Source organism: Homo sapiens, chromosome X (genome assembly GCF_000001405.40).
Source record: "Homo sapiens chromosome X, GRCh38.p14 Primary Assembly".
NCBI lineage: Eukaryota > Metazoa > Chordata > Mammalia > Primates > Hominidae > Homo > Homo sapiens.
The window spans coordinates 57,091,274-57,642,046 of NC_000023.11; the positions used below are offsets into that span (position 1 = coordinate 57,091,274).

Genomic DNA, 550,773 nt, shown 5'->3' on the forward strand with positions numbered 1-550,773 from the left:
AATATACATCAAAATCAATACTAAGATGATTACATAAAGTCACAGAATTACGTGGAAGTTAAACAACCTGCTCCTCAATAATTTTTGCTTAAACAATAAAATAAAGGCAGAAATCAAGGAATTATTTGAAACTCATGAGAAAAAAATACAACATAGCTGAACAAGAGAAAATATTTGCAAACTATGAATGTGACAAAGGTCTACTTCCAGCATCTATAAGGTACTTAAACAAATTAATTACCAAAAATAAAGACCTAACCCATTAAAAAGAGGGCAAAGGACATGGACACTTTTCCAAAGATGACATACATGCAGCCAACACGCATATGAAAAAATGCTAAACCTCACTAATAATTAGAGAAATGCAAATTAAAACCACAAGGAGATACCATCTCACGCCAGCCCAAAGACTATTATATGAAGAGTCAAAAAATAACAGCTGCTGGCAAGGTGGTGGAGAAGGGAATGTTTATACACTGCTGGTGTGAATGCAAATTAGTTCAGCCATTTTGGAAAGCCGTGTGGTAATTTCTCAAAGATCTTGAATCAGAATTACTATTTTACTCAGCAATCCCATTATTGGGTATATACCCAATGGAATATAAATTGTTCCACCCATGAAGACACCTGTATGCATATGTTCATTCCAGTATTTTTCACACTAGCAAAGACATAATTATTCTAAATGTCCATCAATGGTAGACTGGATAAAGAGACCTGGGGATTTTGAAGCAGAGGAAAAATGGTGTATAGGAGGCAGGACTAAATTGTAGCTCCCAATTGAACAGAGAGAGCAGCATGTGGAGACTTGGATGATGAACTTTTCCTCCAAGAACTCTGCAGGAATATACCAGAAAAGCCAAGAGAATCCACAGTCCCTTTGAGGGAAGCAGATTGCTCCTTCAGAACCTGGGAAACAGACCAAATACTGTGAGTGTCCAAACTGTGAAAGTGGGAAAGGTGAATCATCTGCCCTGGAACACACACCTTCACTGGGGAACCTGAAGATCTAGATCATGAGAGGATTGGACTTTACCTAAAGTTGAGTTAATTGAGAGAGCAGAGTGAAATACAGAGGTAGAGGAAGCAGTGAGGAAAGACCTGTTGGCTCTCTGGGTGCCCAGGGAAGCCATTTCTGATTTGACTCACTGGGATCCTTGGGGAGGGTTGCCAGAGGAACTGGGAAAATAACACAGAAAGAAAATATCCACCTGAACTTTGTAACAATTCCCACTGAATGTGAGATTTCCTGGCCAGAACTTGGGGGAGGGTGTGAATCTTGTGTGCAGACTTGACAGGTGGGGAGGTACAAAAGTCCTGCTTACTATTGCAGCTGGGAGGCTTATAGCCTGGGGCAAGTCTTCAGCCCTGCTTGCCCATTGCCTGAAAACAAACTCGGTTCTGTCAGTAGAGGGGAGGAGCATGACGGGAGCAAGACCAGCCTTTGGGTTGCATGGGAGCTGGCTGAGGCCCGTGGCAGCCAGATTTCCCCAACTTCTCTGGCAACCTGCATGACACAGCAGAGGCAGCCATAATCCTTCTGGAAACAACTCCATTTACTTGGGAACCACACCCCCATCCCCCACAGCAGCCACAGCAAGCACCGCCCAAGGAGGGTCTGAACTTAGACATGCCTAACCTTGTCCCCACCTGATGGATCTTCCCTACTCACCCTGGTAACTGAAAACAAGGGTCACATTCTCTTGGGAGCTCTAGGGTCCTGGCCACTGCCTGATCCTCTGTATAATACCACAGCTGATGCACTCTTGAAAGCACCACCTTCTCTCAGGAGGCCAAGCAGCACAAAACTAGTGCATTAAACAATTACAACTAAGGACCCTCACAGAGTTCATTTAACTCCCCGGCCACCTCCACAGGAGCAGGCGCTAGTATCCATGGCTGATAGACCTGAAGGCAGTTCACATCAAAGGACTATGTGCAGACACACCCCAGTACCAGCCCAGAGCCTGATAGCCAAGCTTGGTGGCTAGATCCAGAAGAGAAATAACAATCACTATAGTTCATCTCTCAGGAAACCACATCCTTAGGAAAAGGGGAGATTACCACATCAAGGGAGCAACCCAAGGGACAAAGAACCTGAACAGCAGCATTCAGCCCCAAATCTTCCCTCTAACATAGCCTACCTAAATGATAAGAAACCAGAAAAACAATTCGGGTCATATGACAAAACAAACTTCTCTAACACCCTCCAAAAATCACATTAGCTTACTAGCAATAGCTCCTAACGAAGAAGAAATCGCTGAATTGCCTGAAAAGGAATTCAGAAAGATAATCAAAGAGGCACCAGAGAAAGTGAGTCCAAATTAAGGAAATGAAAAAAAGACACAAGATATAGGTGGAGAAATCTTCAGTGAAATATATAGCATAAAAAATATAATGACATTTGAATTGGTTCCAAGTCTTTGCTATTGTGAATAATGCCGCAATAAACATATATGTGCATGTGTCTTTATAGCAGCATGATTTATAGTCCTTTGGGTATATACCCAGTAATGGGATGGCTGGGTCAAATGGTATTTCTAGTTCTAGATCCCTGAGGAATCGCCACACTGACTTCCACAATGGTTGAACTAGTTTACAGTCCCACCAACAGTGTAAAAGTGTTCCTATTTCTCCACATCCTCTCCAGCACCTGTTGTTTCCTGACATTTTAATGATTGCCATTCTAACTGGTGTGAGATGGTATCTCATTGTGGTTTTGATTGGGGTGGGGGGAGGGGGGAGGGATAGCATTGGGAGATATACCTAATGCTAGATGACGAGTTAGTGGGTGCAGTGCACCAGCATGGCACATGTATACATATGTAACTAACCTGCACAATGGGCACATGTACCCTAAAACTTAAAGTATAATAAAAAAATATATAATGACAACTTCAGGAAATAAAGGACACACTTAGGGAAATGCAAAATGTACTGGAAAGTCTCAGTAATAGAATCGAACAAGCAGATGAAAGAACTCCAAACTCAACAACAAGGTTTTTGAATTAACTCAACCCAACAAAGACAAAGAAAATAATTTCTAAAAATGAACAAAGCTGGAGATTGCTGACAAGAAGCCCAATAGGAAGAGCTCCAGTCTGCATCTCCCAGTGAGATCGAAGCAGAAGGTGGGTGATTTCTGCATTTCCAACTGAGGTACCTGGTTCATCTAATTGGGACTGGTTAGACAGTGGGTGCAGCCCATGGAGGGCGAGCCGAAGCAGGGTGGGGCATCACCTCACCTGGGAAGAGCCAGGGGTCAGGAATTTTCTCCCCTACCTAAGGGAAGCCAGGAGGGACTAAGCCTGAGGAACCGTGCACTCCAGCCCAGGTATTGTGCTGGTCCCCCGGTCTTCACAACCCACAGACCAGAAGATTCCCTGGGGTCCTTACCCCATCAGGGCCCTGCGTTTCACGTGCAAAACAGGGCAGCTATTGGGCAGACATCAAAGGAGCTGTAGGAGGTTTTTTTTTTTTTTTTCCATATCCTAGTGGCACCTGGAATGCCAGTGAGACAGAAGCATTCACTCCCCTGGAAAGGGGTGCTGAAGCCAGGGAGCCAAGTGGTCAGGCTCAGCAGGTCCCAACCCCATGGATCCCAGCAAATTAAGATCCACTGGTTAGAAATTCTCAGTGCCAGCACAGCAGCAGGCTGAGATCGACCTGGGATGCTCGAGCTTGGTTGGGGGAGGAGTGTCTGCCATTGCTGAGATTGAGTAGGGGGTTTTATGCTCAAAGTATAAACAAAGCCGCAGGGAAGTTCAAACTGGGTGGAGCCCACTGCAGCTCAGCAAGAATGCTGTGGCCAGACTGCCAGATTTCTTCTCTCTGGGCAGGGCATCTCTGAAAAAAAGGCAGCAGCCCCAGCCAGGGACTTAAAGATAAAACCACCATTTCCCTGGGACAGAACATCTGGGGGAAGGGGCGGCTGTGGGAACAGCTTCAGAGGACTTACACGTCTCTAGTTGATGGCTCTGAAGAGAGTAGGGGACCTTACAGCACAGTGTTCGAGCTCTGCTAAGGGTCAGACTGCCTCCTCAAGTTGGTCCCTGACCCCCATGTATCCTGACTCGGAGACACCTCCCAGTAGAGGCCAACAGATATGTCATACAGAAGAGATCTGGCTGGCATCTAGCAGGTGACCCTCTGGGATGAAGCTTCAAGAAGAAAGAACGGGCAGCAATCTTTGCTGTTCTGCACTTCTGTTGGTGATACCCAGGAAAACAGGGTCGGGAGTGGACCTCCAGCAAACTCCAGCAGACCTGCAGCAGAGGGGCAAGACTGTTAGAAGGAAAACTAACACACAGAAAGGAATAGCACGTCCACTCAAAGACCCCATCCAAAGGTCACCAACATCAAAGACTAAAGGTAGATAAATCCACAAAGATTGGGAGAACCCAGGGAAAAAAGGCTTAAAATTCCAAAAACCAGAATGCCTCTCCTCCTCCAAAGGATGAAAACTCCTTGCCAGCAAAGGAACAAAACTGGATGGAGAATGAGTTTGACGAATTGACAGAAGTAAGATTCAGAAGGTGGGTAATAACAAACTCCTCTGAGCTGAAGGAGAATGTTCTAACCCAATGGAAGGAAGCTAAAAACCTTGAAAAAAGGTTAGATGAATTGCTAACTAGAATAACCAGTTTAGAGAAAAACTTAAATGACCTGATGGAGCTGAAAAACACAGCACAAGAACTTCATGAAGTATACACAAGTATCAATAGCTGAATTGATGAAGCAGAAGAATGGATATCAGTGATTGAAAAACAACTTAAAGAAATAGGGCAACAAGACAAGATTAGAGAAAAAAGAATAGAAAGGAATGAACAAAGCATCCAAGAAATATGGGACTATGTAAAAAGACGAAATCTACATTTGATTGTTGTACCTGAAAGTGATGGGGAGAATGGAACCAAGTTGGAAAACACTCTTCAGGATATTATCCAGGAGATCTTCTCCAACCTAATAAGACAGGCCAACGTTCAAATTCAGAAAATACAGAGAATACCACAAAGATACTCCTCAAAAAGAGCAACCCCAAGACATATAATTGTCAGATTCACCAAAGTTGAAATGAAGGAAAAAATGTTAAGGGCAGCCAGAGAGAAAAGTCGGGTTACCGACAAAGGGAAGCCCATAAGACTAACAGTCGATCTCTAAGAGATTGGGGCCAATATTCAACATTCTTAAAGAAAATAATTTTCAACCCAGAATTTCATATCCAGCCAAACTAAGCTTCATAAGCAAAGGAAAAATAAAATCCTTTACAGACAAGCAAATGCTGAGAGATTTTGTCACCACCAGGCCTGCCTTACAAGAGCTCCTGAAGGAAGCACTAAACATGGAAAGGAACAACTGATAGCATCCACTGCAAAAGCATACCAAATTATTAAAAAAATCGACCCTATGAAAAAACTGCATCAACTAATGGGCAAAACAACCAGCTAGCATCATAATGATACGATCAAATTCACACTTAACAATATTAACCTTAAATGTAAACGGGCTAAATGCCCCAATTAAGAGACACACACTGGCAAATTGGATAAAGACTTAAGACCCATCAGTGTGCTGTATTCAGGAGACCCATCTCACATGCAAAGACACACATAGGCTCAAAATAAAGGGATGGAGGAAGATCTACCAAGCAAATGGAAAGCAAAAAATAGCTGGAGTTGCAATCCTGGTCTCTGATAAAACAGACTTTAAACCAACAAAGATCAAAAGAGACAAAGAAGGCCATTACATAATGGTAAAGGGATCAATGCAGCAAGAAGAGCTAACTATCCTAAATATATACACCCCCAATACAGGAGCACCCAGATTCATAAAGCAAGTTCATAGAGACCTACAAAGAGGCTTAGACTCCCACACAATAACAGTGGTAGACTTCAACACCTCACTGTCAATATTAGACAGATCAATGACCTCACTGTCAATATTAGACAGATCAATGAGACAGAAAATTAAGAACTTGAACTCAGCTCTGGGCCAAATGGACCTAATAGACATCTACAGAACTCTCCACCGGAAATAGACAGAATATACATTCTTCTCAGCACCACATTACACTTATTCTAAAATTGACCACATAATTGGAAGTAAAGCATTCCTCAGCAAATGCAACAGAATGGAAATCATAACAGTCTCGCAGACCACAGTGCAATCACAAATTAGAAGTCAGGATTAAGAAACTCACTCAAAACCACACAACTACATGGAAACCAAACAACCTGCTCCTGAATGACTACTGGGTAAGTAAATAAATGAAGGAAGAAATAAAGATGTTCTTTGAAACCAATGAGGATGAAGATACAATGTACCAGAATCTCTGGGATACATTGAAGGCAGTGTATAAAGGAAAATTTATAGCACTAAATGCCCACAAGAGAAAGCAGGAAAGATCTAAAATTGACACCCTAACATCAAAATTAAAAAAAACGAGAAAAGCAATAGCAAACAAATACAAAAGCCAGCAGAAGACAAGAAATAATTAAGATCAGAGCAGAACTGAAGGAGATAGAGACATGAAAAACCCTTCAAAAAAAATCAATAAATCCAGGAGCTGGTTTTTTGAAATGATCAACAAAATAGATAGACCATGAGCTAGATTAATAAAAAAGAAAAGAGAGAAGAATCAAAGAGATGCAATAAAAATGATACAGGGAATATCGCCACTGATCCCACAAAAATACAAACTACCATGAGAGAATACTATAAACATCTCTACACAAATAAACTAGAAAATATAGAAGAAATGGAGAAATTCCTAGACATATACACACAAGAAGTCTAAACCAGTAAGAAGTTTAATCCCTGAATAGACCAATAACAAGTTCTGAAATTGAGGCAGTAATTAATAGCCTACAAACCAAAAAACGTCCAGGACCAGATTCACAGCTGAATTCTACCAGAGGTACAAAGAGGAGCTGGTACCATTCCTTCTGAAACTATTCCAAACAATAAATAGGTAATCCTCCCTAACTCATTTTATGAGCCCAACAATATCATACCAATACCTGGCAGAGACACAGCAACAAAGAAAATTTCAGGTCAATATCCTTGATGAACATTGATGCAAATATCCTCAATGAAATACTGGCAACCGAATCCAGCAGCACGTCAAAAAGCTTATCCACCATGATCAAGTCAGCTTCATCCCTGGGATGCAAGGCTGGTTCAACATATGCAAATCAATAAATGTAATCCATCACATCAACGGAACCAAAGACAAAAACCACATGATTATCTCAATAGATGCAGAAAAGGCCTTCAACAAAATACAACACCCCTTCATGCTAAAAACTCTGAATAAACTAGGTATCGATGGAATATATCTCTAAATAATAAGAGCTATTTATGACACAGCCAATATCATACTAAATAGGCAAAAACTGGAAGCATTCCATTTAAAAACCGGCACAAGACAAGGATGTCCTCTCTCACCACTCCTATTCTACATAGTACTGGAAGTTCTGAGCAGGGTAGTCAGGCAAGAGGAAGAAATAAATGATATTCAAATAGAAAGAGAGGAAGTCAAATTGTCTCTGTTTGCAGATGACATGATTGTATATTTACAAAACCCCATCATCTCAGCCCAAAATCTCCTTAAGCTGTTAAGCAATTTCAGCAAAGTCTCAGGATACAAAAACAATGTGCAAAAATCACAAGCATTCCTATACACCAATAACAGACAAACAGAGAGTCAAATCATGAGGGAACTTCCATTCACAATTGCTACTAAGAGAATAAAATACCTAGGAATACAACTTACAAGAGATGTGAATGACCTCTTCAAGGAGAACTACAAACAACTACTCAAGGAAATAAGAGAGAACACAAACAAATGGAAAAAATCCCATGCTCATGGACAGAAAAAAATCAATATGGTGAAAATGGCCATACTGCCCAAGGTAGTTTGTAGATTCAATGCTATCCCCATCAAGCTACCACTGACTTTCTTCAAAGAATTTGAAAAAACTACTTCAAACTTCATATGAAACCAAAAAAGAACCCACATAGGCAAAACAATCCTTAGCAAAAAGAACAAAGCTGGAGGCATCGCGCTGCCTGCTTCAAACTATACTACAAGGCTACAGTAATCAAAACAGCATGGTACTTGAACCAAAACAGATATATAGACCAATGGAACAGAACAGAGGCTTGAGAATTAACACCACACATATACAACAATCTGATATTTGACACACCTGACACAAACAAGCAATGTGGAAAACATTCCCTATTTAATAGTGTTGGGAAAACTGGCTTGCCATATGCAGAAAACTGAAACTGGACCCCTTCCTTACACCTTATATAAAAATCAACTCAAGATGGATTAAAGACTTAAACGTAAGACCTAAAACCATAAAAATCCTAGAAGAAATCCTTAGCAATACCATTCAGGACATAGGCATGGGCAAAGACTTCATGACTGAAATGCCAAAAGCAATGGCAACCAAAGCCAAAATTGACAAATGGGATCTAACTAAACTAAAGAGCTTCTATACAGCAAAATAAAGTATCATCAGAGTGAACAGGCAACCTAAAGAATGGGAGAAAATTTTTGCGCTATCAGTCTGACAAATGGCTAATATCGAGAATCTACAAAGAACTTAAACAAATTTACAAGAAAAAAACAAATGACTCCACAAAAAGTGGGCAAAAGATATCAACAGACACTTCTCAAAAGAAGACATTTATGTAGCCAACAAACATATGAAAAAAATGCTCATCATCACTGGTCATTATTGATATGCAAATCAAACCACAATGACATACCATCTCACACCAGTTAGAATGGTGAACATTAAAAAGTCAGGAAACAATAGATGCTGGAGAGGATGTGGAGAAATAGGAATGCTTTTAAATGGTTGGTGGGAGTGTCAATTAGTTCAACCATTGTGGAAGACAGTGTGGCAATTCCTCAAGGATCTAGAACTAGAAATACCATTTGATCCAGCAATCCCATTACTGGATATATACCCAAAGGATTATAAATCATTCTACTATAAAGACACATGCCCACGTATGTTTATTGTGGCACTAATTACAATAGCAAAGACTTGGAACCAACCCAAATGTTCATCAATAATAGACTGGATAAAGTAAATGTGGCACATATACACCATGAAATACTATGCAGCCATAAAAAGGGATGAGTTCCTGTTCTTTGCAGGGACGTGGATGAAGCTGGAAACGATCATTCTCAGCAAACTATGACAGGAACAGAAAACCAAACACTGCATGTTCTCACTCATAAGTGGGAGTTGACAAATGTGAACACATGGACAAAGGTAGGGGAACATCACACACTTGGGCCTGTCAGGGGTGGGGGGCTAGGGGAGGGATAGCATTAGGAGAAATGCCTAATGTAGATGATGCATTGATGGGTGCATCAAACCACCATGGCACAGGTATACCCATGTAACAGAACTGCATGTTCTGCACATGTACCTCAGAACTAAAAGTATAATTTAAAAAAATGAATAAAGCCTCAAATAAGTTTAAGATTATATTGAATAGCCAAACTTAAGAATAATTGGCATTCATGAGGAAGAAGATATATCTAAAAGCTTGAAGAACATATTTGGGGAAATAATCGAGGAAAACTTTTCTGGCATTGGTAGAGATCTAGATATCCAAATACAAGAAGCCCAAAGAACACCTGGGGATTTCATTAAAACAAGATCATCACCTAGGCACATTGTCATCAAGTTATCTGAAGACAAGATGAATGAAAGAATCTTAAGAATTGTGTGGCAAAAGCAGCAGGAAACGTGTAAAGGAAAATCTATCAGATAAACAGCATATTTCTCAGCAGAAACCCTACAAGCTAGAAAGAATTTGGGCTGTATCTTCAGTCTCATTAAACAAAACAATTGTTAACCAAAAATTTTGTATCCAGCAAAACTAAGCTTCATAAGTGAAGTAAAGATACAGTCTTTGCCAGATAAACAAATACTGAGAGAAGTTGACACTATCAAACCAGCTCTAGAATAACTGCTAAAGCAGCTCGAAATCTTGATACAAATCCTGGAAACACATCAAATAGAATCTCTTTAAAGCATAAATCTCACAGTACCTATAAAATAAAAACACAGTAAATAAAAACCAGGATACTTAGGCAACAAATAGCATGATGAATGGAATAGTATCTCACATCTCAATACTAACGTTGAATGTAAGTGACCTAAATGCCCCATGTAAAAGATATAGAATTGCAGAGTAGGTAAGAATTTACCAGCCAAGTATCTGCTGCCTCTAAGAGACTCACCTAACACATAAGGACTCACATAAACTTAAGGTAAAGCATGGAAAAAGATATTTCATGCAAATGGACACCAAAATTGAGTAGGAGTAGCTATTCTTACGTCAGACAAAATCTTTAAAGCAACAGCAGTTTGAAAAGACAAAGAGGGACATTATATAATAATAAAAGGCCTTATCCAACAGGAAAATGTTACAATTCTAAATATAAATGTGTATAACACTGGAGTTCCCAAATTCATAAAACAATTACTTCTAGATGTAATAAATGAGAAAAACAGCAATGTGATAATAGTGGGGAAACTTCAATACTTCACTGACAGCAATAGACAGTTCATCAAGACAGAAAGTCAAAAAAGAAACAATGGACTTAAACTATACCCTAGAAAAAATAGATTTAACAGATATGTACAGCCATTCTACCCAACAACCACAGGATATACATTTTATTCATCAGTGCATAAAACTTTCTCCAAGATAGACCATATGATAGGCCACAAAACAAGTCTTAATGAATTTAAGAAAATTGAAATTACATCAACTACTTCCTCAGACCACAGTGGAATAAAAGTGGAAATCAACTCCAAAAGGAACCTTCAAAACCATAAAACACATACAAATTAAATAACCTGTTCCTGAATGTTCACTGGGTAATCAATGAAATCAAGATGGAAATTAAAATATTCTGTGAATTGAACAATAATAGTGACATGTCCTATCTAAACATCTGTGATACAGCAAAGTCAGTGTTAAGAGGAAAGTTGAGAACCTTAAATACCTACTTCAGTAAATCTGAAAGAGCACATACAGATAATCTAAGGTCACACCCCAAGAAACTAGAGAAGAGCAAACCAAACCCCAAACCCAGCAGAAGAAAAGAAATAGCAAAGGTTATAGCAAAATAAAATAAAATAAAATATAAAAATATAAAACATAAATAAAACAAAAGGCTGGTTCTTTTAAAAGACAAATAAAATTGATAAACCATTAGCAAAATTAACCAAAAAGAGAGAGAATATCCAAAAAAGCTCAATTAGAAATGAAACAGGAGATATTACAACCGACAGCACAGAAATACAAAAGATTATTCAAGGCTACTACAAACATGCACATAAACTAGAAAACCTAGAGGAGATGGATAAATTCCTGGAAAGATACAACCCTGCTAGCTTAAAACAGAAAGAATTAGAAACCCTGAACAGACCAATAACAAGCAGCAAGATTGAAATAATCATAAAAAAATTACTAACAATAAAAAAATTTAGGACAAGATTGATTCACTGTTTAATTCTATCAGACATAAAAAAAAAGTAGGTACCAATCCTATTGACACTATTCCACAAGATAGAGGAAAAGAGAATCCTCCCTAAATCATTCTATGAAGAGAGTATCACCAAGGAGAGGACATAACCAAAAAAAGAAACTACAGACCAATATCTGTAGGGAGCTGAAGGCCCGTGGGATGTGACCAACTCAGCATTCCACTGGAGGCTATGTGATCAAACAGCAAACTGTTTATCATGAATGCAGGATGTGGGCAAACTCACACTGCGCCTGATGCCAAAAGGTTTGCTGACGGCTGTCACTCCCTGGTGCCGGGCTCCTTGAAGTTATCTACTGGGAAATCTAGTGCCTATTGCTCAAAGGATGCAGTCTCACAAGCCTGCTGTGAACCAAATGGCCGAGTGACAATTACCCAACAATCATCGCTCCCTTTCTTGTTATCTCTCTTACCTAATAAATTTGGAGGGCTGAAAAAGCTCAGGACCCTTGTCCACTAGAGACAAGGTGCCCCCTGACCCCTTCTTCCAAACATATTCTTTTGTCTTTGCCTTTTATTCTCATGTTTGCCCCATTTGTTCAGTCCCTCAATGTCCGTGCAGGTTACAAGTGGTGAACAAACACAGGGACTTCGAGGACGTGAACAAAGAAGGTCTGCTGAAGCAGAGGAACTGAAATTCACAAGCCGAACGGGGACCCTGGAACGAGTCTGCCAGCAGTGGATATAAGGTTAGTGCCCTAAAGAGGTACTGATCAGTGCCCTAAAGAGGTACTGGGTACTGGGAACAGGAAGTTTTCTGAATCAGGGTAACATGGGCCAGAATTTGTCTGTTGAAGAAAAACATGTGCAGTTGCTTAAAGTTCTGTTGAGACAGTCTGGAGGTCAGGTTAATTCACAGACACTTACTAACCACCTGCAGAAGCCACAAAATGTTATTATGCATAACCCATGGTTTCCATAGGCAGGCACTTTTGATGTGGAAAATTGGGACAGAGCAGGAGATGGATTAAAACAGGCTCATCAAAAAGGTCTTAAAGTTGATTTTTCTGTGTTTTCCACTTGGAGTTTAATTTGTACTGTACTTCTACCATTATCTCCTTATTATTCTGCAGGACAGGAGGCTGAGTCTAAAAATCTGAAAGAATCTGTTGTCCCACCCACAGCACTAATTGAAAATAAAAAACAGGAGAGGGAGGATAAAAATTGGCCTATACCACCTCCTCCAATTGCAGAAACATCTGTACCACCTCCTTCAGTAGCAGAAATAGAAATGAAAAATACAAAGAATTTTACCCTCTGCTGCCATAGCTGAAGAGCCCTTAGGACCTTGCACTTTTCCTATTTCTGTAAGGCCTGATCGAAGTAATCCACAGCAGCTTATTCATGAACACACTCCACTAGAGTTTAAGTTGTTGAAGAAATTAAAAGCAAGTGTAGTAAATAATGGCGTACGGAGCCCATTTACTTTAGGATTGCTAGAATCTGCATTTGGTGCTATCTATCTTTTACCCTTTGATGTAAAACACTTGACATGAACTTGCTTGTCTGCTAGTGCATATCTGACAGGGAATTTAAATTAACAAGAAATGTGTGCAGATCAGGCTAGACAGAACTGTGTTGCTGGACACGGAGACATTACAGAGGATAAGCTACTGGGTAATGACCCTTATTCAGACCTGGAACGTCAAATGGCACTCCCAGACGCTGCTTATCAGCAGTGTGCACAGGCTGCTAAATGCACCTGGGCTGCAATTCCTGAAGAGGGAGTCCCAGTACAATCCTTTTTAAATATCATGCAAGGGTCACAGGAACCCTATGCACAATTTCTTGCACAAGTACAAGAGGGAGTGAAGTGTCAGATTCCTCATACCATGGCTGCAGAAATGCTAACCTTAACTCTAGCGGATTGTAAATGTGCACTGGCACCTGTGAGGTGTACAAAAATCTTGGGAAATTTTCTCAGAGCTTGTCAGGATGTAGGAACTGAGCTTCATTGATCTGCAATGTTAGCACAAGCAATGGCTAATTTAGCAGTTGACAAATCTAAAACGAGCCAAGGGTCAAACCCTAAAATGTGAAAATGTTACAGTTGTGGAAAAACTGGACATTTTAAAAAGGAATGCCACAAGATCTCAGGACAGAAAGCACCTTAAAATGCAGTTACCCCCCACCCCCAGTGGAAAAAATGTCAGAACTTTGTCCTTGTTGTAACAAAGGAAATCACTGGGCTAATCAGTGCTGCTCAAAATTTCATCAGAATGGCACCCCCTGTTGGGAAGCGAGATGGGGGCCTTGACCCAGGCCCCTCAAACAATGAGGGCATTCCCAGTTCAGACCACAACCCTGTTTCAGGAAACACATTGATTGCCTCACCCCAGGAACACCAGGAAGTGCAGGATTAGATCTACCCGCCAGAGAAAGAATCATGTTAGTTGGGGGAGATAAACCCATCAAAGTTCCCACTGGTATTTGGGGACATTTACTAACAGGATACATGGGACTAATTTTAGGCAAAAGCCATCTTAACTTACAGGGCATTATTGTAATCCCAGGAGTTGTTGACTCTGATTATGAAGGGGAAATTCAAGTAGTTTTAATGTCACAAGATCTTTGGGTTTTTGAACCAGGAGACTATATTGCTCAATTATTGCTTATTCCCTGTAAATTACACCCTTCTCTGCAAAAGAAGAAATGAGAAAATAAATGGCTCGGGAGCACAGCTACATGACAAATTTATCTATCCCATCCCATAGACTCTAATAGACCCACCTGTGTAGTACAAATTAAAGGAAGGGAATTTTATGGGCTTACGGATATGGGAGCTGATGTGTCAGTAATATCTAAAGACAACTGGCCCCCATCCTGGCCCTTGCAATTAACTTCTACTTCCCTAGTGGGAGTAGGAGAAGCTAAGAGTGCTGAGATTTTATCTTGTCTTGGTCCAGATGGACAATTGTGTACTTTTCAGCTTTATGTTGCAAATATAGCTATCAATTTATGAGGTCAAGACTTACTTACAGCATAGGATATGAGACTCACAAATGAAAACTTTGATAACCCAGATTTAAAATGTTGAAGAACATGGGATATCAGGGTGGGAAAGGTTTAGGGAAAGTCCTACAAGGAAATCTAACCTGATATTAGTAACTGGAAAAACAGATAGCAAAGGGCTAAGATGTCAGGATTTCTGATGGGGGTCATTTATATTTCTCCTCTGCCTACTGCCTTACCATTAGAATGGCTTAGTGACAAACCTGTGTGGGTGGATCAATGGCCCCTAACACAGGAGAAGCTAGATCAACTTCATCTGTTGGTAAAAGAACCTTTGGATTCAGTACATATAGAAAAGTCAGTTAGCCCCTGGAATTCACTGGTATTTGTTATTCCAAAAAAGTCCAGAAGCAATAATGACCTCTGGGGTTTCAGCTCAATGCTCAGAGCTAATTGCAATCATTCAGGTTTTATAGCTTACAGTTTCAGATCCTATCAACATTGTCAGTGATTCAGCTTATGTTGTAAATGTAACCAGTCACATAGAAACTGCTACAATTAAAAGTCCACTAGACCCAAAACTGCATAATTTGTTTATGTTCGTGTGACTATAGGCACTTATTCTCATATGCTGCATGATACATGCCAAACAGATGAGACAGCTGGTCATGTATGGCAACATTGTCTGTCATCATTTGCTCATATGGAGATACGTAAACAATTAAGAACTGACAATGGACCCACTTATACTAGTCATGCTTTTCAAAATTTCTTACAGCTTTGGACAATAACCCATAAAACAGGAATTCCTTATAATCCTAGAGGACAAGGCATTACAATCAAACATTACAACACATGTTGAAAAGACAAAAAGGGGGTATAAGAGGACAACTACCACCTCAATCAAAACTACATTTAGACTTATTTACTTTAAATTTTTTGATTCCTGGTACAGATGGTAAGACTCCAGCAGAAAGGCATTGACAAGTGTTAGAGGCAAAGACAAAAATTTATCTGAAAGTGTTATGGAAATCCGCAGAAGAGGGACAATGGAAAGGTCTGGTGGATTTACTGATGTGGGGACGAGGGTATGCTTGTGTTTTTACAGGAGATTGACAAACCGTGTGGGTGTCCTCAAGGTGGATGCAGCCGTGGAATGGGAGACTGGAGGAACCCAGGGTGGCCAACCATGGGCCCGGTCCCTCTGGTATGAGCCATGAGCCAGCTGAGCCTGAGTACAAAGACGGAGAGGTTGACCAGCGTCATGACGACATCAACCCCCATAACCTGGGGACAACTCAAGAAAACCATGCAGGAAGCTGAGAAACTACTGGAGCATCAAGGCCAGACAAAAACCCGATTCCATGTTTGTGACCATGTTAGCCTTAATGTCCTCTGCGGTATTTTTTCCCTGTGCAAAGGCAAAAACATATTGGGCATATGTTCCAAATTCCCCAGCAGTATGACCTATACTTTGGAGTGACACTCCTCCTGGGATTTATCACGACTGGGGAGAGTGGGCTCCAGGACCCCTAACTCCCCCTGACATAGAACAATTAGACTCTCAGAATACTGTCATTAATTTTACCACTCCACTGGAAGGAATTCCTTTGTGTACCACCACAAAGATGTCACTCAGCCATAGCTGTCTTACAATTCAAGCTCAAACATGGTTGAGTCACTATGGAAAACTCATGTACTTATTAAGTCTTGGTTCTATTAATGTAACTGGTGTGCTAACCAACCATTCCAGGCCCAATCGCCCTAATTGTGCTGACTATATGGAATGGATTCCCTTCAATATTTCCTACCCCCTTCCATGGACCCAGTGTCTTGGCCCACTGGCTAGAAAACAATCTATGTTAACGGGAGACATTGTGGATTGGGGACCTAAAGGTCAATTAGATGGAAAGGACGAAAATCAGAAATCGTGGCACAAACTTCGCTGGCATTGGTGGCGAGCTTTTAATACTTCTTCTTTATATAACACCAGGATTCAATCCCAGTCTGCTGCCCAGATTGCTTGGCATGGAGCAGGCTTTAGCCTGCCTCTTCCTCAGTGGCATTATCTAGGGAGGAAAAGACCAATTCAAGAGATGAATTGGAAGGCAGCACTCCCATTTATGAATGACAGCATCTCAATTGGGATACTATCCAATAATAGCAATAGTAAGCAATGCAGTCTTAATGTTACATTTGTAAAGAATATCACCACTCAATTTACAGTTTGTGTTTTTAATCCTTATGACTTTTTGTCAGCTAAGAAGGACCAGCTCCAGGTAAACAGTATCCAATTGACCTGTAAATCTTGCCATTTGTATCACTGCATTAATCATAGCACATTGCAAACACATAATATCTCTACTTTGATTTTAGGTTGCATCCCTGGGCTATGGATTCCTATTAATCTGTCTGAGCCTTGGGTTGCCACCCTTGCCTTGCATTTTGTTGAAACTTCTTCTAACTCAGCTTACTCATTGTGTCCGTAGAGCCTTAGGCATGATAATTTTTGCTATTGTTTCCTTGGTCACACTAATGACTTCTGTTGTGATGTCCTCTGTAGCTTTGCATCATTCTATTCAAACAGCTCAGTACATGGAGAACTGGATGTGCACAGCCAACCAAGCGTGGCTACACTGAGTTACAAACTGAAGGGCCAATGTTGAAATCCATGTTTCTATGGTTAGGAGAACAAGTACAAATCTTGCAGTTGCAGCAGCAATTGCATTGTCATTTTAACCACACTCGTATTTGTGTAACAAACTTAGAATATAAAAAAAGTGAGTATCCATGGGACCCTGTGAAAGCCCATTTGTAGGGAGCTTTCACATCCATCATCACCTTTGATATTGGTGAGTTACAAAACAAAATTCTTGATTTAAATAGGCGAACTCAGGAATTTCAGCCTTCTTTAGAAGACTGGACTGAATTCCAGCAAGGCTTGGAGAGCCTCAATCCTTGGATCTATGTAAGGCACCACATTAACATCTTATATGTAGTTCTTGGAATAATGTTGTTTTGTCTCTGTCTTCTGTTCATAGTCTGTAAAATCGGATGGACCGCCAATCAGAAAATGGGTGCTGCCAAGCCTGGACTTACATTCTTTCTATTAATTTGTAAACACAAAGGGGGATATGTAGGGAGCCAAAGGCCCATGGGATGTGATCAACTCAGCATTCCACTGAAGGCTATATGATCAAACAGCAAACTGTTTATCATGAATACAGGATGTAGGCAAACTCACACTGCGCCTGCCACCAAAAAGTTTGCTCAGGGCCATCACTCCCTGGTGCTGGGCTCCTTGAAGTTATATACTGGGAAATCTAGCACCTATTGTTCGAAGGATGCAGTCTCACAAGCCTGCTGTGAACCAAACGGCTGAGTGACAATTACCTGACAATCACCCCCCCCACCTTCTCGTTATCTCTCTTACTTAATAAATTCGGAGGGCTGAAAAAGCTCAGGGCCCTGGTCCACTAGAGGCAAGGTGCCCCCTGACCCCTTCTTCCAAACGTACTTTTGTCTTTTTCATTCCAGCGTTTGCCCTCTTTGTTCAGTCCCCAAGGTCCGTGCGGGTTACAAATATCCCTGATAAACATAGATACAAAAATCCTTAACAAAACACTAGCTAATGGAATCCAACAGCATATTAAAAACATAATCCATCATGATAAAGTAAGTTTCATACAGGGGATGCAGGGATGGTTAAACATACACAAGTCAATAAATGCGATACACCCCATAAACAGAATTAAAAACAAAAATCACATGATTATCTCAATAGATGCAGAAAAAGCATCTGACAAAAGCCAGCATCCCTTCATGATTAAAACTCTCAGCAAAATCGGCATACAAAGGACATACCTCAATGTAATAAAAGCCATCTATGGCAAACACACAGCCAACATAATACTGAACAGGGAAAAGTTGAAAGCATTTCCTCTGAGAAATGGAACAAGAAAAGTATGCCCACTCTCACCACTTATGTTCAACATAGTACTGGAAGTCCTAGCCAGAGCAATCAGACAAGAGAAAGAAATAAAGGGCCTCCAAATCGGTAAAGAGGTAGTCAAACTGTAACTGTTTGCTGATGATATGATTGTATACATAGAAACCATAAAGACTTCTCCAAAACACTCCAGGAACTGATAAATGAATTCAGCAAAGTTTCAGGATACAAAATTAATGTACACAAATCAGTAGCTCTGCTATGCACCAACAGTGACCAAGCTGAGAATCAAATCAAGAACTCAACCCCTTTCACAATAGCCACAAAATAAATAAAATACTTACAAATATACATAACCAAGGAGGTGAAAGATCTCTACAAGGAAAACCACAAAACACTACTGAAAGAAAACACAGATGACACAAACAAATGGAAACAAATCCCATGCTCATGGATGGGTAGAATCAACATTGTGAAAAAGAATACTGCCAAAAGAAATCTACAAATGTCATTGCAATTCTCATAAAAAAGCCACCATCATTCTTCACAGAACTAGGAAAAAAAAATCCTAAAATTCACATGGAACCAAAAAAGAGCCTGCATAGCCAAAGGAAGACTAAGCAAAAAGAACAAATCTGGAGGCATCACATTCCCCAACTTCAAACTATACTAGAAGTCCATAGTCACCAAAACAGCATGACACCGGTATAAAAACAGGCACATAGACAAATCTTAAAGAATAGAGGACCCAGAAATAAACCCAAATGCCTACAGCCAACTGATTTTCATCAAAGCAAACAAAAACATAAAGTGGGGAAAGGACACCCTATTCAACAAATGGTGCTGGCATAATTGGCAAGCCACATGTAGGAGAATGAAACTAGATCCTCATCTCTCACCTTATACAAAAATCATCTCAAGATGGATCAAGGACTTAAATCCAAGACCTGAAACTGTAAAAATTTTAAACGATAACATCAGAAAAACTCTTCTAGGCATTGGCTTAGTCAAAGACTTCATGACCAAGAACCCAAAAGCAAACGAAACTAAAACAAAGATAAGTAAGTGGAACTTAATTAAACTAAAGAGTTCTGCACAGCAAAAGGAACAGTCATCACAATAAACAGACAACAGACAGAGTGCGAGGAAATCTTCAGAATCTATCTATTCAAAAAGGACTAATATCCAGAATCTACAAGCAACTCAAACAAATTAGCAAGAAAAAACAAATAATCCCATCAAAAAGTGGGCTAAGGACATGAATAGACAATTCTCAAGAGAAGATATACAAATGGCCAACAAACGTATAAAAATGCTCAACATCACTAATGATCAGGGAAATGCAAATCAAAACCACAATGCAATGCCACTTTACTCCCGTGAGAATGGTCATTATAAAAAAATTAAAAAATAATAGATGTTGGCATGGATGCGGTAAAAAGGGAACACTTCTACACTGCTAGTGGGAGTGTAAACTAGTACAATCACTATGGAAAATGGTGTGGAGATTCCTTAAAAAATTAAAGTAGAACTAACATTCCATCCAGCAATCCCACTACTGGGTATCTACCGAGAGGAAAAAAAGTCATTTTACAAAAAAGTTATTTGCACGTGCATGTTTATAGCAGCACAATTCGCAATTGCAAAAATATGAAACCAGCCCAAATGCCCATCAATGAATGGATAAATAAACTGTGGTGTATATATATGGTGGAATATTACTCTGCCATAAAAAGGAATGAATTAATGGAATTTGCAGCAACCTGGATGGAATTGGAGGCCATCATTCTAAGTGAAGTAACTCAGGAATGGAAAACCAAACATTGTATGTTCTCATTCATAAGTGGGAGCTAAGCTATGGGGATCCAAAGGCATAAGAATGATACAATGGACTTTGGGGACTTGGGGGAAAGGGTTGGAGTGGGGCATAAAGGATAAAATACTACAAATTGGGTTCAGTGTTTACTGCTTGGGTGACGGGTGCACCAAAATCTCACAAAGCACCACTAAAGAACTTACTCGTGTAACCAAATACTACCTGTTCCCCCAAAACCTATGAAAATAAAAAAAATATAAAAAAATTAAAAGTCACACTTTGGGTCACCTAGAAAAATCGAATATTGGGGACACATAAACCATGCAATACTACATAGCCATAAAAAGGAATGAGGTCATGCCCTTTGTAGCAATGTGGATTGAGCTGGAGGCCATTATCCTAAGCAAGCTAATGTAGGAACAGAAAACCAAATACTACATGTTCTCCCTTATAAGTGGGAGCTAAACACCGAGTAGAGATGGACACAAAGAAGGGAACCATAGGCACTGTGGCATACTTGAGGGTGGAGGGTAAGAGGAGGGAGAGAATTGAAAAATTACCTATTCAGTACTATGTTTATTACCTGGGTGATGAAATAATTTGCACACCAAACCCCTATGACATATAGTTTACCTATATTACAAACTTTTACACATATACCTCTGAACCTAAAATAAAAGTTAAAAAAAAAAACACAAAAGCATGAGCCGCAAATAAAAAAAAAGATTAATACAGCTTCATCAAAATTAGAACTGCTTATGCTTGAAAGCACACTCTCAAGAAACTGAAAGGTAAACCCATAGATAGGGAGAAAGTATTTGCCTCTCATGTATCTGATATGGGACTTGTATAAAATATATATAAATAATTCTTACAATTCAACAAAAATAGGCAAATCATCTGAACAGATATTTCTCCAAGGAAGATATACAAATAGCCAATAAGTTCAGAACATTTTGCTTGGCATCATTAGTCATCAGGGAAATTCAAAGTAAAACACAATAAGGTAACATATCAGACACACTAAAATGGTAAGAACATAAAAGTCTAATAACAATTGTTGAACATTTAAAGAAATTGGACTCTTCATATACTGCATGTGGGAATGTAAATTTTCACAGTCACTTTGATAAACACTCTGGAATTCCTCAAACAGACATAGAATTACCATATGGTCCAGCAATTTCTCCCTTGGTATAAACCTAAAAGAAATAAAAAAAAAACCTAAATAAAAACATTTACATAAATATTTATAGCAGCATTAGTCATAATTGTCCAAAGGTGAATACAACCCAAATATCTATCAAAGAATAAATGAATGAACAGAATTTTATATATCCATATGCTCAGCCATAAAAATGAATGATGAACATGCTACAAATATGGATAAATTTTGAAAACATCATGCTAATTGAAAGAAGCCCATCACAAAGGACCAAATATTATGTGATTCCATTTACATCAAATGTTCACAATAGGCAGATATATAGGAACAAAAAGTAAATTAGTGGTTGCTTAGGGCAGGAAGGATGGGAGCATTGGGGAAATGATAGCTAAAGTTTAGGGATTCCTTTATGAGGTAATGAAAATGTTCTAAATTTACTGTGACGATGGTTAATTGTATACTTTAAATTAGTGAATCATATTCTATGTGAATTACATCTTAATAAAGCTATTTTTAAAATATCTGGTGCTTCTGTATGGTAGGGAGCATGGACAGTCCGTGAATACCTTCACTATTAAGCCATTGTTGAATGGCTTTTGTGATGCAAGATGCACCATTTCCAACTGCAAATGGTCCAGGAAAATAAAAACATGACACATGGTTTCTTCAGGGGCCATAATGTTGTGTCAGTGCTGGATCATTGGATTGGAACAGCAGCACTATTAATCTGAAAAATGGTCAACAGTGGTAAGGCACAACCAATAACCCATAGAGGAGATAAAAAATTCATTGTCATCAAGGTGCCAAGTACAGTGGTGTCAGGAGCAAAACTTTATGCAATGTGGCCACTCTCACTGGCAGATAAGATTTGGAAGGCCAGAATTCTGGCATGCAATGGTAGCCTCCACAACAGAAACAGTCCTGTACTTTGATTCTGTTTATGAAGGTGGATGTGTTTCTAAACCCAGTAGAATTATGGATTCAGTTAGAAATTGAAGCAACTTTAGTGGTTCATGCTCATTCTGGAGCTTGATTTCAGTGTCACCAGATAATGGTCTCTTATGTGGTCATCATCTACATGAGTAAATCAGATACATTAAGCAGGAGCAGCAGAAGTAGCAACAATTTGTTTCTTTAGTTGCAGGCCCAAAGACAGGTGTCTTTAGTCTGCAATTTTGTAGTTTTCCAAGTGGCAACTCAAACAAGTAGGTCATTGTCAATTTCCTATGAGTCAGTAAAAGTATAACAAACTTCATCTAGGGGAGTATAACCCAGATTTATGAAAATGGCTTTGCCTTCTGGCCACTGAGGAGAGCATCCATATCTTTCAGTTTTGCATAGCTAGCAGTAAGATTGAACATATGCAGCAGCCCAGTGGACACCAGCAGGTTTCAGCTTATCGAAACTGTCAGTGAACCAGGCCCACACATTTAGTTGAACCTCTGTGAGACAAGGGCCTCATTTAACCAGCTGCTTTACTTCAGGTGGAGAGTAGGGAATAGAGTTTCCTTGAAAGGGGTAATAGCCACTTTTTCAGGTAAAGCCTATATGCCACTGGGGTGAGGCCAAGTAAGTTTTTTAATGTGCAATTTACCTTTCACAGGCAAGGCCTGCTGAGCTCTTCTCACCATTGTAGGTATTAAGTTGAAATTGATCAACCCCAAACAGGAATGTCAGGCTGGAGAGGTGCAAGGCTGACCTCCATGGTTCAGGTGTTCAGTTCTGAAATGAGCCCAGTAGCAAAATGTATTAGTCAGTTCTCACGCTGCTATGAAGAAATACCCAAGTCTGGGTAATTTATAAAGAAAAGAGGTTTAATTGACTCAGTTCCACATGGCTGGGAAAGCCTCAGGAAACTTACAATACTGGTGGAAGGGGAAGGGGAAGAAAGGTACCTTCTTCACAGGGTGGCAGGAAGAAGAAGTGCAAGCAGGGGAAATGCCAGATGCTGATAAAACCATCAGATCTCATGAGACTCACTCATTATCACAATAACAGCACGGGGGGAACCACCCCCAGGATTCAGTTACCTCCACCTGGTCCCGCCCTTGACACATGGGGATTACGGGGATTACAATTCAAGGTGAGATTCGGGTGGGGACACAAAGCCAAAACATATCACAGATAATAGCTGCTTTTCAAAAGTGGTGTTTCTGGTAGTCTTGTGAGGAAGAAGAGGAGTCCAAAACCCCAAGACATATCTCCAGGTGAAGATTGCTTCCCTTTTCCAGAGACAGCAATTGGAAAATCATCAGTTACAGATACTTATATAGCTCAAAAGTATCATTAAAATTGTAGGGCTCCAAAGGTAGAGAACATGACACAACTTACTGGACTGTTTCCATGGCAGAACTTCGTTTCAGGCTTTACTCAAAAGATGCTGATTTGTGGGTTAGCTAATATAAAGGACCAAGCAGAATGTCCAAGCAATCACAAAGCATTTCCAATATCCAAAGAATCTAGTTAGGTGCTGAAACTCCTTTTTGGTGGTGGGGGTGCTGAAGAGACAGTTTTTCTTTGCCTGAGGTTTTATTGTGAATTTGCCTACATACTTCCAGGAAACATTACTGGCAAGCAAGAGACATTACTGGCAAACAACATTACTCCTGAATTTTGCTGGTGATTTTCAATATTAATCCTGATTTTTTTTTTGGAGACTTTCAGTCATTCTTCCTAGAGGATGTGTGATAATACCACAGCTAGGTAGGGCTATTGAGACTGAGGCTTCTGACTGCCAACCATCAGGATGTCATGTATAGTGAAACTTTTGGAAATCTGAATGAAGAAGAACTTCCACCAAATTCTAACCTATCCAATTTTGGCAAATGGCACTGGAGTTTAGGTAACACTGGCGGAGTACAACAAACATGTATTAGAGGCCTTGTCACATGGATGTGAACAGCTCTTAATCCTCAGATGCTAGTATGGGAAAGAAAGTGTTGTCAATGTTTAAAACAGTGTACCATGTTCTATTAGTCTGTGTAGTAGATTCAGATAGAGTCAAGATGTCTGCAACAGCTGGGGCCACTGGAGAAACAACTGAATTTATTTGAAAATATTCCACTATCAGCCTTCAGCTCCGGTTAGATTTTGCACTGGGCATACAAGGCTGTTCTGTAAAGATCCTGGATCTCTTACTACCGCCTCCTATAGGTATTAATATTTACTCAGGGCACAGATTTTCTTTTTTCTTCCTAGAATTCTATACTTTGTGTTGGATCAACCAGGGAGCGATAGGAAACCTGGTGACAGATAAATTTATGTGTCCCACTCGTACTTATCTGTGTATGGTGAAATTTCATCTGCCACTTATGAAACAGGGAAATACAAGCATCAGTTCCCAGTGATATTCAGATGTGAAGGTAGCAGCATCAGTACGCAGAATTGGCCTAAAAAGTTTTGTTCACAAGGTCATATTGGCTTCTTTCTTTCTCCTGCTGTAAACCTGGCCAAACCCTGTTACCTAATTTCGGATGCTTTCTCCTTCCAGGAGTTCAGTAGAAGAGTTTACTTGGGCATCCATATCTAACAGAGCTATAAAAGCTTGATTCTTTCCCTCATGAAAATTCTCCAACCTACTAAGATGGATGCATATGGAATTTGATCTCCATTAAGCACAGAGATCACTTGCCCCATTTCTAATGATTTTTCTCCTTATAGCAGCTGTGCCTGACAAAGTAGTGACAGAGCTGCACTGTACCATTAGCAAGGCTTAGCATTTACTTTCGATTCTGTGTGGTATAATGGCTGCCTGTGTCTCATAACATTAAACTTCCAATGTTTTTGGCTGACTCAATTCTCAATATCAGGCAACAAAGTCCTACATAATAGCTAGGGGAGTTATCCAGAGGGGCAAACAACAATTTATCAATGAGTCTCTGGGTTGGTTTCTCATTCTCTAGAGATCACTTCATCAGTATTCTATACCCAATCCAGGCACTGAGTACAGAGACCAACTTGTCATGTATGGTTTTCACTGGGAATTTGTTTCTCTTAAGAAAATCTTCAAAAGAAGACCAGAAAATGTGGTGTTGTACTGGACTCATATTTATCTTCCACTGCACAGCATTATCAAATAGGAAAACATGCAGGGTATACCTGAAAACAGCCAGACCCAACTAATTTTCACCATGTCTACTACCATCAGGGTACTGAAACCCACCATTATCTGTAATCTACATAATTGGAATAGCCTACTAATTATTCTCCCTTTATTCATCATATACTAATAAAAACTATTCTGCAAGTTGTCAGAGTGATCCTGTAAAACTAAGACAAATCTTGTATGCCCTCCACTATAAATACATGGATGGCTCTGCATCACACTCAATGTAAAAGCCAAATTGCATTTTGAAACCTACAGGGCTATAAGCTGTCTGCCTCTCTCCCTCATCCCCATTACATCTCTGAAACCACCTCCTGCTTTTCTCTGCCTTGTTCACTCAGCTCCAGACATGATAACATCCTCCTTGCTCCTCAAACATGCCAGGCCTAAACCTGTCTTGGGGCCTCAGCACGTGCTGTCCCTCCATCTGGAATGCTCCTTCCCCAGACAGCTACAGGGTCAGTTCTCCCATTGCCTTCAGGTGAGACTCAAAAGCCAAGTTCTCAGTGAGGCCTTCCCTGGATACCTTGTCTATCTAGTTTCAGCTTCCCTCCTGAAATTTTCTATCCCAATTCCTTGCTTTATGTTTTTCTATTTAACACTAGACACTATGAAAATACATTATAATTGCTTACTTATTTTGGCTACTGTCTGTCCCCCACACTAAAATGAAACCTCCATGAGGATAAGAATTTTAGTTTGCTTTTTTGTTCATTATTACATTATCAGTATCTGTGCCTAGAAGAGTGCCTGGCAGAGAGCCCACCTGAAGTAAGTATTTGTGGGGTAAAGATAAAACAAGTAAATTAAAAAGCAAATGGGATCAAAGCAAGTCAAAGGGGCAGTTTTTCCAGGGTGTGGCCCCAGTTACAAGTGCAAACGCTTCCAGGGAACGACTGTGCATTTTATTAGAGTAAAGCAGGCCAGCTGGGGGTGTGGCCAACTGGAGAGGGTATTCGGAGTCTAAACTGGACTGAGACCTACCTAAGGCCCAGCTGCATGTATCCTTTTTGGAATGAGGGCCCTGATCCTCACATTTTTGTTGTTGTTGTCATTCTGTTTCAATTTCAGGAGATGCCAGAGACATAAATTTTCATCGTGTGAAATCTCTCAAATGTCTAAAGTACCTAATTAAAAATAGAAAACAATAAAAACACAAAGATGAAAATAACCTGGCAGCTGTCTGAGACTGGTTCCTGGGCACCTTGCTGGATTTTGTTGGACGAAATTGTGTGATGTACACAAGAAAATTAATCCTTGCTACGGTGAGGTAGGCTTGCCTTGTGTAATTCTTGAGGCAGTCAGCCTCAGGCCATGTTGGGTGGAGAGAATAAACTCTATTTACCACCTTCTTTCAACTCCTGGAAGCTCCTTGCATCTCCCACTATGCATGGAGTTAGGGTAACCTGGGCAGCAGGGAGTCACCAGCACTCTTTCTTGGGGTCAGAGGTATAATTTAGTGAACGGTGTGGTTGCAGAAAGCAGTGAGAGGGTTTTCAGATGGGCTACAGGAGAAAGACTTGGGAAAGGCAAGGAGGGGAGGAAGAGAAAGACACAGATCTATCTTTGCATCAGACACCATAGTTCTGAGGGACTTTTTGTGGGTTGCTGCTCCCTCTCCCCACCAGCCTTGACCCTTTTTTGTGACATTATACAGCTGAATGAGTTAGTTATACCAAGTCACAACTCCCAGCCCAACTGCCCCATGGCATCTGCCTCACCTGGAAACAAAGAGCTGACCAGAATTCCATCACAGGTCTCTGTGAGCTGGGGTAGGCAAGACTGGCCAACAGGTGCCTGTGAGGGGTCTGCAGACACCAGCTTTGTGGGGAAGGTCTAACCAGAATGTGGATTCTTGGGACAGCAGGCCTCTTTTAGTGGATTATTTGTCGGAACCACCTGTGGTTTCAGGCAGCTGCTGAAAGAAGTGTGGACAGTCAGGAACTCCCCATAACCTGGAGAGAAACACTAGGCTCAATCTTCTGATGCCCCTCGTCTCTAGATAGAAAACAAACATTCCAGCAGAAGGAACCGGTGTGATGAGACTGCTGTACCTGAGTTCAGTAAGGTTCCATTTTTTTCTGGGTAAAGTACTTTCCAAATGCAAGATGGCACATCTCTTAAGTTCTGACCCACTAACCCATCCTCTACCAATATTGTTTATCTAGCGCAGGACAAATGTGAGGAGGCAGCCCGCAGCCCAGCACATGTGGGGAACCGTGTTAGTGTGTTCAGGCTGAGGGTTGGGGTTCTGCTGGGTAGGAGCGTCCTGAACTCCCTGAAACAGGAAAAGCCTTACGGGTATAAACTTTCCTCCTGATTAACCTTACTGAGTCATCCTTGTCAGAATGCCCTTCTAGGGAACCTCCAATGTATCTGGCATCTTTGACAGATGCCACTTCCTTTGTGCATAGAGCCAGGAAGAGCAATGTGGACACTACCAGAAGTCCAACATTTTCCTGGGCCTTCCGATCTCTCATGGGCCCCACACCCCACAACTCTTTTCCTGTATTCCCAATCCCTCTGTCAGTCTTTCTTCTTTGAACTCCTTCTTCCTCAGTGGCCCTCTTCTTCTAACCTCTCTAACACTCTAACCCACATAGCCTCTTCCATTGAGTATCCTTTATCCTCTCCACAGACCCTGTCAGGTTGATCCTTCTCCTCTTTACTCTGGACCTCTTCTAAGGTTCTTTGTGTTCCTCTCTACTCAATTTATTCTGTGTATTTTCCTCTAAGCCACAAGCTCTCTGATAGCTGTTCCTTCTTTTCATGCCCCATTCACCAAACACACCCGATCTTTTCAACAAGACAAAGGGCTTACACACAGCATGTCATGTACACACAAGTTTGTATTTTTTAGAGCAAAACAACAGTTAATGCTGGCAAAGATGTTTAGTTATCAGGGATTCCATAAGCTTTCAATACACTGAAAGGCAACATTTTTTGCATGTCTACAAATTATACATTTGTTTCCACACATGTGCCAAATTTTACCCTAACAGTTAGGACTTTTTCACCAAATCGTAGACATAGATATGGAAATCATCATCAAACTTGATGAAATACACAGAGGGTTTGGCTTCCACTTGGTGAATGACCATGCCGATCCTTTTGGAGCCATCTTCTTTGGTATATTCCACATGCTTACCTATTAGGCCATCTACAACTCCTCCTGGCTCCCTCTCTGTTGGAGGAGACTCACTGGATTCTGGCATGATGCGGAGGTCACCTTCCTTATAATCATCTAGAAGCTGGTACATGTACAAGACAGGATCTTTCTCATAGGTAATATAAAACCAGGCTTTCATGATAGGTGCTTGAGCTAAGACCATCCCCCTCCATTCATCCTTAGAACCATGCTCTCCCTCAAACATATGTTCCACTGCTTTGCCAATTATGGTATTTGCAAGGTTGGCATCACTAATGTGAGATGATGCCACCCTGTCAGAAAGAATTTTAAGAGACAAAACCCTTTCATCTCTGTGAAGTTCCAGTCCATAGACACAGTCAATTCCATCATATTTCACCAGATAAAGAGAGGGATTTATAGGCACCTGATCCAGAACGGTTCCTTTCCACTGCGTGATGGGCTCATCTCCTTCCTTCCATCCATGAGAAATTCTGCAGCCCACGATGTTCCTGCGGGGCTGGGATGAAGGTCGGCCTCTCTGCTTCTTTTGGGAGACTTTTTTCTTTGTCATGTTTGCAGACCCAGTGGCCCGTCCTGCAGCTGCCCTGGTTTGTTGCCCTTCGGCTTCCTGTGCGTTGGGGGTCTTCATGCCTGCTGGGGGAGGAGAGAGGATAGAGAGACACACCCAGTGTGCCACAAGGCAAACTTTTCCCTATAGCCATGTCTGGATGTAGTCTGCGCTAGTGCCTAAGTTTCCCCTAGGAGCCTGGAAGCAATGCTGGAAATCCTGGCTGCATGCCCGCAGTGCTCTCCCTCTTAAGTTCCTTTGGGCTGTGGGGAAGGGCTGGGGTGGTGCAGTAGAGCTGTCTGGGGTTAGGAACTCTGCAGAAGTGGCTGGGCCACCTCCTCCTAGCTCAGAGCCCACTGCCCTCCCGGAACCCCTTGCTACCACTGGCGTCCACTTCCAATCCCCTTGCAAAGAGGCCTTGACCGGCACCCACTGCCCTCCTTCCCTGAGCGTCCCAGCTGCTGTCCACAACACCCCCTGCCTACCCTAACCACTTCTCTGGTACCCACCGCCCTTGCTTCCCGGCGCTCACCTTCAAATCCTTGTCTGGCTCCCGTTCCTACCCCCTTTTCATGTTGCTCACCGCACTCCCCCACCCCACCCTTGCCTGGCGCCCAACTCCACCCCATGTCTCCTGCTGGATTCCTTCCCATCCCCCTCTCCATTCTGGCGCCCACTAATGGCCTTGCCCTGCCTGGCGTCCACCGCCGGGGATCGCGGGCCTCACGTGCCCAAATCGGACACCTCGCTGCTGCCTCCGCTACGAGCCTGTGGCGAAGGAGGGTCAGCAGGCGACCGGCCGAGTGAATGCTTGCAAGAGCGGGGAGGGTAGGATCCGTAGATGAGGAGCGTGTCTAGGAGGGCGGCGAGACAGGCAAAGAGGAAGGCAGCGGCGTCCCCACCGCTTGGCTCGCTAGCCCTCCGCCTCCCTGCTGGCGGTGGCGGCCCCTCAGCCACATCGGGATTCCACCAGTCCCTGCTGTCGCCGCGGCAGTCTCCTCCCTCTTTCCGTAGCGCAGCTTCCTGCCCAGAGAGAGGCCTCCTCTTCCTGTCAAACACCCGGCTCTCCTCTCCACCAGGCTCCCACGCCCACCACACAGCCTGTAGCCCCGGCGGAGCTATGGGCTCTGACTCCGCCTCTTTCCAAATCCGGAGTAGTTCGTGCCACAGTCGTCCTCGGAACCCTGTGGCCCCTTCCTCACCCGTTTCAGGGCCACTTGGTTCCCACCTCCACCTTCTTAGTCTGCCTGCCCTGCTTTCCATCTTCTTGGAATTCGCCTTGCTGCCGCCCCGCGCCCACCCCCGCGCCCACCCCTGCCCCTGCACCGTCCCATGCCCTTATGGATTTATTCTTTACACGTAAATATGTCTTTCCTCTTTTTGAAAGGATTTGGAGTTGGAACAGAGAAATTCACTATGGTAAGTCTGCCATTTTGACCCAGTCTCTACCTAATTTTTGCTGACTGATATTTCCTGGCATTTTTGTTTTTGTTTTCGAGGGATTTTTTTTTCCTTTTCTTTATTGCAAGATAATTGCATGTACAACGTGAACACTATCTACATTTTAGGAAATTAATATTAAGAGGAAAATCATCAACTGCAGTCCCATCTCCCATTTTTGAGGGCCTCACAGCAAAATATTAATGCTCATAGTTTTTTTTCCTTTTTCCTAAACTTTTGCAAAACTGGGATTTGTTTTTTATCTGCAATTCATGTCTATTAATTTTTCCAGGAAATTAGATGTTTTCTAATCGATTTTTTCATTCAACAAATATTTATTGAGCACCTGTTACATATCTTGCACTTGGTCCGTAAAACTCAATTTTAAAGTGATTTATAATTTGGCTTTTCTCCCAGTACTGGGCATTTGACATAATATTTCCACAATAACCAGTAATCAGATCTATGTATCGGAATAGAAAGCTTTGCAAAAAAATAACTTTATAAGAAATAATTAAAGTTATAGTTTTATAAATCAGTGGAGAAACGTTGGGTATTCTTTAAGGAATGTTGAAATAATTATTTAAATATTTTGAGAAAGGTTGTATACTAATGTTGTACCAGTATCAATATTTGATTTATTAAAAGGTAAAAAGCAGCAAAATAAAATTGAACAGAAAGCAAATGAACCAACCAAAAACTCTGTAAACAAAACAATGCTTAATGGTATCTTTCTTATTCAGATACTTATGGTATTTGAATGAGGGGATGAGTCGGATGTTAACAGAACAACTACACTTAATAAAATAACATCTACAAGGAAAAATAGAAGTAATAATAATCTCGATTCAACAGTCAAAGTATGAAAGAACATTAAAATATTACTTAATGTCATTGATCATGAAAAAGCTTCATATCTAGTGCTGATGCAAGTGAAAGTTTATACAATTTTTATGGAAAGCAATTTGCAGATATGTCATAGTTTCAGTGAGGGCTTTTTATTTTATTTTCATTTTTATTTTTTTAAATTATATTTTAAGTTCTAGGGTACATGTGCACAATGTGCAGGTTAGTTACATGTGTATACGTGTGCCATGTTGGTGTGCTGCACCCATTAACTCCTCATTTACATTAGGTATATCTCCTAATGCTATCCCTCTCCCCTACCCCCACCTCACAAGAGGCCCCATTGTGTGATGTTCCCCTTCCTGTGTCCATGTGTTCTCATTGTTCAATTCCCACCTATGAGTGAGAACATGCGGTGTTTGGTTTTTTGTCCTTGCGATAGTTTGCTGAGAATGATGGTTTCCAGCTTCATCCATGTCCCTACAAAGGACACGGACTCATCATTTTTTATGGCTGCATAGTATTCCATGGTGTATATGTGCCACATTTTCTTAATCCAGTCTATCATTGTTGGACATTTGGGTTGGTTCCAAGTCTTTGCTATTTTGAATAGTGCCGCAATAAACGTATGTGTGCATGTGTCTTTATAGCAGCATGACTTATAATCCTTTGGGTATATACCCAGTAATGGGATGGCTCGGTCAAATGGTATTTCTAATTCTAGAACCCTGAGGAATCGCCACGCTGACTTCCACAATGGTTCAACTAGTTTACAGTCCCACCAACAGTGTAAAAGTGTTCCTATTTCTCTACATCCTCTCCAGCACCTGTTGTTTCCTTACTTTTTAATGATCGCCATTCTAACAGGTGTGAGATGGTATCTCATTGTGGTTTTGATTTGCATTTCTCTGATGGCCAGTGATGAAGAGCATTTATTCATGTGTCTGTTGGCTGCATAAATGTCTTCTTTTGAGAAGTGTCTGTTCATATCCTTTGCCCACTTTTTGATGGGGTTGTTTGTTTTTTTCTTGTAAATTTGTTTGAGTTCATTGTAGATTCTGGATATTAGCCCTTTGTCAGGTGAGTAGATTGCAAAAACTTTCTCCCATTCTGTAGGTTGCCTGTTCACTCTGATGGTAGTTTCTTTTGCTGTGCAGAAGCTCTTTAGTTTAATTAGATCCCATTTGTCAATTTTGGCTTTTGTTGCCATTGCTTTTGGTGTTTTAGACATGAAGTCCTTTCCCATGCCTATGTCCTGAATGATATTGCCTAGGTTTTCTTCTAGGGTTTTTATGGTTTTAGGTCTAACGTTTAAGTCTTTAATCCATCTTGAATTAATTTTTGTATAAGGTGTAAGGAAGGGATCCAGTTTCAGCTTTCTACATATGGCTAGCCAGTTTTCCCAGCACCGTTTATTAAATAGGGAATCCTTTCCCCATTTCTTGTTTTTGTCAGGTTTGTCAAAGATCAGATAGTTGTAGATGTGTGGTGTTATTTCTGAGGGCTCTGTTCTGTTCCATTGGTCTATATCTCTGTTTTGGTACCAGTACCATGCTGTTTTGGTTAGTGTAGCCTTGTAGTATAGTTTGAAGTCAGGTAGCGTGATGCCTCCAGCTTTGTTCTTTTGGCTTAGGTTTGACTTGGCAATGCAGGCTCTTTTTTTGTTTCATATGAACTTTAAAGCAGTTTTTTCCAATTCTGTGAAGAATGTCATTGGTAGCTTAATGGGGAACGCATTGAATCTATAAATTACCTTGGGCAGTATGGCCATTTTCACGATATTGATTCTTCCTACCCATGAGCATGGAATGTTCTTCCATTTGTTTGTATCCTCTTTTATTTCCTTGTGCAGTGGTTTGTAGTTCTCCTTGAAGAGGCCCTTCACATCCCTTGTAAGTTGGATTCCTAGGTATTTTATTCTCTTTGAAGCAGTTGTGAATGAGAGTTCACTCATGATTTGGCTCCCTGTTTGTCTGTTATTGATGTATAAGAATGCTTGTGATTTTTGCACATTGATTTTGTATCCTGAGACTTGGCTGAAGTTGCTTATCAGCTTAAAGAGATTTTGGGCTGAGATGATGGGGTTTTCTAGATATACAATCATGTCATCTGCAAACAGGCATAATTTGACTTCCTCTTTTCCTAATTGAATACACTTCATTTCTTTCTCCTTCCTGATTGCCCTGGCCAGAACTTCCAACACTATGTTGAATAGAAGTGGTGAGAGAGGGCATCCCTGTCTTGTGCCAGTTTTCAACGGGAATGCTTCCAGTTTTTGCCCATTCAGTATGATATTGGCTGTGGGTTTGTCATAAATAGCTCTTATTATTTTGAGACACGTCCCATCAATACCTAATTTATTGAGAGTTTTTAGCACGAAGTGCTGTTGAATTTTGTCAGAGGCTTTTTCTGCATCTGTTGAGATAATCATGTGGTTTTTGTCTTCGGTTCTGTTTATGTGCTGGATTACGTGTATTGATTTGCATATGTTGAACCAGCCTTGCGTCCCAGGGATGAAGCTCAGTGAGGGCTTTTTTAAAGCTGTGGTTAACTGTTACTCCTAAGATTTCAACCCTGGAATTTCAATGAAAAGTAAGGGGTTGGGGGGTTACCAAGGTTCTGAACTCCAGATTCTGTATTCATGTATTTAACAAGCAGTCACAAGTTCTGCTGAGCATCAAAGTCTTTCAGTGGTTCCCTCTAGAATGGGTAAACTTTGCCAGTAGAAAAACATCCACCAAATGCCCTGTTTGCCTCTTGGACCTGTTCTCCTCCTATCTCAGCTAGGTAATTATTTCGTATTTCTCAGCTTTTAGATGCCATTGAGAGTGGATTTTCTTTTTTACTATATTTGTTCAGATTTAGTTAATTTGTTCAGATTTCAGGGAAAGTTGTTTTGAATTGTTTAGTCTCCTATTACTGAAATCTCAAACCCTATTTTTTATTATAAAATGCATGTGTTCATCATTAGGTTGTATACATTAAATAGGTACAGCTTTGTGTATGTAAATCATACCTCAGTAGTGGTTTGAAAAAGAAAAAAATGTGTTTAACTATTTGTAATGACTTCAAACTACAAAACACCTACATTTCCATCAGCAGTATATTGTATATGTTGGGGTATATTCATACATTGGAATATCATGCAGTAGTGAGAATGTTCAAGCTACAACTACATGCAAAAACATAAATGAATCTCTGAAATATGTTTAAAAAAGAGGCCAGACAACAAAGGGGCACACATTATTCTATTCAATTTATTTGAAGTTCAAAAACAATCATTAACTAATCTGTTGTCTAAAAAGTTAAGGTAGCAGTTATTCTTGCAAAGATATTTTCCAAATAGACAACAATTCATACTCTATCAGTAGTTGGCCAAAGTAAAAATTAGAGAGATCTTTGGACATGTATGTATGGCTAGAAAGGTTTATATAGATGCTGAGCTGCAAAATATATTTAACTGTAATAGACATCAATTGATACTGCAGCCTAGCATCTTATCACCATTCTTCTGGTAATAGTGCCACAGTTTTCCTCTTGGGAACAACATAAGCCTGACTTTTCAGAGTATGGAATTACTGTTACAATGATTAGTTTAGGAATAAGCATTCAACCTAGTCAGAGCCAATGAGACTCAAACTGCTATGCATGAGGCATTTTCCGTTGGAGGAGAGTGAACCTGAAAGGATATGAGGATTAAGCTGCTGTATTCAGCTTACTATCATCAATAGACTGAGAATGAAGGCACCCCAAAGAAGAGAATGGAGCCAGGCTATGCAAAAAGAGGGAGACTGTCCTAGTGACACATTTTGTACATGTAGGTGGTCATGGCCACTGACTGACTTTTGAATATTCATCTCACTTTAAAAGGTTAGTCTAAGCTAGTCATGGTGATGCCATTCTTCCTGCAAGTGATTGATTTGGCACTGGGCATGTGATCTAATCCTGGTCAATTAAGCATCATAGTATGTCTGCTGGAAGACTTCTGAAAAAAAAATCTTTACTCTTAAGAAAGAGAAGCAGGAAATAATGTTACCTTTTCTTTTTTAGGATGATGCTATATCTTTATATGACCTTTGGAATATCTGTAATCATCCTGAGGGCAATACTTATGTAATGAAGATGGAAGAAGAGAGAATATGAATACTCCGTGCACTTTGATCTTATCGTTTAGCTGCTGATCATACCATCCCTGGAGTCCTACTTCTGACTCCAAGTTATGAGGTAACAAATTTCTTTATAGTTAAAGCAATTTGATTCTGGGTTTTCTGTTACTTGCAGTTGAAGGCATCTTAAATGGCTTAGCGTTCCCAGACTTAAATGATATAGTATCCCTAGACAATACCGTTATACTTTTAAGTTATATGAAACAATACATTCTCAGGCACTCATTCATACAACCAGCTCCCATATCAGGAAATGGGACCTTACTTCCAGACTTAAAAAATCCAGTATTCAGTTGCAGATAAGGAATAAGGAGCTATCTAAAAAACAAGCATGAGGTAAAAAGGCATCATTCTAATTTGCACTATAAGAAAAAATATACCAGGATTAGCAAATAACTCCCTAAATAAATGCTGTCAGCAAAGTGATGAGCCTCTTATATTTTCCTCATAGGAAGAGGTAGGCTTCCGGACTCCAGTCTCTCCACCTCACATCTATTTTCCATATACTTTAGATTTCTTTGTCTTAAGGAGGTGATCCTGATATTCAATCTTATGAGAATAAAAAATAACATTCTAATCACTTATTTTTTAAATGTCATGCATTAATATTAGTTAAGACCATCTTTCAAAATTACCAAAAATTAGTATGGTTTACTGCAATCTTTATGACAATGAAAAGATCTATAATGAATGAAATAGACCTTTCTCTATCTCATTTCCTTTTTCTCCTTGCCACCTCTCAGGATGTCCCAGTGTTCTCACGTTCCACCTTCAATCACACTTAACCAATGTTAAATCCCTGGTATGTATTCTTCCAAACCATTTTCTATGTTATTACAACAATATATAAATATAAACGTAAATATAGGAATTTGGAAGTCCTTCTCACTTTTTAACGTAAGTGGGATCATACTCTTTACATTTGTGTGCAATGACACATCTATATATATTTCTAAAACATCTTCTTTATAATTGTATAATATTTCAAATGATACATAAACACAATGTATTCAAAAGTTCTGGTATTGATAGACATTCAAGATTTTCCCCCAGCTATTTTTGCTATTTCAAACAATGCTGTGATAACAAGTGAATGCAATCCAATTGTGACATTTCTCATTCCATCTATTTTGAGGGTTGATGGTGCCTATTTTGCTGATGAGGTAGGTATCTTTGTCTTTTCTCAATGTTGCCATATTCTTCCTTCTTAACGTTACCCGTGCTGATGTAAAAGAACCTTTCCAGATAAAGAAGACTCTCTTTTATTTAAGAATATATATGTGCTTTGTCTGGCCTTCCCCCAGTATTCATAAATTTTTAGCAATCTTCCAAGAAGTTATTGAATCAAAAAGAAAAATTTAAAAAATTAACAACAGAGAACCTGAGAAATGATAGCAATGAGGACACAACATATTAAAATGTGCCAGTTACAGCCAGCACTCTATTCAAAGACAAATGTATAGTAATGACTATTTCCCTTAAAAATTAGCTAGAAATTATCATCATAGATAGTCATGGAAACTTAAAGGAAATAACTAAAATATGCAGAGACTGATGAAGTGAAATAACAGAAAATTAGTAGACTATATAGCAAAACCTATGTCTAAGTTTTGTGAAAAAATAAAACAATAGGAAAGAAAACTGGCAATACAGGAAAAAGGACCAACAAATGCAAAGGGGATTTATAATAGGTTATTTGAAAATATAAAATTGTCATGCAATAATTCACTTACTAAACAAGTATTTATAGAGTGTCTCCTATGTTCCAGACCCTTTCCTAGCACTACAATACTAGAATGAATTAGATAGACAAGATTCCTGCATTCAAAGTTTATATTCTAGTGGAGTAAGACAGAAAATAAAGAAACCATCTAAAAGACAAGTTCACATAGTGATAAGTACTGCAGAGCAAGAAAAACCAAGGTTATGGGGTAGAAGGAGAGAATCTCTGAACAGGTGATATTTGAGTTAAGACCTGAATATGAGAAGCAACCAGTTATGAAAAGTTATGAAAAGCTCTGGGAGTAAGAAATAACTCTAGCATAAAGACTTTGAAGTGGAAACAAGCTTCTTGCCTTTGAGAATAGAAAAATGTTAGTATGGCTGTAATATATAGTGAAAACAGAGACCATATTTGAATCAGAAAAGAGTGAGATCAGATAGAGCACTGCTTCTTCATTCTTATTTCATTATTGTCCCCTCCCCACTAGATGACTTTATAAGGATTTTTTTCTTTTTCCTAATTGTCCCCTCATGAAATTTGAATACCAATGATGTACTGTATGATCTAGTCAATAAATGCATGTATATCTGTACTTTATACATAATCAACCTGTATGCAGGATGAAGTATGAATAAAATTTGAAGGTAGTAGTTAAATTAAAAATTAGAAAGCTAGCAATATCTAACTTAACTGTATAACTGTATTTGCTAAGTGACTTTTAATGGAATTTATGTACTTACATAAATTATAATGAGTCAACTTATGTATGCAAATTGGCAATTTATGTAAATACATAATAGTAATGTAATCACATTTAAAAAATTATTCACAACATTTTTCTAGCAAAGGTGAAACAATGGAAAACATTAAATTAATTTCTTCAAAGTTATTTTTGTGAATTTAACTTTTCACTTTTCCTTCATATGACAAAATCAGTTGTAACTAGCAGCTAGATATTCATACATTATCATTTTTTCTTTTTAGTACTTGACATAAATAATGATGGGTTAAATAACTTCTGTAAAGTTAAATATTAACTACTTTTATTTAATTTTCAAAGCCCAAGTCACACACAAGACACCGAGGATCAAACATAGTCAGTCAGTGGCAGCCAGTAGGTACACAAAGGCCACTTCTTGACATATGACTTCAAGAATGAGCAATAGATTGAAAAGTCCTACAATCAAAGTCATCTATTTGCTATGATTTTGTAGTGCTGGTCTTGCATACATTTCATGTATCTTCCATGAGCTCAATGGCAATGCTTCTGTAATATCCAAGAAAACAAGAGTGATTTAAGTTCTAAAGTATAAGATTTTATCAAATACAGTTGAGCTTTGGAGGACACAAATCATTGTAAAACTTCATATCATTCCACCTCTCACACCAACAATCATATTTCCCCCTTTTGGGGGCAATATCATCCTGTTTGAGAATGCATGATCTAGCGCATGCAGAATAAGGCATGAAGATTGTTTTGTATATCATCTGCAATAAGAAGCCTTTGGAACATTCTAAGCAGGAGGGCGGCATTATCTGGTTTACATTTTTAAAAGATAGTTCGGGCTATTGTATGGAGAGTTGAAAGGCAGGTGAGAAGATTTTAGTTTCCAACAGTCAAATTTATTGAACTTAAGGCCTTATCTTCTTTTTAAAATCCTTTAGTTACTGAAACAGCACCCCTCTCCTTCCATGTTGCCAAAGCATCAGGTTATGTGCTTACTACTGTTGTTTGCAGTTCTCTCTTAATTGTTGATCCCTGTGGACTTCCCTCACACTATTAAAAGCTCAGCTATACATTTAAAAGGAGGTCTGTCATATTTTATTCAACATTTTAAAGTTTAGTGATTTTTAGTTAAAGAGTTTTCATGTGCCCACTGTTTAGTGTCTTTTAAACTAGTGGTTTTACTTAGCCACTCCTGTGGTCAATCAGTGGTATAGTTTACTTCCTTCAAGACAGAGGCAAGAAGATTTTAGGGGAGTCAGTGGAATCATGCTCTCACTTTGTGAGGCCCCTCTTTAATATGTGCTATTACTTATTTAAACAAGCGAGCTCAGCAGCTCATAGTTTATCTCAGATGCCTCCAAAATTGATTTTTAAAAGGACATTAAAGCCACACTGAAAATATCTAACCTCTAACTACAATACATTGCAAATTATTCTCAGGTATATTGTACAACATATTAACTGCATAAAATTAAAAAATTCCATTTTGTTTCTATGAAGTACTGTGTATAGCATTTGCCAAATAGCACCCTAATTCCCCTGGCTGCATATCTCTCAAAGACTTTTCTAATTGGTGAGTGTGAGAGGAGTTGGACATGTGAAAAACCGTTTATCTCTTGGGCCTATTTCTTTTTTTTTTTTTTTTTGAGACGGAGTCTCGCTCTGTCGCCCAGGCCGGACTGCGGACTGCAGTGGCGCAATCTCGGCTCACTGCAAGCTCCGCTTCCCGGGTTCACGCCATTCTCCTGCCTCAGCCTCCCGAGTAGCTGGGACTACAGGCGCCCGCCACCGCGCCCGGCTAATTTTTTGTATTTTTAGTAGAGACGGGGTTTCACCTTGTTAGCCAGGATGGTCTCGATCTCCTGACCTCATGATCCACCCGCCTCGGCCTCCCAAAGTGCTGGGATTACAGGCGTGAGCCACCGCGCCCGGCCGGGTCTATTTCTTTTGGACAGAATAGGCACTCTAATTCATTCTCAAACACAGGATAAGCTTTATGGCCGTACCAGAGATGTCCATAGTTATCCAGTTATGCTTGTGTTTGGGTGAAATATTAGGAAGTCCTTGAAGCCCCCTATCTAGCCATGTCCTCCAGTTCAGCTTTTATTAAATACAAAGGGGATATTTTGACTTCCAGTTGTGTCATTATGGTGCTGTTCTCTCAAATGGTTACAAACTTGCAAAGAGTAAAGAAGACTTTTCATTCTTAGTCCTCTGAGCCATTAACTGTAACATAACTGTAAAGTTATCTTGAGATGTGGTACAATTTCAATCTGAAAGAGAAAGCAAAAATATTACAGATATGCTTGAACCAATCATTACTTACCAAAAATAAATATAGGAAATGAGTTATTAGGGAATGTACTGTAATCTCTGAGAGGAAAAAAAAACTTTTGAATTCCACAGTGTCAACTTCTATGTCCAGTAGTGACCTAAGGAAAAGAGTTGGAGGATTCTGACCATATCTCTTTAACTGTGATGAGTGCACAGACCAAGACTGATCAATTGTGTGAGTGTGATCCCATCACTGATCATTAATATGAAACTCTCTTACATTTTAACTCATGTATCCTCAGGACCAATAATATCACATGGGCTTGGGGAACAGGAAATGGGACGTGATATACGTAATGAATTTTGAACAAATCTACTGCAGTATAAACATCTGTCCTTTATCCAAACAGAATACAGGTTTAAACTCTGTCTGAATACTAAGAACTTTTGAACAGCCATACATTAAATTTTTCACTAACGGTTTTAAATCAGTGACAAACTCCCTTTGGGGTACCTGTTGGCCCATTGCCAAAATAACATATCAGTGGTTTCCGATATAATGGCTATGAGAGTTATCCAGAGCGGGGAGGCCGATAACAACCATTTATCAGTGAATTTCTGGGTCAGTTTCTCATTTTCTAGAGATCACTTCATTAATATTCTATACCCAATCTAGGCGTTGAGTATAGAGCCCAACTCTGTCATCTATGGTTTTCACTGGGAATTGTTTTCTCTTAAGAAAATCTTCAAAGGAAGACCAGAAAACGTGGTGTAGTCCTTGACTCATATTTATCTTCCACTGCACAGCGTTATCAAATAGGAAAACATGCAGCGTGTACCTGAAAACAGCCAGATCCAACTAATTTTCACCACGTCTACTACCACCAGGATGGTGAAATCACCACCATTATCTGTTACTTACATAATTGGAATAGCCTACTAATTATTCTCCCTTTATTCATCATATACGAATAAAAACTATTCTCCAAGTTGTCAGAGTGATCCTGTAAAACTAAGACAAACCTTGTCTCCCCTCCATTATTAATACGTGGATGGCTTTCCATCACATACAGTGTAAAAGCCAAATTGCATTTTGAAACCTACAGGGCTATAAGCTGCCTCTCCCTCATCCCCATTACCTCTCTGAAACCACCTTTTGCTTTTCTCTGCCTTGTTCACTCAGCTCCAGTCATGATAACATCCTCCTTGCTCCTCAAACATGCCAGGCCTAAACCTGTCTTGGGGCCTCAGCACATGCTGTCCCTCCATCTGGAATGCTCCTTCCCCAGACAGCTACAGGGTCAGTTCTCCCATTGCCTTCAGGTGAGACTCAAAAGCCAAGTTCTCAGTGAGGCCTTCCCTGGATACCTTGTCTATCTAGTTTCAGCTTCCCTCCTGAAATTTTCTATCCCAATTCCTTGCTTTATGTTTTTCTATTTAACACTAGACACTATGAAAATACATTATAATTGCTTATTTATTTTGGCTACTGTCTGTCCCCCACACTAAAATGAAACCTCCATGAGGGTAAGAATTTTAGTTTGCTTCTTTCATTCATGATTACATCATCAGTATCTGTGCCTAGAAGAGTGCCTGGCAGAGAGCCCACCTGAAGTAAGTATTTGTGGGGTAAAGATAAAACAAGTAAATTAAAAAGCAAATGGGATCAAAGCAAGTCAAAGGGGCAGTTTTTCCAGGGTGTGGCCCCAGTTACAAGTGCAAACGCTTCCAGGGAATGACTGTGCCTTTTATTAGAGTAAAGCAGGCCAGCTGGGGGTGTGGCCAACTGGAGAGGGTATTCGGAGTCTAAACTGGACTGAGACCTACCTAAGGCCCAGCTGCATGTATCCTTTTTGGAATGAGGGCCCTAATCCTCACGTTTTTGTTTTTGTTGTTGTTGTCATTCTGTTTCAATTTCAGGAGATACCAGAGACATAAATTTTCATCGTGTGAAATCTCTCAAATGTCTAAAGTACCTAATTAAAAATAGAAAATAATGAAAACACAAAGATGAAAAAAACCTGGCAGCTGTCTGAGATTGGTCCCTGGGCAGCCAGCTGGTATTTGTTGGACTGAATTGTGTGATGTATACAAGAAAATTAATCCCTGCTACGGTGAAGTAGGCTTGCCTTGTGTAATTCTTGAGGCAGTCAGCCTCAGGCCATGTTGGGTGGAGAGAATAAACTCTATTTACCACCTTCTTTCAACTCCTGGCAGCTCCTTGCATCTCCCACTATGCATGGAGTTACGGTAACCTGGGCAGCAGGGCGTCACCAGCACTCTTTCTTTGGTGTCAGAGGTATAATTTAGTGAAGGGTGAAGTTGCAGAAACTAGTGGGCGGGTTTTCAGATGGGCTATAGGAGAAAGACTGGGGAAAGGCAAGGAGGGGAGAAAGAGAAAGACACAGATCTATCTTTGCATCAGACACCATAGTTTTGAGGGACTTTTTGTGGGTTGCTGCTCCCTCTCCCCACCAGCCTTGACCCTTTTTTGTGACATTATACAGCTGAATGAGTTAGTTATACCAAGTCAAAACCCCCAGCCCAACTGCCCCATGGCATCTGCCTCACCTGGAAACAAAGAGCTGACCAGAATTCCATCACAGGTCTCTGTGAGCTGGGGTAGGCAAGACTGGCCAACAGGTGCCTGTGAGGGGTCTGCAGACACCAGCTTTGTGGGGAAGGTCTAACCAGAATGTGGCTTCTTGGGACAGCAGGTTTCTTTTAGTGGATCGTTGGTCGGAGCCACCTATGGTTTCAGGCAGCTGCTAAAAGAAGCATGGACAGGCAAGTACTCCCCATACCCTCGAGAGAAACACTAGGCTCAGTCCTCTGATGCCCCTCATCTCTAGATAGAAAACAAACATTCCAGCAGAAGGAATAGGAGTGATGAGACTGCTGTACCTGAGTTCAGTAAGATTTCATTTTTTCTGGATAAAGTACTTTCCAAATGCAAGATGGCACATCTCTTAAGTTCTGAGAGCCCCACTAACCCATCCTCTACCAAGATTGCTTATCTAGCGCAGGACAAATGTGAGGAGGCAGCCCACAGCCCAGCACATGTGGGGCACCATGTTAGCGTGTTTAGGCTGAGCATTGGGTTTCTGCTGGACAAGTGTGTCATTAACTCCCTGAAACAGGAAAAGCCTTATGGGCATAAACTTGGCTCCTGATTAACTTGACTGAGTCATTCCTGTCAACATGCTCTTCTAGTGAACCTCCAATGCATCTGGCATCTTTGACAGTTGCCACTTCCTTTGTGCATAGAGCCAGGAAGAGCAATGTGGACACTACCAGAAGTCCAACATTTTCCTGGGCCTTCCGATCTCTCATGGGCCCCATACCCCACAACTCTTTTCCTGTATTCTCACTCCCTCTGTCAGTCTTTCTTCTTTGAATTCCTCCTTCCTCAGTGGCCCTCTTCTAATCCCTCCAACACCCTAACCCACATAGCCTCTTCCTTTGTGTATCCTTTAGCCTCTCCCAGATCCCTGTCAGGTTGATCCTTCTCCACCTTACTCTGGACCCTCTTCTAAGCTTCTTTGTGTTCCTCTCTACTCAGTTTATTCTATTTTCCTCTAAGCCCCAAGATCTCACTCTCCCTCTGTTAGTCTTCCTTCTGAGTTGGATGTTTCCTTCTCATAGGTCATCCCCTCCCCCAAGGAGCCCCTCCCTTTCTGGCCCTTTTCCACCTCTTCCTAAGCAGTCACCTCCTCCTCTCTCCCCAAGACAGCCAATCTCTTGTTCCTTCCCCTGCCCCCTCCAGACCAGACCAGCTAAATCCAGTGCCATTTTTAAATGACTGATTATGATTCTAGCTGAACTTTATTCACAGCCGAAATTGACAGCTGTTCGTTCCTTCCATGCCCCATCTACCAAACACACCCGAACTTTTCAACAAGACAAAGGGCTTACAGACAGCATGTCATGTATTCACAAATTTGTATTTTTTAGAGCAAAACAACAGTTAATGCTGGCAAAGATGTTTAGTTATCAGGGATTCCATAAGCTTTCAGTACACTGAAAGGCAACATTTTTTGCATGTCTACAAATTATACATTTGTTTCCACACATGTGCCAAATTTTACCCTAACAGTTAGGACTTTTTCACCAAATCGTAGACATAGATATGGAAATCATCATCAAACTTGATGAAATACACAGAGGGTTTGGTTTCCACTTGGTGAATGACCATGCCGATCCTTTTGGAGCCATCTTCTTTGGTATATTCCACATGCTTACCTATTAGGCCATCTACAACTCCTCCTGGCTCCCTCTCTGTTGGAGGAGACTCACTGGATTCTGGCATGATGCGGAGGTCACCTTCCTTATAATCATCTAGAAGCTGGTACATGTACAAGACAGGATCTTTCTCATAGGTAATATAAAACCAGGCTTTCATGATAGGTGCTTGAGCTAAGACCATCCCCCTCCATTCATCCTTAGAACCATGCTCTCCCTCAAACATGTGTTCCACTGCTTTGCCAATTATGGTATTTGCAAGGTTGGCATCACTAATGTGAGATGATGCCACCCTGTCAGAAAGAATTTTAAGAGACAAAACCCTTTCATCTCTGTGAAGTTCCAGTCCATAGACACAGTCAATTCCATCATATTTCACCAGATAAAGAGAGGGATTTATAGGCACCTGATCCAGAACGGTTCCTTTCCACTGCGTGATGGGCTCATCTCCTTCCTTCCATCCATGAGAAATTCTGCAGCCCACGATGTTCCTGCGGGGCTGGGATGAAGGTCGGCCTCTCTGCTTCTTTTGGGAGACTTTTTTCTTTGTCATGTTTGCAGACCCAGTGGCCCGTCCTGCAGCTGCCCTGGTTTGTTGCCCTTCGGCTTCCTGTGCGTTGGGGGTCTTCATGCCTGCTGGGGGAGGAGAGAGGATAGAGAGACACACCCAGTGTGCCACAAGGCAAACTTTTCCCTATAGCCATGTCTGGATGTAGTCTGCGCTAGTGCCTAAGTTTCCCCTAGGAGCCTGGAAGCAATGCTGGAAATCCTGGCTGCATGCCCGCAGTGCTCTCCCTCTTAAGTTCCTTTGGGCTGTGGGGAAGGGCTGGGGTGGTGCAGTAGAGCTGTCTGGGGTTAGGAACTCTGCAGAAGTGGCTGGGCCACCTCCTCCTAGCTCAGAGCCCACTGCCCTCCCTTTACCCTTTACTGCCACTAGCATCCACTCCCAATCCCCTGCAAAGCGGCCTTGACCAGCACCCACTACCCTCCTGCCCTGAGTGCCTCTGGTGCTGTCTGTAACCCCCACTGCCTATCCTAACCACTTCCCTGTTACCTACCTCCCTTGCTTCCTGGCGCTCACCTTCAAATCCTTGTCTGGCTCCTATTCCTACCCCCTTTCCCTGTCGTCCACCGCACTCCCCCACCCCACCCTTGCCTGGCGCCCAACTCCACCCCATGTCTCCTGCTGGATTCCTTCCCATCCCCCTCTCCATTCTGGCGCCCACTAATGGCCTTGCCCTGCCTGGCGTCCACCGCCGGGGATCGCGGGCCTCACGTGCCGAAATCGGATACCTCGATGCTGCCTCTGCTGTGAGCCTGTGGCGAAGGAGGGTCAACAGGCGACTCGCTGAGTGACTGCTTGCAAGAGCGGGGAGGGTAGGATCCATAGATGAGGAGCGTGTGTAGGAGCGCGGCGAGACAGGCAAAGAGCACTGCAGCGGTGTCCCCAGCGCTTCGCTCGCTGGCCGTCTACCTCCCTGTTGGTGGCGGCCACCCCTCAGCCACGTTGGGCTGCCACCAGTCCCTGATGCAGTGGCTGTAGTCTCTGCCCTTTTTCTGCACAAGACTACAGTGTTAGTTTCCTCTTAGTAGTGATGTCTTCCATTCTAATCACAGAGCAGATCTGCCTTTCTTTTCTTGGGGCCCCTCCTGGGCTCCTCCTTCCCTTTCCACAATTCACAACAGTGGAACCTGTAGGTGGCCTTTTCTCTCTTCCTGTCTCTGCTGGCTGGATCCTTCAAGCTCTCTAGCCCCTCCCCTCAGCTCTCTTGCTCCATCTGTTTTCCATCTTTCAGACATTTCTCACATTCTTTGGAAACATACAAATTAACATAGAAATACCATGTGTATACATTTATGGAGACATGAATCCTTTACGACCATATGCAAATGTGTATGTATGTATATATATATATATCTCCAAGCACATGCACATGTATAAAACTATGAATTCTGTGTACAGTTCCAGAAATTCCTATCCATAGATTCTTAATTCCAAATACACACCTCTATCCAATCACATAACTCACAGATATAATTCTCTGTATATGCATACACACTCACGAATACATACATTAAGTGTTTCTCCAAAGCATTATGTAGGCATATTTTAGATTTGGAGACCTTGCTTTGAAGAAGTATTGGCTTATTTTAAGCTTAAAGAGTTATTTTTGAATGTGATTACAATACTTAACAAACCTTATCTATTTCGCATAAAGTGAAGTCATTTTTAATTTTTGTGTGTTTTTTTGTGAGTTACAGTTTTTCACAGTATCCTATAATTCTGAAAATAATCAACAATATTAGATTGCTATATCAAGTAAGATGTTTTCAGTTACATGTTGTAGGACAACAAACCAAATGGGTGTACAATAAAAACAATATGTTGGCTAACATCTGAAAAGTTAAATAAGTGTTAGGTTAATCTTAATCTATGGTGGAATAATATTTTATTATATATATATATATATCACATTTTTTATCCATTTATTTATTGATGGACAGTTAAGTTGATTCCATATCTTGTCTATTGTGATCAGTGCTGCAAATAAATATGTGAGTGCAGATAGCTCGTTGATATGCTGATTTCCTTTCTTTTGGATATATACCCAATAGTGAGATTGCTGGATCTTAGGGAATTTGTAGTTTTAGTTTTTGGAGGAACTACCACGCTGTTTTTCATAATGGCTATGCTAATTTATATCCCCACGAGCAATTTACAAGGATACCTCTTTCTTCACTTCCTTACCAGCAGTTTTTATTTTCTGTCTTTTTGATAATAGCCATTTTAACTGGGGTAAGATGATATCTCATTGCTATTTTGATATACAATTACCTGATGATTAGCGATTTAGAATACTTTTTATATATCTGTTGTCCATTTGTGCGTCTTAGTTTGAGAAATGTCTACTCAGCTCTTTTGCCCATTTTTAAATCAGATTATTTGATTTTTTACTATTGAGTTGTTGGAATTTCTTACATATTTTTATTATTAATCCCGTCAGTTGAATACTTTGTAAATATTTTCTCTTGTTACCTAGGTTGTCTCTTCATTTTATGATTGTTTCCTTTGCTGTGCAGAAGCTTTTTAGCTGATGTGATTTCACTTGCCCATTTTTCCTTTGCCTGTGCTTTGAGGTCTTACTCAAGAAATCGTTGCTCAGACCAATGTCCTGAAGCTTTTTCCCAAAGTTTTCTTCTAGTAGCTTCACAATTTCAGGTCTTAGATTTATGTCTTTAATCCATTTTGATTTGAGTGTTGTATATGGTGAGAGATAGATATGTCTAGTTTCATTCTTCTGTGTATGGATACCCAGTTTTCCCAACAACATTTATTACAGAGAGTGTCCTTTCTATAGTGTGTGTTCTTGGCTCCTTTTTTGAAAATAAGTTGACTATAAATGCATAGATTTATTTATGAGTTCTCTATTTTGTGGTGTCTATTCATATGCCAGTACCATGCTGTTTTGGTTACCACAGGTTTTTTGTTTGCTTGTTTGTTTGTTTGTTTTTTGAGACGGAGTCTTGCTCAGCTGGAGTGCAGTGGTGCAATCTTGGCTCACTGCGAGCTCCTTCTCCTGGGTTCACGCCATTCTCCTGCCTCAGCCTCCCGAGTAGCTGGAACCACAGGTGCCCGCCACCACACTGGGCTAATTTTTTTGTATTTTTAGTAGAGACGGGGTTTCAGCATGTTAGCCAGGATGGTCTCGATCTCCTGACCTCGTGATCCGCCCGCCTTGGCCTCCCAAAGTGCTGGGATTACAAGTGTGAGCCACCACGCCTGTCCCCATAGGTTTATAGTATAATTTGAAGTCAGGTAATTTGATGCCCCAGCTTAGTTCTTTTTCTTCAGGATTGCTTTGGCCATTCTGATCCTTCTGTAGCTCCATATGAATTTTAGGACTGTTTATTTTCTGTTTCCATAAAGAATGTCTTTGGTGTTTTGACAGAGATTGAGTTTATGTATATGTAGATAACTTGGAGTAGTATGGACATTTTAACAATATTAATTAGTCCAACTCATGAACATGGATACTTTTCTATTTTTGTGTTGTCTTTATTTTGTATCAATGTTTTATAATTTTTATTGCAGACATCTTTCATTTCTTTGGTTTAGTTTATTTCTAGGTATTTTATATTTTGTAGTCATTGTAAAAGGGATTGCTTTCTTGATTTCTTTTTTTACACAGTTGGCATTTGTGCTACTGATTTTTGTATGTTGGTTTTATAAATAAAATCAGTTTCTTAGTTACAGTTCGTTTTTGGTGGGATCTTTAGATTTTTTCTAAATATAAAATCATATTATCTGCAAATAAAGAGAATTTAACTTCTTCCTTCCCAATTTGGGTGTTGTTTCTTTCTCTTACCTAATTGCTCTTGTTAGAATTTCCAGTACTATGTTGAATAAAAGTGGTGAAAGCTGGCTAACACAGTGAAACCCCATCTCTACCAAAAAAAAAAAAAAAAAAAATAGAAAAATTAACCTGGCGTGGTGGCAGGTGCCTGTAGTCCCAGCTACTCAGGAGGCTGAGGCAGGAGAATGGCGTGAACCCGGGAAGCAGAGCTTGCAGTGAGCCGAGCTCCTGCCACTGCACTCCATCCAGCCTGGGCAACAGAGCGAGACCCCGTCTCAAAAAAAAAAAAAAAAAAAAGTGGTAAAAGCACCATGGAATACTACACAGCCACAGAAAATAAAATCATGCCCTTTTCAGCATCAGCGATGCAGCTGAAGGCTATTATCCTACGTGAATGAATGCAGAAACAGAAAATCAAATGCTGCATGTTCTCACTTATAAACGGGAGGCAAAAAATGGGTGCATATGGGCATAAAGATGTAAATAATAGACACTAGGATTTCCAAAAAGAGGGAGGAAGAGAGGAATGATTGAAAAACTGCCTATCGAGTACTATGTTAGCTATTTGGGTGATGGGTTCAGTAGAAGCCCAAACCCCAGCATTATGCAGTGTATTTATGTAAAAAGCCCACACATGTACCCCATGAAACTAATTTTTTTGTGTGTGGTAAAAGCAGTCATTTTGTCTTGTTCCAGGTCATAGACAAAAGGCTTTCAGGTTTTTTCCCATTTCATATGATGCTAGCTGTGTTTGTCATATATGACCTTTATTCTTTTGAGATATGCTCCTTCTATATCCATTTTGTTGAGAGTTTTTTTCATGAAACGATGTTAAATTTCATTGAATTTTTTTTGGCATCTATTGAAATGCCCATATGGTTTTGGTACTTTATTCTATTTATGTGATATATCACGTTTATTGATTTGTGTATGTTGAACCATCATTGCATCCCTAAGATTAATCCTACTTGATCATGTGAATGATCTTTGAAATTTGTTGTTGGATTCAGTTTGCTAGTATTTTGTTGAGGATTTTTGCATGTATATTTATTGGTAATATTGGCGTATAATGTTCTTTTTTGGGGTGTCTTTGGTTATGACATCTGAATAAGGCTGGCCTTCCAAGAATGAGTTTGGAAGCATTCCCTCCTATTTGATTTTTTGGAATGGTTTGAGTAGGATTTGTATTAGTTCTTCCTTAAATTTTTGGTAGAATTCAGCAGTGCAGCCACAAGATCATGGGCTTTTCATTGATGGGAGATATTTTATTACCATTGCTATCTCATTACCTATTATTGGTCCGTTCAGGTTTTCTATTTCTTTATGGTTCAATCTTGGTAGGTTGTATGTGTCTAGGAATTTACCCATTTCTTCTAGGTTTTTAAATTTATTGGCACTGCTCATAATCATCTGTAACAATTTTTTTATTTTCTGTGTTATTATAATGTCTCATTTTTCTTTTTCTTTTTTTTAAATGTTACTTTAAGTTCTAGGATACAACTGAAGAAAGTGTAGGTTTGTTACATAGGTATATGTGTGTCATGGTGGTTTGCTGCACCTGTCAACCCATCATCTAGGTTTTAAGTTCCACATGCATTAGCTATTTGTCTTAATGCTCTCCCTCCCCTTGCCCCCCACACCCCGGTCTAATTTTTCATCTGTCATTTTATTTATTTGAGTCTTCTCTTAGTCTAGCTGAAGGTTTGTAGATTTTTGTCATGTTTTCAAAAAGCCAGCTTTTTGTTTAATTGATCTTTTGCATTGTCTTTCAGTTTCAATTTTATTTCTGCTCTGATTTTTATTATTTCTTTCCTTCTACTAACTCAAGGTTTGATTTGTTCTTAATTTTCTACTTCTTTAAGGTGCATTTTTAGGTTGTTTATTTGAAGTTTTTATGCTTTTTTGACTTAGGCATTTATTGCTACAGTCTTTCCTCTTAGTATTGCTTTTGCTGTGTTCTGTAGGTTTTGGTATGTTGTGCTTTCATTTTCATTTGTTTCAAGAAACTTTAAAAATTTCCTTCTTAATTTCTTCCTTGACCCATTGGTCATTCAGGAACATGTTGTTTAATATTCATGTATTTGTATAGTTTTCAAATTCTGGTTATTTATTTCTATTGTTTTATTCCATTGTAGTTAGAAAAGATACTTGATATAATTTTAATATTTTAAAAATTTGTTGAGATTTATTCTGTGGCCTAACATATGGTCTGTCTTGGAGAATGTTCCATGTGCTGAGGAGAAGAATGTGTATTCTGCTCCTTTTGGGTGAAATGTTTTGTAAGTGTGTAAGAGGTCCTCCAAGTTTATGGTGCAGATTAAGTCTGATATTTCTTTGTTAATTTTTTTGTCTAGATGATCTTTACCATGTTGAAAGTGGGGTGTTATAGTCCACACTTGTTATCGTTTTGGGATCTACCTCTCTCTTTAGTTGTACTAATATTTTTAAATATATCTCTGTGCACTGGTGCTGGATGCATATATATTTACAATTATTATATCCTCTGCTGTATTGACCCCTTTATCATTATATAATGACCTTCTTTGTTTCTTTTTACAGTTTTTGGCTTGACATCTACTTTGTCTGATATAAGTATAGTTATTCCTGCTCTATTTTGGTTTCCATTTGCATAGAATATCTTTTTTCCATTCTTTAATTTTAGGTCTGTTGTATGTCTTTATCAGTAAAATTAGTTTCTTGTACACAGAATCTACTTTGGGTCTTATTTTTTGATTCATTCAGCCACTCTAGGTCTTTTGATTAGATCATTTATTCCATTTACTGCCAATATTATTACGGATAGGTAAGGACTTACAACTTTCATTGTGTTATTTGCTTCCTGCTTGTTTTCTAAGTCCTTTTTTTCTTTATTTCTGTCCTTCTTTGTGTATAAGTGATTTTTTTCTGGTAGTATATCTTAATTCCTTGCTTTATATTTTTTGTATATTTGTTACAGGCTTTTGCTTCATGGATACGAGGAGACTTGCAAGACTATTCTAACGAATTGCTTTAAACTAAAGACAACTTAACTCGGACGATGGTGGAGAAAAAAAGAGAAAACTGAAAAAATGCTACACTTTAACTCCATCCCCCCTTACGACTTTTTGTTGTTTCTATATATCTTTTTATATTGTCTGTCTCTTAAAATTGCTCGTATTATTATTATTATTATTGAGATAGGATCTCACTCTATCACCCAAGTTGGAGTACAGTGACATAATCTTGGTTCACTGCAACCTCTGCCCCCCAGGCTCAAGTGATCCTTTTACCTAAGCCTCCTGAGTAGCTAGAACCATAGGAATGCACCACCATGCTAAGCTATTTCTTTGTATTTTTGGTAGACAGGGGGTTTCTCCATGTTGCCTGGGCTGGTCTTGAACTCCTGATCTCAGGTGATTGACCCATCTTGGTTTCCCAAAATGCTGGGATTATAGGCATGAACTACCATGCCTAGCCTGTTATTATTTTTGATAGCTTTGTCTTTTAGTCTTCACAGTAAAGATATAAGTGGTTTATATACAAGTACAGTACTATAATATTCCAAATTTATCTATGTGTCTACATTTATCAGTGAGTTTTAGATCTCCAGATGATTTCTTGCCTTTTTGTGTCATTTCCTTTCAGATTGAAGAACACAGTATTACTTGAAAGACAGGTCTGTTGATGAATTTCATCAGCTTTTCTCTGTGAAAGTCTATCTGTACTTCATGTTTTAAGGATCACTTTGCTGGATATTCTCAAGTTAAAGATAACTTTGCTGGCAGTATTCTCAGCTTTCAGTTTTTTCCTTCTGCACTTTCAATATGTCATCCTGTTCTTTACTGGCTTGCAAGGTTTCTGCTAAGAAGTCTGCTGACAGATGTGTCAGAGGTCCTTTACATGTTATTTGGTTTTTTCTTTTGCCGACTTTAGGATCCTTTATTTGTCCTTGACTTTTGTGAGCTTGATTATTATATGCCTTGCAGTCATCTTACTTAGTTTGAGTCTTCTTGGTGTTCTTTAACATTCTTGTATTTGGATATTTATATTTTTTCTCAAGGTTTGAAACACTTTTTGTTATTATTTATTTGAATAAACATTCTACCCTGATCTCTCTACATCCTCTGTAAAGCAAGTAACTCTGTGGGTTTTTTTTTCCCCTACTTGAGGCAATTTTCTGGATCTCGTAAGCACACTTCATTCTTTTTTATTTTTTAATAATTTTTAAAATTTCCATTGGTTTTTGGTGGAACAGGTGGTATTTGGTTACATGAGTAAGTTCTTTATTGGTGATTTGTGAGATTTTGGTGCACGTATCACCCGAGCAGTTTACACTGAACCCAATTTTCAGTCGTTTATCCCTCAGCCCTCCCTCTCATCCTTTCCAAGTGTTCCCAAAGTCCGTTGTATCATTCTTCTGCCTTTATATCCTCAGAGCTTAGCTCCCACTTATGAGTGAGAACATACAATGTTTGGTTTTTTATTCCCGAGTTACTTCACTTAGAATGATAGTCTCCAATTCCATTCAGGTTGCTGCAAATGCCGTTAATTCATTCCTTTTTATGACTGAGTAGTATTCCACTATATATATATATATATGTATGTATATGTATGTGTGTGCATACACACACACACACACACACACCACAATTTCTTTATCCACTCATTGATTGATGAACATTTGGGCTGGTTCCACATTTTTGCAATTGTGAATTGTGCTGCTATAAACATGCATGTGCAGATATCTTTTTTGTATAATGACTTTTTCTGTGGGTAGTGGGATTGCTGGATCAAATGTTAGTTCTACTTTTAGTTCCCTAAGGAATCTCCACACTGTTTTTTCTAGTGGTTGTACTAGTTTACATTCCCACCAGCAGTGTAGAAGTGTTCCCTTTTCACCACATCCATACCAGCATCTATTAGTTTTTGTTTTTTGATTATGATCATTCTTTTGGGGGGGGGTAAGGTGGTATTACATTGTGGTTTTGATTAACATTTCCCTGATCATTGGTGATGTTGATCATTTTTTATGTTTGTTGGCCATTTGTATATCTTCTTTTGAGAATTGTGTATTTATGTCCTTACCCCGCTTTTTGATGAGGTTATTTGTTTTTTCTTGCTAATTTGTTTGAGTTCCCAGGAGATTCCGGATATTAGTCCTCTGTTGGATGGATAGATTGTAAAGATTTTCTCCCAATCTGTGCATTGTCTGTTTACTCTGATGACTGTTCCTTTTGTTGTGCAGAAGCATTTTAGTTTAATTAAGTCCCACTTATTTATTTTTGTTTTAGTTGCATTCGCTTTTGGGTTCTTGGTCATGAAGTCTTTGCCTAAGCCAATGTCTAGAAGGATTTCTCCAATGTTGTCTTCTATAATTTTTACACTTTCAGGTCTTGGATTTAAGTCCTTGATACACCTTGACTTGATTTTTGTATAAAGTGAGAGATGAGGATCTAGTTTCATTCTCCTACATGTGGCTTGCCAATTATGCCAGCACCATTTGTTGAATAGGCTGTCCTTTTCCCACTTTATGTTTTTGTTTGCTTTGTTGAAGTTCAGTTGGCTGTAGGCATTTAGGTTTATTTCTGGGTTCTCTGTTCTGTTCCATTGGTCTATGTGCCTGTTTTTATACCAGTATCATGCTGTTTTGGTGACTATGGCCTTATAGTATAGTTTGAAGTTGGGTAATGTGATGCCTCCAAATTTTTTTTTTTCTTTTTTTGCTTAGTCCTCCTTTGGTTATGCAGGCTCTTTTTTTGGTTCCATATGAATTTTAGGGTTGTTTTTTCTAGTTCTGTGAAGAATGATGGTGTCATTTTGATGAGAATTGCATTACATTTGTAGGTTGCTTTTAACAGTATGGTCTTTTTCACAATATTGATTTTCCCCATCCATGAGGATGGGATGTATTTCCATTTGTTTGTGTTATCTGTGACTTTTTTCAGCAGTGTTTTGTAGTTTTCCTTGTAGAGGTCTTTCACCCTCTGAGTTATGTATATTTGTAAGTATTTTATTTACTTTGTGGCAATTGTGAAAGGGATTGAGTTCTTGATTTGATTCTCAGCTTGGTCACTGTTGGTGTATAGCAGAGCTACTGATTTGTGTACATTAATTTTGTATCCTGAAACTTTGCTGAATTCATTTATCAGTTCTTGGAGCTTTTTGAAAGTCTTTAGGGTTTTCTAGGTATCTGATCATATCATCAGCAAATAGTGGCAGTTTGACTTCCTCTTTACCAATATGGACAGCATTTATTTCTTTGTCTTGTCTGATTGCTCTTGCTAGGACTTCCAGTACTATGTTGAACAGAAGTGGTGAGAGTGGGCATCCTTGTCTTGTTCCAGTTCTCAGAGGAAATGCTTTCAACTTTTCTCCATTCAGTATAATGTTGGCTGTGTGTTTGCCATAGATGGCTTTTATTACATTCAGGTATGTCTCTTCTATGCTGATTTTGCTGAGGATTTCAATCATAAAGTGCTGCTGGCTTTTGTCAAATGCTTTTTCTTCATCTATTGAGACAATCAGGTGATTTTTGTATTTAATTCTGTTTATGGGGTGTATCACATTTATTGACTTGCTTATGCTAAACCATCCCTGATTCCCTAGTATGAAGCCCACTTGATCATGGTGGATTATGTTTTTGATATGCTGCTGGACTTGGTTAGCTAGCATTTTGTTAAGGATTTTTGTATCTATATTAGTCAGGGATATTGGTCTGTAGTTTCCTTTCTTGGTTATGTCTTTTCCCGGTTTTGGTGTTAGGGTGATACTCACTTCACAGAATGATTTAGGAAGGATTCTCTCTTTATCTTGTGGAATAGTGCCAATAGGATTTGTACCTATGTTCTTTCAATGTCTGATAGAATTCAGCTGTGAATTTGTCCCATCCTGAACTTTTTTTCTTGTTGGTAATTTTTAAATTGCCATTTCAATCTTGCTGCTTGTTATTGGTCTGTTCAGGGTTTCTAATTCTTCCTGATTTAAGCTACAAGATTTGTATCTTTTCAGGCATTTATTCATCTCCTCTAGGTTTTCTAGTTTATGCGCAAGTTCATAGCAGCCTTGAATGATCTTTTGTATTTCTGTGGTGTCGGTTGTAATATCCCCCATTTCATTTCTAATTGAGCTTATTTGGATATTCTCTCTTCTTTTCTGGGTTAATGTTGCCAGTGGTTTATCAATTTTATTTATCTTTTAAAAGAACCAGCTTTTTGTTTCATTTTTCTTTTGTAATGTTTTGTTTAATTCAATTACATTTCATTCCGCTCTGATCTTGGTTATTTCTTTTCTTCTGCTGTGTTTGGTTTTGGTTTGTTTTTGTTTCTCTAGTTCCTTGAGGTGTGACATTAGGAACATTGTCTATTTGTGCTCTTTCACACTTTTTGACGTAGGTTAACGCTATCAGCTTTCCTCTTAGCATCACTTTTGCTGTATCCCAGAAATTTATAGGTTCTTTCACTATTATCATTCAGTTCACAGAATATTTTAATTTTCATCTTGATTTCATTGTTTACCCAGTGATCATTCAGGAGCAGGTTATTTGATTTCCATGTATTTTCATGGTTTTGAAGATTTCTTTTGGAGTTGATTTCTAGTTTTATTCCACTCTAGTCTGAGAGAGTACTTGATGTAATTTCAATTTTTAAGAATTTGTTGAGACTTCTTTTTGGCCTATCATATAGCCTATTACATAGAATTTTCCACGTGCTGATGAATAGAATGTACATTCTGCAGCTGTTGGATACAATGTTGTCAAAGATCAGATAGTTGTAGATATGCGGCATTATTTCTGGGGGCTCTGTTCTGTTTCATTGGTCTATATCTCTGTTTTGGTACCAGTACCATGCTGTTTTGGTTACTGTAGCCTTGTAGTATAGTTTGAAGTCAGGTAGCATGATGCCTCCGGCTTTGTTCTTTTGGCTTAGGATTGACTTGGTGATGCAGGCTCTTTTTTGGTTCCATATGAACTTTAAAGTAGTTTTTTCCAATTCTATGAAGAAAGTCATTGGTAGCTTGATGGGGATGGCATTGAATCTATAAATTACCTTGGGCATTAAGGCCATTTTCACGATATTGATTCTTCCTACCCATGAGCATGGAATGTTCTTCCATTTGTTTGTATCCTCTTTTATTTCATTGAGCAGTGGTTTGTAGTTCTCCTTGAAGAGGTCCTTCACATCCCTTGTAAGTTGGATTCCTAGGTATTTTATTCTCTTTGAAGCAATTGTGAATGGGAGTTCACTCATGATTTGGCTCTGTTTGTCTGTTATTGGTGTATAAGAATGCTTGTGATTTTTGTACATTGATTTTGTACCCTGAGACTTTGCTGAAGTTGCTTATCGGCTTAAGGAGATTTTGGGCTGAGACAATGGGATTTTCTAGATATACAGTGATGTGATCTGCAAACAGGGACAATTTGACTTCCTCTTTTCCTAAATGAATGCCCTTTATTTCCTTCTCCTGCCTCATTGTTCTGGCCAGAACTTCCAACACTAGTTGAATAGGAGTGGTGAGAGAGGGCATCCCTGTCTTGTGCCAGTTTTCAAAGGGAATGCTTCCAGTTTTTGCCCATTCAGTATGATACTGGCTGTGGGTTTGTCATAGATAGCTCTTATTATTTTGAGATATGTCCCGTCATACCTAATTTATTGAGAGTTTTTAGCATGAAGAGGTGTTGAATTTTGTCAAAGGCCTTTTCTGCATCTATTGAGATAATCATGTGGTTTTTGTCTTTGGTTCTGTTTATATGCTGGATTACATTTATTAATTTGCGTATGTTGACAGCCTTGCATCCCAGGGATGAAGCCCACTTGATCATGGTGGATAAGCTTTTTGATGTGCTGCTGGATTCGTTTTGCCAGTATTTTATTGAGGATTTTTGCATCAGTGTTCATCAAGGATATTGGTCTACAATTCTCTTTTTTGGTTGTGTCTCTGCCCGGCTTTGGTATCAGGATGATGCTGGCCTTATAAAATGAGTTAGGGAGGATTCCCTGTTTTTCTATTGATGGGAATAGTTTCAGAAGGAATGGTACCAGCTCCTTCTTGTACCCCTGGTAGAATTCGGCTGTGAATCCATCTGGTCCTGGACTTTTTTTGGTTGGTAAGCTATTGATTATTGCCACAATTTCAGAGCCTGTTATTGGTCTATTCAGAGATTCAACTTCTTCCTGGTTTAGTCTTGGGAGGGTGTATGTGTCGAGGAATTTATCCATTTCTTCTAGATTTTCCAGTTTATTTGCATAGAGGTGTTCATAGTATTCTCTGATGGTAGTTTGTATTTCTGTGGGATCGGTGGTGATATCCCCTTTGTCATTTTTTATTGCATCTATTTGATTCTTCTCTCTTTTCTTCTTTACTAGTCTTGCTAGCGGTCTATCAATTTTGTTGATCTTTTCAAAAAAACAGCTCCTGGATTCATTAATTTTTTGAAGGGATTTTTTTTTGTCTCTATTTGCTTCAGTTCTGCTCTGATTTTAGGTATTTCTTGCCTTCTGCCAGCTTTTGAATGTGTTTGCTCTTGCTTTTCTACTTCTTTTAATTGTGATATTAGGGTGTCAATTTTGGATCCTTCCTCCTTTCTCTTGTGGGCATTTAGTGCTATAAATTTCTCTCTACACACTGCTTTAAATGTGTCCCAGAGATTCTGGTGTGTTGTGTCTTTGTTCTCATTGGTTTCAAAGAACATCTTTATTTCTGCCTTCATTTTGTTATCTACACAGTAGTCATTCAGGAGCAGGTTGTTCAGTTTACATGTAGTTGAACGGTTTTGAGAGCGTTTCTTAATCCTGAGTTCTAGTTTGATTGCACTGTGGTCTCAGAGACAGTTTGTTATAATGTCTCTTATTTTGCATTTGCTGAGGATTGCTTTACTTCCAACTATGTGGTCAATTTTGGAACAGGTGTGATGTGGTGCTGAAAAGAATGTATATTCTGTTGATTTGGGGTGGAGAGTTCTGTAGGTGTCTATTAGGTGCACTTGGTGCACAGCTGAGTTGAATTCCTGGATATCCTTGTTAACTTTCTGTCTCATTGATCTGTCTAATGTTGACAGTGGGGTGTTAAAGTCTCCCATTATTATTGTGTGGGATTCTAAGTCTCTTTGTAGGTCACTAAGGACTTGCTTTATGAATCTGGGTGCTCCTGTATTGGGTGCATATGTATTTAGGATAGTTAGCTCTTCTTGTTGAATTGATCCCTTTTCTATTATGTAATGGTCTTCTTTGTCTCTTTTGATCTTTGTTGGTTTAAAGTCTGTTTTATCAGAGACTAGGATTGCAACCTCTGCCCTTTTTTGTTTTCCATTTGCTTGGTAGATCTTCCTCCATCCCTTTATTTTGAGCCTATGTGTATCTCTGCATGTGAGATGGGTTTCGTGAATACAGCACACTGATGGGTCTTGACTCTTTATCCAATTTGCTAGTCAGTGTCTTTTAATTGGAGCATTTAGCCCATTTACATTTAAAGTTAATATAGTTATTTGTGAATTTGATTCTGTCTTTATGATGTTAGCTGGTTATTTTGCTCGTTAGTTGATGCAGTTTCTGCCTAGCCTTGATGGTCTATACAATTTGGCATGTTTTTGCAGTGGGTGGTACCGGATGTTCCTTTCCATGTTTAGTGCTTCCTTCAGGAGCTCTTTTAGGGCAGGCCTGGTGGTGACAAAATCTCTCAGCATTTGCTTGTCTGTAAAGTATTTTATTTTTCCTTCACTTATGAAACTTAGTTTGGCTGGATATGAAATTCTGGGTTGAAAATTATTTTCTTTAAGAATGTTGAATATTGGCCCCCACTCTCTTCTGGCTTGTAGAGTTTCTGCTGAGAGATCCACTGTTAGTCTGATGGGCTTCCCCTTGTGGGTAACCCGACTTTTCTGTCTGGCTGCCCTTAACATTTTTTCCTTCATTTCAACTTTGATGAATCTGACAATTATGTGTCTTGGAGTTTCTCTTCTCAAGGAGTATCTTTGTGGCATTGTCTGTATTTCCTGAATCTGAATGTTGGCCTGCCTTGCTAGATTGGGGAAGTTCTCCTGGATAATATCCTGCAGAGTGTTTTCCAACTTGGTTCCATTCTCCCCGTCACTTTCAGGTACACCAATCAGACATAGATTTGGTCTTTTCACATAGTCCCATATTTCTTGGAGGCTTTGTTCATTTCTTTTTATTCTTTTTTCTCTAAACTTCCCTTCTCACTTCATTTCATTCATTTCATCTTCCATCGTTGATACCCTTTCTTCCAGTGATCGCATCGGCTCCTGAGTCTTCTGCATTGTTCATGTAGTTCTCGAGTCTTGGCTTTCAGCTCCATCCGCTCCTTGAAGGACTTCTCTGCATTGGTGATTCTAGGTATCCATTTGTCTAATTTTTTTTTCAAAGTTTTTAACTTCTTTGCCATTGGTTTGAATTTCCTCCTGTAGCTCGGAGTAGTTTGATCGTCTGAAGCCTTCTCTCAGCTTGTCAAAGTCATTCTCCGTCCAGGTTTGTTCCATTGCTGGTGAGGAGCTGCATTCCTTTGGAGGAGGAGAGGCACTCTGCTTTTTAGAGTTTCCAGTTTTTCTGCTCTGTTTTTTCCCCATCTTTGTGGTTTTATCTACTTTTGGTCTTTGATGATGCTGACGTACAGATGGGTTTTTGGTGGGGATGCCCTTTCTGTTTGTTAGTTTTCCTTCTAACAGACAGGACCCTGAGGCCTGTTGGAGTTTGCTACAGGTCCACTCCAGACCCTGTTTGCCTGGGTATCAGCAGCAGTGGCTGCAGAACAGCAGTGGCTGTAGAACAGTGGATATTGGTGATCTGCAAATGCTGCTGCCTGATCATTCCTCTGGAAGTTTTGTCTCAGAGGGGTACTCAGCTGTGTGAGGTGTCAGTCTGCCCCTACTGGGGGGTACCTCCCAGTTAGGCTGCTCGGGGGTTAGGGTCCCACTTGAGCAGGCCGTCTGCCAGTCCTCAGATCTCCGGCTGCGTGCTGGGAGAACCACTACTCTCTTCAAAGCTGTCAGACTGGGACATTTAAGTCTGCAGAGGTTACTGCTGTATTTTTCTTTGTCTGTGCCCTGCCCCCAGAGGTGGAGCCTACAGAGGCAGGCAGGCCTCCTTGAGCTGTGGCAGGCTCCACCCATTTCGAGCTTCCCAGCTGCTTTGTTTACCTAATCAAGCCTGGGCAATGGCAGGCGCCCCTCCCCCAGCCTCGCTGCTGCCTTGCAGTTTGATCTCAGACTGCTGTGCTAGCAATCAGCGAGACTCCGTGGGCATAGTACCCTCCAAGCCAGGTGCAGGATATAATCTCTTGGTGTCCCATTTTTTAAGCCAGTTGGAAAAGTGCAGTATTAGGGTGGGAGTGACCTGATTTTCCAGGTGCCATCTGTCACCCCTTTCTTTGAGTAGGAAAGGGATCTCCCTGACCCATTGTGCTTCCCGAGTGAGGCAATGCCTCGCCCTGCTTTAGCTCGTGCCCGGTGTGCTGCACCCACTGTCCTGCACCCACTGTCTGGCACTCCCTAGTGAGATGAACCCGGTACCTCAGATGGAAATGCAGAAATCACCTGTCTTCTGCATTGCTCACACTGGGAGATGTAGACTGGAGCTGTTCCTATTTGGCCACCTTGGCTCCCCCCCCGCTGACCTCTGTCTTGATGACCTGTCTAGTGCTGTCAGTGGACTTTTGAAATCCCCCACTATTATCGTCTTGCTATCTATCTCATTTTTAAGGTCTGGTAGTAATTGTTTTATAAATGTGGAAGATCCAGTGTTAGGTGCATATGTATTTAGGATTGTTATATTTCCCTGTTGGTCAAGGCCTTTTATTATTATGTAATGTCCCTGTTTGTCTTTTTAAACTGCTCTTGATTTAAAGTTTGTTTTCTCAGTTACAAGAATAGCTACACCTGCTTGCTTTTGGTGTCTATTTGCATAGAATATCTTTTTCCATGCCTTTACCTTAAGTTTATGTGAGTCCTTATGTGTTAGGTGAGTCTCTTGAAGGCAGCAGATACTTGCTTGGTGAATTCTTATTCATTCTGCAATTCTGTATCTTTGAAGTGGAACATTTAGGCCATTTATATTCAATGTTAGTATTGAGATGTGAGATACTATTCCATTCATTGTATTATTTGTTGCCTGTATACCTTTTTTATATTGTATTTTAATTTTATGGGTTCTGTGAGATTTATGCTTTAAAGTGGTTTTGTTTTGATGTGTTTCCAGGATTGTTTCAAGATTTCAGTCTCCCCTTAGTAGTTCTTGTAGTGCTGTCTTGGTATTGGCAAATTCTCTCAGCTTTTGTTTGTCTAAAAAACACTGTGTCTTTTCTTCAATTATGAATCTTAGTTTTGCTGGATACAAAATTCTTGGCTTGTAATTGTTTTGTTTAATGAGGCTGAAGATAGGGCCCCAATTCCTTCTAGCTCGTAGAGTTTCTGCTGAGAAATTTTCTGTTAATCTGTTTTCCTTTATAGGTTACCTTGTACTTTTGCCTCACAACTCTTAAGATTCTTACCTTTGTCTTGACCTCAGATAACCTGAGGACAATTTGCCTAGGCAATGATCTTTTTGAGATGAATTTCCCAGGTGTTCTTTGAGCTTCTTGTATTTGGATGTCTAGGTCTGTAGCAATGCCAGGGATGTTTTACTTGAATATTCCCCCAAATATGTTTTCCAAACTTTTAGGTTTCTCTTCTTCCTGAGGAACTCCAATTATTCTTAGGTTGAGTTGTTTAAGATAATCCCAAACTTCTTGGAAGCTTTGTTCATTTAAAAATTTTTCTTCTTTGTCCTTGTTGGATTGAATTAAAGCAAAACCTTGTCTTTGAGCTCCGAAGTTCCTTCCTCTGCTTGTTCTATTTTATTGCTGACACCTTCTAGTACATTTTGCATTTCCCTAAGTGTGTCCTTTATTTCCTGAAGTTGTCATTATTTTTATTTATGCTATCTATTTCACTGAAGATTTCTCCCCTCATATGTTGTATCTTTTTTTTTTTTTTTTTGACACAGTCTCACTTTGTCACCCAGGCCAGAGTGCAGTGACATGATCTCGGCTCATTGCAACCTTTGCTCCCCAGTTCAAGCAATTCTCTTGCCTCAGCCTCCTGAGTAGCTGGGACTACAGGCACCCACGACCATGCCTGGCGATTTTTTTTTTTTATTGCATTTTTAGTAGAGACAGGGTTTCACCATGTTGGCCAGGCTGGTCTCGAACTCCTGACCTCAGGTGATCTGCCCACCTTGGCCTCCCAAAGTGTTGGGATTACAGTTATAAGCTACCACACCTGGCCTTGTTGTATCTTTTTATTTTTATTTTTTTAAATTGGATGTCACCTTTCTCTGGTGCCTCATTGATTAGCTTAATAATCAACTTTCTTAAATTGTTTTCAGGCAATTCAGGGATTTCTTGGTTTGTATCCATTGCTGGTGAGCTAGTGTAATGTTTTTGGGGGTGTTAAACAACCTTGTTTTGTTATATTTCCAGATTTTTTTTTTAATTTCTTCTCATTTGGTTAAGTCTATGTCTGAGGGAAGATCTGGGACTCAAGGCTGCTGTTCAGATTTTTTTTGTCTCATGTGGTATTCCTTTTATGTAGTACTCTCCTCTTTTTCCTGGGGATGTGGCTTCCTGAGAGCTGAACTGTAGTGATCGTTATTTCTCTTCTGGGTCTAGCCACCCAGCAGAGCTACCAGGCTCCAGGTTGGTACTGGGGGTTGTCTTCCCAGAGTCCTGTGATGTATACTATCTTTACTATCTTCAGGTCTCTCATCCAGGGATACCAGCACCTGCTGCTGTGGGGATGGCAGGAGAGTTAAATGGACTCTGTGAGGGTCTTTAATTGTGGTTGTTTGATGCACTGGTTTTGTGCTGGTTGGCCTCCTGCCACGAGGTGACACTTTAAAGAGATATGGAGGATCAGGTGGTAGGTGGGGCCCTAGTGCTCCCAAGAGAATATGCCCTTTGTCTTCAGCTACCAAGGTGGGTAGGGAAGGACCATCTAGTGGGGCAGGGTTAGGTGTGTCTGAGGTGAGACTCTCCTTGGGTGGAGCTTGCTGTGGCTGCTATGGCAGATGGGGGTGTGATTCCCAGTCAATGAGTTATTTTCCCAGGAGGATTATGGCTGCCTCTGCTTTGTCATGCAGGTTATCAAGGAAGTTGGGGAAGCTGGCAGTTAGAGGCCTCACCCAGCTCCCACGCAACCAAAAAGGCTAGTCTCACTCCCACCATGCCCCAATAGCACTGAGTTTGTTTCCAGGCAGTGGGGCGTGCTGGGCTGAGAACTTGCTCCAGGCTACTACTAGCCTTCAGGCTGAGAAAAAAGCAGGGCTCCCTGCCTTTGAGTCTGCACACGAGTTTCACGTCATCCCCCAAGTTCTGGCCAGGAGACTTTGGGTTCAGTTGGAACTGTTACAAAGTTCAGCTGGAGGTTTCCTTCTACTGTGATCTTTTCCCAGTTCCTCTGGCTACTGTGATCTTTTCCCAGTTCCTCTGGCAGCCCTCCTCAAGGAACACTGTGAGACAAGTCAGACATAGCTTCCCTGGGGACCCAGAGAGCCCACAGGGCTTTTCCTGCTTCTCCTCTACCCCTGTATTTCACTCGGCTCTATAAATTTACTCAGCTCAAGGCAAGGTGAAATCCTTCTCCCGTGATCTAGACCTTCAGGTTACTCTGTAAGGGTATGTGTTCAGGGGTACATGATCCCCCTTTCTCACTTTCACAGTTTGGGCACTCACAGTATTTGAGCTGTCTCCTGGGTCTTGCAGGAGCAATTCACTTCCTTCTCATATTTCATTCTTTTTCATCCTCTGGTAGTGTGTTTTGACATATCACGTCTTTGAGCTTACTAATTCTTTCTTCTGTTTGATCAACTCTGTTATTGACACACATGCATTTTTCATTCTGTCAATTGAATTTTTCAGCTCTAAGATATCTGTTTGATGTTTTAAAATGATTTCAGCTTCTATGGTAAAATCTCTGATGGAATTCTGAATACCTTCTATGTGTTATCTTGCAGTTCATTGAGCTTCCACAAAATAGCTATTTTGAATTCTGCCTCTGAGAGGTTCTATATCTCTGGCACTTCAGGATTGGTTTCTAGTGTCTTATTTAGTTCATTTAGTGATATCATGTCTCCTGGATGTTCTTAATGCTTGTGGATATTCTTCAGTATCTGGGCATTGAAGAGTTATGTATTTATTTCAGTCTTTGCAGTCTGGCCTTGTTCATACTGAATCTTCTGGAAATGGTTTTCCAAGAATTCAGAGGATACAGTATTAAGTGACCTAAGCCTGTGGTGACTGTAGCGATTTCAGCACTAGGTGGCAGCCTGAGCCCTGGTATGCTGCAACTCTTGCATTCTCCTAGATACACAGCCTTTGTGGACTTGGAAAAGATAAGAGAGAATTCCCTGGTTTTCCAAGCAAAGTCTCTTGCTCTGTTACCTCTCTTTCTGCTAATCAGATGGAATCTCTCTGTGCTGGGCTGCCTGGAGTTGGGGGAGAGGTGACACAGGCACTCCTATGACCACTGCACCTGTCACCGTGCTGGGTTGCACTTGAAGCCCAGGGCTTTCCAGACCGACACTAGTACTGGACCTCACCAAAGGCCCACAGCTGCCACTGTTTGGCTACTGCTAATGTTTATTCAGTGTCCAAATACATTTTAGTCTGTAGATGGCGAATCCAGCCAGAACTTGTTCTATCCCACCAGGGCAGCAGATTGCCTTCTTCGTCAGGGTGGGTTTAATAATGATGTACAGGAACAAAATTCTGGAATTGGAAGCTTCAGTATTTGATCTGGTGCTTTATTTTACTGTGGCTGAGCTGATACCCAGTTGCAAGACCAAGTCCCTTGTACTTTTATTTCTCCTTTGCCCAAGTGGAAAGAGTCTTTCTCTGAGCTGCACTATGTGGAATTGGGAGAGGGATCACACAGGTCCTCCACACCAACTGCAGCTGGTGTCCTGCTGAATCTCAATTCCATTCCACAGCATCTGAGACCAGCAGAATGCACCCAATGACTGTAGTCATGATGGCCTGGTTACCACTCAAATTTTCGAGGCCCTGAGCTACTTTAGTCAGGCAATGGCAAATTGGGCCAGGACCTGGGTTTCTCCTACTGGAGTATCAGATTCCCTTCTGGTCCAGGGCTGGTCTAAATGCTCCCTCCATGGGCACCAGTAGAAGTCTGCCTGGTGTTGCATTCCACTGTGACAAGGTGGCACTGGGTTCCCATGCAATCTCCACACTGACTGCACTCTTTCTCTCCCAACACACAGATTCTTCTGGCTGCCCTGTTTTAGATTGGGAGAGGGGTCATGTAGACAATGTGAGACTGTCCTTTCTATCCTCTTGAATGCATTTTTTCTTATATTTATGTTAAAACCAAGTACTGTGATCAATCACCTGACGTTTTGGTTCTTACAAAGGTATTTTTTGCATGAATACTTGTTTATTTTGGTGTTCCGCAGGGGGTAGGAGGATAATTGCTGGAGGATTCTACTAAGCCAATTTGCTCAGTTTAATTTTTATTTTTTATTTTTTATTTTTTCTCTTGAACTTCTTTCTTTCTTTTTTATATTATACTTTAAGTTTTAGGGTACATGTGCACAATGTGCAGGTTTGTTACATATTTATACAAGTGCCATGTTGGTGTGCTGCACCCATTAACTCATCATTTAACATTAGGTATATCTCCTAATGCTATCCTTCCCCTCTCTCCCACCCCACAACAGGCCCCGGTGTGTGATCTTCCCCTTCCTGTGTCCAAGTGTTCTCATTGCTCAATTCGCACCAATGAGTGAGAACATGCGGTCTTTGGTTTTCTGTCCCTGCGATAGTTTGCTGAGAATGATGGTTTCCAGCTTCATCCATGTCCCTACAAAGGACATGAACTCATCATTTTTTATGGCTGCATAGTATTCCATGGCGTATATGTGCCACATTTTCTTAATCCAGTCTATCATTGTTGGACATTTGGGTTGGTTCCAAGTCTTCGCTATTGTGAATAGTGCCACAATTAACATACGTGTGCATGTGTCTTTATAGAAGCATGATTTATAATCCTTTGGGTATATACCCAGTAATGGGTGGCTGTGTCAAATGGTATTTCTAGTTCGAGATCCCTGAGGAATCGCCACACTGACTTCCACAATGGTTGGACTAGTTTACAATCCCACCAACAGTGTAAAAGTGTTCCTATTTGTCCACATCCTCTCCAGCACCTGTTGTTTCCTGACTTTTTAATGATCACCATTCTAACTGGTGTGAGATGGTATCTCACTGTGGTTTTGATTTGCATTTCTCTGGTGGCCAGTCATGATGAGCACTTTTTAATGTGTCTGTTGGCTGCATAAATGTCTTCTTTTGAGAAGTGTCTGTTCATATCCTTTGCCCACTTTTTGATGGGGTTGTTTTTTTCTTGTAAATTTGTTTGAGTTCATTGTAGATTCTGGATATTAGCCCTTTGTCAGATGAGTAGATTGCAAAAATTTTCTCCCATTCTGCAGGTTGCCTATTCACTCTGATGGTGGTTTCTTTTGCTGTGCAGAAGCTCTTTAGTTTAATTAGATCCCATTTGTCAATTTTGGCTTTTGTTGCCATTGCTTTTGGCGTTTTAGACATGAAGTCTTTGCCCATGCCATGTCCTGAATGGTATTGCCTAGGTTTTCTTCTAGGATTTTTATGGTTTTAGGTCTAACATGTAAGTCTTTAATCCATCTTGAATTAATTTTCGTATAAGGTGTAAGGGATCCAGTTTCAGCTTTCTACATATGGCTAGCCAGTTTTCACAGTACCATTTATTAAATAGAGAATCCATTCCCCATTTCTTGTTTTTGTCAGGTTTGTCAAAGATCAGATAGTTGTAGATGTGTGGCATTATTTCTGAGGGCTCTGTTCTGTTCCATTTGTCTATATCTCTGTTTTGGTACCAGTACCATGCTGTTTTGGTTACTGTAGCCTTGTAGTATAGTTTGAAGTCAGGTAGCATGATGCCTCCAGCTTTGTTCTTTTGGCTTAGGATTGACTTGGCTATGCGGGCTGTTTTTTGGTTCCATATGAACTTTAAAGTAGTTTTTTCCAATTCTATGAAGAAAGTCATTGGTAGCTTGATGGGGATGGCATTGAATCTATAAATTACCTTGGGCATTATGGCCATTTTCATGATATTGATTCTTCCTACCCATGAGCATGGAATGTTCTTCCATTTGTTTGTATCCTCTTTTATTTCATTGAGCAGTGGTTTGTAGTTCTCCTTGAAGAGGTCCTTCACATCCCTTGTAAGTTGGATTCCTAGGTATTTTATTCTCTTTGAAGCAATTGTGAATGGGAGTTCACTCATGATTTGGCTCTGTTTGTCTGTTGTTGGTGTATAAAAATGCTTGTGATTTTTGTACATTGATTTTGTATCCTGAGACTTTGCTGAAGTTGCTTATCAGTTTAAGGAGATTTTGGGCTGAGACAATGGGATTTTCTAGATATACAATGATGTGATCTGCAAACAGGGACAATTTGACTTCCTCTTTTCCTAAATGAATGCCCTTTATTTCCTTCTCCTGCCTCATTGTTCTGGCCAGAACTTCCAACACTAGTTGAATAGGAGTGGTGAGAGAGGGCATCCCTGTCTTGTTCCAGTTTTCAAAGGGAATGCTTCCAGTTTTTGCCCATGCAGTATGATATTGACTGTGGGTTTGTCATAGATAGCTCTTATTATTTTGAGATACGTCCCATCAATACCAAATTTATTGAGAATTTTTAGCATGAAGCATTGCTGAATTTTGTCAAAGGCCTTTTCTGCATCTATTGAGATAATCATGTGGTTTTTGTCGTTGGTGCTGTTTATATGCTGGATTACGTTTATTGATTTTTGTATGTTGAACCACCCTTGAATCCCAGGGATGAAGCCCACTTGATCATGGTGGATAAGCCTTTTGATGTGCTGTTGGCTTCGGTTTGCCAGTATTTTATTGAGGATTTTTGCATCAATGTTCATTAGGGATATTGTTCTAAAATTATCTTTTTTGTTGTTGTATCTCTGCCAGGCTTTGGTATCAGGATGATGCTGGCCTCATAAAATGAGTTAGGGAGGATTGCCTCTTTTTCTATTGATTGGAATTGTTTCAAAAGGAATGGTATCAGCTCCTCCTTGAACCTCTGGTAGAATTTGGCTGTGAATCTGTCTGTTCCTGGACATTTTTTGGTTTGTAAGCTATTAATTATTGCCTCAATTTCAGATCCTGTTATTGTTCTATGCAGAGATTCAACTTCTTCCTGGTTTAGTCTTGGGAGGGTGTATGTGTTGAGGAATTTATCCATTTCTTCTAGATTTTCTAGTTTATTTGCCTAGAGGTGTTTATAGTATTCTCTGATAGTAGTTTGTATTTCTGTGGGATCGGTAGTGATATCCCCTTTGTCCTTTTTTATTGCATCTATTTGATTCTTCTCTCCTTTAATAGTCTTGCTTCTCTCTTTTCTTTAATAGTCTTGCTAATGGTCTTTCAATTTTGTTGATCTTTTCAAAAAACCAGCTCCTGGATTGATTGATTTTTTGAAGGGTTTTTTGTGTCTTTATTTCCTTCAGTTCTGCTCTGATCTTAGTTATTTCTTGCCTTCTGCTAGCTTTTGAATGTGTTTGCTCTTGCTTCTGTAGTTCTTTTAATTGTGATGTTAGGGTGTCAATTTTAGATCTTTCCTGCTTTCTGTTGTGGGCATTTAGTGCTATAAATTTCCCTCTACACACTGCTTTGAATGTGTCCCAGAGATTCTGGTATGTTGTGTCTTTGTTCTTGTTTGTTTCAAAGAACATCTTTATTTCTGCCTTCATTTTGTTATGTACCCAGTAGTCATTTAGGAGCAGGTTGTCCGGTTTCCATGAGGTTGAGCAGTTTTGAGAGAGTTTCTTAATCCTGAGTTCTAGTTTGATTGCACTGTGGTTTCAGAGACAGTTTGTTATAATTTCTGTTCTTTTACATTTGCTGAGGAGTGCTTTGCTTCCAACTATGTGGTCAATTTTGGAATAAGTGTGATGTGGTGCTGAAAAGAATGTATATTCTGTTGATTTGGGGTGGAGAGTTCTGTAGATGTCTATTAGGTCCGCTTGGTGCAGAGCTGAGTTCGGCTCCTGGATATCCTTGTTAACTTTCTGTCTTGTTGATCTGTCTAATGTCGACAGTGGGGTGTTAAAGTCTCCCATTATTATTGTGTGGGAGTCTAAGTCTCTTTGTAGGTCACTAAGGACTTGCCTTATGAATCTGGGTGTGCCTGTATTGGGTGCATATGTATTTAGGAGAGCTAGCTCTTCTTGTTGAATTGATCCCTTTACCGTTATGTAATGGCCTTCTTTGTCTCCTTTGATCTTTGTTGGTTGAAAGTCTGTCTTATCAGAAACTAGGATTGCAACCCCTGCCTTTTTTAGTTTTCCATTTGCTTGGTAGATCTTCCCCCATCCCTTTATTTTGAGCCTATGTGTGTCTCTGCACGTGAGATGGGTCTCCTGAATACAGCACACTGATGGGTCTTGACTCTTTATCCAATTTGCCAGTCTGTGTCTTTTAAATGGAGCATTTAGTCCATTTACATTTAAAGTTAATATTGTTACGTGTGAATTTGATCCTGTCATTATGATGTTAGCTGGTTATTTTGCTCATTAGTTGATGCAGTTTCTTCCTAGTCTTGATGGTCTTTACATTTTGGCATGATTTTGCAGTGGCTGGTACCGGTTGTTCCTTTCCATATTTAGTGCTTCCTTCAGGAGCTCTTTTAGGGTAGGCCTGGTGGTGACAAAATCTCTCAGCATTTGCTTGTCTGTAAAATATTTTATTTCTCCTTTGCTTATGAAGCTTAGTTTGGCTGGATATGAAATTCTGGGTTGAAAATTCTTTTCTTTAAGAATGTTGAATATTGGCCCCCAATCTCTTCTGGTTTGTAGGGTTTCTGCCGAGAGATCCGCTGTTAGTCTGATGGGCTTCCCTTTGAGGGTAACCCAACCTTTCTCTCTGGCTGCCCTTAACATTTTTTCCTTCATTTCAACTTTGGTGAATCTGACAATTATGTTTCTTGGAGTTGCTCTTCTCGAGGAGTATCTTTGTGGCGTTCTCTGTATTTCCTGTATCTGAATGTTGGCCTGTCTTGCTAGATTGGGGAAGTTCTCCTGGATAATATCCTGCAGCGTGTTTTCCAACTTGGTTCCATTCTCCCCATCACTTTCAGGTACACCAATCAGACGTAGATTTGGTCTTTTCACATAGTCCCGTATTTCTTGGAGGCTTTGCTCATTTCTTTTTATTCTTTTTTCTCTAAACTTCCCTTCTCACTTCATTTCATTCATTTCATCCTCCATTGCTGATACCCTTTCTTCCAGTTGATCGCATCGGCTCCTGAGGCTTCTGCATTCTTCACGTAGTTCTTGAGCCTTGGTTTTCAGCTCCATCAGCTCCTTTAAGCACTTGTCTGTATTGGTTATTCTAGTTATACATTCTTCTAAATTTTTTTCAAAGTTTTCAACTACTTTGCATTTGGTTTGAATGTCCTCCCGTAGCTCAGAGTAATTTGATTGTCTGAAGCCTTCTTCTCTCAGCTTGTCAAAGTCAATCTCCATCCAGCTTTGTTCCCTTGCTGGTAACGAACTGCGTTCCTTTGGAGGAGGAGAGGCGCTCTGCTTTTTAGAGTTTCCAGTTTTTCTGTTCTGCTTTTTCCCCATCTTTGTGGTTTTATCTACTTTTGGTCTTTGATGATGGTGATGTACAGATGGGTTTTTGGTGTGGATGTCCTTTCTGTTTGTTAGTTTTCCTTCTAACAGACAGGACCCTCAGCTGCAGGTCTGTTGGAATACCCTGCCCTGTGAGGTGTCAGTGTGCCCCTGCTGGGGGGTGACTCCCAGTTATGCTGCTTGGGGGTCAGGGGTCAGGGACCCACTTGAGGAGGCAGTCTGCCCGTTCTCAGATCTCCAGCTGCGTGCTGGGAGAACCACTGCTCTCTTCAAAGCTGTCAGACAGGGACATTTAAGTCTGCAGAAGTTACTGCTGTCTTTTTTTTTGTCTGTGCCCTGCCCCCAGAGGTGGAGCCTACAGAAGCAGGCAGGCCTCCTTGAGCTGTGGTGGGCTCCACCCAGTTCGAGCTTCCTGGCTGCTTTGTTTACCTAATCAAGCCTGGGCAATGGAGGGCGCCCCTCCCCCAGCCTCGCTGCCGCCTTGCAGTTTGATCTCAGACTGCTGTGCTAGCAATCAGGGAGACTCCGTGGGCGTAGGACCCTCTGAGCCAGGTGCGAGATATAATCTCGTGGTGCGCCGTTTTTTAAGCCCGTCAGAAAAGCACAGTATTCAGGTGGGAGTGACCCGATTTTCCAGGTGCTGTCCATCACCCCTTTCTTTGACTTGGAAAGGGAACTCCCTGACCCCTTGCACTTCTCAAGTGAGGCAATGCCTCGCCCTGCTTCGGCTCGCACACGATGCGTGCACCCACTGACCTGCGCCCACTGTCTGGCACTACCTAGTGAGATGAACCCGGTACCTCAGATGGAAATGCAGAAATCACCCGTCTTCTGCGTTGCTCACGCTGGGAGCTGTAGACCAGAGCTGTTTCTATTCGGCCATCTTGGCTCCTCCCTTAATATGAATTTCTTAACCGATGTATGGTCAAATTAACAAATGGAAAACAAAACAAATGCTGTGGAATTCTGATGATTTCCTGGTAAATATTAGGTATAATAACTATCTGAGCCTGAAACTTGTAGGCAATAGGGGCTCAAAGGACGGTAATGGCAAGATGTGATTGTCAATTTAAGGCTAAATAAGGCCAGAAGAAAACAGAATCTGAACAATATACCTGACTTTAAAATCTTTAGGATTTGGAGAAGGCACAAGGTTGGATCAGTAAAAACAGTTGGGAAAAATAGTCCCTCAGTGATCAGTGTTTTAGGGACATACTGTGGGTACTGCATAGTTTCTAGATGTCATGGTATGAGGAGATAAACTTTGTAAGACAACATTAAAGTCCTTCCTGTAGGTGCCCAATGGGCCTATTATAAAATTCTTTCTGCATCACCTTAATTCCCAAAAAAGGTACATAGATTAGGACTCCAGATTCCAGGTGGAGACAGTGACCCTCAACAAAATGCATTCATAAAGCTGTTTTAGTAGAGAAGATCTCTGTGGGTTTATAAGTACAATACGAACTTTGATGTGAGGGACATTTAATGTGCTAGTATAGCCCTGGTAGTCACCATTATGGGATGAGACCATTTAAAATTGTGAATATGAAATGATAAGTGTAAAGGAGGCTGGTCCAATTCCCTGTAAAAGGCTTTCATAAATGGACCCCAAACAGAATATGCCACAGGAAATGATTCAAATGCACGAACAATTTGAAATAATTTAGAAATAAACAAGTTTGAAAGAGGTACATTGATATACCCTAGTCAAAGAAATATGAGCAAATATGCATTTTGCAGTGGCATTTCTGGGAATGTATTAAATAAACACACATTTTGTAAAAATAATAACAACTCTTAGGTTGACTTTCAAAATAATAAGCTGAAATTGTTGTGGACATTATAGATTACCTCACTAGTTTCCATTTTAATCATTTTTTTGTTTTATAGTACTCATACCATTTTGGTGGAATTAACACCATTCCCAAATTCAGGTTGGACCTTCGTTATCATAAGCATAATAGCCATACGGATCTACTCTGTGTATGTGATTGATTCTGAAATGTGTAGATAAAATGGAAATAAAATAATTGGGCATAGCATTTTCTTTGGCCATACTATGAGGATGTGGAGAAATAGGAACACTTTTTCACTGTTGGTGGGACTCTAAACTAGTTCAACCATTGTGGAAGTCAGTGTGGCGATTCCTCATGGATCTAGAACTGGAAATACCATTTGATCCAGCCATCCCATTACTGGGTATATACCCAAAGGACTATAAATCATGCTGCTATAAAGACACACGCACATGTATGTTTACTGCGGCATTATTCACGATAGCAAAGACTTGGAACCAACCCAAATGTCCAACAATGATAGACTGGATCAAGAAAATGTGGCACATATACACCATGGAATACTATGCAGCCATAAAAAAGGATGAGTTCATGTCCTTTGTAGGTACATGGATGAAATTGGAAATCATCATTCTCAGTAAACTATCGCAAGAACAAAAAACCAAACACCGCATATTCTCACTCATAGATGGGAATTGAACAATGAGATCACATGGACACAGGAAGGGGAATATCACACTCTGGGGACTGTTGTGGGGTTGGGGGAGGGTGGAGGGATAGCATTGGGAGATATACCTAATGCTAGATGATGAGTTAGTGGGTGCAGCGCACCAGCATGGCACATGTATACATATGTAACTAACCTGCAGAATGTGCACATGTACCCTAAAACTTAAAAGTATAGTAATAATAAATATATAAATAAAAAAAGAAAAAAAAGAAATTCATATTAAGTTCTTCAAGCTGAGCATGTATAATGGTAATATGGGAGGGGCACAGAGAAGGGCTGGGTAGAAAAATGTGGGGTCCCTGGCAAGAACTCCACCTTTGGGCCTGTGCCTGCAGACCTAAGTGAGGACAGACACTCCTGTTTTCACACCCAAATGTTGCTTTTTCCAAGACCACCTTGGCCTGCCATGCCCCCCATCCTGTGCCTATAAAAAATCCCAAGACTCTGGCAGACACAAATGGCTGGATGTTGAGAGGAACACAAAAATGGAAGAACACACAGGTGGCTGGTTGTTGAGAGGAGCAGAGTAATGGAAGAGCACACCAACAGGCATCAGCAACCACCGACAGGCCATCAGCAATGGGATGATGTGGAATTCAGCTGGGGGTGGTCGGAGGAGAGTACAGCCTCTGAGCGGCCTGACCCCAGAGAAACACCACCTTCCCACTCCATCCCCCCTCTGGCTTTCCATCCTTCTGCTGAGAGCTACCTTCAATCAATAAAACCATACACTCCTTCTCCAAGCCCATGTGGGATCCGATTTTTCTGGTACACTAAGACAAGAACCTGGGATACAGAAATCCTTCTGTCCTTGTGATAAGGCAGACAGTCTAATTGAGCTGATAAACACAAGCCACCTGCAGACAGAAAAACTGAAAGAGTCCACTGTAATACACACCCACCCTAGATGCTGCCATGGGATTGGCGATCCCCATGACCTGCCCATAGGCATGCTCCCCCTAAGGGTATACCGAGCACTAGGGCACCAAAGAAGTAAGACTCACCCCCATTGAATGCCCTGAAATGAGATTAAGGGAGCTTTCCCTGTTTCAATGGTATTATGTGAAGCTGTGGTACAAATTCAATCTGGAAGAAAGCACAAGAATATTCTACACCTATGGTTTTGGTCACTGGGCTAGCATTTCACTTATAAAGCACATATTACTGTTAGGAGACATAGTTACGGTGATCTTGAAGAAAGGGGAGAGGTCGCCCCAACCATCCTTATCATCACCCTATCATATCATATTGAGTTCACTATCTTTGGTTTGTTGCACTGGGAAATAAGAGCAGGTCCTCACCGTGCTTGATACTTGGTAGAATTGCCTAGATAAAAACTGACTTGATCTTCAATTACTGGGCTGTATGTGGTAATTTTGCAGCCAATTCAGAAGCCCTATTTGTGGAATGTGTAGACAGTCGTTACACTTCGGTGGAGCTTCATCATATGTTTATAGTTCACCATGAAGCTTATATGACCGACTACCCAAGATAGTATCCAAGTAGTTTTTATTTACACACAGTGTAGGCGCTATATAGATCTCTGATGCCACAGCTTTATGTTGGGATGGGTGCCCTAATGTCTGGAAGTCACAGGGCCACAAAGATGGGAGCATTCTGGAGCTGTGCTTTGCAAACGTCTCTAGTTTTAACTATGAAGAAAAGGTTAGATTTCTCTGACCACACTTATTTAACTGTAACACATAAACAAAACGGCCCCATTTTCCTAGCTGTATATATCACCTCTTCTCCCACCCTAACTCACATGGGACCATCCCAGTGTGTCTTGAAAAATTGATTATGACCTTCGCAATGAATCTTGAACAGTTGTCCCTCCAGGCCAGCACCTGTCCCTTTACCAGATCTTACCCCCTTCCAAACAGTAATTTTATTTTAATCTTGCACAATCTGTTGTAATTATTTGCTAAGCTCTAATGATACCTGGCATTCACAGTTGTAACTACTGAGAATGCCAGTCTCAGTGTATTAAACCCCTTTTCCCCCTCAGTTAACCACTTCTTAACTTATATTGTGAGAACAATTACTTTTGATTTTTTTTTGTCTTTTCAGCAGAGAAAGGTGTTAGCCCAGTAAGAATCCAAGCATCATTCTTATGCATTTAAATGATTCCTTCTGCCAGTGTTAAGGATGTGAAGTGGTGAGCTTTGTACAAATGCATTTCAATTCTTGGGATACTTCAGAGATGGGCTCAGTAAGGGATTTGAGATCCATTTATTCTCTAGCAGAAAAAAAATATATACTAGGTATTGTATAGTGGTAGGAGCATTTACCTACTTGGGCAAGCTTTGGCCCAGTGACACCAACTTTTCAGAAAAACAAACTGAGAAGTATTTGCAGCAGACCAGAGTGGGCCTCCTGTCATTAGAGTCATAAACATCAAGGATGTTCTGGGCAGACCTTTTCAAGATCTTTATGTGATGTTTTAGAAGGTCATTTTATTTGGCCTGATAATTATAAAGCAAATTGTTCAAAATGAATTAAACTATGAATTGACAGAAATATAATTATAATGAGTTTAAATGATTACTTTTAGTAATTTCTTTTTTTAATATTTGCAAATGCTTAAAAATATAGACTAGATTTTAACATCTTATGATCAGATTTATTTACTTGCTTTTTTTAATTTTTAGTAATTTCTTACTTTCTGACACTTACAAGATGCTCCAGTCTCATCTTGTATATTCTATGCCCTAGTTCTGGAATCATCAGTTTTTCCAAGGATCCCTGGTTTCTTTTATTATATAATTGTGTTAGAAACAAAATTTGGCCACTAGTGTGCTCATCACTACTGGAGCATCATTTGTTCTAGGTCCTCTCTGCTGATAGAGCAAGGATATATATGTGTGTTACACACACACACACACACACACACACAAACACACATTTCTTTATGCAACCATCTGTACTTATTTAAAGCTAAATATGACTTTATATTGATATCTTCAAATCAAATAATCACATGCATTATTCTAACCTTCTCCTTTGGCTTAAAAGAGAAGGCTAGAATAATATAGCTTGTAACCTCCAATTCAAACAGTGAGAAACCTGGCTCCTAACACCTGCCCATCCATTTATTAATTGTTCAATTTCAATATACATGTATAGTGATTTTGCAAACCTGAAACTATGAGGAGACAACTTCATCAACTGCAGTACAGTGCTTATGTATATTTCCATTTGCCTTTAGTCTTGCAGGCTCCACTCATCTTCAAAGGTAATTAGGTCAGTAATAACTTCTCTACCCCCTTATGTGTATTATTACATGCATTTTATAATATTTTAAATTTGTAAATACTAAAGTGTAATCTTTCTACTTGATAAAACTCTATGGGTTTTGACAAAAGCATAGTGTCATATATCCATCCATATTAGTCTTCTTGATCTGCCATAACAAAATACCATAGACTGAGTAGCTTAAATAACAGAAACTTATTTTCTCAGATCTCTGGAGGCTAAAAGTCCAAAATAAAGATGCCATCAGGGTTGGTTTCTGGTAGGGCTTCTTCCTGACCTGTAGATGGCCACCTTCTCACTGTGTCTTCACATGGCTTTGCTTCTGTGCATCTGTGGAGAAAGAGGGAGAAAAGGAGAGCTCTGTTGTCTCTTCTGCTTTTTATGAAGACGTCAGTACTATCGGATTAGGGACTTATCCTTATGATCTAATTTAAATTTAATTACATCCTTAAAGGCCCTATCTCCAAATACAGTCATATCGGGAGATAGGGTTTCAACATACGATTTTTGAGGAGAAGCACAGTTTAGTTCATATTGCTGTCATCACGTGTGTGTGTGTGTGGTTTCATCACCCTAAAAATTGCCCTATGATTCACCTATATAACAATCCTTCCTCTCTTTTCAAGCTTCCTTCCAAAATGACTGCTCCGTTTACTCACTATGGGAGTAAATTTTATGTATCAACTTCCTAGGCTATAATTTCCAGTTGTTTGGTCAAACACCAGTATATATATATATATATATATATATATATATATATATATATATATATATATATATATATATATATATATATATGGTTGTGATGGTGTTTTTAAGATGTGACTAAAATATAAATCAGTAGATTTTGAGTAAAGCAGATTACTCTCAATAATGTAGGTGGGCCTAATCCAATCAAAAGTTGTAGGAGAAAAGATTGAGGTTCCCAGAAGAGGAAGGGATTTTACCTATTGACTGTTTTCAACACTTAAGACTGCAACATTGACTTCTGTGGGAATTTTTATCCAGCTGACCTGTCCTGCAAATTTCAGACTTACCAGTCTAACAATAGTGTGAGTTAATTCCTTAACATTAGCATCTCTCTCTCTCTCCTTCTAAACACACACACACACACACACACACAAACACACACACACACCCTTTTCCAGAATGTCATATGAATAGATTCATGAACTATGTGGCCTATTTCAACTGACTTCTTTATCTCAGTGCTATGGGTTGAATGTTTGTGTTCAAACATCAAAGCTGCAGTGCAGTGGCACAATCACGGCACACTGCAGCCTCAAACTCCTGGGCTCACCCAGTTCTTCCACCTCAGCCTCTTGAATAGCTGAAACTACAGATGCATACCACCACTACTGGCTAACTTTTGTTTTTGTTGTAGAAACTGGGTTTTGCCATGTTGCCTAGGCTGGCAAATACTTTATATATGTGGAGTCACAGAGTATTTGTTGTTGTTGTTGTTGTTGTTACTGGCTTTTTTGCTTGCATAGCATCCTCAAAGTTTATTCATGTTGTAACATGTGACAAACTTTCTTTCTTTAAAGGGCTGAATAATATTCTATTGTATGACTATACCAATTTTGTCTATTCATTCATCTGTTGATTGACATTTGAGTTGCTTCTACCTGTTGGTTATAGTGAATAGTGCTGCTATGACTATTTTAATTTTTTTATTTTGGTAACTGTAGGGGTACAAGTGGTTTTTGGTTACATGAATTACTTGTATAGAGGTGAAGTGTGGGATTTTAGTGCACCTGTCACCCGAGTACTGTACATTGTACCCAATAAGTAGTTTTTAATTCCTTGACCCCCTTCTACACTCTGCCTTCTGAGTCTTTAATATCCAATATACCACTCTGTATGTTTTTGCAAACCTGTGGTGTAGATCCTACTTATAAGTGTGAACACACAGTATTTACTTTATGTGTGTGTGTGTGTGTGTGTGTGTGTCATGGAGTCACACTCTGTTGCCCAGACTGGAATGCAGTGGCGTGATCTTGGCTCACGGCAACCTCCATCTCCCGGGTTTAAGCAATTCTCCTGCCTCAACCTCCCTAGTAGCTGGGATTACAGGCGCTCGCCACCATGACCAGCTATTTTTTTTTTTATATTTTTAGTAGAGACAGGGTTTCACCATGTTGGCCAGGCTGGTTTCGAACTCCTGACCTTAAGTGATCTGCCCATGTCGGCTTTCCAAACTGCTAGAATTTCAGGCATGTGCCACTGCAACCGGCCTGTATTTATTTTTTGATCACTGAGTTACTTTACTTAGAATAATGGCCTCCAGTTCCATCCAAGTTGTGGCAAAATATATTATTCTTTTTTTATGGTTGAGTAGTATTCCATGGTATGTATATACCACATGTTATTTATCCAATAATTGGTTAGTGGGCCCTTAGGTTGATTCCATATCTTTGCAATTGTGAATTGTGCTGTGATAAACATACACATACAGGTGTCTTTTTGATATAGTGATTTCTTTTCCTTTGGGTAGATACTCAGTAGTGGGATTGCTGGATCAAATGTTAGATCGACTTTTCATTCTTCGAGCAATTTCCATGTGATTTTCCTTAGAGGTTGTACTAATTTACATTCCCACTAGCAGTATACAAATATTCCCTTTTTACCACATCCATGCCAACATCTATTGTTTTTTGACTTTTTAATAATGGCTATTATGGCTTGGTTAAGGTGGTATCTCATTTTCATTTTAATTTTCATTTCCCTGATGATTAGTGATGATGAACATTTTTTCATATGTTTCTTGGCCATTTGTATATTTTCTTTTGAGAAATGTCTAGTCATGTCATTTGCCCCCTTTTTAATAGAATTACTTGGTTTTTTTATTGCTGATTTGTTCGAGTTCCTTGTAGATTCTGGATATTAGTCTTCTGTCAGATGAATAATTTGCAAATAATTTCTCCTGTTTTTTAGGTTATCTGTTTACTGTGCTGATTATTTCTTTTGCTGAGCAGAAGATTTTTAGTTTAATTAAACCCCATTTATTTATTTTTGGTTTTGTTGCATTTGCTTTTGAGGTCTTAGTCATAATATTTGCCTAGACTGATGTGCAGAGTTTTCCAAGGATTTCTTGTATAATTTTTATGGTTTCAGGTTTTAGATCTAAATTTTTTAAATCCATTTTGAGTTGATTTCTGTACAAGGTAAGCAATCCAGTGTTATTCTTCTGCATGTAACTATCCAATTTTCCTAGCACATTTATAGAATAGTGTGTCTTTTCCCCAGTTTAGGTTTTTGTATGCTTTGTTGACCATCACTTGATTGTAAGTATTTGGCTTTATTTATGGGTTCTCTATTCTATTTCATTGGTCTATTAGACTAGTTTTATAGCAGTACCATGCTGTTTTGGTTGCTATAGCCTTGTAGTACAATTTGAAGTCAGGTAATGTGATACCTATAGCTTCGTTCTTTTTGCTTAGGATTTCCTTGGCTTTTTGGGTTGTTTTTTGGTTTCGAATAAATTTTAAAATTATTTTTTCTAATTCTGTGAGAAATTGAGATGGGAAGAGTTCCCTTGTCCCCCTCACAGGGTGTGAGACGTGGGGAGTGGCTCGTTTCTTCAGTGCTCTGCTGCTCAGATCTCTAGGGGAGCATACAGATGGGCAGGTTGTGGGGCTCCAACCTCATGACAGTGTCTAGGTATGGATGTTTACAGCTCCTGAAGCCCCAGTGGGCGTGTGCTATCGTGTGCTCTTTTAGCTTTGCCGTCTATAGGTGGCTTGTGTTAACGAACTCAATTAGACCCACTACCTTATCACAAGGGCAAAGGACTTTCTGTAACCCGGGGTTCTTGCCTTGGTGTACTAGAAGAATTGAATCACACGTGGGCTTGGAGAATTAATACAAGGTTTTATTGAGTGGAAATAGCTCTCAGCAGATGGGGAAGTGAGAAAGGAGATGGTTTTCTCCTAGAGTCAGGCCAGTCAGTGGCCTGGGCTCTCCTCCAACTGCCTGGGCCAAACTCTGCCTCATTCCACTGGTTGATGGCCTGCCAGCCTGCTGGTGTGCTCCTACACTGCTGCATTCCTCTCGACGTCCAGCCACCTATGTGCTATGTGTTCCTCCTCTAATGTGTTCCTCTCGACGTCCAGCCACCTGTGTGTCTGACTGCTAAGGTCTCTGTGTTTTTATAGGCACAGGATGGGGGCTTGACAGGCGAGGGTAGTCTTGGGAAATGCTACATTTGAGCAGGAAAACAAAAATGCCTGTCCTCATCTAAGTCTATGGGGGTGGAACCCTATCCAGGGACCATGCCCTTCCCCACTTCCGTATCACTTAAAGGGACCACACCCTTCTCTACCCTGAATTTCTGTATCAAAGTGATGTTAAAATTTTTATAGGGACTGCATTGCATCTGTAGATTGCTTTAGGCAGTATGGTCATTTTCACAATATTCACTCTTCCAATCAATAAGCATGGGATGCATTTTTATTTTATCTGTGTCATCTATTATTTCTTTCAGCAGTATATTGTAGCTCTCCTTATAGAGATTTTTCACTTCCTTTGTTTAAGGATACTCCTGGGTATTTTATTTTTTCAGTTGCTATTGTAAAAGGAATTGAGTTCTTGATTTGATTATCAGCTTGGTCAGTGTTGGTGTATAGCAGTGCTACTGATTTGTGTGCATTACTTTTGTAATCAGACTTTACTGAATTCACTTATCAGATGAAGGAGCCTTTTGGAGGAGTCTTTAATGTCTTCTAGGTATAAGATTATATTATCAGCAAAAAGAGGTAGTTTGACTTTTTGTCCTATTTGGATGCCCTTTATTTCTTTCTCTCACCTGGTTGCTCTGGCTAAAACTTCTAGCATTAAGTTGAATAGAAGTGATGAAAATAGGCAACCTTGTTCCAATTCTTAGGGGGAACGTTTACAACTTTTCTCCATTGAGTATGATGTTGGCTGTGGGTTTGTCATATGGTTTTTAATATTTTGAGGTATATTTCTTATATGGCTAGTTTGTTGACAGTTTTTATTCTAAAGAAATGCTAGATATTATTGAATGTTTTTTTCTTATTTATTGAGATAATCATGTGATTTTTGTTTTTAATTCTGTTTATGGGATGAATCATATTTATTTACCTGGATATGTTGAAACATTCCTGCATCCCTGGGATGAAACCCAATTTATCATGGAGAATTATCTTTTTGATATACTGTTGGATTAGGTTTGGTAGTATTTTTTCAGGATTTTTGCATCTATAATTCATCAGGAATATTTGTCTGTAGTTTTCATTTTTTATGCCCTTTCCTGGCTTTGGTATCAGGGTAATAATGGCTTTGTAAAATAACTTAGGGAGGATATTTAAGATTCTTCTCAATCTTTTGGAATAGTTTTACTGGAATTGATACCAACTATTCTTTGAATGTTTTGTAGAATTCAACTGTGAATCTGGAATCTCTCTAGCCCCGAGATTTTTTTTTTTTTGTTCTTGGCAGTTTTCTTTTTTTAATTATGAATTCAGTCTCACTGATTATTATTGGTTTGTTCAGAATTTGTTTCTTCCTGATTCAAGCTGTGTGTGTGCATATGTTACCAGAAATTTATTCAGTTCCTCTAGATTTTCTAGTTTGTGAGCATAGAGTTGTTCATGGTAGTGTCAAATAATCCTTTGCATTATTATGTTGTTGGTTGTTATGTCCCAATTTTCATTTCTAGTTGAATTTATTTGAATCTTTTATTGTCTTTTCTTGGTTAACATAGCTAATGGTCTACCAATTTTGTTTATCTTTTCAAAGAACAATCTTCTTATTTTATTAATTTTTGGGGGGAATCAAATTCATTTAGTTCTTTTCTGATCTTCATTTCCTTTCTTTTACTAGCTTTGAATTTGGTTTGTTCTTGTTTCTCTAGTTCCTTGATGTGTTTTGTCAGGTTGTCAATTTGTGATCATTCAGATTTTTTGATGTAGGTGTTTAGTGCTATAAAGTTTCCTCTTAGCCCTGCTTTTGCTGTATGCCAGAGGTTTTGATAACTTGTGTCACTGTTATCATTTATTTCAAATAATTTTTAAATTTCCATCTTGATTTCATTGTTAAGCCAAAAATTTTTCAGAAGCATATTGTTTAAATTTTATACATTTGTATAATTTTGAGAGTTCCTGTTGGAATTGATTTCTGCTTTTATTCCACTGTGATTTGAGAAGATGCTCGGTATGATTTTGATTTATAAAAATTTATTGAGGCTTGTTTTCTGGGCTATCATATCATCTATCTTGGAAAATGTTATGTGTGGTGATAATGTATTTTCTGCAGTTCTTGGGAAAATATTCTATAAATATTTGTTAGGTCCACTTGTTCTAGAGTGCAGTTTAAGTTTAGTCCTTCTTCATTGACTTTCTGCTTCAATGATCTGTCTCTTGTTGTCAGTGGAGTGTTGAAGTCCTCCATTACTACTGCGTCACTGTCTATCTCTTTTCTTAGGTCTGGTAGTAATTGTTTTATGAACCTAGGAGCTCCAGAGTTAGGTGCATATATAATTAGGATTGTAATATCTTCTTGTTGGAATTTTCCTTTTATCATTATATAACCTTCTTTGTCTTTTACTATTGTTGTTCTAAAGTCTGTTTTATGTGATATAAGAATAACTACTCCTGAATGCTTTTGGTTTTCATTTACATATGGTATATTTTTCCACCCCTTTACCTTGAATCCATAAGAATTATTTTGTGTTACATGACTCTCTGGAAGATAGCAGATATTTGGTTTGTAACTTCTTATCTATTTTGCCAACCTGTATCTTTTAAGTGGAGCATTTAGATGATTTACATTCAATGTTAATATTGAGATGTGAGGTACTATTCCAGTCTTCATGTTGACTTTTACCTAGATATTTTGTTTTCTTTATTGTGTTATTGTTTTATAGGCCCTGTGAGTTTTATATTTACAAGAGGTTCTATTCTGGTCTATATTGAACCTCCGTTTCAAGCTTTAGAACTCCTTTTAGCATTTATTGTAGGGCTGATCTAGTGTTGATGGATAACCTCAGCAATTTGCTTGTCTGAAAAATACTTTATTTCTTCTTCATATATGAAAATTATTTTTACTGAATACAAAATTCTCAGGTGACACTTATTCTGTTTAAGAAGGCTAAAGATAGGACCCCAATTGGTTCTGGTTTATAAGGTTTCTGCTTAGAAGTCTGCTTTTAGACTGATAAGTTTTTCTTTATAAGTTATCTGATGCTTTTGTCTCACTGCTTTTAGAATTTTTTTTCCTTCACATTGACTTTATATAGCCTGATGAATGTGTGCTTTGGTGATGTCCTTTTTGCAATTAATCTCCCATGAGTTTTTTGAGCTTCTTGTATTTGCATGTCTGTATCTCTAGCAAGACCAAGAAATTTTCCCTCAATTATTCCCTCAAATATTTTTTCCAAACTTTTTGCCTTTTCTTCTCCCTCAAGAACACCTTTGATTCTTAGGTTTGGCCATTTTGTATAATCCCATATTTTTTGGAGACTTTATTTCATGTAATTGTTTTTTTTTTTTAATTTATTTTTGTCCAATTGGATTAATTCAAAAGCTTTCTCTTTGAGTTCTGAAATTCCTTCTACTTGGTCTAATCTATTGTTAAAACTTTCCACTGCATTTTGTAGTTCAATAAATTGTATTTTATTTTCAGAAGTTCTGATTATTGTTTCTTTAAATTATCCATTTCATTAGAAGAATTTTCACTCATATCCTGAATTGTTTCAATAATTTTTTTATGTTGGTTTTAACTTTCCTTTGTGTCTCCTTGAGTGACTTAATAACCTTTTAAATTCTTCATCTGGTTTTTCAAAGATTTTGTTTTCACTTGGATCCAATGCTGGAGAGATAGTATGATCTTTTTCAGATGTTATAGAACCCAGTTTTTGTTTATATTGTCAGAATTATTTTTTTGGTTTCTTCTCACTTGGGTAGTCTATTTCTTCTAATTATTTTTGCATTTATTTTTTATTCCATTGGGTTTGCTTTTATAAAGTAATTTTTCCCCCTTTGAGTATGTGACTTTAATGTTTATAGTTTATTGTTACCTAGCTTTGGCTCTGGGTGTTTTCAGTGGTAAAGATTCTGTGTGAGTTCCTTGGTAACAGAGAATGTTTGTGTGATGGTTTTCTCAGGTGCTGCTTCTAGTAGTGATGTGCTAGAGGCGTGAGCAAGTTCTCCATCTCCTCTGGGGCTGGAATGGCAGAGGTCCCATAAAGCTTATCTTGTTCCCCCAGTAGTTTGCACTTAAAAAAAAAATCCCCAGTATTTTTTTCACTTGGTTGAACAGTTCAGGCTTCAGGCCAGTAGGAGCAATCCACAAGGAAAAACTGGCTGTGACTAAAGCAGGTGAGTAAATGTAATACCCCAATAGTGAGAAGTCCCATCCTTGACAGAGGTGTCTGGGAAAGTACTCAGTGAAATGCGCTGATATCTTTTCAGTGGGAAGTGAGGGAGACACCAGGGCTGCACTTACAGGTCAATGGGAAAGCAATCTGCCTCCCAATCATCCTCTTGACTCAGTGTTCTGGCTATTCAGATCAGACAGGCACCTCTTTTCATATGCAGGAATGCTGATGTTCCAAGTAGAGAAAGATTGTGACTGTCTCCTGCAACCTGGAAGGCACTCCTCCTGTGGGGATGTAGTCACCCTGGAGTGTTTCAGAAAGTCTGTACACTTAAAGTATAATAATAATAATAATAATATATATATAATAAATAATTTTAAGATTTCAAAAAAAATTAAAACAAATGTGGGTCGGTTCGGGAGCAACAAATCTTTTCTTTTTTATTATTTAATGTTCAAAATTTAAATATATATATATATATATATATATATATATATATATACCTCCAATAAATGAAACCTGATGACTGAAAAAAAAAAAAAAAGAAGAAAGTCTGTATACAGATGCATCTACATAGAACTCCTGTGGAGAAGCCCCACCTGTGTCTGCAGTGATGGGTGTGAAGGGAAAAGAAGTCTACTTCTTCAGGACCCTTCATGAGTGCCTGGGCTGTCTGACTGTTGGGATAAAGCTGCAGACTTTTCCCACTGAGCCTAGCAGTGCAACTATGTCTCTGCTGAAAGAAACTTCCCACAAGTGGAAAGTTCAGGAATGCTTGGCCTGCAGTCTGTTTATTTTCTCCCATGGGGTGCTTTCTTAATGTGGCACAGCCTCCCCATTTCCCCTTCCCCTAAGAGTAGCAGTCCCTGAGGGCCAAACTACTATATCTTTAAACTCCTCTGGGTCTAGCCACCCAGTGGGGCTGCCACACTTCAGGCTGATGCCATAGAGTGTTTACAAGGAATCCAGTAATGTGACCTGTCTGTCCTCTTGTCTCCTAGCAGTGGGTCCCAGCACCGGCCCTGATGGGGGTGGGAAGGGAGTGAAATAGACTATGGAGATTTTCTTGGTTATTAATAACATTACTATGTTGGCTTTCTCAAATGCCAGCTCTAGTAGTAATGTACTGGGCACATGGACAGACTCAAGATCTCTTGCTTAGCCAGAATGATGCAGACAATTATTATAGCTGAGGTTGCACAAAAAGTTTTCTTTTTCCTAAACACTGTGTTATTGTGCCTGCAGATGTTATAATGTTCTGTGCTGGTTGTCCACCAGCTAGGAGGTGGCACTTGCAATAGATTGCCTGCTACAGTGGTAGCAGTGGTATTTGTTCTTGTTCTATGTTACCCAGAAGAGGTACTCTGGTGTCTTAGGAGGTGGATAAGGCCATGGAGCTCCCCAAAGTCCCTGTGCTTTGTGTTATACTACCACGGCAAGAAAAGGGCAAAGTTGGTGGAGGCTGGGTCAAGCAAGTCCACACTCTGGCTCCTTACATGTGGGTGCAAGCAGCAGCTTCAATGGGAATCAGAGGGCAGTTCCCTAGTTGCTGGGGTAATATTTCAGGAAGAAGCACAGCTGCCTCTGCTGCATAAAAGTTTCACATGGGAAGCAGAGAGTAGCAGGTGGCTGTAAGCTCCATTCAGCTCCCATGTACTTGACAAGACAGGTCTCACACAACAGTGTTCTGCTAGCAGCAGCTACTTGGGTTCCAGGCAGCCTTCACTCAGAAGTCAAAACTGCCCCAGGCCATAAGCTTTTTAACCAAGACAGAAACCATAGATTTCAAGCCACACTTCTCACAAGCTACCCATGAATCAGAAAACATACAAGCCAGAGGAGATTAGGGGCCTATATTCAACATAATTAAAGAAAAAATATTGGAACCAAGAATTTTATATCCAGCCAAACCAAGCTTCGATAAGAAGAAATAACATCCTATTCAGGCAAGCCAGTACTGAGGGAATTCATTACCTCCAGACCTACCTTGCAAGAGCTCCTAAAAGAAGGAGCTTTCCTATAAAAAGGAAAGACCATTACCTACCACTACAAAAGCACCCTTGAGTACATAGACCAGAGATAGTATAAAGCAACTATACAAAAATGTCTGGATAAAACCAGCTAACGTAATGATGACAGTGTCAAAGCCACACATATCAATACTAACCTTAAATATAAACAGTCTACATGCCTCAATTAAAAGGCACAGAGTGGCACATTGGACAAAGAACCAAGTCCCATTGGTGTGCTGTCTTCAAGAGACCCATCTCACATGCAATGACACCCATTGGCTCAAAATAAAGGGATAAAGAAAAAATCTACCAAACAAATGGAAATCAGAAAAAGCAGGGGTTGCAATCCTAATTTCAGACAAAACAGACTTTAAACCAACAAAGATCAAATAAGACAACAAACAGCATTCCATAATGGTAAAGGGTTCAATTCAACAAGAAGACCTATTATAAACACATATGCACCCAATACAGGAGCACCAAGATTCATAAAGCAAGTTCTTAGAGACCATCAAAGAAAGTTAAAATCCCATACAATAATAGTGGGAGTCTTCAGCAACCCACTGACAGTATTAGACAGAACATCAAGGCCCAGAATTAACAAAGATATTCAGGACCTGAACCCAGCACTGGACCAAATGGATTTGATAGACATATACAAAATTCTCCACCCAAAAGCAACAGAATATACATTTTTTTCACTGCCACATGGCACATACTCTAAAATCAACCACATGATCAAATATATAAAAAAAAGCAAATGTAAAAGAACCAAAAATATAATAACAACACCCTCAGATAACAGCACAATAAAAATATAATTTCAGACTAAGAAAATTCCTCAAAACCATACAATTATATGGAAATTAAACAATCTGCTCTTGAATGACTTTGGGGTAAATAATGAAATTAGGCAGGTCGCAAGAAGTTCTTTGAGACTAATGGGAACAAAGATACAACATACCAGAATTTCTGGGACACAACTAAGGCAGTGTTAAGCAGTACATTTATAGCACTAAACACCCACATCAACAGGTGAGAAATATTTCAAATTAACAATCTAACATTACAACTAGGAGCTAGAGTAGCAAAAACAAATGAACCCCAAAGCTAGCAGAAGACAAGAATTAACCAAAATCAGAGCTGAACTGAAGGAGATTGCAATATGAAAAACCATTCAAAATATGAACGAACCAATGAGCCATTTTTAAAAAATATAGGATAAATAGACTGCTAGCTGGACTCATAAAAAGGAAGCAGAGAAGATTCAAATGAACTAAATTAGAAATGACTAAAGAAGTATTACCAATAAACACTCAGAAATATTATGGTTATACAAATAACAATCATATTATTATGAACACCTCTATGCACACAACTAAAAAATCAAGAAGAAATGGAAGAATTCCTGGACACATGCAATCTCCCAAGGCAAAAGCAGAAATAAATTGAATCCATGAACAGAACAATAAAGAGCTCCAAAATTGAATCAGTAATAAATAGCCTGCCAACCAAACAACAACAACAACAACAGAAAGCCCAGGATCAGAAGAATGCACAGCTGAATTCCACCAGAGGTAAAAAGAAGAGCTGGTACCATTTCTACTGAAAATCTTCCAAAATATTAATAAGGAAGGTCTCCTCCCCACTGCATTCTATGAGGCCAGCATTATCCTGACATCAAAACCTAGCAGAAATACAATAACAACAAAAGAGACAACTTCAGGCCAATATCCTTCATGAACATCGTTGCAAAAATCCTGAATAAAACACCGATAAACTAAATCCTGCAACACATCAAAAAAATGAATCTGCCATGATCAAGTCAGCTTTTTCAAGATTGCTTCAACATATGCAAGTCAATAAACATGATTTATCTTATAAACAGAACTAAAGACAAAAACCAGATAATCATCTCAATAGATACAGAAAAGGTTTTTGATAAAATTTAATATCCTTCATGTTAAAAGCTCTCAACAAACTAGATTTTGAAGGAACATACCTCAAAATAATGAGAGTCACGTATGAAAAACTCACTACCAACATCATACTGAATGGGGAAAAGCTAGAAGCGTTCACCTTGAAAACCCAAATATATTGGAAGTCCTGGCCAGAGCAATCAGGCAAGAGAAAGAAATAAACAGCATCAAAATAAGAGAAAAGGAAGTGAAAGTATTTCTGTTTGCAGACCACATGATTCTATATCTAGAAAACCCTGTATTCCCTGCCCAAAAGTTTCATAATTGAAAACAACTTCAACAAAGCTTTAGAATTTGAAATCAATGTACAAAAATCGCTATCGTTTTAATATACCACCAACAGCCAAGCCAAGAACCAAATCAGGAAGCCCATTCACAATTTCCATAAAAAATAAAATACCTAGGCATACAGCTAACCAGAGAAGTGAAAGATCTCTACAAGGATAACTACAAAAGACTGCTCAAAGAAATCAGGATGACACAAACAAATGAAAAAGCATTCCATGCTTATATTTAGGAATAATTAATATGTTAAAAATGGCTATTTGGCCCAAATTCATTAAAGATTCAATGCTCTTCCTATCAAACTACCAATGACATTCTTCACAGAACTAGAAAAAACTATTTTAAAATTTATATGGAACCATAAAAAAGCCTGAATAGCCAAGGCAATCCTAAGCAAAAAGCACAAAGCTGGAGCATGATGCTACCCAACTTCAAACTATACTATAGGGCTGCAATAATCAAAACTGCATGGTACTGGTACACAAACAAAAACATAGACCAATGTAACAGAATAGATAGCTTAGAAGTAACACTGCACACCTTTAACCATCTCATCTTTGGCAAAGCTAACAAAAACAAGCAATAGAAAAAAAACCCTCCCTGTTCAATAAATGATGCTGGGATAACTGGCTATCTATATGCATAAAATTGAACCTGGAACCCTTCCTTACACTATATACAAAAATCAACTCAAGATTTATTAAAGACTGAAGTGTAAAAACAAACGAACAAAGCTATAAAAACCCTGGGAGACAACCTAGGGAATATCATTCTGGGCATAGGAACTTGCAAAGAGTTTATAATGAAGATGCTGAAAGCAATTGCAACAAAAGCAATAATTGACAAATTAGATCGAAAGAGCTTTTCCACAGAAAAATAAGCTATCAACAGAGTAAACAGACAATTTATAGAATATTAGAAAATATTTGCAAGTTATGCATCTGGCAAAGGTCTAATATCCAGCATCTGTAAGGATCTTAAACAAATTTACAAGAAAAAAAGTGGGCAAAGGACATTAACAGACACTTTTCAAAACAAAACATGCATGCAGCCAACAAGCATATAGAAAAGCTCAATATCACTGATCTTTACAGCAATGCAACTCGAAACCACAATAAGATACCATCTCATACCATTTTAATAATGGCTATTATTAAAAAGATGCTGGCGAGTTTGTGGAGAAAAAGGAATGATTTCCCTCTGTTGGTGGGAGTGCAAATTATTTCAACCATTGTAGAAAGCAGTGCGGCACAACTCCTCAAAGAGCTTAATATAGACTTGCCATTCTAAATTCCATTACTGGGTATATATACAAAGGAATATCAATCGTTCTATCATAAAGACACATGCACATGTATGTTCATTGCAGCACTCTTCACAATAGCAAAGACATGAAATCAATGTAATGTCCATCAAAGGTAAATTGAATAAAGAAAATGTGGTACATATACACCATAGAATATTATGGAGCCTTAAAGAAGACTGAGATCATGTCCATTGTAGGTACATAGTTGGAGCTGGAGGCCATTATCCCTAGAAAACTAATGCAGAAACAGAAAATCAAATACTGCATGTTCCCATTTGTAAGTGGAAGCTAAATGATGAGGACACACACACACACACAAACACATATACACACAAAGAGGAACAACAGACATGGAGGCCTACCTGAGGGCAGAAGGTGGGAGGATAGAGAGGAGCAGACAAAATAACTTTTGAGTTACAAGGCTTCGTACCTTGGTAATGAAGTAAGGTATACTACAAACCCCCATGACACAAGTTTATCTATATAACAAACCTGCATATCAAACCCTGAGCCTAAAATAAAATTTTAAAAAATCTTGTATTACAAAAAAAGTAGTTTAAATAAGTATTCTAAACTTCACCTTAAGGTACTATAACTAAGCCTGAAGCAAGCAGATGGGAAGTTAGTCATAATGTGCAGATTAGTAATTAATACATTGAAAATAGATATACACTAGAAAAATCAATCAAATCAAATTATACGTTCTTAAAAAATGAATAATACTGATAAACATCTATCAATAGTGACACAGAAATCTATCAGCAATATTAAGAATGTTAAGAATTGTTGCGGGAAGTCAGGGATCTCAAATGGAGGGACCAGCTGGAGCCATGGCAGAGGAACATAAATTGTGAAGATTTCATTTTAATATGGATATTTATCAGTTCCCAAATAATACCTTTATAATTTCATATGCCTGTCTTTACTTTAATCTCCTAATCCTGTTATCTTCATAAGCTGAGGATGTACATCACCTCAGGATCACTGTGATAATTGTGTTAACTGTACAAATTGATTGTAAAACTTGTGTTTGGACAATATGAAATCAGTGCATCTTGAAAAAGAACAGAATAACAGCGATTTTTAGGGAACGAGGGAAGACAACCATAAGGTCTGACTGCCTGTGGGGTCGGGCAAAAAGAACCATATTTTTCTTCTTGCAGAGAGCCTATAAATGGACGTGCAAGTAGGAGATATCGCTAAATTTTTTTCCTAGCAAGAAATATTAATATTAATACCCTGGGAGCCACTCTGGGAATGTCTGTCTTATGTGGTTGAGATGAGGACTGAGATATGCCCTGGTCTCCTTCAGTACCCTCAGGCTTACTAGGGTGGGGGAAAACTACCCTGGTAAATTTGTGGTCAGACCGTTCTCTGCTCTTGAACCCTGTTTTCTGTTGTTTAAGATGTTTATCAAGACAATACATGCACCACTGAACATAGACCCTTATTAGTAGTTCTGCTTTTGTCGTTTGTCCTGTCATCTTTGTTGGACCCTTATCAGTGGTTCTGCTTTTGCCTTTTGTCCTGTTCCCTCAGAAGCATGTGATCTTTGTTAGACCCTTATTAGTAGTTCTGCTTTTTGCCCTTTGAAGCATGTGATCTTTATACCTACTCCCTGTTCTTACACCCCCTCTCCTTTTTAAAACCCTTAATAAAAACTTGCTGGTTTGAGGCTCAGGCGAGCATCACAGTCCTACCGATATGTATTGTCACCCTGGTGGCCCAGCTGTAAAATTCCTCTCTTTGTACTGTCTCTCTTTATTTCTCAGCCAGCCGACACTTATGGAAAATAGAAAGAACCTACGTTGAAATATTGGGGGTGGGTTCCCCCAATAAAGAATAAAAGAGGGGATATCACTATAGCCCTGGACAATTATATTCACAGAAATTTGACAACCTAAATGAAGTGAAGTGATTTTCTGAACAGTAAAAGTTCCAAAAGTAAACCAAGTTGAAATAGATAACCAGAAAACTTCCATAACTATGAAGAAGTTGAATTTGTACTTGTAAAACTTTCAAAAGGGAAATGCTGAGGCTCAATTTATTTCATTAGCAAGTATATAACACTTGAAGAAAAAATAACCCCAATTCCATATAATCTCCTTTGGAAAGAGAAAAAGAGAAAAGGTTTTCCAAGTGTCTTTTTTTTCCCCTACAGAAAGAATATCTTTGTTTATTAGCAAAGTGCTGGAACATGGAAATCTGCAACAAAACAAGATTGTGACATGCTTTAGTTTTTTTATTATTTTTATTTGTGTGGATAAATAGTAGGTGTATATATTTATGAGCTGCATGAGATGTTTCGATACAGGCGTGCAATGCATAATCACATCAGTAAAGTGGGGTATCCATTTCCTCAAGCATTTATTATTTGTGTTACATACAAGCCAATTATACTCTTTTAGTCATCTTTAAATGTACAATAAAATTATTAATAACTATAGTCACCATGTTATGCTACCAAAAACTAGATCTTATTCATTGTTTCTGGCTAATTTTTTATTAACTCACCATCCCCAACTGCCCACCCCTCAGCCCCAGCACTACCCTTCCCAGCCTCTGGTCTCTTTCTACTCTCTATCTCAATGAATTCAACTGTTTTGATTTTTAGATCCTACAAATAACTGAGAACATATGATGTTTGTCTTTCTGTGCCTGGTTTACTTCATTTAGTAAAATGACTTCCACTTCCATCCTTGTTGCAAATTAAAGGATCTCATTTATTTTTATGGCTGAATAGAAATCCATTGTGTAGAAGTACCACATTTTTTTCTCTGTCTCTCTCTGTCTCTGTGTGTGTGTGTGTGTGTGTGTGTGTGTGTGTGTGTTCGTGTGTGCGTGTATGTGTGTGTGCGTGTTTTACTTTAGGTTCTGGGATACATGTGATGAACATGCAGGTTTGTTACATAAGTATACATATGCCATGGTGATTTACCACACCTATCAAACTGTCAACTAGGTTTTAAGCCCTGCATGCATTAGGTATTTGTCCTAATGCTCTCCCTCGCCTTTCCCCCCACCCCCCAACAGGCCTTGGTGTGTGATGTTCCCCTCCCTGTGTCCATGTATTCTCATTGCTCAACTCCCATTTATGAGTGAGAACATGCAGCATTTGGTGTCTGTTTCTGTGTTAGTTTGCTGAGGATGACGGTCTCCAGCTTCATCCATATCCCTGCAAAGGACATAAAGGACATGAACTCATTCTTTTTTATGGCTGTGTAGTATTCCATGGTGAATATGTGCCACATTTCCTTTATCTAGTCTATCATTGATGGGCATTTGGGTTGGTTCCAGGTCATTGCTATTGCAAATAGTGCTGCAAGAAACATACATGTGCAGGAGTCTTTATAGTAGAATGATTTATAATCACTACTTTGGGTTTATACTCAGTAATGGGATTACTGGGACCAATGGTATTTCTGGTTCTAGATCCTTGAGGAATCACCACACTGTCTTCCACAATGGTTGAACTAATTTACACTCCCACAAACAGTGTAAAAGTGTTCCTTTTCCTCCACATCCTGCCGGCATCTGTTGTTTTCAGACTTTTTAATGATTGTCATTCTAACTTGCATAAGATGGTATTTCATTGTGGTTTTGATTTGCATTTCTCTAATGACCGGTGGTGATGAGCTTGTTTTCATATGTTTCTTGGCCACATAAATGTCTTCTTTTGAGAGGTGTCTGTACATATCCCTTACCCATATTTTGATGTTTTTTCTTCTTGTAAATTTGTTTAAGTTCCTTTTAGATTCTTGATATTAGACCTTTTTCACATGGATAAATTGCAAAAATTTTCTCCTATTCCATGTGTTGCCTGTTCACTTTGATAACAGTTTCTTTTGCTGAGCAGAAACTCTTTAGTTTAATTAGATCCCACTTGTCAATTTTGGCTTTTGTTGCAATTGCTTTTGTTGTTTTAGTCATGAAGTCTTTGCCTATGTTTATTTGCTGAATGATATTGCCTAAGTTTTCTTCTAGGGTTTTGAAGGTTTTAGGTTTCACATTTAAGTCTTTAAACCATCTTGAGTTAATTTTTGTATAAGGTGTAAGAAAGGAGTCCAGTTTCTGTTTTCTGCATATGGCTAGCCAGTCTCCCCAGCGCCATTTATTAAGTAAAGAATCCTTTCCCCATTGCTTGTTTTTGTCAGTTTTGTCAACGATCAGATCATTGTAGATAAGTTGTGTTATTTCTGAGGCCTCTGTTCTGTTCCATTGGTGTATATATCTGTTTTAATACCAGAATCATGCTGTTTTGATTACTGTACCCTTGTAGTATAGTTTGAAGTAAGGTAGCATGATGCCTCCAGCTTTGATTTTTTTTCTCTTAGGATTGTCTTGGCTACACAGGCTCATTTTTGGTTCCGTGTGAAATGTAAAGTAGTTTTTTCTAGTTCTGTGAAGAAAGTCAATAGTAGCTTGATGGGAATGGCATTAAATCTATAAATCATTTTGAGCAGTGTGGTTATTTTCACAATATTGATTGTTTCTATCCATGAACATCAATTTTTTTTCCATTTGTGTCCCCTTTTATTTTCTTGAGCAGTGGAGTGGTTTCAGTTCTCCTTGAAGAAGTCTTTCATGTCCCCTGTAAGTTGTATTTCTAGGTATTTTATTTTCTTTGTAGCAATTGTGAATGGGGGTTCACTCATAATTTGGCTCTCTGCTTGTCTATTATTGGTGTATAGGAATGCTTGTAATTTTTGCACATTGATTTTGTATCCTGAGACTTTGCTGAAGTTGTTCATTAGCTTAAGGAGTTTTTGGGTTGAGAAGATGGGGTTCTCTAAATATACAATCATTTTATCTTCTAACAGAGACAATTTTACTTCCTCTCTTTCTATTTTAATACGCTTTATTTCTTTCTCTTGCCTGATTGCTCTGACCAGAACTTCCAATACTATATTGAATATGAGCAGTGAGAGAGGGCGTCCTTATCTTGTGATGGTTTTCAAAGGTAAAGCTTTCAGGTTTTGTCCCTTCAGTGTGATATTGGCCATGGGTTTGTCACAAATAGCCCTTATTATTTTGAGATATGTTGCATCAATACCTAGTTTTTTGAGAGTTTTTAGCATGAAGGGGTATTGAATTTTATCGGAGGTCTTTTCTGCATCTATTGAGATAATGTGGTTTTGTCATTGGTTCTGTTTATGTGATTGATTACGTTTATCTATTTGCTTATGTTGAACCAGCCTTGCATCTCAAGGATGAAGCCGACTTGTTCATGGTGGATAAGCTTTTTGATGTGCTGCTAGATTTGGTTTACTAGTATTCTATTGAGGAATTTTGCATCAGTGCCCAACAGGGATAATAACCTGAAATTTTCCTTTTTTATTGTGTCTCTGCCAGGTTTTGATATCAGGATGGTGCTGGCCTCATAGAAAGAGTTAGAGAGGAGTCCTCTTTTTCTATTGCTTGGAATAGTTTCAGAAGAAATAGTACTATCGCCTCTTTGTACCTCTGGTAGAATTCAGCTTTGAATCTGTCTGGTCCTGGGCATTTTTTGGTGGGTAGGTCACTAATTACTGTCTCAATTTCAGAACTTGTTATTGGTCTATTCAGGAATTGGAGTTCTTCCTGGTTTAGTCTTGGGAGGGTGTATGCATCCAGGAATTTATCTATTTCTTCTAGATTTTCTAGTTATTTGCATATAGGTGTTTATACTATTCTCTGATGGTAGTTTGTATTTCTGAGGGATCAGTGGTGTGATGTCCCCTTTATTATTTTTTATTGTGTCTATTTGATTCTTCTCTCTTTTTTCTTTATTAGTCTGGCTAGTGGTCTATTTTGTTAATCTTAAAAAAAACAGCTCCTGCATTCATTGATTTTTTGAAAGGTGTTTCGTGTCTCTATCTCATTCAGTTCTGCTCTAATCTTAGTTATTTCTCGTCTTCTGCTAGGTTTGGTTTTGTTTGCTGTTGCTCCTGTAGTTCTTTTAATTTTGATGTTAGGATGTGAATTTTAGATCTTTCCTGCTTTCTCTTGTGGGCATTTAGTGCTATAAATTTACCTCTAAACACTGCTTTAGCTGTGTCCCAGAGATTCTGCTACATTGTGTCTTTGTTCTCATGGGCTTCCTTTTGTAGGTAAACTTACCTTTCTCTCTGGCTTTCCTTCACATTTTTTCCTTTGTTTCTACCTTCGAGAATCTGATAATTATGTGTCTTGATGTTGCTTTTCTTGTGGAATATCTTAGTGGTGTTCTCTGTATTTCCTGAATTTGAATGTTCATCTTTCTTGCTAGGTTGGGGAAGTTCTCCTGGATAATATCCTGAAGTGTGTTTTCCAACTTGATTCCATTCTCCCAGTCACGTTCAGGGACCCCAGTCAATTGTAGGTTTGGTCTTTTCACATAGCCCCATATCTCTTGAAGTCTTGGTTCTTTCCTTTTAACTCTTTTTTCTCTAATTTTTCCTTCATGACTTATTTTAGTAAGTTGATCTTCAATCTCTGATATCCTTTCTTCCACTTGATCAGTTTGGCTGTTAATACTTGTGTAGGCTTCATGACATTCTTGTGCTGTGTTTTTTGGCTCCATCAGGTCATTTATGTTCTTCTCTAAACTTGTTATTATAGTTAGCATTTCCTGTAACCTTTTGTCAAGGTTCTTGGCTTCCCTGCATTTGGTTAAAACATGCTCCTTTAACTAAGAGGAGTTTGTTATTAACCAGCTTCTGAAGCCTACTTCTTTCAATTCATCAAACTCATTCTCCATCCAGTTTTGTGCCCATGCTGGAGAGGAGTTGTGATCATTTGGAGAAGAGGCATTCTGGTTCCTGGAATTTTCAGCATTTTGGCACTGGTTTTTCCTCATCTTCATGGATTTATCTACCTTTGGTCTTTCAAGCAGATGACCTTTAAATGGGGTTTCTGTGTGGGGGTCCTTTATGTTGATGTTGATGGTATTGCTTTCTGTTTGTTAGTTTTTCTTCTAACAATCAGGCCCGTCTTCTGCAGGTCTGCTGATATTTGCTGGAGGTCCACTCCAGACCCTATTTGTTTGGGTATCACCAGTGGGGGCTGCAGAACAACAAAGATGGTTGCCTGCTCCTTCCTCTGGAAGCTTCATCCCAGAGGGGCACCAGCCCGATGCCAGCCAGAGCTCTCTTGTATGAGGTGTCTGTCAACCCCTCTTGGGAGGTTTCTCTCAGTCAGGAGGCATTGGTGTCAGGGACCCACTTGAGGAGGCTGTCTGTCCCTTAGCAGAGCTTGAGTGCTATGCTAGGAGAACCGTATTTGTCAAAATTACTGCTTTCTTCAGAGCTAGCATGCAGGAAAGTTTAAGTCTGCTGAAGCCGCGCCCACAGCTGCCCCTTTCCCCAGGTGCTCTGTCACAGGGAGATGTGAGTTTTATCTATAACCCCCTGACTGGGGCTGGTGCCTTTCTTTCAGAGATACCCTGCCCAGTGAAGAGGTATCTAGAGAGGCAGTCTGGCCACAGCCACTTTGCTGTGCTGTGTTGAGTTCCTCACAGTCCCAACTTCCAGGCCTCCTTAGCGCTGTCACGGGAAAACTGCCTACTCAAGCCTCAGTAATCTTGGATGCCCATCCACTGACCAAGTTCCTCCCAGGTTGACTTCAGACTGCTGTGCTGGCAATGATAATTTCAAGCCAGTGATTCTTAGCTTGCTGGGCTCTGTGGGAGTGGGACTCACTGAGCAAGACCACTTGGCTCCCTGGCTTCAGCCCCCTTTCCAGGGCAGCAAACAGTTTTGTCTCGCTTGGGTTCCAGGTGCCACTGTGGTAGAAAAAAAAAAAAAAAAAAACTTCTGCAGCTAGCTTGGTGTCTGACCAAACAGCCGCCCAGTTTTGTGCTTGAAAGTCGGGGCCCTGGTGGTGTAGGCACATAAGGGAATCTCTTGGTCTGTGGATTGCAAAAACTGTGGGAAAAGCATAGTATCTGGGCTGGATAGTGCAGTTCCTCATGGCTTCCTTTGGCTGGGAAAGGGAAGCCCCTCCACCCGCTCCTTGCACTCCCGGGTGAGGTAATTCTCCACCCTGCTTCTGCTCACCCTCCTTGGGATGCATCCATTGCCTAACCTCTCTGAATGAGATAAACAGTATACCTTTGTTGGGAATGCAGAAATCACCCACCTTCTATGTTGGTCTCGCTGGGAGCTGCAGACCCGAGCTGTTAATGTTCGGCCATCCTGCAATATCCCCCCCACATTTTCTTTATACATTCATTTATTGATGGATATTTAGGTTGCTTCCACATTTTGGCTGTTGTGAACAATGCTGCAGTAAACATGGGAATGCAGATATCTTTTTAGTATACTGATGTCCTTTCTTTGGGGATATAAACCCAGCCATGAGATTACTGGTTTGTATGGTAACCTATTTTTAGTATTTTAAGAAATCTCCAAACTGTTCTCCATAGTGGTTTTACTGGTTTACATTCCTATCAACAGTGTATGAGTTCTCTCTTCTCTCCACATTCTCACCAGCATTTGTTATTGCCTGTCTTTTGTATATAAGCCATTTTAAGTGGAGTGAGATAGTATCTCATTGTAGTTTTGACTTGCATTTCTCTGAAGATTAATGATGCTTGACATCTTTTCATATGCCTGTTTGCCATTTGTGTGTCTTCTTTTGAGAAATGTCTATTCAAATATTTTGCTCATTTAAAAATTATATTATTATATTCTTTCCTATATGATTGTTTGAGCTCCTTATATATTGTGATTATTAATCCCTTGTCAGATGTGTAATTTGCAAATATTTTCCACCACTCTCAGGGTTGTCTCTTCAATTTTTTATTTTTTTTCGCTGCTGTGCAGAAGCTTTTTAACTTGATGTGATCCCATTTGTCCATTTTTGTTCTGGTTGGCTATGCTTGTAGGGTATTACACAAATATTTTCATGCAGACCAATGTCCTGGAGAATTTCCCCAAAGTTTTCTTCTAGTAGTTTTATAGTTTGAGGTCTCATTGAAGTCTTTAGTTCCTTTTGATTTGATTTTGTAAATTGTAAGAGATAGGGTTCTAGTTTCCTTCTTCTGCATGTGGATATCATTTTCCCAGCACAATTTATTGAAGAGAAGGTCTTTTCCTCAGTGTGTGTTCTTGTCACGTTTATCAAAATGGAGTTTACTCTAGCTGAATGGATTTGCTTTGGGGTTCTCTATTCTCTTCTATTGGTCTATGCATCTTTTTATGCAAGAACCATGCTGTTTTGGTTTCCATGTCTGTAGTATAACTTGAAGTCAGGTAATGTGATTCCTCTAGTTTTCTTTTTGCTTAGGATAGGCTATTCTTGGTCTTTTGTGGTTCCATATAAATTCTAGGATTGTTTTTTCTATTTCTGTGAAGAATGTCATTGTTATTTTGATGGGGATTGCATAAAATCTATAGATTGCTTTGGGTAATATGGACATTTTAACAATATTGGCCCTTCAAATCCACATGAAATCTCTCCTCTTTTGGTGTTCTTTTCAATTTTTTTTAAATAAATGTTTTGTAGTTTGCATTGTAGAAGCCTTTCACTTCTTTGGTTAGGTTAATTTTAATTTCATTTGTGGCTATTGTAAATGTGATTGCTTTTATATTTCTTTTTAGACTGAGCATTGTTGGCATATAAATATGCAACTGATTTATGATGTAGATTTTGTATCCTGCAACTAAATATTATCAGTTTGAATAGTTTTTTTTTGTGGCATCTTTAAAGTTTTCCAAACATAAGATTATATCATTTGAAAACAAGAATAATTTGACTTTGTTCTTTTCAATTTGGATGCCCTTTATTACTTTTTCTTGTCTTATTGCTCTAGATAGGATTTCTAGTACTATGTTGAGTAACAGTGGTGAAAGTGAGTATCCTTGTTGTGTTTCTGATATTAAAGGAAATGCTTTCAGTTTTTCCACATTCTGGATGATACTTGCTATGGGTCTGATGTATATGGCTTTTATTATATTGAGGTATGTTCCATCTACAGCCAGTTTGTTGAGGGTTTTTATTTGTTACAGGAAGTCAGGGACCCCAAATGGAAGGACTGGCTGAAGCCATGGCAGAAGCACGTGGATTGTGAAGATTTCGTGGACATTTATTAGTTCCCCAAATTAATACTTTTATTTCTTATGCCTGTCTTTACTGCAGTCTCTAAAGATAAATTGTGAAGATTTCATGGACGCTTATCACTTCCCCAATCCATACCCTTGTGATTTCCTATGCCTGTCTTTACTTTAATCTCTTAATCCTGTCATCTCATAAGCTGAGGAGGATGTATGTCACCTCAGGACCCTGTGATGATTGTGTTAACTGCACAAATTGTAGAGCATGTGTGTTTGAACAATATGAAATCTGGGCACCTTGAAGAAAGAACAGGATAACAGCAATGTTCAGGGAACAAGAGAGATAACCTTAAACTCTGACCACTGGTGAGCTGGGTGGAACACAGCCATATTTCTCTTCTTTCAAAAGCAAATGGGAGAAATATCACTGAATTCTGTTTCTCAGCAAGGAACATCCCTGGGAAAGAGAATGTGCCCCTGAGGGTAGGCCTCTAAATGGCCCCCTTGGGTGTGGCCATCTTCTATGGTCGAAACTGTAGGGATGAAATAAGCCCCAGTCTCCCATAGTGCTCCCAGACTTATTAGGATGAGGAAATTCCTGCCTAATAAATTTTGTTCAGACTGGTTGCTCTCAAACCCTGTCTCCTGATAAGATGTTATCAATGACAATGGTGCCTGAAACTTCATTAGCAATTTTAATTTCACCCCTGTCCTGTGGTCCTGTGATCTCACCCTGCCTCCATTTGCCTTGTGATATTCTATTACCTTGTGAAGCATGTGATCTCTGTGACCCACACCCTATTTGTACACTCCCTCCCCTTTGAAAATCACTAATAAAAATTGCTGGTTTTGCAGCTTGTGGAGCATCACGGAACCTACCGACATATTATGTCTCCCCCGGATGCCCAGCTTTAAAATTTCTCTCTTTTGTACTCTGTCCCTTTATTTCTCAACCTGGACAACACTTAGGGAAAATAGAAAAGAACCTATGTGACTATCGGGGGCACATTCCCCGATATTTATTATGAAGGGAGATTGAATTTTATCAAATATCTTTTCAGCATCAATTGAAACAGACATAGTTTTTAACCCTTAATTCTGTTGATATGATGAATCACATTGATTGAGTATGCTGAACCGTTCTTGCATTGCAAGAATAAATAAGTTAGTTGTGATGAGTGATCTTTTTAATGTATTGTTGAATTTGGTTTGCTAGTATTTTGTTGCAGTTTTTTGAATAAATATTAATCAGAAATATTGACCTATAGTTTTTGTGTGTTTTTTTAAATGTGTCTTTGTCTGGTTTTGGCATCAGTTAAATATTGGCCTCATATAATGAATTTGGAATAATTGCCTCTTCTTCCATATTTCAGAATCATTTGAGTAGGGTTGTATTAGTTCTTCTTTAAATGTTTGATAGAATTCAGCAGTAAAGCTATCAGGTGCTGGGCTTATCATTACTAGGGGACTTTTTATTAAGGCTTTGATCTCATTACTTCTTATTTGTTTGTTCAGGTTTGGATTTATTCCGGGTTCAATCTTGACAGGTTTAATGTATCTAGGAATTTGTCCATTTCTTCTACATTTTTCAATTTATGGCATATAATTACTCATAGTATCCAATCATGATCCTTTATATTTCTGCAGTTGTAATGCCTACTTTTTCACCTCTGATTTTATTTATTTGGATTTTCTTTCTCTTTTTTTCTGGCTAAAATTTGTCAATTTTCTTTAACTATTTATAAGCACTTCATTGATCTTTTGCATTAATTTATTCATTTCAATTTTATTTATTTCTTCTCTAATGTTTGTTATTTTCTTCTAACTATGCATTTTCTGTGCTTTTTCTCTTTTCTGATTTTATTAAGATTTATTTATTTATTTATTTTTATATCAGTAGGTTTTTGAGGAGCAGGTGATGTTTGATTACATGGAAAAGTTCTTTAGTGGTGATTTCTGAGATTTTGGTGGACCCATCACCCAAGCAGTGTATACTGTACCCAATGTGTAATCTTTTATCCCTCACCTACTCCCCCCCTTCCACTCAGTACCCAAAGTCTATTGTGTCATTCTTATGCTGTTGAGTCCTCATAGCATATCTCCTACTTATAAGTGAGAGCTATAAGTGTTTCATTTTCCATTCCTGAGTTACTTTACTTAGAATAATAGTCTCCAGCTCCATCCAGTTGCTGCAAATGCCATTATTTTATTTCTTTGTATAGCTCAGTAATATTCCATGGTGTGTGTGTATGTGTGTGTGTGTGTGTAAGTGTGTATATATCACATTTTCTTTATCTACTCATTGATTGATGGACATTTGGACTGGCTCCATATTTTTGTAATTGCAAATTCTGCTGCTATAAACATGCATGTGCAAGTCTTTTTCACTAATGACTTCTTTCTCTCTTGGTAGATACCCAGTACTGAGACTACTTGATCAAATGGTAGATCTACTTTTAGTTCTTTATGGAATTTCCATACTGTTTCCCATAGTGATCGTACTAGTTTACATTCCCACCAGCAGTGTAAAAGTGTTTCCTTTTCACCACATCCACATCAACATCTATTTTTTTTAAATTTTTAAATTATCGCCATTCTTGTAGGAGTAAGACAGCATTGTGGTTTTGGTTTTCATTTTCTTGATAATTAGTGATGATGTGCATTTTATAGCATGTTTGTTGACCATTTGTCTGTCTTCTTTTGAGAATTGTCTATTCATGTCTTTATCCCACTTTTTGACGGGATTATTTGTTTTATTCTTGCTGATTTGTTTGAGTTTCTTGTGGATTCTAGGTATTAGTCCTTTTTCAGATGCAGTTTGCAAATATTTTCTTTCATTCTGTGGGTTGTCTGTTTACTCTGCTGATTATTTCTTTTGCTGTGAGGCTTTTTAGTTTAATTAAGTCCCATCAATTTATCTGTGTTTTTGTTGCATTTACTTTTGGATTCTTGATCATAAAGTCTTTGCCTAAGCCAATGTCTAGAAAAGGTTTTCTGATGTTATCTTCCAGAATTTTTAGGGTTTCAGGTCTTAGGTTTAAGTCCTGAATCCATGTTTAGTTGACATTTTATAAAATCAGAAATAAAGATCCAGTTTCATTCTCCTACATGTGGCTTGCCAATTATCCCAGCACCATTTGTTGAAAGCATGTCCTTTCCTTACTTTATGTTTCTGTTTGCTTTGTTGAAGATCAGTTGGCTGTAAGCATTTGGTTTTACTTCTGGTTCTCTCTTCTGGTCCATTGGTCTATGTGCCTATTTTTATACCAGCGCCATGCTATTTTGGTGGTTATAGCCTTATAGTATAGTTTGAAGTTGGGTAATGTGATGCTTGCAGATTTGTTGTTTTGGCATAGTCTTGATTAGGCTATGTGGGCTCCTTTTTGTTTCCATATGAATTTTAGCATAGTTTTTTCTAGTTCTGTGAAGAATGATGTTGGTATTTTGATGGGAATTGCATTGAATTTGTAGATTGCTTTTGGCAGTATGAACATTTCTACAATATTGATTCTACCCATCCATGAACATTTCAGCAGTGTTTTGTAGTTTTCCTTGTAGAGGTCTTTTACCTCCTTGGTTAGGTATATTTGTAAGTATTTTATTTATTTTGGAGCTATTGTGAAAGTGATTGAGTTCTTGATTTGATTCTCAGCTTGGTCACTGTTGGTGTATAGCAGAGCTACTAATTTGTGTACATTAATTTTGTATCCTGAAACTTCACTAAATTCATTTATCAGTTTTAGGATCTTTCTGGATGAGTCTTTAGGGTTTTCTAGGTATACAATCATATCGTTGGTGAACAGTGACACTTTGACTTCCTCTCTACCAATCTGGATACCCTTTATTTCTTTCTCTTGAATGATTGCTTTGATTAGGACTTCCAGTACTATGTTGAATAAAAGTGGTGAAAGTGGACATTCCTGTCTTGTTTCAGTTTTCAGGGAAAATATTTTCAACTTGTTCAGTATAGTGTTGGCTGTGGATATGCAATAGATAGCTTTTATTAAATTGAAGTATATCTCTTTTATGCCGATTTTGCTGAGGGCTTTAATCATTAAAAAAATTTGGGTACCTGATGCTGTTGCCTGACAGCTCTTAACATTCTTTCCTTCATAGTGACTTTAGATAACCTAGTGACAATGTGCCTAGGTGTTGATCTTTTTCAGTGAATTTCCTGGGTGTTCTTTGAGCTTCTTGTATTTGGACGTCTGCATCTCATGCAAGGTCAGGGATGTTTTCCTTTATTTCTTCAAGTAAGTTTATCCAAACTTTTAAATTTCTCTTCTTTTGGGGAATATGAATTATTCTTAGGTTTGGTCATTTAACTAAATCCCAAGCTTCCTGGATGTTTTTTTATTTATTTTTAATTTTTTTCTTTGTCTTTGTCAAACTGGGTTAATATGAAAGCCTTGTCTTTGAGGTCTGAAGTTCTTCCTTCTACTTGTTCTAGTCTGTTGTTGAAATTTTCACTGTATTTTGCATTTCTCCAAGTGTGTCTTTCATTTCCAGAAGTGCTTATTTTTATTTATGCTATTTTTTTCTGTAGATTGTTTTCATCCTTATCTGTATTATTTGTTCTTTTGTTTTTTAAATTTGGTTTTCACCTTTCTGTGATGCCTCATTGAGTAGTTTAATAATCATCTTTCTCAATTCTTTCTCGGGCAATTCAGAGATTTTTTATTGGTTTAGATTCATTGCTGATGAGCTAGTATGACCTTTTGGGGATGTTAAAGAACTTGCTTTGTCATATTATCAGAACTGTTGTTCTGGTTTCTTCTCATTTGGGTAGAGTATGTCAGAGGAGAAACCTGGGGCTCAAGGGCTGCTATTCAGATATTTTTTTTTTGTCTCACAGGATGATTCCTTGATGTGATGCTCTCCTTTTTTCCCCATGGATCAGGCTTCTTGAGATCCAAACTGCAGCAGTTGTTATTGCTCTTCTTTACCTAGCCACCCAGCAGAGCTACCGGGTTCCAGGCTGATACAGAGGAGTGTCTGCAAAGAGTCCTGTGGTGTGATCCATTTACAGGTCTCTTGGCCATGGATCCTAGCAAGTGCTCCAGTGAAGGTAGCAGGGAAGTGAAGTGGACTTTGTGAGTGTCTTTGGCTGTAGTTTTGTTTAGCGCACTGGTTTCCTTGGATGCTGGTTGTGCTAGCAGTGAACTTGTTATGTGAACAGACTCAGGACCTCTGGTTAGCCAGGATGTTATAGTTGGTGGATTTAGCTGTTGTTTTCTTTGTTTTTTGAAGCAGTGTTATTCTTCTATTAGTTGGTGTAATGGATTGAGTTTGTTGGCCTCCAACCAAAGGGTAGTGCTTTCAAGGGAGCTTCAGCTGCAGTAGTATAGGAAAAATACATGCTTGCCCTAAGGTGGCCTGAATAAGTATTTGGGTTTCTGCAGTTAGGGGTGGGGCCATAGAGCTCCCAAGAGGTTATGATTTGTGTCTTCTGCTACCAGGGCAGCTAGGAAAAGATCATCATCATGTGGGGGCATGGTTAGGCATGTCTGAGTTCAGACTCTTCTTTGGTAGGAATTGCTGTGACCACTGATGAGGATGAGGCTGTGATTCTAAGGCCAATAGAGTTTTGTTCTTAGGGGGATTATGGCTGCCTCTGCTGTCATACAGGTCACCAGAGAAATAGGGGAAAGCTGGATGTTACAGGCCTCACCCAACTCCCATTCAGTCAACCTAGCCAGTCTCACTCTCACCATGCCCCACCAACAGGTCTGAGTTTTTATCCAGGCAGCCAGTGAGCAGAACTGAGATCTTGCCCCAGGCTACAAGCCTCAGTGCTGAGAAAGCATGCATGGCTGTCAGGCCCCTCTGCTCCCCACCTGCCATGACCTCTATGCTCATATCTGTACTTCTCATTCATGCCCACCCTACCCCTGGATTTTACCCAGGATATTTAATGCTTGGTCAAAAGTTATTACAAAGTTCAGCTTGAGGTTTTCTTCTCCATGTGTTTCGTCCCCAATTTTACTGACAGCCCTCCCCATGGAGACTTGGTGATAAACTTAGAAATGCCATCCCTGAGCTTCCCTGGGAACTGTGAGTGCCTACAGGGCTTTTCCTGCTTCTTCTTCTACTTTTATATTTCACCTGGCTCTCTAAATTTGTTCCAGTTCTAGGTAAGGTAAAATCCTTTCTTAATCTGGATTTTCACGTTCTCCAGTGAGAATTTGTATTTGGAGGCAGACGTTCCCCCTCTCACACTTTGGACAGTCACAGTTTTTTGTGGTGTTTTATGGAGTTTGCAGCTGCAAGCTGTTTCTTTCAAAGGGTCTGGGAATTCTTTTTGTTTTCCTGGTATGTTCCTGTGGTAGTTCTTGGAGCAAAAGTTCAGAATGTGAGTCTCCACACACTCTTCTGTGTCTCTCAGTGGGAGCTACAAGTTACTCCTGCCTCTTGTTCACTATTTTTCCCTTTCCTTTATCTACTTTGCTCCTTCTTTTGTACTTCTTTACAATGCATCATTAGGTTGTTTATCTAAAGTTTTTCTTATTTTTTATGTGGATATCTATAGCTATAAACTGCTTTTGCTGTATCCCATAGGTCTTGGTATGTTGTGTTTTTTTTATCAGTTGTTTCAATAGAATTTTCAATTTCCTTCTCAATTTTTTTAGTAACCCACTGGTCATTCAGGAACACCTTGATTAATTTCTGTGTATTTGTACAGTATCCCAAATTTCTATTGTTGATTTTTAGCTTTATCCCATTGTGGCCAGAGAATATTCTTGATATTATCTCGATTTTTTGAATGCTTTAAGACTTGTTTGTGACCTAACATACTGTCTATCCTTGAGAAAGACTCACATGCTGAAGAACAGTATGTGTACCCTGCAACCATTGGATGACATGTTCTGTAAGTATCTATTAGGTCTATTTGGTCTATACTGTGGGTTAAGTTCAATTTTTATGTTGTTGATTTTCTTTCTGGAAGATCTGTCCAATGCAGAAAGTAGAGTGTTCAAGTCTCCAGCTATTATTGTGTTGTAATCTATCTCTCTCCTTAGTAATAATAATATTAGTTTTTTATATCTAGGTGCTCCAGCACTGGAGGCATGTATAATTTAAATTGTCATATCTTCTTGTTGAATTAACCCTAACCTCTTTACCATTAAGTAGAAATCTTCTTTGACTCTTCTTACAGTTTTCATCTAGAAATTTATTTTTTCTGATATAAATGTATGTACTTCCTCTCTTTTTAAGTTTTAATTAATATCGAATACGTTTTTAATTTTTTTATTTTCAGTTTCTGTGTGTCTTTATAAGTGAAGTGTGTTTCTTGTAGGCAACAGATCATTAAGTTCTGTTTTGTTATCCCTTCAGCTAATGTACAGCTTTAGATTAGATAATTTAGTCTATTTACATTCAATGTTATTATCAATAAGTAAGGATTTACTCCTGCCATTTTGCTATTTGTTTTCTTATCTTCTCTTCCTTCTTTTTTCTTTTTCCTGCCTTTTTTTTAATGAAGGTGAATTTTTCTGGTGAAATAATTTAGTTTCTTCATTTTTATTTTTTATGTATCTGTATGTTTTTGGTTTGGGATTACAATAGGCTTGCAAATAATGTCTTATAATCCATTAACAACTTTAACACTGTTTGCATCAATAAGCAAGGAAAAAAATAATAAAGACTCTGCATCTTAACTTCATACTTTCACTTTTTTTTTTTTTTTTTTGAGACAGAATCTCGTTCTGTCACCAGGCTGGAGTGCAATGGCACGATCCTGGCCCACTGCAATCTCCGCCACACAGGTTCAAGTGATTCCCCTGCCTCAGCCTCCCGAATAGCTGGAATTACAGGCATGTACCACCATGCCTGGCTAATGTTTTGTATATTAGTAGAGACAGGATTTCACCATATTGGCCAGGATGGTCTTGATCTCCTGACCTCATGATCCACCCACCTTGGCCTCCCAAAGTGCTGGGATTAAAGGCATGAGCCACTGCGCCCAGCCTCATCCTTCCACTGTTTAATTTTTTTCATTTCTATTCATATCTTATTGTATTATCTGTCTTGAAAAGTTGTAATTATTTTTGATTGGTTCATCATTTAGTATTTCTACTTAAAAGTAATTTGCACATCACTATTACTGTGTTATAATATTCTATTTTTCTTTTTACTTACCATTACCAGTGAGTTTTGTACCATCTGATGATTTTTTATTGATCATAAACATTCTTTTTTTTCTTATTAAATTACTCCCTTTGGCATTTCTCATAGAATTGTTATGATATTGGTAAAATTTATCAGCATTTGTTTGCTGACAAATTTTTAATTCCCCCTTTATATTTTAAGAATATTTTCACTAATTATGCTATGCTAGGGTAAAAGTTTTTTTTTTTTTTTCTTCAGCAATTTAAACATGTTATGCCACTCTCTCCTGGCCTGTAAGGTTTTCACTTAAAAGTCTGTTGCCAGGGCTGGGCACGGTGGCTCATGCCTGTAATCCCAGCACTTTGGGAGGCTGAGGAGTGTGGAACACAAGGTCAGGAGTTCATGACCAGCCTGGCCAAGATGGTGAAACCCCGTCTACTAAAAGTACAGAAATTAGCCTAATGTGTTGGTGGGCACCTGTAATCCCAGCTACTTGGGAGGCTGAGGCAGAGAATTGCTTGAACCAGGGAGGTGGAGTCTGCAGTGAGCCCAGATTGCACTACTGCACTCCAGCCTGGGCAACAGAGCCTTTAGCTCTGTTACTTTTTACTCCATAAAAAAAAAAAAGAAGTCTGTCTGCTGCTACACACATTATATCTCCTTTGTATATTACTGGTTTCTTTTGTCTTGTTGCTTTCAGGATCCTTTCTTTATTCTTGACCTTTAGGAACTTGATTATTAAATGCCTTGAATTAATCTTGTGATTAAGTTTGCTTGGTGTTCTGTAACCTTTTTGTAGGCAACATATCATCAAGTTTTGTTCTGTTATCCATTTTTTATAACCTTCTTGGATATTGACATTTTTTTCTTTAGGTTTGGGAAGTTCTCTGTTATTATCCCTCTGAATAATCATTCTACCCATATCTGTTACAGTACCTTCTCTATAAGACCAGTAACTCTTAGATTTCCCTTTTGAGGCTATTTTCAAGATCCTGTAGGCATGCTTCATTGTTTTTCTCTTTTGCCTCCTCTGGCTTTGTATTTTCAAATAGCCTGTCTTCTAGCTTAGTAATATTTTTTTTCTGCTTGATAATTCTGTTATTAAAAGACTGTAATACATTCTTACATTTGATGATTGCATTTTTCACCTCCAGAATTTCTACTTCTTTATACTTATTTAAATCTCTTTGTTAAGTTTTTCTGATAGAATTCTGAATTACTTCCCTATATTATCCTGAATTTTTTGAGTTTCCTCACACAGCTATTTATAAATTATCTGTCTGAGAGATCACATATCTCTGTTTCTCCAGGATTGGTTCCTCGTGCCTTATTTAGTTTATGTGGTGAGGTCATTATTTCTTGGATGCTCTTGATACTTGTAAATGTTCATTAGTGTCTGAGCATTGAAAAGTTAAGTATTTGTTGCAGTCCTCTCTTTCTGGGCTTTATTGTTTTTGTCCTTCTTGGAAAGGCTTTCCAGAAATTCAAACAGACTTGAGGGTGGTAATATAATCTTTATCTGCTTTGTGGGGCACCCCAAGCTCAGTAACACCATGAGTCTCACAGACTCATAGAGGTAATACCTTGATAGTCTTGGGAAATATGTGGAAAAATTACCTGGATAACCAAGCTGAGACTCTTGTTCTCTTTCTTTACTTTCTCCTAAGCAAATGGAGTTTCTCTCTCTGTTTTAGCCACCTGGAACTTGGGGTGTAGTGACACAAGCACTTTCTTGGCCACCACCATTAGGACTGCATGGGGACAGAACTGAGCCCAGCACAGCACTGGTTCTTGCCCGAGGCCTGCTGTAACTAATTTCTAGCTACTATCTATGTACACTTAAGGCCCACAGGCTCTACAGTCATCAGGTGGTAAATCCAGCCAGGCCTATGTCTTGTCCTTCAGTGAAGCATGTTCCCCAAGTCCCTGGGAAAGTCTGTAGATGTCATCTGGGACCCAGAGACTAAATCTAAAAATTCTGGAAGTCTGCCTCGTGTTTTATTGTACTGTGGCTGGGCTGGCACTCAAACCAGAAGACACAGTTTTTGCCACTTCTCCCTCCCCATTCTGGAGACTGAAAAGCCTCACCCCATCATCACCACCACCAGAGCCCTGCTAGGAATTTTGCCAGACTAACACTATTGTTTTCTTAAGGTCCAAGGGCTCTTTAGTCAGCTTGTGCTAAATGCTGCATGGCCTAGTGCTGACACCAGCTCAGTGGTGGAGACCATAACCCAGTGACGCTAAAGGAATTAAAGACACACACACAGAAATATAGGGTGTGGGGTAGGAAATCAGGGGTCTCACAGCCTTCAGAGCTGAGAGCCCTGAACAGAGATTTACCCACATATTTATTGACAGCAAGCCAGTGATAAGCATTGTTTCTATAGATTATAGATTTACTTAAAGTATTCCTTATGGGAAACAAAGGGATGGGCCAAAACAAAGGGATGGGCTCTGGCTAGTTATCTGCAGCAGGAACATGTTCTTAAGGTACAGATCACTCATGCTATTGTTTGTGGTTCAGGAACACTTTTAAGCAGTTTTCTGCCCTGGGTGGGCCAGGTGTTCCTTGCCCTTATTCTGGTAAACACACAACCTTCAGCGTGGGTGTCATGGCCATCATGAACATGTCACGGTGCTGCAGAGATTTTATTTATGGCCAGTTTTGAGGCCAGTTTATGGCCAGATTTGAGGACCTGTTCCCAATATGTCCCCCTTTGTTTTGCAAAGTGATGAAAGCAAAGTGGCTTTATCACAGTGAGCTACTTCTCGCAGGAGTCGGGATCCACATATGCAGACCACACAAAGACAAACAACACAGATTAATAACACAATCATCATTGAAATCACAGAGCCTCCAAGTATTTTTATCTATTTTAATGGGTTACTAGCTGCTAATCCATCTGCAGCTCCTTTAAGCACTCCAGTTCCTGGCATTAAGGTCAGCTGTGCCTGGGATGTTTAAATATTTGTTCTTTTAATTTTGCAATATCCAAAGACAAGTTTGTAGAGTGTTCTTCTAGATGCTTTTTTATTCTTTCCCAAATTTTATCTTATTAAGAGCTATTAACAGTTTCCACAAATCCTTATGTTTAGCTCCTAGAGCAGGCCATATCAGTTGAGGTTGAGGTGCCACTATACTGCCATGTTTCCAGATAACAGGAACTCTTGCTGTATTTCTTAGCATTTCTACCATCTGACTGTTTTGTTTAGACCACCTGAACATAGTGTGGCCATGGCACACAGACTGAGAGGTGCAATTCAAGCTAAACATCTCCTTAGGGGACAAATCCATAATGATTCCATGGGAATCATTGTGCGCCACCTCTGCCTGTTCTGCAATGCAATCTTCCCAAACAAGTACGCTCATTATTTCTGTCCAGGTCCAAATCTGTTTACAAATAGGTTTTTGAGGGTGGTATCCCTCGATTATGGGAGCAGATTTATTATGGCAAATACCGAGATCAGAAAGCATGTGTAACTGTGTCATAGAGTGATTGCATCCTGGCATTATTGCCAGCCAAGGTTGATAAATATACCCAATAAGTATAATTGTTCTCTGTGTCAGCCATTGTTAAAGGAATACTCATGTCAATGGTGATCACGACTATCATAGCTATCATTAAATTACTCATTGTGACTGGCTGTCCCACTTTCCTCTGGTTTTCTTTCCAAAATCTCTTCTTCAGCATCTGGCTCATGATAAAGTTTCAGGTGGCTTGATGGTATCCAAATCAGCTGTTGATTTTGGCCTGGAGAAACACAAGCATAACCTCTACCCCAATTTACTATTTTACCTATTTCCCAACTTTTTGTTATCAGATCTCTCCACCAAACCAGTAGTTCTGCTTCTTTCTTTGCAGCTGGTTTCTGTAGATGCTGTTCAACTGCTAATAGCATTTGGCCTTTAGACAGGCTCAAAAACTTTAAAGTCAATAATGCTAGATTCAATTGCATATGGGGTGTTCCATAGTCCTTTTTTCTCCCCTTTTGCTTTTGCAATTGCTGTTTCAGGGAGAGATTCATTCTTTCTACTGTGGCATGTCCTTGAGAATTATATGGGATGCTAGTAACGTGTTTAATATTCCATATAAAGAAAAATGTAGCTAGAGCTTGGCTAGTATAGCCTGAGGCATTATCTGTTTTAATAGAAGCTGGAACGCCATCACCACAAAACACTGCAAAAGGTGACATTTAACACAGGCAGGAGACTCCTGATTGGCATCTAGCCCAGACAAAGTGAGAAAAGGTGTCCACACATACCTGTACATAAGCTAGTCTCTCAAATGAGGGAATATGTGTGACATCCATTTGCCAAAGAGAATTAGATTCCAATCTTCGAGGACTAACTCCTCCTGTAAAAGATGAGGAATGTACCATTTTGCAAGTTGGACATCACTGGATAATAGTTTTAGCTTCTTTCCAGGTAATGCTGTATCTGCTTTTGAGACCAGAGGCATTAACATTGGTTAAATTGTGAAAATGTCTAGCGTTAAATATTGCAGTAATAACTAGGCAATCAGCCATTCAATTCCCTTCAGTTAAAGGTCCTGGAAGAGGTGTATGAGCCCTAATATGAGTGATGTAAAAAGCATGCATTCTACTCCTAACTGCTGTTTGCAATTGGGTAAATAAAGTCATCAGTTGTTCATCTGTATGAAATCATAACTGAGCACTTTCAATTAACTGTGTGGAATGAACCATGTATGAAGAATCAGAAATCACATTAACAGGCATATCAAAGCAGTCAATACCTCAATTACAGGTACAAGCTCTGCTTTTTGAGCTGAAGTATAGGGCATCTGAAAAACTTTACCTTTTGAGCCAGAATAAGAAGCTTTACCATTACTAGACCCATCTGTAAAAACATTCTCAGCACCTTCAATTTGTTTAAATTTAGTTATTTTATGGAGAATCCAATTAGTTAATTTCAAAAATTGAAACAGTTTCGTTTTAGGAAAATGATTATCGAGAATACCCATGAAGTCAGCTAAATGGGTTTGCCAAATAAGAGTATTTATAAAAGCTTGCTGTATTTGTGCCTTCATGAGAAGGACAATAATTTTTTCAGGATCATATCCATGTAATTTAACAATCCGAGTTCTCCCATTTCCTATCGTAGTAGCGATTTGATCCAAATAAGGAGTTAGAGTCTGTGAATTAGTATGTGGAAGAAAAAGCCATTCTACAAGATCTTGCTCTTGAACAATAACACCAGCAGGTGAATGCTGAGTTGAAAAAATTAGCAAATGTGGGGTCTTTTCTGGATCTATTCTATTTATTTGAGCTTTATGGACTTGCTTTTCAATTAGCTGCAGCTCTGCCTCAGCTTCTTTTGTTAATTGCCCAGGGCTAGTGAGACTAGGATCTCCTCTAAGGATAGAAAATAGATTACTCACAGCATAGGTAGGAATGCCTAGAGCAGGTCATATCCAAGTAATGTCCTGTAATAATTTTTGAAAGTCATTTAATGTTTTCAATTGATCCCTATATATGATTACTTTCTGGGGCACAATGATAGTGTCATTTACTAAAGTCCCTAAGTAGGAGTAAGGAGTAGTAGTCTGAATTTTATCAGGAGCTATAATTAAACCAGTGTGAGAAATCGAATTTTGCAAGTGATCATAACATTGGAGTAATATTTCTCGAGTGGGGGCAGCACAAAGTATATCATCCATATAATGAATAATGTAACACTGTGAAAATTTTTTAAGAGTAGGTTCAATTGCTTGCCCTATATAAGTCTGGCAAATTGTTGGACTGTTTAACATGCCTTGTGGCAACACTTTCCAGTGAAAATGCTTAGCAGGCTGCAGGTTGTTTACTGCAAGAATTGTAAATGCAAACCATTCACAGTCTTGCTCAGCTAAGGGGATAGTAAAGAAACAGTCTTTTAAATCAATGACTATTAAAGGCCAATTTCTTGGAATCATAGCAGGAGAAGGCAGTCCTGGCTGCAATGTCCCCATAGGTTGTATAACTGAATTAATGGCTCTTAAGTCAGTTAACATTCTCCATTTACCTGATTTTTTCTTAATTACAAAAACTGGAGAATTTCAAGGGGAAAATATTGGAACTATGTGTCCTTTTTCTAATTGTTCAGTAACTAAGTCCTCTAAAGCCTCCAGTTTCTCTTTACTCAGTGGCCATCATTCTATGCAAATTGGCTTATCTCAACAATTTCAAAGGTATAGGTGATGGAGGCTTAACAATGGCTGCCATCAAAAATGATATACTAAACCTTGGTGAGAACTTTGTCTTTCTGCTTGAAGTGATTCCTTCAAACCTTGCAAATTTTTTTCTAGTCCCATGCCAGGGACATACCCCATTTTATGCATCATATGTTGACTTTCAGGGCTGTATGATTGCTCAGGAATTGGAACTTGTGCTCTCCATTGTTGTAATAAATCTCTTTCCCTAAATTTATAGGTACAGAAGTTATAATTGGTTGAATAGTCTCAGGTTGTCCATCAGGCCCTTCACAATGAAAAATATAACTACTTTGGTATATTTCAGGGGCTTTACCAACTCCAACTATGTTGAATTGAATGGGTTGAATTGGCCACACAGATGGCCAGTGCTGTAGAGAAATGATTGAAATGTCCATTCTTGTATCTACCAAACCTTTAAATTTCTTTCCCTGAATAGTTATTTCACAGGTAGGACGTTTATCAGTAATTTGATTCACCCAATAAGCTGCTTTGCCTTGTTTATTTGTGATTCCAAATCCTCCTGTTCGTTTAGTTTTACTTTTCCCCATTTCCACATCCAGCACAATCAGGAGTTGTGCTATATGCTCTCCTGGCTCTGCTTTCCAGGGAACAGAAGTAGATATAACAATTTGAATTTCCCCATTGTAGTCTGAATCAATGACTCCTGTTTGTACTTGCACCCCTTTTAAATTTAAACTAGACCTGCCTAGAAGTAATCCTATCATCCCTGCTGGCAAGGATCCACAGACCCATGTTGGAACTTTTTGCGGGGATTCCCCAGGTGCAGAAGGCTCACAGCTTTTGTGCAGCATAAATCTACTGTGACACTACTGGCTGTGTCAGGGGACAGACATTGTACAGGGGTGAGGGAATGGCCTGAGCCGGAAATGCCCCTGTTTGGAATGGGGTCTGGGACGGGCTTCTCATGGCATTTCCCGAATTTAAAAGGAAAAGGCTCAAATGTAGCTATAATATTTCCCTGTTGATCTGGGGGGTGTATTCTAACAGGGAACTGCCAAGCCTCTATATCACCCTCTTGTCTAGCTTGCTGAATTTCTGCCTGAATAGAACTGAGAGCGGTCGCTCGAGGCACTATTCAAACAGTCACTGGGGTAACTACTTTCACCCAGTATTCTCCGGAAAAGAAAGATCTGGAGGGTCAGGCCACTCTTTTTCTTCAAAATAAGGAGGGGATGCAGAAGGGTAGGGATGAACCTCTTCCTCCTTCGCCACTTTAGCTTTAGCTGGCAAACAAACCTGCTCTGTCATCTCTTCTGTTACTTCATTATACTTTCCTTCTTCCTCATCATTAGTGTGAAAAGGTTCCAAGGTGGAATGAACCAGAGCCCACACTTGTCCCATTGTTACCGTGTTGCTTCTGAGCTCCCCTTCTTACTCACCACAGGTATTGCTTAAGAGTACTCAGGTGTCTTCCAGCTTAGTTCAACATTGTCCAAACATCGCTCTGGCAACCCTTCAACCTGGGTTTGAGCCCCCACGTTGGGTGCCACTTGCTGGGACCAGCTCAGTCGTGGAGACCCTAACTCAGCAGCGCTAGAGGAATTAAGACATACACACAGAAATATAGGGTGTGGAGTGGGAAATCAGGGGTCTCACAACCTTCAGAGCTGAGAGCCCTGAACAGAGACTTACCCACATATTTACTGACAGCAAGCCAGTGATAAGCATTGTTTCTATAGATTATAGATTTACTAAAAGTATTCCTTATGGGAAACAAAGGGATGGGCCATAACAAAGGGATGGGCTCTGGCTAGTTATCTGCAGCAGGAACACGTTCTTAGGGCACAGATCGCTCACGCTATTGTTAGTGGTTCAGGAATGCCTTCAGCAGTTTTCCACCCTGGGTGTGCCATGTGTTCCTTGCCCTCATGCTGGTAAACCCACAACCTTCAGCGTGGGTGTCATGGCCATCACAAACATTTCACAGTGCTGCAGAGATTTTGTTTATGGCTAGTTTTGGGGCCAGTTTATGGCCAGATTTGGGGGCCTGTTCTCAACAGCCTAGGACTCTCCTTTAAGGGAAGTTGGCTCCCCTCTGTCCCAGGGTAGGTCTAGAAATATCCAAGAACCAAGTCCTGGAATTGGGGTCTCCAAGTGCCCTCTTGGTACTTTTTCCTTTTGTTGCTGAACTGGCACCTCAGGTACAAGACAAAATTCCCTTTAATTTTTCTTCCACTTTTATCAAGGGGAACAGAGTCTTGGCTCCATGGCCACCACAGCTTAGAATGTTCTGAGTTTCACCAGAAAAAAGCAAGTCTCAAAGTCTCACCCAAGACTCTTGATGTAGTACCTGGATATTGCTATTTCTTATTCAGGTCAAAGGGCTCTTTAGTTAACAGACATTTAATTCTGCCAGGACTGCATCCTTCCCTTCGTGGGTGTCAGTTCCCTTTTTTATCAGGGAGTGTCTAGAAATTTCACCCAGGAGCTAGGGCCTGGAAAGGAGGCCTGATGATTCTGACCCATGGTGCCCTGTTTTGCCATGGCTGACCTGGTACCCAAAATGCAAGAAAAAGTCCTCCCCACACTTCCCTCTCCTCAGACAGTGGGAATGAGTCTCTTTCAGAGCCATAAGCTTTTTAGCCTGGAGTTATGGAAGGAGTGATGCCAGCACTTTTTTAGCTACCATGGCTGTTTTCTCAGTAGGTCATCTGCGCCACCTGCAAATCCACTGTTTCTGGGTCCAATTCAGCACCAGGACTCAACTGCAGTGGCAGTCCTTGTGGCCTAGACTGCCTTTCAAGGTTATTTAGGGCCCCATAGCACTTTAGTCTGAAACAGTCAGTCTTTTGGGAACTCAGGTTTGAACTGCTGGTATTGGCGAGTCCCCTCTGGCTATGACTGGTTTTAATGCTCCCTCCATGGGTGGGTGTCAGCTGGGTTAATTATGTGGTTTTTTTTTTTATGTTATAACAAGACCTCAAAATTGCTGTGCTCTCCCTCTCCTCAATGCACAGAAATGATCTCTGCACCATGCTGCCCCTGCCAGGGGTGAGGGATGGGCAGTGTTAGGGATACAACTCTTCGTTCCTCACCTCTTCAGTGCTTCTCAGTGGTGTAGAGTTAAAACCAGGTACTGTGAGTACTCACCTGATTCTTGGTTCTTATGAAGGCACTTTCATTTGTAGTTGTTACATTTGTGTCCTTATGGGGTGGAGGGAAAATCTGTGTAGACTTCTAGTCTGCCATCTTGTTCTGCCCCAAGTCCCAACTCATATTTTGGAGCCAGAATTTTTTCTAATAGTAAATAAAACAAAAACAGTATAAGAAAATAAAACTACAGAATAATACCACTCATGACCATACGCACGACAATACTCAACAAATGATTAGCAAGTCAATCCAGAAACATATACAAATAATTATAAACCATGACCTATTACAAGAAGGCATGCCTGTTTTAATATTTCAAAACAATGCAATGCAATATATAATATGATTAATAAAAAGAAGCCAAGCATCATAAAAATTTCAACAATGAAGTAAAATTATTTGACAAAATTTAACAAGCATTTTTGATGAGAAATTAGTGGGAATAGAAGGGATCTTACTCAACCTTTCAAAGAGCATCTACAAAGAACTTACAGTTAGCATAACAGAGGTAAGAGGCTGAATGCTTTCTTCATAAAATGAAAGACAAATAGGAAAGTTTATTCCCACCATTTCTATTGAAGATGGTACTGGAAGTCCTAGCCAGTGAAATAAAGCAAGAAAAAGAAATGAAAGCCATAGAAATTTGAGAAAAAGAAATACAACTCTTCCCATTTTCATTTGATATAATTACCTATGTAGAAATCCCCATCAAAGTTGGTGAAAATGTCCTTTAAATAATATGTGAGCTTAACAAGTATGCATGCTAAATAGTCAATGCATCTAAAATATGTATTTTATACAATATAGCAATAACCATTCCAAATAAGACATGAAAAACACAGTTCCCTGTATAATAGTCCTCAAAATTAGATCATTATGTGTAAATTTATAAAAACATATATTGGAAGTCTATGCTGATTGACACAAGTGCTGATGAATGAAATCAATAAAGAGCTGATAAGTGGAGAGGCATACCATGCTGATAGATTGGAAGTCTCAATATATTAAATATTTTAATCCTCTCCTAATTGATATATAAGTTTAATGCAACTCCAGTGGCAGCCTCATAAGGTTGAAGCACAAGAGTAATTCGGGTCTCACTACCACCTTTGGAGCCCAAGCCATCTCTCTTTCCTTGTGCTGCCTCTTTGGCAAGGCAGCAGTTTCTTCACTCGTCTCTGGAACACTACTAAAGGGACCTGAGAACTGCCTTCCAACACCCATCAGAGACAGCATTTGCACCTGTCATTTTGGGGTCAGAGTGTGATCCTGCCTTGCCTAGCCCCACCCAGCTTTGCCCTTCCTCCTTCTTGGAGGCAGAGCATGGAACCAGGACCCCTGGGAGTTTTACAACCTGGCCCATTGCCTGGGACACCTGAGTACTTCTACTGGTTAACAAAGATGAAACATAAACTCTAGTGCCACAACCATGGTTAATTTTCATCTGCAAACACCACCTACTGGCTGGGAGGTCAACCTGCACAGCCCATTACAACATTTGCTGACACAATTGCATAGTGCTTGTGAATGAGACAAGCTTTGCATGACCACTACAGCCACCATCAACCATGCCACCCTGGCTACTCAGGAGGACTTGAGACTGCTCACCCATGCAGGACATTATTACCACAACTGATATTTGAGAAAGCCATCACACTAGTCTATTTATAGGCAAGGAAATTATACAGAGTCTATGCCACTGAATGTACCCAGAAGCAAAGAAAAATGACCCTATTCAACATTAATTATAGACACATCCTCAGGATAAACAAGTCCCACCCCAACAAAGGTAAATTTAAAAATAAGTGGGCTGGCCACTGTAGCTCACACCTATAATCTCAGCAGTTTTGGAGGCCAAGGCAAGATGATTGCATGAAGCCCAGAGTGTGAGACCGGCCTGGGCAACATAACAAGACCCTGTCTCTACAGTTTTTTAATTAGCCAGGCCTGTAGGTGGCAACAGTAGTCTCAGCAACTTGGGGAGCTGATGTGGCAGAAGGATTGCTTGAAACAAGGAGTTTAAGGCTGCTGTAAGCTGTGATTATCCCACTGCACCCCAGCCTAGGTGACAGAGCCAGACCCTGTCTCTACAAACAAAAAAAGTAGTGACTGTTACACAAGTTGCAAAGGAATGTGCACAATGATACTGATAACAATCTTAAAAACCAGATGCTATGACACCTCCAAAGAAACACAGTAATTTTCTAACAATGGATTCTAACCAAAAACAAGTCTTCACTATGCCAGTTAACAATTCAAAATGCAGACTTTAAAGAAAGTGAACAGGATACAGGTGAAATCTGAAAAGTAACAGAATAAAATAAAAAATCAATTCAGGATATGAAATAAGAAATTTACCAAAGAGAGATACATTTAAAAAATAAAACAAAACTTCTGAAAATAAAATATTCATTGAAGAAATTAAAAAATATATTTGAAATCTTCAATAATAGACTACACTGAGCAGACGAAAGAATCTCAGAACTTGAAGATAAGTCCTTTGCATTGATGCATTTAGAAAACGAATTTTTAAAGTATAAAAAGAATTCAAAAGCCTTTGAAAAATATGGGACTACATAAAACAATGAAAGATATGAATCATAACTATTCCCGTTTACTGAAAATGGTGTCCTGTGGTTTTATTTTTGTTGTTGTGTCCTTGACTAACTTTAATATCAGTGTGATCCTGGCTTCCTAGAATGAGTTAGTATTTTCACCTTTCTAATCCATTAGAATAATTTCAGGAGGGTTGGTACCAGTTATTTCTTGTGCATTTTGTAGAATTTAGCTGTGAATTCATCTGGTCCAGGTTTGTTGTTGTTGTTGTTGTTTTGGGGAGGGGTTGTTTTTATTACTAATTCAGGTATACTACTCATTACTGGTCTATTCAGGATTTCTTTCTGGTTGAATCTTGAAAGGTTGCAGCTTCCAGGAATTGATAAATTTCTCTATGGCTTCTCATTTGTAAGCATATACTGGTTCATAAAAGTCTCTGATTATGCTTCATACTTTTGTAGTATCAGTTGTAATGTCTCCTTTTAAACTCGTGATTGTTGATTTGGATCTTCTCTCTTCTTTTCTTGGGTGGTCTAGCTAGTGGGCTATCAATTTGGTTTATCATTTCGAAGAAAAATCATTTGGTTTCATTGATACTTTGTATTGATTTTTGTTCTCAATTTCACTTACTTCTACTTCGATCTTTGTTATTTCTTTTCTTCCGGCAGCCATATGTTTGGTTTGTTCCTGTTTTCTAGTTTATTGAAATGTGACATTAGGTTGTTAATTTGTGATCTTTCCATTCTTTTGATGTATGCATTTAATGCTATAAACTTTCCTCTTCAGACTGCTTTTTCTGTATCCCAGAATTTTTGGTATTTTGTGGTTTCATTGTCATTCATTTCAAAAAATTTTTGATTTCCATTTTTATTTTATCATCAATCAAAAGACGCTTCAGGAGTACGTTATTTAATTTCTATGTGTTTGTATAGTTTCAAAAGTTCATTTTGAAGTTGCTTTCCAGTTGTGTTCCACTGTTGTTTGTAAGATACTTGGTATGATTTTGGTTTTTTTAACTTATTGGGATTTATTTTGTGTGACAACATATAGCCTATGTTGGAGAATGTCCCACGTGCTGGTAATAAGAATGTATATTCTGCAGCTGTTGAATAGAATTGTCTGTAGATGTCTGCTAGATCCATTTGGTCTATTGTGCAAACTATGTTCAGTGTTCCTTTATTTTTCTGGATTATCTATCTAGGGCTGTCAATGAGGTGTTGAAGTCCCCTGCTATTGCTGTATTGTTGTCTATATTTTTAGATATGGTAATATTTGTTATATAAAGTTGGATGCTCTGATGTTGGGTGCATTGATATATCCTCTTATTAAATTGATCCCTTTATTATTATATAATTGTGTTATTTGTCTTTTTTTACTGTTGTTGATTTAAAGTCTGTTGCCTTTGATATAAGTATAGCTACTCTTCTTTACTTTTGTTTCCTGTTTGCATGAAATAGATTTTTCCACTTTTAACTTCAGTCTGTTTCTTTAGCAGTAGGTTTGTTTCTTGTAAGCCACATAGCGTTGGTTTGTTATTTTTATCCTTTATGCCAATCGATATATTTTAAGTGAAACATTTAATTCATTTACTACCAAGATTAATATTGATATGTGTGGTTTTGTTCCATCATAATGTTGTTATCTGTTTGCTTTGTAGATTTACTAGTTCTCTATTCTGCCTCTGTCAATTTTTGTGGTTTGTTGGAGTTCTGTCATGCTGTTTTATTTATTTTTTTTCTTTTTGAGATGGAATCTTGCTCTGTCATCCAGGCTGGAGTGCAATGGTGCGATCTCAGCTCACTGCAACCTCCACCTCTTGAGTTCAAGCGATTATCCTGCCTCAGCCTCCTGAGTAGCTGGGATTACAGGTGCGTGCCATGATGCCTGGCTAATTTTTTTGTATTTTTAGTAGAGACGGGATTTCGCCATGTTAGCCAGGCCAGTCTCAAACTCCTGATCTTGTGATCTGCCTGATTAATTGTTACATGGAGTATGATACATGAAGCATTAATCTCCAAACTATCCCTATTATGACTTTACATTGTTACTATACAGAAAGTTTCGAAACACAGAAAATTTTATTATTTGGCCAATCAACCTTCAATAGTTCTGTGAAAACTCCAGCATAAGATCCAAATTCCCTTCATTATTTGGTACCTGAATTTTTTCCAGTCTTATCTCTAACACTCGTCAGTATCTATAATACACTATAGTCACATACACATAGAAAATGCTTTGTGATCTAAAATTGACAAATGGGATCTAATTAAACTAAAGAGCTTCTGTACAGCAAAAGAAACTAACATCTGAGGGAAGAGGCAACCTAGAGAATGTGAGAAAAATTTTGCAATCTACCCATCTGGCAGGGGTCTAATATCCAAAATTTACAAAATACTTAAACAAACTTACAAAAAAAAAAAAAAGAAAACACCACCATCAAAAAGTGGGGAAAGAACATAAACAGGCACTTCCCAAAAGAAGACATTTATGTGACCAACAAACATATGAAAAAAACCTCCACATCACTGATCATTAGAGAAATGCAAATCAGAACCACAGTGAAATACCATCTCACGCCAGTCAGAATGACAATTATTAAAAAGTTGAGAAACAACAGATGCTGATGAGGCTGTGAATAAATAGGAATGCTTTTACACTGTTGGTGGGAATGTAAATTAGCTCAACCATTGTGGAAGACAGTGTGGCAATTCCTCAAAAACCTACAATCAGAAATACCATTTGACCCGGGAATCCTATTACTGGGTATATACCCAAAGGAATATAAATAATTCTATTATAAAGATACATGCACACATATGTTTACTGCAGCACTATTTACAATATCAAAGACATGGAACCAACCCAAATGCCCATCAATGGTAGACTGCTTAAAGAAAATGTGGTACATATGCACCATGGAATACTATGCAGCCATAAAAATGAATGAGATTATATCCTTTGCAGGGGCATGGATAAAGCTGGAAGCCATCATTCTCAGCAAACTAACACGGGAACAGGACACCAAACACCACATGTTCTCATTCGTAAGTGGGAGTAGAACAATAAGAACACATGGACACAGAGAGGGGCACAACACACTCTGAAACCTGTCAGGTGGTGGGGGCAAGGGGAAGGAGAGCATCAGGACAAATAGCTAAAAACCTAGATGACAGGTTGTTGGGTACAGCAAACCACCATGGCACTCATATATATATATATATATATATATATATACCTGCACGTTCTGCTCATGTATCCCAAAACATAAAGTAACAACAACAACAATAACAAAATGCTTTATGTAGGGGAGAAGTGTGTACGCGTATGTGTGTGTGTAGTGTCACTGTTCAAATGAAAATCAGAAACGAAAATCCATTGGTGGGATTTTCTGAGCCATTTTAAAATAAATTTACATTTTTTTTAAATTTTGTTTTTCTGTAAGTTATTGGGGTACAGGTGGTTTTTGGTTACATGAGTAAGTCATTTAGTGGTGATTTGTGAAATCCTGGTGCACCCATCACCCGAGCAGTATATACTGCACCATATATGTTGTCTTTTCTCTCTTTTGCCCCTCTCCCATGCTTCTCCACAAGTCCCCAAAGCCCACTGTATCATTCTTATGCCTTTGTGTCCTCATAGCTTAGCTCCCACATATCAGTGAGAACATACAATGTTTGGTTTTCCATTCCTGAGTTATTTCACTTAGAATTATAGTCTCCAATCTCATCCAGGTCATTGCAAATGCTATTAATCATTCCTTTTTATGGCTTAGTAGTATTCTATTATATATATACGTATATGTATATATATATATATACGTATATGTATATATATATATATACGTATATGTATATATATATATACGTATATGTATATATATGTATATGTATATATATGTATATATATACGTATATATATATACGTATATATATATACGTATATATATATACCAAAGTTTATCCATTTGTTGATTGATGGGCATTTGGGTTGGTTGCACGATTTTGCAATTGTTAATTGTGCCGCTATAAACATGCGTGTGCAAGTATCTTTTTCGAATAATAACTTCTTTTTTTCTGGGTAGATACCCAGTTGTGGGATTGCTGGATCAAATGGTAGTTCTACTTTTAGGTCTTTAAGGAATCTCCACACTGTTTTCCATAGCAGCTGCACTAGTTTACATTTCCACTAGCAATGTAGAAGAAGTGTTCCCTGATCACCTCATTTACACCAACATCTACTGTTTTTTGATTTTTTTATTATGGCCATTCTTTCAGGAATAAGGTGGTATCGCATTGTGGTTTTGATTTGCATTTCCCTGATCATTAGTGATGTTGAACATTTTTTCATGTGTTTGTTGGCCATTTGTATATCTTCTTTTAAGAATTGTCTATTCATGTCCTTAGCCCACTTTTTGATGGGATTGATTGTTTTTTTCCTTACTGATTTGTTTGAGTTCGTTGTAGAGTCTGGATATTAGTCCTTTGTCAGATGTATAGATTGTGAAGATTTTCTCCCACTCTGTGTTGTCTGTTTACTTTGACGACTGTTTTTTTTTTTTTGTCATTCAAAAGCTATTTTGTTGAATTAGGTCCCAGCTATTTATCTTTCTTTTTATTGCATTTGCTTTTGGGTTTTTGGTCATAAAATTATTGCCTAAGCCAATGTCTAGAAAGGTTTTTCCAGTGTTATCTTCTAGAGTTTTTATAGTTTTAGGTCTTAGGTTTAAGTCTTTAATCCATCCTGAGTTGATTTTTGAATAAGGTGAGAGATGAGGATCCAGTTTCATTCTGCCACATGTGGCTAGCCAATTTTCCCAGAACTATTTGTTGAAAAGGGTGTCTTTTCCCCACTTTATGCTTTTATTTGCTTTGTCGAACATCAGTTGGCTGTAAGCATTTTGGTTTATTTCTGGGTTCTTATTCTGTTCCATTGGTCTATGTGCCTATTTTTATACCAGTACCATGCTGTTTTGGTGACTATGGCCTTATAGCATAGTTTGAAATCAGGTAGTGTGATGCCTGCAGATTTGTTCTTTTTGCTTAGTCTTGCTTTGTCTATATGGGCTCTTTTTTGTTTCCATATGAATTTTAGAATTGTTTTTTCTAATGCTGTGAAGAATGATGGTGGTATTTTGATGGAGATTGCATTGAATTTGTAGATTGCTTTTGGCAGTATGGTCATTTTTACAATATTGATTCTACCCATTTATGAGCATGGCATGTGTTTCCATTTGTTTGTGTCATCTATGATTTCTTTCAGCAGTGTTTTATAGTTTTCCTTGATTTGATTCTCCACTTGGTCACTGTTGGTGTACAGAAAAGCTACTGATTTGTGTACATTAATCTTGTATCCAGAAACTTTGCTGAATTATTTTATCAGTTCTAGGAGCTTTCTGGAGGAGTCCTTAGGATTTTCAAGGTAAATGATTATATCATTAGTAAACAGGGACAGTTTGAGTTCCTCTTTACTGATTTGGATGCCTTTTATTTATTTCTCTTGTCTGATTGCTCTGGCTAGATCTTCCAATACTATGATGAAGAGGAGTGGTGATATAGTGACAGTCCTTGTCTTGTTTCCATTCTCAGAGGGAATGCTTTCAACTTTTCCCCATTCAGTATTTTGTTGACTCTGGGTTTGTCATAGATGTCTTTTACTACATTAAGGTATGTCCCTTGTATGCCAATTTTGCTGGGGGTTTTAATCTAAAGCGATGCTGGATTTTGTCAAATGCTTTTTCTGCATCTATTGAGATGATCATGTGATTTTTGTTTTAAATTCTGTTTATATGGTGTATCACATTTATTGAGTTGCATATCTTTAACCACCCCTGCATCCCTGGTATGAAACCCACTTGATTGTGGTGGATTACCTTTTAGATATGTTGTTGGATTCAGTTAGCTAGTATTCTGTTAAGGACTTTAGCATCTATGTTCATCAAGGATAGTGGTCTGTAGTTTTCCTTTTTGGTTATGTTCTCTCCTGGTTTTGGTATTAGGGTGATGCTGGCTTCAGAGAATGAATTAGGGAGGGTTCCTTCTCTATATATCTTGTGGAATAATGTCCACAGGATTGGTACCAGTTCTTCCTTGAATGTATGGTAGAATTCTGCTGTGAATCTGTTTGGTCCTGGACTTTTTTTATGTTGGTAATTTTTAAATTATCATTTAAATCTCGCTGCTTGTTATTGGTCTCTTCAGGGTATCTACTTCTTGCTGATTAAGCTAGGTGTAAGATTGTCCCCATGGCCTGAAAGCTTAAGGAGATATATAACTCCTCGCTTCTCAGGCCCAGTCCCAAGGCGCAAGGCCACTTGCGTCAGCAGTGTGTGCGGCAGCATGCACCAGCAAGATAGCAGAGGCAGAAAAATAGCCAGTCAGAAGACACCTACCCCTGAAGATTGAGAAAGAGGCCATATGGGTAAAACATAGCAGTTACGTCAGACTAGGACACTTCCTGTTTACAGGAGACTGTAAAACATTTGTCCCATCCTCACTTGGTGCTAACGCCATTTTAAGCCTCAGCCCGCCTGCACCCAGGCACTCATTAAGACAGCATGTTGCTCCACACTGCCTCGTGTTGTCTGTTGGTGCACTCTCGGGGTTCAAACTGTTACAAGAACCTTATATTTTGGTGCTGAAATCTGGGAGGGGCTCAGGTCTGCATCCCCCATGGACCTAGCCCTCCACCCCAAAGAGCAGGCCACAGCAGCTGGACAAAGGAAGGTCCTCAGCCTCCAGTCGCCTCTCTGTGCATGCAGTCGGTCACTGATCTCGCCTACTGGTAAGTTTCCCCAGAAGCCCAGTTAACAGAGAAAAATCTGCACAGCCTCTCTTGGTTTCTCCAGTCCAAAGCCCCAACATTGGTCCAAGAAGGCTCTGGCATGTGCCAGGCACCCGATAATTATCTAGTCTTAAGGGGACGCCTCTAAGCCATTTAATCCTGTTCCAGGAACAAAAAAGGCAGCAGTGATGATGGCTCCTTTTATCTTCTCCCTCCGGCTGTCCAGGATGGCCTCCTTTTCCCTGTTCTCCCAAGCCCACCCTCCCTTATGGGAAACTCCCGGTCCTCTGTTCCAAAAAAAAAAACAGTCCTCTAGGCTGCCTCATAAAAAAACCTGCAAACATTAGGCCTCAAGCTAGATATGTGCCCTAAGCGCCTTGTCTTTTTTTTTTTTTTTTTTTTTTTTTGCAATTCAGTCTGGCCACAATATGAATTAAATAATGGGTCCAAATGGCCCGCAAATGGAACATTCAACTTTGCAATTCTAACTTATTTAAGCAATTAATGCTGACGACTGGAGAAATGGCAAGAAATTCCTTACGTCCAGGCCTTTTTACACTCAGATCACAACCTGTCCTCTGCAATTCTTGCTTATCTGTTCAAATCCTTCCCCTCCATTCTAGCCGCCCTAATCACCTTTCTCCTCCCAACCGTACCTCTTTTTTTCTCATTAAATCCAGCAGACTGCTGTCCACCCCTCCCAGCCCCTACCTCTTCCTCTCAACCATCTTCTTTAACCCCCCAAGCCTCCTCATTGTCTTCTCAGCTGCCATCTTCCCAGTCAGCTGTATCCACTTATTTTTCTACACCGTCCCCTCCTCAGAACAATTCTAATATTACCTATACCTATTCTCCTCCCCAACGCCCTCTCCTGAGGCTTGTAAACCTATCCTGCCACCTTACGCCTCTGTCTATCCTCCACTGCCTATTAACTCAACCGCGCTTTCCCCTTCAAACCCTCAGAAGGAATCAGTATTTTAAACCTTCAGTTCATCTCCTAATCCACCCCCAATGTTTGGCTCAAGCTCCAGAAGCTTGACGACGGCCGTCAAACCCCACAACAAGTCCTTCTTAATTTAGCCTTCAAAGTCTTCAACAATTGTAATGAGGAAAGTAAAAGGCAAAAACAGGCAGAGTTTCAAATGCTTGCCTCCACCATCAGGGGCCCTGCAGGCCCACGGGGCCGCAGCTCCACACAGAAGCCTCCTAAAAATCCACCTCCACCTGGCGCCTATTTCAAGTGTGGCAATGAAGGCCACTGGTCCAGACAATGCCCAAACCCAGGTAAAGCCAGCAGTCCATGCCCCTCTCTGCGGAGAACCCCACTGGAAGTCGGACTGTAAGCAGCTCCCACAAGGACTGCCCCCATCCCTTCCTGAGCTAGCCAAAACCTCCTACTTATATCTCATCGGCCTTGCCACTGAAGAATGATGGTGCCCTGGAACAGACACCCTGGCAACTACCTTTGCCTCATCCAAGCCAAGGGTAACCCTGATGGTGGCAGGTAGGCCAGTATATTTTTAAATTAATACCAGGCAACCTACTCTGCTTTACCTAATTTTTCAGGAACCACCCAGTCCTCCCAGGTGTCTGTTGTAGGAATTAATGGACAAGTCTCCAAACCTCGAGTCCCCCCTCCACTTTTCTGCTCCCTTCACACCTTTTCCTTCACTCACTCTTTCTTAGTCCTGCCCTCATGCCCAACTACTCTCCTAGGCAGAAATATCTTTCCAAAACTCCACACTACTTTCCACTTCCACATTCCCCATAGTACCCAACACATCAACCCAGACCCCTCTGGGGCTTCTAACTTTCTTCTACTCCTCCAACCACCCACCTTAAAACGTGCAACTTTTTCTTGTCCCCCATCTGTAGTTAACCCCGCTGTTTAGGATACTTCCACACCCTCAGTCGCAGGACACCACACCCCTGTCCACAATACCCTTAAATAGCCCACCCAGTTCCTATCACAGAAGTAGTATGCCATCCCCCAAGTAGCTCTCATAAGCCTAAAGCCTATCATTTCTCGTCTCCTCTCCAGTCACCTACTCTGCCCAACAAACTCCCCTTTTAACACACCAGTTCTACCTGTGAAAAAGCTAGATGGAGCTTATCACTTAGTCTAGGACCTCAGGCTCATTAACCAAGCTGTACTCCCAGTATGTCCAGTAGTTCCTTACCCATATACTTTACTTTCCACAATTCCCTCCGATACCACTCATTTTTCTGTTCTAAACCTAAAGGATGCTTTTTTTTCATAATTCCTTTACACTCTGATTCCCAAAACCTCTTTTCCTTTATGTGGAATACCCCCGACACCCACCTTTCATGTGAGCTCACCTGGTGCATACTACCTCAAGGTTTCAGAGACAGCCCCCACTTTTCTGTGTCCAAAAGGCCCTTGCTCATGACCTCTGTAGCTTATCCCTAAAGCTGTCCACTCTCTTTCAATGTATTAATGATCTGCTCCTGTGTAGCCCCTCTCAAAAAAACTGCAACTACCATACTATCTCTCTTTTAAACTTCTTCCCAAAATGCGAGTATTAGGTCTCCCCTAAAGAAACAAAAATATGCACCCCCCTCAGTCACCTATCTATGCCTAACTCTTACCCCATGAACCTGAGAGCTCACAACCGACCACATATCCCTCCTCCAGTCCCTCCTGCCTCCGCAAACTAAGCAAAAAAATCTCTCTTTTCTAGGACTAGTGGGATATTGTAGGCTCTGGGTTCCCTCCTTCGCTCTATCTGCCAAACCATTATACCAGGCTGCTAAAGGCCCTCTCTATGTGCCATTAAACTCTGCACAGCCTATTACCCAACCTTTCCATCTACTCCAGAAGGCTCTCACCTCAGCCTCATCCTCACTCTCCCAGACCTCACCAAACCTTTCTCCCTCTATATCGACAGATGATGTAAAGTTGCATTATGTATTCTAACCCAGTCTAAGGGACCTACCGCCCAGGTTGTTGCCTACCTCTCTAAACAGCTTAAAGCCACCATTCTCCGATGGCCTGCCTGCCTTCAAGCATTGGTGGCAGCTGCTGTCCTCACCCTTGAAAGCCTAAAACTATCTCTCCATGCCAACCTAACAGTTTATTCAACCCATAACATCAAAAACATGTTAGCTCACTGCAGTGTACTAAGTCTCATCTCTGCCCCATGGCTCCTCCAACTGTATGCTCTATTCATAGAAAACCCCCTCCTACCAATCACCATACTAACCAGCTCCCGTCTAAACACAGCCATGCTCTTACCTGAAGTTACAACCGCCCAAGACCCTACACACTTCTGTGTAAACACTGTTCAAACCTTCCTTATACCTTTTCCAAACCTAACAGAACAACCCTTTCCAGATGCCCCCTTTACTTAGTTTGTAGATGGCAGCTCCTTCCTACATCAAGGACGCTGGCATGCTGGCTATGCTATAGTGTCACCCCACACACACACACTATTGAAGCCAATCTGCTCTTGCTAAGCACCACCTCTAAAAAAGCTGAACTCGTCGCTCTTCCTCAAGCTCTCACTCTAGCAGCCAGACAACAAATCAACATATATTCAAATTCTCGTTATACATTCTACATAGTGTACTCACACTCGTCCATCTGGAAAAAACGAGGCTTCCTAATTGCAAAAAACACTCCTGCCATAAATGGCTCTCTCATCAGCAAACTCCTTCAAGCTGCCAGGCTTCTACAGAAAGTTGCCATCATTTATTGCAGGGGCCACCAAACCCCGGATGATCCTATATCAGCTGGAAATAGGCTAGCAGATCAGATAACCAAACAAGTAGCCCTCCAACCCATGCAAGGCCAGTTTCTGTCCCTGTCCTTTTTCTCTCCTCTTTACTCCTCAGAAGAAAAGGAGGACTTCCAAGCCCAAAACCTTCAAAAGCAAGGACCATGGTATGTCAAGGAAAGGTGCTTTATTCTTCCTCACTCTCAAAGCCTTCCTCACCTCCAAAGCCTCCACAACCCTTTCCATATCAGTTACAACCTCTCTTGCAACTTCTCTGCCCTATTCTCACTTGCCCTCACCTTTCCAGCCATGTTTGAGAAATTACCTAGTCCTGCTCTGTCTGCCACTCAGTGTCACCCCAAGGCTCCTTCCAGCCACCTTTTCCTACCCACCAAGCCCAGGGCCAGGTACCCAGGCAAAATTAACAAATGGACTTCACTCACATGCTGGCCAATAAACGGCTCCACTATCTTCTAGTCTTTATCTGTACTTTCTCCAGGTAGATAAAAGCATTCCCAACAACTTCAGAAGGTATAAATGTCATCACACAAACTCTCTTCATGCATATAATTCTCCGTTTTGGACTTCCAACATTCATCCAGTCCAACAACGGACCCTCCTTCATCAGCCAAATTATCCAAGGCATCTCTACATCCTTAGGTATAAAATGGGTTCTCCACACACCCTATAGGCCTCAATTCTCAGGCAAAGTTGAAAAAATTACGTCTGTCCTTAAAGCCCAACTCACCAAGCTGGCTCTAAAAACTCACCAGTCGTAAACAAAAAATCTCCCTTTCACCCTTATAAGACTCCACACAACACCAAAAGCACCCTCTTTTTATAGTCCCTTTGAAATCATATATGGCCAAACTTTTGTCTTGGGGTCTCCACCCTTACCAGACTCTGAGCCACTCAGATATTACCTCTCCTCCTTAATCCAGACATGGTCTTTCATTCGTGAAGCAGCAAATAAGGCCATGCCTCTCCCTGTTAACACCTTTTTGTCCTCTGAACGTAACTGTCTTACAGGCACAGACGTGTTTCCAGACAATCCAGATGATGCTTCTGCTACAGCGACATGGTAAATACCAACCCGTCTCTCAACAATACCCCCAAAATTAAGATTTTCTTTTTCCAAGATGTCCACGTCACCCCCTATGTCATGCCTGAAGTAATTATTGAGTAAGTGGTCCCTTTTCCCTTTTCTCTAACCAAATAGACAGGAATGTAAGATTCTCCCGGGGCCTGAAAGCTTAAGGAGATGAATAACTCCTCCCTTCTCAGGCCCAGTCCCAAGGCGCAAGGGCCACTTGTGTCAGCAGTGTGCACCAGCAGCGTGCGCCGGCAAGATAGCAGAAGCATGAAAAGGGCCGGCCAGAAGACACCTACTCTGGCTGGAAGACACGTACCCCTGAAGATCAAGAAAGAAGCTATCTGGGAACAATGTAGCAGTTACGTCAGACCAGGACACTTCCTGTTTACAGGAGACTATAAAACCTTTGTCCTATCATCACTTGATGTGGACGCCATTTTAGGCCTCAGCCCGCCTGCACCCAGGCACTGATTAAAACAGCATGTTGCTCCACACTGCCTCGTGTTGTCTGTTGGCATGCTCTTGGGGTTCAAACTGATACAAGAACCTTACACTAGGAGGGTTGTGTTTTTCCAGGAATTTATTAATCTCTTCCAGATTTTCTAGTTTATGTGTGTAAAGGTGTTCATATTAGCCCTGAATGATCTTTTGTATTTCAGTGGTGTTAGTTGAAATATCTCCTGTTTCATTTCTCTGTGAGGTTATTTGGATAGTCTCTCTTATTTTCTTGGTTAATCTTGCTAATGGTCTCTCAATTTTATTTATCTTTTCAATGAATCAACTTTTTGTTTCATTTATCTTTCGTAAAATTTTTTTTTTCAATTTCATGCAGTTCTTCTCTGATCTTGGTTATGTTCTTTGTCTGCTGGGTTTGGGTTTGGTTTGTTCTTGTTTCTCTAGTTGCTTGAGGTGTAACCTTATATTGTCTGTATGCACTTTTTCAGACTTTTTGTTGTAGGTGTTTAGGGCTATGAACTTTCCTCTTAGCGCCTCCTTAGCTGTATCCGAAAGTTTTTGATAGGTTGTGTCATTATTGTCATTCATTTTGAAGAATTTTAAAATTTTCATCTTGATTTTGTTTTTGGCCCAATGCTCATTCAGGAGCAGGTTATTTAATTTCCATGTATTTGCATGGTTTTGAAAGTCCTTTTGGAGTTCATTTCCAGTTTTATTCCACTTTGGTCTGAGAGAGTATTTGATATAATTTCAATTTTCTTAAATTTGTTGAGGTTCATTTTATGGCCTATCATATGGTCTATCTTGGAGAAGTTCCATGCACTGTTGAATAGAATGTGTATTCTGCAGTTGTTGGATGAAATGCTCTGTAGATATCTGTTAAGTCCATTTGTTCCAAGGTATAGTTTAAATCCATTGTTTCTTTGTTGACTTTCTGTCTTGATGACCTGTCTATTGCTGTCAGTGGAGTATTGAAGTCCCCCACTATTATGATTCTATCTATCTCATTTCTTCATTCTATTAGTAATTGTTTTATAAATTTGGGATCTCTAGTCTTAGGTGAATATTTGTTTAAGATTATGCGGTTTTCCTGTTGTATCAGGCCTTTTTACCATTATATAATGTCCCTCTTTGTGTCTTTTAACCACTGTTGCTTTAAAGTTCATTTTGTCTGATATAAGAATATCTACTCCTGCTCAGTTTTGGTGTCCATTTGCATGAAATGCCTTTTTGTACGCCTTTACTTTAAGTTTATGTGAGTCTTTTTGTGTTAGGTGAGTCTCCTGAAGACAGTAGACGGTTGGTTAATTCTTATCCATTATGTGGTTCTGCATCTTTTAAGTGGAGCATGTAGGGTATTTACATTCAATGTTAGTATTGAAATGTGAGGTACTCTTGCATTCATCATGCTCTTTGTTGCCTGTGTACTTTGTTTTTGTTGTTGTTGTTTTAACTCGTGTTTTTGTTTTATAGGCCCTTTGTAATTTATGCTTTAAAGAGATTCTGTTTTGATGTGTTTCCAGGATGTGTTTCATGATTTAGAGCTTCTTTTAGAAGTTCTTGTAATGGTGGCTTTGTAATGGTGAATTCTCTCAATATTTGTTTGTCTGAAAATCACAGTATCTTTCCTTCATATATGATGCTTCATTTGGCTGGATAAAAAATTCTTGGCTGATAATTGTTTTGTTTGAGAAGGCTGAAGATAGGACCCCAATCCCTTCTAGGTTGTAGGGTTTCTGCTGAGAAATCTGCTGTTAATCTGTTAGGTTTTCCTTTATAGGTTTCCTGGTGCTTCTGTCTCAAAACTCTTAAGATTCTTTCCTTCATCTTAACTTTCGATAACCTGATGACAATGTGCCTAGGTGAAGATCTTTTTGCAATAGATTTCCCAGGTGTTCTTTGTGCTTCTTGTATTTGCATGTCTAGGTCTCTAGCAAGGCTGGGAAAGTTTTCCTTGATTATTCCCCTAAATATGTTTTCCAAGCTTTCAGAGTTGTTTTCTTCCTCAGGAATACCGATTATTCTTAGGTTTGGTTGTTTAACATAATCCAAAACTTCTTGGAGGCTTTGTTTATATTTTCTTATTCTTTTTTCTTTGTCTTTGTTGGATTGGGTTAATTCAAAGACTTTGTCTTCAAGCTCTGAATTTCTTTCTTCTACTTGTTCAATTCTATTGCTGAGACTTTCCAGAGCATCACACATTTCTAAAAGTGTGTCCAATGTTTCCTGAATTTTTAATTTTTTTTTTCTTTAAGCTATCTATTTCATTGGATATTTCTCCCTTCACTTTTTGTATTATTTTTTGGACTTACTTGCATTGGGCTTTGCCTTACTTTGATCTCTCCCTGATTAGCTTAATAACTGACCTCCTGCTTTCTTTTTCAGGTAAATCAGAGATTTCTTCTTGGTTTGGATCCATTGCTGGTGAACTCGGGTCGGGGGGTGTTGAGGAGCCTTGTTTTGTCATATTACCAGGGTTGGTTTTCTGCTTCCTTCTCATTTGGGTAGACTCTGTCAGAGGGAAGGTCTAGGGCTGAAGGCTGTTGTTCATATTATATTTTCCCACAGGCTGTTCCCTTTATGTAGTACTCTCCCCCTTTTCGTGTGGATGTGGCTTCCTGTGAACTGAACTGCAGTGATTGTTGTCTCTCTTCTGGGTCTAGCCACCCAGTGAGTCTACCTGGCTCTGGGCTGGTACTGGGGGTTATCTGCACAGAGTCCTGTGATATTAACTGTCTATGGGTCTCTCAGTCATGGATACCAGTGCCTGTTCCAGTGGAGGTGACACAAGGGGCAATGGACTCCATGGGGGTCCTCAGTTTTGGTGGTATAATGGCCTATTTTTGTGCTGGTTGGCCTCCTACCAGGAGGTGGCACTTTCCAGAAAACATCAGCTGTAGTAGTGTGGAGAGGGACTGGTGGTGGATAGGGCCCTACAACTCCCAAGGTTATATGTCCTTTGTCTCCTGCCACCAGGGTGGGTAGGGAAGGACCATTGGGTGGGGGCAGGGCCGTGTCTGAGCTCAGACTTTCCTTAGTTGAGTCTTGCTGTGGCTGCAGTGGTGGATGGGGGTGAGACTCCCAGGTCACTGGAGTTGTTTACCAAGGCAGATTATGGCTGCCTCTGCTGAGTCATACAGGTTGTCAGGGAAGTGGGGTAAAGCTGGTAGCCACAGACCTTACTCAGCTCTCACTCAAACCGAAGGGCTGGTCTCACTCCCACCATGCCCTCAGCAACAGCCCTGAACCTGTTTCCAGGTGAAGGGCCAGTCAGGCTTGAAAATTTTCCCAAGGTTTTCTTCACATTTGCAAATGAAAAGGGCTTTAGTTCTTTCCCCACCTGTGAAGTCTGCAAACTGGATTCGCGCCCTCCCCTGAGTTCTGGCCTTGAGACTTCTCGCCCTGTTCAAATTGTTAGAAATTTCAGCTAGAGAAGTTCTTCTCATTGTGGAGTTTTACCCCCTGCTCCTCTGGCCACCCTCCTGATGGATCCCTGTGGTGCCAGGCAGGAATTGTCTGCTTGGGGATCCAGCGAGCTCCCAGTGCCTTTCTGCTACTTCCTCTATCCCTGTGTTTCGCTGGGTTTGGCTCTCTAACTTGACTCGGCTCCAGGTAAAGTTGGGAACTTCTCCCACAAACAGACCTTCAGCTTCTCCATTGGGGATGTCTGTTTGGGAGAGGAGGGTCTCCCTTTTCCACTTCCATGGTTGGGGCACTCACAGTATTTAGGTTGTCTCCCGTGTCCTGCAGGAGCAGTCTGCTTCCTTTAGAGGGTCTGTGGGTCCTCTCAGGATTGCTGGTCTGTTATTGCAGTCGATCTGGAGCTAAAATTCACAATGCAAGCCTCCGTATGCTGCTCTGTCCGGAGCTGCAATCTAGTCCTACCTCCCATCAAATTTACACATTTTAAAATACCATTTACTTCCTAATCTGACAGGATATCAAACCAGGTTCGTCCAGCTTTCCTGTCTGACACCTCTTTAGTTTCCTTGGTAACAAAACTTTGCTCCATGATTCCGGTAACAAAACTCTTTAGTTTCCTTGGTATCAAAACTCTGCTCCATGATTCTGGGGTCTGATTTTGAATAAATGCAACGTCAGAAGCAAGAGTGAGCTGAGTACTTTACAGCTGTGGAACCTAAAGCAAAAAAAACAGACACAGCATCCCAATTCTAATTCTGACTCTGATTTGGATTCAGATCCATATTTCCCCCAGACTCTACAGACACATCACTTCTCCTCCTTTGTTCCCCTTCCAGTTCTGCTATGGAAGAAGCAACATCTAAGATGACGGAAATTATTTCAGAGCCCACAGTTACACTGGAAAATGAGGTAAAAAAAAAATAGAATTCTGCTCACTACCTTACAGAAAAACAAGCCAGACAAAAGGGTGGAATGGTTAAGAGACAGTGTTGACAATGAGCACTTGGACTATCGCTCATCTAAATGCTGCTGCATTTATCAAAAGCCTCATGCCTTTGGTGAAAGCTCCTCAGAGAGTGAAAAAGAGGATGAAGAAAATTGTAATTTCATGCTATATTTCTGGGGTCATCACAATGGACGGCATCATTCCCTTCCCAATAGGGCTTCTAGTACTTTATCTAAAAAACCTTGAGACACATCTCATCCTCTTCCTTCACCCATGAAGGGCTAAGCTTACTTTGCTTCCCCCATCCCTGAATGAGACTGGACTAAAATATATCCACGTTGCTATTCAGGGATTAAACATATTTTGAATCTTTTTTGATGTGTGTTCTATCTCTCTTCTGTCTGATGGAAAGGGTAGCAATGAAGGAAGACAAGGGGAGAGAAACAAAGGGATCAATAGAATACCTGGAAGCCCTGGTACTGCATGACTACTATTCTACAATACACATGTCACATGTATATTCTTGTCTTTTTTAGAGATCTGGAATAACTTCTCCTATATTTTCTTGGCTAGTCTATTATCATGACACCAAACCCCCACTTTCCACAGAGCTACCATTTTCTCTATACTTGTTACCCATAATAGTTTCTATCATCTAATGAGTACCAGATTATTCTTTACCATTAATTGGAAGCTTTGTAATCTTGTCACCTGATATTTACCCATTACACTTTATTCTTGCTTTTATCCTGGGTGATTTCAATATCCCTGTAGATAAGATTTCATATAAACTAGGTATTTCTCCTCTACTTTTATTTAGGAACCCCACAGCCATAGTCATACCATGAAGCTAATGAGCACTAGTACTATTCCACATCTAAGTTTTATAATTAGGGATCTTATTTTCTCATCCCAAACTCCTATCTTTTGACTTCTGTCTCATACTCGCTTACAACACTATTTTGTGAATTCATGGAGACTCCTAGTCACCCAAATTTGTGCTGACCTCTCAATCAGTCAACCTTCTGGGTATAACTTCTTTTCCACCCAAACTTCTGACCCATCAACAGCATTCTTTCCCGTGTTCTTACTTCTTCACTCTTTTGTGAAACCTCTCTTGCCAATTCCAAATTATGACATGTGACTCAGGAAAACTAAAATGAAGTGTTTGTGGACTTGGGGAAAGGTGGTATCAAAGAAACATCAGGAAACTATCAAGAGGTAGAATAGTAGTTTAAATTTATTACATGTTTTGTGTGTGCCTAGCATTTTCTTCAAGGCTTTATGTATAATAACCCAGGAATTCTGGGAAAGTCTCAGTCTTTATCTCTTCAAATATATTCTGCTTCATTCTCTTTTTCCTATTTCTTTGAGACTCCAATTTAAACCTATGTTACACTTCCTTCTATATTTGTTAATATTATCTTTATTTTTCTGTCTCTTTTAAACATCATTTGGATCATTTCTTCTTATCAGCATTTAGTTCACCAATATAGCTTGATTTATATCTAAAAAGCTATTAAACCCATCCACTTAATTTTGTTTCCTTATACTCTTCAGTCCTAGAATTTCAACTTAGTACTTTTTCCCAATTGTTAGATCCCTTATTATGAGGACCTGAATAATTCAAATTCTCTGTAAGAAACTTTTGGCTTGACTTTGATTTCCTTGCACATACTAAGCATAATTATTTTATAACTTGTGTCTGATAATTGTAGTATTTACAATCCTGGTGAATTTGTTTCCATTGTCTGATTTTCTCTCCTAGTTCTTGCTCATAGTTTCTTGTTTTCTTGCTTTTGTGCTTTTTTTATTCCTTGATTATATGCTATACTCTATTTTAAATATTATTTGTAGAAATTTGAGGTCGAGGATAATGATATCTTCCTCCAAAGGAAGTGTGTGTGTGTGTGTGTGTGTGTGTGTGTGTGAGTGTGTGTGTGTTTCTATGGGTTTCTGAGGTCAGTAGAAATCCGGGATTATCTTAATCCAAATTTAGAGTTTAGTATTTTTGAGGATTCCAAAATTAACTAAAGTTGGGTTGTAGCTCATTACAGCTTCCGTTTGGTTCAATTCACTTTTATTCATGATTTTCTGGCCATTATAGGTCAAGATCAAAACTACCCACTCTTGGTAGACTGAGGACTATGAATTTTATCTTCCTAGCACAATGAAGTCACCAAAAGTACAGATCTTCCTCTCACGCATTACTTTAGACTCAGCAAATATTCCTTTCCCCCAGAGAAAAATAGGTTCCATGTTCTGGACTCAACACTAGATTCCTTTTCTGTTATAGACCTCTGTCTAATAGTTCCTCACTATTTTGCCTATTTTTTAGCTTTTTTTGTAATTGCAAGAATATTTTGAATTTTTTTGTAGCCTTTTGATTTGTTTTCCAGTTCCAACCCAGGGAATGTTGATCTAAGTTATCTTTTTATACCTTTATATTCACTATTTTATCATTACAATAATGCCATGAGGTAGATAATATTGTTATCCTCACAGTACATCTTAGAAACTGAGATATAGAGTTAATAATTTGCCTTAGATAACACAGCTAATAAGAATTAGAAATGAAATTTGAACCCAAGCATTCTGGCTCAACAGTCTGAATTCCTCAACATTTGCTTTTTCTGAATTATTAGGCAATTAATCCCTCTGGCAAAACAGAAATTGTTCTATGTCTACTTGGGTTAGAGTTCTGGCAGAACATAAACATTAGAGGTTGTAGGTTAAAACAAAACAAGCCCCTGGGATCCCACCAAGCATGCTTTTGGTGGGCTAGGAAGATAAATTTTGTGACCAGGATCTACTTTTCTAACAAAGGAGACTTTCATTCTATCAATAAATTTCCATATGCATGATATGCTTGGAAGATTCAAGCCAGCCTAGGGGCCCTCTTGGAATATAAAGATACTAATAGTATGTCTTTTGACTGAAAGGCCCCAGTTTGGATTGAACTGATATCTGTATAGATGGAGGGATGAAGGATACTAATTGGGGAAGAAAGTGCTAGCCCCCTCAAGGAAAGACTGACAGTCTGAATCACAGAATTGAAAGGGCATGACAATTCCATTTGGATTTGACATAAGTTCACAAAGGAAATAGTTGTGTAGATCATGAAGATTCCTGCAAGGTGAAGTAAGGTTTATGGGAAGCAAGGACAAAATTCAGAAAATGGTGTTAAGAAAATGGTGAGGGAGAGGGCTGAGGCCCAGCCAAGTTCTCTAAGATTGTTCTCAATGGGGAACTAAAGTGGATAAATGGAAAGTAGTGACCTACACAAAGTGCCAGTCAGCCAAACAAAACATGCCAAATGTCAAGTGAGTAGGAAAATTTCAGCTCTTAAAATTACGTAGGCTTTAATAATTCCAAATTTAATTTGATTCTCAGAATATGGGAGGAGACTACATGCACAGTTCTAAAGCCATCACTGTTTTTGTTTTTATGATGTTTCCAGTTATTTCTAGGCTCTCTAGTCTCTCTCGTAACTAAGATAGACATATTCAATTCTGTATTTATATTCCTTTGCCAGTTTATACTTCATAGGTACAATCCATTACTGTTATAACTGGTCTATAAATGTCTTGTTTTCTTCTAACTCTTAGAACAGTGATAAAAATTCATTGGCATGCATGTAGTCCGTGTTACAGCCTAGATGGAACAAGCACATATGCTCATGTGTCATTTCTGACTCAGTGGTATCTCTACAAACTCTCAAACTTCTTGTAGAAATTTTTTATGTTGGCCTACCAGGGAGATCTGTTACAGTAATGAAGGAACTACTTAACTGCTCCCCTTGAGCCCTGAAGAAGTTAATAAACAAAAACATCACTGAAGTCTTAGTAATTTTGTGTGTTATACTCCCTGATGCATTTATAACTGACCAGAAAAGCTGGCAGATTTGTAAAGAGATTCCTCCTCTGCTCATGAGATATAGGAATGCCTACAACCAGGTCTATGGTATTATGTAGATCAATAACTGTCTTATGAGGAGTAGCTAGCCAGGGGCTTTTTCTTCTACTTCTGTTATGACTAGTAGAGATATGTCATTTTGTGTCATTGTTCCCTGGTGGTCACGTGATAGATAGTGTGGGAGAGTTGGCATTTTAGTCAAATATCTGACCTCCCCTCTTTCTATTGTAAACACTTTGGTTTTAGCTGGGCAAAATACCCGCCATGAGCTGCTTAAGTCAGGGATTTAATGTAAGATAATTCAACTTCTACCTTATTTAAAAAACTGTCATTGTGGTTTCTGAAAAACTGAATTTATAGCTTTACTAATACAGAATCAAACTATTTTTTAACAGGGTGACAAATTGCAACATTGTAAAGGAAGGCTTAATAGAAAAAAAAAATAGTACATAGTAATAGAACTGCTTGCTGAGTTCCAAGACTTTTAGAACAAGGTGAGGGGGGAGGACTTTTCCTTCCAATTCCTTCTTCATAACATTGGATGGAGTCCTTTTGGTGGGTATTTTGACAGCTTCCTTTTTGTTTTGTTTTCTTTTGTTTTGTTTTTGGAGACAGTCTCCCTCTATTGCCCAGGCTGGAGTGCAGTGGCACAATCTGGGCTCACTGCAACCTCCGACTCCTGGACTCAAGTGATTCTCATGCCCCAACCTCCCAAGTAGCTGAGATTACAGGCGTGCGCCACCACGCTGGCTAATTTTTATTTCATGATATTTTGTGGAGATAGGGTTTTGCCATGTTGGCCAGGCTGGTCTCTGAATTTCTGGCCTTAAGTGATCCGCCCGCCTCTGCCTCCTAAAGTGAGGGGATTACAGGCATGAGCCATTGTGCCCAGTGGACAGCATCTTTTGTTACTGCTCTTTTCCTAGAAAATCTCCAGTGTGGGGTTGCTAGGTAAATACAAAACATGCATTTAAATTTGAACTTTGGATAATGAATAATGTTTACTTCATGCATATTTAAAAGATATTTGTGAAAAAATTTATTGTTCATCTGAAGTTCAAATTCAACTGGGCATCTTTTTTAAGTTTTTGTATTATTTATTTATTTTTTTAAATGATGTGCTAAGTTTGGCAACACACCTCCAGAGTTTTCTGTTTTTCTGACTACTTTCTTCAAACTTCACTTTATAAAATGTCAAAAAGCAGCACACCACAGGTCTTAATTGATCTCTCCATTGCTGTTCCTACTTTAACATCATTCCATTCACCTCACACACCAATTTTATCTCACTCAATGAGAAATCAACCCACTTTTAAACTATTTATTATATTTTCAGGAGTGTGTGTAAGGTTAACTTTAAATGTAAATAAGTTAGGGGCCTTTCACTATATTTTTACATTTGTTGCGCACTTTAGTTCTATTATTATTATATTGTAATATATAATGAAATAATTATACAATTCACCATAATTTAGAATCAGTGGGATGCCTGAGCTTCTTTTCCTGCAACTGGACAGTCCCATCTTGGGGTAATGGGAGACAGTGACAGATCATCAGGCATCCAATTCTCATAAGCAGCATGAAACCTTGCATACACAGTTCACAATAGGGTTCAATCTCCTGTAAGAATCTAATGCAGCCAGTGATCTGACAGGAGGCGGAACTCAGGAGGTAGTGTGAAGGATGGGGAGCAGCTGTAAATACAGATGAAGCAGGCTGGTCCCCATGGTTCACACCTGTAATCCCAGCATTTGGGAGGCTGAGGTGAGCAGATCACTTGAGGTCTGGAGTTTGAGACCAACATGGCAAAACTCTGTCTCTACTCAAAATACAAAAATTAACCGAGCATGGTGGTGCACCCTAGTAATCCTAGCTACTAGGGAGGCTGAGACAGGAAAATTGCTTGAACTTTAAAGGCGGAGGTTGCAGTGAGCCCAGATCGTGACACTGCACTCCAGCCTGGGTGACAGAGCAAGACTCTGTCTCCATGGCCCAGGGACTGGGGGCCCTTGCTGTATAGGATGTGTGAAAACTCTGTGCACACAATCCAGGTGTGTAGCAGTGGTGTATGATCAGGAACAAGGTACTGAAATTAGTCCCTTGTCTAATCCAAGCTGTAGCTATGGCTTAAGGAAGTGTGAGGGTAAGTTAGCATCTGGTGGTCAGTGAGCTGCAATTGTCTCGATTTTGCTTATTTTGGGGCCAGTGTTTGTTCAGTTGCTAGAGAAAAAGAAAGAAAAAAAAACCTTGTTGCAGTTAGAATATAGTCTAACCTTTAGGTGTTGGGGATGGTACATGACTTATCCCTTTCCTGGCATGCCTTTAGGTCTTGTTTATAATTTGGTATCTTGTTGCTACAAAAAGTCCTTTTCCATCACTCTTATGATCTCTACTTTAATACTATCATCAAAACTGATTACACAAGTTCATCTGTTAATGTTCATTTTTATTGAGATTTTATATATTTACACTTCAAAAATTTCTTTTCACACATATGGAAACATATATGAATTTTAAAATATGCATCTTCATGAAAGTCCAAATAACACTATTTGGACTATAGTTTGAGTTCAGAAATTATATCTGCTGAAAATTTGGGTGGGAGTAAATATCTTCCTTCTTAGTTTAACTTTATTTTCAAGTGTTTGTCTTTATTTTGTTTATAATTGGCATGTAATCGTTGTCTATGCTTATGCAATACAGTGTGATGTTTCAACATGTGTGCATTGTATAATGATAAACTCAGTGTTGTTAGCATGCCCATCCCACCAAACCTTTGTCATTTTTTGTGAAGATAACTTTCAAGATTGTTATTTACAGCTGCCTGAAAATATACAAACATATTTATTAGTTATTGCCATCCCACTATGTAAGAGAGCACCAAAACTTATTCTTTCTTTCTGACTGGAACTTTGTACCAATTGAGCAAATGTTTCCATCTTCCATTCTCCACTCCCATCCCCAGCCTCTGGTAAACAGTATGCTACTCTTTACTTCTGTGAGATCAACTTTTCTAAATTACACCTATAAGTGAAATCACTGTAGTTTTCTTTCTGTGCCTCGCTTATTTTCCTTAATATTGTGTCCTTTAGGTTGATCCCTTCTGCCATTAATGACAGGATTTTTCCATTTTTATAGCAGAATAGCATACCACTGTGTATGTATACCACATTTTCTTTGTTAATTCATCTGCTAAAGGACACTTAGGTTGATTCCTTTTATTGGCAATTGTGAATGATGCTTTATAAACACAGGAGTGCAGATATGTTTTCAACATACTGATTTAAATATCTTTCCATATAAACCCAGTGGTGAAATTACTAGGTTATGTGGTGGTTTAATTTAATATTTTGAGGAATCTCCGCAGTGTTTTCCATAATGGCCAGGCTAGTCTACAATCCTAGCAGTAGTGTACAATAGTTTCCTTTCTTCGTGTCCTTGACAGCATTTGATATTTTACTTTCTTCTTGATAGTAGCCATTCTAACAAAAGTGAGGAGATATCTCATTGTGGTTTTGATTTGCATTTCCCCAGTGATTAGTGATATTGTGAATTTGTGAATTTCTTATATGCCTGCTGGCCCTTTGTATGTCTTCTTTTAAGATATGTCTTTTCAGACCTTTTGTCCATTTATTAATCAGATTATTTGGGGGGGGTGTTTTTCTATTGCATGATTTGAGTTCGTTATATATCATGAATATTAGCCTATTATCAGATGGATGGTTTGCAAATATTTTCTTCCATTCTGTAAGTTGCCTCTTTGCTCTGTTCATTGTATCTTTTCTTGTACAGAAGCTTTTTAGTTCAGTGTAATCCCATCTGTCTATTTTTGTTTTATTGACTGTGCTTTTCATGTACCACCAAAAAAAATTATTGATCAGACTAATGTTATGAACTGTTTTCCTTGTGGTTTTTTCTGATAGTTTTATAGTTTTGAGTATTATACTTAAGTCTATAATCTATTTTGAAATGATGTTTGTATGCAGTTAAAGATAAGGGTCTAGTTTCATTCTTCTTCATATGGATATCCAGTTTTTCCAGCACCATATATTGAAGAGACTATCTTTTCTTCCATGTGTGTTTTTGGCAGCTTTGTCAAAAAATATGTGACCATAAGTGTGTAGAATTAATTTTGGGTTCTCAATTTTGTCGCATTGATCTTTGTTTTTATTTTTATACAAGTACCATGCCGTTTTGGTTATTATTGCTTTATACAGTATTTGGAAGTCAGGTAAGGTGATGCCTCCAGCTTTGCTCCTTTTTTATTTGTTTTATTTTTTATTCTGATATGTATTTAAATACAAGGTAAAATATTACAATCATACTAACAGAAATATGAGAATTTTTAGTGAAACAAGATGAGTGATTCTAGAGCATTTATTTTCAGTAAATTTTAACTCAATTTTATACTATATATACTATGCTATTTGTACTAGAAGTATTTGTAATTTTAGTTAATATTGATAATTTATTTTGGTGAAGAGAAATTTCATGAACCTATCTATTCTGACACCTCTCTATCATGACAAAGAGATATATAAATAATTTAAAAAATTAACTCCTTTTCAATTGCAACAAAAACAAAAATTGACAAATGAAGTCTAATCAATCTAAAGAGCTTCTGCATAGCAAAAAAACCTATCAACCAAGTAAACAGACAACCTAAAGAATGAAATAAATTTTTTGGAAACTATGCATCTGAAAAAGATCTAATATCCAGCATCTATAAGAAACTTAAAAAAAATCTACTAGATTAAAACAAACAATCCCATTAAAAAGTGGGCAAATGACATGAACAGACACTTTTCAAAAGAAGGCATACCTGTGGCCAATGAGCATATTAAAAAAGCTTAATATCACTGATCATAAGAGAAATGCAAATTAAAACCACAGTGAGATACCATCTCACACCAGTTAGAATTGTTATTATTAACAACAAAACATAGCAGGTATTGGCAAGGTTTTGGAGAAAAAGGAACACTTATACACTGTTTGTGGGTGTGTTAACTAGTTCAACCATTGTGAAAGGCAGTGTGGTGATTGCTCAAAGACCTAAAAACAGAAATACCATTCAACCCAGCAATCCCATGACTGGGTATATATTCAAAGTAATATAAATTTTTCTGCCATAAAACATATGAATGCTTATGTTCACTGCAGCACTATTCACAATAGCAAACTCATGAAATCAACCTAAATGTCCATCAATGGTAGAAAGGATGAAGAAAATATGTTAAATATACACCATGGAATACTATGCAGCCAGAAAAAAGAATGAGATCATGTCCTTTGTATGAACAGCAATGGAGCTGGAAGCCATTATCCTTAGCAAACTAACACAGGAATAGTAAACCAATACTGCATGTTCTCACTTATAATTGGGGGCTAAATGATGAGAACACATGGACACATAGAGGGGAACAACAGACAGTGGAAGGGAGGAGGGGGAGAGGATCAGGAAAAATAACTAATGGACACTAGACTTAACATGTGGGTGATGGAACAATTTGTAAAACAAACCCCCATGACATGAGATTACCTGTATAACAAACCTGCACAGGTACCCCTGAACGTAAAATGAAAGTTAAAAAAACTTCCTTTTAAAAATTTTATTTTAGTTTCAGTGAGTACAGGTGAAAGTTTGTTACCTGGGCAAATTGCACGTCAGGCTTTGATGTACAAATTGTTCACCCAACTATTGAGTATAGTACCTGATATGCATTTTTTTAATCCTCATCCTCCTTCCACCCCTCACCCTCACGTAAACTATGGTGTCTATTGTTTCCTTTTTTGTGTACACGTGTATTCAATATTTAGTTCCCATTTATATGCAGTGTTAGGTTTTCTGTTTCTGTGTTAATTTGTTTAAGATAATAACCTCCAGTTGTATCCATTTCACTGAAAATAAGGTTATTTCATTTTCTAAAAAAATTACTTCCAACCATGGTGATGGGATTATTTTGTTTTTCTTTATGCCTGCATAGTATTCCATGGTGTATAAGTACAACATTTTCTTTATCTAGTACACCATTGATAGGCATTTAGGTTGATTCCATGTCTTTGCTATTGCAAATAGTGCTCTATTTTTTGGAATAGTTTCAGTGGCAATGGTACCAGGTCTTCTTTATATTTTGGTAGAATTCGGATGTGAATCCATCTGCAGGAAAGTCTGGTCCAGGGCTCTTTCTGGTTGGTAGGTTTTTCATTATTGATTTATTACTGATGTTCATTATTGATCATATTTCTCATTTGTTTATGAAGATTAGTTTGGCCGGATATAAAATTCTTGGTTGAAATTATCTTTAAGAATGATGAATATGGGCTCCAATCTCTTCTGACTTGTACAGATTCTCCTGAAGAATTTGCAAGTTTCTTGATGGGGTTTTCTTTTGTGAGCAACCTGTCCCTTCTCTGCAGCTCTTTTATATATATATATATTTCATTGACCTTGGGGAATCTGATTTCTATGTGTCTTGGAAATGGTCATCTTGCAGGGGTTCTTTGTATTTTCTCAATTTGAATGTGAACTTTTCTAGTATGCTTCAGAAAATTTTCATAGACAATATGCTTAAATATGTTTTCCAAGTTGCTTTTTGTCTCTGTGTCTCTTTCAGGAATGCCAATTCTTTGTAGGTCTGGTCTCTACATAATTCTATATTTCTTGGAGGTATTGTTTATTTTAAAAAGAATTAAAATTTCTTTCTGATAGAGTTGATTTGAAGAACTGGCCTTAAAATCTTATTCTATTTTGCTCATCTTAGTCTGTCTTCCTGTTAATAATTTCTGATTGTATTACAGAATTCTTGTAGTGAGTATTTCAGCTCTTATGATCAGTTTTGTTCTTTCTTAAAATGGCTATTTTGTCTTTCAGTTGTTGAATCATTTTTGGATTCCTTATATTCCTTGGATTTTGTTTTGACTTTCTCCTGAATTTCTGTGATCTTTGTTTCCATCCAGATTCTAAATTCTGTTTGTCGTTTCAGCCATTTTGGTCTGGTTAAAAACCATTGCTAGGGAGCTAGTGCAGTTGTTTGGGGATAAGAAGACATTCTGGCTTTTAGAGTTTCAGAGTTCTTGCACTGGTTGTTTTGTATGTGTGTGGGCTGATGTTCATTTAATCTTTGAAGTCGCTCTTCTTTGTATGGTGCTTTTTGCTTGTATTTTCTTTGGTGTCCTTGAAGGTTTGACTGGTATAAGTTGGGTTTAGTTGATGGCCTTCATTTCTAGATGATTCAGGGGGCCAACATTCAGCTCTGCACTACTGGGCTGTGTAATTTAACCATGGGTAGATGGTACCAGGCCTGTGATTTTGTTCTCTGTCTCCTCCAGGTTAAGCACCTGCTGTGCTGGATGGGCCAAGGTGCTCCCTGTCTGGTGGCAACAATACTCCAATGGGAGTGCTGGCGAAAGTGATTCATTTGAGTAGTGGCAGTGGGTTCCATGCATGCATGCATGCTTGTGTCAGCAGGATCGGTGTGCAAGTGTGTATCCAAGCAGTGGCATGGCATTGACATGGTCGGGTCTGCAAGTGCACACAGTCTCCACTGGCAGAGTGCAGTGGGGTCTGCACATGTGTGCACACCACCAGCAGCAGCATGGCAGTGTTCACATGTGCATGTGCCAGCACATCTGTAGGGGAGACTGTGGGTGAGTGCACATCAGCAGAAGCTGCGGGTGGTGCTTATCAGCAGAAGCTCTCTGATGGTTAAGCAAGATCTGTCAGTGTAGGAGCTATGAAGTTGGCTGCTGGGAAATGCCTCAGTTGGGCATCTGAGTCTGTGCTACAAGCAACTATAGCCAGGCAGGGACCCTGGGAAAGGCTGGTAGATAGGGGGATGCTCAGATCACACTGGCCGCATCCTACAGGCAACATAACCCTATTCTGTACAGGACTGATAGTCAACAAAATCCAAATCCACCTACATGAACATGTTATGCCTCAGGGAATGGGCATCCATGATGGTGCTCCACTGCAGCCATTCTGGCACCAAAACCTCTGAGTCCCATGCAGGCTGGAGCCCTGTCCCTGCCAACTCCCCAAGAAGCTCTTTCTGCTAGCTCAAATGCCTGTTAGGGACATGGGGTTTTCTGCAGCTATGATTCTGGAGGTTTGTGGACTCCTTCTTTACACCAAATGCAAAAATTAAATCAAGATGGATTAAAGATGTAAATGTAAAACCAAAAACTATAAAAATCCTGGAAGACAACCTATACAATACTGTTCTCCACATAGGAATCAGCAAAGATTTTATGATGATGCCAAAAGCAATTGCAACAAAAGCAAAAATCAGCAGAGTAAACAAACAGCCTATGGAAAGGAAAATAAATTTTGCAATCTATGCATCTGACAAAGTCTAATATGAAGCATCTATAAGGAGCTTAAACAAAACTACAAGAAAAAAAAACAGACCTATTAAAAAGTGGGCAAAAGACATAAACAGGCACTTTTCTTCTTTTCTTTAAATAGCTACCTTTATTTGTAAAGTTCATTTTTAAAAATTTTGTATTTCAATAGTTTTGGCGGTACAGGTGGTTTCTGGTTACATGTATGTGTTCTTTAGCAGTGATTTAGAGATTCTGGTGCACCATCACTAAAGCAGTATACACTGTACTCAATAGGTAGTCTTTTATTCATCACCCCAATCCTACCTTTCCCCTTGTGTCCACAAAGCCAATTATATCATTCTTATGCCTTTGCATCCTCATAGCTTAGCTCCCACTTATAAGTAAGAACATACATCATTTGGCTTTCTATTTCTGAGTTACTTCACTTAGAATAATGGCCTCCGGAACTCACCACAGCACAGAAAAGCAGCTATGGCCAGACTGCCTTACTAGATTCCTCCCCACTGGGCAGGGCATCTCTGAAAGAAAGGCAACAGCCCCAGTCAGAGGCTTATAGATAAAATTCCCATCTCCCTGGGACAGAACACCTGGGGGAAGGGGAGGCTGTGGGCGCAGCTTCAGCAGACTTAAATGTTCCTGCCAGACGGCTCTGCAGAGAGCAGCGTATCCTGACAAGGAGGATTCTCCCAGCACAGAACGGGAGCTCCACTAAGGGACAGACTGCTTCCTTAAGTGGGTCCCTGACCCCCGTGCCTCCCGACTGGGAGACAGCTCCCAGCAGGGGTCAGCAGACACCTTATACAAGAGAGCTCCAGCTGGCATCTGGCAGGTGCCTCTCTGAGACAAAGCTTCCAGATGAAGGAGCAGGCAGCAGTCTTTGCTGTTCTGCAGCCTCTGCTGGTGATACCCAGGCAAACAGGGTCTGGAGTGGACCTCCGGCAAACTACAGCAGACATGCAGAAAAGGGGCCTGATTGTTAGAAGAAAAACTAAAAAACAAAAAGTAATAACATCAACATCAAAGAAAAAGAAGGAACCCCATTTAAAAAAACCCATCCAGGCATGGCTGGCAATATGGCTAAACAAGAACAGTTCTGATCTGCAGCTCCCAGCAAGGTCAACACAAAAGGAGGGTGATTTCTGCATTTCCAACTGAGTTACCTGGCTCATCTCATTGGGACTGGTTAGACAGTGGATGCAGCCCATGGAGGGTGAGCAGAAACAGGGTGGGGCATCACCTCACCCAGGAAGTGCAAGGGGTTGAGGAACTCCCTCCCCTAGCCAAGGGAAGCTGTAAGGGACTGTGCCATGAAGAATGGTGCATTCCAACCCACATACTATGCTTTTCCCATGGTCTTTGCAACCCACAGACCAGGAGATTCCCTCGGTGCCTACACTACCAAGGCCCTGCATTTCAAGCACAAAACTGGGCATCTGTGTGGGCAGAAACTGATCTAGCAGCAGGAGTTTCTTTTCGTAACCTAGTGACGCCTGGAATGCCAGTGAGATGGAACCATTCACTTCCCTGGAAAGGGGGCTGAAGCCAGAGAGACAAGTGGCCTAGCTCAGTGGATCCCACCCCCGGAAAGCCCAGCAAGCTAAGATCCGTGAAATTCTTGCTGCCAGCACAGCAGTATGAAGTCAATCTGGGATGCTCCAGGTTGGTGGGGGGAGGGGTGTCCACTATTACTAAGGCTTGAGTAGGCGGTTTTCCAATCACAGCATAAACAAAGCTGCCAGGAAGTTCAAACTGGGTGAAGCCCACCACAGCTTGGCAAAGCCACTGTAGCCAGACTGCCTCTAGATTCCTCCATTCTGGGCAGGGCATCTTTGAAAGAAACACAGCAGCCCCAGTCAGGGGCTTATAGATAAAACTTTCATTTCCCTGGGACAGAGAACCTGGGAAAGGGGTGGCTGTGGGCGCAACTTCAGCAGACAAATGTTCCTGCCTGCCAGCTCTGAAGAGAGCAGCACATCTCCCAGCACAGCACTCGAGCTCTGCTAGGGACAGACTGCCTCCTCAACTGGGTCCATAACCCCCATGCCTCCTGACTGTGAGGCACCTCTCAGAAGGAGTCAACAGACACCTCATATAGGAGAGCTCTGGCTGACATCTGGAGGGTGCCCCTCTGGGATGAAGCTTCCAGAGGAAGGAAAAGGCAGCAATCTTTGCCATTCTGCAGCCTCTGCTGGTGATACTCAGGCAAACATGGTCTGGAGTGGACCTACAGCAGTCTCCAGCAGACCTGCAGCAGAGGGGCCTGACTGTTAGAAGGAAAACTAACAAACAGAAAGGAATAATATCAACATCAACAAAAACAACCACACCAAAACCCCATCCAAAGGTCACCAACATCAAAGACCAAAGGTAGACAAATCTATAAAGATAGAGAGAAACAAGCGAAAAAAGGCTGAAAATTGCAAAAACTAGAAGGCCTCTTCTCCTCCAAAGGATCACAATTCCTTTTCAGCAAGGGAACAAAACTGAACAGAGAATGAATTTGACAAATTGACAGAAGTAGGCTTCAGAAGGTGGATAATAACAAACTCCTCTGGGCTAAAGGAGCATGTTCTAACCCAATGCAAAAAAGCTAAGAAGCTTGAAAAAAAGGTTCGTTGAATTGCTAACTAGGATAACCAGTTTAGAGAACATAAATGACCTGATGGAGCTGAAAAACATAGCATGAGAACTTCGTGAAGCATACGCAAGTATCAATAGCTGAATCAATCAAGCAGAAGAAAGGACATCGAGGTTGAAGATCATCATAATGAAATAAAGCGTGAAGACAAGATTAGAGAAAAAAGAATAAAAAGAAACGAACAAAGTTTCCAAAGTATATGGGACCATGTGAAAAGACCAAACCTATGTTTGATTGGTGTACCTGAAAGTGATGGGGAGAATGGAACCAAGTTGGAAAACACTCTTCAGGATATTATCCAGGAGAACTTCCCCAACCTAGAAAGACAGGCCAACATTCAAATTCAGGAAATGCAGAGAACACCACAAACATACTCCTCGAGAAGAGGAACCCCAAGGCACATAATCGTCAGATTCACCAAGGGTGAAATGAAGGAAAAAATTATCAGGTCAGCCAGAGAGAAAGGTCGGGTTACCCACAAGGGAATCCCATCAGACTAACAGCAGATCTCTGTTAGTCAGAAGAGTGGGGCCAATATTCAACATTCTTAAATAAGAGAATTTTCAACCCAGAATTTCATATCCAGCCAAACTAATCTTCATAAGTGAAGGAGAAATAAAATCCTTTACAGACAAGCAAATTCTGAGAGATTTTCTCACCACCAGGCCTGCCTTCCAAGAACTCCTGAAGGAAGCCCTAAACATGAAAAGGAACATCTGGAACCAGCCACTGCAAAAACATACCAAATTGTAAAGACCATGGACACTATGAAGAAATTGCATCAATTAACGGACAAAACAGTGAGCAAGCATCATAATGACAGGTTCAAATTGACCCATAACAATATTAACCTTAAATGTAAATGGGTTAAATGCCCCAGTTAAAAGACACACACTGGCAAATTGGATAAAGAGTCAAAACCCATTGGTGTGCTGTATTCAGGAGACCCATCTCACATGCAAAGAAACACATAGGCTCAAAATAAAAGGATGGAGGAATATTTACCAAGGAAATGGAAAACAAAAAAAAAGCAAACATTGCAATCCTAGTCGCTGAAAAAAACAGACTTTAAACCAACAAAGATCAAAAGAGACAAAGGAGGGCATTACATAATGGTAAAGGGATCAATGCAACAAGAAGAGCTAACTATCCTAAGTATACATGCACCCAATACAGGAGCAACCAGATTATAAACCAAGTTCTTAGAGACCTACAAAGAAACTTAGACACCCACACAATAATAGTGGGAGACTTTAACACCCCATTGTTAATATTGGACAGATCAGTGAGACAAAATTAACCAGGATATTCAAGACTTGAACTCTGCTCTAGACCAAGCAGGCCTAATAGACATCTACAGAACTCTCCACCCCAAATCAACAGAATATACATTCTTCTCAGCACCACATCACACTTATTCTAAAATTGACCAAATAATTGAAAGTAAAACACTCCTCAGGAAATGCAAAACAATGGAAATCATATCAAACAGTCTCTCAGACAACAGGGTAATCAAATTAGAACTCAGGATTAAGAAACTCACTCGAAACCCCACAACTTGGAAACTGAACAACCTGCTTCTGAATGACTACTGGGTAAATAATGAAATAAAGACAGAAATAAATAAGTTATTTGAAACCAATAAGAACAAAAACACAATGTGGCAGAATCTGTGGGACACAGCTACAGCCATGTTTAGAGGGAAAATTATAGCACTAAATGCCCACAAGAGAAAGTGGGAAAGATCTAAAATTGAAAACCTAACATCACAATTAAACGATCTAGAGAAGCAAGAACAAACAAATTCCAAAGCTATCAGAAGACAAGAAATAACTAAGATCAGAGCAAAACTGAAAGAGATAGAGACATGAAGAACCCTTTGAAAAATCAATGAATCCAGGAGCTGTTTTTTTTAAAGATCAACAAAATAGATAATCTGCTAGCCAGACTAACAAACAAGAAGAGAAAGAAGAATCAAATAGGTGCAATAAAAAATGCTATAGGGGATAAACTACTGATCCCACAGAAATAAAAACTTCCATCAGAGAATACTATAAACACCTCTATGCAAATATACTAGAAAATCTAGAAGAAATGGATAAATTCCTGGACACATAAACCCTACTAAGTCTAAACCAGAAAGAAGTCGAATCCCTGAAAAGACCAATAACAAGTTCTGAAATTGATGCAGTAATTAATAGCCTAACAACCAAAAAGAGTCCAGGATCAGATGGATTCACAGCCGAATTCTACCACAGGTGAAAAGAGGAGCTGGTAGCATTCCTTCTGAAACTATTCCAAACAATAGAAAAAAAGGGAATCCTCCTTAACTCATTTTAAGAGGTCAGCATCATCCTGATACCAAAACCTGGCAGAAACAAAACCAAAAAAGAAATTTCAGGCCAATATCCCTGAGGAATATGTGAAAATTCTCAATAAAATACTAGCAAGCCAAATCCAGCAGCACATCAAAAAGCTTATCGACCATGATCAATTCGGCTTCATCCCTGGGATGCAAGGCTGGTACAACATACCTGAATCAATTTTAATGCAATCCATCACATAAACTGAATCAATGACAAAAACCAGATTATCTCAATAATACTGGGTATATATACAGCATTGCATAATAAAAATCATGCTTTGTTATTATTCAATAACAAAGTAAGTCTTGTGGCACTGTGCCTTAAAAGTGTGGCATTAAAAGTCCACTTAATTCTTCCTTTCTTTTCTTGACATGGTGAGTATGCAGTAAAAATAATTGTGGGTTGGTGATATATGGGACACTCAAAACACTTTTGAGTTGTGACTGCATCACTGCAATTTTTAGTGGGTTGAGCTGCAGTGCAAAGTGACATTGGGTCAGTTTTGCAGCTACTCAATACTGTCAGTGTGGCTGAAAACAGCTATGCATAATATAAAAACAAATCCATATGGCTAGGTATAAAAACTTTATGAGGAATGAAATTTTTATTTTATATACTTTTCATATTTTATAAAATATTATTTTATTAATCATTAAAAATGTAAAAGCCATTCTTAGCTAATGGGTAATATAAGAATATATAGCAGGCCATGCTTGACATATAGTTTGTAATTTGCTAATTTCTCTTTTAGAAAACTGTGATATACTAGTTTAGGTTAATAATTGTTGAGAAGATTTACAGAGGCTCTGAGGGAAAAGAACAGATAATGCATTGGAAGAAATAAGGATAAGTTACATATTAGACTCACTTTAATACAAATAAGAAAAGTTTTTTTTACCTTCTTTATTATGACAGAAAAACAGAATGATCAAACAGGCTTCCACTCAAGAGATACTGTCCTGCAAGTGAGGCATTTGAATAGTATAAAATTAGAAGGATGTGAAGGAAGAGGGGTAGTGTATTAACATATCAATTTTAAAATACAGCCATTTAAAGAAGAGTTTCTCTCTCTCTCTCCCTCCATCCCTCTCTCTCTCTCTCTTAACAGCACCAGAGCAGGCCATTTATCTGTGTTCTTGTGGCACTTTAACTATATAAGGCCATTCAGAAAATGATTCATGCTTTTTTTATCTTGTTTGTCTACCATTCTGTACAATGTGGTCTTCATCTGTATGATCAAAGGCAAATCACCACCATATTTGTATTCCAGGCTGTAAGACAGGGAGAAGTAAAAGACCAGGACAAGTGACTTTAACTAAGTAATACACATCGCTTTCATTCACATCTCATCAGCCAGGACAAAATCAGATGACCACACCTAGCTGCATGGGAGGCAATAAACTTGTCTCTAGTTAAGTGGTCATAGGCGAGTGCTTCAAACGTGTTTTCCCTATTACTGAAAGAGAGTGTTGTAGATGAGAGACCGAAGATACAGTCTCTTTTTACTTGATAAAAGTGGTAAATTTTCTTCAACAGAATTTCTATTTTACTTCTTAATAAATTTATTAGAAGTGTTTTACAGAAATTTTCAGATCATTTATTTATTTAATGAGTCAAACACGCATGAACAGGCACTCTTCCAAATAATCCAAATAAAGTATCTAGCTAGATGACATATTTACTCACATGGAGCTAACATTCTAGAGAAGAACATATAGAATAAACAAAGATTCAATTTAATAAAAATGTTAAGAACAATGACATTTAGATAAGTTGGGTTAATAATCAGATTACTGAGTAGCAAAATTGTAAGTGGAAACATGCAAAACTTTAAAGCTAGTTCTGGCTCTTGCACCAACAGGTAATTTTCTGCATTTGTTTTTTAATAGATTACATCGTTATCTTAAGTCATCTGAACCTATAGAGATACATACAGGGAACACCTGCTAGGAGTAAGGTTAGGCAAAGAAATTCAGTTGTGTCTTTCTCATGTTGATCCATCTGATAAAAGAATAGCTAGAATAGATAGATAAAGAATAGCAATTTTTGCACTATAAATCTAATAATGTGGGCCAGGCATGGTGGCTCACGCCTGTAATCCCAGCTGTTTGGGAGGCGGAGGCGGGTGGATCACCTGAGGTCGGGAGTTTGAGAACAGCCTGATCAACATGGAAAAACCCCATTTCTACTAAAAATACAAAATTAGCCAGGCTTGGTGGTGCATGCCTGTAATCCCAGATACTGGGGAGGCTGAGGTAGGAGAATCGCTTGAACCCGGGAGGCGGAGTTTATGGTGAGCCAAGATCACGCCATTGCACTCCAGCCTGGGCAACAAGAGCAAAGCTCCGTCTCAAAAAAAAAAAAAAAAAAAAAAAAAAATCGAATAGTGTGTCTTTTTTTTTTTTTTTTTTTTTTCTGTTAAGCATGTGAACGTTGGAATGCTGGAGATGACCTTTGTACTATTTGGTACTTGAGTCTTTTTAATTATCTTCTTTGCTTATTCCAAGAAGAAGTTTAGATATTCCCTTATTTGGGCTTCACATAATATGTCTGCCTAATTCTGCCAATATGTACCAAAGTGTATTTTGCACTTTTATGAAAAATAGAGAAGGTTCAATGATGGCCTAAGACATAGAGTGCTTTTGTGATGTAGTTTTAAGTTATATATGTCATTTTACAAAATACTATGTGAATTTCCAAACTTTGGAAGTAAAATTTGTCTAGATATTGAAATATGAGTTTGGAGCCAAAGAATGTTTTTTAAATAAGATTGTTATCATAGTGCTATTGTGGCAGGCCAGGTCTCCATTAGCAACCAGAACAGTCAGTTTCCACTAACCCTTTACTATAGTTCTGATGAATGTATAAGTTAAACATTAAAGAATTGGAGAAACTAGTGCTTTAGTACAAGGGCTGGGATGTGAAAACAAAACCATTAAGACCTTGCCTGGGTTTTCTCAGAACTTAAAGCCTGATAAAATAATGAAGGCATTCTTACACACACCTTGTTCCAGGGCCCATTAAGATTAACAAATTTTTCCAAGGCTCTGAATTAAACTTCCAGGCCCCAGACCCTAGTTAAAGATTAGATTGAGTGAAACACTCCTGTTTATAGTTGCACACGTGCATGCAGGCATATAGCTTGAATGTATTAATGTATAAGCAAGTGCTGAAAAAAATCTTGTAACTTTGGGTTGGTCTGGTGAACTACCCTGACCTTCTCCTTATGGCCAGTTACAGAAATAAACTCTCTTCTTTCCCAGTCTGTCTGTAACTCGTTAATTGGACCATGAGACCAAGTAGCTGGACTCCAGTTTTTTCTGGGTATACTATGTTTGCTTGACTTTTGATATGCTGGGTTCTTTGAATATGCAAATGTCTTTATTTAAAATCCATTTTAATTTCCCTGCTGAAGCCATTGAAGGAAGGCCACAGATTGGATGAATCATGAAGACTAATATTTTACTTGATTTAGGAGGAATGCAGTTCAAAATGACTATTGCTTAGAGATTCTGGTCACAATAAATATAACCTTGACTGCATTTAAATGGAAAGTCTTTTATACTTCTGAAATGGCTAGTTTAGTGTCCTAAACTAATGTGTGGACCATTGTAATTTACCATGAAGACTTCATAAAACAAAGGCCATAGACATTGAACAAACTGTGAGCTTTATTTAGATGGCATTTAAAAATTTATTTTGACATATCCTTGCAAAAGTGATTGGAACCATAATTGGAAGTTGGATACAGCAATAATTGTGAGCAATTTATTGTGGCATCTCCTTACAGAGATATATATTCTATACAACTAAACTCCTTCAAATACTTGAAGAACATCTGTAAGGGATCAAAATATGCCAGCTCAGTTCCCTTTCTACACATTAAGTAGAAGCTATCAAAAAAATAAATTAAGAAAACCATATCATTTGTAATGGCATCAGTAAGAATAAAATAGATAGGAATAAATTTAACCAAGGAGGTGAAACATTATGGCATTCAACACTTTAAATGTGTGAATTGTATGATATATGAATTGTATCTCAATAAAGCTGTTTAAATAACAATGTACTATATTCTTAAAATTTGCTATGACAGTAGATTGAAAGTGTTCTCACCAAAAAAAATAGTGCGTTTGTTAGGTAATGCATATGTTAATAAGCATGATCTAGCCAATCCACAATGTAAACATATTTTAAGACACCATGTTATACACCATTAATATATATAATTTTTGTCTACTAAAATAATTATAAATAATTAAAAAACAGGAGATATTACAATTGATACTACAGAATTACAAAAGTTCACACTAGTTGAGTATGAACAATTGTACACCAACAAAAAAGATAACCTAGAAGAAATAAAAAAAAAACTAAGAAACATTCAACCTAAAAAGACTGAATCATGAAGAAATAGAAAATATGAACAGACTAACAATTATTAAGGAGATTGAATCAATAATCAAAACTTTCCCAACAAATAGAATCCCAGGACCTGATGGCTTCCCTGGTGAATTATACCAAACATCTAAAGAAGAATTAAAATCTATCTTCTCAAACACTTCCAAAAAATTCATTAGGAGATAACACTTCCAAACTCATTTTGCAAGGCCAGTATTAGTCCAAAGCCTGACAAGGATACTACAAGAAAAGAAAATATAGGTGAATATCCCTGATGAACAAAACACAAAAATTCTCAACAAAACGCTGGCCAACTGAATTCAAATGCATATTAAAAGGATCATACAACATAATCAAGTGGAATTTATTTCTGGGATAAATGGATGGTTCATTATATGCAAAACAAATAAATGTGATACATTACTTTAAAAGAATCAAAAACAATAACCATATGATTATCTTAATAGATGCAGTGAAAGCGTTTAATATAATTCAACATCTTTACATGATAAAATCTCTCAAAAAACTAGAGTTAGTAGGAAGGTACCTCAACACAACAAAGGCCATATACCCCAAGTCAACAGCTAACCTCATACTAAGTGGTAAAATGCTGAAAGTTTCTCCTCTAAGATCAGGAACAAGACAAGGATTCTCACTGATGCCAATTCAATTCAACGCAGTACTAAAAGTCTTAATCAGAGTAGTTAGGCAAGAGAAAGAAACAAAGTCATCCAAATTGGAAACGAGTTAAAATGTCTCTGTTTGCAGGTGACATGATCTTATATACAGAAATCCCTAAAGACCCCACCAAAAACTGTTAAAACTAACAAATTCCATGAAGCTGCTGAACAAAAAATCAGTTCTCTTTCTATACACTAGATAGAAACTATTCAAAAAAGAAATGAAGAAAATCATGAGAGTCGCTTCCAAGACGGCCGAATAGGAACAGCTCTGGTCTACAGTTCCCAGTGAGATCGACACAGAAGATGGGTGATTTCTGCATTTCCAACTGAGTTACCTGGTTCATCTCACTAGGAATGGTTGGAGAGTGGGTGCAGCCCATGGAAGGTGAGCCAAAGTGGGGGGTGGGGGAGTGTTGCCTCACCCAGGAAGTGCAAGGGGTCAGGGGATTTCCCTTTCCTAGCCAAGGGAAGCCATGAGTGACTGTACCTGGAGGAGCGGTACACTCCTTTCCAAATGCTGTGCTTTTCCCATGGTCTTCACAACCAACAGACCAGGAGATTCCTGGAGACCTGCAGACCAGGAGACCTGCCTGGCTTGGTGGTTCCCACACCCACAGAGCCTTGCTCGCTGCTAGTGAATCAATCTGAGATTAACCTGGGATGCTGAAGTTTGGCAGGGGGAGGGGCGTCTGCCATTGCTGAGGCTTGAGAAGGCGGTTCTATGCTCACAGTGTAAGCAAAGCAACAGGGAAGCTCTAACAGAGCAGAGCCCACCGCAGCTCAGCAAGACGTACTGCCTTTCTAGATTCCACCTCTGGGGAGAGGGCATATCTGAACAAAAGGCAGGAGACAGCTTCTCCAGACTTAAATGTCCCTGACAGACAGCTCTGAAGAGAGCAGTGATTCTCCCAGCATGGCGTTTGAGCTCTGCTAACAGACAGACTGCTTACTCAAGTGGATCCCTGACACCCGTGTAGCCTGATTGGTAGACACCTCCCAGTAGGGACTGACAGACACCTCATACAGGACATCTCTGGCTGGCATCTAGAGGTTGCCCCTCTGGGACAAAGCTTCCAGATGAAGAATCAAGCAGCAATATTTGCTGTTCTGGAGCCTCTGCTGGTGATACCCAGGCAAACAGGGTCTGGAGTGGACCTCCAGTAAACCCCAACAGACCTGCAGCTGAGGGGTCAGTCTGTTAGAAGGAAAACTAACAGAAAGGAATAGCATCAACATCAACAAAAGGACGTCTACACCAAAACCCCATCTGTAGGTCACCAACATCAAATAACAAAGGTAGATAAAACCACGAAGATGGGAAGAAACCAGAGCAGAAAGGCTGAAAATTCTAAAAACCAGAATGCCTCCTCTCCTCCAAAGGAACACAACTCCTTGCCAGCAAGGGCACAAACCTGGATGGAGAATGAGTTTGACAAGTTGACAGAAGTAGGCTTCAGAAGGTCGGTAATCACAAACTTCTCCGAGCTAAAGGAGCATGATCTAATCCATTGCAAGGAAGCTAAAAACCTTGAAAAAAAGGTAAGACGAATGGCTAACTAGAATAACCAGTGTACAGAAGAGCTTAAATTACCTGATGGAGCGGAAAACCACAGTACTAGACTTCGTGAAGCATACACAAGCTTCAATAGCCAATTCGATAAAGCTTAAGAAAGGATATCAGTGATTGAAGATCAAATTAATGAAATAAAGCCAGAAGACAAGCTTAGAGAAAAAAGAGTGAAAAGAAACAAAAAAAAAAGCCTCCAAGAAAAATGGGACTATGTGGAAAGACCAGATCTACGTTTGATTGGTGTAACTGAAAGTAATGGGGAGAATGGAAACAAGTTGGAAAACACTCTTCAGGATATTATCCAGGAGAACTTCCCAAACCTAGCAAGGCAGGCCAACATTCAAATTCAGGAAATACAGAGAACACCAAAAAGATACTCTTTGAGAAGAGCAACCCCAAGACACATAATTGTCAAATTCACCAAGGTAAAAATGAAGGAAAAAATGTTAATGGCAGCCGGAGAGAAAGGTCAGGTTACCCGCAAAAGGAAGCCCATCAAACGAACAGTGGATCTCTTGGCAGAAACCCTAAAAGCCAGAAGAGATTGGGGGTCAACATTCAACATTCTTAAAGAAAAGAATTTTCAATCCAGAATTTCATATCCAGCCAAACTAAGCTTCATAAGTGAAGAGGAATAAAATTCTTTACAGAGAAACTAATGGTGAGAGATTTTGTCACCACAAGGCCTGCCTCACAGGAGCTCCTGAAGGAAATACTAAACATGGAAAGGAAAGGAGCAACCCATACCAGCCACTGTAAAAACATGCCAAATTGTAAAGACCATCAACACTATGAAGAAATTGCATTAATTAATGGACACAATAACGAGCTAACATCATAATGACAGGGTCAAATTCACACATAACAATATTAACCTTAAATGTAAATAGGCTAAAGGTCCCAATTAAAAAACACAAATCTTTATCCAATCTGGCAAATTAGATAAAGAGTGAAGACCCATTGGTGTGCTGTATTCAGGAGACTCACCTCACGTGCAAAGACACACATAGGCTCAAAATAAAGGGATGGAGGAAGATCTACCAAGCAAAAAAAAAAGGCAAGGGGTGCAATCCTGGTCTTTGATAAAACAGACTTTAAACCAATAAAGATCAAAAGAGACAAGGCCATTACATAATGGTAAAGGGATCAATTCAACAAGAAGAGCTAACTATGCTAAATATATATGCACCCAATACAGGAGCACCCAGATTCATAAAGCAAGTCCTTAGTGACCTACAAAGAGACTTAGACTCCCACACAATAATAATGGGAGACTTTAACACCCCACTGTCAATATTAGACAGATCAATGAGACAGAAAATTAACAAGAATATCCAGGATTTGAACTCAACTCTGGATCAAGTGAGCCTAATAGGCATCTATAGAACTCTCCACTCCAAATCAGCAGAATATACATTCTTCTCAGCACCACATCGCACTTATTCTAAAATTGACCACATAGTTGGAAGTAAAACACTCCTCAGCAAATGTAAAAGAACAGAAATCACAACAAACTGTCTCTCAGTCCAGAGTGCAATCAAATTAGAACTCATGATTAAGAAACTCACTCAAAACCACACAACTACATGGAAACTGAAAAATTTGCTCCTGAATGACTACTGGGTAAATAAAGAAATGAAGGCAGTAATAAAGAAGTTCTTTGAAACCAATGAGAACAAAGACACAACATACCAGAATCTCTGGGGCACATTTAAAGCAGTGTGTAGAGGGAAATTTATGGCACTGAATGCCCTCAAGAGAAAGCAAGAGACATCTAAAATTGACACCCTAACATCAAAATTAAAAGAACTAGAGAAGCAAAAGCAAACAAATTCAAAAGCTAGAAGACAAGAAATAACTAAAATCAGAGCAGAACTGAAGGAGATTGAGACACAAAAAAACCCTGAAAAAAATCAATGAATCCAGGAGCTGGTTTTTTGAAAAGTTCAACAAAATTGATAGACCACTAGCCTAGCAAGACTAATAAAGAAGAAAAGAGGGAATAATCAAATAAATGTAATAAAAATGATAAAGGGCTATCACCACCGATCCCACAGAAATACAAACTACCATAAGAGAATACTATAAGCTCCTCTAAACAAATAAACTAGAGAATCTAGAAGAAATGGATCAATTTCTGGACACATACACCCTCCCAAGACTAAACCAGGAAAAAGTTGAATCTCTGAGTAGTCTAATAACAGGTTCTGGCATTGAGGCAATAATTAATAGCCTACCAACCAAAAAAAGTCCAGGACCAGACAGATTCACAGCCAAATTCTACCAGAAGTCCAAAGAGGAGCTGGTAACATTCTTCTGAAACTCTTCTGATGAGTAGAAAAAGAGGGAATCCTCCCTAACTCAGTTTATGAGGCCAGCATCATCCTGATACAAAAGCCTGGCAGAGACACAACCAAAAAAGAGAATTTTAGGCCAATATCCCTGATGAAGATCAAGGAGAACATCCTCAATAAAATACTGGCAAACCAAATGCAGCAGCACATCAGAAATCTTATCCACCACAATAAAGTAGGCTTCATTCCTGGGATGCAAGGTTGGTCCAACATTTGCAAATCAATGAATGTAATCTATCACATAAACAGAACCAACAACAAAAACCTCATGATTATCTCAATAGATGCAGAAAAGACCTTCGACAAAAATTCAACGCCTTTCATGCTAACAACTCTCAATAAACTGGGTATTGAGGGAACATATGTCAAAATAATAAGAACAATATATGACAAACCCACAACCGATATCATATCAAATGGGCAAAAACTGGAAGCATTTCCTTGGAAAACTGGCACAAGAAAAGGATGCCCTCTCTCACCACTCCTATTCAACATAGTATTGGAATTTCTGGCCAGGGCAATCAGTCAAGAGAAAGCAATAAAGGGTATCCAAATAAAAAGAGAGGAAGTCAAATTGTCTCTGTTTGCAGATGACATGATTGCATATTTAGAAAACTCCATTGTCTCAGCCCAAAATCTTCTTAAGCTGATAAGCAATTTCAGCAAAGTTTCAGGATACAAAATCGATGTGCAAAAATCACAAGCATTGCTGTAAACAAATAAGAGACAAGCAGCCAGATTATGATCGAACTCCCATTCCCAATCACTACTAAGAAAATAAAATACCTAGGAATCCAACTTACAAGGGATGTGAAGGACCTCTTCAAGGAGAACTATAAACCACTCCTCAGGAAATAAGAGAGGACACAAACAAATGGGGAAACATTCCATGCTCATGGATAGAAGGAACCAATATTGTGAAAATGACCTTCCTGTTCAAAGTTATTTATAGATTCAGTGCTATCCCCATCAAGCTACCACTGACTTTCTTCACAGAATTTGATAAATCTCCTTTATAGTTCATATGAAATCAAAAAGGACCCCGCATAGCCAAGACAATCTTGGGCAAAAAGAAAAAAGTTGAAGGCACCACGCTACCTGACTTCAAATTGTATTACAAGGCTAAAAATCAACTCAAGATGGACCAAAGACTTAAACATAAAACCTAGGACCATAAAAATTCTAGAAGAAAACCTAGGCAATACCATTCAGGACATAGGCATGGGAAAAGACTTCATGTCTAAAACACCAAAAGCTATGGCAACAAAAGCCAAAATTGACAAATAGGAGCTAATTAAACTAAAGAGCTTCTGCACAGCAAAAGAAACTATCATCAGAGTGAACAGGCAACCTACAGAATGGGAGAAAATTTTTGCCGTCTATCCATGTGACAAAGGGCTAATATCCAGAATCTACAAGAACTTAAAGAAATTTAGAAGACAAAGCAAAAAACCACATCCAAAAATTTGCAAAAATATGAACAGGCACTTCTCAAAAGAAGAAATTTATGCGGCCAACAGACATATGAAAAAATGCTCATCATCACTGGTCATTAGAGAAATGCAAATCAAAACCATAATGAGATACCATCTCACACCAGTTAGAATGGCAACCATTAAAAAGTCAGAAAACAACAGATGCTGGAGAGGTGTGGAAAAATAGGAATGCTTTTACATTGTTGGTGGGAGTATAAATTAGTTCAATCATTGTGGAAGACAGTGTGGTGTTTCCTCAAGGATCTAGAACTAGAAATACTATTTGACTTAGCAATCCCATTATTTGGCATATACCCAAACAATTATAAATCATTTTATGATAAAGACACATGCACATGTATTTTTATTGTGGTACTATTCAGAAGAGCAAAGACTTGGAACCAACCCAAATATTTATCAGTGATAGACTGGATTAAGAAAATGTGGCACATGTACACCATGGAATACTATGCAGCCAGAACAAAAGGATTTGTTCATGTCCTTTGCAGGGACATGGATGAAGCTGGAAACCATCATTCTCAGCAAACTATCACAAGATCAGAAAACCATACACCACATGTTCTCACTCATAAGTGGGAGTTGAACAATGAGAACACATGGACACAGGGAGAGGAATATCACACACCATTGCCTGTCGGGGGGTGGGGGTCTAGGGGAGGGATAACATTAGGAGAAATACCTAATGTAGTGACGGGTTGATGGGTGCAGCAAACCACCATGACACGTGTATACCTATGTAAAAAAACTGCACATTCTGCATATGTAACCCAGAACTTAAAGTATAATTAAAAAAAGAAAATAAAATCATACCATTTGTAATGGCACCAATAAGAATAAAATATATAGAAACAAATTTAACCAAGGATGTGAAAAATCTGGACCCCAAAATCTATAGGAGAGTGATTAAGGAAACTGAAAAAAAGAAATAATTGAAAATATATCTTGTGGTTCATGGATTAGTAAAATCAATATTGCCAAAGTGTCCATATTGTTTAAAGCAACTAGAGATTCAATGCTATCTCTATCAAAATTCCAACATCATTCTTACAGAAATAGAAAAAAATTAAACCTCAATTATCTGTCTCAATTTTGAACAAGAATAACATAGCTAGTTGCATCCGAGTTGCTGATTTCAAATTATATTATACAATTATAGTAATCAAAACAGCATGGTACTGGCATAAAAACAGACACATAGAACAGTGGAACAGAATAGAAAGCCCAGAAATATAACCTAAACTCTATGGCATATTGATTTTTCATTAAAGCATCAGGAATTGACAATAAGAAAAGGATAGTGTGACCTATAAGTAGTGATGGGAAATTGAATATCTATATGAAAAAAATGAAACTGGATCCTTATCACAAACCATACACAAAATAAACTCAATATGAATTAAATATTTAAATGTAAGACCTGAAACCATAAATCTTAGAGAAGAAAATATAAGATTAAAAACTCCATAATATTGATTTGGCAATAATTTTTTTAAGCTAACCCCCAAAGCAAAGGTAACAAGAGCAAAAATAAATAATTGGGACTATATCAATCAAAAAAGTTTGCTTCACTGTAAAGGAAACCATCAAGAAAATGAAAAGCCATCCTAGAGGATGAGATAATATATGTGTAAGCCATATATGTGATAAAGGGTTAATATTCAAAAAATATGAGGAACTCATACAACTTAAAAACAAAAAAGAAATAATCTGATTTTTTAAAAATGACCAAAAAACCTGAGTTGCCATTCTTCCACGGAAAACTTACCAACGATGAGCATGACTATAAAAAGGTTTTTTTGTTGCCTTTTTTTTTTTTTTTTTGAGACAGAGTCTTGCTCTGTCACCCAGGCTGGAGTGCAGTGGCGCTACCTAGGCTCGCTGCAAGCTCCGCCTCCTGGGTTCACGCCATTCTCCTGCCTCAGCCTCCGAAGTAGCTGGGACTACAGGCACCTGCCACCACGCCTGGCTAATTTTGTTTTTTTTTTTTTGGATTTTTAGTAGAGACGAGCTTTCACCGTGTTAGCCAGGATGGTCTCATCTCCTGACCTTGTGGTCTGCCCGCCTCAGCCTCCCAAAGTGCTGGGATTACAGGCATGAGCCATCACGCCTGGTCAATATAAAATGCAAATCTAAACTACAATGATATATCACCTTACATCTGTTAGGATGACTATCAACAAAAAATCAAAAGATAAGCATTGGTGAAAATGTAGTGAAAACAGATCTCTTATACATCATGGATGGAAATGTAAATTGGTATAGTCATTATGAAAAACAGCATGGATAGAGGTCTCCCAAATAATTAAAATAGAAATACCATATAATCCAGTGATTTTAGTTCTGTGTATATATCTAAAAGAGAGAAAAATTACTATTTCCAAGAGATATAGGCATTCCCATGATCGTTGCAACATTATTTGCAATAGCTAAGATATGGAAAACACCCAAATGTCAGTTGATGGATAAATAAATAAAGAAAATGGGGTGTTTGTATGTCTGTGTGTGCATGTATGTGTGCATGCAGTGGAATATTATGCAACCTTACAAGAGAAGGAAACTCTGCTATTTGTGGTACAATAGATGAACCTGATGGACTTTATGCTCTGAGAATTAATCCAGACACAGAAAGACAAATATTGCATGTTTCCACTTATATGTGAAATCTTAAGAACCTGAAGTAATAGAAACATAAAGTAAATAGGTGATTTTCAGGGGTTAGAGGTGGGGGAAATAGAAAAATATTGGTCAAATTTGCTAACAGAGTAAATCTTAAGTTATCTCATTCCCCCCATATAGGTAACTATGTGAGGTGATGGATATATTAATTAGCTTGATTGTGGTAATAATTTTACAATGTACACATGTATCAAAACACCACATTGTATACCTTGAATAAATGAAATTTGTATTTGTTCATTATACCTTAACAAAGCTGGAAAAAATATTTAAAGAATTATTCAAGCTTCTGTAGGACAATCTTCCTTTCTACTGTTATTTGCTTGTGGTAAAAAATTTATTTTTACAAATTTTAATAATAGTGACTGAAATATCACACTTAAAATCTAATAATATTTACCATTTGGAATTACTAATTTGTTTATATTAGTATTTGCAGAGTAAACACATGAATAATATAAATATATGTAGTGTAATATAACTTCAAACAATCATTGATATGTTTAAGGATTTTCCTAGCATTTTTTACTTTAAAAACCCTTCAAAATAATTTTGAAAGAAGAAAACGCAGTTGAAAAACTATTACCTTATGTCAAGACCTATTATAAAGCCATAGTAATCAATACAGCAGAGTATCCTTGTAATGAAAGACATTCAGATGAATGAAACAGAAAATAGAGTTCAGAAATAGACCCATGCATATAAGGGCAAATGCTTTTTCACCAAGGTACCAAGACAATTTAATTTAAATGGTAATATTTTCAACAAAATGTGCCAAAATAATTGCATTAAAAATGAATCTTGATCCTAAACATACATCAGCTACAAAACTTAACTTGAACTGAGTTATTGAGCTAAAAACTATCAAAAGTGTAGAAGAAACGATAGTAAAATTTTTTGGGATCTTAGGTTTGGCAAAGATTTCTTAAACAGAACAAAATTAAGCACAAATTATAAAACAAAAGATCAATATATTGGAGTTCATCAAAATTAAATGATTTGCTCTTGAAAACACAGTGATGTAAATGAGAAAATGGCAAAACATGTATTTAGCAAAATACTTCATATCAAGAATCTACAAAAAATCTTAGAAGTCAGTAATAATAAGTCAAGAATTAGAAATGAGTGAAAAATTTAAACAAACACTAGGGATCAAAGGATATGTGTGTGTGTGTGTGTATATATATATGAATGGTAAATAAGTGTATAAAATATGTTTAGTATCATTAGTCATCAGAAAAGTGCAAATTAAAATTTTAATATGATAATATATCACACTCACAAGGCGGCTAAAAAGTAAAAAATGACAACCACAAGTGTTGGTGAGAATGTAGTGCAACTAGAAATTTCATACACTGCTGTTGGGAATATAAATTGCTAAAACAGTTTTAAAACTATTTTAGTAGCTATGTACAAAATTAAACATACATCTACCATAAAACCCAATCTTCTAGATGTTTTTCTAAAATATAATAAAGCTTTTGTTTATACAAAGACTTGTATTAAATAATTATAAAATTACACTTGTAATTATAAAAACGTGAAGCCACACAAATGTCCATCAACAGAGAAATAATCAATAAATTTTCGTAGACCCATGCAGTGGGATTCTAATGAGCAATTAAAGGGCACATATTATAGATACATTAAACAACATGGATAAATCTAAAAAACAATTTTGTGGAGTGAAAAAATCTATATTTGGCCAGATCTGTAATCCCAGCTCTTTGTTAGGGCAAGGCGGGTGGATCATCTGAGGTCAGGAGTTTGAGAACAGCCTGGCCATCATGGTGAAACCCTGTCTCTACTAAAAATACAAAAATTAGCTGGGCATGGTGGTGCGTTCCTGTAATCCCAGCTACTCAGGAGTCTGAGGCAGGAGAACCACTTGAACCCAGGAGGCGGAGGTTGCAGTGAGCAGAGACTGTGCCATTGCACTCTAGCCTGGGCAACAGAGCGAGACTCTGTCTCAAAAAAAAAAAAAAAAAAAAAAAGAAAAAAATAAGAAAAAATCTATATTTATACAGAATTCCAGAAAATCAAAACGAATATAAAGTGAAACAAATCAGATTAATTGTTGCCAGGGATGGGAGGTGGAATATACGGAACATGAAAAAAATTGTGGGTGGTTATGAATATATTTGTTATCTTGATGTGTTTACCTTAAAGTAAATCACTCTGAGTTCAATGTGAAAGATAAGTTTAAAGGTAATGAGTTAGGAAGCAGGAATATTAGTTATGAGATTAATTCATAATTAAGATGAGAAATAACAAAGGCTTAACTAAGGCATTGCTGGTGATGTTGCAAGAAAGAAATTAGAATAAAATATGGAAATTAGGAAACATCAATTTCATTAAATGAGTATATGTGGATGCTGAAAGAGAAGAATTAAGTATGACATCTGTATTTATTGTTTACGTGACTTGGTGTCATCAACTGAGTCAAATAATATAGGATATGACATTTTAACTTATTGGAAATGGAATATATATATATATACTTTTCTTTACTCCTGCTACTAAATGCAACTAAAAATCTCAGGCATTGTATCTAAAACAAACATAAAAAGACTCCTAAAGGTGAAGAGAAGGTGGCAGACCAGCTCGGACTCTCAGGACCTGAGTAATGACACATTGGTGAGTATACTGGTGTGTTGTTTTGCCTCATATATTCTAACTTGGAACTGAATAAACTGAAAACTCAGATATGTGCTTCAAAACACACTTGAAATAAATGAAACTATAAAATTTCTCTGCAAAGATAGGGAAGATAATTATATCAATAATTGTATTATTAGATTAATTGTTATAAGTGAGAGAAGGTAAAGACATTCACCCAATATAAAATAAATTATTTGAATAACCCTATAATTTAAGAGTTAATTATATTCATGAATTAAAAATTGTTCCCCAAGGAAATCTCCAAACTCAGATAGTGTCAATGGAGAATTATACCAAAGGTTTAAAAAAGAAATAACACCAAATTCAAGTCTCTTTCAGAAAATGGAAGAGAACACTTTCTAACTAATTGTATGAAGGTAGTATTACTCTGATAACAAATCTAAATAAAGATAGTCTAATGAGGAAATCTCAGACTAATAGCTCTAATTAATTTGGATTTAAAACTTCTAACACAATATTAGTAAATACAATTTAGCAATATATTAAAATAATTATACACTATGACCAAGTGGGGTTTATTCCAAAGATACAAGGCTGGTTCATTACTCAAAATCAACAATTTATTCCCTATATATTAATAGACTAAGAAATAAAATTATATGACCATATTAATCAATGCAGAAGGAACATTTGACAAAATTCTACATTCATTCATAATAAAAACTCTCAGAAAAATCAGAATATAGGGGAGCTTTCTTTATTTGAAAAATAGCTCTAAGAATACTACAGCTCACATCACACATAATGGTAAAAGTGTGAGAGCTTTTCCCCTAAAATTAGGAAACAGGCAAAAATTTTTATTCTCACCACTCTTAATTACAATGCTGGAAGTTCCAGACAATGCAGTTAGACAAGAAAAGTAAATAAAATTCTGATCAGAAAGGAAGAAATAAAATTCCTTCTAGTTGAAGTTGACATGATTGTCTATAGAAAATCGCAAGGAGTGTACAAAAACCTCCTAGAACTAATAAGTTATTTCATCAAGTTTGCAAGATAGAAGATCAGATTACAAAATTTAGATGTATGTCTATATGCTAGGAATGAACATGTGGACATTGAAATTAAAAGTACAATACCACTTAGAGTCACTCAAAAATTAAAATACTTAGTTGTAAATATAACAAAACATGCACTGGACCTGTTTACTGAAAACTACACAATGCTGATGAAATAAATCAAGCGTTATCTAAATAAATAAAGAGATATGCCACATTCACGATTGGAAGATTGAACATAGTAAAGATGTTAATTCCTCCAAATTAATATACAAATTTAACACAATTCTTGTAAAAACTTTTGCAAGATTTTTTATAACAACAGGTGATAAAAAGTAAATAAATTATAACATTTATAAGTGAAGGCAAAGAAAATAGAATAGCTTATTGTAGTAATTATTTAACAACAAATACATATATCTATCATCACATTATACAATTTATGTATATACAATTGTATCTGTCTATTATACCTAAATAAATCTGGAAAAAAGAAAAGAAGAATAAAACATGAAGAATCTTTCTACCCAATTGTATTACATTATATTGCTCTTGGAATCAAGACTGTGTGGTATTGGAGGAAGGACAGAAACATAGATAAATGGAACCAAACACAAAACCCAGAATACACATATAGATATGCCAAATTGATATTTTATAAAGATGTAAAAGCAATTCAATGGAGAAAAGAGTCTTTTAAACACATGGTTTTGGAGCAATTAGAAATGTATAGGTCAACAAATTAAAATACTGAAATACTAAACATACTTAAACATACTTAAAATACTAAACATAAACCCCACTCCTAGAAATTAATGCAAACTGGATTACAGTCTTAAATGTAAAACTATAATATTTCAGAAAAAAATAGGAGAAAATTTTTAGAATCTAGTGTTGACAAAGAGTTCTTAGAATTGGCATTGAAAACATGATATATAAAAGGAAAAACTGATCAATTGTACCAGACCAACATGAAAAACTTTTGTTTTGTGAACAAATCTGTAAAAAAGATAAAAATACAAGCTACAGATTCCACATATCTGGCAAAGGACTGGTTTCTAGATTATATACAGAAATCTTAAAATAAACAATCCCATTAAAAAGTGGGCAAAAGACATGAACAGACACTTTTCAAAAGAAGACGCATATGCGGCCAACAAGCATATTAAAAAAAGCTCAATATCATTGATCATTAGAGAAATGCAAATCAAAACCACAATGAGATACCATGTTGCATCAGTCAAACTGGCTATAATTATAAAGTCAAAAAATAACAGATGATGGTGAGTTTGCAGAGAAAAAGGAATGCTTATACACTGGTGGAGGTAGTGTAAATTAGCTCAACCATTGTGGAAGACAGTGTGGTGATTGCTCAAAAACCTAAAAACAGCAATACCATTCCACTCAGCCATCCCATTACTGGGTATATACCCAAAAGTACATAAATCATTCTATCATAAACACGCATGCACACATGTGTTCATTGCAGGACTATTCACAATAGCAAAGACATGGAATCAAACCAAATACCCACCAATGGTAGACTGGATAAAGAAAATGTGGAATTAGGAGTGGCCAAGATGGCCATCTAGAAGTTGCTAATGTGTGTGCCTCTCACGGAGAGGAACCAAAGGGGCAGGTAAATACAGCACCTTCAATTAAAATATTCAGGTACTCGCATTGGGACTATTCAAACAACTTGATCCATGGAGAACAGAGAAAAGCAAGGCAGGACGATGGCCCACTCGGGAGTGACACAGAGCCAAGGGAACCTCTCTCACCCAGGGAAGTGGTGAGTGAACATGTGACCACAGGAAACCACACTTCTTCTATGGAGCTTTGCAAACTTTGGGTCAGGTGGTCCCCTTGTGAACCCACTCCACGTGGGCCTTCAGTCTGACACAGAGAGCTACATGGAGTCTTGGCAAAGCATCCACTCAGGCATGCACGAGACTCAGGAGCTTTAGATACTCCAGCTTTCTGGGCTTCCTGGCAGAAGTAACTGCAACCCCAGGTGGTTAGACCCCTGTACATACCCCTAAGAAAGAAGTTGAATCCAGGGGGCCAAGCTGCAATGGTCTGTGAACCCCACTTCCGTTGCACCTCACAGGATAAGACCCACTGGCTTAGGATTCCAGCCAGTTACAGGTAGCAGAGTTGTGTCTCTCTGTGATGGAGTTCCTAGGGGAAGGGGTGGGCTACTAACTCTGCTGTTTGGGTGACTTAGCCATATGGCCTTCAGGCTTTGGAGAGTCCAAACCAAACGGGGGCAGAAGAGATCCCCCAGCACAGCACAGCTGCTTTACCAAAACATGGCCAGATTGCTTCTTTAATTGGGTCTCAAATCCCCTTTCTCATCACTTGGGGGGTAACTCCCAACCAAGGCCTGCAGCCCCCTCTGCCAGTGTTCTCTGGCCAGTAGAGATTTTAAAATTCCATGGGAAAGAGCTCCCAGAGGGAGGAGTGGACCATTATCTTTGTTGTTTGGATAACTTAGCCATTTTATCCTTTGGGCTTTGGAGAGCCCAAGCCAACCTGGGGTGGAAGTGGTACACCAGCACAGCACACTGCCCTATGAAAAAGTGGCCATACTGCTTTTTTACGTGGTTCCCTGATCCTGTCCTTCATCACAGTGTGGAGCCTCCCAACCAGGATCTCCAGCTACTTCCACTGGTGTTCTCTGGCTGACAGAGGTTTCAGACCTCCCTGGGATGGAGCTCCCAGGGGTAGGGGTGGGCCGCCATCTTTGCTGTTTGAGCAAATTAGCTATTTCAGCCTTCAAGCTTCAGAGTGTTTGAGGTGACTGGGGGCTGATGTGGACTCACAATACAGCTGCTCTATGAAAACATGGCCAGACTACTTTTTTAACCAACTCCGTGATCCCATTCCTCCTGACTGAACAAGACCTCCCAACAGGGGTCTTTAGCCACCTCCTACAGGTGTGTTCGGGCTGGCAACAGGCCTCTGCCTCCCTGGGATGAAGCTCTGAGAGGGAGGAGCAGGCTGCTATCTTTGTTGTTTGGCAGCCTTAACTGGTGATACTTCCAGGCATTGGAAAACCTGAGACAACTAGGGACTGGAGTGGATGCTCAGCATACCCAGCGACCCTATGGAAAAGTGACCAGACTGCTACATGAGTGCCCATTCCCATATCTCCTCACCAGGCAGGTCCTCCATGCCTGGGCCTACAGCCACTCTCTGCCAGAGCTGTCAAGCCTCTCTGGACGGAGCCGCCAGGGGCAACTGAAAGCCTCTCTGCCACTGCCTTTGCAGTAGGCCTCTCCTTGTTACTCTTGAACTATAAAAAGAGCAAAGACCTTAAGTGCCTATCCACAACTTTAACAACTGGTAGTTGACCCAAGGAGAGTAGGCCTGTCTATCCCCATGGGTTCCACATACCCCACATTGCTCATCACTAGACAGGGAATCCCTGGCTGGGGCCCAGAGCACAGACCATCCATCCTGGGATGATTGCACTGAGTGACTGCTGACCCACATCTCTCTGGGATGGAGGCTCCAGGAGACAAGCAAAGTGGTGGAACAGCAAGCCAGATGATGTGGAGCCCAGGGGGTTTAGTGCAAGAGCATCTGTCGTGGAGCAGGGCCAGAGATGGTCATTCCTCTAGGCTCAACTTGCTCCCACAAGAGGCTTTAGCCCTAGGGAAACCATTGGACCTGATCTCTGCAGGGCAGCCTTGCACATCAGATGGGGCTAGTCCCACCTGAGCACTCCTTGGTCTGCTGGCCTCCTGGGGCCCCATCCTGGCCATGCCTGCTTATAAGACAGTCTCAGGTGCCCTGCGAGCCCACACCATAGCTTCTGCACCAGTGGACCATGCCTGTCCCATGGAAAGCTCCAGCAAGGTGGCCCCTACAGGTGTGCACCAGCCTGCACATTCCCTTGCCATAGTGCAGCTTCTCATGAGCCCATGGCAAATCCCCAAGTCGTTTTTCTGGTGCATGTCTGCATGGCAGGTTTTGCTTTCCTTGCCCCTTCAGCATGCAGGAGTGCACTACTTCCCCCATCCCAGCCTACTGCTATTGCAGACTTAGCCTTGGCTGGCACAGAGCCAGTAAGCCCTGCCTCTGCCAGTGCTCTGCTTTTTTGTTAATGCTGCACAGAGAACAGGGAATTCTTTTACAACCTGGGCAATCACGCATGCTTGTGGGGCACAGAATAAGCACCCAGGCCTGCACTGGCCAGCATTCCACCACAAACCAGGACCATCTCCACTGCAACAGTGCACACAGTCTCTAGCAGGGTACTACCATAACCCCAACCCTTGGCTGCCTTGCCTCCACCACTATGGTGAATGCCCACAGGGAGGCAGGTACCCCCTGCATCCAGTAGCACTTTGCTGCAGCTGACACACCTCAGTTCCCCCAGTGCAGTAGACTCCAAACCTCAAGGAGCCAGAGAACAAAGGGCCCAATACAAGTCCTGCAGATTTACAGCACGCAGCCCAGAAGTTCAGAGATGAAGGTTGGATCCCCTAAAATCTTCCAGAAACAAAACCAGTTGGCTGAATCCACCTTATATCACAATCAAACACTCATGGTTATCAAATAGGATAAAAGAAAAAAAATTAAAATGTCAGCAACATCAAAGATCAAAGGTAGATAAGCCCACAAAAATGAGATTCAGTGCACAAATGCTAAAAACTCAAAAAGCCAGAATACCTTCTAGCCTCCAAATGACCACATTCACTCTTCAGCAAGGATTCAGAACTGAGCTGAGGCTGAGATGGCTGAAATGACAAGTACAATTCAGAATATTGATAGGAGCAAAGTTCACTGAGCTATAGGAGTACACTGTAACTCAATGCGAGGAATCAAAAATTATGATAAAAAATTACAGAAGCTGACAGACAAAATAGCCAGAATAGAGACGAACATAACCAACCTGATAGAGCTGAAAAACACACTATAAAAATTTCATAATGCAATCACAAGTATTAACAGCAGAATAGACCAAGTGGAGAAAAAAATCTTAGAGCATGAAGACTGGCTTTCTAAAATAAGGCAGGCAGACAAGAATAGATAAAAAAAGAATTAAAAGGAGTATATAACCCCCCAAAAAAAATGAGATTATGTAAAGAGACCAAATCTATGACTGATTGGTGTACCTGAAAGAGATAAGGAGAATGGGACCAACTTGGAAAACATATTTCAGGATATCATCCATGAGAACTTCCCTAATCCAGCTAGAGAGGATAACATTCAAATTCAGGAAATGCAGAGAACCCCAGTAACATGCTCCACAGAAAGACCATCCCCAAGACACATACTCATCACGTTCTCCAAGGTTGAAATGAAAGAAAAAATGTTAAAGGGAGGTAGAGAGAAGGACCAGGTAAACTACAATGGGAAGCCCATCAGTGTTAACAGTGGACCTCTAACTGGAAACCCTGAAAATAAAAGATTGGGTGTCAATATTCAATATTTTTAAGGAAAAGAAATTCCAACTCAGAATTTCTTTTCTCACTAAATATGGAAAGAAAAGACCATTACCCACCACTACAAAAACACACTGAAGTACACAAACCAGTGACATTATAAAGCAACCACATAAAAAAGTCTGCAAAATAACCAGCTAACAAGATGATGACAGGATCAAATCCACACATATCAATACTGATTTTAAATGTAAATGGGCTAAATGCTCCAATTAAAAGACAGTGTGGCAAGCTGAATAAAGAATCAAGACCCATCAGTATGCTGTCTTCAAGAGCCCTATCTCATATGTAATGTCACACATAGGCTCAAATAAAAGGAGGAAAATCTATCAAGAAAATGAAAAACAGAAAAAGAAGGGATTGAAATCTTAGTTCTTGACAAAGTAGAACTGACAAGCATCAAAAAGGACACAGAAAAACGTCAAATAATGGTGAAAGACTCAATTCAACAAGAAGATGTAACTATTCTAAATATATGCACCCAACACAGGAGCATCTCGATTTATAAGGCAAGTTCATAGAGACCTTCAAAGAGTCTTAGACTACCACACAATAATAGTGGGATATTTTAACACCCCATTGACAATATTAGACAGATTATTGAGGCAGAAAATTAACAAATATATTAATGACCTGAACTCAGCACTGGACAATATGGGCCTGATAGATATCTACAGAACTCTCCACCAAAAAAATAACAAAATATACATTTTTCTCACCACCACATGGGACATACTCTAAAACCAACTGTATAATTAGATGTAAACCTTTCATAAGCAAATTCAAGAGAACTGAAATCATAACAAATAGTCTCTAGGACTATGGTGCAATGAAACTAGAAATCAAGACTAAGAAGTTCACTCAAAACCATATAATTATATGGATATTGAATAATCTGCTCCTGAATGATTTTGGGGTAAAAAATGAAATTAAGGGAGAAATCAGTAAGTTATTTGAAACTAATGAGAACAAAAATACAATATACCAGAATCTCTGAGACACAGCTAAGGCAGTGTTAAGAGAGAAATTTATAGCACTAAATGCCCACAGAAAAAAGTTAGAAAGATCTCAAGTTAACAACCTAACTTCACAATTAAAAGAATCAGAGAACCAAGAGCAAACCAACCCCAAAGCTAGTAGAAGACAAATAACCAAATCAGAGCTGAACTGAAGAAGAGATAAAGGCACAAAAAAACATTCAAAAGGTCAACAAATCCAGGAGCTGCTTTTAAAAAAATAATAAAATAAATAGAATTCTAGATAGACTAATGAAGAAGAAAAGAGAGAATATTTAAATAAACACAATCAGAAACTACAAGGGGATATTACCACTGACCCCGCAGAAATAAAATTATCAATGAATGTTATCAACACATTTATGCATATAAATTAGAAAATCTAGAGGAAATGACCAAATTCCTGGACAAATACACCCTCGCAAGACTGAGCCAGGAAGAAATTGAATTCCTGAACAGACCAATAATGAGCTCTGAAATGGAGGCAGTAATAAATTTCCTATCAACCAATAAAAGCCCAAGACCAGATGGATTCATGGCTGAATTCTACCAAATGTACAAAGAAGAGCTGGTACCATTCCTATTGAAATTACTTTAAAAAATTGAGGAGAATGGACGCCTCCTTAATTCATTCTATGAGGTCAGCATCATCCTGATAGCAAAACCTGGCAGCAATGCAACAAAAAAAGAAAACTTCAGGCCAATATCCTTGATGAACACTGATGCAAAAATCCTCATCAAAATACCAGCAAACTGAATTCAACAGCACATTGAAAAGCTTATTCAGATAATTGCTGGAGGTGGGGGATTCAAGATGGCCTAATAGGAAAAACACCTGTGTGCAGTTCCCAGCGAGATCGATGCAGAAGGTGGGTGATTTCTGCATTTCCAACTGACGTACCCGGTTCATCTCAATGGGACTGGTTGCACAGTGGGTGCAGCCCACGGAGGGTGAGCTGAAGTCAGGTGGGTTGTTGCCTCACCTGGGAAGTGCAAGGGGTCGGGGAATTTTCTCCCCTACACAAGAGAACCCATGAGGGTCTAAGCCTGAGGAACTCCAGCACAGATACTGAGCTTGTCCCTCAGTCTTCACAACCTGCAAACCAGGAGATCCCCTCTGGTGCCTACCCCACCAAGGCCCTGGGTTTCAAGCACAAAACTGGGTGGCCAGTTGGGCAGTCACTGAACTAGCTGCAGGAGCTCTTTTTTTCCCATACCCCAGTGGTGCATAGAATGCCAATGAGACAGAACCGTTCACTCCCCTTGAAATGGCAGCTGAAGCCAGGGAGCAAAGTGGTCTGGCTTGGTGAGTCCCATCCACATGGAGCCCAGGAAACTAAAATCCAGTGGCTTGAAATTCTCACAGTCAGCACAGCAGCAATCTGAGGTCCACCTGGGACATTCAAGCTTGGTGGAGGGAGGGGCATCTGCCATTGCTGAGGCTTGAATAAGCGGTTTTATGATCACAGTGTAAACAAAGCTTCTGGGAAGTTCGAACTGGGCAGAGCCCACTGTAGCTCAGCAAGGATGCTGTGGCCAGACTGCCAGATTTCTCCTCTCTGGACAGGGCATATCTGTAAAAAAGGTAGCAGCCCCAGTCAGGGGCTTATAGCAGACATAAAAGTTCCTGCCTGATGGCTCTGAAGAGTACAGTGGACCTCCCAGCACAGTGTTCGTGCTTTGCTAAGGGTCAGACAGCCTCCACAAGTGAGTCCCTGACCCCCGTGTGTACTGACTAGGAGACACCTCCAAGTAGGGGCCAACAGACATCTCTTACAGGAGAGCTCTGGCTGGCATCTGGAAGGTGTACCTCTGGGTCAAAACTTCCAGAGGAAAGAACAGACAGCAATCTTTGCTGCTCTGCAGCCTCCACTGGTGATACCCAGGGAAACAGGGTCGGGAGTGGACCTCCAGCAAACTCCAGCTGACTGGCAGCAGAGGGGCCTGACTGTTAGAAGGAAAATAAACAAACAGAAAGGAATAGCACATCCACTCAAATGCCCCATCTGAAGTTCACCAACATCAAAGACCAAAGGTAGATAAATCCACAAAGATAGGAAAGAAAAAAAAAAGTGCTAAAAGGATATAAATACCAAAATCCAGAATGCCTCTCTTCCTCTGAAGGATCACAACTCTTCACCAGCAAGGGAACAAAACTGGACAGAGAATGCATTTGATGAACTGACAGAAGTAGCCTTCAGAAGGTGGGTAATAACAAACTCCCCTGAGCTAAAGGAGCATGTTCTAACCCAATGCAAGGAAGCTAAGAACCTTGAAAAAAGGTTAGCCGAATTGCTAACTAGAATAACTAATGTAGAGAAGAACATATATGATCTGATGGAGCTGAAAAACACAGCATGAGAACGTGAAGAATATACAAGTATCAATAGCTGAATAGATCAAGCAGAAGAAAGGATATCAGTGATTGAAGACCAACTTAATGAAATAAAGAGAGAAGACAAGATCAGAGAAAAAAAAAAAGTATAAAAAGAAAGAACAAACACTCCAAGAAATCTGGGACTATGTGAAAAGACCAAACCTGTGTTTGATTGGTGTATCTGAAAGTGATGGGGAGAATGGAACCAAGTTGGAAAACACTCTTCAGGATATTATCCAGGAGAACTTCCCCAACCTAGAAAGACAGGACAACATTCAAATTCAGGAAATGCAGAGAACACCACAAAGATACTTCTAGAGAAGAGCAACCCCAAGACACATAATTGTCAGATTCACCAAGGTTGAAATGAAGGGAAAAATGTTAAGGGCAGCCAGAGAAAAAAGTCAGGTTACCCACAAAGGGAAGCCAATCAGACTAACAGCAGATGTCTCTGCAGAAACCCTACAAGTCAGAAGAGAGTGGGTGCCAATATTTGGTGTTCTCAAAGAAAAGAATTTTCAAACCAGAATTTCATATCTAGCCAAACTAAGCTTCATAAGTGAAGAAGAAATAAAATCCTTTACAGGCAAGCAAATGCTGAGGGATTTTGTCACCGCTAGATCTGCCTTACAGAGCTCCTGAAGTGAGCACTAAACATGGAAAGGAAAAACAGTTACCAGCCAATACAAAAACATACCAAATTGTAAAGAACATCAACACTATGAAGAAACCGCATTAACTAACCAACATCCAGCAAAACAACCAGCTAGAATCATAATGACAGAATCAAATTCACACATTACAATATTAACCGTAAATGGAAACAGGCCAAATGCCCCAATTAAAAGACACAGACTGGCAAATTGGATAAAAAGTCAAGACACCTCAGTGTGCTGTATTCAGAAGATCTACCTCATGTGCAAAGACACACATAGGCTCAAAATAAAGGGATGGAGGGATACTTATCAAGTGAATGGAAAGCAAAAAAGAACGTGAGTTGCAGTCCTAATCTCTGATAAAACAGACTTTAATCCAACAAAGATCAAAAGAGACAAAGAAGGGCATTACATTTTGGTGAAGGGATCAATGCAGCAATGAGAGCTAACTATCCTAAATATATATGCACCCAATACAGGAGCACACATATTAATAAAGCAAGTTTTTAGAGACCTAGAAAGACTTAGACTCCCACACAATAATAATGGGAGAATTTCACACTCCACTGTCAATATTAGACAGTTCGAGGAGACAGAAAATTAACAGTGATATTCAAGACTTGAACTCAGCTCTGGAGCAAGCCGACCTAATAGACTTCTACAGAATTCTCCACCCCAAATCAACAGAATATATATTCCTCTCAGCACCACATAGCACTTATTTTAAAATTGACCACATAATTGGAAGTAAAACACTTCTCAGCAAATGTACAAGAATGGAAATCATAACAAACTGTATCTCAGACCAGAGTGCAATCAAATTAGAACTCAGGATAAAGAAACTCACTGAAAACCTCACAACTACATGGAAACTGAACAACCTGCTTCTGAATGACTACTGGGTAAATAATGAAATAAAGGTAGGAATAAAGACGTTCTTTGAAACCAGTAAGAATAAAGACACAACGTACCAGAATCTCTGGACACATTTAAGGCAGTGTTTAGAGGGAAATTTATAGCACTAAATGCACACAAGAGAAAGCAGGAAAAATCTAAAATTGATGCCCTAACATCAAAATTAAAAGAACTAGAGAAGCAGAAGCAAACGAATTCAAAAGCTAGCAGAAGACATGAAATAACTAAGAGCAGAGCAGAACTGAAGGAGATAGAGGCACAAACAACCCTCCAAAAAATCAATGAATTCAGGAGTTGTTTTTTTAGAAAAATCAACAAAATAGATAGACTGCTAGCCAGACTAATACAGAAGAAAAGAGAGAAGAATCAAGTAGACAAAATAAAAAATGATATAGGGGATATCACCACTGATCCCACAGAAATAAAAACTACCATCAGAGAATACAATAAATGCCTCTAGCAAATAAACTAGAAAATCTAGAAGAAATGGATAAATCCCTGGACACATACACCCTCACAAGTCTAAGTCAGAAAGAAGTTGAATCCCTGAATAGACCAATAACAAGTTCTGAAATTGAAGCAGTAATTAATAGCCTACTAACCAAAAAAGTCCAGGACCAGACAGATTCACAGCCGAATTCTACCAGAGGAACAAAGAGGAGCTGCTACCATTCCTTCTGAAACTATTCCAATCAATAGAAAAAGAGGGCATCCTCCCTCATTTCATGAGGCCAGAATCATTCTGATATCAAAACCTGGCAGAGACACAACAAAAAGAGAAAACTTCAGACCAATATTCCTGATAAATATCGATGTGACAATGCTCAATAAAATACTAGCAAACTGAATCCAGCAGCACATCAAAAAGATTATCCACTATGATCAAGTTGGCTTCATACCTGGGATGCAGAGCTGGTTCAACATATGCAAATCAATAAACGCAATCCATCACAAAAACAGAACAAATGAGAAAAACCACATGATTATCTCAATAGACACAGAAAAGGCCTTTGATAAAAATCAATGCCTCTTCATGCTAAAAGCTCTCAATAAACTAGGTATCGATGGAACATATCTCAAAATAATAAGAGCTATTTATGACAAACCCACAGCCAATATCATACTGAATGGGAAAAAACTGGAAGCATTTCCTTTGAAAACTGGCACAAGACAAGGATGCCTCTCTCATCACTCCTATTCAACATAGTATTGGAAGTTCTGGCCAGGGTAATCAGGCAGGAGAAAGCAATAAAGTGTATTCAGATATGAAGAGAGTAAGTCAAATTGTCTGTGTTTGCAGATTACATGATTGAATATTTAGAAAACCCCATCATCTCAGCCCAAAATCTCCTTAAGCTGATAAGCAACTTCAGCAAAGTCTCAGGACACAAAATCAATGTGCAAAAATCACAGGCATTCTTATACACCAATAACAGACAAACAGAGAGCAAAATCATGAGTGAAGTCCCATTCACAATTACTACTAAGAGAACAAAATACCTAGGAATTCAACTTACAAGGTATGTGAAGGACCTCTTCAAGGAGAACTACAAACCACTGCTCAATGAAATAAAAGAGGAGAGAAACAAACTTTTACATTTATCTCTTCATTGCTGAACATATTTGTCAAGATTTCAAAATGTCCAGATGTGGAAAGCAAGGTGGAAAGGCCTGAGCCAAGGCTAAGACTTGCTCTTCTAGGGTTGGGCTCCAGTTCCCCGTGGGTCAAGTAGCTCCTGACAGAAGCAAAAAACATGGAAAAAGACAACCAGTACCAGCCACTGCAAAAACACGCCAAATTGTAAAGACCATCGATGCTAGGAAGAAACTGAATCAATTAACAGTTAAAATAACCAGCTGACATCATAACGAGAGGATCAAATTCACACATAACAATATTGACCTTAAATGTAAATGGGCTTAAAGCCCCAATTAAAAGACAAAGACTGGCAAATTGGATAGAGTCGAGACCTGCTAGTGTGCTGTATTCAGGAGAACCATCTCACGTGCAGGGACACAGATAGGCTCAAAATAAAGGGATGGAGGAAGATCTACCAAGTAAAAGGAAAGCCAAAAAAAGAAGCGGTTGCAATGCTAGTCTCTGATAAAACAGACTTTAAACCAACAAAGATCAAAAGAGACAAAGAAGGCCATTACATAATGGTAAAGGGATCAAATCAACAAGAAGATCTAACTATCCTAAATATCTATGCACCCAATACAGGAGCACCCAGATTCATAAAGCAAGTCCTTAGATACCTACAAAGAGACTTAGACTCCCACACAATAATAATGGGAGACTTTAACACCCCACTGTCCATATCAGACAGATCAATGAGACAGAAGGTTAACAAGAACATCCAGGAATTGAACTCACCTCTGCACCCAGTGGACCTAATAGACATCTACAGAACTCTCCACCCCAAATCAACAGAATATACATTCTACTCAGCACCACATCACACTTATTCTAAAAATGACCACATAATTGGAAGTAAAGCACTCCTTAGCAAATGTAAAATAACAGAAATCATAACAATCTGTCTCTCAGACCACAGTGCCATCAAGTTAGAATTCGGGATTAAGAAACTCACTCAAAACCACACAACTACATGGAAACTGAACAACCTGCTCCTGAATGACTACTGAGTAAATAATGAAATGAAGGCAGAAATAAAGATGTTCTCTGAAACCAACAAGAACAAAGACTCAACATACCAGAATCTTTGTGACACATTTAAAGCAGCGTGTAGAGGGAAATTTATAGCACTAAATGCCCACAAGAGAAAGCAGAAAAAATCTAAAATCAGCACCCTAACACCACAGTTGAAATAACTAGAGAAGCAAGAGCAAACAAATTCAAAAGCTACCCGAAGGGAAGAAATAACTAAGATCAGAGCAGAACTGAAGGAAATAGAGACACAAAAAACCCTTCAAAAAAATCAATGAATCCAGGAGCTGGGTTTATGAAAAGATCAACAAAATTGACAGACTGCTAGCAAGACTAATATAGAAGAAAAAAGAGAAGAATCAAATAGACACAATAAAAAATAATAAAGGGGATATCACCACCAATCCCACAGAAATACAAACTACCTTTAGAGAATACTATAAGCACCGGTACACAAATAAAGTAGAAAATCTAGAAGAAATGGATGAATTCCTGAACACATATACCCTCCCAAGACAAAACCAGGAAAAAGTTCAATCTCTGAATAGACTAATAACAGGCTCTGAAACTGAGGCAATAATTAATAGTTTACCAACCAAAAAAAGTCCAGGATCGGACGTATTCACAGCCGAATTCTACCAGAGGTACAAAGAGGAGCTGGTACCATTCCTTCTGAAACTATTCCAATCAATAGAAAAAGAGAAAATCCTCCCTGTCTCATTTTATATGGCCAGCATCAGCCTGATACCAAAACCTGGCAGAGACACAACAAAAAAAGAGAATTTTAGACCAATATTCCTGATGAACATCATTGGGAATATCCTCAGTAAAATACTGGCAAACCGATTCCAGCAGCACATCAAAAAGCTTATCCACCACGATCAAGTTGGCTTCATCCCTGGGACGCAAGGCTGGTTCAACATATGCAAATCAATAAATGTGATCCATCACATAAACACGACCAATGAGAAAAACCACATGATTATCTCAATAGTTGCAGAAATGGCCTTCAACAAAATTCAACAGCCTTCATGCTAAAACTCTCAATAAACTAGGTATTGATGGAATGTATCTCAAAATAATAGGATCTATTTATGACAAACCCACAGCCAATATCATACTGAATGGGCAAACCTGGAAGCATTCCCTTTGTAAACCAGCACAATACAAGGATGCCCTCTCTCACCACTCCTATTCAACATAGTGTTGGAAGTTCTGGCTAGGGCAATCAGGCAAGAGAAAGAAATAAAGGGTATTCAATTAGGAAAAGAGGAAGTCAAATTGTCTGTGCTTGCAGATGATATGATTGTATATTTAGAAAACCCCATTGTCTCAGCCCAAAATCTCCTTAAGCTGATAAGCAACTTCAGCAAAATCTCAGGATACAAAATCAGTGTGTAAAAATCACAAGCATTCCTATACACCAAGAACAGACAAACACAGAAACAAATCAAGAGTGAACTCCCATTCACAATTGCTACAAAGAGAATAAAATACCTAGCAATCCAACTTACAAGGGAGGTGAAGGACCTCTTCAAGGAGAACTACAAACCACTGCTCAAGGAAGTAAAACCGGAGCAAAACAAATGGAAGAACATTCCGTGCTCATGGATAGGAAGCATCAATATCGTGAAAATGGCCATACTGCACAAGATGATTTATAGATTTAATGCCATCCCTATCAAGCTCCCAATGACTTTCTTCACAGAATTGGAAAAAAACTACTTAGTTTCCTATGGAACCAAAAAAGAGCCCTCATTGCCATGACAATCCTAAGCAAAAAGAGCAAAGCTGGAGGCATCACGCTACCTGATTTCAAACTATACTACAAGGCTAGAGCATCCAAAACAGCATGGTACTGGTAACAAAGAAGATATATGGACCAATGGAACAGAACAGAACAGAGGCCTCAGAAATAACACCACACATCTACGGCCATCTGATCTTTGACAAACCTGACAATAACAAGAAATGGGGAAAGGATTCCCTATTTAATAAATGGTGTTGGGAAAACTGTCTAGCCATATGTAGAAAGCTGAAACTGGATCCCTTCCTTACACCTTATAGAAGAACTAATTCAAGATGGATTAAAGATTTAAATGCTAGACCTAAAACCATAAAAACCCTAGAAGAAAAAACCTAGGCAATACCATTCAGGATAGAGACATGGGCAAGGACTTCATGACTAAAACACCAAAAGCAATGGCAACAAAAGCCAAAATTGACAAATTGCATCTAATAAAACTAAAGAGTTTCTGCACAGTAAAATAATAATAATAACAATAAAACAAAAAAAAACCTATCATCAGAATGAACTGGCAACCTACAGAATGGGAGAAAAATTTTTGCAATCTATCCACCTGACAAAGGGCTAATTGAATGTACAAAGAAGTTAAACAAATTTACAAGAAAAAAACAAAAAAACACATTAAAATTTGGGCAAAGTATAAGAACAGATACTTCTCAAAAGTAGACATTTATGCAGCTAAGAGGCATATGAAAAAATGCTCATCATCACTGGTCATTAGAGAAATGCAAATCAAAACCACAATGAGATACCATCTCACGCCAGATAGAATAACGATCATTAAAACGTCGGGAAACAACAGATGCTGGAGAGATGTGGAAAAATAGGAATGCTTTTACACTGTTAGGGGAGTGTGAATTAGTTCAACCATTGTGGAAGACAATGTGGCAATTCCTGAAGGATCTAGAACTAGAATTGCCATTTGTCCCAGCAATCCCATTACTGGGTATATACCCAAAGGATTATAAATCATTCTATGATAAAGAAACATGAACACGTATGTTTATTGTGGCACTATTCACAATAGCAAAGACTTGGAACCAACCAAAATGTCATCAATGATAGACTGGATTAAGAAAATGTGGCACATATACACCATGGAATACTATGCAGCCATAAAAAAGGATGAGTTCATGTCCTTTGCAGGGACATGGATGAAGCCAGAAACCATAATTCTCAGCAAACTATCACAAGAGCAGAAAACCAAACACTGCGTGTTCTCACTCATAAGTGGGAGTTGAACAATGAGAACACATGGACACAGGGAAGGGAACATCACACACTGGTGCCTGTTGGGGACTGGGGGACTAGGTGAGGGATAACATTAGGAGAAATACCTAATGTAGGTGACGGGTTGATGGGTGCAGCAAACCACCAAGGCACGTGTATACCTATGTAACAAAACACGTTCTGCACATGTAACCCCAAACTTAAAGGATAATAATAATAAAAAAGAACCACAACAAAAAAAGAAAAGCTTATTTATCATAATCAAGTAGGCTTTAATGCTGGGATGAGAGTTTGGTTCAACATATGCAAATCAATAAATATGATTCATCACATAAACAGAACTAAAGACAAAAAACACGTTATTATCTCAATAGATGGAGAACAGGCTTTCAGTACAATTAAACATTCCTTCATGTTAAAAGTTCTCAACAAACAAGATTTTGAAGGAACATACTTCAAAATAATGAGTCACTTATGACAAACTCACAGCCAACATCATACTGAATGGGCAAAAGCTGGAAGCATTTCCCATGAGAGCTGGCACAAGACATTGATTCCCTCTCTGACCACTCCTATTTTACATAGTATTGGGAGTTCTAGCTAGGTCAATCAGGCAAGAGAATAAAATGACAGCATCCGAATAGATAGCAAGGAAGTTAATCTATAAAATATTGCTGAAGAAATTAAAGATAGCTAAATAATTGAGGGCTTATGTATGCATGTGTATATGTATATCTCATATTCATGATTGGAAGACCCCACTTTGAAAAAATGTCAGCTGTCCCCAAATTGGTCTATAGATTCAATGGAATCCTAATAAAAATCTAAGCAGATCTTTTTTTTTCTGTACTCTGATTATAACATTTACACGGATATGCTAAGAATCTGAAATATCAAAAAACAGTCTTTAATAGAAGAAACAAAACGACTGGGCTTTCACTTTTTTCACCTTTTGACTTTAATTAAAAAACCTTAATATCAAGCAAAAAAAATCCAATTAGAAAATGAACAGAAGACATGAAAAGATTTTTCACCAAAATGAATATATAGATGTCATATAAGCTTATGAAACTGTTTTAGGCCCTAGGGAAATGCAAATTTAAACTATGTTAAGCTATCACTTTACACCTATTAGAATGGCTAAAATTTAAAAAAAAAATGGTGACTGTAAGAAATGCTGCTGAGCATGCAGTGAAACTGGATGACATATATTGCTGGTGGCATAAAATGGCATAGCCACTTTACAAGATTATTTGGAAGCTTCAAAAAAAAAAAAACACTAAAAATGCATCTACCATATGGCCCAGCAATTGCACTCTTAGGTATTTATCTTAGAGAAATTAATACCTTTGTTCACACAAAAAGTTGTACATGAATGTTTACAGCAGCTTTATTCAATAATAACCAAAAGATGTAAATGAATAAAAACCTTACAGATATCCTTCAATAGTGAAAAGGTTAAACAAACCATGGCACATCCATGTAATGGAATACTAGGTAACAATGAAAAATAAATGATTATTGATACACATACAACCTGGCTGAATCTCCAGTGATTGTGCAGAGTGAAAGAAACAAACCCCAATTGGTTACAATACTGCACGATTTGTTTTATTTGACAATCTTGAAATGAAATCATACAAATGGAGAACAGATTGGGGGTAGCTATGGAATAATGAGGGGATTGGGCAGTGGTGTGGACATAAAAGGACAACATGAGAGATCTGTGTTGTGAAGAAAATGTTCTATATTAACTACAGTATTCTCATTATGACATTGTACTTATTTGGAGGATGTTACCATTGGGGGAAAATGAGTAAAGGGCACCTGGAATCTCTCTGTATTATTTCTTACAGCTTCTTGTAAATCTACAATTATCTTAAAATAAGAAGTTTAATTAAAATAATGTATGCAAAATAAGCTTATTTGGTGGTGGACATGGTCAAAAGTTTATCATTTCCTATTTACTTACCTATTGTGTTACACTTATTAAGACACACCCACTTTTGCCTACTTTAAGCACAAGTTTATAGTTACTAAGACATACATTTGTTTTTATATTAGTTAGTATTTGGGAATGGGTAACAAGAAATTTGATTTACATAGTTGTATATGTGCATGTGTGCATCCTCAGATATAAGTTCATGTTTTCATTATGAGTATATGTATTTTTATGTGTTTTTTAAATGTTTATTTTAGGTTTAGTGGTACATGTATAGGTTTGATATATTGGTAAATTGCATGTCATGGAGGTTTGGTGTGCAGATTATTTTGCCATCCAGGTAATTTGCATAGTACCAGTCAGGTAATTTTTTGGTCCTCAGCCTCCTCTCTCCCTCCACCTTCAAGTAGGCTGTGGTGTCTGTTTTTCCCTTCTTTGTGGCCATATGTCCTCATTGTTTAGCTTCCACTCATAAGTGAGAACATGCAGTATTTGGTTTTCTGTTCCTGTGATAGTTTTCTTAGGATAAGGGCCTCCAGCTCCATCCATGTTTCTCCAAAGGGCATTATCTCATTCCTGTTTATGGCTGTGTAGTATTCCATGGTGTATATGTACCACATTTTTGTTATCCAGTCTAATGTTGATGGGCATTTCGGTTGATTACATGTCTTTGTTATTGTGAATAGGGCTGCAAAGAACATACAGATGCATGTATTTTTGTGGTCGAACAATTTATATTCCTTTGTGTGTATACCCAGTAATGAGATTGCTTGGTCAAATGGTAATTCTTCTTTCAGTTCTTTGAGAAATAAACAAAATGCCTTCCACAATGGTTGAACTAACTTATATCGCCTATAGCAGTGTATAAGCTTTCCCTTTTCTGTACAACCTCACCAGCATGTGTTAGTTTTTTGACATTTTAATAATAGCCATTCTGACTATGTGAGATGGTATCTCTTCGTGGTTTTGATTTACATTTCTCTGACGATTAGTGATGATGAGCATTTTTTTAATGTTTTTTGGCCACTTGTATGTCTTCTTTTCAGAAGTGTCTGTTTATGTTTCTTGCTCACTTTTTAATGGGGTTATTTGTTTATTGCTTGTTAAGTTTCTTAGAGATTGTGGATATTAGATCTTTGTTTGATGTTTGTGAATATTTCCCCCATTCTGTAGGTTGTCTGTTTACTCCGTTGATGGTTTCATTCTTTCTGTGTGGGTTGATGTTCCTTCAACTGTAGTGTAATATGAGTATAATCAGTTGACTTCTTTTCTGAATGTTTTCAGCAGTCTAAGCATTTTTGCAGGATCTTTATTTGTAGCTTAGTTCTTGTCCTTGGTTTCACTGGGGGATATATTAACAGTATTTTCGGTGTTGAAATTTGGTTGTAATCCACTAGATGGTGCTTAAATGTAATGGTTAATAGGTACGCTCTTGCTTAGCCATGTGGCTCGCCTGTATTTCCTCATGATTGCCATCAAATTTTCTGTTACTGTTCTGAAAGTGTAGGCTCCTCTCCCACAGAAGTGCTGTCTGTAGACCTCTGTTTGGCACTTGCGAGCTGTACAGCACAACCTTGTGGTGAGCTCATCTTTATTTTCCTTCCCCACTTTTGAGGCAGCAGGGGACAAGACCTTGGCAGTGGCTATGGCAGAGGGTCTTTCCCGTGTCTTTTGGTGCTCTACCCTAGAGAAATTCAGAGCGGATATCAACTGGTGCAATCAGTCAAGGGTGGGGCAGCTGCGTTTTTGGCCCAAGCCATGGGAACCTGCCTGGGGATGGGAAGGGGATTGCGGAGGGAACAGACCAGCCTCTTCTCCTTATGGTGGCTGTGGCTTTCTGGAGGTGTGGTTAAAGCACTGTGCGTCTTTGCTTCTTTCCCAGTCTGAGGGCAGCAAGGGCACTACCATTGCAGTGGCAGGGGCAGAAAGGCTTTTGGTTGTCTCTGGGACCTCCATCTCAGAAAAAAACACAGAGTCACTGCTACTGGGGATGTTCAGCCAGGGGGTGAGGCAACTGTGCTGTTGGCCTGAGGTGGGGACCCCGCTTGGGGAAGAGTCGGGGTTCGAGGGATAACAGGGAGGAGAGAGTGGGCTCTTCTTTGTATGGTGACTGTGTCTTGCTAGAAATGTGAGTAAAGCCCTCAGGATCTTCATTTCTTCTCCAGCCTGAGGGCAGCAGGGGAAGAACCACTGCAATGGCAGTGGCAGAGGGGCTGTCAGTTGCCTCTGGGAGCCCCTCCCCCAGGGAAATACAAAGCCACTAGCAGAGGGAATGCTCTGCCAAGGGTGGGACGTCTGTGTAGATCCAGGCTTGGGGCCCTGCTTGGTGAAGAGTGTGGGGTGGGAGCCTACATGGAAGAGAGACTGGGCTCCTCTCTGTATGGTGGCTGCAGCGTGCTGGAGGCTCCAGTGTAGCAACTCGACCTTTTGTTTTATTCCCTGGCCTGAATGCAGCAGAACAGTACCACTGCAGCTGCAATGGCAGAGAAGCTGTGGGTTGTCTCTGGGATTTCCTCCTCAGAAACGCAGAGCTGCTACCGAGTAAAGTGTTTATGTGGAAGCAGAGTGATTGTGCTTGGGGCCCAGGTCAAGAGGCACTGCTCAGTGAAGAGCAGCGGAGGTGGGGACACACGTGAAAACAGTCTGGCCGCTTTTCCTTTAAGGTGACTGCGCTGTGCTGTGGGTTCGCGTCAGTCCCCAACTTCTATACTACCTCCAGAGCCTGATGAGAACATGAGCGTGGAAAAACGTCAGCTTGCCTGCTCCCTCTGGGAGCTCTGTCCCAGGGAAGTGTGGAGCTGCTTCCAGCCTGAGAACTCAGGCAGGGCTGGGGTAGCCTTGTTAGTGTCCCAAGCTAATGGGCCTTATCCTGCGGCGTGCCCGGGAAGAAAGCCTGCAATCTGGGCATGGTGGTGGGTGCTTATAATACCAGCTACTTGGAAGGCTGAGGCAGGAGAATCACTTGAACCCGGGAGGCAAAGGTTGCAATGAGCCAAGATGGTGCCACTGCACTCCAGTGGCGCTCCAGCCTGGGCGACAGAATGAGACACCATATCATAACAAAACAAAACAACAACAACAACAACAACAACAACAAAACCTGGAATATTATTCAGCTTTTAAAAAGCAGGAAATTTAACATTTATTTTAAAGATAAATCTTAATGGTCTTATGATAAGTGTAATAAGTCCATCATAAAAAGTATGAATCCACTTATACGAGTTAGCTAAAGTAGTTGCACTTTTAAAAAGAGAAAATAGAATGGCATTTGTAAAGGGCCAGTCAATGGGGAAAACAGGTAGTCGATTCATGTATAGTATGTATTCATTTTGCAAGATAAAAATGTTCTGGTGATATGTTGCCAACAATGGCAATATACTTAACATGGTCTAACTATTAATATAAAATTAAAATATTTAAGATTGTAAAAAAAAAACAGAAGCTTTACATCCATATGTGATTTAATCTTCATAACACCATATGGCAGCTGTTATTCTACTTTACAGATGAGAAAACACACCTAGGGACATTAAGTGATTTGTTCAAGGTCAAAAACATAATGAGTGCTGGATCTAGGATTTGGATTCAGGTCTGTCTGGTCAGAGCCCAATCAGTGAGCATTCTTTGTACCTCAGGCTCACATATTTGTCATTTACAACTTAAATAAAGTAACAAAAGTTGGGCAAAGTAAATATTTTCATTTTGACAAAACCTTTCTCTGGTAAGGAAGTTTCACTCAGCTAACAGGTTTTGCTCAGAACTGTAATGGAGCCTAGATTATGACAACCTGCTTTATCAGCTTTCTTTACTGGATCTGCTAGATGTGCCTGTCATGATTAACCTGCTTTCTACCAGGTGCTTGAATTAGGCTAGAAGTGCTGTGATGACACTTTCAGTATCAACCTAAGTTCTGCAGGTGAAAAGACAGTGACCTGGATGACGTTGTCATTTCACCTACCCAAGACCTTAAATGCCAAGCTCGAATCCCTATCTTCAACGCTCATTATCTCATAATCACATACCTTCAGCCTACAAACCTGTATTGACTTCTCATCAAGCCCTATGTCAGGCTCTGGCAATACAAAGAGGAATTAGAATGACCCTGTTCTTCGAGGAGTTTATATCTAGATGGGGCATAGACACAAAAACCTAACACATAACAGAGGGTTGTAAGTGCTATGATTTTGTTAATCTGTGGAGTGCAGGGTTACAAAAGAGTGGCATCACACCCAGTTGTAAGTTCAGGGAAGACTTACTGGAGGAGGTGGTACTTGTCCTGAACTAGATGAAGAGGTTGGGAAAGCAGATGCAAAGATAAGGAGGGAAGAGAGAACTTTCGGATAGTTGTTTGTCAGGAGCTTAGCATGTGAGGGATAGAAGGGGTTAGGGATGAAGCATAGAGTTTTTCAGACACCAGTCATGAGAGTCGAATGCTGGACAAAGTAGATGGGTCTTGAATCTGTGGAAAATGGAGAATTATTGCGGAGTTATTGGCAGGGGTGTAATATTGTCAGATTTACATATTAGAAAGAACACTCTATAAATAAAGGCAGAGTGATCAGCTAGATTATTTGTAGAAGTTCATGTAAACCTCAGTGAGATCTGAGCCAGACTGAGTTGAGAAGGAAGGGCTGGATTCTGTCATGAGAATAAGAGAAATGGAAGAATCTGAAGTGATTCTAGATTTTTGGCATGGCTGACTGGGTGGATGAAAATTCCATTTGTAGACCTGTAGGGGCAGCAGTCTGGGGGACAAAAGGATGAGTTTTGGACTTGTTGAGTTTGAACGATCTGGAAGACATTCACATGGATATGTCAAAAAAGGCATTTCAAGTGTCCAGTTTAGGAGACAGATGGGCTGGAGATTTGATGTTCATCAGTACTACCTGTTAGTGATCTTATAAGGATTAAATAATATGCATATGGAAAATATATATATACTTGCCATTTAGTTGTTTGTTGAGCATACTGAATATTTGCATACAAAGGTATACTTACAACACTTTTTTCACAAGCACAGCTGAAATAAACTATAACAACTACCACTTATACTATTTACCATAAATTGTGCTAAATGTTTTTACTTATTATCTAGTGTTTATGGTAACCCTTTGATATAGGAGTAGTTATTCCCATTTTTTTTCTTATGAGTAAACTGACTAGGAGATATAGTGTAGGTTGGCCAGGGCTACACAGTAGCAGAACTGGGGAATTCCAAGGCCAGTGTTCTTTCTTATGACGCATTTTCTGTCTTGGGTTACAACAGCACTAACGACAGGTAGCATTGCACACAGGCAGCTGCTGGGAAGTCTCCGCCCCCATCTCTGGCTAGGAGCCCTGCAGGTGATGATAAACAAGCTCCTGTGGAATTGTGGGTAGACACTGGACTTGTAAACGAAAAGCTTCATAAGTCCCTCTTTGCTTAGTACTTTTCTCGTCCTTTCCCCAGGGTGCACGTAACCCTCAAGCACTAGGACCGTGCGGAATCCAGGCTGCGATGGCACCTTCATTTACCGCCCGCATTCAGTTGTTCCTCTTGCGGGCGCTAGGCTTTCTCATAGGCTTAGTAGGCCGAGCAGCTTTAGTCTTAGGGGGTCCAAAGTTTGCCTCAAAGACCCCTCGGCCGGTGACTGAACCATTGCTTCTGCTTTCGGGGATGCAGCTGGCCAAGCTGATCCGACAGAGAAAGGTGAGAATGCAATTCAGAAGAGGCTGGAGGGACAGGTCTTTTAGCAGGATCCAGGAAGCTTAGTGGTGGCGGTGGTTGTGGTTTCCTTTCCATTCTCTACTAGGGCGACTTAGGAGAGGCATTTATTGGGGATGAAGGGAGACTTCTGGGTGTTGTAGTACGTTTATTTTTACCAAGGACATTTACTGTGGGCATGGGTTGGACTATTTTGGTACCGTCATAGTCCTTCCTATCCATTTGTCCTATTTGTGCATAATTACTGTGTGTGGGGTAAAGCAGGTGTGAATTTCAAACTGATTCTCAGCTATGGAAAGTCAGTCTCTCTCTTTCTCTCTCCCTCTCCCTTTCTCTCTCTCTATTCTTCCGTCTCTCACAGGCCCCAGATCAACCTGCTGCTTACCATTCAACCAATTCTTTTTAAAATTGATTTAAAGTAAAAGTAGTACTTGGTCTAGGATAGTAAAAGCTGCGTCTACCATATATTTATTGCATAGTATATGTGAAATACTCTGCCTGGGTACTTAAACATATTCTATTTCACGGATGCAGTTATATAGGCAATATTCATATTTTATGCATAAGGAAACTGAAGTAAAATGATTTGCACAAAAATTGTTGAAAGTTCTAAATTAAAAAAATTAAGCAGCTCATTCGTTCTCTATAGAATTGTGCAGGCAGGACTATTCATCTCTGTCATATAAGTGATTGGTTACCTGGAGATCTTGAGCTACAGTCTAGTATTGTTTATTTATACTCTGCTTGTTTTCACCTCTCTGCTGTTTCATTTGTTTTTCGTCATTGCTTTATTTCCAGAATCTACAATACTACTTAACAAAGAATAGGCATGCAGCAAATACTATCTCAGTATGTGCTCCTGAATGTATGAATTATTAATATTTGTATTGTACTCCTGGTTACCTTTCAAAGACATATCCTGTCTTCTTGCCGTACCCCCTCCCCAGCCTCTACCCACTCATGCATGCTTTTCTACCAGTTAGGGAGGCAATGGGATGTATTCGGTTGGTGCAAAAGTAATTGTGATTTTGTAATTGAGATTTTGACATTACTTTTAATGGCAAAAATCACAATTACTTTTGCACCAACCTAATAGTAGAAAGATGATATATTTCAAATTTTGGACTGTCTGTTCATGGCTCTGTGACCTTGTGCCACACCAATAGCAGATAATACATATCAAGAACCTGGCACATAGAAGATTGTGTAACATAATGATTAGAAGGATGGACTCTAGAGTCAGACTCCCTGGGTTCAGAAATCCTAGCTTTTCTACGATCTAGCTCTGTGATCTTAAAAACATTTCTTTTTTTTTTTTTTTTTTTTTTTTTTTTTGAGACGGAGTCTCGCTCTGTCGCCTGGGCTGGAGTGCAGTGGTGCGATCTTCGCTCACTGCAAGCTCCGCCTCCCGGGTTGACGCCATTCTCCTGCCTCAGCCTCCCGAGTAGCTGGGACTACAGGCGCCCGCCACCATGCCCGGCTAATATTTCGTATTTTTTAGTAGAGACGGGTTTTCATCGAGTTAGCCAGGATGGTCTTGATCTCCGGACCTCGTGATCCACCCACCTCGGCCTCCCAAAGTGCTGGAATTACAGGTGTGAGCCACTGCGCCCGGCCTTAAAAGCATTTCTTAACTTTTTGTGTCTCTGATGTCCTTTAAGAAAAATGGATTTGATAATAGAATCTACCTTTTAGAGTTATTGTGATGAATTAAATGAATTCATATATGTAAAACTTATAGAATATTGTCTGGCATACTAATCCTATATAAATGTTAACTATTACTATTATTACTATCATCAAGTTTTTGGTAACTAGCCATTTTTTATTCATGCTTGCCCATGAGATGAGATGATCTAGATATAGTTTATCTAGATTTATAAAAATGTTCTGAAGGGGAGAAGTGGAGTGGATACAAAGTTTTATTTATCCCTTAGTTTCTGACATTTTTAAACATGGAAATATTGTTACTGCAAAACAACTAAATTTCTTAAACACCTACCATGTGCCACTTGATAAGGCAAACATTTTACTTAGATTTTTGTAAATTGAATCTTCATAATGACATTTTGAGGTACATATGATTATCATCATCTTACAGAGAAGGAAAATAAAGTTTAGAGCTTTCTAATAGCTTGTCCAATGCCACACAGCTAGAAAGTGGTAGAGCCAGGTAAATCTTACTCAATTTTTGTTGGCACTTTATGGAAGAGTATGCTTCTTGATAACGAGCTCTGATTGAACAGTCAGTTTCCTGTGAGTCAGTGTCTACTGTCTTTTGCTTGCTTTTGTGTCCCTATGATTACTCTTCTATTATTCAGAATTCAGGCTACCACTATGTCTTCTGAACCTCCACAGCCTCAGTTGGTATCCAAGGTTGGGCCTTGCCAAAAATACATCAACTTATGGCCACCATCATACATAGCCTGGTCATTTGGATATTTGATTTTGTTGATGATCCGAAAGTCAATGAGGTTTTGAAACCGTAAGTCCCACCCTTTATTCATCTCCTTTGTTAGGAGACAAGGGTGGAAAGAGGCTTCATTGCATGATCTTTTTTACTTTCAGATTTTTGAAACGTGTGCTCATGTTACCTATTTATAATAAATATAATCAATACTTTAGAAAATTAGAAAAAAGTATTTTCAGTTTTTAGATAAGTAATAAAAAATAAGTATGAAGTTGATCTAAAGGAACAGATACGTAAATAGTTCTGAATTATGTTACGTGGTAAAAATATAAGGTACTGAACAATGAATATAATATGATTCCTTTTGTGTGAAGAAGGGAGAGAGAGCTGAAGAGAGGGGAGAAGGGAATAAGGGAGAGAGGGAGGGAAAGAGAGAGAGAGTGAGAAGCTTTCACTTTTCATTTGTACTTTTCTGTAGTGAATGGATTTTCTAACGATGTACCTAGTCTTCATTTCTCTTACGACAGCAAGGTTCATTTGGAATAAGCAAACACAAATATCCAGGCTCAGCTATGTGACTTTGGTTAAGTCACTTAACCTCAGTGAGCCTCAATGACTTCATCTGTAAAATGGGGATAACATTACATGTGTTGCTAGGAATATTTAATGACATAATATATATAAAGTTCTTGGCATATAATAAGTATTTAGCAAATGGCAATTATGGTCATGTTAACTTCTACCTCTAACCCCTGCTTTTTTTTTTTTTTTTCTCACGTGCTGCATGCTACAAACTCAATTACGGTAGCAGTGGCAGTTGAAGATCTTTGGGGTTGTATACGTTGATGGAGTGACCAGGTACTAGACATCAGCTTGACAATCCAGGCTCTTAATGCTAGAGCTCTGTATACACTAGACTATTGAGTTATGGTGGCTGAAATCTCTGTCTGTGCATGCATTTAACAAACATTTACTGAAAACCTACTAGACGCATAATTCTAAAGGACAAGTAGAGTTAACCCAAAAGAAAAAGTACATGTAACTTTCTTTTATAATTTCATAAATCTCCCCTGTATCTATGGTTGTACCTTATTTTTTCATTCTTAATACTAACCATTTTTCTGCACACACTCTTTCTCCATCATGCTTGTTGCAGTTTATCCATTTGATAGATATTTAAAAGTTAGTTCATCTTTTTATACTGGTTTTGTTGTTACTGTTCCTATTTTATTTCTGTTATTAAATTTTATCTTGATCTTGTTATTCTTTAAAAAAATTGCTTTATTTTTCTATTATTTTAAGTTGAATACCTTATATATTGTCTTACTTTTTATAAATAAAAGCATATTAGGACAATTTTAGCCACAATCAATATATTTGATAAGAAATGATCCTCTTTTTGTGAATTTCCTGATAATTTGCCATTTTAGTTTTGTTTACCTCTTAGATCCATTGGTTATATGGAAGAATGTTTTTGAAATAATTAAGCCTTCTAAATATCACTGTTTAATTTTGGGTTTCTAATATTTCTGGATATGATAATTTGTCAAATTGACTTAGAAATTCTCTAAAACCATTTGGGATTTAAGATTTGCTTTGTGTGACATGATTATTTTTTGTTAATGATTGATGAATAAAGAACATATTCTTGATGGAGTAAAAATTCTCCCTCACTATGCATTTGAGCATGTTGGTTGTATTATTAAATTCTTGGATATATCCTCACTTTTTACTCCTTGGTCTGTGAGTCTCTGAGGGAGCTATATTGTTTACTACTGTACTTATACATCTGGTCAACTTCTCTTTGTATTTGTAGTATATGCTTCATGTATTTGCCAGCTTTATTAAAACAGAAAAGTATATGACTGTTACAGCATCCTCATGTATCATACCATTTTAGGTTTCAGTTTTAAAATTTGCTTTCTCTAATATTAATGATACCACCTCTCCTTTCTTATTGTTTGTTTTCACCTAGTATATGTTTGCCTAACTCTTTGTTTTCAATCTTTCATTGTCTTTTTGTTCCAGATGAATTTCATATAAACATTGTATAGCTGAGCTTTTTTTAAAACCAAATTTAATGCTTTTGCCCTCTGGCAGGGGAATTCAGTCCTTCACACTTATTATGTAATTGGTTTAATCCTTTTCACTTGATGTAATGTTTATAATTTATCATACTTGCTTTTTCTTTTCCTTTCCTTCTTTTTTCTGTCTTGATCTGATTTCTTTTTAATTATTTTTCTCTCCTCATTACTTGGGGGTTCTGTTTTGCTTTGCAATTTTCTAATGTTTATTGTCTCATGTCTAAGAATTAACATTAAAACTACAATTGTATATAATAATTAAATTATAATCCTGTAGCACCCACCCAGGATGTTTTACTTGTCTCATTCCTGCTCACATGCTTAACTTAAGACCTTTGGTTTAGTGTTGGTAAATTTAGCAAACAAAAGTACAATATGCTTAGCTAAATTTAAATTTAAGATAAATAACAAATAGATTTCAGTATAATCATCCTCATGCAATTATTGGGACATACTTATATTAAAAATTACTCTCTATTCATTTGAAATTCAAATTTAACTTGATTTCCTGTATTTTATCTGGAAACCCTAACTTTATGCCCTTTTATGTCTCCACTCTCCAACTCTTGGTTTTGCAGAGTTGATGTATACTGTTAAGTTTCAGTGTATTACTGAAACAATATCTATTTTTTTATTGATTATTTACTAGAACAAAATATTTGCTAGTTTAGTATATATACATAATATCTCTGAACTCCAATTTATATTTAATTTCAGCAGAGTTTATTCCTTTTATCCCTACTCATTGTTTGGAACTTTCTTATACTGGTATATTCCTGACTTCTTACCTTCAAAGTAGACATCTTATACCTCCTTAGCTTCATATTTTGCCTCATGGGGGACTACACTGTGTAATTCACTGAAAGTGTCTCAAAAAATGATTAATGTACATAGGAGTCTTTCAGGAAATACTTGTTGAATGAATTGTTTAGTGAATAAATGGCTGCTGACTAAAGTATTGTATTTTGCAGGTGAAATGTATAGATGTTGTTCAGGCTTATATCAACAGAATCAAGGACGTGAACCCAATGATCAATGGAATTGTCAAGTACAGGTGAGCATTTCCACTCTCTCAAGGAGTCATTTATGGTGGTTTTTGTTCTACTTCTGTGGTCATGCCACCTTAGCATATTTCCTAGATTCTTCTTTCTCTTTGTCCTTCCCTTGTTCTCACTGGGAACTTCTCTGACTTCTAATTTCAGTATTTTGTCCTTTGTTGAGTGTTTATGATTATTTGTCTGCATCCTCCTCCTATTAACTGCAAGATCCTTGATGGCAAGGACTAAATTTTGTTGTTTTTGCATATCCAACATCCAGAACAAGGTCTACAGTTTGGTAGGCATCATTGAACATTTACTGAATAGATTAATATTTGGCAGTGACTCTAATAGGAGAACCCCCCTACACATGCACACTTTTTTGAATGTGTATTTAGCATAGTAGATAGTATTTTATATAGGTATCATATACGTTACTTCTGTGTCTCTATTGCTAAGTAAACACTTCTCAGCAGCTCTGAGGTATTAGAGGGCCAAAAACTTGGATTATTTTCTTTGTAATATTCTGTTTAATGGGTAGTACAGTTCTTCTTAGCACACCATGACATAGGGTGCCATCGTGTAGCTCTCAGCCATTCATGTACCATCTTTAGGATTTTTGTCTTGTTTGCACGTCAGCTTTGTTGTTGTTAATATACTTATTAAAATTGAGTCACTTATTCTAACTTAATCATTTTAAAATGAAACTTTATATCACTACACATATTGAAAACCTATCATTTAACATGGATGGTTAATATAAATAAAATGAAAACTAGCCAATATCATGAAATTATAGACATTTAAAATATTTTAATGAAATATAAGTACTGCATCAAATGGATTTGTATCATAATAGATACTTTATACATGTTTTCTCATTTGATCATCTCAACAGCATTTCAAAAAATGTATGTGACAACCATGATTCAAGAATATGGATATGTGATGCCAAGCTTACATAACAGAACTATGGGGTGGTTCTATGTTTCAGGAGGTCCTGACTTGTCTCTTTCTTCTGTGAACCAACTTTTACCTGAAATGTAATTTGGGGGTACTTTTGGGGCAGAGTGTATCTTTAAACATTTGAGAGAGATTCTATTATTTAAATTTTCTGTTGCCTTTTAAAAAGGAGTTTCGAAGAAGGGGGTCAGTTGTTGCAGAGCTTGTTTTTGTGTATGAGGACATAGATAAAGACCTGAGAGAAAATCAAAATTTTGACCTTGTTGAAAATAATGAGTTTGGGCTACTACTAGGAGACTGGAGAGGGTGCTTGTGGGTAAATGGGGGGAGCATGGCAGGGCAGTGACTGTCAGGGGATTGGAGATTTGAAGAGAGAGAAAACAGGACTGTTTCTAAGACAGAGACCTTAGGTAAAATAAAAAGATGCTCAGAAATAATTTTATGAAGTTCATGCATGCTATGTGTGACATCTGTGCTTTTTTCCTCCCTCCTGTAAAGGGCCCCCAAATGGGCTTACTGTCCTGATAACAGTGTTTTTATTTTACTAGAAATTTAAAACACTGGCATTAAGATGAAAAATATGTGTAAAGCACCTAGTATAGAACCTTCCATCAATCCCTCAGTGTTAGCTCTTTTATTGTTATGGTTGTTATTACAACATGAGCTCAATAAATGGAGCTGTCCTTATGATTACACACAGTTCTATTGCATTGTTATCCCTGTTTGCTTGGCACTAAAACTTACTCTCAAGGCAGTTCAATGATTAAAATCACACAGCTACAAAATAGTAGGAAGATATGTGAACTTTAATTATGCTGGCTTCTAGCTTTGTCTTTCTTTGGCTTCCAGCTTTGTGTTTGTGATTGACTGATGAGAAAATAGTCACTGCTTTTTTACCTCCTTCCCAAACCTGTTCTTCCATCCAGTCACACAAGCAAGATACCTAGGTGTACCCCTAGACTCTACCTTCTTCCTTCTTTTCCCAAATCTATCTTCTAACTCTAATTAATCAACAAGTTTTACTGGCTCTTCTTCTTTATTTATCATCATGTCAAACTTGTTTTCCTTCATATCCTATTCTAATCGTACGGAACTACTCTATTTCTCCTGATCCATTTATGCTCTCTATCATCTGCATAACTTTGCACATGTTATTACTTTTGCCTGGAACACTTTCCCTTTCCCCACCTCTCCTTTATTTGGCTTAGTTAATTTTTTAGGACTCAGTCCAGTTCTCAATTTTACATTATCTAATCATCTCAGTCTCTGTGAGATTTCTACTCTGAGCTCCCAGAGCACATTGTGCTCATGTCACTTTTGTATCATGAAGGGCCCAGAAACCACACTATTTTAACAAAGAATTTAATATAGGGAATTGGTAGAATAGATGTTTAAGGAATGAAAAAACAAAAAAAAAGTAACACTGAAGTAACACCAAGATGATAACTGCAGGAAACAGCAAACTGAGGGAACACCCTAGGTATGAGGGAACAAAGGGAAGAAATTGGGATTATCAGAATCTAGGAGCTCAAAGGAAATGCCTGCAGAGCTGGGACCAAGACATCTGTGAAGAGGGTGTTGCCTGGCTGCTGCTTCTACCTCAGAAACTTTGAAAGGGGACCTCATATTCAGAGCTGTGGTTCAGAATTCTGAGAAGCAGCTGCCAGCTGACTGGTGCCAGTATTTCTGAGGGTGTGTGATGAGACTAGTTCTAGAGTGTGGGAAGAAATAGGAAACTGGAATCAACTACTGTTGCCTGGATGAAAGGCTATTGTTGAAACAATGGTGTCAGGAACAGCAGGCAAACTGGAAGAAACAAACCCCTTCACCTCTTTTCTTTCCTCCTAGTCTTTCTCTGGCACCCATATTTGAAGGATCCAAGAGGGCACAAATTATCAAAGGAAAGTTTAGTTTTCTGAGTCCCATCAGAAAGTGGCATATAGAGGGGGTGGAGCCAAGATGGCCGAATAGGAACAACTCCAGTCTACAGTTCCCAGCGTAAGCGACGCAGAAGATGGGTGATTTCTGCATTTCCAACGGAGGTACTGGGTTCATCTCACTGGGGAGTGCTGGACAGTGGGTGCAGGACAGTGGGTGCAGTGCACCGTGCATGAGCAGCAGCAGGGCGAGGCATCACCTCACCCAGGAAGTGCAAGGGATCAGGGAATTCCCTTTCCTAGTCAAAGAAAGGGGTGACAGATGGCACCTGGAAAATCGGGTCACTCCCACCCTAATACTGTGCTTTTCCAACAAGCTTAACAAAGGACACACCAGGAGATTATATCCCGCACTTGGATCAGAGGGTCCTACGCCCACGGAGCCTCACTCATTGCTAGGACAGCAGTCTGAGATCAAACTGCAAGGCAGCAGCGAGGCTGGGGGAGGGGCGCCTTTGCTCAGGCTTGAGTAGGTAAACAAAGTGGCCAGGAAGCTCAAACTGGGTGGAGCCCACCACAGCTCAAGGAGGCCTGCCTGCCTCTGTGGGCTCCACCTCTGGGGGCAGGACACAGACAAACAAAAGACAGCAATAACCTCTGCAGACTTAAATGTCCCTGTCTGACAGATTTGAAGAGAGTAGTGGTTCTCCCAGCACGCAGCTTGAGATCTGAGAACAGGCAGACTGCCTCCTCAAGTGGGTCCCTGACCCCCGAGTACCCTAACTGGGAGGCACCCCTCAGTAGGGCCAGACTGACACCTCACATTGCCCAGTACTCCTCTGAGACAAAACATCCAGAGGAACGATCAGGCAGCAGCATTTGTGGTTCACCAATATCTGCTGTTCTGCAGCCACCACTGCTGATACCCAGGCAAACAGGGTCTGCAGTGGACCTCCAGTAAACTCCAACAGACCTGCAGCTGAGGGTCCTGACTGTTACAAGGAAAACTAACAAACAGAAAGGACATCCACACCAAAAATCCATCTGTACGTCACCATCATCAAAGACCAAAGATAGATAAAACCACAAAGTTGGGGAAAAAAACAGAGCGGAAAAACCAGAAACTCTAAAAATCAGAGCACCACTCCTCTTCCAAAGGAATGCAGCTACTAATCAGCAATGCAACAAAGCTGGATGGAGAATGACTTTCACGAGTTCAGAGAAGAAGGCTTCAGATGATCAAACTACTGCAAGCTAAAGGAGGAAGTTTGAACCCATGACAAAGAAGTTAAAAAAACTTGAAAAAAGATTAGATGAATGGCTAACTACAATAATCAAGGCAGAGAAGTCCTTAAAGGACCTGATGGAGCCGAAAACCACAGCACCAGAACTACATGATGAATGCACAAGCCTCAATAGCTGATTTGATCAAGTGGAAGAAAGGGTACCAGTGACGGAAGATCAAATGAATGAAATGAAGCGAGAAGAGAAGTTTAGAGAAAAAGGAATAAAAAGAAATGAACCAGCATCCAAGAAATATGGGACTATGTGAAAACACCAAATCTATGTCTGATTGGTGTACCTGAAAGTCACGGGGAGAATGGAACCAAGTTGGAAAACACTCTGCAGGATATTATTTAGGAGAAATTCCCCAATCTAGCAAGGCAGGCCAACATTCAGATCCAGGAAATACAGAGAACAGAACAAAAATAACCCTCAAGAAGAGCAACTCCAAGACAAATAATTGTCAGATTCACCAAAGTTGAAATGAAGGAAAAAATGTTAAGGGCAGCCAGAGAGAAAGGTTGAGTTACCCAAAAAGGGAAGCCCATCAGACTAACAGCTGATCTCTCGGCAGAAACTCTACAAGCCAGAAGAGAGTGGGGGCCAATATTCAACATTCTTAAAGAAAATAACTTTCAACCCAGCATTTCATATACAGCCAAACTAAGCTTCATAAGTGCAGGAGAAATAGAATCCTTTACAGACAAGCAAATGCTGAGAGATTTTGTTACCACCAGGCCTGCCCTGAAAGAGCTCCTGAAGGAAGCACTAAACATGGAAAGGAACAACCGATACCAGCCACTGCAAAAACCTGCCAAATTGTAAAGACCATCAAGGCTAGGGAGAAACTGCATCAACTAATGAGCAAAATAACCAGCTAAGATCATAATGACAGAATCAAATTCACACATAAAAATATTAACCTTAAATGTAAATGGACTAAATGCTCCAATTAAAAGACACAGATTGGCAAATTGGAAAAGGAGACAAGACCCATCAGTGTGCTGTATTCAGCAAACCCATCTCACATGCAGAGACACACATAGGCTCAAAATAAAGGGATGGAGGAAGATCTACCAAGCAAATGGAAAACAAAAAAAGGCAGGGGTTGCAATCCTAGTCTCCGATACAACAGACTTTAAACCAACAAAGATCAAAAGAGACAAAGAAGGCCGTTACATAATAGTAAAGGGATCAATTCAACAAGAAGAGCTAACTATCCTAAATATATATGCACCCAATACAGGAGCACCCAGATTCATAAAGCAAGTCCTTAGTGACCTACAAAGAGACTTAGACTCCCACACAATAATAATGGGAGACTTTAACACCCCACTGTCAACATTAGACGGATCAACGAGACAGAAAGTTAACAAGGATATCCAGGAAGTGAACTCAGCTCTGCACCAAGCGGACCTAATAGACACCTACAGAACTCTCCACCCCAAATCAACAGAATATACATTCTTCTCAGCACCACATTGCACTTATTCCAAAATTCACCACATAGTTGGAAGCAAAGCACTCCTCAGCAAATGGAAAAGAACAGAAATTATAATAAACTGTCTCTCAGACCACAGTGCAATCAAACTAGAACTCAGGATTAAGAAACTCACTCAAAACCCCTCAACTACATGGAAACTGAACAACCCGCTCCTGAATGACTACTGGGTACATAACGAAATGAAGGCAGAAATAAAGATGTTCTTTGAAACCAATGAGAACAAAGACACAACATACCAGGATCTCTGGGACACATTCAAAGCAGTGTGTAGAGGGAAATTTATAGCACTAAATGCCCACAAGAGAAAGCAGGAAAGATCTAAAATTGACACCCTAACATCACAATTAAAAGAACTACAGAAGCAAGAGCAAACACATTTAAAAGCTAGCAGAAGGCAAGAAATAACTAAGATCAGAACAGAACTGAAGGAAATAGAGACACAAAAAACCCTTCAAAAAAATCAATGAATCCAGGAGCTGGTTTTTTGAAAAGATCAACAAAATTGATAGACCACTAGCCAGACTAATAAAGAAGAAAAAAGAGAATAATCAATTAGACGCAATAAAAAATGACAAAGGGCATGTCACCACTGATCCCACAGAAATACAAACTACCATCAGACTACTATAAACACCTGTATGCAAATAAACTAGAAAATCTAGAAGAAACGGATAAATTCCTCGACACCTACACTGTCCCAAGACTAAACCAGGAAGAAGTTCAATCTCTGAATAGACCAATAATGGGCTCTGAAATTGAGGCAATAATTAATAGCCTACCAACCAAAAAAAGTCCAGGACCAGATGGATTCACAGCAGAATTCTACCAGAGGTACAAGGAGGAGCTGGTACCATTCCTTCTGAAACTATTCCAATCAATAGAAAAATAGGGAATCCTCCCTAACTCATTTTATGAGGCCAGCATCATCCTGCTACCAAAGCCTGACAGAGACACAACAAAAAAAAGAGAATTTTAGACCAATATCCTTGATGAACATTGATGCAAAAATCCTCAATAAAATGCTGGCAAACCGAATCCAGCAACACATGAAAAAACTTATCCACCATGATCAAGTGGGGTTCATCCCTGGGATGCAAGGCTGGTTCAACATCGGAAAACGAATAAAGTTAATTCAGCATATAAACAGAACCAAAGACAAAAACCACATGATTATCTCAATAGATGCAGAAAAGGCCTTTGACAAAATTCAACAACACTTCATGCTAAAAACTCTCAATAAATTAGGTATTGATGGGATGTATCTCAAAATAATAAGAGCTATCTATGACAAACCCACAGCCAATATCATACTGAATGGACAAAAACTGGAAGCATTCCCTTTGAAAACTGGCACAAGACAGGGATGCCCTCTCTCACCACTCCTATTCAACATAGTGTTGGAAGTTCTGTCCAGGGACATCAGACAAGAGAAGGAAATAAAGGACATTCAATTAGGAAAAGAGGAAGTCAAATTGTCCCTGTTTGCAGATGACATGATTGTATATCTAGAAAACCCCATCATCTCAGCCCAAAATCTCCTTAAGCTAATATGCAACTTCAGCAAAGTCTCAGGATACAAAATCAATGTACAAAAATCACAAGCATTCTTATACACCAATAACAGACAAACAGAGAGCCAAATCATAAGTGAACTCCCATTCACAATTGCTTCAAAGAGAATAAAATACCTAGGAGTCCAACTTACAAGGGATGTGAAGGACCTCTTCAAGGAGAACTACAAACCACTGCTCAATGAAATAAAAGAGGATACAAACAAATGGAAGAAAATTCCATGCTCATGGGTAGGAAGAATCAATATCATGAAAATGGCCATACTGCCCAAGGTAATTTATAGATTCAATGCCATCCCCATTAAGCTACAAATGACTTTCTTCACAGAATTGGAAAAAACTACTTTAAAGTTCATATAGAACCAAAAAAGAGCCCGCATTGCCAAGTCAATCCTAAGCCAAAAGAACAAAGCTGGAGGCATCACGCTACCTGACTTCAAACTATACTACAAGGCTACAGTAATCAAAACAGTATGGTACTGGTACCAAAACAGACATATAGACCAATGGAACAAAACAGAGCCCTCAGAAACAATGCCGCATATCTACAACTATCTGATCTTTGACAAACCTGACAAAAACAAGCAATGCGGAAAGGATTCCCTATTTAATAAATGGTTCTGTGAAAACCGGCTAGCTATATATGTAGAAAGCTGAAATTGGATCCTTTCCTTACACCTTATACAAAAATTAATTCAAGATGGATTAAAGACTTACATGTCAGACCTAAAACCATAAAAACCCTAGAAGAAAACCTGGGCAATACCATTCAGGACATAGGCATGGACAAGGACTTCATGTCTAAAACACCAAAAGCAATAGCAACAAAAGCCAAAATTGACAAATGGGATCTAATTAAGCTAAAGAGCTCCTGCACAGCAAAAGAAACCACCATCAGAGTGAACAGGCAACCTACAAAATGGGAGAAAATTTTTTGCAACCTACTCATCTGACAAAGGGCTAATATCCAGAATCTACAGTGAACTCATACAAATTTACAAGAAAAAAACAAACAACCCCATCAAAAAGTGGGCAAAGGATGTGAACAGACACTTCTCAAAAGAAGACATTTATGCAGCCAAAAAACACATGAAAAAATGCTCATCATCACTGGCCATCAGAGAAATGCAAATCAAAACCACAATGAGATAACCATCTCACACCAGTTAGAATGGTGATCATTAAGAAGTCAGGAAACAACAGGTGCTGGAGAGGATGTGGAGAAATAGGAACACTTTTACAATGTTGGTGGGACTGTAAACTAGTTCAACCCTTGTGGAAGTCAGTGTGGTGATTCCTCAGGGATCTAGAACTAGAAATACCATTTGATCCAGCCATCCCATTACTGGGTATATACCCAAAGGATTATAAATCATGCTGCTATAAAGACACATGCACACGTATGTTTATTGCAGCACTATTCACAATAGCAAAGACTTGGAACCAACCGAAATGTCCAAAAATGATAGACTGGATTGAGAAAAGTTGGCACATACACACAATGGAATACTATGCAGCCATAAAAAAGGATGACTTCATTTCCTTTGTAGGGACATGGATGAAGCTGGAAACCATCATTCTCAGCAAACTATCACAAGGACAAAAAACCAAACACCACATGTTCTCACTCATAGGTGGGAATTGAACAATGAGAACACATGGACACAGGAAGGGGAACATCAGACACCGGGGACTGTTGTGGGGTGGGGGGAGGGGGGATGGATAGCATTAGGAGATATACCTAATGCTAAATGACGAGTTAATGGGTGCAGCACACCAACATGGCGCATGTATACATATGTAACAAACCTGCACGTTGTGCACATGTACCCTAAAACTTAAAGTATAATAATAATAATAATAATAATAATAATAATAATAAAAGAAATATCTTCACATAAAATCTAATAAAAAAATGTGGCATATAGAATACTTGTTTCAGGGCTGAGAGATAATAATATAAAAACTGGTTCAACATTGCATAGTCATTTTGGTGTTGGTTGTCTCACCCACCAGACTCTGAGTTCCTCAGTGGCATGGACCATATCTTTTTAATCTTATTGTCTTCAGTGTGTAGAACATGATCTGAGATTTAGCATTTCTTCAGTAAGTAACGAATTAATATACATGTGTTTAGACAATGTTTGTTTTGGAGCTCCTGAATGCAGTTTCGTCTTATGCTCTGCAATCTGTTGGCTTCCTATATCTTCCTGGATTATGATTTATTGTTCACTGTTTTTCTTGCTTGCCTGGAAAAGTACAAATTTGTTACTAGTTTTAGACTTTGCTCCCTGAAGCATCTATTGTCATGCATTTCATCCAATAGGTATATTCTTCCCAATCTGTGAATGACATAGAAAATGGTCACGGCAAACTTTCTGGGAGCCCTAGAGTCCAGAGATGTCAAGACTCAAAATACACACTTACAGAATCACACAGACCTGGGACAAAATTCTTCCTCTGTTAGTTATTTCATGAACTTAGGCATGTTTTTGAATCTCTGTGAATCTTTGTTTTATCCTTTCTAAAGGGGAAAATAATATGGACCCTCAAAATTTATAGTTTTATGGATTTAAATGCTTGAAAACACTTTCATTCATTTATCCCACAAATGGTTATTGAATGCTTACTATACACCTGGTAGCATGCTAGGTGTTGAAGATATAAAGATAAACACAACAGTCCCTGACTTCTTTCAGCTCCCAGTCTGGTGGTTGAAGCATGAGAATAACCATTATTTACAGCACAGTGGAATTAGTGCTCTGATAGGGGAAGAAAAGAGTACTGTGGTATCATAGAGAAGGTTACTGATCCAAGACTGGAGAGGTGTCAGAAAAGGCTTTCTGGAGAAAGTGATATAATGTGTTGCTTTCCACCAAAAAGCTATCCAAGGGGTAGAATCCTCCTTGGATTTCGCTCCCCTACCACTGGCTGTACTTGAATCACTGAGCAAGTGCAGGATTTCAAGATATATAGATTTTTTTAAAAACCCTCTCAGACCTCAATAAATCTTTCACTCAACCCACATTGGCCAGCCTATGTATCATCTGGTGTCACAGCCACCCTTAGGCCTCATCCTGTTTGTCTCCATAGAAGCAAGGGTAAGGATTTTTGGCTGAGGTTCCTTGTTTCAGCTTGGCTGAAACTATGAGGATTTCCTTGGTCTCAGGAGTCTAGTGCTGCCCTGTGCCACTGAGGCCACATGTAAGGGTATCCAATTTCCTTTATGCCTTTATCAACCTTCCCTTGGAAGTTCTCTGCTTGTGCTGATTGTATGTGGCTGAAGTTTGGGCAATGCTAATGAAGGGGATTTCAAGACCTTAGGAAAGTGTACATACTTAAGGCACTACCTTTTCTCCATCCTTGGAAAGAACAGGACTGGGAAGCCTGATTGCCCTGCCCCACCTGGTTGGGAAACTCCTGGGAGACAAGTGTTTCAGGAACCCTGTCTTGCATGAACAAATATTGTGCCAGTAAATGTTGCTGATAACATCAGTATTGGTAGGACTTGTTGAAGAAATAGCTGCTGCAGTTCTTCTCATTGTTTTTCTGATATAGAGACTTGTAACCCACTTCCTAAATTTCATTTTGCCACTTCCCTAAGCTCTATGGTTTGGGTGACATGGCTTTGGCTTAATCTTCTGTGATTCTAATCCTTTGATTTTCCTGACAAGAATTTTGTTGACTGTCAGGAGAACCTGATGAATTAGAAATGATGATAGTGATAGCCACCATTTACTGAGTGGCTCTTCTGTGCTAGGTACTGTGTTTATGCATTATGACATTTAAATAACAAAGCATGTAGATTTTATTGTTACCACCATTTTATAGCTGGAGAAACAGTTTAGGAAGTTGTCACTTGCAAGGTTATATAACCACCTCAGATCAGTCTTTCTCCAAAGCCTGGGATTTGACCACTCTGCTACACTGCTTTTTGGATAGCCAGGTTCTTTGTGTTTGTAAGAGGCCAGATTGCAACATTCTCAGATTAATATTTTGCCGTGCCTAATTCGCTACCAAAATTGTCTCACTTTTTTTAACATAAGTAAGCTTCTAAAAAATGTAGTCAATACTTATTTTTCTGAATCCTTACCTCTAATTTACACCTATACTCACTGAAATCTAGCTTCTGTTCCTATGACTCAATTAAAAATAACCTGCTGGCTGGGCGCGGTGGCTCACACCTGTAATCCCAGCACTTTGAGAGGCTGAGGCGGGCAGATTACCTGAGGTCAGGAGTTCGAGACCAGCCTGGCCAAAATGGTGAAACCCCATCTCTACTAAAAATACAAAAATTACCTGGGTGTGGTGGCACATGCCTGTAATCCCAGCTACTCAGGGGGCCGAGGCAGGAGAATTGCTTGAGCCCAGGAGGTGGAGGTTGCAGTGAGCTGAGATCTTGCCACTGCACTCCAGCCTGGCCGACAGAGAGAGACTGTCTCAAAAACAAAACAAAACAAAAAACAAAACAAACAAACAAAATAGCCTGCTAACTCTATCAGTTTGGGCTGTTTCCACTGCAAAGAACAGAAAATCCAATTCAAAATGACTGAAAGCAATACGGAAAATATACTATCCCACAAACCAGTAAGTCTTTTGGTATGTTAGCTCTAGAATTGATTGACTCAGCAGCTGAAAAATGTCATCATTAACCTGTTTTCAGTCTTTTGCCTTGGACATCCTAGTTTGTCAGCCTTATTAGACTAGATCTTCTCATTGTCATAAGATGGCTGCTATGCCTTATGTCTCAAGAGACAAAATTGTGACCAGATACCACTGGTAAACCAATTTTTGGCAAGGTGAATAACATTACTGTGATTGCACTAAACAAATAAGAAATCACACACTTAAGGTTAGAGATTGGGCCTATTCCCTGTAAGGCATATGGCAGTACAATAAAGAGAGTTGCCTGAAAAATTGAAGTTATATTTATAAAGGGAAAAAGTGGATTTTGGATAGGCAGCGAACAATGTCTGCAACTCTTGACAATATGACTTTGAGTGAGTCCTTAACCTCTCTTTATCTCAGTTTCCTCATAATCATAATGAAGCAGTTGTTATGTACCTAATGGGATTATTGTGAGGATGGAACAACTTAATGAATTTAAAACACAATAATTGGCACATAAAATAGACTCAGTATATTGTACATGTTGGTCTTATTATCAAAATGATAATTGTCCTGTTCTTGAAGTCATTGCTACCTTTGGCTTCTAGACAGTGCTCTTCTATTATTTTATTATTTAACTCTTACACATCTAAATACATTTTATTCTTCCTTAAGGTGTGATTCTGTAATTTTGTGTGTGTGTGTGTGTGTGTATGTGTATAATGGTTCATGTAGTTATAAATATACTTAGCCTTGGTCTTCTATGACTTCAAATATCATTTGAACACTGATAACTCCTGGAACTTTGTCTGCAGCCCAGACCTTTCCTCTGAGCTCAATTCCCATATATGTATATCTACCTACTTGACACCTCTACCAGGAAGTCACATGGGCACCAAAAGTCAAAATAATTAAAATCAAACTCATGAAATGAAAATTTCAGTGAATGACATTGCCAACTACTATAAGCCAGAAAAACTGGAAAAAAAAATTCCTTCATCCCCCACATTCTAACCTTCTAATATTTTATAAGAGTTCTACCTTCTAAATATCTCTCTCAAGATCTCATCTCTAAATAACTCTACTTTTCTCTACCTCAACTGCTGTCACTTTAGTCCCAATCACCATCATCTTTGCCTACTGCAGTAATCTTTATGTTTCTAGTTTTGCTCTCCCTTCCCCATACTTTTTATTTTGCAAAAGCCAAAGGATATCTGTAAATCACTAAAGAGATTATGCCCCTTTCCTGCTTTAAACATTTCAATACCCAGACTCCCTAGAACGCCATGTAAGGGCCCTTTGTAATCTGGCATACCTTAGTTTTTCAGCTTTATCTTGTGCCATTCTCCCACATATAACTTCCTTTTTACTCCACTTGGGTATTTTTGCCATTCATCTGAAGGGTCCCTTCTAGTTCAGTCCAGCTTTTTGAGTTATTTTCACCTCCTAATCACAGACTTTCTCCTTCAGCTACTACCCCATCTGATATCTATCTTTCTGAGTACTCTTTTCCTCAGACTGGTTGCAGACTGGGACACTGTGCCTCAAGGTTTTCTTTCCTAACGTTTCCTAAACACAAGGCTACAGGCCGTTTTGCCTTGGATGAGGCTCACATCCAGAGAAGCTTTCAGTAACTAGCAGTCTTAGGCATGTGGATGCTTTACTGAGGTTCCAAGTTTGTGCCTATTGGAAATATTGGTCTTAGGTTCCCAATCCTTCTGAATTGGCAACTGAAAGCTTTCTTATTTCCAGAAAGTGGGTAACTTCAACTTCACACCCTTCTGCTTCTTTTTGTGCAACCAAAGTGTGAGGGATGGGATATAAGCAAAGCAAAAAGTGTCCTTTTCCCCAAGTAGACAGTATGTATCTGCAAGGCCCCCAGAATGTGTAACACTTAGAGTGCTGGCCTTTACTCTACAAATGGTAATGATGCTACTTTGTAACTAGCTATAGACACACAGAAATGTCTATAGTTTCTAAATGGCTGTGCTGACAATTATTCTTTTCATTGCAATAGAATTGTACTTTTACTGGCTTATGGGTGTGAAAAGGTAGTGGTGTGGCCAATAATCATAAAGATCCTCACAATTTGACAAATTATGAGACATTTGAACAACTAGACCCTGGGAAGTTCAGGGACTGATGTAGCTCTGGACTCTCAAACGTAGGAGATTTGTGGGCCTTCATTTAAGAGCCCTGCCATTAATGTGTTCTAACCAACCCCAGTCCTTCTTTCTTTTAGTTGAACCTCTAGGGAAAGAGATAATTTTATTTGTTTCACTTGGCTCAAGTGTTCAGTACAACGAGACTAGCAACATCTTGTGTGTGTGTGTGTGTGTGTGTGTGTGTGTGTGTGTGTGTATATATATACACACACACTATATGTATACACTATATATATACCATATATATGTATACTATATATACACTTTATATACACCATATATACACTATATATATACTATATATGTACTATATATGTGTATATATATACACACTATATATACACTATATATACACCATATATACATATATAGTACTATATAGTATATATAGTGTGTATATATACTATATAGTACTATATATGTATATATACACACACGTATACACACACACACACACAGATACATATATATATATATATATAGCCTTTGTCCTCTGAGTACCGCTGGCCCACCAATAGGGTTATATGCATGACAACAGGGTTTTTACCCCTATCGTTGGGCCAGTAGTACTCAGAGAACAAAGGCTAGACAAATAACCAAATAAGTTTTCATTAGAATGAGCCATGTTTTCTCATCCCTTCATCTTTCTATTCTCTCTGTTTGGGGTTCTTCTTCTCTATAATAAGAAGCATTAGTAGTATCAGTGATAGTTAGCACTTGTGTGCTTACAATGTTCCCGGTACTGTTGTAGTGCTTTACAAATGCAGTAGCTAATTGCATAATATCAACAATTCTATGAGGTAATTATTTTTAGCTCCATTATACAGATGAGGAAACTGAAATACAGAAAGGTTAAGTTAAGTTTTCGAAGGAGATACAGTAAATAGTGGAGCTGAGATACAAAACTATGCATTCTCTCTCTAGATTAATATTGTTCAATAGAAATAAATTATGAGGGAAATGTGCAATTTCACATATTCTAGCAGCTGTATTTTAAAAAGTGAAAAGAAACAGGTGGAATTAATTTTCATAGTACATATTATTTAACTAAATATGTCAAAATACTTTCAACATATTGCATTAGCCACATTTTAAAAATATAATATCAACTTTTATCTTAAATTCAAGGGGCACATGTGCAGGTTTGTTATATGAATATATTGTGTGATACTGAGGTTTGGGATGCAAATGATCCCATCACCCAGATAGTGAGTATAGTATCCAACAGTTTTTCAAAACTTTCCCTCGCTCACACACTTCCGCATCTGTTAGTCCCCAGTGTCTATTGTTGCTATCTTTATGGCCGTGAGCATCCAGTATTTAGCTCCCACTGAGAAATGAGAACAATGTGATATTTGGTTTTTGTGCCTGTGTTAATTAGGTTAATTAGGTTAATAATGACCTCTGGGTGCATCCATGTTGCTGCAAAGGACATGATTTCATTCTTTCTGTGGCTGTGTAGTATTCCATGATGCATATACACCAAATTTTCTTTATCCAATCCACCATTGATGGGCATCTAGATTGATTCCATGTCTTTGCGATTGTGATAGCATAGTGATGAACATACAAATGCAAGTGTCTTTTTGGTAAAACTATTTATTTTCTTTTGGGTATATACCCAGTAATGTGATTGCTGGGTCAAATGGTAGTTTTGTTTTAAGTTATTTGAGAAATCTCCAAACTGCTTTCCACTATGGCTGAACTAATTTACATTCCCATCAACATTCCCTTTTCTCTGCAGCTTCACCGGTATCTGTTGTTTTTTTACTTTTAATAATAGCCATTCTGACTGGTGTGAGAGGATATCTAATTGTGGTTTTTATTTGCATTTCTCTGATGATTAGTGATGATGAGCATTTTTTCATATATTTCTTGGCTGCTTGTCTATCTTCTTTGGAGAAGTGTCCATTCACATCTTTTGCCCACTTTTAAGTGGGGTTATTTATTTTTTGCTTGTTTAATTGTTGAAGTTCCTTATAGATTCTGGATATTAGATCTCTGTTGGATGCATAGTTTGTAAATATTTTCTCCTATTCTGTAGGTTGTTTATTACATCACATGAGTGTCAGGATTAACTGACTGTACAATATTTAAAGTACTGCCCAATACCTGAAATATATCATTAATTGTTAAATATCATTATATCATTATCCTGGCATACTCTGTAACTCCTGTCTCCTCCATTTCTAGCATATTGTCATATACACATGGCAGTAAAAAATCCTCCTTTTTAGAAACTTCCAACAGTTCTTTATATCCATTTTCCCAATGCATTCTCACTACCACCATGTTAGATAGATATTATTGTCCCCAATTTACAATTGAAGCAACTAAAATCCAGTGAAATGAAAGAGCTTGCATAGTTCACAAAACTAGGAAATGAGAGTTCCCTAATTTTTATTCATCTTAAAAGCATAGACATTATCATATTCATTTTTTAATACTTTGAATATTTGTTGAAGTAATCAATAAATGTCATTGGTATTTCCAGTGAGCCCAAAGATATTTTATTAAAGTTATTTTAAGTCACATGAAAGGTTATGTAAAGGATTTTAAATTTCATTTTCAAGAATTAATATTTGTGATACTGAGAAATCACACTGGAATTGCATACTTTAGTGATTGTATTACCACATACATTTAAACTGTGTTCTTTTGGGCATATTGACTTATTGTTTCATTCTGGAAATTGCTGTAATTATGTCCATTATAGAACATTTGCAAAAAACAACAAAAAATTACCTATAATCATAGCACCAAAAGAGTAGTTATTCACTGTTAATGTTTTGCTTACGATTTTCACATGATTGAGGTTATACTAGGAATATACTGCTATAACCTTCTCTTTTCACTTACATTAAATGACATTACATCATAGGAATTTCCGAAGTGCAGTAAAACTTTTAGGAAACACCACTTTTTATTTTATTTTATTTTAAGTACTGGGGTACATATGCAGGATGTGCAGGTTTGTTACAAGGTAAACGTGTACCATGATGGTTTTCTGCACCTATCAATCCATCACCTAAGTGTTGAGTCCAGCATGCATTAGCTATTTTATCTGATGCTCTTTCCACCCCTGAGAGGCCCCAGTGTGTGTTGTTTCCCTCCCTGTGTCCATGAGTCCTCATTTTTCAGCTCCCACTTATGAGTGGGAACATATAATGTTTGGTTTTCTATTCCTGCATTAGTTTGCTGAGGATAATGGCTTCCAGCTCCATCCATGTCCCTGAAAAGAATATGATCTCATTTCTTTTTGATGTACCACATTTTCTTTATCCAGTCTACCATTGATGAGAATTTGGGTGGATTCCATGTGTTTACTATTGTAAATAGTGGCGCAATGAACATATGTGTGCATGTATCTTTATAATAAAATGATTTATATTCTTTTGGGTATATATCCAATAATGGGATTGCTGGATCAAATGGAATTTCTGGTTCTAGGTCTTTGAAGAATTGTCACACCGTTTTTCACAATGGTTGAACTAATTTACATTCTCACCAACAGCGTAAAAGCATTCCTTTACCTCTGTAGCCTCGGCAGCATCTGTTGTTTCTTGATTTTTAACAATTGCCATTCTGACTGGTGAGAGATGGTATCTCATTTAGGTTTTTATTTGCATTTCTCTAATGATCAGTGATGTTGAGCTTTTTTTCATGTTTGTTGGCTGCATAAATGACTTCTTTTGAGAAGTGTCTGTTTATGGCCTTTACGCAACACCACGTTTATTGGCCATACAGTTGTCTCTTGTAGATATCTATAATTATTTATTTGGTGACAAGGAGATTTTATTTGTTTTTCTAATATAAATAATGATGCACTGACCAGCTTTCTGTATGGATAATTCTTACTAGGTTGGATTACTGTTCTTATGATGGATTCCTAAAAGGAGAATCACTGGCTCAAATGGTCAGCTTTATAAGGCTCTTGACAAGTACATTAACTTTAATATGTTGATTACATATTAACATGTTGATATGGGTATTCTTTTAATAAAGTTGGTTGGATGACTTGTTTAGTTAAAGTTTGCATTGTTTTATTTCTTCTTAGGTTTGAGGAAGCGATGAAGGAGGCTCATGCTGTAGATCAAAAGCTTGCAGAGAAGCAGGAAGATGAAGCCACCCTGGAAAATAAATGGCCCTTCCTTGGGGTTCCTTTGACAGTCAAGGAAGCTTTCCAGCTACAAGGTACTATTCTTTTATTTTTGGCTACATGAGTTTAATTCACAAGTTGCTACATTTTCTAAACTTATAAACTAAAAAGGATGGTATAAAAGTGAAGGACAAACTCATGCTGCTTCCTCAGTTTGAAATGAGAGGAAATATTCAGCAAGTTCCATTGGGAAAATAAATGATAATGGTCATCCTCTGTTAGCTCTGTATGGCATATGGGGGCACTATGCTCAGTATCCATTAATCCTTACAGCAAACTTATAAGAATAGTATTATTGATCTCATTTTTCAGATAAGAAAATTGAGGCTCATGACCCTAAAGTAGTTAGGCTAAAGCCAAGCTTGAATTCTGATAAATACCTGTGCTTTCTCTGTAATACAGTTCTTATTTTGTAACTTCCTGCTAGCCTCAAAAGTAAATGAAAATCCCAAATATTTGGAAAGTAAACAACGTATTTTTAAATAACCCATAAGTCAAAGAAATAAATCACAAGGAAATGTTTGAACTGAAAGAAAAAATATAATAATATAACAAAACTTATGGGATGTAGCTAAATTAGTACTTAGAGGGAAATGTATGGCTTTCAGTGAATATACATGAAAAGAAAGATTTAAAATCAGTAACTGAAGCCTGGCCTTAAATGGCTCCTGCGAAAGGGGTCAGTGAGGGAACTGAGGCCTCACCTTCACCAGGAATCTTTGGGATCCTAGCTATAGGGGAACCCTTGTCGCCCGTGGGTGTATGAGCTGGCAGGAAGATCTGATGGAGAGCAGGCAGAGATGGGCCTTCAGAGGGCTTGGAGCCTGGAAGCTTTTGGTGCTCTGGGCAGCTCCAGCTGAGAGTAGCCATAGGCACCAATCCCCAAGTCTTCCCATTCCTCCGAGGAGGTGCAGGCCGGGATGACCTCTGACCCAGGAGAGAGCAGAGCCAGCTTCTTCATGGGACTGAGGTGCATCTGCTCTGCAAGCTTTCCTGCCTTTCAGCTACTCCCAGCATCCATGCCTAGCTACTCTGCAGGAGCAGGTGCACATAACAGCCCCTGCAGCCCAACCTCAGTGTATTGATGCACGTGAGTACTTTCCTAGCTAGCCTGGAGCATATTGGATCCCCTAGCACAGGCAGAACTGAGTCCCAGCTAAGAGACAGTCAGGTGCACCCAGGGCTACAGCGTGCTACTTGAGAGTAAGGAGCAGAGATCTGTGGACAGTAATGAAGCTGGGGAGGAGCTCCCAACCCCAGAACACTGAGAAGGGAGAGATGCATGGGTTTCTGGGCAAGGTGAGATGGGGCATGCCTCCCTCCACAGGGTGGGTCCATAGAGTGTGGCATATCTCTGCTGCAGCCCCTGCCCAAGAGGGCTGGTGGTACAGAATAGCTAATAAAAGAAATGCCAGCACAGCACCATTGATCACAGGGGGCTCTCCCAAATCCCAGGAGCAGATCTGGTGAGGGAGGTGCTGTCTCTTTCTGCTCTCCCAACTCAAGAGCATGCCTGCATACTAAGGGAAATACAGAAGAGCTGCACAGCTTGGTATTAAACTAGCTACCGGCCATTACTCTTATGCTTCATCTACTGGATTGCAGCCCAAACTACAACATCAATCAATCATCCGGCTAATATGTGCACCTGTGAAACCAAGTGCAAGAATTCAAACACACATAAAGATCCTATAGAGGCCAGGCACAGTGGCTTATGCCTGTAATCCCAGCACTTTGGGAGGCCGAGGCAGGTGGATCACCTGAAGTCAGGAGTTTGAGACCAGCCTGGCCAACATGATGAAACCACATCTCTACTAAAAATACAAGAAAAAAAAATTAGCTGGGCATGGTGGCGGGCATCTGTAGTCCCAGCTACTTGGGAGGCTGAGGTAGGAGAATCGCTTGAACCTAGGAGGTGGAAGTTGCAGTAATCCGTGCCATTGCACTCCAGCCTGGGCAACAAGCACAAAACTCCATCAAAAAAAAAAAAATCCTATACAGAACACTAGCCTTCTGAAAGGATCCACAAATATAGCCAACTAACTATACTGAACTTACACCACAGTTACAGAAATACCAATCCTCAAATATTAGAATAAATCAGTGCAAGAACTCTGGAAATCCAAAAAGTAGAGTATCTTTATTGACCTCAAAACAAGTCCAATAGCTCCCCAGAAATGGTTTTTGACCAGTCTGAAATGACTGAGATGACACAGTCTTCAGAATCTGGGTGTCAATGAAACTTACTGAGATTCAGGAGAAAGTTGAAATCCAATCCAAGGAATGCAAAGCATCCAGTAAAATGATCCAAGAGATGGGAGAAAAAATGGGCATTTTAGGAAACAACAAAACAGAGCTTCTAGAAATTAAAGACTCACTATGAGAATTTCATAATACAATTAGAAGTATTAACAGCAGAGTAGACCAAGCTGAGGAAAGAATCCAATCCCAGAGCTTGAATACCGTTTTTTTCAAATCACCTTAGTCAGACAAAAATAAAGAAAAAAGAAATTAGAAAATGAATGAAACCTCCAAGAAATGTGGAATGATATAAGAAAACCAAACCTATGACTCATCAGGATTCTCAAGAGAGAAGGAGAGAGAATAATCAACTTGGAAAATATATTTGAGGTGAAGAGGTTGACACCAGTCTCGGTGAAGAGGTTGACATGCAAATCAAAGTGGTACAGATAATGGTGGCCACATACTATATAAGATGACCATCCCCAAGGAACATAGTAATCAGATTCACCAAGGTCAATACAAAAATAAATAAATAAATAAATAAATACATCTTAAAGGCAGCTAGAGAGAAGGGTTAAGTCACATACAGAGAGTACTCCATCAGGCAAGCAGTAGATCTCTCAGCAGAAACCTTAACAATGAGAAGATATTGGGGGTCTACTTTCAGCATCCCTAAAGACAAGAAATTCCAACCAAGAATTTCATTTCCTCGCAAATAAGCTTCATAAATGAAGGAGAAATAAAATTCTTCTCAGACAAGAAAATTCTGAGAGAATATTTTTCAACTAGACCAACCTTACATGAGGCCCTTAAGGAAGTGCTAAACATGAGTTCAAAAGAATGACACCGGCTGTCACAGAGACACTCAAGCTGATAGCTTGCATGCACTATAAAACAACTATGCAGTCAAGTCTATATAACAAACAGCTAATAGCATGACTTGAATAAAATCACACATATTTGAATGTAAATGAACTAAATGTCCCAATTAAAATACAGGGTGTCAGGCTGGATGAAAAAACAAGACCCAACCATCTGTTTTCTCTAAGAGGCCCATCTCACATGTAATGACACCCACATGCTCAAAGTGAAAGGATGTAGGAAGATCTATCATGCAAACAGGAAACAAAAAAGAGCAGGAGTTGCTATTCTTTTTATCAGATAAAACAGATCTTAAACCAACAACAATCAGGAAATACAAAGAAGGGCATTATATAATGATAAATGTTTTAATTCAATGAGAAGACTGAACCATCTTAAATATGTATGCACCCAACATTGGAGCACTCAGATTCACAGAAAAAATCTTCATGACCTGAGAAAAATCTTAGACAGCCACACAATAATAGTAGGAGATTTCAAAACCCCACTGACAGTGTTAGACAGATCATCGAGGCAGAAAACTAACAAAAGAAACTCAGGGCTTCACCTCAACACTTGAGCAATTGCGCTTAATAGACATCTACAAAATACTCCACCCAAAAACCATGGAATATACATTCAACTCATCTGTACATGGAGCATACTCTACACGGTCAGTCATACTTCAAGTCTCAATAAATTAAAATATTGAATCTTACCATGCACACTCTTGGACCAGAGTGAAATAAAAATAGAAATCAATATCAATATCTCCCAAAACTACACAAATACATGGAAACTAAACAACTTTCTCATGAAAAACTCCTAGATGGACATTGAAATTAAGGCATAAATCAAAAAAAGTGATTAATAACTCTTAGGTGAACATCAAAATTAAGGCAGAAATACAAAAAAACAAAAAAAATCTCTAAAATTAATGAAAATAGTGACACATCTTACCAAAGTCATTAAGGCGCCACTCAAGCATTGTTACCAGGAAAGTTTATAGAACTAAATCCTTCTTCAAGAAGTTGGAAAGATCTCAAATTAACAATATAACATAACGCCAATGTGAACTACGATAATAAGAAAAAATCAATTCCAAAGCCAGCAGAAGAAAAGAAATAACTAAAATTAGAGAACTTAGTAAAATATAGATGCAAAAATCTATACAAAAGATCAATGAAATTAAGAGTTTGTTTTTCAAAAATAAGTTAGACTGCTACCTAGATTAAAAAAGAAAGAGAAGATTCAAGTAAGTACAATCAGAAATGACAAACATAACATTACAACTTATTTCATGGAAATACGAAAGATTGTCACAATCAATTCAATGCACACAAATTAAAAAATATATAGAAAATGTAAATATTCCTGGAAACACACCTTCTTCCAAGATTGAATCAGGAAGAGAGTGAAACCTTGAACAGCCCAATATTGAGCTGTGAGATGGAATCGGTAATAAGAAACCTACCAATCAAAAAGTGTCCTGGACTAGATGGATTCACAGCCAAATTCTACCAGACATACAAAAAAGAGATGCTACCAATACTACTGAAACTATTCTAAAAAATGGAGGAGGAGGGACTCCTCTCTAACTCATTCTATATAAAGCTATCATCACCCTAATACAAAAATCTGGCAGAGACACAACAGAAAACAAAAACTTCAGACCAATATCCCTGATTAACATAAACTCAAAAATCCTCAATAAAATTCTAGCAAACCAAATCCAGCAACACAACAAAAAGTTAACTCATTATGATCAAGTAGGGATTATTCCTGGGATGCAAGATTGGATCAACATATGCAAATCATTTAATGTGATTCACCACGTAAATGATTAAAAGTAAAAACCATGTGATCATCTCAATAGATGCAGAAAAATAACTTTTGATATAATTCAACACCCCTTCTTTATACTAACTCCCAACAGACTAGGCATCGAAGGAACATACCTCAAAATAATAAGAGTCATCTATACCAAACACACAGGCAATGTCACACTAAATGGGCAAAAGCTGGAAGCATTCTTCCTGAGATCTGAAACAAGGAAAGAGTGCCCACTCTCACTACTCCTATTTGACATAGTACTGGAAATCCTAGCCAGAGCAGTCAGGCAAGAGAAAGAAAAGGCATCCAAATAGGAAAAGAAGTCAAACTGTCTCTCTGTTGATGATATGATCTTATGCTTAGAAAATCCTAAAGACTCCATCAAAATCCTACTAAAACTGATAAACAATTTTAGCAAGGTTTCAGAATACAAAATCAATGTAGTAAATCGGTAGTATAATGATGTCCTGGTTGAGATTCACACAATCCCATTTACAATAGTCAGAAATAAAATGGAATACCTAGGAATAGAGCTAAACAAGGAGGTGAAAGATCTCTACGAGAACTGCAGAACACTGCCGAAAGAAACCAGAAATGGTATAAATAAATGTAAAAACATTTCATGTTCTTGGATTGGAAAAATCAGTATTGATGAAATCGCCATACATCCAAAAACAGTTTACAGATTTAACGCTATTCCTACCAAACTACCAAAGACATTTTTCAAAGAATTGGAAAAAACCTATTTTAAAATTCATATGGAATCTAAAAAGAGCCTGAATAGCCAAAGCAATCCTAAGCAAATAGAAGCAGAGATATCACACTACCCCACTTAAAACTATATTATAAAGCTACAGTCACCAAAACAGCATGGTGCTGGTACATAAACAGACACATAGACCAATGGAACAGAACAGAAAACTCAGAAATAAAGTCACACACATACAACCATCTGATCTTTGTCAAGGCCAACAAAAATAAGCAATGGGGGAAGGACTCCCTATTCAATACATGGTGCTGGGATAACTCACTAGCCATGTACAGAAGACTGAATCTACACTCTTATCTTTCACCATAGGCAAAAACTAACTCAAAATAGATAAATATTTAAATGTAAGACGTCAAACTCTAAAAAAGTTGAGATGAAAACCTAAGAAATACCCTTCTCTATATTGACCCTGTCTCCCCCCACCGCCTCCAAAAAAACATGGTCAACTCCCTAAAGCTATTGCAACTAAATGAAAAATTTACAAGTGGGACTTAATTAAACTAAAGACCTTCTGCACAGCAAAATAAACCATCAACAGAATAAACAGGCAACCTACAGATTGGGAGGAAATATTCATAAACTATGCATGCAATAAAGGTCTAATATCCAGAATCTATAAGGAACTTAAGCAAATCAACAACTAATAAACAAATAACCCATTAAAAAGTGAGCAAGAGACATGATCAGACATCACTCAAAAGAAGACAGACAAGTGGCCAACAAATATTTGAAAAATGCTCTCAGGATCAAGTTCACAAATAACAATATTAGCCTTAAATGTAAACGGGCTAAGTGCCCCAATTAAAAGACACAGACTGGCAAATTAAATAAAGAGCCAAGACCCATTAGTCTGCTGTATTCAGGAGATCCATTGCACATGCAAAGACACACATAGGCTCAAAATAAAAGGATGGAGGAATATTTATCAAGCAAATGTAAAGCGAAAAAGAGCAGGAGTTGCAATCCTAGTCTCTAATAAAACAGACTTTAAGCCAACAAAGATGAAAAAAGACAAAGAAGGGCATTACATAATCATAAAGGGACTTTGTACCAAGAAGAGTTAACTATCCTAAATATATATGTACCCAGTACGGGAGCACCCAGATTCATAAAGCAAGTTTTTAGAGACAAACAAAGAGACTTAGAGTCCTACACCATAATAGTGGGAGACTTTAACACCCCACTGTCACTATTAGACAGATCAACAAGACAGAAAATTAACAAGAATATTTAGGACTTGAACTCAGCTCTGGACCAAGTAGACCTAATAGACATCTACAGAACTCTCCACCCCAAATCAACAGAATACACATTCTTCTCAGCATCACATTGCACTTATTCTAAAATTGACCAAATATTTGGAAGTAAAACACTCCTTAGCAAATGCAAAATAATGGAAAATATAACCAACAGTCTCTCAGACCACAGTGCAATCAAATTACAACTAAGGATTAAGAAACTCACTCAAAACGGCACAACTACATGGAAACTGAACAATCTGCTCCTGAATGACTACTGGGTAAAGAAATTAAGGCAGAAATAAACATGTTATTTGAAACCAGTGAGAAAAAAGACACAATGTACTGGGATCTCTGAGACACAGCTAAAGCAGTGTTTAGAGGGAAATTTATAGCACTAAATGCCCAAAGGAGAAAGTAGGAAAGATCTAAAATTGACACCCTAACATCACAATTAAAAGAACTAGAGAAGCAAGAGCAAACAAATTCAAAAGCTAGCAGAAGACATGAAATAACTAAGATCAGAGCAGAACTAAAGGAGATAGAGACACACAACAAACCCTTCAAAAAAAATAAATGAATCCAGGAGCTGGTTTTTTGAAAAGATTAACAAATAGATATACTGCTAGCCAGACTAATAAAGAAGAAAAGAGAGAAGAATCAAATAGACACAATAAAAAATGGTAAAGGGGATATCACTACTGATCCCACAGAAATACAAACTACCATCAGAGAATACTTATAAACACCTTTACGCAAATAAACTAGAAAGTGTAGAAAAAATGGAAAAATTCCTGGACAGATAAATCCTCCCAAGTCTAAAGCAAACCAGGAAGAAGTCAAGTACCTGAATAGGCCAAGAATAAGTTCTGAAATTGAGGCAGTAATTAATAGCCTACCAATAAAAAAATCCCAGAACTAGATGGATTCACAGCCAAATTCTACCAGAGGTACAAAGAGGAGCTGGTAACATTTCTTCTGAAACTATTCCAAACAATAGAAAAAGAGTAACTCCTCCCTAATCCATTTTATGGGGCCAGCATCGTCCTGATAACAAACCCTGGCAGAGACACAACAAAAAAAGAAAATTTCAAGCCAATATCCTTGATGAACATCTATGCAAAAATCCTCAATAAATACTGGCAAACTGAATCCAGCAGTACATCAGAAAGTTCATCTACCACTATCAAGTCAGCTTCATCCTTGGGATACAAGGCTGATTCATCATATGCAAATCAATAAACATAATCCATCACTTAAACAGAACCAATGACAAAAACCACATGATTATCTCAATAGATGCAGAAAAGGCCCTCCATAAAATTCAACACCCTTTCATGCTAAAAACTCTCAATAAAGTAGGTATTAATGGAACATATCTCAAAATAATAAGAGCTATTTATGACAAACCCACAGCCAATATCATACTAAATGGGCAAAAACTGGAAGCATTCCCTTTGAAAACTGGCACAAGACAAGGATGCCCTCTCTCACCACTCCTATTCAACATAGTATTGGAAGTTCTGGCCAGGGCAATCAGGCAAGAGAAAGAAATAAAGCATATTCAAATAGGAAGAGAGGAAGTCAAGTTGTCTCTTTTTGTAGATGACATGATTGTATGCTTAGAAAACCCCATCGTCTCAGCCCAAAATCTCCTTAAGCTGATAAGCAACTTCAGCAAAGTCTCAGGATACAAAATCAATGTGCAAAAATCACAAGCATTCCTGTACACCAATAGTAGACAAAAAGAGAGCCAAATCATGAGTGAACTCCCATTCACAATTGCTACAAAGAGAATAAAATACATAGGAATACAACTTACAAGGGATGTGAAGGACCTCTTCAAGGAGAACTACAAACCACTGCTCAAGGAAGTAAGAGAGGACACAAACAAATGGAAAAACATTTCATGCTCATGGGTAGAAAGAATCAATATTGTGAAAATGGCCATACTGCCCAAGTAATTTATAGATTCAATGCTATCCCCATTGAACTGCAATTGACTTTTTTCACAGAATTGGGAAAAACTACTTTAAATTTCATATGGAACCAAAAAAGAGCTCCGATAGCCAAGACAATCTTAAGCTAAATGACCAAAGCTGGAGGCATCATGTTACCTTACTGCAAAGTATACTACAAGGCTACAGTAAACAAAACAGCATAGTAGTGGAACCAAAACAGAGATATAGACCAATGGAACAGAACAGAGGCCTCAGAAATAATGCCACACATCTGCAGCAATCTGATCTTTGACAAACCTGGCAAAAACAAGCAATGGGGAAAGGATTCCCTATTTAATGGTGCTGGGAGAAATGACTAGCCATATGCAGAAAACTGAAACTGGACCTCTTTCTTACACCTTATACAAAAATTAACTCAAGATGGATTAAAGACTTAAACTTAAGACTTAAAACCATAAAAACCCTAGAAGGAAACCTAGGCAATACCATTCAGGACATAGGCATGGGTAAATAATTCATGACTAAAACATCAAAGAAAAAATGGCAACAAAAGCCAACATTGACAAATGGGATCTAATTAAACTAAAGAGCTTCTGAACAGCAAAAGAAACTATCATCATAGTGAACAGGCAACCTATAGAATGGGAGAACATTTTTGTGATCTATCCATCTGACAAAGGGTAATATCCAGAATCTACAAGAAACTTAAACAAATTTACAAGAAAAAGACAAACATCCCCATCAAAAAGTGGGTGAAGGATATGAATAGACACTTCTCAAAAGAAGACATTTATGTGGCCAACAAACATATGAAAAAAAGCTCATCATCCCTGGTCATTAGAGAAATGCAAATCAAAACCACAATGAGATACCATCACATGCTAGTTAGAATGGTGATCATTAAAAAGTCAGGAAGCAACAGATGCTGGAGAGGATGTGGAGAAATAAAAATGCTTTTACATTGTTGGTGGGAGTGTAAATTAGTTCAATCATTGTTGAAGACAATATGGTGATTCCTCAAGGATCTAGAACTAGAAATACCATTTGATCCATCAATCCCATTACTGGGTATACACCCAAAAGATTATATATCATTCTACTATAAAGCAACATGCACATGTATATTTATTTGTGGCACTGTTCATAAAAGCAAAGACTTGGAACCAACCCAAATGCCAATCAGTGATGGACTGGATAAAGGAAATGTGGCATATGTACACCATGCAATATTATACAGTTATAAAAAAAGATGAGTTGGCTGGGTGTGGTGGCTCACGCCTGTAATCCCACCACTTTGGGAGGCCAAGGCAGGTGGATCATGAGGTCGGCAGATCGAGACCATCCTGGCTAACATGGTAAAACCCCCGTCTCTACTAAAAAATACAAAAAATTAGCTGGGTGTGGTGGTGGGCGCCTGTAGTCCCAGCTACTCAGGAGGCTGAGGCAGGAGAATGGCGTGAATCTAGGAGGCGGAGTTTGCAGTGAGCCCAGATGGTGCCACTGCACTCCAGCCTGGGTGACAGAGCGAGACTCCATCTCAAAAAAAAAAAGAAAACCGGATGAATGCATGTCCTTTGCAGGGACATGGATGAAGCTGGAAACCATCGTTCTTAGCAAACTAACACAAATCGGAAAACACTGCATGTTCTCACTCAGGAGTGGGAGTTGAGTAATGAGAACACATGGACACAGGGAGGGGACCATCACACATTAGGGCACATTGGGGGTTCGGGATCTAGGGGAAGGATAGCATTAGGAGAAATACCTAAAGTAGATGACGTGTTGATGGGTGCAGCAAACCACTATTGCACATTTATACCTATGTAAAAACCTGCACGTTCTGCATATGTATCCCATAACTTATAGTATAATAATAATTATTATTATACTATTTAAAAAAATAGTTTTCCAATTGAAAACTATTTTTCAATTATTTTTTAATTAAAAAAATAGGTTTCCAATTGAAACCTCTGCTTTTTTCTGGTTTCCATTTGCTTGGTAGATTTTTCTCAATTTTTAAAATTTTGAGCCAATGGATGTCATTGCATGTAATATGGGTGTGTTGAAGACAACATAACAAGGAGTCTTGCTTCTTTATCTGGCTTGCCACTCTGTGCCTTTTAATTGGGGTATTTAGCCTGTTTACATTCAAGGTTAGTATTGATATGTATGGATTTGTTGCTGTCATCATGTTGTTACTTGGTTATTATGCAGATTTGTTTGTGTTTTTGCTTTTTAGGGTCACCAGTCTGTGTACTTGTGTGTTTCTGTAGTGGTTTGTAATTACCTATTATTTCCATATTTAGTGCTTCTTCCAGGAGCTCTTATAAGGCACATCTGGTGGCAACAAATTTGCTTAGCATTTGCTTACCTGAAAAGGATCTTATTTCTCTTTTGTTTATGAAACTTAGTTTGGCTGAACATGAAACTCCAGATTGCATTTTTTTTTTTTTTGAGACGGAGTCTCGCTCAGCTCACTGCAAGCTCTGCCTCCCGGGTTCACGCCGTTCTCCTGCCTCAGCCTCTTGAGTAGCTGAGACTACAGGCATCCGCCACCGCGCCTGGCTAATTTTTTGTATTTTTAGTAGAGACGGGGTTTCACCGTGGTCTCGATCTTCTGACCTCGTGATCCGCGCTCCTCGGCCTCCCAAAGTGCTGGGATTACAGGTGTGAGCCACCGCACCCGGCCTGCATTTTTTGTTTTTAAAGAATATTTGATGTAGGTCCCCGATCTCTTCTTCCATGTAGGATTTTTGCTGAGAGGTCTCTTGTTAGTTTGCTGGACTTCCTTTTATAAGTGACCTACCCTTTCTCTCTAGCCTTTAACTTTTTTTTCTTTCATTTCAACTGAAGAGAATTTGACTATTATGTGTTTTGGGGATGACCTTCTCATGAAGCATTTTGCGTGGGTTCTAAGCATTTTCTGAATTCGAATGTTGGCCTCTCTGTCTAGTTTGGAGAACTTTCTCATTGGTGATATCCTGAAATATATTTTCTAATTTGCCTTCTTTCTCTTTTTCTTTTCTGGAATGTCAATGAGTTCTAGATTCGGTCTCTTTATGTTATTCCATAATTCATGGAAGTTTTGTTCATTAAAAAATTCTTTTTTCTTTACTCTTGTTTCACTGTTTTATTTTAAAAAGTCAATCTTCAAGCTTCAATATTCTTTTCTCAGCTTGGGTATTCTGCTGCTAATGCTTGTGATTTCTTTTTTTTTTTGTTTTGTTTTGTTTTCCTTTTTTTTAATTATACTTTAAGTTTTAGGGTACAGGTGCACAACATGCAGGTTTGTTACCTGTGTATACAAGTGCCATGTTGGTGTGCTGCACCCATTAACTTGTCATTTAATATTAGGTATATCCCCTAATGCTATCCTTCCCCACTTTCCCCACCCCACAACAGGCCCCAGTGTGTGATGTTCCCCTTCCTGTGTCCATGTGTTCTCATTGTTCAATTCCCACCTATGAGTAAGAACATGCGGTGTTTGGTTTTTTGTCTTTGCAACAGTTTGCTGAGAATGATGGTTTCCAGCTTCATCCATGTCCCTACAAAGGACATGAACTCATCCTTTTTTATGGCCACATACTATTCCATGGTGTATATGTGTCACATTTTCTTAATCCAGTCTATCATTGTTGGACATTTGGGTTGGTTCCAAGTCTTTGCTATTGTGAATAGTGTCACAATAAACATACGTGTGCATGTGTCTTTATAGCAGCATGATTTACAATCTTTTGGGTATATATCCAGTAATGGGATGGCTGGGTCAAATGGTATTTCTAGTTCTAGATCCCTGAGGAATCACCACACGGACTTCCACAAAGGTTGAACTAGTTTACAGTCCCACCAACATTGTAAAAGTGTTCCTATTACTCCACATCCTCTCCAGCACCTGTTGTTCCTGACTTTTTAATGATTGCCTTTCTAACTGGTGTGAGATGGTTATCTCATTGTGGTTTTGATTTGCATTTCTCTGATGGACAGTGATGATAAGCATTTTTTTCATGTGTCTTTTGGCTGCATAAATGTCTTCTTTTGAGAAGTGTCTGTTCATATCCTTCACCCACTTGTTGATGGGGTTGTTTTTTTTTTTTTTTTTTTGTAAACTTGTTTGAGTTCTTTGTAGATTCTGGATATTAGCCCTTTGTCAGATGTGCAGATTGCAAAAATTTTCTCCCATTTTGTAGGTTGCCTGTTCACTCTGATGGTAGTTTCTTTTGCTGTGCAGAAGCTCTTTAGTTTGATTAGATCCCATTTGTCAATTTTGGCTTTTGCTGCCATTGCTTTTCATGTTTTAGACATGAAGTCCTTGCCCATGCCTATGTCCTGAATGGTATTGCCTAGGTTTTCTTCTAGGGTTTTTATGGTTTTAGGTCTAACATTTAAGTCTTTAATCCATCTTGAATTAATTTTTGTATAAGGTGTAAGGAAGGGATCCAGTTTCAGCTTTCTGCTTATGGCTAGCCAGTTTTCCCAGCACCATTTATTAAATAGGGAATCCTTTCCCCATTGCTTGTTTTTGTCAGGTTTGTCAAAGATCATATGTTTGTAGATATGTGGCATTATTTCTGAGGGCTCTGTTCTGTTCCATTGGTCTATATCTCTGTTTTGATACCAGTACCATGCTGTTTTGGTTACTGTAGCCTTTAGTATAGTTTGAAGTCAGGTAGCATGATGCCTCCAGCTTTGTTCTTTTGACTTAGGATTGATTTGGCAATGCGGGCTCTTTTTTGGTTCCACATGAACTTTAAAGTAGTTTTTTCCAATTCTGTGAAGAAAGTCTTTGGTAGCTTGATGCGGATGGCATTGAATCTATAAATTACCTTGGGCAGTATGGCCATTTTCATGATATTGATTCTTCCTACCCATGAGCATGGAATTTTCTTCCATTTGTTTGTATCCACTTTTATTTCATTGAGCAGTGGTTTGTAGTTCTCCTTGAAGAGGTCCTTCACATTCCTTGTAAGTTGGATTCCTAGGTATTTTATTCTCTTTGAAGCAATTGTGAATGGGAGTTCACTCATGATTTGGCTCTCTGTTTTTCTGTTATTGGTGTATAAGAATGCTTGTGATTTTTGCACATTGATTTTATATCCTGAGACTTTGCTGAAGTTGCTTATCAGCTTAAGGAGATTTTGGGCAGAGATGATGGGGTTTTCTAAATATACAATCATGTGATCTGCAAACAGGGACAATTTGACTTCCTCTTTTCCTAATGAATACCCTTTATTTCCTTCTCCTGCCTAATTGCCCTGGCCATAACTTCCAACACTATGTTGAATAGGAGTGGTGAGAGAGGACATCCCTGTCTTGTGCCAGTTTCCAAAGGGAATACTTCCAGTTTTTGCCCATTCAGTATGATATTGGCTGTGGGTTTGTCATAGATAGCTCTTAATATTTTGAGATACGTCCCATCAATACCTAATTTATTGAGAGTTTTTAGCATGAAGGTTGTTGAATTTTGTCAAAGGCCTTTTCTGCATCTATTGAGATAATCAAATGGTTTTTGTTGTTGGTTCTGTTTATATGCTGGATTGCATTTATTGATTTGTGTATGTTGAAGCAGCCTTGCATCCCAGGGATGAAGCCCACTTGATCATGGTGGATAAGCTTTTAGATGTGCTGCTGGATTCAGTTTGCCAGTATTTTATTGAGGATTTTTGCATTGATGTTCATCAGGGATATTGGTCTAAAATTGTCTTTTTTGGTTGTGTCTCTGCCAGGCTTTGGTATCAGGATGATGCTGGCCTCATAAAATGAGTTAGGGAGGATTCCCTATTTTTCTATTGATTGGAATAGTTTCAGAAGGAGTGGTACCAGCTCCTTCTTGTACCTCTGGTAGAATTCTGCTGTGAATCCATCTGGTCCTGAACTTTTTTTGGTTGGTAGGCTATTTATTATTGCCTCAATTTCAGAGGCTGTTATTAGTCTATTCAGAGATTGAACTTCTTCCTGGTTTAGTCTTGGGACAGTGTAGGTGTCGAGGAATTTATCCGTTTCTTCTAGATTTTCTAGTTTATTTGCATACAGGTGTTTATAGTAGTCTGATGGTAGTTTGTATTTCTGTGGGATCAGTGGTGACATGCCCTTTGTCATTTTTTATTGCGTCTAATTGATTATTCTCTTTTTTCTTCTTTATTAGTCTGGCTAGTGGTCTATCAATTTTGTTGATCTTTTCAAAAAACCAGCTCCTGGATTCATTGATTTTTTTGAAGGGTTTTTTGTGTCTCTATTTCCTTCAGTTCTGTTCTGATCTTAGTTATTTCTTGCCTTCTGCTAGCTTTTAAATGTGTTTGCTCTTGCTTCTGTAGTTCTTTTAATTGTGATGTTAGGGTGTCAATTTTAGATCTTTCCTGCTTTCTCTTGTGGGCATTTAGTGCTATAAATTTCCCTCTACACACTGCTTTGAATGTGTCCCAGAGATCCTGGTATGTTGTGTCTTTGTTCTCATTGGTTTCAAAGAACATCTTTATTTCTGCCTTCATTTCGTTATGTACCCAGTAGTCATTCAGGAGCGGGTTGTTCAGTTTCCATGTAGTTGAGGGGTTTTGAGTGAGTTTCTTAATCCTGAGTTCTAGTTTGATTGCACTGTGGTCTGAGAGACAGTTTATTATAATTTCTGTTCTTTTCCATTTGCTGAGGAGTGCTTTGCTTCCAACTATGTGGTGAATTTTGGAATAAGTGCAATGTGGTGCTGAGAAGAATGTATATTCTGTTGATTTGGGGTGGAGAGTTCTGTAGGTGTCTATTAGGTCCGCTTGGTGCAGAGCTGAGTTCAATTCCTGGATATCCTTGTTAACTTTCTGTCTCGTTGATCTGTCTAATGTTGACAGTGGGGTGTTAAAGTCTCCCATTATTATTGTGTGGGAGTCTAAGTCTCTTTGTAGGTCACTAAGGACTTGCTTTATGAATCTGGGTGCTCCTGTATTGGGTGCATATATATTTAGGATAGTTAGCTCTTCTTGTTGAATTGATCCCTTTACTATTATGTAACGGCCTTCTTTGTCTCTTTTGATCTTTGTTGGTTTAAAGTCTGTTGTATCGGAGACTAGGATTGCAACCCCTGCCTTTTTTTGTTTTCCATTTGCTTGGTAGATCTTCCTCCATCCCTTTATTTTGAGCCTATGTGTGTCTCTGCATGTGAGATGGGTTTGCTGAATACAGCACACTGATGGGTCTTGTCTCCTTTTCCAATTTGCCAATCTGTGTCTTTTAATTGGAGCATTTAGTCCATTTACATTTAAGGTTAATATTTTTATGTGTGAATTTGATTCTGTCATTATGATCTTAGCTGGTTATTTTGCTCATTAGTTGATGCAGTTTCTCCCTAGCCTTGATGGTCTTTACAATTTGGCAGGTTTTTGCAGTGGCTGGTATCGGTTGTTCCTTTCCATGTTTAGTGCTTCCTTCAGGAGCTCTTTCAGGGCATGCCTGGTGGTAACAAAATCTCTCAGCATTTGCTTGTCTGTAAAGGATTTTATTTCTCCTGCACTTATGAAGCTTAGTTTGGCTGTATATGAAATGCTGGGTTGAAAGTTATTTTCTTTAAGAATGTTGAATATTGGCCCCCACTCTCTTCTGGCTTGTAGAGTTTCTGCCGAGAGATCAGCTGTTAGTCTGATGGGCTTCCCTTTTTGGGTAACTCAACCTTTCTCTCTGGCTGCCCTTAACATTTTTTCCTTCATTTCAACTTTGGTGAATCTGACAATTATTTGTCTTGGAGTTGCTCTTCTTGAGGGTTATTTTTGTTCTGTTCTCTGTATTTCCTGGATCTGAATGATGGCCTGCCTTGCTAGATTGGGGAATTTCTCCTAAATAATATCCTGCAGAGTGTTTTCCAACTTGGTTCCATTCTCCCCGTGACTTTCAGGTACACCAATCAGACATAGATTTGGTGTTTTCACATAGTCCCATATTTCTTGGATGCTGGTTCATTTCTTTTTATTCCTTTTTCTCTAAACTTCTCTTCTCACTTCATTTCATTCATTTGATCTTCCATCACTGGTACCCTTTCTTCCACTTGATCAAATCAGCTATTGAGGCTTGTGCATTCATCATGTAGTTCTGGTGCTGTGGTTTTTGGCTCCATCAGGTCCTTTAAGGACTTCTCTGCCTTGATTATTGTAGTTAGCCATTCATCTAATCCTTTTTCAAGTTTTTTTAACTTCTTTGCCATGGGTTCAAACTTCCTCCTTTAGCTTGCCGTAGTTTGATAATCTGAAGCCTTCTTCTCTGAACTCGTGAAAGTCATTCTCCATCCAGCTTTGTTGCATTGCTGATTAGTAGCTGCATTCCTTTGGAAGAGGAGTGGTGCTCTGATTTTTAGAGTTTCTGGTTTTTTTGCTCTGTTTTTTCCCCATCTTTGTGGTTTTATCTACCTTTGGTCTTTGATGATGTGATGTACAGATGGGTTTTTGGTGTGGATGTCCTTTTTATTTGTTAGTTTTCCTTCTAACGGTCAGGACCTTCAGCTGCAGGTCTGTTGGAGTTTGCTGGAGGTCCCCTGCAGACCCTGTTTGCCTGGGTATCAGCAGCAGAGGCTGCAAAACAGCGAATATTGGTGAACAGCAAATGTTGCTGCCTGATCGTTCCTCCGGAAGTTTTGTCTCAGAGGAGTACCTGGCCGTGTGAGGTGTCAGTCTGCCCCTACTTGGGGGTGCCTCCCAGTTAGGGTACTCGGGGGTCAGGACCCACTTGAGGAGGCAGTCTGTCCATTCTCAGATCTCAAGCTGCGTGCTGGGAGAACCACTATGCCACTTGTTATTTTTTCATGAAATTTTTATAGTATGTTTTTCTGCTCTATCAGGTTGATTGTGTTTTTTTTCTATACTGACTATTTTGTCTTTCAGCTCCTGTATGTTTTTATTGTGAATTCTAGCTTCCTTAGATTGGGTTTTAATATTTTCCAGGATCTCAATGATCTTTCTTTCTATCTATATTCTGAATTCTATTTATCTCATTTCAGCCATCTCAGCCTGCTTAAGAATGCTTGCTTGAGAACTAGTGTGTTTGTGTGGAGGAAGGAAAACACTCTGATTTTTTGAATTGTCAGAGTTCTTGTGCTGGTTCTTTCTTATTTTTGTGGGTCTGTTGTTTCTTCAACATTTAAAGTTGTTTTTTGGGTGAGAGTTTTTCTTTTATTCTAGTTGATAACCTTGGGCGATTTGATTATGGTATAAGGTAGGTTCATTTGACTGGCTTCATTTCTGGAACATTTAAAGTGGCCAAGACTCAGCTCAGTACTCCTGGATTGCATGCTCTAACTCTGGGGGACTGGTATGAGGTCCCCACTTTCTTCTCTGACTTTTGAAGGTTAGGAACCTTCTGGGAGGGCTGAGGTCCTCCTGGACCACTAGAAGGGACAAGGTGCTGCCAGATCACTGGTCATAATACTTCAATGGGTAAGTGCCAGCCAAAGAACTTCATAGGGCTCTGGCAGCAGTATCTGCCCTTATTTTTATGTGCCAGTTGCAACTCCCACTGCAGTATGTATGGGTTTATGCTCCTCAGCTGCAGCACAGTGCTAGCAGGTACCAGGGTGCTGACCTTTGTGAGATCATTCACAGCAATTGGCAATATTGACTGCATTGCCTTTTGTGGGCCAGTAGGTGGCCATCATGCAGGTGTTTGCAGTTGTTGGTTGCATTGACAGTATGACTGGGGGCATAGGGCTTTCTAGCAGCAACTGTGCATACATTTACACTGGTGGCATTGTTATCATGGAGGTGGGGTGCTCTGGTTGGCACAAGTCTGTGTGGGCCCTCTATGCATGTTCCTGTAGGTGGCAGTGGCTACTCAGGGTGAGGGTGGGTCCACTTTTTGCATGCCTAGTTTCTGCCGGCAGCTGTTTCAGCACTGAAAGTAGGTACTGTTGGGGGCAGTGCTGATGTGCTTTCTGCTTGCCAATGATCTGACAACAATGGTGGTGCAGTGGGGGGAAGAGGTAGGGTGCACTCATGCCAGGAGTAGTGGCATGGCAGGGTGCACACAATTATGTGTGCTGGTAGAGAAGGGAAGACAAGGTCCACACACACACACACACACACACACAAGTACCAATAAAGCAATGTTGGAGGTCATCGTGGGCGAGTGCATGTAGGCAAAGTGGCACAAGGGAGGCTGCCGTAGTGGCAGGGTGTTGCAGGAAGTCAGGGACCCCAAACAGAGGGACCAGCTGAAGCCATGGCTGAAGAACTTGGATTGTGAAGATTTCGTGGACATTTATTAGTTCCCCAAATTAATACTTTTGTAATTTCTTATGTCTGTCTTTACTGCAATCTCTAAAGATAAATTGTGAAGATTTCATGGACACTTATCACTTCCCCAATCAATACCCTTATGATTTCCTATGCCTGTCTTTACTTTAATCTCTTAATCCTGTCATCTCACAAGCTGAGGAGGATGTATGTCACCTCAGGACCCTGTGATGATTGCGTTAACTGCACAGATTGTAGAGCATGTGTGTTTGAACAATATGAAATCTGGGCACCTTGAAAAAAGAACAAGATAACAGCAACTGTTCAGGGAAAAAGAGAGATAACCTTAAACTCTGACCACCGGTGAGCCGGGTGGAACAGAGTCATATTTCTCTTCTTTCAAAAGCAAATGGGAGAAATATCACTGAATTCTGTTTCTCAGCAAGGAACATCCCTGAGAAAGAGAATGCGCCCCAAGGGTGGGTCTCTAAAATGGCCCCGTTGGGTGTGGCCGTCTTCTGTGGTTGAAACTTTAGGGATGAAATAAATCCCAGTCTCCCATAGCGCTCCCAGGCTTATTAGGAAAAGGAAATTCCTGTCTAATAAATTTTGTTCAGACTGGTTGCTCTCAAACCCTGTCTCCTGATAAGATGTTATCAATGGCAATGGTGCCCGAAACTTCATTAGCAATTTTAATTTTGCCCCGGTCCTGAGGTCCTGTGATCTTGCCCTGCCTCCATTTGCCTTGTGATATTCTATTATGTTGTGAAGTAGGTGATCTTTGTGACCCACACCCTATTTGTATACTCCCTCCCCTTTTGAACGTCCCTAATAAAAACTTGCTGGTTTTGCGGCTTGTGGGGCATCACGGAACCTACCGACATGTGATGTCTCCCCCAGATGCCCAGCTTTAAAATTTCTTTCTTTTGTACTCTGTTCCTTTATTTCTCAAACTGGCTGATGCTTAGGGAAAATAGAAAAGAACCTATGTGACTATCGGGGCAGGTTCCCCAATAGGAGGGTATGGGCTAGCTGGGCTTGTCTTCTGTGGCAGGTCTGTTCCAGGACTTTGCAGGTCAGGTGCTATCCACCTGACAGGTCAGGAATTGTGATGCAGGGCCCCAGGACGTACTTAGGGGCTGCACTGCAAGCAGGCAGGATCAGACTTGGGCCCTGGGAGAAGCCAGCAGAATGAGGGGTGCTCAGATTGGACTGGACCTGAATCATGGGCAAAACCACCCTGCAGATTTCAGGTCTGACAGTTCCCCTAGGGCTTAAGTCTCCTGTGGGAGCCAGTCTAGCCTAGGGGCATGGGCAACCCTTGTTGTGCTCCTCCAGATGTTCTGGCATCAAGTCTTCCAGGCTCTGCTCCAGCTTGAGTTCTGCCCCTACCACTTCTCTGAGCACCTCTCCCTGCTAATCCAAGTGTCCATGGTGGTCAAGGGTATTTTTCCTTCTATGATTCTAGAGGCCCATGTAGAAAGTGGGTTGCTCCTTGACTGTTCAACTCACCTTTTCCCCAGGTGTTGCTGGGAGCAAGGAGCAAGTCCCAGTGAACAGTAGCCCTGTGCAGGGTTCCCAGCTTCCTCCCCATTCAGCCCAGCATCTGTGTCTTCCCTCCATCCACCCTCAATGCCTTCTCTCTGAAGATCTGCTAGCAGTGTGCCAGTCTTTCCAATGCCCCAACCCTTTGTGGGAGATGTTCCTTCTGGCTACATCTAGTTGGCCATCTTGCCCCTCAGGAGAAAACAACTATTTTTATTTAATAATTTTTAAACATTCTTTTCTGTGACTCTTTTAGGAATGCCCAATTCTTCTGGACTCATGAACCGTCGTGATGCCATTGCCAAAACAGATGCCACTGTGGTGGCATTACTGAAGGGAGCTGGTGCCATTCCTCTTGGCATAACCAACTGTAGTGAGTTGTGTATGTGGTATGAATCCAGTAACAAGATCTATGGCCGATCAAACAACCCATATGATTTACAGCATATTGTAGGTGGAAGTTCTGGTGAGTTGGACATTTTAGTATGGCATGAATAGCTATGCTAACAATAATAATTATGAATTGTATTAATAAACATGATACAGTATAGCATCTATGACCTATAAGAATGGATGCAAAAACCCAGGATATTTGTGTGTTGATGGAGAAGAAATGGGAGTCATGTAACAGCCTTGGTCAACTCTGATATTTTGAAGATAGATAGAGGAGAAGTAGCCAGCAAAGGGAATTGAGAATGAACTACAAGTGATGTAGATAGGAAACATCGTAAAGTGTTTAGAGACTAGGAAAAAAAAGTGTATAGACACTAGAATTGACAAGGCTTTTATTAAGCCTGAATGGATGCATATGTGGGTTAGCAAAATATGATGTTTAAACTTGTGGGTGCTAAAGCTACATAGACATTTGAGACTTCTTTTAATATATGACCTTGGTCACATGAAGTAGGTGCTCATTAAGTCAGTTTTCTTTGCTTGTAAGATGGCCATATGAAAGAAATCAGACTTGTAAGGTTACTGTGATGATTAAAAATTTAAGTGTGACTTCAGGTTTCTGGTCTAGCATATATGGGGTTTAGAAGTTTTTACTCCAATTCACACAATAAGAACAAAAGCTGAACAAACTAAAAGTTAATGACAATTCTTAAATTTATCAATATGCTGAGGTAACGGGAAAACCACTCTTCCCAAAACTGAATGAAAAGACAGGCAGATACAAAGAAGTGAAACTTGCTAGAACAAAAGCCTAGGAGCAGAAAATTTCAGGGGAACCAGCACAGCTTTAGAGAAACCTAAGCTATAACTGATGACTTGCTGGAGGTTCATTGTGAAAAAGTTTGAGAATCAAAATGTATGTGGTGGTTGGGTGGGGGGATCTTAGGGGCCCCACACAATTTCAAAAGTTTTACCTTCAGGAGTCCTACTGTGTTCCTGAGTGAAGATTGGAGAGAAATCTTCTCTTGCTTCTTGCACAGGGAGGGAAAAAGTAGCCATTTTGAAATTCTGCTTCCAAAGCATACTGTTCTTCTAACAAGGAATGTCCTCAGAGAAACTATTTTTTCAGAACCTAACTTAGTAAGGTTTTACAAGAAACTAATGGACTTGACCTAGGGGAAATGAAATATCCAACTCCAGTCCTCTCTAGGTTTCCTGTCCTACTGAAGGGGTCAAAGCAGAATAAAATTGGGAAGCACATGTTAGGGTCACAGAGCAGGGGCACATGCTAACTAAATGACTGAGACCTAATCATATGACTATAAAATACTTCCTCTCCTTGTCTCCACACACCTTATCACTACACAAATAGGGATTTTCTATAATGGGAGTTCTATATAAACCAGAAGAACAGTACATCATAGGTGTTATTTAAGAAGTCTCTAGGGAAACTCAAAGACAACAGAGGAGGTGGAAACAATGGCACTAGTTGAAAATTTTACACCTGACACCTATGGCTACAGCAGACAGTAAACACAGACTAACCCCTAGCCAGGGAAACATAAAACCTCACATTAAAGGCCAAATACCCCCAGTTCTTTTATCTCAGTACATCATGTTTGGCTTTCAACAAAACAATTATAAGGCATACTAAAAGACAAAATCACAGTTTGAAAAGAGAAAGCAACCATCAAGATTTGACTCCAATATGGAAGAGATATTGAAATTATCAGACTGAGAATTGAAACCATTTGTGATTAATATAGTAAGGGCTATAATGGAAAAACTGGTCAACATGCAAGTACAGATCTGTAATGTAAGAAGACAGATGGGAACTTCAAGAATCAAAAGCAAATGCTAGAAATAAAAAAAAAATATAACAGAAATGAAGAACATCTTTGATGGGCTCATCAATATATTGTATACAAAACAGGAAACCTTCGGTGATGTGGAAGATCTGTCAAAAAGAACTTCCAAAACTGAAATGCAAAGAGGAAGAAAAAGATTGAAAAAGACAGAAGAGACTATCTAATAACTGTTGGATTACAAATGCATATAATACACATATGTAATTGGAACACTAGGAAGAGAAGAAAGATTTTAAGAAACAGCAATAAATGTTTGAAAAAAACTACACCTAGCATAATATTTCATCCTTAGAAGGTTAAGGAGAAAGAAGAAAATATTTAAAGAAGAAGGAGAAACATACCTTATCTGTAGAAGAGCAAAGACAGAATTATATTGGTATTTTCTTCAGAAGCCATGCAAACAATAAGAGATGGGAGTCCACTTTGGGAGGCCAAGGCAGTTGGGTCACTTGAAGTTAGGAGCTTGAGACCAGACTGGCCAACATGTTGAATCCCCATCTCTACTAAAAATACAAAAATTAGCCAGGCCTGGCAGCAGGTGCCTGTAATACCAGCTACTCAGGAGTCTGGGGCAAGAGAATTGCTTGAACTCGAGAGGTGGAGGTTGCAGTGAGCCGAGATCATGCCACTGCACTCCAGCCTAGGTGACAGAGGGAGATTCCGTCTCACACACACACACACACACACACACACACAAAGATGGGAGTCAAATATTTAAACCACTGAAAGAACCATCAACTTAAATCTCTGTCTAGCAGATCTATTCTTCAAAAGTGAAAAAGAAATAAAGATGCTCTGAGACAAAGACATATTGACAGAATTTGTTACCAGTAGAGCAACAGAGCAAGAAATGTTAAAAGATGTTCTTCATAGAGAAAAAAAGAATACAAACCAAAAACCTGAATTAATGTAAAAAAAAAAAGAAAATTATTAGAGAAAGATTGAACAAAGGTAAAATAATGTATTTTTAAATTATTGATTGCTGTAACATGTAATTGTTCAAAATAATAATGCCAACAATGTGTTGGGTGATTATAGCTTGTCTATGAGTGAAATGAATGACAACATTGTTATATGGGATGGGATAAAGGAATTGGGAATGTTCCTTTATAAGATAACTACACTACTTGGGAGGTGGCAGAGTATCATTTGAAGGAGACTTGAGTTAGTTCTAAATGTATATTGCAAACTCAAGGGCAAATATTAAAGTAACAAAAAAGTATGCATTAAGTGGCAAGAGAGGAGAATAAATGGAAACATTTAAAACCAGAGACTTAGCCTCCCACACAATTATAGTGGGAGAACTTAACACCCCACTGAAAATATCAGACAGATCATTGAGACAGAAAATTAACAAAGATATTCAGGACCTGAACTTAGCTCTGGATCAAGTGGACCTAATAGATATCTACAGAACTCTCCACCCCCAAACAATAGAAAACACATTCTTTTCATCATCACATAGCACTTACTCTAAAATTTATCACATAATTTGAAGTAAAACATTCCTCATTAAATGCAAAAGAACTTAAATCATAACAAACAGTCTCTCAGATTACAGTGAAGGGATGGGTTGCCCCTCCACACCTGTGGGCGTTTCTCGTTAGGTGGAATGAGAGACTTGGAAAAGAAAGAAAGAGACACAGAGACAAAGTATAGAGAAAGAAAAATAAGAAAAATGGGCCCAGGGGACCGGCGTTCAGCATAAGGAGGACCCGTATTATTATTGATCATTATCCAGCGTTTCCCGGAGAGGGGGATGTGGCAGGACAATAGGATAATAGTGGAGAGAAGGTCAACAGGTAAACACGTGAACAAATGTCTCTGCATCATAAACAAGGTAAAGAAAAAAGTGCTGTGCTTTTGATGTGCATATACATAAACATCTCAACGCCTTAAAGAGCAGTATTGCTGCCAGCATGTCCCACCTCCAGCCCTAAGGCAGTTTTCCCCTATCTCAGTAGATGGAATATACAACTGGGCTTTACACCAAGACATTCCATTGCCCAGGGATGAGCAGGAGACAGATGCCTTCCTCTTATCTCAACTGCAAAGAGGCGTTCCTTCCTCTTTTACTAGTCCTCCTCAGCACAGACCGTTTACGGGTGTTGGGCTGGGGGACAGTCAGGTCTTTCCCTTCCCACGAGGCCATATTTCAGACTATCACATGGGGAGAAACCTTGGACAATACCTGGCTTTCCTAGGCAGAGGTACCTGCGGCCTTCTGCAGTGTATTGTGTCTCTGGGTACTTGAGATTACAGAGTGGTGATGACTCATAGCAAACATGCTGCCTTCAAGCATTTGTTTAACAAAGCACATCCTGCACAGCCCTTAATCCATTTAACCCTGAGTTGACACAGCACATGTTTCAGGGAGCACAAGGTTGGGGGTAGGGTTACAGATCAACATCATCTCAAGGCAGAAGAATTTTTCTTAGTGTCAGGCCTCCGAGCCCAAGCTAAGCCATCATATCCCCTGTGACCTGCAGGTACACATCCAGATGGCTGGTTCCTACCTTAACTAATGACATTCCACCACAAAAGAAGGGAAAATAGCCTGTTCCTGCCTTAACTGATGACATTGTCTTGTGAAATTCCTTCTCCTGGCTCGTTCTGGCTCAAAAGCTCCCCCACTGAGTACCTTGAGACCCCCATTCTGCCCGCCAGAGAAGAACCCCTCTTTGACTGTAATTTTCCTTTACCTACTCAAATCCTATAAAATGGCCCCACCCCTATCTCCCTTCATTGACTCTCTTTTCAGACTCAGCCCACCTGCACCCAGGTGAAATAAACAGCTTTATTGCTCACAGAAAGCCTGTTTGGTGGTCTCTTCACACGGACGCGCATGAAACTTAGTACAGAACAAAATGGAGTCTCTTATGTCTACTTCTTTCTACGCAGACACAGTAACAATCTGATCTCTCTTTCTTTTCCCCACATTACAGCACAATCAAATTAGAACTCAAGATTAAGAAAGTCATCCCACACCAAACCACACAACTACGGGGAAATCAAACAACCTGCTCCGGAATGACTTTTGACTTTTGGGTAAATAATGAAATTAACAAAGAAATCAAGAAGTTCTTTGAAACTAATGAGAACAAAGACACAATATATCAGAATCTCTGGGCCACAGCTAAAGCACTGTTTAGAGGGAAATTTATAGCACTAAATCCCCACATCAAAAAGCTAGAAAGGTCTAAAACTGACAACCTAACATCACAACTAAAAGAAGTAGAGAAGCAAGAGCAAACAAATCCCAAAGCTAGGAGAAGACAAGAAATAACCAAGATTAGAGCAGAACTGAAGGAGATAGAGACACAAAAAATCCTTCAAAAATCAACGAATCCAGGAGCTATTCTTTTGAAAAAAAAAATAAATAAATAAAATAGAGCACTAGCTAGACTAATAAAGAAGAAAAGAGAGAATTAAATAGACAAAATCGGAATGATAAGGGGTTATTACCACTGACCCCACAGAAATACAAACAACCATCATAGATTACTATATACACCTGTATGGACAAAACTAGAAAATTTAGAAGAAATGGAAAAAAATTCCTGGAGGCATACACTTTCCCAAGACCGAACCAAGAAATAATTGAATCTCTAAATAGAACAATAATGAGTTCTAAAATTGAGGCAGTAATAAATAGCCTACCAATCGAAAAAAAAAAAAAAAAGCCCAGGACCAGATGGATTTACAGCTGAATTCTACCACAGGTACAAAGAGGAGCTGATACCATTTCTACTGAAATTATTCCAAAAAATTGAAAAAGAGGGATTTTTTTCTAACTCATTTTATGAGGCCAGCATCATCCTGATAAGAAAACCTGGCAGAGAAAAAATAAAAATAGAAAACTTTAGGCCAAGATTCTTGATGAACATCAATGCAAAAACCCTCAATAAAATACTGGCAAACAGAATTTAGCAGCACATCAAATAGCTTATACACCATGAACAAATTGGTTTCATCCCTACGATGCAAGTTTGGCTGAACATATGCAAATCAATAAATGTCATTTGTTGCACAAACAGAACTAAAGATAAAAAACATGATTATTTCAATAGATGCAGAAAAGGCCTTCACTAAAATTCAACATCCCTTTATGTTAAAAACTTTTAATAAACTAGGTATTGAAGGAACATACCTCAAAATAATAAGATCTGTATTTGACAAACTCACAGTCAATATCACAATGAATGGGCAAAAGCTGGAAGCATTCTCCTTGAAAACCAGCACAAGACAAGGATGCCCTCTCTCACTGCTCTGATACAACATAGTATTGGATGTTCTGGCCAGACAATTAGGCAAGAAAAAGAAATAAAGCATATTCAAATAGGAAGAGAGGAAGTCAAACTACCTTTGCTTGCAGATTACATGATCATATATCTAGAAAACCCCATCATCTCAGCCCAAAAGCTTCTTAATCTGATAAGCAACTTCAACAAAGTCTCAGTTTCATGAACGTCCGTGTGAAGAGACCACCAAACAGGCTTTGTGTGAGCAATAAAAGCTTTTAATCACCTGGGTGCAGGCGGGCTGAGTCTGAAAAGAGAGTCAGCAAAGGGAGATAGGTGTGGGGCCATTTTATAAGATGTGGGTAGGTAAAGGAAAATTACAGTCAAAGGGGGTTTGTTCTCTGGCGGGCAGGAGTGGAGGTCGCAAGGTGCTCAGTGTGGGAGATTTTTGTGCCAGGATGAACCAGGAAAAGGACTTTCACAAGGTAATGTAATCACTTAAGGCAAGGACCGACCATTTTCACTTCTTTTGTGGTGGAATGTCATCAGTTAAGGCAAGGACTGGCCATTTACACTTCTTTTGTGGTGGAATGTCATCAGTTAAGGTGGGGCAGGACATTTTCACTTCTTTTGTGATTCTTCAGTTACTTCAGGCCATCTGGGCATATACTTGCAAGTCACAGGGGATGCGATGGCTTGGCTTGGGCTCAGAGGCCTGACACTCAGGATACAAACTCAATGTGCAAAAATTGCCAGCATTTCTATTCACCAACAACAGGCAAGTAGAGACAAATCATGAATGAACTCCAAATCACAATTGCTACAAAAGAATACGATACCTAAGAATACAGCTAACAAGGAAAGTGAAGAACTTCTTCAAGGAAAGCTACAAACTACTCAAAGAAATCAGATAGGACACAAACAAATGGAAAAAAAAAATCCATGCTCATGGATAGGAAGAATCATTATCGTGAAAATAGCCATACTGCCCAAAGTAATTTATAGATTCAATGCTATTCCTATTAAACTACCATTGACATTTTTCAGAGAATTAGGAAAAAAAAACCTATTTTAAAATTCACGTGGAGACAAAAAAGAGCCCGAGTAGCCAAGACAATCCTAAGCAAAAAGAACAAAGCTGGTGGCATCATGGTACCCAACTTCCAACTATACTACAGGGCTACAGTAACCAAAACAGCATGGTACTGGTACCAAAACAAACACATAGACCAATGGAGTAGAATAGACAACTCAGAAATAAGACTGCACAACTACAACCATCTGATCTTCTACAAACCTAACAAAAACAAGCAATGGGGAACGGATTCTCTATTTAATAATTCGTGCTGGGAGAACTAGCTAGACATATGCAGAAAGTTGAAACTGGACCCTTTCTTTACACCTTGTACAAAAATTAACTCAAGATGGATTAAAGACTTAAACCTAAAACACAAAACTATAAAAATTTTAGAAGAAAGTCTAGGCAGTACCATTCAGGACGTAGGCATGGGCAAACATTTCATGATGAAAACACCAAAAGCATTTGCAACAAAAGCAAAAATTGACCAATGGAATCTAGTTAACTAACAAGCCTCTGCAAAGCAAAATAAACTATCATCAGAGTGAACAGACAACCTACAGAATGGGAGATAATTTTTGCAATCTATCCATCTGACAAAGGTCTAATATGCAGTGTACAAGGAACTTAAACAAATTTACAAGAAAAAAACATTAAAAAGTAGGCAAAGGACATGACCAGAGACTCCTCAAAAGAAAACATTAATGCAGCCAACAAACATTAAAAATAGCTCAACATCACTGATCATTAGAGAAACGCACATCAAACCACAATGAGATACCATCTCACACCAGTCAGAATGGCAATTATTAAAAAGCCAAGGAACAACAGATGCTAGCTAGCTTGCAGAGAAAAAGGAATGTTTTACACAGTTGTTGGGAATGTAAATTAGTTCAACCTTTGTGGAAGACAGTGTAGCAATTCCTCAAAAATCTAGGAGCAGAAATACCATTTTACCCAGCAATCCCATTACTGGGTGTGTTAGTCAGGGTTCTCTAGAGGGACAGAACTAATAGGATAGATTTATACATGAAGGGGAGTTTATTAAAGAGTATTGGCTCACAGGATAACAAGTTGAAGTCCCACAATAGGCCGTCTGCAAGCTGAGGAGCAAGGAAGCCAGTCTGTGTCCCAAAACCTCAAAAGTAGGAAAGCTGACAATGCAGCCTTTAATCTGTGGCCAAAGGCCCAAGAGCCCCCGGCAAACCACTTGTGTGAGTCCGAGCGTCCAAAAGCTGAAGAACTTGGGGTCCGATGTTTGAGGACAGGAAGCATGCAGCATGGAGGAAAGATGAATGCTGGAAGACACAGCAACTCTGCTCTTTCCAATTTCTATCTGCTTTATTCTAGCCACGCTGATTAGATGGTGCCTGTTGTGACTGGGGATGGGCCTGCCTCTCCCAGTCCACTGACTCGAATATTAATCTCCTTTGCAACACTCTCACAGACACACCCAGGAAGAATACTTTGCATTTTTTGATTCAATCAAGTTGACGCTCAGTATTAACCATCAAACTGGGTATATACCCAAAGGAATATAAAGCATTTTATTATAAAGATACATGCACACATATGTTCATTGTAGCACTATTCACAATAGCAAAGACATGGAATCAACCCAAATGCCCATCAATGATAGATTGAATAAATAAAATGTGGTACAAATACAACACGGAATGCTATTCAGCCATGAAAAGGAACAAGATCATGTCCTTTGCAGGGACATGGATGGAGCTGGAAGCCATTATTCTCAGTAAACGAATGCAGGGATAGAAAAGCAAACACAGCATGTTCTCACTTATAAGTGGGATGGGAGCTGAATGATTAGAACACATAGACACATGGTGGGGAACAACACACACTTGGGCCTGTTGGGGGATGTTGGGAGAAAGGAGAGCATCAAGAAGAATAGCTAATGGCTGCTGGGCTTAATACCTAGGTGATGTGTTGATCTGTGCTGCCAACCACCATGGCACGCATATACCTGTGTAGCAAACCTGCACATCCTGCACATGAACCCCAGAACTTAAAAGTTGATGGAAAAAAAAAAATAAGAACTCTTTTCTATATGAGAGAATTAAGAAAAAGCAGACACACAAACACAGACCCGGGGAAGAAATATCCTCAGGGAAAACCTTATCAGTAATTACTTTAAAATGTAAATGGCTTAATATTCTCAAGTAATATAGATGAATAGAATAAAATTATGATCTAAATATATGCTGTGAACAAAAGACTCACTTTGGATCTAAAGACACAAAAAGGTTGAAAGTGAAAAGATGGAAAAAGATATTCCATGCAAATAGTATATTAGATTATTTATTTGCAAGTATTTTGTGTTTCTTGTAGGTGGTGAGGGCTGCACACTGGCAGCTGCCTGCTCAGTTATTGGTGTGGGCTCTGATATTGGTGGTAGCATTCGAATGCCTGCTTTCTTCAATGGTATATTTGGACACAAGCCTTCTCCAGGTAATGTTAATATGATCAGAAGGGTGGTTCTACTTTTATAATTCAGAGCAATTCAGAAATTTTGTTCTAGCAGGATTATCTTGCTTATCAGGGTGATTATTATATATTTCTCAATGTTCTTAAATAAAACTAGCTACTGTTTATTGAGCACCAACTCTGGGATTGGTGCACAAAATTGTGCAAGGCTTTCCTATAACTAATGTCTTTCAATAGTTATAATAGTTGTTTTTTTTTTTTTCAGAAAGTTATCCCCAATTTACAAATGACAAATTCAAAGCTCAGAAAGATTAAATAAACCGGCTCCAAATTAAATAGTTAAACAAGTAAATCATAGTGCTAGGATTCAAACCTACTTGGATTACAGGAGGCTGTTTTCTATCCACTGTACTAAAATGACTTATCAGTTAAATTTGATTTTCCCTCATTTAAAGGGTAAAATAACACAGTTTCAGAAACAGTGGAAAGAAAAATTCTGTCACCTAGAAACTCCAGTTATTGGCATTTACTGTTTTTTCAATGAATTCAAGGAGTATTTATTTTGTATTATTTATGGTGGTAAGAATGTCAAAGCAGACTCCCTGCATTCAAGGAACTTAAAATCTTCTAGGCTTTCAAAAAGTGATTTAAAGGTAATATAAGGTAGTCTAATAAATATAATTGTGGTATAGTAAAGCAGAATATTTTGAACTTTAGATTAATCATAAAAATATGCTAAGAATAAATCCTCATTTGATCATGGTTTTTAGGAATCAGTACTATAACAATGGTCCGTATACACCATGGAATGCTATGTAGCCATGAAAAAGAACAAGATCATTTCCTTTGCAGGGACATAGATGGAACTGGAGGCCATTATCCTTAGCAAACTAACGCAGGAACAGAAAACCAAATGTGACATATTTTCACTCATAAGTGGGAGCTAAATGTTGAGAACATGTGAGCACATAGAGGGGAACAACAAACACTGGGGACCTTTCAGAGGGCAGAGGGTGGGAGGATGGTTAGGATCAGGAAAAATAAATAATGGGTACTAGTCTTAATACCTGGATGATGAAATAGTCTGTAGAACAAACCCCCATGACACGTTTACCTATGTAACAAACCTGCACATGTACCCCTAAACTTAAAAGTTAAAAAGAAAGATAAATCCTAGCTCTTCATGACTTTAAAGAATTACGCACAAAAAGAGTACTGAAAATTGGCCTGCTAGGAGTTGACCTATTTTTTTTCCCTTCCATATTTTATTCTACGTTCAGGGGGCACATATGCGGGCTTATTACATGGGTAAATTGTGTGTCCATGTGGTTTGGTGTACAAATGATTTCATCATTCACGTAGTGAACACAGTCCCTGATAGGTAGTTTTTTGATCCTTGCCCTCCTCCCATCCTCCACCTTTAAGTAGGCTCTGGTTTCTCTTGTTTTCTTCTTTCTGTCCATGTGTACTCAAGGTTTAGTTCCACATACAAGTGAGAAGATGTGGTAGTTTCTTTTCTGTTCCTGTGTTAATTAGCTTAGGATAATAATGGCCTCTAGCTGCATCCATACTATTGCAAAGGAATATTTTATTCCTTTTTATGGCTGCATAGTATTTCATGGTGTAAAGGTACTACATATTCTTTATTCAGTCCACTGTTGATGGGAAGCTGGATTGATTCCATGTCTCTGCTATTCTGAATACTGCTGTGATAAACATATGAGTTCATTTGTCTTTTTGGTAGAACAAATAATTTTCCTTGGAGTATATATCTGGTAATGGGATCACTGGGTTAAATGGCAGTTCTAAGTTATTTGAGATATCTCCAAACTCCTTTCCAAAGGGCTGAACTAATTTACATTCTTACCAACAGTATATAAGCATTCTCTTTTCTCTGCAGCCTCATCAGTGTCAGTTATTTTTGGATTTTTTCAATGATTGCCATTCTGACTTGTGTGAGACAGTATCTCATTGTGGTCTTTATATGCATTTCTCTGATGATTAGTGATGTTGATCATTTTTTATAGGTTTCTTGGCTGCTTGTACATCTTCTTTTGAGAAGTGTCCATTCATGTCATTTTCTCACTCTTTAATTGATTATTTACTTTTTGCTTGTTGATTTCTTTAAGTGCCTTATAGATTCTGGATATTAGACTTATGTTGGATGCATGGTTTCTGAATATTTTCTCCCATTCTGTAGACTGTATGTTTACTCTTTTGATAATTTCTTTCGCTATGCTGTAGCTCTTTAGCTTAATTTGGTCCCACTTGCCAAATTTTCTTTGAAATTGCTTTTGGAGACTTAGCCATAAATTATTTGCTAGTCCAGTGTTGAGAAGGGTATCTCCTAGGCTTTCCTCTAGCATTTTTATAGGTTGGGATCTTACATTTAAATATTTAATTTATATTTAGTTAATTTTTGCATATGGTGAAAGGTAGGGATCCAGTTATATTTTTCTGCATATGGCTGGCCAGTTATCCCGGCGCCATTTATTGAATAGGAAGTCCTGTTACCCTTGCTTTTGTAAATTTTGTCTAAGATCAGATCGTTGTAGGTTTGCAGCTTTATTTCTGGGATCTCCATTCTGTTCCATTGGTCTATATATCTGTTTTTATACCAGCTTCATGTGGTTTTGGTTACATTAGTCGTACAATACAGTTTTAAGTTGGGTAAAGTGATTTATTTGCCTTTTGTTTCCTTAGGATCCCTTTGGCTGTTCAGATGTATTATTGGTTCCATATGAGTTTTAGAATAGCTTTTTTTTTTTTTAAATTCTGTGAAAAATAACAGTATTTCGATAGGGATAACATTGAATATGTAAATTACTTTGGAAAGTATGGCAATTTTAATGATATTGATTCTTCCAATCCATGATAATGGAATATTTTTCTGTTTGTTTCATCTCATATTTTTTCAGCAGTATTTTGTTGTTCTTTTTGTAAAGATGTTTCACCTCTTTGGTTAGTGGTATTTCTAGATATTGTAGTTTTGGTGTGGCTATTGTAAATGGGATTGCATTTTTTATTTGGCTTACCAAGAATATTATTGAAGTGTAGAAATGCTACTGATTTCTGTACATGAATTTTGTGTCCTGAAACTTTACTAAAGTCATTTATCAATTCCAGGAGCCTTTTGGGAGAGTCTTTTTGAATCATATTGTCAGCAGAGAGAGATTGACTTTGTCTTTGTCCTATTTGAATGCCCTTTATTTCTTTCTCATGCCTAAATGCTCTGGCTAGGGCTTCCAGTATTATGTTGAATAGGAGTGGTGAGACTGGACACCTTTGTCTTACTGCAGGTCTCAAGGGGAATTATTCTGTCTTTTGCCCATTCAATATGATGTTGGCTGTGGGTTTGTCATAATTAGCTCTTATTATTTTGATGTATGCTCTTTTGATGACTATTCTTCTAAGGTTTTTATCATGAAGGAATGTTTGATTTTATTGAAGTCTCTTTCTGAATCTATTGAGATGATTATATCTTTTTTTGTTTTAAATTCTGTGTATGTGGTAAATCACTTTTTTTTATTTGCTTATGTTGAATTAACATTGCATCCCAGGAGTAAAGCTTACTCAACTGTTGTGAATTAACATTTTGATGTGCTGCTGAAATAAGTTTGCTAGTATTTTGTTGAAATTTTTTCTGTCTGTATTCATCAGGGATATAGTCATGACTTTTGTTGTTGTGTCTGTGCCAGATTTTGGCATCAGGATGCTTGATTTCTAGAATGAGTTAAAGAGCATCCTCTCCTCAATTTTTTTTTTTTTTTGGAATAGTTTCAGTAGTATTGGTACCAGGTTTTCTCCCTTCCCTTCCCTTCCCTCCTCTCCCCTCCCCTTCCCTTCCCTTTCTTTTTGCATTCCTGGTAGACTTCAGCTGTGAATCCATCTGGTCGATGTCTTTTGTGCATTGGTAGGTTTTTTTTAATTACTGAATTAATTTCGAAGCTTGTTATTTGTCTTTTCAAGATTTCTCTTTCTTCCTGGTTCAATCTTCAGAGGTTGTGTGTTTTCAGAAATGTATCCATTTTTTCTAGATTTTCTAATTTGTGTCCATAGAGGTGTTCATAAAAACCACTGAGGATCTTTTGTATTTCTGTAGGATCAGTTGTAACTTCACCTTTGTCATTTCTGATTGCATTTATTTGGACTTTTTTTTTCTTTGTTAATCTAGCCAGCAGTCTATCTTGTTTATTCCTTCAAAAAAGAGACTCTTGGTTAAATTGATCTTTTGTATGAACTTTTGCATGTCAATTTCATTGGTTCTACCCAATTATAGTTACATATTTTCTACTGCAAGCTTTGAGTTTGGATTGCAATTTATTTTCTAGTTCCTTTGGGTGTGATTAGATCACTGATTTTAGATCTTTCTAACTTTTTGATTCAGGCTTTTAACATCTTAAACTTTACTCTTAACAGTGCATTACCTGAATCACAAAGATTTTGGTAAGTTATTTTTTATTTTCATTAACTTATAATAATCTTTTGATATATACCTTAATTTCATCGTTCACCCAAAAGTTATTCAGGAAAAAGTTATTTAATTTGCATGTATTTGTGAATTTTTGAAATATTTTATTTATATTGGTTTCTATACTTTTTGCACTCTGATCCAAGAGTGTGTTTGGTATGATTTAAATTTTTTTGAATTTATTGAGACTTGCTGTATGACCAAACTTGTGGTCAATCTTAGAATACATTCCTTGTGCAGATGAGAGAAATATATATTCCATGATTGTTGGGTGGACTATTTTGCAGATGTCTATCAGGTGCAATTAGTCAAATGTTAAGGTTATATCCTTCATTTATTGGTTAGTTTTCTGCCTCAAAGATCTGTCTAAGGCTGTCAGTGGGGTTTTGAAATCTCCCACTATTATTGTGTGGCTAAGTTTTTTCTTAGGTCAAAAAGAACTTGTTTTATGAATTTGAGTGCTCCAAATTGGGTGCATGTATATATAAGATAATTCAGTCTTCTTGTTGAATTGAATCCTCTATCATTATATTATGCCCTTCTTTGTCTTTCCTGATTGTTGTTGGTTTAAGATCTGTTTTATCTTATAAAAAGATAGCAACTCCTGCTTTTCTTGTTTGCTATTTGCATGGTAAGTTTTTCTCCATCGCGTTGCTTTGAGCCTTTCAGTGTTGTTACATGTGAGAGAAATTCCTTGAAGAGAGCAGATGGTTGCCTTTTTAGTTTGGTGTTTAGACCATTTACATTCAGGGTCAGTATTAATGGATGAGATTTTGATTCTGTACTCATGTTGTTAGCTAGTTGTTTTGTAGACTTCATTGTGTAATTGCTTTATATTATCTGTGGGCTATTTGCTTGAATTGTTTGTGGTAGCAGGCATCATTCTTTTGTTTCTATGTTTGGCACTCCCTTAAGGACCCCTTTTAAGGTTGGTCTGGTGGTAACACACTTCATCTGGGAAGGACTTTATTTTTTATTTATGAAGCTTAGTTTGCCAGGACATGAAATCCTTAGTTGGAATTTCTTTTCTTTGAGGATGCTGACAATACACCCCCGTGTCTTCTGCCTTTAAAGGTTTCTGCTGAGAGGTGTGCTGCTATCCTGATGGAGTTCTCTTTGAAAGTGACATGACCTTTTCCCTTACTTGCCTTTAAGGATTTTACTTTTCCCATTGACCTTGGTGAATCTGATGGCTATGTTCCTTGTGGATGGTCATCTTGTATAGTACCTAGCTGGAGTTCTCTGTATTTCTTTGATTTGCCTGTCACACTCTCCAATAAGATTAGGAAAATTTTTATGGACTATATTTTCAAATATATTTTCCAAGTTAATTATTCTCTCTCCTCTCTCAGGCATGCCACTGATGCATAGATTTTGTTGCTTTACATAATCTCATATTTCTTGGAGGTTTTGTATATTGTTCTTATTTGTTTTTCTTTATTTTTGTCTGACTGAGTTGATTTGAAAAACTAGTCTTTGAGCTCTACGAATCTTTCCTCAGCTTGGTCTATTCTGCTGTCAATACTTCCTACTGTATTATGAACTTTTTGTAGTGAAATGTTTAATTCCAGGAGGTCTGTTTGGTTCTTTCTTTAAATGGCTGTTTCATCTCTCAGTTCTTAGATCATTTTAATGGATTCCCTGGATTCCTTGGATTGGGTTTCAACTTTCTCCTGAATCTCGATGAGTTTTCTTTCCATTCAGATAATGAGTTCCATATCTGTCAAAAAGGCTAGTTTGTTTATTTGGAGGTAAGGGGATGCTAAGTTTTTTTTTTTTTTTTTTTTTTTTTTTTTTTTTGCTGTTGTTGTTGTTTTAATTTTCATAATTCTTGCACTTATTCTTTCTCCTCTGAGGGGGCTGGTGTTCCCTTAACTGTGTTGAAAGCTGATTATAGTCAGTTGGTTTTAATTCTGTGTGCTTTCAGGAGACCAGGGCTCTTTATAAGATCTTTATTAGTGATTGGATTTTTGCCTTGGGTTTCTCAGGCACTGTATACTGGCAAAAAATTTTTTGATGTTGTTACTTAGGCTGTAATCTAGTAAATGGCATATAATGGTAATGGCTGGTAGATAGGCGCTTACTCAACAACGTGACTCTTCTGCATTTCTGAATGTTCATAGTAGTTATCTGTGGTTTGTTGGAGAGAAATGACCTCATTGGGTCTGATTCTAGGCCTTGGTGGAACATCCTCTGATCACTAGTGCAGTGCCTACATTTCCTATTTTAGGTGCTCCAGGCTGCAGACCTTCCCTGCACTCACCATTGAAGGACATAAGTGTAAGCCCACAGGTCCAGCTTTGCCTTTGCCTCAGAGAATGCATGGTTCGGGATCCTGCAGATTGCACAACCCCATCCACCACTTGAGGCACCTGAGCACTCTTCCTAGGGAACTGAGATTTGGCCTAAACACCCTGCAACTACCACGTCAACTGGCTTCTACTTGGAAGTGTTAGTTGCTGGCCCAAAAAGCCCATCACGACCACTGCCAACATGAGCACATAATGCTTGGGAACCAGAAGGACATCTTACATTGCTATTGCTATTGACTACACTATGTTGACTGCACAGGGGCTTAAGAGCCCACTTTCCTACTTAGTTCACTGATAACACAATTGCCATTCAAGAAAGACACCCAGGGGCCCAAGAATTGGCCCACCTGGAACCACCAATGTGGGTACCAGTGTACACCACCCCTTGGCACGAGGATGGATGCTCTTAGCTACCACTGTGACCGCTGAAGCCTGAAGACAGGCCCAACTGGTGTCAGTCCCTAGCACAGCTTTACTAAAGCCTTCACTAACAAGCATACCCAAACACACAGAAGGAAACCGCAGATAGCTCTTTACAACCAAAAATACTATACAGAGATTTAACTGCTGCATGCGTCTTGAGCCAAAGCCAAAGGGCTCAACACAACCAACATTATAGAAACACCTTCAGGAAAAAGTCTCCCCTAAGGAAAGTAAATTTAAAAATAGAAGTGATTGTTACACCAGATGCAGAGATGTCAACATAAAGACACAGAAACATAAAAAAGCATGGAAATATGACACCCCTAAAGGAACACAATAATTCACCAGCAAGAGATTCAAACAACAGAAAAAAAATCTCAAAATGCCATTTAAAGAATCCAAAATAAAGACGCTCAGTGAGATGCAAGAGAAGTCTGAATACCAATACAAAGAACTCAGAAAAACAAATCAGTGTATAAATGAGAAATATATATATATATTATATATACACATATATATATTATATATATAATGTATATGTGTATAATATATACACATATATATATTATATACATATATATGTATAATATATACACATATATATGTATACATATATGTATATATACATATACATATATACATATATATGTGTATGTATGTATATATGTATGTATATCTGTGTGTATATATGTATATACATATATACATATATACATATATACACAGATATACATACATACATATATACATATATACACATATATAATGTTTTATACACATATATATTTTAAATGTTTTATATATATCTATTTTAATATATATGTATATATGTGTGTATATACACATATATACATATATATACATATATACACATAGATACATATATATACATACATGCATATATACACATATATATACACATATATACATATATACACATATATAATGTTTTATACACATATATATTTTAAATGTTTTATATATATATATCTATTTTAAAACAGGAATTCTAGAACTGAAGTATTAATTTAAGGAAATACAAAATACATTCAAAAGCTTCAAAAATAGACTATACAAAATAGAAGAAAAACACTTACAACTTAAAGAAAGGTCTTTTGAAATAATTCTTTTGGACAAAAATAAGAGAACAAAGAATTAAAAAAAACCAAGGCCTCCAAGATCTTTGGGACAACATAAATCAACTGAATATGAAAGTTATTAATATTCCTAAATGTGAGGATAGATCAAAGCTTAGAAAATGTAATTTAATGAAATAACAGATGAAAACTTCCCAAGTCTACCAAGAGGTTTAGACATCCAAACACAAGAGGCTCAGTGATCCAAAGAAATAGAATACAAAAAATCTTCGTCACAGCACATTATAATATAACTGTCTAAAGTCAGTGTGAACAATGATTTTTAAAAACAGCAAGAGAAAGTCATCTATTTACCTATTAAAGAAAAACTATCCAACTAACAATGACCCTCTCAGCAGAAACTTCAAAGGCCAGAAAATAAATGGATGATATGTTCAAAGTGTAGAAAGAAAAACAACCCTGCTGACGGTGAATACTATATTCAGCAATACTTGCCTTCATAAATGAAGTATAAATAAAGTCTTTCCCATACAAATGCTGAGGGAATTTGTCACGATTAGATTGGCCCTACAAGAAATGCTCAAGAAGTCCTAAACATGAAAGCAAAAGGACATTAACCATTATGAAAACACATGAAAGCAAAAGGACATTTACCATTATGAAAACACACAAAAATAGAACTCACTAGAAAAGCAATCACACAAAAATGGAAGAGAAAGGAATCAAATGGCACTACTACAGAATTCCACCAAACCACAATGACAAACAACGTGGGAAAAAAAATAACTTATGAAACAAGCAGAAAACAGTTGACAATATGGCAGGAAGAAAACCTCAATTGTCAATAATAATTATGAACATAAACATATTAAAATCTCAACTTAAAAAATACAGATTGACAAAATGGTAAAAAACGATCTAACCAAATTCTTCTTACAAGAAAGTTACTTTATTTTAAAAGAACTATTAACTGAAAGAAAAGGGGTAGAAAAAATGGTCCTTCCAAATGAACATCAAAATTGGGCAGGAGTAGCTACATTTTTATAAGATCAAACAGACATTAAGTCAAAAACAATTAAAAAGGTGATTATATAATGATAAAGAAATCAATTCAGCAAGAGAATGTAACAATTCTAATTATGTATTTACCCAACATTGGAGCATCCAAATTGATAAATATCACTAGACCAAAAGAGGAGATAGATTGCAATACAATAATAATTAGGGATTTAATTCTCCACTCACAATATTAGGCAGATTGTCAAGACAAAAATTCAACAAAGAACATTTGTTGTAACTAGGCTATAAATCTAAATGGATGTAATAGATATTTAGAGAACATTCTTCCTGACAACTGAAGAATATACATTCTTTTCATCAACACATCGAACATTCTCCAATATGAACCACAGGATAGGCCACAAGAAAAAGCTTCAACACAATTTTTAAAAATTGAAATTATATCAAGTATCTTTTCAGACCACAGTGGAACACTACTAGAAATTAATACCAACAGGAACTTTAGAAAGTATACAAATATATGGAAAGAAAACAACATGTTTGTGAATGACCATTGGGTCAATAAAGAATTTAAGATGGAAAGCAAAATATATTTGAAACAAAAATGGAAATGCAATGTAGTAAAACTTGTTGGTTACAGCAAAAGGAGTGTTAAGAGAGAAGTATATGGTAATAAAGGCTTACGTCCAAAAAAAGTACAAAGATTACAAAGTAACAATTTAATGATGCATATTAAGCAACTAGAAAAGCCTGAACTAATCAAGATTACATTTAGCAGAAGAAAAGAAATAGCAAATATTAAAACAGAGCTAAATGAAGTTGAGGCTAAAAACATAATACAAAGAATCAATGAAATTTGAAGTTGGACAGATAAAGAAAATTGATCAACTGTGAGCTAAGCTAACAAAAAAGGAAGAAGACCCAAATAAACACTGAAATGACAAAGGAAACATTGAAATTTATACCACAGATATAAAAAAAGATTATTGGAGACTATTATGAAAACTGTATGCTTAGAATCTAGAAAACCTATCAGAAACAGATACATTTCTGGAAACATAAAATCTATTGAGATTGATTCAGGAAGAAATAGAAAATCTGAGCAGACAACGAATGAGTAATGAGCCTGAGGCTGCTATAGAGTCTCAAAACAAAAACAAGCCAAGAATGGATTATTCACAGCTGAATTCTACCAAATAAATAAAGAACTATACCAATCATACTGATATTATTCCAAAAACTTGAAAAGGAGTGAATTAATTCCAACTTCATCAAGGCCAGGATCACTCTGATACCAAAACAAAATAAGGAAGCAAATATATGTGTGTGTGTATATATATATATATACATATATATATGTGTATATATATATATATACACATATATATATGTGTATATATATGCACATATATATATATGTGTATATATATGCACATATATATATATGTGTATATATATGCACATATATATACACATATATATATATGCCAATATTTTTAATATAGCTAGACACAAATATCTTCAACAAAATACTAGCAAAGTTGAATCTAACAACATGTCAAATAGACCACATACTATGATTAAGTGGGTGTTATACCAGGGATGTAAAAATGGTTCGACATAGGCAAATAAGTAAATGTGATATATCACATCAACAGAATCAAGAACAAAAACCTTGTTATCATTTCAATTGTCAAAGAAAAAGCATTCGATAAAACTTATCATGCCTTCATGGTAAAAAAATCAAAAAACTAGCCACAGAAGCAACATACCTAAAAATAATAAAGGCCACATATGACAACCCACCAGGTAACATCATACTAACTGGGGAAATGCTGAAAGCACTTCCTCTAACAACTGGAACAAAGCGAGAATACCCATGTTTGCTACTTTTCAATGTAGTACTGGAAGTGATAACTTGAACAACCAGGCAACAGCAATAAATAAAAGACATCCAATTAGAAAAAGACGAAGTTAAATAATCTCTGTTTGCCAAAGATATAATCTTAGATATAGAAAAACCCTAAGAACTTCACCAAAAATATTTAAATTTGATAAATGAATTCAGGAAAGGTTCAAGATACAAGAATCAGCACACAAAATCAGTATAATTTATATGTGCTAATTATGATCTGAGAAAGCATGAAGGCAATCTCATTTATGATAGTTACAAAAACAAACAAAATACCTGCTTATAAATTTAGCCAAGGAGGAGAAAGATTACTACAAAGAAAACTACAAAACACAGATAAAAGCAATTGAAGATTTCAAAAACAAATGGAAGAACATTCTATGCTCATACGTCAGAAGAATTAATATCATTAAAATGACCATATTACACAAAGAAATCTACAGATTCAGTGCAATTCCTATCAAAATACCAACATCATTTTCACAGTATTATAAAAAATTAAAATTTATATGGAACCAAAAAAGAACCCTAATAACTAAAGTGTTCCTGAGCAAAAATAAAAAAGCTAGAATAGTGCATTACCTCACTTCGGTAATATTATGAGGCGACAGTAAGCAAAACAACATGGTTCTGGTAAAAAAACAGATGCATAGGTCAATGGTACAGAATAGAGAACCCAGAAATAAAGCCACATAAATACAGCCAAGTGATCTTTGACAAAGGCAGCAATAATATACATTGTGGAAGTGAATCACTTTTCAATAAATGGTGCTGGGAAAATTGGATAGTCATATATAAAAGAATGAAACTAGACTACTTTATTTTGTCATATACAAAAATCAACTCAAAATTAATTAAAAACCTAAACAGAAGACCCCAAATTATTAAAAAAAAAAAAAGAAAAAAAAGAAAACCAAGGGGAAATTATTTTGGACATCTGTCTAGGCAAATACTTTATGACTAAGACCACAAAAGCACAGTCAATAGAAACAAAAATGGACAAATGTGACTTAATTAAATTTAAAACCTTTTGCCTAGCAAAGATGTAATCAACAGAGTGATGAAACAACCTGTTGAATGGAAGAAAGTATTTGCAAATTATTCATTCAACTGAAGACTTATATTCAGAATATATAACAAGCTCAACTCAACAATGATAAAACATTTCATTCACAACTGGGCAAAGGACATAAACAGACATTTTTCAAATAAAAGATATACAAATGGCCAATATGTATATGAAAAACGCTCAGTATCACTAGCTATCAGAGAAATGCAAGTCAAAACCAATGTGAGATTATATCTTACTCCAGTCAGAATGGGCATTATTACAAATACAGAAAGTAACAGATGTTGGCGAGGATTTGGAGACAAGGAAATCTTACACATTGTGCCAATATAAACAAGTGTAGTCTGTGAAAAACAGTATGGAGGTTTTTCAAAGGGGTAATAATAGAACTACTATTTCATCTAGCAATCTCTCTACTGGATAGCTACCCAAAGGGAAATCAATTATATTAAAAGCTACCTGCACTTGTATGTTTATACAGCATTATTCACAATAGCAGAGATATGGAATCAACCTAAGTGTTCATCAACATATGATTGGATAAATAAATTGTGGTATATATACACAATGGAATACTATTCTGCCATATGAAATCATGTCTTTTGCAGCAACATGGATGGAACTGACATCATTATATTTAGCAAAACATGCCCGTTACAGAAAGATAAGTATTACGTGTTCTCCCCAATAAGTGGGTGCTAAAAACGTTTTTTACATGGATGCAGAGAGTAGAATGATAGATAATGGACACTCAGAAGGGTGAGGCTGAGAGAGTGGAACACGATTAGAAATTTGTTAATGGGTACAATGCACATTATTCAGGTGATGGATACCCTGCAAGCCCTGATTTGACTGTTATGTAACCTGTGCATATACCAAAACTGCACATACATCTCATAAATTTGTACAAAACTAAAACCCACTGAATTACTTCAGTGGCAAATCTGTCACCAAGTTTGTCTGTGTTGTCATCTAAGTAAACCTTTGTTAAGTATACATAAAAATCTTGTACTTTATGAATTTAACTATGTAAAAAGAAAATTGAGATAAAAAGACTAAGGGAACATATGAAAATATTAATTATGGGTATTTTTTGCTAATGAGATTCTAGGTAAATTTAATTTTTATTCATTTCAGTATTTTCCAAATTTTCCATAATATATGTATGCTTTTTTAAAAAATTAGATGCTAATTTTTAAAATATTAATATGTCTAGTTTGATATGTCTTGTGTTCACATTTTAAAACATATACACAGCAAAAGGACTGAACAGAGTGTACCAAAATGTTTATCTGGCTAGCACTGCCAGGAATTTGCGTTCATTTTCTTCTTACTTTTTTATCAAATATTCTCTACTAAGTAGGTATTACATTTATACAGGAATAAACATTTTTTTGAATTTGAATTGTAACTATGCCTGTTACTAAATATGCACTTTTGTTATTTTAAATAACCTCCAGAGTCTCAGTTTCCCCACCTTTGAAAATGAGATAATACTTACCTCTTAGGTTAGTTCTGAATACAAAAACATGTGTTGGTTAAACATGTGCCAAAATTGTTTGTTTCTAAAATTTAAAATTGGCTTCTTTGTCTTTTTTTTTAGTAAGATAACAGATAAAAATGAAATTAGTCTATTTTTCTACTTGCCAGCAGAATATCTGTCTTATTTTAGGGAACAATGTGAAATTTACCATTTATATTAACAATTAGGTGTCAACCCATGAGAATAAAACACATTTCTAAGGGAAGAAAAAATAATCCATGGACATGAAATGCCATTCCATGTATTTATGCTTTATTTCAGCAATGGTTTGTAGTTTTCAATGTACAAATATTTTTCCTCTGTTGTTAAATTTGTTTCTATTTTACTCCTTTTCATGCCATTGTGAATGGGATTGCTTTCTTAATTTCATTTTCAGATTGTTCATTATTAGTTCATTGAAGTGTAACTGATTTATTTTTTTTTAATAACTATTAACTTCTTCGAATTCATTTTTAACCATTAGCAGTTTCTCTTTATGGACTCTTTAGGGTTTTCTACATACACGATCATGCAATCTGCAGAAATAACTTCATGTGTTCCTTTCAAATTTTGTTGTCTTTTATTTATTTTTGTCACTTAATTATTCTGACTAGAACTTTCAGTTTTATATTGGATAGATGGGGCAAGAATAGTCATTCCTTCTTTGTTCTTCATTTTAGATGAAAAATTTTCAGTCTTTCAACATTGAGCATGTTAGCTTTGAACTTTTCATATATAGCCTTTATTATGTTGAGGCAATTATTGTCTATTCTTTATTTGTTGGCTTTTTTGTCATGAAGGAGGGTTGAATTGTTTCATATGATTTTCTGCATCAATTGAGATAGTCATCTGGGTTTTCTCTTAATTTTATTAATGTGGATTAATACATTGATTTTCATATTTAGGACAATTGTTTCATTCCAGCAATACATTTTACATGGCCACTCTTGTAATGTGTTCTTGGATTCTATTTTACTAGTAGTTTGTTGAATATATTTGCATCCATGTTTATCAGGGATATTGGTCTATAGTTTTCTTGTAGTAACAGTATATGGTTTGGTATCAGGGTAACACTGGCTTTGTAAAATGAGTTTGGAAATATTATATTCAATTTTTGGATGAATTTGAAGATGATTAGTATTATTTAAAAAAAAAGTTAGATAGAATTCTTCTGTGAAGGTATCTGTTCCTGGGATTTCCTGTGCTGTGAAGTTTTAAATTACTGATTCAATTTCTTTACTAGCTATAGGTTCTTTCAGATTTTTTCTCTCTTCATGATTCACTCTTAGTATGTTGTGTGTTTTTAATAATTTATAGATTTTCTCTAGGTTACCAAATTTATTGATCTATATTTTTTAATGTATTGCTTTATAATACTTTTTATTTCTGTGGCATCATTTATAATGTCCGCTCTTTTATTTCTGTTTTTAGTTACTTGAGGTTTCTCTTTTTTCTTAGTCAACCTAGCTACAAGCTTGTCAATTTTGTTGATATCTTACTAAACCCAGTTCTTAATTTTGTTGTTTTTTCTGTTGATTTTTTAACTTACTAAATTCTATTTTATTTATCACTGCTTTAATTTTAATTTTTATTATTTATTTATTTTAATTATTATACGTTAAGTTCTGGGATACATGTGGAGAATGTGCAGGTTTGTTACATAGGTATATACGTGCAATGGTGATTTGCTGCACCTATCCACCCGCTAGCTACATTAGGTATTTTTTCTACTGCTATCCCTCCCCTAGCCCTCCACCCTCTGACAAGCCCTGATATGCGATGTTCCTCTCACTGTGTCCATGTGTTCTCATTGTTCAACTCCCACTTATGAGTGAAAACATGTGATGTTTGGTTTTCTGCTCCTGTGTTTGTTTGCTGAGAATGATGGTTTCCAGATTTCCTATTTAATAAATGGTGCTGGTAAAACCGGCTAGCCATATGCAGAAAACTGAAACTGGACCCCTTCCTTACACCTTATACAAAAATTAACTCAGGATGGATTAAAGACTTAAATGTAAGACCTAAAACCATGAAAACCCTAGAAGAAAACCTAGGCAATACCATTCAGGACATAGGCATGGGTAAAGACTTCATGACTAACACACCAAAAACAATGGCAACAAAAGCCTAAATTGACAAATGGGATCTAAATAACCTAAAGAGCTTCTGCACAGCAAAAGAAACTATCATCAGAGTGAACAGGCAGCCTATAGAATGGGAGAACATTTTTGCAATCTATCCATCTGACAAAGGGCTAATATCCAGAATCTACAAGAAACTTAAACAAAATTTACAAGAAAAAAACAAACATCCTCATCAAAAAGTGGGCAAAGGATATGAATAGAGACTTCTCAAAAGGAGACATTTATGCAGACAACAAATGTATGAAAAAAAGCTCATCATCACTGGTCATTAGAGAAATGCACATCAAAACCACGATAAGATACCATCTCATGCCAGTTAGAGTGGCGATAATTAAAAAGTCAGGAAACAACAGATGCTGGAGAGGATGTGGAGAAATAGGAATGCTTTTACACTGTTGGTTAGAGTGTAAATTAGTTCAACCATTGTGAAGACAGTGTGGTGATTGCTCAAGGGTATAGAACCAGAAATACCATTTGACCCAGCAATCCTTTTACTGGGTATACACCCAAAGGATTATAAATCATTCTACTATAAAGACACATGTTCATGTATGTTTATTGAAGCACTGTTCACAATAGCAAAGACTTGGAACCAGCCCAAATGCCCATCAATGATAGACTGGTTAAAGAAAATGTGGCAAATATACACCATGGAATACTATGCAGCCATAAAAAAAGGATACGTTTATGTCTTTTGCAGGGACATGGATGAATCTGCTCTACTTTTTATTATTTCTTTCCTTCAGATAAGGTTGGCTTTATAGTGTTCTTCTTTGCCTAGTCCCTTGAGGTGAAAAGTTAGGTAGTTAGTTTGAGATCTTTTTTTTTTTTAAATTTTATTTAAAAAATTGTATTGTATTTTGGTAAGAACATTTAACATGACACCTACCCTCTTAACTGATTTTTAAGTTTCCAAACAGTAGTCTTCATTTGGGCACAATACTTTACAGCAGATCTCTAGTATTTATTCATCTTGCATAACCAAAACTTTATATCACATGAATAGCAATTCCCCATTTCTCCCTTTCTCCATCTCCTGACAATCATCATTTCACTCTCTGCCTCTATGAGTTTGACAAATTTAGATAACTCATATAAGTGGAATCACACAGTATTTGTCCTTCTGTTTTATTTAGCATAATGTCCTCAAGATGCATTTATAGTGCTGCATTTTGCAAGGTTTCCTTGTTTATGAAGGCTCAACAATTTCCATTATATATGTATGTGTGTGTGTGTATATATATAGAGAGAGAGTTTCTCAACCTGTTCATCTGTTGATGGACATTTAGGTTATTCCCACCTCTTGGTTATTGTAAGTAGTGCTGCATTGATATTCAGAATGCTAAATCTCTTTGAAATTCTAGAATTCAAGATCTGAGTATTTAGGTGGATAAATATCTAGAAGTGAGATTGCTGGATCATGTGAATCTCCTATTTTTACATTTTTGGGGGATCTTCATAATGTTTTTAATGGAGGCTGAACCTTTTTGCATTCCCAGCAACAGTACAAAAATTTCTGATTCCTCTACATCCTTGTCAGCACTTGTGAGTTATTTTTTATTTTTGTGGGTACATAGTAGGTGTATATATTTATGGGGTACATGAGATATTTTGATACAGGCATAAAATGCATAGTAATCATATCAGGGTGAATGGGATTTTCATCACCTGTAGCATTTATCCTCTTCTTGTGTTACAAACAATCCAATTATACTCTTTCGGTTATGTTTAAATGTACAATATATTACTGTTGACTGACTGTAGTCACACTGTTGTGCTATCATACACTAGATCTTATTTATTCTATCTAACTATGTATTTGTACCCATTAACAATCCTCCCTCCCCTCATCCTTCACTACCCTTACCAGCCTCTGGTAACCATGATTTTACTCCTAAGAGATCTTCCTTCTTCTTTAATGTAAATGCTTACTGCTACATACCAACCTGTTTATATAGCTTTTGCTGCATCCCATATGTTTAGGTATGTTGTAATTTAATTTGTCTTAAGGTATTTTCTAATTTTCATTCTGATTTCTTCTTTCACTTGTTGGTTGTTTGAGTATATTGTTAAATTTCCAGTCTTCATGGATTTTCTAGTTTCCCTTCCGCTATTGATTTCTAGTTTTATTCCAATAGATTGGAAATCATGTTTTGTACATTATTTAGGCCTGGCCACTGCACCTGTCCCAAATAATATATATTTTAGCTGACAACAAATTAACTTCAACCACATATGAAAACTTTATTCTTGTACATATCTGCCCCTCTTTATGTTATTGATGTCAAAATTATATTGTGCATCTGGTATCATAGATTCATAGTTATTTTCATGTTTTTGTCCTTTAATCTCCATACCAGAATTAGAAGTGATTTATAAACCAATATTATAGTATCACAGGATTTAATATCTGTCTGCGTATTTACCTCTACCAGAGATCTTTGTTATTTATGGTTTTATGTTGCTAACAAGTGTCTTTTGATTTCAACTTGAAGGACTCCTTTTGGCAATTCTTGATGGCAGGTGTAAAGGGGATGAAAAACCTCAGTTTATGTTTATCTTGGAAGGTCTTAATTTTTCCTTCAGTTTTGAAGAACAGTTTTGCTGAACATAGTGTTTTTATTTTTCAGGGTGTTTTTTTTTTTTTCTCAGCCCTTTGAATATATCATTCCAGTCCTTTCTGTACTGTAAGGTTTCTGCTGGGAAATATGGTGATAGTCTTATGGAAACTTCTTTCTGCACAGTGAGTAGCTATTCTCCTGCTACCTATAAGATTCTCTCTTTATCTGTGATTTTTGACTGCTTGATTATAATTTGTCTTGGTATGAGTCTGCTTGGGTTTATCTTAGAGTTTCATTTTTTAGCTTTTCCCATTTTTATGTAACTTTCCTCAAAATTGAGAAGTTTTTGGCCTTCTTTCTTCAAATAATTCCTCTTCCCTTTTACTTTTTTATGGGTATTTCATATGCATACATTTGTCCGGTTGATGGTGTCACATGAGTTTCTTAGACTCTCTTCACTTTCCTTCATTTGTTTCTTTTTTGCTCATCTGAGATGAAAATTTTAAATGACCTATTTTAAGGTTTGCTAATTATTTGTTCTGCTTGATCTAGTCTGCTTTTGTACCCCTCTACCAAATTTTGCAATTCCATTATTCTATTCTTCAGCCTCAGAACTTAGTTTTTTAAAATAGGTTCTATCTCTTTATTGATATTCTCATTTTGTCTGTTTTCTCTTTTAGTTATTGAGCATTTTTAAGATGGTTATTTTGAATTCTTTATCAGATAATTCATAAACCCTTTTTAAAAATTGTTTTCTTGTTTTTAAATTTTCTTAATTTTACTTTAAGTTCTAGGATACAAGTGCAGAATGTGTAGGTTTGTTACATAGGTATAGGTGTGCCATGGTGGTTTGCTGCACCTATCAACCCGTCATCTAGGTTTTGAGACCCACATTCATTAGCTATGTGCCCTAGTGCTCTTCCTCCCCTCACCCCCACCCACCGACAGGCCCCGGTGTGTGTTGTTCCCCTCCCTGTGTCCATGTGTTCTTATTGTTCAACTGCCACTTATGAGTAAGAACATGCAGTGTTTGGTCTTCCATCCCTGTGTTAGTTTGCTGAGGGTGATGGCTTCCAGCTTCATCCACGTTCCTGCAAAGGACATGATCTCATTCCTTTTTATGGTTGCATAGTATTCCATGGTGTATATGTACCACATTTTCTTTATCCAGTCTCTCCCTCCCTTCTCCATAAATTTTTGGATAATTTGAGTAGAATTATAATTAGTTCTTTCTTAAATATTTGATAGAATTCAGCAGTGAAACCATCAGGTTACTGCTTCTATCTCATTACTCATAATTAGTTTGCTCAGATTTTTTATTTTTCCATGGCTCACCATCTTAGGTTATATATGTAAATACTTTTTTTTAGTTTTTCAAAATTACTGGCATATAGTTATTCATAATAACTTCTTTCTTTCTTTCTATTAATTTAAGGTTTGGCATGTTGTTGCTCTTCTAGTTCTCAAAGGTGCAGCATGAGGTTGTTTATAAACTCTTTCTACTTTTTTGATATATGCATTTATTTCTATAAACTTTCCTCTTAGTACAACTACTAATGTATCCCATGGGTTTTGATATTTTGTATTTCCATTTTATTTTTCTGTCAAGAAATTAAGATTTTTTCCTAAATTTCTTTATTTACTTATTGTTTGCTCCACAGCATGCTATTTAATTTTCATGTATTTGTTTAGTCTCCAAAATTCCTCTTGTTATTGATTTCCAGTATTATTTAATTGAGGTCAAAGAAGATATGTGATATTATATATATATTTTTTTAAATTGTAAGACTTTCTTTGTAGCCCAATATGTGTTCTCTCTTGGAGAATGTCCATGAAATGATGAGAAGGTTGTGTATTTTGCAGTCATTGGATAAAATGCATCCTTTTCTCTCAGATTGAACAATTCCCTTTAGTGTTTCTTATATGACAGTTCTAGTGGTTATGAAATCCCTCATCTTGTTTGTCTGGAAAACTCATTATATTTTTTTCATGTTTGAAGGAAACTCTGGTAGGCACAATAGTCTAAGTTCAAAGTTTTTTTTCCTTCATTATTTTGAAGATAGCATCCCACTCTCCTCTTTTCTGTAAGATTTCTGCTGAGAAGTTTGCTTTCAGACTATCAGAGCTCCTCATAAGTTATTTGCTCCATCTTACCGATTTTATGGTCCTTTCTTTGTTCTTGACCCTAGAGTTTGATTTTTTTTTCAAATTTTATTTTAAGAACAGGGGATAAAGAAAATGTGGCACATATACATCATGGAATACTATGCAGCCACAAAAAAAGATGAGTTCATGTCCTTTGCAGGGACATGGATGAAGCTGCAAACCATCATTCTCAGCAAAATAACAGAAGAACAGAAAACCAAACACCACATGTTCTCACTCATAAGTGGGAGTTGAGCAATGAGAACACACGGACACAGGGAGAGGAACATCACACACTGGGGCCTGTCGGTGGGTGGGAGGCTAGGGGACAGATAGCATTAGGAGAAATACCTAATGTAGATGACGGGTTGATGGGTGCAGCAAACCACCATGGCACGTGTATACCTATGTAACAAACCTGCATGTTCTGCACATGTATCCCAGAACTGGATATTAGGCCTTTGTCAGATACATAGTTTGCAAATATTTTCTCTCATTTTAGAAGTTTTCTGTTTACTCTGTTGATGGTTTCTTTTGCTGTGCAAAAGCTCTTTCACTTAATTATGTCCTACTTGTCAAATTTTGTTTTTGTTGCAACTGCTTTTGGGTACTTAGATATAAATTTTTTCCAAAGGATGATGTCCAGATGGTGTTTTCTAGATTTTCTTCTATGATGTTTATAAGTTTAGTCTTACATATGTCTAATCAATCTTGAGTTAAGTTTTGAATATGGTGAAATGTATTTTGCACATGACTAGCCAGTTATCTAAACACCATTTATTGATAGGTACTTCATTCCCCATTGCTTGTTATTGTCAACTTTGTGGAAGACCAGGTTGTTATAGATTTGAAGCTTTATTTCTGGGTTCTCTATCCTGTTCCATTGGTCTAGGTGTCTGGTTTTATAACAATATGATGTTGCTTGGTTACTGCAGCCTTGTAGTATAATTTGAAGTTGAATAATGTGATGCCTCCAGCTTTGTTCTCTTTACTTAAAATTGCTTTGGCTATTCGGGCTTTTCTTGGTTCCATATGAATTTTAGAATAGATTATTCTAATTCTGCAATAACTCACATTGAGAGTTTGATGGGGATAGCAAGGAATCTGTAAATGGCTTTGGGAAGTATGGCCATTTTAACAATATTAATTCTTCAAATTCATAGGCATAGAATGTTTTACTTTTTTTGTCATCTCTGATTTATTTTAGCAGAGTTTTATAATTCTCAAACTAGAAAACTTTCACCTCCCTGGTTAGCTATATTCCTAAGTATTTTATTATCTTTGTGGCTATCATAAATATATTACATTCTTCATTTGGCTCTCAGCATGAACATTATTGGTGTATAAAAGTACTACTGATTTTTGTGCATTGATTTTGTATCCTGAAACTCTAAGTAGTTTATCAATTCTAGGAGTCTTTTGGCAGAGTGTTTAGGACTTTCTATGTATAAGACTATATAATCTGTAAAGAGAAATAAAATGACTTCCTTTCTTTTATTTGGATGCCTTTTTTTCTTACTCTTGCCTGATTGCTCTGGCTAGGACTTCCCAGCACTATGTTGAATAGGAGTGATGAGGGTGGGCACCCTTGTCTTTTTCCACTTCTCAAGGGGAACACTTCCAGCTTTAGTCAATTTAGGATAACATTGGCTGTTAGTTTTTCAATGATGGTTCTTATTATTTTGAGGTATGTTCTATGGTGCCTAATTTTTAGAGGATTTTTAACATTGGAGGTATGATGAATTTTATCAAAAGCCTTTTCTGCATTCATTGAGATAGTCATATATTTTTTAAAGGAAATCTGTTTATGTGGTTAATCACATTCAGTGATTTGCATATGTTGAGCAATCTCTGCACCCCAGGAATAAGACATTAATTACCTTCTTTATATGCTTCAGGATTTCATTTGCTAGTATGTTGTTGAGGATTTTTGCATCTATGTTCATCATAGATGTCGGCCTGTAGGGTTTTTTTTTTTTTTTTTTTTTTTTGTATTGGTGGGCTTAGGTGTCAGAATGATTCATGCTTCACAGAATGAGTTAGGGAAGACTCCCTCCTTGACTTTTTGGAATAATTTAAGTAGTATGGGTATCAGATTTTCTTTGTACATCTGGCAGAATTTGGCTATGAATCCGTTTGGTGCAGGGCTTTTTTCTTGGTAGTTTTTAAATTACTGATTTAATTTTGGAATGCATTATTGGTCTTTTCAGGGTTTCAGTTTCTTTCTGGTTCAATCTTGGGAGGTTGTGAGTTTCCAGGAATGTATTCATTTCTTCTGTGTTTTCTAGGTTGTGTGCAGAGAGGTGTTTGTAATAGTCTCTACAGATTTTTTTGTGTTTCTGTGTGGTCACATGCAACATAATCTTCATCACTTCTGCTTGTGCTTATTTGGATCTTCTCCTTTTTTTTTTTTTTTTTTGCTAATAGATCCCCTAGTGTTTTGGTCTTGTCAATTCTTCCAATGATTCAACTTTTGATTTTGTTGATCTTTTGTATGGATTTTGCTATCTAGATTTTGCTCAGCTCTTAATTTTAGTTATTTCTTTTTAAATAGTAACTTTAGAGTCTCTCTTGCTTGTCTAGTTCCACCAGGTGTAATGTTAGGGTATTAATTTGAGATTTTTCTAATTTCTTGATGTAGTTGCTCAGCACTCTCCACTTCCCTCTTAACAGGTTTTCCCTGTGTCCCAAGATGCTGGTATGTATTGACTCTGATTTCATTAATTTCAAAAAGTTTTTTTGGTTACTGCTTTACTTTCAATCTTAACCAAAAAGTCATTCAGGAGCATGTTGCTTAATTTCCATGTAATTATGTGGTTTTGAGGGATTGTCTTGGTATTGATTTCTATTTTTATTGCACTGTGGTCTATGAGTGTAGTTGTTATTATATATTTTTTAAAATTAGTTTGGATGTGTTTTATGGTGGAGCATATGGTTGAGCTTAGAATATATACTATATACAGATGAGAAAAACTGTTAGTTGGAGTATTCTGTAGATAGCTATTAGGTCCAATTGATCAAGTATAAAGATTTATTCCAGAATACCTTGGTTTGTTTTTTGCTTTGATTATCTGTGTAACTTGTCAATGGCATGTTGATGTCTTCCACTTTTACTGTGTGGTTGTTTCTGCATGTTTTTGTGGCTGCAGGTACTGGTCTTTCATTTCCATATTTAGCACTCACTTAAGGACCCCTTGAAAGGCTGGTCTGACGTTAACAAATTTTGTAGCATTTGCTTGTCTGAAAAAGATTTTATTTCTCTTTCACTTATGAAGTTAGTTTGGTAGAATATGACATTCATGGTTGGAATTTCTTTTGTATAGGGATGCTGATTATAGGCCTCCACTCTCTTCTGGTTTCTAAGATTTCTGCTGAAAGTTCTGCTATTAGCCTGATGGGGTTCCATTTGTAGGTGACATGCTCCTTCTCTCTAGCTGCCATTAACATATTTTCTTTCACATTGACCTTGAAGAATCTGATGACTCTGTGCTTTTGGCATGGTTGTCTTGTGTAGTATCTTGCAAGGGTTCTCTGCGTTTCCTATATTTGCATGTCAATCTCTCTAGCAACATTGGGGATGTTTTTATGGACAATATACTCCAATATTTCTTCCACATTGCTTGCTCTCTCTGTCTCTTTCAGGAATGCCATTCAGTCTGAGGTTCTGTCTTTTTATAGAATCCTGCATTTCTCAGAGCTTTTGTTCATTTTTTCTCTATTCTTCACCATTGTCGTCCTATGTTGAATCAAAGGAGAAGTTTCTGAGTGCTGATACTTTTTCCTCAGCTTGGTCTGTTACGTTATTAATGCTTCCAATTGCACTCTGAATTTCCTGCAGTGAATTTTTCATTTTCAGATCAGTTTGTTTTTTCTTAAAATGGCAGCTATCTTTCAACTCTTGAACTATTTTATTGTGTCCCTTGGATGTTTTTCAAGTTTCTCTTGTATGTTGATGAGCTTCCTTGCTGTCCAGATTCTAATTTCTATGTGTGTAATTTCAGCCATTACAGTCTGCTTAAGAACCATTGGTGAGTTTGTTTGGAGGTAAGAAGACACTCTAACTTCTAATGTTGCCAGAGTTCTTGCACTATTTCTTTCTTTCTTTCTTTCTTTTTTCCATCTGTGTGGGCTGATGTTCCTTTAGTTTTTGGAGTTGCTGCCTTTTGGATGAGGCTTTTGCTTTTTTCTTTCTTTGATGTTCTTGAGGGTTTGACTGTTATAAGTTAGGTTTAGTTGATTGGCATCATTTTCAGATGCTTTCAGGGGCTAAGACTCAGCTGAGCACTCCTGGGCTACATGCTCTATCCCTGGTGAACTGGGACCTGGCCCACAGCTTTGTTCTTTTGCCCCTTGGGGGTTAAATATCTGTTGCCCTGGAGGGGCCAATGTGTTCCCAGCCCATTGGTGACAACACTAACAGACGCTGCTAGCAAAGGTACTCCAGTGGGCTTGTGGTCATCCCCCACATGGGTGCACGCCAGTGGGGCAGCAGGGGTCCCAAAGCTTGCTCATGCCTGCAGGGTGGTGTGTTTTCCATACGCATGTGCATGCTGGCAGGGTGATGAGGGGAGACTGTGGGCAAGCATACACCCACAAGGGAAGGCTGTGGGTGGTCATGTGCTGCTGGAAGTCTGTCTGCAAAAACACTCAAACAGTTAAGCAGGGCTTGCCACTGAGGGATCGATGGCAGTGGATGCTGGTAAACAGTGGAGGCTGCACTGCAAGTGGCTGTAGCTAGGCAGGACCCTGGCAGAGGTTAGCAGATAAGGGGGAGCTCAGATCAGACTGGCCCTGTCCCACAGGCAACACAGCCATGTTCTTTTCGGTTCCAACAAAGGCTAGAGCTGCCTGGTGGAATATGGCAGTCTTTGGGGAATTGGCAGCCATGGCTATGCTCCACTGCAGTCATTTCTACACAAAACCTCTGGACTCCATACAGGCTGGAGTTCTGTCTCTGCCAACTCTCCAGGCAGTTCTCCTTGCTAGCTCAGGTGTACGTGGTGGTTGTGTGTCAAATGTCTTTTCCTATATTTATCTCTGTATTGTATAAACTCATACGAAATAACCTTGCATTGCTTTTTAAACATTGAAATATATCATGCACAGCATATATAAGTGATAACGTATTCAGATAAGATGTTGATTATTATAAAGGAAAGCACAAAATGTCAGCATCTAAGGTTAACTTAGGATCTGTCAGAGGGTCCATGAAGTCGAAATTATTTTATAATAATGCTAAGATATAATTGGCCTTTTTCATTATGTTGACATTTGTAGTCATGTTTCAAAAGCAATGTTATCCAAAGTGGCTGCACCTTAGCATGAACAAGGCAATGACACTAAATTGCACTGCTAGTCATTGTATTCTTTACTGCTACACACTGTTAGTAAAAATATAAATAAAAACAAAAGTTACAAAAAATGTAAAAAAGGATTGATATCAGCAAGACCATTTAGAAGCTCTTCATACTTTTCCCTCTCATAAAACAAGGGCAAAAACAATGAATAAACAACTACATTTTAACTATATTATCTGAAAAAGAATGCTAGAGCACAGCAAAGGAGTAGCAGAGACTCTGTGGAACATGCAGGCTCAGGATGGCTTCATAGACAAGGAAGCAAAGTATTCTGCTGCTGTTACTTTATCTCCTCAAATGGGATTCACTCAGAACTAAGGGGGACTTCCCTCTGCACCAGAAAGTAAGAAGGAGGTTTCTAACAGCCCCTCTTAAGATCATGGATGTCTGCAGTCCTTCCTGCTGAAGAATCCTGCAGTTCTCACAGATGCTGAGCCAAGTTTGGAAAGCTGCCAGGATTTCACACAGCTGCATTGTTAAAGAAAGAGCCCACATTTGCCCCCGTTCTTATTTGACCTAAGCTGCTGCTGCACAGTGCTATCTTATAACTGGAGCCACTGCTATATTGTGTCTTGCTCATGAGGGCAATAACCACTTCATGCCTCCATCCCTGAGGTTTTGCCATCATTACACCATGCTCATACCTAGTAGTACACCATTACTCAGCCAAACTATTATGGGTCACTCCCCTTTGGAACAAGCTGCCTAGGAGGTCTTCCATCTACCCCATTCCAGTGTCTACCATACCCCAACCCTGGTTACTCCAAGCCTGGCTCCAGCAAAACAGCTGCAAATCTAGCAGCCAAATACACAAGGCACACTGAACCCACCCCCACCCCCAAACCCAGAGAATAGTTAGTGCTGTGCACAGCACAGAAGCTGAGTACAAAGAGCTAGGCCCCTGCATGCACCCTCAGTGGACAAACTAGGCTGGTGCTTTGCCTATGTGGGAGCAGTGCACAAGCTTGTGGGCAAGCTCAGCACTCTCTTGATGTGAGAACCAGCCTGGTGTCCTGCCCCAAGGGGAACAGCAGACAAGCAGAGGACCAGCTGTATGCTCTCTTGGCACACAAAAGAGCTTGGTGGCATACCCCATGGAACAACACACATATGAATGCATAAATCGTGAACTCCCTCTGCATGTGGAGCAGCTTATGTCCCACCCACAGTGGAGCAGCACCAGAGACACTGATGCTCACAAAGGCATTGCTGGTGTTGACTACAGCTGAAGGAACTGCATAGAGACTATGCTATTGCACTCACTGGAATCAAAGCCAGCATGCTCTACCCAATCAAGCCCTAGGAAACATCAGCAGGTAAAAGTATCTCCACATGAAAGACACTTGATAATATTGGAAAAGATAACCATTCCACCTTATGCATGGGTATTAATATAGGGACACAAGACACATGAAAAGTCAAGGAAATATGACATTACCAATGAAACACAATAATTTTGTGGTAACTGACCCCCCAAAATGGAAATTTCTAATTTTTTTTAAAAAGTAATTCAAAATAATGACTCAAGAAAACTCAGAAATATACAAGAGTACACAGACACACACTGCAACAAAATCAGAAAAACAATTCATAGTATGAATGAGAAATTGATCAAAGAGATACATATAATGGAAAAGAAACAAACATAAATTGTGGAGCTGAAGAATTCAACCAACGAAATAAATAAGACTGAGAGCTTTAGCAGTATACTAGATCCAGCAGAAGAAAGAATTTTTAAACTTGAGGAATGTGTTTTGAAACAGTCCAGTCAAAAGGAATAAAAATAAAATAATGTAAAAGAGCAAATAATGTAAAAGAGCAAATGAAATAGGTGGTACATCATTAATCAAACAAACTTCTGCATTCTAGAGATTTCAGTAGAAGAGATGGAGAAAAGCACAGGAAGCTTATTTAACAAAATAGTAGCTGAAAATTTCCCAAATTTTGGAAGAGATGTGGATATCCAGATCCATGAAGCTCAAAGGACTCCAGATTCAACCCAAAGAGGTCATCTCTGAGGCCTGTTATAATCACACTGTTAAGACCTAAAGAATTATAAAAGAAACATCAGAAAATTGTCAAGTCACATATAAAAGGATCTCCATCTGACTGACAGCAGATTTATCAGCTGAAACCTTGCAGGCCTAAGGAGAATGGGATGGTATATCAAAGTGCTGGGGAATAAATTGAGGTAAAAATGCCATACCCAACAAAACTATTCTTCCAAAATGAAAGAGAAATAAAGTCTTTACCTGACAAACAAAAGTTGAGGAAACTCACCATCAATTATCTTTACATTAAATGCTTAAGGGAGTGATTCAGCTGGAAGTAAACATATAGTTACTAAGAGGAAATCATATGAAACTATAACTAATAAAGGTAAATTTGTTGTGAAATTCAGAACACTCCATTATTATAAAGTAATATAATTTTTCAAATCTCTATGAAGGTTAAAATCACAATGGTAAATAATACCTATAGCTACAACAAGTTGTAAGTGGACACAAAATATTAAAACATGCAAATGGAGATACAAAGTTATGAATTTTAAGAAATCTAGAATGTATGTGACCAAACTTATTATCAACTTAAAATTATTTATTGTAACTGTAAGCTTTTCATGTAAGCCCTATAGTAGCCACTAACAGCAAATTACAGCACATAAACATATAAGAAAGGGGAAGGAATACAAAGCTTATTACTATGGAAAACCCCCAAATGACAAACGTAAAAAAATGAGAGGTGAAGAAAGGAACAAAGGATACAAAATATTTAACAAAATGGCCGAAGCTAGTCCTTAGTAACCAATAATAACCTTAAATGTAAATGAATCAAATTCTACAATTGAAACATATAAAGTGGATGAATAGATAAAAAAATATAACCCAGATAAGAAAAACATAACCCAGCTGTATGCTGCCCATGAGAGACGCATATTACCTGTTTTTCCAGTTCCAGTTGTTACTGGAAAAAGAGACTAAGAAGATCATTATATAATGACAAAAGTTGATTCAGCAAAAGGATATAACAATTGTTAATATATAGGCACCCAACACTGGAGCACACAAATATATAAGGCAAATATTAGATATAAATGGAGAGGTAGCCTGCCATATAATAACAGTTGGGGACTTCATTCACTTTCAGCAATGAAATGATTATCTAGGCACAAAATTAATGAAAACTCAGATATAAACTATACTCTAGACCAGGGGTCCCCAACCCCCAGGCCATGGACCAGTACCAGTCCATCGCCTGTTAGAAACTGGCTGCACAGCAGAAGGTGAGTAGTAGGTGAGTAAGCATTACCACATAAGTTTTGCCTTCTGTTAGATCAGCAGCAGCATTAGATTCTCATAGGAGCATGAACCCTTTTGTGAACTGAGTATGCAGGGGATCTAGGTTGTGTGCTTCTTATGAGACTCTAATGCCTGATGATCTAAGGTGGAACAGCTTCATCTCAAAACCATCTCACCTCACAGTGCATGTAAAAATTGTCTCCCATGAAACCACTTCCTGGTGCCAAAAAGTTTGGGGATCACTGCTCTAGACCAAATGGTACTAATAGACATTTACAGAACATTCCACCCAACAGCTGCAGAATACACATTCTTGTCAACAGCATGTGGAAGTTACTCCAGGATACATCATATGTTTGGCCACAAATAAGTATCAAAAATTTGTTGGTTTTTTATTTTACTTTATTTTCAACTTTTATTTTAGATTGAGGGAGTACATATGCAGGTTTCTTGCAAAGGTCTACTGCATGTTTGTCATATAATTGAACCTGTCACCCAGCTAGTGAGCATAGCTCCCAATAGGTACCTTTTTGACCCTTGCCCCCTTCAAACTCTCCCCAAGCTTATAGTCTCCTGTGTCTATTTTTCTAAACTCTATGTCCATGTGTACACAATGTTTAGCTCCCACTTGTAAGTGAGAACATGCGGTATTTGGTTTTCTGTCTGTGTTAGTTTGCTTAGGATATTGGCCTCCAGCTCCATCCATGCTTCTGCAAATGAATTCATTCTTTTCTATGGGCTGCATAGTACTCTGTGATACCACATTTTCTTTATCCAATCCACCATTGATGGGCACCTAGTTTGATTCCATGTCTTTCCTATTATGAATAGTGCTGCTGTAGACGTGCAGGTGCATGTGTCTTTTAGGTAGAACAATATTTGGCTTTCAATATATACCCAGTGATGGGATGATTGGGTTGGATCACAGTTCTATTTTTTGGGGGGGGGGTTACTTTCAACTTTTACTTCAGAAACAGGGGATACATGTGCAAGGTTTCTAAAAAGGTATATTACATGATGCTGAGGTTTGAGGTATGATTGAACCTGTTACCCAGGTAGTGAGCATAGTATCTGATAGGTTTTCACCATTAACACTTTCCCTTTTATCCTCACCTTGTAGCCCCCAGTGTCTACTGTTCCTATCATTATGTCAATGTTTACCCAATGTTTAATTTACACTTATAAGTAAGAAGATGCGGTCTTTGGTTTTTTAATTTCTGCATTAATCCACTTAGAATAATGGCCTCAGGCTGCATTAATGTTGCTGCAAAGGTCATGATTTTCTTCTTTTTTTGGCTGCATAATATTCCATTGTGTATATGTATCACTTTTTTTATACAATCCACAGTTGATGGATATCTATTTTGAATCTATGTCTTTTTTATTGTGAATAGTGCTGTGATGAACATACAGATCCATGTATCTTCTTGGTAGAATGATTTATATTCCATTGGGTATATACCCAGTAATAGTATTGATAGGTGGAATAGTAGTTCTATTTTTTAGTTATTTGAGTAATCACCAAACTGCCTTCCAAAGAACTGAACCAACTGACATTCCCACCAAATATGTATAAGCATTCTCTTTTCTCTGCAGTCCTGCCAGCATCTGTAATTTTTTTAACTTTTTAATAATAGCCATTCTGACTGGTGTGAGATGGTATTTCTTGGTGGTTTTAATTTTTGTTTCTCCAATAATTACAGTGATGATGAGCATTGTTTTTGTGTGTTAGTTGGATACTTCTATATCTTCTTCTGAGAAGCATCTGTTCATGTGTCTTGTTCACTTTTTCATGGGGTTATTTGTTTATTGCTTGTTTTTTCCAAGTTATCCAATTGAATATCTTTATTTTTATATTCCAGGTCATTTGAAAAATTCTTTTATTAGTGGTGACATTTCTTGTTTAATGATTACTTCTCTTCCTAAACAAAAGTAGTAGTAGAATTTTTAACTAATTAATTAGTTTTATTGTGATAAAATATACTCGCCATAAAACTTACTGTGTTAGCCACTTTTAATTTTTTTAATTATTTTTTATTACAATAGGTTTTTGGGGAACAGGTGGTGTTTGGTTACATAAATAAGTTTTTTAGTGGTGATTTCTGAGATTTTGGTGCACCCATCACCCGAGCAGTATACACTGTACCCAGTATATAGATTTTTATCCCTCACCCTCCTCTCACCCTTTCCCTCGAGTCCCGAGAGTCCATTATATCATTCTTATGCCTTTACATCCTCATAGCTTAGCTTCCACGTATGAGTGAAAACCTACAATGTTTGGTTTTTCATTCCTGAGTTACTTCACTTAGAATAATGGTCTCTAATTCCATCCAGGTTGCTGCAAATGCCAATATTTCATTCCTCTTTATGGCTGAGTAGTAGTATTCCAAGGTATATCATGGTATATCATATTTTCTTTACCTATTCATTGACTGATGGGGATTTGGGCTGGTTCCATATTTTTGCAATTGCAAACTGTGCTGCTATAAACGTGTGTGCAAGTATCTCTTTCTTATAATAACTTCTTTTCATCTGGGTAGTTACCAAGGAGTGGGGTTGCTGGATCAAATGGTAAATCTACTTTTAGGTCTTTAAGGAATCTCTACACTGTTTTCCATAGTGGCTGTACTAGTTTACACTCCCATCAGCAATGTAGAAGTGTTTCTTTTTCAATGCATCCATGCCAACATCTTTTTTTTTTTTATTTGATTATGGCCATTCTTGCAGGAGTAAGGTGGTATTGTATTGTGGTTTTGATTTGCATTTCCCTGATTATTAGTGAAATTGAGCATTTTTTTCATATGTTTGTTGGCCATTTGTATATCTGCTTTTGAGAATTGTCTATTCATGTCCTTACCCCATTTTTGATGGCATTGTTTTCTTCTCGCTAATTTGTTTGAGTTCTTTCTAGATTTTGGATATTAGTCCTTTGGCAGATGTATAGACTGTGGAGATTTTCTCCTGCTCTGTGGGTTGTCTGTTTACTCTGCTGTTTCTTTTGCCATGCAAAAGCTCTTTAGTTTAATTAAGTCTCACCTCTTTATCTTTGTTTTTATTGCATTTGCTTTTGGGTTATTGGTTATGAAATCATTGCTTCAGCCAATGTCTAAAAGGGTCTTTCGATATTATTTTCTAGAATTTTCATAGTTTCAGGTCTTAGATTTAGGTATCTGATCCATCTTGAGTTGATTTTTGTGTAAGGTGAGAGATGAGGATCCAGTTTCATTATCCTAGATGTGGTTAGCCAATTATCCCAGCTTTATTTGTTGAATAGGGTGTCCTTTTCCCACTTTAGGTTTTTGTTTGCTTTGTCAAAGATCTGTTGGCTGTAAATATTTGGATTTGTGGGTTCTCTATTCTGTTCCGTTGGTATATGTGCCCATTTTTACAGCAGTATCATGTTGTTTTGGTGACTATGGCCTTATAGTATAGTTTGAAATTAGGTAATGTGTTGCCTCCAGGTTTATGCTTTTTGCTTAGCTTTGCTTTGGCTATGCAGATACTTTTTGGGTCCCATATGAATTTTGGGAATTTTTCTAGTTCTGTGAAGAATGATCATGGTATTTTAATGGGGATTGCATTGTATTTGTAGGTTGCTTTTGGCAGTATGGTATTTTCACAATATTGATTCTATCCATCTATCAGGATGGGACGTGTTTCCATTTGTTTGTTTCATCTATGATTTCTTTCAGCAGTATTTTGTAGTTTTCCTTGTAGAGATCTTTCACCTCCCGGGTTAGGTATATTCCTAAGTATTTTATTTATTTTGCAGCTATTGTAAAAGGGGTTGAGTTCTTGATTTGATTCTCAGCTTGGTCGCTATTGTATAGCAGAGCTGCTGATTTGTGTACATTAATTTCGTATCCTGAAACTTTGCTGAACTCATTTGTCAGTTCTAGGAGCTTTTTGCAGGAGTTTTTAGGGTTTTCTAGGTATACAATCATATCTTCAGCAAACAGTGACAATTTGACTTCCTCTTTACCGATTTGGATGCCCTTTATTTCCACCTTTTGTCTGATTGCCGTTGCTAGGACTTCCAGTACTGTGTTGAATAGAGGTGGTGAGAGTGGGCATCCTTGTCTTGTTCCAGTTTTCAGAGGGAATGCTTTCTACTTTTCCCCGTTCAGTATTATGTTGGCTGTGGGTTTCCCATAGATGGCATTTATTACACTGAGGTATGTCCCTTGTATGCCGATTTTGCTGAGGGTTTTAATCATGAATGGATGCTGAATTTTGTCAGATGCTTTTCTGCGTCTATCAAGAAGATCATGCGATTTTTGTTTTTAATTCTGTTTATGTGGTGTATTCCATTTAATGACACAAGTCATTAACCTGTTTCTATTAAATGATCCCTGCATCCTGGTATGAAACTCACTTGATCATGGTAGATTATGTTTTTGATATGATGTTGGATTCAGTTATCTAGTATTTATTTGTGGATTTTTGCATCCATGTCCATCAGGGATATTGGTCTGTAGTTGTTTTTTTGTTGATGTTATGTCCTTTCTGGTTTTAGTATTAGGTGATACTGGCTTCACAGAATGATTTAGAGAGGATTCCTTCTTTCTCTATCTTGTGGAATAGCATCAATAGGATTGGTACCAATTCTTTGAATGTCTGGTAGAATTCAGCTGTGAATCCATCTGGTACTGCACTTTTTTTTTTTTTTTTTTGTAAATTTTTTATTACTATTTCAATCTCTCTCCTTGTTATTGGTCTGTTTAGAATTTCTAATTCTTCCTCATTTAAGCTGGGAGAGTTGTATATTTCCAGGAACTTTTCCATCTCCTCTATGTTTTCTAGTTTATGCTAGTAAAGGTGTTCATACTAGCCTTGTGTGATCTTTTGTCTTTCTCTGGTTTGGTTGTAATGTCTCCTGTTTCATTTCTAATTGAGCTTCTTTTCTCTCTCCTTTTCTTGGTTAATCTTGCAACTTGTTGTAATATCATAGACAATGGTTTGGAAGAATTATTATCTTTTTATATATCTATTGGCCATTTGGATTTCTGTTTGCAGAAAGCCTTGATAAAATATTTGGCCCTTTTTTAATTGGGTAGTTTGTTTTATCATTGGTTAATGCTTTGATTGTCCTATTTAAGAAATATTTGCCCATCCAAAGCCATAAAGATATTCTATTATTTTTTAAAGATGCTTTATTCATTTTCCTTTGACACTTAGGTTTTTAATCCATTAGAAACAGGTTTTTGTGTATTGTATGAATTAAGATTGAAAGTTACTATTTTTCTATATATATATTGAGTTATGTCAAAAGTTTTTGTGGTAAAGATTATACTTTCCCCACTGCATTGCAGTGCCATCTTTGTTTTAAATCAGGTAACAGCAACAAGAGCAAGTGGGCTGGATATTATTCTGTTTCATTATCTTAATCCTTGTGTCTATATCTACTATAACTGTAGTATAACTACAGGCTGTACTATATCTATACAATCTGTAATAGTATCCCTTTTTCATTCATGATACTGATCATTTTTGTTTTTTTCTCCCTTTTTCTTGATAAGTCTTGTTACGTGTTCATCGATATTATTAATCTTCTCCACAAATAATCTTTTAAATATGTGCAGAACATGCAGGTTTGTTACATAGGTGTATACGTGCCATGGTGGTTTGTTGCACCCATCAACCAGTCACCTACCTTAGGTATTTCTCCTAATGCTATCCCTCCCCTAGCCCTTCACCCTCTGACAGGCCCCCAGTGTGTGATATTCCACTCCCTGTGCCCATATGTTCTCATTGTTCAACTCCCACTTATGAGTGAGAACATGTGGTGTTTGGTTTTCTCTTCTTGTGATAGCTCGCTGAGAATGATGGTCACATTTTCTTTATCCAGTCTGTCATTGATGGGCATTTGGGTCAGTTCTAAGTCTTTGCTATTGTGAATAGTGCTGCAGTTAACATACATGTGCATGTGTCTTTATAGTAGAATGCGTTATAATTCTTTGGGTATAAAACCAGTAATGGGATTGCTGGGTCAAATGGTATTTCTGGTTCTAGATCGTTGAGGAATCACCACACTGTCTTCTGCAATGGTTGAACTAATTTACACTCCAACCAACAATGTAAAAAGCGTTTTTATTTCTCCACATTCTCTCCAGCATCTATTGTATCCTGACTTTTTAATGATCGCCATTCTAACTGGTGTGAGATGGTATCTCATTGTGGTTTTGATTTGCATTTCTCTAATGACCAGTGATGATGAGCTTTTTTTTGCATATGTTTGTTGGCTGCATAAATGTCTTCTTTTGAAAAGTGCCTGTTCATATCCTTCACCCACTTTTTGATGTTTTTGTTTTCTTGTAAATTTGTTTAAGTTTCTTGTAGATTCTGGATATTAGATCTTTGTCAGATGGATAGATTGCAAAAATGTTCTCCTATTCTGTAGGTTGCCTGCTCAATCTGATGATAGTTTCTTTTGCTGTGCAGAAGCTCTTTAATTAGATCCCATTTGTCAATTTTAGCTTCTGTTGCCATTGCTTTTGGTGTTTTAGTCATGAAGTCTTTGCCCATGCCTATGTCCTGAATGGTATTGCCCAGGTTTTCTTCCAGGATTTTTATGGTTTTAGGTCTTACATTTAAGTCTTTAATCCATGTTGAGTTAATTTTTGTATAAGGTGTAGGAAGTGATCCAGTTTCAGTTTTCCACATATGGCTAGCCAGTTTTCCCAGCACCATTTATTAAATAGGGAATCCTTTTTCCATTTCTTGTTTTTGTCAGGTTTGTCAAAGACTAGATTGTAGTAGATGTGTGGCATTATATCTGAGGGATCTGTTCTGTTCCTTTGGTCTATATCTCTGTCTTGGTACCAGTACCATGCTGTTTTGGTTACTGTAGCCTTGTAATATTGTTTGAAGCCAGGTAGCATGATGTCTCCACCTTTGTTCTTTTTGCTTTGGATTGTCTTGGCTAAATGGGCTCATTTTGTTCCACATGAAATTTAAAGTAGTTTTTTCTAATTCTGTGAAGAAAGTCAATGGTAGCTTGATACGGATAGTATTGAATCTATAAATTACTTTGGGTAGTATGGCCATTTTTACAGTATTGATTCTTGCTATCCATGAGCATGAAATGTTTTTCCACTTGTTTGTGTCCTCTCTTATTTCCTTGAGCAGTGGTTTGTACTTCTCCTTGAAGAGGTCCTTCACATCCCGTGTAAGTTGTATTCGTAGATATTTTATTTTCTTTTTAGCAATTGTGAATGAGCGCTCACTCATGATTTGGATATCTATTATTGGTATATTGGAATGCTTGTGATTTTTGCACATTGATTTTGTATCCTGAGACTTTGCTAAAGTTGCTTATCAGGTTAAGAAAGTTTTGGGCTGAGAGATTGTAGGTGATCAAGAAAGGCCTTATAGTTTCACTTAAGTCTTGAAATCTGGTTATCCATCTGGCATATTAATTGTGAAATGTATTATAAGCAGAGGAAATGGCATAAACAAAGTTATAAATGAGCATCAAAATAGCCTGTTCTTTGCGGAAAATTGCAAACAATTTGTTATGGCTTCTGTTTAGGTATCAGGTTGCAGAGAGCTTTGTATACAAGCTAAAGGAATTTTGACTTTATCCTCTATGCCAGTAGATTTTTAAATCTGTATTCTAACTAGTCCTTTTCCATATAGGCTCTGCAGACCCTTAGAACCATCCCCAGAAAGAGAGAATAGCCTAATAAGTAGGGACCCTGTTTCCATCAGAGTAGCTCTGGTTTTGCTTGTTTTATATTGAAGTTCTTCGTTGGACTCTATTAGGAAAAAAAATTCACTGCTTTTAAGAGAGCTAGTAAAATTGTGAAACTACTGCAATGAGATATAAGAAGACCTGAAAAGTTTTAACCAGGAGAAAAAGTATTTAAGATAGATTAAACACCATAATGAAATACAACATGCAGGGATCATGTCTTATTTTGGGCGGCTAACCTGACTGTCTATCCTTTCAGGTGTGGTTCCCAACAAAGGTCAGTTTCCCTTGGCTGTGGGAGCCCAGGAGTTGTTTCTGTGCACTGGTCCTATGTGCCGTTATGCTGAAGACCTGGCCCCCATGTTGAAGGTCATGGCAGGACCTGGGATCAAAAGGTATGTTCATTTATTTTTATTTCCTTGGACTCTTATCCTGACATTCATTCTCTCTTTGTTTATTAGTGTCATAGAGGTAGACTTTCAGTCCTCAAGCAAATAATTTTTACAGGTTTTTATGAGAGAGCCTTTATATACTTATATAAGTGGATACCATGCTTCACAAATTGGAAAGATGCCATGTAAAAGTATTTTACTGAGAAAATACAAAGAGAGGCCTTATTTTTGGGAAGGAAACAGTGAATCTTTTTGTTTTTCATTTGTGAATTTGTGCATAAGGACTACGTTCACTTTAAGTTCAGCCTTTCTGATTCTTCTGACATCTGTCACCATATACATACTTTCCAATCTCACCTAGGCATCAACGCTGCTTGGAAATTGGTTCCCTAGACAGCTCTTTTTTAATATATTTTCTGTAGCAGTCATTTCAAATTATTTCCATTTCCAGCGAAACTCTGATCTTCTCCTTTCCTTTACCCTCAAGTAAATAATCCCACATTTTATCTCATAAAAAAATGCAATCTATATGTAACTTACTTCAGTTTCTTACCATCACATTTTTCTAGGTCTCCAGCTTTCATTCTTTCTCCTCTTAGAGTGGAGAAAATATCTTTCCATTTTGCTTTAGCATATAAGTAGTTTCAGTTATGCTCTTGATCTTATGTTCTCTTATTCTCTCAGATCTTTGTTCCATTACTTATCTCATCTTAGTATGACTTTAACCTCTCTCTCTCTGTCTCTCTCGCTCTCTCTCTCTCTCACACACACACACACACACACACGTGTGCGCACCCTTCTCATTATTATTAAGCATCCTAAGTGTCTCTCATCTTAAAAAGAGACAACATTTTTTTAGCCCCTTATTCCCCTTAAGCCACTACTCTATGCCGCTTTTTGCCCCATTGCCAGATCCTTTGTGTGAATTATTTATACTCATTAACTCTAAATTCTCACATTGCCATCTCATAAATGAATTCACTACAAAGTGGTTTTTACCACCAAAATTATTCTTGCCAAAGTCCCTGAATTTTTTTTTTTTTTGCATTTTTGCTAAAAATAATGACTGCTTCTCAATACTTACCATTCATTACCTCATTATAACTGGTGGCAATATTGATATTACTCCATCATTATTGAAACAAACTCTGCCCTTGGCTCTTGTGATTCAATCATTTTTAAAATTATTTTTAATTTTTGTGGGTACCTAACAGGTGTATATATTTTTGGGCTACATGAGATATTTTGAAGCAGTCATGTAATGCATAATAATCGCTTCATGGAAAATGGGGTAGGTATCCATCCCCTTAAGCATTTATCCTTTATGTTATGGACAATCCACCCTTTTGATATTGCTCCTTTTCCTTTCATCTGCCTTACTGGCTCTTCTTCCTTTGTTCATCTCTTATATATTGGTATTCTAGAAGGACCTGGTTTACTTATCTCTATTCTTTCTACTTACCCTCTCAGAATGACTCCATCTACCCTTGCCACTTCAACCATTTTCCATACACAGATGATGCCAAAATCTGCCTCTTCAGCTCACTTTTTTCACTTAAGCTAGAGGACTGTCTATTTACTACTACAGGAAGACTGGCCATTTCAGATAACTGAGACTCAATATATCTAAAACTGATATTATTTTTCTTTCAAGCTCCAGAAACCTGATCCACTACTTTGATTCTTACCCAATCCCAGTGACTGGATGACCAAAATCAACCCAGTTGCTAAAGCCTCATTTCCGATTTTTCTCAGTCATTACATCTAAGCAATGCTGAGTCATATTGAAATTACCTACTAATGATTTCTTACATCTTTACATATCTCTCCCTTACCATGGTTACAGTTCTAGTTCAGGCTATAATCATTTCTAGCATGAACTACCACCAAAACATTTTGACTTGTCACCACGTCTACAATTTTGATGCATTTCAAACCATTCTCTCCCTTGCAGCTCAAGTACATTTTTTAAATGCAAATCTAAATTCTAAAGGTATAATACTGTTTCTGGCACACAGTGCTCAGGGAAAAAAATACTTCATTAGAGCTGAAGCTCAGATGTCAGGATTGAACTATTAAGGATATCTAAATAATTTGTTGATGTCAGTTTCTTTTTAATCCTACACAGGTTAAAACTAGACACAAAGGTACATTTAAAAGACTTAAAATTTTACTGGATGGAACATGATGGAGGCTCATTTTTAATGTCCAAAGTGGACCAAGATCTCATTATGACTCAGAAAAAGGTAATTTTAAATAAAATTTGTTTAGGAATTATTTTTAGTCAAAGAGATATCCTTCTGAGCCCTTTACTTCACTTACTGCCAAATATTTCTGTGTCAGCATACGGAATTAAGGTTTTCAGAACAGTTATACTAAGGAATTTTGGATGTAATTTTTCATGGTTATTTTAGATATTTTATTTTTTAGTAATGAAATGAGTACTTTGAAAATAAAGTATGATAAATCAAATAAATAAATTGCTCAGAGGTAACTGTCATTAATAATTTGGTATGTATCTATCCAGTGATTCTCCTATGCTAATGTGTAGATGTAAATTTTAGGTAATAGAGACAACATTATATATGCAATCATTTTAGCCTGAGCTTTATTTTAAAATACTTTTATAATCAGATGAAATAATAGCACAAATTTGTCTTTTTAAAAGCAAGAGTTCATTTGGGAAAGAAGAATAATAAGGGGAACAGACCTACCAAATTTTAAAAGTAATTTTTAAACTACTATTCAATGTAATAATAATACAGCTTATTACGTGGAAGCAATGGAAGACAAAGAAGGCCCTTACATAATGGTAAAGGGATCAATTCAACAAGAAGAGCTAACTACCCTAAATATATATGCACCCAATACAGGAGCACCCAGATTCATAAAGCAAGTCCTTAGAGACCTACAAAGAGACAGACTCCCACACAATAATAATGGGAGACTTTAACACGCCACTGTCAACATTAGACAGATCAATGAGACAGAAAATTAGCAAGGATATCCAGGAATTGAATTCAGCTCTGCACCAAGCAGACCTAATAGACATCTACAGAACTCTCCACCCCAAATCAACAGAATGTACATTCTTCTCAGCACCAAACCACACCTATTCCAAAATTGACCACATAGTTGGATGTAAAGCACTCCTCAGCAAACGTAAAAGAACAGAAATTATAACAAACTGTCTCTCAGACCATAGTGCAAACAAACTAGAACTCAGGATTAAGAAACTCGCTCAAAACCGCTTAACTACATGGAAACTGAACAACCTGCTCCTGAATCACTACTGGGTACATAACGAAATGAAGGCAGAAAAAAAGATGTTCTTTGAAACCAACGAGAACAAAGACACAACATACCAGAATCTCTGGGACACATTTAAAGCAATGTGTAGAGGGAAATTTTTAGCACTAAATGCCCACAAGAGAAAGCAGGAATGATCTAAAATTGGCACTCTAACATCACAATTAAAAGAACTAGAGAAGCAAGAGCAAACACATTCAAAAGCTAGCAGAAGGCAAGAAATAACTAAGATCAGAGAAGAACTGAAGGAGATAGAGACATAAAAAACCCTTCATAAAATCAATGAATCCAGATGCTGGTTTTTTGACAAGATCAACAAAATTGAGAGACCGCTGGCAAGACTAATAAAGAAGGAAAGAGAGAAGAATCAAATAGACGCAATAAAAAATTATGAAGGGGATATCACCACCAATCCCACAGAAGTACAAACTACCATCACAGAATACTATAAACATCTCTATGCAAATAAACTAGAAAATCTAGAAGAAATGGATAAATTCCTGGACACATACACCCTCCCAAGACTAAACCAGGAAGAAGTTGAATCTCTGAATAGACCAATAACAGGCTCTGAAACTGAGGCCATAATTAATAGCCTAGCAACCAAAAAAAGTCCAGGAGCAGACAGATTCACAGCCAAATTCTACCAGAGGTACAAGGAGGAGCTGGTACCATTCCTTCTGAAACTATTCCAATCAATAGAAAAAGAGGGAATCCTCCCTAACTCATTTTATGAGGCCAGCATCATCCTGATACCAAAGCCTGGCAGAGACACAACCAAGAAAGAGAATTTTAGGCCAATAACCCTGATGAACATCGATGCAAAAATCCTAAATAAAATACTGCCAAACCGAATCAAGCAACACATCAAAAAGCTTATCCACCATGATCAAGTGGGCTTCATCCCTGGGATGCAAGGCTGGTTTAACATACGCAAATCAATAAACGTAATCCAGCATATAAACAGAACCAAAGACAAAAACCACATGATTATCTCAATAGATGCAGAAAAGGCCTTTGACAAAATTTAACAACACTTCAAGCTAAAAGCTCTCAATAAATTAGGTATTGATGGGACGTAGCTCAAAATAATAAGAGCTATCTATGACAAACCCACAGCCAATATCATACTGAATGGCAAAAACTGGAAGCATTCCCTTTGAAAACTGGCACAAGACAGCGATGCTGTCTCTCACCACTCCTATGCAACATAGTGTTGGAAGTTCTGGTCAGGGAAATCAGGCAGCAGAAGGAAATAAAGGGTTTTCAACTAGAAAAGAGGAAGTCAAATTGTCCCTGTTTGCTGATGACATGATTGTATATCTAGAAAACTCCATCTTCTCAGCCCAAAATCTCCTTAAGCTGAGAAGCAACTTCAGCAAAGACTCAGGATACAAAATCAATGTGCAAAAATCACAAGCATTCTTATACACCAGTAACAGAAACAGAGAACCAAATCATGAGTGAACTCCCATTCACAATTGCTTCAAAGAGAATAAAATACCTGGGAATCCAACTTGCAAGGGATGTGAAGGACCTCTTCAAGGAGAACTACAAATTACTGCTCAATGAAATAAAAGAGGATACAAACAACTGGAAGAACATTCCATGCTCATGGATAGGAAAAATCAATATCATGAAAATGGTCATACTGCCCAAGGTAATTTATAGATTCAATGCCATCCCTATCAAGCTACCAATGACTTTCTTCACAGAATTGGAAAAAGCTACTTTGAAGTTCATATGGAACCAAAAAAGAGCCCACATTGCCAAGTCAATCCTAAACCAAAAGAACAAAGCTGGAGGCATCATGCTACCTGACTTCAAACTATACTGGAAGACTACAGTAACCAAAACAGCATGGTACTGGTACCAAAACAGAGATATAGCCCAATGGAACAGAACAGAGCCCTCAGAAATAATGCCACACATCTACAGCTATCTGATCTTTGACAAGCCTGACAAAAACAAGAAATGGGGAAACAATTCCCTATTTAACAAATGGTGCTGGGAAAACTGGCTAGCCATATGTAGAAAGCTGAAACTGGATCCCTTCCTTACACCTTATACAAAAATTAATTCAAGATGGATTAAAGACTTAAATGTTAGACCTAAAACCATAAAAACCCTAGAAGAAAACCTAGGCAATACCATTCAGGACATAGGCATGGGCAAGAACTTCATGTCTAAAACACCAAAAGCAATGGCAACAAAAGCCAAAATTGACAAATGGGATCTAATTAAACTCAAGAGCTTCTGCACAGCAAAAGAAACTACCATCAGAGTGAACAGGCAACCTACAGAATGGGAGAAAATTTTTGCAATCTACTCATCTGACAAAGAGCTAACATCCAGAATCTACAATGAACTCAAACAAATTTACAAGAAAAAAACAAACAACCCCATCAAAAAGTGGGCAAAGGATATGAACAGACACTTCTCAAAAGAAGACATTTATGCAGCCAAAAGACACATGAAAAAATACTCATCATCACTGGCCATCAGAGAAATGCAAATCAAAACCACAATGAGATACCATCTCACACCAGTTAGAATGGCAATCATTAAAAAGTCAGGAAACAACAGGTGCTGGAGAGGATGTGGAGAAATAGGAACACTTTTACACTGTTGGTGAGACTGTAAACTAGTTCAACCATTGTGGAAGTTAGTGTGGGGATTCCTCAGGGATCTAGAACTAGAAATACCATTTGACCCAGCCATCCCATTAGTGGGTATATACCCATAAAGACACATGCTATTCACAATAGCAAAGACTTGGAACCAACCCAAATGTCCAACAATGATAGACTGGATTAAGAAAATGTGGCACATATACACCATGGAATACTATGCAGCCAGAAAAAATGATGAGTTCATGTCATTTGTAGGGACATGGATGAAGCTGGAAACCATTATTCTCAGCAAACTATCACAAGGACAGAAAACCAAATACCGCATGTTTTCACTCATAGGTGGGAATTGTACAATGAGAATACTTGGACACAGGAAGGGGAACATCACACACCAGGGCCTGTTGTGGGGTGGGGGGAGTGGGGAAGGATAGCATTAGGAGATATACCTAATGTGAATGATGAGTTAATGGGTGCAGCACACCAACATGGCACATGTATACATATGTAACAAACCTGCATGTTGTGCACATGTACCCTAAGACTTAAAGTATAATAAAAAAAAAAAAAAAAGACATGTAAAACTAGAAGAAACTTGATTGTGGTAAAAGATGGCTTTTATATTCTATCTTTGTTTTCTGCCACCATGAAAAAATGCCTGTGACTCAATAACTTATAAAGAATAAAAATTTATTTCTCACACACCTGAAGACAGGAAAGTCCAAGATCAAGGTTCTGGCAGGTTCAGTGTCTGGTGAGGGCCATCTTACTGCCTTCTCCAGAGGGGAGAAACATGGCAGAAGGGTGGAAGAGACAGCTGCTAAGGCTGCATAAAGCCTTTGTAAAAATGGCTGTAATGGCATTAACTAGGGCAGCCCTCATGGCCTAATCACTTCTTTAGGGCCCCCCTCTTAATAATAATGCATTAGCAACACCTGAATTTTGGAGGCGATCTATTCAAACCATAGGTCAGGACATCCAGGCCATCCTGGCTAACACGGTGAAATCCCGTCTCTACTAAACAAAATACAAAAAATTAGCCGGGCGCGGTGGCGGGCGCCTGTAGTCCCAGCTACTCGGGAGGCTGAGGCAGGAGAATGGCGTCAACCCGGGAGGCGGAGCTTGCAGTGAGTGAAGATCGCACCACTGCACTCCAGCCTGGGCGACAGAGTGAGACTCCGTTAAAAAAAAAAAAAAATAGCATAAGTGGATACATTACTGTGTTACTAGATTTGAAAGTCATGTTATAAAATTATACGTTATTTTTAAATCTATAGGGAAAATGTAATTCATATAAAAACTCAGTGGATTTTTAAATTTCTTTTTGTAATGCTTAATGAGGATAAAAGAAAAGTGAGATCTTCATAAGTTATAAGCCCAGAAACAGAATTTCTTCCTATATTAATTTTTACGTGTATTAAGATAGCTTCACATATCTGAATTAATAATATCTAAATGAAAGAAATCATAGAAAATACTGCCAATAAAAATGATAGAGGATTATTAACAGGCTATAACCTATTATAAGAGAAATACCACCAGGGACATAGGTAAAGGAGAAAGGTAAATTATAAAAGAAGTTATATAAGTGAACAATAAAAACACAAGAAATGTTAAGACTTATAAGTAATTAAAGGAAAAACTATAGAAAAATTAAGGTACTATACCTTCGTTGCTTGGGTTGATAAACCATAGAATGCTAGTGGCAAAGCAAATTGGTACTTTCCTGGCGAGCTGGAGGATAAATGCAAAATTATGAAGCCAGGAGCAGGAGGAAAAAAGTAAGTGAATGGAAGTAAATTACTTACATTGAACTTTTAGTCCAATGTAATTTGCTCTCACAGTAGAATTACCTCCCTTCCTGTTCTGTAGCTTTAGCAAAAATTCTAATAACTTAATGTACAGACTCTTCATTACCAAATTCTCTAGCCAATTTAATATTCTGACCCCAAACCCTTCCCTTTACGGTATTAAAACCATATTTTTGCTGGCCTGAAATTCATGTGTATGAAAAGCCAATTTTCCTAAATGGGTTTTTTCACTGTTGATACTAATCAAGAGTCTCACTGTTATTGAAACTTTCTCTGCAGTGTCAGAAGTGACAGTGTTGCAGACCTCATCACCTGTTGGCATCAGGTAGCAGGGAGAGCTATCACAGAATAGTTTAGTTTGAAATAATAGTTTAAAATAGTCACATGCTAAAAAAGAGACAGATTGAAATACATGTGAATTCATTTAGGAGTTTCATTTCATATTGGATAAGTTTAGAACAGGCTCTAGTGAAGATTGGTGTATGGAATACAAGGATCTATACTACTGTTGTATGCTTTACAAGTTGGTTCCATAAGAGAAATTTTATAACCTAAATATTTTTCCAGAAAGCATTTTATAAAATTCAGATGTCTGTTTCTGATTAAAAATTATTTTTTGCCATACTATGTTCTTTTTATATTATATGCATGAAATCCAGGGCAATCTCTTTAAAATATAAAGTTAGATAAGCATGCTAACCATCACCATTATTATTTATAGAAAGTATGCCAAGGATAAATTAGAAATAAGAGGTATGACTATGAAAAAAGACAAATCAATAATTATTTATAGATTAAGATATGAGTATATTCTTGTAAAACTCAAGGAGTGCTATTTTAAAACTCTTAGAATAAATGAGTTCAACCTAAAATAGGATGTACGATGAAAATGAGAAAAACCATAGCTAACATATCAGCAATAACCAGATAAAAAGTAGAATGAGGAAAACAGAGAAGACAAACAGAAAATCCTACAAAATGCCTACAGACTCTAAAAATAAGGTTGTAGAACCTACCAGAGAAAAATTACAGAACTTTACTAAGAGTCCTAAAATGAGTTTTGAATAAAAAAAGAAACTTAGTTTTATAGCTTGAGTTGTTGGTGGATAGATCCCATAGCCTATATAATCCCTGTCACTGGGATTACAAATATCATTCCATTTTATAAAGTTCCTAGGCACACTCCAAAATTCCATCACAGTGATAAATGCATTTCTGAAACACCAACAGGCCTGCTGTTCTATAATCTGTCATTGCATAAATTAATTTATGTATCTTTGTTTCTGTATATTTTCTGAAAAGGAGGAAGTGGAGGAACATGAGAATGAGTGATGTGTGTATCTGAGGAGGGAGGAGGTAAATAGAGAAAGACATTATTACATCATTGGAGGTGGGGTAAGGATGTGTGCCACCTCCACCATTCCCAAGCTATTGTCAGAAAAATACCATGTTTTAGGACAGGATGGCTATATTTTATAGCAATTAAAATCAAATTAGCAACTTTTATTATGGAAGTTGAGAAAATGATGTTAAGGTTCTCCTGTCAGAATAAATAGCCAAGAAGAAATGAAAACTTTTGACTCAGGAGAATAAAAATATTAAGGATTTAGTATTCCAGAATTTTAATATGGCATAATACATTTAAATATTTCTCTAAAGTTAATAACTTTATATAGCAATTTGAACTTTATCCACTTTCAGGTTCAATATAAAGAGGGAGCTTTTTTGATTTTGTAGCAGAAACTCAATAGTTGCTAACTGATGTTGGTCTGTAATTCTTTCTAAGTCAGAATAAAAGGAAAGGAGTTAGGACATCAAACTTTGTGGGGGATATTTTATAATCCAGGTCTTTTTATCATTTCTATATTTCCTAGCAACACCTTACTTTTACCTATTTTGTAGAAAAATATGCCAAGGCCTTGTGTGCTGTTGGATTTTTTTATTAGCAGATTTTATTTTTAGAACAGTTATATATTTACCAAAAGATTGAGCAGATAGTACAGTGTCCATGGGTAGCCCCTCTTTCTTTCACTAGTAGGGTACATGTTTCATGACTGATGAAACAATATTGATATATTATTAACTAAACTCCATAGTTTACATTAGTGTTTATATTGTACAGTTTTACAGCATTTGACAAATGCATAATGCCATGTAACTATCATTACAATATCATACAGAATAGTAGTTTTTACCACTCAAAAAACTTCTGTGCATCACTTATTTATTCATACATTCTCTCCACTCCTACTGGAAACCACAGATTTTTTACTGTCTTTATACTTTTGCCTTTCCCCTAATATCATATATTTAGAATCTAAATTATGTAACCGTTTTATACTTGCTTCTTTCACATTGAAATACGCATTTAAGTTCCCTCCATGTCTTTTCGTGGCTTGGTAACTCTTTTTATCTCTGAATAATATTTCATTTTAAGGATGTGCCACCATTTTTTACCTATTTACCTAGTAAAGGACATCTTGGTTGTTTCAAAATATTGTTATCTTTGAACAAAAGCTGTTATAATCATTTATGTGCACCTTTTCCATAGACATGTTTTCTATTCAATTAGGTAGTACCAAGGAACACAATATACTTTGCTTTGTTAGAAATCTTGAGATTGTCTTCCAAAGTGGGTTTGTTATGGTACTCCAGAGAAGCAGAAGAAATTCCTTCTGCTTCTCTGGAGTACCCTAATTTTAGTACCCTTACACACACACATACACACGCACACACACACACACCTACACACACACACACATATATATATATACATATATAATATATAATGACTAATACAAATGAAAGTTTGTACCCTCTGACCAATATAGCTTTATTTCATCCCCTTACCCCACCCCAATTCCTGGCAACTACGATTCTACTCTCTACTTCTAGGAATTTGACTTTTTTAGATTACATAAATAAATGATATTATAAAACATTTGTTTTTCTGTGTCTGGTTTATTTCACTTAACATAATGCCCTTCAGGTCCATCTATATTGTTGAAAATTGCAAAATTTTCTATACTTTTAAGGCTGAATAATATTCCAGTGCATGTATATACAGCATTTTCTTTATCCATCCATCAACACACACTTAGGATGTTTTAATATCTTAGCAATTATATATAATACTGCAGAGAACATGGGATTGCAGTTACTTCTTAGAGATCCTGATTTGAATTACTTCAAATATATTACTAGACGTAGCATTGCTGGATCATATGGTAGTTCTATTTTTAATGTTTTGAATGGCTGTACAAATTTACATTTCTACCACAGTGTACAAGGTTTCCCTTTTCTCCCTGTCCTCACCAACACTTACCTTTAAAAAAAAATAATAGCTATGCTATTGGGTGGGAGGTGACATCTCATCTTGGCTTTGGTGTGCATTCACCTGATGATTAGTGTTGTTGATTTTTTTTTTTCATATACCTAGGGGCCAGTTGCATGTCTCCTTTGAAGAAATGTCTATTCAGGTTGTTTGCCAATTTTTCAATTAAGTTATTTGTTTCTGATAAGTTCTATGAATTCCTTGTATATTTTGAATATTAATCCTATATCAAATATATGTTTTACAAATGTTTTATCCCATTCAGTAGGTTGCCTTTGTATTTTATATTGTTTTCTTTGTGTGAAAATACTTTTTAGTTTGCTCTAAACCAATTTGTCTATTTTTGCTTTATTAGCCTGTGCTTTCGGAGATACATGCAAAAAACAATTGCCAAGACCAATGTCACGGAGCTTTTTCTCTCTATTTTCCTCTAGGAATTTCACAGTCAAGTCTTATATTTATTGTACTTTATTTTTTATTATTTTAGATTGAAAGGGTACTTGTGCATGTTGTTAAATGGATATATTGTGTAATGGTGAAGTTTGGGCTTCTAGTGTACCAGTCATGCAAACAGTGAACATTTTATCCCACAGGTAATTTTTCAGCCCTCATCTACCTCCCACCCTTCCATATTTTTGAGTTGCCAGTGTCAATTATTTCTGCCTACTTGTCCAAGTGTATCCATTGTTTAGTTTCCACTTATAAGTGAGAAACAGACTTTCTGTTTCTGAGTTGTTTAACTTAGGATAATGGCCTCAAGCTAAATCCACGTGGTTGCAAAGGGCATGCTTTCATTTTTTATGGCCGTATAGTATTCTGTGGTGTTTATATATCACATTTCTTTATCCAGTCAACCATTGATAAAAACTTAGGTTTATTCCATGACTGCTATTGTAAATAGTGTTGCAATAAACACAACACACAAGTTTAGGTGTCTTTTTGATATAATAATTTTTTTCTTTTGGTTAGATAGTCAGGAGTGGAAATGCAGTGCTGAATGGTAGCTTTATTTTGGTTCTTTGAGAAACCTCCATACTGTTTTCCACAGAAATTTTACTACTTTACAATATGCCAACAGTGTATAAGCATTCCTTTTTTTCTGCATTCTCGCCAACAACTGTTATTTTTTACCTTAAAAAATAGCCATTCTGACTGGTGTAAGATGGTATCTCATTGTGGTTTTAATTTACATTTCTCTGATGACTAGTGATGTTGAGCACCTTTTCATAATTTTTTTTTGTAGCTAATTGCATGTCTTATTTTAAGAAATGTCTATTCATGTTTTTTGCTCACTTTTTAATGGGGTTTTTTTTGTTGATTTGTTTTGGTTTCTTGTAGACTGTGGATATTAGACCATTTTCAGAGGCATAATTTGCAAATATTTTCTTCTCTTCTGTAGTTTGTCTTTTTGCTCTGTTGATTATTTCCTTTGCTGTACAGAAGCTAAAATAGTTTATGTTCCATTTGTGTACTTTTGTTTTCGTTGCATTTGCTTTTGAGGTCTTAGTCATAAATTATTTCCCTCAATGTCAGAAGTTTTTTCTATTTTTTTTTCTTAGGATTTTTCTTGTTTGAGGTCTTACATTTAAGTCATAAATGAAACTTGAGTTCATTTTTGTATATGGTGAGAGAGAGGGGTCCAGTTTCATTATTCTGAATATGGCTAGCCAATTTTGCCAGAACTCTTTATTGCTATTCAGTAAAGCAATATTTCATATCCTTTCTTCACTGTTTATTTTTGTCAACTTTGTCAAAGTTCAGTTTTTTATAGGTATGTGGCTTTATTTCTTGATTCTCTATTTGGTTCCATTCTATGTCTCCATTTTTTTACCATTACCATACAGTCTTTGTTACTATAGTTTTTTAGTATATTTTGAAGTCAGATAATGTGGGGCCTCTTTTTTCTTTTTATGAAAAATTTATTTGGCTCTTCAGGCTCTTTTTTTGTTTTATATGTATTCTAGGATTTTTTTTCTAATTCTGTGAAAAATTATCTTTGTAATGATAGGAGTTATGTTTAGTCTGTAGATTGCTCTTGGCAGTATGGTCGTTTTAACTAGTGATACTTCCAGTCCATGAGCATAAGATCTTTTTCTATTTCTGGCATCTATGATTTATTATATCAGTGTTTTGTATTTCTCCTTATAGTGATCTTTAACCTCCTTGGTTAAACATATTTCTAGTATTTTATTTTTGTAAATGGCTAGTGTAAATGGGATGGAATTTTTTATTTGTTTCTTAGGTTTAATGCTATTGGTGTATCGAAATGCTACTGACTTTATTTACATTGATTTGGTATCCTGAAACTTTACCAAAATTGTTTATCAAATATAGGAATTTTATGTAAAGTCTAGGTTTTCTAGGTATGTCATCAGCAAGCAGAGATAACATGACTACTTCTTTTTAAATTTGGATCCCTTTCCTCTGGCTAGAACTGCCAGTACTATGTTGAATAGGAGTGGTGAGAGTGGAGATCCTTGTCTTTTTTCAGTTCTTGTTTTTTTTGTTTGTTTGTTTTTTGTTTTTGGCAAAACTATTTCCTTTTATTCTGTGGAACGTCACTAACGTAAATAGACATGTGCATGATTTATGTTAATTTATACACGATGAGAATTAAGGCTGAAAATGACATCCGGGAAAACTCCTACTATTAGTTTCAGATCTTCTGGGCAGGGGCTGACTCTTGGCTGCCTTATACTTCCTAACTCCCAGTGGGCCTGAATAGACACTGGCCAGATTTTCAAAGTAGCTTCTTGAAGATGGATGATGATCTGTTTAGAATGATCCATTCACCTGTTCTGTTTCAGGGTCCAAATCAGTATCATAAAAACAGGGCTGGGTGGGGAGTCCATTGTGCTCATCGTTCCTACTAAAGGGTACAGAAAACCAGCCCCGATGCTGGCATGGATGTTGCGAATGGGCAGAATGAATCCTGTAGGGACACCTTTTCGCTCTGGGTTGTGAGACAAGGACAAGTGTGTTTTGGCCATGCAGATGGGGAGATTCCCAAAGCCCTGCTTTGTGTAGACTTCAGCTTTGTGTTGAGCTTTGAGGAGTAATTCAATGTTGTCTGCTCCATAGATCTTCTGTGCAATGATCCTGATTTTATCCTCAACTGGGAGCTTGAGGTCATAAAGGAGTTGGAAGCTGCTGGGTGCTTGTCCTGCTCTCTGGACAGCCTGAGCCAGGGCTAAGGTACCCTTGCCCCCTTCTGCCAGTGAGTGCACTTCACGGCATCAAAAGCCCTCTGTTCTCTGGAAAGGCAGCCGATGAGGTCCAGCTCAGTCTCTGTATCTGTCTTGAATGCATTCACGGCCACTACTACTGGAATTCCAAACATTCTGGCATTTTCAGTTTGTTTCTTCAAGTTACTGAAGCCTTTTTCAACCAGCTCCAGGTTCTCCTCTATGTAAGCCTTGGGAAGAGGCATTCCAGCAGTGACCATAGGGCCACCCCTGTGCATCTTTAGAGCGCTGACAGTGGCAACAAGCACCACCACGTGAGGGTGGAGACCGGAATACTGGGATTTGATGTTAAGAAACTTTTCTATTCCAATGTCTGCTCCAAATCCCGCCTCCGTCACTACAAACCCTTCTGGGCCAACAAGCTAGAGTGTGATCCGGTCTGCAATGATAGAGGAATTGCCGTGTGCGATGATGGCAAATGGGCCTGCATGGACAAACACTGGAGTGCCCTCCAATCTCTGCATGAGATTGGGCTTGATTGTGTCCTTCATAAGCACTATCAATGCACCACTCACCCCCAGATCTTCAGCACTGACGGGGTCTCCTTTCTTACTGGATGCCACCACCATTTTGCCCAGTCTCTCTCTCCTGTCTTCTAGAGAAGTGGTGAGAGCCAGGACAGCCATAATTTCACTGGCCACAGAGATATCAAAGTGGACCGTCTGTGTGTGACTTTTCTTCGTTGGAGCCTGTCCAATCGTGATCTTCCTCAGGAATCTATCATTGGTATTCAACACTCTTTGCCAAGCTATGGTTTCTGGATCAATGTCCAATCTTGCAAATCTGTTTATCTCTTCATCTGTCAGTGTGGTAGAGTCAGTCTTGTCAATGCCTAGTCTGTTTAACCTTTGTATGTGGATATCAGAGAACTTTCTCACTCCATTTACTGATGGCACCAAATGAGTAAAGGTAGCCTTGTCTGTCTGGGTCAGTTCATGAAATATCTGAGCATCAATAGCCGCAGCAACAAGGTTATTAGATACAGTGATGGCATGGATGTCACCTGTGAGGTGAAGATTAAACTCTTCCATAGGAATGACCTGGGAGTAGCCGCCTCCTGCAACACCACCTTTTATTCCAAAGGTGGGGCCCTGAGAAGGCTGTCGCACACACATAAAAAAGTTCTGGTAAAGATGGGCAAGAAGGGCTTGCACCAGCCCGATTGTAGTCGTGCTTTTCCCTTCTCCCAGGGGTGTTGGAGTTATTCCAGTCACCACCTGATATTTCCCAACAGGCTGGTGCTTCAGGCGTTCTAGTGCTGACAGCAGAACTTTGGCCTTTGTTTCACCATATAATTCTACCTCTTCAGACAGCAGACCAATTACTCAAGCCAGCTTACCAATGGGCTTCGGTTTACAAGATCGTGATATATCAATGTCACTTGGAACAGGTGTCTTGAGGTTAAGGTTGTTATACTGAATCATCCACTTTCCTGGCTTAAATTTCTCCAGGAAACGCTTGGCACTCTCTACAGTGCTCTGCATGAGCATTGCAACCGTCATGAGCCCTAAGCCACCAGGAACGGGCCTCGTCGTATGCCACATCACCCACAACTTTTCTCCCATTTGTTTTTTTTATCATCTGGGACATAATTGATTCCACAGTTGATGACTATTGCTAGGTTTGATCCATTCCCCTTTAACCATTTCAGGCCGACCAGTTGCAACCACCAGGATGTCGCCTTTATTTACCTCCTCATCCAGATTGGCAGTCTTGGAGTGGCAGGTGGTCACTGTGGCATTGTTCCACAGAAGCAAGTCACGCATCAGGGCCCTGACTATTTTACTGCACCCAACCACCACAGCATGCCTTCTGGCAATCTGCACCCCTGTCTCTTTCATGAGTTCCAAGCATCCTTTAGGCATACAAGGAATGAAACAGTCATTTAGGTCACCTCTAGCAAGTTTCCCAGCACTGATGCTAGTCAATCCATCCACATCCTTTTCAGGTGCAATAGCATTGATCACTCCTTCAGTGTATTGTCTGAGTCTAGAGATAGCTGCACTACGAACCCGTGTACAGTAGAGTCTTCATTCAAAGATATGATGTACTTGATCACCTCAGATTCTGTGGTTGTTCTTGGTAACTTAATGTCAGTGGCTTTCATCCCAATCTCTTCAGCAGCCTTCAGCTTCACATTATATAAAGATTGGAATCATCTCTGTTGCCAACCTGTAATATTGCCAGGCCTGGTGTGAAACCAGGTACTTGTCCTTCAACTGAGTGACTTGATTCTTCAGTCTCGCCCTTATTTGTGCGGAGATCTCCTTCCTGTTCAGGATTTCTGCTGGTGCCATGGCCTTTATTAGTCTGCTGCCCACGATGGACACCACCAATATCCTGTTCAGTTCTTAGGAGGAATGCTTTAACCTTATCCTCATTCAGTATGATGTTGGCTATGGGTTTGTCATAGATGGCTTTTATTAATTTGAGGTATGTATATTAAATGCCTAGTTGGTTGTGAAGAAATGTTGGATTTTATCAAGTCGTTTTTCTTCATCAATTGAGATGATCATGTAGTGTTTGTTTTTTATTCTGTTTATGTGGTTAATTACATTATTGATTTGCATATGTTGAACCATCCTTGAATCTCTGGTATCAAACCCACATGGCTTGATGTACTGTTTGTTTAAATTTGCTAATATTTTATTGTGGATTTATGCATCAGTATGCACCAGGTATGTTAGCTTGTAAGGTTTTTTTATTCTTTCCTTGCATAATATTTGTATCAGGTGATACTGCTTTCATAGAATGAGTTAGAGAGGAATTGTTCTTCCTTGATTTTTTGGCATAATTTAAGTAAGATTGGGACAAGTTTTTTGTATGTCTGGTAAAATCCAGCTGTGAATCAATCTGGTCCTGGGCCATTTTTGTTGGATATTTTGTATTACAGATTCAAATTCATTACTTGTTATTGGTCTGTTTAGGATTTCCATTTCTTTCTGGTTCAATCTTGGGAGGTTGTATGTGTCCAGGAAGTATCCATGTTTTCTAGGTTTTCTAGTTTGTGTTCATAATAGTCTCTGATGATCTTTTCTGTTTCTGTGATATTGGTTGTAATGTCAACACTATCATTTCTGATTGTGTTTATTTGAGTCAGCTGTCTTCTCAATTAATCTAGTTGGTGGTCTATCAATTTTGTCTATCCTTTCAAAGAACAAACTTTTCATTTTAATGATTGTATAATTATTTTAATCTTAATTTCATTTAGTGCTGCTTTGGTGTTAGTTATTTCTTTTATTCTGCTAGCTTTAGGTTTAGTGTTTTTTTTTTTTTTTTCTTGTTTTTCTACTTCCTTGAAGTGGAGCATTAGGTTGTTAGTTGGGGATTTTTCTCTCTTTTGGATGAAGGCATTTAATGCCATGATTTTTCCTCTTAATACTGCTATTGTTGCATCCCAGGAGTTTTGGTATGTTGTGTCCCCATTTTTGTGTTTCAAAAATATTATTTTATTTCTGCCTTAATTTCATTGTTTACCCAAAAGTCATGCAGGAGCAAGTTATTTAGTTCCCATGTATTTGTGTTGTTTTGAGAGTTCCTCTTCATATCGATTTCTACATTTATCCCACTGTGGTCCAATTAGATACTTGATATAATTATTATTTTTTCAAGTGTATTGAGCCTTGCTATATGGCCAAGCATGTAGTTAATTTGGGAGAATGTTCTATATGCAGATAAGAAAATGTATATTCTGTCATTTACATAACATTGTCAAATGTTGTGTAAATATCTATGCGGTTCATTTGGTCTGGGTCCAATTTAAGTCCAGAGTTTATTGATTTCCTGCCTTCGTGATCTGTCTAGTATTGTCAGTGAGTTATTTACGTTTCCCACTATTTTTGTATTGCTTTCTATTTTCTTAGGTCTAGTCATATTTGTTTTATGAATTTGGTCTTCCAGTGTTGGGTGCATATATATTTAGGATAGTTATATTTCTCATTATATAATGCCCTTCTTTGTTTTTTGTTTACTTTTGTTTAAAGAGTAGCTCAGTTTTCTGTTCCATTTGCGTGATACATCTTCTTCCCCCTTTTGCTTTTTGTCTGTAACCATTAGGTGGGTGTCTTAGGCAACAGTTAGTTGGGTCTTGCTTTTTCATCCAATATGCCAGCCTATATCTTTTAAGTGCAGTATTTAGGCCATTTACATTCAATGTTAGTACTGATACATGAGGTTCTGTTTCTGTCACACTGATGTTAGCTATATGCTTTGTAGTCTCAATCATGTAATTGCCAGATAAGATCTGTGAGTTTTGCTCATGTGCACATGTGACATGTGCTTTTATGATGTCAGTGTCATTTTTTTGTTTCCATATTTAGTACTTCTATGAGCATTTCTTGTAGGGCTGGTTCAATGATGAATTCCCTTAGCATTTGCTTATCTGGGAAGTACTTTACGTTTTTTCATTTATAAAGCTTAATTGGCAGGATATAAAATTCTTTACTGGCATTTTTTTTTTCTTCACAGAGGCTAAAAACAGGCTCTCAATCTCTACTGGCTTGGTAGGTTTCCGCTGAGAAGTCCACTGTTTGACTAGTGGGATTTCCATCATAGGTAATTTGATGATTCTCTGTAGCTGCTTTTTTTTTCTTTTTTTATTTATTATTATACTTTAAGTTCGAGGGTACATGTGCACAATGTGCAGGTTTGTTACATATGTACACATGTGCCTTGTTGGGGTGCTGCACCCATTAACTCGTCATTTACATTAGGTATATCTCCTAATGCTATCCCTCCCCCTTCCCCCCACCCCACAACAGGCCCCGATGTGTGATGTTCCCCTTCCTGTGTCCATGTGTTCTCATTGTTCAATTCCCACCTATGAGTGAGAACATGCGGTGTTTGGTTTTCTCTTTGCAATAGTTTGCTGAGAATAATGGTTTCCAGCTTTATCCATGTCCCTACAAAGGACATGAACTCATCTTTTTTATGGCTGCATAGTATTCCATGGTGTATATGTGCCATATGTTCTTAATCCAGTCTATCAAAAGGATCTAGAACTAGAAATACCATTTGACCCAGCCGTCCCATTACTGGGTATATACCCAAAGGATTATAAATCGTGCTGCTATAAAGACACATGCACACGTATGTTTATTGCAGCACTATTCACAATAGCAAAGACTTGGAACCAACCCAAATGCCCATCAATGGAGCTGCTTTTAAGATTTGTTTTTTCACATTGAACTTGGATAATCAAATAATTATAAGCCTTGATGATATTAATCTTCTGTAATATCTCACAGGTGTTCTCAGAATTTCTGGTATCGGGATATCTACAACTCTAACAAAATCAGGAAATGTTTCCTGAATTATTCCGTCAAATATGTTTTCCAAATTTCTTACTTTTTCTTCTCCCTCAGGAATGGCCATGCATTGCGGATCTGGTTGCTTTACACAATCTTATATTTCTTGAAGATGTTGTTCATTTAACTTTTTTTTTTTTTGCAGTTGCAAGATTTAATAGACTGAAACAGAGCTCCCATAAAATGGGAGGTGACCCAAAGGGGGTTGTCGCTGCCGGCTCAAATGTCTAGGTTTTATATCCCGATCATTGTCCCTCCCTCTGTGCTCTCAGGTGATAGATGATTGGCTATTTCTTTACCTCCTGTTTTAACCTAATTAGCATTTTAGTGAGCTCTCTTTACTAGCTGACTGGTCGGGTGTGAGCTAAGTTGCAAGCCCTGTGTTTAAAGGTGGGTGCGGTCACCTTCCCAGCTAGGCTTAGGAATTCTTATTCGGCCTAGGAAATCCAGCTAGTCCTGTCTCTCAGTCACACCCTCTCAACAGGAAAACCCAAGTGCTGTTGGGGAGGTTGGCTGATGATCGCTCTAATTGCTTCCTGCTGAATTGGGGCATAGTAGGCATCATGCCATTGAGATTTTCTTTGGAGGGGTGCCTTTGATGTTATCAACATCCGAGCATGGACTAGCAGGCCGGTCCAGGAATCCACGGTAGATCTTAGTCATGGACTGCAACTGGGGCTCCATTTGAAGAATGATTTGTAGTTTTACAGCTTCGATTCTGGAAGAGACAAACTTAACAAGGAGGTTAAAGATACAGGGATTGAAATGTGTGTCCTGGCAGTGCAGGGGATTTGTATGGCCTGCAGTGCAGGGGATTATTTCTTTGGCACACTTCACAGGCCCTGACTATCTGCTTGATAGTTTTGAAAAGGCCTGGTCCAGTAAATAATAATTTGGCCATCTGATGGGTGCTATCAATGCCTAAGTGAAAGGTTTGGTGAAGGGTTTAAATAATTTCCATGGGTTAGCTGCAGACAAAAGTATTTTCCCTTCTTCAGTGGCTAGCCATCCTGAGGGGAGGAAACTATGTCCTTGTGAGGTTCCCCATTCTCTTTCTCTTGCTGAGTACTGGGGCTTGGTTTTCTGGAGGGGATTACCCCATACTAGGGGTCCTTCTATAAGCATTTCTTATGGAGGGTCCTGCCTTGTGGCTCTTTTGGCTTCAATATCCACTTGGCGGTTCCCTTCTATTTCCCTTTTCTTTCCTTTCTGATGACCCCAGTAGTGTAAGATTGCCACCTCTTTAGATTTCTGTGCAGCCAATAATAATCTCCTAATGGCTTCCTGATGTTTGATAGGTGTTCCTTCAGAAGTTAAGAATTCCCTTTCTCTCCATATTGCTGCATGGGCATGGAGGACTAGGTAAGCATATTTAGAGTCTGTATATATATTTACCCTTTTCCTTTCTCCTAATTCTAGCGCCTGAGTGAGGGCTATTATTTCTGCCAGCTGAGCACTAGTTCCTGGAGTGAGGGGATTACTTTCAAGTATTCCATTATCACTGACCACTGCATAATACGCTTTTTAAAGTCCTTTTTCTACAAAGAAACTTCCATCAGTATACAATTTGAGGTCGGAATCAGTCAAGGGAACCTCTAGAAGGTCCCCTCGAGTGGTGTAGGTTTGAGCAATTACTTGTTGACAGTTATGTTCTATTTTTCTTCATTTTCTGGAAGAAATGTGGCTGGATTAAGAGTTGCACAGGTGTGCAGTTGCAGCACTGGTCCTTCAAGTAATAAAGCCTGATATTTAAGCAAACGGTTGTCTGACAGCCACAAGTCTTCTTTAGCAATGAGTATGCCATTCACATCACGAGATGTCCACACAGTAAGATCTCTTCCCTGTGTCATTTTAACTGCTTCAGATACTGAGACTGCTACTGCTGCCACTACCCATAAATAATGAGGCCAACCCTTTGCCACTACATCAATTTCCTTACTCAGGTATGCCACAGGTTACAAGCTGGCCCCTCGGACCTGTGTAAGGACTCCTAGAGCTATTCCTGCTTTTTCTGTGACATATAAAGAAAAGTCTTGCCCTGTTGGCATGCTTAACACTGGGACTTGGGTTAGAGCCTTCTTTAGGGCCCGGAAAGCCACTTCTGCTTCAGGTGTCCATCTTACTAAATGGGTATTGGCTTTCCGAGTTTTCTTAATTAGTGTGTATAATGGCCTGGCTATTTCACTGTACCTGGGAATCCATGTTTGGCAGAAGCCTGTTATGCCAAGGAACCCTCTTAGTTGCTTTAGGGTTTTGGGATGAGGATAAGCCAGTGTAGGCTGAATGCATTTCTCACTGAGGACCCTGGTGCCTTTGGATAATTTTAGACCTAAGAATTTAACCTGCTGTTAGCTGAGCTGAGCCTTTGGTTTGGAAACCTTGTAGCCACAGGTGGCAAGGAAATTTAAGAACACTTGGGTGGGGCTGGGCGCAGTGGCTCATGCCTGCAATCCCAGCACCCTGAGAGGCTGAGGCGGGCAGATCACAAGGTCAGGAGATTGAGACCATCCTGGCCAACACAGTGAAACCCCGTTTCTACCAAAAATACAAAAAAATTAGCCAGGTGTGGTGGCGGGCGCCTGCAGTCCCAGCCACTTGGGAGGCTGAGGCAGAAGAATGGTGTGAACCCAGGAGACAGAGCCTGCAGTCAGCCGAGATCATGCCACTGCACTCCAGCCTGGGCGACAGAGTGAGACTCTGTCTCAAAAATAAATAAATAAAAAATTTATAAAAAGACCACTTGGGTGGCTTGATGGCACAAGGTTTCTGAACGGGCAGCTAAAAGTAAATCATCCGCATACCAAAAGACAAGAGTGTCCAGGTATGAGAACTGGCTCAAATCTTGGGCTAGTGCCTGGCCAAATAGATGGGGGCTATCTCTGAACCCTTGAGGTAAAACAGTCCAGGTGAGTTGAGACATTGGGTTTGAAGGATCTTCAAAGGCAAACAAGAATTGAGAGTCAGGATGTACAGGGATGCAGAAAAAGGCATCCTTAAGGTTCAGGACTGTAAACCACTCTGCTTCCTCTGACATTTGGGAAAGCAGAGTATAAGGGTTAGGTATAGCTGGATATAGAGGGACAACGGCCTCATTGATAATCCTGAGATCTTGCACTAACCTTCTCTGTCCGTTGGGTTTCTGTACTCCTAAAATTGGAGTATTGCAGGTACTACTGCATGGTTTTACTAGGCCTTGGGCTTTTAGGTCTTTAACAATCTTTTGGAATCCTTGTTGGGCTTCGGGTCTAAGGGGGTACTGCCTTTGGTAGGGAAAGGAGGTGGAATCCTTTAGTTTAACTTGAACAGGACAGGCATTCTTTGCTCATCCATAGTGTCCTTCTGTTGCCCAGGCTTCAGGATTAATTCCTTCCTCAAGCAGGGGACAACAAATGGGTGTTCCTTCTCCTATGTTCAGGTGTATAGTGGCCCCTGCTTTTGCTAGAATGTCTCTCCCTAACAAGGGAGTGGGGCTTTCAGGCATAATTAGACAAGCATGTGAAAAGAGTAAAGTTCCCCAGTCACAACTTAGTGGCTGGGAGAAGTATCTAGTGACTGGCTGTCCTAGGACCCCTTGGATAGTGACAGATCTGGAGGACAGTTGTCCGGGACAGGAGAGTAAGACTGAGAAGGCTCTGCCAATGTTCAGGAGACAGTTAACCTCCTGGCCCTCAATGTTCAAGCATACCCGGGGCTCTGTGAGGGTGATGGCATTGGCTGGCTCTTGCCCAGGGCACCCTCAGTCCTGCTGCTGGATCATCTGGTTAGTGGCTTCTGACTCAGAGGACCTTCGTCCCCTGGGGCAGTGGGCCTTCCCGTGATTCCCTTGACATAAGGGGCATGGATGAGGGGGCAGCTTATTTCTACTCAGACAATCTTTTTAAAGTGTCCTTGTAGACCACACTGGAAGCAAGCCCTATTAGGCACTCAATTTGCCCAGCTTTTCCGTGTTCCAGAGCCTCCAAATTCCACTTGCCTGAGTGCCATGACTAAAGTGGTAGCCTTTTTCTTATCTCATTGGTCCTGTTCCACCTGTTCCTCCTGATCTCTATTATAAAAAACTGAGGTTGCCAACTCCATTAGGGTTTCTAAATTTTGCTCCAGGCCTAAGGCAGACTTTTGAAGGTTTTTTTCTAATGTCTGCAGCTGTCTGAGTGATAAACTTATCCTTTAAGATTAGTTAGCCTTCAATAGAGTCAGGTGACAGAGAGGTATGCTTCCTCAATGCCTCCCTTTGTCTCTCCAGAAAGGAAGTAGGATTTTCTTCCTTTCCTGTGTTATAGTAGACATCATTGAATAATTTATAGGCTTCTTCCTAGTTTTCCTTAGTCCTTCTAACACGCAAGTTAGCAAATGTCTGTGGCACCAATCTCCATGTTCTGATTCTGCATCCCTCTGAGGGTCTACACTGGGAACTGCCTGGTGGCAGAATTGTTCTGTGGGGAACTATTCTCTTTCCTCTGTTGTCATCCTATCATTGACCTGACTGAGATACCAGAGATTGACAAACTCTCGGGCTGCAGTTATGGTGGCACTTCTCTCATATGGGGTTAGTGTCTGATCTAGCAGTAACATTATATGTCTCCATGTCAGATCAAAGGATTGTCCTAACCCTTGTAAAACATCAGTATAGCCATCAGGGTTATCTGAGAATTTACCTAGGTCTATTATAATTTGCTTCAAGTCTGAGAGGAAAAAGGCACATGCACTCTGACTGGGCCGAATTCTCCAGAATACATCTTAGGGGCATTTTTGCCTTGGGGGGAAGTTTCCCATCTGAAAAAAACAAACAAACAAACATAGGGACGCCAGCACCCCTAGTAATTTTCCAATGGACATTAGTCTTACAGCGTCCTCTGTGGTCCTAATGCTTATTCCTTTTCAGGTCACCCATAGACCTCTGCTTATTGGATTAGTTACGCTCACTGATGTAGCAGTCCTGCACCTGTTTTCCTGCCTTTCTTGACCACAAAGAAAGGGGTCTGGGCTGCTGGATTCTAGTGGTCCTTTACCAGCAAGCCTGACATTGCCTTTGCACTCAGGGGCGAGTTCTAGAGCTGGGCTGGGTTCCTGAGTATTTCATAATAACCCATTTGCCCCATCAAGATGCATTCCTACAAACAACCGTTCTTATGCAAATTCATTTCAGAGAGGGTGTGGGTAACCTTTTGAGTCAGGATTGAGATAGAGTTTTTTGATTCTGTAAGTATTTTAAGGCTTGGCTGAGTGCAAACAGCTCGCACGTTTGAGCAGACCAATTATTAGGCAATTTTCTTAACTCTGCTTCTACAAGAGTTTCCCTCAATTATTGAATACCCATTGTGTTTTTTTCTCAATCACCTGGGAGGAACCATCTATTGTCCTGTCCTGAAGGGAGTCCCTCCTAGGTCTGTTCAGACATTTGTATGGTAATTAAGATTTAAATCCCCTGTTAGGAAATCTGCTGGGTTAACGGAATTTTCTGTGGTTAATGTTAAATTATCTTTCTCTAACAGAATAGCCCCATACTTTAAGATTTTTAAGTTAGTAAGCTACCTTTTTGCTTTTTTGACTTAGGATAGTTCTGAACTGGTGAGGTGTGCTCACAATGAGGTTTCCTCTAAAGGCTAATTTTCTACTTTCTTCTGTTAGCAAAGCAGTTGCTGCTACAGAATGAATGCATTTGGGCCATCCACAGGTTCCTGGGTTAAAGATTTTTTATAGGAAGTCTACTGGTTATCAGTGGCCTCAGTGCTTTCAGGCTACATCCTTGTTTACACTGACAACAAAGTGGTATTGGAGTGTTATAGGGTCATGGAGAAAACTTTCAGTTATCAATTATAGGTTTTAAATTTACCCTGGCTTTTAAAGAAATAGGGTACACTATTTTTTCTTTACTACTTCTATCTTTCTCTTTCTCTCTTTCTTTCTCCTTTCTGTCTTTGTAGATGGATTTTGGAAACAGTGGAAGGACATTCGCTCATTGCCCCCATTTGCCACTATATGAATATGTGCCTCCCTTTTATTTACTCAATTTGCTTTCATCCTGATCTATTATGTTGTTGTAGACCCAGTTCCAGTTGTTAAAGTACTGGGTTATCATTTCTAAGGCCCTGACAAGGGTGGTAGGGAATGGGTCCCACATAACTGCTCATGTCAAGAGTTGTATGCCTAAATTGGGAGGGACACCAGCGACAAGACTCCCTGGGTTCATAGCCTAGGGGCCTAAGGATGCAGCATAGATCTTCCTTAGATCCCTTTGGAGATACAACCTGCTGTAATACTTGGGAGAGGAAGTGAAGGTCTGAAGCATTAGTATCTAGGAGGCAGGGAGAGGAGGAAGTAGATTCAGAGGTAATGAGAATTTTGGGGCTACTCTTTCAGGAAAGTCGTGGTCCAGACCCAGGAGGTATGGGTCAGAAGGAAAGGTAGGGGCACACGCATGGGTGACTGTTGAGTAGAGACTTCTGGCTGCACCATGATCTCAACCGGCTAATGCCGGGAGTTCAGGATGACAGCTTTCTGCCTCTAGTCGGCCCTCAGCTTCCCCAGAAAAATTGAAAGCAGAAGCTGGTTCCAGGCAGACCAACACTCCCAACACAGAAGGGTTGGGGGTTGTTAGAAAGCCCTTTCCCAGACAGCTTCCCACCTGAGTCTTAAGTTCAGTGGCCATGCTAATCGTTTTTAACTGGCTGACAGGTGCCTGGTATTTTCCTCCAATTCTAAGGAAGGATAGGACAGAATAGCAAGCAAAAGTAGTCCAATATTACTCACCACTTTGGAGGTCCCTTCATGGTCACCAAATGTTACCGGGGGATCCTTGCTCCCAGAGCTCCCAAGATGGTGGCGGGCCACTTCAAAGATGGTGGCAAGCCTCGTGTTCTCTGACCTGGGGTTCTTGGCCTCACAGATTCCAAGGAATGGAATGTTGCACCATGCAGTGAGTGTTATAGCTCTAATAGAAGCTGTGGGTCATGGAAGAGAACCATGGAACCCAGCAACTAGTGTTCAGCTTGATAAGGACGAACCCAGGCACTTAGCCATGCAGGAACAGTGGTGAGTCTTTAGCCCGATTGGGAGCGGCAATGGGCACCTCGCTGGATCAGTAGTGTGGCAGACACCCTGCCAGATCCAGAGTGGTGGAAGTAAGTGGCAAGTCTGCGATGGCGGCAAACAGCAGTGGTGGATGGTGAGTGAAAGCTCAGCTCCAGCGGTATATCAGAGCTCCCATAAAATAGGAGGGGGCCCAAGGGGGGTTGCCCCATTTTTTAATTTTTTAAAAAAATTTTTCTCTGACTGTGTTAATTTAAAAGAACAGTCTTTAAGCTCTGAAATTCTTTCTTCTGCTTCATCTAGTATGTCATTAAAGTTTTCAACTGTATTTTGTAATTCATTTAGTGACTTTTTAATATTCAGAAGTTCTGGTTTTTCAATATATTTATCTCATCTTTCATATCCTGAATTTTTAAAATTTATTTTGGTTTTCAACTTTCTCTTGAATCTAATTGAACTACCTTACAATCTATATTTTCAATTCTTTATCTGTCATTTCAAAGTGTTCATTTTGGTTAGGATCCATTGCTATGGAGATATTGATGTCCTTTGGGGGTGTCAAAACAATCTCCCTTATTGTACTGCCAGAGTTCTTGCACTGGTTCCTTCTCATTTGAAGCAGCTGTCACTTCTTAGTTTTGAAATTGCCATTGTACAGATAAAAATTCCTCAGTGGTTTGACTGTAATGGATGTCATGTATGACCTTTTGCCTCCATATCTGGGTGCTTTCAATGTGCCAAGGGCTCTGTATGAGTTCTTTGGCTATATATAACTTTTGTGTCGTGGCTTTCTCAAATGCTGCTTATCGTAATGATGCATTGGCCATATGATCTGGCACACTATCTTCTGTGAGCTGGGAGTGCAGAGCTCTCAGAAAGCTTATCTTGCACGTTAGCACTATGCTGTGTCAGCAGGTTTTTATTTGGTGGGAAGTTTGCTCTACAGTAGAGTAGGGGATGCGTAAGAGCCAGCTTACCCTGGGGTACTCTAATGAATTATGGAAACACCCACCCTGATGGGGACGGTAGAGGGAGTGTTTGGTTTGATATGCTGAGATCTTAGGGGAGGGGGCTGCACCAGCAACTTGTCCTGGACAGGAAGGAACATAATCTGCTTTCCTATAATGCCCCTGACACAGGGATCATAACCTTCAGTTCAGATATATGCTGTCTTTTATCTCTAGTCCACAATGTGACTGAGGTTTGCAGGAAATGCCCATCTGCCAGTTACTGCCAAAATTGCCTTTGGGCAGACGTCTTCCTGCAGCCCAAAACATACAGTTCTGTGGCTGGTCTGCACTCTGTGGCAGGGATGCTACCACTCTGTGTAGAGAGAGGAAGATGAACCCCAGTCATTGTTTGAGCCCAGGTGGTGGGCACACATTCAGTGTGGATGGAGCCACTATTAAAAGTGCTAGACGAACAACCACAAAGTGCACTTGCACCAGCCCCCAGTGGGAAAAGCCTTGGCTGCATCTGTGGCAATAGATGGGGTGGCAGGAGGTGATCTCTCTACATTTGTTGCCAGTCACTAGTGCTGCCCATCCACTGAGACAGAACCATACTCTCTCCTGCATTGGAGATCAGCATTGTACCTGTGTTTCCTTTGTCCCAAGTGGTGCTTTGGAGGGCTCTGCTCCCCATTCCCATAATGGTGGCTCATGCCAAAGGCTAGATCTCTAGGGATCCTGCAGTTCCCTAAGGATCTAGTGATCCTCTTATTTGTCGAAGTCAGAGCAGATTCTGGGGTATGTTTGCAGGGTATCTGTTGATGCAGTGAAATAAGAGCTGAGATTCCATGGGCAAGATGGTGGCTTATACTGGGTGCAAAACCTTTATGGCACCTTCCACCTGAATTTGGGTTGAGGAATCATGTGAGTACAACTGCAGGAGCTCACCAACCAGTGTTCTGCCCCCAGGAAGTTCCCACATAACCATTGAGAGTGTTACTCAGGCTCATGAGGGCAGAGGAACTTTCCAACAATTTGTTGGTCAGCATTCTGTCACATGGGTGAGGGGAGCAAAGTAATACCCTACCTAACCTGTCCATGGAACTCCAAGCTTTTTGGGGGCCAATCTCTGCCAGATTTTTGCTGCCTTTCTTTTCTGTACCCTAGCTTATTCTGTAGCTCTCTGAGAGTTTTTGGCACTCTTCCCTCAGCTTTCCACTCGGGGTGACTGCTCACCCATAACTTTGATCTCTTTTATGAGGAGAACTGGCATTTGGCATCTCTAGTCAGTCATCTAATGGGAAGCCTGGAAGGGGCTCGCATTGGAGAAGCTGCTCCAAACTCGAATCAGAAAGACACTAATTTCCTTGTCTGAGAACTGGCAAGTCTTATGTTTAAATCTTCGATCCATTTTGAGATGATTTTTGTGTATGGTTTAAGATAAGGGATTAATTTCATTCTTTTGCAAATGGATATCCAGATTTCATAAAATAACTTATTGAAGAGATTGTTCTTTCTTCACTATGTATTCTTGTTACTTTTGTCAAAAGTTTCTTGACTTTATACACATGGATTTAGTTTTATTTGCTTTCAATTCTATTCAGGCAATGTGTCTGTTTTGATGCCAATACCATACTGTTTTGATTACTATAGCTTTGTAATATAATTTTAAGTTAGGAAGTGTGATGCTTCCACATTATTATTATTATTATTATTTTGATAAAGATTGCTTAGGCTATTCATGGCTTTTTGTAGTTCCATACAAATTTTAGGATTATCTTTTCTATTTATGTAAGAAAATTTCATTTGAATTTTGATAGCAAATGCATTGAGTCTGTAGATCTGGCTGTTAATGAAGATATTAACAATATTAATTTTCCAATCTGTGAACATGGAATATCTTTCCATTCTTTTCTGCCTATTTTAATTTTTTCATCAATGTTATATAGTTATTAATGTACAGACTTTCTCCTCTTGGTTGAACTTATGTGTTAGTATTTTAATCATTTTAATTCTATTGTAAATTAGATTATTTCCTGATTTATTTCTAACATTTTATGTGAAATATTAGGATTTTTACGTATGAGAACATGTCATCTGCAAACACAATTTTGCATTTTCCTTTCCAATTTGCATGCTATTTATTTATTTATTTATTTATTTATTTATTTGCCTCATTGCTCTGGCTAAGACTTCCAGTGACATGTTGAATAGAAATAGCCAAAGTGAACACCTTTATCTTATTCCTTATGAGGAAAAGCTCTCAGCTTTTCACCATTGAGTCTGATGTTAGCTGTGGGCTTGTGATATATGACCTTGATTGTGTTGAGATACATTTCTTCTGTACTTAATTTGTTGAGAGCTTTTATCACAAAAATAATGTTGAATCTTGTCAAGTGTATTTTTCTTTACATGTAATGAAATGATACTATGATTTTTATCCTTCATTCTGGTAATGTGGTGTGTCATGTTTATTGATTTTCATATACAGACTTGTGTCCCTTAACTATGGGATACATTTGTAGAAATGCATTGTTAGACGATTTTGTTATTGTGTGAACAATATAGAGTGTACTTACAGAAGCATAGATGGTATAGCCTACTACAAACTTTGGTTATATAGTATAGTCTCTAGTTCCTAGGATACTAACATATACAGCATGTTACTGTACTGAAAATTGTAGGCAATTTTAATACAATGGTAAGTATGTGTTTATCCAAACATATATAAACATATAAATAATACTGGTATTATAATATTATGCGACCACCATCATAAATATGGTTCATTATTGACCAAAACATCATATGCAGCACATTGTTGTATTAAAACATCTATGCATCCCAGGGATGAATCTCAATTAATTGTTTTGTATTATCCTTTTAACATGGTTGAATTAGGTTTTCTGGTATTATGTTGAAGATTTTTGTGTTTATGTTCATCTCAGATATTTACCTGTAATTTTATTTTTTATCTGGCCTTGATATCAGGGTAATGCTGGGCTTGTAGAATAGGTCTGTAATTTTTTTCCTCCTCTTTGATTTTTCTGAAGAGTTTGAAGATCGTCATTAATTTTTCTTTAAATCATTGGTAAAATTCACTAGTGAAACCATCAGGTTCTGGGCTTATCTTTTTTTGGGAGAGTTGATTACTTATTTAATCTTTTTATTCATTATTGGTGTGTTCAGACTTTCAGTTTATTAATGACTCAGCCTTTGTAGTTTTTATGGTGTAGGTTCTATGTTTCTAGGAATTTACTTATTTCTTATAGGTTATCCAATCTGTTGACATATAATTGTTTATATTAGTCTCTTACAATTTTTTACTTCTATGTTTCCACTTGTTATGTCTACTTGTTTATTTTTTATTTTATTTATTTGAGTCTTTTCTATGTTTTCTTAGGTAGTCCAGCTAATGTTTTCTCAATGTTGTTCTTCAGTTTTTTAAAAAAAATCTTAGTTTTTTTCAGTATTACATTATTTCTACTCTGATATTTATTATTTTCTTCCTTATGTTTACTTTGGGCTTATTTTGGCCTCTTTTCTAGTTTCCTGAAGTGTGATGTTAGGTATTTTATGTGTATTCTTTCTTGTATCCTAATGTAGGTGTTTATTGCCATAAGTGCTCCCTTAGAACAGCTTTTGCTACAACTCATAATATTTGGTGTGTTGTGTTTTTGTTTTCATTTGTCCAAGATTTTTTTTTAATTTCCTTTTATTAGTTGACCCATTTTTTTTCAGAAGGATATTTGTTTATTTCTACATAATGGGGAGTTTTCTAATTTTCTAAATTGATTTTTAGTTTCATAACATTGTGGCTGAAATGATACTTCATACGATTTTGATGTTTTTAAATTTGGTAAGACATGTATTGTGGCCTAACAAATTGTCTGTCTTGGAGAATGTTCCATGAGCACTTGAGAAGAATGTGTGTTCTGCTGCTGCTAGATGGAATATTCTTTATATTCCAGTTGGGTCGATTTGTTCTCAAGTGTAGTTTAAGTCCAGTATTTCCTTGTTGATATTCTCTCCAGATGATCTATACATTGTTGAAAGTGGAGTGTTGAAGTACTGTACAATTATTTTGTTACTCTCTTCAGATCTATTATAATTTGCTTTATGTAGCTATATATATCTCATCAACATTGGACCATATAACTATATAAAGCAAATTGTAATATCATCTTGAATAATAGACTGTTTTATCATTATATAATAACCTCCTTTGTCTCTTGTGGGCCTTATTTTTTACTTCAACTATATCTTGCCTAAGTATAGCCACCTCTGTTACTTTTTGATGCTGCAATTTGCATGGAATATATTTTTCTATCTCTTTATTGTATTCTGCACCTCTAGAATTTCTTTTCCTTTCTCTTTTATTTAATTGTTTGTATCTCTTTGTTGTACTTCTCATTTTGTTTGTGTATCATTTTCCTGAATTCATTTAGTTGTCTCTATGAGTTTTCTTGTAGCTCGCTGAGATTCTTTAAAGTGATTATTTTGAATTCTTTGTCAGGCAATTTGTAGTTCTATATTTCTTTGGGGTCAGTCACTGGGGCTTTATTTTGGTCCTTCAATTCTTTCATATTTCCTTGATCCTTTATGTTCCTTGGAGGCTTGGATTGTTGTCTTCACAGTTGAAAAAGCAGTTATCTTCTCTACTGTTTATAACAGGCTTTGGGGAAGAAAGATCTTTACCAGTGAGCCCAGCCAGATATTCTGGGAGGCGTTCAGACCTTTTCCATGGATGTGCCTTCTTCACTCTTCTTAATTATTCTTAGGGGGAAAGACTGAGTATTGTTTACCTTCTCTCTATGCTGCAAAGCGAGACCTGGTGCTCTGACCATCCCATTTATTTTCCCTAAAGCAGTGTGTCCTGAGTTGTTCAAGTTTATATGCCCTCTCTCAATCCAGAAGATTCAAGCTGACTGTTAAGATTCTGACCTGATTATGAGATCCATATGCTATTTATTGTTCTCATGTGAGTCATGCACAGAGATGTGTGGGGTGCTTTCCACTGGGGAGGAAGGAAGCTTGGGGCACATGTTGGCTGCGTGTGGGGTCCTCAGGTAAGTCACCCTGCAGGGCTTATGGACAATTTTCTTGGTGGAGTCCATGTACTGGTAAGTAGTATTCATGACTGATTATTGTGTATTGCATGCTGGCTCTTATGTGTTTCCTCTCCTTTTCACTGCTCCTAGTTAACTGCAGAGAATTCAGCTTTGCTGATGTACTCTGTTTTGAGTGGGGCAAGAGAGAAGGTCATCTCCTGGGCAGTATTCTGCATGGCCGGGGAAGCTGTGTCTCCAACTTTAATTTGTGGGAGAAATTTCCTTTTCCTTGGGCCTCTTTTGGCACCAAGCTCTGTTACCTTAGGGTAGAGGTGATACAGTTAATGGGAAACTACTTCTCTTACCCTCTTCAACATATTTACTCTTGGAGTTTTTTGTTCCACCAGGGTGCTACACCTAGAATCGAAAGCTCCCACAACATTATTATTTTTAATGAATAAATTAAATTATTTTTCATCTGCAACTATTCCTATGGGAGTATTACTCTTTTAAAATTTTCTTTATCTTAACAGATACATACTAGTTGTACATATTTATGGGGTACATGTAATATTTCGATACAAGTATACAATGCATAATAGTCAAATCTAGTAATTGGGATATCCATTGCCTAAAACATTTATTATTACTTTGTGTTAGTAATATTCCAAATCGACTCTTCTAGTTATTTTGAAATATAGAATACATTGTTGATAACTATAGTCACCTTATTGTGATACCAAACACTAGATTTTATTCTTTCTTTTTTTTAAATTATATTTTAAGTTCTGGGATACATGTATATTTTAAGTTCTGCGGAATGTGCAGGTTTGTTACATAGGTATACACATGCCATGGTGGTTTGCTGCACCTAACAACCTGTCATCTAAATTAGGTATTTCTTCTAATGCTATCCCTCCCCTAGCACCCCACCCTATGACAGGCCCCAGCATGTGATGTTCCCCTCCCTGTGTTCATGTGTTCTCATTGTTCAACTCCCAGTTATGAGTGACAACATGCAGTGTTTGGTTTTCTGTTCTTGTGTTAGTTTGCTGAGAATGATGGTTTCCAGCTACATCCATCTTCCTGCAAAGGACATGAACTCATCCTTCTTTTCTGGCTGCATAGTATTTCATGGTGTATATGTGCCACATTTTCTTTATCCAGTCTATTATTGATGGGTATTTGCCTTGGTTCCAAGTCTTTGCTACTGTGAACAGTGCTGCAATAAACATATGTGTGTGTGTGTCTTTATAGTAGAATAATCTATAATCCTTTGGGTATATACCCAGTAATGGGATTGCTGGGTCAAATGGTATTTCTGGTTCTAGATCCTCGAGGAATCACCACACTGTCTTCCACAATGGTTGAACTAATTGATACTCCAACCAACACTGTAAAAGCGTTCCTATTTCTCCACACCCTCTCCAGCATCTGTTGTTTCCTGACTTGTTAATGATCGCCATTCTAACTAACATGAGATGGTATCTCATTGTGGTTTTGATTTGCATTTCTGTAATGACCAGTAATGACGAGCTTTTTATTTCATATGTTTGTTGGCTGCATAAATATCTTCTAGTGAGAAGTGTCTGTTTATATGCTTCACCCACTTTTTGGTGAGGTTTGTTTTTTTCTTGTAAAGCTGTTTAAGTTCCTTGTAGATTCTGGATATCAGCCCTTTGTCAGATGGAGAGATTGCAAAAATTTTCTCCTATTCTGTAGGTTGCCTGTTCTCTCTGATGATAGTTTCTTTGCTATGCTGAAGCTCTTTAGTTTAATTAGATTCCATTTGTCAATTTTGGCTTTTGTTGCCATTGCTTTTGGTGTTTTAGTCATAAAGTCCTTGCCCATGCCTAAGTCCTGAATGGTATTGCCTAGGTTTTCTTCTAAGGTTTTTATGGTTTTAGGTCTTACATTTAAGTCTTTAATCCATCTTGAGTTAATTTTTGTATAAGGTGTAAGTAAGGAGTCCAGTTTCTGTTTTCTGCATATGGCTAGCCAGTTTTCACAGCACTATTTATTTAATAGGGAATCCTTTCCCCATTGCTTGTGTCAGGTTTGTCGAAGATCAGATGGTTGTAGATGTGTGGCGTTATTTCTGAGACCTCTGTTCTGTTCCATTTATCTATATGTCTGTTTTGGTACCATGCTGTTTTGGTTACTGTAGCCTTGCAGTATAGTTTGAAGTCAGGTAGTGTGATGCCTCCAGCTTTGTTCATTTTGCTTAGGATTGTCTTGACTGTACAGGCTCTTTTTTGTTTCCATATAAAATTTAAAATATTTTCTAACTCTGTGAATAAAGTCAATGGTAGCTTGATGGGGATAGCATTGAATTTATAAATTACTTTGGGCAGTATGGCCATTTTCATGATATTGATTCTTTCTATCCATGAGCATGGGATGTTTTTCCACTTGTTTGTGTCCTCTCTTATTTCCTTGAGCAGTGATTTGTAGTTCTCCTTGAAGAGGTCATTCACATCCCTTGTAAGTTGTATTTGTAGGTATTTTATTCTCTTTGTACAAATTGTGAATGGGAGTTCACTCATGATTTGGCTCTCTGTTTGTCTGTTATTGGTGTATAGGAATGTTTGTAATTTTTGCACATTGATTTTGTATCCTGAGACTTTGCTGAAGTTGCTTATAAGCTTATGGAGATTTTGGGTTGAGACTATGGGCTCTTCTAAATATACAATCATGTCATCTGCAAACAGAGACAATTTGACATCCTCTCTTCCTATTTGAATACCTTGTATTTCTTTCTCTTGCCCGATTGCCCTGGCCAGAAATTCTGATACTATTTTACACAGGAGTGGTGAGAGAGGGCATCTTTGTCTTGTGCCAGTTTTCAAATAAATGCTTCCAGCTTTTGCTTTTGCCTCGTCAGTATGATATTGGCTGTGGGTTTGTCATAAATAGCTCTTATTATTTTGAGATATGTTTAATCAATATATAGTTTATTGAGAGCTTTTAGCATGAAAGGGTGTTGAATTTTATCAAAGGCCTTTTCTGCATCGATTCAGATAATCATGTGGTTTTTGTCATTGGTTCTGTTTATGTGATGGATTACATGTATTGATTTGTGTATATTGGACAAGCCTTGCATCCCAGGGATGAAGCTGACTTGATTGTGGTGGATAAGCTTTTTGATTCGCTACTGGATTCAGTTTGCCAGTATTTTATTGAGGATTTTTGCATTGATATTAATGAAGGATATTTGCCTGAAATTTTCTTGTTTTGTTGTCTTTCTGCCAGGTTTTGGTATCAGGATGATGCTGGACTCATAAAATGAGTTAGGGCGGATTCCCTCTGTTTCTATTGTTTGGAAGAGTTACAGAAGAAATGGTATCAACTCCTCCTTGTACCTCTGGTAGAATTTGACTGTAAATTCATCTTGTCCTGGGCTTTTTTTTTTTTTTTTTTTGGTTGGTAGGCTATTAATTACTGCCTCAATTTCAGCAATTGTTATTGGTCTATTCAGGGATGTGACTTCTTTTTGGTTTAGTCTTGGGAGGGTGTACGTGTCCAGGAATTTATCCATTTCTTCTAGATTTTCTTGTTTATTTGCATAGAGATATTTATAGTATTCTCTGATGGTAGTTTGTATTTTTATGGGATCAGTGGTGGTATTCCCTTCATCATTTTTATTGCATCTACTTGATTCTTCTCTCTTTCCTTCTTTATTAGTCTGGCTAGCAGTCTATATATTTTGTAGATCTGTACAAAAAAAAACAGCTCCTGGATTCGTTGATTTTTCGACGAGTTTTCATTTCTCTCCTTCAGTTCTGCACTGATCTTAGTTATTTCTTGTCTTCTGCTAGCTTTTGAATTTGTTTGCTGTTGCTTCTCTAGTTCTTCTAATTGTGATGTTAGGGTGTCGATTTTAGATCTTTCCTGCTTTCTCCTTTGGGCATTTAGTGCTATAAATTTCCCTCTAAACACTGCTTTAGCTGTGTCCCAGATATTCTGGTACATTGTGTCTTTGTTCTCATTGGCTTCAAAGAACTTCTTTACTTCTGCTTTAATTTTGTTATTTTCCCAGTAGTCACTCATGAGCAGGTTGCTCAGTTTCCATGTACTTTTGCAGTTTTGAGTGAGCTTCTTAATCCTGACTTCTAATTTGATTGCACTGTGGTCTGAGAGACTCTTTGTTTTGATTTTCATTCTTTTTCGTTTGTTGAGGAGTGTTTTACTTTCAATTATGTGGTCATTTTTAGAATAAGTGTCCTGTGGTGTTGAGAATAATGTATATTCTGTTTATTTGGGGTGGAGAGTTCTGTAGATGTCTGTTAGGTTCACTTGGTCTAGAGCTGAGTTCAAGTCCTGAACATCCCTGTTAATTTTCTGTGTTTTTGATCTGTCTAATATTGACAGTGGGGTGTTAAAGTCTCCCACTACTATTTTGTGGGAGTCTAAGTCTCTTTGTAGGTCTCTAAGAACTTGCTTTATGAATCTGGGTGCTCCTGTATTGGGTGCATATATATTTAGGATGGTTAGCTTTACTTGTTGCATTTATCACTTTATCATTATGTAATGCCCTTCTTTGTATTTTTTTAATCTTTGTTGGTTTAAAATCTGTTTTATTAGAGAGTAGGATTGCAACCCCTGCTTGTTTTTGCTTTCCATTTGCTAGGTAAATATTCCTTCATCCCTTTATTTTGGGCCTATATGTGTCTTTGCAAGTGAGATGGGTCTCCTGAATACAGCACACTGATGGCTGTTGACTCTTTATCCAATTTGCCAGTCTGTGTCTTTTAATTGGGACACTTAGCCTGTTTACATTTAAGGTTAATATTGTTATGTGCGAATTTGATCCTGTCATTATGAAGCTAGCTGGTTATTTTGCTCCCTAGTTGATGAAGTTTCTTCATAGTATTGATGGTCTTTACAATTTTGTATTTTTTTTTGCAGTGGCTGGTACAGTTTTTTCCTTTCCATGTTTAGTGCTTTCTTCAGGAGCTTTTGTAAGGCAGGCCTGGTGGTGACAAAATCTCTCAGTATTTGCTTCTCTGTAAAGAATTTTATTTCTCCTTTGCTCATGAAGCTTTGTTTAGCTGGATGTGAAATTCTGGGTTGAAAATTATTTTCTTTAAGAATGCTGAATATTGGCCCCCACTCTATTCTGGCTTGCAGGGTTTCTGCAGAGTTCTGCAGTTTGTGTGATGGGCTTCTTTTTGTGGATAACCTGTCCTTTCTCTCTGGCTGCCCTTAACATTTTTTCCTTCATTTCAACCTTGGTGAATCTGACGATTATGTGTCTTGGGGTTGCTCTTTTTGAGGAGTATCTTTGTGGTGGTCTCTGTATTTCCTGAATTTGAATGTTGGCCTGTCTTGCTAGGTTGGGGAAGTTCGTCTTTTAATATTCTGAAGAGTGTTTTTCAACTTGGTTCCATTCTCTCTGTCACTTTCTGGTACACCAATCAAACGTAGGTTTGGTCTTTTCACATAGTTTCACATATTTCTTGGAGACTTTGTTTGCTTTCTTCATTCTTTTTTTTTCTAATCTTGTCTTAACGCTTTATTTTATTAAGTTAATCTTCAATCTCTGATGCCCTTTATCTGCTTAATTGATTTGGCTATTGATACTTGTGTATGCTTCACATAGTTCTCATGCTGTGTTTTTCAGCTCTGTCAGATCATTTATGTTCTTCTCTAACCTGGTTATTCTAGCTAGCAATTCCTCTCTCTTTCAAGGTTCTTAGCTTTTTTTGCATTGGGTTAGAACATGCTCCTTTAGTTTGGAGGAGTTTGTTATTAACCACCTTCTGAAGCCTTCTTCCATCAATTCATCAAACTCTTTCTCTGTCCAGTTTTGTTCCCTTGCTGGTGAGGAGTTGTAATCTTTTGGAGGAGAAGCAGTGTTCTGGTTTTTGGAATTTTCAGGCTCTTTGTGCTGTTTTTTCCTCATCATCATGGATTTATCTTCCTTTGGTCTTTGATGCTGGTGACCTTTGGATGGGGTTTCTGTGTGGATGTTCTTTTTGTTGATGTTGATGCTATCCCTTTTGGTTTGTTAGTCTATTTTCTAACAGTCAGGCCCCTCTGCTGCAGGTCTGCTGGCATTTGCTGGAAGTCCACTCCAGACCCTGTTTGCCTGGTTATTGCCAGTGGAGGCTGCAGAATAGCAAAGATTGCTGCCTGTTTCTTTCCCTGGAAGCTTTCTCTCAGCGGGGCAACTTCCAGATGCCAGCCACATGTGTCCTGTATGAGGTGTCTGTCGACCCCTGCTTGGAGCTGTCTCCCAGTCTGGAGTCACAGCAGTCAGGGATCCACTTGAGGAGGCAGTCTGTCTCTTAGCAGAGCTCTAGTGCTGTTCTGGGAGATCTGCTGCTCTCTTCAGAGTCAGCAGGCAGGAACTTTTAAGTCTGCTGAAGCTGGGCCCACAGCCGCCCCTTCCCCCAGGTTCTCTATCTCAGGGAGATGGGAGTTTAATCTGTAAGCTGCTGACTGGGGCTGTTGCCTTTCTTTCAGAGATGCCCTTCCAAGTGAGGAGGAATCTAGAGACGCAGTCTGGCTACAGTGGTTTTGCTGAGCTGTGGTGGGCTCCCCCCAGTTTGAACTTCCTGAAGGCTTTGTTTACACTGAGGGGAAAACCACTTACTCAAGCCTTAGTAATTGTGGCCCTCCCTCCCCCCACCATGCCAGAGCATGCCCTATCGACTTCAGACTGCTGTACTCACAGTGAGAATTTCAAGCCAGTGGGTCTTCACTTGCTGGGTTCCATGGGGGTGGAATTCGGTGAGCTAGACCACTTGTCTGCCTGGCTTCAGCCCTTTTTCCAGGGGAGTGAACAGTTCTGTTTTCCTAGTGTTCCAGGCGCCACCGGGCTTTGAGAAAAAACTCCTGCAGCTAGCTCAGTGTCTGCCCAAACTGCTGCCCAGTGTTTTGCTTGAAGCCCAGGGCCCTGGTGGTGTAGGCACCTGAGGGAATCTCCTGGTCTGTGGGTTTTGAAGACTGTGGGAAAAGCGTGTTATCTGGGGCCGTATTGCACCATCCCTCATGGCACAGTCCCTTATGGCTTCCCTTGGCTAAGCGAGGGGGTTCCCTGACCCCTTGTGCATCCCAGGTGAGGTGACACCCCACCCTGCTTTGGCTCATCCTCCATGGGCTTCACCCACTGTCTAACCAGTCCCAATGAGATGAGCCGAGTACCTCGGTTGGAAATGCAGAAATCACCCACCTTCTGCGTTGATCTGGCTGGGAGCTGCAGACCAGAGCTGTTCCTATTTGACCATCTTGCCTGCACCCTTTTATTCTTTCAAAGTATATATATATATATTTATTATTATTATACTTTAAGTTTTAGGGTACATGTGCACAATGTGCAGGTTAGTTACATATGTATACATGTGCCATGCCGGTGTGCTGCACCCATTAACTCGTCATTTAGCATTAGGTATATCTCCTAATGCTATCCTTCCCCCCTCCCCCCACCCAACAGTCCCCAGACTGTGATGTTCCCCTTCCTGTGTCCATGTGTTCTCGTTGTTCAATTCCCACCTATGAGTGAGAACATGCGGTGTTTGGTTTTTTGTCCTTGTGATAGTTTACTGAGAATGATGATTTCCAATTTCATCCATGTCCCTACAAAGGACATGAACTCATCATTTTTTATGGCTGCATAGTATTCCATGGTGTATATGTGCCACATTTTCTTAATCCAGTCTATCATTGTTGGACATTTGGGTTGGTTCCAAGTCTTTGCTATTGTGAATAGTGCCACAATAAACATATATGTGCATGTGTCTTTATAACAGCGTGATTTATAGTCCTTTGGGTATATACCCAGTAATGGGATGGCTGGGTCAAATGGTATTTCTAGTTCTAGATCCCTGAGGAATCACCACACTGACTTCCACAATGGTTGAACTAGTTTACAGTCCCACCAACAGTGTAAAAGTGTTCCTATTTCTCCACATCCTCTCCAGCACCTGTTGTTTCCTGGCTTTTTAATGATTGCCATTCTAAGTGGTGTGAGATGATATCTCATTGTGGTTTTGATTTGCATTTCTCTGATGGCCAGTGATGGTGAGCATTTTTTCGTGTGTTTTTTGGCAGCATAAATGTCTTCTTTTGAGAAGTGTCTGTTCCCATCCTTCGCCCACTTTTTGATGGGGTTGTTTGTTTTTTTCTTGTAAATTTGTTTGAGTTCATTGTAGATTCTGGATATTAGCCGTTTGTCAGATGAGTAGGTTGCGAAAATTTTCTCCCAATTTGTAGGTTGCCTGTTCACTCTGATGGTAGTTTCTTTTGCTGTGCAGAAGCTCTTGAGTTTAATTAGATCCCATTTGTCAATTTAGGTTTTTGTTGCCATTGCTTTTGGTGTTTTAGACATGAAGTCCTTGCCCATGCCTATGTCCTGAATGGTAATGCCTAGGTTTTCTTCTAGGGTTTTTATGGTTTTAGGTCTAACATGTAAGTCTTTAATCCATCTTGAATTGATTTTTGTATAAGGTGTAAGGAAGGGATCCAGTTTCAGCTTTCTCCATATGGCTAGCCAGTTTTCCCAGCAGCATTTATTAAATAGAGAATCCTTTCCCCATTTCTGGTTTTTCTCAGGTTTGTCAAAGATCAGATAGTTGTAGATATGTGGCATTCTTTCTGAGGGCTCTGTTCTTTTCCATTGATATATATCTCTGTTTTGGTACCAGTACCATGCTGTTTTGGTTACTGTAGCCTTGTAGTGTAGTTTGAAGTCAGGTAGCATGATGCCTCCAGCTTTGTTCTTTTGGCTTAGGATTGACTTGGCGATGTGGGCTCTTTTTTGGTTCCATATGAACTTTAAAGTAGTTTTTTTCCAATTCTGTGAAGACAGTCATTGGTAGCTTGATGGGGATGGCATCGAATCTATAATTTACCTTGGGCAGTATGGCCATTTTCATGATATTGATTCTTCCTACCCATGAGTATTGAATGTTCTTCCATTTGTTTGTATCCTCTTTTATTTCCTTGAGCAGTGGTTCGTAGTTCTCCTTGAAAAAGTCCTTCACATCCCTTGTAAGTTGGATTCCTAGGTATTTTATTCTCTTTGAAGTAATTGTGAATGGGTGTTCACTGATGATTTGGCTCTCTGTTTGTCTGTTATTGGTGTATAAGAATGCTTGTGATTTTTGTACATTGATTTTGTATCCTGAGACTTTGCTGAAGTTGCTTATCAGCTTAAGGAGATTTTGGGCTGAGACAATGTGGTTTTCTAGATATACAATCATGTCATCTGCAAACAGGGACAATTTGACTTCCTCTTTTCCTAATTGAATACCCTTTATTTCCTTCTCCTGCCTAATTGCCCTGGCCAGAACTTCCAACACTATGTTGAATAGGAGTGGTGAGAGAGAGCATCCCTGTCTTGTGCCAGTTTTCAAAGGGAATGCTTCCAGTTTTTGCCCATTCAGTGTGATATTGGCTATTGGTTTGTCATAGATAGCTCTTATTATTTTGAGATACGTCCCATCAGTACCTAATTCATTGAGAGTTTTTAGCATGAAGGGTTGTTGAATTTTGTCAAAGGCCTTTTCTGCATCTATTGAGATAATTATGTGGTTTTTGTCTTTGGTTTTGTTTATTTTTGTTCACAGTAATCAACCTGCATTATTTCCCCTTCCCAGTACTCTTCCCAGCCTCTGGTAATCAACATTCTATTCATTACCTTCATAAGATTAACATTTTAGCTCCAACACATGAGTGAAAACTATTATCAAGAAGCCACAAAGGTGTTTTTGGCCGGGTGAAGTGGCCCACACCTTTAATCCCAGCACTTTGGGAGGCCAAGGCAGGCGGATCACAAGATCAGGAGTCTGAGACCAGCCTAACCAACATGGTGATACCCCGTCTCTTCTAAAAATACGAAAATTATCCAGGTGTGGTGGTGTGCGCCTGTAATCCCAGCTACTCAGCTACTCAGGTGGGTGAGACCGGAGAGTTGCTTGAACCCAAGAGGTGGCGGTTGCAGTGACCCATAACATAATACCATAGACTGGGTTATTTAAGCAACAGAAATTTATTTTTTCATAGTTTTAGAGGGTAGGAATCTGATATCACGGTGCCAGTATGGTCAGGTTTTGGTGAAGGCTCTCTTCCTGGCTTACAGATGGCCACCTTCTCACAAGGCTCAGGGAAATAGAATAAATACCTCTATCTTCTTCTTATAAGGCCACAGTCCTATCATATTAAAGCCTCACTCTTATGATCTCATTAAATCTTAAAGATTATCTCTAGATACAGTCACATTAAGGGTTAGGGTTGCGACATATAAATTTGGTGAAAGAAGGGACACAATCCAGTCCGTAGGAGTGAAAATGTGGTAATAGTGAATTTGTTGAGCGTGGGTCCATTGACACACTTCATTTGCTGTGAAATGAGTTCCTTGATTAGAAGAGGCATTATGATGGGGAAATAAAGCAATGTTTTCCCAATAAGTCTAGAGTAGTTGCTACTTCTTACCTACTAAATCCAATGAGAATTATGTTGCTGATTTAATGGACCAGTGCAATGCCTTGTGTAAGGAAAAGGCAAAGTCCTACAAACTAAATTATTGCAAGGAGCTGAAGAGTCCTGCTCCTGAGGTACGATATTGTATTGCTTGCTTTGTTAGCTGAAACAAACTGCTTCCGGCTGTCTTTACTAACAGACATAGGAAAAAAAAAACATTCTTTTAGTCAATAGCTCTCTACCAGATACCAGGGGATGTGTTAATTTGCTCTAGCAGTGAACCCACATTTGGCACAACAGCTGTTTGGAGTTATCATCTCATCAAGCTCACAATAATCCATTGTCATTCTCCAGGATCCATCTGTTTTCTGCACAGGCCAAATAGGAGATATGTGAGTTAAATGGGGATGTGATGGGAATTACCACCCCTGCATCCTTTAAGTTCTTGATGGAACTGGTCTTTGCAATCCCTCCAGGAAGGCAGTACTGATTTTGGTTTACTATTTTCCTAGATAGGAGCAGTTTTAGTTGCTTCTATTTATCCTCTACCATGACAACAGCACTCACTCCATAGGTCAGGGAAGTGATGTGGGAATTCTGCCAGTTGCTGAGTATATCTATTCAAATTATGCACTGCAGAGCTGAGGAAATAATCGCAAGATGGTTTCATGGACTCACTGTACACGCTGTGAAATGAATGTCAGCTAAACCTATGATCTGATGGTCTGACAGAGATTTTGTCTCTTCTGCCTGTCCACTGAGCTCAGGTTCACTCCATTGTTCCTTCTCTTCTGCTCCAGGAGGCCCAGGTGTCTATGCCATTGCCTCTGTCCCTCTGTGGCCTACAGGTGATAAAAGATTTGCAGGGAGGACACAAGGACACTCTGGGAGGCTGGAAATGATTATGGATTAGAGGCTTTGTTATCACACCACACCCACCTGAAAATAGCAAAATAGCAGGTAGAGAGTCACACTGTAAAATTTTATCCAAGAAGGAACATGAGAGCTGGACATAAAAGTGAAATAAACTTCAGAAACTTTAAAAATTTTAGCCAGCAGCAGCCCATGCTATGGGTGGGTCCAATGGAAATTTGTGAGTGAGTCACCAGTGTGTAAGAGGGGGAGAGAATTTCTCTCTGATACATATTTTCATTGGGGAACTGGGAAATCCAGGCCACGAGGGAGCTCCTTGATCCTACCAAGCACAGGATCTGACTTGGTGAGCCGTGAGGAGGCTATGAGGAGTGGCATTGGGAAGTGCTTTGTGTGCACTTCTATACTCTACCACTAATAGAAGGAGGACATTTCTAATCCTAACTCATAGAGAACTGCACGGAAATCTACTATCCAGAATGGGTGAAAGTCTCCGGTTTGGCAAGTCTCTGGACTGAGATTTGCAATCTAGTCTCATGTGGGGAAGGAGACTTCATGGACAGAACTGAGAGGTGAGTGTGGCATGGGCATGAGCTGCAGGTGCAGAAATTGGGAGCTCTTCCCTTGGCAGGACTAGACCAGCATGGATGTGGCCTGGGAGCCTCAGTTTTGTTCCAATCAGGGAGTTCGGCAGCCTGGGACAATTTAATGATCTGAAGGCAAACTGTTTGTGTCTCGTCTGGCTGTTTTAGCTTGCTGCCAATGGTAGGTTGCAGGAGAGAGCTCCACCAGGTTGAGAGTGTGGAAGCAATGTGGGACCCACTGCCACATGCTAGGGTTTGAATTCAAAGCTGCCCCTTTCTTCATGCATGCTCTTTGGCACAGCAGAGGTTCCTTCACTCCTTCCTGGAGCATTGCCCCAGTGGTGTTAGAATTGCTATCTAACTCCTGTCTGGGCTGGTGCTTGTGCGTGCCATTGGGGAGCCTAAGCATGGACTTGCCTAGCCCAGTCCCACTCAGCTTTGCCCCTTTCACCTGCCTTGGATACAGACAACAGGACCACGCCCCCAGGGAGCTCTATAGCCTAGCCCATTTTCTGAGATATCTGAGTATTTATCCTGGTAAACAAAGCTCAAGCTTGAACCCCACAGCCACGACCACAGCTGGCTCTCACCTGAAAGTACCACCTAATGAACAGGAGGACAAACTGCATAGTCCATTACAACATCGGCCGACACAATAGCATAGCACTCAGAAAGGAGATATGATCTGTGTGACATCTGCTGCCTTCATTGCCCACACAACCCCAGCTACTCAGTAGGTCTTGAACCCACTTACCCACCTGGTACATTAAGACTACAATTGGCATTTGAGAAAGCCACCACACTGAGGCTATTTATGACTAAGAAAATTAAACAAATTCTACACTACTCCCCTGCTACTCCAGTCAGTCCTTTTTTTGGTGTCCACCACTGAAGGACGTGAGGACAGGTTTGCCTCTTCAAATTCTGCACAGCATTACCCCATCTCTGGGGCTGAGCATAGAACCCAGGCCACTGGGCATTTCACAGACTACTCCATTGCTTGAGGCACAGGAGATCTTCTCCGTGTAAACAAAGACCCCTACTGCTTCTGCCACAGCTGGCTGGCTCTTACCTGTAAGCAACACCTACAGCCCTGAAGTTTGAACTAAGCAACCCAATATAAAATCAGCTGACACAAGCTTGAGGTATAGAGAAAAATATCTGGGAACCAGTCCCAGATAAACTTCCCAAGACCTCTGCCACCCCAGAGACACAGGAGAACATAAGCCTATTCACATATTCAGTACACTGCTACTACAACCAGCATTTGAGAAACACATTAAAACTGTCTATAACCAAGGAATTCTTATAGAGTGCTTACCACTAAAAACACTTAGAAGCAAAGCCAAACAACCCTACTCAACAAACATTATAGTCATATCTCCAAAGGGAATAAATATGGCCTTTATAAGCAAAAGTAAATTTAAAAATAACAAGAGAAAATATCTCCAGATGAGGAGAAAGCAGTGTAACAATTCTGGAAATATGAAAAAATGTGGGTGTTATGACATTCCCAAACAAGCACACCAACTTGGTAGCAATGGATCCTAATCAAAATGAAATTTTTGAAATACCACGTAAAGAATTCAAAACATTAATTTTAAAGATACTCAATGAAATCAAAGAGAAAGCTGAAAAGCAATACAAAGAAATAAAAAATCAATTAAGGATATAAGTGAGAAATTTACCAAAAAGATAGATATTAAAAAACAAAAAAATCTGAAAATAAAAAATTAGAAAGGAATTACAACATACAATTAAAACCTTCAACAGTAGACTAGGCCAGGTAGAATAAAGAATCTCAGAACTTGAAGATAGGTCTTTCAAATTAATCCACTCTGACAAAAAAAGAAATAGTTTCAAAAAAAGCCTTCAAAAAGTTTGGAACTATGTAAAATCTCCAAACCTATGAATCGTAGGTATTCCCAAGAGAGAATAAAAAACACAACAAGATTGCAAAATCTATTCGAGGAAATAGTTGAGAAAAGCTTCCCTAGTCTAGTAAAAGGTCTAGATATCCAGATACAAGAGACTCAAGGAATTCTGGAAAAATTATTGCAAGAAAGTACTTACCATGGCATATAATAACCAGACTACAATTGAAGTGAAGGAAAAAATCCTAAAATTAGCAACAGAAACGTTTTGAGTCACCTATAAAGGAAAGCCCATCACATAAACAGCAGACTTCTCAACAGAAACTTTATAAGCCTGAAGAAATTGAAGTTCTATTTCTAGAGTTCTTCATGAAAAAAACACTTTTAAATACGAATTTTGAATCCTGCTCTAATGTTTATAAATGAAGAAATGAAGTATTTTCTAGATGAACAAATGCTGAGTGAATTTATCATGACTATACTCGTTCTACAGGAAATGCTGACAGAGTTCTAAATAAGGATAAAAAAGTCAATACTCTCCATCATAAGAGCACACAATAGTATAAAACTCACAGGCCAAAGAATATACGAAAAAACTAGATAACAATTAAGATTATGACAGGAACAAAACGTGACACATCAATATCAGCCTTGAATGTGTGAATGAATTAAATACTCCACTTAAAAGACACAATTGGCAGAATAGATGTTAAAAACATGATCTATTATTTTATTCTTGAAAAAGACTCACCTTACTCATAAATACAATTATAGACTGAAGGTAATGGGTGAAGACAGATGTTCTGTGCAAACAGACACCAAAAGTAAGCAAGAGTATCATGTGTTTCATATGTTTATAACTGGCTTTTGTAATAAGGTGATACTGACATCATAGAATGAGATAGAAATAATCCCTTCCATATTGATTTTATACCTATGTCAGTTAAAACTGGCTTTAAATCAAGAACAGTAAAAAAAGGTCAGTATATAATGATAAATGGATCAATTCAACAAGAAGATGTAATAAATCCTAAGTATATATGCACCCAGAATCATAAAACAAATATTACTAGAACTAAGGAAAGATATAGCAATACAATAATAGCTGGAGACTTCAACACTCCAGTGACAGCACTACACAGATTATCAAGCCAGAAAAAGGAAAAACAAATGCAAGAGTTAAACTGGACGTTAGACCAAGTAGACCTAATAGACATTTAAAGAACATACTCAACAAATTTAGAATTCCTCCAATCGGCTCATGGAAAATTCTCCAGGATAGACCATATTTTAGGCCACAAAACAAGCCTCAATAAGTTTTAAGAAATCAAACTTATAAAAAATATCTTTTCAGACCACAGTGGAATAAAACTAGAAATCAATTCCAAAAGGAACCCTTGAACTGTAAAAATACATGGAAATTAAACAACATGTTCCTGCATAATCTTTGAGTCAATGAAAAAATGTAGACATAAATTAAATAATATTTGAAACAAATGAAAATGGAAACAAAACATACCTAAACCTTTGTAATACAGCAGAACTGGTATTTACATGGAAGTTTATAATGTTAAATGCCTACATCAAAGTAATAAAAAGACTACAAATTAACAATCTACCATCACAACTCAATGAACCAGAAAATATGAACAAACCAAACCCAAATCTAATAGAAGAAAAATAACAAACATCAGAGCAAAACTAAATGAAATTTAGAGCAAATAAACAATATTAAAAAGCAATGAAATGAAGTTTATTTAAAAAAATAATGAAAATTGACAGAACTCTCTCTAGAATAACCATGAGAAGAAGAGAGATGATTCAGATAAACACAATTGGAAATGAAAAAGGAGGCATTATAACTGATATCACAAAAATAAGATAACTAGAGAGTAGCATGAACAACTCTATGCTAATAAGCAAGAAAAACTAGAGGAAATGGATAAATTTCTGGAAACATACGACCTCCTAAGATTGAAACGGAAAAAAATAGAAATCATGAGCAGATCAGAAATGAGTACTGAGATTGAGTAATAATAATATTAAAAAACTTCCCAACAAAGAAAGGCCCAGGACCAAATGGATTTACAGCTCAATTCTACCCAATGTGCAAAGCAGAACTTATTCCAGTCCTACTGAAACAATTTAAAAAAAAAATCAATATGGAAGGGATTATTTCTATCTCATTCTATGATGCCAGTATCACCTTATTAACAAAGCCACATATAAACATATGAAAATAGAAGAGAAAAGAAATCTACAAACCAATATCCCAGATAAACATAGATGTGAAAATCCTCAACAAAATTTTAACTAACTGAATCCAACACCACATCAAAAGGATAATACATCATGATCAAGTTGGTTTTAACCCAGAGATGAAAGGATGGTTCAACATACACAAATCAATAAAAGTAATTCACCACATAAACAGAATTAAAAGCAAAAGCCATATGATCATCTCCATAGATGCAGAAAAAAATTAATAGAATTCAGCATAACTTTATTATAAAAACTCTTTAAAAACTAGGCATAGAAGGAACGTACCTCAAAGTGATAAAAACCGTATATAAGAAGCCCATAGCCAGCCTTATACTGAATGGGGAAAAGTTGAAAGCATTCTTTCTAAAAACTGAAACAAGACAAAAATGCCCATTTTCACTGCTCCTTTTCAACGTAATACTGGCAATTGTAGCCAGGGCAGTCAGGCAAGAGAAAGAAATAAAAGCCCTCTGAATTTAAAAAGAAGTCAAATTATTTCTGTTTGCTGATAATATGACCTTATACATAGAAAACTTTAAAGACTCTACCCCAAAGACTCCTAGATTTGATAAATGAATTCAGTAAAGTTTCAGGATACAAAATCTATGTACAAAAATTACTATTTACCAGTAATAATCAAGCTTAGAACCAAATCAAGTTGTCAGTTTGTTAGCATTTACAATAGCTGTAAAAATAAAATATCTGGAATGCATTTAACCAAGGAAGTGAAAAATACCTACAAGGAAAACTATCAAACACTGATTAAAGGAATTTGAGATGACAAAAATAAATTGAAAAAATCTTATGCTCTTGAATAAGAGGAATGAATATCATTAAAATGTCTATATTATCTAAAGCAATCTACAGATTCATTTCAATTCTCATCAAAATACCAATGTAATTTTGCACAGAATTAGAAAAAAATCACCAAATTCATATGGAACCACAAAAGAGCTTGCATAGCCAAAACAATCCTATGCAAAAGGAACTAAGTCGGATGCATCACATTACCTAATTTCAAATTATATTACAAAGCCATAGAAACTACAACAGCATGGTATTGGTATAAAAATAGACACATAGATCAAAAGAATAGAAGAGAGAACCCAGAAATTAAGCCACATAACTACAGCCAACTGGTCTTCGATAAAGTCAACAAAAGATAGGCTGTGAAAACAACATCCTATTCAAAAAGGGTTCTTGGAAAATTAGGTGGCCATACACAGAAGAATAAATATGGACCTGTATCTCTCACCATATGCAAAAATTATCACAAATGTATTAAAGGCTTAAGTGTAAGACCAAAACTATAAAAATACAGGAAGAAAACAGGGAAAACTATTCTGAACATCATTTTTGGCAAAGACATCATGACAAAGACCTTAAAAACAAATGCACAATACCAAAAATAGACAAATGGGACTTAAACTAAAGTGCTTCTTTACAACAAAAGAAATTATCAACAAAATAAACAGACAACGTGCAGAATGGAATAAACTATTTACAAACAATACATCCAATAAAATATTAATAACTAGGTTCCACAAAGAACTCAGACATCTCAACAACAACAAATAATTCTGCCAAGGCCAGGTGCAGTGGCTCACGCCTGTAATCCCAGCACTTTGGGAGGCCGAGGTGGGCGGATCACGAGGTCAGGAGATCGAGACCACCGTGGCCAACACGGTGAAACCCCATCTCTACTAAAAATACAAAAAAAAAATTAGCTGGGCGTGGTGGCGGGTGCCTGTAGTCCCAGCTACTTGGGAGGCTGAGGCAGGAGAATGGCGTGAACCTGGGAGGTGGAGCTTGCAGTGAGCCCAGATGACGCCACTACACTCCAGCCTGGGCCATAGAGTGAGATTCCATCTCAAAAAAAAAAAAAAAAAATTCTGCTAAAATGTAGGCAAATGGCATAAACAGACTTTTTCAAAAGAAGACATACAAATGGCCAACAAACACATAAAAAACTGCTTAACATTATTAATCAATGAAATGCAAATTAAAATTTCGATTAGCTATTGTATTACACCACAGTAGCTATTACTAAGAAGTCAAAAAATAACAGATATTGGCAAGTATGGAGAAAAAAGGAAGCACTCATAAGCTTTAGTAGAAATATTAATGAATATAACTTGTAATTAATACAATACATAGGGTTCTCAAAGAATTAAAAATAGAACTACCATTCTATGCAATAATTCCACTACTGGTTATCTACCAAAGGGAAATAAATTTTATACAAAAGGATATCTACACTCATGTGTTTATACCAGCATTATTCACAATAGAAAAGATATAGAATCAACTAAACTGTCAATCAATGGATTATCGGATAAAGAAAATGTGGTGTATATATACAATGGATTGTATTCAGCCATTAAAAAAGAGAATAAAGTCATTTTTTTTTTTCCAGCAACATCAATGGAACTGGAGGCCATTGTCTTAAGTGAATGGTTTGGAAACAGAAAGGCAAATACCACATATTTTCACTTATAAGTGAGAGCTAAATAATGTATAGAACTGGACATAAGGAGTAAAATAATAGACACTGGAGACTCAAAAGGATGGGAGGGATCAGAGGGGGTGAAGGATGAACAATTACTTAGCGGATACAATGTACATTATTAGGTTGATGGCTACACTGAAACCCCAGACTTCACCATTATGCAATATATCCATGTAACAAAACTACTTTCTCCTAAATTATAAATATTAAAACAAAAACAAAAACACCTCTATTGTTCACCTGACCTCCATAAGCCACTATTCTGATTGTAGACTATAGTGTCATTTTAGGTCTCCTGGCATTAGTATCAGTTCAGGACCTGTGTCCAATATTCTCCAAAACTTCTGATTATTTTTCCCTAATTCTTCCATGCCATAATTTATTTTGGGGAAAGCTGTGAGAAAGATTGACATTATATGTTGTTGGGCGTGTGGTGGGATGCTTCTTCCAGGGGACCCATTCTTCCCTTCATTCAAGGGTTGTGAGTCTGTAAACTGGCTCAAGCCTGGGAATTGATTGAAGGGCCATGACTCTGTTTTATGTTACAAGCTAGAATTTTGTTCAATTGACCTAGGACTCCTCTGCTTATACAGATTTAGTAAGAATATAATGGAATTATTATCTGTCTCACTACTAGAAACATGATTAACTAACAATGTCATAGGTCTGCATCAGTCAGATTATTCTGATTGCTGCTTTGACTCTTCTGCTTATGTAGTTTTTGTCAGTTAAGTGCTGCCACTTTTCCCCTGCCACTTGGGAATCCAATTATTTCTATTAAATTTATTTTTTTTAGTTTAATGGTATCAATCCATGTAATTTCTGACCTACAGAGAAAAGTGATCTTCAAAGACGATAGGGTTCCCACAAAAATTTATTTCTCGTAATTGTGGCTAAGAATTGTTCTCAGTACTCTCCCAAGGTCGGGGAGAAGATCTTAAATGATAAATGTCGCTAAGAATTTGGATTCTTTCCTCTACAGTATGTCAAGGCAGGACTGGAATTTCAACTTCATTTAGTGTAGGACACCTTTTGGTCTATGTGTTTCTAAACTTTTTTTAGAGTATTTTCTGACACACTGAGCTGCAACACTAAATCGAGACTCTCTCCTTCTTGGGCTCATATCAATACATTTGGCCTGTTTCAGGTTTGTGTTTCTTCCACAATTATCCATACTTTTAATATCCATTGTCATACGTATTCCCTGGATTTATGTCTATATAAATTAGAAAAATAAACATGACCTGACAAGACTTGAGTCTAGTTATAGGTCTAGAAGCAAAGAAGGGTGGTATGGTGGGTCCTAACAATGATCAGCAGTGTCTTACTTCTGCTTCTTCTCAGAGCTTAAGTTGTATTTTATTTCGCTGCATGTAATCTCTTGCTCACAGGTACCCAGATATCTGCAGTAACCCAGCAATCCATTTGTGCAATAGCTTCCACCACTGCTCTAAGCATTTTCCAGCCTACAGTCTAAACTATGCTATCATTCCAGTTAGTATTCCAAGTCAGAAAAGACACAACAGTCCCTCAGACTGTCCCCAGAGAAGCTAGAACTTTACAAGCAAGTTCCATTCATATTCTTTCATTCCAATGGAGGAACCAATAATTTGATGGATTCTTTCAGACACTCAGTGCTGTGTTAGAGAGGGAGTGGGACAAGGGCAAGCAGAAATGACATGAAATTTTCTAGCATTTCCTTGGTTGCTTCAGCTTCTTAGCTTGTTTCAAGAGTTCTCACAAAACTACTTTGCTCTATATATTTTGGGGTGTTTTGTTTTGTTTTTGTTTTTTTGTTTTTTTGTTTTTTTGTTTTTTTTGGTGTTTCCATGGGGCAATGAGGGCCTGGCGCTTTCTGCTCTGCCATCTTGCTGATGTCACTCTTCAGTAGTATCTCCTCTTCTCATCATGTTTGTCTGTTTTTATATCTTTCTTTTATAAGGTTGTGGTTCACCTTGAAACTATTCTAGGAGCCTCAGTTCAACATGTTAAACTGAAGAAAATGAAGTACTCTTTTCAGTTGTGGATCGCAATGATGTCAGCAAAGGGACATGATGGGAAGGTATTTTTACCTCTTTCTTTACTTACTTTTTTCTTTGTGTAAACATTTATTGAGCTTCTATTGTGGTCCATATGTTAGAGGTGTAGAGAAAAGAAACTCATGAAAAAAATAAGTAAAATAGTAAAATATTTAAAGAAAGCACAGTTTGGTGAATGCCTATACGGAATAGGCATATATGCTATTCACAGAGAGTGTGCCCATTCCTATATGGAAATCAGTGAAGGCTTCTTGATGGAGGAATTGCAGTCTCCCAAATCTTGAATGATTTGGAAACCTTAACCAGGTAGAGAAGAGATAAAGATTATGCCAGGCAGAGGGGAAACCACGGCAAGAACAAGGACACAGGGGAATGAAGCTAATCTTAGTATGTTGTATGCTAGGTACTCAGAACATGTAGGTTTCAATAAAGCCTTAAGTGATTAGGTAACTTCAGTTGTCAAGTTCCACCTTTACCTTCCCCCTGAGATGTTTTAAAAATACATGTACAGAGCTATCTGCCCATCTCCTGTTTATTTTTCCCTTCCTTTTCATATCTGCTATGATTAGAAGCTGATACAGGTACTTGTGAAAGAAGCTTCCCTTATGCCAGGTTTTTTCAGGCTTGCTGAAGACTTTTAATATGAACACTTTGAGAACTATAAGATAAATTCAACATTCTGGAGAATTTAACTTTTGTGAATATAGGAATGTTTTCTGCCAATGGGAATATTTGTGTTAGAGCATGACACATCCAAATTTGAAGTGCAGGCTACCTCCTAGTTTTGTTATCTTGGGCAAGTTACTTAGCTATTCTGCAGTTTACTCATACGTAAAATTAAGCTATTGATACCCATTTTACAGCTTTATTTTGTGGATTAACAATATTTTTTATAAGATATCTCACATACAATAGCCCTTCCATAAGGCAGAACTCACACGACCCTCTCTACCTTAAAAAAAAAAAAAGTCACTTTTAAAATTTTTTCAAATACCCAGTTTTCTTTGCAGAAACACTTTGGAAATCTCTCAGAACAAAACGTTTATACAAATTCACAAGGGGAGGAGGTTTGGCTCTGAGATGAAAGTTTATAATCAGAACTTTAGATCAAAACTAAAGCTGAAATCAAAAACAAAAAGTTTATTTTCAGTTCACTTCCAGAAGACACTGTCTTATAATTTGGATAAACTGTTAACATACATGCTGACTGTCAAAACTGGTCCTGTAATTACAAATCTGGAAAGAAAAAGAGGGGGGAAAAATCTGCTCTCCTCTTACTTTTTTATGATACCAGATTTAGAGCTGGGATTATGATGCCAGATTTAGAGCTGGTGGTCATAACCACTTTACCATGTTGCTCATTAATAATCACTTAAAATAGGTAGAAAAGGGATGTGGCCATTTTCTAACCCATACTTTTTATGTTAATGTAGCTCTTTTTTAATTACAAACCTAATTTAAAATTTTTAAATTTTGTGACTACATAATAGTTGTATGTATTTATGGGATATATAAGATGTTATGACACATACATACAATGTGTAGTTATGAAATCTGTAACTGAAGTATCCAACAGTTTAAACATTTATTATTTCTTTGTGGTGTAACTTTCCAATTCCACTCTCTTGTTTTATAATATACAACAAAGTACTTTAAACTATAGTCACCCAATTGTGCTATCAAACACTAGACCTTATTTCTTCTCTTTTTATACTCAATAATCATCCCCACTTCTCTTGCAGTTTCTTGTGCATTTGCACTATAACATTTATTTCTTTTTATACTATCTCTTAAAAAATGGTTGTAGTTATTATCATAGTCATATCTTCAAGAACAAAATTCCACATTCAATGAAAGTAAATTCAAAAATAAGAACAATCCCCTATTCCCCTGGTTGCTCAGAAATCAACGTATAGATGCAGAAAGCCTGAAAAAGAAATGTACTATAACACTCTCAAATTAAAACAATAATTCTTCAGCAATAGACTCTGTGCAAAAGAAATCTTCAAAATGCCAGATAAGGAAATCAAAATATTGACTTTAAAAAAGGCTTAATGAAATTAAATTGATTTTTTTTTTTTTTTTTTTGAGACAGAGTCTCACTCTGTTGCCTAGGCTAGATTGCAGTGGTGCAATCTTGGCCTACTGCAACCTCTGCTTCCCTTGTTTTCCTGCCTCAGCCTCCTGAATAGCTGGGGCTACAAGCACACGCCACAACACTTGGCTAATTTTTGTATTTTTAGTAGAGATGGGGTTTCACCATTTTTGGCCAGGCTAGTCTCAAACTCCTGACCTCAGGTGATCCAATCATGCTGACCCCTAAAGTGCTGGGATTACAGGCACGAGCCACCACACCTGGACCTTAAATGGAAATTTGTAAAGCAATACAAATATATTAGAATATCAACTTAGGCTGTTAATATGAAATTTACTAAGAAGGTAGATTTTCTAAAAAAATGTAATAGTAACAGAAATTTTGGAACTTATAAATTCATTGAAGGGGTTACAAAAACATTCCAAAGACCAAGCAGAAGGAAGACTCTCGAAATATGAAGACACATCTTTTGAAGTAATCCAATCAAACAAAAATAAAGACAAATGAACAAAGCCCTTAAGATGAGTGTGCAAAAATAACAATACTTACAATTTGTTGGTATTACTGAGGTAGAAAGAAAGATAAAAAATAAGTTTAGAAATCCTATTTAAGAAAATTATTTATGGAAGCATCTCAAGTGTAGCAAGAGATTTAGACATCCAGATACAGTAGTCCCAGCAATCCAAGACAAATACATTGCAAAAGGCATATTAAATCAGTATATCTAAAGTCAACATAAAAGAAATACTTCTATGATCAGCAAGAAAAATGCATCTAGTCACCTATGAAAGAAACCCCATCAGACTAAGAATGAGCTTCTTAGCAGAAACTTCGCAGGTCAGAAGAAAATGGAATGGGATTTACAAATTGCTGAAAGAAAAAAATACAATAAAAATGTTTATATCCAGCATGATTAAGCTTCATAAATGAAGGAGAAATAAAGTCTTTTCCAGACAAGCAATTGCTGAGGGAATTTATCACCACTAGAGCAGACTTAAAACAAATGCTCAAAAATGTCCTTGACATGGAAATAAAAGGTATATGTTCATGATTATGATAACTCATTAACATATAAAACTCAATGATATTATAAAACAATCACATAAAGAAGGAAGAAAAGTCAAGTTGTTAACACAACAAAATTTCACCAAACCATAAAGACAAACAGAGAAAAAGAAACAATGTATAAAACAACTGAAAAGATTTAGTGACCTGACAGAAAATAAACCTCATGTATAAATGTTAACCTTGAACTCAAATGGATTAAGTACTCTTCTAAAGAGAGATAGATTGGCAGAAAATATAAGAAACATGATCCATCTAAATGCTGCTTCCAAGAAATTCACCTTCTCTGTAAATACATACATAGACTGAGAGAAAAGGGTTGAAAAAAGATATTTTATGGAAATAGAAACTAAAAGAGAGTAGGAATAGCTTTACCTATACTAGATATAGCAGATATTAAATTAAAAAGTTAAAAAAGACAAATAAGGTCATTGTATAATGATAAAAGGATCAATGCAACAGGAGGATATAACATTACTCAGTATATATACACTCAATACTGGAGCAACCAGATTCATAAAACAAATATTACTACATCTAAAGAGAGAGGTGGAAAATAATACAATAATAGTGTGAGACTTCAACTGCGCACTCACAGCATTAGACATCATTAAGACGGGAAATCAACAAAGAAATATTGAACTTATTTGGACTTTAGGTGCAATAGACCTAACACACTTTGACAGAAAAGTCTACTCAACAACTGTGAAATGTACATTTTTTTCACATAAGCACATGGAACATTCTCCAAGATAGACCATGTATGACCTTGTATAGACCTTGTATTTTAGGCCACAAAACAAGTCTCAATGAATTTTTTAACATTAAAAACATATCAAGAATCTTCTCAGACCACGCTTGAATAAAACTGAATATCACTACTTTTGGGAACTTTGGAAACTATACAAATACATGGAAATCAAACATGTTCCTTAATGATTATTGTGTCAATGAAGAAATTAAGGTGGAAATTATAGCAATTTTTGAAACAAATGAAAAGGAAAACACAACACATCAAATTCTGTGGGATAAAGAAAAAGGAGTTCCCAAAGGGATGTTCATAGTATTAAATGCCTATACTAAAAAAGTAGGAACATTACAAATTAACAACCTAATGATGGACTGCCATGAACTAGAAACACAAGAACAAACTAAACCGAAAAGTGGCAGAAGAAAATGAGTTAAAAAAAAAAATTCTAGTAGAACTAAGTAAAATAGAGACCAAAAAGGAAAGGTAGAAGTACAAAGGGTCACTGAAACAGGAAGTGTTGGTTCTTAAAAAAGGTAAACAAAATAATCCACTATCCAGATTAATCATGAAAAAAAGAGAGATTACAACAAAATCAGAAATGAAAAAAGAGAGATTACAACAAAATCGGAAAAGCAAAAGAAGAAATTATAAATCACATCACAGAAATACAAACATTCTTAAAAATTATTATTAAGAACTCTACTTCCACAAACAAGAAAACCTAGAGGAAATAAATTAATTTCTGGAAACATGCAACCTCCCGTTTGAATCAGGAGGTAATAGAGAACTTGAGCAGACCTATAATGAATAGCAACATTGAATCAGTAATAAATAATTTGTAACAAAGGAATCTCAGAACTAAATGGATTTTCCATACACACAAAGAAGAATAAACAGTTCTTTTGAAATTGCTCCAAAAGTTCAAAGAGGAGAGAATTCTTCATAACTCATTCCATGACACCACTATCACCCTGATACCAAAACCATACAAGAACACAACAACCACAGAAAAACTACAGATCAGTAGTCTGAAGAGCATAGATGCAAAACTCCTCAGCAAAATACTAGAAAACCAAATTCAACATCATAACAAAAAGATAATACGCCATAAACAAGTGGGTTTTATATTAGGAATATAAGGATGGTTTAACATATACAAATCAATAAAAGTGATATATTACATAAACAAAAATAACAAAACCATATAATTATCTCAAGAGATGCAGGAAAAAGCATTTAATAAAATTTAGAATCTTTTTATGATAAACAGTCTCAACAATCTAGGCATAAAATGAACATATCTCAATGTAATAAAGGCCACATACAACAAACCCAAATCTAATATCACACTGAATGGAGAAAAGTTGAAAGCATTTCCTCTAAGAACTAGAACAAGACAAGGATGCCCACTTTCACCACTCCTATTCAACACAGTACTGAAAGTCCTAGCCAGAGCAATCTGGCAAAAGAAAGAAATAAAAGATATCCAAACTGGAAAAGAGGAAGTGAAATTTTTTCCTGTTATCTGACTATATAATCTTATATCTTGAAAAACCTAAAGACTCCAAAAAGAATCCCCTAGAATTGATAAAAGAATTCAGTAAAGTTTCAGGATACAAAATACATGTATAAAAACAAGTAGCATTTTTTTACACCAATAAAAGTGTAGCTGAGAATAAAATCAACAATGCAATTCCATTTATAATAGTTACAAAAAATAAAGTAGAACTCCTTGTTAATTAATAAGATGAAATATATATAATGTATATATTACATATAAATATATAACATATTTATATATTATATATTATATATATTATTTATATTTATATTTATATTGAAATATAATTATATATTATATATTAAATATGTTATAATCAGATTTATATTTTTAAATTATATAATATATAAATATAATTATATGTACTTTTACTGATATATATCTGTATACATATATACATACGTATATGTATACACATATATACATACGTACATGTATACACATATATACATAGGTACATGTATACACATATATACATACGTATATGTATACACATATGTACATATATACATACGTATATGTATACACATATGTACATATATACATATGTATATATATACACATATATACGTATATATGTATATACATACATACACGTGTATATATGTATTGTCCAATGTATTGAATTGTGTATATGTATACACGTGTATATATATTTGTGTATATATATATACACACATATACACAGTAGTTTGTAGTTTTACTGATATCTATATCTATATCACTATATATATATCAGTATATATATCAGTATATATAGATATAAGTATATAGATATAGATATAGATATAGATATCAGTAAAACTACAGACTACTGATGTAAGAAAAAGTAGATGACACAAATAAATGGAGAAACATCCCATGCTATTGGATTGGAAGAATTAATATATACAAAATTATATATATATATATCAGTAAAACTACAAAATGCTGATGAAAGAAAAAGTAGATGACACAAATAAATGGAGAAACATCCCATGCTATTGGATTGGAAAAATATAAACAAAATTACCATACTGCTCTAAGCAATCTACAGATTTAATACTTTTCCTATCATAACATCAGTGTCATTTTTTCGAAGAATTAGAAAACATTCTTTTTTTATTTTTATTTTTATTTCTATTATTGTTATACTTTAAGTTTTAGGGTACATGTGCACAATGTGCAGGTTTGTTACATATGTATACATGTGCCATGTTGGTGTGCTGCACCCATTAATTTGTTATTTAACATTAGGTGTATCTCCTAATGCTATCCCTCCCCCCTCCCCCCACCCCACAACAGTCCCCAGAGTGTGATGTTCCCCTTCCTGTGTCCATGTGTTCTCATTGTTCAATTCCCACCTATAAGTGAGAACATGCGGTGTTTGGTTTTTTGTCCTTGCGATAGTTTGCTGAGAATGATGGTTTCCAGTTTCATCCATGTCCCTACAAAGGACATGAACTCATCATTTTTTATGGCTGCATAGTATTCCATGGTGTATAGGTGCCACATTTTCTTAATCCAGTCTATCGTTGTTGGACATTTGGGTTGGTTCCAAGTCTTCGCTATTGCAGATAGTGACACAATAAACATACGTGTGCATGTGTCTTTATAGTAGCATGATTTATAATCCTTTGGGTATATACCCAGTAATGGGATGGCTGGGTCAAATGGTATTTCTAGTTCTAGATCCCTGAGGAATCACCACACTGACTTCCACAATGGTTGAACTAGTTTACGGTCCCACCAACAGTGTAAAAGTGTTCCTATTTCTCCACATCCTCTCCAGCACCTGTTGTTTCCTGACTTTTTAATGATCGCCATTCTAAGTGGTGTGAGATGGTATCTCATTGTGGTTTTGATTTGCATTTCTCTGATGGCCAGTGATGATGAGCATTTTTTCATGTGTTTTTTGACTGCATAAATGTCTTCTTTTGAGAAGTGTCTGTTCATATCCTTCGCCCACTTTTTGATGGGGTTGTTTGTTTTTTTCTTGTAAATTTGTTGGAGTCCATTGTAGATTCTGGATATTAGCCCTTTGTCAGATGAGTAGGTTGCAAATTTTTCTCCCATTTTGTAGGTTGCCTGTTCACTCTGATGGTAGTTTCTTTTGCTGTGCAGAAGCTCTTTAGTTTAATTAGATGCCATTTGTCATTTTTGGCTTTTGTTGCCTTTGCTTTTGGTGTTTTAGACATGAAGTCCTTGCACATGCCTATGTCCTGAATGGTATTGCCTAGGTTTTCTTCTAGGGTTTTTATGGTTTTAGGTCTAACGTTTAAGTCTTTAATCCATCTTGAACTAATTTTTGCATAAGGTGTAAGGAAGGGATCCAGTTTTAGCTTTCTACATATGGCTAGCCACTTTTCCCAGCACCATTTATTAAATAGGGAATCCTTTCCCCATTTCTTGTTTTTGTCAGGTTTGTCAAAGATCAGATGGTTGTAGATATGTGGCATTATTTCTGAGGGTTCTGTTCTCTTCCATTGATCTATATCTCTGTTTTGGTACCAGTACCATGCTGTTTTGGTTACTGTAGCCTTGTAGTATAGTTTGAAGTCAGGCAGCGTGATGCCTCCAGCTTTGTTCTTTTGGCTTAGGATTGACTTGGTGATGCGGGCTCTTTTTTGGTTACATATGAACTTAGAGTAGTTTTTTCCAGTTCTGTGAAGAAAGTCATTGGTAGCTTAATGGGGATGGCATTGAATCTATAAATTACCTTGGGCAGTATGACCATTTTCAAAATATTGATTCTTCCTATCCATGAGCATGGAATCTTCTTCTATTTGTTTGTGTCCTCTTTTATTTCGTTGAGAGGTGGTTTGTAGTTCTCCTAGAAGAGGTCCTTCACATCCCCTGTAGGCTGGATTCCTAGATATTTTATTCTCTTTGAAACAATTGTAAATGGGAATTCACTCACGATTTGGCTCTCTGATTGTCTGTTTTTGGTGTATAGGAATGCTTGTGATTTTTGCGCATTGATTTTGTATCCTGAGACTTTGCTGAAGTTGCTTATCAGCTTAAGGAGATTTTGGGCTGATAGGATGGAGTTTTCTATATATACAGTCATGTCATCTGCAAACAGGGACAATTTGACTTCCTCTTTTACTAATTGAATATTCTTTATTTCTTTCCCTTGTCTGATTTCCCTAAAGAGAACTTCCAACACTATGTTGAATAAGAGTGGTGAGAGAGGGCATCCCTGTCTTGTGCCAGTTTTCAAAGGGAATGCTTCCAGTTTTTGCCCATTCAATATGACATTGGCTTTGGGTTTGGCATAAATAGTTCTTATTATTTTGAGACACGTGCCATCAATACCTACTTTATGGAGGGTTTTTAGCATGAAGGGCTGTTGAATTTTGTCAATGGCCTTTTCTGCATCTATTGAGATAATCATGTGTTTTTTGTCTTTGGTTCTGTTTATATGATGAATTACGTTTATTGATTTGCATATGTTGAAGCAGTGTTGCATCCGAGGGATGAAGCCCACTTGATCCTGGTGGATAAGCTTTTTGATGTGCTCCTGGATTCAGTTTGCCAGTATTTTATTGAGGATTTTTGCATCAGCATTCATTAGAGATACTGGTCTAAAATTCTCTTTTTTTGTTGTTGTGTTTCTGCCAGGCTTTGGTATCAGGATGATGTTGGCCTCAGAAAATGAGTTAGGGAGGATTCCCTCTTTTTCTATTGATTGGAATAGTTTCAGAGGGAATGGTACTAGCTCCTCTTTGTACCTCTGGTAGAATTCGGCTATGAATCTGTCTGGTTCTGGATTTTTTTTGTTGGTAGGCTAATTATTGCATCAATTTCAGAACCTGTTATTGGTGTATTCAGTGATTCAAATTCTTCCTAGTTTAGTCTTGGGAGGGTGTGTGTGTCCAGGAATTTATCCGTTTCTTCTAGATTTTCTAGTTTTTTTGTGTAGAAGTGTTTATACTATTCTCTGATGGTAGTTTGTATTTCTTTGGGATTGGTGGTGCTATACCCTTTATCATTTTTTATTGCATCTATTTGATTCCTCTCTCTTTTCTTCTTTATTAGTCTTGCTAGTGGTCTATCAATTTTGTTGATCTTTTCAAAAAAACCAGCTCCTGGATTCACTGATTTTTTGAAGCGTTTTTTTTTTGTGTGTGTCTATCTCCTTCAGTTCTGCTCTGATCTGAATTATTTCTTGCATTCTGTTAGCTTTTGAATGTGTTGGCTCTTGCTTCTCTAGTTCTTTTAATTGTGATATTAGGGTGTCAATTTGAGATCTTTCTTGCTTTCTCTTGTGGGCGTTTAGTGCTATAAATTTCCCTCTACACACTGCTTTAAATGTGTCCCAGAGATTCTGGTGTGTTGTGTCTTTGTTCTCATTGGTTTTGAAGAACATCTTTATTTCTGCCTTCATTTCGTTATGTACCCAGTAGTCATTCACGAGCAGGTTGTTCAGTTTCCATATGGTAGAGCTGTTTTGAGTGAGTTACTTAATCCTGAGTTCTAGTTCGATTGCACTGTGGTCTGAGAGACAGTTTGTTATAATTTCTGTTCTTCTACATTTGCTGAAGAGTACTTTACTTCCAACTATGTGGTCAATTTTGGAATAAGTGTGATGTGGTGCTGAGAATAATGTATATTCTGTTGATTTGGGGTGGAGAGTTCTGTAGATGTCTATTAGGTCCGCTTGGTGCAGAGCTGAGTTCAATTCCTGGATATCCTTGTTAACTTTCTGTCTCACTGATCTGTCTAATGTTGAGAGTGGGGTGTTAAAGTCTCCCATTATTATTGTGTGGGAGTCTAAGTCTCTTTGTAGGCCTCTAATGACTTGCTTTATGAATCTGGGTGCTCCTGTATTGGGTGCATATATATTTAGGATAGTTAGCTCTTCTTGTTGAATTGATCCCTTTACCATTATGGAGTGGCCTTCTTTGTCTCTTTTGATCTTTGTTGGTTTAAAGTCTGTTTTATCAGAGACTAGGATTGCAACCTCTGCTTTTTTTTGTTTTCCATTTGCTTGGTAGATCTTCCTCCATCCCTTTATTTTGAGCCAATGTGTGTCTCTGCATGTGATATGGGTTTCCTGCATACAGCACACTGATGTGTCTTGACTCTCTGTCCAATTTGCCAGTCTGTGTCTTTTAATTGGAGCATTTAGCCCATTTACATTTAAGGTTAGTATTGTTATGTGTCAATTTGATTCTGTCATTATGATGTTAACTGGTTATTTTGCTCATTAGTTGATGCAGTTTCTTTTTAGCATTGACAGTTTTTACAATTTGGCATGTTTTTGCAGTGGCTGTTACTGGTTGTTCCTTTCCATGTTTAGTGCTTCCTTCAGGAGCTCTTGTAAGGCAGGCCTGGTGGTGACAAAATCTCTCGGCATTTGCTTGTCTGTAAAGGATTTCATTTCTCCTTCACTTATGAAGCTTAGTTTGGCTGGATATGAAATTCTGGTTTGAAAATTCTTTTCTTTAAGAATGTTGAATATTGGCCCCCACTCTCTTCTGGTTTGTAGAGTTTCTGCCGAGAGATCCACTGTTAGTCTGATGGGCTTCCCTTTGTGGGTAACCCGACCTTTCTCTCTGTCTGCCCTTGACATTGTTTTCCTTTATTTCAATTTTGGTGAATCTCATAATTATGTCTCTTAGAATTGCTCTTCTCGAGGAATATCTTTGCAGCATTCTCTGTAGTTCCTGAATTTGAATGTTGGCCTGCCTCGCTAGGTTCTTGAAGTTCTCCTGGATAATATCCTGAAGAGTGTTTTCCAACTTGATTCCATTCTCACCGTCACTTTCAGGTACACCAATCAGATGTAGATTTGGTCTTTTCACATAGTCCCATATTTCTTGGAGGCTTTGTTCATTTTTTACTCGTTTTTCTCTAAACTTCTGTTCTTGCTTCATTTCATTCATTTCAACTTCAATCACTGTTACCCTTTCTTCCACTTTATCAAATCGGCTACTGAAGGTTGTGCATTCATCACGTAGTTCTCGTGCCATGGTTTTCAGCTCCATGAGGTCATTTAGGGACTTATCTACACCTGTTATTCTAGTTTACCATTCGTCTGATCTTTTTTCAAGGTTTTTAACTTCTTTGTGACGCGTTCGAAGATCCTCCTTTAGCTTGGAGAAGTTTGTTATTGATTGTCGGACGCCTTCTTCTCTCAACTCATCAAAGTCATTCTCTATCCAGCTTTGTTCTGTTGCTGGTGAGGAGCTGCATTCCTTTGGAGGAGAAGAGGTGCTCTGATTTTTAGAATTTTCAGCTTTTCTGCTCTGGTTTCTCCCCATCTTTGTGGTTTTATCTACCTTTGGTCTTTGATGATGGTGACGTACAGATGGGGTTTAGGTGTGGATGTCCTTTCTGTTTGTTAGTTTTCCTTCTAACAGTCAGGACCCTCAGTTGCAGGTCTGTTGGAGTTTACTAAGGTCCACTTCACACTCTGTTTGCCTGGGTATCACCAGCAGAGGCTGCAGAACAGCAAATATTGCAGAATGGCTGATGTTGCTGCCTGATCCTTCCTCTGGAAGCTTCATCTCAGGGGCATCCAGCTCTGTAAGATGTCAGTCAGCCCCTACTGGGAGCTGTCTCCCAGTTAGGCTACCTGGGGGTCAGGGACCCACTTGAGGAGGCAGTCTGTCCGTTCTCAGATCTCAAACTGCATGCTGGGAGAACCAGTACTCTCTTCAAAGCTGTCAGACAGGACGTTTAATTCTGCAGAAATTTCTGCTGCCTTTTGTTCAGCTCTGCCCTGCCCCAGAGGTGGAGTCTACAGAGGCAGGCAGGCTTCCTTGAGCTGTGGTGGGCTCTATCCAGTTTTAGCTTACCAGCCGTTTTGTTTACCTAGTCAAGCCTCAGCAATGGCGGATGCCCCTCCCCCAGCCTCGCTGCCACCTTGCAGTTTGATCTCAGACTGCTGTGCTAGCAGTGAGTGAGGCTCTGTGGGCTTCGGACCCTCTGAGCCAGGCACAGGATATGATTTCCTGGTGTGCCGTTTGCTAACGCCATTGGAAAAGCACAGTATTAGGGTGGGTGTTTCCTGATTTTCCAGGTACCGTATGTCATGGCTTCCCTTGGCTAGGAAAGGGAATTCTCCGACCCCTTGTGCTTCCCAGGTGAGAGGATGCCCCACCCTGCTCTGTGGGCTGCACCCTCTGTCTGACAAGCCAGTGAGATAAACCTGGTACCTCGGTTGGAAATGCAAAAATCACCCATCTTCTGTGTCGCTCATGCTTGGAGCTGCAGACTGGAGCTGTTCCTATTCAGCCATCTTGTAACCTCGAGCCTACAACCTGTCTTCCAGCTTACTAATTACTTATTCTATTTGTTTAATAATGCATTTGAGAGATTCTCATGCATTTTCAGTTTGTCAAGTGAATTTTTCTTCTTTTTAAATTTTAATCTTTAAAAAATGTCTCTGACGGAATTTGGAATTCCTTCTCTGCATTGTCTTTAAGTTCATTAGGCTTCCTCAAGACACCTATTTTCAATTCTCTGCCTGACAATTCACATATCTCTGTCACTCCTGAATTGGTCACTGGTGCCTTATTTAGTTTATTTGGTTAGGTTATGTTTTCCTGGATGTTTTTGATGCTTATGTACATTTATTAATGTCTTAACATTGAAGAGTTAGGTGTTGTTTTCAATATTCACCGTCTGTGCTTGGTTTGGCCCATCCTTATTGAAAGACTTCCCGTGTATTCGAAGAGGATTGAGTGTTGTCCTGTAAGTGTGTTTTCACTGAATCCATAACAGCAGTAGGTGGCGTCTTAAGCTGAGGAATGCTGTGACTCTTGCCAAATCCCAGAGGCACTGCTTTGGTGGTGTTGAGTAATATAAGGGAAAATTTCCTGGGTCACCAGGTAAAGTAAGTCACTCTCTTGTCTCTCTTTCCCTCAATATGAAGGAGTCTGTTTTTATGCTGAGTTGTCTAGAATTGGGAAAGGGATGACATGAGTACTCCTGTGGCCACTACAGCTGGCAGTGTGCTAGATTAAACATTAAGCTAGCACAGTACGGGGTCTCATCCAAGGCTCATGGCAACTACTGCCTGACTAATGTTTATAGGAGACTCTGGTGCTCTTGAGTCAGAAGTTTGGGAATCCTCCTGGTACTGGGTTCTTCACTTCAGGACAGTCAATTCCCTTCTCACTAGAGTGGGTCTAGAAAGACCATCCAGGAGCTAAGGCCTGTTATTGGGGACTTCAGGAATCTCCTTGTTGCTTCATTTTACTATAGCTACGCTGGTACCCAACTTGCAAGACAAAATCTTCTGTACTTTTCCCACTCCTTTCCCAAAGCCACAGAAGTCTCTTCACCAGCTACATTGCCGGAGTTAAAGGAAGGGTGATGCATGCACTCTTTTGGCCACCACAGCTGATGTTGTACTAGGTTGGGTGCATCCAAAATCAATTGCCTCTGAGAGAACAGTGCAGCTCCAGGGTTTTTCCAAGGCCTGTAGTCCTTGAGGTCTGATGGCCACTCAAATTTACTTCAGGCCTCGGGCCATGTTAGTCAGCTAGTGGTGGAGCCAGCCAGGACTGGAGTTCCTCCCACTGGAGCTGAGAATTTCCCTCATTCAGAACTGCTCTAAATGTTCCCTGCTTTGGTGCTAGCATAATTTTTCCCTATGTTGCATACCACTGGGACAGGGCAGGACTGGGTTGCAATGCAAAGTAGCCCATTCACTTTACTCACCATCCTGTAAGCAAACAAATTGTCTTTCAATGAGGTGCTGATGGACAATGAGGGAGGGTTTGTGTAGGCAATGCAAGACCATCTTTCCTACTCTCTTCAGTGCCTCTTTTATTGATATTTTGTTAAAACCAGTTATTGTGATTGCTCATTTTATTGGTTCTTATGAATGTGTTTTCTTGCATGCATAGTTGTTTAATTTGGTGTTCTTGCAAGGAGGCTGACTGCTGAAGCATTCTATTCAGCCATCCTGCTCTGCCTACACTTCCCTATAACAGGTTTGTTGAGGTATAATTCATATACCATGCAATGTGCCTATTTAATGTATACAATGTAATGGATTTTAGTACATTTAGAGTTGTGCAACAATCATCACAATTTTAGAATATTTTCGTCATTCCTAAAAGAGACCTCGTACTCATTATCAGTCACTCTACAACCCACTCGCACCTCCATAGCCTTAAGTAACCAAGAATCTACTTTCTGTCTCTATAGATTTGATTATTCTGGATATTTCATGTGAATAGGCTCATACGTATGTGATGTCTTGTTACTGGCTTCTTTCACTAGGCACAATATTTCAAGTTTTATCTATATTGTATCATATATCAGCACTTACTTTGTGTGACTGAGTAATATTTTATCAATAAATTTTATTTATGTATTCATCAATTGACTGGTATTTTACTGTTATGAATGATTATTCATATATAAGTCTTGTATAGGTGTTTTGGTCTTTACTATTTTGAGAAAATACTCTTGTATTTTATTTCTTTCCTTCAATCTCAGGAACCTGTGAAATTTGTAGATTTGCTTGGTGACCATGGGAAACATGTCAGTCCTCTGTGGGAGTTGATCAAATGGTGCCTGGGTCTGTCAGTGTACACCATCCCTTCCATTGGTATGTAAATCATATTCTACCTAGACCAGTTTGATGTCCTGTAATATTTCTTAATATCTAAATATAAATTTTGGACTAAAGGCCCCATGCAAGTCCAAAATCCAGTGGGGTACTGAAATCTTAACGCTCCAAAATGATCTCCTTTGACTCCATGTCTCACATCCAGGTCACGCTGATGCAAGAGGTGGGTTCTCATGGTCTTGGGCAGCTCCACCCCTATGGCTTTCCAGGGTATAGCCTCCCTCCAAGTTGCTTTCATGTGTTGGCATTGAGTGTCTGTGGATTTTCTGGGTGTACTGTGCAAGCTATCAGTGGATCTACCATTCTGGGGTCTGGAGGACAGTGGCCCTCTTCTCACAGCTCCACTAGGCAGTGCTCCAGTGGGGACTCTGTGTGGGAGCTTCAACCCCACATTTCCCTTCCACACTGCCCTAGCAGAGGTTTTCTGTGAGGGCCTTGTCCCTCAGCACACCTCTGTCTGGGCAGTCAGGCATTTTCATACATCCTCTAAAATCTGGGCAGAGGTTTCCAAACATCAATTCTTGATTTTTGTTCACCCACAGGCCCAACACCACATGGAAGCCACCAAGGTTTGGGGCTTCCATCCTCTGAAGCAATTACCTGAGCTCAATCTTGGCCCCTTTTAGCCATGATTCTAGCCATGGCTAGAGGGGCTGGAATGCAGGGCACCAAGTCCCTGGGCTCACACAGCAAGAGGGTCCTGGGCCTGGTCCATGAAACCATTTTTTCCTCTTAGGCCTCTGAACCTGTGATGGAAGGGCTGCCACAAAGGACTCTGAAATGCCCTGGAGACATTTTCTCCATTGTCTTGGAGATTAACATTTGGATCCTCCTTATTTATGTAAATTTCTGCAGCCGGCTTGAATTTCTCCTTAGAAAATGGGTTTTTCTTTTCTATCCATCATCAGGCTGCAAATTTTCCAAACGTTTATTCTCTGTTTCCCCTTTTCTGAAGGACTTGCTTTGATGTCCAGGCTGGAGTGCAGTGATGCAATCATGACTCACTGCAGCATTGACCTCCTGGGCTAAAGCAATCCTCCTGCCTCAACTCCTAAGTTGCTGGGACTACAGGGCTCACCACCACACCTGGCTAAGAGATGGAGTTTCATCATATTGCCCAAGCTGGTCTTGAACCCCTGGGCTCAAGTAATCTGCCAGCCTTGGCCTTGAGAAGTGCTGGGATTACAGACATGAGCCACCATGCTCAGCTATAATGGGTTTTCAATTATGTGAAAAATCCTTATGATGAACTATGCAGTAGCAGAGGCTAGAAATGTTATATATAGCATTACTAAAACAAACTAGAAGGAGTTAAAAGTAAGATTATAAAGTTTCCTTTTCCATCACTTACTTTCTCAGTGTTCTATAATGAACATGTATTACTTGAATAAGAAAAGATAAAGAACACTAGGAATTAAAATGAAGTTTATTACCTTAACTTGATATATGATATCATTCTGTAGGACTGGCTTTGTTGGAAGAAAAGCTCAGATATAGCAATGAGAAATACCAAAAGTTTAAGGCAGTGGAAGAAAGCCTGCGTAAAGAGCTGGTGGATATGCTAGGTGATGATGGTGTGTTCTTATATCCCTCACATCCCACAGTGGCACCTAAGCATCATGTCCCTCTAACACGGCCTTTCAACTTTGCTTACACAGGTACCTAATTGTATTCCTTACATTCTGTAATCTTAAAGAAATAGAGATGTATGTTTCCAAGGAAAGCATAATTTTCTTTTGCAGTTGGACAAGTTTTAAACATGCAGGTATAAAAGTGCTGTGTGATTGAAAACTCCAGAAAACAGTTGCTAATGTCATATGTTGAAGATACTTTGCCAATATCTGGTTTCTCCACAATAATCCTACAAGTGCATATGAGTATCCACATTTTACAGAACTGTGCCTCAGGGAGGTTCAGCCACTTGTCTTCTATCACTCAGTGTGATCACACTAGATCCAAAGTCTCCCCTGGCTGCTCTGAATTAAACCAAGTTAAGCTTTTATCAGGATCTGTGGCTTCCCAGAAGATTCTTGTACAGAAGACAATTCTCCAAGGGATCATTTACTTGACTTAGCTATCATCCCCTTTGAATTCAATTCATTCTATTCACCAAACTAATTTTCTTCACCTGGTTTTTAAGCCATGGATGGATCATGATTATGTGAAGTCTAAAGGCCCCTGGACATGTACTAGGTCAGTTTCTATGGTTTCTCCAGAGTCTTGTCCCAGGGAACCACACTATTCTTTGAGATGAAGATAGAGAACTCTTCATCAAATACACGTTCTCACCCAATAAACCTGTGGTCCACTTAAAGTTAGAATTTGGAATCCTTTGCTCTGCAATTTTCTACTTGTGCATCTGGAGGAAGACATTGAATCTTTCTCAACTTATTTCCTATCTAGGAAGTCAGGGTAATCTATGCCTTGCAGTGTTGCAGTTAAGATTAAATGAAATAATACGTGTAAATTAATTAACATAAGGGTTGTGGAGGATGAGGGAGAGGATATTAAACAGTCCCTATCCTTAATTTCCTTACCCTTACTCTCTCCCTGGCTTTGATCACTCACTCTTAATTTCTTCCTTCCTGTCCTTCCTTCCTTCCTTCCTTGCTTCCTTCCTTCCTTCTTGGAGTTTTGCTCTTGTTGCCCAGGCTGGAATGCAATGGCACAAGCTCGGCTCACTGCAACCTCCACCTCCTAGGTTCAAGCGATTCTCCTACCTCAGACCCCCAAGTAGCTGGGATTACAGGAGTGTGCCACCACACCCAGCTAAGTTTTGTATTTTTAGTAGAGACAGGTTTCACCATGTTGGCCAGGCTGGTCTTGAACTCCTGACCTCAGATTATCTGTCCGCCTTGGCCTCCCAGAGTGCTGGGATTGCATACATGAGCCACCATGCCTGGCCTTAATTTCTTAAGTCTTTGAAAAAACATGCTGCCTAAATTGCTGCGTTTAAGTTTCTATCACCTAGTTACTCAGTTTCTGAAGACAGGTAAAATACTTTAGTCAATAGGCTAGAACCCAAGGAGAAATATACTGTTTATACCTTTTGGGGAGGATTTTCCTCAGCTTGAGGCTTCCTATGGTTTGTAACTTTTCCCTCTAGTTTAGCCTTGAACACATTTAAAGAGTGTTCCTTGTAAGCCAGATGATATTCTAGGTAATATGGATACAAGACCCATGATAGATGATAGCTGCAATTTAGCAAGTATCTAATATATACGAGATACTAGAAGCCAGAAATTCTATACATTATCTCATTTATGTTTCCCCCAAATCCCTCACAGCAACTGAAGTTATCTTTGTGTAAAACCTGAGGAAACTGAATGATGTATAAAGTGATTTAAGGGTCAGGGTCAGGACTGAAATTCAGTTGTATTCTATCTGACTTTAAATGCAATGTTATTTTCACTACATGTATGGGTTAATAATGCTCATTCATGTTTTGTTTTTATTGTCTTTACTAAAGCTGAAAATATAAGAGGTTTGTGAGACCTTTTGTCAAAGATGTAGAATTGTTGGATGCCAAATAGGTTAATGTTTTATTCCTGGTTCTTTTTTTTCCTACTGAGAAATACCCCTCTCAGTTTCTCAAGCTTGTATAAGCTTTTTATGTTTGTCTCCTACTTACAAGATGGGTACACTAAATCAGATATTTAATTTTTGAGCCTTGGCTTTCTTACAGCTAAGATGAGGATGCTAGATTGACTTTGAAGGATGGTTGGAAGGATATAATGTAATAATGTGTAGAGTGCTTTAAAATTATTAATAATAGTGATAATGATACCATTTATTGGAGACATGTATATGTTTATATTGATATTAATGTAGGTAATATCAATATCTCTGCTTTACTTCGTAGTATTAGTTATATGTGTTTTCCTTGTTTTATCTATTCCTAGAATTGTTCTGAGTTTTACATGTTTCATCTCATTTTATCTTACAGCAGCCCTATAAAAAGGAGAAATTATTAGTGTCCTCATTTTACAGATGAAGGAATTTAGACACAAAAATCTTTAGGAAACATTTCCAAAGTCACATAGCTAAGATAATATACGAACTGGGACTTTAACCCAGGCCCTATGATTTCAGAGGAAGTGATCTTATTTATTACACAGAAGAGGAAACAGGAGGCTGAACAGGGTCTCTCAGCTATGAAGTGAAGTGATAAGGATTCAAACCCAGGTCTGTCTGACTCCAAATCCTATTGCTTCTAATTAACTCTCTTCCCTTGTTCTTCTGCCTCACTTAGTGCTCAGTGAAGCAAAGTACCTTCTCCTACTTTGCTCCATTGACACTCTACAATGAGAATAAATTTATTAAGCATGTATTGTGAACTATACTGTATGCACTGGTGTTAGATGAATCAGATACATTCCATGCTCTCAGGGAGCTCCTAGCTTAGTACAAGAGACAAACAAATGTTAACAGAGAATTTCAGTAGAAGAAAACAAAGGAAGGCTTTCTGGAATAGGTGACCCCTGATCTGGGTCCTGAAGGAGAACTAGAAATTAATCAGAGGAAGGATGTTGAGTAAGTATTACAATGGTCCACGCAGTACGAACCCCATGAGCAATAGAACAGAAAAACACACAGGAACACTGTGGACAGAGGGTATAAACACTACACTAACTGGAGAGAGTAAGTTTTTAATAGAGGAGTGAGAGGAGGAGCATGAGTTTGAAAAGGTAAGCATGTCATGGAGAACATTCACAGCCATGCTAAAAACTGCAAAAAAAATTTATTTGTCTTGGCACCCTGCCCCATCCTGCTTTCTTTGCATAATGTCACTGGAATAACACAGTAATGAAAGAGAATAATCTAGCCTGCAGATTCTTTGAATATTTGATTAGCCTATGCTATTTCCTGATAACATGCAATCAACAATGTTTCATATCATTGTATCTCAAAGAAGTTATTTACAGTTTTCTTCCACTTTAGTCCTACCACGATTATCAACATAACACCTATATGTCATAATAATTGGGAGAGGTGATTACCAGGACAGATGGAAGGAAACAGCTTACAAAAGTGGCCTTTCACTGGCTTTCTCCCCTCTCCCCACTTTAGGTGTCTGTACTCAAAGATCTCTTGGACCATTTATATCCTGAGATGAACAGCATTGGCCATACAGCATTTTAAAGATCTCATCTGAGAAACCCATTGATATTGGTGCCAGGAATGCTAAGCAGATCTTTTGTGACCTCTTCAGCATCCAGCATTAGAGTGAAACTCAAGATTTATATGTCAGGTTTGGCAAAATCATAACATGCCACTCTCAAGAGTCCCTCTTGTACCCATGCCAGTCATTAACAATTGATCACAGCATTCTTTTTCTCTGAGAACAAACTTGACTTTGTGATATTTAAACAGAGTGGGCTTGGTCACCTCCCCAATTGATAAGCTAGACACACAAAATGAAATGTTCATGTAGTCTAAGCAAAGATTCTACTTAACAAAATAATCTGCTATATTGTTAGCTCTTCAAAGGCTGTGGTCTGTTTCTATCTTGTTCACCTATGTAATCCGCATTGACTAGGACATTGCATTGTTGCACAAAATGCATAATTATTTTTTGTTAAACTAACAAATACATAATTAAAAATATAAATAAGAATGAACATCCCAGAATAACAGAGTAAGAAGCTCAGCAAATTCTCTCTCAAGCAAACCAGCAATAAAACTGGAAAAATTACTGGAAACAACCATTTCAAGTGTGAAAAATGATCAAATGGCATAAAGCAAATTCAGGAGCATTTATTCAAGAAAAATTAGTGATTCCTAATAAGAAAAGTTGGAGTCTATGATATTTAAGCTGGGATCTGTTTTCCCCTCCGCTTCTCAGATACAGCTTTGAGGTACAAAACTTTCACACTGGGTAGGGCAAGGCAGACCTTAAAGACTGACAACTCCCATTCTTTCCAGACCCATGTTACACAGCATCTGTTGTGGGCAAGTAGAGAATACTGCTACATCCAACAGCTTCCATTACCTGTGGCACCTTATTGTGGAAGTTCTAAACAAGGTCATGGCTGGTCATAAGAACTTGCAGCTCTTCAACCCTGCCCAAGAGAGGCTGATTTTACATGAAGCAGAATATGGAAGATCTTAGATACAAAAAATTCCCTGAAAGCTAAAATTTCAGTGATACTAACAAAATTCACAGCAACGTACCCCAGAGGTAGAGAAAAATCAGAATCAAGAGTTGATAAAATATATTAACTAAAGCATCTAGTTTTCAACAAAAATTTATGAGGCATACAAGTAAAAAAGGAAAATGAGACCCACAAACAACAATGCCCACCTCTGCCACTTGTAGCCAGCAGGCCATGCCTGCTAGAGCTTCCAGCCCAGCAGTTCCTCTTCTTTCTGAACTCTGCCAGTGGACACAGCCTCCTGTTATCCAGGGAAACAGAAAAACTGCAGGATAGGTGATTCCACAACCCCCACCACCACTCATAGCCAGGCAGCTAGAACTTCCAGCCCAGCAGTCCCACTTCTGTCTGAACTCTGATGGCAGGAACAGCCTCTAGAATATAACCCAACAGCAGGTCAGGCAACTGCACCCAAACCCGCCACTCATAGCCAGGAAATCCATGTCTGATAGAGCTTCCAGCCCAGCATTCCCACATCTGCCTGAACTCTGTGTGTGGCCACAACTTCTTGAACCCCCGGAAAGCACCTAGACAGGGGATTAAGTGACCCCACCCCATCCCACAGCTCTTAGATGATCAGGACTTGGTGGTGGCCAAGCAAGGGTGAGCCCTCGTTCTCAGATCACTGAGAGAAGTGGAGATACCCAGGTTCATGGGCTGGCAGAGGATTGGGGTGTGCCTTGTTCCACAGGGCCAGCCTGGCAAGGATATGACCTGTCTACTAAATGTGGTCCCTGCCTGAGGGAGCCCATGGACCAGAACACCTAACAAAAGAAGTGAGGGCATGGAACCAGTGATCGAAGGGGGCTCCTCCAAAGCCCAGGAGCCATCTAGGTGAGCGAGTCACCTCTCTCCCCCACACCACAGAGGACTACTGTCATCTTGGCCAGAACACCGAAGAGCCCTGAAAGAGAGTAGGAAGAGCCTATCTGCCTGCTAGCACTCTTAAGCGCCACCTGCTGGATCTCAGGTCAAAATGCAAACCTAAAATATTTTGCAAGTATGTATCACCTGTGAAAACTAAGGAAAAGATCCAGCCAGAAATAAACATTCTGTACAAAGTCATGACCCTTTGAAATATACCCAGAAACAAAGCCAGCTGACTATCCTCAACTTATCTCACGGGTGAAGAAACATCAACCCTTACACATGAGAAAGAATGAATCCAAGAACTGGCAACTCAAAAAGCCAGTGTTTGCCCTTACCTATAAACGTACACATTAGCCTCCCAGAAATGGTTCTTAACCAGAGTGAGCTGACTGTGGACATAGAATTCAGAAGCTGGATGACAAGGAAGCTCAGTGAGAATGAGGAGAAAGTTGAAACATAATCCAAGGAATCCAATAAAACAATTCAGTAGCTGAAAGATAAAATATCCATTTTAAGAAAGAACCAAATTAAATTTTTGGAACTGAAAAATTTACTTCCAGATCTCCACAATAGAATCTGAAGCATCAGCAGCAGAAAAATTAAGATGAAGAAAGAATCTCTGAGCTGGAAGACCAGCTTATACAATCAACTCAGTCAGACAAAAATAAAGAAAAAAGAATTTTTGAAAATGAAAAAATCCTTTGAGAAATATGGGATTATGTAAAGATACCAAATGTATGACTCATGGTGTTTTCAAAAGAAAAGGAGAGAGAGTAACTTGTAAAACATATTTGAGGATATAGTCCATGAAAATTTCCCCAAACGTCCCAGGGAGGAGGACATACAAATTCAATAAATACACAAACCCCCTGTAGATACTACACAAGATGACAAACCGGAAGGTACATAGTCATCAGATTCACCAAGATCAACTCAAAAGAAAAACTCTTAAAAGTAGCTAAAGAGAAAAATCAGGTTACCTACAAAGTAAACCCCACCAGACTCTCTGTAAGAACTCTCTGTAAGAAACCTACAAGTGAGAAGAGATTGGGGGCCTATTTTCAATATTGTTACAGTGAAGAATTTTCAACCAAGAATATCATATTCCATGAAACTAAACTTCATAAGCAAACGAGAAATAAAATTCTTCCCAGACAAGCAAGTACTAAAGGAATTTATTATTACCAGACCACCCTTACCCGAGTTCTTTAAGAGAGTGCTAAATATGAAAATAAAGGACCAAAACTTGCTACCTCAAAAATCCACTCAAGCACATGGCCCATAAACAATATAAAGCAGCTATGCAGTCAAGTCTAAAAAACAGTCAACAACATGATGACAGGATCAAAATCTCATAAATTAATACTAACCCTGAATGTAAAGGGTCTAAAAGTACCACTTAAAATGCATAGAGTGGCAAGCTAGATAAAAAGATAAAACCCAACAATCTACTGTCTTCAAGAGACCCATTTCAACTGCAATGACACCCACAAGTTCAAAGTAAAAGGATGGAGAAAGATCTATCAAGCAAATAGAAAACAACAACAACAAAAGATCAGGAGTCATTATTCTTACATTAGATTAACAAATTTTAAACCAGCAACGGTCATAAAAGACAAAGAAGGGTAATACTTAATAATAAAGAGTTCAATTCAACAGGAAGTCTTAACTATCCTAAACATATACACACCCAATGTAGAAGTACCTGGATTCATAAAGGAAGTTCTTCCTAACCAATGGAAAGATTTAGACAGCCACAAATAATAACGGGGGATTTTAACATCCCACTCACTGAGTTAGACAGATCACTGAGGCAGAAAACTAACAAAGAAATTCTGGATTGAAACTTGACATTTGATCAATTGGACCCAATCAACCTCTACAGAGTACTCCACACAACAACCACAGAATATATATTTTTCTCATCCATACACAGAACATATTCTAAGGTCCACCACATCCTTGGACATAAAGCAAATCACAATAAATTCAAAGAAATCAAAACCATACCAAGCAAACTCTCAGACCATAGTGCAATAAAAGCAGAAATCAATACCAAGATCTCTCAAAACTACCAGAAAATGGAAATTAAACAACTTTCTCCTGAATAACTCTTGGGCAAAAAACAAAATTAAGACAGTAATTAAAAATTACTTTGAAATTAATGAAATAGGAGACACAGCTTACCAAATCTTTGAGATGCAGTTAAAGCAGTGGTAAGAGACAAATTTGTAGTGCTAAACACCTTCATCAAGAGGTTAGAAAGATGTCAAATTAACAACCTAAAGACAGTCAGATAAACAAGAAAAAAGAACATCCAACTCCGAATAAAGTAGAAGAAAATAAACAACTAAATCAGAGAACTGAGCTGAATTCAGACCTAAAAGACCATACAAAACATCAATGAAAACAAGTGTTGCTCCTTCAAAAGAATAAACAAGATTGATATACCATTAGCTAAACTAACAAGGAATAATAAAAAATAAAGATCCAAATGAGCACAATGAGAAATGACAAAGATGATATTACAACTGATTCCACAGAAATAGAATAGTTCCTTAGAGACTATACAGAACACCTTTGTGAACACAAGTTAGAAAATATAGATACAATGGATAAATTCCTAGAAACACACAACCTTCCAAGATAGAATCAGGGATAAAAGTGAAGACATGAACAGATAAATAACAAGTTCAGAAATTGAATCACTAATAAAAAAACTTACCAACAAAAAAGAGCCCAGGACCATGGATTCACGGCCAAATTCTACCAGACATATAAGGAAAAACTGATACCAATCCTACTCACACTTTCCCAAGAAAATCGAAGAAGAGTCTTCTCCCTAATGCATTCTATGAATCCAGCAGCATTCTGATACAAAAATCTGGCAGAGACAAAATGTAAAGTAAAATAAAAAAAAATTCAAGTCAATATCCCTGATGAACATGGATGCAAAAATTCTCAACAAGATAATAGCAAACTAAATCCACCAGCATATCAAAAAGTTAATCCAACACAGTCATGCAAGTTTTATTTCTGGGATGCAAGGTTGATTCACCATACAGAAATCAATAAATGTGATTCACCAAATAAACAGAATCAAAAGCAAAAACTACATGATCATCTCAATAGATACACAAAAAGCCTATAATATAATCCAACATCCCTTAATGACAAAAGCCCTCAACAGATTAAGCATTAAAGTAGCATACCTAAAAATAGTAAAAGCCATCTACGACAAACCCACAGCCAACGTAATACTGAATGAGCAAAAACTGGAACGGTTCCCCTTGGGAACTGGAACAAGACAAGTATGCCCACTTTCACCACTCCTATTCAATATAGTACTGGATGTGCTAGCCAGCGCAATGAAGAAAGGGAATAAATAAAAGGCACCCAAATAAAAAGAGAGAAAATCAAACTCTCTCTCTTTACTGATATGATTCAATACCTAGAAAACCCTAAAGACTCTGCTAAGTCTCCTGGAACTGATAAATGAATTCACTAAAATTTTAATATACTAAACCAATGTACAAAAATCCTAACATTTTTATACACCAATATTGTTCTAGGTGAGAATCAAATGAAGAACAGAATTCCATTTACAATAGCCACAAAAAAAAAAAAAAGGAATACCTAGGAACCCATCTAACCAATGAGGTAAAGATCTTTACAAGCAGAACTGCAAAACACAGCTAAAAGAAATCAGAGGTAACACAAATAAATGGGAAAATATTTCATGCTCATATATTGGAAGAATCCACATAGTTAAAATGGCCATACTGCCCAAAGCAATTTACAGATTCAACACTACTCCTATCAAAATATTAATGCCATTTTTACAAAATTTGACAAAATTATTTTTAAATTCATTTGGAACAAAAAAAGAACCTCAACAGCTAAAGCAATATTAATCAAAAAGAGCCAATACAGAAGCATCACATTGCCCAACTTCCAAATGTACTATAAGGCTACAATAATCAAAACAGCATGGTACTGCTGCAAAAAAAGACACATAGACCAAGGAAACAGAATTGAGAACCCAGAAATAAACCTGCCACCTACAACCATCTGATCTTCAACAAAATGAGCAAAAGTAAGCAATGGAGGAAAGGACTCTCTATTCAATAAATGGTACTATAATAGTTTGCCTGCCGTATGCAGAAGAATGAAACTGGATCTCTACCTGTCACCATATATGAAAACTAAGTTAAAGTAGATTAAATATTTAAATGTAAGACCTCAAACTATAAAAATATTGACAGATAGCTGGGCAGGTGCCCTGTAATCCCAGCTACTCAGGAGGCTGAGGCAGGAGAATCGCTTGAACCCAGGAGGCAGAGGTTGCAGTGAATCGAGATGGCACCACTGCACTCCAACCTGGGTGACAGAGCAAGACTCCATCCAAAAAAAAACAAAAAAATCCTAGAAGAAAACCTAGGAAGATGGATGTCGAGATGGCTGAATAGGAATAGCAGCTTCAGTCTGCAGTTCCCAGTGAGATCAACGCAGAAGGGGAGTGACTTCTGCATTTGCAATTGAGGTAACCTAATCATCTCGCTGGGACTGGTTAGGCAGTGGGTGCAGACCATGGAGGGCGAGCAGAAGCAGTGTTGGGCATTGCCTTACCCGGGAAGTGCAAGGAGTGGGGGCCTCCGTTCCCTAGCCAAGGGAAGCCCTGAGAGACTGGGCTATCCAGCCCATTTACTATGCTTTCCCCACAGGTTTGCAATCCAAAGAACAGGAGATTCCCTCTTGTGCCTACACCACCAGGGACCTGGGTTTGAAACACAAAACTGGGAGGCTGTTTGGGCAGTCACTGTGCTAGCTGCAAGAGTTGTTTTCTTGTTGTTTCCCAGTGGCGCCTGGAACTCCACCAAGACAGAACCGTTCACTCCCCTGGAAAGAGGGAAAGGGGGCTGAAGCCAGAGAGCCAAGTGGTCTCGCTCAGTGGTTCCCACTCCCATGGAGACAAGCAAGCTAAGAACCACTGGCTTGAAATTCTCACAGCCAGCACAGTACTCTGAAGTCAACCTGGGACGATCTAGCTTGGTGGGGGGAGGGGCATCCGCCATTACTGAGGCTTGACTAGGCAGTTTTCCCCTGAGAGTGCTAACAAGGCCTGAAAGTACAGGCTGAAGGGAAATCAACACAGCATGGCAAAAGCAGCTATGGCCAGACTGCCTCTCTAGATTCCTCCTCACTGGGCAGGGCATCTCTGAAAGAAAGGCAGCAGCCCCAGGCAGGGGCTTATAGATAAATCTTTCATCTCCCTGGGGCAGAGCACCTGGGGGGAAAGGGTGGCTGTGGGCACAGCTTCAGTGAACTTAAACATTTCTGCCTGATGGCTCTGAGGAGAGCAGCAGATCCTGACAAGGGGGTTTCTCCCAGCACAGTGGTCAAGCTCTGCTAAGGAAGAGACTGCCTCCTCAAGTGGGTCTCTAAACCTTGTGCCTCGTGACTGGGATAGACCTCTCAACAGGGTTTGACAGACACCTCATACAGGAGAGCTCTGGCTGGCATAAAGCCAGTGCCCCTCTGGGATTAAGCTTCCAGAGGAAGAAGCAGGCAGCAATCTTTGCTGTTCTGCAGCCTCTGCTGGTGATACCCAGACAAATAGGTTCTGGAGTGGACCTCCAACAAACTTCAGCAGACCTGCGGAAGAGGGGCCTGTCTGCTAAAAGACAAACTAACAAAAAGAAAGCAACAACATCAACATCAGCATAAAGAAACCCTTACAAAACCCCATCCAAAGGTCACCAGCCTCAAAGATCAAAGGTAGATAAATCCACTACAATGAAGAAAAAACAGCACAACAATGCTGAAACTTCCAAAAACAAGAATGCCTCTTCTCCCCCAAGTGATCACAAATCCTCTCCAGCAAGGGCACAAAAATGCATGCAGAATGAGTTTGACGAATTGACAGAAGTAGGCTTCAGAACGTGGGTGATAAAAAACTCATCTAAGCTAAAGAAGTGTGTTCTAAACCAATGCAAGGAAGGCGTGAAGACAAGATTAGAGAAAAAAGAATGAAAAGGAATGAAAAAAGCCTTCAAGAAATATGGGACTATATGAAAAGAATGAACCTACGATGGATTGGGGTCCCTGAAAGTGATGAGGAGAATGGAACCAAGTTGGACAACACACTTCAGGATATTACCCAGGAAAACTTCCCCAACCTAGCAAGACACACGAACATTCAAATTCAGGAAATACTGAGAATACCACTAAGGTACTCCTCAAGAAGAGCAACCCCAAGACAGGTAATCCTCAGATTCTCCAAAGTTGAAAGGCTGGAATAAATGTTAAGGGCAGCTAGAGAGAAAGGTCAGGTTACCTACAAAGGGAAACCCGCCAGACTAATAGCAGATGTCTCTGCAGAAACCCTACAAGCCAGAAGAGAGTGGGGGCCAGTATTCTCAAAGAAAAGAATTTTTAACTCAGAATTTCTTATCCAGCCAAACTAAGCTTCATAAGCAAATGAGAAATAAAATCCTTTCCAGACAAGCAAATGCTCAGGGATTTTGTCACTACCAGGCCTGCCTTACAAGAGATCCTGAAGAAATCACTAAATATGGAAAGGAAAAACTGGTACTAGCCACTGCAAAAATACACCAAAATATAAAGACCAATGACACTATGAAGAAACAGCATCAACTAACGTGCAAAATAACTAGCTAGCATCATGATGACAGAATCAATTTCACACACAACAATATTAACCTTAAATGTAAATGGGCTAAATGCCCCAATTAAAAGACACAAACTGGTAAATTGGATAAAGAGTCGAGACCCATCATTGTGCTGTATTCAGGGGACCCACCTCACGTGCAAAGACGCACATAGGCTCAAAATAAAGGGATGGGGGAATATTTACCAAATAAATGGAAAGCAAAGGAAAACAGGGGTTTCAATCCTAGTCTCTGATAAAACAGACTGCAAACCAACAATGACCAAAAAAGACAAGAAGGGCATTACATAATGGTAAAATGATCAATGTAAAAAGAAGAGCTAACTATCCTAAACATACATGCACCCAATACAGGAGCACCAGATTAATAAAAAAAAAAAAGTTCTCAGAGTTCTACAAAAAGACTTAGACTCCCACACAATAATAGTGGGAGACTTTAACACCCAACTGTCAATATTAGATGGATCAATGAGGCAGAAATGTAGCAAGGATATTCAGGACTTGAACTCAGCTCTGAACCAAGCAAACCTAATAGACATCTGCAGAACTCTCTACCCCAAATCAGCAGAATACATTCTTCCTAACACCACGTAGCACTTATTCTAAAATTGACCACATAGTTGGAAGTAAAACACTCCTCAGCAAATGCAAAAGATTGGAAATCATAACAAAGTCTCACAGAACACAGTGCAATCAAATTAGAACTCAGGATTAAGAAACTCACTCAAAACCACACAACTACATGGAAACTCAACAACCTGCTCCTGAATGACTACTGGGTAAATAACAAAATTAAGGCAGAAATAAATAAGTTCTTTGAAACCAATGAGAACCAAGACAGAACATACCAGAATCTCTGGGACACAGCTGAAGCAGTGTTAAGAGGGACATTTATAGCACTAAATGCCAAAATCAGAAAGGGAGAAAGATCTAAAATCAACACCCTAACATCACAATTATAAGAACTACAGAAGAAAGAGCAGACAAATTCAAAGGCAATCAGAAGACACAAAATAAGATCAGAGCAGAATTGAAGGAGATAAAGACTCAAAAAAACTTTAAAAAAAATCAATGAATACAGGAGCTGGTTTTTCAAAAAGATTAACAAAATACATAGACCACTTGCCAGACTAATAAAGAAGAAAAGAGAGAAGAATCAAATAGACACAATAAAAAATGATAAAGGGAATGTCACCACTGATCCCACAGAAATACAAACTACCATCAGAGAATACTATAAACACCTCTATGCAAATAAACTAGAAAATCTAGAAGAAGTGGATAAATTCCTGGACACATACACCCTCCCAAGGCTAAACCAGGAGGAAGTCACATCCCTGAATAGACCAATAACAAGTTCTGAAATTAAGGCAGTAATTAATAGCCTACAAAAAAAAAAAAAAAAAAAAAACCCAGGACCAGACGCATTCACATGAGGATTCTACCAGAGGTACAAAGAGCAGTTGGTACTATTCCTTCTGAAACGATTCCGAAGAATAGAAGAAGAGGGATTCCTCCCTAACTCATTTTATGAGGCCAGCATTGTCCTGATTCCATAACCCGGCAGAGACACAACAAAAACAGAAAATTTCAGGCCAGTATTCCTGATGAAAATGGATGCAAAATTTCTCAATAAAATACTGGCAAACCGAATCCACCTGCACATCAAAAAGCTTATCCATCACGATGAAGTCGGTTTCATAACTGGGATGCAAGGCTTGTTCAACATACGCAAATCAATAAACATAACCCATCACATAAAGAGAACCAGTGATAAAAAACACATGATTATCTCAATAGATGCAGAAAAAGCCTTCAATAAAATTAAACACCGCTTCATTCTAAAAACTCTAAATAAACTAGGTATTGATGGAACATATTTCAAAATAATAAGCACTATTTATGATAAACCCATAGCCAATATCATACCAAATAGGTAAAATCTGGAAGCATTCCCTCTAACAACCAACACAAGACAAGGATGCCGTCTCTCACCATTCCTATTCAACATAGTATTGGAAGTTCTGGCCAGGCCAATCTGGCAGGAGAAAGAAATAAAGTCTATTCAAATAGGAAGAGAGGAAGTCAAATTGTCTCTGTATGCAGATGACATGATTGTATATTTAGAAAACCCCATCATCTCAGCCCCAAAACTCTTTAAGGTGATAAGCAACTCCAGCAGTTTCATGATACAAAATCAGTGTGCAAAAATCACAAGCATTCCTATACACCAATAATAGACAAGCAGGGAGCCAAATCATGATTGAACTCCTATTCACAATTGCTACAAAGAAAATTTAAAAACCCAGGAATACAACTTACAAGGGACGTGAAGGATCTCCTCAAGAAGAACTACAAACCACTGCTCAAGGAAATAAGAGAGGACACAAACAAATGAAAAAACATTCCATACTGATGGATAGGAAGAATCAATATCATGAAAATGGCCATACCACCCAAAGTAATTTATAGATTCAATTCTATTCCCATCAAGGTATTAGTGACTCTCTTCACAGAACTAGAAAAAACTAATTTAAATTTTATATGAAACAAAAAAAGAGCCCATATAGCCAAGAAAACCCTAAGAAAAAAGACCAAAGCTGGAGGCATCATGCTACCTGACTTTAAACTATATTACAAGACTACAGTAACCAAAACACCATAGTATTGGCACCAAAACAGATATATAGACCAATAGAACAGAACAGAGGCCTTAGAAGTAAGAACACACTTCTATAACCATCTGATCATCGACAAACCTGACAAAAACAAGCAATGAGGAAATAATTACCTATTTAATAAATGGTGCTGGGAAAACTGGCTAAACAGACACTTCTCAAAAAAAGACATTTATCTGGCCAACAAACATGAAAAAAAGCTCATCATCACTGGTCATTAGAGAAATGCAAATCAAAACCACAATGAGATACCATCTCACCCCAGTTAGAATGGTGATCATTAAAAAGTCTGGAAACAACAGTTGCTGGTCAGGATGTGGAGAAATAGGAATGCTTTTACACTGATGGTGGAAGTGTAAATTATTTCAACCATTGTGGAAGGCAGTATGGCAATCCCTCAAGGATCTAGAACAAGAAATACCATTTGACCTAGCAATCACAGTACAGGGAATATACCCAAAGGATTACAAATCATTCTACTATAAAGACAGATCCACACATATGTTTATTGCAGCACTATTTACACTAGCAAAAACTTGGAATCAACCCAAATGCCCATCAATGATAGATTGGATAAAGAAAATGTTGCACATATACACCATAAAGTACTATGCAGCCATAAAAATGAATTAGTTCATGATGTCCTTTGCAGGGACTTGGATGAAGCTGGAAACCATAATCCTCAGCCAACTAACACAGGAACAGAAAACCAAACACTGCATGTTTTTACTCAAAAGCGGGAGTTGAACAATAAGAAGACACACACACAGGGATGGGAACATCACATACCGTGGCCTATTATGGCATTGGGGGAAAGGGGAGCAAGAGCATTAGGACAAATACCTAATGTATGCGGGGCTTAAAACCTAAATGATGGGTTGATAGGTGCAGCAAACCACCATAGCAAATGTATACCTATGTAACAAACCTGCACATTCATCACATGCATCCCAGAACTTAAAGAAAAATAAAAATAATTTTAAAAAGAAAGAAAACCTAGTAAATACTTTTCTTGACATGGGTTTTGGCAAATAATTTATGGCCAAGTTCCTAATAGCAATTGCAAAAAAAAAAAAAAAAAAAAATTGACAAATGAGTCCTAATTAAAGTAAAGGGCTTCTGTGCAATAAAATAAATTACCAATAGAATCAACAAACAGTAACAGAATGGGAGAAAATATTTGCAAACTATACATCCAACAAAGGCCTACTATCCAGAACCTACAAAAAACTTAACAAATCAACGTGCAAAAAAGAAACCACCTGAACAACCACATGTTGGGTACTATGTTTATGACCTGGAAGATAGGATCACTAGAACCTCAAGCCACAGCATCATACAATTTACTCAAGTAACAAATCTACATGATGTATACCATTTAATATATAATAAAAGTTGAAATTAACAAAAAAAACAATGACAACAAAAACAAAATCAGGCAATAGAATCATTCTTTTATCTTGGACTTAGAAGACAAATAATACAATGAGGATATTTAAGGATATTCAGACAACTAAAGAAAACCATGTTCTAAGAATCAAAAGATGGAATGACAGTATTTTATTAAATAGAGACTATCATTGAAGAGATGAAAGTTATTTGAAAGAAAAAGCAAATAGAAATTTTGAAGTTGAAAATTAATTAAAATTAAAATTCACTAGAGGAGCTCAACATTATGTTTTAAATGGAAGAATAAAGAGGAAAGAATCAGCAGGCTTAATGATAGATCAGTTGGCATAATTTAATCTAATGAACAGAGAGAAAAGCAAAAGAATAAAAATAAACAGTCTCAGGGACCATTGTGATACCCATCAAGCATACTAATATATGCATATGGAGAATTCCAGAACGGGAGATGAGTAAGAAAAGATGAATCAAAAAAAGTTTGAGGACATTATATCTGAAAATGTGATGAAGTTAACAAACTCTAAGTAGGACAAATGCAAAGATATCCACCCTAAATAAATGAAAAATTCAAAAGTAGCAAAGAAAAATAACCTACCCATCAACTAGAAGGAAACCACAATAACAGTGATGGATGAGTTATCAGAAACAAGGAAGCCAGAAAACAGTGAGATGATATTTTTAAAATAATAAAAGACAGCCAACCAATACTCTTATAATTCACAGAATCTTTCAAATGTTAAGACAAAATAAAAACCTTTGCAGATAAACTAAAACTGAAAGAGAATTGTGTTGCTAGGAGATCATCTTTACAAGAAATACTACAGGGAGTTTGTCTTGGTGAAAGAAAGTGACACCAGACAATAATTCAAAGTCATATGAAAAATCAAGGAGCTCTGGTGAAGGTAATTACAAAAGACATAATAATTACAAATTTATTATTATTTCTTCTCTTGCTTTTAAAAATAATACCCAAAACAATTATTAAATGGTATGTTTTGAATTATATATAAATGTAATATATATGACAGCAATAGCACAAAGGAATGGAGAAGGAATAAAGCTATATTGTAACAAGAAAATGACACTCAACCATAACTGAAATCCAAAAATGGAATGAAGACTACTGGAAATGGTAAGCAGGTTAATGCAAAAGACTCTACAAATGTACTTTCCTCTTTTTTCTTGTCTTCTTTCATACACACGCACACATAAAAACACATACATACATTATATAAAGTGAAAGCTATAGCACTGTATTGTTGGATTATCTCTCTCTCTCTCTCTCTCTCTCTCTCTATATATATATATATATATATATACCCACACACACATAGTATACATAACTATAATAACACAGAAAAGGATTAGAGAATGCAGCTATTTTGCTGCAAACTTTTTGTATTTTACTGTAAATTAGTTAATAGATTCTGAAGAGTTAAGATGGCTGTTTTAATCCATAAATCAGTCACTAAAAATACCTCAAAATATAGCCTAACAACTCAAAACTAATTAAAATAATATACTGGAAAAGTATATATATGTGTATATATATCTTAATTAAAATAATATACTGGAAAAGTATATATATATATATAACAAAAGTATGTAAAAGAGGAACAGAAAAAACGAGGCATATAGAAAACATGTAGCAAATCAGGTATATAAATACAACAATTTCAGTAATAACATTAAATTTGAATGGAACAAACACTCCAATCAAACGGCAAACATGCCAGGCTGGATGCAAAAAATCAAGGATCAACAGTATGCTATATACAAAGGACACAATTAAGATTCAAATAGATTGAAACTAAAAGGATGGGAAAAGATATTTCCTATCTATTATTTTCCCCACTTGAGATATTGGAAAGCACTCAGCAGTCTCCACAGAGTATATACACAAGGCTTCTATTGAAAGGCAAAAGGTATAGGGCAGTGACAGTCTAAGAATGCAGACAAGCATTAAGGGTGTGAAATAAATACATTGTAGGCAACCATTGTGGATGTAGGATTGATTTCATAATGCAAGATGCCTATGAGCCCTAATCACATACACAGACCATGCTGAATCTTGAGCTTTAATAATCAAGATTTGTACAAGGAATCTTGGCTTATAGAGGTCTCAAAAACAAGCTCTCCAGAGGTGGTTTTGCTGCTGTTGTTTTTGTTGCTGATGATGATGATTTTTGTTACCCTCACCACATAATTAAGATAGACTTTCCAAACAAGTTTCAATCTATTATTAAATAAGTTGATTTGGGTTCCAAGATGGCCAAATAGGAACAGCTCCAGTCCACAGCTCCCAGCATGAGCGACGCAGAAGATGGGTGACTTCTGCATTTCCAACTGAGGTACCAGATGCATCTCACTGGGGAGTGTTGGACAGTGGGTGCAGGACAGCGGGTGCAGTGCAATGAGAGTGAGCCAAAGCAGGGCAAGGCATCGCCTCTCCCAGGAAGTGCAAGGGGTCAGGGAATTCCCTTTCCTAGTCAAAGAAAGGGGTGACAGAAGGCACCTTGAAAATCGGGTCACTCCCACCATAATACTGCACTTTTCCAATGGTCTTAGCAAAGGGCACACCAGGAGATTATATCCTGCACCTGGCTCAGAGGGTCCTACACCCATGGAGCCACACTCATTGCTAGCATAGCAGTCTGAGATCAAACTGCAAGGTGACAGCGAGGCTGGAGGAGAGGTGCACAACATTGCTGAGGCTTGAGTAGGTAAACAAAGCAGCCAGGAATCTTGAACTGGGTGGAGCCCACCACAGCTCAAGGAGGCCTGCCTGACTCTGTAGACTCCACCTCTGGGGGCAGGGCATAGCCAAACAAAAGGCAGCAGAAACCTCTGCAGACTTAAATGTCCCTGTCTGACAGCTCTGAAGAGAGTAGTGGTTCTCCCAGCACAGTTTGAGATCTGAAAACGGACAGACTGCCTCCTCAAGTGGGTCCCTGACCTCCAAGTAGCCTAACTGAGAGACACCCCCCAGTAGGGGCAGACTGACACCTCACACAGCTGGGTACCCCTCTGAGATGAAGCTTCCAGAGGAATGATCAGGCAGCAACATTTGCTGTTCAGCAATATTCGTTGTTCCACAGCTTTCGTTGCTGATACCAAGGCAAACAGGGTCTGGAGTGGACCTCCAGCAAACTCAAACAATCCTGCAGCTGATGGTCTACGCTGTTAGAAGGAAAACTAACAAAAAGAAAGGACATCCACACCAAAAATCCATCTGTTGGTCACCATAATCAAGACAAAAACTAGATAAAACCACAAAGATGGTGAAAAAACAGGGCAGAAAATCTGAAAATTCTAAAAATCAGAGCACCTCTCCCCCTCCAAAGGAACGCAGCTCCTCAACAGCAATGGAACAAAGCTGGATGGAGAATGACTTTGACGAGTTGAGAGAAGAAGGCTTCAGATGATCAAACTTCTCTGAGCTAAAGGAGCAAGTTCGAACCCAATGCAAAGAAGTTAAAAACGTTGAAAAAAGATTAGATGAATGGCTAACTAGAATAACCAGTGTAGAGAAGTCCTTAAATGACCTGATGGAGCTGAAAACCATGGCATGAGAATGACGTGATGAATGCACAAGCTTCACTAGCTGATTTGATCAAACGGAAGAAAGGGTATCAGTGATTGAAGATCAAATGAATGAAATGAAGTGAGAACAGAAGTTTACAGAAAAAAATAGTAAAAAGAAATGAAGAAAGCATCCAAGAAATATGGGACTATGTGAAAAGACCAAATCTACGTCTGACTGGTGTACCTGAAACTGACGGGGAGAATGGAACCAAGTTGGAAAACACTCTACAGGATATTATCCAGGAGAACTTCCCCAATCTAGCAAGGTAGGCCAACATTCAGATCCAGGAAATACAGAGAATGCTGCAAAGATACTCCTCGAGATGAGCAACTCCAAGACACATAATTGTCAGATTCACCAATGTTGAAATGAAGGAAAAAATATTAAGGGCAGCCAGAGAGAAAGGTTGGGTTACCCACAAAAGAAAGCCCATCAGACTAACAGCGGATCTCTCAGCAGAAACTCTACAAACCAGAAGAGAGTGGGGGCCAATTTTCAACATTCTTAAAGAAAAGAATTTTCAACCCAGAATTTCATATCCAGCCAAACTAAGCTTCATAAGTGAAGGAGAAATTAAATCCTTTACAGACAAACAAATGCTGAGAGATTTTATCACTACTAGGCCTGACCTACAAGAGCTCCTGAAGGAAGCACTAAACATGGAAAGGAACAACTGGTAACAGCCACTGCAAAAACATGCCAAATTGTAAAGACCTTCAAAGCTAGGAAGAAACTGCATCAACTAACGAGCAAAATAACCAGCTAACATCATAATGAAAGGATCAAATTCACACATACCAATATTAACCTTAAATGTCAATGGGCTAAACGCTCCTATTAAAAGACACAGACTGACAAATTGGATAGAGAGTCAAGACCCATCAGTGTGCTGTATTCAGGAGACCCATCTCACATGCAGAGACACACATTGGCTCAAAATAAAGGGATGGAGGAAGATCTACCAAGCAAATGGAAAACAAAAAAAGGCAGGGGTTGCAATCCTGATCTCTGATGAAACACACTTTAAACCAACAAACATCAAAAGAGACAAAGAAGGCCATTACATAATAAAAAAGTGATCAATTCAATAAGAAGAGCTAACTATCCTAAATACATCTGCACCCAATACAGGAGCACCCAGATTCATAAAGCAAGTCCTGAGAGACCTACAAAGAGAATTACACTCCAACACAATAATAATGGGAGACTTTAACACCCCACTGTCAACATTAGACAGATCAGTGAGACAGAAAGTTAACAAGGATATCCAGTAATTGAACTCAGCTCTGCACCAAGCGGACCTAATAGACATCCACAGAAGTCTTCACCCCAAATCAACAGAATATACATTCTTCGCAGCACCACACCTCACCTATTCCAAAATTAACCACATAGTTGGAAGTAAAGCACTCCTCAGCAAATGTAAAAGAACAGAAATTATAACAAACTGTCTCTTAGATCACAGTGCAATCAAACTAGAACTCAGGATTAATAAACTCACTCAAAACCACTCAGCTACATGGAAACTGAAGAACCTCCTCCTGAATGACTACTGGGTACATAATGAAATGAAGGCAGAAATAAAGATGTTCTTCAAAACCAATGAGAACAAAGACACAAAACACCAGAATCTCTGGGACACATTTAAAGCAGTGTGTAGAGGGAAATTTATAGCACTAAATGCCCACAAGAGAAAGCAGGAAAGATCGAAATTTGACACCCTAATATCACAATTAAAAGAACTATAGGAGCAAGAGCGAACACATTCAAAAGCTAGCAGAAGGAGAGAAATAACTCAGATCAGAGAAAAACTGAAGGAGATAGAGACACAAAAAACCCTTCAAAATATCAACGAATCCAGGAGCTGGTTTTTTGAAAAGATCAACAAAATTGATAGACTACTAGCAAGACTAATAAAGAAGAAAAGAGAAGAATCAAATAGACACAATAAAAAATGATAAAGCGGATATCAACACCAATCCCACAGAAATACAAACTACCATCAGAGAATACTATAAGCACCTCTATGCAAATAAACTAGAAAATCTAGAAGAAATGGATAAATTTCTGGACACATACACCCCCTAAGACTAAACCAGGAAGAACATGAATCCCTGAATAGACCAAAAACAGGCTCTGAAATTGAGGCAATAATTAATAGCCTACCAACCAAAAGAAGTCCAGGAGCAGATGGACTCGCAGCCAAATTCTACCAGAGGTACAAGGAGGAGCTGGTACCATTACTTCTGAAACTATTCCAATCGATAGAAAAAGAGCGAATCCTCCCTAACTCATTTTATGAGGCCAGCATCATCCTAATACCAAAGCCTGGCAGAGACACAACCAAAAAAGAATTTTAGACCAATATCCCTGATGAACATTGATGCAAAAATCCTCAATAAAATACTGGCAAACCGAATCCAGCAGCACATAAAAAAGCTTATCCACCATGATCAAGTGGGCTTCATCCCTGGGATGCAAGGCTGCTTCAACACACGCAAATCAATAAACGTAATCCAGCATCTAAACAGAACCAAAGACAAAAAACACATGATTTTCTCAATAGATGCAGAAAAGGGCTTCAACAATATTCAACAGCCCTTCATGGTAAAAACTCTCAATAAATCAGATATTGATGGAATGTATCTCAAAATAATAAGAACTATTTATAACAAACTCACAGCCAATATCATACTGAATGAGAAAAAACTGGAAGCATTCCCTTTGGAAACTGGCACAAGACAGGGATGACCTCTCTCACCATTCCTATTCAACATAGTGTTGGAAGTTATGGCCAGGGCAATGAGGCAAGAGAAAGGAATAAAGGGTATTCAATTAGGAAAAGAGGAAGTCAAATTGTCCCTGTTTGCAGATGACAAGATTGTAAATCTAGAAATCCCCATTGTCTCAACCCAAAATCTCCTTAAGCTGATAAGCAACTTCAGCAAAGTCTCAGGATACAACATCAATGTGCAAAAATCACAATCATTCTTATACACCCATAACAGATAGAGAACCAAATCATGAGTGAGCTCCCATTCACAATTGCTTCAAAGAGAATAAAATACCTAGGAATCCAACTTACAAGGGATGTGAAGGACCTCTTCAAGGAGAACTACAAACCACTGCTCAACGAAATAAAAGAGGATGCACATAAATGGAAGAACATTCCATGCTTATGGATAGGAAGAATCAATATCGTGAAAATGGCCATACTGCCCAAGGTAATTTATAGATTCAATGCCATTCCCATCAACCTACAAATGACTTTCTTCACAGAATTGGAAAAAACTACTTTAAAGTTCATATGAAACCAAAAAAGAGCCCGCATTGCCAAGTCAACCCTAAGCCAAAAGAACAAAGCTGGAGGCATCACACTACCTGACTTCAAACTATACTACAAGGCTACAGTAACCAAAACAGCATGGTGCTGGTACCAAAACATAGATACAGACCAATGGAACAGAACAGAGCACTCAGAAATAATACCACACATCTACAACCATCTGATCTTTGACAAACCTGACAAAAACAAGAAATGAGGAAAGGATTCCCTATTTAACAGGTGGTGCTGGGAAAACTGGCTAGCCATATGTAGAAAGCTGAAACTGGATCCCTTCCTTACACCTTATACAAAAATTAATTCAAGTTGGATTAGAGACTTAAATGTTAGACCTAAAATGATAGAAAGCTTAGAAGAAAACCTAGGCAATACCATTCAAGACATAGGCATGGGCAAGGACTTCATGTCTAAAACACCAAAAGCAATGGCAACAAAAGCCACAATTGACAAATGGAATCTAATTATACTAAGGCGCTTCTGCACAGCCAAAGAAACTACCATCAGAGTGAACAGGCAACCTACAAAATGGGAGAAAATTTTTGCAATCTACTCATCTGACAAAGGGCTAATATGCAGAATCTACAAAGAGCTCAAACAAATTTACAAGAAAGAAACAACTCCATCAACAAGTGTCCTGTAGTTTTTTTGTTGTTCTTGTGTTCTTTCATGTTTTTAATATCGTGGAGATACTGGATTTGTACAATGATTTAGAGAGGTATTCCTACACTTTGATTTTTTGGAATAGCCTCAGTAGGATGACACCAGATCTTTTCTGTACATCTGGCAAAACCTGACTGTGAATCTGTCTGTTCCTGTTCTTTTGTTTGTTGGAAGATTTGTATTACTGATTAGATTAGTGATTAGATCTCTTTGTTGGAAGATTTGTATTACTGACTAGATTTTTTTTTTTACTTGTTTGTGGTCTGTTCAGGTTTTCTATTTCTTGCTAGTTCAATCTTGAGAAGTTGTATGTTTCCAGGAAACTATCAATTTTCTCTAGATTTTCTAGTTTGTGTGCATAGAATTGTCCATATTAGTCCCTGATTGTCTTTGGTATTTCTATGGCATAAGTTGTAATATCACCTTCATCATTTCTGATTGTGCTTATTTGAATCTTCTCTGCTTCTTTTTTGTTTTTTCATTAGTCCTGCTAGGGGTCTGTCAAGTTTTTTTCTAATGCTTTCAAAGAACTAAATTTTCTTTCATTAATCCTTTTTAGCTTTTTGTGGTCTCAATCCTATTTAGTTAATCCTGGCCATGTTATTTCTTTTCTTCTGCTAGCTTTGGATTTGGTTTGTTCATGTTTTTATATTTCCTTAAGGTGTGAATTAGTTTGTTAATTTTAGAGCTCTCTCTCCTTTTCATGTAGGCATTTAATGCTATAAACTTTCGTTTTAGCACTTTTTTGCTGTGTTTTAGATGTTTTGTTATATTGTGTCTGTTTTTATACACTTCAATTTTTTTTAAATTTCTGCCTTAATTTCATTGTTCACCCAAAAATTATTTAAGAATAAGTTGTTTAGTTTCCATGTATTAGCATAGTTTTGAGAGATTTTCTTGTTATTGCTTTCTAAATTTATTCCACTGTGGTCTGAGAAGAGACTTGATATTATTTTACCTTTTTGAATGCGTTGAGACTTGCTTTCTGGCCAAGCATATGTTCAATTTTGGAGAATGTTCCATGCACAAGTGAGCAGAATGTATATTCTGTGGTTGTTGTGTATGCTATAGTGTAAATGACTACTACGTCCATTTGATCTATAATCCAGTTAAATCTTGTTGATTTTCTGCCTTGATTATCTGTCTAGTGATATCAGTGGGGTGTTAAAGTCCCACTATTGATATGTTGCTATCAATCTATTTTCTTAGGTCTAGAAGTATATTTTTTATAAATCTGGATGTTCCAGTGTCTGTTGCATATATAATTTAAATAAATAAATCTTCTTTTATTGGAGCTTTTCTTAATATATAATGACCTTATTTATATTTTAGTACCATTGTTGATCTAAAGTCTGTTTTATCTGATATGAAAGTGGTTATTCCTGCTTGCTTTTGTTTTTCATTTGCATGGTGTATCTTTTTCCACCGTTTTACTTTGAGTCTCATTGTGCCTTTGGCCAGTAGGTGGGTCTCTTGTAGACTGCAGATGGTTGGGTCTTATTTTGTGACTCTGTATCCTTTAAGTGGAGTATTTATGCCATTTACATGCAAGATTAATATTGATATGTGAGGTTTTCTTCCTATTACAATAGTGTTAGTTATTTTGGAGTTTCCATTGTGTAATTGCTTTGTGTGATCTGTGAACTTTGTACTTATGTGTCTTTGTCTGACAGTGAGTATCTTCCATTTGTTTTCATGTTTACAATTCATTTAAGCATTTTTTGTATGTCCAATCTAGTGGTGATTTTTTTAAAATTTTACATTAACTTCTGGGATACACGTGTAGAATATGCATCTTTGTTACATAGGTATACATGTGCCATGGTGGTTTCCTGCACCTATCCGCCCATCATTTAGGCTTTAAGCCCTGCATTTATTAGGTATTTGTCCAAATGCTCTCCCTCCCCTTGTCCCCCGCCCCCAACAGGCCTCAGTGTGTGATTTTCCCCTCCCTGTGTCCATGTGTTCTCATTGTTCAACTCCCACTTATGAGTGAGAACATGTGGTATTTGGTTTTATGTTCCTGTGTTAGTTTGCTGAGAATTATGGCTGCCAGCTTCATCCATGTTCCTGAAAAAGACAAGAGCTTGTTCTTTTTTATGGCTGCATAGTATTCCATGATATATATGTGCCATGTTTTCTTTACCTAGTCTATCACTGATTGACATTTGGGTTAGTTCCAAGTCTTTGCTATTGTAAATAATGCTGCAATAAACATATGTGTGCATGTGTCTTTATAGTAGAATGATTTATAATCCTTCAGGTATATATGCAGTAATGGGATTTCTGGGTCAAATGGTATTTCTGGTTCTAGATCATTGAGGAATTGCCACATTGTCTTCCACAATCATTGAACTAATTTAAAAGTGTAAAAGCATTTCTATTCCTCCACAGGCACACCAGCATCTGTTGTTTCCTGGTTTGTTAATAATCGCCATTCTAACTGGCGTGAGATGGTATCTCATTGTGGTTTTGATTTGTGTTTTTCTAATGACCAGTGATAAGGAGCATTTTTTCATATATCTGCTGGCCGTATAAATGTCTTCTTTTGAGAAGTGTCTGTTCATATCCTTCACCCAATTTTTGATGGGATTTTTTGTATCTTTCTTGAAAATTTAAATTCCCTGTAGATTGTGGATATTAGACCTTTGTCAGATCGGTAGCATGCAAATCTTTTTTTCCATTTTGTAGGTTATCTGTTCACTCTGATGCTAATTTCTTTTGCTGAGAAGAAGCTATTTAATTTGATTAGATTGCATTTGTCAACTTCAGCTTTTGTTGCAATTGCTCTTGGTGTTTTATTCATGAAGTATTTGCCCATGCCTATGTCCAGAATGGTATTGCCTAGGGTTTCTTCTGGGTTTTTATGGTTTTGGGTTTTACATTTAAGCCTTTAATTCATACTAAGTTAATTTTTGTATAAAATGTAAGGAAGGGATTCAGTTTCTGTTTTCTGCATATGGCTAGCCAGTTTTTTCAGCATCATTTATTAAATAGTGCGTCTTTCCCCATTGCTTGTTTTTGTCAGGTTTATTGAAGATCAGATGGTTGTAGCTGTGTGGTGTTATTTCTGAGGTCTCTGTTCTGTTCCATTGATCTATATATCTGTTTTGATACCAGTGCCATGCTGTTTTGGTTACTGTACCCTTGTAGTATAGTTTTAAGTCAGGTAGCATGATTCCTCCAGCTTTGTTCTTTTTGCTTAGGATTGCCGTAGCTAAATGGGCTCTTTTCTGGTTCCATATGAAATTTAAAGTAGTTATTTTTAATTCTGTGAAGAAAGTCAATGATAGCTTGATGGGAATAGCATTGAATCTATGAATTACTTTGGGCAATATGGCCATTTTCAGGATATTGATTCTTCCTATCCATGAGCTTGAATTGTTTTTCCATTTGTTTATGTCCTTTCTTATTTCCTTGAGCAGTGTTTTGTAGTTCTCCTTGAAGAGGTCTTTCACGTCTAATGGAAGTTGTATTCCTAGGTATTTTATTCTCTTTGTAGCAATTGTGAATGGGAGTTCAATCATGATTTGGCTGTCTGCTTGTCTATTGTTTGTGTATAGGAATGCTTGGGATTTTTGTACATCGATTTTGTATCCTGAGACTTTGCTGAAGTTGCTTATCAGCAACTTAAGGAGTTTTTGAGCTGAGACAATTAAGTTTTCTAAATATACAATAACGTCATCTGCAAACAGAGACAATTTGACTTCCTCTTTTTCTACTTGAATACCCTTTATTTATTTTTCTTGCCTGATTTCCCTGGCCAGAACTTCCAATACTGTGTTGAATAGGAGTGGTGAGAGAGGGCATCCTTGTCTTCTGCTGGGTTTCAAAGGGAATGCTTCCAGCTTTTACCCATTCAGTATGATATCGGCTATAAGTTTGTCATAAATAGCTCTTATTATTTTGAGATGTGTTCCATCAATACCTAGTTTATTGAGAGCTTTTAGCATGAAAGGGTGTTGAATTTTATCAAAGGCCCTTTCTGCATCTATCATGTGGATTTTGTCACTGGTTCTGTTTATCTGATGGATTACGTTTTGATTTTCATATATTGAACCAGCCTTGCATCCCAGGGATGAAGCCGACTTGATCATGGTTTATAAGCTTTTTGATGTGCTGCTGAGTCCGTTTTGCCAGTATTTTATTGAGGATTTTCACATTGATGTACATCAGAGATGGTGGCCTGAAATTTTCCTTTTTTGTTGTGTCTCTTCCAGGTTTTGTTATCAGGAAGATGCTGGCCTCATAAGATGCATTAAGGAGGAGGCCTTCTTATTCTATTGTTTGGAATAGTTTCAGAAGGAATGGTACCAGCTCCTCTTTGTATATATGGTAGAATTTGACTGTGAATCTGTCTGGTCCTGGGCTTTTTAAATTGATGTTCTTGGACTTTTTTTTTTTTAATTACTGCCTCAATTTCAGAATTTGTTATTGGTCTATTCAGGGTTTCTAATTCTTCCTGGTTTAGTCTTCAGAGGGTGTATGTGTCCAGGAATTTATCCATTTCCTCTGTGTTTTCTAGTTTATTTGCATAGAGGTGTTTACAGTATTCTCTGATGGTAATTTGTATTTCTGTGGAATCAGTGGTGATATCGCCTTTATCATTTTTTATTATGTCTATTTGTTTGTTCTCTATTTTTTTCATTATTAGTCTATATAGTGATCTATTTATTTTGTTAATCTTTTCAAAAAACCTGTTCCTGGAGTCATTGATTTTTTTGAAGGGTTTTTCATGTCTCAATCTCTTTCAGTTCTGCTCTGATCTTAGTTATTTGTTTTTTAATTTTTAATAATATGTTATTTATGTTATAGTATTGGCTTAAAAGACACAATAATATAATTACACTGCTACATATTCATGAAAAATTATTTCATCAACAAAGCAGGATATTAAGCTGTAATGGGTACAGCTTTTAATAATCATATATTTACTTAGTAGAAAAAAATCTGGACTACTATAAACTAAAACATTTACTGTGGCTGTTTTTGTTTTGATTTATACTTTCTTTTGTTTATTGCTATGTTCTAAATTTTCTTTTTATATATATTATTATACTTTAAGTTCTAGGGTGCATGTGCACAATGTGCAGGTTTGTTACACATGTATACATTTGCCATGTTGGTGTGCTGCACCCATTAACTCGTCATTTGCATTAGGTATATCTCCTAATGCTATCCCTCCCCGCTCCCCCAACCCCACAACAGGCCCCGGTGTAAGATGTTTCCCTTCCTGTGCCCAAGTGTTCTCATTGTTCCATTCCCACCTATGAGTGAGAACATGCAGGGTTTGGTTTTCTGTCCTTCCAATAGTTTGTTGAGAATGATGGTTTCCAGCTTCATCCGTGTCCCTACAAAGGACATGAACTCATCCTTTTGATGGCTGCATAGTATTCCATGGTGTATGTGTGCCACATTTTCTTAATGCAGTCTATCATTGTTGGACATTTGGGTTGGTTCCAAGTCTTTGCTACTGTGAATAGTGCCACAATAAACATACATGTGCGTGTGTCTTTACAGCAGCATGATTTATAATCCTTTGGGTATATACCCAGTAATGGGATGGCTGAGTCAAATGCTATTTCTAGTTCTAGATCCATGAGGAATCACCACACTGTCTTCCACAATAGTAGAACTAGTTTATAGTCCCACCAACAGTGTGAAAGTGTTCCTATTTCCCCACATCCTCTCCAGCACCTGTTGTTTCCTGACTTTTTAATGATTGCCATTCGAACTGGTATGAGATGGTATCTCATTGTGGTTTTGATATGCATTTCTCTGATGGCCAGTAATGGTGAGCATTTTTTCATGTGTTTTTTGGCTTCATAAATGTCTTCTTTTGAGAAGTGTCTGTTCATGTCCTTTGCCCACTTTTTGATGGGGTTGTTTGTTTTTTTCTTGTAAATTTGTTTGAGTTCATTGTAGATTCTGGATATTAGCCCTTTGTCAGATGAGTAGGTTGTGAAAATTTTCTCCCATTTTGTAGGTTGCCTGTTCACTCTGATTGCAGTTTCTTTTGCTAAAGAAGCTCTTTAGTTTAATTAGATCCCATTTGTCAATTTTGGCTTTTGTTGTAATTGCTTTTGGTGTTTTAGACATGATGTCCTTGCACATGCCTATGTCCTGAATGGTAATGCCTAGGTTTTCTTCTAGGGTTTTTATGGTTTTAGGTGTAACGTTTAAGTCTTTAATCCATCTTGAATTAATTTTTGTATAAGGTGTAAGGAAGGGATCCAGTTTCAGTTTTCTACATATGGCTAGCCAGTTTTCCCAGCACCATTTATTAAATAGGGAATCCTTTCCATATTTCTTGCTTTTCTCAGGTTTGTCAAAGATCAGATAGTGGTAGATATGTGGCATTATTTCTGAGGACTCTGTTCTGTTCCATTGATGTATATCTCTGTTTTGGTACCAATACCATGCTGTTTTGGTTACTGTAGCCTTGTAGTATAGTTTGAAGTCAGGTAGCATGATGCCTCCAGCTTTGTTCTTTTGGCTTAGGATTGACTTGGCAATGTGGGCTCTTTTTTGGTTCCATATGAACTTTAAAGTAGTTTTTCCCAATTCTGTGAAGAAAGACATTGGTAGCTTGATGGGGATGGCAATGAATGTATAAATGACCTTGGGCAGTTTGGCCATTTTCACGATATTGATTCTTCCTACCAATGAGTATGGATTGTTCTTCCATTTTTTTGTATCCTCTTTTATTTCATTGAGCAGTGGTTTGTAGTTCTCCTTGAAGAGGTCCTTCACGTCCCTTGTAAGTTGGATTCTTAGGTATTTTATTCTCTTTGAAGCAATTGTGAATGGGAGTTCACTCATGATTTGGCTCTCTGTTTGTCTGTTATTGGTATATAAGAATGCTTGTGATTTTTGTACGTTGATTTTTGTATCTTGAGACTTTGCTGAAGTTGCTTATCAGCTTAAGGAGATTTTGGGCTGAGACAATGGGGTTTTCTAGATATACAATCATGTCATCTGCAAACAGGGACAATTTGACTTCCTCGTTTCCTAATTGAATGCCCTTTTTTTCCTTCCCCTGCCTAATTTCCCTGGCCAGAACTTCCAACACTATGTTGAGTAGGAGTGGTGAGAGAGGGCATCCCTGTCTTGTGCCAGTTTTCAAAGGGAATGCTTCCAGTTTTTGCCTATTTAGTATATTGGCTGTGGGTTTGTCATAGATAGCTCTTATTATTTTGAGATACGTCCCATCAATACCTAATTTATTGAGAGTTTTTAGCATGAAGAGGTGTTGAATTTTGTCAAAGGCCTTTTCTGCATCTATTGAGATAATCATGTGGTTTTTGTCTTGGTTCTGTTTATTTATTGATTTTCGTATACTGAACCAGCCTTGCATCCCAGGGATGAAACCCACTTGATCATGGTGGATAAGTTTTAATTGATAGACCACTAGCAAGACTAATAAAGAAGAAAAGAGAGAAGAATCAAATAGACGCAATAAAAAATGATAAAGGAGATATCACCACCAATCCCACAGGAATACAAACTACCATCAGAGAATACTACAAACACCGCTATGCAAATAAACTAGAAAATCTAGAAGAAATGGATAAATTCCTCGACACATACACCCTCCCAAGACTAAACCAGGAAGAAGTTGACTCTCTGAATAGACCAATAACAGGCTCTGAAATTGTGGCAATAATCAATAGCTTACCAACCAAAAAGAGTCCTGGACCAGATGGTTTCACAGCCGAATTCTACCAGAGGTACAGGGAGGAACTGGTACCATTCCTTCTGAAACTATTCCTATCAATAGAAAAAGAGAGAATCCTTCCTAACTCATTTTATGGGGCCAGCATCATCTTGATACCAAAGCCGGGCAAAGACACAACCAAAAAATAGAATTTTAGACCAATATCCTCGATGAACATTGATGCAAAAATCCTTAATAAAACACTGGCAAACCGAATCCAGCAGCACGTCGAAAACCTTCAGGTGCTCTTTTAAGGCTGGTTTGGTGGTGACAAAGTTTCTCAGTATTTGTTTGTCTTTGAAAGATTTTATTTCTCCTTCCCTTATGAAGCTTAGTTTGTTTGGATGTGAAATTTTGGTTTGGAAACGATTTTCTTTAAGAAAGTTGAATGTTTGCCCCCACTGTCTTTAGGCTTGTAGGGTTTCTGCAGATTAATCCATTATTGGTCTGTTCGGCTTCCCTTTGTAGGTAACCTGACCTTTCTTTTTGGCTGCTGTTAACATTTTTTCCTTCATTTCAATATTGGAGAATCTGGCGATTAGGTGTCTTGGGGTTGCTCTTCTTGAGGAGTATCTTAATGGTGTTTTCTGTATTTCCTGAATTTGAATGTTGGCCTGTCTTGCTAGGTTGGGGAATTTTCCTGGATAATATCCTGAAGTGTGCTGTCTAACTTGATTCCATTCTCCCCATCACCCTCAGGGACCCCAGTCGATCGTAGGTTTGTTATTTTCACATAGTCCCATATTTCTTGGAGGCTTTGTTTTTTTTTCCTTTTCACTCTTTTTTTTTTCTAATCTTGTAATCTTGCCTTATTTCAGTAAGGTGATTTTCAATCTCTGATATCCTTTCTTCCACTTGATCTATTTGGCTATTGTTACTTTTGTATGCTTCACGAAGTTCTCATGCTTTTTTTCAGCTCCATCATGTCATTTATATTCCTCTCTAAGTTGGTTATTTAAGTTAGCATTTCCTGTAACCTTTTATCAAGGTTTTTAGGTTCCTTGCCTTGGGTTAGAACATGCTCATTTAGCTCAGAGGAGTTTGTTATTACCTACATACTGAAGCCTACTTCTGTCAATTTGTCAATCTCATTCTCTATCCAGTTTTGTGCCCTTGCTGGAGAGGAGTTGCAATCTTTTGGAGAAGAGGCTTTCTGGTTTTTGGAATTTTCAGTGCTTTTGTGCTGTTTTTTTTCCTCATCTTCATGTATTTATTTACCTTTGATCTTTAAAGCTGATAACCTTGGATGGGGTTTTTGTGTGGGGTTCTTTATGTTGATGTCGATGTTGTTGCTTTCTGTTTATTAGTTTTTCTTCTAACAGTCAGGCCTCTCTTCTGCAGGTCTGCTGCGGTTGCTGGACGTCCAATCCAGACCCTGTTCTCCTGGGTATCACCAGTGGAGGCTGTAGAACAGCAAATATTGCTGCCTGCTCCTTCCTCTGGAAGCTTTGTCCCAGAGGGGCACCAACCTGATGCCAGCTGGAGCTGTCTTGTATGAAGTGTCCTTCGACCCCTGTTGGGAGGTCTCTCCCAGTCGGATGCACAAGGTCAGGGACCCAGCTGAGGTGGCATTCGGTCCCTTGGCAGAGCTGGTGCACTGTGCTGGGAGAATCCCTCTTGTCAGGATTAGTTGTTCTCTTCAGAGCCAGCAGGCCAGAATGATGAAATCCGCTGAAGCTGCTCCCACAGCTACCCCTTCCCCCAGATGCTCTGTCCCAGGGAGATGGTAGTTTTGTCTGTAAGCACCCGACTGGGGCTGTTACCTTTCCTTCAGGGATGCCCTACCCACTGAGGAAGAATCTAGGGATTCAGTCTGGCCACAGCCACTTTGCTGTGCCCAGCCCAGACCTCCCAGCCTCCTCAGTGCTTTCAGGGGAAAACTGCCTACCAAATCCTCAGTAATGGTGAATGCCCCTCCCCCCACCAAGCTCAATTGTCCCAGGTTAACCTCAGACTGTTGTGCTGGCTGCATGAATTTCAAGCCAGTGGTTCTTAGCTTGCTGGACTCCCTGGCAGTGGGACCTGCTGAGCAACAACACTAGGCTCCCTGGCTTCAGACCCCTTTCCAGGAGAGTGAACAGTTGTGTCTCACTCAGGTTCCAGGTGTCACTGGGGTTCCAGGTGCCACTGGGATATGACAAAAATATGCCTGCAGCTATCTCAGTGTCAAAACAGCCACCCAGTTTTGTGCTTGAAACTCAGGGCCCCGGTGGTGTAGGTACACAAGGGAATCTTCTGATCTGCAGATTGTGAAAACCATGGGAAAAGCATAGTAACCTAGCTGGGTAGCGCAGTCCTTCATAGCTTCCTTTGGCTGGGAGAGGGAGGTCCCCCAACTTCCTGTACTTCCTGGGTGAGGCAATGCCCCACCCTGCTTCTGCTCACCCTCCTGTGGGTTGGACCCACTGCCTAACCAGTCCCTACGAGATGAACTGGGTACCTCAGTTGAAAATTCAGAAATCATCCACCTTCTGCGTTGGTCTCAATGGGAGCTGCAGACCAGATCTGCTTGTATTCGGCCATCTTGGCTTCATTCCCTCAATTTTTTTTTTTTTTTTTTTTTGCTTGTCTGGGAAATATTTTATTTCTCCTTCATTTATGAAAGAGTTTGGCAGGATATAAAATTTTTGGCTGCAGGTTTTTATTTTTTAAAGGAGTTAAAATAGCCCCCAGTCTCTTCTGAGTTTTGGGATTTTTGCAGAGAAGTCCACTCTTAGCCTGATTGGTTTTGTTTTATAGGTGCTTTGATCCTTTTCTCTACCTATCTTTAATGTTTTCTTCTTTATTATTTACTTTAGATAGTCTGATCACTATATACCTTCATAATGTTTATTTTAAATAATATCTCACAGGTGTTCTCTGAGTTTCTTGTATGTGGATATCTTTCTAGCAAGATTAGCAAAATGTTCCTGAATTATTTCCTCACGTATGTTTTCAAGGTTGTTTATGTTTTTCTTCCTCTCTCTTAGAAATGCCAATATGTTATAGGTTTTGTTGCTTTACATAATCCCATATTTCACAAAGACTTTGTTCCATTTTTTAAAATTATTTTTTTCTTTATTTTTGTCTGACCAGTTTAGTTTGAGAGACTGATCTTCAATCTCTGAAATTCTTTCTTCTACTTGGTCTAGTCTATTATTAAAGTGTTCAACTTTATTTTGAAATTCCTTAAGTGAATTTTTCATTTCCAGAAGTCCTGTTTGATTTTTTAAAAAAATATATTTATCTCTTCCTTCATATCCTGAATTGCCCTCATATTTTCTTTTTGGTTGGTTTTCAGTCTTGTCTTGGATCTTGTGGAGCATCCTGACAATCCACAGTTTGAATTCTTTATCTGTCATTTCTGAGTTTCCATTTTGGTTAAGGTCCATTGCTAGAAAGCTAGTTTGACTCTTGTTGATATCACAACATTCAGCTTTTTCATGGTGCCAGATTTCTTATGCCGAGTTCTTCTCATCTGGAGGTATTGTCACTTACTTTTGAAATTTATTTTTGTTCAGATGGTATTTTTCTTTCCCTATTTTTTCTTCCTCCCTCCTGAGAATGTTACTGTGTAGTATTCTGGGTAGAGTCCTTGGCTCTGCTCCTATTTCCTGTGCACTGGGGGCAACTTTTTTTTTTTTTTTTTTTTTTTTTTTTTTTTGAGACGGAGTTTCGCTCTTATTTCCCAGGCCAGAATGCAATGGCGCACAATAAATCTCAGCTCACCACAAGCTCCACCTCCCGAGTTCAAGCGATTCTCCTGCCTCAGCCTCCCAAGTAGCTGGGATTACAGGCATGGGCATGTGCCACCACACCCAGCTAATTTTGTATTTTTAGTAGAGACGGGATTTCTCCATGTTGGTCAGGCTGGTCTCGAACTCCTGACCTCAAGTGATCCACCCGCCTCGGCCTCCCAAAGTGCTGGGATTACAGACATGAGCCACTGCGCCCAGCCACTGGCAACTTTTTTATTGCGCTTTTCACTTTGACCTGCTGGCCAGGGGGTAGCACTTAAGGGTAAGACACAGATGTGGCACAAGAAGATGGGTATTTCATCTCTGTTGTTTCAGGTAATGAGCTAGATCGTGGTGTTCCCTATGCCCTGAGCTTGCTTCTTAACTGTGGCTGGGGAGACACACCTGATCTGATTTGGACCCTTTGGCTTGCCCACAAATACTCCAATGATGACTACAGGCACTAGTCTTGATAGGGGTGGCTGGGGGAACTCCTGGTACAAACACTTAGGCCTCTGCTGGAAGTGAGGGGGATGCACTGCCTTCATGTCGTAAATAGGCAGGAACACAATCTGTTCCCTTTTCACGCCCTTGTTGTAGGGCTCATCATGTACACTTCAGATGCACGTTGTTGTCTCTCCAGGCCACAGTGTGTCTGAGAGCCAGGGAGAATGCCTCTCTTGCAACTCTCCATGGAGGTGTTTTTGAAGCAGAATATATTTACTCACTCAACCCAAATACAGACAGCTTTATGGCTCACATCTTCTTTGACATATTAGTGTTGCTGCTTCGTGGAAGTGAGAGGTCTGCCTTTCAGCCCATGTGGTGAGTGTCATTTGTGGTGGTGTAAGCTAGTTAGGTTAGTCTGACCTCAGGTGCCAGGAGGACTGGATAGGTACTAGCTGTGTTAGACTGGGCTAGGTAGCTCACCAGTCTCCAGGCCCCTAGATGGCCAATTGGATGACATTTACGAGTCCTGAAGGGGCTGGACCTGGGTTGAGCCAGCCCAGAGTTCAGTGCTGTCTGTGTAATGGGGAGAGTTGGGTTGGTCCCTGGGTCACTGGCTGAACTCTCAGGCAGGTCAGGCAGACCAGTCAGGTGGTGGGAACCTGAGGGTGGATAACTGGCCTGTGGTTATTGGGCTCTCCAAGAGGCTCTGGGCTGCAGCTGAAATATTCAGTTGGGGGCAAGCCAGCCATGATGTGGACCTTTCATTGGGTAGGGCAAGTCCCCAAAGTTGGAAAAATGGAAAGTGGGAGCTGTGAGGCACGTGTTACACCCACACTTTCCTCCTACAGATGCAGTGTTGGATTTTGTTGTGGGAGGCATGCACAGGTAGGTGCCAGGCCTCCCTACTCTCTCCCTGGCCCAGAGGTGTCAGGGGCAAAGTTAGTGGCAGTGGTGGCTGCAAAATGGTTGGCAGCAATCTGTGGGATTTGGGCTATCAAAGAAATGCCAAGCCATGGCCACAGTCTTCAAGCAGGGGCAGGGGAAGGTGCACTGGTGACCTGGAGCCTGCAAACCCCATTTGGTGTGAAGCAGTATAAGTGGGGAGTTGTGTGGCATGCAGCAAACCTGTTGCTTCTTTGTACTTCAGCTGTGGTATCTGTGCTGAAGGCTGCAGAAGTGCCTAGCTTTCCCATTTCCTCCCTAGCCCAGGGGAAGGAGGGATGGCATAACTTCTGTTACTTAAACATTGGTTATTTTGATAGCGTCCCATAATTCTCAGACCTTCTTCATTATTTTTTCTTATACTTTCTTTAACTACCTTACCTTTCCTTAAATAATTCTACTTATAACATTCCTTAACTACTTCTGAATTCATTATCAGTCATTTCATAGATCTCTATTTATTCAGGGTCCATAATTAGAGGTTTATTAGTTTATTTTGTGATTTTAAAAAATTATTTGTAATTTTTGTGTTCTTGTTTTGGTGCCTATGTGTTTGGGTACATGGCCACCTCTTTCAGCCTTTGTAGGTGTTCTTTGGCAATGATAATCTTTCAGTATTTATTCTAACCTGGGATTTTTGGTGGACCAACTGATAGCAACCCTGGACAGCTGACCTTGCTCTTGGGTTCTCTAGCTGGGGTGAGCTGCTGCCTATAGTTTGAGGTTGAGTGGAATGGTGAGCTGTGCTTTGTAGTCTGATGAGACAACTAGCTGGGTTTTAATTTGGCAGTGCTGATGGCTATCCTTTGCAATCACCTCTGATCAGATTGCATTGCATGCTGCCTTCCCCAGTAAAACAGTACTGCTGTTTGGAATCTGTAGTCAGTCAGGGCCATGTGCTGGTGCTCTTAGGCTCGAGGAGGTCTCTGGGGTTACTGTTCAGCCACCTGGGACAAGACACATTAGGTACTTCCTTTCACAGATATTCATGGATCAGCACTTGCCTTCTGGCCTGAGGAAGCCTTAAAGAGAATATTAAGTGTTAGTGGGATTGTCATACAGTCAGTGGGGTTGGGTGGGGCCAGATGCTCTACAGTTGCCTCCCAGCCTGGAAAAGGCTCAAGGAGAGAAATGACATTACATAAGGAAGCTGGCTAGGGACTTCAGCTAAGCAAACTCATGCACTATGGTTCCTGCAGGGCAGTCCTGTTGGCTGTTTTCTATCATTTGGCACCTTCATTGACAAAAGTGAAGAGCCACTGCCAAAATCCATGTGCTCATCATTGTGAACCCCACCCTTTTTCTTTGTTTCTAACAAATCTCAGGTGCCCTAGCTCTGCTGGTACTCCCAATGTTTGTCATGGAATGAGACAAGAGTGAGCTTCCTGTAAAGCACCCCACAATGATGAGGAAGCTGGATATATGTTTACAGCTCTCTTTTCCCCTACAGAAACAAGAGCCCAGGGGAATCTTCTTTGGCACTGTTACAGCTTGAGAGAGGGTGATGCGAAATGAAACCATTCCTCTTACCCTTTGAATGCAGCTGTTATCTGTTCTGTGGCTGGAGGGGCTATCTCCCAAATTCAGGGATATTCATGAAAGTATTCTTATCTGCGGATAGTTAGTAGTTGGATTTATGTGACGGGGACTGGAACTGCAGAACTCCTCCTATTCCGTTATCTTGCTGACATCACTCTCTTTACTTTCCTCTCAATTTACTTTTAATAAAGGAGGTTTCAAGACAGTTCAATGAAGAATTAATAGTCTTTTCATCAAATGGTTCTAGGACAACTGGATATCTACGTGCAAAAGAATAAAGTTGGAGCCTTTCCACACACCCACCGTATACAAAAACTAATGTAAAATAAATAGGAGACCTAAATGTAAAAGCTAAAACTCTAATATTTTTATAAGGAAACATGAGTACATCTTCATGACCTTGAGATAAAAGGTTTCCTAGATACAGCTTCAAAAGCCCAGGCAATAAAAGAAAGCATGATAAATTAGAATTTGCCAAAATTAAAAAAAAAAACTATATTTCAAAATATAACAATAAAGTAAAAAGGAAAGACACTGACCAGGGGAGAATATTTGCAAATTATATAACGCCTGGGGATTTATATTCCAAACATATGAAAAACTCTTACAACTCAATAATAAGACGATAACCCAACTTAAAATGCACAATGGATTTCAATAGATATTTCCCTAAAGAAAACATACTAATTGCCCATAAGTGCGTGAGAGAATGGTCAATATAATTACTCATTAGGGAAATGCATATTAAAATCACAAGGAGTTATCAATGCACATTCACTAAAATAGTTATAAACCAAAAGGATAAGGGTTAATGAGCATGTGGAGTAACTGGGACCCTCATACATTTCTGGTAAGACTGTTGTCACATTGGTGCAGACTCTTTGGAAAACAATTTGGCATTTTCTTAAAATGTTAAATGTAAATTTGTCATAAGACTCAACTATTTCATTCATCTTTATATGTATATATATGCTCAAGAAATGAAAATAAATATTCATACAAAGACATAAACAAATGTGTAATTATATTGCTGATTTTTGCAGCATAATTAGTAATAGCCAAAAGTATTAGTCCAACTGTCCAGTAACTGGTGAATAGATAATCAAAATTTGGTATATTTATTCAATGGAATAGTCTTTGTCCATAAAAGAACCATTTATATAAACCTTGAAAACATTGTGCAGAGTGGAAGAAATCAGACAAAAAATGTTACATATTATATAATTCAATTTCTAGAAAGTGTTCAGAATAGGAAATCTATATGGATAAAAATTTAATTACTGGATACTGGGGATTGGGGGAATAGAGAAATGGAGATTTCTAGATTGTGGTGATGCTTGCACAATTCTGTAAATTTATTAGCAATCATTAAACTGTACATTTGAAACGGGGAATCTTATTTTATATAAATTATGCTGCAATAAAGTTTTATAACAGCATGAATGAGGTAAATAATGACAAATCACAACTCTAGATTAGTGTGAAATGATATTACAAAATGTTTATAGCTTAAAAGAAAATCCATATATTTAAGAATATATTATTCTACTTTATAATTTACTCTGATTTTTCTGAAAGTGCTATGGAAAACAAATTAGAAATAACGTCATGTGAAAGAACTTTAGGCTATTATTCACACTTTCTGCATTCAGATTTCAATTACAGCTTTTGCTAGCCAAGTGATCTTGGATATGTTATCTAACTTCTCTATTCTTCAGTCATTTCATCAGAAAAATAGTGATAATTAATAGCTTCTATATTATGAGCTTGTTGTGATGTCAAATATTTAATACAGATAAAGTTCCTAAATATTATTAAGTCCTAAGTAGATAGTAAATTATAATTATATATTTTCACCTATTTATTATTGGTAAAATAATTGAAAAAATACGTTTTCAGGAACAGGTCTTGATTTCTCACTTATTTTGTTTGTTTTCTTCAGGTGTCTTCAGTGCCCTGGGTTTGCCTGTGACCCAATGCCCACTGGGACTGAATGCCAAAGGACTCCCTTTAGGCATCCAGGTTGTGGCTGGACCCTTTAATGATCATCTGACCCTGGCTGTGGCCCAGTACTTGGAGAAAACTTTTGGGGGCTGGGTCTGTCCAGGAAAGTTTTAGGAGGACCTTCTGCAAGGTTAATGTGTGTGTGTGTTTGTGTTCGTGTGGTGGTGTTTCTATTAATTGGGTGAAATCAAGCACCAGCAGACAAGCAGAGAAACAACTGGGGAATTTATTGACTCATTTAGTTATTCTTTCTACTTTTATTTCCTTCTCTAACTGTTGGTCTTACTAAAATGGTAATATTTGCTTCTTGCTTTTATGTTACTGGAAAATTAGGACATGTAAATGGATAAGTGCAATAAAGTTTCCTAAATGCTGGAATCGTGTCTGTTTTGGGTACAGCAGGGAAATTAAAGAAGGGAATGTCCAGTGCTAATGAGGGGATCTTAAGAAACTTTAGAGAAGAGATGTTGCTGAAACTGACAAATGGAGAGTTACGTGTTTTCGAGGCAGGCCATTAAGTAAGGGAATTCCAGTTAGAAGAAGCTACAGTGAAGAAGGCAAGGACATGCTGCTGTAAGTTAGTATGGCTGGCGGGAAACTGGAGGGGGGTATGTAAGTAATGAGACCATGGTAAGGAAAGCTCTTCCAATATCCCCCAAAAATGTTTTATAATTTTGTTCACTAAGAGATCCTAGAAGCAACAGGTCCTAGAACAACATTACACGTATGATTATATATATTATATAATCATATATATGTTATATATCATATATCATATATATAATCATATATATAATGGATTTAGAAAGTCATTGTTTTGAAACCATCAAATAATACTTAATTCATACATAGCTCATCAATGGATCCTAAAACCACTGGATAAAAGTTTGACAAACAGAATATTTTTAGTCTCAAAATATCTTTTCACTTACCACTTATTAATTTCAAGAGTGGGGAATATTACCTGTAGAGTGCAGATATATGGTAGACACCATCATAATCAAATAGCCAACATTAATCTGAGCAACAAATCTATGATGTCCCTGACAAGAATGCATCACCTGAATCTAATTGTAAGAAATAATCAGAAGAAACCAAATTTATAAACATCTTACAAAATTAAGGGCCTACATTATTCAAATATGTCAAAGAATTAATGCCAGTGACAGGCTAAGGAACTGCTCCAGAATAAAGATGAATAAAGACCCATGATAACTAAATTCAATGTGTGATCTCAAATTGGAAAAGTAAGATTTTTAAAAAAGATAGTGTTAAGACAATTGGACAAATATAAATGTAGGATGTTTTGTAGATAATGTACTGTGGCAATTTCTGAATTTCATTTTGTTTTTATTTATTTATTTTTTTGTTATACTTTAAGTTCTGGGATACATGTGCAGAATGTACAGGTTTGTCACATAGGTATACATGTGCCATGGTGGTTTGCTGCACCCACCAACCCGTCATCTATATTAGGTATTTCTCCTAATGCTATCCCTCCCCCCACTCCCTGACAGGTCCCAGTGTGTGACATTCCTCTCCCTGTGTTCATGTGTTCTCATTGTTCAACTCCCACTTATGAGTGAGAACATGCAGTATTGGGTTTTCTGTTCTTGTGTTAGTTTGCTGAGAATGATGGTTTCCAGCTTCATCCATGTCCCTGCAAAGGGGACGAGCTCATCCTTTTTTTATGGCTGCATAGTATTCCATAGTGTATATGTGTGTCACATTTTCTTTTTCCTGTCTATCATTGATGGGCATTTGGGTTGGTTCCAAGTCTTTGCTATTGTGAACAGTGCTGCAATAAACATACACGTGCATGTGTCTTTATAGTAGCATGATTTATAATCCTTTGGGTAAATGGCATTTCTGGTTCTAGATCCTTGAGGAATCACCAGACTGTCTTCCACAATGGTTGAGCTAATTTACACTCCCACAAACAGTGTAAAAGCATTCCTAGTTCTCCACATCTTCTCCAGCACCTGTTGTTTCCTGACTTTTTAAAGATCGCCAAACTGGCATGAGATGGTATCTCATTGTGGTTTTGACTTGCATTTCTCTAATGACCAGTGATGATGAGATTTTTTTCATATGTTATTTGGCCGTATAAATGTCTTCTTTTAAGAAGTGTCTGTTCATATCCTTAGCCCACTTTTTGATGGGAAAGCTTTTTTCTTGTAAATTTGTTTAAGTTTTTTGTAAATTATGGATATTAGCCCTTTGTCATATGGATAGATTGCAAAAATTTTCTCACATTCTGTAGATTGCTGGTTCACTCTGTTAGTTTCTTTTGCTGTGCAGAAAGAGAGCACCTGGGGGAAGGGGTAGCTGTGGGTGCAGCTTCAGCAGACTTAAACCTTCCTGCCTGCTGGCTCTGAAGAAAGCTGCAGATCTCCCAGCACAGCGCTCGAGCTCTGCTAAGGGACAGACTGCCTCCTCAAGTGGGTCTCTGAACCCCATTCCTCCTGACTGGGAGACACCTCCCAGCAGGGGTCAACAGATACCTCATACAGGAGAGCTTCAGCTGGCATCTGGCAGGTGCCCCTTGGGGACAAACTTTGCAGAGGAAGGAACAGGCAGCAATCTTTGCTGTTCTGCAACCTCCATTGGTGATACAAAGGCAACCAGGGTCTGGAGTGGACCTCCAGCAAACTCCAGCATGCCTGTAGCAGAGGAGCCTGACTGTTTTTGCATCTATATTTATTAGAAATATTGACCTGTAGTTTCCTTTTTTTAGCTTCTTTGTCTGGTTTCAGTATTGTAGTAACCTTGGCATCATAGGATGAGTTAGGAAGAATCCATCCTCCTCAATTTTTTGGAAAAGTGCAGTGTTAGTTCTTTAAAAGTTTGGAAGAACTTGGTAGTGACGCCAACTATTCCTAGAGTTTTCTATTTTGGGAGGCATCTTATTACTGATGTAATCTCATTATTCATTATTAGTCTATTCAGATTTTATGAACATATATGTGCCAAACACTGGAACACCCAGATGTATAAAGCACATATTATATGTAAGTCAAAGAAAAGATTTCAATACTCTACTAGTTGAGGACTTTAACATACTACTCTAAGAATTAAACACATAATCTAGGCAGAAATTTAAAAAAGAATAATTGGATTTAAACCGCACTTTAGACCAAAGGAACCTCATAGACATTTATGGAACTTTATATCTAAGAACTACTGAGCATAAATTTTTTATCAGCACGTAGAACATTCTCCAGAATTTTACACTGTAGGTTAAGCCACGAAAAGATCTCAACATATTGAAAAAATTAAAATCATATAAAGTATACTATAAGACCAAATGGAATAAAACTAGAGATAAATAGCATGAGAAACATTGGAAGCCATATAAATACACGTAAATTAATCAACAGGTTCTGAATAACCATGGGATCAACAGAGTAATTAAGATAGAAGTCAAAAAATTTGTTGAAACAAATCAAAATGGAAACACAACATACCAAAACTTGTGAGACACAGCAAGAGCAGTGCTCAGACTAAACTTTATAGCAATAAATGCCTATATTAAAAAAAAGTATAAAAGATTACAAATTAGCAATCTAACAATGCACTGCAATGAACTAAGAAAACAAGAACACACCAAGCCCAACATTATGAGAAGAAAAGAAATAACATAGACCAGAGCAGGACTAAATTATGTAGACAGTAAAAAAAACAGAGGATTCATAAAACAAAAAAGATGGTTGTTCAAAAAGATAAACAAGATTGATAAAGTGCTAACTAGAGTAACCAACAAAAGAAAAGAGAATGTCCAAATAAAGAAAATGATAAATAAGTGGGAGTGCTATGCAATTCTTGCACTTCTACGAAGAAATATATGAGATGGTAATTTTTAAAGAAAAGAGGTTTAATTGGCTCATTATTCTGTAGGATTTACATGAAGCATGGTGCCAGACTCTGCTCAGGTTCCAGCAATTCTACTATTGGGTATCTACCCAAAGGAAAAAAATAATATATCAGTGGGATACCTGCATTCTCATGTTTAATGAAGCAGTATTCAAAAACACAATGATATGGAATCAACCTAAGTGTGCAACAACAGGTGAATGAATAAAAAAGTGTACAATATATACACAATGAAATACTTTTTGGCCATTAAAAACAAACAATGAGATCATGTTATTTTCAGCAACAAGGTTGGGACTGAAGAACGTATGAAATATGCCAGGCACAAAAACATAAATATTGCATGTTCTCACTTACATATGGGAGCTGGAAAATTTTATCACATGGAGATATAGAGTGGAAAGATAGATAACAGAGACTGAGAAGGATGATTGGGGCTGAGGGTGGAGGATAAAAAATAGTGGATTAAGATGTACAAATCATAGAAGGAATAAATTTAATGCTTGACAGCAGAGAAGTGTAACTGTAGTTTAAAAAAAATTGTACTTGAGTGACACCCTAAATACCCTGACTCGATCACTACACATTATATACATGTAACAAAATTTCACATGTAACTTATAAATTTTTACAAATAAAAAAATTTTAAAAATAAATCTTATCAAGTATCTCCTCAGCCCACAATTGAATAAAACTAGGAATCAATAACAAGAGGAAATTTAGAAACTGTACAGAAATATGGAAATTAAGCAAAATGCTCACTGGGCGTGGTGGCTCATGCCTGTAATCCCAGCACTTTGGGAGGCCGAGGTTGGTGCATCACTTGAGGTCAGGAGTTCAAGACCAGACTGATCAACATGGTGAAACCCCCTCTCTACTAAAAATACAAAAAAGCTAGCCGGGCATGGTGGTGGGTGACTGTAATCCCAGCTACTCAGGAGGCTGAGGCAGGAGACTCATTTGAACCCGGGAGGCAGAAGTTGCAGTGAGCCGAGATCATGGCCACTGCACTTCAGCCTGGGTGAGGAAACAAGACTCTGTCTCAAAATAAATAAACAAACAAACAAAATGTTCATGAATGACCATTGGGTCAAGGAAGAAATAAAGGAGAAAATGCATTTCTGGAAACAAATGAAAATCAAAATACAATGTACCAAAACCTATGGGATACAGCAAAACAGTGCTAAGAAGGAAGTTTATAGCAATAAACACCTACATCAAAAAAGTAGAAAAAGACTGGGCACAGTGGCTCACCTGGTAATCCCAGCACTTTGGGAAGCTGAAGTAGGAGGATTTCTTGAGCCCAAGAGTTTGAGACTAGCTTGGGAAAAAAAAGCAAGACCCTGTCTTTACAAAAATAAAAATAAGAAAATTATCTGGGAGTAGTGGTACACAACTAAAGTCCCAGCTGCTTGGCCGGAAGATGTGGGAGGATCACTTGAGCCTGGGAGGTCAAAGCTGCAGTAAGCCATGATTGCACGACTGCACTCCAGCCTGGGCAACAGAGAAAGATCTTATCTGAATAAAATAAAATAAAATAAAATAAACAATCTAACAATACACCTCAAAGAAATGGAAAAGCAAGAACCAAACCCCAAATGAGTACAAGAAACAAAATAACAAATATCAAAGCAGAACTAAATGAAATAGAGACCAAAAAATCAATACAGAGTGTCAGTAAAACAAAAAGTTGATTCTCTTTGTTTATCTTTTTGATTGATAAACAAAATTGATAAACCACTAGCTAGAATACCCAAGAAAATACCCAAAGGAACAAAATCAGAAATGAAAAAGGAGACATCATAACAGATGCCACAGAAGCACAAAGGATTATCAGAGACTATTATAAACTAACAAACTGGAATGCCTAGAATAAATGGACAAATCTCTGGACACATACACCTTCTGAGGTCTTATTCAGAGTATTATATCACTTCACATGAATCCTATCCTACTATAGGTTACCTGGATTTTCCAGGTGATAGGAGGATGTCTGTGACATCAAGAATGGCAGTCTCATCTAAAATTATGTAACACAAGCAATGTATAGTCAGAATGGAATGCTCATCTACCTTATATAACATAAATAATATATAGTCAGAGTGAATAAAAGGGAAATGGTTTTGGAGTCAGGTTTGGAGCCAGACCTAGGTATGATTCTTGCCTTGCTGCTTATTAGCTTAGTTGCCTAACCAATCTCAGCCTGTTTTGTCATTTATAGAAGGGAGGATTTGACACTCATGCCTCATTATTATTTATAGAAGGAAGGAAGGGAGAAAATGACACCCAAAAAAAGCCTCATTCATTATTGATCATCACAAAAGGTTATGATTGAAATTGTCAATTTTTCTCCCCTACTAGACTGTAATCTTTTAAGTACTCTGAAACATCTTTATTTTCACCAAACTCACAATACAGTATTTCACATGGTAAGTGTCAGTTTACCTCAACAGTTCTTGTTGACTAGTACTAAATTAGGCCTCATTCTAGTATATTTTCCTCAAATATAATGAGGTTAAATTATCTTTAATTTTCCATATCCCCATGAAACTACCCATGTGCCAATGTAGTTATTAATGTTTTTATGCATAATATTATAATTTGCTGCATGTCAGTTTTGTTATAATCATTTTTGAGTATTTGAGATAAATATGGTTTTGGCTGGGCCAGATATATTTTCCTACTGTCTACCAGATTGGTTGATGTACATATAACAGTAAGTTTACATATATAAGATTTAATATCACAATGATGCCATTGCCTTAATAGTGATTTGAATAATTTCTGAAGGTCCAAATTTTGTAAAAAATAATGCCTATATTTTGTTAAAATTTTATATTGTCTTTGCTGAGTTATGAGGCTTTTAAAAAAAAAAAAAAAACAGAAGCTCAATAAATTTACCAGGTATCTCGTGTAGCACAGAACTGAGCTGTTATATATAATTTATATTTCATCTGCACAGTATGATATGCTACAACGACTTATTACAGTCAAGAATATTAATTGCTTGCTTTCCTGTCTTGTCCATCCTCAGCATATCTCTTAGACTGAAAATATTAATAATATGAAACAGGATCTACTTCTAATTGCCTGTTTTGAATTCTATGTAAAAACTTTATTCATTTATATTATTGAAAATCAGTCTTCATCATGTTTTATCAGCAAAATGTCAAGTATTTCTTGCACTTTCTCATTGATATTTAATCTATGGTTGGTGAACACGAAATTAATAACATATTTCTTTTGTTACAGGAAATGCAGAGTGTTCTAGCATATCTTAGTAGAAAAACCTGACCCCATTGCAGAGGGGAGGTAGGGCAATAATCTTAAAAAAACTAATGTGTATATTGAGACCTTAAGAATGAATAGGAGTTAAGAATGTAAAGAGTTGAGAAAAATGCCCCATACAGAGAAAATAGATGTTTCCATGCATTCAGTCATTCAACAGAGGCTGTGCAAAACCAGTGTATATCAATATGATGAGTCAAAAGGTAGAAAGTCAAATATACTTATCGAAATTTAATAAAATTCTGCTTCACATATTTCTTTAAATGGTTTTGAGAAGATTAGTAGCTATTCACTTATTATTTATATATTCAATACTTTTAAAGTTGTACTTGAGGATGGGCTTAGATGTTTGGGCTGAAAGAGGAATCTCCCTGTGGATTAGACAAAGATGGAGCTAAAGCAAGCATGGACTTTTATTCATGGAACAGCTATAGCAAAGCCTGGCCATAAGAGCCAATTCCCTGGGACTCCGCATCCCTCTCTGAGACACTCTAGCCTTAGCTAACCACTAGACCAGGACTAGCAAAGACCCTGAACAGAACCTTAGCCCTCTGAAGCTTTCAGAAATGAAGCTAACTATTCAATTTACACCACAGTTAAAGGAACACCAACTCTCACAGAATCAACACAACTCTGGTTATTCAAAAAACCAGAGTGTCCCCTTACCTTTAAATTAGCTCAGCAATAGCAATTATCCAGTCTGAATTGTCTGAAATGACATATATGGAATTCAGAATCTGGATAGCAAGGAAGCTCATTGAGAGTGAGGAGGAATTGAAATTCAACCTAAGGAAGCCAAGCGATCCAGTAAAACAATTTAAGAGCTGAAAGATGGAATAACCATTTTTAAGAAAGACAGAACTTCTTGAGCTGAAAAATTCACTACAATAATTTTATAATACAATCAGAAATATTAACATCAGTATACACAAAGCCGAGGAAAGAATATCAGACATCAAAGATCAGTTATTTGAATAAACCTAGTTAGACAAAAATAAAAAAAAAAATGGGTTAACAAAATTGAACAAACCTCCAAGAAATATGGGATGATGCAAAGAGACCAAACCTATAACTCGTTTGCATTCCTGGGAGAGAAAGAGAGAGAATAAGCAACTTAGAAAATATATTTGAAGATGTAGCTCATGAAAATTTCCCTAATATTGCTAGAGAGGTTGAAATGAAAATGCAATAAATACAGAGAACCTCAGCTACATACTATTCAAGAGGGCCATCTCCAAGGCACATAGTGATCAGATTCACTAAGATCATTGTAAAAGAAAAAAACATATTAAAAGTATTTAGAAAAAAGGGGCAGGTCATTTACAGAGGGAACATCATTAGGCTAGCAGCAGACCTCTCAATAGAAACCTTACAAGCCAGGAGAGATTGGAGGCTTTTCTTCAGCATCCTTAATGGAGAGAAATTCCAACCAAGCATTCCATAGCCCATCAAAGAAACTTCATAAGTGAAGAAGTAATAAAATCCTTCCTAGACAAGTAAATGCAAAGAGAATAAGTTTCAATTAGACTAGCCTTATAAGAGGTCCTTAAGGGAGTGCTAAGTGTGGAATCATAATAATGACATGTGCTACCTCAACAACATAATTAAGCACATAGCCCACAGGCACTATAAAGCAACTATGCAAGTCTACATAGCAACCAGCTAACAGCAGGATGACAGGATCAAGATCACACATATTAATACTAACCTTGAATGTAAATAGGCTAAAGACCCCCACTTAAAAGACACAGCATGGCAGCCTGGACAAAAAGATAAGACCAACCACATGTTGTCTTCAAGAAATTCATCTAACATGTAATGACATACACAGGCTCAAAGTAAAATGATGGATAAATGTCTAACATGCAACAATAAAGCACAGGAGTAGCTACTTTTGTATCAGATAAAACAGACTTTAAGCCAGTAAAAATTAAGAAGAATAATGAAGAACGTTACATAATAAAGGTACAACCTAACAAGAAGCCTTAAATATCCTAAATATATATGCTCCCAACATCAGCGCTCCTGGATACATAAAACCAGTTATTCTTGGCCTATCAAAAGATTTAGACAACCACGCAATAATAGTGGGAGATTTCAACTCCCCACTAAGAATTTTAGACAAATAATCAAGGCAGAAAACTAACAATGAAACGGTGGACTTCAACTCAACACTTGACCCCTTGGACAAAATAGGGATCTACAGAACACTCCATCCAACAACCACAGAATATACATTCCTCTCATGTGCACACAGAATATATTCTAAGATAGATCACATGCTCAGTCATAAAGCAAGTCTCAAAAATTTTTTAAATTTTATTTTTATTTATTTATTTTTAACTTTTTATTTCCATATGTTTTGGGGGAACAGGTGGTATTTGATTACATAAGTTCTTTGTGGTGATCTGTGAGATTTTGGAGCACCCATCTCCTGAGCAATATACACTGAAGCCAATTTGTGGTCTTTTATCCCTCACCCCCTTTCCGTCCTTCCCCCCCACGAGTTCCCAGTCCATTTTGTCACTGTTGTGCCTTTGAATCCTCAGAGCTTAGCTCCCACTTTTGAGTGAGAACATATGATCTTTGGTTTTCAGTTCCTGAGATAATTCACTTAGAATAATAGTCTCCAGTCACATCCAGGTTGCTGCAAATGCCATTAATTCATTCCTTTTTATGGCTGAGTAGTATTCCATCATATATATATATATATATACACATATACCATAGTTTCTTCATCTACTTGTTGATTGATGGGCATTTGGGTTGGTTCCACATTTTTGCAATTGCAAATTGTGTTGCTATAAACATACGTGTGCAAATATCTTTTTCATATAATGACTTCTTCCCCTCTGTGTAGATACCCAGTAGTGGGATTGCTGCATCAAATGGTAGTTCTACTTTAAGTTCTTTAAAAGATCACCACACTTTTTCCGTCGTGGTTATACTAGTTTACATTCCATCCAGCAGCGTAGAAGTGTTCCCTTTTCACTGCATTTTTTAAAATAAAATATCTAGCACAATCTCAAACCACAGTGAAATAAAAATAGAAGCCAATATTAAGATGATTTCTTATAAAGACACAAATACATGGAAATAAAGAACTTTCTCCAGAATAACTCCTGAGTGAACATTGAAATTAAGGCCAAAATTTAAAAATATTTTAAATTAATGAAAAGATGGACACAACTTACCAAAATCTCTGGGATACAGCCAAAGCAGTCTTAAGAGGAAGGTTTATAGCCCTAAAAGGCCTCCACCAAGAAGATAGAAAAATGTCCGATTAGCAACCTAACTTTTCACCTAAAGGAAATAGAAAAAAGAGAACAAACCAACCCCAAAGCTAGCAGAAGAAAAGAAATAAATTAGAGAAGAGTTTAATGAATTTCAGATGCAAACATTCATTCAGTAGGTCAATGAAACCAATATTTAGTTCTTCAAAAAATATTTAAGATGGATAGATTCCTAGCTAGGTTAACAAAGAAAAAGAGAGGGTCCAAATAACCACAATAAAAAATAACAAATGCTATATTACAACTGATCTCACAGAAATACAAAAGACCCTTAGAGACTACTATGAACAACTCCATACACACAAATTAGACAATTTAGAAGAAATGGATAAATTCCTGAAAGCACACAATCTCCAAGGTTAAAGCAGGAAGAGATTAAAACCCTCAATGGGCCAATATCAACTTCTTTAAGTGAATGAGTAATAAAAAAAACCACTACCAACAACAAAAAACGGTGCACCAGATGGATTCACAGCCAAATTCTATCAGACATACAAAAAACTGATACCAGTCCTTCTGAAACTATTCCAAAAAATTAAGGAGAGTCTCCTCTCTAATTCTAGGAAGCTTCTTTTCATTTCTTCGAATGTCAACTAATTTTCTTCTGTTCATTCCAGGAGTCTGATTTATCTTGTTTTAAAAGTATATATAAAGGTTTAGGTTGTAGGAAGAATTTTTGAATCCGATATCTATGGTATCCTTCCAATCTTCCAAATCCTCTCAGTTGTTTGTTAGTTTTTGGAGTAAAGAAGTCCGTTGTTCCCTTTAGTCTATCCAGACTGATGAAGAGGACTTCCTCTGATATTAGGTTACCTAAATATCTTGTTTTTGACAGAAATGAAGATTTCTTTTGAGACTTTGTGTCCCTTTGAAGCTAATTGTTGTAATATGCAAATTCGATTCTCTATGGAGCCTTGCTTATCCACTGAGCTGAGAAGTAAGTAATGCATGTACTTTACATCAAGTTGGATTTCCTAGGAAATTCTACATCTGAAATGTCTTCTTTTAATATTCGTGAAAAATAATTTGGGCTCTCAGTATATCCCTTTGATATGAATGTCCATGTGTACTGTCTGTCTTTCAAAGTAGAGGAAAGGAGAAATCACTATCTTTATCTACAGGAATGCTAAAGAATATACTACATAGATCTCTTACAGTAAAGAACTAACATTCACTTGAAATTGCAGTAAACAACATATGGGAGTTTCATAGTACTGTGTATCAAGGGAAAACTATGTTATTAATCACTCTCAAATCCTGTATAAATCTCTATCTTCCACTGTTTTGTTTTCTTACAGGGAGAAGTGGAATGTTATGTAGGCTTGGATAAGGAGTAATCAAGCTTCTTTTTATATAGTCTAAAATTGTATATCTTATCTTATTTAAGGCTTCTCATATTTGAATGTTTTGTTTATGGTTCAGAAGAGGTTTTGATGCATCTATCTGAATTTTAACTTTGGCAGCCAAGAAAAAGTTCCCAATATCAGTAAAGGGTTTTGTCCACAATTTTTCAGGTACCATTTTTAACCACCCTTGTTTATTAAACAATTTTTGTTTTCTCCATGAAATTGTAAATTGCAATTTTTGAATTAAAATGATCAGACTTTTATTTTCCTTTATTTTTTATCATTGTAGATACCTAGTGGGTGCATATACTTATGGAGTACATGAGATGCTTTGATACAAGCGTGCAATGTGTAATAATCACATCAAGCAGAATGAGGTGTACATCTCCTCAAGCATTTATCCTTTATATTGCAAACAATCCAATTAAATTATTTTAGTTATTTTAAAATGTACAATTAAATTACTATTGACTATGGTCACCCTGTTGTGCTATCACCTGCTGGGTCTTATTCATTATTTATAAGTGTTTTTTGTACCCATTAACCATACCCACTCCCTCTGCCCCCATATACCATTCCCAGCTTCTGGTAACCATTGTTCTACTCTCTATCTTAATGTCTTTTCATTGATTTTACTAAAGTGTCTCCCTCATTTCAGAATACCTCTGACTTTGGAGACATAGGGCTTCTTACACTTTTTCTCTTTCTTTAAAAAGAATATTGCTTTTCTAGATCAATATCAGGAAGTAGCAAACAAAAAATCAACATGCATAAAAACAACAAGGTATCCCACAGTTTTAGTTTTCTTTGTCATGGTTGCCAGTGCTTTTTTTTTTTTTCCAGGAAAACAGATTTGCCAGTGGCCACCTATGTGATGCCTTTGAGGGTGAAATAAAATTGGGGGGCTATCCTTTTCCTAATTTCTGGAGACTCTAGTGCAGAGTGAGAACTCCTGTCTCTGGGAATACAGCATTTGGGGCACCTCTATATTCATTCCCATCATTCAATTCTATTTTATCTTCTAATTCTAAATACATTTCCCAATTTTGATAAAAAGAGATGTGGGTATGGTGTAATTCTAAAATGTCTCTTGTTTTCAGATGGCTGGGGGCTGAAAGAAACACTAGAGGGGTCAGTTCCAAGGTGGCCAAATAGGAACAGCTCCAGTCTACAGCTCCCAGCATGAGCAATGCAGAAGACGGGTTGTTTCTGCATTTCCAACTGAGGTACCAGGTTCATCTCACTGGTACCTTGTCGGACAGTGGGAGCAGGACAGTGGGTGCAGGCCACCAAGCATGAGCAGAAGCAGGGCAAGGCATCATCTCACCTGGGAAGTGCAAAGGGTCAGGGAATTCCCTTTTCTAGCCAAGGGAAGTGGTGACGGATGGCACCTGGAAAATCAGGTCACTGCCACCCTAATACTGTACTTTTCCAACAGTCTTAACAAACAGGACACCAGGTGATTATATCCTGCACATGGCTCAGAGGGCCCCATGCCAACAGAGCCTCACTCATTGCTAGCACAATATTCAGAGATCAATCTGAAAGGCAGCAGTGAGGCTCTGGGAGGGGCACCCGCCATTGCTGAGGCTAGAGTAGGTAAACAAAGTAGCTGGGAAGCTCGAACTGGATGGAGCCCACCGCAGCTCAAGGAGGCCTGCCTGCCTCTGTAGACTCCACTTCTGGGGGCAAAGCATAGCCAAGCAAAAGGCAGCAGAAACCTCTGCAGACTTAAATATCCCTGTCTGACAGCTTTGAAGTGAGTAGTGCTTCTCCCAGCATGGAGTTTGAGATCTGAGAACAGACAGACTGCCCCCTCAAGTGGGTTCCTGATCCCCGAGTAGCCTAACTGGGAGGAGCCCTCCAGTAGGGGCAGACTGACACCTCACATGGCCGGCTACCCCACTGAAATGAAGCCTCCAGAGGAACAATCAGGCAGCAAAATTTGCTGTTCAGCAATATTTGCTGTTCTGCAGCCTCCGCTGCTGATACCCAGGCAAACAGCATCTGGAGTTGACCTCCAGCAAAATCCAACAGACTTGCAGCTGAGGGTCCAGTCTGTTAGAAGGAAAACTAACAAACAGAAAGGACATCCACACCAAAACCCCATCTGTACGTCACCATCATCAAAGACCAAAGCCAGATAAAACCACAAAGATGGGGAAAAAACAGAGCAGAAAAGCTGAAAATTCTACAAATCAGAGTGCTTTTCCCCCTACAAAGGAACACAGCTCCTCACCAGCAGCAGAACAAAGCTGGATGGAGAATGACTTTGACAAATTGAGAGAAGAAGGCTTCAGATGATCAAACTTCTCTGAGCTAAAGAAGGAAGTTCGAACCCATGGCAAAGAAGTTAAGAACCTTGAGAAAAGATTAGACGAATGGCTAAATAGAATAACCAATGTAGAGAAGGCCTCAAATGATATCTTGGAGCTGAAAACCATGGCATGAGAACTATGCAATGAATGCACAAACTTCAGTAGCTGATTCGATAAACTGGAAGAAAGGGTATCAGTGATTGAAGGCAAATGAATGAACTGAAGCAAGAAGTTTAGAGAAAAAAGAGTAAAAAGAAATGAACAAAGCCTCCAAGAAATATGGGACTATGTGAAAAGACCAAATCTACCTCTGATTGGTGTACCTGAAAGTGACAGGGAAAATGGAACCAAGTTGGAAAACACTCTGCATGATATTACCCAGGAGAACTTTCCCAATCTAGCAAGGCAGGCCAATACTCAAATTCAGGAAATACAGAGAACCCCACAAAGATAATCTTTGAGAACAGCAACTCCAAGACACATAATTGTCAGATTCACCAATGACGAAATGAAGGAAAAAAGGTTAAGGGCAGCCAGAGAGAAAGGTCAGGTTACCCACAAAGGGAAGCCCACCAGAATAACAGCGGATCTATTGGCAGAAACTCTACAAGACAGAAGGGAGTGGGGGCCAATATTCAACACTCTTAAAATAAAGAATTTTCAACCCAGAATTTCATATCCAGCCAAACTAAGCTTCATAAGTGAAGGAGAAATAAAATCCTTTACAGAAAAAAAATGCTGAGAGATTTTGTCACCACTGGGCCTGCTGTACAAGAGCTCCTGAAGGAAGCACTAAACATGGAAAGGAAAAACTGGTACCAGCCACTGCAAAAACATGCCAAATTGTAAAGACCATCGAGGCTAGGAAGAAACTGCATCAACTAATGAACAAAATAACCAGCTAACATCATAATGACAGGATCAAATTCACACATAACAATATTAACCTTAAATGTCAATGGGCAAAATGCTCCAATTAAAAGACACAGACTGGCAAATTGGGTAAAGAGTCAAGACCCCTCAGTGTGCTGTATTCAGGAGACCCACCTCACGTGCAGAGACACACATAGGCTCAAAATAAAGGGATGAAGGAAGATCTGCCAAGCAAATGGAAAACAAAAAAAAAAAGGCAGGGGTTGCAATCCTAGTCTCTGATGAAACAGACTTTAAACCAACAAAGATCAAAAGAGACAAAGAAGGCCATTATATAATGGTAAAGGGATCAATTCAACAAGAAGAGCTAACAATCCTAAACACATATGCACCCAATACAAGACACCCAGATTCATAAAGAAAGTCCTTAGAGACCTACAAAGAGACTTAGACTCCCACACAAGAAAAATGGGAGACTTTAACACCCCACTCTCAACATTAGACAGATCAACGAGAGAGAAAGTTAACAAGGATATCCAGGAATTGAACTCAGCTCTGCACCAAGCAGACCTAATAAACATCTGCAGAATTCTCCACCCCAAATCAACAGAATATACATTCTTCTCAGCACCACATTTCACTTATTCCAAAATTGACCACATAGTTGGAAGTAAAGGACTCCTCAGCAAATGTAGAAGAACAGAAATTATAACTGTCTGTCAGACCACAGGGTAATCAAAATAGAACTCAGGATTAAGAAACTCACTCAAAACCTCTCAACTACATGGAAACTGAACAAACTGCTCCTTAATGACTACTGGGTACATAACGAAATGAAGGCAGAAATAAATATGTTCTTTGAAACCCATGAGAAAAAAAGACACAACACATCAGAATCTCTGGAACAAATTTAAAGGAGTGTATAGAGGGAAATTTATAGCACTAAATGCCCACAAGAGAAAGCAAGAAAGATCTAAAATTGACACCCTAACATCGCAATTGAAATAACTGGACAAGAAGGAGCAAACACATTCAAAAGCTAGCAGAAGGCAAGAAATAACTAAGATCAGAGAAGAACTGAAGGGGATAGAGACACAAAAAACCCTTCAAAAAATCAATGAATCGAGGAGCTGGTTTTTTGAAAAGATCAACAAAATTGATAGACCACTAGCAAGCCTAATGAAGAAGAAAAGAGAGAAAAACCAAATAGATGGAATAAAAAATGATAAAGGAGATATTACCACCGATCCCACAGAAATACAAGCTACCATCAGAGAATACTATAAACACCTCCATGCAAATAAACTAGAAAATCTAGAAGAAATTGATAAATTCCTGGACACATACACCCTCCTAAGACTAAACCAGGAAGAACTTGAATCCCTGAATAGACCAATAACAGGCTCTGAAATTGAGGCAATAATTAATAGCTTACCAACCAAAAAAGTCCAGGACCAGATGGATTCACAGCCGAATTCTACCAGAGGTACAAAGAAGAGCTGGTACCATTCCTTCTGAAACTATTCCAATCAATAGAAAAAGAGGAAATCCTCCCTAACTCATTTTATGAGGCCAGCATCATTCTGATACCAAAGCCTGACAGCGACACAACAAAAAAAGAGAATTTTAAACCAATATCTCTGATGAACACTGATGCGAAAATCCTCAATAAAATACTGGCAAACCAAATCCAGCAGCACATCAAAAAGCTTATCCACTGTGATCAAGTTGGCTTCATCCCAGGGATGCAAGGCTGGTTCAACATATGCAAATCAATAAACATAATTCAGCATCTAAACAGAACCAAGGACAAAAACCACATGATTATCTCAATAGATACAGAAAAAGCCTTTGACAAAATTCAATAGCCCTTCATGCTAAACACTCTCAATAAATTAGGTTTTGATGGGACATATCTCAAAATAATAAGAGCTATTTATGACAAACCCACAGCCAATATCATACTGAATGGGCAAAAACTGGAAGCATTCCCTTTGAAAAGGGGCACAAGACAGGGATGCCCTCTCTCACCACTCCTATTCAACATAGTGTTGGAAGTTCTGGCCAGGGCAATCAGGCAGGAGAAAGAAATAACGTGTATTCAATTAGGAAAAGAGGAAGTCAAATTGTCCCTGTTGGCAGATGACATGATTGTATATTTAGAAAACCCCATTGACTCAGCCCAAAATCTCCTTAAGCTGATAAGCAACTTCAGCAAAGTCTCAGAATACAAAATCAATGTGCAAAAATCACGAGCATTCTTATACACCAATAACAGACTAACAGAGAGCCAAATAGTGAGTGAATTCCCATTCACAATTGTTTCAAGGGAATAAAATACCTAGGAATCCAGCTTACAGGGGATGTGAAGGACCTCTTCAAGGAGAACTACAAACCACTGCTCAATGAAACAAAAGAGGACACAGACAAAGAGAAGAACATTCCATGCTCATGGATAGGAAGAATCAATATTTTGAAAATGGTCATACTGCCCAAGGTAATTTATAGATTCAATGCCATCCCCATCAAGCTACCAATGACTTTCTTCATAGAACTGGAAAAAACTACTTTAAAGTTCATATGGAACCAAAAAAGAGCCCACATTGCCAAGACAATCTTAAGCCAAAAGAACAAAGCTGGAGTTATCACGCTACCTGGCTTCAAACTATACTACAAGGCTATAGTAACCAAAACAGCATGGTACTGGTACCAAAACAGAGATAAAGACCAATGGAACAGAACAGAGCCCTCAGAAATAATACTACACATCTACAACCATCTGATCTTTGACAAACCTGACAAAAACAAGAAATGGGGAAAGGATTCCCTATTTAAAAAATGGTGCTGGGAAAACTGGCTAGCCATATGTAGAAAGCTGAAACTGGATCCCTTCCTTACACCTTATATCAAAATTAATTCAAGATGGATGAAAGACTTAAATATTAGGCCTAAAGCCATAAAAACCCTAGAAGAAAACCTAGGCAATATCATTCAGGACATAGGCATGGGCAAGGACTTCATGTCTAAAACACCAAAAGCAATGGCAACAAAAGCCAAAATTGACAAATGGGATCTAATTCAACTAAAGAGCTTCTGCACAGCAAAAGAAACTACCATCAGAGTGAACAAGCAACCTACAGAATGGGAGAAAGTTTTTTCAATCTACTCATCTGACAAATGGCTAATATCCAGAATCTACAAAGACCTCAGACAAATTTACAAGAAAAAAACAAACAACCCCATCAAAAAGTGGGCGAAGGATATGAACAGACACTTCTCAAAAGAAGACATTTATGCAGCCAACAGACACATGAGAAAATGCTCATTATCACCGACTTTCAGAGAAATGCAAATCAAAACCACAATGAGATACCATCTCACACTAGTTAGAATGGCAATCATTAAAAAGTCAGGAAACAACAGTTGCTGGAAAGGATGTGGAGAAATGGGAATGCTTTTACACTGTTGGTGGGACTGTAAACTAGTTCAACCATTGTGGAAGACAGTGTGGTGATTCCTCAAGAATCTAGAACTAGAAATACCATTTGACCCAGCCATCCCATTACTGGGTATATACCCAAAGGATTATAAATCATGCTGCTATAAAGTCCCATGCAGATGTATGTTTATTGTGACACTATTCACAATAACAAAGACTTGGAACCAAGCCAAATGTCCATCAATGATAGACTGGATTAAGAAAATGTGGCACATATACACCATGGAATACTATGCAGCCATAAAAAAGGATGATTTCGTGTCCTTTGTAGGGACATGGATTAAGCTGGAAACAATCATTCTCAGCAAACTATCAGAAGAACAAAAACCAAACACTGCATGTTCTCACTCATTGGTGGGAATTGAACAATGAGAACACTTGGGCACAGGAAGGGGAACATCACACACTGGGGCCTGTCATGGCGTGGGAGGAGCATGGAGGGGTAGCATTAGGAGATATACCTAACGTAAATGACGAGTTAATGGGTGCAGCATACCAACATGGCACATGTATACATATGTAACAAACCTGCATTTTGTGCACATGTACCCTGGAACTTAAAGTATAATTTAAAAAAAAAAAAACAAGAAAATCGTGTGTTTCCTATAAAGGACCTAACTAAAAGACTATAGGATGAAATTTATATACTGATATCAGAGTATTTGCTACACCCATCATTAGTGTTTGTCTCCCCTGCAAGATTTTACAAGCGCACAACTGCCTGCTGTAGATCTCCCTTGCACAGAATGGTAGAGACTGCCCCATACTCTGGTCTAGTAGTTAGGATTTGGTACCCTTATTTGGAAGTGTAGGTTCAATTCCCAGTTGAGAAAATGAATTCTTTCAGGTTTATGATTTCTGTGACTTGAAACTCTGATAAGAGATTTGACAGAATATCTTTTTAAGACCTGTAGAGTTAAAAATAGACTTAATTGAAATTGATGTGTGTGTGTGTGTGTGTGTGTGTGTGTGTGTGTGTGTGTGTAGTTTTAAAACCTCTGTCCTTGCTCGGGAACAACAAAAACTTCTTAGTCAACAAAATTCTGTCTGTTTCTCCATTTGATTCTCTCTGTCCCTCCCTCTTGCTATTCTCAATGTGAACATGAGAGAACCTAAAATAATTTCTGACAGACTGGGATCTATTGGGAAAAACAGAAAAGGCTCCATCCTGAAGTCAGTAATCTAAGAAACAAATTAAGTTAAGAAGCCAAAATACAACTTTCTGGAAGTTAGCTGGCAAATGAAAAATCTTATAACTCTATAAGATCTGCTTTAGTCTGTGTACTTGTATGTGTCATTGTGTGTTATATTTCATTACCAAAATATATGAAAGAGCTCTAATTAATTGGTTGACTAGAATAATTAATTGGCTTAATAGAAAGAAGCACTTAAATATTTTATCAGAAAAATATAAACTTTAAATACCTTTAAATTCACATGACCTTAGCAATCTTTGGTAAATACAGTTTTGAAATTATTGGCAAAATAAAATATAAATATCTTCAGAATTTAGACATTTAGTCTGACTTAGGCAGGTCGGATAATGTTTTTGCTAGACATTTTAAGGTTATAAACTACTTCTATGACATTTTTGATCATTGTTTTACAGCCGTTATATTCTAGGTAAGGCCTGGGGATGTGTGGAATTAGCTGTGTTCCCTGGCTATGCTGGGAAGAGTCAGACATTGTTTGCAGCTCTGTCCTTGTCCTGAGGAGTGCAATCTAAAATATGGCTAAAAATGCTTACTTACCAGGTTTTTCACTAAAAATAAAAGTTGCTAAGAGCTAACATTGTAACTAATGTAATTGAGACTGTTGGGAAGCAGGAACCCAGTAGAGCCAGAGTAATGTCACTTAAAGTTCAGCTCCATCTTGAAACTAACAAGGCACATTCCTTGCCAGTCACGACCCACTGTTATGTTTACAGGTAAGGAAACAACTTAGTAATGCCTACAAAGATAAGCTCCTATGACAACAAAATGTCCGGATGCTGCAATATTTGAAACAATATATGCTTTCAAGATAATTATAATTATGTTTTGATGTGCTTACACACTAGAATGTCAATGATAGTTTTCTTTAAATCAACAGAATAATAAATTCTGGCATGCTCTCTGTCTACTCCCATGTAGTCACACTTAACTTAGTCTTTACATAGGCAAGACCCCTATATAAGGAAAACTTAAAACGAAGATGGTGGATTCCTCTACTTGTTTTCTGAGGACACCCTACTCTGTAATAGACTAGCTTTCAATAAACTGTCTATGCTTACTGAACTTGTGATTAACCTTAAATTTCTTCCTGCGCAAGATGCAAGAGGCCTCTCTTGCAGTCTGGATCTGGACCTCTTTTTCTGGAAAAAGACTACTAAAGAAGACTACTAAAAGATTACTATAAGAAGAGTTGAAGGTGGTTTTGGTAAAAGGTTATAAGAAGGCATGGAAATATGTTTTTTTTGTTGTTAAAGGGAAAGAAATGACTAATTTAGAGGTTTTAAAGAATGTTTTAAGTTTTTAAAATGATAGGATTAAATTGAAGGTTTAAGCAAGTCGTGAAAATCTTGTAGAGGATTGATCTTGTAGAGAAACTTCTGTATGTGAGCAAGTTGGCTAAAATTTGAAGATTACTTAGTTTTTCCATAAATAGAACATTAATATAAAAAGCACACTGATACAGACTCAGAATTTGAGCTACTGTGTTTGAAGAACAGAGTTTTCTTGGAGCATTGATGTTTTCTTTAAATATATAGATATGGTTAGGCAAAGTGTATGGAAACCTTACCTTTTGTTCAAACTTATTTAATGGATTGGATTGGCTTTAATAAGGCTTTATTAAAATTAGCTTTGACATTAATAATGCACTAACACAAAAGTAAAATTGGTTGAATAAGATCTTCATGTAATATTAAGAGAAAATGATTATTGCTTGCCTTTTGAGTAAACAGCAGGAAAAGAAAAAGGAAAGAGGGAAGAGAGATGAAATAGATTCAAATGGCCTCATGCTATCTTATTGGGATTTGCTGTTTGGAAAGCTGAGTTTTCTCTCTGTCAAAGAGTAAAGGGTTTTACCTTTTCAAAATTTTTGAGATATTACTTCAGGTAAAAAAAAAATGATCTGTGAACCTATTTTGTGGTATCAAGTGTTTTAAACATTTGATATTTGGCAAAATTTCCAAAATCCAGTTCTTAATCTAGTCCTTTTGACCTCATTGACATTTTAGGTACTAGTCCCCACGAAGTCCAAAAGAGACATATTTGCTTATTTAGTATGATAAAATCATACAGGAAGCACAATCAAGCCTGAAATGGTGTTTGGCTTTCTTTGGGTTTTATTTGTATGAATGTGTTATTGATGTGCATTTCAGAATTGTACTAGACTCCTATAATTTTTATCAAACTTAATGTATGTTATCAGTAATAATTATAAATGTTATCTTAAATTGCATACCACAAAAATACCAAATTTATTTGTCAACTGTGTCTTTAACCATGTCTGTTTTAAGACTTTAGTCATCCACAATTGTTTCACTTTACTCCTTTTCAAAATGACATTTTATAATCAGCTGAAGAATTTTGGCAGGTGCTCTTGAATACATGTTTCTACTATTTTATTAATCTTTGTTTTAGATTCTGGGGTACATGTGCAGGTTTGTTATATAGGTAAATTGAATGTCATGGAGGTTTGGTGTACAAATTATTTAATCACAGGGGTGATAAGCATAATACCCAATAGGTAGTTTTTTATTCTCTCTCTCTTCCCATCCTCCACCCTCAAGTAGACCTTAGTGTTTTTTATTCCCTTCTTTCTGTGCATGTGTACTCAATATTTAGCTTCTAATTATAAGTGAGAACATGCAGTATTTGGTTTTCTGTTCCTGTGATAGTTTACTTAGGAAAATGGCCTCCAGCTCCATCCATACTCCTGCAAAGAACATTCTCTCATTCTTTTTTAGGGCTGTGTAGTATTACATTGTATATAAGCATCACATTTTCTTTATCCAGTCTACCATTGACAGGTATGTAGGTTGATTCCATGTCTTTGCTACTCTAAATAGTGCTTCAGTTAACATACATGTCCATGTGTCTTTATTATAGAATAGTTTATATTCCTTTGGGTATATACCCAACCACTGAATTATTGTGTCAAATTATAATTCTGTATTAAATTATTTAAGAAATTACCACATGCCTTTTGAGAATGGCTGAACTAATTTGCATTCCCACGAGTAGTGTATAAGCATTGCCTGTTCTCCGCAACCTCACCAGCATTGTTTTTTTTTAACTTTTTAATAATAAACATTCTAACTGATGTAAGATGGTATTGCATTGTGATTTTTATTTGCATTTCTCTAATGATTAGTGATATTCAGCATATTTTTCAAATACTTCTTGACCACATGGATGTCTTCCGTTGAAAAGTGTCTATTTGTGTCCTTTGCCCACTTTTTAATGCGGTTGTTTGCTTTTTGCTTGTTAATTTAAGTCCCTTATGTATTCCGGGTATAAGAACTTTGTTGGATTCATATTTTGCAAATACTCTTCCTATTCTTTAGGTTGTCTGTTGATTCTTTGATAGTTTCTTTTGCTTTGCAGAAGCTCTTTAGTTTAATTAGGTCTCATTTGTCAATTTTTGCTTTTGTTGCGATTGTTTTTGGCATTCCCTTCATGAAATCCTTGCCAGAACCCATGTGCAGAATGATATTTCTTAGGTTAACTTTCAGGGAGTTTATATCAGTTTTACATTTAAGTCTTTAATTTATTTTGAATTAATTTTTGTATATAGTATAAGCAATGGGTCCAGTTTCAATATTCTGAATAGGGCTAGCCAGTTATCTAAGCATCATTTAGTGAACTCGAGTTTCTTTTCCCATTGCTTCTTTCATTGACTTTGATGAAGATCAGATGGTTGTAGGTGTGAGGTATTATTTCTGGGTTCTATATTCTTTTCCATTGATCTGTGTGACTGTTTTTGTTCTGGAACCATGCTTTTTTGGTTACTATAGTCTTGTAGTATAGGTGAGTTAGGTAGCATAATGCCTCAAGCTTTTTGTTTGTTTGTTTGTTTAGAACTGCTTTGGATATTCAGAGTTTTTTATGGTTCCATATGAATTTTAGGGTTTTTTTCTTAATTTGTGAATATCATTAGTAACTTTGTAGAAATAACCTTGAATCTGTAAATTGCATTGGGCAGTATGACCATGTTAACAATATTGATTCTTACTATCCATGAACATAGATTGCATAATTTAATTGCAATGAACATGAGCATAATTTCATTGTTTGTGTCATCTCTGATATCTTTCAATAGTGTTCTGTAATTCCCATTGTAGAGACATTTCACCACCCTGGTTAGCTGTATGTCAAGGTATTTATTCTTTTTGTTGAAATTTTGAACAGTTTTGGGTTTTTTATTTGGCTCTGAGCTTGGAAGTTTTTGGTGTACAAAAAATGCCACTGATTTTTCTGCATTGATTCTGTATCCTGAAATTTGTTGAAATTTTTATCAAATCTGGGAGCTTTTGGGCAGAGACTATGGGGATCTTTAGAGACAGAATCATATCTTCAACAGAGATAATTTTACTTTCCCTCTTCCTCTTTGGATGCCTTTTATTTTGTTGTTGTTGTTGTTGTTGTTGTTGTCGTTGCCTCATTGCTCTGGCTAGGATTTTCAGTTCTATGTTTAATAAGAGTGGTGAGAGTAGGCATCCTTGTCTTGTTCCAATTCTCAAAGGAAATTCTTCCACCTTTTACTCATTCAGTATGTTGACTGTGGGTTTGTAATAAATGTGTGTTGATGGTATGTTTTATTTTGAGTTATGTTTATTCAATGACTAGTTTGTTGAATGTTCTTAGCATGTAGGGATGGTACATTTTCTCAACACCCTATTCTGCATATATTGAAATGATCATGTGGTTGTTATTAGTTCTGTATATGTGATGAATCACATGTATTGATTTGTGTATGTTGAGCCACCCTTGCATCCCAGCAATAAAGCCTAATTTATCATGGTGGATTAGATATTTGATGTGCTGCTGTATTTGTTTGGCTAGCATTTTGTTGAGGATTTTTGCTTTTTTGTTCATCAAAGATATTGGCCTGAAGTTTTCCATGTTGTTGTTGTTGTTGTTGTGTCTCTTCCAGGTTTTGATCTCACAATATTGCTGGCCTCATATAATAAGTTAGGGAAGAGTGTCTCCTTAACTTTTTGGAATAGTTTCAGTAGGAATAGTACCAGCTCTTCTTTATACATGTGTTAGAATACTGCATTGTATTCATCTGCTGCTGGGGTTTTTCTGGTTAGTAGGCTTTTTATTACTAATTCAATTTCTATTCTCATTATTATTCTGTTCAGGTATTCCCTGTGTTCTTGGTTCAGTCTTGGGAGGGTCTATGTTTCCAATAATTTATCTTCTGTATAGAGGAGGTCTGAGGGTTTTATTTTTTATTTCTGTAGGGTCTCCTTTAACATTTTTGATTAAATTTATTTGACTATTCTCTCTTTTTATCTTTATTGGTCTAGCTAGTATTCTATCAATGTTATTTATTCTTTCAAACAAACAAACTCCTGGATCCACTGATCTTTTGTATGAATTTTCACATCTTAATTTTCTTCGGTTCAGCTGTGATTTTGGTTACTTCTTGTCTTCCACTAGCTTTGGGATTGGTTTTTCCTTGTTCATCTGGTTTCTCCAGATGCGATGTTAGATTGTAAATTTGAGATGTTCCTTACATTTTGATGTAGGCTTTCAGTGCTATAAACTTCCCTTCTGACACTGCATTAGCTGTGTCCCAGAGATTCTTATATGATGTAATTTTGTTTTCATTAGTTTTGTTTACCCACAAGTCATTCAAAAGAAGGTTATTTAATTTCCATGGAATTTTATGTTTTTGAGCCATTTTCTTTTTATTGTTCTCTATTTTTGTTGTGCTGTGGTCTGTGAGTGTGTTTGGTATGACTTCTTTTTTTGTATTTACTGAGGATTTTTTAATGTCCAATTGTGTGGTTGATTTTAGAGTATGTGCCATTTGCAGATGAGAATGATATATATTCTGATGTGCCTTGGTGTAGGGTTCTGTAGATGACTTTTAGGCTCATTTGTCAAGTGTTGAGGTCAGATCTAAATATACTTGTCAGTTTTCTGCCTTAATGATGTGCCTAATATCGTTTCTGGGGAGTTGAAGTCTCCAACTATTATTGTGTGGTTATCTCAGTCTCTTAAAACGTCTCTAAGAACTTGGTTTATAAATCTGGGTGTTCCTGTGTTGGCTGTATATTTCACATTTAGGATACTTAGATTTCCTTGTTGTAATGAACCTTTTACCATTATTTAATGTCCTTCTTTGTCTTTTTGATCATTGTTTGTTTAATGTCTGTTTTGTCTGAAATTAGAATAGAAACTCCTGCTTTTTTCTGTCGTCAGTTTGTTTGGTAGATTTTTCTCTATCTCTTTACATTTAGCCTATTGGTGTCATTGCAGTGACATGGGTCTCTTTTGGACAGCATACAGGTGAATCTTGTTTCTTTATCCAAATTGCCACTCTGTGCCTTTGGATTGGGGCATTTAGCCCAGTTACATTCACGGATAATATTGATATGTGCAGATTTGATCTTGTCAATGTGTCATTAGCTGGTTATTATGAAGATTTTCTTGTGTGGTTACTTCATACTGTCAATTGTCTATGTACTTAAGTGCGTTTTTGTGGTGGCTGGTAACAGTCTTTTTTATATTTAGCATGCCGTTCAGAACCTCTTGTAACACAGGTCTGGTGGTAACAATGAGCATATGCTTGTCTGAGATGGATCTTATTTCCTCTTGGTTTATAAAGCTTAGTTTGGCTGGATACGAAATTCTTGGTTGGAATTTATTTTCTTTAAGATGTTTAATATGGGTCCCCTATCTCTTCTGCTTTGTGGGGTTTCTGCTTTAAGTTCCTCTGTTATCCTGACAGAGTTCCCTTTGTAGGTAACTCGCCTTATTCTAGGTGTCTTTAATTTTTTTTTTTTTTTTTTACACCTTTGCCCTGGAGAATCTGATGACTATGTGTCTTGGGGATGCTCATTTTTTATAGTATCTCACAGGGATTCCCTGCATTTTCTGAATTTGTATGTGATGCTCTCTAGTGAAGTTGAGAAAATTTGGGAGATGATATGTTTTCCACACTACCAGCTTTCTCTCTATCTTTAAGGGATGCCAATGAATCACAGATTTTGAATCTTTACCTAATCCCATATTATTGGAGGTCTTGTTCATTCTTCTATATCAGTTTTGTTTATTTTTGTCTGACTGAGTTATTTCTGAGAACCAGTCTTCAAGCTCTGAGATTCTTTCCTCAACTTTGTCAATTCTGCTGTTAATACTAGTGATTGCATTATGCAATTCTTGGGGTGAGTTTTCCAGCTCTTTCAGATGCATTTGGCCATTTCACCTTTTATCTCCTGCATTGTTTTATTATATTCCTTAGATTTCTTGGATTGGATTTTGAGTTTCTCCTGGATGTTGATAATCTTTATTCCTATCTATATTCTGAGATCTATTTCTGTTATTTTAGCTATTTCAGCCAGGTTAAGAACCATTTCTGGGAAACTAGTGTGACAATTCAGAGGTAAGAAGACATTCTGGCTTTTTAAATTCCTGGAGTTCTTGCACCACTTTTCTTTTCATCTGAGTGGTCTCATGTTTCTTCAATCTTTGAAGCTGCTTTCTTTTGGATTTTTTTTTTTTTTTGCTTTTATTTTCTTTGGTGCCCTTGGGGGTTTGATTGTGGTATAACTTGTGTCCAGTATACTGAGCTTGTTCTACAAGATTTTATATGGCCCAGGCTCAGCTCAGCACTCCTGGACTGTGTGCTCTAATACTTGGGGTGGGGGGCTGATACCAGGCCCCTGGTTTTGTTCTCTAACCACTTGAGGTTACAAACATGCACCACTGGAGGAGCCAAGGTGTTCCTGGCCTGATAGCCACAACACTCCAATGGGTTGTGCCGGCTGAAGTGCTTTGTTGGGGCAGTAGCAGCAAAATATGTGCTTGCTCATGCATGCCAATAGCTTTGGCTGTGTGGCTGGTTACATGCACATCAACTGGTGTGTAGTACCAGTGGAAGCGTGGCTGTGGTACTTGTGTCAGCAGTGCTAGTTGTGGGGCACAGCAGGGAGAGTATTGCTAGTGTCTGTGCACACCCTTGTGCCAGCGGTGGCAGTGGTGGGGGCAGGGCACTCTCAGGCATAGGACTGTCATCCTCCGTGCAGGGTTTGGTGGGGTTACCAGCATCTGTGTACACATTTGTCCTGGCAGCAGTGTTGATATGGGGGCAGCTGGTTCGACAGTGTTCATGTGTGGACATAGCGCATTCACAGCATTGGTGGTTGTGATGCAGGGGTGTGGCATGTCTAGCATCTGTGCATGTGTTCATGCTGGTTGCAGCGGTGGTGGAGGGGAAGTCAGCAGGTTGTGCTTATGTCTGCAGCAGTGGTACAGCAAGGTGCATGTACACATGTGCACCAGTTGGAGAGGGAAGGTGAGATCTACCTGCATGTGCACCCTGGCAAAGCAATAGGAGGATGGCTGTGGGTGAGTGCATGCCAGGAATGTGCTGTAGGGGAGCCTATAGTGGAAGGAGGGTGTGGATGGACTGAGGCATGTTGGCAGGGGCTTCTCTGTTGGAGGTCTCCAGCAGTTGGTGTGGTCCGCTGGTGAAGGAGCTATGATGAGGGCTCCTGGGAAGCACCTTGGAGTGGCATCCATGACTGTGCTGCCTATGTGTGTGGCCAGGCTTGGGCCCTGGGAGAAGCCAGCAGACAGGAGGGTGCTCAGATTGGACTGGTCTCATCTCACAGGCAAGACCATCCCATTGTGTCCAGGTCCAACAGTCACCCTTTGGCAGAGTGTCCTAGAGGAGTATGTCAAGCATTGGGGGATGGGTGTCCCTGGCCACACTCCACTGTAGATGTTCCCACACCAAACATGGTGGTCTTCATCCAGGCTACACTCCTGCTCCTATTATCTGTCAGCAGCAGCTCTCACTGCCAGCTCAAGTGTCCATGAGGATCCTGGGGTTTCCTGCTGCCCAGATTCTGGAGGTATATAATGAGAGCATGCCACTCTTCACCTGTTCAACTCACGCCTTCCACAGGAGTAACTGGAGGCAAGGAACAAGTTCTGGTGCTTGGTCCCCCCATTCAGAGTTCCCAGTTTTCTCCCCTATCAGCTTAGCATCTGTGTCCTCCCTTCATTGACTCTCAATGTCTTCCCTCCAAAGATCTGCTGGGAGTGTGCCAGTCTTCCTGATGTCCCAGTATCTCAGTGGCAGATGTTCCTCTTGGCTACATCTAGTCAGCCATCTTGAATGAATATTTCTGATAACTTTGGAGATTGTCTCATTGGAATAAAGAAAACATTTCCAGGACTGTCATTGAAAGCTGACATGTTCATAAGGATTGCTGGCCCAATATTGAGTATAATCAAAGTTAATTGCATGGACTGAATTAATAAAGACTGAAACAGTCTTTGTATAACTTTTTGTTTGAAACATTGCTGATTTTTGGTTTTTTTTTCAGTGTCAAGAAAACTTTTTTCTTTTTTGCTATACACAGCTTTTAACAGTTAAGTATACTGCTGTGAACAAAATTTAAGACATACTTCTTTCTCTTTATCTGATTCACGAGAACTCAGAATGTATTTGTGAGTATTCTTAATTTATGACAATATAGCTATCTGCTCAAGTTCAATAATAATCTGTTTTCTTTTTTGACAGGACACAATTGGAGACACTAGTTATTTTACTAAGGTTTTGCCTTGAATGGCATATTTTCAGATATGAATAGGCTGATTTGAGGAATTAAAATTGACTTTATATAACCAATAACAGCCATCTTGGGGAAACTGACCTCCACTTTGTCTATACAGTTTCCTTACAGGGTCACTGACCTGTGACAAGTAAAGAATGTTACTTTGTGACAGCTCTAGAAACCCCAATTTATTTTGGGACATCAAAAAGAGGAATTAACCTAATTACCAATGGTATCTTTTGAAAGTTCTAATCTGAGATTTTCTATGAAAAAAAGTCTAATCTGAGATTTCCTCTGAAAATAGTTCCAGCAAAGCCATTCTTTTGTTAAAAAGAGGCTATATGTCAAATAACTATTCTTGCTGCACTTTGCACAAATAATCAGGCAAATATAATAAGGCTAAAACATATTTTGCAAATAAATTGGCCTTGCTATGAATTGTCTGGTAAAAATGGGGACTGGAGAGAGACAAAATATTTTTCAAAAGAAAACTATAATATAGCTGTTATCAGAGTCTAGCCTTGTTTGTTGTTTTTCAGTTTTTGTTATTTTCTACAATTTAAACTGAAACCTGAGTTCTTTCCTGGCTACAAGACTCCAAATTTACATTTTCAAATTTGTCTTTCTTGTTTCTTACTCGGACTCAATGGAATTGCTATTACCTCTTTCTTGAGGCCCTGCAAGCTAAAGCTCATTTATTATAATGCAGGCAAGAAAAAAAAGTCAGACTGTTACTGCCTTTTTCTTCTTTAACTAAAGATACTTTTAGTCTAATGTCTGAACACTTCAAATGTCAGCCCTCCATACTTTAAGGAAACTGGTTTAAGCATTGTTCTCTAACATAACTTTTGTTTTTCTTCTGTTTTCATAGAAATGCCTCTTATTAGATATCTGTTTGCCTTCATTAAAGATAGAGGCCTAACCCATCTTCAATGCCATCTTCCGGAATCAGACACTGCTGTTTAACTAAACTGATCGATTTTGGGGACTAAGAAACTGACCAAAGAAGATACAGAATGATATATTTAAGTTTTTTTTCTGTTTATACCAATCTGTCTCTCTAACAACCTTTAATCCAAATATTTTTACCATGCCAAGAAGATCTACAGATGGGATAGCACATAAATAAATTCTGGGGGAGCCTGTAAAAAAAGATTCATGGCTCAATCCCATTAATAACTATGCTCCCCATGAGCGAGTCTATCAATAAACAGACCCTGGGGAAGATTATTACAGTGTTGTCTTCTGGCTATACTTTTGTTTGTAGCATAGGGTCAGATCCTCCTTTAAAATAGTGGGTCCATCACTGTCTTAACAACATTTTAGGGATCCTGGTTTCTAGTTATGGAGTATATGCCCTCAAAGATATGGTCAGAAACGTATCTGGTATCTTAAGGATAATTGCCAAAAAAAAAAAAAAAAAAAAAAAAGCAAATAGTCTTATGGCTCAGAAAAGGTCCTTTAAGTTGTTAGGTAGTCCTAGGCAATTAGGAACCACTAGATTTTCTGTTGGCTAAACAAGGGGAAGTATACACAGTATTAAACAACACTTGCTTCACCTATATGAACACATTCAGAGATGTTGAAACTTGAATAGGAAAAAAAAATTCTCCCAACAAGTGACATAGCTACAACAGGTTTTCCCTAAGAACCTTGTCTCTGATTGGTCCTTTGGGTTATTCACCTAGATCCCTTAAGGTTTAAAATCAATTCTACAGGGACTTTTGAACTTAGACTTTCACTCCATATGTTAGGACTTATTATTTACATTATAGTTTGCTGTTAACTTAGCTGTTTATGTAGGTGTTCAAAGCTACATGAACGGCGAACTATAAGGTAAATAAGAAGCTTTCCCAAGACAAACTAAAACACTAGTGACTAATCTTAGAATCACAGCAATATGTAAACTTTAAGAGGGAATTCAAAAGAGCTGTCTTGGGAAAGCTCAAGAAACTTCAAGATAACACAGAGAAGGAATTTAGAATTCCATCAATGAAATTTAACAGATATTGAAGTAATTTTTAAAAAATCAAACACATATTCTGGGGCAGAAAAATGTAACTGATGAACTAAAAAAAAAATCAGAGTGTCTCAACAGCAGAATTAATCAAGTAGAAGAATTAGATTGAAGACAATCTATATGGAAATATACAGTCAGATTAGACAAAAAAGAATAAGAAACAGAAAGTTTCTTATATACAGTATCCTCAAAAAGGAAATTTAAATGTTATTGGCCTTAAAGAGAATGTAGAGAAAATGATAAGGATAGAAAGTTTATTGAAACAAAAAATAACAGAGAATGTCACAAATTTAGACAAAGAGGTGAATATTCAGGCACAAGAAGGTTAAAAAACAACAAGAAAATTCAACTAAAATAGGAGTACTTCAAGGTATGTAATAATCGCCCTTTCAAAGGTCAAGAAGGAAGAAAGGGTCAAAAAAGTAGTTTAATAAAAGATGCAAATAACAAATAAAGGAAAGCTCTAATATATCTGCTAGCAGACTTTTTATTGGAAACCACAGAGGTCAGGAGGGAGTGGGATGGCATATTCAACGTGCTGAAGGAAAAAAAAATTCAACTTAGAGATTTATACTCAGTAAAGGTACCATTAAAACATGAAGCAGAAATGCACACTTTCACAAACAAATGCTGAGGGAAGTCATCAATACCTATCTTACAAAAACAGCTAAATAAAGTTCTTTAATCTGAAATAAAAGAATGCTAATGCACAACAAGAAATCATTTGAAGGTGTAAAACTCAGTGGGAAATGTAAGTACACAGACAAATACAGCATAGTCTAACAGCAGAATCGCAGTATGTAAATCACACATATATTTAAGAATAAGAAAAAGAAATTTATCTAAAGTTTTTTAACATATAGAAAATATAAAAATATAACAAAAAGTAAAAAGTGAAAAGGATGGAGCTAATGTGTAAAATTTTTTAGTTTTCTCCTTGTAATTTACTTGTTTTTTCCTTTCATTGTAATTAGAGTTAAGTATTTTTTATTATTATACTTTCAGTTCTAGGGTACATGTGAACAACGTGCAGGTTTGTTACATATGTATACATATGTCATGGTGGCGTGCTGCACCCATTAACTTCTCATTTACATTGGGTATATCTCCTAATGCTATCCCTCCCCCCTACCCTCACCACACAACAGGTCCCGGTGTGTGATGTTCCCCTTCCTGTGTCCAAGTGTTCTCATTGTTTAATTCCCACATATGAGTGAGAACATGCGGTGTTTGGTTTTCTGTCCTTGCAATAGTTTGCTGAGAATGATGGTTTCCAGCTTCATCCATGTCCCTACAAAGGACATGAAATCATCCTTTTTTATGGCTGCATAGTATTCCACGGTGTATATGTGCCACATTTCCTTAATCCATTCTATCATTGATGGACATTTGGCTTGGTTCCAAGTCTTTACTATTGTGAATAGTGCCACAATAAACATACGTGTGCATGTGTCTTTATAGCAGCATGATTTATAATCCTTTGGGTATATACGCAGTAATGGAATGGCTGGGTCAAATGGTATTTCTAGTTTTAGATCCTTGAGGAATCACCACACTGTCTTTCACAATGGTTGAACTAGTATACAGTCCCATCACCAGTGTAAAAGTGTTCCTATTTCTCCACATCCTCTCCAGCAACTGCTATTTCCTGACTTTTTAATGATTGCCATTGTAAATGGTGTGAGATGGTATCTCATGGTGGTTTTGATTTGCAATTTTCTGATGGCCAGTGATGATGAGCATTTTTTCATGTGTCTGTTGGCTGCATAAATGTCTTCTTTTCAGAAGTGTCTGTTCATATCCTTCACCCACTTGTTGATGTGGTTGTTTGTTTTTCTCTTGTAAATTTGTTTGAGTTCTTTGTAAATTCTGGATATTAGCCCTTTGTCAGATGAGTAGATTGCAAAAATTTTGTCCCATTCTGTAGACTGCCTGTTCACTCTGATGGTAGTTTCTTTTGCTATGCAGAAGCTCTTTAGTTTAATTAGATCCCATTTGTCAATTTTGGCTTTTGTTGCCATTGCTTTTGGTGTTTTAGACATGAAGTCCTTGCCCATGCCTATATCCTGAATGGAATTCCCTAGGTTTTGTTCTAGAGTTTTTATGGTTTTAGGTTTAACATTTAAGTCTTTAAACAATTTTGAGTTAATTTTTGTAGAAGGTGCAGGGAAGGGATCCAGTTTCAGCTTTCTACATATGGCTAGCCAGTTTTTGAAGCACCATTTATCAAATAGGGAATCCTTTCCCCAATTCTTGTTTTTGTCAAGTTTGTCAATGATCAGATGGTTGTAGATGTGCGGTATTATTTCTGAGGGCTCTGTTCTGTTCCATTGATCTACATCTCTGTTTGAGTAGCAGTACCATGCTGTTTTGGTTACTGTAGCCTTGTAGTATAGTTTGAAGTCAGGTCGCATGATGCCTCCAGCTTCGTTCTTTTGGCTTAGGATTGACTTGGCAATGAGGGCTCTTTTTTGTTTCCATATGAACTTTAAAGTAGTTTTTTCCAATTCTGTGAAGAAAGTCATTGGTAGCTTGATGGGGATGGCATTGAATCTATAAATTACCTCAGGCAGTATGGCCATTTTCAGGATATTGATTCCTCCTACCCAGTAGCATGGAATGTTCTTCCATTTGTTTGTATCCTCTTTTATTTCATTGAGCAGTGGTTTGTAATTCTCCTTGAAGAGGTCCTTCACATCCCTTGTAAGTTGGATTCCTAGGTATTTTATTCTCTATGAAGCAATTGTTCATGGGAGTTCACTCATGATTTGGTTCTCTTTTTGTCTACTATTGGTGTACAGGAATGCTTGTGATTTTTGTACATTGATTTTGTATCCTGAGACTTTGCTGAAGTTGCTTATCAGCTTAAGGAGATTTTGGGATGAGATGATGGGGTTTTCTAGATACACAATCATGTCATCTGAAAACAGGGACAATTTGACTTCCTCTTTTCCTAATTGAATACACTTTATTTCTTTCTCCTGCCTGATTGCCCTGGCCATAACTTCCAACAATATGTTGAATAGCAGTGGTGAGAAAGAGTATCCCTGTCTTGTGCCCGTTTTCAAAGGGATTGCTTCCAGTTTGTGCCCATTCAGTATGATATTGGCTGTGGGTTTGTCATAAATAGCTCTTATTATTTTGAGATACATCCCATCAATATCTAATTTATTGAGAGTGTTTAGCATGAAGGGCTGTTGAATTTTGTCAAAGGCCTTTTCTGCATCTATTGAGATAATCATGTGGTTTTCGTCTTTGGTTCTGTTTATATGCTGGATTACGTTTATTGATTTGCGTGTGTTGAACAACCTTGCATCCCAGGGATGAAGCCCACTAGATCATGTTGGATAAGCTTTTTGATGTGCTGCTGGATTTGGTTTGCCAGTATTGATTTGAGGATTTTTGCATTGATGTTCATCAGGGATGTTGGTCTAAAATTCATTTTTTTGATTGTGTCTCTGCCAGGCTTTTGTATCAGAATGATGCTGGCCTCATAAAATGAGTTAGGGAGGATTCCCTCTTTTTCTATTGATTGGAGTAGTTTCAGAAGGAATGGTTCCAGCTCCTCCTTGTACCTCTGGTAGAATTCAGCTGTGGATTCGTCTGGTCCTGGACTTTTTTTGCTTGGTAATCTATTAGTTATTGCCTCAGTTTCAGAGCCTGTTATTGGTCTGTTCAGAATTTCAATTTCTTCCTGGTTTAGTCTTGGGAGGCTGTATGTGTTGAGCAATTTATCCATTCCTTCTAGATTTTCTCATTTATTTGCATAGAGGTTTTATAGTATTCTCTGATGGTAGTTTGTATTTCTGTGGGATTGGTGGTGATATCCCCTTTATCATTTTTTATTTCGTCTATTTGATTCTTCTCTCTTTTCTTCGTTATTAGTCTTGCTATCTGTCTATCAGTTTTGTTGAGCTTTTTAAAAAACCAGCTCCTGGATTCATTGATTTTTTGAAGGGTTTTTTGTGTCTCTATCTCCTTCAGTTCTGCTCTTATCTGAGTTATTTCTTGCCTTCTGCTAGCTTTTGAATGTGTTTGCTCTTGCTTCTCTAGTTCTTTTAATTGTGATGTTAGCATGTCAATTTTAGATCTTTCCTGCTTTCTTTTGTGAGCATTTAGTACTATAAATTTCCCTCTACACACTGCTTTGAATGTGTCCCAGAGATTCTGATATGTTTTGTCTTTGTTCTCCTTGGTTTCAAAGAACATCTTTATTTCTGCCTTCATTTCGTTATGTACCCAGTAGTCGTTCAGGAGCAGGTTGTTCAGTTTCCATGTAGTTGAGCGGTTTTGAGTGAGTTTCTTAATCCTGAGTTCTAGTTTGTTTGCACTGTGGTCTGAGAGACAGTTTGTTATAATTTCTGTTCTTTTACATTTGCTGAGGAGTGCTTTACTTCCATCTATGTGGTCAATTTTGGAATAGGTGTTATGTGGTGCTGAGAAGAATATATATTCTGTTGATTTGGGGTGGAGAGTTCTGTAGATGTCTGCTAGGTCCACTTGGTGTAGAGCTGAGTTCAATTCCTGGATATCCTTGTTGACTTTCTGCCTCGTTGATCTGTCTAATGTTGAGAGTGGGGTGTTAAAGTCTCCCATTATTATTGTTTGGGAGTCTAAGTCTCTTTGTAGGTCTCTAAGGGTGTGCTTTGTGTATCTGGGTGCTCCTGTATTGGGTGCATATATATTTAGGATAGTTAGCTCTTCTTGTTGAATTGATCCCTTTACCACTATGTAATGGCCTTCTTTGTCTCTTTTGATATTTGTTGGTTCAAAGTCTATTTTATCAGAGACTGGGATTGCAACCCCAGCCTTTTTTTGTTTTCCATTTGCTTGGTAGATCTTCCTCCATCCCTTTATTTTGAGCCTATGCGTGTCTCCACACATGAGATGGGTTTCCTGAATACAGCACACTGATGGGTCTTGCCTCTTTATCCAATTTGCCAGTCTGTGTCTTTTAATTGGAGCATTTAGCCCATTTACATTTAAGGTTAATATTGTTACATGTGAATTTGATACTGTCATTATGATGTTAGCTGGTTATTAATTTTTGGTTTTATTGCAATTGCTTTTGGGGACTTGGTCAAGCACTCTTTGTCAAGGCCTAAGTTGTGAAGGATATTTCCTGTTTCCTCCTAGGATCTTTATCTTTTAAGGTCTTACATTTAAATATCTAATCCATCTTGAGTTTATTTTTGTATACGATGTAAAGTAGGAATCCAATTTCATTTTTCCACATATAGCTAGCCAGTTATTACAGCACCATTGATTGAATAAAAAGTTCTTTCCCCATTGCTTGTTTTCTTCAGCATTGCAGGGTTTGTTTTCCAAGCCTTGGCCCTTATCTTTTTAATTCCCTAAGTTACAAAGGTTATATCAATAAATTCACATATATTGATTTGCATATATTGAACTATCTTTGCCTTCCTGATAGAAAACCCACTTGGTCATAGTGTTTTGTCTTTCTGGATGTGCTCCTACATTTGGTTTGCTAGTACCTTGTTGATTATAGTGTGTACGTTTCTCAGGGATATTGATCAGTGGTTTTCCTTTTTGGTTGTGTCCTTGCCTGTTTTTGGTATCAGGGTGATGCCGGCCTCATAGAGTGAAGTAGGGAGAATTTCTTGAATATTTTGCAATAGCTTCAGAAAAATCAGTATTAGCTTGTTCATTTCGTAGAATTCAATTCTGAATCCATCTGGTCCTGTTATTTTCTCTGTTGCGAGATTTGTAATTACTGATTCAATCTTGCTACTCATTATTGGTATGTTCAGGTTGTCTATTTTTCTGATTAAATCTTGAGAGCTTATTTGTTTCTACAAATCTGTCCGTTTCCTCTAGGTTTTCTAGTTTGTGAGTTTATAGCTGTTCATAATTGTCTCTGATGATCTTTTGTATTTCTGAGTTATCTGTTGTAATGTCTTTTAAAAAATATTTCTGATTTTCTTTACTTGGATCTTCTCTTTTCTTTTTCGGTCATTCTTCCTGTTGGTTTCCTAGCTTTGCTTATCTTTTCAGAGATCAACTTTCAGTTTCATTGTTCCTTAAAATATTTATTAGGCGTCTGCTTCTTTTATTTCTGTTCTGATTTTTATTTCTGTTTTCTACTAATTTTGGGTATGGTTTCTTGCTTTTGTATCTTCTGAGTTGTAACATAAGGTTGCTAATTTGTTAATTTTAAATATTTTTGACATAGCCATTTAATGATATAATATTTCCCCTTAGCATTGCCTTTGCTGTATCCCACAAGCTTGGGTATGCTGTGTTTCCATTTTCATTTGTTCCAAGGTTTTTAGAATTTTCATCTTAATTTCTCCATGAACCCAATTGTTATTATAAACATGTTGTTTAATTTCCATATATTTACATTTTCCAAGTTCCTTCTGATATTGATTTTTAATTTTATTCACCTGTGGTCTGAGAAGATACTTGATACAATTTTGATTTTTTAAAATTTGCTAAGACTTATTCTGTGGCATAATATAGGGTCTATCTTGAAGAATTTTCCATGTGCTCATGAAAAGAATGTCCATTCTGCAGTTATTGGGTAGAATATTTTGTAAATGCTTTTTATGTCTGTTTTGTCTAAAGTCCAATTTAAGTCGATATTTTTTTTTAATTTTCTGTCTTGATGTTCTGTCTAATGCTTTGAGTGGTGTATTGAAGTCCTCAATTATTATTGTATTTCTGTCTATCTCTTTTCTGGGTGCAAGCTGTTGAGTGCATATACTTAGAATCATTATGCGCTCTTTCTGAGTTGATCCTTTTATCATTCTATAACAACCTTCTTTGTCTTTTGTTACTTTTTTTAATTTAATGTCTATTTTATCTCATGTAAGTATAGCTGTTTCTGATCAAAGTTTGTTTCTGTTTGTATAGAATATCTTTTTCCACCACTTTTAGTCTATATGTGTCTGCACAGTTAAGGCAAACTTTTTATAAGTGGGATACACTTGAATTATGTTTATTTATTCCACTTATATATATATTTTATGTGACGCATTTAATCCATTTGGAAGTAAAGTTAATTGATACGTGTCATTTTGTTCCTGTCATATTGTAAATTCTTTTATGGTTTCTTAATTATGTATTTGTTTCTGTTTTTGTGGTTTGGTAGAATTGTGTAGTGTTGTCATTTGATTCTTTTCTCTTCCTCTTCTGTGATTGCCTTACCAATGAGTTTTATACTTTCATGTGTTTTCATTATGGTGAATATTGTCCTTATATTTCCATGTTTAGAAATCCTTTAAGCATGTCTTATAGGGCTGGTCTACTGCTGTTGAATTCCCTCCATGTTTGATTGTCCGTGAAAGACTTTTTTTTCCTTCATTTATAATGTTTAATCTTGCCAGATACAAAATATTGACTGTCTGATTTCTTTCTCATAGTTTGAATATACTATTCTATTCTTTTCTGTCCTGTATGGTTTCTGCTGAGGAGTGTACTGTTAGTCTGATAGGGTTTCTTTTATAAGGGAATAGACCCTTTCCTTTTGCTGATTTTAGAATTCTTTCTTTCACTTTGCCTTTGGACAGTCTGATTACAATATGCCATGGTGAGGAACTTTTTGCAATGTATTTGCCTGAGTATTATTGGGCCTCCTCTATCTGTGTGTCTAAATGTCTTGCTAGATATGAGATGGTTTCATCAATTATTTTGTTTAATATGTTTACTAAAAATAGTTATCTGTCTTCTCCTTTGGGAATACTGATAATTTGTAAGTTTGGTCACGTTATGTCGTTCCAAACATCTCAAAAGTTTTGTGGATTATTTTGTGTGCATTTATTTTTATTTTTGTCTGACTGGACTATTTCAAAAAATCTGTCTTCAAATTCTGAGATTATTTCTTCTGCTTGGTTTAGTCTATTGTTGAAGCTTTGAAATGTATTTTTAATTTCTTTAGTAAATAAATTATTCAGTTACAGAAGTTCTATTTCCTTTTTTTAAAGATATCTATCTCCTTGGTAAATTTCTCATTGATATTCTGAATTGATTTTCTGATTTCTTTTAATTGGTTTTTAGATATATCTTCCATCTCATTGAGCTGCTTTAAAATCAATGCTTTGAATTCTTTATCTGGCATTTTGAGATTTTATTTTTGGTTAAGATTCCTTTGAGCGTGTCATATTACTATGCATTTTCATGATTGCTATATCTTTACATTGATTTCTGTACATCTGGAGCAACAGTCACTTTTCATTTTGGATTTATTTTCTTTGGGGAAATGATACTTTTTTCTTGAAGATATGACTATGATGGTTGTGTAGGGCTATTTGGCTTTGCTTCTGGGTGCAAGCAGTGGTGAAGATTATGTTTGATTTCCTTGTCTACATCTGTGGAGTCCTCAGTGTGTTAGGGTGTGGTATTGGTGGAGGCTGTGGTGAGGTTGTACTGGGGACTTGAATGCCTGATGGGCCTTTCTTCATGTTTTGGTGGTAGTAGTCATTGGGTAATCATGTCTATTCTTATGACCTGAAGCAGTGTATGCTGGCACCTGTGTTCGCAGTTCCAGATAGGTCAAACCTCGGGCCTCTGGGTGGCTTTCTCATATGCTTGTTGTAGTAGCAGGGTACTGAATTGGTGAGTGTGCTTACAATCTTCTGAGCAGACAAAGTGGCATGAGCAATGGCAGTTACAGTGGTAGTGATTTACTCTTCTAGTTCCTGAGTGCTATGCTCTTTATTACCAGTTGTTGCCATGGGCTGTCCAGGCTGGTCTCTAGGCCAGTAGATGGCAGTAGCAGACAGGAACCAGTTGCAATGGTAGTGGTAGAATTTCTGCCTTACTTCTGCCCCATGTAAGATATGCTCAGGTATTCCAGGAGGTAAACTGGGTTGTGGAAAGCCAGGAGCTTGGACCCCACATACTGTTTCAGTGAGGGGATGATGCCAGCTGGAACCAGATTGGCAAGCTTGCACTCAGGCCCCCCAGTGGTAAGTGCAGGCACCAGCTGTGACTTGGGGTTGAAGTGATGTTCAGGTCCCTGGGAAAATGCTTGGGTCAGGGATGACTGCTGCTGTTCTGAGGTCTTGTCATGGGTTGCAAATATGGCCAGTCTGTGAACATTGCTTTGGTTAGTCGGTGGGCAGTTTTTGTCCATTTCACACCTTAGTCCTGGCAGGTCTTCCTCCCATGTCCCAGGTGAGGCTGCTGAGTAGGCTGGTCAGTCAGTTTTGGCACATCCAGCCCACCCATAATTCAGCCCCAGGCCATAGGAGACACTGTCTTGCTCAAGGCCAAGCCTCAGCAGCAACTCTCATCTTTCTCAGGTCGTGGGGAAGAGCTCGGCTTCAGCACCAGTGGCTGGAGTGTATATCATGCTAACTTCTCAGTTCTGGTTCCAAGAGTCCCTCCTTCACTCAAGTCCCACTTCCACAAGCTACAGCTTGAGTCTAATGCCAAAGACTGGTGCCTCTCATTTCCAGGGCCACACACAGTTTGTTAAGGGCTAGGATTGAGAATGGTATCTTAATGTAAATGCATAGGTCTGTCAGAGTGTGTGAGACACTCCCTCAAGCAGTTTCATCTCACGTTCTCCTGGCCACTCCCTCAGTTAGAATTCAGGACTTGAGAGAATAGAGGTGCTCTCCTGTGGCCTGGATTTATTGATTCCTCAATGAGAAACTGAACCACAGAAAGACAGAGAAAGACCCTCTCCCATGGTGGAGACTCTCCCAGTTTTCACCTGGTCCAGGCCTTGCAAGTTGTCTGTTTTTCTTCTCCTTCCTGGAATTTAGAGTTTCCTTTCACTTTTATGTTGAACTCTTCTGTTTCTTCTTGGATAATATATTCAAAGTGTGATAGTCTACATACTATTTTTTTTTTCACCTAACTGGATGAGGCATACTAGAAATACTTATTGTCAGCCATTTTGGAGAAAGCTACACAAAACAAATTTAGAAGTATGCCTTCTACTTACATTTATATTTTTTGGTAGAGTTTAAGAAGAATTTGTATGAATTTTTTTGAATGGTGTAATTCAGACATGAAGACATCTGGTACTGGGCTTTTCTTTGTATAAACATTTTCATTTACTACTTTAATCTTATTTGTTATTGGTCTGTTAACAGGCTTTCTATTTCTTTGTAATTCAATCTTGGTAGATTGTATGTGTCTAGAAACCTCAATTTATTCTAGGTTATCCAATTTGTTGTTATACAGTTGTTCATAATAGCACCTTTGATCCTTTTTTATTTCTGAAGCATCCATTGTAATGTCTCCAGCTTCATTTCTAATTTTATCTGAGTTTTTGATCTTTTTGCAGTCTAGCTAAAAGTATGTCAATTTTGTTTATATTTTTATGAAACTCTTACTTTTGTTGATTTTTTCTATAGTTTTGTTATTCTTTCTTTTATTTATTTCTGCTCTGATCTTTATTGTTTTCTTTCTTCTGCTAAATTTGAATACAGTTTGTCTTTCTTTTCCTAGTTTCTTGAGGTGTAATGTTAGGTTATTTATTTGAGATCTTTTCTACTTTCTTAATGTAGGCATTTGTCATTATAAACATCTCTCTTAAAACTTCTTTTGGTGCATCCTATGGGTTTTGATATATTTTGTTTCCATTTTCTTTTGTCTCAAGGTATTTTTAGATTTCCCTTTTTGATTTCTTATTTGACCTACTGGTGGTTCAGGAGTGTGCTTTCTAATTTCTGGATATATGTAAATTTTTCAGTTTTCCTCCTAGTCTGAAGTGGTTTGTAATATTATTTAAATCCTGTTACATTTGCTAAGTTTTTTGTGGCTATCTGTCTTGGAGAATTTTCTATGTACGCTTAAGAAAAATATGTATTTTGCTGTTGTTGAATGGAATATTCTGTATATTTCTGTTAGGTGCATTTGGCCTAAAGTATACTTTAGGTCAAGTGTTTCCTTATTGAATTTCTGTCTGGATGATCTATCTGTTGTTTAAACTGGAATATTAAAATATTCTACTTTTTATTATATTGTATATTTCTCCCTTCAGATTAGACATATGTAGATGTTCTGATTTTATGTGCATATATTTGCAATTGTTATGTGTACTTCTTTTCTTTCTTTTTTTCCCCCTGAGGCGGTATCTCACTCTGTTGTCCAGGCTGGAGTGCAGTGGCATGATCAAGGCTCATGGCAGCCTCAACCTTTCCAGGTTCACGTGATCCTCCCACCTCAGTCTCCCAAGTAGCTGGGACTACAGGCATGTACCTGCACATGTGGAGAATTTTTGTATACTTTTTTAGAGATGGGTTTTACCATGCTGCCCAGGCTGGTCTCAAACACCTGTGCTCAAGTGATCCACCCATCTCGGCCTCCCAAAGTGCTGAGATTACAGGCATGAGCCACTGAACCTGGCTTGTTATGTATTCTTGATGATCTGACCATTTTCTCATTATAAGTTGGCTATTTTTTCCTCATGTGACAATTTTTGACTTAAAGGTTTTTTCTTCTGTTGTTAGCATAGGTATTCTTCCTCTTTATTTTTATCTCAATTTTTATGAAATGCTTTCTATTTCTTCATTTTTAATCTATTTGTGTCCTTTAAGGTGAAGTGAGTCTGCTGTGGTCTGAATATAATTTGTCAGGGAAAGAAGTTGTTATATCAAAAAGACACCTTTGCACATATGTTTATCACAACTAAATTCACAATTGCAATATTATGAAACCAACCTAAATGTCCATCAACCAATGAGTGAATAAAGAAAATGTGTTACATATACATCGTGGAATGTAACATAAAACAGAACAAAATAATGTATTTTGCAGCAACTTGAATGGAACTGGAAGCCATTATTCTAAGTGAAGTAACTCAGGAATGGAAAAGCAAACACTGTGACTTCTCACTCATAAGTGAGAGTTAAGCTATGGGTACACAAAGGCATACGGAATGGTACAATGAACATTGGAGACTCAAAAGAAAGGAGGGTTGGAGGGGGTTAGGGATAAAAAACAACATATTGGGCATAATGTGCACTATTCACATAATGGGTGCACTAAAATCTCAGACTTCACCACTATACAATTTGTCCATGTAAACAAGAACAATTTATATTCCAAAAGTATATATATATGAATATATATACATATATATGAATATACTTTGTCTATCTTTTTTGATCCATTCACTCTCTCTATATCTTTTGGTTAGATAAAGCTCTCAATTTAAATTTCAAGTAATTATTCATAGGTAAGATTTTACTACAGCCATTTTGTTAATTGTTTTCTGCTTGTCTTGTGGATCTGTTTTTCCTTTCTTACTCTGTAGCTGTCTTCTTTTGACTTAAGAGTTTTCTGCAGTGGTATGTTTTGACTCTTTTCTCTTTATCTTGGGTGTATCTACTATAGGATTTTGATTTATGGTTACCATGAGGCTTACCTGAAACATCTTATAGATTTACCAGTGTATTTCAAGCTGATAACTTCAATCACATGCAAAAATTTCTCCATGGTAAACTCCATATGTACTTATGCTTTTGATGTTTACACCTTTTTATGTTGTGTATTCATTAGCAAGTCAATTTGGCTACAGTTATTTTTAATAGCTTTGTCTTTTTACCTTTACGCTAGAATTAAGTGACTTACACACCACCACTATAGAAGTAGAGTATTCTGAATTTTACTAGATATGTACCTGTACCAGTGAATTTTCTACTTTCATGTGGTTTCATTTTACTAGTTAGTAGCCTTTTATTTCAGCTTGAAGTAATCCCTTTAGCATTTCTTGAAAGGTGTGTCTAGTGGTGGTAAACATCCCCAGCTTTTGTTTGTCTGGGACATTATTTATTTCCTTATTTGTCTGAAGGGTATCTTTATTGGGTATTCTTTCTTGGCCTGCTTTTTTCTTTCTTCTCTTTCTTTTTTTCTTCTTTCTTTCTTTCTTTTTTCTTTCTTTTCTTTCTTTCTTTCCTTTTCCTTCCTTCCTTCCTTACTCTTTCTTTCTCTTTCTTCTTTCTTTTTCTTTCTCGCTCTTCTTTATTTCTTTCTTTCTTTCTTTCCTCTCTCTTTTCCTCCTTTTTTCTTTTTTTCTTTCTTCACTTTGAGTATACCATTCTGCTCTCTTATGGCCTGTAAGAATTTTGCCGAGAAATCTGGTCATAACCTTCTGAAGATTTCCTTGTATGATTCTTTCTCCTGCTGATTTCAAAATTCTCTTAGTCTTTTATTTTTGACAATTTAATTATGGTGTATTTTAATCTAATGATTTTTGTTGAATATGATTTGCTATCTTTGAGCTTCATGTACCTGGATGTTCACATCTTTCATCAAATTTGAGAAGACTTCAGTTACTATTTCTTTAAATAAGCTTTTTGTTGTTGTTTATTTTTCTCTCTTCTTTTTCTGTTACCTCTATTATACAAAATTATATTTTTTGATATGGTCCAATAGACCCTATGGGCTTTTAAAATTCCTTTTTATACTTCTTTCCTCTTCAGACTTGATGTTTTTAAATGATCTGCCTCTGAGTCCATCTATTTTTTTCCTTCTGCTTGATGCAGCCAACTGTTGAAGCTCCTACTGCATTTTTACATTTTAGTCATTTAATTTTTTAAATTTCTGTTTGGTGCTTATTTATGTTTTCTATATTTGTTGAATACCTACTTTGGTTCTTAAAATGTTTTCCTCATTTCACCAAATTTTCTATCTATGTTCTCTTATAGTTTGCTGAGCTTATTCAGAAAAATTATTTTGAAGTATCAGTCAGGCCATTCTTGGATCCGTCACTCTTTATTTTAAATTTTATCTTTATTTTACAAATAATAATTATATAAATGTATGGAGTAAAATGTGATGTTGTGCTTTATGGTTAATATTAGATGTCAACTTGACTGCCTTTAGAAATGTCTAGATGGCAGGTGAAGTATTGTTTCTGGGTGTGTCTGTGAGGGTGTTTCCAGAGGAGACTGACATTTGAGTCAGTGAACTGAGAGAGGAAGACCCACCCTCAATGTGGGTGGGCACCATCCAATCAGCTGTCAGTGTCGCTAGAACAAAGCAGGTGGAAGAACAGGGAAAAGCAGCTTGCTGAGTCCTTTTGCTCTCTCTCTCTCTCTCAATCTCCATCTCTCTCTCTCAGTCTCCATCTCTCTCTCTCTCTCTCTCAATCTCCATCTCTCTCTCTCTCAATCTCCATCTCTCTCTCTCTCTCTCTCTCTCTCGCTCCCTGTGCTGAATGCTTGCTTCTTCTCCTCCTGCCCTTGGACATCAGACTCCACATTTTTTAGATTTTGGACCCTGGGACTTGCACCAGTAGCCTCCCAGAGGCTCTCGGGCCTACAGCCTCAGAGCCTCAGACTGAGGGCTGCACTGTCAGCTTCCCTGGTTTTGAAGCTTTCAGACTTGGACTTAACCATGCTACCAGCTTCTCTTTTGCCAGCTTGGAGATGGCATACCATGAGACATCGCTTTGTAATTGATTGAACCAATTCTCCCAAATAAACTCTTTTTACTATATACATATATCCTATTGGTTCTGTCTTTCTGGAAGACCCTAATACATTTTGATATGCATTTACAACATGAAATGATTCCATAAGTCTCATGAAACAATCACTTCACACATTTATCATTTTTTGTGGTGAAAACATTTAAATTCTATTCTTCTAGCAATTTTGAAATATGTCATTTCTTATTATTTATTATAATCACTATTCTGTGCAATAGATCACTAAAGTTTATCTCTATTGTATAACTGAAACCTTTACCCTTTGATTAACATTTCTCCTTTTCCCATCTGTCCACCTCTCCCAGCCTCTGGTAACCATCATTCTGCTCTCTCCTTCTATGAGTTCTATGTTTAGTGATTCCACATATAAGTGAGATCATGCCATATTTGTCTTTCTGTACCTATCTTATTTTACTTAACATAATATCCTTCAGGTTCATTCATGTTGTGGCAAATGACATAATTTCTCCCTTTTAAATAGTTGAATACTATTCCACTGCATTTATATACCACATTTTTTATCCATTCTCATGACAAACATCTAGGTAGTATCTATATCTTAGCTATTGCAAATAATGCTACAAAGAACATAGGAAGTGCAGATATCTTTTTAGCACACTGGTTTCAATTACATTGGATATATACTCACAAATGGACATGCACAACTTTTGATATATATTCAGAAGCAGACATATTCAATTCTTCTGGATATATACCCAGTGGTTGAAATGTATGGTAACTATTTTTTTCCTGAGTAACCTCCATACTGTTTTCCTTGTTGGCTGTATTAATTTAGATTTTCACCAAAAGGCACAAGAGTGTTTTCATCTCCACACCCTCGCCAACAGTTGTTATCTTTCATCTTTTTTTATTAGTCATTTTAATAGGCATTAGGTAACATGTTGTTGTGTTTCTGATTTCTATTTCTTCTATGATCAGTTTTAATGAGTATTTTTTATCTGCGTTGGCTTTTTCTATGTCTTTGATTTACTTTTCTTTTTTACTTTTAATTTTTGTGAGTACCTAGTAGGTGTATTTTGAGTTTCATGACATATTTTGACTATTGAGTTGTTTGAGTTTCTTATATATTTTGGATATTTGCCCCTCATGAGATGAATGTCTTGCAAATATTTTCTTTCAATCTTTGGGCTGTCTCTTCATTCTATTAGTTGTTTTCTTTGCTGTGCAGTAGATTTTTCAGTGTTATCTAAGTCAATATGTTTATTTCTGCTTTTGTTTTCTGTGCTTCGGGGGTCATGTCCAAGAAATCTATGCCTAGACCACTGACATGGAGCATTTGGAGCATTTTTTTCTTTCTTTTTTTTTTTTTTTTTTTTTTTAGCTTTACAATTTTCAGGCTTTACATTTAAGTCTTTAGCCAACTTTAACTTGATTTTTGAATATAGTGGAGATAAGAGTCCAATCTCATTCTTCTTCTTGTGACTATTCAGTTTTCCCAACACCATTTATTATTGAGAGTGCTCATTCTTTATTTTACGTTCTTAGCACCTTCATCAAAAATCAATTGACCATGATTTCATAAGATTATTTTTGTGCTATTTTGTTCCACTGGTCAATGTTCCCATTTTTATGCCAGTACAATGCTGCTTTGTTTACAATAGCTTTGTAATTGGTTTTAAGTTAAGGTAGTGTGATGCCTCCAACTTTGATCTTTTTGCTCAAGATTTGGCTAATTGGGTTTTTTTGGTGTAGTTGCATGTACGTATTAAGATTTTTTATATTTTTATGATAAATGACATTGGCATCAAATCTATAATTCTTCGGAGTTGGTTACTGGAAATTTACTGTGTTTCTTTCATGGTGTCACTTTCCCCCTTATTCTTTGTGATCCACCTTGCATTGCAACAGTCTGTGCATCGGAAGCAGCAGATACCTCTTCTGAAATTTATGAACCGACCTCAGTAAGTAATGACCTTCACCTGGGGCAGGGGTACACTGGGGCACACTGTGGTGCAGACTGTAGTGGCACACAGCACCAAATATGGGCTCATACAATGGCTCCAGATGGGGAGGAGTGTCGCACTTTTTACATGGTCATTGATGACAAGAACTATTGAATTTCCATGACAGTATTGACTTCTGTAAGTGTCTCCAGCAGTGCCTCTATGTCCTCAGCAGTGCTTCTATGCCATGGCTATGACATGGAGCCGAGTCAGGCAGTGGTACTGCGCAGAGCTGTCAGTGGGCACATAATAAGCTGCAGGAGCCAGCTACAGGTGTGTGCATGGGGGTTGGGGCCAGCTGCAGGCTGGTAATAATGTTCCTGCTGGTTGCATGTGTCTATGCAACTGTGGAAAAAACTGGAGACTTGCAAGTAGGTGTAGCAGCAGGGTCCAGCTGCAGATGCAATCAAAGGGCTGGGGGCAGGTTCCAGGGGCCTGAGGCTAGGTTCCTGTGCATGTGCAGTTGTGATGGCTAGGGCTAGTGTTATGCAAGACCCCAGTATGCTCAGTCACTTGTATGTATGCAGTGTTGGGAGCTTGAGTCTACAGCAGGTGGCCTGGGGATGTTTGAAGGAATGCCTGTGGTGGCTGCAGACACTGCAGTTATAGCAGGTGTAGTGACTTAAGAGAGAATAGAGAGAGAGGGATGGTGGTTCAGGCACATGGAAACTAAAGCCTTCACTTTTAAGTCCATGGGTTGGGGCACCTGTTGCAGCAGCAGCTGGGGAGGCTCCAAGGAGGGGAGAGAAAGACAAGTGGCAACTTAAACAAATGTGAGCTTTGTAGACAGAAAACTGCAGGGATCCCAGTGGTGAAAGGTGCACAGGATCTACTGCACCTATGCTAGCCATAGTTTCCCTCAGCAGTAAAAGCTGCTGGGGTTCTGTGCTGAGCAAGCCACTAAGACCCACAACAACAAATAACATGAATGTCATTGGTAGTAAAATTTTCAGAGGATGTACGGTGGCCATTAGTGCTGTCGAGGTCTTCAGCAAAACAAGCTGCTGGAGTCCTGTACAGAACAGGCAACTGGGGACTATCGTGACTCCTGCTGTGTGCCTTAAGCTATCAGACCCCATGTCTCTTCTTTGTTTTCTGCCATCTCTGGATATCTCAGCTTTACCATTCTCCCCAACAACCTGGGTGGGTTGAAACAGAAGCTGGTCATTCAGGAAGTGGCCTGAAAGGCTAGGGAAGTTTGTAGTTCACACTGTTCTTTTCTCTGCACGGGGAACCAGGGAGTCTGAGAGTTCTTTCTCAGTGCCATGCAGTACTGGTCTGAAGGATGAGGTAATTCAGTCAAAAAGAAACTGCTCTTTCTACCCTTTTTGTGTAGTTACTATTGAGTTTTCTTTCCCACTCTATTGTTACAGCTTCTTAAGTGGACCACTGAGTTCTTTTTATTGAGAAAAAAAATCCTATATCTGAGTAATTTAAGATTTTTTTAAAATTTCAGTCTTAGAAAAAACATTAAAAAGAGAAACCAACACATTCTAGTTCCCCCTTGAACTATGTATTCATCTCTTGGAACTGCTTTATATTGCCACAAGTTGCTATAAACTAATCTAATAATGCCGCACCAGACACTATAACCTAAACCATAGAGCTTGACAATTTATAGCCAATCACTAATCAACGTTATTTCTGTAAGTCAATGAGACTCCCTTACAAACAACTTTTTATTCATCCACTTCCTGTCTCCCTTTTTTGCCTTAAATATCCATGTGTAACTGCTACTAATCAGAGTGTATCTTTAGGCCAACTTGAATCTATGCTCCCAGGTTGCAATCCTCAAGTTTGGCCCAAATAAACTCTCTATTTATATTAATTTTTGCCTCATCTCCTTCGTTTTATGTCAACAGTGAATAGCTGCCAAATTGTTGTTTTTTTGTGGGGGAAAGAAAGGCCGGGATCCTCTACTCTACCATCTTGCTGACATGAGAAAAGATTGTATTTTCCTTCTAATACCAAATATGTGGTTTATTTTTTAATACTACTTTTCCAACTTACTGACACCAAGTCTGGATATCCCAAAATTCAATTCAATTCTGACATCTGGAGTTAGCATCAGAACTTATAAGTTAAAAGGTTTATGTCCAAAACATTACCCCCACTTCAGACTCCAATTACAAATCTTAGGCCACCCATACTTCTGACTGATTTAGAGTAAATGTAGAGGTTCCCACATCTTTTATCCATGTCCTCCAAGTTTCAATAATTTTCTAGAACAACTTGAAGAACCCAGAAATATTTTCCTTACTATTATGGGTTTATTATAAAGGATACAACTCAGGAAAAGTCAAATCGAAGAGACCCATAGGGCAAAGTGTAGGCAAAAGGGTCTGGAGCTTCCACGCCTTCTCTGGATATACCACACTCCTAGCACTTCAATGTACACAACAACCGAGGTGCTCTCTGAACCCCATCATTTAGGGTTTCTATGGAAATTTAATTACAGAAGCATGATGCATTAAATCAGAGGCCATTGGTGATTGAACTCAACCTGTAGCCCCTCTCCCTTCCCCAAAGGTCGGGGGTAGAGCTGAAGGTACCAAATTTATAATCACACGGTTTTGTCTTTCTGGTGACCAGCTCCCGTTTTGAAGTTGTCTAGGAATTCTCAACCATCTCATCAGTTTATTAGCATATGTAAGACACTCTTATGATTCCAAAGATTCCAAGGGTTCTAGGAGCTGTATGCCAGGAACTAAAGACAAAGACCTAAAATATATTTTTAAATTATACTACAACATTCATAAAATGCTTTATGCAAAAACAGCAGAAAACATATTTTCAAGTTTACACGGCATATTAGTTATCATAAACTACATTCTGGACCATGAAGCACATTACAACAAGTTTAAGTGATTAGAAACCATACAATGTATGCTCTCAGACAGGAACAGCATTAAACCAGAAATCAATAACAAAGTGCTGGAAAATCTCAAAATATGTAGAGATTAAACAAAACACTCCAAAATTACAAATGAGTAAAACAGAAATGTCAAGAGAAATACTAAAATATTTGAATGAAATAAAAATGCGTTATTAAAATTTTTGGAATTCAGCAAAAACAGTGCTTAGAGGAAAACATACAGCACTGAATACATGTAATAGAAGAGTAGAAAGGTCTAAAAATCAACAATCTAAACTTACAACCTAGAAAACTAGAAAATTAGGAGCAAATTAAATCCAAAGCAGTGCCTCATGCATTTGGAAATAGCAAAATTGTTTATGAAGATCAATACTGTGAGCTTTCATTCAATAAAAAACATGGGAATTTACCTGAAAAGGGAAGGACACTTCAGATTTCAGGAAAGAGAAGGTTGGCAAGCAGCCTATGGGACAGTGTTTGGCTGCTAAAATTGAGTGAGGGGGAAGGTAGAGCAAGATGGCTAAATAGAAGGCTCCAGTGATCATCCCTCCTGCAGTATCTACAGAAAAAAGCACCTTCATAAGGACCAAAAATTAGATGAGTAATCACAGTACCTGATTTTAACATCATATTAAATAAACAGGCACTGAAGTGGGTAGGAAAGGCTGTCTTGAATCCATTATGCCACCCTTTCCTCATATCCCAGGAGCAGTCGTGTGGTATGGAGAGAGAATCCATGCACTTGGGGGAGGGAAAGTGAGTGCAGTGATTGTGGAATGTTACACTGAAACTCAGTGCAGAAAACAAGATGAAGCAGAATTCAGTCAGTGCCCACCAAGAGAGCATTTGGACCAGCCTTAGCCAGAGGTAAAATGCCCATCTCAGCAGTTGAAAACTGAGTTTTGGCAAGCCCTGCCACCGTGGGCTAAAATGCTCTGAGGTCCTAAGTAAACTTGAAATACAGTCTAGACCACAAGGACTGAAATTTATGGGCAAGTCCAGGTGCTGTGCTGTGCTGGGGCCTGTGGACTTGGGGGGCACATCATTTAGTGAGATACCAGCTGGTGTGGGCAAGGTAGTGTTTGTCTCACTTCTCCAACCCTATACAATGCAGCTCACAGCTCCAAGAGAAACTCCTTTCTTCTGCTTGGTGGAGAGTCAAGAGGACTTTGCCTTGCAACTTGGATACCAGCTCAGCCAGAGTAGAATAGGGCAACAGGCAGAGTCGTGAGGCCCTTGCTCCAGGATGACATATTTAAACACACCCTGGGCCAGGAGGGAACTCTCTGCCTCAAAGGTAACAACCCATACATAGCAGAATTCATCACCTGCTGACTAAAGAGCATTTTGTGCCTGAATAATCATCAGTAATACCCAGGCAGTACTTATCTCGGGCCTTGGGTAAGACTCAGAACGATGCTAGCTTCAGGTGTGACCCAGCACATTACCAGCTGTGGTGGCTATGGGGGAAGACTCCTTCCTGAGGAAAAGGGAGGAAAAAGTAAAGAGGCCTCTCCTGCAGCTTGGGTACTAGCTCAGCCACAGTGGGACAGAGCAAAAAGCAGCCTCCTGGGGTTCCCACCAATTCTAGGTCTTGGCTACTGACAGCACTTCTTGACCTACCATGGGCCAGAGGGGAGTCCACTGCCCTGAAGAAGACTCATGACTGGCAGCATTTGCTACAAGCTGACTAAGGAGCTCCTGGGACTTGAGTAAATGTTGATGGTGGTCACAGGCAATAACCACCACAGGTCTGGGGCACTGGTGCCCATGGAGAAAGGCACTTCTGCTTGACATAAAAAGAGGGAAAAGTGAGAAAGACTTGTGGCTTGAATGTCAGCTCAGTTGCAGTAGAACAAAGCACCAGGTAGATTTCTAAGGTTTCCAAATCTAGGACCTGGACCCTGACAGCATCTATGGCCCCATCCAGGGCTAGGAGGAATGACACAGTCTAGCTGGATTTGCCACATGCTCGTTGTAGAGTTTTGGGGGGCTGGAGTGAACCATAGGTGGTAACCAGGCAGTAGTCGCTGTGGACATTGGTTGAAACTCAGTGTTTTGCTGGTTTCAGGGCTTACCCAGTGCATTTCCAGCAATGGTGACCAAAGTGGGGCTTCTGTCACCTTTCCCCACCTTCAGGCAGCTCAGTAGAAAGAGAGAGAGAGAGAGAGAGAGAGAGAGAGAGAGAGAGAGACTCCATTTGTATTCGGAAAATCAAGGGAAAAGAATAAGAATGCACCTGGAAATCCAAAGAATTCTTCCAGATTGTATCCAAGACCACCAAAATGATACCTCTATGACTCTTTGAGAGCCACAACATTACTGGGTTGGGGTTAACCCCTAAAACAGATACAACTGAAGTGAGAAAAGACATATTACACAACCCACGTTCCCTTTGAATACCTAAAAAGCCTTCCCAAAAAGATAGGTACAAACAAGCACAGACTGTGAAGGCTAAAATAAATACCTAACTCTTCAATGCCCAGAGAGAGAAATATCCAAAAGTATCAAGACCATTCAGGAAAATATAACCTCACCAAGTCAACAAGAAAAGGTACCAGGGACCAATCTCAGAGAAAGAGACGTATGTGACCTTTCAGACAGAGAATTCAAAATAGCTCTTTTGAGGAAGCTTATCAAAATTCAAGATAACACAGAGAAGGAAGTCAGAACCCTGTCAGATAAATTTAATAAAAAGATGGAAAAAATTAAAAAGAATTGAACACAAATTTTGGAGATGAAAAAGGCAATTGACATATTGAAGAATGCATCAGAGTCTCTTAAATGCAGAAATGATCAAACAGAATTAAAAATCAGTGAGCTTGAAGACAGGCTATTAGAAAACACAAAGTTAGAGGACACAAAAAGGAAAATAATAAAAAAGAATAAAGCTTGCTTACAACATCTACAAAATAGCCTCAAAAGGGCAAATCTTTCAGTTATTGGCCTTAGAAAGGTCATAGAGAGAAAGACTATGGTAAAAAGTTTATTCAAATGAATATTAACAGGGAACTCCCCAAGTGTACAGAAAGATATTAATATCCAAGAATGAGAAGGTTATAGAACACCAAGCAGATATAACCCAAATAAGAATACCTCAAGTAATTTAATAATCAAACTTCCAAAGTCAAGGATAAAGGAAAATCCTAAAAGCAGCAAGAGAAAAGAAACAAATAGCATACAAAGAAGCTCGAATATGCTTGGTAGCAGACTTCTCAGTGAAAACCTTACAGGCCAGGAGAGAGTGAAATGACATATTTAAAGTGCTGAATAACAAAAAATACTTTCATCCTACAATGGTATATCCAGTGAAAATATCCTTCAAACACAGAGTAGAAATAAAGACATTTCCAGACAAATAAGAGGTGAGGGATTTCATTAACACCAGACCTGTCCTACAAGAAATGCTAAAGGGGGTTCTTCATTCAGAAAGAAAAGGATGTTAGTGAGCAATAAAAAATCATCTGAAGGTACAAAACTCACTGGTATCAGTAACTACACAGAAAAAAACAGAATATTATGACACTGTAATTGTGATATGTAATATCTTAAGTAGAAAGACTAACAGATGATCCTATCAAAATAACTATAACAATTTTCAAGACCTAGACAGTACAAAATATATAAACAGAAACAACAAAAAGTTAAAAAGTGTGGGGATGAAGATAATGTATAGAATTTTTATTAGTTTTCTCTGTGTTTCTTTGTTTATTCATGCTGTCAGCATGAAGTTATCATCAGTTTAAAACATTGGAGTATAAGATATTATTTGCAAGCCTCATGGTGACTTCAAATAAAAAAATAACAATGACACAACAATTAAAAGCCAGAAATTGCAACATACTACCTGAGAAAATCAACTTCAATAATAGAAAGATAGGAAAGGATGTAGTAGGAAGAGAATACACACACACACACACACAGAAAATAATAACAAAATGGCAGGAATAAGTCCTTACTTATCAATAACCACATTGTGTGTAAATGGACTGAATTCTCCAATCAAAAGACACAGAGTGGCTGAAAGATTAAAAAACAAGATCCAGTTATGTATTGTCTACACGAAACAGACTTTACCTATAAAGACAAACGCAGACTAAAAATAGAGACGGAAAATAATATTTCATACCAATAAAAATTTTAAAAAGTAGGAGTAGCTATGCTTACAATATACAAAATAGATTTTGAAACAAAAAGTAAAATATGACAAAGGAGGTTATTATATATTGATAAAGGCTTCAATTCCTCAAGAGAATATAAGAATTGTAAGTGTATGTGCACCCAACATTAGAGCACCCAGATATATGAAGCAAATATTATTAGACCTAAGGAGGGAGATAGACCCCAATACAATAATATCAGGAGACTTCAACACCCCACTTTCAGCAGTCAACAGATTATCCTGATATAAGACGGAAAATAGAAACCTCAGATTTAGTCTGCACTATATACCAAATTGTAGTAATAAGTATTTACAGATTATTTTATACAACAGCTGCAGAATACACATTCTTCTCAGCACATGAATTATTCACAAAAATAAACTGTATGTTAGTCCACAAAAAAGTACTCACAAAATTAAAATTACATCAAGTAACTTCTCTGACTGCAATGAAATAAAACTAGAAATAAATAACAAGATAAATTTTTGAAACTACAGAATCGTAAAAATTAAACCACATGTTCCTGAATTGCCAGGGGGTTGATGAAGAAATTGAAAAGGAAATTTAAAAATTTCTTACAATAAATTAAGATGGAAAGTGAATATACCATAGCCTATGGAATACAGCAAAATCAGTACTAAGAGGAAAGTTTATAAGTGTCTCCATTGAAAATGTACAAGACGTCATATAAACAACCTAAGAATGCATCTTAAGGAAACAGAAAGGCAACAGCAAACCAAAACCCAAATTAGTAGAAAAAAATTGAGCCATAATAAAATTGAAATGAAGAAAACAATACAAAAGATTAATGAAACTAAAATTTGTCTTTTCGAAAAGGTGATAAAAATCAACAAAGTTTTAGTCATACCAAATAGAAAAAAAAGGGACAGAGAAAAACCCAAATAAATAAACTCATAGATGAAAAATGACAAATTATAACTGAAACTACAGAAATTCAAAGGACCATTAAAGGCTACTATGAGTAATATATGTCAATAAAGTGAGACACCTAGAAGAAATAAATTCCTAGACACATATATCCATATATAAACCATGAAGAAATCTGAAACCTGAACAGAGCAATCCAAAGGAATGAGATCAAAGTCAACATAGTTTCCCAGCAAAGAAAAGCCAAGGACCCAATAGCTTTACTGCTAAATTTTACCAAATATTTAAATAAGAACTAATATCAATCCTACTTAAGCATTTGGAAAGTTAGAAAGGGAGGGGATAGTTCTAAACTCATTATAGGAGTCCAGTGTTACCCTCATACCAAAACCATACACATTAAAAAAAAAAGAAAAGGAAAGAAAAGAAAACATTACAGGTCAATACACCTGATGAACATTGATACAAAAATTCTCGAAAAAAATACTAGCAAATCAAATTTAAAAATGCATTAGAAAGATCATCCATCATAACCAAATGAAATTTATCCCGGGGATGCAAGAATGCCACAACACATACAAATCAAACACCGTTATACATTATATCAACAAAATGAATGACAAAAACATGATCATTTCTTTTCTTTTTTTAAAATTTTATTATTATTATACTTTAAGTTTTTGGGTACATGTGCACAATGTGCAGGTTTGTTACATATGTATACATGTGCCATGTTGGTGTGCTGCACCCATTAACTCGTCATTTAGCATTAGGTATATCTCCTAATGCTATCCCTCCCCCCACCCCCAACCCCACAACAGTGTCTGGTGTGTGATGTTCCCCTTCCTGTGTCCATGTGTTCTCATTGTTCAATTCCCACCTATGAGTGAGAACATGCGGTGTTTGGTTTTTTGTCCTTGCGATAGTTTGCTGAGAATAATGGTTTCCAGTTTCATCCATGTCCCTACAAAGGACATGAACTCATCCTTTTTTATGGCTGCATAGTATTCCATGGTGTATATGTGCCACATTTTCTTAATGCAGTCTATCATTGTTGTAATTTCTTTTATTTTATTTTATTTTTCTTTTTCCTTTTTTGAGATGGAGTCTCGCTCCGTCTCCCAGGCTGGAGTGCAATGGCGGGTTCTTGGCTCACTGCAAGCTCCACCTCCTTGGTTCATGCCATTATCCTGCTTCAGCCTCCTGAGTAGCTGGGACTACAGGCACCCGCCACCTCGCCTGGCTAATTTTTTGTATTTTTAGTAGAAACGGCGTTTCACTGTGTTAGCCAGGATGGTCTCGATAGCCTGATCTCATGATCCATCCACCTTGGCTTCCCAAAGTGTTGGGATTACAGGCTTGAGCCACTGCGCCCAGCCCAACATTGTGATCATTTCAATGATGCTGATATAGGAGTTAAGAAGAAATTGTTTAGGCAGATGGTGATGGTACTTGGGTCCTCAGTAAGGTTTTTCTTTTTAATGAAAAGCAGCCCCAAATCATTTTCTAACAAAGAACAGCCTGTAAAATCGAGTCGTGGACATAAACAAGCAAGCTGGAGGCTTGCACGGGTGAATGCTGGCAGGAGGGAACTGCCTGGGACCAGACGTTCAAAATGGTGGCTCCATTTCCCCTTCCCTTTGCCAGCCATGTGTACGGTAAGGAGCAGACAAGATAGTGCCAATCTACTGGAAAGACAATTTGGATAATAAGGTTAGGGTGGGGTGACCAGCCTTCCCAAAGTACTATGTAAATGTCACACCAGATCAAACCAATCTTTGGACCCTATGTAAATCAGACACAGCCTGCACAAGGCTACCTGTAAAATCTGACAGACTCAGCTACCAGTCGGTCTTTCCTCTTGGAAGACCCTGTCTCTCACCAGAGAGAGGGCTGTTCTCCTTTCTCTTTCTTCTGCCTATTAAACCTCCACTCCTAAACTCCTCATGTGTTTCTGCATCCCAAATTTTCTTTGTGCAAGACAACAAACCCTGGGTATTTACCCCAGACAATGTAGCCTCTTCAATGCTGAAAAAGTATTTGATGAAATGCAACATCCCATCATTATAAAAAACCCTCAAAAACTGTGTATAAAAGAAAATTCCTCAACATAATAAATGCCATAGATGACAGACTCATAATATCATACTGAATGAGGAAATATTGAAAACCTTTTTTTATAAGATCTAAAATATTACAAGGATGCACACTTTCACCATTGTTACTCAACATAGTACTGGAAATTCTGGCTACAGCAATCAGATGAGAGGAAGAAAAAAAGTGCATCCAAGTTGGAAAAGCAAAAATGTCAAACTACATTTGTTTGCAAATGAAATGATCTTATATTTGGAAAAAACCTAAAGGCTGCACCAAAAAAAAAAAAAAAAAAAAAAAAAGTACTCTTAGAACTGATAAATTCAGTAAAGGTTTAAAATACACAATCAACAAACTAAAATGAGCAGTAATTTCATATTCTAACAGTGAACAATTTGAAAAAAATCAAGAAAGGAATCCCATTTTCAATAGTTGCAAATAAAATTAAATACCTAGGAATTAACCAAAGAATTGAAAAATCTCTACAATTAAAAACTACAAAAATATGGATTCAAAAAATGTAGAAGAAACAAAAAATAAAAACATATTCCATATTCCTGGATTGGAAGAATCCAAATTTTTAAAATGTCCGTACTACCCAAAGCAATCTACAGATTTAATGTCATCCCAATCAAAACATTAATTACATTTTTTACTAAAACAGAAAAAAATCACAAAATTTACATGGAACAAATAAGGACTCAGAATAGCCATAGTTATCATAAGGAAAAAGAAAAAAAACTGAAGGACTCGCATTACAGGACTTCAAATTATACTACAGACCTATAGTAACCAAAACAGCATGGCACTCTCATAATAATGGACACATAGACCAGTGGAGCAGAATAGAGAAGCCAGAAACAAATCCACACTCCTACTATGAACTTGTTTTTCAATGGTACCAAGAACATACACTGGTGTAAAGACAGTCTCTTCTCTAAATGGTGCTGCAAAAACTGGAAATCCATATGCAGAAGAATGAAACTAGACTTCCATCTCTTACCATATACAAAAATCAAATCAAAGTGGATTAATGACTAAAATATAAAACCCCAAACTTTGGAAATTATAAAAGTAAACATTGTGGAAACTCTTCAGGATATTGTAGTGGCAAAGATTACGTGAGTATTACCACACAAGCACAAGCAACCAAACAAAAATGAAAAAAAAAATGACATAATACCAAGTTAAAAAGCGTCTACACAGCAAAAGAAGCAATTTTCTAGTAAAGAGACAACCTAAAAAATGGGAGAAAATATTTGCAAACTACCCATCTGACAAGGGATTAATAACCAGTATATATAAGGAGCTCAAACAGCTCTATAGGAAAAAATATAATAATGTGATTTAAAAATGAGCAAAACATTTGAATAGACATTTTTCAAAAAAAACACATACAAATGAAAGAAGGTATATGAAAATGTGCTAAAGTTCACTAATCATCAGAAAAATGCAAATCAAAATTACCATGAGATATTCTCTCACCCCAGTAAAAATTGCAAAATCCAAAGCACAGGCAATAACAAACGCTGGTGAGGAAGTGAAGAAAAAGGAACACTCATACACTGTTAGTGGGAACATAAATGAGTACAACCACTATGGGGAAAAGTTTAAAGGTTTCTAAGGTACTAAAATTGAGCTACCATGTGATTCAGCAATCTGACTACTGAGTATAAACCCAAAAGAAAGAAAATCAGTATATTGAAAAGATATCTGCACTCCCATATTTATTGCAAAACTATTCACAATAGCCAAGATTTGTAAGCAACCTAAATGCCCACCAACAGATGAATATATAAAGACAATTCCAGAGGTTTGTATCCAGCAAAAGTAACCTTCATAAAAGAAAGAGAGATAAAGTATATTTCAGACAAATAAATGCTTAGAGAATTTGCCAGTACAAATCCAGCACTACGAGAAATGCTATAAGGCATTCTAAGTCTTATAACAAAACCTCTAAATGAAACAAAATAGAATCTCCTCAAAGAACACGTCTAATAAAGCCTATAAAACAATAACACAAGACAACAACTAGCATAATGAATAGAACAGTACCTCACATCTCAACACTAATGCTGCATATAAATGGCCTAAATGCTCCACTTAAAAGATACAGAATGACAGAAAAGATAAAAACCCACCAACTAAGTATCTGTTGTCTTCAAGAGACTCATCTAACACATAAGGACACACATAAATTTAAGGTAAAGGGGTGAAAAAAGATATTACTCACAAGTGGAAACTAAAAGCAAGAAAGGGTAGCTAATCCTATATCAGACAAAAGTCTTTAAAGCAGCAACAGTAAAGTAAGACAAAGAAGGTCATTATATAATGATAAAAGACTAGTCCAACAGAAAAATACCACAATCATATATACACCTAACACTGGAGCTTCCAAATTCATAAAACAATTACTACTAGACCAAAGAAATGAAATAGATGACAATACAATAGTAGCAGGGGACTTCAATACTCCACTGACAGCACTAAACAGGTCATCAAGACAGAAAGTCAACAAAGAAACAATGGACTTAAACTATACCCAAGAACAAAAGAAGTTAACAGATATTTACAGAACATTCTGCCTAACAACTGCAGAAAATACAATCTTTTCATCAGCACATGGAACATTCTCCAAGATAGACCATATAATAGGTCACATAACAGGCCTTGATAAATTTTAAAAAATAGAAATTATATTATGTATTATCTCACACTACAGTAAAATAAATCTGCAAATCACCTCCAAAAGGAACACTCAAAACCAAAAACACAGGAAAATTAAATAATCTGTATTTGAATGATCATTGAGTCAACAATTAAATCAAGATGGAAATTTTAAAATTATTTGAACTGAATGATCAACTTATCAAAACCTCTGGAATACAACAAAAGCAGTACTAAGATGAAAGTTCTTAGCATTAAATGCATACATTTAAAAAAATTGTGAAAGAACAAAAATAGACACTCTAAGGTCACACCTCAAGGAAATAGAGAAACAAGAACAAACCAAACCCAAACCTAGCAGAAGAAAAGAAATAACAAAGGTTGGAGCAGAAAAAATTGAAATTGAAGCAAAGAAAAAAATACAAAAGATAAAACAAGAAGCTAGTTTTTGGAAAAGATAAAAAAAATTGATAGACCATTAACAAAATTAGCCAAGAAAAGAAGAGAGATGGTCCAAATATGCTCAATTAGAAACAAAACAGGAGATATTACAACCAATACCACAGAAATACAAAATATCATTCAAGGCTACTATGAACACCTTCATTCACACAAAAGAGAAAATCTAGAGGAGATGAATAAATACCTGGAAATATACAACCCTTCTAGATTAAAACAGAAGTAAATAGAAACTCTGAACAGACGAATAACAAGTAGTGAGTTTGAAACCATAATTTAAAAATTGCCAACAAAACAAAGTTCATGACCACATGGATTCATAGCTGAATCCTATCAGACATTCAAAGAAGAATTGGTACCAATCTTACTGAAACTATTCCAAAAGATAGAGGGAATCCTTCATAAATCATTTTATGAAGCCAGTATTACCCTAATACCAAAATCTGGACAGGACATAAAAAAAATTACAGACAAATATCCTTGATGAACATAGATGCAAAAATTTTCAACAAAATACTAGCTAAATGAATCCAACAACATATCAAAAAGATAATCCATCATAATCAAGTGGATTTCATACCAGCAATGCAGGGATGATTTACCAGACACAAGTCAATAAATGTGATGCATCACATAAACAGAATTAAAAGCAAAAACCATATAATTATCTCAATAGATGCAGAAAAAGCATTTGCTAATATCCAACATCACTTTATGATTAAAAACCTTACCAAAATTGGCATAAAAGAGGCATACCTCAAGGTAATAAAAGCCATCTATGACAAACCCAGAGCCAACATTATACTGAACAGGGAAAAGTTGAAAGCATTCTTCCTGAGATCTGGAACAAAACAAGGATGCCCACTTTCACCATTCTTATTCAACATAGTACTGGAAATACTAGCCAGAGCAATCAGACAAGAGAAAGAAATAAAAGGCATCCAAATCAGCAAAGAGAAAGTCACAGTCACTGTTCACCAATGACATGATCGCATACCTAGAAAACCCTAAAGACTCATCCAAAAATATCCTAGATCTAATGAATGAATTGAGTAAAGTTTCAGAATACAAAATTAATATATACATGAATCAGTAACTCTGCTATACATCAACAATGATCAAGATGGTAATCAAATGAAGAACTCAATCTCTTTTACAACCACTGCAAAAATAATAAAATACTTAAAAATATACCTAACCAAGGAGGTGAAAGATCTTTACATAGAAAATGACAAAACACTGTTGAAAGAAATTATCGATAGCACAAACAAATGGAAACACATTCAATGCCGATAGATGAGTAAAATCAATATTGTAAAAATGACCATATTGCTGGCTAGGCTCAGTGGCTCATGCCTGTAATCTCAGCACTTTGGGAGGCTGAGGTGGGCAGATCACAAGGTCAAAAGATCGAGAGCATCATGGCCAACATGATAAAACCCCATCTCTACTAAAAATACAAAATTAGCTGGGTGTGGTGTGCACCTATAGTCCCAGCTACCAGGAGGATGGAGGCAGGAGAATCACTTGAACCCAGGAGGCACAGGTTGCAGTGAGCTGAGATCATGCCACTGCACTCCAGCCAGGTAACAGAGTGAGACTCCATCTAAAAAAAAAAATGACCATACTTCCAAAAGTGATCTACAGTTTCAATGCAATTTCCATCAAAATACCTTCAACATTCTTCCCAGAACTAGAAAAAGCAATACTAAAATGTATATGGAACCAAGAAATTCCCTGCATAGCCAAAGCAAGACTAAGCAAAAAGAACAAATCTGGAGACATTACATTACTTAACTTCAAACTATACTACAAGGCTATAATACAGCATGGTATTGATAAAAAATAGGCATGTAGACCAAGGAAACAGAATAGAGAACCTATAAATAAAGCCAAATACTTACAGCTAACTGTAAACATTACAAAACAGAACATAAAGGAAAACAAACAAAAAAGAACATAAGCAGAGAAACTACACCCTATTCAACAAATGGTACTAGGATAATTGCCAAGACACACGTCGAAGAAGGAAACTGGATCTTCATCACTCACCTTATACAAAAATCAACTCAAGAAGCATCAAAGATTTAAATCTAAGACATGAAACCGTAAAAATGTTAGAAGATAGCATGATAAAATCTCTTCTAGACATTGGCTTAGGCAATGAGTTCATGACCAAGAACCCAAAAGCAAATGCAAAAATAAATACATAAATAAATAAGACCTAATTAAACTAAAAAGCTACTGCACAGCAAAAGAAATAATCAACAGAGTAAACAAACAACCCGCAGAGTGGGAGAAAATATTCACAAACGATTCATCTGTCAAAGAAGTAATATTCAGAATCTACAAGGAACTAAAGCAGTCAGCAAGAAAAAAATCAAATAATCCTATCAAAAACTGGGCATAGGACATAAATAGACAATTCTCAAAAGAAAATATACAAAAGGCCAACAAACACGAAAAAATGCTCAACATCACTAATTATCATGGAAATGCAAATTAAACTCACAATGAGATACCACATTACCCCTGCGAGAGTGGCCGTAATTAAAAAATCAAAAAATAATAGATGTTGGCATAGATGTGGTGCACTTTTACTCTGCTGGTGCGAATGTAAACTAGTACAACAACTATGAAAAACAGTATGGAAATCCCTTAAAGAACTAAAGGTAGAACTGCCATAGGACCCAGCAATCCCACTACTGGGTATCTACCAAGAGGCAAATAAGTCATTATACTGTTGGTGCAACTAAGTTCCTCTTCTAAGGCTCAATTTTCTGATCATAAGCTGTAAACAATCTTACCCCTTCTTCAGTTAAGCCTAACTGTTTCTTCTTTGCCCTTCCCTCCTTCACAAATCATGTGATTACCCTTTTTGGAAAGTTCAAGTCTTAGCCAATCGGGATCAGCTTAGATTGTGCGGTCCAACCCCAGCCAATAGGGAAAGGACACAGAAACACGAACTGCTTTAGGGATAAAAACCCTTTCTCTCCTTTGTTTAGTATGCTCTTGCGATTGTAACAGGCATGAGCAGCACCCTCCTGCAGAAGTAAAGGTGTCTTCCTGAGAAAATTTTTTGTCTAAGTGCAGATTTATTTTGGCTATGCTGAGCATTTGTTTCCAAATTAGGGGGCTTTTCTGGGATCCCATTCTCCTTTGGGAGGGGCTAGTGATTATCTTCCATGGAGAGACACGTCCCACTGCCTTGTTGTGGTGACCACAGAAGCAGAGGATTGAGTCCCACCTGAAGTGACAAATCTGGACTCTCAGCAATGCGGGCAGTAGACAGGATCCTTAGGAACTCTACAGCAACCAGATAACTCTGGGTACAGACCACAGTAAGAAATGTCGCTACTGGGGTGACAAAGTATTCCTTGGTGGTCAGGGTCTCTGGAGGTTGAAAGTGAGTGAATGAGATGTGCCTTTGGGCACAAAGTGAATGTGGTGTCCGGACTTGGTTCTGTGGTTACCTCATATGGCTTAGGGTGGTTTTCCAGTCAGGGGATTATACCAACCCCCAATGCAAAGAGGTGCTTAAATTCCTGTGAGGGAAGTGGCCAATAAGGATGAAGTGAGTGCTCACAAGAGTGCAAGAAACCTCCAGTGGGAAAAGGAGAGGTTGAGCCAAATTGCATGTTTACCCTATTTGGGAAGTTTAAGTCTTAGCCGATCAGGATCAGCTTAGATTGTGTGGTCCAACCCCAGCCAATAGTGGAAGGACACAGAAACAGGAACTGCTTTAGGGATAAAAACCCCTTCTCTCCTTTGTTTGGTGTGCGCTTGTGATTGTAACAGGCATGAGCAGCACCCTTCTGCAGAAGTAAAGGTGCCTTGCTGAGAAAATTTTCTGTCCAAGTGCAGGTTTCTTTTAGCTATGCTGAGAACTTGTTTCCAACAATATGAAAAAGACACTTACACATACATTTTTATAGAAGCACAATTTGCAATTGCAGAAATTTGCAACCAGCCTAATTGTCCATCAGCCAATGAGTGAGTAAAGAAATGTTGTGTATATTTATGTATATATGTATATATATAGTCTTATTATATATATGTATATATATATAATACACAGTTATATATGTGTATATAATAAGACCATAGAATACTACTCAGCCATAAAAAGAAGTGAAATAATGGTATTTGCGCAACCCGAATGGAGTCGAAGACCATTATTATAAGTGAAGTAACTGAAGAATAGAAAACCAAATATTGTATGTTCTCACTTATAAAAGTGGAAGCTAAGCTATGAGGGCACAAAGGCATAAGGATAATATAATAAATTTTGGGGACTTGAGGGGGAAGGGTGTGAGGAGGGTAAGGGATAAAAGACTACACATTGGGCACAGTGTACACCCTTCGGGTGACAGGTGCTCCAAAATCAATCACCACTAAAGAACTCCATGTAACTAAAAACCACCTCTTCCACCAAAACTATTAAAATAAAATAAAAATTAAAAAAAAACAGAAACCAAAAACAAAAAATAAAAATAAAATAAAATAATTCTTCAAAACAGGGATCAGCAAACTATGACATGTGGACCAAATCAGTCCAGTAACCATTTTTATAAATGAAGTTCTGTTGGAACCCACACACATACACACACACAAATATGGTACCTATAAACAGTGGAGTACTATATTCTATCATTTAAATAAAGAATGAGATTGTGTCACTTTTCCAAAAAAAAAAAAACCAGAATGGAGTAATTATTTTACATGAAATACGCCAGGCACAAAAAATACCCAAACATTATCTCAAAATCAAAACAATTGAACTCATGAATATAGACAGTAAAAGGATTGTTACCAGTGGCTGGGAAGCATAGTGAGGCAGGATGGGGTTAGTGGGTTCAAAAATATCAGTTAGAAAGAATGAATATGACCTAGTATTTGATAGCACAACAAGGTGACTGTAGTCAAAATAATTTAATTGTATATTTTATTTTATTTTTTGCAACAGTCTTGCTCTGTCACCCAGGGTGGAGTTCAGTGACATGATCTCGGCTCACTGCAACCTTCACCTCCTCGGTTCAAGGGATTCTCATGCCTAGCCTCTTGAGTAGCTGGGACTATAGGCACATGTCACCATGCCTGGCTAATTTGTACATTTTTAGTAGAGACAGGGTTTTGCCTAGTTGGCCAGGCTGTTCTTTAACTTCCTACCTCAAGTGGTCTGCCTTTCTCGGCCTCCTGAGGAAGTGCTGGGATTACAGGTGTGAGCCACCATGGCTGGCCTAACTGTACATTTTAACATAACTAAAATAGTATAATTGGATGGTTTGTAACTCAAAGAATAAATGCTTGAGAAGATGACTACCCCATTTTTCATGATGCGATTATTATGCATTACATGCCTGCATTAAAAGATTGCATGTAAATCATAAATATGTGCACCCACTATGTACCCATAAAATTTAAAAAATTTAAAAAAAGAACTGTGTTAACTAGTCTAATAAATAATGGCACACAATAGCAAGTTGAATAAAGAAATGAGATCCAACTGTATTGTGTCTTCAAGAGAACCATCCAACATGCCATAACACCTGGAGGGTCAAAGTAAAGAGATGAAAACCAATCTATCAAACATATAAAAAATAAAATAAACAGGAATTGCTATTCTTATTTCAGACAAAATAAACCTTAAAACCATAATGATCAGAAAAGACAAACAATGGCATCACATAATTGTAAAGGATTCAATTCAACGAGAAAACTTCACTATCCTAAATATATGTACACCCAACACTGGAGCACCCACATTTATAAAACAAGTCATAAAATCTTTGAGGAGGCTTAGATAACTATACAAATAAGATTAGGGGACTTCAAAACCTTATCAGCAGTGTTAGACAGATCATTAAGGTGGAAAACTAACAAAGATATTCAGGTCCTATATTCAACACTTGATCAAATGGATCTAACAGACATCTGTAGAACATTCGACCCCAAGCAACAGAATATACTTTTTTTTATGTACACATGGCACATACTCTAAAATCTACCACATTCTCAGCCTAAAGCAATTCTCAATAAATTCAAAGAAACTGAAATCATACCAACCACACTCTTAGACCACAGCACAAAAAAATAGAAATGAATACCAAGAAAATTAGTCAAAACCATACAATTACATAGAAATTTAAAAACCTGATTCTGAATGACATTGGTGTGTACAATGAAATTAAGGCAGAAATTTAAAAAAATTGATTCTAAGAATAACATAGATACAATATATCAGAAACTCTGAGACACAGCTAAAGCAATATTAAGAGGGAAGATTACAGCAGTATATACTCACAAGAAAAGTAAAGATCTCAAATTAACAACTTAACGTCATACCTGCACATGCTAGACAAACAAGATTATATTGAAATAAAAATTAGCAATAGAAAAGACATAACACAAATTAGAGCTGAACATAATAAAATTGAGACACACCCACACACAAAAAACACAGAAAATGTAAACCAGTTTGTTTCTTTAAAAATAAATAAGATTGATAGACCACTAGCAAGATTCATAAAAAGATGAGAGAAGACTGAAATAAACACAATCATACGACAAAGGGGACATTACTACCAACTCCACAGAAATACGAAACCCTTCAGAGAGTATTATAAATACTTCTATGCACACAAGTTCTAAAACCTAGAAAAAAATGCATGAATACCTAGACACACAGGTTTGAGCCAAGAAGAAATTGAAACCTTTACATAGCAATAATGACTTCCAAAATGCAATCAGTAATAAAAAAACCTTACAACCAGAAAAAGCTCTGTACCAGACAGATTCACAACCAAATTTTGCCAGACGTACAAAGAAGACCTAGTATTGATCCTTCCCAAACTATAACAAAAAATTTAGAAGGAGAACTTCCCTCCTAACTAATTCTATGAGACCAGCATCACTCTGTTACCAAAACCTGATAGAGACAAAATGAAAAAAGAAATATTCAGGATAATATACCTGATGAACATAGATGCAAAAATCCTCAACAAAATACTAGCAAAACCAAAGCCAGCAGCACATGAAAAATCTAATACACCATAATCAAGGAGGATTTATTCATGGGATGCAGATTCTTTCAACATACATAAATGAATAAATGTAATTTATTTAAAAATATAACTAAAAAGAAAAACTACATGATCATCTCAATAGATGCAGAAAAGCCTTTTAATAAAATTTAATATCCCTTCATGTGAGAAACCATCTACAATCTAGGTATTGAAAGAACATACCTCACCAAAATAACAAGAACCATCAATGACAAACCCAGAGCCAACATCATACTGAATGGGTAAAAGCTAGAAGCATTCCCCTTGAGAACTGCAACAAGACAAGGATGTCCACTGTTACCACTAGTATTTAACATAGTACTGGAAGTTGTACCCAGAGAAGTGATGCAGAAGCAGAAAAAATTAAAGGCATCCAAATAGAAAGAGAGGAAGTAAAACTACCTACCTTCACAAACAATATAATTCTATCCCTAGATAACTTCATAGCCTCTACCTAAAAACCCTAGGTCTGATAAACAACTTCAGCAAAATTTCAGGAGGCAAAAGTAATACACAAAAATCCATAGCATACCTATACAGCAATAACTTTCAAGCAGAGAGTCAAATGAACACAATCCCATTCACAATAGCCAACAACAACTGGCTACTCATATGCAGAAGATGGATATTTTCCTGTTTTGTTTACAAAAAAAAATAGCAAAACAATCTAGAAATACAGCTAATCAGGGAAGTAAAAGACCTCTACAATGAGAATTGCAAAACACCGCTAAAAGAAATCATAGATGACATAAATGCATGGGAAAACATCCCATGCTAGTGCGAGGCAAAATCACCAGGTAACCTATAAAGGGAAACCTATAAGATTAACAGCAGATTTCTTAGCAGAAACCCTACAATCTAGAAGGGATTGGGGTCGTATCTTCAGCCTCCTTTCACATAACAATTATCAGCCAAGAATTTTGTATTCAGCAAAACTCAGCTTCATAAATGAAGGAAAGATACAGTCTTTTTCTGAGAAACAAATGCTGAGATAATTCACCAGTATCAAGCCAGCACTACAAGATCTGGTAAAAGAGCTCTAAATCTTATAACAAATCCTGAAAACACATCAAAAGAGAACCACTTTAAAGCCTGAATCTCACAAGACCTATGAAACAAAAATATAATTAAAGAAAAAAGGTACACGGGCAACAAATAGCACGATGATGAAATAGTACCTCACATCTTAATACTAATGTTGAATGTAAATGGCCTAAATGCTCTACTTAAAGAATATAGAATTGCAGAATGGTGACAAAATCTCTCACAATTTGCTTGTCTGTAAAGTATTTTATTTCTCCTTCACTTATGAAGCTTAATTTGGCTGGATATGAAATTCTGGGTTGAAAATTCTTTTCTTTAAGAATGTTGACTATTGGCCCCCACTCTCTTCTGGTTTAAGGGTTTGTGCTGAGAGATCAGCTGTTAGTCTGATGGGCTTCCCTTTGTGGGTAACCCGACCTTTCTCTCTGGCTGCCCTTAACATTTTTTCCTTCATTTCAACTTTGGTGAAACTGACAATTATGTGTCTTGGAGTTGCTCTTCTCGAGGAGTATCTTTGTGATGTTCTCTGTGTTTCCTGAACCTGAATGTTGGCCTGCCTTGCTAGATTGGGGAAGTTCTCCTGGATAATATCCTGCAGAGTGTTTTCCAACTTGGTTCCATTCTCCTCATCACTTTCAGGTAAACCAATCAGACGTAGATTTGGTCTTTTCACATAGTCCCATATTTCTTGGAGGCTTTCTTTGTTTCTTTTTATTCTTTTTTCTCTAAACTTCTCCTCTCGCTTCACTTCATTCATTTGATCTTCAATCACTGATACCTTTTCTTCCAGTTGATCGAATTGGCTACTGAGGCTTGTGCATTCATCACGTAGTTCTCATGCCTGGGTTCTCAGCTCCATCAGGAACTTTAAGGACTTCTTTGCATTGGTTATTTTAGTTAGCCATTCATCTAATTTTTTTCAAGGTTTTTAACTTCTTTGCCATGGGTTCAAACTTTTTCTTTAGCTCAGAGTAGTTTGATCATCTGAAGCCTTCTTCTCTTAACTCATCAAAGCCATCTTCCATCCAGCTTTGTTCCATTGCTTGTGAGGAGCTGTGTTCCTTTGGAGGAAGAGAGGCACTCTGATTTTTATAGTTTTCAGTTTTTCTGCTCTGCTTTTTCCCCATCTTTGTGGTTTTACCTACCTTTGGTCTTTGATGATGGTGATGTAAAGATGGGGTTTTGGTCTGGATGTCCTTTCTGTTTGTTAGTTTTCCTTCTAATAGTCAGGACCCTCAGCTTCAGGTCTGTTGGAGTTTGCTGGAGGTCCACTCCAGACCCTGTTTGCCTGGGTATCAGCAGTGGAGGCTGCAGAACAGTGGGTATTGGTGAATAACAAATGTTACTTCCTGATTCTTCCTCTGGAAGTTTTGTCTCAGAGGAGTACCCAGCCGTGTGAGGTGTCATTCTGCCCCTACTGGGGGGTTCCTCCCAGATAGGCTACTCGGGGGTCAGAGACCCACTTGAGGAGGCAGTCCATCCGTTCTCAGACCTCCAGCTGCATGCTGGGAGAGCCACTACTCTCTTCAAAGCTGTCATTTATAGACAAGCAAATGCTGAGAGATTTTGTCACCACCAGGCCTGCCCTACAAGAGCTCCTGAAGGAAGCACTAAATATGGAAAGGAACAACCGGTATGGTACCAGCCACTGCAAAAATATGCCAAATTTTTAAGACCATCGAGGCTAGGAAGAAACTGCATCAACTAATGAGCAAAATAACCAGCTAACATCATAATGACAGTATCAAATTCACACAAAACAATATTAACCTTAAATGTAAATGGGCTAAATTCTCCAATTAAAAGACACAGGCTAACAATTTGGATAAAGAGTCAAGACCCATCAGTATGCTGTATTCAGGAGACCCATCTCACATGCAGATACACACATAGGCTCAAAATAAAGGGATGGAGGAAGATCTACACAAGCAAATGGAAAACAAAAAATGTCATGGGTTGCAATCGTAGCTTCTGATGAAACAGACTTTGAACCAACAAAGATCAAAAGAGACAAAGAGGGCCATTACATAATGGTAAAGGGATCAATTCAACAAGAAGAGCTAACCATCCTAAATATATATGCACCCAATACAGGAGCACCCAGATTCATAAAGCAAGTCTTTAGTGACCTACAAAGAGACTTAGACTCCCACACAATAATAATGGGAGACTTTAACACCCCACTCTCAACATTAGACAGATCAATGAGACAGAAAGTTAACAAGTGTATTCAGGAATAGAACTCAGCTCTGCACCAAGAAGACTTAATAGACATCTACAGAACTCTCCACCCCAAATCAACAGAATATAAATTCTTCTCAACACCACACCTCACCTATTCCAAAATTGACCACATAGTTGGAAGTAAAGCATTCCTCAGCAAATGTAAAAGAACAGAAATTATAACAAACTATCTCTCAGACCACAGTGCAATCAAACTAGAACTCAGGATTAAGAAACTCACTCAAAACAACTCAACTACATGAAAACTGGACAACCTGCTCCTGAATGACTACTGGGTGCATAACAAAATGAAGGCAGAAATAAAGATATTCTTTGAAATCAATGAGAACAAAGACACAACATACCAGAATCTCTGGGACACATTCAAAGCAGTGTGTAGAGGGAATTTTATAGCATTAAATGCACACAAGAGAAAGCAGGAAAGATCTAAAATTGACACCCTAATATCACAATTAGGAGAACTAGAGAAGCAAGAGCAAACACATTCAAAAGCTGGCAGAAGGCAAGAAATAGCTAAGATCAGAGCAGAACTGAAGGAAAAAGAGACACAAAAAACCCTTCAAAAAAATCCATGAATCCAGGAGCTGGTTTTTTGAAAAGATCAACAAAATTGATAGACCACTAGCAAGACTAATACAGAAGAAAAGAGAGAAGAATCAAATAGATGCAATAAAAAATGAAAAAGGAGATATCACCACCTATCCCAAAGAAATACAAACTAGCATCAGAGAATACTATGAACACCTCTATGCAAACAAATTAGAAAATCTAGAAGAAATGGATAAATTCCTCGACACATACACCCTCCCAAGACTAAACCAGGAAGAAGTTCAATCTCTGAATAGACCAATAACAGGCTCTGAAATTGTGGCAATAATCAATAGCTTACCAACCAAAAAAAGTCCAGGAAGAGATGGATTCACAGCTGAATTCTACCAGAGGTACAAGGAGGAGCTGGTACCATTCCTTCTGAAACTATTCCAATCAATAGAAAAAGAGGGAATCCTCCCTAACTCATTTTATGAGGCCAGCATCATCTTGATACCAAAGCCAGGCAGAGACAAGACAAAAAAAGAGAATTTTAGACCAATATCCCTGATGAACATCGATGCTAAAATCCTCAGTAAAATACTGGCAAACCAAATCCAGGAGCACATCAAAAAGCTTATCCACCATGATCAAGTGCACTTCATCCCTGGGATGCAAGGCTGGTTCAACATACGAAAATCAATAAACAAAATCCAGCGCATAAACAGAACCAATGACAAAAACCACATGATTATCTCAATAGATGCAGAAAAGGCCTTTGACAAAATTCAACAACGCTTCATGCTAAAAACTCTCAATAAATTAGGTACTGATGGGACATATCTCAAAATAATAAAAGCTATCTATGAGAAACCCACAGCCAATATCACACTGAATGGGCAAAAATTGGAAGCATTCTCTTTGAAAACTGGCTCAAGACAGGGATGCCCTCTCTCACCACTCCTATTCAACATAGTGTTGGAAGTTCTGGCCAGGGAAATCAGGCAGGAGAAGGAAACAAAGGGCATTCAATTAGGAAAAGAGGAAGTCAAATTGTCCCCGTTTGCAGATGACATGATTGTATATTTAGAAAACCCCATCTTCTCAGCCCAAAATCTCCTTAAGCTGATAGGCAGCTTCAGCAAAGTCTCAGGACACAAAATCTAGGTGCCAAAATCACAAGCATACTTACACACCAATAACAGACAAAGAGAGAGCCAAATCATGAGTGAACTCCCATTCACAATTGCTTCAAAGAGAATAAAATACCTAGGAATCCAACTTACAAGGGATGTGAAGGACCTCTTCAAGGAGAACTACAAACCACTGCTCAATGAAATAAAAGAGGATACAAACCAATGGAAGAACATTCCGTGCTCATGGATATGAAGAATCAATATCGTGAAAATGGCCATATTGCACAAGATAATTTATAGATTCAATGCCATCCCCATCAAGCTACCAATAACTTTCTTCAATTCACAGAATTGGAAAAAAATACTTTAAAGTTCATATGGAACCAAAAAAGAGCCCGCATTGCCAAGTCAATCCTAAGCCAAAAGAACAAAGCGGGAGGCATCATGCTACCTGATTTCAAACTATATACAAGGCTACAGTAACCAAAACAGCATGGTACTGGTACCAAAACAGAGATATAGACCAATGGAACAGAACAGAGCCCTCAGAAATAATGCTGCATATCTACAACTATCTGACCTTTGACAAACCTAACAAAAACAAAAAATGGGGAAAGGATTCCCTATTTAATAAATGGTGCTGGGAAAACTGGCTAGTCATGTGTAGAAAGCTGAAACTGGATCCCTTCCTTACACCTTATACAAAAATTAATTCAAGATGGATTAAAGACTTAAATGTTAGACCTAAAACCATAAAAACCCTAGAAGAAAATCTAGGCAATACCATTCAGGACATAGGCATGGGCAAGAACTTCATGTCTGAAATACCAGAAGCAATGGCAACAAAAGCCAAAATTGAAATATGGGATTTAATTAAACTAACGAGCTTCTGCACAGCAAAACAAACTACCATCAGAGTGAACAGACAACTTACAGAATGGGACAAAATTTTTGCAATCCACTCATCTGACAAAGGGCTAATATCCAGATTCTGCAATGAACTCAAACAAATTTACAAGAAAAAAACAAACAACCCCATCAAAAAGTGGGCGAAGGATATGAACAGACCCTTCTCAAAAGAAGATTTTTATGCAGCCAAAAGACACATGAGAAAATGCTCATCATCACTGGCCATCAGAGAAATGCAAATCAAAACCACAATGAGATACCATCTCACACCAGTTAGAACAGTGATCATTAAAAGTCAGGAAACAACAGGTGCTGGAGAGGATGTGGACAAATAGGAACAATTTTACACTGTTGGTGGGACTCTAAACTAGTTCAACCATTGTGGAAGTCAGTGTGGTGATTCCTCAGGGATCTAGAACTAGAAATACCATTTGACCCAGCCATCCCATTACTGGGTATATACCCAAAGGATTATAAATCGTGCTGCTATAAAGACACATGCACACGTATGTTTATTGCAGCACTATTCACAATAGCAAAGACTTGGAACCAACCTAAATGTCCAACAATGATAGACTGGATTAAGAAAATGTGGCCCATATGCACCGTGGAATACCATGCAGCCATAGAAAATGGTGAGTTCATGTCCTTTGTAGGGACATGGATGAAGCTGGAAAACATCATTCTCAGCAAACTATTGCAAGGACAAAAAACCAAACACCGCATGTTCTCACTCATAAGTGGGAATTGAACAATGAGAACACATGGACACAGGAAGGGGAACATCACACTCTGGGGACTGTTGTGTGTTGGGGTTTGGGGGGAGGGATAGCATTAGGAGATATACATAATGTTAAATTACGAGTTAATGGGTGCAGCACACGAACAAGGCACTTGTATACATACGTAACAAACCTGCACATTGTGCACACGTACCCTAAAACTTAAAGTATTAAAAAAAAATTGCAGAATGGATAAGAATTAACCAAACAACAACCTGCTGCCTTGAAGAGACTCACCACACATAAAGACACACATAAACTTAAAGAGGTGGAACAAAACATTTCATGCAAATGGACACCAAGAGTGAGCAGAAGTAGCTATGCTTATACCAGACAAGAAAATCTTTAAAACAACAGCAGTTTAAAAAGACAAAGCAGACATTATATAATGATGAAAGGCCTTGTCCAACAGGAAGTTATCACAATCCTAAAGAGATATGCACCTAACACTGGAGCTCCCAAATTCATACAACAATTACTACTAGACCTAAGAAATGAGATCAGCAGCAACACAATAATAGAGAGGGTCTTTAATACTCCACTGACAGCACTAGACGGGTCATCAAGACAGAAAGTCAACAAAGGAACAATGGATTTAAACTATACCCTGCAACAAAAAGACTTATCAAATATTTACAGAACGTTCTACCCAACAAATGCAAAATATACTGTGTATTTATCAGCACATGAAACTTTCTTCAAGGCAGACCATATTATGGGCCACAAAACAAGTCTCAATAAATTTAAGAAAATTGAAATTTTATCAAGTATTTTCTCAGACCACAGTGGAATTAAACCGGAAATCAACTCCAAAGGAACATTCAAAACCATGCAAATACATAGAAATTAAATAACCTGCTCCTGAATAATTATTGGGTCAAAAATGAAATCAAAATGGAAAATAAAAAAAAAATTGGACAGGTGTGGTGTCTCACGCCTGTAATCCCAGCACTTTGGGAGAACGAAGAGGGTGGATACAAGGTCAGGAGTTCGAGACCAGCCTGGCCAACATAGTGAAACACTATCTCTACTAAAAAATACAAAAAAAAAATTAGCCAGGCATGGTGGCAGGCACCTGTAATCCCAGCTACTCATGAGGCTGAGGCAGGAGAATCACTTGAACCCAGGAGGTGGAGGTTGCAGTGAGCCAAGATTGTGCCATTGCACTCCAGCCTGAGTGACAGTGTGAGACTGTCTCAAAAAAAATTATTTAAATTAAACAATAACAGTGACACAACCTATCAAAACCCCTCGGATACAGCAAAGGTGGTGCTAAGAGGAAAGTTCATAGCCCTAAATGTGTACATCAAAAAGTCTGAAAGAGCACAAATAGACAACCTATGGTCACACCTCAAGGGATTAGAGAACCAAGAACAAATTAAACTCAAACCTAACAGGAGAAAGGAAATAACCAAGATCAGAGCAGGACTAAATGAAATTAAAACAAACAAAAAACATTATAAAACATAAATGACATAAAAAGCTGGTTCCTTGAAAAGATAAATAAAATTTATACACCATTAGCAATATTAACCAAGAAAAGATGAGAAGAAATTCAAATAAGCTCAATTAGAACTAAAACAAGAGGTAGCTTCCAAGATGACCGAATAGAAACAGCTCCAGTCTGAAGCTCCCAGTGAGATCGACACAGAAGGCAGGTGATTTCTGCATTTCCAACTGAGGTACCTGGTTCATCTCACTGGGACTAATTGGACAGTGGGTGCAGCCCACAGATGCCAAGCTGAAGCAGGACGGGGCATCGCCTCACCCGGGAAATGCAAGGGGTCAGGGGATTTCCCTTTCCTAGCCAAAGGAAGCTGTGACAGACTGTACCTGGGGAAATGGTACACTCCTGATCAAATGCTGCACTATTCAAACAGTCTTAGCAACAGGCAGACAAGGAGATACCCTCCCATGCCAGGCTCAGTGGGTCCCAGCCCACGGAGCCTTGCTCACTGCTAGTGCAGCAGTCTGAGATTGACCTGCAATGCTGCAGCTTGACACAGGGAGGGGCATCTGCCATTGCTGAGGTTTGAATAGCTCACAGTGTAAACAAAGAGGCCAGGAAGCATGAACTGGGTGAATCCCACCTCAGCTCAGCAAGGCCCATTGCCTCTGTAGATTCCACCTATGGGGGCAGGGCATAATAGAACAAAAGGCCACAGACAACTTCTCCACACTTACACGTCCTTGTCTGACAGCTCTGAAGAGAGCAGGGGTCCTCTCAGCATGGCGTTCGAGCTCCAAGAATGGACAGACTGCCACCTCAAGCAGGTCCCAGACCCCCATGTAGCTGGACTGGGAAATACCTCCCAGTAAGGGCCAACAGACACCTCAAACAGATGGTTGCCCCTCTAGGGCGAAGCTTCCAGAGGAATGATCAGGCAGCAATATTTGCTGTTCCACAGCCTCTGCTGGTGGTACCTAGGCAAACAGGGTCTGGAGTGTACCTCCAGCAAACTCCAAGAGACCTGCAGCTGAAGGATCTGTTAGAAGGAAATCTAACAAACAGAAAGCAATAGCATCAACATCAACAAAAAGGACATCCACACCCAAACCCCATCTGTAGGTCACCAAAATCAAAGACCAACAGTAGATAAAACCACAAAGATGGGGAGAACCCAGAACAGAAAAGCTGAAAATTCCAAAAAACAGAGTGCCTCTTCTCCTCCAAATGATCGAAACTCCTCGACAGCAAGAGAACAAAACTGAACAGAGAATGAGTTTGACAAATTGACAGAAGTAGGTTTCTGAAGATCCGTAATAACAAACTTCTCCGAGCTAAAGGAGCTTGTTCTAACCCATCACGAGGAAGCTAAAAACCTTGAAAAAAGGTTAGACGAATGGCTAACTAGAATAAACAGTGTAGAGAAGACCTGAAATAACCTGGTGGAGCTAAAAACCATGGCACAAGAACTTCTTGATGCATGCATAACTTCAATAGCCGATGCAATCGAGTGAAAGAAAGAATATCAGTGATTGAAGATCAGATTAATGAAATAAAGTGAGAAGACAAGATTAGAGATGAGAAGAGTGAAAACAAACGAACAAAGCCTCCAAGAAATATGGGACTATGTGAAAAGACCAAATCTACGTTTGACTGGTATACCAGAAAGTGATGGGGAGAATGGAACCAAGTTAGAAAACACTCTGCAGGATATTATCCAGGAGAACTTCCCTAACCTAGCAAGGCAGGACCACATTCAAATTCAGGAAATACAGAGAACACCACAAAAATATTCCTCTAGAAGAGCAACCTCAAGACACATAATTGTCAGTTTCACCAAAGTTGAAATGAAGGAAAAAATCTTAAGGGCAGCCAGAAAGAAAGGTCAGGTTACCCACAAAGGGAAGCCCATTAGACTGAGAGTGGAACTCTCGGCAGAAACCATACAAGCCAGAAGAGAGTGGGGGCCAATATTCAACATTCTTAAAGAAAAGAATTTTCAACCCAGAATTTCATATCCAGCCAAACTAAGCTTCATAAGTGAAGGAGAAATAAAATCCTTTACAGGCAAGCAAATGCTGAGAGATTTTGTCATCACCAGGCCTGCCTTACAAGAGCTCCTGAAGGAAGCACTAAACATGGAAAGGAACAACCAGTACCAGTCACTGCAAAAACATGCCAAATGGTAAAGACCATCGATGCTATGAAGAAACTGCATCAATTAATGGGCAAAATAACCAGCTAGCATCATAATGACAGGATCAAATTCACACAAAACAATACTAACTATTGTTAGTATTGTTACTATGTTAGTATTGTAACTATGTTAGTATCTTAACTATGTTAGTATGAGTGAACTCCCATTCACAATTACCACAAAGAGAATAAAATATCTAGGAATCCAACTTATAATGGATGTAAAGGACCTCTTCAAGGACAACTATAAACCACTGCTCAGTGAAATAAAAGAGGACACAAACAAATGGAAGAACATTGCATGCTTATGGATAGGAAGAATCAACATCATGAAAATGGCCATACTGCCCAAAGTAATTTATAGATTCAATGACATCCCCATCAAGCTACCACTGACATTCTTCACAGAATTGGAAAAAAATTACTTTAGAGTTCATATGGAACCAAAAAAGATCCCACATAGCCAAGAAAATCCTAAACAAAAACAACAAAGCTGGAGGCATCATGATACCTGACTTCAAACTATACTACAAGGCTACAGTAACCAAAACCGCATGGTATTGGTACCAAAACAGCATGGTATTGGCACCAAAGCAGAGATATACACCAATGGAACAAAACAGAGCCCTCAGAAATAACACCACATATCTACAATCATCTGATCTTTGACAAACCTGATAAAAACAAGAAATGGGGAAAAGATTCCCTATTTAATAAACAGTGCTGGGAAAACTGGCTAGCCATATGTAGAAAGCTGAAATTGGATCCCTTCCTTACACCTTATACAAAAATTAATTCAAGATGGATTAAAGACTTAAATGTTAGACCTAAAACCACAAAAACCCTAGAAGAAAACCTAGGCAATACCATTCAGGACATAGGCATGGGCAAGGACTTCATGACTAAAACACCAGAAGCAATGGCAACAAAAGCCAAAATTGGCAAATGGGATCTAATTAAACTCAAGAGCTTCTGCACAGCAAAAGAAACTACCATCATAGTGAACAGGCAACCTACAGAATGGGAAAAAATTTTTGCAATCTACTCATCTGTCAAAGGGCTAATATCCAGAATCTACAAAGAACCCAAACAAATTTACAAGAAAAAAACAAACAACCCCATCAAAAAGTAGGCAAAGGATATGAACAGACAGTTCCCAAAATAAGACATTTATGCAGCCAATAGACACATGAAAAAATGCTCATTGTCACTGGCCATCAGAAATATACAAATCAAAACCACAATGAGATATCATCTCACACCACTTAGAATGGTGATCATTAAAAAGTCAGGAAACAACAGGTGCTGGAGAGGATGTGGAGAAATAGGAACACTTTTACACTGTTGGTGGGACTGTAAACTAGTTCAACCATTGTGGAAGTCAGTGTGGTGATTCCTCAGGGATCTAGAACTAGAAATACCATTTGACCCAGCCATCCCATTACTGGGTATATACCCAAAGGAATATAAATCACGCTGCTATAAAGTCTCATGCACACATATGTTTATTGCGGCACTACTCACAATAGCAAAGACTTGGAACCAACCCAAAAGTCCAACAATGATAGACCGGATTAAGAAAATGTGGCACCTATACACCATGGAATACTATGCAGCCATAAAAATGGATGAGTTCAGGTCCTTTGTAGAGAAATGAATGAAGCTGGAAACCATCATTCTCAGCAAACTATCGAAGGACAAAAAACCAAACACCGCATGTTCTCACTCATAGGTGGGAATTGAATGATGAGAACACTTGGACACAGGAAGGGGAACATCACACACCGGGGCCTGTTGTGGCATGGGGGGAGGAGGGAGGGATAGCATTAGGAGATATACCTAATGTAAATGATGAGTTAATGGGTGCAGCACACCAACATGGCACATGTATACATATGTAATAAACCTGCACGTTGTGCACATGTACCCTAGAACTTAAAGTATAGTTAAAAAAATTATAAATATATATATAAATATTTATATATATAAAAATATTTGTATATATATATAAATATTTATATATATATATATATATGAAAGAAATGTGTTTATTTAAAAGGGTTTTTTCTTCATTTGGTATTTAAATTTGGCAATGATATTTAACCTATAAGAATTATAGTACGATAATCAAATATTGAATAAGTATCAAGAAAGTATTTAGAATATAAGTATATCTCTTTCAATTTATTTTGAATGATTTTACAACTGATAGCACTTGCATTCCTATGATTGTACTTTTTTTTATTACACTTAAAATTCTGGGATACATGTGCAGAATGTGTCAGTTTGTTACATAGGTATACACGTTCCATGTTGGTTTGCTGCACCCATCAACCCCTCATCTATATTAGGTATTTCTCTTAATGCTATCCATCCCCTAGCCCCCCACCTCCTGACAGGCCCTGGTATGTGATGTGCCCCTCTCTGTGTCCATGTGTTCTCATTGTTCAACTCCAACTTATGAGTGAGAACGTGCTGTGTTTGGTTTTCTGTTCCTGTGTTAGTTTGCTGAGAATGATGGTTTCCAGCTTCATCCATTTCCCTGCAAAAACATGAACTCAATGTTTTTTTATGACTGCATAGTATTCCATGGTGTATATGTGCCACATTTTCTTTATGCAATCTATCATCGATGGGCATTTGGGTTGGTTCCAAGTCTTTTGCTATTGTGAAGAGTGCTGCAATAAACATAAGTGTGCATGTGCTTTATAGTAGAATGTTTTATAAGCATGGGTATATACCCAGTAAAGGGATTGCTGGGTCAAATGGTATTTGTGTTTCTAGATTCCTGAGGAATCGCCACACTGTCTTCCACAAAGGTTGAACTAATTTACACTCCCACCAACAGCGTAAAAGTGTTCCTATTTCTCCACATTCTCTCCAGCATCTGTTGTTTCCTGCCTTTTTATGATAGCCATTCTAACTGGCATGAGATGGTATCTCATTCTGGTTTTGATTTGCATTTCTCTAATGACCAGTGATGATGAGCTTTTTTTCATACGTTTGTCAGCCATATAAATGTCCTCTTTTTGTCTGTTGATATACTTTGCCCACTTTTTGGTGCAGTTGTTTGTTTTTTTCCTTGTAAATTTGTTTAAGTTCCTCGTAGATTCTGGATATTAGCCCTTTGTCAGATGAATAGATTGCAAAAATTTTCTCCCATTCTGTAGGTTGCCTGTTCTCTCTGATGATAGTTTATTTTGCTGTGGAAAAGCTCTTTAGCTTAATTAGATCCCATTTGTTAATTTAGTCTTTTGTTGCAATTGCCTTTGTTGTTTTAGTCATGAACTCTTTGCCCATGCCACTGTCCTGAATTGTATTGCCTAGGTTTTCTTCTAGGGTTTTTATGGTTTTAGGTCTTACATTTAGTCTTTAATCCATCTTGAGTTAATTTTTGTATGAGGTGTAAGGAAGGGGTCCAGTTTCAGTTTCCTGCATATGGCTAGCCAGTTTTTTCAACACCATTTGTTAAGTAGGGAATCCTTTCCCCATTTCTTGTTTTTGTCAGGTTTGTCAAAGATCTGATGGTTGTAGATGTGTGACGTTATTTCTGAGGCCTCTATTCTGTTCCATTAGTCTATATATCTGTTTTTGTACCAGTGCCATTCTCTTTTGGTTACTGTAGCCTTGTAGTATAGTTTGAAGTCAAGTAGCATGATGCCTCCAGCTTTGTGTACCTGAAAGTGTTGGGGAAAATGGAACCAAGTTGGAAAACAATCTTAGGATATTATCCAGGAGAAGTTCTCCAACCTAGCTAGACAGGACAGCATTTAAATTCAGGAAATACAGAGAACACCACAAAGATACTCCTCAAGAGGAGCAACCCCAAGAACCATAATCATCAGATTCACCAAGGTTGAAATGAAGGAAAAACTGTTAAGGGCAGCTAGAGAGAAAGGTCAGGTTACCCACTAAGGGAAGCCCATCAGACTAACAGCTGATCTCTCGGCAGAAACCCTACAAGCCAGAAGAGAGTGGAGGCCAATATTCAACATTCTTAAAGAAAAGAATTTTCAAACCAGAATTCCATATCCAGGCAAGCTATGCTTCATAAGCGAAGGAGAAATAAAATTCTTTACATACAAGCAAATGTTGAGCCATTTTGTCACCAGCAGGCCTGCCTTACTAGAGTTCCTGAAGGAAGCACTAAACATGGAAAGGAACAACTGGTACCAGCCACTGCAAAAACATACCAAATTGTAAAGACCATCAACACTATGAAGAAATTGTATCAACTAATGGGAAAAATAACCAGCTAGCATCATAATGACAGGATCAAATTCACACATAACAATATTAACCTTAAATGTAAATGGGCTAAATGCCCCAATTAAAAGACACAGACTGGCAAATTGAATAAAGATTCAACATCCATCAGTGTGCTGTATTCAGGAGACCCATCTCATGTGCAAAGACACACATAGGCTCAAAATAAAGGGATGGAGGAATATTTATCAAGCATTGGAAAGCAAAATAAATAAATAAATAAATAAATAAATAAGTAGCAGGGGTTGCAATCCTACTCTCTGATAAAACAGACTTTAAACCAACAAAGAAAAAAAAAAGAAGAGCATTTCATAATGATAAATGAATCAATGCAACAAGAAGAGCTAACTATCCTAAATATATATGCACCCAATACAGGAGCACCCAGATTCATAAAGCAAATTCTTAAAGACCTGCAAAGAGACTTTGTAGACTCTCACACAGTAATAGTGGGAGATTGTATCACCCCACTGTCAATATTAGACAGATCACCAAGACAGAAAAATAACAAGGATATTCAGGACTTAAACTCAGCTCTGGACCAAGCTGACATAATAGACATCTACAGAACTCTCCACCACAAATCAACAGAATATACATTCTTCTCAAAACCACATACCACTTATTCTAAAATTGACCACAGATTGGAAGTAAGACATTCCTCAGCAAGTGCAAAAGTACAGAAATTATAACAGTCTCTCAGACCACAGTGCAATCAAGCTAGAACTCAGGATTAAGAAACTCATTCAAAATCACACAACTATATGGAAACTGAACAACCTGCTCCTGAATGACTACTGGGTAAATAACGAAATTAAGCCAGAAATAATAAGTTCTTTGAAACCAATGAGAACAAAGACACAATGTGCCAGAATCTCTGGGACACGGCTAAAACAGTGTTTAGAGGGAAATTTATAGCACTAAAACCCCATAGGAGAAAGCAGGAAATATCTACAATCAACACCTTAACATCACAATTAAAAGATTTAGAGAAGGAAGAGCAAACAAATTCAAAAGCTAACCGTAGTCAAGAAATAACTAAGATCAGAGTAGAACTGAAGGAGCTACAGACATGAAAAACCCTTCAAAAAATCAATGAATCCAGGAGCTGGTTTTTTGAAAAGACTAACAAAATTGATAGATTGCTAGCCAGACTAATAAAGAAGAAAAGAAAGAAGAATGAAATAGACACAATGAGAAATGATAAAGTAGATATCACTGCTGATCCTGCAGAAAGACAAACTACCATCAGAGAATACTATAAACACCTCTATGCAAATAAACTAGAAAATCTAAAAGAAATTGCTAAATTCCTGGACACATACACCCTCCCAAGACTAAATCAGGAAAAAGTTGAATCTCTGAATAGACCAATAACAAGTTCTGAAATTTAGGCAGTAATTAATAGCCTACCAACCAAAAAAAGCCCAGGACCAGATGGATTCACAGCCAAATTCTACCAGAGGTACAAAGGGGAGATGGTACCATTCCTTCTGAAACTATTCTAAACAACAGAAAAAGGACTCCTCTCTAACTCATTTTATGAGGCCAGCATCATCCAGATACCAAAACCTGGCAGAGACACAACAAAACAATACAATTTTAGGCCAATATACCTGATGAACATCTATGGGAAAATCCTCAGTAAAATACTGGCAGACCAAATCCAGCAGCACATCAGAAAGCTTATCCACCACGAACAAGTTGGCTTCATCCCTGGGATGCAAGGCTGGTTCAACATATGCAAATCAATAAACATAATCCATCGCATAAACAGAACCAATAACAAAAACCACATGATTACTTCAATAGATGCAGAAAAGGCCTGGGATAAAATTCAACTCCCCTTCATGCTAAAAACTCTAAATAAATTAGGTATTGATGGAACATATCTCAAAATAATAAGAGCTATTTATGACAAACCCACAGCCAATATCATACTGAATGGGCAAAAGCTGGAAGCATTCCCTTTGAAAACGGGTACGAGACAAGGATGCCCTCTCTCACCACTCCTATTCAACATAATATTGGAAGTTCTGGCCAGGGCATTCAGTCAAGAGAAAGAAATAAAGGGTATTCAAATAGGAAGAGAGGAAGTCAAATTGTCTCTGTTTGTAGATGACATGATTGTATATTTAGAAAACCCCATCATCTCAGCCCAAAATTTCCTTAAGCTGATAAGCAACTTCGGCAAAGTCTCAGGATACAAAATCAGTGTGCAAAAATCACAAGCATTCCTATACACCAATAATAGACAGAGAGCCAAGTTATGATTGAACTCCCACTCACAATTGCTACAAAGAGAATAAGATACCTAGAAATACAACTTACAAGGGATGTGAAGGACCTCTTGGAGGAGAACTACAAACCACTGCTCAATGAAATAAGAGAGGATACAATCAAATGGGAAAACATTCCATGGTCATGGATAGGAAGAATCCATATGGTGAAAATGTCCATACTGCTCTCCAGAGTAATTTATAGATTCAGTGCTATCCTCATCAAGTTACCACTGACTTTCTTCATAGAATTGGAAACAATCACTTTGAATTTCATATGGAAACAAAAAAGAGCCTGTATATCCAAGATAATCCTAAGCAAAAAGAACAAGGCTTCAGACAAATTTTGCCATTAAGTATGTGTGGTGATTTCCTGGATGTCAGGGCTGAGCAAGGAAAAAGTCATGACCAGGAGATGGCAGTAGCACACAACGTGGTTTATTTGGGTGGCCCTTTGAAAGGTTTTAGGAGAGGGGAACTTCCCTCAAAGCAGGAGACCTTCCAGAGAGAGGCAGCAGCAAGAGGCCACCACCCAGAAGAGGAAGAGTTCAAGGCAACTTCCAGTGAAGAGAAGAATTGGACAGGAGACTTACGTGTCTATGGGATGTTACTCAGCAGCCTGGTGTGGAGTCTCTGGGTCAGAGAGCTCCCATGGGCATCAGAGGCTTGAGGCTTTTTTCCAGCCCCAGAGTATGTCCTATCTACAGCTAGCAGATGGTGTGTCTGGTTTTACAGAGGGTGCAATGTGGGTGGGTTCTAAATGGCTAAAAATGTGCTTATTGAGGGCCATATTTAAAGCAATTGGATGTGTAAACATTTGATTTGAGTTCCAATGAGCTTTGAGCTAATGGTCTTAGCCATCTCTGAATATAGGTGACAAGATACATGGCACAATCTAAAGATATTAAACCCACTTATATAACAGTCCATGCCTTGGCCCCATGTTATTCTACAATCTAAGTTGTATGCTATTTCACGGCGTTTGAGTTGGGAGCCAGCGATGAAGCGTCCCCAAGACCCAGAATGCTATAAGGCTACAAATTAGGATTTTAAAGCCAGTTCTCAGCCAGTCTGCCCACTTGGGCAGCCAGTAGAATAGATTAGAAAAGGAGACAATTTTGATTTGATCAATCCGTTTAGTCAACAGAGTGGCATTTATATCCCCTTTCCTACATGACCCCAGCTATCTGTAAAACTTGGTATTATCTACACACATGCAGGAAGATAATTTTAGCAAGCATACAGCCCTCGTGCCCTCCAACCCCTCCAGCAGCCAAATACCTGACCTAGGGCTATGCAGTTATCTCACACCATAGCCCCTAAAGTACAGTGAGATTCAGCAAAGAGTTTTGGTCCTTGGGCTGTTTATCTAATTTGTGTGGGTAATTCCTTCAACATGGCTATCTGTGTTTCTCTTAATTGTGGTGTGCTGTTCCACACACATGCTGTTCCTACTGCCTCCAAAATTAGTGATCCTAGGGAAGTTAGTACCATGAAGAACTATTTGGAAAGCTCATTTGTGACATTGGGGAGTTGCAGCTAATGTGGTTTGGTGGCGGCAAGTACTTGGCGGAGGGGGTTCCACTGTTGAATAAAATTCTACTGGAATTTTGCACCAATCCCAAGTGCAGGAAATATTCTTCAGGGTTGGATGAGGAGAAGATTGTGATAGGGAAGCCATCTGATTCCTTTACAGGACCACCAGGCTCCCTGGCTGCCTGTATTCTCTGTGTTCCACTGAAGGGAAGTTCACATGGCTTCGTGAAGTTCCAGAAGTTCCAGGTTGTGTTAATAGGAGCAGAAAATGGTATAGTCAAACAAGCTTGTGTTATCCACCTTGCATTCAGCACCTGGGTTAACTAAATTTGTCGTGGGCTCAGCCCACCATTGTCTATACATTTATGTGAGATAAGCCTCTGGATAAGGTTGTTGAATGTCAATGGTTAGGGGAATCGGCTCATCTAAATAAGTGAGGTATATGATGCAGCGTTGCCAGGAAAGAAGTATTACACTATGTTTTCTAAAATCAGGTTGGCAGAAGCAAACCCTGCATTAGGTTAGATTTACCATCTTATATGTTGCTGTGGCTAAGGCTATAGGCACGTTTGGTGTAGTCGGCAATTGCATGTTCCTCCTTGCTGTGACTGTTGTGTGTTGTGCTTGAGTTTCCTGTTGATTGCCAATAATAAATAGTATTGATGTGTTCCCATGAGTGTGGGATAGGTTTTGTAGGTGCTCTTGGCAGTCCAAGAAGAACGTTGTTAGTCTAACCACACAACAAATTAGATCCTGAATTATGAGGCACTTGCATATGAGTGAACAAAACAGGTGAACCAAGTATTTTTTTAAAAATAGACATCGGCCGGGCACGGTGGCTCACCCCTGTAATCCCAGCACTTTGGGAGGCCGAGGCAGGCAGATGATGAGGTCAGGAGTTCCAGACCAGCCTTGCCAATATGGTGAAACCCTGTCTCTATTAAAAATATATAAAAAAAAATTAGCCAGGTGTGGTGGCATGCTCCTGTAGTCCCAGCTACTTGGGAGGCTGAGGCAGGAGAATCACTTGAACCCAGGAAGCAGAGGTTTCAGTGAGCCGAGATCGCGCCACTGCACTCCAGCCTGGGTGACAGATCAAGACTCTGTCTCAAAAAAGAAAAAAAAATATATCAATTGTATCAAGGCATAGGTCCCTTTTATGTTCCCTTGTATTGCAACATTATTGTGTTTCAGTGGGGGACCAAATACTTTATGGACTCCATTTTAGGGGAAACTTTCATGGGGAAGAGGTTTGTATACCTTTAATAACCTCAGGAGTGGCCCCTTGGGAGGTGGCAGTGTGACTACACCAATAAATTTCCTCCCAAGTACTCATGGACATAAAGTGTCTACTGAGACACTGGAGACTACTAGAGGGGGACGGGGGAGGGGAGCAAGGGTTGAAAAACAAACTGTTGGGTACTATGCTCAATACCTGGGTGATGGGATCATTTGTACCCCAAACCTCAGCAACATGCAATATACCCAGGTAACAAACCTGCACATGTGCCCAATGAATCTAAAATGAAAGTTGAAAAAGAAATGAAAAGACATACAAATGTTTTAATAAAGATGAAAAACATTCCTCCCAAGTTAGTTTCACTACAGGTCTTCTCAGTATTGTTTCTATCTTCTGTAGTTTTGGAGTGTGTATGGATTTTAAGGAGCCCCCAGAAAAGTAACACTGGGCAACAACTTCCCTCAAATATTTTCTAAGTTTTTAATGATTGTGGCTTTGGTAGGCCTGTCAAATTTCATAATAGCTATAAGCAAATAGCTATCAATGTGGGTGGAGAAACTCCCATGCAAAGAGTAGTTAGATTTCTCCATGGGATCAAATATGGTTTTTGTAAGAATTGTCTTTGCTGTGATACCCATGAGCTATGATTTGTTCACTGTGGGCAGCCAGCATTGCAATTGCTGTAAAGTTCTCTTCCTTTGAGTTTTATGTAAAACTTGCAGTTGGTGTATTGAGATTAGGTTAGGGAAGAATTCCCAAGCTGGTTGTACTGTGTGTGTGTGTGTGTGTGTGTGTGTGTGTGTGTATTTTAAGAAATGTCTTGGCCCAGGTAATGTGTAGTATGCATTACCTTCCTGGTATGCATTGATTAGCAACTAGTGAGGAGGTCCATGGTAAGGTTCACTTGCCTGCTTGGCTAATACAATTTCTTTCCATCTCAATAGTGGGGCTTCTAATGGAGGCAGAGAAAGATCATTATAATTAATAGGAAAAGAAGCCAATAGTTGTAAAGGTATACACTGTGGGCGGCGATTGCATTTATTATCATTCCAGGGATCAGAAAAAGCTGTCATTTTATCTATGCAATCCTGTAGGGCTTGTGGGTATTGGATCTGGATTATAGCATTTTAATGCTATAAAACATTAGCATTAATAACATTAGTGCCAATCACAAGCATCCTGGTTGTAATATTTGGTGCATACTATCTCTGGGTTCCATAGATAGTGGCCCATTTCTCCATTTGTTTAATGGCACATGAGTTAGTAATAGGGGGTTTCATCTGATGTGAAGGAAAAGGTGGCCCACAGAGCTTAGAAGGCATCTGTGAGTCACAAGCAAAATTGTAGAATCTGACTTAGCTGGAAGGATGTTACTAAGTGGTAGTAGAGAGAGGAGGAGAAGTGCTAGCTTCAGTGCTGATGTCTGTAGACTGAACCAGTGAAATGGGAGCATGGTTCCCTTTGTCCCCAGTCTGACCTATGTTGGGTCTCCCTGTGGTGTGTATGTGGCATGCTGTTTCCACACATACTTTGCCAGCAGTAGGGTATGGATCACCAGGGATAGGGCAATCCACCAATCGAGGGATAATTGACATTGGTGAAGGTAGGAACTTTCTCAGGTAAGGAAAGGGCAGAACAACAGCATAGGCATAAATGTTGGAGGTCATTTGCAGCCAGCAGTAGGGAATCTGATTGTCCTCTGGGAGCCACCCAAATGGTGTTACCAGATACAAGGGTTGTTGGTTCAATCTCCTGGGTGTCCGGAGCAGGTCAAGGTTTGTTCCATAGTGCCCTTAGTGGAGCAAAGTACATGGGCAGAAAATGAGGATGCTTCCCTCTCCAGATAGTGGTGGGTGGTTTGCTAGTTTTATGCTGGGTAATGAGCAGACTAAGACTGAGAATGCACCCAGAGTGAGTGGTCCATGCCAGATCCTTGTCAGGATTGAGAGGGGAAAAAAATGGCCAGGCTCTGGATTTTCTATGAGGGAGAAGGAAGAGGTGAAAGAGCCAAGTTCCTTTGCTGTGGGCAGTCACTTCAGGGCCCCCATGTTCGTGAATACTGGTAAATCATGTTGTGTCCAGTGGGTACATACATTACCAGAGGTTGCAGCATCTCTGTTGGTGGTCTCCTCATTTGCTGTGAATTAAAATATGGTGCATTTATGCCAGAGAGGTATGGATTTAATGTAAGCATGACTATGGGCAGTATTTTTGGCTACGGGGAATGCTATTGTCCTGCATGTTCTTTCAATATCCCTTGTTTTAAAAAGCCCATTGTGTCATTCTGTGATACCTGTTACTGGAGGACCAGAGAATAAATGAGAAATCCAAGCAGTGTTCTTTGGTAATACCTATGGTTGAATCTTCTTTGCAGAGAAGTGAGAGTCTTGATCTGACTGGATAACTTTGTGTAACTTTTGTACTCCCAAAGGCCATGCAAACTATTTTATCAGTTCCTCAATAACATTAGCAGAGCTTGGTGCCTTTCATGGATAAGCCAAGAGTAAGCCTGTGTAGGTATTTCTACATTGTTGTGGCATATGTAATAGTTCCTGCTGCTTCAGAGAGAGGCCCAATGAAATTGACTGGATTTGCCAGCTCTGATATGACTCTTCTCCTCCCATGCAGTAGGTCCAAGTCTTTAGATTTCTGGCCTGTGGTACAGTCCCTAACAGCTTCACGTAAATGTCTCTCTGCTGGGTCTATTTCTCATTAACAGTTGATTTTCATGGTCTCATGATGCCCAAATGCCCTGACCTCTCCTGTGTAGGGTGTAGGGTAGCTCTTACCAAAGTTCTGCTGTCTCCCTTCTTTTCAAAAGGATTAACTACTTTGGTAGTTTAGCTAGTTTGTCAGTTTCCAGGTTGTATTGTTTGCTGTGAGCTGGGGTATGGTGTACAAAAATGTGCAGAGTGGAGGCCAATGTGCTGATATTTTTCCCCACATCTCCTTACCCCAAATGTGTCAGCCTTGTATGTTCCAGCCCTGATTGTGCCCAAGTCCCAACGCAATAGCCCATTAGCCACTGACCAGGAGTTGCCAAAAATGTGAAGCTTAGTAAAATGTTTGTCAAAGGCTTTCTCTATTTCTAGGGGTGTTGCACACAGCCTGGCCCATTGGGCACTTTGGCCCATCTCCATATGGAAGTTGGAGTATTTGAATAAGGGTGATAGGCTGTGGCTACCCTTTATCTGACTCCCTTATACCCTGTGCTCACTCCATTAGTAAAGAAAAACATTAATTTTCTTGTTATGAGAGTGCTGGTTATTCTCCCTCCATTCCCCAGTGAGCAAGAGCCAGGGGCATTTCCAGGGGTTTTGGCAAGTTAACCTCACTGACAGAGTATGTGGCCATTTCCTCACACAGTAGTGATACTCCAGGAGGTCCAGGTGTAGTTCAATCCTGTAGATACCATTTTCATTTTAATAAAGAAGCTTCTGTTGCTGATCCAATTTTACACGCAGCTCTGTCCATAACCCAGGAATCTCGGTCCATAGGGTAATTGTCTCTGCCCCGTCAGGGCTTCAGTTTTGGTAAGTGCCCTGTATGCTGCCAGTGGGTGTCTGTCTAGTGAATACTTTAGGCTGAGGCTGAGAGCTACTTACACCAAAAGCTCACGAGTAGGCATTTACCTGTCCATTTGGTCCAGAGGCTCCAGGAAGCAAATTTGGGAGCAGTGGAAATTTGTAATTGCAAGTCTTGTCCTTGGGAGCACTAGAGGGAGAGCCAAAGTATTAGCCTCCTTTAGCTCACCCAGTGTCTGTTGTTGCTCAGGTCCCCACTGGAAAAGGGAAGCTTTACAGGTGTCTCAATAGACAATTCGGCAAGGGTCAGCAAACACTGGAGGTGAGGAATACGTTGTGCTATCATTCCTAATGAATGTTGGGGCTTCTTTTCTGATGTGAGCAGTTTAAGCACGAGGAGCTTGTCTTTTATCAGATTGGAAATAGTTCACCCTTCCAAGTGCCTAGTGTAGCCCCCCAAATTTTACAGACTTATACCTTATATGGTGTAATTACCCATCCACCCTCAGTGAAAGGTGGTTTACTGAGGGCTGTGATCAACTGTGAAACAGTCTTGGACAGGTTCCGTGAGGAGGATGTCACTGATATAATGCCAAAGCATAGCTTCTGGTGAAATTGTGGGGCAGGTGCCTATGTCCTGTTGGCAAAGACTGTGCAATTGAAGGGCTATTTAAATACCCCCCCCCAAAAAGCTAGCATCACAATGAAGATGAGGGGAAACAAAATAAATACCCCAAAAGCAAGTGGGTAAGGGTGTACTATTGACTCTCAAAGGTAGAAGTGAAATGTGTTTGACTCTACTGTGAAATTTTTACTGAATAGAATATGTTAGCCAAGTCTATAACTGCAGATTCAATTTCAGGGGGCCTTAGATGCCCTGGATTAATAGAAACTTACCTCTGATGTTTTGAATGACACCCATTAAGGTCACAATGTCCTATAGAGGTGCTCTAATAAAGGGAACATCCTCGATGAACTCTCTAAGGTCTATAGTCTCCACTTAGTAGTGTCTCTTAGTGTAGGCCATATGGGGAATTGATAGGCGACGTAGTAGGAATCAGTGTTCCTTGTTTATCTATGTCCTTCAGTGTCCTGCTTCAGCTTCTGCTGTGGTGTATGAACCATCTGAACCAGGAGGGGCAGGTTCAAGCTGCATCAAGTAACTCTGTTTGACTGACAGACTTAGCAGTGTTGTTTGTCAGTGCCCAAGCCACAGTTAATACGGTAAAAGGGCAACTGTCTGTCAGAAGGGGCCTTCTGACACTGCAGGATCCCTGTGTGGGAGAAGATTCTTAGCCACTTGGCAGTGATCAGAGACAGTTGTGGAATGGGGGGTTGTAATCTAACCCTAGTAAGTATTGCAATTACTCCAATGATTCACCAGAGATCATCCAACTTGGGACCTTCTTGTGCCTTAGGGTCTAACATAACCTCTTTTCTTCATCTCATGGTTGATGCACACATGAGGGCCTGGACATAGGTGGCTTGTTTGGCCCAGGAGGGGGCAGCCTCAGTGTTGATAGTAACTTTGATTTAGGCCAGGTAGGGTATTATAGTGTTAGCAGGCAGCACCTGACTCTGAGTTTGTCTTTCATGAGTTTCTATTAAATCCAGTGCAGCTATGGCCTCTTGAATTGTTTTAGCAGTAGCCACCATGCCCAGTAAAGATTTTCCCAGGAGCCCTGCCCCCAAAGAAACAATTGAGTGGACTCAGGACTCGATTCAGACTCCTCCAGTCTTGTCAAGTCATCCTGCCACACCTCATTTGTTGTCTCCACTCCAACATGTCCAACTGGTGGAGGAGATCTTTGGCCTTGGCTAATCTTTTCCCTGGACAGTCTTCCCAGGCCATTATGAGGTCTAATGTAGGGTGGGCAGCCTTCTAATCCACAAAAATACACATCAGCAATAAAGATGTGAACAGAGGTCCAATGCCTCTGTGTGGCTTCTTCCCAAATTCTACTCTACAGGATCCATTAGAGGGGACACAATTTTTCCATCATGTACTATCGCTCCCAATTGTTTAATTTCATTCCCCATTACATGGAATTTGTTCCCTGCCAGATGCATTCTATAGAGCCAAGCAGCCCCTTGTTTATTTGGTTCTTGGCCTGGGTACTTAAGGAGAGACTGGGGCTCAGGTAAGAGAGAGGATGGGACTCCTCCTCCGAGCAAGAACTGACCCTTCTTTCTTGGCTCTCCCTTTTTGTCTTTTCCATTTTTATTACTTTCTGAGTGGCTACAGGCAAAGCAGAGGATAAGTTATCCCAGTCCCTACCGTGGTGACACTGCTGCCTTTTCTTCTGGAGAGCACCTATTCTCCTCTCCAGGGACCTCTTGTCCAAACTGTCTCTCCCAAGACTTTGGGCTCTTACCTCTTCTCCAGGTGGCATCCTGGTGATAAATTGCTGCCAGCAAGGTCAGCACATGCCTCATGGTTAGGAATGCCTGTTCGACCTGACAGCAACCTCCTGTAGGGTTCCGGGAGGGGTAGGAATATAAATTTCTTTGCCTTCAGTCACTTTAAGTACCACTCTAGCTAGCTCAGTCCAAAGGTTGAGATATTAATATCCCTCTGGAGAGGGGATAGCATGATGACAACTGCAACATCATAATTGAGTGTAACAACAGTAGAGGCATGCTACCTGCTTGCAAAGGCCTTTCCACCAGCTGCCCTTAGGAGACCAGCCTTGGCCTGATGTCTCTGCCTTATTGGCTCATTTACTTGCCTATCTGTCTCCGGGGAGGAGGAAATCCTCACATCTCAGACTACCCCAAATCCTCAACCCAGCCACAGGGAGCATTTCCCACCATAGCCTGTTATGCAGTCCAGGGTGGTTCACCCTTATTCCAGAGGCATGCACTCCCTCTCCTTTTCTATTCAGGTACACAGGTGCACAATGTCCAATGTCAACTGAGGGGGGGACCCAGGTAAGTGGGCTGACCTCCTTCCCCAGTACCTTGGCATCTAAGACCCCAAAAGTCAGTTCTAATGGTGTGGGTTCACTCAACTACTGGTGCTACCTCTAGGCCAGGTCAATGAGGTATAGAAGGAGACTGCAAAAAGTATATTGTTGCAGTACAGCAATGAGCGATGCTACGCAAAACTGCTACAGAGGCATTCTAAATGTAGAGTCTGAGCACTTAAGGCTGCCTAGGACTGATTTTTCAGTTGATTGTCCTACTGACTGGGTAGACGCTATGCCAATTTCTTGTTCATGAAAATCCCATCCTCCTCACCACTTGCTGCGAGTTCCAAGATTTCTGGGCTGATCAATGAAGAAGACATGACCACAAGATGGCAGTAGCACCCAAGAACCGTTTTGTTTGTTTGTTTGTTTGTTTGTTTGTTTCGTTTGTTTTTTTTGTGAGAAGCAGTCTCACTCTGCTGCCCAAGCTGGAATGCTGTGGCGCAACCTCCGCTCACTGCAACCTCCGCCTCCTGGGTTCAAGTGATTCTCCAGCCTTAGCCTCCCAAGTAGCTGGGATTACAGGTGCCCGCCACAATGGCGGGCTAATTTTTGTATTTATTAGTAGAGACGAGGTTTCACCCTGTTGGCCAGTCTGGTCTCGAACACCTGACCTCAGGTGATCCACTGCCTCAGCCTCCCAAAGTGCTGGGATTACAGGCGCGAGCCACCGCGCCCAGCCAAGAAGCTTTTTATTTTGGCGGTGCTTAGACAGGTTGCCAGAGAGGGGAAGTCTCTCACATCAGACCTTCCAGAGGCAGCAGCAGAGGGCCACTGCCCAGAAGGGGAAAAAGGCAAGGTAACTCCTGGGGTAGAGGAGAATAGGAGAGAGCCTTATGTGTCTGGGCGATATGACTCAGCATCAGGAGAGGGAGTTTCTGGGTCAGAGAGCTCTGGAGGCAAGCAGTGGCATGGGGTGTTTTATAGCCCCTGTGTTTGCCTTAACCGTGGCTAGCAGATGTTGGTGCAGTTTTGTGGGGCATGCGAGGCAGGCAAGCCCTAAATGGCTACACATATGCTTACTTGAGCTATATTTAAAGCAATTGCATGTGTAAAAAATTCGAGTTTGTCATTGCCAGGCTTTCAGCCTGCTGTGAGAAAGTATAATGGCAACATAGAGGCCAATATATGGAGGTCATCTTTAACCCACTGATATAATAACATGCCACTTAGCCACTCTGATTAATCTGACTGGTCTGAGATAAAATCCATTCAATCTGTACTATCAACAGGACTCTAAGCAGCAAGGTAAGATCAATCTGCAACGTTAACCTGAACTTAAAACGTTAAGTGCACACGTACAATACTACTGCTCCTGAGTTTTTATCTAAGAGAAATGAAAGCATAGGTCCACATAAAGACTTGTACGTGAATGTTTATAGCAGCTTCATTTGTGCTAGTGAAAAACTGGAAACAATCCAAATTACCATACAATGAAATACTATACTATGACAAATAGTAATGAACTATTGATAGAAATAACAGCATGGGTGAATCTGAAAATAACTATGCTGATTTTAAGAAGACAAAAAAGAGTATACAGTGTATAATTCTATTTATATAAAATTCTATAAAGCACAAACTAATCTATAGTGAGAGAAAGTAGATCAGTGGTTGCCTAGGGACAGGGATGGGATGGGGATGGGTAGGGAGGGAAGCAACATAAAGGGGCATGAGAAAGCCTTAGGAGGTGATGAAAATGATCGTCATTTTGAATGTGGTAAGGGCTTATGATTATTGGTAAGGAGTTATGCTTATAAAATATAAATAATTTGTATTTTATAAATTATATAAATTACATATAATTTCATTTAGTTTTAAATTTAAGGAATGGCAATATGTCTTGCATCAAAGAACCCTCAAAACAACACCTTAAGTACTGCAAAGTCTTTGACGATGTATTTGCCAGTTAACTTATCTTTAAACATCAATAATAAAAATTGTCAAGACTTATTTGTTTCTATGTGTTTATTTTAGTGTGCTATTGCTTTTTCACATTCTGGGTCATATTTTCAAAGTATTATTTCACATTGTGTAAATGTATTTTTTTTTCACTATTAGTAAAGAGCATCTCAAGTAAGGTCCTGCTTTCTACTTTGATGGTATAGGAGCATGTTTGACTCAGATATGAACCACTTGTGGACAGAGTTATGGGTGAGAAATCTGATATTTAAGGAACACTCTGGATTAGTTTCCCATTGGTGAGAAAATAAAAAAGTGATGAGCACTTTTTCCAAATACCACGTGATAAATCAAGTACTCAAACATGCTAACTGCATTTAGACTATTCTATTACCAAAATATTCCAATCAATTCCTGTGGACAGTTTGTAAACTGTCATTCCCAATGCCTCCTCATCCTTCAAGTTCCCACTGAAAGGTCTCATAGCTTATCAGACCTTTGGGGGAAGTGCTTTTTTTTTTTAATTAAAAGTTAAGTCATGTGCAGGGCAGAGTGAGGCAAAATGCAGCCAGTGGTCAGGAACTAAAGACCTCTCCTCCACCTGGGCCTTGAGAGTTTGGGAGAAGCTCAGGAAGAAAAGCCAACCATCTGAGTCCAGTGGGCTTTGAAGCAGTGGTCTTGCATCTGTACATGTGGGATAAATGATGTGAAAACCATTAACTCTGCCGCTGATCCAGCTGCAGGGAAAAGCATTTCCTCTGATCAAGGTGACCATCTGGCTGGTGGACCTCATTTTGCACCAGGTCCTGATCGATGAGCTGACCCTGAGTCCACAGTTCACCTGATGGAGAACTCAGAGTCAAAGCCCAGGCCCAAGTGAGGCTGTCTGACTGCTGCTTGAGGGCCTAGGGACCACACCCCTGGAGTCAGGAGGGCGGAGGTGAGGATGATAGTGAAATGGCCAGAAGGTAAAGATACATGTGAATATTCTATCTTCATTAGGTCGCATGGATGAAAGGCAATAGAAAAGTAGCACATACATTTTTTAGAAGTTAAAGCTGATAGTCAGGACACAAAGATGGCTGATTATTCTACAGACATGGAAGGCAGGCGCTCAGGACCTGTAAAATCCCCCACTGAGCAAATAACTGAGACAGTACTTCCTAGTGATGCATTCTGCTGGCAAACAGTGTGAAATTTTTCTGGAGAAGGCTCAGGCCATCGGTCCCTGGTCCATCTTCTGGCCCCACAGAGTTGCTGATCGAACACCCTCCACAGGGAGAGCATTGCACAAGTGATTCCCTTTTTAGAAATTCTTCTAAGCCATTCAGAAGAAGACAAGCTTGCAGATGGAAGGGAATCAGAACCTGGGCAATGTCTTAGAGTGGCCGAGCTATCCCTGTGTGTGGTTTGGAGTGTTTTCACTAAGACAAAACAGTGGGAGAAAGAAAAACCCTACACCCATACAAACTTTGAGGGAATATTGGAGCTTAATGTAACAGAAACCCGTTGTGCTAGGAAATTTTATTACATTCTCTGAAGGGGTCGCAGGGTTCTGTGTCTGGGCTGGTTTCCGTAGTGCAGTAATTGTCAAGCTCACCAAAAGTGCGACAAAATCACGGAATTACCCTTGGTAGAAACGCGGAATTACTCCAAAACCCTACCCTCATCCTCTACCTGGACCAGAGAGAAAAACAACTACTTGAGTTTTCAGAAACTACCAAACCTTGGCTCTAGCTCCGCATCCTTGGCCAGAGCATGGAAGGTTGGGGTGAGGGACACGGTGAACAAGAACTGCATCCTCACGCTGCTCACACTTCCTCTTTCCCCCTTTTGCTCTTGTGTGTGGGGTCAGAGGTTACCAGACAGGGGTCACTAAGGTTGTCAGTGGGAGGATGCGAGCCCTGTTGGGTTCCTCCCAGACAGCTCAACATGGGAGGCTCCCAATTCCCCTTTCTCCTGCAAGGAAAGACACCACAGCTGTGTCACCCTCCTTCAGAGACTGCAGATTGGAAGCCTGTTTTTCCACAAAACCTAGTTCTAAGCCATTTCTAGCAAGTGAGAGTTACTGATTGGAAGCCTAGTGGTGACAGCTACCCATGGGGCAGGCTTAAATAGCGACTCCTCCTGGTAGTGAACGAATTTCAGATTTCACACAAGAAGGGCAAAACCATGGGCTATTTTCTCCCATGAATTTTTGCCTATTTTGGGCCCTAAATCAAATTGAGAAAAGTGTGACTAAAACACTCAAACTGCCAATATAGTTAGAGATATACGCTTTGTGAGACTAACTCAGGAATCTACTGCCTTGCTCCTGCAAGGATACAGCTCTGTAAGGCATGACTTTAAAAGAATTCCAAGCACCTTTTATCTATCTGTTTAACTCTGGTGCAGGGGAACAGAGCAGCATTTAAGGTATAAACAAAATTAGTCTACTCCTGAAGAGAACATTTGCTACTCACATTTATGGTAGAAGAAGCAATCTCACAACACAACAAAGCTCTCCTTGTGAGTGGAGCAGGAAGTCCTGGGTAGGGCTGGACCACAAGGCTCACAGGCTCTATGCCCTAAGCTACTGACGCCCCTTTGTGCCAGAGGCTGGGTTTTGCAGCAAACTCAGTTCAGGCCTGGGAACACTGAGCCCACCAAGAATCCTAAATAGTCAACTAAAACCCCTGAAATAGCCAGGCCCGTTACTTTAACCATTTGTATATCTTTAGGGGGTACAAGTACATGGATAAGTACCATGTACTTGTTGTTACATGGATATATTACCCAGTGGTGAAGTCTAGGCTTACCAGAGCAAAAACAGGGTGGTAGATAATCTCCCTTGTGCAATCAACAACTATAACCCGGCAGGTAGGGTGCCTACTATTGATACTGACTACAGAGAGTGTGGACTCCTCTAACCTGATACAGGATATGAAGCCAGTTATCAATTTATTACCTCTCAGCTCCAAATTCACCCTTCAATATATATTCTTTGATAATAGAGGGATTCTTTAAGCATCTCTCCTTTAAAGTAACATCGAAGAGCATAATGTTACACTTACTTAATAGGGGGCTCTGTAGGGACAGACACTGAAAGAGGAAGTGGTACTTCTATGATTTCTGGTTCTCAGAGTTGTGGACGTGAGGACATTCAAGAAGCTTTGTCTCAGGCCTGGGCCCAGAACAACTGTCTCTCAGCAAACCTGCAGTCCTGCTGTGCCCTAATGATCAGCTTCTTGTGGCCTTCTTGATAGGGACATGCTGTTCTCCAAGTCATCTGCCTACTGCTTCTCTCTGCTCACTTGCTCCACAGCCACACACACACACACACACACACACACACACACACACACACGACCAGGTTCATGTAGTCCTGTCAATACTGCAGCCATCTCAACACTGAGACCCCACCCTAATCCTGTGCATGGAGCATTGTTTACTCCAGGCCTCCAACTGAGCCAGGCCCCCCAACCCCTACTTCACACCCACTTACTAGCCACCAGCTATTGCTTGTCCACACTACCGTGCTTCAAAGGGGGGCTTCTTGCTTCCTCTGTGATCGTAGACCAGTTCTAGCTCTGCAGACCAGCTCAGGTACTGGCAAACCAGTGGAACTTCTCTGCCATCCAGTGGGTTCTTCTCCAATTAGGTATGAAATCCAGCCTTGGGGAGAAGCTTTCATTCTAAGTTTGTCTTTCCTTGGATACTCTCCCCCAGTCCCAGAAAACCCCATATAGAGTTGTCTTGTATTCTATATAAGATATTTTATCATAGTTTAATGATTCTTTATATTAAACCTTCTCTTTCTAGATCACTGTGTGCTTTCTATCTCTGGATTGAATCTATATTGCTACAGAACACAACATCTACAGCAAGCATCATTCTTAATGGAGAATCACTGAAAGCTTTCTCTTTAAGAGCTTCATCAAGTAAGGATGTCCACTATCACCACTTCTATTCAATAGTTTACTGGGGGTGGTGATGGGGTCCCAGACAGAGCAGTAGAGCAAGAAAAAGAAATAAGATATTTGGAAAGGAAGAAGAAAGACTGGCACTATTTACAGATGATATGACAGTGTACATAAAATTCCACAAAGTATTACAGACAAATTATTAGAATCAATAGAAGAGTTTATACGCTTGTAGGATAAAATCTTAATGAACAAAAGTCAATTGCATCCTATTTATTTACCAGAAACAAATTTAGACAGTAAAAATTCCAAACAGGATTTGCACAATATGAAGTGCCTAGGACAAAAAAGTTGCCTTTTGGGAAAAATATAAAGTATTACTTGGGCACATTAAAGGAGACCTTATTAAAAGGAGAGACAGACCAAAGCCATGAACCAAACTTTCAATATTGAGAAGTCAAATCTAAAATATCAGCACAATATGAATTAGAACCCCAAACTAGCTGTTGGTTGAAGTTTTTATGATGAGTTTATAATTTAAATGGAATTGAAATGGGCCAAAAGTAGCCAAGACACTTTTGAAGAAAGATGTAGAATTTACTGCCTTATCCAAATATCAGAATTGACTATGGATCTGTAGTAATTAAGACAGTGTGATATTTCAAACAAATAGGGCCGAGCACTTAATAGCGAGTATAGGAACTAGCCCACATATGGGTAGATACTTGATTTATGGCACTGTAAATCAGTTGGCAAAAGGCAGACTTTTCAATAAGTGGTTCACTGAGAAAACTGGATATTCAAACAAATAAATAAATAAATAAATAAATGGAACCCCACTCAACACAATATACAAACATCAATTGCAGGTGGATTAAGACCTGACTGTGAAGGGCAATAGCATACGTATTTTGGAAGAAAATATAGAAAACGCTTTCATGGCCCAGGGTTTCTTAAAACAGAAAAGATTTCTTAAAACAGATTTCTTAAAACAAAAACACACTAACCATCAGGAAAAGAATGATGAATTTGACTATATTATAATTAAGATCTTCTGTTCACAAAACACAGCACAAAGCAATGGGAAATACAAACAGAACAAGGGAATATTTTGGCCACAGGTATGGACTAGTATTTAAAATATTTAACAGGCTCATTAAGTCAGTAAGTACTAGATGAACAATAGAATAGAAACATGGGTTAAAAGAGGTAAATTTGAATAGGCCTTCTTCGGAGTAGACACTCCAAAAGGCTCATAAACACGAAAATGTGCTAAAGCTTACTAGTAATTTGGGTATTGCCCACCAGTAGACTGGCAAAATTTAAATTCTGGCAATACTTGGTGTGGGTGAAGATGTGGAGCAGTAGGGGCTCTCTGTGCTGCTGGTGGGATTGACAGCTTGCCCAATCACTACAGAGAACAATTTGGCATCATCTAGTAAAGCTCAGGATATCCATACCCTATGGCCCTGTGATTCTATTCTTGGATATATACCCTAGAGAGATTTTTACACATGTGTCCCATGAGAAATGTGCAAGAATGTTCATAATAATCGCTGAAAAATAGAAGCAATCCTAATGTTCATCTGCTGTAGAATGGAGTGGTATAATCATACCATAATCACTTTGCTATAAGCATATGCTGGAACGACAGTCGATGGAGACAAAGGATCTACTTACTTATAACTATTATGAACAACATGGATGAGTCTCAAGTATAATACAGAGTGAAAGAAACAAGTTATAAAAGGAAACTTGCCGTATGATTCCATTTATACAACTTCGTATCAACTCTATTGTTTACGGATGCGTACAAAAGTGATAAAGCTATAAAGGAAAGCAGTGAAATGATTATTACAAAGTCAGGGCAATGACTATATTCATATAGGAGAGTGTGGGTTGTGATTGGGAGGAGTACAGCGGCTGTATTCTGGAAGGCTGGCAGTGGTCTATTGCTTGACCTTGGTCCTGGTTACACAGGTGTCTGCTTTTGTAAAATAATCTAAACGATACAAATATGTTTTATGCACTCTTCTATACCTCAGATTTGAAAAATGCTTCCACCAGAAAAAGTAATAGAAAGAAAAGTATGTGGAGTAGACATTTTGATGAGGTTCAAATAGTTATGGATGAATAGCTTGATTTTCAAGAGACCAAGTGTCCACTGTCATTAAAAGAGGGCGAGAGAGCTGGGAGTATTTAAACAACAGGTTACACCCCGCTCCCCCACCACCACCAATCTAGTCATTACTCTAAGCTTTCTTATCTCAGATATTTCACCCTATATTTGTGTCAATTCCCAACTCAGTCGTAACGGACAAAATGAAGGATTGTCATCATCATTAATAAGATCATTAGGCACCACAGGCCCAGCAAGCCTGGGCCACCACACTTAAATGTGAACAGGTACACCAGGTTGATTGGACAAGATCGTCTGTGCCTTTTACTTGGCAGAATCCATTGCAGTGACTCAGGATTTAACCTAAACACATTTAACTGAAACTCCTGCCCAGAGACCTCCACGTGCTGGAGAAGGCAGAGTAAACTGAGGAATGAATGCCCTCATTGTGCTGTGAGAGCAGACATGAAATTTATCACAGTACAACCGATGGTGGAAGGGCAAAAGTTGGTTTAGGTTGTGCACTGTATAGGGAGAAGCCAGGAGAAGGTTGGGTTTTTTCCAGATTTCAGTGTAAATTGTTTCATCCTCCAGACTTTGAATTTCTAGGCTGAAGAGTGCTAACCTGTTTTGGCCGCATCTCTCACTCATTCTAATGTCTGTATCAGCAAGACAAAATTTGAACTATGCGGCAAATTGTACCGAAGACTTTGCTCAAGATAATTGTGAATATGGAAGTTGTCCCGCGGGGAGGTGGGAAGGGGAAGGACATTTTCAGCAGAACTGCCAGCGCTATGGTGGTTTAATGCTGACACAGAGACAGTTTTTTCTCTCAGGAATTGTCTTTCATCCATCAGTCCAGCCAGCCAGCCAGCCAGCAAATTTTAACACACAGAAAGTACGAAGCAACATATCTAACACTGGGAGGGGCTGGGGTGTGTTTATTTGGGTATATACAATGAGTCATGGATTAAAATTGCTTCCAGCGGATAGATACCTAGGTGTTCCACAGCATTACTGAACAAGCTGTCGTCATTTCCCCATTACCTCAGAAGACCCCCTTAATTACTTACTTATATTAACTGTAGAACGTATTTATGCATACCAGGCTCTACCTCTGGGCTTTCTATTCTGTTCCAGAGACCCAGTACCAGAATATTTAAATCACTGTGGCGTTAAATACGTTTTAATATCTGATAGGGCCAGTTTCTGCGCATTGCACATTTTTTTTTCCCCTTTCAGGAACGTGTTCAGGCCCGCGGCAGGGGGCGGGATCGCGCCTCCTCCTCGGCTCTGGTTCCAGCCGAGCCTCTCGGACGCAGAGATGGAAATCCCGAAGCTGCTCCCGGCTCGCGGGACACTACAGGGCGGCGGCGGCGGCGGTATCCCCGCGGGTGGCGGCCGAGTCCACCGAGGCCCTGACTCGCCGGCTGGCCAGGTCCCCACGCGCCGCCTCCTGCTGCTCCGGGGCCCCCAAGATGGCGGGCCCGGGCGGCGGCGCGAGGAGGCCAGCACGGCATCACGGGGCCCTGGCCCAAGCCTGTTGGCGCCGAGGACCGATCAACCTAGCGGCGGCGGCGGCGGCGGCGGCGACGACTTCTTCCTGGTGCTGCTTGACCCGGTGGGTGGCGACGTGGAGACCGCGGGCTCCGGTCAGGCCGCAGGGCCTGTGTTGAGGGAGGAGGCCGAGGAGGGCCCGGGGCTCCAGGGGGGCGAGAGCGGCGCGAATCCCGCGGGGCCCACTGCGCTAGGCCCCCGCTGCCTGTCCGCGGTTCCCACTCCGGCCCCGATCTCCGCCCCCGGCCCCGCCGCGGCCTTCGCGGGCACAGTCACTATCCACAACCAGGACCTGCTGTTGCGCTTTGAGAACGGCGTCCTCACCCTGGCCACGCCCCCACCACACGCCTGGGAGCCAGGGGCCGCTCCTGCCCAGCAGCCCGGGTGTCTGATCGCCCCGCAAGCTGGGTTCCCGCATGCCGCGCACCCGGGTGACTGCCCAGAGCTGCCGCCAGACCTCCTGCTAGCTGAGCCGGCCGAACCCGCGCCAGCTCCGGCGCCTGAGGAGGAGGCGGAGGGCCCGGCCGCCGCCCTGGGCCCCCGCGGACCGCTGGGCTCCGGCCCAGGCGTGGTGCTGTACTTGTGCCCCGAGGCGCAGTGCGGGCAAACCTTCGCCAAGAAGCACCAGCTGAAGGTGCACCTGCTGACGCACAGCAGCAGCCAGGGCCAGAGGCCCTTCAAATGCCCCCTGGGTGGCTGCGGCTGGACCTTCACCACCTCTTACAAGCTCAAGAGGCACCTGCAGTCGCACGACAAACTGCGGCCCTTTGGCTGCCCGGCAGAGGGCTGTGGCAAGAGCTTCACCACAGTGTACAACCTCAAGGCGCACATGAAGGGCCATGAGCAGGAGAACTCATTCAAATGCGAGGTGTGCGAGGAGAGCTTCCCCACGCAGGCCAAACTCAGCGCCCACCAGCGCAGCCACTTCGAACCGGAGAGGCCTTACCAGTGCGCGTTTTCTGGCTGCAAGAAGACATTTATCACAGTGAGTGCTCTGTTTTCCCATAACCGCGCCCATTTCAGGGAACAGGAACTGTTTTCCTGCTCTTTTCCTGGCTGCAGCAAACAATATGACAAGGCTTGTAGGCTGAAAATTCACCTGCGGAGTCACACCGGCGAGAGACCTTTCCTTTGTGACTTTGATGGCTGTGGCTGGAACTTCACTAGCATGTCCAAACTCTTAAGGCACAAAAGAAAGCACGACGATGACCGGAGGTTCATGTGCCCTGTGGAAGGCTGTGGGAAATCTTTCACGAGGGCGGAACATCTGAAAGGCCACAGCATAACCCACCTGGGCACAAAGCCTTTCGTGTGTCCTGTGGCAGGCTGCTGTGCCAGGTTCTCTGCTCGCAGTAGCCTCTACATTCACTCCAAGAAACACCTGCAGGATGTGGACACTTGGAAAAGCCGTTGCCCGATCTCCTCTTGTAATAAACTCTTCACATCCAAGCACAGCATGAAGACGCACATGGTTAAAAGGCATAAGGTGGGCCAGGATCTCTTAGCTCAGCTAGAAGCAGCAAATTCTCTCACACCCAGCAGTGAACTTACCAGCCAGAGACAGAATGATCTCAGTGATGCAGAGATAGTGTCTCTCTTCTCTGATGTACCTGACAGTACTTCTGCTGCATTGCTGGACACAGCATTGGTGAACTCTGGAATCTTGACTATTGATGTGGCTTCTGTGAGCTCGACTCTGGCAGGGCACCTCCCTGCTAATAATAATAATTCCGTAGGGCAGGCTGTGGACCCTCCGTCCTTGATGGCCACCAGCGACCCTCCTCAAAGTCTGGATACCTCTCTCTTTTTTGGAACGGCGGCCACTGGTTTTCAGCAGAGCTCCTTAAATATGGATGAGGTCTCAAGTGTAAGTGTGGGGCCATTGGGATCTCTGGACTCTTTGGCCATGAAAAACTCCAGTCCAGAGCCTCAGGCTTTGACACCCAGCAGTAAGCTAACAGTGGACACAGATGCTCTGACTCCTTCGAGCACCCTTTGTGAAAACAGTGTCTCAGAACTACTGACACCAACCAAAGCGGAGTGGAACGTACATCCTGACTCTGACTTCTTTGGACAGGAGGGAGAAACCCAGTTTGGATTCCCCAATGCAGCAGGAAACCATGGTTCTCAGAAAGAAACAGATCTTATCACTGTGACTGGCAGCTCATTTTTGGTATGAACCAACTCTATTCATTCCTCATCATGTGGCTTACTTTTATTACAGTCAATTTTGAGGATATTCTGGACTAAATATTTAAGTGCAGTCATTTCTTTTTGGTTTGCAAAAAGAGCACAGCCCTGGACTACAAGTTTGGAGATTTAAATTCTGATCTTGAGTTTGGAACTGACAAGTTGTGTGACCCTGAGCAAGTCAGTTAACCTATCTGAGCCTTAATTTCCTTATTTATAAATTGAGGTGGTTTGAATAGATTGCTTTTAAGGTCTTTCTGCTCTGTGATTCCTTGATAATACATTTCTTTCCTTGAAAAATATGAGGACGTTTTTCAGTGATGTGGCATGCGTTTTTTTTTAACTGCCCCCCCAGCCCTGACATGTTCTTTTTTTGGCAAACATACATAATGTTACATCATACTATGATGAACATCCATGTACTTTTCACTCAATTTCAGCAATTATGAATCCATGAACAATCTTTTTTAACTTAGCCTCACTCACTCCCCATGTTCTAGTATTATTTTGTAACAAATAGCAGACATCTGATCATTTTATCCATAAATATTCTTTATATATCTCTGAAAGCTATGGGATGATATGGAAAAAAATGATAATTCCATTATCGCAAGTGATATTTACAGTAATTCTTTAATATCAGTAAATATCCAGTGAGGGTTCAAACTTCCAATTGCCTCATAAATGCTACTTGTTTTATTATTTTTAATTAGTAGAATCCCGTAAATCTCCTAAGTGTCTTCTTAATCCGTATGTTTCCCTTTCATCTTTCTTTTTTTCCTTGCGATTTTGTTTATGAAATGAGGTTGTTTCACATGTAGCATTTGCCACAATTTAAGTTTTGCTAATTGCATCCCTATGGTAATGTTTGCTTTCCTCTATCCTCTGTTTCTTTAATTTGCTAGTTATGTCTAGAGACTTGATGAGATTGAAACATGGCTTTTGGCATGAATGTTTCATAGGTTATGTTGTGTTCATTTAGTAGGTGGCGCATAATCTGTGGTTTTCTCTCTTTTTGTGGTATTAGCAGCTGCTGCAGATAAATGCATTAATTCATGATGCTTCTGATATGATGAGTCATCTTTGTAGAGTTACTAAGCATTAGCAAAGGAGGAAATGCTATGTAATAGAAATATTATTCAATGCCAAAATATTTTCTTAAATAGTCATAGAACTAACAAGAAAAAATAGATAGCAAAAAAATGTGTTGGCTGTTCTCACTGTTTATCTTCCTAACTTCTTTTGATGATGGAAGGCAGTTTTGTGGAAATTGCCAGCCAGGACTTTGACATGAAACAGACCCAGGGCTAAATTTTGGCTCTGTGGTGTTGGATAAGTGGCCTTGAATAAATTAGTTATTAAGCTTCAGTTTTCTAGCTTTTAACTGATTATAACAATGCACACACATACCTGACACACTGTTAAATTTTCTTCTCTTCCTGTTTCTTATGTTAAGGAAAGATACTCTGTGTTTTGGCATATGTTGGTGAATTTGTACCATTTTTATCCTCTCAGTCCTTCCTTTTATAAGACAATAATTGGAGTAGTTTAATCTTATTCATGTGCAGATAAAAGAGGTTTATGAAGTTTAGGGTGAAGTAGGCAAGGGAATCTGTTTACTCCCTCTTCCCTCTACTGAATAATTTTCCCTCTACTGAATAATTTTCCCTCTAAGAATTGCTGTGGGTAATACCAGGAGTGGGGACATTGCCCACATGCATAAGAGCGTATCTCTCCATTCGATCAGTTTGTCACCATCTTTGCTCTGTTTTGAAAGTCAGGCTTCTCTGTGACTGTGAAGCCTGCTGTTCCCTGAAAATCTGATAATGGAGCAGTGGAGGTTTTTTTCTTTCTGTGCTCTGTAGATCTCATTGTTTGCACTTGTAATTTCCCAGAGTTGAAAGGAAAGATTGAACTGGAATATTGTGTAAACTATCTGTCTTACATTAGTGTAGCATTTTGCAATTTGGGGAACATCTTCACAATTTGTGTCTCGTTGTTCAGAACAACCCTGTGAAGTAGTTTTGGCAATGTCTGTGTTACATTTCATGTAATTTAGCCAACTCCCATTCCAACTAGGCTTTGGCTAAATCTGACAATTTTATATATAGCTTAAAACAAAGAATATACATTCTTTTCACCCCTCCCAGTCTACCCATCCAGCCTTCATGATTCATTCCTGTGTCAAGGTTAGTCGCTGTTTTCCATTTGAATTGGTTTCTTTTATGGTCAGTTTACTTTCTTCCCTCTCCCCTCCCTTTCCTGCACATCCCCATCCTTGCTATGCCTTTCTGTCCTCTTTTATAATGGATATATCTTTTTCCTGCCATTATCCCTCAGACATTCTCCTCATGGCACATTTTCTTCAAATGCTAACATTTACTGAGTGTACATTGAAGTTCTGTGCATACAGGAAGAAGTTATTTTCTGAGCTTAGATAATACTATGTGTATATGTGATTAAAATGAAGATTATTTTCTAAAGCCTTCAAATTAGAAGTGGATTTCTGTTTCATTACTTCCGTTTTAAAAGTTTTTGCCAGAGAGTTTTGCTAAATACTCTCTTATTTGCTCTAGTGTACTAGTCCAGTAGTGTTTGCATGTGGATGTCTGTGGATGACAGTTATTGTAGCACTTTGGCAGTGCACTAAAATTTTGCCACTATGAAATGTTTCTTTATTGTGTGTGCGTGTGTGTTTTGAAATACGCACACAGCCACACCCACATATATATTAAAAGTGGTTGTATTCATTTAGTGAAAAACAAAAAGTAGATGTACTTCTGTAAATCAGATAAATGCTTGGAATTTGATTGTCTACCCAATCAACAGTTTTCCCTCTTTGCTCTGGAAATATTTGTACTCATATAGCATATTTCAAAAATGTTGTCATTCATTAAGGCCTCTTAAATAGACCACTATTTTTTGTGTCTGGCAGATGAGTATGTCAAGGATTGAGATGAACACATAAGTCTTGGAAATTAAATAAATTTATAAACATAAAGATAATTTAATGCTGTGACTTCATTTTTTAAATTCTTTAAACCAACTTTCTCCCAATAAAAAATTATAAACTATGTCTTTTCCTACTTACTCCTGGAATTTTCAAAGGAAAATTTTACGTTCTCAAAGGGAACAGCTTTTATTTGTCCATGGGCTCACAAAGTTTCACTGAACAAATTTGTTCAAATGATTTCTCTTTCAACATCATTTTCTAGCAAAATCATGGAGAACAGCTTTACACTTTCAAGGTAATAGGTATAATTCTGTTGGTGGTGACAAGCTGCACTTAACTAGTCTGAAAAAAGTTGCCATCACTCCTTTTAAATAATGGTACTTGTTTTAATTTCATCCTGTTTCCTTTCTGCTTCTCCTCAGGCATTGACTTATTAAAACTTCTCGTCAATTGCAAACACAGTAACATAATGGCTTAAAAAGAATTATGTTTCTAGGGGCTCCATTGATCATGTTGGTCATAAGCTAAAAATACACTGACATTTGTATTTTTTACCAATTAGTATAATTAATACAACAAAATGCTTGAGTAGTAGTCGAGAAACATGGATAGACTATGAAGTTTGTCTCTGTGACCTACATTGTTCATGTTCATGTCCAGGAAACATATAAGAAAGCAATTTGTAAGCTGGAGATTATACTGTATATATTCCAAATTAACAAATATTTACTGAGCGTCATTGTGAAGATTACACCATAACATATTGAAGGGTCTGTGAGAGGAGTACTATATAACCCTGACCTTTAAAGAGATCGCCATTGATGGGAGGAGATAGAAAAATAATATATTAAACTATTGAAGAACAAAAACGGAAAAATGTTTACTTTGGCACCAAATGAAAATGATTAAGAGGTTAACAAAAAAAAAGCAGTAAGAATAATGAGACATTTATTCTGGGCACAGAGAAGAGCCACCAAATATGTTTTAATAGAGGAGTCAGACAATGAAAATTATGTTTTAGAAAAGTTAATGTCATGCAAGTGTACAATGTGGATTAGATGGGAAAGACCGGAATAGGAAAATCAGTGAGAAAGCTTTTGCAGCAATCAAGGTGTGATATGAAGGATGAAGCCAGGACTAGGATGGTGTCAGTGGAGAGGTATTGGAAATATTTTCAAATATTTCCAGTATTTGAAGACAGATTTCAAATATCAGATAATTTCAAATATCTCTTCAAATACTGAAGAGAAGAAGGAATATTACTTAGTACCTCATTGCGGTGGAGTGGGGGGGAAGAAAAGAGGGAGGGAGGGAGAGAGAGATCATCATGGAAACCAAGAATGGTAACTCAGGTTTCCTTGGGGACTATAATAATCATATTTTTACTAACAGAATGAGGGAAGTAAGAGTTCTTTCTGAGAATCAGTGTATAAAGATGGTGTATTTAGTTAAACAATAATTGTTAAAGCATTGTTATCCTGCATGAGGATACATTATAACGTGGATACATTGTGGTTTATCCACTTTCTAGAAGACAGCAAAAGGCTACTTTTTTTTTTTATTTTTTTTTTGGCAGGGGGTTCCTTTAGGCATTCTCAGAACTACCTACACAGTTATGATCCTCTTACCTCCTTTTGAATTACGAGAGACCTCCCCAGCTTGTCTTGAATGATCCAGATCTGCATTGGCCAATATGGTAGCTACTAGTCATATGTGCCTATTCAGCACTTGAAATGTGTCTAGTGCAACCGAGGAACTGAATTCTTAATTAAATTTAAGTTTTAAAACTGAAGCAGTATAAACATTTTTCTGTTAGACACAACTCTATTGTTTCAGCAGGACTAAATTTCACTTTAGCCATTGAAAATTTAGTATCTAAATTGAGATGTGCTATGAAAGTAAAATATAAACCTTAATACAAAAAGTTTTCAGAGGCTTAATACAAAAAAATTAAATATCTGATTAGTATTTTAATATTGATTACATGTTGAATAATGTTTTCAATAGATTCGGTCAAAGAAAATATTCAAATTAATTTTATCAGTTTCTTCTTACTTTTTTAATGTGGCTACTAAAAAAATCTGAAATAAAGGCAGGACACAGTGGTTCATGCCTGTAATCCCAACACATTAGGAGGCCAAGGCGGAAGGATCACTGTGACCAGGAATTTGAGGCTTCAGTGAGCTATGATCCCACCGCTGCACTCCAGCCTGGGTGACAGAGTGAGACCCTATCTCTTTAAAAAAGAAGAAAAGTAAAGAAAATTTAAAATTAAACATATGGCTCTTTTAAAAAATAAAATTACATATAAACTCTCATTATATTTCTATTGGACAATGCCAATCTGGACATTACATCACTTCCTGAGACTACTCTGTATGAAAATGAGCTATGCCTTCTGTGCTGTATACTAACTGATTATGTTTAGGGTATAATAGTCTGTGTATTATAAAGGACTGCATCATAATTTCAGGAATTCAGTATTTTGTCATGAATTTCAGCAGTTCACTATGAAAGTAGAAGTGAATTTTACCTGCATCTGTCTCAGTTGGAGCTGGGAAGAGTAAGGTGGTGAAAAGTCCAGTATTCCTGGATCTGTGTGAGATTGCCTCATTGAGGCATCTTACTCATAATCTCTTCTGTCACTAAAGAGAATCATGAGCCAAGTGATAGCGTGAGAACCCCTACAACAGTCTTTCCATTTTGTAGTTTCCCTGTCCACTAAAAGAGAGAACTCTAGAAGGAATGGAACAAAAATAAAGGGTAAAACATTAAAGGAGTGTAAATAACTCTCCAGGAATTACACTGTATTTGATGGTGAATTTGATAGGAGTCCCACATTGTCACCTAGGATAATTTCTCCCTCTTGTTAATTGCTGACATTTAAAGACATACAGAACTCTTTTAACTTTTTATTTTTCTAAAGACAATATCCTAATTCGGTATTTTAAAACAAAGCACACAGAGATACCTAACAGCACCAACAATTTCTGAATCCCTTAAGACCATCCATTCTATTTGTTTACTAAGCTATCAATCAGCACTTATGTATTGAATACCTAATATATGAGGTATTGTGAATTATTACACCTAAAGTATAACTCATTAATCCATACCAAATTTTTTTGAGTATCAATTATGTAACAGGTATTGTCTTTATGTTTAAAGATATGATCTATATGGGAAACTATTAAAACCAGTATATAACAAAGCTTTAAGAGGTACATTATAGGTTTATCAGAATAAGAAGTACCATTTTCTGTAAGTGAGCATAAATTTTGATGATGGGAAACCAATATGCACAATATCATGAAATATTGTATTTCATCAGAAACTAAAATTTTGTTTAAAGTATAAGTATTGCAACAAAAGTATTCTAAGCTAAAACTTTGACAGGTTTCTGAGAAGTAGATTTGATAAACTATAGCAAAATATGAAAATCAATTATGAAACAGACTTTGTTTTTTATTTATTTTTAGATTACAACTTTTGGCTTGATGAATCTTATACCTATAAGTGATCCTGGGGATTGTGTACTTATCTCCCTCATTTTATGAATGAGGAAAGGTATTAAGCCTACACTTTGTGTGTAAATTTCTTTTCTTCTTATTATAAGACATTATTGCAAAATTTAATTCTGTGGAAAAATAATGACATTATTTCAAAGATAAATGTATTATATTGACACACTAGGTGGAAGGAATGAACTAGTAATTAATTTCATGTAACATTTGGGACTGAAAGTTAGAGTTAAATATGGAGGAACCTAAAAGTTCACCAGTGCTCAGGGGTGGAGGTTCTGGTAAACAAGTAAGTGTTTTGATTTCTGGTAAAAAATAGTAGCTTAACATTTTTGACAATTAGGGAAAATTCTGTTTCAAAATAGCAAAATAAAGCTTTCTTTAATGCTAAGAATTTTTTAACCTTCAAGATGTAAAACACTCACAAAGGGTAAAAAACAAACATTTTCCTTATAGCATAATAGCAAAAGAAAGTGATTTATTTTAAACAAGACTAACCTCTCTCTTCTGTTTACAGTACAGCATAGAAGCTAACTTCAGAATTTTCTCCCTTCAAATGACAGAAGGAAACTGTCCACTTGTCTGCTTAGAAATTTTCCAGAACAGAGAACCCTAGTGAAGGAGCAGCAGCAGTTCATCCCTAGCTAGTTTCAACTTTAGTGCTGCCTTAGTGAGTCCTTTCCTGTCCAAAGTGCCAACATTAGCTAGTTAACACCAACTACGGTCAACTTTTAGTACTTGCTATGTGTAAGAAAATTGAGCATTTTCTCCTTCAATTCACATATGATTGTGGGCTTCCTGGTGCTAATTATTAATTATCTCATTATAATTTTAACAATAATTTAATCAGTTGGCATGTCTTATGATAATAATTACACTTTAATATTTTATCTTCATTTAAAAATTGTTTTGACTAAATAAAATTTTGCTTGAGATAGGGGTACATTTTTCTACACTATTTGAATATCTCTCAATCATCTCTGTATTTTGGAAGCAATACAATTTAGAGCTCTGTTAACATTTATTTAGATAAATGTTTAGAATTATAGCCTTAGAATGTTGGCTACTTCGAAAATGGAGAAAGGCAAGTATCCCCCACGTTCATAGATCAGTGATAAAGTCTCTGGAAAAAATTTGGGGAGTGAGACATTAAGTAGGTCTTAGAGTTAAGATCAAATTCACAAGAAAAAAGCTATTTGATTCTGTTGTTTAAAAGTATTCATTTATATTTATCAAATTTGCTGCTGAGTATAATCTTATATATCATATAAACTTATAGAAGCCTATTTTTAAAACTCCGTTTAAAGTATTATGTCATTAATTGGTACTTTAAAAAATAGGCTAACTGATATTATATTTTATTTTTACAAAGGGCATCTGATAGCATTTAGACTTTGAAATTTGAATACAAAATATATACAGTCCTTAAATATAACATTTCATAATATTTGTAAGGTAGTTCTGACTATGATTCATAATAGATTCTTTTGCAACAACAACAAAAATATTTTACAAAGGTAAAATGTTATGTGCATCCACAGCCAACATTACATTTACTTTCCACTCATATATTCATAATAAGACAATAGTAAAAAGCATTGAGAATTATTCTCAAAGATAGAAAACAGGATATACCATGGCTAAAAAACATAAGAAGGATTTTACAATAGAGCCACATACTTTTTACTTTCTCGAAAGCCTTTGATCAACAGCATCTGGAAACAAAGATGAGAGGCACGTGTTCAATATTCTCCAGTATTTTCCAATTATACTGAGCAATATAAAGACATCAAATAAACATTATTACAATATTCAATGATTGTCTAATACAAACTACATGAAGAATCATCGAGGGTACATAATACCCAGTGAAGAGAGAAATTTCCTTAATTGACATCCTGCATATGAAATGTCAAAAGTGGTCAAATTAAATGTTATTTTATTTGACACTGAGAGTAGATGGTGCTTTCCACAAAGAAATACTCTTTAAAGGTGTTTTCTTTTCCACTTACAGTGAATATTTGATTCAGATAATGAAAATCGCTAATTCACTCTCTTAAAATTTCTACCTGTCCTCTTTATTGTTGTTATTATTATTATTTGTTGGGAAAGGCAGTCTCATGTCTGCAGTTTTTGGTTCCCACTTAGCCACATATTTATGGACCTTGGGCCTGGAACACTCCCTAACCAAGAGATAAAATGCCCATATGACTGTGCTGGACATACCACCTCGTGCAAGAGTATCTTTCCCTGGTGCAAGCTAAATGCGTGCCTATTTTTCTGCTTAACCATGTGGGTTACATGGCACCTGGCAAACCCCACTGCCATACCTTGCCTCCCTAGGGAAGGGTTAGGATCCTTTCTCTGCAGCAGGAGAGGGGTGTGCCACAGGCAAATTTCCCTGTTGGCTGCCAAAAGAAATCATCTAGCCACGGGAAATCAATGCACACTATTGAAGCTTATCATGCACTCTTTATGTAGTAAAGCTTTGCTCCATCCATTGCTTAACTGTGTTGTGGGGTTTTTTGGTGACTCCAATACCCAGATGCAGTGGGCAGAAGGGTTTGGAGTCCTCCCCTGGAATTGGTAACTGGTGCATGGTATTCTGCTTGATATTATTATTATTTGTAATAATTTCCATCTGAACTCATTTCCTCAATGTTGTGAGATTTATTCATGTTCATTGAGTGTAGCAGTTCATTTATTTGAATTTCTCTATAGAATCACATGATATTCATTCACATGTTAATGAGTATTTGCATTGTTTCTTGATTTTGGCTGCAACAGATAACATTATTTTAGTTAACATATATTTTAGTGCATTTTCATATGGATTTCTATGGGTCAATACCTAGAAGAATGGAAAGGTTATATAGTAGCATGTGTAATGGTTCCACTTGCTCCATGTCTTTTCCAAAATTGGCATTTTCATCTTTTCAATTTTAGCCATTACTATTGGTTTTCTAATAGTATTTCATTGTAGTTTTAAATGTACATTTCTATGATTACTAATGGGCTTGAGAATCTTTTCATGTTTGTTGGATATTTGGATATCTTATTTTGGAAGTCTTGTGTTATTTAAGTGGGTGAGGGCTTTGTCTTTTTCTTGATTGATTTTTAGGGGTTCTTTATATATTCAAGGTAAAAGCATTTATTAGACACATATGAACAAATATTATCCTACTCCTTTTATTTTTTTAAATTAAGTTCCAAGGTACACGTGCAGGATGTGCCAATTTGTTACACAGATAAACGTGTGCCATGGTGGTTTGCTGCACCTATCAACCCATCACCTAGGTATTAAGCCCGGCATGCATTAGCTATTTCTCCTGATGCTCTCCCCACAACTGTCCTCCCCTGACAGGCCCCAGTGTATGGTATTCCCTTCCCTGTGTCCATGGGTTCTCATTGTTCAGCTACTACTTATAAGTGAGAACGTGGTGTTTCAATTTCTGTCCCTGCGTTAGTTTGTTAAGGATAATTGCTTACAGCTTCATCCATGTCCCTGCAAAGGACATGATCTTGCTCTTTTTTTATGGCAACATAGTATTCCATGCTGTACATGTGCCACATTTTTCTTAATCCAGCCTATCACTGATAGGCACTTGGGTTGATTCCATGTCTTTGCTATTGTGAATACTGCTGCAATGAATATACACGTCCATATATTTTTATAATAGAATTATTTATATTCCTTTGGGTATATATGCAGTAATAGGATTGGTGGGTCAGATGGTATTTCCAGTTCTAAATCTTTGAGGAATCACCACACTGTTTCCTACAATGGTTGACCTAATTTACATTCCCACCAATAGTGTAAAAGTGTTCATTTTTATCTGCAACCTTGCCAGCATCTGTTGTTTCTTGACTTCTTAATAATCGCTATTCTGACTGGTGTGAGATGGTATCTCATTGTGTTTTTCATTTGCTTTAGCTGAGTCCCAGAGATTCTGGTATGTTGCATCTTTGTTTTCATTCGTTTCAAAGAATTTCTTGATTTCTGCCTTAATTTCATTATTTACCCAGAAGTCATTCAGGACTAGGTTGTTCAATTTCCATGTAGTTGTGTGGTTGTGAATGAGTTTCTTAATCTTGAATTCTAATTTGATTGCCCTGTGGTTTGGGAGACTGTTTGTTATGATTTCATTTCTTTTGCATTTGCTGAGGAGTGTTTTACTTCCAATTATGTGATCATTTTTGGAGTTAAGTGCCCTCTGGCACCAAGAAAAATGTATATTCTGTTGTTTTTGGGTGGAGAGTTCCGTAGAAATTTAACAGGTCCACTTGATCTAGAGCTGAGTTCAAGTCCTAAATATCTGTGTCAATTTTCTGTCTCAATGATCTAATACTGACAGTGGGGTATTAAAATTTCCCACTCTTATTGTGTGGGAGTCTAAGTCTCTTTATATGCCTTTAAGAACTTGTTTTATGAATCTTGGTGCTCCTGTATTGAGTGCATATATATTTAGGATAGTTAGCTCTTCTTGTTGAATTGAACCCTTTACCACTGTGTAATGCCCTTCTTTATCTCTTTTGACCTTTGTTGATTTAAAGCCTATTTTGTCAGAAACCAGGATTGCAACCCCTGCTTTTTTCTGCTTTCCACTTGCTTGATAATTTTTTCTTTATCCCTTTATTTTGAGCCTATGTGTGTCTTTGTAGCTGACATGTTTCTTTTGAATACAACACACTTATGGGTCTTGTTTTTTAATCCAGCTGGCCATCCTGTATTTTTAAATTGGGGCATTCAACCCATTTACATTTAAGATTAATACTGTAATGTGTGAATTTGATCCTCTCATCATGATGTTGGCTGGTTAATTTTGCAGACTTGTTAATATAGTTGCTTCATAATGTTGTTGGTCTGAGCACATCATTGTGTTTTTGTGGTGGCTGGTAATGGTTTTTCCTTTCCATGTTTAGTGCTTCCTTCAGGAGCTCTTGTAAGGTAGGCCTGATAGTGATGAATTCCCTCAGCATTTGCTTGTACAAAAAGGATTTTATTTCTCTTTCACTTATTAAGTGAAAAGAGAAATAAATTATGAAGTGAAAAAAGAAATATCACTTGGCCGGATATGAAATTCTGGGTTGACGATTCTTTTATTTAAGAATCTTGAATATTAGCCCTCAATCTCTTCTTGCTTGTAGGGTTTCTACCAAGATTCCCGCTGTTAGTCTGATGGGCTTCCCTTTGTAGGTGACCTGGCCTTTCTCTCTGGTTGCCCTTAACATTTTTCCCTTCATTTTGACCTTGGAGAATCTGATTATTTTGTGTCCTGGGGTTGATCTTCTCATGGAGTATCTTATTGGGGTCCTCTGGATTTCCTGAATTTGAATGTTGGCCTGCCTCGCTAGGTTGGGGATGTTATCCTGCATGATATCCTGAAGCGTGTTTTCCAACTTGGTTCTATTCTCCCCGTCTTTTTCAGGTACTCCAATCAGTCATAGATTCAGTCTTTTTATGTAGTCCCATAGTTCTCAGAGCTTTTGTTTGTACTGTTTCATTCTTTTTTCTTTAATCTTGCCTGCCTGCCTTAATTCAGCAAGACAGTCTTCAAGCTCTGATAGTCTTTCTTCTGCTTGGTCATTTCAGCTATTTTTCATGTGTATGCATCATAAAGTTCTCTTGTGTTTTCCAGCTCCATCAGGTCATTTATGCTCCTCTGTAAACTGGTTATTCTAGTTAACCAATCCTGTAATCTTTTATCATTGTTCTTAGCTTCTTTGCATTGGGTTAGAACATAATCCTTTGGTTCAGTGAAGTTCATTATTACCCACTTTCTGAAGCCTACTTCTGTCAGTTCATCCATCTCAACTTCAGCCCAGTTCTGTGCCCCTCCTGGAGAGGTGTCGTCATCATTTGGAGGAGAAGAGGCATTCTGGCTTTAGGAATTTTCAGCATTTTTGCATTGGTTTTTCCTCATATTTGTGGATTTATCTGCCTTTGATCTTTGAGGCTGTTTACCTTTGGATGGGGTTTTTGTGGGGTCTTTTTTGTTGATGTTGTTGTTGTCGTTTTCTGTTTATTTGTTTTCCTGTTACCAGTCAGGTCCCTCTTCTGCAGGTCTGCTGCAGTTTGCTGGGGGTCCACTCTAGACCCTGTTCACCTGGTTATCACCAGTGGAGGCTGCAGAACAACAAAGATTGCTGCCTGCTCCTTCCTCTGGAAGCTTCATCCCAGAAGGGTACCAACCTGATGCCAGTCAGAACTCTCCTTTATGAGGTGTCTCATGACCCCTGTTGGGAGGTCTCACCTAGTCAGGAAGCACAGGATTAGGGGCCCACTTAAGGAAGCAATCTGACCCTTAGTGGAGCTGGTGTACAGGAATACCCCTCCATCGGATCTCGCAGACTCTTCAGAGCCAGCAGGCAGGAAGGATTAAGTCCACTCAAACTGAGACCACAGCCGCCCCTCCTCCCAAGTGCTCTGTCCCTGGGAGATTAGAGTTCTGTCTGTAAACCCCTGGCTGGAGTTGCTAAAATTCCTGCTGGGTGGCCCTGCCCAGTGAGGAGGGATACATCTGGGTCCCACTTAAAGAAACAGTCTGGCCATGATCTGCCACAGCAGCTGTGCTGCGCTGTGGGGAATTCTGCCCAGTCTTCCTAGCACTGGCAGGGAAAAAACTGCTGACTAGAGCCACAGTAATGGTGGTCGCCCCTCCCCTCGGGAACTTGGTCATCTTAGGCAGACTCCAGCCTGCTGTGCTGGGCAGCGAGGATTCCAAGCTAATGGATCTTCGTTTGCGGGGTTCTGTGTTATTGGGACACACTGAGAGAGGCTGCTTGGCTCCCTGGCTTCAGCTCCCTTTCCGCGGGAGTGAATGGATCTCCTGCCTCACTGGAGTTCCAGGAGCCACTGGGGTATGCAAAAACTCCTGCAGCTCAGTGCCTACCCGAGCAGCTGCCAGCCCCTGCAGCTGCCATGGGTCTGCACAGCTTTGTGCTTGGGACCCAAGGCCTTGGTGCTGTGGGCTCACAGGAGAATATCCTGATCTGCGGGTTGCAAAAATCTGTGGGAAAGGCGTTCTTCGGGCGAGTAGCACAATCCCTCCCCCGCCTCCCTTGGCTAAGGGAGGGAAGTCCCTTTGCCCCGTGCAGTTCCTAGGTGAACCATCACCCCACCCTGCTTTTCCTTGCTCTTTATGGGTCGCACCAACTGCCTAGTCAGTCCCAATGAGAGGATCTGGCTACCACAGCTGGAAATGCAGAATTCATTCACTGTTTACGATCATCTAGCTAGGAGCTGCAGACCAGAGGTGTTTCTACTCGGCCATATTGTTCCCTCCCTCTATCCTACTCCTTTTACTCTTGTAAAATGGTGGCTTTTGATAAAAAGTTTTAATTTTAATGTACTCCAGTTTTACAGTGTTTTTTTTTTTTTTTTGGTTTGTGCTTTTTGTGCCTTTAAAAACAATGTTGCTAATCCAAAGACTATACAGATATTTTCCTGTCGCTGCTTTTTAGAAACTTTTCTTTTTTCATTTCTATTCATAATCCACCTGGAATTAATTTTCATAAATGGCATGAGGTAGGCTGTTACACCGTTTTTTCACCATTTAGATATCTGGCTTACCCAGCCCCATTTATTAAAAAACACTACTGTGGCCTGATTGTTCTGCCATGATCACTCTATTATAAATCAAGTGTCAATATATGTTTAAGTCTGCTTCATTGCTCTCTATTTTGTTCTCTGTCCTTGCACCAGTACCACACAGTTTTAAATACGTTAGTAAAATTTTGATATTTGGTAGTATAAATTCCCTAACTCTCTTCTATAAGATCTTCTTGACCATTATTGACTCTTTCTTTTTTCATATACGATTAGAATAAACTTATTCATTTCAATGACAAAACTACTTGAATTTTATTTGAGATTCAGTATTGAGTCTTCTAATCTATGAACATAGTATATTCCCTCCATTTAGCTATTTCTTCATTTTCCTCAATGTGTGTGTGTGTGTATATATATAGTTTATATATATAGTTTATATATAGTTTATATATATAGTTTATATATATAGTTTATATATATATAGTTTATATATATATAGTTTATATATATATAGTTTATATATATATAGTTTATATATATATAGTTTATATATATATAGTTTATATATATATAGTTTATATATATAGTTTATATATATAGTTTATATATATATAGTTTATATATATAGTTTATATATATAGTTTATATATATATAGTTTATATATATAGTTTATATATAGTATATATATAGTTTTATCTGTGGAGATTTGCACAAATCTGAATCATTTTAAAACCTTTGTTCTCATACTACAGTATAATGTTTAGCCCTGACACATATCACTATAGACTCTTTTCATTCCTTCTTTTTTTGTTGTTCTTTAATTCAAGTTCTTGACCTTCAAGACAATTTGTGAAATGATGCTTACTGGTGTTTTGGTTATACATTAGATTACTTCTAATGTTTTGGTTACATGTTGAATAACAATAAACACTTTGCTTATTTTTCTGGATATATCTGAACAGTTAATGTATTTGTGTATCCAACTCAGATATTTTGTGAACATTATTTTGATATAATATTGATACTTTTAATAAATATATCTAATACTTATTTTTCTTTTCTATGGAATATAATGGTGGACAAAGTAAGTTCTCTAAATTTGTAGATGATATTAAATAAGACACTTTAATTCCTTTTCACTTGAAATTTGTATATGCTACATGAAGGAAAACATGATCTTGAAAGTATGAGCAAATATTTTGGCAAAATTATTCTGTCTCTCTAACAATTTCTTAAAATGAGAAGACTATTTATATTGTGAAGTTTTTTTTTTAGGTGAATCTTACAGATTATACTTATATTTTTATTTTTTATTTTTTTAATTTTTATTATTTTTTTATTTTATTATTATTATACTTAAAGTTTTAGGGTACATGTACACAATGTGCGAGTTTGTTACATATGTATACATGTGCCATGTTGGTGTGCTGCACCCATTAACTCGTCATTTAGCATTAGGTATATCTCCTAATGCTATCCCTCCCCCCTCCCCCAACCCCACAACAGTCCCCAGTGTCTGATGTTCCCCTTCCTGTGTCCATGTGTTCTCATTGTTCAATTCCCACCTACGAGAGAGAACATGCAGTGTTTGCTTTTTTGTCCTTGTGATAGTTTGCTGAGAATGATGGTTTCCAGTTTCATCCATGTCCCTACAAAGCACATGAACTCATCATTTTTTATGGCTGCATAGTATTCCATGGTGTATATGTGCCACATTTTCTTAATCCAGTCTATCATTGTTGGACATTTAGGTTGGTTCCAAGTCTTTGCTATTGTGAATAGTGCCGCAATAAACATACGTGTGCATGTGTCTTTATAGCAGCACGATTTATAATCCTTTGGGTATATACCCAGTAATGGGATGGCTGGGTCAAATGGTATTTCTAGTTCTAGATCCCTGAGGAATCACCACACTGACTTCCACAATGGTTGAACTAGTTCAGAGTCCCACCAACAGTGAAAAAGTGTTCCTATTTCTCCACATCCTCTCTAGCACCTGTTATTTCCTGACTTTTTAATGAACACCATTCTAACTGGTGTGAGATGGTATCTCATTGTGGTTTTGATTTGCATTTCTCTGATGGCCAGTGATGGTGAGCATTTTTTCATGTGTTTTTTGGCTGCATAAATGTCTTCTTTTGAGAAGTGTCTGTTCATGTCCTTTGCCCACTTTTTGATGGGGTTGTTTGATTTTTCTTGTAAATTTGTTTGAGTTCATTGTAGATTCTGGATATTAGCCCTTTGTCAGATGAGTAGGTTGCAAAAATTTTCTCCCATTTTGTAGGTTGCCTGTTCACTCTGATGATAGTTTCTTTTGCTGTGCAGAAGCTCTTTAGTTTAATTAGATCCCACTTGTCAATTTTGGCTTTTGTTGCCATTGCTTTTGGTGTTTTAGACATGAAGTCCTTGCCCATGCCTATGTCCTGAATGGTATTGCCTAGGTTTTCTTCTAGGGTTTTTATGGTTTTAACATTTAAGTCTTTAATCCATCTTGAATTGATTTTTGCATAAGGTGTAAGGAAGTGATCCAGTTTCAGCTTTCTACATATGTCTAGCCAGTTTTCCCAGCACCATTTATTAAACAGGGAATCCTTTCCCCATTGCTTGTTTTTGTCAGGTTTGTCAAAGATCAGATAGTTGTAGATATGCAGCATTATTTCTGAGGGCTCTGTTCTGTTCCATTGGTCTGTATCTCTGTTTTTGTACCAGTACCATGCTGTTTTGGTTACTGTAGCCTTGTAGTGTAGTTTGAAGTCAGGTAGCATGATGCCTCCAGCTTTGTTCTTTTGGCTTAGGATTGACTTGGTGATGTGGGCTCTTTTTTGGTTCCATATGAACTTGAAAGTAGTTTTTTCCAATTCTGTGAAGAAAGACATTGGTAGCTTAATGGGGATGGCATTGAATCTATAAATTACCTTGGGCAGTATGGCCATTTTCACAATATTGATTCTTCTTACCCATGAGCATGGAATATTCTTCCATTTTTTGTATCCTCTTTTATTTCATTGAGCAGTGGTTTGTAGTTCTCCTTGAAGAGGTCCTTCAAGTCCCTTGTAAGTTGGATTCCTAGGTATTTTATTTTCTTTGAAGCAATTGTGAATGGGAGTTCACTCATGATTTGGCTCTCTGTTTGTCTGTTATTGGTGTATAAGAATGCTTGTGATTTTTGTACATTGATTTTGTATCCTGAGTCTTTGCTGAAGTTGCCTATCAGCTTGAGGAGATTTTGGGCTGAGACAATGGGATTTTCTAGATATCCAATCATGTCATCTGCAAACAGGGACAATTTGACTTCCTCTTTTCCTAAGTGAATACCCTTTATTTCCTTCTCCTGCCTGATTGCCCTGGCCAGAACTTCCAACACTATGTTGAATAGGAGTGGTGAGAGAGGGCATCCCTGTCTTGTGCCCGATTTCAAAGGGAGTGCTTCCAGTTTTTGCCCATTCAGTATGATATTGGCTGTGGGTTTGTCATAGATAGCTCTTATTATTTTGAGGTATGTCCCATCAATACCTAATTTATTGAAAGTTTTTAGCATGAAGGGTTGTTGAATTTTGTCAAAGGCCTTTTCTGCATCTATTGAGATAATCATGTGGTTTTTGTCTTTGGTTCTGTTTATATGCTGGATTACATTTATTGATTTGCATATATTGAACCAGCCTTGCATCCCAGGGATGAAGCCCACTTGATCATGGTGGATAAGCTTTTTGATGTGCTCCTGGATTCGGTTTGCCATTATTTTATTGAGGATTTTTGCATTGTTGTTCCTCAAGGATATTGGTCTAAAATTGTCTTTTTTGGTTCTGTCTCTGTCCAGCTTTGGTATCAGGATGATGCTGGCCTCATAAAATGAGTTAGGGAAGATTCCCTCTTTTTCTATTGATTGGAATAGTTTCAGCAGGAATGGTACCAATTCCTCCTTGTACCTTGGGTTGAATTTGGCTGTGAATCCATCTGGTCCTGGAATCTTTTTGGTTGGTTAGCTATTGGTTATTGCCACAATTTCATAGCCTGTTATTGGTCTATTCAGAGATTCAACTTCTTCTTGGTTTAGACTTGGGAGGGTGTATGTGTTGAGGAATTTATCCATTTCTTCTAGATTTTCTAGTTTATTTGCGTAGAGGTGTTTGTATTATTCTCTGTTGGTAGTTTGTATTTCTGTGGGATCGGTGGTGATATCCCCTTTATCATTTTTTATTGCATCTATTTGATTCTTCTCTCTTTTCTTCTTTATTAGTCTTGCTAGCGGTCTATCAATTTTGTTGATCCCTTCAAAAAACCAGCTCCTGGATTCATTAATTTTTGAAGGGTTTTTTATGTCTCTATTTCCTTCTGTTCTGCTCTGATTTTAGTTATTTCTTGCCTTCTGCTAGCTTTTGAATGTGTTTGCTCTTGCTTTTCTAGTTCTTTTAATTGTGATGTTAGGGTGTCAATTTTGGATCTTTCCTGCTTTCTCTTGTGGGCATTTAGTGCTATAAATTTCCCTCTACACACTGCTTTGAATGTGTCCCAGAGATTCTGGTATGTTGTGTCTTTGTTCTCATTGGTTTCAAAGAACATCTTTATTTCTGCCTTAATTTGTTATTTATGCAGTAGTCATTCAGGAACAGGTTGTTCAGTTTCCATGTAGTTGCGCAGTTTTGAGTGAGTTTCTTAAACCTGAGTTCTAGTTTGATTGCACTGTGGTCTGAGAGACAGTTTGTTATAATTTGTGTTCTTTTACATTTGCTGAGGAGAGCTTTACTTCCAACTATGTGGTCAATTTTGGAATAGGTGTGGTGTGGTGCTGAAAAGAATGTATATTCTGTTGATTTGGGGTGGAGAGTTCTGTAGATGTCTATTAGGTCCACTTGGTGCAGAGCTGAGTTCAATTCCTGGATATCCTTGTTAGCTTGCTGTCTCATTGATCTGTCTAATGTTGACAGTGGGGTGTTAAAGTCTCCCATTATTATTGTGTGGGAGTCTAAGTCTCTTTATAGTTCACTCAGGACTTGCTTTATGAATCTGGGTGCTCCTGTATTGGGTGCATATATACTTAGGATAGTTAGCTTTTCTTGTTGACTTGATCCCTTTACCATTATGTAATGGCCTTCTTTGTCTCTTTTGATCTTTGCTGGTTCAAAGTCTGTTTTATCAGAGACTAGGATTGCAACCCCTGCCTTTTTTTTGTTTTCCATTAGCTTGGTAGATCTTCCTCCTTCCCTTTATTTTGAGCCTATGTGTGTCTCTGCACGTGAGATGGGTCTCCTGAATACAGCACACTGATGGGTCTTGTATCTTTATCCAATTTGCCAGTCTGTGTCTTTTAATTGAATCATTTAGTCCATTTACATTTAAAGTTAATATTGTTATGTGTGAATTTGATCCTGTCATTATGATGTTATCTGGTTATTTTCCTCGTTAGTTGATGCAGTTTCTTCCTAGCCTAGATTGTCTTTACAATTTGGCATTTTTTTTTTTTTTTGCAGTGGCTGGTACCGGTTGTTCCTTTCGATGTTTAGTGCTTCCTTCAGGAGCTCTTTTAGGGTAGGCCTGGTGGTGACAAAATCTGTCAACATTTGCTTGTCTGTAAAGTATTTTATTTCTCCTTCACTTATGAAGCTTAGTTTGGCTGGACATGAAATTCTGGGTTGAAAATTCTTTTCTTTAAGAATGTTGAATATTGGCCTGCACTCTCTTCTGGCTTGTAGAGTTTCTGCTGAGAGATTTGCTGTTAGTCTGATGGGCTTCCCTTTTTGGGTAATCCGACCTTTCTCTCTGGCTGCCCTTAACATTTTTTCCTTCATTTCAACTTTGGTGAATCTGACAATTATGTCTTGGAGTTGCTCTTCTTGAGGAGTATCTTTGTGGCATTCTCTGTATTTCCTGAATCTGAATGTTGGCCTGCCTTGCTAGATTGGGGGAGTTCTCCTGGATAATATCCTGCAGAGCGTTTTCCAACTTGGTTTCATTCTCCCCATCACTTTCAGGTACACCAATCAGACGTAGACTTGGTCTTTTCACATAGTCCCTTATTTCTTGGAGGCTTTATTCGTTTCTTTTTATCCTTTTTTTCTCTAAACTTCCCTTCTTGCTTCATTTCATTCATTTCATCTTCCATCATTGATGCCCTTTCTTCCAGTTGATCGCATCAACTCCTGAGGCTTCTGCATTCTTCACGTAGTTCTTGAGCCTTGCCTGTCAGCTCCATCAGCTCCTTTCAGCACTTCTCTGTATTGTTTATTCCAGTTATACATTCATCTAAATTTTTTTCAAAGTTTTTAACTTCTTTACCTTTGGTTTGAATTTCCTCCTGTAGCTCAGGGTAGTTTGATCATCTGAAGCCTTCTTCTCTCAACTCGTCAAAGTCATTCTCCATCCAGCTTTGTTCCATTGCTTGTGAGGAACTGTTCCTCAGATGGAAATGCAGAAATCACCCATCTTCTGCGTCACTCATGCTGGGAGCTGTAGACCAGAGCTGTTCCTATTCGGCCATCTTGGCTCGTAGTCTCTAGTCTTTTTCTTTTTTCACCAGTTATTTTACAAAGACTTTGATTGGAAAGGCATGTTTTAAGATATGACCAGACTGTTTTGAAGAATTAAGGTTTACTTTATAGAGCTGATAAAAGGCTCTTTGGAAAAACTGGCCTAATACTTTGCCTACATGGTTCCCTTACAAGGTTTCTGGCCTTGTGTTAAGTAAAAAATGTCCTTTTTTTGACAGTCTTATGAATTCCAATATATTTTGGGACTTGAAAAGAGAGCAATTCACCCAATTTACACAGGTGCTATAGACAGTCTGGTGGCAAATGTTTGGCTTGGCTTCCCACACTCAAAGCTTTTAAAAGTCAAATCTGAGATTCCATATACAAAGGACACATAATCATCAGATTCTCTAAGGTCAAAATGAAGGGAAAATTGTGAGGGCAGCCAGAGAGAAAGGCCAGGTCACCTACATAGGGAAGATGATTAGACTAACAGTGGACCTCTCAGGAGCAACACTATAAGCCAAAAGAGATTCGGGGTCAATATTCAATATTATTAAATTTTTTTTCAACCAATAATTTTATATCCAGCCAAATTAAACTTCCTAATTGAAGAAGAAATAAAATTCTTTCCAGAAAAGCAAATGCTGAGGGATACCTTTACCACCAGGCCTGCCTCATAAGAGCTCCTGCAAGAAGCACTAGATATGGAAAGGAAAATCCAGGAGCAGCCACTGCAAAAACACACCAAAATATAGATAACAATGAAACAATGAAGAAACTGCATCAACTGGTGTGCAAAATAACCAAATAGCAGCATCATGACAGTATCAAATTCACACATAACAATACTAACCTTAAATGTAAATGGGCTAAATGCCCCAATTAAAACACAAAGACTAGCAAATTGGATAAAGAGTCAAGACCAATCAGTGTGCTGTATTCAGGAAACCCTTCTCATGTGCAAAGATGCACATGGGTTCAGAATAGGGATGAAGAAAAATTTACCAAGCAAATGGAAAGCAAACCAACAACAACAACAAAAAAAAAAAAAAACAAAAACAAAAACAATGAAACAAACAAAAGAACAGGGCTTGCAATTTTAGCCTCTGACAAAGCAGACTTTAAACCAACAAAGATCAAAAAAGACAAAGAATGGCATTACATAATAGTAAAGAGAACAATTCATCAAGAAGAGCTAACTATTCTAAATATACATGCACCCAATACAGGAGGACTCAGATTTATAAAACAAGTTTTTAGAGACCTACAAATAGATTTAGACTCCCACACAATAATAGTGGGAGACTTTAACACCCAACTGTCAGTATTAGACACATCTATAAGACAGAAAATTGACAAGGATATTCAGGAGTTGAACTCAGCTCTGGATCAAGTTTGACCTAGTAAACATCTACAGAACTCTCTACCCAAAATCAACAGAATATACATTCTTCTCAGTGCTACGTGGCACTTATTCTAAAGTCAACCACATAATTGGGAGAAAAACACTCCTCAGCAAATGGAAAAATACTGAAGTAATAACAAACAGTCTCTCAGACCACAGTGCAATTAAATTAAAAATCAGGATTAAGAAACTCACTCAAAACCACACAATTACATGGAAATTGAACAACCTGCTCCTGAATGACTCCTGGGTAAATGATGAAATTAAGGCAGAAATGAAGAATTTCTTTGAAACCAAAGAAAACAAAAAGACAATGTACCAGAATCCCTGGGACACAGATAAAGCAGTGTGTAGAGGGAAATTTACAGCACTATATGCCCACATCAGAAAGCTTGAAATACTTCAAATTGACACCCAAACATCACAGTTAAAAGAGCTAGAGGGGCAAGAACAAACTAATCCAAAAGCTAGCAGAAGACAAAAAATAACTAAGCTCAGAGCAGAACTGAAGGAGATAGAGACACAAAAAACCCTCCAAAAAATCAGTGAATCCAGGAGCCGGGTTTTTGAAAAATTTAACAAAATAAATAGACTGCTAGCTAGACTATTAAGAAGAAAAGAGAGAAGAGTCAAATAGACACAATAAAAAATGACAAAGGAGAGATCACCACTGACCCTACAAAAATACAATCTACCATAAGAGAATACTATAAACACTTTTACACAAAAAAACTAGAAAATCTAGAAGAAATGGATAAATTCCTGGATACATACACCCTCTCAAGACTAAACCAGGAAGAAGTCAAATCCCTGAGTAGACCAATAACAAGTTCTGAAATTGAGACAGTAATTAATAGCCTACCAACCAAAAAAAAAAAAAAAAAGCCCAAGACCAGACAGAATGACAGCTGAATTCTACCAGAAATACAGAGAGGAACTAGTACCATTATTTTTCTGAAATGATTCCAAACAATTGAAAAGGAGGGACTCCTCCTTAACTCATTTTATGAAGTCAGCATCATCCTGATACCAAAAATGGGAAGAAACACGACAAACAAAGAAAACTTCAGGCCAATATCCCTGATGAACATCAGTGCGAAAGTCTTCAATTGAATACTGGTAAACTGAATTCAACAACACATCAAAAATTTATCCACCACCATGAAGTCACCTTCATCCCTGGGATGCAAGGCTGGCTCAACATATGCAAATCAATAAACATAATCTATCACATAAACAGAACCAAAGACAAAAACCACATGACTATCTCAACAAATGCAGAAAAGGCCTTCGATAAAATTCAACATCTCTTCATGTTAAAAAATCTCAGTAAATTAGGTATTGATGGAACATATCTAAAATAATAAGAGCTATTAATGACAAACCCACAGGAATATCATACCGAATGGGTAAAAGCTGGAAGCATTCCTTTTGAGAACTGGTACAAGACAAGGATGCCCTCTCCCGCCACTCCTATTCAACATAGTATTGGAAGTTCTGGCCAGGGCAATCAGGCAAGAGAAAGAAATAAAAGGTATTCAAATAGGAAAAGAAAAAGTTAAATTTTCTCTGTTTGCAGATGACATGATTTTATATTTAGAAAACCCTCACATGTCAACCCCAAACTCGTTAAACTGATAAGCAACTTCAGCAAATTCTCAGGATACTAAATAAATTGCAAAAATCACAATCATCCCTTCACACCAATAATACACAATCAGAGAGACAAGTCATGAATGAACTCCCATTCAAAATCACTACACAGAGAATAAAATACCTAGGAATACAGCTAACAACGGACGTGAAGAACCTCTCTGAGAAGAACCACAAACCACGCCTCAAGGAAATAAAAGAGGACACAAACAAATGGAAAAATATTCAATCCTCGTGGATAGGAATAATCAATATGGTGAAAACAGCCATACTGTCCAAAGTAATTTATAGATTCAATACTAATGCCATCAAACTGACCTTCTTCACAGAATCAGAAAAAAAAACTATTTTAAATTTTATATGGAGTCAAACAAGACCCCGTATAGAAAAGACAATCCTAAGTAAAAGGAACAAACTTGGAGGCATCACACTACCTGACTTTGAACTATACTAAAAGACTACAGTAACCAAGACAACATAGTACTGGTACAAAAACAGATGTATAGACCAATGGAGCAAAAAGGAGACCTCAGAAATAACATCACGTATCTACAACCATCTGATCTTCGACAAACCTGACAAAAACAAACAATGGGGAAATGATCTCCTATTCAGTAAATGTTGCTGGGAATACTGGCTAGTCATATGAGAAAATTAAAACTGGATCCCTTCTTTACACCTTATACAAAAATTAACTCAAGATGGATTAAAGATTGAAATGTAAAACCCAAAACCATAAAAACTCCAGAAGAAAAACCTAGGCAATACCATTCAGGACATAGGCATGGGCAAAGACTTTCTGACATAAATGCCAAAAGCAATTGCAACATAAGCCAAATTGACAAATGGGATTTAATTAAAGAGCTTCTGCATAGTAAAAGAAACTATCATCACAGTGAACAGGCAACCTACAGAATGGGAGAAAATTTTTGCAATCTATCCATCTGGCAAAGGTCTCATATCCAGAATTTACAAGGAACATACAGAAATTTAAAAGAAAAAAAAACACCAAAAAATGGGTGAAGGATATGAACAGACACTTCTCAAAAGAAGACATTTATGTGGCCAAGAAACATATGAAGAAAGCTAAACATCACTGGCCATCAGAGTAATGCAAATCAAAACCACAATGAGATATCATCTCATGCCAGTCAGAATGGCAATTATTAAAGAGTCAGGAAAGAATAGATGCCGGTGAAGTTGGGGAGAAATAGGAATGCTTTTATACTGTTGGTAGGAATGTAAATTATTTCAAACATTGTGGAGGACAGTATGGCCATTCCTCAAGGATCTAGAACCAGAAATACCATTTGATGCAGAAATCCCATTACTGGGTATATTCTGAAAGGAATAGAAATCATTCTACTATAAAGACACTTGCCCACATATTTTTATTCTGGCACTATTTACAACAGCAAAGACATAGGACCAGCCCAAATTTCCATCTATGATAGACTGAATAAGGAAAATGTGCTACATATACAACTTGGAATACCATGAAGCCATAAAAAGAAATGAGATCATGTTCTTTGCAGGGACATGGATGAAGCTTGCAGCCATTATCCTCAACAAACAAACACAGAACAGAAAAATAAATACCACATGTTCTCACTCACAAGTGGGAGTTGAACAATGAGAACACATAAACACAGAGAAGGGAACAACACACACCAGGGCCTGTTGGGGTATGGGGGTGAGAGGAGAGAACTTAGAGGATGGGCTGATAGGTGCAGCAAACCACTATGGCACATATATACCTACGTTACAAACATTCACTTTCTGCACATGTATCCCGTGTTTTTAGAAAAAAATAAAATATATATAATATATAAAATAAAAAATATACATAATAAACAGAATATAAAATATTGCTCTTTGGGGCTATTTAAGTTATAAGTTTTATGTTTTTATGTATTATTTTTAACTTATTTATTGAAGCTATAAATAGCTCCAAAGAAAGAAAAACTTTTCTTGACTCTGGAAAATAAAACATAAAAAGAATTGGCAATGTTCTAAACAAATATGTCATATAAATTTAATCCTCTATTAGTGTGGTTCCATGTAATTAACTTTTGTTCCACTTGTTGAGTTAGCAATCTGCATGAATACGTAAGCTTTTAAATTAGAGTTTTGGAATATTTTACTTAGTCCAATAGTATGATCTTCAACATTATCAGGAAAACCTGTATTCAAGAGTGCTTGTAAAGGTCCTTTTCATGAATTTTCCTTGAAGAAGCAGCAAATTTGGGGCTGTAGGTGATTATAAACCACTTCTTGAGAAGAATCAAGGTAAAATAATAATCTGTGGATGACAAAAGGCTGAGAATAGCCATGATTAAAAATGTAGTTGACTAGGAAATTTGATTATTTCTGTGGAATACAACAGTTTAACATAAAAATCAAGAGGGGATGGACAACAGAAGCCAAGGTTAGAGTGTGCAGGGCCATGAGCCAAGGAATGCAGGGAGCTCTAGAAGCTGGAAAAAAATTGCTGAGGGATCTGGCAGAATGGCTGAATAGGAAAGGCTTGGCTTTACAGCTCTCAGCAAAACCAACACATAAGGTGGGTGATTTCTGCATTTCAAACTGAGTGGTGCCTGGAACCCCAGTGAGACAAAACCATTCACTCCCCTGGAAAGGGGGCTGAAGCCAGGGAGCCAAGGGGTCTTGCTCAGCAGGTCCCACTGCCACAGAGCCCAGCAAGCTAAGAACCAGTGGCTTGAAATTCTCGCTGCCAGCACAGCAGTCTGAAGTTGACCTGCGATGATCCAGCTTGGTTGGGGGAGGGGCATCTGTCATTACTGAGGCTTAAGTAGGTAGTTTTCCCCTGATAGTGCTAAGGAGGCCGGGAAGTTCAGAATGAGCAGATCTCACCACAGTGTGGCAAAGCAGCTGTGGCCAGACTGCCTCTCTAGATTCCTTCTCACTGTACAGGGCATCTCTAAAAGAAAGGCAGTAGCCCCAGTCAGGGGGTTATAAAAAAACTCCCATCTCCCTGGGACAGAGCACCTGGGGGAATGGGTGGCTGTGGGCACAGCTTCAGCAGACTTAAACGTTCCTGCCAGCTTGCTCTGAAGTGAGCAGTGGATTCTGACAAGGTGGTTTTTTCCAGCACAGTGCTTGAGCTCTGCTAAGGGACAGACTGCCTCCTCAAGTGGGTCCCTGACCCCTGTGCCTCCTAACTGGGAGAGACTTCCCAGCAAGATTTTGACAGACACTTCACACAAGAGACCTCTGGCTGGCATCAGGTGGGTTCCCCTCTGGGATAAAGCTTCCAGAGGAAGGAGCAGGCAGAAATCTTTGCTGTTCTGCAGCCTCCACTGGTGATACTCAGGCAAACAGGGTCTGGAGTGGACTTCCAGCAAACTCCAGCAGTCATACAAAAGAGGGGCCTGACTGTTAGAAGAAAAAGTAACAAACAGAAAGCAATAACATCAACTTCAACAAAAGGGATTCCCACACAAAAAAACCCATCCAAAAGTCATCAGCCTCAAAGATCAAAGGGAGATAAATCCACAAAGATGAGATAAAACCAGTGCAAAAATGCTGAACATTTGAAAAGCTGGAATGCCTCCTCCTCCAAATGATCACAACTCCTTTCCCCCAAGGGCACTAAACTGGATGGAGAATGAGTTTCATAAATTGACAGAAGTAGGCTTCAGAAGATGGGTAATAACAAACTCATCTGAGCTAAAGGAGCATGATCTAACTCAGTGCAAGGAAGCTAAGAACCTTGATTAAAGGTTACAGGAACTGCTAACTAGAATAAAGAGTTTAGAGAAGAACATAAATGAGCTGATGGATCTAAAAAAACACAGCATGAGAACTTCATGAAGCATACACATGTATCAATAGCTGAATCAATCACAGGGAAGAAAGGATATCAGAGATTGAATAAGAACTTACTGAAATAAGGTGAGAAGACAAGATTAGAGAAAAAAGAATGAAAAGGAATGAACAAAGCCTCCAATAAATATGGGACTATTTAAAAAGACCAATCTTATGAATGATTGGTGTACCTGAAAGTGATGGGGAGAGTGGAACCAAGTTGGAAAACACACTTCAAGATATTACCCAGGAAAGCTTTCCCAATCTAACAAGACAGACCAACACTCAAATTCAGAAAATACAGAGAACACCACTAAGATACTCCTTGAGAAGAGAAACCTCAAGATACACAATAATCAGATTCTCCAAGACTAACAGCAGATCTGTCTGCAGAAACCCTACAAGCCAGAAGAGAGTGGGGGCCAATATTCAACATTCTTAAAGAAAAGAATTTTCAACCCAGAATTTCATATCCAGCCAAACTAAGCTTCATAAGCAAAGGAGAAATAAAATTATTTACAGACAAACAAATGCTGAGGGATATTCTCACCACCAGGCCTGCCTTACAAGAGCTCCTGAAGGTAGCACTAGATATGGAAATGAAAAAGCAGTACCAGCCACTGCAAAAACACACCAAAATATAAAGACCAATGACACTATATAGAAACTGCATCAACTAATGTGAAAAATGACCAGCTAGCATCATGATGACAGGATCAAATTCACACATAACAATATTAGCCTTAAATGTAAAGGGGCTAAATGCCCAATATTAACTTAACTTTAAATGTAAATGTGCTAAATGCCCTAATTAAAAGACACGGACTGGAAATTGGATAAATAGGCAAGACCCATAGGTGTGCTGTATTCAGGAGACCCATCTCACGTGCAAAGACACACAATGGCTCAAAGTAAAGGAAGGGAGGAATATTTACCAAACAAATGGAAAGCAAAGAAAAGCAGGGTTTGCAATACTAGTCTATGATAAAACAGACTTTAAACCAAGAAAGATTAAAAAGACAAAGTAGGGCATTACAAAATAGTAAAGGAATCAATGCAGCAAGAAGAGCTAACTATGCTAAATATATATGCATCCAATACAGGAGCACCCAGATTCATAAAACAAGTTCTTAGAGACCTACAGAGAGATGTAGGCTCCCACACAATAATAGTGGGAGACTTAACACCCCACTGTCAGTATTAGACAGATCAAAGAAACAGAAAATTAACAAGAATATTTAGTACTTGATTTTGGATCTGGACCAAGTGAACCTAACAGACGTCTACAAAACTCTCCACCCCAAATCAGTAGAATATACATCCTTCTCAGCACTGCATAGAAAATATTCTAAAATTGACCACATAATTTGAAGTAAAACACCCTTCAGCAAATGCAAAAGAATGGAAAGCATAACAAACAGTCTCTCAGACTACAGCATAATCAAATTAGAACTCAGAATTAAGAAACACACTCAAACTGCACAACAACATGGAAATTGAACAACTTGCTCCTGAATGACTACTGGGTAAATAATGAAATTAAGGCAATAATAAAGAAGATTTTGGAAACCAAGGACAAAAAACAGACAACATATTAGAATCTCTGAGACACAAAGCAGTGTTAAGAGAGAAATTTATAGCACTAAATACCCACATCACACAGTGAGAAACATCTAACATCAACACCCTAACATAATAACTTTAAAAAAAAACTAGAGGGGGGAAAAGCCAAGATGGCCAAATAGGAACAGCTCCAGTCTACAGATCCCAGCATGAGCAACGCAGAAGATGGGTGATTTCTGCATTTCCAACTGAGGTACCGGGTTCATCTGACTGGGGAGTGCCAGACAGTAGGTGCAGGACAGTGGGTGCAGTGCACCGTGTGCAAGCCAAAGCAGAGCGAGGCATTGCCTCACCCAGGAAGCACAACGGGTCAGGGAATTCCCTTTCCTAGTCAAAGAAAGGGGTGACAGACAGCACCTGGAAAATTGGGTCACTCTCACCCTAATAACATGCTTTTCCAATGGGCTTCAAAAATGGCACACCAGGAGATTATACCCCGCACATGGCTTGGAGGGTCTTATGCCCACAGACCTCACTCATTGCTAGCATAGCAGTCTGACATCAAACTTCAACGTGGCAGCAAGGCTGGGGGAGGGGCACCCGCCATTGCTGAGTTAGTTGTTTGATTAGGCAAAAAAAGCTGCCTGGAAGCTCGAACTGGGTGGAGCCCATCACAGCTCAAGGAGGCCTGCCGGCTTCTGTAGGCTCCCCCTCTAGGGGCAGGGCACAGACAAAGAAAAAGACAGCAGTAACCACTGCAGACTTAAATGTCCCTCTCTGACAGCTTTGAAGAGAGTAGTGGTTCTCCCAGCATGCACCTTGAGATCTGAGAACAGGCAGACTGCCTTCTCAAGTGGGTCCCTGACCCCCCAGTAGCCTAACTGGGAGGCACTCCCCAGCAGGGGCAGACTGACACCTCACAAGGCCAGGTACTCCTCTGAGACAAAACTTCCAGAGGAACAATCAGGCAGCAGCATTTGCGGTTCACCAATATCCGCTGTTCTGCAGCCACAACTGCTGATACCCAGGCAAAGAGAGTCTGGAGTGGACCTCTAGCAAACTCCAACAGACCTGCAGCTGAGGGTCCTGTCTGTTAGAAGGAAAACTAACAAACAGAAAGGACATTCGCACCAAAAACCCATCTGTACATCACCATCATCAAAGACCAAAGGTATATAAAACCACAAAGAAGTGGAAAACACAGAGCAGAAAAACTGGAAACTCTAAAAATCAGAGCACCTCTCCTCCAAGGAACGCAGCTCCTCACCAGCAACGGAACAAAGCTGGACAGAGAATGACTTTGATGAGTTGAGAGAAGAAGGCTTCAGATGATCAAACTACTCTGAGCTACAGGAGGAAACTCGATCCAATAGCAAAGAAGTTAAAAGATGTGAAAAAAATTCGAGGAATGGACAACTAGAATAACCAATGCAGAGAAGTCCTTAAAGGACCTGATGGAGCTGAAAACCAAGGCACGAGAACTACATGACAAATGCAGAAGACTCAGTGTACGATGCGATCAACTGGAAGAAAGGGTATCAGTGATTGAAGATCAAATGAATGAAATGAAGCGAGAAGAGAAGTTTAGAGAAAAAAGAATAAAATGAAATGAAAAAAGCCTCCAAGAAATATGGGACTATGTAAAAAGACCAAATTTATGTCTCATTGGTGTACCTGAAAGTGATGGGGAGAATGGAACCAAGTTGGAAAACACTCTGAAGGATGTTATCCAGGAGAACTTCCCCAATCTAGAAAGGCAGGCCAAAATTCAAATTCCAGAAATACAACGCACGCCACAAAGATACTCCTCGAGAAGAACACCTACAACACACATAATTGTCAGATTCACCAAAGTTGAAATGAAGGAAAAAATGTTAAGGGCAGCCAGAGAGAAAGGTCGGGTTACACACAAAGGGAAGCCCATCAGACTAACAGCTGATCTCTTGGCAGAAACACTACAAGCCAGAAGAGAGTGGGGACCAATATTCAACAATCTTACAGAAAAGAAATTTCAACCCAGAATTTCATGTCCAGCCAAACTAAGCTTCATAAGTGGAGGAGAAATAAAATCCTTTACAGACAAGCAATTGCTGAGAGATTTTATCTCCACAAGGCTGGCCCTAAAAGAGTTCCTGAAGGAAGCACTAAACATGGAAAGGAGCAACCAGTACCAGCCACTGCAAAAACATGCCAAATTGTAAAGACCATTAAGGCTAGGAAGAAACGCGATCAACTAACGAGCAAAATGACCAGCTAACATCATAATGACAGGATCAGATTCACACATAACAATATTAACTTTAAATGTAAATGGGCTAAATGCTCCAATTAAAAGACAAAGACTGGCAAGTTGGATAGAGTCAAGAACCATCAGTGGGTTGTATTCAGGAAACCCATCTCATGTGCAGAGCCACACATAGGCTCAAAATAAAGGGATGGAGGAAGATCTACAAAGCAAATGGAAAACAAAAAAAGGCAGGGGTTGCAATCCTAGTTTCTGATAAAACAGACTTTAAACCAACAAAGATCAAAAGAGACAAGGCCATTACATAATGGTAAAGGGATCAATTCAACAAGAAGAGCTAACTACCCTAAATATATATGCACCCAATACAGGAGCACCCAGATTCATAAAGCAAGTCCTGAGTGACCTACAAAGAGACTTAGACTCCCACACAATAATAATGGGAGACTTTAACACCCCATTGTCAACATTAGACAGATCAACGATACAGAAAGTTAAGAAGGATACCCAGGAATTGAACTCAGCTCTGCACCAAGCAGACCTAATAGACATCTACAGAACTCTCCACCCCAAATCAACAGAATATACATTCTTTTCATCACCACACCACACCTACTCCAAAATTGCACACATAGTTGGAAGTAAAGCACTCCTCAGTTAATGTAAAAGAACAGAAATTATAACAAACTGTCTCTCAGACCACATTGCTACCAAACTAGAACTCAGGATTAAGGAACTCATTCAAAACTGCTCAACTAAATGGAAACTGAACAACGTGCTCCTGAATGACTTCCAGGTACATAATGAAATGAAGGCAGAAATAAAGATGTTCTTTGAAACCAAGGAGAACAAAGACACAACATACCAGAATCTCTGGGACACATTCAAAGCAGTGTGTAGAGGGAAATTTATAGCAATAAATGCCCACAAGAGAAAGGAGGAAAGATCTAAAATTGACACCCTAACATCACAATTAAAATAACTAGAAAAGCAAGAGCAAACACATTCAAAAGCTAGCAGAAGGCAAGAAATAACTAAGATCAGAGCAGAACTGAAGGAAATAGAGACACAAAAAATCCTTCAAAAAATCAATGAATCCAGGAGCTAGTTTTCTGAAAAGATCAACAAAATTGACAGACCACTAGCAAGATTAATAAAGAAGAAAAGAGAGAAGACTCAAATAGACGCATTAAAAATTGATAAAGGGCATATCACCACAGAAATACAATCTACCATCAGAGAATACTATAAACACCTCTATGCAAATAAATTAGAAAATCTAGAAGAAATGCATAAATTCCTGGACACATACATCCACCCAAGACTAAACCAGGAAGAAGTTGAGTCTCTGAATAGACCAATAACAGGCTCTGAAATTGAGGCAATAATCAACAGCTTACCAACCAAAAAAAGTCCAGGACCAGATGGATTCACAGCCGAATTCTACCAGAGGTACAAAGAGGAGCTGGTACCATTCCTTCTGAGACTATTCTGATTGATAGAAACAGAGGGAATCCTCCTTAACTCATTTTCTGAGGACAGCATCATCCTGATACCAAAGCCTGGCAGAGACACAACCAAAAAAGAGAATTTTAGACCAATATCCTTGATGAACATCAATGCAAAAATCCTCAATAAAATAAAGGCAAACCAAATCCAGCAGCACTTCAAAATGCTTATCCACCATAATCAAGTGGGCTTCATCCCTGGGATGCAAGGCTGATTCAACATATGTAAATCAATAAATGTAATCCAGCCTATAAAGAGAACCAAAGACAAAAACCACATGATTGTCTCAATAGATGCAGAAAAGGCCTTTGACAAAATTCAACAACCCCTCATGATAAAATCTCTCAATAAATTAAGTATCAATGGGACGTATCTCAAAATAATAAGAGCTATCTATGAAAAACCCAAAACCAATATCATACTGAATGGACAAAAACTGGAAGCATTCCCTTTGAAAACGGGCACAAGACAGGGATGCCCTCTCTCACGACTCCTATTCAACATAGTGTTGGAAGTTCTGGCCAGGGCAATCAGGCAGGAGAAGGAAATAAAAGGTATTCAATTAGGAAAAGAGGAAGTCAAATTGTCCCTGTTTGCAGGTGACATGATTGTATATCTAGAAAACCCCATCATCTCAGCCCAAAATCTTCTCAAGCTGGTAACCAACTTCAGCAAAGTCTCAGCATACAAAATCAATGTACAAAAATCACAAGCATTCTTATACACCAATAACAGACAAACAGAGAGCCAAATCATGAGTGAACACCCATTCACAATTGCTTCAAAAAAATAAAATACCTAGGAATCCAACTTACAAGGGATGTGAAGGACCTCTTCAAGGAGAACTACAAACCACTGCACAATGAAATAAAAGAGGATACAAACAAATGGAAGGACATTCCATGTTCATGGGTAGGAAGAATCAATATCGTGAAAAAGGCCATACTGCCCAAGGTAATTTATAGATTTAATACTATCCCCATCTAGCTACCAATGACTTTCTTCACAGAATTGCAAAAAACTACTTTCAAGTTCATATGGCACCAAAAAAAGCCCGCATCACCAAGTCAATCCTAAGCCAAAAGAACAAAGCTGGAGACATCACGCTACCTGACTTCAAACTATACTACAAGGCTATAGTAACCAAAACAGCATGGTACTGGTACCAAAACAGAGATATAGACCAATGGAACAGAACGGAGCCCTCAGAAATAATGCTGCATATCTACAACTATCTGATCTTTGACAAACCTGAGAAAAACAAGCAATGGGGAAAGGATTCCCTATTTAATAAATGGTGCTGGGAAAACTGGCTAGACATATGTAGAAAGCTGAAACTGGATCACTTCCTTATACCTTATACAAAAATTAAGGCACGATGAGTTAAAGACTTAAATGTTAGACCTAAAACCATGAAAACCCTAGAACAAACCTAGGCAATACCATTCAGGACATAAGCATGTGCAAGTGCTTCATGTCTGAAACACCAAAAGCAATGGCAACAAAAGCCAAAATTGACAAATGGGATCTAATTAAACTCAAGAGCTTCTGCACAACAAAAGAAACTACCATCAGAGTGAACAGGCAACCTACAAAATGGGAGAAAATTTTTGCAACCTACTCATCTGACAAAGGGCTAATATCCAGAATCTACAATGAACTCAAACAAATTTATAAGAAAAAAACAAACAACCCCATCAAAAAGTGGACAAAGTATATGAACAGGCACTTCTGAAAAGAAGACATTTATGCAGCCGAAAAAGACATGAAGAAATGCTCATCATCACTGGCCATCAGAGAAATGCAAATCAAAACCACAATGAGATATAATCTCACACCAGTTCGAATGGTGATCATTAAAAAGTCAGGAAACAACAGGTGCTAGAGAGGATGTGGAGAAATAGGAAGACTTTTACACTGTTGGTGGGACTGTAAACTAGTTCAACCATTGTGGAAGTCAGTGTGGCGATTCCTCAGGGATCTAGAATTAGAAATACCATTTGACCCAGCCATCCCATTACTGGGTATATACCCAAAGGATTTTAAATCATGCTGGTATAAAGACACGTGCAAACGTATGTTTATTGCGGCACTATTCACAATAGCAAAGACTTGGAACCAACCTAAATGTCCAACAACGAAAAACTGGATTAAGAAAATGTGGCACATATACACCATGGAATACTATGCAGCCATAAAAAATGATGAGTTCGGATTTCGGGGGGAGGAGCCAAGATGGCCGAATAGGAACAGCTCCAGTCTACAGCTCCCAGCATGAGCGACGAAGAAGACGGGTGATTTCTGCATTTCCATCTGAGGTACCGGGTTCATCTCACTAGGGAGTGCCAGACAGTGGACGCAGGTCAGTGGGTGTGCGCACCATGCGTGAGACGAAGCAGGGCAAGGCATTGTCTCACCAGGGAAGCGCAAGGGGTCAGGGAGTTCCCTTTCTGAGTCAAAGAAATTGGTGATGGACGGCACCTGGAAAATCGGGTCACTCCCACCCGAATACTGTGCTTTTCTGATAGGCTTAAAAAACGGCGCACCACGAGATTATATCCCGCACCTGGCTCGGAGGTTCCTACGCCCAAGGAGTCTTGCTGATTGCTAGCACAGCAGTCTGAGATCAAACTACAAGGTGGCAGCGAGGCTGGGGGAGGGGCGCCCACCATTGCCCAGGCTTGATTAGGTAAACAAGGCAGCCTGGAACCTCGAACTGGGTGGAGCCCAACACAGCTCAAGGAGGCCTGTCTGCCTCTGTAGGCTCCACCTCTGGGGGCAGGGCACAGACAAACAAAAAGACAGCAGTAACCTCTGCAGACTTAAATGTCCCTGTCTGACAGCTTTGAAGAGAGCAGTGGTTCTCCCAGCACGCAGCTGGAGATCTGAGAATGGGCAGACTGCCTCCTCAAGTGGGTCCCTGACCCCTGACCCCTGAGCAGCCTAACTGGGAGTCACCCCCCAGCAGGGGCACACTGACACCACACACGGAGGGTACTCCAACAGACCTGCAACTGAGGGTCCTCTCTGTTAGAAGGAAAACTAACAAACAGAAAGGACATCCACACCAAAAACCCATCTGTACATCACCATCATCAAAGAACAAAAATAGATAAAACCACAAAGATGGGGAAAAAACAGAACAGAAAAACCGGAAACTCTAAAAAGCAGAGCACCTCTCCTCCTCCAAAGGAACGCAGTTCCTCACAAGCAACGGAACAAAGCTGGACGGACAATGACTTTGACGAGCTGAGAGAAGAAGCCTTCAGACGATCAAATTACTCTGAGCTACGGGAGGACATTCAAACCAAAGGCAAAGAAGTTGAAAACTTTGAAAAAAAATTTAGAAGAATGTATAACTAGAATAACCAATACAGAGAAGTGCTGAAAGGAGCTGATGGAGCTGAAAACCAAGGCTCGAGAACTACGTGAAGAATGCAGAAGCCTCAGGAGCCAATGCGATCAACTGGAAGAAAGGGCATCAGTGATGGAAGATGAAATGAATGAAATGAAGCGAGAAGGGAAGTTTAGAGAAAAAAGAATAAAAAGAAATCAGCAAAGCCTCCAAGAAATATGGGACTATGTGAAAAGACCAAATCTACGTCTCATTGGTGTGCCTGAAAGTGATGGGGAGGATGTAACCAAGTTGGAAAACACTCTGCAGGATATTATTCAGGAGAACTTCCCCAATCTAGCAAGGCAGGCCAACGTTCAGATTCAGGAAATACAGAGAACGCCACAAAGATACTCCTCGAGAAGAGCAACTCCAAGACACATAATTGTCAGATTCACCAAAGTTGAAATGAAGGAAAAAATGTTAAGGGCAGTCAGAGAGAAAGGTCGGGTTACCCTCAAAGGGAAGCCCATCAGACTAACAGTGGATCTCTCAGCAGAAACCCTACAAGCCAGAAGAGAGTGGGGGCCAATATTCAACATTCTTAAAGATAAGAATTTTCAAACCAGAATTTCGTATACAGCCAAACTAAGCTTCATAAGTGAAGGAGAAATAAAATACTTTACAGACAAGCAAATGCTGAGAGATTTTCTCACCACCAGGCCTGCCTTACAAGAGCTCCTGAAGGAAGCATTAAACATGGAAAGGAACAACCGGTACCAGCCGCTGCAAAATCATGCCAAAATGTAAAGACCATCGAGACTAGGAAGAAACTGCATCAACTAACTAGCAAAATAACCAGCTAACATCATAATGAGAGGATCAAATTCACACATAACAATATTAACTTTAAATGTCAATGGACTAAATGCTCCAATTAAAAGACACAGACTGGCAAATTGGATAAAGAGTCAAGACCCGTCAGTGTGCTCTATTCAGGAAACCCATCTCACGGGCAGAGACACACATAAGCTCAAAATAAAAGGATGGAGGAAGATCTACCAAGCAAATGAAAAACAAAAAAAGGCAGGGGTTGCAATCCTAGTCTCTGATAAAACAGACTTTAAACCAACAAAGATCAAAAGAGACAAAGAAGGCCATTACATAATGGTAAAGGGATCAATTCAACAAGAAGAGCTAACTGTCCTAAATATATATGCACCCAATACAGGAGCACCAAGATTCATAAAACAAGTCCTGAGTGAACTATAAAGAGACTTAGACTCCCACACATTAATAATGGGAGACTTTAACACCCCATTGTCAACATTAGACAGATCAACGAGACAGAAATTCAACAAGGATACCCAGGAATTGAACTCAGCTCTGCACCAAGCAGACCTAATAGACATCTACAGAACTCTCCACCCCAAATCAACAGAATATACATTTTTTTCAGCACCACACCACACCTATTCCAAAATTGACCACATACTGGGAAGTAAAGCTCTCCTCAGCAAATGTAAAAGAACAGAAATTATAATAAACTATCTCTCAGACCACAGTGCAATCAAACTAGAACTCAGGATTAAGAAACTCACTCAAAACCGCTCAACTACATGGAAACTGAACAACCTGCTCCTGAGTGACTACTGGGTACATAACGAAAGGAAGGCAGAAATAAAGATGTTCTTTGAAACCAAGGAGAACAATGACACAACATACCAGAATCTCTGGGACACATTCAAAGCAGTGTGTAGAGGGAAATTTATAGCACTAAATGCCCACAAGAGAAAGCAGGAAAGATCCAAAATTGACACCCTAACATCACAATTAAAAGAACTAGAAAAGCAAGAGCAAACACATTCAAAAGCTAGCAGAAGGCAAGAAATAACTAAGATCAGAGCAGAACTGAAGGAAATAGAGACACAAAAACCCTTCAAAAAATCAATGAATCCAGGAGCTGGTTTTTTGAAAGGGTCAACAAAATTGATAGACTGCTAGCAAGACTAATAAAGAAAAAAAGAGAGAAGAATCAAATAGACGCAATAAAAAATGATAAAGGGGATATCACCACCGATCCCACAGAAATACAAACTACCATCAGGGAATACTACAAACACCTCTACGCAAATAAACTAGAAAATCTAGAAGAAATGGATAAATTCCTGGACACATACACTTTTCCAAGACTAAACCAGGAAGAAGTTGAATCTCTGAATAGACCAATAACAGGATCTGAAATTGTGGCAATAATCAATAGCTTACCAATCAAAAAGAGTCCAGGACCAGATGGATTCACAGCCGAATTCTACCAGAGGTACAAGGAGGAGCTGCTACCATTCCTTCTGAAACTATTCCAATCAATAGAAAAAGAGGGAATCCTCCCTAACTCATTTTATGAGGCCAGTATCATCCTGATACCAAAGCCAGGCAGAGACACAACAAAAAAAGATAATTTTATGCGAATATCCTTGATGAACATTGATGCAAAAATCCTCAATAAAATACTGGCAAAACAAATCCAGCAGCACATCAAAAAGATTATCCACCATGATCAAGTGGGCTTCATCCCTGGGATGCAAGGCTGGTTCAATATACGCAAATCAATAAACGTAATCCAGCATATAAACAGAGCCAAAGACAAAAACCACATGAATATCTCAATAGATGCAGAAAAAGCCTTTGACAAAATTCAACAACCCTTCATGATAAAAACTCTCAATAAATTAGGTATTGATGGGACGTATTTCAAAATAATAAGAGCTATCTGTGACAAACCCACAGCCAATATCATACTGAATGGGCAAAAACTGGAAGCATTCCCTTTGAAAACTGGCACAAGACAGGGATGCCCTCTCTCACCACTCCTATTCAACATAGTGTTGGAAGTTCTGGCCAGGGCAATCAGGCTGGAGAAGGAAATAAAGGGTATTCAATTAGGAAAAGAGGAAGTCAAATTGTCCCTGTTTGCAGACAACATGATTGTATATCTAGAAAACCCCATTGTCTCATCCCAAAATCTCCTTAAGCTGATAAGCAACTTCAGCAAAGACTCAGGATACAAAATCAATGTACAAAAATCACAAGCATTCTTATACACAGACAACAGACAAACAGAGAGCCAAATCATGAGTGAACTCCCATTCACAATTGCTTCAAAGAGAATAAAATACCTAGGAATCCAACTTACAAGGGATGTGAAGGACCTCTTCAAGGAGAACTACAAACCACTGCTCAATGAAATAAAAGAGGATACAAACAAATGGAAGAATATTCCATGCTCATGGGTAAGAAGAATCAATATCGTGAAAATGGCCATACTGCCCAAGGTAATTTACAGATTCAATGCCATCCCCATCAAGCTACCAATGACTTTCTTCACAGAATTGGAAAAAACTACTTTCAAGTTCATATGGAACCACAAAAGAGCCCGCATCGCCAAGTCAATCCTAAACGAAAAGAGCAAAGCTGGAGGCATCACACTACCTGACTTCAAACTATACTACAAGGCTACAGTAACCAAAACAGCATGGTACTGGTACCAAAACAGAGATATAGATCAATGGAACAGAACAGAGCCCTCAGAAATAATGCCGCATATCTACAACTATCTGATCTTTGGCAAACCTGAGAAAAACAAGCAATGGGGAAAGGATTCCCTATTTAATAAATGGTGCTGGGAAAAGTGGCTAGCCATATGTAGAAAGCTGAAACTGGATCCCTTCCTTACACCTTATACAAAAATCAATTCAAGATTGATTAAAGACTTAAACGTTAGACCTAAAACCATAAAAACCCTAGAAGAAACCCTAGGCATTACCATTCAGGACATAGGCATGGGCAAGGACTTCATGTCTAAAACACCAAAAGCAATGGCAACAAAAGCCAAAATTAACAAATGGGATCTAATTAAACTAAAGAGCTTCTGCATAGTAAAAGAAACTACCATCAGAGTGAACAGGCAACCTAAAAAATGGGAGAAAATTTTTGCAACCTACTCATCTGACAAAGGGCTAATATCTAGAATCTACAATGAACTCAAACTAATTTACAAGAAAAAAAAAAAAACTCATCAAAAAGTGGGTGAAGGACATGAACAGACACTTCTCAAAAGAAGACATTTATGCAGCCAAAAAACACATGAAAAAATGCTCATCATCACTGTTCATCAGAGAAATGCAAATCAAAACCACAATGAGATACCATCTCACACCAGTTAGAACGGCAATCATTAAAAAGTCAGGAAACAACAGGTGCTGGAGAGGATGTGGAGAAATAGGAACACTTTTACACTGTTGGTGGGACTGTAAACTAGTTCAACCCTTGTGGAAGTCAGTGTGGCGACTCCTCAGGGATCTAGAACTGGAAACACCATTTGACCCAGCCATCCCATTACTGGGTATATACCCAAAGGACTATAAATCAAGCTGCTATAAAGACACATGCACACGTATGTTTATTGCGGCATTATTCACAATAGCAAAGACTTGGAACCAACCCAAATGTCCAACAATGATAGACTGGATCAAGAAAATGTGGCACATATACACCATGGAATACTATGCAGCCATAAAAAATGATGAGTTCATGTCCTTTGTAGGGACATGGATGAAATTGTAAATCATCATTCTCAGTAAACTATCACAAGAACAAAAAACCAAACACCACATATTCTCACTCATAGGTGGGAACTGAACAATGAGATCACATGGACACAGGAAGGGGAATATCACACTCTGGGGACTGTTATGGGGTGGTGGGAAGGGGGAGGGATAGCATCGGGAGATATACCTAATGCTAGATGATGAGTTAGTGGGTGCAGCGCACCAGCATGGCACATGTATACATATGTAACTAACCTGCACAATGTGCAAATGTACCCTAAAACTTAAAGTATAATAAAAAAAAAATGATAAGTTCATGTCCTTTTTAGGGACATGGATGAAACTGGAAACCATCATTCTCAGCAAACTATCGCAAGGACAAGAAACCAAACGCCACATGTTCTCACTCATAGGTGGGAATTGAACGATGAGAGCACATGGACACAGGAAGGGGAACATCACACACTGGGGATTGTTTTGGGGTGGGGGAGGGGGAGGGATAGCATTAGGAGATATACCTAATGCTAAATGACGAGTTAATGGGTGCAGCAAACCAGCATTGCACATGTATACATATGTAACAAACCTGCACCTTGTGCACATGTACCCTAAAACTTAAAGTATAATAATAATAAAATTTAAAAAAAATAGAGAAGCAAGAGCAACCAAATTCAATAGCTCGCAGAAGACAAGAAATAACTAAGATCAGAGCATAACTGAAGGAGGTAGAGACACAGAAAACCTTCAAAGAAATCAATGAATGAGGAGCTTGTTTTTTGAAAAGTTTAACAGAATAGACAGACCACTAGGCATATTAATAAAGAAAAAAAGAGAGAAGAATTAAATAGCATAAAAAATGATAAAGGAGATATCAGCACTGATCCCCCAAAAATACAAACTAGAGAATATTTTAAACACCTCTGCACAATAAACTAGAAAATCTAGAAGAAAGGAGTACATTCCTGGACACATAGACCATTCCAAGACTAAAGCAGGAAGAAGTTCAATCCCAGAATAACAAGTTCTGAAATTACAATAACAAGTTCAGAAATTGAGGCAGTAATTAGTAGCCTACCAACCAAAAAAAAAAGGACACGACCAGATGGATTCACAGCTGTATTTGACCAGAGGTACCAACAGGAGCTGGTACCATTTCTTCTGAAACTTTTCCAAAAAATCAAAAAGGAGGAACTCTTCTCTAACTCGTTTTATGAGGCCATCATTGACCTGATACAAAAACGTATCAGAGACACAACAAAACAAGAAAATTTCAGGCCAATAACTCTGTTGAACATCAATGCAAAAATCCTCAATAAAACACTGGCAGACCAAATCCAGCAGCACATCACAAAGCTTATCCACTATGATCAAGTCAGCTTCATCACTGGGATGCAATGCTGGTTCAACATACACTAATCAATAAACATAATCCACCACATAAACAGAACCAAAGACAAAAACCACATAATTATCTCAACAGATGCAGAAAAGGCCTTTGATAAAATTCAACTCCCCTTCATGCGAAAAACTCTCAATAAACTAGGTGTTGATGGAACACAACTCAAAAAAATAAGAGGTATTTATGACAATCCCATAGTCAATATCATATTGAATGGGTAAAAGCTGGAAACATTCCCTCGGAAAACTGGCACAAGACAGGGATGCCCTCACTCACCACTGCTATTCAACATAGTATTGGTAGTTCTGGCCAGGGCAATGAGGCAAGAGTAAGAAATAAAAGGTATTCAAATAGGAAGAGAGGAAGTCAAATTGTCTCTGTTTGCAGATGATGTAATTTTGTATTTAGAAAACCCCATTTTCTCTTCCCCAAAACCCGTTAAACTGATAAGCAACTTCAGCGAAGTCTCAGGATACAAAATCAATGTGCAAAAATCACAAGCATTCCTATATGCCAATAACCGACAAGCAGAGAGCGAAATCATGAGTGAATACCCATTCACAATTGCTACAAAGAGAATAAAATATCTAGGAATACAACTTACAAAGGACATGAAGGGCCTCTTCAAGGAGAACTACAAATCACTTTTCAAGCAAATAAGAGAAGACCCAAACAAATGGGAATACATTTCATGCTCATGGATAGGAAGAATCAATATCATGAAAATGGTTATACTGCCCAAAGTAATCTACAGATTCAATGCTATTCCCATCAGGCTACCATTGACTTTCTTCACAGAATTAGAAAAAAGTACTTTAAATTTTATATGGAACCAAAAAAGAGCCCATATAGCCAAGACAATCCTAAGCAATAAAACAAAGCTGGAGACATCACTTTACCTGACTTCAAACTATACTATAAGGTTACAGTAACCAAGGCAGCATGGTACTGATACCAAAACAGATATATAGACCAAGGGAACAGAACAGAGGCCTCAGAAATAACACCACACATCTACAATCATCTGATCTTCGACCAACCTGACAAAAACAAGCAATGGGTAAAGAATTCCCTATTTAAAAAATGGTGCTGGGGAAATTGGCTAGGCATATGCAGAAAACAGAAACTGGACCCTTTTCTTACACCTTATACAAAAATTAGCTCAAGATGGATTAAAGACTTAAATATAAAACCTAAAATCCTAAAAACTCTAGAAGAAAACCTAGGCAATACCATTCAGTGGGAGTGTCAATTAGTTCAGACATTGTGTAAGACAGTGTGGAAATTTCTCAAAGATCTAGAACAAGAAATACCATTTGACCCAGCAATCCAATTACTGGGTATATACCCAAAGAATTATAAATCATTCAACTAAAAAGACACATGCTCACATATGTTTCTTGCAGCACTATTTAAAATAGCAAAGACTTGGAACCAACCCAAATGTCCATCAATGTTAGACTGGATAAAGAAAGTGTAACACATATACACTTTGGAATACTATGCAGTCACAAAAATTAATGAGTTCATGTCCTTTGCAGGGGCATGGATGAAGCTGGAAACCATAATTCTCAGCAAACTAACACAGGAACAGAAAACCAAACGCAGCATGTTCTCACTCATAAGTGGAAGTTGAACAATGAGAACACACGGACACAGGGAGGGGATCATCACACACTGGGGCTGTTTTGGGGTTGGGGGCAATGGGAGCAAGAGCATTCAGACAAATACCTAATGCATGCAAGGCTTATAACCTAGATGATGAGTTGACTGGTGCAGCAAACCACCATGGCACATGTATACCTGTGTAACAAACCTGCATGTTCTGCACATATATCTCAGAACTTAAAGTTAAAAAAAAAAAACATAAAACTCATAATGATTGGTGATAACATATACTAAGCTATCAGAATTTTAGAAATCTTGCAAACTTTTGGAATACATGTTGATAACACATTTATACAGATACAACTCAGAGAGTTAAACACTTTTCCTTATTTGACAATGCTGCCTACATAATTTTCACATAACAAATAAGCCTAATATGCCTCTCTTGAACTTCCATGATTCAAAAGCCTGAATTTTAGGGTTTGAAATTTAATTTTGAGAAGCATGTCAAATATGAAAGGTGTAAAACACTTTATTAAAGTAGGATCACAGGTCATGGTAATATGATAATTTTGCATATAGCCACAGTGATAATTCAGATCTTTCAAAAACCATATGCCTTTGCTCCTTGATAGAGAAGACACTTTTTCCCAACCAATCAAGACACAAGCCTGGTTTATTTTACCACTTGCTCATTGTAGAGGCCTAAAGCCTTAAACAAACAACAGTGATAACCAGGTAGTGGTCACAGTGGGCCTTGAATGAGAGCCAGTGCCTTGCTGGCTTTAGGACTGACTAAGCACAGTACCACAAAACTGCTTGTGTCACCTCATGCTCAGCTCCAGACAGCTCAGAATAGAGACAGAGACTCTGCCTGAAATAAAGTAGAAAAGAAAAAAAGAGTCTGATAAGGTTTGGCTCTGTGTCCCCATCCAAATCTCATTTTGACTCTTACTCCTATAATTCCCACGTGTTGTGGGAGGGACCCAGTGGGAGATAATTGAATCATGGGGGTGGTTTCCCCATACTCTTCTCATGATAGTGAATAAGACTCATGACATCTCATGGTTTTATCAGGGGTTTCTGCTTTTGCATCTTCCTGATTCTCTCTTTGCTTGCTGCCATCCATGTAAGACAGGACTTGCTCCTCTTTGCATTCTGCCATGATTGTGAGGCTTCCCCAGACATGTAGAACTGGAAGTCAAATTAAGCCTCTTTATTTTGTTAATTGCACAGTCTTGGTATGTCTTTATCAGCAGTGTGAAAATGGACTAATACACTAAATTAATACCAGTAGAATGAGGTGTTGCTGAAAAGATACCCAAAAACGTGGAAGCAACTTTAGAATTGGGAAACAGGCAGAGATTGGAACAGTTTGGAGGGCTCAGAAGACTGAAAGATTTGGGAAAGTTTGGAACTTCCTAGAGAGTTTTTGAATGGCTTTGCCGAAAATGCTGATTGCGATATGGACAATAAGGTCCATAATGAGGTAGTCTCAGATAGAGATGAGGAACTTGTTGGGAACTGAGGCAAAGGTAACGCTTTTTATGTTTTAGCAAAGAGACTGGTGGGATTTTGCCCCTGCACTAAAGATTTGTGGAACTTTGAACTTGAGAGAGATGATTTAGGGTATCTGGCAGAAGAAATTTCTAAGCAGCAAAGCATTCAAGAGTTGACTTGGGTGCTGTTAAAAGCATTCAGTTTTAAAAAGAAAACAGCATAAAAGTTTGAAAAATCTGCAGGCTGACAATGCAATAGAAAAGAAAATCCCATTTTTGCAGAGAAATTCAAGCCAACTATAGAAATTTGCATAAGTAACGAAGAGCCAAATGTTAATCCCCAAGACAATAGGTAAAATGTCTCCAGAGCATGTCAGAGGTCTTCACAGCAGCCTCTCCCATCATAGGCCAAAATGCCTAGGAGGAAAAAATAATTTTATGGGCTAAGCCCACGGTCCCTGAGCTGTGCACAGCCTAGGGACTTGTTGCCCTTCCTCCCAGCTGCTCCAGCTGTGGCTGAAAGGGGCAATGTGGAGCTTGGGCCATGGCTTCAGATGATGCAAGCCCCAAGCCTTGACAACTTCCAAGTGGTGTTTAGTCTGTGTGTCCACAGAAATCAAGAATTGAACTTTGGTAACCTCTGCCTAGATTTCAGAAGATGTATGGAAACGCCCAGGCAGAAGTTTGCAGCAGGGGCAGGGCTCTCATGGTGAATCTCTGCTAGGGCAGTACAGAAGGGAAATGTGGGGTCAGAGCCCCCACACAGAGCTCTTACTGGGGCACCACCTAGTGGATCTGTCAGAAGAGGCCACCATCCTCCAGACCCCAGGATGGTAGATCCACCAACAGTTTGCACTGTGTGCCTGGAAAAGCCACAGACACTCCACACCAGCCCATGAAAGCAGCCAGAAGGGAGGCTATACCCTGCAAAGCCACAGAGATGGAGCTGCCCAAGACCATGGGAACCCATCTCTGTGACCTGGATGTGAGACTGGAGTCAAAGGAGATCATTTTGGAGCTTTAAGATTTGACTGCCCCGCTAGACTTCAAACTTGCATGGGCCCTGTAGCCCCTTTGTTTTGGCCTATTTCTCCCATTTGGAATGGTTTTATTTACTTAATGTCATTACCCCTGTTGTATCTATGAAATAACTTGTTTGCTTTTGATTTTACAGACTCATAGGTGGAAGGTACTTGCCTTGTCTCAGATGAGACTTTGGACTGTGGACTTTTGAGCTAATGCTGAAATGAGTTACGACTTTCCGGGACTGTTGGGAAGGTACGATTTGTTTTGAAATGTGAGGACATGAGATTTGGCAGGGGCCGGGGGTGGAATGATATGGTTTGGCTCTGTGTCTCCACCTCAATCTCATTTTGAATTGTACTCCCATAATTACCACATGTTGTGGGCAGGACCCCATGGGAGGTAATTGAATCATGGGGCAGTCTCCCCCATACTGTTCTTGTGGTGGTGGATAAGTCTCATGAGAGCTCATGGTTTTATCAGGGGTTTCTGCTTTTGCATCTTCCTCATTTTCCCTTTGCCTGCTGCCATCCGTGTAAGATGGGACTTGCTCCTCCTTGCCTTCTGCCATGATTGTGAGGCTTACCCAGCCACGTGGAACTATAAGTCAAATTAAACCTCTTTCTCTTTTAAGTTGCCCAGTCTCAGATATGTCTTTATCAGGAGTGTGAAAATGGACTAATACAGAGTCTATCCCTGGAAACCCAGAGAATTCTTCCAGATATCATTCAAGACCATCAGAACATTACCTGTATGAGTATGCAAAAACCAGATCAATACTGGGCTTCAGGTGCTCCTTAATGAAGATACAACCTAGATTAAAAAAAAAAAAAATCCAGGTCTCTTTGAATACCTGGAAACTCTTTGCAATAAGGACATGTACAAACAAGCTCAGACTGCAAAGACTATGATGAACACCTAACTCTTCAATGTCCAGACAAAGACAAACATCCACAAACATTAAAACCATCCAGGAAAATACGATTTCTCAAATGAACTAAATAAGGCAACAGAAACTAATCGTGGAGGAATAGATATATGTGATTTTTCAGACAGATAATTCAAAATAGCTGTTTTAAGGGAACTCAAAGAAATTTAAAATAACACAGAAAACAAATTCAGAATTCTATCAGATAAATTTAACAAAGGTATTGAAATAAACAGAATCAAAAATAAATTCTAGAGTTGAAAAATATGATTGACATCCTGAAGAATGTGTCAGAGTCTCTCAATAGCAGAACTGATCAAGCAGAAAAAAGAATTGACCTTGAATAAGGGTGATTTGAAAATACACTATCAGATAAGACAAAAAAAGAATATAAAACCATGAAGCACACCTACAAAATCTAGAAAATATTCCCAAAAGGACAAATCTAAGAGATATTGACCTTGAAGAGGAGGTAGAAAA

General features: G+C 38.4%; 4 protein-coding genes and 2 pseudogenes across 38 annotated transcripts, besides 14 other annotated features; 3 read left to right on the forward strand and 3 right to left on the reverse strand.

Moving 5' to 3' along the window:
* Positions 26,021 to 27,220: an enhancer, noted in NCBI's record as "MED14-independent group 3 enhancer chrX:57143727-57144926 (GRCh37/hg19 assembly coordinates)". NCBI's record gives its function as "activates an origin of replication core promoter dependent on BRD2, BRD4, P300/CBP and CDK7 cofactors, and independent of MED14, by STARR-seq in HCT116 cells {active_cell/tissue: HCT116}" and the evidence as "EXISTENCE:reporter gene assay evidence [ECO:0000049][PMID:35650434]".
* SPIN2B (spindlin family member 2B) lies at positions 28,409 to 30,275 on the reverse strand. Of its 12 annotated transcripts, none has more exons than XM_047442139.1 (3): positions 30,178 to 30,275; positions 29,132 to 29,358; positions 28,409 to 28,828 (listed from the first exon to the last, which is right to left on the reverse strand). In XM_047442139.1, the coding sequence occupies exons 2-3, from the start codon at positions 29,354 to 29,356 to the stop codon at positions 28,580 to 28,582; spliced, it is 474 nt and encodes a 157-aa protein (XP_047298095.1). In that variant the 5' UTR covers positions 29,357 to 29,358; positions 30,178 to 30,275; the 3' UTR covers positions 28,409 to 28,579. The 12 variants fall into 12 exon arrangements, with proteins under 12 accessions (XP_047298095.1, NP_001269391.1, NP_001269390.1 ...); NM_001282462.2 differs by having other exon boundaries at positions 30,020 to 30,275; NM_001282461.2 differs by having other exon boundaries at positions 29,965 to 30,275.
* FAAH2 (fatty acid amide hydrolase 2) lies at positions 30,318 to 397,923 on the forward strand. 18 transcript variants are annotated; one of them, XM_011530767.4, is made up of 12 exons: positions 30,318 to 30,694; positions 35,612 to 35,785; positions 201,225 to 201,307; positions 219,320 to 219,456; positions 240,325 to 240,534; positions 249,998 to 250,117; positions 287,378 to 287,513; positions 289,639 to 289,756; positions 340,645 to 340,764; positions 355,655 to 355,766; positions 357,251 to 357,445; positions 397,484 to 397,923. In XM_011530767.4, exons 3-12 carry the CDS (start codon positions 201,282 to 201,284, stop codon positions 397,657 to 397,659), a joined length of 1,350 nt encoding a protein of 449 aa, XP_011529069.1. In that variant the 5' UTR covers positions 30,318 to 30,694; positions 35,612 to 35,785; positions 201,225 to 201,281; the 3' UTR covers positions 397,660 to 397,923. The 18 variants fall into 18 exon arrangements, 16 of the variants coding, with proteins under 16 accessions (XP_011529069.1, XP_005262042.1, XP_016884779.1 ...); XM_005261985.4 differs by lacking the exons at positions 30,318 to 30,694; positions 35,612 to 35,785 and adding exons at positions 195,404 to 195,744; positions 198,978 to 199,027; NR_148564.2 differs by lacking the exons at positions 30,318 to 30,694; positions 35,612 to 35,785 and adding exons at positions 195,581 to 195,744; positions 360,858 to 361,038 and having other exon boundaries at positions 397,484 to 397,920.
* Positions 30,443 to 30,562: a silencer, noted in NCBI's record as "silent region_20870". NCBI's record gives its function as "represses an Ori minimal core promoter by ATAC-STARR-seq in GM12878 lymphoblastoid cells {active_cell/tissue: GM12878}" and the evidence as "EXISTENCE:reporter gene assay evidence [ECO:0000049][PMID:35858748]".
* SPIN2A (spindlin family member 2A) lies at positions 42,992 to 55,907 on the reverse strand. Of its 7 annotated transcripts, none has more exons than XM_017029599.3 (2): positions 45,100 to 45,603; positions 42,992 to 43,219 (listed from the first exon to the last, which is right to left on the reverse strand). In XM_017029599.3, the coding sequence occupies exons 1-2, from the start codon at positions 45,322 to 45,324 to the stop codon at positions 43,052 to 43,054; spliced, it is 393 nt and encodes a 130-aa protein (XP_016885088.2). In that variant the 5' UTR covers positions 45,325 to 45,603; the 3' UTR covers positions 42,992 to 43,051. The 7 variants fall into 7 exon arrangements, with proteins under 7 accessions (XP_016885088.2, XP_005262076.1, XP_016885087.1 ...); XM_005262019.4 differs by lacking the exon at positions 42,992 to 43,219 and adding an exon at positions 45,932 to 55,907 and having other exon boundaries at positions 44,377 to 45,326; XM_017029598.2 differs by lacking the exon at positions 42,992 to 43,219 and adding an exon at positions 45,987 to 46,124 and having other exon boundaries at positions 44,377 to 45,326.
* Positions 50,707 to 50,936: a silencer, noted in NCBI's record as "fragment chrX:57168413-57168642 (GRCh37/hg19 assembly coordinates)". NCBI's record gives its function as "represses an EF-1alpha promoter that drives an FKBP-Casp9 reporter gene in an ReSE screen in K562 erythroleukemia cells {active_cell/tissue: K562}" and the evidence as "EXISTENCE:reporter gene assay evidence [ECO:0000049][PMID:32094911]".
* Positions 85,706 to 86,284: an enhancer, noted in NCBI's record as "OCT4-NANOG hESC enhancer chrX:57203412-57203990 (GRCh37/hg19 assembly coordinates)". NCBI's record gives its function as "activates a minimal SCP1, AML or CMV promoter by ChIP-STARR-seq in primed H9 embryonic stem cells {active_cell/tissue: H9 hESC(primed)}" and the evidence as "EXISTENCE:reporter gene assay evidence [ECO:0000049][PMID:30033119]".
* On the forward strand, positions 137,761 to 138,142 carry PPP1R11P2 (protein phosphatase 1 regulatory inhibitor subunit 11 pseudogene 2; annotated as a pseudogene).
* Positions 243,800 to 244,628: an enhancer, noted in NCBI's record as "OCT4-NANOG-H3K27ac hESC enhancer chrX:57361506-57362334 (GRCh37/hg19 assembly coordinates)". NCBI's record gives its function as "activates a minimal SCP1, AML or CMV promoter by ChIP-STARR-seq in primed H9 embryonic stem cells {active_cell/tissue: H9 hESC(primed)}" and the evidence as "EXISTENCE:reporter gene assay evidence [ECO:0000049][PMID:30033119]".
* Positions 244,629 to 245,456: an enhancer, noted in NCBI's record as "OCT4-NANOG-H3K27ac hESC enhancer chrX:57362335-57363162 (GRCh37/hg19 assembly coordinates)". NCBI's record gives its function as "activates a minimal SCP1, AML or CMV promoter by ChIP-STARR-seq in primed H9 embryonic stem cells {active_cell/tissue: H9 hESC(primed)}" and the evidence as "EXISTENCE:reporter gene assay evidence [ECO:0000049][PMID:30033119]".
* Positions 246,685 to 247,455: an enhancer, noted in NCBI's record as "OCT4-NANOG hESC enhancer chrX:57364391-57365161 (GRCh37/hg19 assembly coordinates)". NCBI's record gives its function as "activates a minimal SCP1, AML or CMV promoter by ChIP-STARR-seq in naive H9 embryonic stem cells {active_cell/tissue: H9 hESC(naive)}" and the evidence as "EXISTENCE:reporter gene assay evidence [ECO:0000049][PMID:30033119]".
* Positions 274,849 to 275,350: an enhancer, noted in NCBI's record as "H3K4me1 hESC enhancer chrX:57392555-57393056 (GRCh37/hg19 assembly coordinates)". NCBI's record gives its function as "activates a minimal SCP1, AML or CMV promoter by ChIP-STARR-seq in naive H9 embryonic stem cells {active_cell/tissue: H9 hESC(naive)}" and the evidence as "EXISTENCE:reporter gene assay evidence [ECO:0000049][PMID:30033119]".
* Positions 275,351 to 275,850: an enhancer, noted in NCBI's record as "H3K4me1 hESC enhancer chrX:57393057-57393556 (GRCh37/hg19 assembly coordinates)". NCBI's record gives its function as "activates a minimal SCP1, AML or CMV promoter by ChIP-STARR-seq in naive H9 embryonic stem cells {active_cell/tissue: H9 hESC(naive)}" and the evidence as "EXISTENCE:reporter gene assay evidence [ECO:0000049][PMID:30033119]".
* On the reverse strand, positions 301,120 to 304,179 carry MTHFD1P1 (methylenetetrahydrofolate dehydrogenase (NADP+ dependent) 1 pseudogene 1; annotated as a pseudogene).
* Positions 360,243 to 360,537: a silencer, noted in NCBI's record as "tiled region #14361; HepG2 Repressive non-DNase unmatched - State 24:Quies". NCBI's record gives its function as "represses a minimal TATA promoter and a strong SV40 promoter by Sharpr-MPRA in HepG2 cells {active_cell/tissue: HepG2}" and the evidence as "EXISTENCE:reporter gene assay evidence [ECO:0000049][PMID:27701403]".
* Positions 362,845 to 362,984: an enhancer, noted in NCBI's record as "active region_29702". NCBI's record gives its function as "activates an Ori minimal core promoter by ATAC-STARR-seq in GM12878 lymphoblastoid cells {active_cell/tissue: GM12878}" and the evidence as "EXISTENCE:reporter gene assay evidence [ECO:0000049][PMID:35858748]".
* ZXDB (zinc finger X-linked duplicated B) lies at positions 500,738 to 506,204 on the forward strand. The gene has a single exon (NM_007157.4). It carries the CDS (start codon positions 500,776 to 500,778, stop codon positions 503,185 to 503,187), a length of 2,412 nt encoding a protein of 803 aa, NP_009088.1. The 5' UTR covers positions 500,738 to 500,775; the 3' UTR covers positions 503,188 to 506,204.
* Positions 501,076 to 501,365: a silencer, noted in NCBI's record as "silent region_20871". NCBI's record gives its function as "represses an Ori minimal core promoter by ATAC-STARR-seq in GM12878 lymphoblastoid cells {active_cell/tissue: GM12878}" and the evidence as "EXISTENCE:reporter gene assay evidence [ECO:0000049][PMID:35858748]".
* Positions 501,426 to 501,615: a silencer, noted in NCBI's record as "silent region_20872". NCBI's record gives its function as "represses an Ori minimal core promoter by ATAC-STARR-seq in GM12878 lymphoblastoid cells {active_cell/tissue: GM12878}" and the evidence as "EXISTENCE:reporter gene assay evidence [ECO:0000049][PMID:35858748]".
* Positions 516,489 to 516,988: an enhancer, noted in NCBI's record as "H3K4me1 hESC enhancer chrX:57634195-57634694 (GRCh37/hg19 assembly coordinates)". NCBI's record gives its function as "activates a minimal SCP1, AML or CMV promoter by ChIP-STARR-seq in primed H9 embryonic stem cells {active_cell/tissue: H9 hESC(primed)}" and the evidence as "EXISTENCE:reporter gene assay evidence [ECO:0000049][PMID:30033119]".

Coding starts and splice junctions, on each gene's coding strand:
- ZXDB (NM_007157.4), top strand. CDS start 500,776: ATGGAAATCCCGAAGCTGCTCCCGGCTCGCGGGACACTACAGGGCGGC.
- SPIN2A (XM_005262019.4), bottom strand. CDS start 45,324: ATGAAGACCCCCAACGCACAGGAAGCCGAAGGGCAACAAACCAGGGCA.
- SPIN2B (XM_005262008.6), bottom strand. CDS start 29,940: ATGGAGAGGGGGATGGGAAGGAATCCAGCAGGAGACATGGGGTGGAGT. Junction 29,362..29,807: donor AGCCAGACAAGGATTTGAAG/GTGAGCGCCGGG, acceptor CTCCTCCCCCAG/CAGGCATGAAGACCCCCAAC.
- FAAH2 (NM_174912.4), top strand. CDS start 195,553: ATGGCACCTTCATTTACCGCCCGCATTCAGTTGTTCCTCTTGCGGGCG. Junction 219,457..240,324: donor GGAAGCTTTCCAGCTACAAG/GTACTATTCTTT, acceptor TGACTCTTTTAG/GAATGCCCAATTCTTCTGGA. Junction 240,535..249,997: donor TATTGTAGGTGGAAGTTCTG/GTGAGTTGGACA, acceptor TGTTTCTTGTAG/GTGGTGAGGGCTGCACACTG.